This window comes from Symphalangus syndactylus, chromosome 13 (assembly GCF_028878055.3).
Source record: "Symphalangus syndactylus isolate Jambi chromosome 13, NHGRI_mSymSyn1-v2.1_pri, whole genome shotgun sequence".
NCBI lineage: Eukaryota > Metazoa > Chordata > Mammalia > Primates > Hylobatidae > Symphalangus > Symphalangus syndactylus.
The window spans coordinates 89487147-89906965 of record NC_072435.2 but is presented as its reverse complement, the minus strand read 5'-3'; the positions used below and the strand labels follow the sequence as shown (position 1 = coordinate 89906965).

Here is a 419819-nt window from a genome sequence, read left to right as displayed (position 1 = left end):
CCTGTCACTATCACGTTTCTTAAAAGAATAGTCTCCACTCCTCTCTCCCAGGATTTCTTAATCCACTAAAAACTAGTGTCAGCCCCCAACTCTCCGCTAAAACTTCTCTCAGTGGGGTCACCGAGGACCCATTTGCACATCTGGTGCATGCTTCACAGCATGTGTTTTTACTAAACTTCTAGTCATTTCTCTTTGCAGTGCTCCCTCCCATCTGAAACATTTTGCTTCCCTTGGATATCTTTTTTCTTTTCTCCCTTTCTTTCTCTCTCTCTCTTTCTTTCTTTCCTCCTTTCTCTTTCTTTCCTTTCTTCCTTTCTCTCTTTCTCTCTCTCTCTCTCTTTCTCTTTTTTTTTTTTTTTTGATGGAGTCTAACTCTGTCGCCCAGGCTGGAGTACAGTGGGGCTCACTGCAACCTCTGCCTCCCGGATTCAAGCAATTCTCCTATCTCAGCCTCCCAAGTGGGTGGGATTACAGGCGCGCCACCATGCCCAGCTAATTTCTGTATTTTTAGTAGAGATAGGGTTTCGCCATGTTGGCCAGGCTGGTCTTGAACTCGTGACCTCAAGTGATCTGTCCACCTCAGCCTCCCAAAGTGCTGGGATTGCAGGTGTGCGCCACTGCATCTGGCCTGTTGGGTATTTCCTTGATGCCGCTCTCTGGTTCTCCTGCCACCTCTTGACCACCCTCTAGTCTTCTTTGGCTGCATTATCTCCATCTCACCCCCTTTGCACAGACTCCCCGTGATTCAGCCCTCATCTCTAAGACTAATTCCACTGCCTCTATGTAGTAAGTACCTGCCTGTTTTCCGAGCCACAGACCATATTTCTATTTCCCCTTCATCTCTACATAGACATCCTTAGAGCACCTCAAAATATAAAACCAACCTCATTTTTTTGCCCTTACTTCAAATCTGCTCTATCTACACTACCTCATTCCATAAAGGCACCAACACCATCCATTTATTCACCCACACAAGCTAGAAATCTTAAAGCCATTCCCCCTCTTTGTAACCAGTGCCATCTAATCATGTCAAACTCTACCTTCTAAAGACACCCAAAATTTGTCCACCTTACTCTTTCCTACCTTGGTTCAGGGCACCATTATTTCCCCCCAGGAGAGTTGTAACAGTCTTCTATGTGGTCCCGGGTCTTCAGCTTTGCCCATACCCAATCCACCCACCATGTAAACTACCTGTGTGATCTCAAATGCAAATCAGATCATCTTATTCCACTTCTTAAAACTTTCAGTGGCTCCTTTTGCCCAGATGGTCATGTCTGAATTTCTGAGTGAAGTCCACTAGGTTCCCAGTGTACTGAAGCCCATGCAATGCCCCAGCCTCATCTCCCACCACCCCCCCATTCCATGCTCTACACATCAAGCCCTGAGCCCACCTTGCTATTTCATGCCCTTGGGTGACACACAAACACCTCCTCTGCCTGCAATCACATTTCTTCTCCTTCAAGACCCTTTCAGATGTCAGCTCGGCAAAGCCCTCATGTTCTTCTCCTGACTCTGTATTCTGTAAAGAAATGCTCTCTAAGTACCCTTTTCCCAGTTATTGAGAAGTGTTTCTTTTATGTCTGCTCCTGAAGTAAACAGTGAGTTCCTTGTGGCCAGAGCATGCCCTTGCTATTTCACTCATCTCGTCCTCCCACAGGATCTTGCCAAGTGTCATATGTAGGTGGTGTTTAATCAATGCAATGAGCAAAGCAGCCCAGGTACTGTGAGAATGAAATATCTGGCCGGGCACAGTGGCTCACACCTGTAATCCCAGCACTTTGGGAGTCCAAGGCGGGTGGATCACTTGAGGTCAGGAGTTTGAGATCAACCTGGCCAACATGGTGAAACCCCATCTCTGTTAAAAAAAAAAAACAAAATTAGCCAGGTGTGGTGGCGGGAACCTGTAATCCAAGCTACTCTCATGGCTGAGGCAGGAGAATCACTTGAACCTGGGAGACAGAGGTTTCAGTGAGCCGGGATGGCGCCATTGCACTCCAGCCTGGACAACACTGTGAGACTCCATCTCAAAAAGAAAAAAAAAAAAAGATATCTAATGGGGCTGTTTTCCTTTGCCCCTAGATTGTGAGCACTTGGTGGACTGGGAGTGTGTCTTTTTGTTATCTGCTGTACCTAGACAGCTAGCGTTCAGTAAATAGTGTTGATTATGGTTGGGTTTACTCGAACCTTCCAAAACCCCCTCCCAATGCAAAGGGATAAAGATATCTAACTAGAATGCTCCCACTTCTGAACAGCTTTGTTTGACTTCACTTTCCCTGATACTGACCTTTACCTCACCATGCCCTTCCCATTCTATCCTCACCCCATACTAGGAGGAACTCTGGGCTATAAAGCTAATCTCATAAAATTTGCTGGAGTCCGAAGTCCACCCTGGCTGAAAAAAGAGCACACCTCAGAGCCCAGCCCAGGGCTGGCTTTAGGTACTTTCCACTTTTATTGAAATTATGACCACATTTCTGGAATCAAAACAGGGAAATATGACTTACAAAGAACTTTTAAATGATAAAGGGAACAAGTTCCTCTTCATGGAATATGTCATTTTCCAGGCAGAGGGCTAAGGGGCTTTACATATTATCTCACTTCATCTACACTGCAGCCCTAAGAAGAGGCTACTGTCATCTTCTCACTTTATACATGAAGGAACAAGAGGCAATGGTGCTGAAAGGGTGGAGAAATGGTACAGAAATGGTGGAACTGGAAATCAAACCCTCCTTTGTCTGATGCCAAACCATCAGGTCACTTCCAGGGACATGAAGCAATCTGTGACATGCCTTTGGGATCCTGAATTAGCAGAATTTCTGGGATTTCAATGATTTATGAGAACCCTATAAAATTAGTAGTGTTTCTATACACTAACAGCAAATTATCTGAAAGAGAGATTAAGAAAATTCCATTTACAATAGCTACCAAAAATTAAAATACTTAGGAATAAACTTAAGGAGGTGAAAGATCTGTACACTGAAAACTAGAAACCACTAATGAATGAGATTGAACATGACACAAATAAGTGGAAAGATATCCCATGTTCATGGATTGGAATAATCATTATTGTTAAAATGTCCATACTACTCAAAGTAATCTACAGATTCAATGAAATACCAATCAAAATATCAATGACGTTCTTCACATAAATAAAAAAACACTTATGAAATATATATGGGATCCCAAAAGACCGCAAATAGTCAAAGCAATCTTGAACAGAAAGAACAAAGCTGGAGGCATCACATTACCTGATTTCAAAATATATATGAAACTATAGTAAACAAAACAGCATGATCCTTCCATAACAACAGACATATAGACCAATGGAAAAGAATAGAGAGCCCAGGGACAGAATATTAGAAATTTAGAATTTCTGATTTTGAGTTTTCTAGGATGTTTGAAAGCCATCTTCTCAGAATAGGATGGCCAGAAGGTATAGAGAGGGACCCAGCCTTCAGTTATAGTTATGCAGCCCTCCCAAGGCCTGGCTCTCTCTCTTTGGAACTTCAGGGGCTTGAAGATTCCCATTGGGCACAAGGAAGTTGAGATCTGCTCCCAGGTTTTAGTACTTTATATTTATACATTATTAATGCATAAATAAATATATAATATGTAATAACATTTACTATATATTTAGGGATGTTCAGTTCTATATGTAAATCAACTTATTTGTTTAAATTTTTAAAAATTTTGAACTGATCATAAACTTAGTGAAAAGTTGGATGTTCTGTACAAAGAATTATATTTTTCCTGAACCACCTGAGAGTAACCATCAGTTGCCAACCTGATATCCAGTCACGTGCAGATACTCTAATGTGTAATTCCTACAGATAAAGACGCTCTCCTTCAAAACCATAATACAGCCGTCAGAATCAGGAAGGTAAATAGATGTCTTACTGACATCCAGTCCTTAGACCCCATTGAAGTTTCACCAATTGTCCCAATAATTGCCTTTGCAGCAAAATGACCTAGTTCAGAATTACAGGTTACAGTTAGTTATCTCTTTTGTCTCCTGAATGAAACAGTTCCTTGCATCTTTCCTTGACTTTCATGATCATGGCACTTTTGAAGATTATAGGCCAGTCATTTTGTATAATGTCCCTCAATCTGGTATTTCTTTGTGATTAAACTCAAATTATCCATTTTTGGCCAGAACATCACAGAAATGACACTGTTCTCATTGCATCCTGTCACACAGGGCTCAGTTTCCATTTGTCTCATTATTGATGATTTTGCTTTGATAATTAAGGTGTCTTCTAGGTCCCTTCACTGTAAAGATGTTTTGACCCCATGAGTAATTAATGAGTATTTAGTGGAGAGGTATGTTGTACCTCCCATTTCTCACCAAACTTTCAATTTATTCATCTAATTGCTAATATCAGTATGGAATCACGGTTTCCTATTTTACTCAAAGGGTTGTAATCCATGATTATTATTCATTTTAATAACAAGTTGAACCCTGTACAGCTGTGGGAACTCATTTCAGCAATCTTTTGTGTCCTCTTGCCATGTCCTCATTATTCTTTGAGCAAGCACATGCTCCAGGCTCATGTTGTACTTTCCTTGCCCTAGACCTAGAACTGACCATTCTTGTAAGGAGCCTGGGTTGCATTTGGTGGAAAACTGCATTTTAAAACCAAGATCTGGATGCTAGGTTTGCTCTGCTATTAGGGCATCACCACTCCCAGGCCCTCATAGTAGACAGGGTAGGGAATACATGTTTGTATATGAATATATGTATGTGTGTATAGTATGTAATGATACAGGTACATACGTAGACATCTGTTATGGACTGAATGTTTGAGTCCCCCAAAATTCATGTGTTGAAGCCCTAATCCCAATTGTGATAGTATTTGGAAATGGGGCTTGTGGGAGGTAATTAAGGTTAAATTAGGTTATTAGCGTGGGGTCTTCATGATGGCATTAGTGGCCTCATAAGAAGAGAGGGCATGGCTGGGCGAGGTGGCTCACACCTGTAATCCCAACACTCTGGGAGACCGAGGCAGGTGGATCACTTGAGGTCAGGAGTTCGAGACCAGCCTGGCCAACATGGTGAAACCGTGTCTCTACTAAAAATACAAAAAAGTAGCTGGGCATGGTGGCATATGCCTATAATCCCAGCTACTTGGGAGGCTGAGACAGGAGAATCACTTGAACCTCGGAGGCAGAAATTGCAGTGAGCCGAGATCGCGCCACTGCACTCCAGCCTGGGCAACAGAGCGAGACTATGTCTCAAAAAAAAAAAAAAAAAAAAAAAAAAAGAGCAGCAGTCTCTCTTTCTCGTTCTCTCTTTCTGTCCCATGTAAGGACACAGTGTGAAGGTAGGGAGCAAGCCAGGAAGAGGGCCCTAGCCAGCATCTTGATCTTGGACTTCCCAGTCTCCAGAACTATGGGCAATACATGGCTGTTGTATAAGCCACCCAATCTAGTGTATTTTGTGATAGTAACCTGAGCTGACTAAGACAATGTCTGTATTTATTTATACATATATTCATTTATATACAAATTTAAATCTCTGCTGATTTCTGCATCTATCTCTATATTGAAAATCGTGAGTGCGCACTAATACCTCCAATACCAATCAACACCTCTGGGTTTATTCAAGTTCTCCTTTCCATATTTGTAACTTCTTTCTCCTACAGTGAAAGCATGGACTTCCATTGTCTCTAACATATTTACTCATTTTTTCCACTCCCTCTGTATAACAAATTTCCCATCTCTGTTGCCCACATCTCCACCATGTGGATGATGGTTGGATACTAACAGTGCTGACTGCCTCTCCCTACTTGGATCTAAGACAACCTTGCTGGTGGCCCCAGTACATGTGCATCCCTGCCACCCTGTCTGGCTTTGACACGTGCTCCAGGCTGCCCATTCAAGGAAGCCCTCTTCCACCCTTCTGGACTGATGACTCTGCTGGGTACCCCCTCCCCTATGTCCTCCTCCCCATGCCTGAGCTCGGCCACCCCACTGTAGGCTACCAGCCCCTCCCACCATGCCTTACTCTGTTCAACTAACCGCTAATGGCTTTAAAACCGAATTATTCAGGAAGGAAAGGGAACAAGGAAAAGAAGAGAATTTTATTATGGGTTTTTTCCTGATTATTTTAGTAATACAAAATGACTTGGAGACATTTGGGGAAATACAGAAGAGACAGAGAAAGATAAAAATCCGCATTAATTCTTCCACCCAGAGAAAACCATTATTATCCCTTTCCCTCCAAAAACGTTGAACTTAAACAAAAACAACCTTCACCACCCATCCCTACCCACCAAACTACTAGTTTCCTCAGTTGAGAAAAGAATATATGCACATGCCAGGTGTGGTGGCTCATGCCTGGAATCCCGGCACTTTGTGAGGCCGAGGTAGGTGAATCACGAGGTCATGAGTTCGAGAACAGCCCGGCCAACGTGGCAAAACCTCATCTCTACTAAAAATATAAAAATTAGCCAGGCATGGTGGCCCGCACCTGTAATCCCAGCTGCTCGGGAGGCTGAGGCATGAGAATTGCTTGAACCCAGGAGGCGGAGGTTGCAGTGAGCCAAGACCTCACCATTGCACTCCAGCCTGGGCGACAGAGTGAGACTCTGTCTCAAAAAAAAAAAAAAAAAAAGAATATGTACACATGGTTGAAAAATTCAGAAGTAACCTTCCTTCCCACCCAGATCCCCAAGACCCCGCCCCAGATGCAACTGCTGATATCTGTGTATTGTGTATTCTTCCAGCTATTTTCTATGCATATATAATATATGTTTACTCCATTTCTCAACCAAATTGAACTTTTACCTTTCTTACATATTTCCTCTTAGTCTTTTTGCTCTGCATGTATATAATCTAGCAAAATATGAACTTTTTCCTGTAAGTTATCACTTGAAGTGCCTGCATAATTTTCCATCATATATGTATTTCATTGGTTTCATCTCCTGTTGTTGAATATCTGCAGTTTTTTTACTATCATAAATGATGGGCTTTGTCTTTATTGTGCCAGGGAAGTCACGAAGCCAACCCAGCGTGGTGAAGCAGTTCAGCTGCTTTTGGTGGCTAGTAATAGAATATTGAGCCAAAACTGGCTAAAACAATAGAGGTTTATTTTTCTCAATAATAAGCACTCCAAGGCCGGGCGCGGTGGCTCATGCCTGTAATCCCAGCACTTTCGGAGGCTGAGGCTGGTGAATCATCTGAAGTCAGGAGTTCAAGACCGGTCTGGCCAACATGGTAAAACACCATCTCTACCAAAAAAAAAAAATTAGCCAGGCATGGTGGCTCACGCCTGTAATTCCAGATATTTGGGAGGTTGAGGCATGAAAATTGCTAGAACCCGGAAGGCGGAGTTTGCAATGTGTTGAGATCGTGCCACTGTGCTCCAACCTGGGGGACAGAATGAGACTCTGTCTCAAAAAAAAAGCATTCAAGAGGTGGGTGATTAAACCAGTTTTGCCCAAGATGCCAAAACACAGAAGATAACATTTCAAAGCCAAGTCACTATAGGTAGAATTTCCAAAGCGCAGGTTTGAGGGCCTCTCCCTGTGTTCCTGAACTCCTCACCCTTTTCAGGATTGAGAGAGGAGAGAGAAAGAGAAGATTCTTCAACTGGTTTTCTTCTTCAGATTTCTTCTGAGGTGCCCGGGATGGAGGTTTTACTGCCCTCAACTTAAGGCAGGTCTCAGACAGAGCAGTGAGACCTACTTCTTGACTGACAAGTGAGACAGCTAACAAGACCTGTGGCTGCCAGACAGGAGGCCTGTGCTGGAGGCAGCCACTGTGATGCTGAGTGCTTCCCGGGGTCTGGCATGCAGCACTCAGGAGAGAAATGCTGCTAGTCCAATGAGGGCAGGGGATCCTCTCAGAAGAAAATGGGAAGTGGGCACAGCACCCCTGTGAGGCTGAGGGAGGAAACCCCAGGACAGATGCATCCCCTCAAGAGACCTGCAGGGAATCCCGGAGTAGCAATCTCCTAAGAGCCTGCAGAAGTATCCGTGAGAAAAAATCAGCTGGGTCACAACAGAGACCCCAGTTGGCTTTTAGCAGTACCTACTTCCGAAAGACTCTACCTGTCGTCTTTCCCACACCCTGGCCCTAAGGGATCAAGCACCCCCTAGCAGCCTGGTAGGGGTGAGTGTTGGGTGGAAGGAGAAGAAGCATGAGGCAGAAAAAGAAAGAAACACCAGCCATGGCCTCTTTACACCTCAGGCTGTGGGCCTGACACAGGCCTGGTGATGGAAGGGAGACAGGATGCAAAATCAGATTCAGGCTTTTATTCATCTTGGACTATTCTGATTCCACAATTGCAAATCTGTTTACTAGGGCAAGTGACTTTGGATTATCTATTATCTGAGGGTGAAGACAAAAGTCATGGACCTGCCAGAGTTTTCATCCAGTAGGGGAATATCACTCCCCTGAAGAGTTTAGTTTACAGGGCCAGTGGGGAACAATAGTAGAGTTCATTTTCATCACACCTAATGAGCTGCGTGCTTGACATTCCAGTTACAGGTAGAGCTAAAGTGGCTGAAGCAACAAGGGTTTATTTTTATTTTTTGAGATGGAGTTTCACTCTTGTTGCCCAGGCTGGAGTGCAGTGGCATGATCTCGGATCACTGCAACCTCCGCCTCCCAGGTTCAAGTGATTATCCTGCCTCAGCCTCCCCAGTAGCTGGGATTACAGGCGCCCACCACCACACCCAGCTAATTTTTGTGTTTTCAGTAGAGACAGGGTTTCACCATGTTGGCCAGGCTGGTCTCGAACTCCTGACCTCAGGTAATCCACCCACCTCGGCCTCCCAAAGTGCTGGGATTACAGGCATGAGCCAACGCACCCAGCCGAGGGGTTATTTTTCTCACTTAAAAAGAAGTTGGGAGGCAGGTGACTGCAGGGTTGGTTTATTAGCTCAGTGAAGGCCAAGGACCATGCTCAGCCATCCTCTTGCTCTTGCTCTACTGGCCTCCCTCTATCAGTAATGTCTCCTCTCCTGGCCACAAGATGGCTGCCCTGGATCCAGGCATCACATCCTCACACAGAAAAACATGCCAGACAGGCTCTCCCCTTTTACGGAGAGGAAAATCTCTTCTAGAAGCGCCCCCGAAAGACCAACTTTATGACTCTTGAGCCAGAACTTGGTCACATGTCCATCCCTCCAACACATTTCCTGAATGTCTCTACTTCCTTACTGCCTAAGTTTCCTCAAACCACTATAAACTAGAATCAGTACCTCCCTCCCAAGAATTGCTTCCAGTGAGGTCATCGACCACCTAATTGCCAAAACCAGTGCATGCATTTCACAGACTGGCCTTACTTGGTTTCTAGATCGATCAACACTGGAGACCTCTTCCTGTTCCTTGAAGCTTAATCCTTCCTTAGGGTGTTTTCTCTCCAGGTCTCCGTGTACCTCTCCACCACTCTTCAGGGTTCTGTGGCTCCCCCTCCTTCCTACACACCCTCCGTGGACCCAGCTGACACCTGTGTGGCAAATACTACTACAGTTGCATAGCTAGCACCTACCTCTTTTCTAAGCAGTGGATCTATATTTTAAATTTCTTATATAATATTGGTTCAGGATGTCCCTAGAGAACCCCAAACTAAAACACCAAGGTCATTGTTTTTTCCCTTACACCAAGTCTGCTCTTTCTGTACTCTTTATTTCCATTAAGGGCACCACCACCACCCAAGCTAGAAACCTCAAAACCATTTTCCTCATCATTACCACCATCAACCCATGTCAATTCTGCCTTCTAAATACATCTCAAAATCATCATCTCTCCATCTCAACCACAGCTGCACTGGTTCTGGTTCAGTTCTTCCCAGGACAGTTCTAACAGCCTTTTTTTTTTTCTTTTACAGCTTACAAAATATAATTTTATTTAAATTTGTATACATAAAAATGTACCAAAATTTAAATAAAAACTTTATCCAAATCCTTTCCCACAACAAAATTGGACATCATGGAAAAAAAAAAAAAAAACATTCAAATAAGGTTCCCATCTTTCTACCATAAACTGGTAGATTCTGGGAGGATGAGGAGTAAGAGATAAACGAGGAGAGAAGATACTGATACCCAACACAATGTGATCTTCAGTGTTTTCTCATCTTGAAATGACTTAATAACAGAGATTTCCATAAGAATCAGGATTCATTTTTGACCCAAAAATGGAAGCTTCCACTCCAAAATCACAAATAAGGTTTCTAGTTTTATATTTAGTGTGGGGTAAACAGTATATTCAATATTAACCCAAATGGTAAAAGCACATGGATGGCATATTAATGCAGACCTTACATTATTAAATATATTTTGGAACACTCATGGATTTTTCAAACATATGTTGGAATTAGAAACCTGTAAAATCTGCTGCAGTGTGTAATAGCTATTTGCTTGAATGTCTTGGCAGTGCCTTTTTAGTAGCTAATGTTCAGTGTAATCTTGTGCCTTTTTAGTAATTAATATATTAAATATAATCTTGTCTGAGTTTTTAAATGGTCTGTTTTTCTTTTTCATTAAGTCGGATTAGATGCCCACCAAAATTCTTGTAAATGAAGCAGGACCTGATTTCAAATTCCGTCTATACACACAATATTTGGCCACATAGACCGCTCCCCAAAGTCTGCAAAACACTACCTACTGGGCAGGCTTACAGTGACAGAAAAGAATGAGAACACAAGATATTATTTTTATAAAGACTAAAATCAGATTTAGGCTGTCTAGATATCTTATTCCAGAAAACACAGATTTAAGATTTTTCAGTGATTCTTGCCTTCCCCCCACTTTTCTTCCCCAATGAGATAACCGTTTCTTTCACAATGATGAACCATCCCTTTTTATGGAAAAATGGCTTTCTTTCTCCATCGGATCAGGACAAAGACATCACTTCTTAGCCACAATGGCTACAGCCTTCTTTGGCTGCATCCTTCAGGTCAACGGCTGAAGTAATGGGGAGTCTGCTGTCGTTGAGTATTTTCTGGACCTCTAGGACGTTGGTTCCTTCAAGCCGAACCACCAGGGGCACCTTGAGTTCTAGCTCCTGGCAGGCTTTGGTGATCCCATTGGCAATGATGGCACAGTTGACGATACCACCAAAAATATTGACAAGGATGGCTTCAACCTTAGGATCAGCTGTGAGCAATTTGAATGCTTGATATACTTGAGCTTCCTTTACACCACCTCCAAGATCCAAGAAGTTGGCTGGCTTCCCACCATTAAGGAAAATGATATCACAAGTAGCCATGGCAAGCCCAGCACCATTCACAAAGCAGGCAATGTTCCCATCTAGTCCTATGTATTTTAGATCATATTTCGCAGCTTCATTTTCAGTGGGCTCATTCTCTGATTTGTCGTCCATAGCAAATATGTCTTTTTGTTGGAATTCTGCATTGTCACCGAAGTTTATCGTGGCATCAAAACAGACAACTTGTCCCTCTGGAGTTTCACCAAAGGGATTCACTTCTACCTGAGTAGCACCAATTTTCAGGAAGAGATTATACAGCTTCGTAATTTGATCTGCAGCTTGGCTTTTCAAAGGCCCAACGAAGCCTAGATTTTCTGCCATCCACTGAGCTTGGCTGTCCTTTATTCCTTCAAAAATGTCAATTTGCTCCTTAAAAATGAGCTCTGGGTTTGAAGCAGCCACCTCTTCAATGTCGACGCCCTCCTGGGGGCTGCCCACAGGCACAGGGCCATTGCAGGACCGGTCCATCAGGATTGCCAGGTAGGTTTTTCTGGAAATGTCCAAGGCTTCAGCAACCATCACCTTGTTAACTTTCACACCTTCTTTTGGAGTTTGTTTTGTCACTAGATTGTAACCAATCATCTGTTTAGCCAGCTGTCCCACAACATTAGGGTCTTTTGTTAAATGAACGCCTCCTTTCAAACCACTATTGAAGACACCTTTTCCTCTTCCTCCAGCTAAGATCTGGGCTTTTAAAACAATTTCTTTTGCATTTAGTCTCTTAGCAGCCTTGAGAGCTTCATTCGCAGTATCTGCTACAAAGAATCTTTGAACTCTCACTCTGTTATCAGACATCAGTTTCTTGCTCTGGTATTCCTGCAGGCTCAGCCATCTTCAGGAGGTTAATTGAACTGCCCGGGACCTGGCCGCCAGGAAGGGGGGCGGCAGCACTAGGGCTCGCAGAAGCTCCCATGCCTGCGCTGCCACGGGGGACGCCATCTTAAACAGGAAACCCAGCACTCCAACAGCCTTTTAACTACTGCCCCTTTCCCTTTTTTCCTGCCTTGTATGAAGATGTGATGTGTGGAACTGTGGCAGCCATCTTGCAACCATGAAGTGATGAGAATGAGAACTAAAAGCCAAGGAGCTAAGGATGGCAGAAGAAAGCCGGACAGGAGCTGGGTCTCTGTGAGCCCCGTTGAGCAGTTGAGTCAGTGCTGGGAATCATCTGTCTGGAGACTTCTTGTGATGTGAAGTCATAAATGTCTTTCCTTATGCCTTTGATAATGGCCATTAGTTGCATCATAAGCCATTCCTAATTGACACAGGGAGTAGGAAGATGACAGTAACAATGTGAGCAAACTTACCACTTGTTGATGTGGCACTCTTGAAGCAGCTATTTTAGTCTGAGAGGCAGTTTTTTTGTTTGTTTATTTGTTTGTTTTTAGGTAGCTGGGGCGAAAGCCAAACTATTAAATATTTAGTTTTTAATTATTGTTACTAAGTAGTACATTCAGTAGTCATCATGCCCACATCCCTTGTCCCTTGTTTGTCTTTTTCACTTAGGCCTGCTTTTAATTTTTAATATAAAACAGTGTTTTGAGCAATTTTGTGGAGAGTGTTTTCAAATGGTCGCATCAAACATTCCCTGGGTCAAAATGGCCACAGCAAATAGGCCTCTGCCGTGTGTATGGCCTCACCTGGAACAAAGGCACGAGAGGCAGGGATCTGTGGAGTAGGGTGAGGACACAGCAAGTTAAGATGGGGCGGGGGGTCATGTGGAATGGAACTCAGAGAGTCGGGGGTTGAGTGTAGAGTAGAGTGGGGGCAAAATATGTGAAATGCAGGGCTTGGGAAAGGTGGGAGCCCTTCTTTCCCAAATGCAAATTGGGGGCACCCATTTCACTGGGGCTTTCTTGGCCTCCGTCCCATCCTGCCTATTTTGTGCACCTTCAGATGGCCTGCTCTCATCTCAGCCCCACCTGGGTGCCTGTGGGAAACGTGGTTGCCCCAATGTCACACGGGAAGCATGGCCGTCTCTGCTGCTGAGGTCTAAAGTCCATCCTGGGGTGGAGGTGTGGTCATCTGGTTGGAAGCAGGGACCAGGAGACTTGACTGGAAGTTTCTAGTGTCTGATGCTGGTTGCTTACGGGAGTCACCAGACAGCCCTCATGATGCCACCTGCAGAGGAAGTAGAAAGATGAGATCCAGAGATCTAGAGCAGAGAGAGAGTGGAGGACCCAGCGGCCGGTGGGGACGGTGCAGAGCATCCCCATCCATATTCAGACATGCAGATGGATTGGAGTACTTGATGATGATTTCATAGCATCCAGATTGGGAATGACGAATTCAGCCTCCACCACAAGTGCAAAGTCCCTGGGACCAGCCATCCAGAGTCACCCAGTTCTTAGTCACTAGACGTCTAGAGATAATGGTCCCCATCCTCACACTTCACCCTTCCCCAGACTGCCCCAAATGTGGCTCTTCTGATGACAGTATTCTCCAGGCTTTATGAAGTTTTACTAATTGCAGCTGGTTAGTTATTTCTGAAGAAATTGTTTCCAGTTCCGGTGTTGAAGGATAGCTCTTGAGCAAACAGAGAAAACACTTAATAAACATTCCAAGGCCATTGGCCTTTGGAGAAAGCTTGTCTTTTGGTCATATCACTTCTTCTAATGTGGCTTTTTTCCCCCTCAGAGAAGGGTGTTAGAGGACTGGGCATTTTCCCTCTAGACATTGTCAGCGGGACAGTTCCATGAGTGTATTGACGGTTCCTGGTCATGTGCTGTGATCACCAAGGTTCAGCCATTTTTGTGTCTGGGGAACCAGCAGGTTCCTTGGGTATAACGCTCCCCATTGCTGAGGTTATAGCAGCCTCTAGGGGTTGCCACGGGTTACTGTGCTGGCTATAGTGTCTTGGATCCCTTTAAAGTTGGAGTTCTCAGGGTTTCCTACAGGTGTTCCAGGGGAGCACGGAGGGTCTGATGGCTGGACTTTAGCGTCGCCTCCATCTGCTGCCCATGGTCTGCAACTTAGGGTATCAGCTTGCCTAGACCCTCCTAAGAATCACCCCCACTCTAACTGCACACACGCAACATACACACATGCGCACACAGCCCCTGCTCTGAAGGGGGCGTGCATTCAAGTCCTCACTCCTCTTGTTGAAGCCCCCCAAGTTCCCCTAGTTCTTCCCCATGTCCCCAACCTCCTCATTTGCTGAACACAAGGAAGTGTGTTTGTGTTCACACGTGGCCCTGGAGAGCTGTTGCCAAGGGGCATTTAGCGTTTTCCTGAGTCTCTTAGCAGGGGCGTTCCAGGCTCTAGTTTTTATGATTTGTCTCAAAATCCAATCCAGTCTCATCACTCTCTGCTTAAAACCTGTGGCAATTTCCCATTTCCTCTTCTTGTGGCTTATAAGGCCCCTTTCCCGTCTCCCTGCCCTCTTTACCCTCGCCTCTCCTGACACACCATCCCCACCTGCTAGTCAGAATGAATTTCTTTTTGTACTTCAAAAGCTCTCTTCTCGTTCTTGAAATTTTACAATTAATCCCATCTGGCCACAGCTCTATGTACAGCATGGTAGTGTCTAATAATTGGTTACGAGTGTGTGGGTATCATCCAGTATTTGGCAGGGCAACTGTGATTTGCCTACTGCAAAGCTCCAAGTACCCACTTTGAAAGATACCAAAGAAGGTTAAGACACAGTTCCTACTTTCCTGGAATTTTACCTTCTAGTTGGGTAAGACATGAACACATGAAATAACTAGAAAACAAGTAAGTGTTAAAACAGAGGTTGCAAACTGGTGGACTATGAGCTGAAGCTAGGCCTTAAAAAATGTGTCTTGTTTCAAAATAACAATCTTAGCCAGCTCAGTTGTTGTTTTCCGATTTTTAAAGTTCTGGTAAAATGCATATAACATTAAATTTACTATTTCAACCATTTTTAAGTGTAAAATTCAGTGGCACTAAGTACATTCATATTGGTCTGCAGCCATCACCACCGTCTACCTACAGAACTTTTTTCATAATTTTTTTTTTTTTTTTGAGGTGGAGTCTCGCTCTGTCACCCAGGCTGGAGTGCAGTGGCGTGATCTCAGCTCACTGCAACCTCCACCTCCCAGGTTCAAGCGATTCTCCTATCTCAGCCTCCCAAGTAGCTGGGACTACAGGCAGCTGCCACCATGCCTAGATAATTTTTTTGTATTTTTAGTAGACATGAGGTTTCACCATGTTGGCCAGGCTGGTCTCAAACTCCTGACCTCAGGTGATCTACCCACCTCGGCCTCCCAAAGTGCTGGGATTACAGTCATGAGCCACTGCACCCAGCCTAGAACTTTTTTCATCTTGCAAATCTGAAACTCTGTACCCATTAATCACTAATTCCCCATTCTTGCCCCCCACCCACCTCCTGGCAACCACCATTTCACTGTCTCTGTGGTTTTGACTACTCTAAGTATTGCAGCTCATACTAATGGAATCGAGCAGTAATTTATCCTTCTATGACTGACTTATTTCATTTAGCAGAATGTCCTGAGGATTCGTCTGTGTTGCATATATCAGCATTTCCCTCCTCGTAAGGCTAAATAATATTCCATCATGTGATATATATATATATGTGTGTCACATTTCGCTTATCTATTCATCTGTCAATGGACACTTGGGTTGCATCCGCATTTTAGCTCTCATGAATAATGCTGCTATGAATATGGGTGTACAAATATATCTTCAAGATTCTGCTTTCAGTTCTTTTGAGTATATACCCAGAAGTGGAATTGCTGGATCATATGCTAATTCTATTTTTAAGTGTTTGAGGAACTGCCATACTGTTTTCTACAGCAGCTGCACTGTTTTCCATTCCCACCAACAGCGCTCTAATTTCTCTACCTCCTCACCAACACATATTTTCTATTTTGTTTTTGTTTTGTTTCGTTTTTTAAGAGGAGCCATTGTAATGGATGTGAGGTGGCCAACACAGTTAAATTTTTTAAAATTAGTAATCAATATCTAAAAATCAAATTTCACTTTAAAAATGTATATTTTCAGTTTTTTTGAAAAATTGGAAAACTCTGGCTGGCCTGGCCTGTCCTTGTCCCTGGTAACAGTTGGCTAGAACTAAGTAGCAACTGCCCCTTGGCACAGGGCAGGGCCTGCAATTTCCAGCTCAGCTCGCACCTCTCCTGTAGGTTCCTTAACACAAAAAATAAAAGCAGGTGCCTCTCACCCCAGCATTGCCACTTTTCCCCATTGAACAGTCAGGAAGAGAGGATTTTTCCTTGTATTCACCCTTGATAAAATGTGGCAAAACTAAAAGCAGACAGGGAGATAGGAAGTGAATGTCATTTTTGTGATTGTGTGTACTGATTATGTTTAATTGGTAGATTAGTCCATTCTCACCCTGCTGTAAAGAAATACCTAAGACTGGGTAATTTATTTTATCTAAAAAAGAGGTTTAACTGGATCATGGTTCTGCAGGCTATACAGGAAGCATGATGGCATCAGCTCCTGGGAGGCCTCAGGATACTTACAATCATGGCAGAAGATGAAGGGGGCAGAGTGAGGCGTCCCATGGTGGGAGAAGGAGCAAGAGAGAGAGGTGGGTAAGTGCTAACCAGTTCTCATGTAACTGGTTATACAACCAGTAAATAACCTGTTGAGAATAACCAATTCTCATGAGAACTCTATCATGAGAACAGCACCAAAGGGTTGGTGCTAAACCCTTCATGAAGGATCCACCCCTATGATCCAATCACCTCCCACCAGGCCCCACCTCCAACTCTGGGGATTACAACTGAACATGAGGTTTGGGTAGGGACACAGATCCAAACCATATCAATTGGCAAATACAGTTTCTTATAGTCAGTCACTTCACTGACTGTTAGTTCTTCCTGGCCCCTGTAGACATTTGAGTTTGTGATTCTTGGGTTAAACTCTTGGCCACTAGGTGTTCTGAGACAGTGGCTGCTCTGGGAGCTGGCTGATCAAAGGCAGTTTGAGAAAGGAGGCAGATTTTCACCTCTGCCTTGAAGGATCATGTATTAGTTTGCTAGGGTTGCCATAAGGAACACCACAGACTAGCTGGCTTAGACAACAGAAATTGATTTTCTCACAATTCTGCAGGTTAGAAGTTTGAGATCAAAGTGTCGGCAGGTTGATTTCTTTGGAGGCCTCTCTCCTTGGCTTGTTGGGGGCCGCCTTCTTGCTGTGGCCTCACATGGTCTTCCCCTGTACCTGTCTGCATCCTAATCTCCTGTTCTTGTAAGGATACCAGTCATATTGAATTAGGGCTCACCTCTATGACCTCAGTTTAACTTAATCACCTCTTTAAAGACTCTATCTCCAAATAGTATCGTATTCTGAAGTACTGGAGGTTAGGACTTCAACATGTGAATTTTGGAAGGACACAATTCAGCCCATAACAGATAGACAGGACCAGGAAGGAGGAGAGAGAAGGTACAGTGGGCATGCATTTTGCTATCTTCTCAGCACCTGTATCTGTTTCTTGTTGCTATTATAACAAATTACCACAAATGAATGTATTGGTTTTAACAACACAAATTCATTTTCTTCCAGTTCTGGAAGTTCTAAAATCAAGCATTGGCAGAACTACAATCCTTCTGGAGGCTGCAGGAGGGATCTAGTGCTTTGCCTTTTCCAGTTTATAGAGGCTGCCCGTGTTCCTTGGCTCATGGCCCCACATGATCTGACCTTCTCTTTCATCTTTACGTCTCCTCTGTCTCTGACTTTCTTCTGTCTTTTTGTTTTTTGAACAGAGACAGGGTCTCACCCTGTCATCCAGGCTGGAGTACAGTGGTGTGATTATAACCTACTGCAGCCTGGAACTGCTGGGCTCCAGTGATCCTCTTGCCTTGGCCTCCCAAAGCTCTGGGACTATAGGCGCACATCACCATGCCTGGCCTCCTGCCTCTTTTTTTTATCAGGATCCTTGTGATTATATTAAGCCCACCCAGATAATCCAGGATCATCTGCCCATTTCAAGCTTTTTTTTTTTTTTTGAGACGGAGTTTCCCTCTTGTTACCCAGGCTGGAGTACAATGGCGTGATCTCGACTCACCGCAACCTCCTCTTCCCGGGTTCAAGTGATTCTCCTGCCTCAGCTTCCCGAGTAGCTGGGATTACAGGCATGTGCCACCATGCCTGGCTAATTTTGTATTTTTAGAAGAAACGGGTTTCTCCACGTTGGTCAGGTTGGTCTCAAGCTCCCAACCTCAGGTGATCCGCCTGCCTCAGCCTCCCAAAGTGCTGGGATTACAAGCATGAGCCACCACGCCTGGCCTCAAGATTCTTAATCACATTTGCAAAATCCCAGGGATTAGGACATGGACATCTTGGGCAGGGACAGGAAAGGGATTGTTCTTTCGACCTCAGCACATCTTCCTTCTTCCCCACTCCAACCTTGAAGACCTAGTGGGCACTGTCCCTCAGAGCACCCCATGAGAGTGCTCACATGACCCACTTTGGCCAATGTGGCCCTTGGAGGGGTTTCCCTGGAGTGGCAAAGCAGTGCAATTTGAGTCAGGGACTGGCAGAAGTCCAGCCTCCTGTAAGGTTGAAGTTTTCGTCTGCACTTGTGGAGATGGAAACTGAGGTGTAGCAAGAAGGAAATAGTTCTGGTGGCATTTTTATCATTGATTCCAATTGTTCCCGAGGCCAGCAGTTTAGGGGTCAGTATATCCTCCAATTGTTTTGGTTCAGTTGGGTTTCTGTCCCTGCAGATCAAAATCATCTTGACATATACAGCAGCTATTTTGAATGAAGCCTGGACAGCATGGGAGTGCGGAGACAACGGAAGCAGAGATGAGTTATCTTGAAGCTAATGAAGCTTGAGCTTCAAGGCCACTACCTTACATGAGTCCCTCTAAGGCCCTAGATGGGAGTCGTGTTCCTACGCTTTGCAAAATTTTTAGAAGATATATTAGCTGCATTTATTAGGACCACACCTAGCCAGGTACAGTGGTGTGTACCTGTGGTCCCAGATATTCAGGAGGCTGAGGTGGGAGGAATGCTTGAGCCCAGGAGTTTGAGAACAGCCTGGGCAACATAGAGATACCACACTCACCAAATATAAAATACAATAAAATAAAACAAAATATTAAGACCACATCAGCCTCCTTCCATTTCAGTAGAGAAGACTCTATTAAATTTTCCCCATACCTAGCCCTGAAGTGAACATGCGCATTTAAAAAAACAGCTATGAAGAAATCAAGTCGAGGACATGTTTAATTTGTGTTAAATAAGATATATTTATAGTCATTTTGTTAAGTTTGCTAGTTGGTGGGGTATAGATAAGGTTTTTAGAAAAGCCCTTTCTCGGCTAGACGCAGTGGCTCACGCCTGTAATCCCAGTGCTTTGGGAGGCCAAGGCAGGTGGATCACCTGAGGTCAGGAGTTCGAGACCAGCCTGGCCAACATGGTGAAACCCCATCTCTACTAAAAATACAAAAAATGAGCCGGTTGTGGTGACAGGCACCTGTAATCCCAGGTACTTGGGAGGCTGAGGCAGGAGAATTGCTTGAACTCAGGAGGTGGAGGTTGTAGTGAACTGAGATTGTGCCACTGCACTCCAGCCTGGGCGACGGAGTGAAACTCCATCTCAAAAAAAGAGAGAAAAACTCTTCTCTTTCTGCACTGACCCATCCAGCCTCATAACAAGAAGGTGCAGGGCAAGAGGTCATATTGGAGTATGAATGTGCCCCACAGTGCTGGCCACTGGAAACACATGGGGAATGGACGAGGAACAAGTTGGAAATGAACGGGGCCAAAGGCCAGTCTGTTGAAAAATTCTTACAATCATCCGACTTGTAAAATGGACAGTTGGATTCTTTATTTCTGGTCAGAATGGAAATTCTTTCCTGTGTGGAATATACCAGATAAAGCTATCTAGACACGTTATACTTTTTTTTTCATTTTTTGATGGAAATTGTACAAATTTAAATTTATTAGGATTTCTATGGAACCTGATAATAAACCCACAGACTTAAAGCAAACAGTGAGTATGTTTTTGTGTGAAATTGCGTGATTCATATATCCTAATGTATTGGACTATGTCTCAGCAAGACATTACCAATAACAGATTGTGAAGCTAAAATAAACTTTTCTAAACTATCAACCATGCTAGAAAACAGCCTGAAATCTCTTTCTATTCCCTTTATGGATAACGGTATTTCAAACTTCTTGTCACATGAAGAGACAGTCAAAGAGCATGCAGCCAAAAAGGAATGAAAAAAGTCTATAGAAGTGTGTCAGATAATTCATTAACACAAACTCATGTTATTTTTCTATATTTTGTATTTTTGTATTTGCAGGCTTTTAAGCTTTGTGATTTGTTGTAATTTTTTTTTTTTTTTTTTTTTTTTTTTTTTTTTGAGACAGAGTCTTGCTCTGTCGCCCAGGCTGGAGTGCAGTGGCACAATCTCGGTTCACTGCAAGCTCCGCCTCCCGGATTCACACCATTCTCCTGCCTCAGCCTCCCAAGTAGTTGGGACTACAGGTACCTGCCACCATGCTCGGTTAATTTTTTTGTATTTTTAGTAGAGATGGGGTTTCACTGTGTTAGCCAGGATGGTCTTGATCTCCTGACCTCGTGATCCACCTGCCTCAGCCTCCCTAAGTGCTGGGATTACAGGCGTGAGCCACCACACCTGGCCTGTTGTAATGTATTTTCTAATTCTATTCGTTTTCACATTTAATTTTGTATTCGTAATTTTTTTTTAAGAATTGAGGTCTCACTGTGTCACACAGGCTAGATGTAGTGGTGCAATTATAGCTCACTGCAACCTCAAGCTCCTGGGCTCAAATGACCCTCCCACCTCAGCCTCCCAAGTAGCTAGGACATGCTCCCACCTCAGCCTCCCAAGTAGCTAGGTGTGCACCACCATGCCTGCTTTATTTATTTATTTATTTATTTATTTATTTATTTATTTATTTTGTAGAGACTGTCTTGCTATGTTGCCCAGGCTGTTTTCCAACTCCTGGTTCAAGGGATCCTCCCACGTAGGGCTCCCGAAGTGCTGAGATTACAAGCATGCACCACTGTGCCTGGCCTGCAATTTTGCATTCATTGTCTTTAAAAGAGCACCTCATTATTCAGGCCCCACTAACTGGAATAGCTCCCATACGCAGGCTACAGTGAAGAGATGTAGGTGGCCAGCCTCCCTAGAACAGGGGCTGAGAGCGGAGGAATCATGGCAAGCAGGTAGAGAGGGAGACAGGTGGGGACACTGAGGATGGAGGATGTGAAAAGCTGAGTGTGGGAGGACAGGCTCGTTGAGGTTGATACTGGGTGCATGATGGGTTCCTGTCATGGAGAGTGACAAGAGAGAGGGGCTCCTTTTCTCTGGGAACAGATGTTTCCAGCTGCTTCAACCTTCTGCACCTGTAATGAGTGGAGAGATGATTAAAGACTAAAACAGGTGGTACGTTCCAGAATCCTGAAAAAGAGTCAAAAACATGTCACTCTGTGCAACTGAGATTTTTAAGAGCCAGCATCAAATGGATGAGGGTAATCACAGGTTGGGTGCCTCCCAAATCTCACAAGAGTCCTCAAGGAATAAGGTAGCCCCTCAATTCATCAAGAGTTGAGAGTGTATACTCAAACCCCATCCAGGAAGCACCAATTTAAATGTAACTAATAAAAAAATGCACTTTCCAATAATACAGCTAAAAGGATAATGACATATGAAAAAGTATTTAAAAGGCAAATTTAAAAGTGGCAGTTCCACATGCATACATACACAGATGAATGCATTAGACTAAAAACAACTACAAGGCAGAAAACATCTAATGATTTTTATGCAAGGACAAATGACACGTAGGGAAAATATTTGTAACTCATAGCCAAAAAATAATTTTCCTAATGTATCAGCACTCCTATAAATTGATTTTTTAAACCCAAAATCTAATAGAAAAGTAGGTAGTTCATAAGAAAGGAAACAGAAATGCCTCCTAGACATAGGTAAAAATATTAAATCTTTGAATAAGAAAATGAAAAATAAAATTACTCTGCAATATCACTTTTTTTTTTTGAGACAAAGTCTTGCTGTGTCACCCAGGCTGGAGTACAGTGGCACAGTCTCAGTTCACTACAACCTCTGCCTCCTGGGTTCAAGCAATTCTCCTGCCTCAGCCTCCCGAGTACCTGGGATTACAGGTGCCTGTCACCACACCCGGCTCATTTGTTGTATTTTTAGTAGAGATGGAGTTTCACCATGTTGGCCAGGCTGGTCTTGAACTCCTGACCTCAGGTGATCCGCCTGCCTCGGCCTTCCAGAGTGCTGGGATTACAGGCATGAGCCACCACGTCCAGCCGCAATATCACTTTTCAACTGGCAAAGATAAAAGAAAGTTTGATAAGGATGTGTGGAAACAAAGTCTCTCATAAATTGTTGGTGGGGCTTGGCACGGTGGCTCACGCCTGTAATCCCAACGCTTTGGGAGGCTGAGGCAGGAGGATTGCTTGAGCTCAGGAGTTCAAGACCAGCCTGGGCAACATAGTGAAACCCCCTCTCTACGAAAAAAAAAAAAATCAAAAAAATTAGCCAGGCTTTGGGGTGCACACCTGTAGTCCCAGCTACTCGGGAGGTTGAGGTAGGAGGATCCCTTGTGCCCAGGAGTTTGAGGCTGCAGTGAGCTATAATCACACTGCTGCACTCCAGCCTGGGTGACAGAGCGAGACCCTGTCTCAGAAATAAAATTTAAAAGTCACTGGTAGTGGTAGAGATACAATTTCTGTGGAGAGCAATTTGGCAATTTCTATTCATATTATAAGTGCATATACCCTTTGATGCAGCAATTTAACTTCTTAGAATGTATTTTATGGGTATGGTCACATATGAATGACATGACATACGTACAAGATTGTTTCCAACACTCTGTAATAACAAAGGATGGGAGATAGCCTACATGTCCATCTAGAGTGGCCAAGTAAATAAATTACTAGTTATCCATATATTGGAATATTACTCAGCCATACAGAAGAATGGGGGAGCTTTGTTTAAACGGACATGAAATAATCTTCAAGATATACAAAGTGAAAACAGCAATATACAGAAGATATATAAAGTACTCTATGCTTTAAAAAGTACAGGTGGGGCTGGGCACAGTGGCTGATGCCTGTAATCCCAGCACTTTGGGAGGCCGAGGCGGGCAGATCTCCTGAGGTCAGGAGTTCAAGACCAGCCTGGCCAACATGGTGAAACCCCGTGTGTACTAAAAATACAAAAATTAGCCAGGTGTGGTGGCAGGTGCCTGTAATCCCAGCTGCTTGGGAGGCTGAGACAGGAGAATCACTTTAACCCAGGAGGCAGAGGCTGCAGTGAGCTGAGATTGTGGCACTGCCCTCCAGGCTGGGTGACAGAGCAAGACTCTGCCTCACACACAAAAAAAAAAGATGGGAAGAATGTAGCTGTGTGTGTATCTTTCTGAATAAGCGTGAAGTATCTGTAAGGATCTATCGGAAACTCATGACATCCACTGCCTCCAGAGAGAGGCTCTGGGTGTGAGGATGTAAGAAACAGCCCAGTGTCTTCCTGGTACAGAGTGGATCACAGGAATCCTAATCAACTCAGCAAATGCTAGTTGAGGGCTGGCCTTATGCCAAGCACAGTGGCAGGTGCCAGGGGTCCAGCAGTTAATAAAGCAGACAAGTGTCCTGCCCTCCTGGAACTTACACCCTAGAGAATGAAACAGGCAATAAACAAGTAAAATAGATGGACGGACAGTCAGATACACAGAAAGAAAAAGAGGTGCAGTACTTGAAGAAAATTAAAAATGGCACATGGAAAGGGTAAATGGGGGTGGCGTATCTATTATTTACATGGGGTGGTGGCCAAGGAAAGTCTCGTGTCATCCAGATATCGGGGGTGCAAGTATCCAGGACACAGCAAGTGCAAAGAGCTGACATAGGTATGATTGAGGAAGAGTGAGGAAGCCAGTGCGGCTGAAGCAGGGAGAGGGAAAGGGACTGAGGCCGGTGCTGGAATGTGTCCCTGCATCAACCATTCTCGGGCACAGTGCAGCCTGCCTGGGCCCGCTGGGGGTGATGTGAACTGTAGAAGATAAATGGGTTTGGACATCCAGCATTCTCAGTGACGCCTGTCTCTTTTTAGCCAATGGGCGTAATGACTTCTCTCTGAAATAACTTTCTGGGACAAGGCAGCCCTTTGACAATTCTAGTACCAAATCCCAAACATAGCGCTTGTCCCCGTGGCACAAAAGCCATCCTCCTTTCTCTTAGAGAGCCTGTGTGTCTTGGAAGGAAACAGATGCAAACATCTCTTCTAATATTGGCTGTTCCTGAGCCTATATGTTCCAGAAGTGGCCACAGATCAAACAGCCTTCTGCGCTTCTGTTTGGAAAGACGGCTGGGCCCCCAGGGAACCCCGGCTTCCACCGGGGTGCACTTTCTCTGTGTGACATGTGCTATGTTAACTCTCTAGTCACAGTGGGTCCTCGTTCTTTAAGACAACAAATCCCAGGGGAAGTGGGTTGACTCCTGCATAATTGGACAGTTGGCTGTATCCAGAGAGGAGTGTTTACAGAGCACATCAAAAGCCAGCCTGGGGACCCACGTGTTTGCTCAGTATCCACACGGCAAACAGCAAGAGCCTCCCTTGAATGGAGGGGTCAGGAAGGGATTTTCCTCAAATCTAAGTAAGCCTCTGGGGTGACAGCTCATTCAAAAGGCCACGGTGTAGGAAAGAGTGTCCTGGAATATGGGTGCCAGACCTTTGTCATCTGGAGTGGACACAAAGAGTCTTTGCTCTCCCAGTTTGCTTTCTAGCAACAGAATTGACCCTGGGATACTGAGGGGGACCTGGGCCTGTTTCAGGGTCTAAGTGTCTGGAACCAGAACCCAAAGGCCAGCTGTCAAGCAGCGGGCGGGGAGAAGGAGGGTGGCCCACTAGCTGTGCTCGTAACAGAGACCCAAGGCTTTTATGCACATGATTAGCGATGAGCTGGTTGCCTGGCAACCGCAGCCCCTTCCCCCTTCTATCCATACCCCTCAGGCAGCATGTAATGTTTGTGACATTTTTCTTTTCATAGCGGAGACAGGGAATTGCCCCCTTCATTAGCTGAAGATGGTGCCCACCCACCCATCCCCCACTTAGTAGCTTATTGATCTGACTCTTGATTTGAAATCATCTCAGAGCAGTTAATTATTCATCGCATAGAAGACTGATTGCTATGCCAAGATAACCCCACAGACAGGAGTTCATGGAAGGGAAGGGTTTAGACCAAGACCTGGCACACAGGAAGAGAGGTATAAAAATGAGCTGTTAAAAGAATTACCAGTATCTCTTTCTTCTAGGAAATCCCAGTCCTAAGACCTACACGGGCCAGACTTCACTGTCGTCAAAGAGCTTCACTGTTTTCTCTCAGCTTCTCAGAATACTGCAGCCAGAGATCTCTTCCCTTCTGCCCGCTGTAGCCAATTGCCTCAGCTCACAGACGGTGAAACTGAGGCCCAGTGAACGAGGGAGTGACTTTGCCAAAGTCACATAGCTCATGACACCAGGGCTAGAAATACAGACCTCCTGTTCCTCAGTGTCTTCCTACTACACCTCTAGCCCTCAAAATTTAGCATGCCTAACAATTCTACCAGGAGTCACTCAAAAATGCAGATCTAGGAGCCCCTTCGTGGCGCCATATTGGCTTCCCAGGGCTGCTGAAACAAATAATTACAAACTTAGTGGCTTCAAACAACACAGATTAATCATCTACAGCTTTAGAGGTCAGAAGTCCTAAAGTGGGTCTTGCAGGGCTGGGAGTGAGGTGTCGGCAGGTCTGAGCTCCTCCTGGAGGCTCTGGGGGAGGATCTCTTCCTCGCATTTTCCAGCGTTCAAGGCCACCTTCATCCTCAGCGCGTGGTGCTTCCCTCCAATCCCTTCTTCCTCATCACATCTCTGCCTCTCCTGCCTCCCTCTTCCCTTTATTAGGACCCCCGTGATCCAGTGGGACCACCGGGGTGATCGAGGATAATCCCCCCATCTTAAGATTCTTAACTTAGTTGCATCTGTTAGGCCCTTTTTCCCATGCAAGGTCACATATTTGCAGGTTCTGGGAACCGGGACACGGACACCTTTGGGGGTTCATTCTTTTGTTTCTCCTGCCATGCCTCTGAGGCAGGATTCTGACTCAACCTCCTGGGGTAAAGCCTAGGAATCTGCATCTCGAACAACTCTCCTTCCGACTGGGAGGCAGGGCCTCTTGGAGCCTGGAGGGAAAGGCCGCGCCACACCTGCTGCAGTTGGAGTGTCTCTTCTCGAGAAAATGACTAGCAGGGCAAGGCTGTCATTCCCATTTTATAAGATAGGAAGCTCAAGGGAATGGTGAATTTCTAGAGAACGGTGAGAACGGTGAATTTCTAGTCCAAGGTTCCACAGCTAGAGCTGAAATTTATTTATTTATTTATCTATTTATTTATTGTACTTATTTATGTATTTATTTTGAGATGGAGTCTGTCACCCAGGCTGAAGGGCAGTGGCGTGATCATGGCTCACCACAACTTCTGCCTCCCAGGCTCAAGTGATCCTCCCACCTCAGCCTCCTGAGTTGCTGGGACTACAGGCAGGCACCACCACGCCCACCTAATTTTGTATTTTTTTGTAGAGATGAGGTCTCACTATGTTGTCCAGGCTGGTCTCAAACACCTGGGCTCAAGCGATCCTCCTGCCTCAGCCTCCCAAAATGCTGGGATTATAGTGTGGGCCACTGCATCCAGCCTGGAGCCAGAGTTTAGACCCAGATCCCCTATTTCCACACCCACTGTTCTTTTTACTACAGCACAGTCACCACCTAAATTCTCCCTCTACTCTGTAAACACTGTATGGTGGGGACTGCCCCCCCTCATCTCACAGACAAAGACACCGTGGCACAGAAGGGGTCCAGCCACCTGCCCAAGACCTGCTGCCTGGCTCCTGGCTGAAGCACCACTGACCCGGGAAGCCCTGGACAGATCAGGCATCTCCTTCGCTTTCTCCCATGGAGATTTTATCCCTACCCATCTGCTGAGAAACACTTTTTAACACAGAATGAGATTGATGTGGTAGACTCATTTCAAATACGCGGGGCAGAAACAAACTCGGAGCCTTTTGATGGATTATCTGCGTGGAGCAGACTGATGGCAGTTAGGGGTTCGGGGAGATGGCAGGTGGGGGTGACAGGCTTTTCTATCCCTGTCCCATGAGGAAACCTAACAAAGGAGACCCTCCTCACCGGTGCACAAGTGTGTGAGTCAGCGCCAGGGGGCAGAGTTTGTCCAGGAATGAGAATGCACATGCCACTGTGCTTTGGCTTAAGGGTGATGTTAAGAAGGACGAGCTTCTGGTGTGCAGGGTCATTGCCTTTAGTACAACCTTAGCCAGTAGGTTTCTAATTGGGCCATTTATCTGGAAATCAGTGTGACATAAGAGCCCCGGAGGGTGGGTTGAGAGCAGATGCAAAGTGAATAAAGAGCATGCCACGAATGCATTTTTATAGGGTCAATTGTCTCATAATCTTTGTGTTCTCTTTTGGTGTGAATTAAATTCTGACCACTACCTGGCAATTTGTCAGAAGGCAGTCAGCTTAAGTATTGAGAAACACTGAATAATATTTCAAGAGTTTTCTAGTACATGGCCTCTGCAGCTGGAAAACATTAAAAAAAAAAAAAGTTCACTTGTTCTTTTCTTTTTTTCTTTATTATTCTTATTTATTTATTTATTTAGTTTTTTGAGATGGAGTCTTGCTCTGTCGCCCAGGCTGGAGTGCAGTGGCACAATCTCAACTCACTGCAAGCTTCGCCTCCCGGGTTCACACCATTCTCCTGCCTCAGCCTCCTGAGTAGCTGGGACTACAGGCGCCCGCCACCATGCCCGGCTAATTTTTTGTATTTTTAGTAGAATGGGGTTTCACCATGTTAGCCAGGATGGTCTCGATCTCCTGACCTTGTGATCCACCCGCCTCGGCCTCCCAGAGTGCTGGGATTACAGGCATGAGCCACCGCACCCGGCTATTTATTTATTTTTTTGAGAGGGAGTCTCACTCTGTTGCCCAGGCTGGGTGGAGTGCAGTGGCACAAACTCAGCTCACTGCAACCTCTGCCTCCTGGGTTCAAGCGATTCTCCTGCCTTAGCCTCCCCAGTAGCTGGGACTACAGGAGCACACCACCTCACTTTGCTCATTTTTGTATTTTTAGTAGAGACAGGGTTTTATCATGTTGGCCAGGCTTGTCTCGAACTCCTGACCTCAGGTGATCCACCCCCCTCAGCCTCCCAAAGTGCTGAGATTACAGGCGTGAGCCACTGTGCTCAGCCTTATTATTATTATTTTTGAGACAGGGTCTTGCTCTGTTGCCCAGGCAGGAGTGCAGTGGCACGATCATAACTCACTGCAGCCTCCCACCTCAGCCTCCCCAGTAACTAGGACTACAGGTGCACACCACCACACTTGGCTAATTTTTTTTTTTTTTGGTAGAGACAGGGTCTCACCATGTTTCCCAGGCTGGTCTTGAACTCCTTGGATCAAGTGACTTTCTGGCCCCAGCCTCCCAAGCATTGGGATTATAGGTGTGAGGCACTGCACCCAGCCAATTTATTTTCTATTTTATTTTAAATTTTTTGCAAATTAATGTGATTATGCACACACAGTAGCTGTAGAAGCTTCTTCTCACATCTGCCCCCGTGCCGTCCCAGCCCCTGAGTGGGACAGTCCCCACAGAGGTGGAGGCAACACAGCACACTGGGTACGTTGCTTGGGAATTAACCCCAACGACACACAATTCAACCATCTGCGAGGCAGCGACATGTGGACAGATTTGAATTATCAGTGGCCTGAGGCTGCTCTCTTTTTTAGAACAACAATAACTACCATTCATGAGAACTCCTTAGACACTAGGCACTGGGGCTTCCCTTGTAGAATCTCATCTAGGCAATAAAATGATTCTGTAAAGTAGATGCTATTATTATTATCCGTATTTTACAGTTGAGGAAACTGAAACTATGAGGGGCTAAGAAAGTTGTTCAAAATTACCCAGCTAGGTGGACTGGGCATGGTGGCTCACACCTGTAATCCCAGCGCTTTGAGAGGCTGAGGCAGGCAGATGACTTGAGGCCAGGAGTTCGAGATCAGCCTAGGCAACATGGTGAAACCCTGTCTCTACTAAAAATACAAAAATTAGCTGGGTATGGTTGTGCATACCTATTAATCCCAGCTATTCGGGAGGCTGAGGCAGGAGAATCGCTTGAACCTGGGAGGCAGTGGTTGCAGTGAGCTGAGATCGAGCCACTACACTCCAGCCTGGGCAACAGAGTGAGACTCTCTCTCTCACAACAACAACAACAACGTTTACCCAGCTAGGAAGTGGTTCAACCAGGCCTCAGACAGAGCCATCTGACCCTAAAGCCCAGGTTCTTAGCTCCTGTTTTCTTGGAAGCCTAAGCAATCCTAGCCCAACGGAAAAAAACCTGGTGATAGATTCTGACATTTTACATTCTAAATTGAACATGGTGCTGATTTGGTGGGTCTCCTTAGAGAAGTGACTTCACATCTCGATTGAATCTTAAGATCTTAGGGTGAGGCAAATGCTTCATAACTCAACTGGCCGAAGTACACATAATATGACCTCTATGTTGGGGACATTTGGGTCATCAAGAGCCCACACTAGTATGTGGAGTCGGGGCCATCGACAGCTCTGAGATCTCTAGGAAGCTGGCACTGGGGTAAGAAGGAAGTTTCTATAAAATGGAAAGGTAATGGGATGATGTGAGGTATGAGCAGAATTATTCTCTCAAGCTCCTGGTTGCTAAACGGTACAAAGAATGTATCAATGGTACATTGATGTAAAATGTAATGTAAAAGGTACAAAGAATGTATCAATCTGCCCACAGGCTCAGGTTTTGGAGCTGGGGACTTGGCAGAGGATGGTCACGTGTTGGGCAAAGAGAAGCAGGCATTGGAGAGATGTTGCACGAGGCCATCAGCTGGGGTCAGGTGGAAGAAGAAGGCCACATGTCCCAAGGGACCCCTGGGAGCTACTTGGCATTCAGTGCCAGGGCAGGTCTTGGGGGCCACTTGCTAAGCCATGGAGACCAACAATTCTGCCACAGGCAATCACAAAAGAACATATTCAACTTTCTCTTTTCTTCCTTTTCCCCCAAAGCTACAGGGGAAAGCACAGGCAAGGATCGGGTGGGAGAGAAGTAGACCATGTCTCCACCTCACCACTCCCAAATCTTTTAAAGCCATGAGTCTAGTCTGCACTAGAGGAGAGGAGGAAAGCTTTGAATCCAATATAAGAATGAAATTTTACATTGAACAGAGTTGAATCTTAATAACTGGAGAGAAACTGTTGTGATAACTAAAATGAAAAGTTATAGAATCAGGCTGGGATATATGTAGCTAATGGAGCCTGCTACCCAGTGGGAAAGAGAGGTTCCACAGAGCATAATTGATTGATTTTATTGGGGTAAGAAAAGTATTTCATGTTTATCTTCCCAGAGAATTAGCAATCTTTACTAAACCTGTTACTCAAAGGCGAATCAATAAATATGTATTCTGCCACGGGTGAAAGACTACAAGCCTGCCTTTTCACACTGCACAGTTAGTTCCTATGCGTGTGGGATGATCACATGGTTCTCTGGGACTTCAGTCTTGCAGAAGTGTCTTGGGTACCTCAGATAATGGTGGGGAAAGCCAAGAGTTTCTCTTTTCATCAAATTTGTGATTGTAGTTCGTTCTTCTGCTCCCACACAAGTATTAGGTTAGAATATTCATCTTAAATGCCCTTCCTCTGCTCAGAGACTTCTGCCCCCTGAGACGTCTGGATCAATACCGACTCCCAACCTCTGACACCCCTCCTCACCCCCACTATCCACCTCTACCTCGACTATGCCTGCCTGCCTGCCTGCCTGCCTTCCTTCCTTCCTTCCTTCCTTCCTTCCTTCCTTCCTTCCTTCCTTCCTTCCTTCCTCCCTTCCTTCCTTCCTTCTTTTCGAGATGAGGTCTCACTCTGCCACCCAGGCAGAAGTGCAGTGGTGTGATCTCAGCTCACTGCAACCTCCGCCTCCCAGGCGCAAGTGATCCTCCCACCTCAGCCTCCTGAGTAGCTGGGACCACAGGTGCATGCAACCACGCTGAGCCATTTTTTTGTATTTTTGGTGGAGATGCGGTTTCGTCGTGTTGCCCAGGCTAGTCTGGGACTCTTAGCTCCGGTGATCTGCCCGCCTCGGCCTCCCACAATTCTGGGATTATAGGCGTGAGCCACCTCGCCTGGCCTCCCTCCTGAACTTTCAGCACTCAGCTTGAGCTCTGGGCTTCAGAAGGGCTATACAAATGAACTTAAATTGTAGTCATAATGGTGATAATCTCACCTCAACCCTGAGTTCCTGCCACCCCATGACTATAGATTTAGGGAGTACAAGAACCCATAGATAGACACATCCATGGGACAAAGGCAGGAGTCCAGAACAGACCCAAGGATGAATCATAATTCACTCTGTGATGAAGGTGATATCTCTAATTCATGAGAAAAGGCAAAGCATTCCATAAACAGTGCTTGGATAATTGGTTAACTACATGTGAAAAAACAGCCATTTGGGCCGGGCGTGGTGGCTCACGCTTGTAATCCCAGCACTTTGGGAGGCCGAGGCGGGCGGATCATGAGGTCAGGAGATCGAGACCACGGTGAAACCCCGTCTCTACTAAAAATACAAAAAAAAAATTAGCCGGGCGTGGTGGCGGGCGCCTGTAGTCCCAGCTACTCGGAGAGGCTGAGGCAGGAGAATGGCGTGAACCCGGGAGGCGGAGCTTGCAGTGAGCCGAGATTGCGCCACTGCACTCCAGCCTGGGCGACAGAGCGAGACTCCATCTCAAAAAAAATAAAAAAATAAAAAAAAAAAAAGAAAAAACAGCCATTTAAATTCCCATTTGTGATGAGGCTCAAAACACAATACCCCAAAATATGACACCTTGGCATATTGCGTATTTTTTAAGCTGAAGGAAATTGAAAAAAATCACAGTAGCAAGGTCTCTCTGACCTTCCCCCACCCCCTCTCTCCTGAAGCAAGGCCATAGAAACTAAAACTCCCCTCAACTCTTTTTCCCTGAAGCAGGCCATAAAACCGAGAAAGGTCACTCTTTGACTTTCTCCCTCCCTTCTCCCCGAAGACCTTCATGTGGCAGGTGTCTTGCCCTATACCCAGAGGGAAGAAATGTCACAGTGGGGTGCCAAGAAGAATCTGAACAAATGGATCATGCTAAATTCTCCCCAGTTTTTTTTTTGGGTGGGGGCGGTTATTTTGGATGGAGTTTCTCCTTGTCGCCCAGGCTGGAGTGCAATGGTGCAATCTCGGCTCACTGCAACCTCCGCCTCCTGGGTTCAAGCAATTCTCCTGCCTCAACCTCCGAAGTAGCTGGGATTACAGGCATGCACCACTATGCCCGGCTAATTTTTGTATTATTAGTAGAGACGGGGTTTCACCATGTTGGCCAGGCTGGTCTTGAACACCTGACCTCAGGTAATCCACCCGCCTCGGCCTCCCAGAGTGCTGGGATTACAGGTGTGAGCCACTGTGCCTGGCCCTCCCCAGTTTTTTACCATTAGATTGCCCTCCAATCATACTTCTGCACGACTGTCCGTACAAATACACAAATATTCCTAATTCTTCAGGTTCTTATTTCTGAAGGCTCCCGTGTTACATAACATTTATATTAAATAAATATGTTCTGCTGGCTGTGTATAGTGGCTCATGCCTGTAATCCCATCACTTTAGGAGGCTGAGGTGGGAGGATCGCTTGAGCCCAGGAGTTCAAGACCACCCTGGACAAAATGGCAAAACCCTGTCTCTATTAAAAAAAAAAAAAAAATGCAAAAATTTGGCCAGGCGTGGTGGCTCACATGCTGTAATCTCAGCACTTTGGGAGGCCAAGGTGGGTGGATCACTTGAGGTCAGGAGTTTGAGACCAGCCTGGCCAGCATGTTGAAACCCTGTCTCTACTAAAAATACAAAAAAAGTAGCTGGGCATGGTGGCTTGTGCCTGTAATCCCAGCTACTTGGGAGGCTGAAGCAGGAAAATCACTTGATCCCAGGAGGTGGAGGTTGCAGTGAGCCAAGATTATACCACTGCACTTCAGCCTGGGCAACAGAGCAAGATCTTGTCTCAAAAAAAAAAAACAAAAATTTGCTGGATGTGGTGGCACATACTTGTAGTCCCAGCCACTTGGGAGGCTGAGGTGGGAAGATTGCTTGAGCCCAGTAGGTGGAAGCTGCAGTAAGCCATGATCTCGTCACTGCACTTAAGCCTGGGTGACAGAGTGAGACCCTATCTCAAAAAAAAAAAAAAAAAAAAAAAATGATGCTTCTCTCTTGTTAATGTTTTTTTGTTATGAGAGTGTCAGCCATGAACCTAGCAATGAGTGAGGAAAAGATACCACTTTTTCTTTCTTATGCTTCACATCCCTCAATTTCTGATGGATAAAAGAGAGGTATAAAAGATAAAAGAATGAAATGAAAGATAAAAGAATGAAATTGTAAAAGAAAACTTAAGTACATATTTATCAGACCTTGGGGATTGGGAAAGAACTTTACAAACATAAAAACGATGAAGAAATCACATAGGAAAAAAATGACAAATTTGAATATATCAAAATTTTAAATGTATACCAAAAACAACACAAATTCAATCAAAAGGTATGGTAGTAACAGGGTCAACTAATCCCCATTGCACCAGTGGACAGCAAGCCAACAGCCAGCATGTGAGGGAGACCATCTTAGACCAACCCTTCCCCAGCCATGGCACTAGCTGACCCACGCGCGTGAATGAGCCCAGCTGAGATCAGCCAAGCCTGGTCCAAGTTATCAGATACGGCCTGCTGCTCCATTGACCTGTAAGCAATAGTAACTTTTTTGTTGTTGTTTAGAACACTAAGTTTTAAGGGGATTTGTTATGCAGAATTAGACAAATGATACAAAAGAGAAATGACAAACTGGAATAAATATGTGTAAGAAATAGGAACAATAAAGATGAAAATCTTTAATATCAAATGAGGTCTTGTAAATCAAAAGGAAAAACGCCATCTGCCACAATGAAATGAATAAAAGACATAAGCAGTCAAGTCATTAAGGAAGAAAGACAAATAACTAATACACGAATGTAAAAGTATTAAAGCTCACACACAAAAAAGAGGTGCAATTTAAACATTAAATGACACTGAGATATTTTTTACTTATTAAATTGACAGTTTAAATTAGCAATTTAAAGAATGTCCAGTAATGAAGGCTACTCTCTTATCTATGGGTGGAAGTCTAATTAACAAACCATTTCTGGAAAATAATTTAGCAAGATTTAGAAAATGGCTTTGGGGAAGATGCAGCTGGTTGGTGTGGAGTACTGAATCATTATTCTCAATTCCTTGTTGCTGCCTGTATCCGTGCTGTTTGCATGATTTTGTAGCTCCTCCCACTAGAAGAAGAGTCTATTTTCTTGCATATCGATGTGGTGGTTGGCCTTGTGGCTGCTTTTGGCCAGTGGAAAGTTAACAAATTTGTACTGCAAGCAGAGGTTTAAACATCCTCTGGTGTCAAGTTTGTTCTGTTGCATTTCTCCCTTCACCACAAAAAGAGCTTCCCCTGTGTAGTCCTGCCCCTTCAACATGGGCTCTAGAGTGAACACGTGGGTTTGGGAAGTTGCAATGGTGGTGGCAGAATTGCTCTTGAAACCTTCCTAATTCGCACATAAAAATAGCCAGAACAAGCTGATAGCAAAACCAAAAATCTGCAGACATTTCCAACAAAACCAAATGAGAAGGTATCCCTTTGAACCCTGAAAATAGAAGCAGGTGAGAATAAATAATTGATAGTCACAAGACCTGCGTGTCATCCTCATCTGGGCAGGAGAAAGCAGAGGAGAGTAATGAGGCATTTAACAAACCTGAGAACAGGAAACCCCTAAAATATACTACAGGTATTCACTGGAAGGCTCAGAAGGCCAATTTTGGAAGAGTAGCTGAAACTGTTTTGCCTACTCCAATTTGCTGGTGAGAGCAGTGGGGAGCCCTTCAGTGAGGTCTGAAAGGTATGGACCAGTCCAGCCCCTGTGAACTCTCAAAACCCACCAGGTAGGAATCTCTTTTAGGACAGGTTCGTTCCCTCAAGATACTACTAGGACTAGAATTAAAATTGAACAGAATAGGCATTACAGAGATGAAGGAAAGAAGGTAGACAAAAGTGATGGGAATCTCCAGGAAATCTTACAAAGCAAGCTGCTTTTTTTTTTTTTTTCCACTGCATGAAACACAACAGAATAGGTAATTTTGTAAAGTTGGAACAGTTATTCTGAACAAAGCCTCAATCTAAAAGCTCAAGAAACCTAAACCCATTTAAAAATAAGCAACAATAAAGTATTGCAGTCAAACCTCATGCAAACTTATTGTAAGGAAAATGAGAATAGAGCAAAATAATATCCCTACAGGTAATGAAAGCAGATCAGAAAGATTTGCTTTAAAAAGAAAAATAAAACTATAATGCACTATTTCAAAATAAGCTAGAAGACATTAAGAAAATGATACAAAACATGAAAGAAGAACATAATCAGAATTAGGAAAACTTAGAAGTGAAGTGACAAAACTCAAGAAAAATATAAAAATAAAATAAATGAAGACTCAACTATAAGGGACCCAGTAAATAAACATAGGAGACAATGCCTTAAGAGAAGTAGAAGGTAAAAGTAAGGAAAATATTTAAAAAATCAAAAAGAAGCTAAGAAAGAGAGAAAGATTGAGGAACAATACAGCTATTGAATGAATATAGGGAAAGAACCAACATAGGGATAACAAAAGTGTCTGAATAAGAAAACCAAAGCAAGAAAATCAAATATTAAGTGTTGTAATTCAAGAAAAAAATTTTAAATAAAATAGATTTGAAGATACATATTAAAAGAGACTATGGGCCGGGCACGGTGGCTCACGCCTGTAATCCTAGCACTTTGGGAAGCCAAGGCAGGTGAATCTTCTGAGGTCAAGAGTTTGAGATCCACCTGGCCAACATGGTGAAACCCCATCTCTCCTAAAGATATGAAAATTAGCTGAGTGTGGTAATTTCTGTAAAGTACTACTATAAAGTAGCTGTAATCTCAGCTACTTGGGAGGCTGAGGCAGGAGAATTGCTTGAAGCTGGGAGGCAGAGGTTGCAGTGAGCCAAGATCATGCCACTGCACTCCAGCCTGGGCAACAGAGTGAGATTTTAATCTCAAAAAAGAAAGAAAAGGCCGGGCGCGGTGGCTCACGCTTGTAATCCCAGCACTTTGGGAGGCCGAGGCGGGCGGATCACAAGGTCAGGAGATCGAGGCCATCCTGGCTAACACAGTGAAACCCCGTCTCTACTAAAAAAAAAAAAATACAAAAAATTAGCTGGGCGTGGTGGCAGGCGCCTGTAGTCCCAGCTACTCAGAGAGGCTGAGGCAGGAGAATGGCGTGAACCCGGGAGGCGGAGCTTGCAGTGAGCCGAGATTGCGCCACTGCACTCCAGCCTGGGCGACAGAGCGAGACTCTGTCTCAAAAAAAAAAAAAAAAAGAAAGAAAAGAAAGAAAGAAAGAAAAAGAAAGAAGAAAGAAAGGAAGGAAGGAAGGAAGGAAGGAAGGAAGGAAGGAAGGAAGGAAGGAAGGAAGGAAGGAAGGAAAGAAAGAGAAGGAAGGAAGGAGAGAGGGAGGGAGGGAGGGAGGGAGGGAGGAGACTATGTGTATTAGAAAAGTGAACCTGAATGACCAATACAAAGGCATATTCTAATAAGATTTCTGGATTTTAAAGAAAAAGGAAAAAAAAATCTTTAAGTATCTAGGCAAAACCAACATGAGGTTATAAGGGAAGGAAGATTAGTATTAGATTTTTTGATTATTATTAGACTTTTGGTGTCAGAAGAAAATGGAATAGCACACTTAGGACACTCAAGGAAAGAAATATAACTCTTAAGTATAAAGGGCACAGACAAGCTGTTATGAACATGCAAAAACTCAGGGAATATTGTTCCTATGCATACTTCCTGAGGAACCTGTTACAGAATAAGCTTTGGATAACCAAAGTGACTAGACAGTCTCTGGTATAAGGACTGATGGTAAGTATTAAATATATAGGTACTTGTAGATGAAGACTAAATGAGAGTAAAAAGGGAGAGAATAGTATGTGATGATTATGTGCCTTGACAATGTAGATTGAGTATAACTTTAAAAAATGAGGCAAGAGTGGGAATAAGGTATGAAAAAGTTAAAAAAAAGTCAGTAGTCATAATTTGTAATGGTTATTGTAAGTATTGTTATTTTGAAACTCTTCTGTATATAATGTAGGATAAAGTAAATGAGCAGTTATGGAATATTCCATCACTTCTCCTGTTCTAAGAACCAAAACCAGGATTCTTGGTGTGGACAAAGGAGTTGCAGAGATAATATAAAAGAAGTTAAGGGCCCAGGCATGGTGGCTCATGCCTGTAATTCTAGCACTTTGGGAGGCTGAGGTGAGAGGATTGTTTGAGCTCAGGCGTTCAAGACCAGCCAGGGCAACATAGCGAGACACTGTCTCTACAAGAAACACAAACAAAAAAAAGTTAAGGCATAGCACTGTAGACTTGAATGTGAATTAGAAATATCACTGAAAGTCATGAAATGTTTTTACCTTCAAAATATATTCTCTAGTTCTGTTTACTAAAATAGCCCCCAAATACTGACCAGTCTACCAAGTAACATAGGGCATCCCTGGAGCCCAGCTTGTGATAAAGAAATTACACTTTTCACTAAAAGAAAACCAGAGCTTCTTGGATAAATGACTGATTCCAAATCTGTGGCAAAAAAAGGTACAAACTAGGCTGGGCACGGTGGCTCACGCTTATAATCCCAGCATTTTGGGAGGCCAAGGCAGGAGGATCACTTAAGTCAGGAGTTCGAGACCAGCCTTGCCAACATGGTGAAACCCTGTCTCTACTAAAAATACGAAAATTAACTGGGTGTGGTGGTGCGCACCTGTAGTCCCAGCTACTTGGGAGGCTGAGGCAGGAGAATGGCATGAACCGGGGAGGCAGAGCTTGCAGTGAGCCAAGATTGCGCCACTGCACTCCAGCCTGGGAGACACAGCGAGACTCCGTCTCAAAAAATAATAATAATAAAATAAAATTAAAAACCCAAAAAACAAAAAACAAACCAAAAAAAAAGTACAAACTTAACCTAGAACATTTTATAATACCAGATAGCAAGGACTCTATCAACTACTAGGGTCATTTCAAAAGGACTCAGGAGTCAACTTGAAGAGATTCCTAGTGGCCACAAATCAGACAATTTTAGCTTCAATAAGGACAAGAATTGTGATGAACTGAAACACATCGAATATATTTACATTTGTGAATTCATAGTAATAAAAAAATTGGTCTCCTTTGAAGGATAACAATTAATTCATTATTTCGAAAAATGGATAAATAAAGGAAAGGAATTGGCATTATCCTGACTTTCCTATATAAACTATATAGTTTCCTATATAAACTATACTACTGGGTAACCACTCGCAGATGAGGGAGGCCAGATGTGGTGGCTCACACCTGTAATCTTAATTCTTTGGAAGGCTGAGGTGGGATGATTGCTTGAGCTCAGAGTTCGAGACCAGCCTGGGCAGCATAGGGAGACCCCATCTCTATAAAAAAATAAAAATAACTGGATATAGTCGTGTGCACCTGTAGTCCCAGGTACTTGGGAGGCCGAGGGGAGAGGATCACATGAACCTATGAGTTTGAGGTTATAGTGAGCTTTGATTGTGTTCCTGCACTCCAGCCTGGGCAACAGAGGGAGACACTGTCTCTCTCTCTTTTTTTTTTCTTTTTTCTTTTCTTTCTTTTTCTTTTTGAGACAAGAGTCTTGTTCTGTCACCCAGGCTGGAGTGCAGTGGTGCTATCTGGGCTCACTGTAACCTCCACCTCCGGGGTTCAAGCGATTCTCCTGCCTCAGCCTCCCAAGTAGCTAGGATTACAGGTGTGAGCCACCACACCCAGCTGTTTTCTTTATTTATATTTTGTTTTAAAATAAAAAGTAAAAACGAAACCAATAATGCTTTTCTGTGCTGGCCTGGGCGGCGTGGGCTCGTGGGTCTCTGAGACCCGAAAATTGAGAGCGTTTTCGCACCCCAGGGGCTGCTCCTGGCAGCTCTGTGGCCGTCACCATGTCACAGAATGAATATATTGAATTACACCATAAACACTATGGATACCGTTTGGATTACCATGAGAAAAGGATTACCATGAGAAAAGGGGAAAGAAGGAAAGTGGAGAGGCTCATGAATGTTCAAAGAAGGCAAAGAAAATGATTGGTCTAAAGGCTAAGCTTTACCATAAACAGCGCCATGCTGAGAAAATACAAATGAAAAAGACTATCAAGTTGTAATCTCAGCACTTTGGGAGGCCGAGGCGGGCGGATCACGAGGTCAGGAGATGGAGACCATGGTGAAACCCCGTCTCTACTAAAAAAATACAAAAAATTAGCCGGGCGTGGTGGCGGGCGCCTGTCGTCCCAGCTACTCGGAGAGGCTGAGGCAGGAGAATGGCGTGAACCCGGGAGGCGGAGCTTGCAGTGAGCCGAGATTGCGCCACTGCACTCCAGCCTGGGTGACAGAGCGAGACTCCGTCTCAAAAAAAAAAAAAAAAAAATGCATGAAAAGAGAAACACCAAACAAAAAGACTCCACAGGGAGCAGTACCTGCCCATCTGCTGGACAGAGAGGGACAATCTCGAGCTAAAGTACTTTCCAATAGGATTAAACAGAAACGAAAAGAGATGGCGGGAAGATGGGAAGTCCCTCTGCCTAAAGTACATGCCCAGGGAGAAGCAGAAGTATTACAAGTTATTCGAACAGGAAAGAGAAAGAAGGCGGTATGAAAGAGGATGGTTACTAAAGTCTGCTTTGTTGGAGATGGGTTTACAAGAAAAACACCTAAATATGAAAGATTCATCAGTCCAATGGGCTTGCGTTTCAAGAAAGCCCATGAAACACATCCTGAACTGAAAGCCACCTTTTACCTACCAATACTTGGTGTAAAGAAGAACCCCTTGTCCCCACTGTATACAACATTGAGTGTTATTACCAAAGGTACTGTCATTGAGGTAAATATGAGCGAATTGGGCCTTGTGATGCAAGGAGGCAAAGTTATTCGGGGAAAGTATGCCCAGGTTACTAACAATCCTGAAAATGATGCATGCATAAATGCAGTCTTACTGATTTGACAGCAATTTTATACATAATTATTGAGGACTACACACCAATTGAAAAAACTGCCATTACTGTGATGTTTCTGAATACTACCAAATAGCCATACATGTCTGCAATGAAGAGATTTATTAAATTGTAAACATTTAAAAAGTAAATTAAAAAAAAAACCAATAATGATCACACATAGAACAGACCTGAGCCCTCCCACATTCAGGGCTAGCCAAACCCAGCATAGATCAGACAGGCTTCAGTTAATTCAAACTGTGAACATGAAATAAATGCTCATTGTTTTTTACACCTAAGTTCTGGGATGGTTTGTTACACAGCACTGTTGTGGCTTTTGCTATCTAATACAGTTGCAATTCAACACCTATATCAAATCTTGTCTAATTTCACTATTGAATGTGGAAAAGACCAGATACTTGTTTCCCTAGCCTACCCAACAGTTAATGATGACCACAAGACTCAGTACTTGGAAATAAGCCCTAAGGAGAATTCTGCTGTGGGGGGTTTCTGGTAAACATTTTCTTTCCTAAAGAGTGGTATGTGAAGAGCCTCTCTCACTGTCCTGGCTTCATATACCCCTGACTTCCTGAATTTTGAGTGACAGTGTGATGCTGGGAGACATTTGCTGCCATGAGGCAAATAAGCACCTGGATGAAAAGTCAACATTCTGAGGAAGTTGGAGCAAAAAAATAAAAAGAGTCTAATTTCTTGATTACATCTCCCTATCTTCCTTCATACTTCTTGGTTATGTAAGTAATAAATCCTAGTTGTTAGTTTTTCTATTACTTGCAGTTTACTTTTTTGTTGTTTTTTTGGTAGATCTCCTCTGTAATCAACCTAACTTTCTATTACTACCTAACTCAGACAGCTTAAAAATGTTCATAGTCTTTAATTCAATAAGTAGTTCCATTGCTCTCAATGTAGCACAAGAAAGTAATCCAAGATATGGTCAAAGAATGTGTATCAAGGTATTATCTATAAGGAGAAAACTAGAAAATAATCTAAAAGTTCAATATAGAAGAATGATTAAATAAATATCGATAATATACATCCATTAACCTCTATCTTTTTGGAGAATACTTAAGGATATGGAAAATGCTCATGTGTAATAAAAAAAATGCGTAAAACTGTGTGAGTTATGTCAGAGAAAAATGGAAGAGTAAAGATCTCCAAAAATTCTCTCCACCATAAAAGCAACAAGAAGAAAGCTAGCACAGTTGTCAGCATTGACTAGAGAATGTCGATTCAAGAAAAATAGCTGAATTTCAATAAAAGCAGTGAGTTTTGTGGCATTTTGATTTCCCTTATTCCCATCCTTTCCTTCCCAGTTCTGAAATACGGTTGAAAATCAACATCCCACAATCATGTTTGCATCTTTCCCTGTCTCGCCTGGCCTTTTCTCTTCTCCTTTCAACCCTGTGCTTGCTTCCAAAATAAAGTATCGGTGCTGTGAATTGAGTGTCCTTTATTTTTTTTCTTTACTTTTTGGTATTAGCTGTGTTTTTGTAATGAACATGTTTTTCAGAATTAGTAAAAAACAAACAAACAAAAAACAAAACAAAATACACAAGCAACTGGGTTCAGCATGCCCCTTCCAAGGAATTATTTTTACTTATCCAGAAATTAGGCAGTTATCTAAACAGTCTTTTGGGTTACTGATATGGCTTGGATGCTTGTCCCTTCCAGATCTTATGTTGAAATGTAATCCCCAGTGTTGAAAGTGGGGTCTGGTAGGATGTATTGGATCATGGGGGCTGATCCCTCATGGATGGTTTGGTGCCATCCCCATGATAATGAGTGAGTTCTCTCTCTGGTAGTTGACATGAGAACTGATTGTTTAAAGAGCTTGGCATCTCCTATCCCCTGCCACCTCTCTTGCTCCCTCTCTCACTATGTGATGTGCCTGCTCCTTCTTTGCCTTCTGCCATGAGTAAAAGCTCCTTGAGGCCTCATTGGATGCTGAGCAGATGCTGGCACCATACCTCCTGTACATCCTGCAGAACTAAAGCTCTTTTCTTCATAAATTGCCCAGCCTCTGGTATTTATAATAACACAAGAACAGACTAAACAGATACTATCTTTTGGCATTTGCTGAGAATAGTCATTCATTCATTTATTCATTCAAGAAAAATACTTATTGAGTGCCTACTGTATGCTAGGTATGGTTCCAGGAAACTAGGATCTATCAGTGCAGCAAACAACATCCTTGTTCTCAGAGAGCTTACATTCTAATGGGGAGAATGTGACAATAACTGAATGAATAGAAAAAAGAGTCAGTCTGTGATAAGTGCTTTAAAGCAAAAAGCTGGGTAAGGGATTGTGGACAATGGAGATGGTATGAGGTGCTATGTTAGCTATGGAATGACTGCTCTAACAGTGACTTTTGAGTAAAGAACTAAATAAAGTAAAAGAGATAAGCATGCAAACTTCTGGGGGAAGAATACTTCAGGCAGAAAGAACAGCCAATGAAAAGGCCTAAGGCAGGACAGTGCTCGGCATGTTTGAGCGGGAGTGTCTTTGACTTGTTTGGGGAATCGCAAGGTCAGTGTGGCTGCAGCAGAGTGGTATGGTAGGAGCAGAGAGTGGTGGAAGAGGAGGTTGAGGGGTGGCAGAGGTCCAAGGATGTAGGGCCTAAAAGGCCTTTGTGAGGACTTTGGATTTGACCCTGAGTGAGATGGAAAACCATTAGAGATTTTTTTGTTTGTTTTTAAATTTTGATAATATATATGTAACTTTAAATTTATCTATTTTTAAAAATTTTTTGTGACAGAGTCTCACTCTGTCACCAGGCTGGAGTGCAGTGGCATGATCTCGGCGGCTCACTGCAACCTCCGCCTTCCGGGTTCAAGTCATTCTCCTACCTCAGCCTCCTGAGTAGCTGGGACTATAGGTACGTGCCACCACACCCAGCTAATTTTTGTATTTTTGGTAGAAACGGGGTTTCACCATGTTGGCCTGGATGCTCTCAATCTCTTGACCTTGTGATCCACCCACCTCGGCCTCCCAAAGTGCTGGGATTACAGGCGTGAGCCACCGTGCCTGGCCAAATTTACCATTTTAATTATTTTAAGTATACAGTGTTCAGTTTAGTACCATTAAGCACATTATTATGCAACTGTAACCACTATCCATCTCCAGAACTTTTTCGTCATCCCAGAATGAAGCTTTGTACCAATTCAACAGTAACTCCCATTCTCCCCTCCAGGCAGCCCCTGGTAAATACTATGTTACTTTCTGCCTCTATAAGTTTGACTATTCTAGGTATTTCATTTAAGTGGACTCATATACTATTTATCCTTTGATGTCTGGCTAATTTCACTTAGTTTTGAAGGTTAATGTCTTCAAGGTATCATCCATGAAGTAACATGTGTCAGACTTTTATCGGAGGATGTGAAGGTTAATTTAGCGTGTAGACTTGACTGGATTAAGGAATACCTAGAGAAGTGGCAAAACATTATTTTGGGGTGTGTCTTTGAGGATGTTTCTAGAGCAGATTGGCATGTGAGTCTCAGTGGACTAAGTCGGGAAGATCTGCCCTCAATGTGGGTGGGCACCATCCAACTGGCCGAGGGCCCAGATGGAACACAGTCCTAGGAAAAGGGAATTTGTCTCTCATTCTCTCTCCTGGAGCTGGATACACCCTTCTCCTCCTGCCTTTGGACATCAGAATCCCAGACTGTCTGGTCTTAGGATATTCCAGCATGTACATCAGCAGCCATTCCAGGTTCTCAGGCCTTCAGCCTTGGACTGACAATTACACCATTGTCTTCCCTAGTTCTAAGGCTTTCAGACTTGGACTGAGTCACACTGCTGGCATCCTAGGGCCTCCAGTTTGCAGACCATCTGTAGTGTAACTTAGCCTCTATAATAACATGAACCAATTCTCCTCGTAAGTCCCCTCTCATGTATCTACATCTATATGTATCCTATTGCTCTGTCTCTCTGGAGAGCCCAAACTAATACAGAGGGTTTTGAGCTGATGAGTAATGAGACTTTACTCACACTTCAGAGGGATAACTCTGGCTGCTCTGTGGGAAGAGACTGGAGGCGACCACAAAGGTGAAAGCACAAAGACCAATTAAAAGATCATGATTATAGTCCAGGTCAGAAATGAGAGTAGACTGGACTAGGGTGGTAATGGTGGCAGTGAAGAGACACATTTCAGAGTCAAGATATATTTTTAAGGCAACGCTGACCAAATTTGCTAATGGATTGGATGTCAGGTATGAGAAAGAGTACAGACGAGGTTGATCCAAAGAGTTTGGCCTGACAGCTGTTAGAGTGGCATAGTAATTTACAGAAATGGCCAAGAATGCAAGCACAGTAGAGTTCAGTGGTGGGATGGGAGAGGGGTAAAAGCTCACTTCTGAACTGTCAAGTTTGGAATGATGATTAGTCATCCAGGTGGAGATATGGAATGGACAGTAGATCTATGATTCTAGAATTTAAGGAAGAAGAGAGAGGTTAGGGCTTGAGATACAAAACTGGATATCATCAACTCGTAAAAGCTATTTCAAGCTCTGAATCTGGATGAGACTCCCCCCGGTACCTGACTGCAAATCTAGACAAAAAGAGCCTGAGAATGAAGCTCTGGGACCCTCTGGTGTTCAGAAGCCAGGAAGATAAAGAAGATCCAATAGAAGAGATTGAGGAGGAGGGACCAGTTCCTTAGGAGCAGAACTATGAAAGGGGATGTCCCAGAGGCCCAGGGCAGAAAATGTTTCAGGAAGAGAGATCACCAAGGAAGGTGAAGACTGGAAATGACCATGAGAATTACAATGTGGGGGTCTCCTGGGACCTTGTCAACAGTGGTTTCTCATCACCATTCCACATCCCTGGGGAAGTCATTTCTGAGAGCTTATCTTCATTCTTTTTTTTTTTTAATAAATTAAAATTCTTTTCTTTTCTTTCTTTTTTTTTTTTTTTTTTGAGATGGAGTCTTACTCTGTTGCCCAGGCTGGAATGCAGTGGCGTGATCTCAGCTCACTGCAACCTCCGCCTCCTGGGTTCAAGCGATTCTTCTGCCTCAGCCTCCCGAGTAGCTGGGACTACAGGCGCACACCACCACACCCAGCTATCTTTTGTATTTTTAGTAGGGATGGAATTTCACCATATTGGCCAGGCTGGTCTCAAACCCCTGACCTTGTGTTCCGCCCACCTCGGCCTCCCAAAGTGCTGGGATTACAGGCGTGGGCCACCGTGCCCGGCCAAAAAATTCTTTTCTTTTTTAGAGATGGGACGTGGCTATATTACCCAGGCTATTCACAGGCATGATCCCACTACTGATCAGCACAGGAGTTTTGATCTGCTCTGTTTCTGACCGGGGCTGGTTCACTCCTCCTTAGGCAACCTGCTGATCTTCCGCTTCTGGGAGGTCACCATATCGATGCCAAAGTTAGTGCAGACACCAGATTGGCATAGCGCACTACTGCCCAGAACTCCTGGGCTCAAGTGATCCTCCCGCCTCAGCCTCCCAAGTAGCTGGGACAACAGGCACATGCCACCACACCCAGCTTTTCTTCATTCTTCTAGAGGAGCTTTGGAGAGAGTTAAAGACAGTGATAAAATGTAAGTACTATTTGTCCAATAAGTGCCATCTCCCAGGGTCCTCAAAACCTCTTCCTGCTCTGAGTCATGTGAGTCCTTGCTGCTGAAGTCACTGGCTATGCTGATCCTTGAAGTCACTTAGCTTCTCTTTGCGCTTCTCACCACCCTTTGGATCACAGACAGTCCAGGATTTTCAGAGCTTGTCCCTGTGGCCCCCATCCTGTTGTTTTGGGTTTATCTCCTTGCCTTGTCAAGTTTGACTTTGTACAAAAATTTTCCACTTACAATGCTCCTAGCTCTATCTTCTTGACCAGACTATTTGCATCCATTAAATTTTTTTTCCCTCTCTTCACTGCTGACCACATCTCTTCTCATCATATAAATTGTAGCTTTACGTTAATATCCATTTCTTGCCACCTGCTGCTGAACTGAAAATGTCTATTCATTATTCTGTGAAAATTTTGAGTGTTGGCTGTACAGAGCTCTGTTATCAATGCCTCACAGTATACCAATAATTATGACATGGCTGTTGCCTTCATATTTCCTGCAAGGTAATGGGGAGAGAAAAAAACTAAAGATGTAAAATGAGAGGTAATAAAACTAGATAACAAATCATATTTTCCAAAAATTGCTGTCAAGTGATACTGGTACCAGATGGAGGAAGATGACGTTTGAGCTAGGACATTGAAAGATGAGAAGGATTTAAATAGTAGAAAGGAAAGGGGTAGGCAGTCCAGGAGTAGGAAAGATATGTAAAGCTTTGATGACAGGGAGGTACAAGGAAAGGTAGACTTGCTCCAGGTAATGGAATATGAAGCACTAAGTGCCATGAATTTAATGGTGGGTGCGCAATAGTTTTTGAATAATGTAAAAGCAGTGTTGGAAAGAAGAGCTTGGAAGCTTTGGTTGATATGAAGAATTCGAAGACAAGGAGACTAGTAAAAGGACTGATGCAATAGTTTAGTTCTGACAAGGTAAGAGCCTGAACTTCAAACTGGTGTAGAACAAGAGCACCTGTTTCCTGAGAGTTCCAGCAATGGATTCCTCATTGGCCCAGGCTTGGTCATGATTCCATCCCTGAACAAATCTCCAATGGGCATGGATATGTGGTGATTTGGTTGGCTGGGCCCTGGATCTAGAGATGGGGCCAGCTCCACCCGAGCATGGTTAGAGAGGGAAAGGGGTGGCCCCAAAGGAAAATCAAGACAATGTTCCCAGAAAGGATCTTCTCACCAAGATCACCCCCTAGTTTACAAAACCACAAGACATTTTCAGGCCTTATCATAACCTGACTTCTCTGACCATCTGACACTGTTCAACGCTGTAAATATTAGTATTTTCCAAGATTCTATTTTCAGTTTTGTCTCTTCTTACTCTCCTCATTTTCTCCTTTCCTGGCTTTCTCAAGAATTGAGACACTTTCCCCTCTCATCTACCATGGACACACCTCTACTGTTGCACATCTTACTCTGTATTGTGAATATATGTGTATGTATCAGGGACCATTATGTATCTTTGTAGCTCCAGCTCCTGGCACTTATTGGAAGTAGACTTAATGACTAAATAGAAATGAGGTATGCCGGCAACAAGGGTGAATGAAGAGACAAAGATGATGTCATGATTTTGAACCTGGGATCCATGACCAGAAATAGAGAAGTCAGTTTTGGAGAAAAGAGAGTGGGTTTAACTTTAGATGTGTTATGTCAGGAATAGTTAGGACACCAAACAGAAAAGCCAAGTGGAGACAGTTATTGTGCTAGAAGCCTATTAGATTGTAAGTTTCATGGATGTAGAGACCTTGCCTATCTTGTCCTCACTTTTAGAACGTGGCATAAAGTAGGTGCTCAGTAAATGTTTGCTGAATTACTGAAATAAGCATACTCTGTAATCAACGCAACACATTTGCAGATCTGACACTATCCACCTGAGATGGCATCAGGTCCCAGGGATTGAGGGCTCAGTCCCACAAGATCGTCCCCCACTTCAGATGCCAGTTGCAAGCCTCAGACTGTGACCTGTGCTTTAGACTGGGTGGCTATAAATTGGGATTCCTACAGCCCCCTCCTAGGGTTCAATTGAATTGCTAGAGCTGCTCCTAGAACTCAAGGAAATGCTTACTTACTAATATGGTTTGGCTGTGTCCCCCACCCAAATCTCATTTTGAATTGTCACTTCTATAATCCCCATGTGTGGTAGGAGGGACCTGGTACAAGGAAATTGAATCATGGGGGCAGGTCTTTCTCGTGCTGTTCTCATGATAGGGAATAAGTCTCATGAGATCTGATGGTTTGATAAAGGGGAGCTCTCCTGCACACACTCTCTTGCCTGCTGCCATGTAAGACATGTCCTTGCCCCTCCTTCGCCTTCTGTCATGATTATGAGGCCTCCCCAGCCATGTGGAGCTGTGAGTCCATTAAACCTCTTTTTCTTTATAAATTAGCCAGTCTTGGGTATGTCTTTATTAGCAGCGTGAGAACAGACAAATACACTTACATTTCTCAGTTTAGTGTGAAGGATATTGCAAAGGGTACAGATCAACAGTCAAATGGAAGAGTTGCATAGGGGAAGTTATGGGGGAAGGGGCATGGAACTTCCACGCCCTCTCCAGGAACCTCCACATGCTTAGCTATCTGGAAGCTCATCTGAAACCTGTCCTTTTGGGTTTTTATGGAGGCTTCATTACATAGGCATGATTGATTACATTATTGGCTATTGGTGATCAACTCGACCTTCAGCCGCTCTCTGGAAGTCAGGATGTAAGGTTGAAAGTTCCAATCCTTTATTCATGCCTCGGTTTTTCTGGTGAACAGCCCTCATCCTGAAGCCATCTTCTTATGCAAAAGACACTGTTACCATTCTGGAGATTTCAAGGATTTTAGAAGCCAGATGAAGACCAAATAGATATTTCACAATATCACACAGATAAAGCCATGTGAGTGGCTGAGATTTCTAAGAGTGGGCACAGGGTCAGGTAGTCCTGACCCCAGAAGAAGTTTCCCACATTTAAGAGAAAGGATGGAGACAAGATGTGCCCGGGACGTTACAGGCAGCCACCTGTTCAACAAATAAGAAGGGAAGGCTTTCCATGGGCTTCTTATTTATTAGGAGAGAAACCTTCCTCAGAACCCCTGGTATCAGATTTCTCCAAATTCCATTGCCTGGAATTAGGTTACATGCCCATGCTGGGCTGCAAGAGAGGTGGAGGAAGCAAATATATGGCATTTTCAAACTCTATAATGGGAGTTTGATTTTGACAGCAAGGAAGAAAAAAGAAGATACAGGATGGGTAAAAGATTTTTTCTGCCTCCCAGAGAGCAGTGAAATTTTAAATGAGGAGAAGGCCATACAGAGTTTTTAAAAATACCCACTTACTTTGGGGACATTCTTTCAGGTTCAAAAGGTTCTTCCAAATTATTTCTTCTGGCACATTAAACAATGTGCAAATGACCTGGGAGAAAATACATCTCCTCTCCCAGGCCCTCCTGTTTACATCCTCTCATCCTCAGCATTGGGGTCTTAGTTTGAACCCGTAAAGCAACACTCTGCTATTTATTTGTTCTCCTCCAGGTCAGGGAGAAGGTTGAATTTAAATAACTCCAGTTCAGAGCAGTGGCACACTATAGGGAAAGTTGACTTTGAGATTTGCCAGATGGGTCAAGCCTATTTGCAGCCTTAAAAAGGCCTGAAATCACAGCCCTGACACAAAGCTGCAGGAAGCAGAAAGTGACAAGCTTCCTCTCCAAAAACTGCATCAAGTAAAATGTCATAACAAAAGAATTCATTTTCCTATTCCTTATCCTAGACTGCATTTGGGCCTAGACTCCAGTTCCTTGGGGGACACATCACAGCTGTGCCAGATGGGAAAGGAAAGGAGCCCATGATTTTTTTAATGCTATATTTATGAACTGAAGAAATATGTGATAATAGCTAGAAAAGGAAAAAGTACAGGCAGTAGGAAGTAACTGGGAAACTGCTGGCATGTCCAACAGGTATATGAAAAAATGCTCAGTATCACGAATCATCAGGCACATGCAGATTAAAACCATACTTTGCACCTGTTAGAATGGCTATTATCAAAAAAACAAAAGATAACAAGTGTTTGAGAAAAGGGAACCCTTGTACACTGTTGGTGGGAATGTAAATTAGTACAACCATTATGGAAAATAGTATGGAGATTCCGAAAAAAATTAAAAATAGAACTACCATATGATTCCAGCAATCCCACTTTTGAGTACATATCCAAAGGAAGTGAAATCAATATGTCAAAGAGATATCTCCCATGTTCATTGAAGCACTATTCACAATAGCCACGATGTATGGAAACGATCTAAGTGTTCATCAATGGATGAATGAATAAAGAAAAGGTGGCATGTATACACAGTGGAATGACATTCAGCTGTAAAGAAAAGAAGGAAATCTTGTCATCTGCAACAACATGAATAAACCTAGAGGACATTATGTTAAGTGAAATAAGCCAGGCATAGAAAGACAAATACTGAAAGATCTCAGTTATATGTAGAATCTGAAAAAAAGTTGAACTCATAGAAGCAGAGAGTAGAATGGTAGTTACAGGGGCTAGGGGATGGGGGGATTTGGGAGATGTTGGTCAAACAATAAAAACAAACAAAACAAACAACTGCTGCTATGGCTAACGCTGTGGCGAAGCTACTGCAGACAGAACAGAAAAAGACCTATGACAGAGACAGGGAAGGGAGAGGCCACAGCCAACGGGTGGCCTTTGCAATGTCAGGATGACAAGGGAGATGTTTGCAAAAAGCAGTGGCCTTATTGTGAAGCTCCTGTGGAGCTCTGAGTCTGTGCCAAGTCCAAAATTCTTTAAGGGTATATTAGTGTATTTGGTCAGTGGTCTTGCTTGCTGTTCTCACCTTACAGGTAAAGAGGCTAAAGCACAGGGAGGCAGAATCTTTTCCCTGGGTCTCTTAGTGACTGAATGGGGAAGCTGGGGTGTCACAAGGATTGACTGACTCTGCTTAGCACTCTTAGCTCTTAGCACTATTCTGCTCAGCCACTTCCAGCTCGGTGACTTATCACTTGGCAAAGACATCACTGGTCATAGGGCAGCTGACACTTCCATAGAGAAGTGAGCATCTCTTGGCCACTTTGTCTTCCCTGCTGATGGCTGTGGAAGGGCAGGCAGAAATGCGAGCGCCTCCTTCTTCACGCCATGCACAGAGCAAGGGCTGGATGTGGTCGATCTCAAACATGCATTGCTCACATCAGATCCATCCCTCATTTTTCTGTATTAGTTCGTTCTCATGTTGCTGTAAAGAAATACCTGAAACTGGGTCATTTATAAAGAAAAGGGGTTTTATTGGCTCACGGTTCTGCAGGCTGTACAGGAAGGATAGCAGCTTCTGCTTTGGGGGAGGCCTCAGGAAGCGTCCAGTCATGGCAGAAGGCAAAGGAGCAGCAGGTGTCTTACATGGCAAGAGCAGAGGCAAGAGAGAGAGAGAGGAGAGGTGCTACACACTTTTAAACAACCAGATTTCAGGAGAACTCACTCACTATCATGAGAACAGAATCAACAGGGATGATGCTAAACTATTCACGAGAAACACAGCCCCATGATCCAATTCTCTCTCACCAGGCCCTACCTCCAACATTGGGGATTGCAATTTGATATGAGATTTGGGCGGGGACACAGATCCAAACTATATCACCTTATCAAGGAGTATCTGAGGCAGAAGTATTTCATTCACCTCTTACCTCAGCCATGTGAAAGTGACTTTATAAGGAGGAAACAGAAGCTCAGAAAGCCTAAGTCACTTGCCTAGATCTTACAGCTATGGGGCAGATCTGGAATCTGAACATGGAGCTGGCTGACTCCCAAGTTCGAGTTCTTACATCACACTTCTTTTCAGTGATAACTTGGGGCTCTTTGAGACCATGTTGAGCCTGCTCCTTTCTGTACAGTTTTCTGCAACTGCAGGGACATCTAATGGACCCAAGGCAGAGTTTAATTTATAGAGGTGGAAGGGAAGGGAAACACTTTTGCCTGTCATCATCAATGTCTCCAACAGGATTCTTAAAAAGGGGCCACTAAAAGTTTGGGGGTGATATGGTTTGGATGTTTTGTCCCCTCCAAATCTCAAGTTGAAATGTGGGCCTCCAATGTTGGAGGTGGGCCTAGTGGGAGGTGTTTGGCTTATGGGGGCAGATCCCTCATGAGTGGCTTGGTGCTGTCCTTCAGTGAGTTCTCACTCTATGAGTTCATGCAAGATTCGGTTGTTTAAGGCCAGGCACGGTGGCTTACACCTGTAATCCCAGCACTTTGGGAGGCCGAGGTGGGTGGATCACGAGGTCAGGAGTTCAAGACCAGCCTGGCCAACATGGTGAAACGCCATCTCCACTGAAAATACAAAAATTAGCTGGGCATGGTGGTGTGTGCCTGTAATCCCAGCTACCTGGGAGGCTGAGGTAGGAGAATTGCTTGAACCAGGACCCGGGAGGTGGAGGTTGTAGTGAGCCAAGATCATGCCACTGCACTCCAGCCTGGGCTACAGAGAGAGACTTCATCCCAAAAAAAAAAAAAGAAAAGAAAAGAAAAGAAAATTAGCTGGGCGTGTTGGCACACGCCTGTAATCCCAGCCACCTGTGAGTCTGAGGCAGGACAATCACTGGAACGTGGGAGGCAAAGGCTGCAGTGAGCCAAGGTCACACTACTGTACTCCAGCCTGGGTGACAGAGCAAGACCCCATCCCAAAAAAAAAAAAAAAAAAAAAAGATCTGGTTGTTTAAAAAAGGCTGGCACCTGCTCCCTCACTCTCTTGCTCCCTCTCTTGCCATGTGATGCTCTGGTTTCCCTTCACCTTCCGCCATGATTGTAAGCTTCCTGAGGCCCTCACCAGAAGCAGATGCTGGCACCATGCTCCTTATCCAGCCTGCAGAACTGTGAGCCAAATAAACCTCTTTTCTTTATAACTTACCCAGCCTCAGGAATTCCTTTATAGCAATGCAAACAGACTAACACAGTGGGTGAATTAGGGCAGGGAATTTTTAAACTAATATATATATATATATATTTTTTAATTGAGGTATAATGTATATATGCCAAAGAACATAAACTGTGCTAATTTTAAGTGTACAGCATGGTTAATTACCTGTGTAGACACCTGTGTAGCCATCCCTCACACTGAGATAGAGAACATTTCCTGCCTCTTCCCAGTCAAAACCCATTTCCTCCCCAGAGATAGCCACTATTCTGATTTTTACATAATCAATTTGTTTAGCCTATTCTTGAATTTCATATAAATAGCTATGCTGCCTAATACTTCTTTTGCTCATTAGTGTTTAAACCAAATATACAGAATGGTGTAAAGTAAAAGATGAAACTCTTCACCTAACCCTACCTTCTGAGTCTGTGTTCCTAGTGTCTAGCAATGGCATCCTTCTGGACTATTTCCTAATGTTCAGGTACCATAGAAAACAGAAGGGGAGTCTTGCTTTGAGAGTCAACTTGTGGCTTTTTCCCTATGTTTTCTAGAGGAAGAGACTTACCAGCTACAATATGCATAGGTAGGAAATCATTAAGAGTTTCTCTTATAAAGGGTGGAGGAGGCAGCTTAGTTGTTCTGCAAGAGAGGGGGATCATTCCCGGGGTGATATGGGACACAATGGTTCTTGGTCCATGAAGCAGAGATGAAGATTCCTGACACTCTCACTGCAGAGGACAGCTGATGCTGGAAACAGTAGCCCAGCTGGAGGCAGTATTTCTCAGCTCCTGCTTTGCACCTGAAAGGGGCTATGTTCTCAATAAATAGCCAAGGAGCTTAAGACAAGGGCATATCTTCTCCACTCTTTCTCCATCTGCAGGCTAAATGCAGAGGACTCAGAGGTCCTAGAGACCCTAAAGGAGGGCGCAGTCACAGAACAGAAGCGTCTGGGCCCCTGGATCACCATATAGAAGGTTGCACGCCAGGCAAATATCACCCTGAAAAACACAATCTATGAGGAAATGAACTCCTGAGAACCAGGTATGACACCGTCATATGCCCTCGGAGGTACCTAGGTGTGCACATGGGAAGATTGGAAAGGTAGACTGTCAGTACTTTGGGCTCTGGCCCGGATACGCATGAGGATCCTGTGTCTGAGCAAGACAAGTCTCTCCTATTGCTGGTGGCTGCTGGAGCCTTTGAGGGAGTGGCCTCCTGGGTCAGGCAGCATGTCCTCTTCCTGCAGCCTCAATGTGCCACGGCAGACACTGCCACTGTCTCCTACACACCTGAGCCACCAGGTGTCCAGTGAACAGTATCATGGTGCTCAGTGATACTGGTCCCCTGTCACCTATATTTCCACCATTCCTCCTTGTGAGAAGACAGGGAATGTAAAGCACTTTAGTTCAAAGGGCTGTAGGCATTTCAGCTGGAGCTTCCCCACTAGTTATAACGTGCACCTGGTGAGAGTGCAAAGAATCCACATTTCCTGTTTCAGAGAATGACACTGCTTTAGCTTTGTGGCCACTACTAAAGCCGAGGCTTAGCCTGACTCTCATTTTGAGCAGAATTACAGCCAGTTTACTCCTCTGCAGTAGTCAATGGCCAAAGGTAGTGGGACTCTGCCCTCAAGACCCGAAAGCATTAGGGAGACTGCTGGATGTATCATGGGGGAGGACTGACGTTCTTGGAGAAGAGATAGCCTGGATTTCAGGCTTAGGACATCTCGAGCTTTTATCCTCTGAGGGTGGACCTGGAAAGTGCTTTAAACTTTTCAGATCTTGACACACAGTAATAAATACAACCTATATAGTGACTCAGTACATATATCTGGAAGGTACTCTGATATTATCTATTCCATCCCATTCCAAAATATATTTACTTGTTTTCAATTCCACTTTCTAAAAGCTGGTCACAACCCATTCAGTTGATTCCATCACACTAGTGAGTGGCAGTTTATACTTTGAGAGACTTGGACTAGGACATACTGGCCACCCAACCCCTACCCCAACTGTGCACGGAGCGGGACTAGCCTACGATGATTAGGAAGATGTCTCTGGAGCCAGAATGCTTAGATTTGAATTTTGCCTCTACCACTTATTAATTTTGTACCCTGAGCAAGTTCCTTAACCACTCTGTTCTTCAGCTTCCCATCTGTAAAATGGAGTTGTTGTAAGAATTGATTATATATACGTGAAATTAAGGAACAGGGCCTGGCATCTAGTCAGTGCTACATAAGTGTTAGCTTTAATTATTAATGGATTATTTCCTCTATTCTGAAAGGACAAATATTGTGGAGGAAGTTTTGAAGTCCCTGGTAGACCTAAAGATTCTGACTCTCTAAGCCCCTTGTTTTCTGGGCTGGGAACTATTTCTCAGGCAGAGGCAGTGTGACTCTCGCCCAAAGGTGTGCCATGACAGATGGGACTAAGTGGCTCTTAGATCCTACTTGGTTTGTGGCTCAGTGGAAGGTGCTATGGCAAAAGTTCAGAAATATGATTCTCTCTGATACTTTCTTCCATGAATTTGGACTTGGAAATTAGTTCTTCAAGATGGTCACTCCCCAGATATTATTCACGCATATTCGAGGCTCAGCATACATATGAACACTTCCATGACAATTCTCTAATTCTCACTGGGAAATAAATTTTTCATAGTCTGCTTCCTCTTTACATCTCTCGTGGCACCTATTATTATTATTATTATTATTATTACTTAAAAGTAAGCTTTAAATATGTTTATATATCTGTCAGTTTGACTGAGGTATACTTTGTATATAATGAAACTCACACTTTTTAGTGTATAGTTTAAGTTTTGACACATTCAGCTGTGTAGTCACTACCACCACAGCCAAGTTATAAAATGTTATCATCACCCCCAAATAATTAATTCTCTTGTGCCCCTTTGTGGTCAGTGCCTCCTATAATCCCCCACCCCAGGCAACCACCAGTCTATTTTCTGTCTCTAAAGTTTTGCCTTTTCCAGAATGTCATATAAATTGAATCCTATAGTGTGCAGCCTTTTGGGTCTGACTTCTTTCACTTAATACATGCGATTCATCCAAGGGGTTGCATGTGTCAATAGTTCACTCCTTTTTGGTGCTGAGTAGTATAATAGTATTCCACTATGTGGATGCATCATAGTTTATGTACCCATTCATCTGTTGAAGGATATTTGGGTTCTTTGAGTTTTTTTGAAGATGATGGGTTGCCTGTAGGTTTTTGCATAAATATAAAATTTCATTTCTCTTGGATAACTCCTTGGGATAGAATTGCTGGGTCATACGCTAAGTGTATGTTTAACTTTATAAGGAACTGTCAAACTATTCTCTAAAGTAGTGGTACCATTTTGCATTCCCATTAGCAGTGTATGAGAGTTACAGTTACTCTGCAACCTTGCCAGAATCCAATCCAGTTTCCTTCCCCCTCTCCTCTTCTCTCTCTCTCATTCTTTTTTTTTTTTTTTTTTAAACAGTGATAGTAGGTGCGTAGGGAGTAAATTTTCTGTTGAGGCATAATCTACACACAGAAAAGTGCACAGATTATAACTATCAAGCTTGAGATTTTCAGCCCATACCCCATCTCAAAGGTAACCTTATTCTGGCTTCTCTCAACATAGACTAATTTTTGAATCTTACATAAATAAAATAATATACTGCATACTCCTTTCTGTGGCTTCTTTTGCTCAATATTATGGTTCAGTGATTCAACAATATTGTTGCATGTTGTTGTAGTTAGTTTTCTTGCTGTAGAATATTCCTTTATATGAATATACATCTATTCTATTCATGGTCATTTGGGTTGTTTCCAGGTTTTGTCTATTATGAATAATGCCTCTATGAACATTCTTGTTGCCATTTGGGAGATCCCCAAGACTATCCTTAGGTTCAATAATTCACTAGAAGGACTCACAGAACTCAGAAAGAAAGCTGTTATATTCATGATGATGGTTTATTACAGTGAAACAATACAGATTAAAATCAGCAGTGGGAAAAGGCACAGAGGACAGAGTCCAGGCAAGTTCCCAGGCGTGAGCTTCCAGTCATTCTCTTTCAGTGGAGTCCTGCAGACAGAGTTTACTTCTCTCGGCAATGGTGAGTGGCAGATGCATGGAGTAATGCCAACCTAGCATGGAGGTTCCCCTAGCCTTGGTGTCCAGGGATTTTACTGGGGGTTGGTCACGTGGAAATGGCAACAACCATGTGGCTGTTCTTAGTCTCTAGCTTCTCCAGAGGTTAAGCTGATGCCATGTGGCCCAATACCCTGGCTATAAGTGACATTGTCAACATAGGCTATTTGGTGTGACCCAAAGCGCCCAGGTAAGGATGCTCTTATTCCAAGGGCTTAGAGGTTGCCTCCTAGAAACTGGTCAAGGGCCAAACATCGCTTTGGACAAGATTAGTCCTTTACTTGTATGTCTTTTGGTGAAGATATGTAGCATTCCTGTTGGCAGCTCTACTCTTAGCATACCTAAGAGTGGAGTTACTGTGTCATAGGCTATGCATATATTCAGATTTAGTAGTTATGATCAGTTTTCCAAAGTGGCTATATCAATTTACATTCTTACCAGAGCGTCTGAGAGTTCCAGTTGCAATATGTCTTCTCCAACCCTTGGTATTGTTGGATGTTTCATTTTGCTTATTTTAGTCATTCTAGTGGGTGGGTAGTAAAATCTCACTGTGCTTTTAATTTGTATGTCCCTCCTGAATAATGATGTTGAGCACATTTTCATGTGTTTATTAGACATTTTGATATCATCAACACTTATTATTATCAACTGCCTGTATTGTAATTTAATTCATTTCAAAAGTCTTACTAAAGCCCTTGTAATGGTGAACACAGTGTAGTTCAGCACAACACACACACACACACACACACACATACAGAAGATATTATGTACGTATTGATGTATTGATATAGAAAGATCCTTAATGCAGACAGAGTGTGTATAGTATGCTACCATTTATGTGAAATGTTTGTGGAAAAACTGAATACACATACACACATATAGTCTTAAATATGCATAAACATTTTTCAGAAGGATCAACAGAAACTATAATCACTACTCTTAGAGGAAGAAAACAAAGTGAATGGGGAATGGTGTGGGGAAGGAAAGAGTGATTTTTCACTGTATGCCATTTAATATACTCTGATGTGTGAGCAATGTAAATCTTTTTATCTAAAACTTAATCTTTAAACCTTTTAAAACCATTCTGCAGAAACATTTAAGAAACAAACAAATATCACTTTGTCTACAAAATGATTTTATAGACCAGTTGGGAGGGATTGTTGAGGAGTTATGGACACAGACAAGAAAATAAGTAACTGCGGCCACCTGGATCACACCTGTAATCCCAGCAGTTTGGGAGGCCAAAGAGAGAAGATCGCTTGGGCCCAGCCTGAGCAAAATAGGGAAACCCCATCTCTACAAAAAATACAAAAATTAGCTGGGCATGGTGGTGTGTACCTTCGGTCCCAGCTAGTTGGGAGGCTGAGGTGGGAGGATCATCTGAGCCCAGGAGGCTGAAGTTGCAGTGAGCTGAGATTATGCCACTGCACTCCAGCCTGGGCAACAGAGTGAGACCCTGGAACTTTGAACTTGAGAGAGATTATTTAGGGTATCTGGCAGAAGAAATTTCTAAGCAGCAAAGCATTCAAGAGGTGACTTGGGTGCTGTTAAAGGCATTCAGTTTTATAAGGGAAGCAGAGCATAACAATTTGGAAAATTTGCAGCCTGACAATGGGACAGAAAAGAAAACCCCATTTTCTGAGAACTTCAAGCTGGCTGCAGAAATTTGCATAATGAGGAACTGAATATTAATCCCCAAGACAATGGGGAAAATGTCTCCAGGGCATTTCAGAAGTCTTCACGGCAGCCCCTTGCATCAGAGGCCCAGAGGCCTAGGAGAAAATGGTTTCATGGACTGGCTCAGGCCCCATGCTGTGTGCAGTCTAGGGACTTGGTACCCTGCATCCCAGCCACTCCAGCCACGACTAAAAGGGGCCAAGGTACAGCTCAGGCTGTTACTTCAGAGGGTGGAAGCCCCAAGCCTTGGCAGCTTCCACATGGTGTTGAACCTGCGGGTGCACACAAGTCAAGAACTGAGGTTTGGGAACCTCCACCTAGATTTCAGAAGATGTATGGAAATGCCTAGATGCCCATGCAAAAGTTTGCTGTGGGATGGGGCCCTCATGGAGAACCTCTGCTAGGGCAGTACAGAAGGAAAATGTAGGGTCAGAGCCCCCACACAGAGTCCCTACTAGGGTACTGCCTAGTGGAGCTGTAAGAAGAGGGCCACCATCCTCCAGACCCCAGAATGGTAGATCCACTGACAGCTTGTACTGTGTGCCTGGAAAAGCCACAGACACTCAATGACAGCCCATGAAAGCAGCCAGGAGAGGAGCTATACCCTGCAAAGCCACAGGGGCAGAGCTGCCCACGACCATGGGAACCTACCTCTTGCATCAGCATGACCTGGATGTGAGACATGGAGTCAAAGGACATCATTTTGGAGGTTTCAAATTTGACTGCCCTGCTGGATTTCAGACCTGCATGGGGACTGTAGCACCTTTGTTTTGGCCAATTTCTCCCATTTGGAATGGCTGTATTTACCCAATGCCTGTACCCCCACTGTATCTAGGAAGTAACTAACTTGCTTTTGATTTTACAGGTTCATAGGCAGAAGGGACTTGCTTTGTCTCTTTTGCTTTGGACTATGGACTTTTGAGTTAATGCTGAAATGTGTTAAGACTTTGGGGGATGGTTGGGAAGGCATGATTGGTTTTGAAATGTGAGGACATGAGATTTGGCAGGGGCCAGGAATGGAATGATATGGTTTGGCTCTGTGTTCCCACCCAGATCTCATCTTGAATTGTACTCCCATAATTCCCACATGTTGTGGGAGGGTCCTGGTGGAAGATAATTGAGTCACAGGGGCAGTTTCTCCCATATTGTTCTTGTGGTAGTGAATAAGTCTCATGAGATCTGATGTTTGATAAGGGGAAACCCGTTTTGCTTGACTCTCATTCTCTCTCTTGCCTGCTGCGATGTAAGACATGTCTTTTGCCTTCAACCATGATTGTGAGGCCTCCCCAGCCATGTGGAACTGTAAGTCCAATTAAACCTCTTTCTTTTATAAATTGCCCAATCTTGGGCATGTCTTTATCAGCAGTGTGAAAATGGACTAATACAGTCATTCTTGCAAATTCCACTTCTAACACCAACTCCAAAGTTCAGGTGTCCCCAAGATCACCCTCACTCTGGCACCAAATGAAAGTGCAGGGATTCCCAAGAACACTCTCAGTTTCAATAATCACTAGAAAGACTCACAGAACTCACTGAAACCTGCTACACTCATGGTTATGGGTTATTACAGTGATGTATACAAATTAAAATAAACCAAAGGAAGAGGTGCAAGGGGCAGAGTTCAGGAGAGTTTCAAGCATGAAGCTTCTAAATGTCCTCTCCCATTGGAGTCAGAGCCAGCCATTGTGCCTCCCAGCAATAGTGTGTGGCAATACTCATGGAGTATTGCCAACCAGAGAAGTTTGGTGTCCAAAGTTTTTACTGGGGCATCACCACATAGACATGGTTGACTGCCCATGTGGATGACCTTTACCTCCAGCTTCTCTGGAGGTTGAGCTGATACCATGTGCCCCAAAGCCCCTACCACAAATTATTGTAATCAGACTATCTGGCATGGCTCAAGGGCCCCAAGTAAACAAGGACACTTTCATCAGGCAAGACATCCCAAGGGCTTAGAGATTACCTCCTAGGGGCTGAGAGCAAAGGCCATGCCTTACTTTGGGTAAGGTTAATTCTTCCTTACACAATATGTTTATCTATCTATACATCTATCTAACTGTTGTGAACATCCTAATAGTTATATCTTTTTTTTTTTTAAAGAAATAGTTCCTTTCCTTTCCTTTCCTTTCCTTCCCTGCCCTTGCCCTTGCCCTTGCCCTTGCCCTTGCCCTTGCCCTTTTCTCCTCTCCTCTCCTCTCCTCTCCTCTCCTCTCCTTTCCTTTCCTTCCTTCTTTCTTTCCTTCCTCCCTTCCTTTCTTTTCTTTCTTTTAAAAAATTTTTTTTTTTTTTTTGCCAGGGTCTTGTTCTTTGCCCAGGCTGGAGTGCACTGGCATGATCATGGCTCACTAAAGCCTCAACTCCCCAGACTCCAATTGATCCTCTTGCCTCAGCCTCCTGAGTAGCTGGGACTACAGGGGTGCACCACCATACCAAACTAGCTTTTTGTATTTTTGTAAAGACAGGGTTTTGCCATGTTGCCCAAGCTGGTCTCAAACTCCTGGACTCAAGCAGCCCTCCTGCCTCAGCCTCCCAAAATGCTGATTAAACAGGCATGGGTCATTGTGCCAACCAGTTTTATTTTCTTTATAAGAAAACACATGTCCTTTATATGGACAAAATAAACAATATAGTGAAGTAAAACAAGGAGAGCAAAATCAGTCCAAATCCACTCACTAAGTGATATAATGATTAATACATTATTATATGTCCTTGTACACATCTTTCATTGCTATTTATCCACATAATATGTATAGAGTTTTATATAAATAAAATTATTCTATTTATGTTGACATATAACCGGTTCTTGGACACTTAAGTTCTTTAAGTTGCTTTTATTAAACATTGACTAGACACAAAAATATTTATGAAGTAAAATGAAACACATTTACAACCAAAAGCCTCTGAATTTATCACCAAATTTAAGGAAAAAAACCCAAAACATTATTAATGCCAGGCGAGGTGTCAGAGCCCCGGCATTGGGAAGTAGTCAACTTACATGTTGGTAAGTAGAACTTACCAACAACAGTATAGGTTTGAAAAAGGAAAGTTTGTTAGAAAGAAGGAATACTGCTAAAGGGTGCAGCGGGGCACCTCAGTGGGGGGACTGAGCGTGAAGTGGTGGATTTTCCTTAGGACCTTTTATGGACCTTAAGGTGAGAGCTTAAAGGTAATTTGGGCCATATTAGCTACATAGGTCATGATAAATTATTACATTTATAGACATTTGGGTGGCTTAACGTCAGCAAGGGTTGCACAATGAGTTTCGGCATGGAATTCCCAAGATGTATAAAAATTCTAGTTACTTAATAAAAGTTGAAAGAGGCCTGGAACCAGATGCCAACTTTAGATAGTTGGGAAGTTTTATTATTATTATTATTATTATTGTTTGAGATGGAGTTTCCATCACCCAGGCTGGAGTGCAGTGGTACGAACTTGGTTCACTGCAACCTCCACCTCCCACATTCAAGCGATTCTCCCACCTCAGCCTCCTGAGAAGCTGGGATTACAGGTGCCCACCACTATGCCCAAAGATAATTTTTGTATTTTTAGTAGGCGGGGTTTCACCATGTTGGCCAGGCTGGTCTCGAACTCCTGACCTCAGGTGATCCACGTGCCTTGGCCTCTCAGCGTTCTGGGATTACAGGTGTGAGCCATCACACCCTGCTGGGAAGTTTAATTACTTCTAAATTTCCTAGATAACTTTTGCCTTCGGATGGCCTGTTTGATGGTCACCAGGTGTTCTTTGCAGCCTTCTAAATTCCTCAGATAAGGAGTTTTTGTCTCTGGGCCCTGTTCAATAGTCTCCAACTCATTTTCACTTTCCTCACTCATTACCTTTAAAGTACCCTGTGTGCCTCTCTCCAACCCCATCCTCCTTTTCTTCTCTCAAAGGTAACAACTATCCTTAATTTAGGTCTATTGTTACTCTACTTTTAGTTTTATTGTGTTGGGGCTCAGAAAACAAAACATGCTGCATTAGACTTCAGACTGACAGCACCTGGAGAGCAGTAATGCAGGGAAGGCCTTGCTCTGATCTTCCTTTATCCAAGGGAAGTTTCTCCAGAAGGAATGCAATCATTAACCAGAGAAGATTAGCTCACAGGAAAAGAGAAGAACGTTCTGACACCATGCTGGAGAAACTCTTATCAGAGGCTGCCACCTTCAGGGCTGCTACCTGAGAGACTTTATCTGCATAATTAGACAGCCTGGTTGGGATCAGTGGCTCAGGCTGTAATCCCAGCACTTTGGGAAGCCGAGGCAGAAGGATCACTTGAGCCCAGGAGTTCGAGATCATCCTGGGTGTAAGGGAAATGGCTGCACTACAGTCAAGAGTGGGCCAAAGTAAACATCCAGTGCAGCATGGCACAGTGGGATTGGAGCGCAGGTGCACAATCCCATGCATTATATAATCACAGTTATGTAACCATGTTATGGGTGGGCTCATCACCTGGCTCTGAGTCACTATTGTCTGTGAGGTGCATAGATGTATCACTGACACTGTGAGAGGGTGCTTGATAAAGCTGGCTGCCTTGCAGGTGAACAGGAGGGAGCCAGGAAGCAATGCCCACACCAGGAAGCATAGCTGCAAGCGTGGGGGCAGCAGGAGCCATGGAGCTGGTGCTGAGAGGGACTGTGGCCAGAGCAGGCAGCTGAGACAAAGGCTGATGGAGAAGGGGAGAGAATAAAGCCATATTGCACCTCTCTACAGACCCCTGAGTGTTCTTTCAGCTACCTGCCACCTACCTGTTCACTGACTCCCCTCAGATCCCAGCTTGAGCTGGAACCTGATACTGGGCAACATGAGGAGACTCCATCTCTAAAAAAAAATTTTAAATTAGTTGGGTGTTGAAAAATTAGCTGTGGTCCAAGGATCCCCTGATCCTAGGAGTTCAAGGCTGCAGTGAGCTATGATCATGCCACCGTACTCCAGCCTGACAATAGAGACACTGTCTCTAAAAAAACAAACAACAAAAAAGAATTTGTTGACAATGCATTTCCCCCTTACCCTCCCATAGCTTGTTATCACCATCCTTCAGGAGCTCCCAGCCCCCGATTCCTTTCCATATCATATAGAACTTGGCCAGGTGTGGTGGCTCACACCTGTAATCCCAACACTTTGGGAGGCCAAGGCGGGCAGATCACAAAGTCAGGAGTTAGAGACCAGCCTGACCAACATGGTGAAACCTCGTCTCTACTAAAAATACAAAAATTAGCCAGGCGTGGTGGCGCACTCCTGTAATCCCAGCTACTCGGGAGGCTGAGGCAGGAGAATTGCTTGAACCCAGAAGATGGAGGTTGCAGTGAGCCAAGATAGTGCCATTGCACTCCAGCCTGGGCAACAGGGCAAGACTCCATCTCAAAAACAAACAAACAAAAATAAACTTAAGCCAGCTCAGCTGGTCCTTCTCTAAGTCTCATATTTTGTGTGGCTCATGTGCACATAATAAATTTGTATGCCTTTTCTCCTATTAATCTGTCTATTGTCAGTTTATTCCAGAGACTCAAATTATCAAACCTTGGCCAGGCATGGTGGTTCATGCCTGTATTCCAAGCACTTTGTGGGGCTGAAATGGGCAGATCACTTGAGGTCAGGAGTTCAAGACCAGCCTGGCCAACATCGTGAAACCTCATCTGTACAAAAAATACAAAAATTAGCCAGGCATGATGGTGCATGCCTGTAATCCCAGCAACTTGGGAGGCTGAGGTAGGAGGATCACTTGAACCCAGGAAGCAGAGGTTGCAGTGAGCTGATATCGTACCCACTCCAGCCTGAGTGACAGAGCAAGACTCCATCTCAAAAATAAAAAATAAAAATTAATTATCAAATCTTTGGAGTGTGGAAGGAATGTTCCCTTTGCCCCTACCATCACATTTGTTTTCCCAAGCAATTAGTTTTATGTGCTTTTGGACTTTATACAAATGAAATTGTAGGGGAAGAGGAATCCTTTTTCCTCTACCCTCCTAACAGGCTGAGCCTGTGAATTAAAATAACCAAACACAGATTAGCAAGAGAAAAAAAGGTTTTGATTACACACTTATGCACATTAGTTTAAATAAGAAATGAGACTCAAGGATGTGGCTAGATGATTGAGGCTTATCTATCATCTTAGGCTAAACAAAGGAAAAGGGGTTTGGGATTTCTGGGTCAGGGAGGCAAGCTTTTGGGAAAGTGAGGGGATGAAATGTATGATAAATAAAGGCTATCTTGTTTTGCAGATAAGAGTCATCCAGGTGATAAGGGTCATCTCTATGAATGGCTTTCTTCCTGGTAAGGAGACAACTTTTACAAATATAAATTTGCTTTATAAATATAAATTCCTTTCCAAACGGGGAACTTTATACTGCATTTTTAGGTAGTAAGAGGGAGGTAAAGAGCTTTACTTGTGTCTACTATTTCTCAGTTGTGTTTAGCTCAAGCTAATCCAGTGGTAAAGAGGTGTATTTTGGGGTGGCATAGTCTGGTACCCTGCAGAACCATACTGTATATATTATTCTGCAACTTGCTTTTTCTCACAACACAATATTCCTGAGATCATCCATGTCATTGTATGTAGCTGTAATTTCTTCATTTTCACTGCTGTATTTATCTATTGTATTGTTGATGAACAATTAGGATTATTTCTTCTTTCTTGGTCTTAACAAACAGTGTGGATATAAACACACGTACAAGAGTTTCTCTTGAGTATATGCCCAGAAGTGGAACTGCTGAGTCATAAGACATTCACATATTCAGCCTTATTAGATAATGCCAAATTGTTTTCCCAAGTGATCCTGCCTGGCCGGGTGCAGTGGCTCATGCCTATAAATTCTAGCACTTTGGGAGGCCAAGGCAGGCAGATAGCTTGAGCTCAGGAGTTCAAGACCAGTCTTGGCAATGGTACTGGAAAAAGGGTCCCGATCCAGACCCCAAGAGAGGGTTCTTGAATCTCACACAAGAAAGAATTTCGGGCAAGTCCACAGTACAAAGTGAAAGCAAGTTTATTAAGAAAGTAAAGGAATAAAAGAATGGCTATAGCATAGACACAGCAGCCCCGAGGGCTGCTGGTTGCTCAATTTTATGATTATTTCTTGATTATATGCTAAACAAGGGGTGGATTATTCATGAGTTTTCCTGGAAAGGGGTGAGCAATTCCTGGGACTGAGGGTTCCTCCACTTTTTAGACTATATAGGGTAACTTCCTGGCATTGCCATAGCATCTATAAACTGTCATGGCACTGGTGGGAGTGTCTGTTAGCATGCTAATGCATTATAATTAGCGTATAATGAGCAGTGAGGACGACCAGAGGTCACTCTCATTGCCATCTTGGTTTTGGTAGAATTTGGCCAGCTTCTTTATTGCAACCTGTTTTATCAGCAAGGTCTTTATGACCTGTATCTTATGCTGACCTCCTATCTCATCCTGTGACTTAGAATTCCTAACCTTCTGGGAATGCAGCCCAGTAGGTCTCAGCCTTATTTTACCCAGCCCCTATTCAAGATGGAGTTGCTGTGGTTTAAACGCCTCTGACAGCAACATGGCGAAACCCTGTTTCTGCATAAAATACAAAAAATTAGCCAGGCATGGTGGTGTGCACCTGTAGTCCCAGCTACTTAGGGGGCTGAGGTGGGAGGATTGCTTGAGCCCAGGAGGTGGAGGCTGCAGTGAGCCGCGATCGTGCTACTATACTCCAGTCTGGGTGACAAAGTGAGAGCCTGTCTCAAAAAACCAAAAAATGGAAATACAAAGTGGTCCTGCCAGTTTACAGTCCCACTAACAGTGTATGAGTGTTCCAATGACTTTACATTCCCACCAACACTTGATACTTTATATTTGTATCTTTGTGTACTACCATGCTGTTCAAAGTAAAATTTTAAACCTGTAATAGGTTTTGCCAAATTGCTCCTCGTGTAACTGCCTAATGGGTTCTTCCTGCCTGCAGCACGAACAAAATCAACCCCCTGAGACCATGGCATTGCAGCAAAGAAAGCGTTTAATTGATGTGAGGCTGGTTATGCTCCATGGGAGATGGCGTTATAACTCAAATCAGTCTCCCTAAAGGCTCAGAGGTTAGGAGTCTTTCAAAGATAGGTTGGCGGGCAGAGGGCTAGGGTAGGAGACATGCTGATTGGTTGGGGATGTCAACATGGGCTGTGGAAAATTGTCCTCATGCCCTGAGTCTGCTTCTGGGTGGGGGCCACAGGACTGGTTGGGTCACAAGTCCGGATGGGGCCACCCAGTTGTCAGAAATGCAAAAAACTGAAAAGACATTTCAAAAGACCAATCTTAGGGTCTACAATAATGATGTTATCTGCAAGAGTAATTGGAAAAGTTGCAAATCTTATGACCTTCAGAGTAATGGCTGGTAATTATTTAGAATTCAGGCCCCTCTCGTCCTTCTAACTTGGTGACCTTTCATTAGTTTTACAAGGGCAGTTTAGTTTTGGGGAAGGGTTATTATTATTTAAACTGTAAACTCAATTTATCCCAAAGAAAAATTTCCAGAAATGAGCAAAGACAGCCAGTCCATGAGGCTAGAAGCAAGATGGAGTCAGCCATGTTAGATTTCTCTTATGTCATACTTTTGCAAAGGGGTTTTCACTCAAAAAGATCTTACCAATTTACACTCCCACTAGCCATATATGAAAAACTGTGTCTTTACACCTTAGACAATACTGAAACTTTAATTTTTAAATATTTGCCAATTTTAATTTTAGTATTTGTCAAATGATAAGGTGAAAAAGTTATCTAATTTTACTTTGCATTATTTGCCTACTAAAGAAATTGTATAGCTTTAATGTTATCTTGGTGTTTGTATTTCTTCTTATGTAAAATGTCTTTTCATATAAAATGTCTTTTCATATAAAATTGTGGTATTTGTAGACCCAAGATTGGAGGCATGAGAGTGGAGCATCAGGTAATGAAAGTTTTCATACGGAGTAAATAGGGATGGTTCTGTGCAGAAGAAGAAAAGAAAATTAACTTTGGAGATGTTATTTCGATTTTGCTAAGTCTCTTTCACTCTAATTGAATGTGTCAGAGGTGTTTGAACCAGAGTAACTAACTCCATCTTGAATAGGGGCTGGGTAAAATGAGGATGAGACCTACTGGGCTGCATTCCCAGGAGGTTAGGCATTCTTTTTTTTTTTTTTTTGAGATGGAGTCTCGATCTGTTGCCAGGTTGCAGTGCAGTGGCACGATCTTGGCTCACTGCAACCTCCGCCTCCCGGGTTCAAGCGATTCTCCTGCCTCAGCCTCCCGGGTAGCTGGGATTACAGGTGCGTACCACTATGCCTGGCTAATTTTTGTATTTTTAGTAGAGATTGGTTTTCACATGTTGGTCAGGCTGGTCTCGAACTCCTGACCTCATGATCTGCCTGCCTCGGCCTCCCAAAGTGTTAGGATTACAGGCATAAGACACTGTGCCCGGCCAAGGTTAGGCATTCTTAGTCACAGGATGAGCTAGGGAGGTCAGTCAGCACAAGATACAGGTCACAAAGGCCTTGCTGATAAAACAGGTTGTGGTAAAGAAGCCAGTCAAAACCTACCAAAACCAAGAGCATGACAAAAGTGACCTCTGATCATCCTCACTGCTCATTATATGCTAATTGTAATGCATTAGCATGCTAAAAGACACTCCTGCCAGTGCCATGACAGTTTACAGATGCCATGGCAATGTCAAGAAATTACCCTACCTAGTCTACAAAGGGGAGGAATCCTCAGCTCTGGGAATTGCCCATCCTTTTCCTGGAAAACTCGTGAATAATCCACCCCTTGTTTAGTATATAATCAAGAAATAACTGTAAGTATACTTAGTTAAGCAGCCCATGTTGCTGCTCTGCCTATGGAGTAGCCATTTTTTTAATTCCTTTACTTTCTTAATAGACTTGCTTTTGCTTTACTCTACGGACTCACCCTGAATTCTTTCTTGCGTGAGGTCCAAGAACCCTCTCTTGGTGTCTGGGTTGGGACTCCTTCCTGGCAACAAAAGAAAACTATAGATATAATATTAGATTTTGACAGACTATCAAATTAAATTTTGTTTTCACTGTATAAAACTTAGAAATCATATTGAACAGAATTAGAAAGTTGTTTAAAAACAGCATTTACATAATTGAATTTGATATAAGTACATCTACAAATAACCATGCTGGGCTTGTCCATTTTCTCCAGTGATCTCAAAATAATATCCATATTATTTTTTATAGTTTATAATGAAAAAACTGAAACCACAGGAAGATAAATGATCTTTGTTAGATCACAACAAGTCAATATGAAGGTCAAGAGTAAAATTAATTTTCAGTCTATCATTATGGCCCAAACTCTCCAAACCCCCTGCCAGGTTTTTACTTATTAGGAATTTAAGTGTTTCAAAAATGGAAGTCTTCAGCCAAAGAATTGTTAGTTAAAATACAAAACAAAAACATTAGCATTGGGAATTTCTAAAGTGTTGAAAGCTAAGTGTTTTAACGCTAAAATCCTTGACATTTAAAAGGCTCAGGAGCCAAACCTACTGAAAGCCAACTAACATGTAAATTATAACAATTTATTTCTCTTAGGCCTTGGCATGCTTCCTTTTGGTGCCAGAAGTAGAATGAGATATTTGAGATTCAAACTCTTTGAAAACTTCTATAAATTAGAACTATATTCTCCGTGGAAAAGTATCCTTGCATCATCTTTCCTGTTTCTTCCCCTAGGAACTGACTGGACTTCACAACCAATTTTGGGCTAGTGTGGAGAGATCAGCTGTGAGAAACATCCACTGATTTGCTCAGGCTGCCCTTTGTGTCTTAATGCTTCAGGTTTTGTTATCCTGTGCCTTTCTTCTGTCTTCTTTCCTCATAAGTTTTTTAGATACAATTTTATTGCCAATAATTAAAGAGTGAGAATGAGCGGCAAGGGGCTGGTATGGTTGCATTCAAACTCCAAAGTTCACATTTTGGAATACTGATTTTTACTTGAGAACAACTTACCTAAAAACCATGGGAATTTGGCAGGGAAGGATGTGATGAGGCATATGTTGAGTTCTTTCAAGGAATTTAACCTTCATTTCTGAAGAAGTAAAAACTGTGGCGTAGTGTTCTCTTTCTTTTGTCTTCCTTCCCCCAAAGGTAAAGAGTTTGCAGTTGTTTGAGAGCCCTTCCAATTCCATTCTTTCACAGCCATCTCCTTTCATCCCCATCTCAAACTCAGTGTTTTGGGGGGGATGCAGGCATCAGTCTACAGTTAGAACAAAACAACTAACATAACTGGAAATCATCTTGAAAAGCTAAAAATAGTGTAAGAAAGAATAAATCTTTTCTCACCCATAGCTAGGTTCATAAATGAGGTCCCTATAACAAAACACAGATTGACAAGACAGAAGCATACAAATTTACTTAATATAAGTTTTAGGTGACACAGGAGCTTTCAGAAATGAAGACCCAAAGAAACAGGGATATGTGTATATTTTTATGCTTAGGGTTGATGAAGAGCGGACAGTTCTGCAGAAGTATGATTGGATAAAAGGTTATGATAACCGCAGGGAACTTAGGAAGGCCTGTTTGTTCAGGTTCTTCTTTGTATCCTTGTGTCTTCAGAGATAAGGACATTCCTTTCTTCCGGGTTTGGGTTAGTGCCTCTGGAATGAAGGTCTTATAACCCGCTTCATGGAAGAAGGTTGAGGGGAAGGTAAAGTGACCTTCCTGCTTCTGAGATTTTCTGAAGGTACCATATATTGGGGTGGTGTTTCCTGAGCCCCATCGATAGGAAGGTAGGTCAAAGCAATTGTGGAGTAAACCCACCCTGCAATGTAATTCCAGCACTGAATTTCTCACTTTTTCCATTTTCCTTCATTCCTTCCTTCAAGGATTATTCATTGAGCACCTCCTATGTATTCCTAAGTTTGGAGAATATAGCAATGAAAAAGACAAGTTTCCCTGACGCTATGGAACGTACACTAGTAAAGATTTCTGATATTGATAAGTGCTATTAATAAAAATGTGTAGTCCCAGTTACTCGGGAGGGTGAGGTGGGAGGATTGCTTGAGCCCAGGAGTTCAAGTCCAGCCTGGGCAACGCAGCGAGACATTAAGACATGTCTCTAAGAAAAAAAAAAAAAAGAAAAATGATGTGATTAACTGAGAGCCCCAACAGGAGGCAACTTTAGATAAGGTAATCTCTAAGGAGATATTTGAGCTGATACCTGAAGGAGGAAAAATAGCCAGCTAGGATAATAAGCTAAGAGAAGTTTAAGGTAGTTCATACTGCAAAATCTGAGTCAAAAAAAAAAAAAAAAAAAGAAAGAAAAAAGCTTGACATGTTTGAGGGAAAGAAAGGAGAACACTGTGGCTAATGCAGAATGATGGAGGGGGACAATTGTAATATCCTGGAGCAAAAGGCATTAACTAACTCGTGCATAGCTTTTTACACTACAGTTAGAAGTTCAGATCATACTCTTAAGAGCAGTGGAAGCCATTGAAGCCTTTAACGCTAGCAAGATCTGATTTATGGTCTCAAAAGCTCATTCTGGCTGCTCTTTGGAGAATGGAAGCAGGAATATGGGTTAGAAAGTTCCTGGTTAGGAGTTGCTATGGTTTGAATGTGTCCTCCCAAAAACATGTGTTGAAAACTTCATCCCTAATGCAACAGTGTTAGGAGATGGGCCCAGTGAAATGGGATTCGGCCAGGAAGGTGGAGAGAATGGATTCATGCCATTTTCAAGGGAGAGGGTTCATTATAAAAGGGGGAGCTTGACCCTCTTTTACTCTCTCTCTTGCCCTCTCTTTGCTCTTCTGTCATGGTATGACACAGCAAGAAAGCCCTTGCCAGATATTAGCCCCTTGATCTTCGAATTCCCAGCCTCCAAAATTGTGAGCCAATACATTTCTGTTCATTATAAATTAACTAGTCTGTGGTATTCTGTTATAGCAGCACAAAATGGACTCAGACAGGAGTCCAGGAAAAGATGGTGGCCTTCATTAAAGTGGTGGCAATGGAGGTGAAATGAAGTAGACTTAAGATAGATTTTGTTGATAATTCTGAAATTGCTTATTTATAAATTAGCAGTCCTGGGACAGGGTAGTGGGGGTTTGAGGGGAAAATAAATCAAGGATGACTCTTAGGGATTTTGGCTTAAGCATCTGGGTTAGACAGTGCTGACATTTACTGAGATAGGTAAGATATACACAGGAACTGTTTTAGATTACCTTTAAAATACCTATTAGATATCTAAGTGTCAAGTGAACAGTTGCATACCAGAATCTGAAATGCATGTGCAATATCTGGGAAGGAGATATCCATGTGGGGATTGTCAACATATAGAAAATATTTAAAGCCATAGGAAAGGAAGACATAAACTGGATAGAGAAGAGTGTAAGTTCTAGGCATTCTATCATTTACAGATCAGACAGAACCAAGACAGTCATAAAAGTGTTTGGCCAATAAAGCAGGAGAAAAATCCAGAAAAGTGGAGAATGTTTTAAGAAGTGATCAACTGTGTCGAAGGCTGAGAGGATGAGTACTTATCCTGTGACTTTGAGTAAACTGCTCCATCTATCTAAACTCAAGCTCCTCATCTGTAAAATGTGGATACAAATAGTATAACTTACAGTGTTGTTGGGTGTATTAAAAAACAATATATGTAATGTTCTATGCGTCTGGCATGTAATAAGTGATAAATGGTAGCTATTATTACTGTTGAGTTCTGAATTCTATAAGAAGAAATATGTCAGGGGAAAAAGCACATACATATACTGGAAAAGTTCTGAATAACAGATATTCAATTTTATCACATCTTGCAAATCATTCTTTAATGTTCCTTTTAGTCTTTGTGTCTTTTTAGCTTTTCTGGAGTCAGGGCTTAAGATATGAGAATTCCTTCTTCTCTGGATAGTCAAAGTTGCTATGACAACTGGCTGGAAATGAAAGTCCTCTGCTTTATTTATTTATCTAAGGGTGATGTGCTGCAGAAAGGGGGAAGTGAGACTGCCACAATGTGCCTCACAACCTTTAGAAAGAAGACATGCAAGGGCCACGTTTTCTCCCATCCTGTCAGTATCCTTTATTGTTTATATATAACTTACCCATTTCTTCTTTTTCTACAAAGTATTTGAGGTCATAAATATTAAGACACATATAACTTGAGGCAGTTTAAAGAAAATAAATCAGATGATTAAATACTATTTGGAGAAGTAATGTATAACAAAAAAGTAATGCATAACAAAACAGAGTCATTAACATCATGTAAGAAATTTAACCCCAAGTATTTTGGAAGTAAAAAACAAACAAACAAACAAAGAAAAACATAATGGTTTCAGGAATTCTCTGAAGTATGCTTAAAGGTCACAAGCAGGTTAATTAGGGGAGAAACTTTTAAACAGATATGTATGTTGTTCCTCTGCAATAATAGTAGTGGTTAGCTGGGCGTGGTGGCTCACACCTGTAATCCTAGCACTTTTGGAGGCCAAAAGGAGGGCAGATCACCTGAGGTTGAGGGTTCAAGACCACCTGGCTAACATGGTGAAACCCTGTCTCTACTAAAAATACAAAAATTAGCTGGGCATAGTGGCAGGCACCTGTAATCCCAGCTACTTGGGAGGCTGAGGCAGGAGAATCGCTTGAACCTGGAAGGTGGAGGTTGCGGTGAGCTGATACCACACCTTGGCACTCCAGCCTGGGCAACAGAGTGAGACTCTGTCTCAAAAAAATAGTAATAAATAAATAAATAGAAAAGAAAAAAATAATAGTGGCCAACATTTGCATACCACTTTACAGTTTATAAAGCATTTTAATGCTTTACAGAAGGTAGTATTACAACTATTCTTTTTTGCCCCCAAACCACACAGTAGGTTAACACAGAGAACTTGAATCATGAATCTTTTTTTTTCAAATACAGAAAACCTTTCTTTATTAGTAGCAAAAATATATAAGCATCTCATGAATCTTTTATTTCCAAAACCCAATTATTTCTACTATACCAAGAGGCAACTTCCTTAATCGCAATTTTTGAGAAACCTTATGAAACATAACATTCACAAAAGTACATAAAATTTGTATCTAAATTTTAAGGAATAACTGCAAAACTAACATCCGCATAGCCACCACCAAAACCAAGAGACAGAACACTCCTAGAATAGAACTCTAGAAGGCTGGGCATAGTGGCTCACGCCTGAGGCTGAGGCTGGTGGATCAGGTAGGGTCAGGAGTTGGAGACCAGCCTAATCAACATGGTGAAACCCTGTCTCTACTAAAAATACAGAAAGTAGCCAGGTGTGGTGGTGCACGCCTGCAATCCCAGCTACTGGGGAGGCTATGGCACAAGAATCACGTGAACCTGGGAGGTGGAGGTTGCAGAGAGCCAAGATCGTGCCACTGTACTCCAGCCTGAGTGATAGAGCAAGACTCCGTCTCAAAACAAAACAAAACAAAACAAAAAACAACAACAAAAAACACTCTGTTGCCCAGGCTGGAGTGCAGTGCTGCAATCTCTCGGCTCACTGTAAGCTCCGCCTCCTGGGTCCCGGTTCACGCCATTCTCCTGTCTCAGCCTCCTGAGTAGCTGGCACTACAGGCGCCCACCACCACGCCCAGCTAATTTCTTGTATTTTTAGTAGAGACGGGGCTTCACTGCGTTAGCCAGGATGGTCTCGATCTGCTGACCTTGTGATCCGCCCGCCTTGGCCTCCCAAAGTGCTGGGATTACAGGCGTGAGCCACCGCGCCCGGCCCCTTTTATGCTTTTAAAAATTATTGAGGACCCCAATGAACTTAGGTGTACATGGCCTATATCTAGCAGTATTTTCATTATTGGAAATTAAAACTGAGAATAAAAAAATATTAATTCACTTTAAAAATAACAATAATACATTTACTACATGTTAACATAAATAATACTTTATGGAAATTAACTATTTGCCAAAACAAAAAAAATTATTGAGAGGAGTGATAGTCATTTTTTTTTTTTTTTTCAAATTTCTTAAATGTCTGGTTTAATAGAAGACAACTTGATTCTTACATCTGATTCTGCAGTCTGTTATGATGTTGTTTTGGCTTAATTATATGGAGAAAATCTGGCCCCACACAGATATGTAGTTGGAAAAGGGGGAGTATTTTAATAGCCTTTTCAGATAACTGTCGATATTCTTTGTACTATACTAGAATTCCACAAGTGCTAGTTTTTAAAGGTTAGTTGTGGCGCATGCCGCAGTTAGTGGTGGCTCATGCCAGTAATCTCAGCTACTTGGGAGGCTGAGGCAGGAGTTCGAGGCCAGCCTGGGCAACATAGCCAAGAAGCTGTCTCTACAAAAAAAATAATTAAAAAAATTAACCTGGCCAGGTGGCATGTGCCTGTTAGTCCCAGTTACTCGGGAGGCTGAGGCAAGAGGATTGCTTGAGCCTAGGAATTTGAGGCTTCAGTGGGCCATGATCACAACGCCACTGCCCTCTAGCCTGGGTGACAGAATGATACCTTGTCTCAAAAATAAATAAATCAATTTTTAAAAATTAAAAATAAAGGTTAGTTGTAATATGGAATCTGAAACCATAGTACTCTGTTACATTAAAATAAATTTGTCTAACTTGCCCTTTGAATGGCTTTGTCACTCGTGTAATGTTATGACATTCATTTGAAAAATACTGGTTCACTGAGTTATCCAGATACTCCAAATGTTGACACATTTAGTTATACTGTATCCAAAATCACATTCATTAATATCACTACCAATCTTAACACAAAAGTCTTTAAATGTTGAAAATTTCTAGTTTTCATTTGAAAGCTCAGCTTTTGTTACTGGCCAAAAAATTTTGTCAGTTGTTTTCCTTGCAGTGACTAGCTGACTTTATTTTTGAGAAAATGTCTCCCAGATAACCAAGTCTGAATAAACACTGTTTGCCAGCATTCTTTCAAGTAAAAATGGTATTCAATAAAGTGACTAATTCAACCACTGGCAACTACACAAGTGCTTTTCCTTGAGACAACCATTGTACTTAAGGTGTACAGCAGAAGCTTTATGTTCTTGAACTGTGGTCTCCAGACCAGCAGCATCAGCACCACCTAGGAACTTGTTAAGTTTACAAATTGTTGGGTCCACTGTAGACCTACTAAATCAGAAACTGGAGGTGAGGCCAGTGGTCTGTGTTTTATGACCCTCCAGCTGGTTCTGATTCCATCTGAGAACCACCACTTCAAACTTAGAGCAATGGTTCTCAGTTTTGGTTGCAGATTAGAATCACCTGGGAAGCTTATATGTTTTGTTTTTTGTTTTTTTTTGGAGATAGGGTCTCATTTTGTCACCCAGGCTGGAGTGCAGTGGCATGATCACAGCTCATTGCAGCCTCAACTTCCCAGGCTCAAATGATCCTCCCACCTCAGCCTCTGGGGTAACTTGGACTACCGGTGTGTGCCACTATGCCTGGCTAATTTTTTTTTTTTTTTCTGTAGAGACACAGGTCTCACTGTGTTGTCCAGGCTGGTCTTGAACTCCTTGGTTCAAGTGATTCTACTACCCTGGCTTCCCAAAGTGCCGGGATTACAAGCATGAGCCGCCCTGACCTGGCCACACCTGGGGAGTTTAGAATCTCTAGTGCCTAATTATTCTTCATCAATTAAGTCAGAATCTCTGAGGGTAGGATCCAGACATCAGGATTTTCAAAAATTCCCCTGATGATTCCAAAGTGCAGCCACTGCCTTAGGTTATCTTCCTGAAACAGTTCTCAACTATGTTCTTTTTTGAGACTGGACAGCTGTCTATTGAAAATGGAGCTCTCTGACAAGTTCCTAGAGTACTAATAACTAGGCTGCTGCCAGGTAGAGACAGATGAATGTTTTCAGGATCATTTTCCCATCTTAAATAGTCAGAAAGTCCCAAATGGTGAACAAGAAAATGTCCTAGCGGAATTCAAGAATACTTCCCATTAGTTAACCCTCTTTTTTAGGAAAGTGGAAATACTAGCAGGTCTGGTGAGGTCTTTCTGCTTTGATTATCACTGAAGCCTCCTTTTCAGCCAGCAGGGCTTGCTTTTCTACATAGCATTTATTTCTCCAGATTGTCTTAAGTTAGCAGTTCTCACCTTTACCAGACTCAACATTTCTATTTTAAAATAAATATTTTTATAACTCTTTATCATCCACAAGTGATATAGAGAGTGCAACCTGACTACATATATAAATTTTAAAAATCAACGTAATGCCCTGACTATATTATAAAGGATGAGATTAATTTATAACAAAAATATATATGGTAGTATATAAATGCGTGGGAACACTGACAGACATAATTGTCAGATATTGGCATATACATTTAATAATTTATTATAAAAATTTCAAACATATACTAAAGTAGAGAGAGTAGTATAATGAACTACATGTTTCCACAATATCCCGCTTCAACAATTATCAATTATCAATAGCTAATCTTTTTCATTCTTACCAATGCTACCTAAAATGTGGTCCCTGGACCAGCAGCATTAGTGTTACCCAGAAAATGGTTAGAAATGCAAATTCATTGACCTTACTCCAGACCACTGAATCAGAATCTCTGAGGTAGGGTTCAGGAGTCTATGTTTTAACAATCTCTCCAGCTGATCTGTAGGTCCGCTAAGGTCTCAGAGCTACTGATCTAGATAACATTCCTGGGCCGGGCACGGTGGCTCACGCTTGTAATCCCAGCACTTTGGGAGGCCAAGGTGGGCGGATCACGAGGTCAGGAAATTGAGACCACGGTGAAACCCCGTCTCTACTAAAAATACAAAAAGAAAATTAGCCAGGCGTGGTGGCGGGCGCCTGTAGTCCCAGCTACTAGGAGAGGCTGAGGCAGGAGAATGGCGTGAACTCGAAAGGTGGAGCTTGCAGTGAGCCGAGATAGTGCCACTGCACTCCAGCCTGGGCAACAGAGCGAGACTCCGTCTCAAAAAAAAAAAAAAAACAAAAAACATTCCTACCTTCTCAGATTGTTTGAAAGCAAATCCCAGATAGTACCCAGATATATTTTATCCACAAAGAATTATACTACTATGTCACCTAAGAAAAGTTTAAAACTATAATTATTTAATCTCATCAAATATATGGAATTTAAAATTTTTCTCAGATTTTCACAAATGTCTTTTTGCAGTTGATTTACTTGCATCAGTTCAAACAAGGTCTATATATTGCATTAGGTTGATATGCCTCTTAAATATCCCTTAATCTAGAATGATTCCTTTTTAAAAAAATTCCTGCCATTTATTTGTTGAAGAAGCATTTGTCACATTGTTTCTCACATTCAGGCTTTTGCTAATTGTGTCCCTGTGTGTCATTTTGTCATGTTCCTCTTTTTTCCATATTTACTGTAATCTGGCTGTTAGATCTAGAGGCTTGATCTATCAGGTTTGGCTTTTTTGGAAGGAATATTTCACAGATGAAGCTATGCCCGTCCCATTATATCATAGCAGAAAGCATATCAATATCTGGGCTGTTTCTCTTTTTCAGTTAAGGTTAGTTAGTGGGTTCAAGTATTGAAAGCATATCTAGCCCATATAAAAGTTTCCCATCAGCCCTTTATCTAATGGTCCTAGCAGCCACTGATGAGCATTGCCTAGGTCCATTTTTTTCATTAAGGGATGAAAAAATGATAATATTCTAATTTTTATCATTTCCTGATTTTATTACCTGAAATATAAAGAACTTTTTTTCATGTATTTGTATAGGAAATACAGTTTGTACAGAAAAGGCAGAGCAAATACTCAATTTAATTCCTTTATTAACTAGACTTCAAATAATGAATTTGAAACATCCTCTAAATGTTTACTTTTGAACGTCATGCACTATGGATTTTAATATATTTGATATTTTCAATTCACTTTAGTAATCATTATGATGCTTAAATTGTCTCACCTTTGACTAGATGGAGTTTCTTCAAGTTGGCTCCTGAGTTCTTCTGAAACAACCTTAACAGTGAGTGATGCCTTCTTACTTTTGGGTATGAAAGCTATTTCAAGCTCAACTTATACATTTCCCACACTGACCCTGGAGTCAACTGTTTCTCAAAGGAGACTTGATTCCTTTTACTGGGAAATGGTTTTTAGAGACCATAACCTGAGTGGTAGGGGAGATCATTGCTATAAGGCTATTATTCCTAGTCCTTTTCAGTGGAAGGAGCTATGAAATACATATTTTTTTTCTTTTTTCTTTTTTTGAGACAGTCTCACTCTGTTGCCCAGGCTGGAATGCAGTGGCATGATCTCAGTTCACTGAAACCTCTGCCTCCCAGGTTCAAGCGATTCTCCTGACTCAGCCTCCTGAGTAGCTGGGATTACAGGTGCCTGCCACCACGCCCAGCTAATTTTTGTATTTTTAGTAGAGACGGGGGGTTTCACCATGTTGGCCAGGCTGGTCTTGAACTCCTCACCACAAGTGATTCACCGGCCTCAGCCTCCCAGAGTGCTGGGATTATAGGCGTGAACCACCACACCTGACCGAAATAAATATTTTTAAAGAGAAAATTGAATCTTGAGAACATACTAATGTTCCAATCTAAATATAAGACTATAGGAATTTTAGGTCTTTGATTTTATACTTGCATATCTTTTCTCTTACACTAAAATTTTTGGTTCCTAATGATACTAAGATAATCATTTATTTGCTTTACCCATATGTACCCTAAAAATATTTTCATAACAGTATCAGTATATTAATAAAAATATAACTAAAATTCAAGATTTCTCTGTAGTTTTTTTTTTTTTTTTTTTTTTTTTGAGACAGAGTCTCGCTCTGCCACCAGGCTGGAGTGGAGCAATCTCGTCTCACCGCAACCTCTGCCTACCAGGTTCAAACGATTCTTCTGCCTCAGCCTCCTGAGTAGCTGGGACTATGGGTGCACGCCACCATGCCCAGCTAATTTTTGTATTTTTAGTAGAGACAAGGTTTTACCATCTTGACCAGGATGGTCTTGATCTCTTGACCTTGTCATCCACCCACCTCGGCCTCCCAAAGTGCTGGGATTACAGGCATGAGCCACCGTGCCTGGCCTTCCCTTCCTTTCTTACATAAAAGTTACTGTATACCACTGTTTTGTACCTTGCTTTTAAAGTTTTTAACTTATGTCCTAGGATTGTTTAATAACAATATTTAGAGATATTACTCAGTCCTTCTTATAGTGGCATAGTACCCCACTGTGCAAATCTATTACAGTGTATTCAAACAAATTCTCTGCTGATAACATTTGGACTGAAAGATGTCTTATACTATTACAAATATTGCCATAATATCCTTGCATATTCTTAAATATTTTGTTATATTTTCTTTGGGTTAGATTCCTAGAAGTTGCATTTTGGGTAAAAAGTAGATGAATTTTTTAATTTTGCTAGCTATTGCCAAATTCCCCCTATGGAAAATGTACAGTTTTGTATTTCTACCATCAATGTGTAGACAACATTGATGAAGACAACATTCAAAGGAAAACTGTCATTTTTCTTTATATTTCCACTTTGAAATAGTTTAAGGAGGTATATTCATATACATACATGAGACAGGCACAAATATAGCTACAGGCATACTTTATTGGTGATTCAAATATCAGGACACTGTCATTGCCAGTGATTTAATTTTTCAAAATGGCAAAAACAATTGGTAAAGTTCAAACAACATGAACTGCATTTTACTCTTGATTTACATGGAATTTGCATTACTAAAAATTCAGTAGATATTAAAACTGTACAAAATCATTTTTGTTTATTTTTTTGAGACAGAGTCTCACTCTGTCCGACAGGCTGGAGTACAGTGGAGCGATCTCGGCTCACTGCAACCTTCTCTTCCCAGGTTCCAGCAATTCTCTTGCCTCAGCTTCCCTAGTAGCTGGGACTACAGGCGTACACCACCACACCCAGCTAATTTTTATATTTTTAGTAGAGATGGGGTTTCCCCATGTTGGCCAGGATGGTCTCGATCTCTTGACCTTGAGATCCGCCTGCCTTGGCCTCCCAAAGTGCTGCGATTACAGGCATGAGCCACCGCACCTGGCCTTTTGTTTGCATTTAAAATAGGTTTTATACCCCGATAATTCCAGATAATGGTAAAGGTTTTTGTGTTTTGTTTTTAAAAAAACATATATTAATATCTGCCTAGATATATGAAAATCATGAGGTATAGAGGACAATTCTTTGTTTTATGAGCGTTGCTGTGGCAGCTATAGGAGTGTACTGGTCAGCTCTTCGAGAACCTGTGGTAAACATTGTAGTTAGGGACAGCCACTTAACTGCCACACCTTTGAGTCATTGCAGGATTCATGCTGAGTACACGCTCTTCCTCCGGCTCTTCCTCTGCTGCTTTCAGCCAGTGACTGAGTATGGTGAAGGCAGATCATTCCTGCTCAATGTGGGACTCCTCTAATGGGTTATCTTTGTTCTGATGACTCTCTGTAGGGTTGGTTATTTTCACAGAACTGCATTACAACCTAAGGCTCTTCCTATTTTTTTTTTTTAACAGTCCAGAAGTCTTTTTTTAACACCTATTATGCCATGAATTTCTATTCTTCTTTTCTTCCTTTTCTCCATTCACAGGTGTCACTCTGGAGGCTCTTTCTGCCTACTCCCTCTTTCTTTTTATCCTTCACAGACATTTTCCCCAATAAATCTAATTCTGTCTTGGTGTCTGCTTCATGGAAGACTCAGACTGACAGCTACTGCTGGGAGTGACGTCAGAAAGCAAATAGTAACACAGGTTTATAGAGTCCATCACTTACCACCCAGCTGGTAAGGCCAACTCATTCTGAATGGAATTTGGGGCACAGATAGTACTTGACACAAGGCAGAAGTTCAATTGCTGAAGTTTTCACTGGTGGTGAGCTTGGAAAAAGTCTCAGTGTAGAGAATATCCTTGCCTGTATGATGATTTGGGCATTTAAAAGATCTTAGTGAGCAGAGTGGGGTTGGCTGGTTATTACTAAGTTGTATTGATGCCCCGCAGAGAGAGAATGAGAAACTTTGAAGGCTGTTTACAAACAGAACCCAAGTGCGAGAATGAGAGGCCTCTCTTGGAGCTTATACAAAACTGGGACATAGTCACAGAGTTGATGGGTCCAGCGACAGATCGTCATTACTTTAGGAGCAAAATAGGCAGATATTAAGAGATTAAGAGTGCTGCTTAACATGTACAATCAGAAGGCAAGAATGGAGGGGCAGGAGGCTAAGGGCGGTCATTTCAATAAATGTCTTTGTTGTTCATCCTGAACTTAAGCAAATTTTCAGATCTAGAGCCCACTGACTGAGGAGGTAGCTAGCTCCCTAGGAGGACCCTGCAACATCGTGGCAAGTAGATATTTTAATGATTCCTCCTGTCATTCTCCAAAAGGAGTTAGGACATACACTTGGGTAGGGCACTTACACTGGGGAAAGGGAGTGCCCAGTCATTTCAGAGGAGCTTTGGACCTAGGGACTAAGTCGACTTTGGTAACTGGAGACCCAAAGTGTCATCATGGCCTCCCCTGTGTGTGGAAAATTATGAGAATAAGTAATAAAGTCTTAGCTAAAGTCTGCACACAGTGAATTCACTGGGTCTGAAGACCCATCTGCTAGGTATTTCTTTGTCCCCGAGTATATAATTACAACAGACATCATTGGCAGTTGAAGTATTGGGTCCTTGAGCTGTTAAACAGCTATCATAATGAGAAGACCAACTGAAAGCCTTTGAAACTGTCCCCCACCCTAGCCAAGATAGAATATAAATGACATTGTGTCCCACAGGAGATTAGTACCACGTTTGTATCCTACAGAGTGAATGCAGGCTACCATAGAAAGTTTAAACAAGTAATACTCTCAACTGAAACTATGCTGGACATGGTATAATTGCTAGGGCAGATTAATAAGGCCTCAGTCACATAGTTTGTAGACACTGATTTGATGAATGCATTATTTTATTTTCCAATCAGAATTAAGGATAAGAAATAATTCACATTCATGTGGAGGAGACAATATTTATTTCCAGCTTTGTCCAAGGACCATGTTAACTCTTCTACTCTCTATTGTAATACAGTCAGAAGAGATCTGAACTGTCTGGACATCTAGTGTATAACATCACATTGATATGTTAAATCAACAATATTCAGACTGAGCATGATGAGCAAGATGTGGCTTGTATACTAGAGGTCTTGGTAAGACATGTATCCAGAGAGTGGGAGATACACTCTTTTTTTTTTTTTTTTTTTTTTTTTTTTGAGACAGAGTCTCGCTCTGTCGCCCGGGCTGGAGTGCAGTGGCGCAATCTCGGCTCACTGCAAGCTCCGCCTCCCGGGTTCACGCCATTCTCCTGCCTCAGCCTCCGAGTAGCTGGGACTACAGGCGCCCGCCACCGCGCCCGGCTAATTTTTTGTATTTTTTAGTAGAGACGGGGTTTCACCGTGGTCTCGATCTCCTGACCTCGTGATCCGCCCGCCTCGGCCTCCCAAAGTGCTGGGATTACAAGCGTGAGCCACCGCGCCCGGCTGATACACTCTTAAGATTCAAGAATTTGTGACTTCCGTAAAATTTTTTCAAGGTCCAGTAGTCAGTGGCCTGTGGAGACATCCCCTCCAGAATAAAAGGCAAATTTCTGCATCTTGCATCTCCTACTATAATGAAGCCCAATGTCTGGTGGGCCTTTTTGGGTTCTGGAATCAATGAACTCCATACCTAGGAATACTGCTTTGGTTCACATGTAGGCAACATGTAAGTCTGCCTACTGTGAGTGCAGAGATGAAGGCTACACATGAGCCCAAGAGCATGAATTCCCACTTACCAAGGCCAGTATAGCTACTTGTTTCTGAAGGTCTAATTTGTCAGCAACAGAGACCAACCCTGAGTCCCTGATATGGCACTATTACTTGAGAAGATAAACCAGCCACTTGGTGGCAAGTCAACAACACTGTGCCCTTTCCATTCTGGAGCGGCCAGCAGTTTATCCTTACAGGGATACATATTTATTCTGGGTATGGGTTTGCCTTTCTTGGCTTCAGAGCCACAGCCCATACCACTATCTAGAGGCTTAAAGAAGGCCTGATCCACAGCTGTAGTATCCAACTCAACACAGGATCCAAACAGGGGATCCATTTCATAGTAAAGGTGGTATGAATATGAACTAATGACTAAGGGATCTACTGGTTTTATCACATACTGCACCATATGGAGCAGCCAGCCTGATAGAGCACTGGGCAACCTACTGAAAGTGCAGCTGGAGTGCCGATTTGGAGGCAATATTCTGCAAGAACAGAGTGCCACTTTTCAAGATCAGTATATATACTAAATCAGGGAGCTCTAAAGGCACTGTCCCTAATAGGAAGAATACATGGGTCCAGGAAAAAGGCAGAGGAAGAAGAAGTGGCCCTACTTACCATCCACCCAAATGACTCATTGGGGAACTTTGTGCTTTCTGTTCCTGCAACTCTGGGTTTTGAAGGTTTAGAAGTCCTGGTCCCCAAAGTGGGGTGAATTTTTGCCAGGAAATACAAGGAAGGTCCCACTGAACTACAAGCTATGGCAACTGTTTGGGCATTTTGGACTCTTTGTAAGGTGCCAGCAGGCAGGAATAGGAATCCCCATCTTGGCAGGGGTAACTGACCTAGATCAACAGGAGGCAGAAGGGCTACTTTTATACAATGGGCGGAGAAAAATATATGGCCCCTAGGTGACCCACTTGGGAGTCTTTTGAGACTTACTTGTAACTGTGAAAGGACATGTACAACAATCACATGAGGTATGTGTAATTGCCAATAAATATATATTTCTCATCAGGAATGAGGATTTGGGTCACACCCCGGTTACACCACTAAGATCTGTGGAAGTGACTGCTGAAGGAGAGGAGAACTTGAAATTGGTATGGAAGAGGAAGATAAGTAGCAGTTGCAGCCTTGAAACCAACTGAGTGACAGGGATTATGGTTTGTCTCAATAACCCCCTTTGTCTAAGTTTTCCCTCAAGAAGTGAGGTCCAGAAGAATCATAGAAAAGCTACTCCCAGAACATGAGAGGATCAACAGAGAACCTGCTGGAAGGACTAGAAAGGAAAAATAGAGTTGAGGAAACCATGAAGAAGACAATATAGATGAAAATGCTTCTAAAGTTACAGAAATATCAGGAAATACTTATGAAGATGAAGCAGATGACAAAGATGAAGGAACCAAAAAGGAATCCTTTGACAAAATGCCTCCAGCATCCATTAAAAATGTCAGTGATTCACCTCCAAAACTCAAGATGCAAAACAAAAATGCCAAGAAAATGCCTCCCAAGCTGGCCTATTGAGAAGCAGCTAATGGCCAAGTAAACAAACTAGTAAAGCATTTGCTAATGGTGATATGAAGATTTTCTAACAAAAAATACACAAGAGTTTGCCTGTAAGTCAGGTGAAGGGTTCCAGATCATCAACTAAAAATAAGGTTAGCTGTTATGCTAAACCTGTGACTGCAAATGAAATTGACAATGAAGTGGGACCCTCAGAGTCTAAAGGAGAAAGAACAGGGGTGAATCTGCGATAAGATTATTGATACTCTAGGCAAGGTGAAGCCACCTCTGTTAAGGTCTGGTGCTATCCCTTCTGACAACCATCAGCAAAATGGAAAAGATGCCATGAAGTTTCCCTACGGTTTCCAAACAGTTTTTGAGGTCAAAAGAAGAAACAAATCTGCTATAATTCAATACAAAACGTGAACACTTATGCAGCCTGGGAAGTTAATTCATCTTGTTTTCCATGCAGGATCTCAACTCCCAAGCCTTATCTCCCCAAACTTCTCATTTTGTATCCAACTTTAACCTGGATTAAAAAAAGATAAAAGAAAAAGATAAAGAAAACATCAAAATCATCACCTTGGCATGTCTTGACATGTTATGACTTATGTATATCATCTTGTTCTCTCGCTTTACAAGCAAAAGTATCTGAGTAAAGTATCATTTCTGTTTTGCTTTAAAGAGAAAGAGAGGGAGATGGAGAGAGACAGAGAGAGAGAGAACCTGCTGTGAGGACTGTAGCTAGCTGACAGTCTTCTAGTATTATTCCTTGGAGATTCAGCATGGCATTTATGGTTTGGCCTTACCCTACCCAAACTTCTTCAATGGCTGAGCACAGCAGGGGTAATAGAGCCAGGCCACATCTGGTCAAATTGGAACCCCCTCAAATGGTCAGTCTTTGCTCTGTGGCTCCCTATTGGCCTGGCCAAGACATTCCTAAAGCTGTTATTATAATCTAAGGCTGTTCCTACTGAATCCACCTCCCTCTTCTCATGACATTGACATGGGTGTCAGATCTGCGTCCCAGTCTCAAACTCTCCCTGCTAACTGCTTCCTCTTCCCTACAGCCATTTCCCCCAATCCATCTCTTCCATGTCTGTCTTGGTGTCTGCTTCTCTATGGACCTGAACTGACCAAAGCCCCATTTACAGTAGGATGTCTAGCATCCCTGGCCTCTCCCACAAAGGCTGGCAGCACTGTCCTTCCAATCTTGAGGAAACTAATGACACCCTCCACTGATTTCTTTAATAAAATGTTTCTATTGAGAGCCACTCACTCAGAGAACATCAAGATCACAAATTTTAGAGCTAGAAGAGGTCTTACAGATAAAGAAAAATTAAGGAACAGAGAAGTTAAATGACTTCCTCTATTTATTTTCTCCTTTCCTATAGTGCCGTCACCTTCTACTCATTCCCTAATCCAATTCTTCCATGTCAACTGGAACTGATAAGTTTTGAATAGTGAGTTGTAAGTATCAAAGAGGCTGCAAGCCTCAATTCAGAGAAAAATTTAGGAAATGATCACCTTCTGAAAGTGATGCTAGGAAAAAAAATCAGTATATGGTAGATAAAATTAGCCATCTGTATAAGTAACTCACCCTTGGACTTGGCTTTGAATTTATTACTTTTGTGATCAAGTTGCTTTCCAAGTTTCCATCAAGTCACATGGATATAGTCTCAGGAAGACAATCTTCAAATGCAGAAGTACTGTGGAGTATAAGTAGTAGACAGTATTGTCTAAAAAAGATTCAAGAATTTTAGCTGTTTAGTTCTTTGATGAGTTTATAGCAGAGACCATTTTCACTTTAATTCAATAAATATTCATCTAATACATTTATTTACTGATTGCCTACTGTGTACCAAGCATTATATTAAGCACACGGCATACAATGGTAAACAGGACATGATCCTTCCCCTCAAAGAACTCATTAGTTGGAACATGTTATTTTTAATGGGGAGATATCACCCCTCAAAGGGGGCAAAAAACCTTAGATATTACAATGGTCTGTGGTCCTCCAAAGAGCCACAGTACATAAATAGACATACAGTATATCTGTGATTTAAGATTTCATGGTGGTGGGAGGAGCAATTAGGAAAGTGGTGTCTAAAATGGCTGCTTAGGGGATCAATTATGAAAATAAGGCTAAGAAATACGGTCTAGAAGAAGAAAAAAGGAGAGAAAAAGAAAGAAGATGAAAGAGAAGGAAAGAAAATAAAAGTAGAATGATGAAAAAGAAAAAGGAAAGGAGGAAAGTGATAATTAAAGGAGAAGGTATATGAAATTTTAAGACAAAAATAGGTTTGTCTACCACCAAGCCATATGACATATAACTTTTTTTCCTTGACATTCTGAAATACAAGCTTATTCTTCTTAAATTATTTCTGGCTCTGGCAACAAAGTATTAAAGGAAATGCAATACTGGAATGCCTACCATTTATAAGAATTCCTTATCCTAAAGCATTCTGTTTCTTGCACAAATACTCCAAATGTCCGTACTGTTTTTCATTTAAAGCTTAAACTTACTTTGGGAGGCCGAGGCGGATGGATCACAAGGTCAAGTGATCGAGACCAGCCTGGCCAACATGGTGAAACCTCATCTCTACTAAAAATACAAAAAAATTAGCTGGGTGTGGTGGTGTGCGCCTGTAATCCCAGCTACTGGGGGTGCTGAGGCAGGAGAATCGCTTGAACTCCAGAGGCAGAGGTTGTAGTGAGCCGAGATCACACCACTGCACTCCAGCCTGGGCAACAGAGCGAGACTCTGTCTCAAAAAAACAAAAAACAAAAACAAAAAAACCCTGAAACTTGTTTGTATTCATTGAAGTACAGTGAAATAAAAAATTAAAATTAATCTTGTATGATAATTACCTTATTGGGTTCCTAAAAACCCTATTATTCCATTTACCTGTAATACAAATTTTGTTAGCTTCACAATATTGAAGTCCTTAATTCATAGCAATTATTTATTTCATTTATCTGCCATAGTACAGTAACCCATTTGTTATTGTTTGAGAGCTGATTAAATTTTTCTGCAGTTTTGATTTATCCCTAGGACATTTCCCTTGCTCCGAGTATGAGTGCACCAACTTTCTGATTACTAGTCTGATTTCTTGGGTTATCTTGATATAAGGAAGAGAGTTCTCTTGCTAGCAAACATTCAGTATTTCAGTGAATAGAAAAGTATTTCTATTAGCACTTTAAAATATTTTTTATGGTGGTATAATTAACAGAATAAAATACACATATCTTAATTTGATGAATTTTGACAACTGTATATCCTGTGTAATTACCACTTGAAACAAAATATAATCTATCATCTTAGAAAGTTCCCTTGGACTCCTTTAAATCACTGTCGCCTATAACCACTTAGAAATTTCTAAAACTAGATTGTCTTTCTTGGATTTCATACAAATAGAACAATACAGTTTGTATTCTGTTGTGCCTGGCTTCTTCTGTTTATCAAAATATTTGTGAGACTTACTCATGTTGTCAGGTATACCGGCAGTTTGTTCCTTTTTATTGCTGAGTTGTATTCCATTGTAAGAATATATATCATTTTTAAATTGTATCTGTTTTCCTATTGATATACATTTAGGTTATTAGTTTTTGGTTATTATGAATAAGGTTGCTCTAAACATTCTTTATGTAAGTTTTCTTGTGAACTTGCATTTTCGTGTCTCTTGGATAACTAAGTGAAATTGATGAGCCATGAATAAGGTAGATGAAAGTACAATGAAAAGAAATTGCCAAGTACTTTTCCAAAGTATTTTACACTCACATCAGCAATGTGTAAGTTCCAGCTGTTTCACATCTTTGTTAATGTTTGGGCTACTAGACTTTATTTCAGCACCTTGGAATGTCTGTGAAATGAAATCCTCTGTAGATTTAATTTTCATTTCCTTGATGATCAAAGATATTAAGTACTTCCTCCATTTTTTTATTGTCTTAAAATACACATAACTTAAAAACCGTTTTGTAGTGTACAGTTCCATGGTATTAAATACTATACATTCATAAATGTTGTGCAACCATCACCAGCATCTATCTCCAGAATTCTCTTTATCTTGTAAAACTGAAACTGTACCCATTAGGCAGTAACTCCCCAGATCCCCCACCCCACCAGCCCCTGGCAAACATCGTTCTACTGTCTCTGTAATTTTGACTCCTTTAAGTACCTCAGATAAGTGGAATAATATGGACCAGTACCATTCCATGGCCTGTTAGGAACTGGGCTGCAAAGCAGGGAGTGACAGGTGAGCAAGCAAAGCTTCATTTGTATTTACAGCAATTCCCCATCACTCACATTACTGCCTGAGCTCTGCATCTTGTCAGATCAGCGGTGGCATTAGATTCTCATAGGAGTGCGAACCCTGTTGTGAACTGTGCATGCGAGGGATCGAGGTTGTATGCTCCTTATGAGAATCATGATCTGTCACTGTCTTCCATCACCCCCAGATGGGACCATCTAGTTGCAAGAAAACAAGCTCAGGGCTCCCAATGATTCTACATTATGGTGAGTTGTGTAATTATTTCATATTACAATGTAACAATAATAGAAATAAAATACACAAATGTAATGCACCTGAATCAACCTGAAACCACCCCCCACCCATCAATCTGTGGAAAAATTGTCTTCCATGAAACTGGTGCCAAAAAGGTTGGGGACCACTCTTCTACTGTATGTATATACTCTATTGCTCATTCATTTATCTGTGGATGGAGACTTGTGATGTTTCCACATTTTAGCTATTGTGAATAATGCTGGTTGTGAACATGGGTGTGCAAATCTCTTTTTGAGACCTATTTTTTTTTCTAGCTCCATTTCTGAGTATGGAGAGACGTATTTTCAATTATTTTAGGTATATACCCATAAGTGGAATTGCTAGATTATACAACTCTATTTTTAATTTTTTAGTAGCCTCCATACTGTTTTCTGTAATTGCTCTACCATTTTAATTCCCATCAACAGTGCACAAGGATTCCAATTTTTCCACATCCTTGCTAATATTTTTTTTAAATAGTAGCCACCCTAATGGGTGTGAGGTGGTGTCTCATTATACTTTTGATTTGCATCCTAATGATTAGTTAAATTGGGCATCTTTTCATATGCTTATTGCCCATTTGTATATTTTCTTTGGAGAAATGTCTATTCGTGTCCCTTGCCATCTATTTACTTATTTAGAGATGGAGTCTTGCTCTGTCACCTAGGGTGGAGTGCAGTGGTGTGATCTTGGCTCACTGCAGCCTCTGCCTCCCAGGCTCAAGTGATCCTCCCATCGCAGCCTCCTGAGTAGCGAGGACTATAGGCACGCACCACCATGCCTGGCTAATTTTTTGTATTTTTGGTAGAGATGGGGTTTTACCATATTGTCCAGGCTGGTCTTGAACTCTTGAGTTCAACTGATCTGCCCACCTCGGTCTCCCAAAGTGCTAGGATTACCGGTGTCAGCCACCATGCCCAGCCTCCTTTGCCCATTTTAAAATTATATTCTTTGTTAGGAGTTCTCTATATATTCTGAATATCAATCACTTATCAGATATGACTTGAAAATATTTTCTCCTATTCTGTGGCTTGCCTTTTTACTCTGTTGATAGTGTCATCTGATATACAAAATTTTAAAATTTTCATAAACTGAAATTTGTCTATTTTTTCTTTTGTTGCCTAGGCCTTTGGTTTAATATCCAAGAAATCAATGTCAAATCCAATGCTATGAAGCTTTTGTTCTGTGTTTTCTTCTAAGAGTTTTATAGTTTTAAGTCTTATGTTTATGTCTTTTATCCATTTTGAGTTAATTTTTGTATATGGTGTTGGGTAAGGGTTCAACTTCATTCTGGTCTGGTTTTTCCAGCACTATTTGTTGAAAAGGCTGTCCTTTCCCCATTAAATGGGCTTGGCACCCTTATCAAAAACTATTTGATTGTAAATGAGAGAGTTAATTTCTAGGCTCTCCATTCTATTTCATTGGTCTATGTCTGTCTTTACACCAATACTACACTGTTTTAATTACTATAGCTTTGCAGTACGTTTTGAAATCAGGAACTGTGAGTACTTGAGCCTTGTTCTTTTTTCAGGATTGTTTTGACGATTTCAGTTGCCTTGAGATTCCATATGAATTTTAGGATGATTTTTCCATTTCTGCAAAAATTGTCATTGAGATTTTAATAAAGATTGCATAATGTGTTGATCGTTTCCTACAGTATTGACATTTTAATACTGCTCTAATCCATGAACATAGATGTGTTTCCATTTATTTATATCTTCTTTAATTTCTTTTGCAATGTTTTGTAGCTTGCATGTGTAAGTCTTTCACCTCCTTGGTTAATTCCTAAGCATTTTATTCTTTTTGATGTTTTCATATATCAAAATGATACTTTTGGAATTTTCTTTTCAGATTGTTGTTAGTGTATAAATAGTAAGAGCTGATTTTTGTGTGTTGACTTTGTATCCTGCTACTTTCTGAATTCATTCATTAGTTCTGTTTTGTGAAATCTTTAGGATTTTCTACAAGATCTTATCATCTGTGACAGATATTCAGGAACTTTTAAATGTATTTATTAACCATTTGTATATCTTTTATGAAGGGATGTTCATGTCTTTGCTATTAGCTTAAATGAGTTATTGTTAATAACTATTTTTACTGTTAGCTTGTAGAAGTCCTTTGTCAGATACATATGTAGTGAATATTTCTCAGTCTGTAGCTTAATGGTAACTTTGAAGAGCAAGTATTAACTCCAATCCTTCAATTTTTTTCTTTTTATGGTTAGTGCTTTTTATGTTTCATGCAATAAATATCTGCCTACTCCAAGGTTATTAAGAGATTCTTCTGTTTTCTTTTAGAAGTTTTATGGATCTTGGTTTCATGTTAGGCCTAGGAGGCATCTTGAATTTCTGTGTATGGAGATGAAATGTTGAAGTTCTTTTTATTTTCTCTAAATAGTTATCTAGTTGTTTTAGTAATATTTATTAATCAATTTTTTTTCTTATTGAATTGCTTTGATGCCTTGGTCAAAAATGAAATGACTTTATATGTATAGATCTATTTTTAGACTTTAATCTGTTTTATTTAACTACTAGTTTATCCTTATGGAAATAACAGTCTTGATTACTATAAGTTTATAAAAGGCTTGAAATCAGGTAGTATGTCTTCCAACTTTGTTCTTTTTAAAGATTATTTTGGCTATTCTAGATCCTTCATTTTTTCACATAAATTTTGGATTTTGTCCTCAAAAAAAAGCCTGCTGGATTTTTTTTTGTGAGATAATTTTGTATTTTTATTTCAATGGTTTTTGGAAAAAGATTTTGGTTACATAGATAAGTTCTTTAGTGGTGATTTATTAGATTTTGGTGCAACCATCAACCTAGTAGTATACACTTTACTCAATGCATAGTTTTTTATTCCTTAACCTGCTGGAATTCTGATATGGAAAATCTACAAATCAATTTAGGAAGAATAGACAGGATAATATTACTGAGTGTTCCCATCCATGAATATAAAATATTTCTCTTTTAAGTCTTCTTTAATTATCTTCTATCCATGTTTTGTGTTTGCTCTTTTTGTTTTGAGACAGGGTCTCACTCTGTCACCCAGGCTGGAGTGCAGTTGCACGATCTCAGCTCACTGCAGCCTCTACCTCCTGGGTTCAAGTGATTCTTGTGCCTCAGCCTCCAAAGTAGCTGGGATCACAGGCGCACACCACCACGCTCGGTTAATTTTTGTATTTTTAGTAGAGACGGGGTTTTGCCACGTTGGCCAGGCTGTCTCAAACTCCTGACCTCAAGCAGTCTACCTGCCTCAGCCTCCCAAAGTGCTGGAATTACAGGCATGACCCACAGCACCCGGACTCATTTTATTCTTTTTCAATATGGAGATCTTGAACATGTTGTGTTAAGTTTATTCCAAGGTTTCAGATGTTTCTGGATATATTATAAATAGTATTGTTTACAATTCCACTTTCTATTGCTAGTATATAGAATTGATTTTTGCTATACTGAGCATGTATCTTATCACTTGTTAAATGAAGTTACTATTTCTTGTACTTTAGACAGAGTTTTGCTCTCGTTGCCCAAGCTGGAGTGCAATGGCATGATCTCGGCTCACTGCAACCTCCACCTCCCGAGTTCAAGCGATTCTTCTGCCTCAGCCTCCCAAGTAGCTGGGATTACAGGCATGCACCACCACGCCCGGCTAATTTTCTGTAATTTTAGTACAGACAGGGTTTCTCCATGTTGGTCAGGCTGGTCTCAAACTCTCGACCTCAGGTGATCTGCCCGCCTTGGCCTCCCAAAGTGCTGGGATTACAGGCGTGAGCCACCGCGCCCCACACCTGGCCTCTCTTACCTTTTTTATATATTCCATAGGGTTTTGTATGCATACAATCATATTGTCTGTGAATATAATTTTACAATAGTCTCCCCTTACCTGCAGTTTCGGTTTCTGTGGTTTCAGTTACCTGTGGTCAACCTTGGTCCAAAAATACTAAATGGAAAATTCTAGAAATAATTCATGTTTTAAATTGCATGCTGTCCTGAGTAGCGTGATGAAATCTTATGCTACTCTGTTCCGTCATGCCTGGAATCATCTCTTTGTCTAGTATATCCATGCCGTATATGCTACCCACCTGTTAGTCACTTAGTAGCCAACTTGGTTATAAGATCATCATTATTACGATGCTTGTGTTCAAGGTCCATAGTAGCCTAAAACTACATCACAATGCCTACCTCATTCACCTTACTTCCTCTCGTCATGTAGGTATTTTATCATCTCACATCATTGAAAGAATAGTACAGTATCTTGGGAGACCAGTCACATACCTTTTACTATAGCATATTGTTATAATTGTTCTATTTCATTATTGTTGTTAGTCTCTTACTGTGCCTAATTTATAAATTGAACTTTATCATAGGTATGTATACATAGAAAAAAAATAGAGTGCAAAGGGTTTGGTACAATCCATCGTTTCAGGTTTCCACTGGGGGTCTTGGAATGTATCCCCAGCAGATAAGGGGGAACTACTGTACTTACTTCTTCCCATTTTAAAAATTGAGATTTGATTCACATACCATAAAATTCACTTTTAAGGCATATAATTTGGTGATTTTTAGCATATTCACAAAGTTGTACAACCATCACCATTATTTTACTTCAGGATATCTTCATCATTCCAAATATAAACTCCATACTTACTAGCAGTCAATCTCCACTGTCCTAGTCCCCAGCCCCTATTAATCTATTTTCTTTCCCTAAGGATTTGCCCATTATCGACATTTCATATAAATGGAATTATATAATATGTGGCTTTCACTTAGCATATAATGTGTTTAAGGTTCATCAATTTGTAGCATGAATCGGTACTTCATTCCTTTTAATGGCTGAATAGTATTCCATTGTATGGATACACCATAGTCTGTTCATTCATTCACCAGTTGATGGGCATTTGTGTCGTTTCTACTTTTGGTCATTATGAATAATGTTGCTATGAACGTTTGTGTACAAGTTTTTGAGTGAACGTATTTTCCAATTTACATAGGTATATATCTAAGAGTGAAATTGCTGGGTCATATATTAAACTTATGTTTAACCCCTTGAAGAACTGCCAAACTATTCCCAAAGTAGTGGCAACATTTTACATTCCCATCGCCAGAGTATGAGGGTTCCAATTTCTCCATGTCAAAACACTTGTTCTTGTCCATTCTTTAAAAAAAATTACAGCCATCCTAGTGAAGTGGTATCACTTGGTTTTGATGTGTATTTCCCTAATGACTAATTACATTGAGCATCTTTTCATGTGCTTATGGTCATTTGTATATCTTCTTTGAAGAAATGTTTATTGAAATCCTTTGTCCATTTTTAAATTGGATTCTTTTTATTGTTATGAGTTCTTTATATTCTGAACAGTGCACCCTTACTAGATATATGATTTTCAAAATAATTTCTCTCATTCTGTGGGTTGTCTTTTCACTTTCTTGATATTGTTCTTTGAAGCATTTTTTTTTTTTTTTGAGATGGAGTCTCGCTCTGTCGCTCAGGCTGGAGAACAGTGGTGCAATCTTGGCTCACTGCAACTTCTGCCTCCTGGGTTCAAGCAATTCTCCTGCCTCAGCCTCCCGAGTAGCTGGAATCACAGGTGCACGCCATTATACCTGTCTAATTTTTGTATTTTTAGTAGAGATGGCGTTTCGCCATGTTGACTAGGCTGGTCTTGAACTCCTGACTTCAGGTGATCTGCCTGTCTTGGCCTCCCAAAGTGCTGGGATTACAGGCATGAGCCATGGCGCCCAGCCTGAAGCATAAAGGTTTTGATTTTGATGTTTCAATTTTAATGCATTCATTTTTTCCCTTGGTTGTGCTTTTTGTCACATCAAAGAAGCCACTGCCTAATTCAAGGTGATAAGGATTTAGTTATATTTTTTTCTAAGAGTTTTATAATTTTAGCTCTTGTGTTCGGATCTTTGGTTCATCTTAATAGTCATATATGGTGTGAGATAGAGTTCCAATTTAATTTTTTTTCTCATGTGGCTGTCCAGTTTTACCAGTTCCATTTGTTGAAAATTGAGTTGTATTGGTGTTTTGCTGAAAGTCAACTGACCATAAATATAAGACTTTATTTCTGGACTCAATTATATTCCATTGATCTGTACTCCTATCTTTATATGAGTATAGTACTATCTTGATTACTGTTGCTTCATAGCAAGTTCTGAAATCAGGATATCTGAGTCTTCCCAATCTTTACACTTTTTCTTATTGTTTTTCTGCATTGATTAGGGCCTCCAATTTCCTAAATAGAAGTAGTGAGAGCAGAAAATTCTTGTCTTACATTTGTTATTCCTGATCTTAAGAGAAAAGGATTTAATATTTCACCATTAAGTTTTTCAAATCATTGAGGAAATTCCCTTCTATTCCTAGGCTGCTTAGAGTTGCTTTTTTTTTTTTTTAAACATTAATGGGCTTTGAATTTTGTCAAATCCTTTTTCTGCATTTATTGAAACAATTTTTTTTCTCTTCTGTTCTGTTAATGTGATGAATTACACTGATTTTTCAATGTTAAGTTCACTCTCCTTGGTCATGGTATGTAATCCTCTATATTGCAAGTTTCAATCTGCTAATACTTAAGAATTTATATATATATTCATGAGGACTATCAGTCTATAATTTTCTTGCAAAATGTCAAATTTTGGTATCAGGAAAAAAAATTTGGCATGATTATGCTTGCCTCATAGAATGAGTATAGAAGTATTTCTCCCTGTTCTGTTTCCTGAAATGGTGTAGGATTGGTACTTTGTCTCCCTTAAACGTCTGATAAAATTCACTGGTGCAGTCATCTGCCTGGAGTTTTCTTTGTGGAAAGTGTTTTGCTTATAAATTCAATTTTTTTAAATAGACATTGAAACATTTAGATTTTCTTTTCCTTGTGTCACTTTTGGTAATTTGTATCTTTTTTTTTTTTTTTAGGAATGTGTCCATTTTGCTTAAGTTACTGAATTTATTGGCATAAAGTTGTTCCAGGAATCCCTTTAATATCTATGTGATTTCATTAGCATTTTGGCTAATGAAAATTAAAACTTCTGTATACAAATGTAGATGACAAATAATAAATCAAAAGAAATGTGTAACATATAGCAGAAAAAGGATGTATGTGCACGTGTATATGCATGGCAGGAGCAAACAATCTACTGGCACAGAGGGAATTACAGTACAGTGTGACAAATACCATGACAGGCACACAGAGAACACATAGAATGGATACCCAGTCCAATTTGGGGAGTCAAAACTATGATGTCCAAGTGGTAGGTTAGCTTGTCCAACTATAGGTAAATGAATATAATCAAATTTATAGACACAAAAAAGCTGAGACTTAGATCCCCAGACATAGTTACTTCATCATGGTTACCTGCTTGTGAAGGTCAAGAGTCAACTGGCTCCCTTTTCACTGGCACAGCTTTAATTAAAAAATAAAACACAACTTTGTTTTTGTAAAATAATAAATTACAAAAAACACCAAGATAAAAAGTCCAAAAGACAAAATGTAAACCACTTGTATTTTGACTGATCTTCTTCCAGATATTTTTGTACACTTATATTAACATATGTACACACATATATTCACATTAGGACAGCACTGTACTTGCTAAACTATATTCTGCTTTTTTTTTTCCTGAGGGGAAACTATATTTTTTGGACATATTTTAATGCAAATAAACAACTTTATATCAGTTTTTAATGGGTCAAGAGTATTCCATTGCATGTACCAATCATAATTTTCTTAACTAGTGTCCTAGTGATGGACACTTGTTTCTAGAAGCATTATTTTTAAAAAAGGTGGCAAATAGTATCCTTATGAATCTCTTATTTTCCTTAGGGCATATGCCTCGGAAATGAGACAGCTGTGGGGCAAAGGCTAATGCATATGTTACATTTTGGTAAATAGGGTTGTACCAATTTCACCTTCACACCAAAAATGCCTGACAGTACTTGTATCCCACACCCCTATCAACAATGATAGACAAAAAACAACCGTTTGGAAGTGGGACAACTTTCCGTTTGTTAATTGAATATTTTTTTCTTGGCTTTTTGTATTTTTAATAGATGGGGTTTCACCATGTTGGCCAGGGTCGTCTCGAACTCCTGACCTCAGGTGATCCACCTGCCTTGGCCTCCCAGCGTGCTGGGATTACAGGCGAGAGTCACCGCCATTTCCCAAATGATCTTTTTCCTACTGACCTATAATTTGTAATGTACAGTTTACTGGCTACCACAGAGATTTCTGGAGTTGTCTGGCTCCAGCGTTTAAAACTAATGGTTTTGGGCAATTCTGTAAAATGGAGATAACAATTGCACCTACCTTACAGAAATGTGAGAGTTAAATAAGATAACCTGAAAAAGTACCCCAGTACTTGACACACAAATGCTCAGCAAATGTGAGCTACTGTTATTATACTAAACACTCACACATACACGGGAATTTCTGGATTCTGTATTCTATCTCCCAAGTCTCATCTATGTAATCAATCCAGCAACATTCCATTACCAACTGGCTGTCCTTTTTTTCCCTCCTCTTCTCTAAAGAGAAACGGTCCTTTCTAATGGCCCGTTTTTCCTCATTTCAACAACAAAATCACCTCTCAGTTGCCTACTAATAACTAGAGCCTGAAAATCATAATCTTGGGGGTAAAAATAAGCTGTACTTCACAAAGCAGTGAGAATCAAAGCCCAACCAAGGCACTGAACAAACGCTGGGGATGGGAAGGTGTCTGTTTCTTCCAACACGTATTTTGAAGGGCTGACCGCCTACTTTGTTTCAGCCTTTGGATGATCATGGAAGTTCTCAGAAGCTAGCACCTCCTCTTCCAACTATTGTTTACAGCCTTAAGACAAGTAGTTCCCCATGTGACCCCAGGTAGGCCCTGAACTTGGGATAACCAGGACAGGAGACTTAGAGCAGGAGGTGCGGGGGGCGAGGAGGGCTCTCTTCCGGGCGATTGGTCCTAACCTAAGGTTCCCTCATGGCAAGCTGAGCCGACTCCCCACTCGGGGGCTGATGCCCAAGGCAGACGCGGCAGGCAGGCGGCTTCGGGAGCGCATATCCGCACACATGGGGACGATGGCAGGCGGGCGAAGGGAGAGAGGTGGCGGCAGGATTACCATCTGAGGCTCTCAGATGGTGTGGGGAAGAGGGAAGGAGAGGCGCGAAAAGGAGGAAAACCCCTGGAGACGCTGTGTCGGGCGGAGGCTAAGGAGACCGCCTTCGCGCTCCAACGACGCGCGTCACTCAGACTCCAGGGCAAGTGCCCCGGGCTAGTGTTTCCGTTCCCTGGGGCTCTGGGGATCCCTGAGTCCATCCCAGGGCCCTCCAGGAACGCCCTCGGGAGCGCAGCCGGCCCGGCCGCTGCCGCTGCCACTGCCACCCGTGGGCTCTCCCGCCTCGGTTCGTTTATCTCCTCCCTCCAACGGCTCCGGCAGCAACCGGCGTCCGTGGCGTGGGTGACGTCGGCGTGGGGGGTGGGACTTCCTGCTTCGCTCGCCGCTGGGCCAAGGGACAGAGCCCGCTCCTCCAGGCTGGAGGGGCGGTGCGATGAGGCGGCTTCTGGGCCAGACGTCAGCACGGAGGGTGGCGCCGCACCCCTGAGGATCCCGGTCCACGCGGAGGAGTGGGGCTTTCCCTCGCCGCCGCCGCCCTCATACCTCTCCCGGGATACTTCACATATCCCTAGGGACGGGAGCCCGAGGGGTCCGCTCGGCCCTCTTCCTCTTCAGCTTGTGCCGCGAGCTGAAGAGCGTGGCGGGCTGAGCCGACACCCCGCTGTAGGACCGTAACCCTTAGTCCCAATGCCTCCGTAAGCGGAGTTGAGTGGGTGCCGGTGATTGGAGCTGTGGAGTTGGCCCCGGTGGCGAGCGCGGCCAGAACTGCGGTCTCTTAAGTTTTCCGTGTGCGGGTTGCAAGGAGCATGCGTGCGTCTGGTATGTAACCTCTCTTTCTGGGGACGGCGTCTTGTTTGTATTTTGGAATACTCATTTTGTCCCTCCACAAACTGCCCTTGAATCCTTTTTTTATTTTCCTCGTAAAGTAGTGGAAGCTCGTGCTAGAAAAGTAGGCAGAGAGACGCACGTGAAACTCTTTATGGAGCTTTTGGGCGCACTCTGGCTTGGTGGTTGTGTAGCCAATTTGGTAATTGGCCAAACGTTTAAGTACCTCCAGCTTAATTTACGATGAAAAAGCTATGCTACCATTTTCCTTGGCTTTGAAGACAATTTGAATGAACAGTGATGTCGGCTGTCATTACTGAGATAACACCTAAAATATGTTAGCATATGCTTGGTTTAAATACTTTGGTAAATCCTCAGTGTCCAACTTTTGACCATAATCAATGGGCATTTTGCTCTTAAAAATATTCACTGCTAAGTATTTTTAAAGCCTTTAGTTAGTTGAAATGAGGAAGCTCTTTCAAATGTTACAGATGTCTAGGATAAGGAGAGACTTGTCTGAATTTCGTGTATATGATATATACTTCATAATCTGTTCAGACTTTAAGCAGCTCTAAAACAGAGTAGGTTGTTAAAGCAGTGCTTCTGTTACCAAGCAACATCTCTGTAAACAAGTCTGACATTTAACTAAAACACAATTAAATGTATCTATCCTACAGTTACCTGGATTCAGAATTCTCTGTATTTATGAGTTTAGCCTGTAAGTGGTTAGAATTAATACTCACCTTTTGTATTGAGGTTTGATTTCAAACTCAGTTTGTTCAGAATTGTTAGAATGCTTTATTTATTTATTTATGACTGAGTCTCACTCTGTTGCCCAGGCTGGAGTGCAGTAGCGCGATCTCGGCTCACTGCAACCTCCGCCTCCCGGGTTCAAGCGATTCTCCTGCCTCAGTCTCCTGAGTAGCTGGGATTACAGGTGCGTGCCACCATGCCCGGCTAATTTTTGTATTTTAGTAGAGATGGGGTTTCACCATGTTGGACAGGCTGGTCTCGAACTCCCGACCTCAGGTGATCCGCCCACCTCGGCCTCCCAAAGTGCTGGCATTACAGGTGTGAGCCACCGCACCAGGCCAGAATGCTTTAAATTACAAGTGTCACACAGGACTCTCCTGAGAGTTGCAAATGGTTTTGAGTTGTCCTTTGGTTATTTAGGACAGAGTATACTGGGTATTCCCCTTACTTTGAGTGTTTTCTTTCCAGATCAGATGAAGTGTGCAGACTGTATTTAGAACATTCTCAAATAATAGTGAAATACAATTTAGAATTCCATGCAGCACTGGGAGACTGAAACACTGATTATTCACAGGTAGTTTTTTTTTTTTTCCTTTTTTTGAGACAGAGTTTCATTCTTGTCGCTCAGCTGGAGTGCAGTGGTGTGATCTTGGCCCACTGCAACTTCCGCCTCCTAGTTTCAAGCGATTCTCTCATCTCAGCCTCCTGAGTAGCTGGGGTTACAGGCACATGCCACCATGCCCTGCTAATTTTTGTATTTTTAGTAGAGATGGGGTTTCACCATATTGCCCAGGCTGGTCACGATCTCCTGACGTCAGGCGATCTGCCCGCCTTGACCTCTCAAAGTGCTGGGATTACAGGTGTGAGCCAGCGTGCCTGGCCTATTCACAGGTAGTTTTTAATCCTTGCTTTACCAGTCACCTCACTGTCTCCTCTTACTGAACCTTTAATGATAAAATTTTTATGGCGAGTTGTTAGTTTTTAGAGCACTTTCTGAATGATCTTTTGAATCAGTAACCTTTCAAGTAAGCAAGTATGTGAGAAAATTTGAGACATGATGAGACTAAATGACTTCTTTGAAATCTGTTAATAATGGGAATTGGAACTTGAAGTTTAATGTTCTTTACGTCAGATGCCCTTATGTATTGCTAAAATCCATGGACTTAATTTTAGTTCTCTCCTCCTTTTTTCTATATGCTGATGTTGAAGTAATGAAATATTCAAAAGTTGGGCAAGACGGAGAAGATGACAAATCAAGAATGACTCGTATAATCCTTAGTAATCAGAAATCAGCATTATGTCATGGGATGTTCTAATTCAAGAAGCTTAGAATGAAATCTTAACAGAAAGATTAGTGAATTTTAGTGAATTGTCAGAATTTCCCCACCCCCAGGTACTGTCTCTTTGCGTAAAGTAAATGAGCTTGCTTTTAATTTTGTCATACATAATATATTAGGTTCCGTAAGTATATTGCCCACACAGTTTAACCTGTGTGCTTTTAGGGAATGTGTGTAAATCTGTGTAAAAAACTTCCTATTAACCCAAGTTCATGTTTCTTAAGCTGAATTATTCGAAATCCTCTCACGTTGCCTTTTCAAGTGTATGTTCTTTATGGAAAACGTGTCTCTGTCCAGATTGGTTTCTTCACTATCCCCTAAACCTGCTCTGTACTTTATCCTTTCCATATTAGTCTGCATGTCTTTCTATCCCCCGTGACCTGATCTTATTCCCTTCTTTCTGAAAATCTAAATTGTACCTTTTCTATAAGGTTCAACTCCACCATGACCTCATACCTACATACATAGGAATAGTATGTATTTGTGAGTTATATTTATTTGATACTTACACTTTTTATTGTATTATTTTAGCTTTCTTGACTTCCTTACTAGATTGTAAGCTTATTAAGGGCAGGACTTCAGATCTTGATGAGCTGTATCCTTAGTCTTTTCCAAATAGAAGTTGCTGAATAAATGTTTCTTAAAGATGACTGATATGATTAGGCTTTGTGTCTGCACCCAAATCTCACCTTGAATCATAATCCCCATAATCCCCATGTGTCAGGGGAGAGACCAGGTGGAGGGAATTGGATCATGGCGGCAGTTTCCCCTATGCTGTTCTCGTGACAGTGAGTTCTCATGAGATCTGATGGTTTTATAAGTGTTTGGTAGTTCCTCCTGCATTCATTCTCCTTTCTGCTACCTTATGAAGAAGGTGCCTTGCTTCCCCTTCACCTTCTGCCGTGATTGTAAGTTTTCTGATGCCTCTCCAGCCATGTGGAACTGTGAATCAGTTAAACCTCTTTCCTTTATAAATTACCCAATCTCAAGCAGTTCTTTATAGCAATATGAAAATGGACTAATACAATGACAGATATGCATTTCTACTTCCCCCGCCTTTTGTAAGTATCATGAAAGTAAAGTTATTGAGAGAAGAGAGTAACTGAAAGGGAAATGGCAACAGTAAACTATAAAAAAGATTGAAGAGTGGGAATTCACGGAATCAGAAATAAAGATTCTGTTGCTAGAAAGTGAGTATTTGAGAATTTCCCATGGCAAGGAAATACCAGCAGTAAGGACTCTCAGGAATGCTGGCACTATTCTTCAGTGGGCTTGGGGAGTTTGGTCAATTTCCTGGTTCCTAGTAGAATATTAGTTTGTTATATTTTTTTCATCAGGACTGCCCCCTCTAGGTCATGGAGAGATCACTGACTGTCAAGTCTAGTACTATTTCTTTTTTCTTTTTTTTGAGATGGAGTTTTGCTCTGTCGCCCAGGCTGGAGTGTAGTGGTGCGATCTTTGCTCACTGCAACCTCGAACTCGTGGGCTCACGTGATTCTCCTGCCTCAGCCTCCCAAGTGGCCGGGGCTACAGGTGCACGCCACCACACCTGGCTATTTTTTTTGTATTTTGAGTAGAGACAGGGTTTCACCACATTGGCCAGGCTGGTCTCGGAACTCCTGGCCTCAAGTGATTCACCCACCTTGGCCTCCCAAAGTGCTGGGATTGTAGGTGTGGGCCAATGCCCCCGGCCTACTATTTCTTTTAACTGAGCTATAATCCAGGATGGAAGAAATTAAGAAAATGCCCAGTTATTTGCCTTCTGTATATTGTGACTTCAGATTGGTTTTGGATGAAAATTCAGAGTTAGTAGGAACCTAAACCTGGCCATTCCGTTTTGGAAAGCACCTATCTTCTGTCTCAAAATATGTCTATAAAATGTCCATGTAGTTTTTACAGTCTCACCAAAAATCCTGTATCTAATGCTTATAACAAAGAGTTACTTCAGTTGAAGGTATAGAAAGTGAAGTTGAGTCTCAGAATGCTTTCATAAATATTCATTTGATTCAGTTATTTCTTGAGTGAATTTGCCGTTCTAGCTTCTGAGTTGTTGCCCACTAACTCAATTGCAGTATAATATAGCAACCCTTGAAAACAGTAGCATTGTAGTATAGGGATTTTCCTAATGAAGTTGCATTGCCTATCTCTGATGTTCATCTTCAGCCTCTCTCAAGTGATTGCATTTTGTTTTAAGGCAGCTATTTCAGATATTGTTAAACTTAAGGGGCGTACAATATATGCTCTTAAGGATATTTTTTAGAGTACTGACGAATTATAACTTCTTTCACATTGTTTTCCACATGGAGACGCATGATAATGTTTCTGGAATTGGTTCATTCTGGTGGGTTCTTGGTCTCGCTAACTTCAAGAATGAAGCTGCGGACCCTCGTGGTGAGTGTTACAGTTCTTAAAGATGGTGTGTCCGGAGTTTGTTCCTTCAGATGTTCAGATGTGTCTGGAGTTTCTTCCTTCTGGTGGGTTCATGGTCTTGCTGACTTCAGGAGTAAAGCTGCAGACTTTTGCAGTGAGTGCTACAGCTCTTAAAGGTGGCGCATCCAGAGTTGTTCATTCCTCCCGGTGGGTTTGTGGTATTGCTGGCTTCAGGAGTGAAGCTGCAGACTTTCGCAGTGAGTGTTACAGATCTTAAAGGTGGCGCGTCCGGTGTTGTTCATTCCTCCCAGTGGGTTTGTGGTCTCACTGGCTTCAGGAGTGAAGCTGCAGACCTTCGTGGTGAGTATTACAGCTCATAAAGGTAGTGTGGACCCAAAGAGTGAGCAGCAGCAAGATTTATTGTGAAGAGTGAAAGAACAGAGCTTCCACAGCATGGAAGGGGACCCCAGCAAGTTGCTGCTGCTGGCTCAGGCGCCTAGCTTTTCTTCCCTTATTTGGCCCCACCCACATCGTGCTGATTGGTCCATTTTAAAGAGAGCTGATTGGTCCATTTTACAGAGTGCTGATTGGTCTGTTTTTACAGAGTGCTGATTGGTGCGTTTACAAACCTTTAGCTAGACACAGAGTGCTGGTTGGTGCATTTACAATCCTTTAGCTAGACAGAAAAGTTCTCCAAGTCCCCACCCGACCCAGAAGCCCAGCCGGCTTCACGTCTCAATAAGTATGTATTGAATTATTTTTTATGTGAAGGACACGTGAAAATACTGGTTCAATTAAAGATTATTCTGGGCAGAAAAACTATTATGTAATAGCAGACTTCTCTACAACTGATATAGCCAGCTAGAGCTGGGGTGGATGAAGTTGAAATCGTTCTTTATAACATTTTGTATTCTAGAGCTTCATAGAAAGCTGAGATCACTAAGCACAATTTAATAGGTACTCTAATTTTTTTTTTTTTGAGACATAATCTTACTCTATCAGCAGGCTAGAGTGCAGTGGTGTGATCTCAGCTCACTGCAACCTCTGCCTCCTGGGTTCAAGCGATTCTCCTGCCTTAGCCTCCCAAGTAGCTGGGACTACAGGCATGTGCCACCATGCCCGGCTAATTTTTTGATTTTTAAGAGAGATGGGATTTCACCATGTTAGCCAGGATGGTCTCGATCTCCTGACCACCTTATGACCCACCTGCCTTGGCCTCCCAAAGTGCTGGGATTACAGGTGTGAGCCACTGCGCCTGGCCTAGGCACTGTAATTTTGTGGGAAGAGACTGAAGGATTCAGGAGACCAAGGCTTGACTAGGTGAGTCACTTCACCTTTCGTGGCCTAGTTTCTCATTTGAAAACATAAATCTCTGAAAGTTTCCTTCAGAAATGGTATGCTTCCAATTTAAAGCAAATTTTATTTCTCCTATATATGGGTTTAATCAATATTTGAGTGCCTATTATGTGTCTTGTGCTATTCTAGGCACTGGGGAGATTGTGAATAAGACATAGTGCTAAGTCTCAATCACCTTATTGTCTGATGGGAGAAATGGACAAAGTAATTAGTAATTTGTAATAAAGCATGTTAAATGCTATAAGGATAGATAAGAATGTGTTTTGGGGCATGTAGGAAGAATACCTGGCCTAGAACTAGAAAGAATACATGAAAATTGAGGAATATCTCTTTAGAATCTTATAAGTGTAGTTGTAGGGTGTACAGAGCAGTATTCAACTTGGCCCAGAGGGAGTTAGTCAAAGAAAACTAGGGAGACATTTCCTGAAGTTGGAGAGAGAGAAGAGACATCAACGTTAGTGGTAGTTGAAATACCAGGTATGGATGAGGTTCCTAGTGAGAGTTGTGTAGAATCAGAAGAGAGCTTGTGAACACCAGCATGTAATAGGGAGGGGGAGAAAGAAAGTAGGAAAACCAGAGTAGGGTAACGTTTTGGAAACTAAAGAAAGAATGCACATCACATTTAGTTTATTGATTAAATGGAAATTGTTGCCCAAGAAACATTGAGTGTGTAGTCCTATAAATGTAAATCTATCTAAATAAAGATACCCTCTACAAAGATCTGAACTTGCAAATGGGGGTAGTTTAAGTCCTTGCTTAGCAGCATAACAGAGGAAAGAGTATGTACTTTGGAACCTGGATCCCGAGAGTGAAGGTTAGATTACTAGCTGCTTAACTTTTTGAACCAGTTGCTTAATTTTTTGGTCCTTAATGTATGGATTAAAATAAGGTAAATTGTAAACCTGACTTTTAGTGGGCATTGTTGATTTTTATCCATGCCATTGTTAATGACTCTTCTGAACTACATACCCTTCTTTTCCTTCCCCATCCCCAGTCATATTCTTTTATCCTTCAAGATCCAAGAAAATTCCTGCCTTTTCTTTGATATCTTCCTATGTGGATGATATTCCAAATTTTCTGTAATGGAATGAACATGTCCTGTGTCCCTTAGAATTAGCAACACTACTCTTTTCTCTTTTTCTTTTTTAAAGCCTTAAGAAGGAAATTGTATTATCTCACATGTAAGAAGTCTGGAGATAGGTGGTTCTAAGATTGTCAATTAAGTGGCTCAGTGATAATCTTTAAGAACCTGGATTCTTTTTGCTTGGTCATCCTTTGAACTCAGCCTTGATTAGTACAACTATCATCAAATTTTCCAAAGTTTGGAAGAGATAACTTCTTTCTTCTACCTAGCCCTTTTTAAACAGCTTTATTGAGGTATATTTTACCTACCATAAAAACCACTCATTGTAAGTGTACAATTTAATGGTTTTTAGCAACTTGATAGAGTTGTGCGACTGTCATCACAAGGCAATTTCTGACATTTTATCGGTCTCCTAGATTCTCTGAAGCTTATTTGCATTTAAGGTAACTCCTTCCCACAGCCCCAGAGAACCACTGATCTACTTTCTATCACTATAAATTTGTCTTTTCTAGATATTTCATATAAATGGAATGAATACAGTAGTCTTTTGCATCTGGCTTCTTTAACTTCATGCTTTTGAGGTTTATTTAATGTATGTATATCAATGTTTTGTTCTTTTTAATTGTTGCATAGTATTCTTGTGTATTTTCCATTCACCAGTTGAATAGTATTGGTGAATAGTATTTCCCATTTACTGGTAACTGGTGAATAGTATTTCCCATTCACTGGGTGATGGACATTGGATGGTTTCCAGTTTTTGGCTATTATGAATAATGCTGCTATGAAGATTTGTCTGTAATTCCTTGTGTCAGCATATGTATTAATTTGTTTTGGGTAAATTCCTAGGAGTGGAATTGCTGAATTATATGGTAAGCTTATTTTTAACTTTTAAAGAAACTGTCAAAATGTTTTCCAAAGTAGCTGTACCAATTACATCCTATCAGCAATGTATGATGATTCCAGTTTCTCCACATCCTCACCAACAGTTGGTATTGTCTTTTTAATTGTAGCCATTCTAGTGAGTATCTAGTAGTATCCCATTGTAATTTTAATTTGCATTTCCCTGCACAGTAGTGTTGGACACCTTTTTCTGTGGTTATTGGCCATTTGTAAGTCATTTTTGGTGGAATATCTGTTTAAGGCATTTGCCCATTTTATAGCTGGGTTTTTTTTTTTTTTTTGGTCTTACTGCGTTGTAAGAGTTCTTTATATATGCTGGATAAAAGTTTGTGTTGTTTTTAATATCAGAGATAAGATTTGCAAAGATTTCTCCCAGTTGGTGTCTTGGCTTTTCATATTTTTACTGGTGTCTTTTGAAGTGCAAAAGTTTTTAATGAAGTTATTTCTTTTGTGTGTGTGGCATGTGCTTTCATGTTATGTATACGAACTTTTTGCCTAATCCAAGGTCCCGAAGATTTTTCTTTTGGTTTTCTTTGAGCTCTTTCGTTTAAATTTAAGATTCATATTGAATTAACTGTACATTTGATGTAAGAAGAGGATCTGAGTTCATTTTTTAAAAATGTGAATGCCAAATTATCCAGTACCATTTGTTAAAAAGACTGTTCTTTTCCCTTCAATTGTATTGGCATCTTTGTAAAATATCAGTTGACTATAATGTAAGAATGTATTCCTAGACTCATGTCTATAAACCTATCCTTACTCCAACACTATTCCGTCTTGATTACTGCAGTTTTATAGTAAGTTTCAAAATGAGTAGTGTAACATTTTCTTTTTCAAAATTGGTTCTATGCTCTTTCCATTTCCATATACAATTTAGGATCAGCTTGTTAATTTCTACAAAAACACATCTGATACTTGTAGGATTTGCATTTAATCTATCCATCAGCATGGGAAATATCACTAACTTTACAATCTTGAGTCTTCCAATCCATGAACATGTAATATCTCTCCATTTACTTAGATCTTTAATTTCTCTTAATAATGTTTTTTACTTTTCAGTGTACAAATCTTGCACTTCTTTGGTTAAATTTATTCCTAAGACTGTTATAATTTTGATGCTCTTGGAAATGGAGTTTTCATGATTTGATTTCAAATTGTTCTTTTTTAGCACAAAGAAATGCAACTAGCCAGGCTCGGTGGCTCACGCCTGTAATCCCAGCACTTTGGGAGGCCAAGGTGGGTGGATCACAAGGTCAGGAGATCGAGACCATCCTGGCTAGGTGAAACCCCATCTCTACTAAAAATACAAAAAAGTTTAGCAGGGTGTGGTGGCGGGCACCTGTAGTCCCAGCTACTCGGGAGGCTGAGGCAGGAGAATGACGTGAACCCAGGAGGTGGAGCTTGCAGTGAGCTGAGATCGTGCCACTGCACTCCAGCCTAGAGGACAGAGCGAGAATCCATTTAAAAAAAAAAAATGCAACCAATTTTTGCGTATTGTTTGTACATAGATGATCATGTCTCAAAACGATACTTTTTCTTTCCAATCTCAATGTTATTTATTTCTTCATTTTTGCTTTAATTCTTGGGTTAGACCCTCCAGTAAGATGTTAAAGAGAAGTGTTGAATGTGCATTGCATTACTCCCAGTCTTAGGGGGAAAACCTGCAGATTTTTGCAATCAGGTATAATGTTAGCTGTAGATTTTCTATAGATGCCCTTTGAAGAAGGTTAAGGAAGCTCCCTTATGTTCCTAGTTTGTTGCAAGTTTTTAATCATGAGTGGGTATTAGATTTTGTCATGTTTTTTTCCTGCATCTGATGATATGGTTATATGATTTTTATTCTGTTAATATGCTATATATTAATTGATTATTGGAGATTAAACACACCCTGTATTCCTGGGACAGATCGCACTTGGTCGTGCTGTAAGATGTGTTTTTTTTTTTTTTTTTTTTTTTTTTTTAGTGTTTGAGACAGAATCTTGCCTTGTGACCCAGGCTGAAGTGCAGTGGTGTGATTTTGGCTCACTGCAGCCTCAGACTCCTGGGCTCATGCGATTCTCCTGCCTCAGCCTCCCAAGTGGCTGGGGCTACAGGCACATGCCACCACACCTGGCTATTTTTCTTTCTTTTTTTTTTTTTTTTTTGGTATTTTTTGTAGAGACAGGGTTTTGCCATGTTGCCTGGGCTGTTCTTGAACTCCTTGGCTCAAGCAATTTACCTGCATGGCCTCCCAAAGTGCTGGGACTACAGGCTGAAGCCACCATGCCCAGTCCGTGCTGTATAATCTTTGTCATATGTTGTTGAATATGGTTTGTCTGATTATTGTTAAGGAATTTTGCATATATGTTCCTGAGGGATATTAGTCTGTTGGTTGCTCGTGATCTTGCTCTTACTGCTTTAAATGTTTGATAGCATTCATTAGTGCAGTTGTGGGGGCCTGGCCATTTCTTTGTGGGAATATTTAAAATTATTAGTTCAGTTTCTTCACTTCTTGTTATAGGTGTATTCAGATTTTCTCTTTCTTCTAGAGTTTTGGTAATTTGTATGTTCTAGGAAGTGTAGTCCATTTCATATAAATTATCTAATTTGTTGATACGAAGTTTGTATTAAGAAATCCTTAAATAATTTAAGGTTGGCAATAATTTTCCCTCTTTCATTCTTGATTTTGGTAATTTGTATCTCTTATTTTCTTGGTCAGTCTAGCGAAGTTCTTTTTGTTTTTTTTTTTGATTTTGTTAATCTTTCCGAAGAACCAACCTTTTATTTCATTGATTATTTTTCATATCTATATTTTCTATTTCACTGATTTCCATGCTACAAAATTATTATTTTTCTGCTTGTTTTGGGTTTAATGTCCCCTCTGCTCCTTATTTTTCTAGTTTCCTAAGATGGAAGCTTAGATTATTGGTTTGAGACCTTTTTTCTTTTCTCATATAAATGTTTAAAACTATACATTTCCTTCTAAGCACTGCTTTAGTTGCATTTTGTACATTTTGGTTCGCTGTATTTTGTTTTCATTCAATTTGAAATATATTTTAAAATTTTTCTTTGGAATTTCTTCTTTGATCAATGGGTTATTTAGAGGTATGTTTTAAAATTTACCGATAATTGAGGTGTTCCCAGATTTATTTTTGTTCGGATGACTAATTCCATTGTGATCAGATCACACATTTTTTATGAGTTCAGTCTTTTAAATTTTATTGAGACTTGTGTTGTGCCCCAGTATGTGGTGTATCCTGGAAAATTTTCCTTGTGTGTGTAAAAGTTGTATATTCTGCAGTCATTGGGTGGTATTTTCTGTCAGTTATGTCAAGTTTATTGATGAGGTTAGTCAATTCTTCTATATCCTTGGAGATTTTCTGTCTTGTTCTATCAGTCGTTGCAGTCTTTAACTGTTTTTGTTGAATTATCTATTTCTCTTTTTAATTATTTCTTTTTTTGCTTCATGTATTTTGGAGTTCTTTGGTTAGATGGACAGTTATTGTTATATCTTCCTGATATAGTGACCCTTTTTTCATTATGAAGTGGCCTCCTTTGTCTGTAATATTTCTTATCTTAAAATCTATTTTTCTTGGTACTATAGCCACTCTAGTTTTTTTTGTGGTTACTGTTTCTATGGTGTGTTTTTTTAAAAAAATCCTTTTAATTTTAACCTATTTATGTCTTTGAATTGAAGATTTATCTCTTGTTGACAGCCTATAGTTAGGTTTTGTAATCCATTGTAACATAATCCCCCCTTTGAATAGTGTTTAGTTCATTCACATGTAATGTAATTGTTGATATTATTGGATTTACACCTGCATTTTTCATATTTGTTTTCTATTTGTCTCATTTGTTTTTTGCTTTTTCCTCTTTTCTTTACCATCTTTCTGTGTTAAATATTCTTTAGTGTATCTTTTTATTTCTGTTGATTTCTTTTGCTATATTTTAGGGATTACAATGTGCCTTTTAACTTAATTACAGTCTCCTTCAGAATAATACTAAATTCTGATGAATTATAGAAACTTTCCTCCAGTGTTATCTCTTTTTTCTCTTTTTGTTGCTATTATTATTATATATATTACAGCTGTATGTATTACAAACTCAGTGATACAGTACTATAATTATTCCTTTATGTAGTCTTATGTCTTTAAAGGAGGTGAAGTGAAAATAATTATATTTTTAGAGTCTTTAATATTTACCGATGTAATTACAGTTTCCAATGAGCTTCATTTTCCTGTAGAGTATTATTTTTCTTTTTTTCAGACAGGTTCTCCTTCTGTTTTCCAGGCTGGAGTGCAATGGTGTGATCTTGGCTTACTGCAGCCTCCGCTTACCCAGTTCAAGCAATCCTCCTGCCTCAGCCTCTCAAGTAGCTGGAACTACAGGCGCGTGCCACCACACCTGGCTGTTTTTTGTAGAGATGAGGTTTTGCCATGTTGCCCAGGCTGGTCTCGAACTTCTGGGTTCAAGTGAGCCACCCACCTTGGCCTCTCAAAGTGCTGGGATTATAGGCATGAGCCACTGTGCCCAGCATAGATTAAACTTATTCTATGGTGTGACTTCCTTTTATCCTGAAGGACTTTTGTTGTTATTTCTCATAAGGCATGTCTCACAGCAGCGACTTCTCTTCGACTTTGGTTATCTATCTGAAAATGTCTTTATTTCATCTTCATTTTTGAAGGGCATTTTTGCTGAATATAGAATTTTTAGTGATGAGTTTTTTGTCTTTCTTTAAAAAAATTTGTTTTTTCCATGTCATTTCTGATGAGAAATCAGCGTTAATAATATTGTTGTTGCCCTATATGTGAAGTCATTTTTCTCTCACTCCTTTTTAAAGATTTCCTCTTTGTCTTTGAGCATTTGCAGGTTTCTTTGGATTTGTTGGACTGTTTAGATGTGTCAATTAATGTTTTTCATTAAATTAGGGAAGTTTTTGGCCATTATTTCTTCAAAACTTCTTTTCTGCCTCTTTCTCTCTTTCCTGACCTTCTAGAACTCCCACTGCATATTTTGTGTACAGTATGTCGTCACTAAACATTATTTATTTATTTATTTATTTATTTTTTTTTTTTTTTGAGATGGAGTCTTGCTCTGTCGCCCAGGCTGGAGTGCAGTGGCGCAATCTCGGCTCACTGCAAGCTCCGCCTCCCAGGTTCACGCCATTCTCCTGCCTCAGCCTCTCCGAGTAGCTGGGACTACAGTATTTTTTATTTTTCTTTTTCTTTGAGGTGGAGTCTTGCTCTCTTGCCAGGCTGGAGTGCAGTGGCGTGATCTCAGCTCAGTGCAACTTCCACCTCTCGGGTTCAAGCGATTCTCTTGCCTCAGCCTTCCAAGTAGCTGGGACTATAGGTGCGCACCACCACACCTGGCTAATTTTTGTAATTTTAGTAGAGACAGGGTTTCACCCTGTAGGCCAGGATGGTCTCGATCTCCTGACCTCGTGATCTGCCTGCCTTGGCCTCCCAAAATGCTGGGATTACAGGCATGAGCCACCACGCCCGGCCGTCACTTAACATTATTGATAGGTTCTTGGAAACTGACTTTAAATGAAATGACGTATAATGAAACCAACTTTACCCTAGACTAATTGATAAAAACAATAGTTAAATTCCTATGGCATATCTCTGGTCAAAAAACATCACCAAACTTCTAAATAAAGACCCAAGACACTTCCAACATTAAACGTTGAAATAAATGTGAGCTATAATGTTTAAGAAAGATTAGTAAAAACAAGTAAGATAGTCACTTACCTAATTTTTGGTAAATGAGTGAGTGACAGTGGTCATAGTGGTGGTGGGTTAAACCAAGAAATAAATGTTTGCAAAGCAAAAAATATAAGGGACACCTCTTACTATCATACAGTTCAAAAATAATCACAAATATGGCAGGCTTGATAAGAGTGCTTTTGTACTGCATAGTGTTGTTATGCATTTACATGATTATATACTTTATTTGAAATTTCATTTTACAATAATTTGTATTCATTCATTCATTCATTTTCCAGCCTGCTCTAGGGTTCAGGCTTTCTGGTGGCCAGAACCTATCCTGGCACGGAACCAACCCTGGACAGGATGACATTCCATTGCATGGTGCACTTAAATACACACCCATACTCATTCCTACTGGGACAATTTCAATCTCCCAGTGAACCTAACGTGCACATCTTTAGGATATGAGAAGAGGAAACTGGAGTACTTGGAAAATACAAACAAATGTTTACTTAATCTTTTTGGTGAAGTGTCCATTTGAATGTTTTGCCCATTAAAAAATTTTGATTGTTTATTTTCCTATCATTTAGTTTTGAGAGTTCTTTATTCTGGGTGCAAGTGCTTTATAAGATTTATGATTTGCAGTTTTTCCCCTGAGTCTGGTATATCCTGTCATTTATGTAACAGTGGATTTTGAAGAGTAGTGGATTTTGAAGTTCTTAATTTTGATGAAATCCAGTTTGTCAGTTTTTTCTTTTATGAATTGTGCTTTTGGTGTTATATCTGAGAAGTCTTAACCCAAGATCAAAATGATTTTCTCCTGTATTTTTTTTTTTAGGAGGTTTGTAGTTTAGGTTTTTAATTCAGGCCTCTGATTTTTTTTGATCCTATTTTTGTATATGGTGTGGTGAGCAACTTAAAGTTCTGTGTGTGTGTGTGTGTGTGTGTGTGTGTGTGTGTGTGTGTATGGAAAAGGCAATTGTTCCAGGACCATTTGTTGAAAAGACTATCCTTTCTTCACTGAATTGACTGCATTTTTGTCAGAAATCAATTGACTGTTTCTATTTGACTCTATTTCTGGACAGTCTTTTTTGTTTAATGGATTTTTGTGACTGATGTAATAGTACATAGTTTTGATTTCTATGGCACTTTCATAAGTGAAGTCAGGTAATACAAGTCTTCTAACTTTGTTCTTTTTCAAAGTTTTTTTTTTTTTTTTTTTTTTTTTTTTTTTTTTTTTGACTCTTCTAGGTCCCTTGTGTTTCCATATGAATTTTAGAACCAGCTTGTTAATTTCTATGAAAACTATCTCGGTATTTTGAATGACACTGCATTGAATTTGGGAGAAATTAACATCTTAACAATATTGAATTTTCTGATCCACAAGTATGGCATATCTTGCTATTGTGACCTGCTTTTTAAAAACAATTATAAAATAGATATAGAGTCTCACTATGTTGCCCAGGCTGATCTTGAACTCCTGGGGTGAAGTGAGCCTCCCACCTCGACCTCCCAAAATGCTGAGATTACTAAGGGCATGAGCCACCACACCTGGCCATGACCTGCTTTTTTAATAGTCTTTTTCCATTGTAAACACCACTATTAAGTTAGTACCATGAGGATAAGAACTGATTCTATCCTCCATTCCTACTTGGAATTTAGGATGCACTCAGTAAACATTTACTGAATGACAAATAAAAGAAGATTCTTGAACATAAATATTTGTGCATCTCTAATTAGTTTCTCAGGATTAATTCCTAAAATTAGTTACTAAATGAAAGGATATATTCATTTTGAAAGCTTTTTCTCAGTAGACTGTTCTCCAGAATTTTTAACTTTTGAGGTAGAAATTTCTTTTCTTTTTTGAGTCGGGAGTTTTGTTCTTGTTGCCTGGGTTGGAATACAATGTCCTGATCTCGGCTCACTGGAACCTCCGCATCCCATGTTCAAGTGATTGTCCTGCCTCAGCTTCCTGGGTAGCTGGGATTACAGGTGCCTGCCACCATGCCTGGCTAATTTTTGTATCTTTATTCGAGAAAGGGTTTCACCACGTTGGCCAGGCTGATCTCGAACTTCTGACCTCAGGTGATCTGCCCACCTCAGTCTCCCAAAGTACTGGGATTACAGGCGTGAGCCACCACGCCCGGCCTGAGGTAGAAATTTCTTGATAACTAACTATAATGCATACATAATTGGTTAGCAAACAGTGTTCTTGGTGACATCTTTCCACAAGTTTTCTCTGAAATTACGTTACAAGCCTATGGGAGAGTAGGATTCACATCATAGAAATTTTGTGGATCACTTTACTGTCATTAACAGTTTACTGGAATTGGGAGCTATGAAGATGACCAAAACAGTAGAAGATTATATGTAGTTTTTCCTTTGAGGAATTTATAGTTTCTTTGGAAATGATAGTTTATATAGGTATAAAGCATCTGGAGGGGAAAAGAACAGATGTTATAGAATATAGAATAAATTAAGCCAGGCACAGTGGCTCACGCCTGTAATCCCAGCACTTTGGGAGGCCGAAGTGGGTGGATCACTTGAGGTCAGGAGTTCGAGACCAGTCTTGCCAACATGGTGGAACCCTGTCTCTAAAAATACAAAAAATAGCCGGCGTGGTGCGTGCCTGTAATCCCAGCCACTCGGGAGGCTGAGGCAGGAGAATCACTTGAACCCAGGGGGGCAGAGGTTGCAGTGAGCCGAGATTGCACCATTGTACTCTAGCCTGGATGACAGGGCGAGGGTCCGTCTCAAAAAAATATATGTATATATAGAATAAATATCCTGGGGCAAGCACAAGGAAGGCAGGAACCTATAAAGCACATGGGCAAAAGCTACTCTTTTTGTTCACTTCTAGAACAACTAAAACTCTGAAAATAGTTTTGTGATTTTGCAGACTGTAGGGTTTCAGGTTTGACTCTGATTGTGATTTGAGGATTAATTGACAAGATTTAAGTTCTCCAGGGTCCATTATATCATTCTTATGCCTTTGCATCCTCATAGCTTAGCTCCCACTTGTGAGAAGATACGGTGTTTGGTTTTCCATTCCTGAGTTATTTCAGTTAGAATAATGGCCTCCAATTCCATCTCAGTTGCTGTGAATGCCATTATTTCATTCCTTTTTATGGCTGAGTAGTATTGCATGATACATATATATATATGTATACCACATTTTCTTTATCTACTCATTGGTTGATGGGCATTTAGTCTGGTTCCATATTTTTGCAGTTGCAAATGTGCTGCTATAAACATGCATGTTCAAGTGTCTTTTTCATATAATGACTTCTTTTCCTCTGGGTAGATACCCAGTAGTGAGATTGCTGGATCAAATGGTAGTTCTACTTTTAGTTTTTTTTTTTTTTTTTTTTTTTTTGAGATGGAGTCTTGCTCTGTCGCCCAGGCTGGAGTGCAGTGGTGTGATCTCGGCTCACTGCAAGCCCCGCCTCCTGGGTTCACGCCATTCTCCTGCCTCAGCCTCCCGAGTAGCTGGGACTACAGGCGCCTACCACTACGCCCAGCTAATTTTTTGTATTTTTAGTAGAGACAACATTTCACCGTGTTAGTCAGGATGGTCTTGATCTCCTGGCCTCGTGATCCACCCACCTCGGCCTCCCAAAGTGCTGGGATTACAGGCATGAGCCACCGTGCCCAGCCTACTTTTCGTTCGTTAAGGAATCTCCACACTGTTTTCTATAGTGGTTGTACTAGTTTACCTTCCCACCAGCAGTGTAAAAGTGTTCCCTTTTCACCACATCCTCGTCACCATCTATTATTTTTTGATTTTTAAATTATGGCCATTCTCGCAGGAGTAAGGTGGTAATGCATTGTGGTTTTGATTTGCATTTCCCTGATAGTGGTGTTGAACATTTTTTCATATGTCTGTTGGCCATTTGTGTATCTTTTGAGAATTGTCTATTCATGTCTTTTCACTAATTTTTGATGAGAATATTTGTTTTTTTCTTGCAGATTTGTTTGAGTTCCTCATAGATTCTGGATATTAGTCCTTTGTGGGATGCATAGTTTGTGAATATTTTCTCCCACTCTGTGGGTTGCCTGTTCACTCTGCTGATTATTTGTTTTGCTGTGCAGAAGCTTTTTAGTTTAATTAAGTCCCATCCATTTATTTTCATTTTTGTTGCGTTTGGTTCTTGGTCATGAACTCTTTGCCTAAGCCAATGTCTAGAAGAGTTTTTCTGATGTTATTTTCTAGAATTTTTATGGTTTCGGTCTTAGATTTAAGTCTTTAATCCATCTTGAGTTGATTTTTGTATAAAGTGAGAGTTGAGATTCCACTTTCATTCTTCTACATGTGCCCTGCCAATTGTCCCAGCACCATTTGTTGAATAGGTTGTCCTTTCTCTACTTTATGTTTTTGTTTGCTTTGTCAAATATCAGTTGGCTGTAAGTACTTGGCTTTGTTTCTGGGTTCTCTATTCTGTTCCATTGATCTATGTGCCTGTTTTTATGCCAGTACCATGCTGTTTTGGTAACTATAGCCTTGGTATAGTTTGAAGTTGGGTAATGTGATACCTCCAGATTTGTTCTTTGTGCTTAGTCTTGCTTTGCAGGCCCTTTTTTGGTTTCATATGAATTTTAGGATTTTTTTTTTTCTAGATCTGTGAAGAATGCTGTTGGTATTTTGATGGGAATTGCATTGAATTTGTAGATTGCTTTTGGCAGTATGGTCATTTTCACAATATTGATTCTACCCATCCATGCGCATGGGATATATTTCCATTTGTTTGTGTCATCTGTGATTTCTTTCAGCGTTTTTTTTTTGTAGTTTTCCTTGTAGAGGTCTTTTCGCCTCCTTGGTTAGGTATATTCCTAAGTATTTTTATTTTTTGCAGCTATTGTAAAACGGGTTGAGTTCTTGATTTGGTTCTCAGCTTGGTGGCTGTTGGTATACAGCAGAGCTACTCATCTGTGTACATCAATTTTGTATCCTAAAACTTTGCCGAATTCATTTACCAGTTATAGGAGCTTTTTGGATGAGTCTTTAGGGTTTTCTAGGTATATGATCATATCATCAGCAAACTGCAACACTTTGACTTCATCTTTACCAATTTGGATGCCCTTGATTTCTTTCTCTTGTCTGATTGTTCTGGCTAGGACTTCCAGTACTGTGTTGAATAGAAGTGGTGAAAGTGGACATCTTTGTCTTGTTCTAGTTCTCAGGGAATGCTTTAAACTTTTCCCTTTTCAGTGTAATGTTGGCTGTGGGTTTGTCATAGATGGCTTTTATTATCTTAAGGTATGTCCCTTCTATGCCGATGTTGCAGACGGTTTTAATCATAAAGGGATCTGAATTTTGTCATGCTTTTTCTGCGTCTGTTGAGATGATGTGGTTTTTGTTTTTAATTCTGTTTATATGGTGTATTACATTTATTGACTTCCATTTGTTAAGCCAACCCTGCATCCCTGGTATAAAACCCACTTGATCATGGTGTATTTTCTTTTTGACATGCTGTTGGACTTGGTTAGCTAGTATTTTGTTGAGGATTTTTGCATCTGTGTTCATCCGGGATATTGGTGTGTGGTTTTCTTTTTTTGTTATGTCCTTTCCTGGTTTTGGTATTAGGGTAATACTGGCTTCATAGAATGATTTAGGGAGGATTCCCTCTTTGTCTGTGTTTTGGAATAGCTTCCGTGGGATTCATACCAATTCTTCTTTGAATGTCTGATAGAATTCAGCTGTGAATCCATCTGGTCCTGGACTTTTTTTTGTTGTTGGCATTTTTTTTTGTTTATTACTGTTTCAGTCTTGCTACTTGTTATTGACCTGTTCAGAGGTTGTTTCTATTTCTTCCTAGTTTAATCTAGGAGGGTTGTATCTTTTCAGGAATTTATCCATCTCCTCTAGGTTTTCTAGTTTGTGTGCATAAAGATGTTCATAGTAGCCATACAAAAGCACAATTTTTTGTATTTCTGTGGTATCACTTTTGATATCTCCTATTTTGTTTCTAATTGAGCTGTTTGAATCTACTCTCTTCTCTTGGTAATCTTGCTAATGGTCTGTCGATTTTGTCTTTTCAAAGAGCCAGCTTTTTGTCTCATTTATCTTTTGTATTTTGTTGTTGTTGTTGTTTCAATTTCATTTAGTTCTGATCTTTGTTATTTCTTTTCTTCTGCTGGGTTTTGGTTTGGTCTGTTCTTGTTTCTCTAATTCTGTGAGGTGTGAGGTTAGATAGTCTATCTGTGCTTTTTCAGACTTTTTGATGTAGGCATTGATTGCTATGAACTTTCCTCCTAGCACAACTGTTTTTGCTGTATTGCAGAGGGTTGATAGGTTGTGTCACTGTTATTGTTCAGTTCAAAGAATTTTAAAATTTCCATCTTGATTTCATTGTTGACCCAGAGGTCATTCAGGAGCAGGTTTAAATTTCCATGTATTTGTATAGTTTTGAAGCTTCCTATGGAGTTAATTTCTAATTTTATTCTGCTGTGGTCTTAGAGAATATTTGATATAATTTTGATTTTCTTAAATTTATTGAGACTTGTTTTGTGGTCTATTTTGGAGAATGTTCCATGGGTTGATGAAAAGAATATATTCTGCAATTGTTGGGTAGAATGTTCTGTAAATATCTGTGAAGTCCATTTGTTTTAGGGTATAATCCGTTGTTTCCTTGTTGACTTTCTGTCTGAATGACTTGTCTAGTGCTGTTAGTGGAGTACTGAAGTCTCTCACTGTTTTGTTGCCATGTATCTCATTTCTTAGGTCTAGTAGTAATTGTTTTATAAATTTGGGAGCTCCAGTGTTAGGTGCATATGTTTTTGGGATTGTGATATTTTCCTGTTGAACGAATCCTTTTATCATTATGTAATGTCTCTCTTTGTCTTTTTAAACTGTTGTTGCTTTAAAGTTTGTTTTGTCTGATGTAAGAATAGCTATTCCTGCTCACGTTTGGTTTCCATTTGCGTGGAATATCTTTTTCCACCCCTTTACCTTATAAGTTTATATGAGTACTTATGTATTAGGTGAGTCTCTTGAAGGCAGCAGATACTTGGTAGATTTTTATCCATTCTGCTGTTCTGCATCTTTTTTTTTTTTTTTAAATTGAGACAGTCTCACTCAGTCACCCAGGCTAGAGTGCAATGAGATGATCTTGGCTCACTGCATGAGCTGGGTTCACTGCATGAGCTCAATGCTGCCTGGGTTCAAGTGATTCTTGTGTCCTCTGCCTCCCGAGTAGCTGGGTTTACAGGCATCTGCCACCATGCCTGGTTAGTTTTTTTGTATTTTCAGTAGAGACGGGCTTTTGCTGTGTTGGCCAGGCTGGTCTTGAACTCCTGACCTCAGGTGATCTGCCCACTTTGGCCTCCCAAAGTGCTGGGATTACAGGCGTGAGCCACTATGCTGGCCTCTGTATCTTTTCAGTGGAACATTTAGGCAATTTACATTCAACATCAGTATTGAGATGTGAGATACTATTTTATTCATCATACTAGTTGTTGCCTAATTACCTTTTTTTGTTTACATTGTGTTATTGTTCTGTAGGTCTTGTGAGATTTATGCTTTAAGGAAGGTTCTATTTTGATGTTTTGAGATTGTTTCAAGAGTCAACTCCTTTTAGTAGTTCTTGTGCTGGCTTGGCAGTGGTGAATTCTCTGAGCATTTGTTTGTCTGAAAAAGACTTTATTGCTCTTTCATTATAAAATTTAGTTTTGCTAGATATGGAATTATTGGCTGATAATTTTTTGTTTAAGGAGACTAAAGATAGGACCCAATTCCTTCTAGCTTGTAGGGTTTCTGCTGAGAAATCTGCTGTTAATCTGTTAGGTTTTCCTTTGTAGGTTACCTGATGCTTTTACCTCACAGCTCTTAAGATTCTTTCCTTTGTCTTGACTTTAGATAACCAGATGACTGTGTGCCTAGGTGATCTTTTTGTGATGAATTTCCTGGGTGTTCTTTGAGCTTCCTGTATTTGTGTGTGTGTGTGTGTGTGTGTGTGTGTTTTAGACCAAGTCTTGCTCTGTCACCCAGGCTGGAGTGCAGTGGCATGATCTTGGCTCATTGCAGCCTCCGCCTTCCAGGTTCAGGTGGTTGTCCTGCCTCAGCCTCCTGAGTAGCTGGGACTACAGGCCCAGGCCACCATGCCTAGGTAATTTTTTTTTTTTTTTTTTTTTTTTTTTTTAGTTTAGTCGGGGTTTCACCATTTTGGCCAGGCTGGTCTCAAACTCCTGACCTTGAGTGATCCTCCTGCGTTGGCCTCCCAAAGTGCTGGATTACAGGCATGAGCCACTGTGCCTGGCCAAGCTGCTTGTATTTGGCTGCCTAGATCTCTATCAAAACCGGGGAAGTTTTCCTCAATTATTCCCTCAAATAGTTTCCTGAACTTTTAGATTTCTCTTCCTTAGGGACAGCAATTATTCTTAAGTTGAGTCTTTTAACATCCCAAGTTTCTTGGAGGCTTTATTCATTTTTTAAAATAATTTTCTTTTCTTTTCTTTTTCTTTCTTTTTTTTTTTTTTTTTTTTTTTCTGAGATAGAGTCTCCCTCTGTTGCCCAGGCTGGAGTGCAGTGGCGCGATCTTGGCCCACTGTAACCTCCTCCCGGGTTCAAGTGATTCTCCTGCCTCAGCCTCCCCGAGTAGCTGGGACTACAGGCACACGCCACCGCGCCTGGCTAATTTTTGTATTTTTAGTGGAGACGGGATTTCACCGTGTTAGCCAGGATGGTCTTGATCTCCTGACCTTGTGGTCCACCTGCCTTGGCCTCCTGAGGTGCTGGGATTATAAGCTGAGCCACTGCTCCCAGCCAAAATTATTTTTTGTTTGTCTTTGTTAGATTGGGTTAATTCGAGAGCCCTGTCTTTGGGCTCTAAAGTTCTTTCTTCTACTTGTTCAATTCTGTTGTTGAAACTTTTCAGTGTATTTTGCATTTCTCTAAGTGTGTATTTAATTTCCAGAAGTTGTGGTTGTCTTTTTTTTATGATGTATATTTCTCTGGAGACTTTTTCATCCATATCCTGTTTTTTATTTTATTTTTTATTTGTTCAAGTTGGTTTTCACTTTTCTCTAGTGCCCCCTTGAGTAGCTTAATAATCAACCTTCCGAATTCTTTATCTGGCAATTCAGAGATTTGTTCTTGTTTTGGATCCATTGCTGGAGAGCTAGTGTGATCTTTTGGGGGTGTTATCAAACTTTGTTTTGCCATATTACCAGAATTACTTTCCTGGTTCCTTTTCATTTGTATGTTTCAGTGGAAAGATCTAGAACTGAAGGACTGCTGTTCAGATTTTTTTTTGTCCCACAAGGTGATTCCTTGATGTAGAGTCACCCCCTTCCCCTAGGGATGGGGCTTCCTAAGAGCCAGACTGAGGTGATTGTTACTACCGTTCTGGGTCTAGCCACCCAGCAGGGTTACTGGGCTCCAGGCTGGTGCTGGCGAATGTCTGCAAGTTGTCTTGTGATATAATCTGTCTTCAGGTCTCCCAGCTGTGGATACCAGCACCTGCTCTAGTGAAGGTGGCAGGAGAGTGAATGCTGGTTAGGCTAGCCGTTGAAGTTGTCATGTGGACAGACTCAGGACCTCTGATTAGCCAGGGTGTTGCAGGCAGTTCAATTAGCTGTTGTTTTCTCCTTTGGAACAGAGTTTTTCTGTTATGAGTTGCTGAAATGGCTTGAGTTGTTTGGCTTCCAGTCAGGAAGTGGCACTTTCAAGAGAGGAGCAGCTGCAGTAGTAGAAGGGGGATATAATCTTGCCCTACATTGGCAGGATAAGTACTGGGGTTTCTCAGATGATGGACAGGCCCATAGAGCTCCCGAGAGTTCATGTCTTTTGTCTTTGGAGTTTTTTGGCTGTCTCGGCATTTGCAGCAGTAAGCTGCTTTTTTCAAAGAGTCTGTCTCTCTGTTTTTTTGTGGACAGTCATGCAGAAGTATCATTAGAGGACAAATGGATATGCTCTAGCAGTAACAAACTGGGGGAAACTTAGTAAGTCCTGTTTGTTCAGATTCCTCTTTGTGTCTTCTTTCCTACAGCTATAGGGAGGACCCCTCTGGATTGAGGATTTTATGACCTACTTTAGAGGAAGGTGAGATAAACCTTGTTGCTTCTGCTTTTTTCTCAAATGCCAAGGTGCCATATTTTGGGTAGCCTGTCTTGAATCCCATCTTTGAGCTTCTGTTATAGATAGAACATATGAGTAGAGGGGGATTCATAAGCAGAGAGAGGTTAGGAACTAGGGTGCAAATTTCAGTGTCATTCAGATAAAGTAATAGATGAAGCTTTGACAGGTGCAGCTTGACTTTTCTTACAAGATGGGAATAAGGGACCAGAGAATAAGGAAGAGTATTTAATTTCAGTTCAAGTGAAGGGACTAGTATAATGCATTATACAGGTTGAGGATCCCTAATCCCATAATCCAGAATGCTCTAAAATCTGAAACTTTTTGAGCACCAGCATGACACCATGTGGAAAATTTCAAACCTGACCTCATGTGATGGGTTGCAGTCAAAATGCAGGCATACAACACGCAGTTTATTAAGCACCTTCAAGGGAAAAATAAAATTACCTTCAGGCTATGTGTATGTATAAGGTATATATGGAACATAAATGAATTTTATGTTTAGACTTGCGTCCCATCCCCAAGATACTCATTATGTATATGCAAATATTCTAAAATCTGAAAAAATTCAACATATGAAATCCTTCTGGTCCCAGGCATTTTACATAAGGGATATTCAACTTGTATTTACAGTTAGTAAAGTGCTTTTGCCTACCTAATATTGTGACATTTTTAAAAGTTTGATTTTTCAACCTTAATTTTTCAAATGTATTATTATACTTGTACACATTAACTCATTACTATGGTTTTGAGCTTTCCTGTTTTCTAAACCAGTTTTCTTACGTCTCTGCTGTAAAAAATATTTTCTAAGATAATTTGTATAACTTGAAAAGTCTTACCACAAGGTGTCATTGTAACCTATAAAAAGAATTTCCATGTAAACATTTGCGTTATCATTTGTACAATTTTTACATTTTTTTGTGTTTAAACATTTTTTTGTTTCATATCTATTTCTTATTTTTTAGTTGTATCCTAATAGATTGTGTATCTCTTGTATTAAAGGAAAAAATAAAATAGCTCGTGTTCTTGAGTTCTCATATTTTTGTGCAAACATATGCTTTCCACCCACAAATTCTTTAAGAGAGTGTTGCTATAGAGATGATTTGTTTGAAGGAAAGAATGAGGAGGAGTAGCAGCAGGTGGACATTTAAGGAACAAAATCCTTATTTTATGTCTTTGTTCCCGACAGAGCCAGCTTTACAGTTTGCCCCTCTGCTTATGAAATCCCTGTGGAAGAAAGGTAGATATTCTGAGTGTTTTACAGTGATGGTATTTGCAGTTTACTAAGATTCATTTGCCAAAGATCAGTGTACAGGATTCCTCATTCTTATGTAGGATTAGTGCTTGAAGTAATTATAATCTTTGAAACAACCTTTCACTTTAACTGGATTCCATTTTAGTGTTTATTCTTTGCTTTCCTATCTTGGTTTCCTGATAGGCCTTTTAACTAGTGACATTAAAATACTTTTTGCTGGGGGATGGGTATAGGTATCTAATTATTAACTCCTGCTCTTGCTGCCCCCAAATTAATTTTCTTTTCTTTTTTTTGAGACAGGGTCTCACCCCGTCACCCAGGCTGGAGTGCAGTGGTGCGATCTCGGCTCACTGCAGCCTCGACCCTCCTGGGCTCAAGCGATCTTCCCTCCTCAGCCTCCTGAGTAGCTGGGACCATAGGCACATGCTACCACACCTGGCTAATTTTTGTATTTTTCTTAGAAACAGGCTTTCACCATGTTGCCCAGGCTGTTCTTGAACTCCTGAGCCCAAGCCATCTGCCTGCCTTGACCTCCTAAAGTGCTAGGATTATAGGTGTGAGCCACTGCGCCTGGTTTCAAATTAATTTTCAAGATTATTGACTACCTGCTGCTACTGTCTTACTTAAGGCACTCATTATTACTTTCCTGGACCGTTGATCTGCTTTTCTTTTTCTCTTTCTTCTATTCCTCCTCCTCAAATCTATCCTCTGCAAATAAATGACTTATTTTTCTGAAATGTAAATGTGAGTCTACCCTGTAATGTCTTCTATCCATCTAAAAGTTTAAAATCTTTCATTGCCTCTCCAAGACCATGGAATAAACTCCAGTCTTCTGCATGTGGCCTTCAAGACCCTACCTTACCTCCCCAGGGTGTTCTCCTCTCCCCTGCCCTCCACCCCTAATGTTCTTCTCCTTAATCTCCATGACTTTGCACTTGATGTTTCTTCCTTGCACCCTTTGTTAATTTAGCTGCTGCTTTGTGAAGTTTTCCCTGGCAGCTTCACTAGCAGAATTAGGGTTCTCTCCCTTGTCCGTTCATACTACTGGTAAATATGTTATAATATTTTATAATTTTTTTGAAGTTCCTCTTTTTTTAAATTGGCACATAATTTACATATTTATGAGGTACATGTGTATTTGTTACATGCATAGAATGTGTAATGATCAAGTCAGGGTACTTGGGGTATTCATCACCTTGAGTATTTATCATTTCTATATGTTGGGAATATTTAAAGTCCTCTCTTGTAGCTACTTTGAAATATATATGATTCAAATTAATTATTAACTGTACTCTGCTCTGCAACGTTAGAACTTGTATTGTCTATCTAACTGGATATCTGTATTCATTAACCAACCTCCCTTTATCCCACCTTCCCCCACACATATACTTCCTGGCCTTTGATATCATTTTATTCTCTACCTCCATGAGATCAACTTTTTTTTAAGCTCCCACATGAATTAGAACACGTGATATTTGTCTTTTTGTGCCTGGCTTATTTCACTTATTGTAATGATCTCCAGCTTTATCCATATTGCTACAGATGACATGATTTCATTCTTTCTCATAGCTGAATAGTATTTCACCATGTATATATACCACATTTAAAAAAATCAGTTCAGGCCAGAGGCGGTGGCTGACGCCTATAATCCCAGCACTTTGGGAGGCTGAGGCGGGTGGATCATGAGGCCAGGAGATTGAGACTGTCCTGGCTAACACGGTGAAACCCTGTCTCTACTAAAAATACAAAAAAAAATTAGCCGGGCGTGGTGTCGGGCGCCTGTAGTCCCAGCTACTCGGGAGGCTGAGGCAGGAGAATGGCTTGAACCCAGGAGGCGGAGCTTGCAGTGAGCTGAGATCATGCCACTGTACTCCAGCCTGGGCTACAGAGCGAGACTCCGTCTCAAAAAAAAAAAAAAAAAGTTCATCCATTAATGGACACTTACGTTGATTCTGTATCTTTGCTATTGTGAATAGTGCTGCAATAACCTGAGTCCAGGTATCCCTTTGACATGCTGATATCTTTTCCTTTCAATAAATACCCCATTGTGGGATTATTAGATTGTATACTAGTTCTATTTTTAGTTTTTTGAGAAATCTTCATGCTGTTTTTCATAGTAGTTGTACTAATTTACATTCCTACCAGCAGCATATAAGAGTTCCCTTTTTCTCTACATCCTTGCCAGCATCTGTTGTTATTTTTTTATAGTAGCCATTCTATTTGGGATAAGATGATACGTTGCTGTGGTTTTGATTTGCATCTCCCTGGTAATTAGTGATGTTGAGCATTTTTTCATATACCCGTTGGTCGTTTGTATGTATTCTTTTGAGAAATGTTTATTTGTGGCCTTTACCCACTTTTTAATGAGGCTTTTTTTTTTTTTTTTTTTTTTACTGTTAAGTTTTGATTTCCTTGTATATTCTAGGTATTAGTCCCTTGTCAGGTGAATGGTTTGCAAATATTTTCTCCCATTCAGTGGGTTTTTTCTTCACTCTGTTGATTGTTTCTTTTGCTGTGTTGAAGCTTTTTAGTTTATATAGTCCCACTTGTCTATTTTTCTTCTTGTTTTCTGTGCTTTTGAAGTATTAGCCATACTATCTTTGCTGAGACCAATGTCCTGAAGTGTTTTCCCTATGTTTTCTTCTAGTAATTTTATAGTCTTGGGTCTTACGTTTGCATCTTTGATCCATCTTGAGTTGATTTTTGTATATGTAGGGTAGGGATCCAACTTAATTTTTCTGCATATGGATATTCAGTTTTCCCAGCACCATTTATTGAAGGGGACATTCTTTTCCAAATGTATGTCCTTAGTGTCTTTGTCAAAACTAGTTGGCTATTTGTGGATTTCTTTCTGGGTGTAATAATGTTTCCTTTGTATATCTGGGTGCTCTTGTGTTGGGTGCATATATGTTTAGAATTGTTATCCTCTTGCTGAATTGATCCCCTTACTACTATATCATGACCTTTGTCTCTTTTTACTGTTTTTGACTTAAAGCCTGTTTTAACAGATATATGTATAGCTACTCCTACTCCTCCCTTTTAGTTTCCGTTTACACAAAATGTCTTTTTCCATCCCTTTACTTTCAGTCTATGTGTTTTTATAGGTGAGATGAATTTCTTTTAAGCAGTATATAGTTGGGTCACATTTGGTTTTATTCTATTTTAGAGATCTGTTCAGCTAGTCTGTTTCTTTTCAGTGGAATGACGTTTAATCCATTTACATTCAAGGTTATGGATATTTAGGGGCTTGTTTCTGTCATTTTATTAATTGATTTCTAATTGTTTTGTAGGTCCTTTGTTCTTATTTATTATTGTTGTTTGGTGGTGTTCTGTAGTGGTAACATTTGAGTCTTCTCCTTGCTTGTGTGTTTGCTCTACTAGTGGATTTTATATTTTTGTGTATTTTCCAGGTGTAGGACTCCCTTAAGCATTTCTCATAGGGCTGATCTAGTGATGAATTCCCTCAGATTTTGCTTGACTGAGAAAGATTTTATTTCTCCTTCATTTATGATAACTTTTCTGGGTATGGTATCCTTGGCTGAGAGTTTTGGTTTTTTTCCCCAGCACTTTGAATATGTCGTCCCATTGTCTCCTGGCCTGTAAGGTGTTTGTTAAGAAATCTGCCATTAGTCTCATGGGGATTCCTTTATAAGTAACTGGGTACTTTCTTTTGCTGTTTTTGGAATTCTCTTTTTGTCTTTGATTTTTGACAGTTTGACTATAACGTGCTTTGTGGAAGACCTCTCTGCATTGTATTTGGGAATCTCTGAGCCTCTTGTGTCTGGATGTTTAAATCCCTTGCTAGACTTGGGAAGTTTTTATCTGTTACTTCATTAAGTAGGTTTTCTATGCATTTTATTTTCTCTTTGCCTTCTGAGACTCTGAAAATGAGAATACTTAGTTGCCTTATGGTGCCCATATGTCACAAAGGCCTTGCTCACTGTTTTTTATTATTATCTTTTGTCTGATTGGGTTATTTGAAAGAGCGATCTTCAGGTTCTGAGATTCTTTCTTCTGCTTGATCTAGTCTGTTGTTGAAGCTTTCAAATGTATTTTGTATTTCACTCAGTGAATTCTTCAGTTCCAGAATTTGCTTCTTTTTTTTTTTTAATGATACCTATCTTTTTCATAAATTTCTCATTCATATTCTAGGAATTGTTTTTCTGATTTCTTTATGTTATTTTTCAGTATTCTCTTGTATCTCACTGAGCTTCTTTAAAATCAATATTTTAAATTCTTTTTCTAGAATTTTGTGAATTTATTTTTGATTGGGATTTGTTGCTGGAGAATGATTGTGTTCGTTTGGAGGTATGATATTTTCTTGCTGTGATGTTAGTAGCTGGGTGGATGAGCCCAATCTCAGGTTCCTGGGAAGAGTCCTTAGTTGCCCAGTGGTGGCTGAGTTGTGTGATCTCCAGGCCTCTGGATTGTGTGCTCTGGCATGGGGGGTGGGCGAGGCCAGGTGGGCTTGTCTTTAGACTCACCAGTGGTGTGTAGGTGCTGGCTGTGTTAGGAAGGGGTGGGGTGATCCTTAGGCCCCCAGCACAATGTTCATGTTGTGAGAGGCAGTGTCTGTGCAGCAGCCCTACTGCTGGGGAGGGCAGAGTTGCTTTCAGTGATACCAGCTATATGCAGGCAAGTATTAGGAACATGCATTTCACTTGCATTTTAGCCCTGGTGGTGGCAGACCATACTTGGCTTGTGTTTCAGCCCTGGCGGTGCAGCCTGTGTTTCACTCACATTTTAGTCCTGGTGGTGGCAGCTCATGCTTGGCTTGTGCTTTAGCCTGGGCAGTGGAAGCTCATGCTTTGCTTATTCCTTAGCCCTGGTAGCACAGTGATGACAGCTGTGGGTGAGGGACTCTGGGCACATGAAAATGAGTGGAGGCTACACTGCTGGAAGCAGTGGGTGAGATTGGAGCCAGAGGCGTGCACTTTGGCCCCAGCATCAGGAACCAGGCATGGTTGTAGCTGTGGGCTGGGTATGTCATTGGGACTCCAGGGATGTGAAGAGACAGGTGCTGTTAAGCCCAAGTGCAAGGTGCAGTCTGTTGGGACTGGGTTCTCAAAATGGTGTCTTACTATAGCTGCAGGACTGGGATAGGGAGTGGAGAGGTTGGTGTGCCCCAGCGTGAGCTCCCTCTCTGGAGCAGTGCTGTTGTGCACTCTTCATGCAGCTCTCTTTGTTAGTTTCAGGGCCTATGAGGGTCCAGGGCCTCTACTGTGGCCAGGATTGCAGGTATCCATGGTGGGAATGTGGACCCCTGGGCATCTCTCATTTACCCTTTCCCCAGATTGGGGAGTCTGTCTAGGCTCTTAGCTAATCTCGGATAAGCAGGCTGTCTCACTTCTCTCTCCTTCCTTGATTTAGGTGTTTCCTGTCACCTCTTTGTTGAATTCCTTAATGTTTTACAATTTAAAATCTTTCTGAATTTATGACTTTGAATAGGTAATGTGTGCACATGGTAAAAAAATTTTAAGTCCAGAAAGTTTAAATAGTCCATTTTCTCTCATCCTTATTCAGTCAGCAATTGTTGGTTAACAAGTATATTCCACTGACCATCATAAACTCCTTGAGGACAAGGATTTTCTTTTATTTCTGTATTCCTGTATCCAACAAAGTGTCTAGCATATTAAAGGTACTTAGAAAATATCCATGGAGTACTCTGAATATGGGCAGGCTCTTCTTTCCTGATGAGAAGTGTGCTTGACTTGATGGTCTGTATATTTTTTTATATCTCTCAAAACCCTTTTACTATAAGTAGACCATGCAGTAAATATGGTATAGCAGTCACTTAATAAATATTGGTTGTTTAATCAGTTTTTAAAAGTATATGGTTTTAACATTAACCTGTGTGTCTTGAGGATGGCTTTTATTTATCTCCTTTTTCTGGCTGTGAAAAATTTTATACTTGCTTTGTGACAGATTCAAAATAATGAAGAGAATGTTTGTGTTTACTGCAGTAAAATATCAGTTAAACTCAGTTTTAAGTATCAATTTCTCTTTAACTTTTCAGATTAAGGCATAAATCTCATGGAAATAAAATTAAATCAGGATTTATTTAAAAAACAATTTTCAGGATATGCTGTTGCATCAGTAGACAATCTTTATTGTGTATTAGCAGCCATATTATGGGTAGCCTTTTCTATTTCAGAAGAAAGGTGGGACTGTGAGCAAAGAAGAATATACAACTTACACAGAGGTGCTAAGTGCTCATAAATCTTCTGGAAAGTCCCCATGTTATTGTAACAGACCTTACATTAAGAAATGTTAAAATGAATTCGGACAAGAATCATCTTTGCCTTTCAGATCACAACTTTCAGGGACTTTGGTAATTTACACTAAGCATTTGAGGTTGACTCATTACTATGTCCTACTTTCTAGAATTCTTTTGTGTGAATTAAGCTGTGCAGAGGCAGACAGTACAATCGTAAAAATAGAATAACATTTTAATTTAGAGTGCTTGGTGGTTGATTGCTAACCACTTGAATACATATCTTCTTCCTTTTCTCATTCCTTGCTCTCCCTTGTTTCTTTCTAAATCACAATTACAGAACCTGGCACCTTACCAGGGCTTTGAAGGGTCTGCTCCCAGCTGCACTTCAGGTTCTGGCAAGGCGTCAAGTTGTGACTTTTTTTTTGTACGCGTGACATCCTGGATGGCTATCCAAAGGCTGTTTGGGTGACTAGTGCAGGATTATCTCTGGATTTTGAAGAAATTCATTTCTAATGTTTTGTTTATAAGTAAAGTAAATGCCTGGTGTAGGTCCTCCCTGGACTTTTAATGTTGTTTTTAAAAAACATCATTCACTTTGAGGGCATGTAGTATTTAAAACATTGTTTTGAAATGTTCAAAGGCATAGCATGTGCTTTTAATGGAATGTATTTTGGAAGCTTTCCATGAGCATCAGCAGCTGTGCTTTTTTGAATATTTTGAATTACCATACTTTGGGGCAGACATTGTACTACTCACTGCTTAAAAAATACAGTGCCTATGCAAAATAAAATGTCATGTGGAGGTCTGTAAAGCTGGGACTAGTCAAAAGAAGTGGTAGGAAGGACACGTGGATGCGATTATGTATTTGTAATGGTTGCAAAGAGAAGATGAAGAATTTGGAAAAAGGTTGTACTAGTCTTTTAAAAACTGCCTTTCACTGAGACTAGCCCAACAAGTGCTCACTGATTAACAGGCTGATCGAGATAATGTTTCACTTTTTTTCCCTTATTACTGTTTGAACTTTGTACTTTACTTTAAAAAATTTTCAATATGAATTTCTGTATTTAGTAAACTCTGCACAGTAGGAGACGTTTTATTGTGTATTTCAAGCATCCAATGTATGTGTAAGTGTCTTGCAGGTAATTGATAGCTGTGTATTGACTGATTGAAATCAAAGAAGTCTAACCATGGTAGGAATTTAAAATTGTATTAGAAATTTTGAGTTTGATAAACCTTATTATAAGTAAATATTAATACAAGAGAAAGCCATTGTATTAGTTACTTGTGGCTGCTGTTACACATTACCACATAATAGGTGTCTCAAAACAACAAAAAAATTATTCTTTCAAAGTTTTAGAGATTAGAAGTCAGAAATCAAGTTGTTGGCCAAGCCACGTTCCCTCTGAAGGCTCTGGGTTAGAACCCTTTCCTTGCCTTTTCCAGCTTTTTGTGGCTGTAGGTTTTCCTTGGCTTATGGCTACATCTTTCCAGTCTCTGTCTCCATGGTCACATTGCCTCTTCCTCTTCAGTCTCAAACTCCCTCTCCTTCTCTCTTAGAAGGATACATGTGATTGTTTTGGGCCCACTTATGTAATCCAGCATAAGCCCCTCCTCTTAAGATCCTTAATTTAATCACCCCACAATTTTTTAAAAATTGTATAAGGTAATATTCATAGCATCCAGAGATTAGGAAATGACATATTTTGAGGGGCTAGCATTCAGCCCACTATTGTCTGGAAGACTGTTTCTGAATTTGGAGGAGAAAAGTGAATCAAGGCTAAAGTAGCATTAGAATGGTGAGCACATTATTTGTTCATTTGTTATTTTTGAGCTCTTAATATGTGCCTGTGGTAATTTTTAGGTGCTGGGGTTATGAACATGAGTAAGACATGTTTCTTGTCATGGACAAAGTTACATTCCATGTGTTACATATACTAAAATGCAAGATAAAACACAGAATAATGAAGTATATATGTTTGGGAGGGTCTTTACTTCATGGAGGAAATAATGCATTCCTGAGCAGGGTTTTGAAGGCTGAATAGGAATTCACTAGATCAGAGTACAGAGATGGAAAAAGCCTTCTGAGCAAGGAAATTAGCATTTACAAAGCCATGGCTGTAGAAAACAGCAGTATGTGCTCAGGAAGCTAAATGGTAATTAGTGCAATGAAACAAATTTTAGATTTGTTTTCATTTCTTTTTTTTTTTTTTTTTTGAGACGGAGTCACGCTCTGTCGCCCAGGCTGGAGTGCAGTGGTGTGATCTTGGCTCACTGCAAGCTCCGCCTCCCAGGTTCACACCATTCTCCTGCCTCAGCCTCCCGAGTAGCTGGGACTACAGGCACCCGCCACCACTCCCGGCTAATTTTTTGTATTTTTAGTAGAGACGGGGTTTCACTGTGTTAGCCAGGATGGTCTCGATCTGCTGACCTGGTGATCCACCCGCCTCGGCCTCCCAAAGTGCTTGGATTACAGGCGTGAGCCACTGCACCGGCCTGTTTTCATTTCTAATATACACATTAGCTATTAAAATCTCCCATTTTGCCAGCTACAACGTAAATATTCTTTGCTGTGATGGTTCTTAAAGCAAAAATCTTTTCGTAGATTAAGATGGTCTGTGAACAGCCATTAAATACATGAAAAAGTGCTTCAGGAAAATGTAAATTAAAATCATGAGGAGATACCACTTTATGCCTCCTAGAATGGCTACAATTAAAAGGACTCACAACACCACATTATTACCCACAGGACAGGTGGGTTTGGTTGCTTGGCAGGTATCATCAACTCAGTGCTCACAACCAAAGAGGATTTAGCATGAGAACTTTATTACTTGCAACAAGTAAGGAGAACATGGGGATAGTTCCCAAAGCAGGGGCCCGAGTCAGGTTTTATAAGTGTAGGATAACAAGGCATGATCTGATTTGATCTTGCAATGTGGTGGTACTGGAGGCATGATCTGACAGGATCCCGCCATGGGATGATGCCAGAGCTTGATCTGATTGGATCCTGGATCCTGCCATGCAGTGTCTGCTTCTTAATTCAGTCCCCATTCCTTGGTCCAAGCACTTAGGTTCCTCCTGAGATTGCAGTCTTGGCTCATCTGAGCATGCTCAGGTTATGTGAGCTGAGGGTCTATGGCAGCTGAAAAATAACTCACAATTTATTACATAAAAGTTGAACCAGATTGGTCTGCTGCAGCTACAAGGTTTTGGGAAAAGTGTGGAGCAAACAGAATTCTCAATATGTTGGCCAGGCATGGTGGCTCACATCTATAATCCCAGTACTTTGGGAGGCTGAGATGGGCAGATCACTTGATGTCGGGAATTTGAGACCAGCCTGACCAACATGGAGAAACCCCATCTCTACTAAAAATACAAAATCAGCTGGGTGTGCTGGCACATGCCTGTAATCCCAGCTACTTGGGAGGCAGAGGCAGGAGAATCACTTGAACCCAGGAGGCAGAGGCTGTGATGAGCTGAGATTGCACCATTGCACTCCAGCCTGGGCAACAAGAGTGAAACTCCATCTCAAAAAAAAAAAAAAAAAAAAAATTCTCATATGTTTTTGGTTGGAATAGAAAATGGTACAACTATGTTGGAAAAATATTTTGCAGTTTCTTACACAAGGTTAAATATAAACCTGCTCCATGACCCAGCAATTCCACTCTTAAATGTTTACCACCACCCACCCCCAAACTGAAAATGTGTCCACAGAAAGTCTTGTACAAGAATATTCATAGCAGCTATATTCATTGTAACCAGAAACAACCAAATGCGCATCAGCAGGTGAATGGGTAAACAATATGTGGTATATTTAAATGATGAAATGCTATTCAGCCTTAAAAAGGAATAGACTACTGAGATACACAAAAACATAGGTGAATCTCACAGCCATTTGGGTGAAACAAGGCAAATACATGAGAGTACATACTGTATGATTTCACTTTAATATATTCTGGATCAGGTGGAACTATGGTGAGAATAACCACAAAAGTGGTTGCCTCTTGTGGGTAGGGTGATTGGGAAGGAGTATGAAGGAACTTTCTGGAGTGATGGGACTGTTTTATATCTTGATGAAATTGAGGCTTTCTTGAGTTCTTCCTTTTGTGAACTCATGAAATTGTGTACATTCATGTGCTGCATATAACCATATACACAACAGTGGTACCATAAGATTATAACGGAGCTAAAAAATTTCTATTGCCTAGTGATTTGTGTTACAGTTGCTGTTGGAAACGGGTATTCAGTGTCACGGAAATCAACACTAAGACAAAGGATTTCTCAGCAAGGCTAATTTACTTTCTGCAGAAAGGGTGCCACTCACTAGCAGTCTTGCCATGACAGCACACACGAACAAAGGAGACAGGGTCATTTATAATCTAACGCGTCTACACCCTATGGCTGTGTCCGGTTTCCATTGGCTGGAATGGGACTTCACATTCTGTTCTTGTCCCGATTGGCTAGCAACTTAGAACCTCCCAAAAGAGGCAAAGGTAGAGGAGAACAAAGGAAATGAGGAAGTAACTTGTGGAATGCTGAGAAAGGCCAAAACACCTCCAAATAAGGAAGAGGAACAGGCTATAACCTAATGCTTGCTTGGGCCTATATAGGCATGCCAGGGCAAATATCTAGGCCAAAAGGTGGGGGCTAAAAACATAAAGTATATTGCTTTCTTTATTATGGCTAGCAGATATTTAAGAATATTACCACAGGTCTTTGAGTAAATTTTGCTTCTAAGAGAGGCTACTATTTATTCTCAATTAGACTGGAAGGAAAGTCCCTTTAAAGAGGAACCTCTACTTCATTTTGTACAGTTGCCTCCAGTATTTAGTACAGTATCATGTACTAAATAACCATGCTGTACAGGTTTGTAGCCTGCACGCAATAGGCTATATACCATATAGCTTAGGTGTATAATAGGCTATATCATCTAGGTTTTTGTAAGTACCGTACATTCTTTGATGTTCATACAACAATGAAATCACTTAACAATGAGTTTATCAGAGCATATCCTTGTTAAGTGATGCATGGAGATAATATTTGTGCATTTCATTATATGTAAATTTTACTTAAAGGAGTATAAACAAGCACATGAATAAAAGAGAACTAGTAGAATAAATTTTTAAAAAATGAATATTACATATCCATGTGATAGCCTCACAACCATGAGGAGAATTAAGCCAACAGGATTTGTTGGAAGAAAAATGAAAAGGACTATGGTCCTTGACATGATGCTGAGCCCAATTTTTGAATCACTCTCCCTTCCAAGTCCCTTTTTAAAAAATTGTGAATTATAAGGTTGGTTGCAGTGGCTCATTCCTGTAATCCTAACATTTTAGCAGGTCAAGGTGGGAGGATGGCTTGAGTGTGGGAATTCAAGCCCAGCCTAGGCAACATAGTGGCACCTTGTCTCTACAAAATAAAAATGAAAATTAAAATAAATAAAAAAATTTTTTAAAAGCCAGGCCTAATGACATGTGCCTGTAGTCCCAGCTACTTGGGAGACTGAGGTGACTTGAGCCTGGGAGATTGACGGTGAAATAAGCTGTGATCATGCCATTGCACTCCAGCGTGGATGACAGAATAAGAATGTCTCAAAAAAAAGTTATGAATTATAATATACATATAGAAAAGTACACAACAATGTACAGCTGAGTGATTTACAAAGCAAGTTACAAAGCAAACCTCCATGTATCCACAAAAATCAAGAAGTAGAACCTTCCTTCCTTCCTTCCTTCCTTCCTTCCTTCCTTCCTTCCTTCCTTCCTTCCTTCCTTCCTTTCTTTCTTTTTTTCTTTCTTTCCCTCCCTCTGGGGCCCACGCTGCAATCTACTCGGCTCGCTGCTGCCCGCGCCGCGGACTGCCTGGGAGTACCGGCGCGCTCCTTTCGCTGCAGGCACGCGTTCGCCATGTTGGCCACGCTGGTCGCCAGCTCCTAACGCCGAGTACTCTGCCCGCCTCCGCCTCCCGAGGTGCTGGGACTGCAGACGGAGTCTCGCTCACCCGGTGCTCGGTGTTGCCCGGGCTGGAGTGCGGTGGCGTGGTCTGGCCTCGCGGCAGCCTCCGCCTCCCAGCCGCCTGCCTTGGCCTACCAGGGTGCTGGGATTGCAGCCCCTGCCCGGCCGCCGCCCGGTCTGGGAAGTGGGGAGCATCTCTGCCTGGCCACCCATCGTCTGGGAAGTGAGGAGCACCTCTGCCCGGCCACCCATCGTCTGGGAAGTGAGGAGCGCCTCTGCCCGGCCGCCCCGTCTGGGAAGTGGGGAGCGCCTCTGCCCGGCCACCCATCGTCTGGGAAGTGAGGAGCGCCTCTGCCCGGCCGCCCCGTCTGGGAAGCGAGGAGCGCCTCTGCCCGGCCGCCCCGTCTGGGAGGTGAGGAGCGCCTCTGCCCGGCCACCCATCGTCTGGGAAGTGAGGAGCGCCTCTGCCCGGCAGCCCCGTCTGGAAATGAGGAGCGCCTCTGCCCGGCCACCCATCGTCTGGGAGGTGAGGAGCACCTCTGCCCGGCCACCCATCGTCTGGGAAGTGAGAAGCGCCTCTGCCCGGCCACCCATCGTCTGGGAAGTGAGGAGCGCCTCTGCCCGGCCACCCCGTCTGGGAAGTGAGGAGCGCCTCTGCCCGGCTGCCCCGTCTGGGAGGTGAGGAGCGCCTCTGCCCGGCCACCCATCGTCTGGGAAGTGAGGAGCGCCTCTGCCCGGCAGCCCCGTCTGGAAATGAGGAGCGCCTCTGCCCGGCCACCCACCGTCTGGGAAGTGAGGAGCGCCTCTGCCCAACCACCCATCGTCTGGGAAGTGAGGAGCGCCTCTGCCCGGCCACCCATCGTCTGGGAAGTGAGGAGCGCCTCTGCCCGGCCGCCCTGTCTGGGAAGTGAGGAGCGCCTCTGCCCGGCCACCCATCGTCTGGGAAGTGAGGAGCGCCTCTGCCCGGCCACCCATTGTCTGGGAAGTGAGGAGCGCCTCTGCCCGGCCACCTATCGTCTGGGAGGTGAGGAGCGCCTCTGCCCGGCCGCCCCGTCCGGGAGGAAGTGAGGAGCACCTCTGCCCGGCCGCCCCGTCCGGGAGGAAGTGAGGAGCGCCTCTGCCCGGCCGCCCCGTCCGGGAGGAAGTGAGGAGCGCCTCTGCCCGGCCGCCCCGTCCGGGAGGAAGTGAGGAGCGCCTCTGCCCGGCCGCCCCGTCCGGGAGGAAGTGAGGAGCGCCTCTGCCCGGCCGCCCCGTCCGGGAGGAAGTGAGGAGCGCCTCTGCCCGGCCGCCCCGTCCGGGAGGAAGTGAGGAGCGCCTCTGCCCGGCCGCCCCGTCCGGGAGGAAGTGAGGAGCGCCTCTGCCCGGCCGCCCCGTCCGGGAGGAAGTGAGGAGCGCCTCTGCCCGGCCGCCACGTCTGGGAGGTGAGGAGCCCCTCTGCCCGCCCACCCATCGTCTGGGAGGTGAGGAGCACCTCTGCCCGCCCACCCATCGTCTGGGAGGTGAGGAGCGCCTCTGCCCGGCCACCCATCGTCTGGGAGGTGAGGAGTGCCTCTGCCCGGCCGCACCGTCCGGGAGGAAGTGAGGAGCGCCTCTGCCCGGCCGCCCCGTCCGGGAAGAAGTGAGGAGCGCCTCTGCCCGGCCGCCCCGTCCGGGAAGAAGTGAGGAGCGCCTCTGCCCGGCCGCCCCGTCCGGGAAGAAGTGAGGAGCGCCTCTGCCCGGCCGCCCCGTCCGGGAAGAAGTGAGGAGCGCCTCTGCCCGGCCACCTATCGTCTGGGAGGTGACGAGCACCTCTGCCCGGCCGCCCCATCTGGGAGGAAGTGAGGAGCGCCTCTGCCCGGCTGCCTCGCCTGGGAAGAAGTGAGGAGCGCCTGTGCCCGGCCGCCCCGTCTGGGAAGAAGTGAGGAGCGCCTCTGCCCGGCCACCCCATCCGGGAAGAAGTGAGGAGCACCTCTGCCCGGCCACCCATCGTCTGGGAAGTGAGGAGCGCCTCTGCCCGGCCACCCATCGTCTGGGAAGTGAGGAGCGCCTCTGCCCGGCCGCCCCGTCTGGGAAGTGGGGAGCGCCTCTGCCCGGCCGCCCCATCTGGGAAGTGAGGAGCGCCTCTGCCCGGCCACCCATCGTCTGGGAAGTGAGGAGCGCCTCTGCCCGGCCACCTATTGTCTGGGAAGAAGTGAGGAGCGTCTCTGCCTGGCCGCCCCGTCTGGGAAGTGAGGAGTGCCTCTGCCCGGCCGCCCCGTGTCTGGGAAGAAGTGAGGTGCGCCTCTGCCCGGCCTCTCCGTCTGGGAGGTCTACCACGGAGGCCAGAAGCAATGTGGGGGCTGGACGTGGTGGCTCACGCCTGTGGTCCCGGCACTCTGGGGGGCGAGGCGGGTTGATCACTTTGGGCTAGGAGTTCGAGAGCAGTCTGGCCAACTTGGCGAAACATGAAAAATACAACAGACAAACCAACCAACCAACTCAGTGTCAACAAAACAGGTCTACCCTGGAGTCATACTCTAATTTTTTCTATTTTCCTCCCTTTCTGATTCTTTATCCCACTTTCTTTTTCTTCCTCTTCCTTCTCCCTCTTCTTTGTCAAATAGAGGATTGAGTTATTATCACTGATCCATATAAAGTCCCTCTCTCATTTATTTTAACTCCCACCCCCCATTTCTATTCCCCGACTTCCCATGTGCAACCTTCCTAATATGTTTGATACGCATCTTTTTGTTTGTATGTATTTTTTAGAAAGTGTTTATTGTTTTTGTGTGCAAAAAAAAATTAATTAAAAAAAAAAAATAGAAAAGAAAATAAAAGAATCAGTCCTAAGGATGTGTTATAAAGATGTTTACTCAGCAATAGTATTAGTTGTAGTGAAAAAAAAATTAGAGTAGGAAAGGCCCATGACTAGGGAAATAGGAAATGATCAGATCAATTGTGGTGCTTCCATACTTTGGAATAATAATATATAGCCATTAAAAAGAATGATTTAGATCTATCTCTATCAGTTGACTTGAAGAAATGTTCATGATAAACAAAGAAGAAATAAAATGCAGAAAGTATTAAAAAAAAAAAAAAGAAGTAGAACATTACTAGCCTCATCAAGTAATATTTTCCTGACTTTAATGATAATTAGTTCCTTTCTTTATACATGCTTATACCTAAGCATGTATCCCCTATATACTATAGTGCTTGTTTTTAATTTTTAAACTTTATGTATTTGTAATAATCTATTTGTAATAATTTAGTGTATATTCTTTTATGTTTGACTTCTGGACAATATGTCTGTAATATTCACCCTATGTATAGAGTATCTTTAGCAGGGGTGTCCAGTCTTTCGGCTTCCCTGGGCCCCTGGAAGAAGAATTATCTTGGGCCACACATAAAATACACTAAGTAACGAAAGCTGATGAACTAAAAAAAAAGAAAAAAAAACGCAAAAAAAACTCTCATAAGGTTTTAAGAAAGTTTATGAATTTGTGTCAGGCTGCATTCAAAGCCATCATAGGCTGTATGTGGCCCATGGGCTACAGGTTAGACAAGCTTGATGTATAGCTTATTTTTATTGCAGTATAGTACTAGTTCCATTATACCACTATTCGTTTCTTCAACTGTTGATGGTCATTGGATTTGTTTCTAGGTTTCAGTTGTTAGGAATAATACTGCTATGAACAGTATCATATAAATCTTTTTGTGGACCTGTGTATACCACATTTCAAGTGGATATATGCCAAGGAGAGGAATTACTGAGTCATAGTGTATGTATTTTTTTTAACCTTAGTAGATAATGCTAGTTTTTTTTTTCCAAAGTGAATATGCCAGTTTACACTACAACCTTTGCTTCTTCTCCTCTCCAGACTTATCATCAGTATTTTTGGTTTTCTCATTGAGATTTAAATATTATGAATAATTTTTACAAATTAGTAATTAAAAAGACAATTCAATAGAAAAAATTGGGCAAAAGATGCAAATGGATATTTTATAAAAGAAGATATCTAAATGGCCAATAAACAAAGAAAAGGTGCTTGGTCTCATTATTTATCTGGGAATCACCTTTTAGACGTACTATTTTTCCTGCCTTGAGTTACTGAATATTTTTTCCTATGTTGTGGCAACTTTGTGCTTCTGCTTTTCGCATTTAGATCTTCAGTCCAACTAGAATTAATTTTAGTGTGTAATAAAAAGAAAGGCGCAAGTTTCTTTTTTTCTACAAGGTGATCTAGTTGTCCCAGTGGCCTTTATTGAAGACTCTCTTCTCCTTATGGTTCAGCAAAACCACCTTTGTTCTAAATTATCTTATATGGGTGGGTCGGTTTATGGGCTATATCCTGTTTTATTGGTCTCTTGGTCTATAATTAAGCCAATGGCATACCATACCATCTTAATTACTGTATATTTATAGTAAGTATTGATATATAGTAAAGTCTTCCCATTTTTTTCTTTAAAATCATTTCCTCTGTTGTTGGCCTGGTCTTTTGTATTTCCACATACATTTTTGAATCAGCATGTTAAGTTTCTCACACATCGAGACACATTCATTTGGATATTAATTGATATCACATCATCTGTAGATTGGGGAGAATTTGTCTCTTTAGAATGTTTTCTAATCCATACACCTAGTCCATATCTCTATTAGGTCTTTTTTAGTTTATTTCAGTAGCCAGCCACAGTTTTCCTATAATAAATAGTTTGCACATCTTTTTACCTAGGTTTTTGATATTTTTTATGTTATTAAGAATGTCTTTAAACATACTTTGTTGTTAAAGAATATCACTATTGAAAAAATAAAAAATATTTTGTTGCTGGCATATGGAATGCAATTAATTTTTGTATGTTGCTCTATCTACCAATCTTGCTAACTTGCTTTTTCTAATTATTTTTCTGTAAATTTGTTTAGATTTTCTACATACATGATCAGAACATCTGTATATAAAAATTTTTTTTTTTTTTTTTAGTTTTTATACCTTCTATTCCTTTGTTTTGTTCCAGTTCTTCAATACAATGCTGAATAAAAGTGGCAATAATGGACTTTCTTGTTTTGATCACATTCTCAGAAAAAGATGTTTTAAGGTTTTAAAGTCAGGTATGGTGTTTTAACATACTCTTTTTATATACACCTTTGATGAGATTGATGCACTTGTAAGTTTCTAGTTTGCTGGGTTTATTTTTCTCCTTTTTTATTGTGGTGAAATTAATATAGGATAACATTAACTATTTTAAAGTTTATAATTTAGTGGCATTTATTACATTCACAACATTGTGTAAAAACCACCATTATCTAGTTCCAAAACATTTTACCACATCAAAGAAAATCTTGTACCCATTAAGCAGTCAATTCCCATTTCCCCATTCCCTTAGTCCCTGGCAATCATCAGTCTACCTTCAATGTATTTATCTATTCTGGATATTTCATATAAATGGAATCATACACCAAGAACAGGAATGGTAGGTATTTTATGTTAGTTCTGACAGTCCCTGAGCTGTTTATTTATTTTGTGTGTCTATTTTCTGTCTATTGTTCAGCTGAGTAATTTCTGTAGTTCTGTCTTCCCTGTGCATTAATTCTTTTCCTCTTCCTATTTCTGCTGATGAGCTCATCTAATATTTTTATTTTGGTCATTGTATTTTTTTCTTTTTTTTTTTTTTAAGACAGAGTCTCGGTCTGTTGCCCAGGCTGGAGTGCAGTGGCAGAATCTTGGCTCACTGCAGCCTCTGCCTCCCAGATTCAAGCTGTTCTCCTGCCTCAGCCTCCTGAGTAGCTGGACTACAGGTGCATGCCACATCACCTGGCTAATTTTTGTATTTTTAGTAGAAATGGGGTTTCACTGTGTTGGCCAGGCTGATCTCGAACTCCTGGCCTCAAGTGACCCACCTGCCTCAGCCTCTCAAAGTGCTGGGATTACAGGCATGAGCCACCAGGCTTAGTTTATTTCAGTTTAAAAACTGTATTTTTCAGTTTTAAAATTTCCACTTGGTTCTTCTTTTTACCTTCTTTTCTGAGACTTGTATTTCTTTGCTGTGACCCTCTTTTCATTTATTTCAAGCTTGTTTGTCATTGTTTGTTTAAGCATTTTTATCATCAGTGCTTTAAAGTCTTTGTCAAATAACCATAACATCTCTGTCATCATAGTGTTGGCTTGTTATCTTTTTTCATTCAGTTTGAAATTTTCATTCTTGATATGATCAGTGGATTTCTTTTTTTATGTATGTATGTATGTATGTATTATTTTTGAGATGGAGTCTCCCTCTGTTGCCCAGGCGGGAGTGCTGTGGTGTGATCACAGCTCACTGCAACCTCTGCCTCCTGGGTTCAAGTGTTTCTCCTGCCTCAGCCTCCTGAGTAGCTGAGATTACAGGCGTGCACCACCACACCCTGCTAATTTTTGTACTTTTAAGTAGAGATGGGGTTTTGCCATGTTGGCCAGGCTGGTCTCGAACTCCTGACCTCAGGTGATCCACCTGCCTCAGTCTCCCAAAGTGCTGGGATTACAGGCGTAAGCCACTGTGCCTGGCCAACCAGTGGTTCTCTATTGAAACTTGGACATTTGGGACATTATAATATTGTGGATTCTATCTAAACCTTTTGTTTTAGCTGGCTTTTTCTGACACTTTTCTGGTAGAGGAAAGAGGGCATACTACCTTGTTGTTGCCAGTTTGGGATGGAAGTAACAAGGTTTTTTTTTTTTGTTTGTGTTTGTGTTTTTTTTTTTTAAGAGGTGGGAGTCTTGCTTTGTTGCCTGGGCTAGAGTGTGGTGGCATAATCATAGCTCACTGCAGCCTTGAACTGGGCTTAAGCAATCCTCCTACCTTAGCCTCCCAGGTACCTGGGCATATAGGCACATGCCACCATGCCCAGCTAATGACTTTTTTTTGTTTGTTTTTGAGACAGGGTCTCACTGTGTTGCCCAGGCTGGTCTCGAACTCCTGGTCTCAAGCAATCCTCCCACCTCACCTTCTGAGTGGCTGGGATTTGCAGTCACAAGCCATAGTGCCTAGCAAGTCGAGGTTTCTAAGTTAGCCTCTGTTGACACCTTTTTTTTTTTGGGAGGGGGGTTGCGGGAGGGGTCTTTGTTATTGCCAGGTAGTTGTAGTTCTGGCTCTCTATGTGATCTTCACTGATACCCTGGAGAGGGTAACCTCATTACTGTTGGTGGTTGTGCCTGTCCTAAATCTCCACGAGGCCTTCTGTGCCAGCATTTCAGTGGGGTGAGGGAGGTCCTCTTTGTTAAAGAGGAAAGTTTAGGTTTTCCATGTGGTCTCCTCTGACATTGCAGGATCATTGAGCTTTATTATGGTTCAGGGAGCAGTGAAGTTTCTGTTTTCTAGTGAGCCTTCTTGTGCACCATCTTGGCCCAGTATTAGGGTATTTTATTACAGCCTAGCTTGGCTTCCACCTGATCTTTGCTTGTGTGGATGGAGGTGGAACTACAGTTTGTGTGTGTGTGTGTGTGTGTGTGTGTGTGTGTGTATGATATTTGGATAGAGTAGATTGTAATTGTCTACATATTATCTTGCTAAGCTCCCTCTTTTTTGTTCCTTTGGCTAGAGAGTAAGCTTTTTTGTTCAAGACTTACTTGTCTGAATTAATTGGTGTTTCCTGGCTGCCAGTTTCTTCAACTCTGTGTCTGAGATATATGAAAAAGAAAACCCAGGGAACTAAACTCACCACTGTTATTTGTCCTTACATTCTCAGGTCCATAGCTGGTCAGCCTTCTAGTCTCCATTATTCAGTCTTATGTTTGTCATGTACCTAAATCCAAGACTCTTAGTTATATTAATGAGTATAAAAGGAAAATGTATATCTGCTCTATCTTCCTCAAAGTAGAAACCTTTATTCCATAAGTTTTAAAACGGAGTATCAATTTTCATTTAGTACTACATATTTTCTAATTTCTATTTTGACCTTTTCTTTGATTCATAAGTTATTTAGAAATGTATTTCTTACTTTGTAAGCACTTGTGGCTTTTCTGGTTATTTTCTGTATTGAGTTTAGTTTAATAGCATTGTGGTCAGAGACAGTATCTTGATGATCTTGGTCTTTTAAAATGTTTAAAAATTTTTTTAAATACCTGGCATGTGGTCAATATTTGTAAATGTTATGTGTATACTTGTGAGGAGTGTGTATTCTGTATTTACAGGGTGTAGTCTTCCATATGTCAGTTAGGTCAGCATGGTTAATTGTGTTGTTTAAATTATCTGTGTTCTTATTGATTATTTTTTTTAATCTTCTTGTCCCATTAGTTACCAAGAATAGTGGTGAAATTCTCCTCCTATCATTGTGAATTTGTCTATTTCTCCTTATAGTTTTGACAACTTCTGCCTTACATATTTAGTGGCCATAGTAAGTGCATATAAATTTAAAATTGTCACATCTTTCTGGTGTATTTAACCTTTATCATTATTAATTTCTCTCTCCATTTTAAATAATGGGGGTTTTTGGCCTTAAAATCTACTTTTATTATTTTTTCATTGACAGCAATCAATAAGAAAATCTTGTTTTAAAAGAGAAGATCAAATTTTAGTTTTGTATCAGTGTACTTTCGATGAGGAGTCAATTTTAAGACAAACCTATAAACAATTTTCATTTTAGCCAATTTGTTCACAAAATTTCTTTCATAAGATTCATCTCTCACAAACCTTTCATAATTTGCCCAGACCTTCTACAACTTGCTCAATCCTTTGGTTTTGTCTTATATTTCTGTTTTTTATATTGAAACAATCATTTTGCCTTAGGACAAAAATTTACTTCCCTTTTTTTCTATCATTTCAACCACATAAGATTTTTTTATACAAAAATTACTGTCATTCTCTTTTCTTACCAAAAATACATTCTCATAGTTTTTTGTATCTGTTTTTTACTTGTTCCTTTCTGCCTTGTTTTCATGTTTTTCCAAATTCATATTTTGAAATAATCTTTCAATAACTTCTGAATTCGACAAATTACTTTTTAAATAAAAACACATTTTTATGTTGTTTAAAACAATTTTTTTCACCAAAAACAAATTTTGTTTTTTTCTTGTACACTTTGCATACAGAATTCTATGTATTAACTAGAATTTTAACTCTTAGTAATCTTAATTTTTAGTTAAATCTTAGTAATCTTAACTTTTAGTGAAAACCTAGGAAGTAAGCAATTTTGAGCTGTCACATATCAACATTTTATGAATACACATTTTATAATCTTTAAAAATGTATTTTTCCATAGAATAATTTTTAATGTGGAGCCAAACATATTTTTTAACCCCCAAATATTTTTTCTTCCTATAAAGCTTTAGAAGCCAAGAGTAAACCTAAACTTACATTTGGGAATTAGTGTTTCTTTATTTTAACTTATTTGGATTGCTACTACAATAAAGCAAGTCACATGAATTTTCTGGTTTCTCAGTGCATAGAAAAGTTATGTTTACACTATACTGTAGTCTGTTAAGTTTACAATATAATTATATCTTAAAAATGTAGATACCTTAATTGGAAAGTACTTTGTTGCTAAAAAATGCTATTGATCACCTGAGCCTTCAGTGAATAATCATCTATTAGCAGGCCAAGGGTCTGGCCTTTCTGCTGATGGCTGCTAACTATTTAGATGGTTGCTGAAGGTTGGGATGGCTGTAGCAATTTCTTAAAATGAGACAACAATGAAGTTTGCCATATCAGTTGACTCTTCCTTTCACGAAAGATTTCTTTGGAGCATGGTATTCTATTTGCTAGCATTTTGCCTACAGTAGAGTAAAAATTGAATGCCGTTTTATGATGCAATTCATTAATTCCTTGGCAAATGTATACTTTTGGCAGGATAATTTTGTGGTAGCTGCTAAGATAGCGCATTCTGTGTTTACAAAGATTGAATCCCAGTGCACGTTAAACCTAAGAGTAAGGAGTATAGTGTTCTTGAGGGACTTTTCCGTCTCTATTAAAATACAATTTCAGAGGAAACCAAAACAACTGCAATTATAGTTTAAAGATTGTCTTAAGTAATACGTAGATATCACACTAATTTATCAGAGATGGTATAATTCAAGCAAGGCCTGATAATTTAATGGTTGGTTTGCATAGGACGAAGTTTTTTTTGTTGTAAGAAGTGATTTGTAATAACCCATGACTAAGGAAGATTCTATCAGGAAAAAAATATGTATGTATATGTGTGTGTGTGTGTGTGTGTGTGTGTATGTGTATAATATGTATTATGGGACTAGGGAAAGAAAGGAGACAGCTATTTTAATTAAAATTTTTGTTCTTAGTTGTAAGAACACTTTGAAACATCACTTTTTATTTCTAGATGAAATAAACAGTGATGTTCGTAATACTGAGTCAGTGCTTTTGGAGATAGGTGAGATTTAGTTTTCTCTTAACACAGTGTATAACACATAGGAGTTGATCAATATTTATGTGTTGACTAATTTCTCATGTGAATCTGCAGTCTGGGTGCAGCTTGCCTTGTGTCAAGTAAAAGACCCTTCAAAGCATTAATCATAGACATAGTTACTTGCTGAAGTTCACCTTTTGAAGACCTTGATTCTCCCTAGCCAGTTACCACGTTCCAAATAGCTTTTCCTCTGATTTGGGAGAATGGATTTTGTACCAGGATCTATACTTGAAGCTTACTGCAGTAGCTTCGGGAAACATGACTCTGGTTTGTGAATTTAAGACTACCTAAACTGGGAAAGTCTGTGCTTCTAGTGGAGCTAGGTTAATACTTGAAGATGTGATTTTGATGGTCACAGAAGCTGCGTGGAAGTAAAGAAAATTGTTCAAGGTGTGATTCAGCTTTATATTTGCGTTTTGTTTTATGAACAATTAAAATCTGAGAATTGGGCTTTGTAATAAAAATGATAAGGAGAGGCTGGGCGTGGTGGCTCATGCCTGTAATCTCAGCACTTTGGGAGGCCGAGGCAGGCAGATTGCCTGAGGTCAGGAGTTCGAGACCAGCTTAGCCAGCATGGTGAAACCCTATCTCTCTACTAAAAATACAAAAATTAGCCAGGCATGGTGGCAGGCACCTGTAATCCCAGCTATTCAGGAAGCTGAGGCAGGAGAATCGCTTGAACCAGGGAGGTGGATGTTGCAGTGAGCCGAGATCGCACCATTGCACTCCAGCCTGGGCAACAGAGCAGACTCCTCTCAAAAAAAAAAAAAAGATGAGAATAATAAAAGTGATAAAAATATGTAATATTAAAGGAAGCTTACGTTTACTGATCACAAATTATGTAATTATGTTTATTTCTCTGTGCAGGTATAATTTGGCCTCCTGAGATTCTGCATTAGTAAGAAAGGAGTGGGAAATACCCTTGGAAAGAAAACTAAAGCAGTAAGAAAGCCAAAACTTATTTTTACATGGTTGTCAGCACATTTACCGATATGGACACTTTTCCCAACAATTTTCCTCCTGGTGGTGACAGTGGATTGACAGGTTCTCAGTCGGAGTTCCAGAAAATGTTGATTGATGAAAGGTTACGATGTGAGCATCATAAAGCTAATTATCAGACTCTGAAGGCTGAACACACAAGGTAAATTACTTAAATCTAGAAGTGGGGTTTGGTTTTAAAAAGTTATTGGCATTATCTTGGCTGAATGTTTGCTATAGAATATAGTATAATTTTGTTATTTTGCAATGTATACATTTAAAACTTTTTTAATGTAGTAAAATTTTTACTTTAAAATTATTTTGTTCCAAACTAAGTATGATATCAAGTGGGTTATGAATTTATAAGCCTTATTTTGAAAGTAGCAAGACGTATAAGATTAAATGTATCCAGATGGCTAAATGTGTTCCCCATCTCCCACCAAAGTAAAATTGCATTCCAAAACTACAGTGTTAATAATTAAATGAAACTCTGTAAAGAAAAGATATTTGTGGGTTTAAAGGAATGTGTGATATTGGTCTTGTTTTTCTGTAGTGTTGATTGACTTTACATAAAGTAATGCAATTAGAAAGAAAGGATTTACTCAAAATTGAATTCTCTTTAAAAAAAAAACCAGGTTGCAGAATGAATATGTACAGTTACAAAATGAACTCAAGCACCTGTTTAATGAAAAGCAAACTCAGCAGGGAAAACTTCAGCTCCTGCTTGAAGAACTAAGAGGAGAATTAGTAGAGAAAACTAAAGACTTAGAAGAAATGAAACTGCAGGTGAGAAAATATATTTGAGTTTTGAGTTAGTATAAAAGCAGTCAGATACGTAGTGGAAGTAAGTAGTTTTGGTGAATTTGGCAATTTCTGTCTATATCCTTAATGATTACTTTGCTGTATCTCCACGTGGTACAATTTAATCTTCTTTCATATATTTTAGAATGTTAGCTACCATGTAAGGGAGCCATGTAACTGTTATGTAAATTGGTATTATATTGCCTATTCTGATGTAAATAATATTTAACAATTAAGATTAGGGAAAAAGTGAGTTTGAATTGATAAAAATTCAGAATTAAGGAATGTTTTTAAAAGAGTTACTAATATTTGTATATGCATTATAACTGAAAGTAAGCTAAAAAAAGACAGCTGTTCTTAAGGAGCTTCTTAAAAGAGACTGTAAAAACAGTATGTGCACATAATTTATGTGTACATTGTAAAGCAAATGGGTTTGTAAAGCAAAAGATAGTTGTCTCCGAAGTGCTGAAGTACAGTTTCTTTAGATCATTTTCACGCTATTCATTTTTTCATTTGTCTGGAAAATAGAGCAAAGCCAGACTTTAAACTCCAGTCAGATTTCCTGTAAATTTCAAATTAGTAGGTTCTCACGAATAATATTTTCCCGTATTTAATCTCTGAAGAGCACCAGCTATTTATTTCTGCCTAACAATCTGCTTGGTACAAATAATAAGGTATTATTAATATTAGAGTCAGAAGTTCATAGAGTAAGAAGGCATCTTTCAAGTCACCTAGTCTGGCATATCACCCAACTCTTAGATATCCTTTGACAGAAGCCTTGTAAGTTTGTCATTCAGTAACTTTTTCAAATCTACCATTGCTGGGAACACCACTAAGCCTGGCTTGGAGCCTCCACTGTGCTCACTGTTTCATTCTTAGGTATATTTAGGACATTTAAATATACAAATAGAAACCTCAGAAATGTAAATTGAAGAGGGAAACGTAATTTAAGCCTGTAGAATCAGTGCATTAATTTGTTTTGCAAAAATTTAGAGCCCTGTATGAATGGAAGCTGTGAATGCTGAACCCAAGATATTTGAGAGATTCTTCAGGTATTGCAAATTTAATTATTCTGTTTCATGAGAGTGACATCTAAACGTGATTATTTGTACCAAGCACATCCAGAAAGTAAGTAAAGAACATCCAGAAGGCTGGAGTAGTTATATTAATTCAGATAAAAGAGACTTCCAGACAAAGAGTATCACTAAAGATAAAAAGGACGTTTTATAATGAAAAAAGGGTCAATTCTTCCAGAAGATGATACCTTCAACAAGTAACTATGTCTCTATGCCTAGTTTTCTCATGTGGTAAAGGGGATAAAAGTTTCTGCTTAACAAGAGTTGTGAGGACTAATGAGATAACATCTATATTTTTACTACCATACTTGCCACATAGTAAATATTCATAAATGATGACATGTTTATTTGAATTCAGACTCCATGAAGGCAGGAACTTTTTTTCAGTGTGTCTTCAGTGTTTAGGATAATGCCTAATAAACATCTATTTGTTGAATGAATGACGTGAAAAATTGAAATAAATGAATGAATTGGGACTGTTGTTCATATATTGCACTGTCTATGTCAAACATACCTAGATCCTCAGCATCTTAGAGTTGGTAATCATCTAGTTTTTCTTTGAATCTATTATAGGTTGAGTTGTATCCCCAACCAGGATATGTTGAAGTCTTAACTGCTAGTACCTCAGAAGGTGACCTTATTTGGATGTAGGGTCATTACAGTTGTAATTAGTTAAGCTGATGAGGTCATATTGGAGTATGATAGGCCTTTAACTCACTATTACTGGTGTCCTTAAAAAAAGAGGAGAAGAGAGATGGAGACAGATGGGGTAGAGGGGAGCACTTTGTGATGGTGGAGGCAGAGATTTAAGTGCTCCAGAAGCTAGAAAGAGGCAAGGAAGGTTTCTTCCCTGCAGATTTTAGGGGGAGCAAGGCCTGTCAACACACCTTGATTTCAGACTAATAGCCTCCAAAACTGTGAAAGAACAAACTTCTGTTATTTAAAGCTGCGTAGTTTCTGGTATTTTATTATGGCAACCTAGGAAACGAATACACTGTCCAAAGCAGAATCCTTTTTAGAACATCTTTCAGACAGGACTCTCTTCATTCTCTACTTCAGTGCTTTCAGTGCTAGAGAACCTGGTGAACTTTCTAAAGTGATCCAATTGTATTTATAGATTAAAGTATGTTAAACATTTTCTCTCTCCTATTAAAATGCAGTCATCTACCCTGTAGCCTCGCTGTTGGTAACTTTGGATGTTCCTCCATGTGAAAACTTCCCAAATGTTTGCTCACAAATATAATTTATCTAGTAAGGCTTCTGTTTTTTCAGATAAACATATCTAGTTTCCGTGTGATATTTATTTGGCAAAAATAAGCTAAAGAAACATCATGTATACATATAAACACATATTTTGAAGCAATTTAGCTATTTGTTTAATGGATGCTTGCAATTTGTGCAAATTGTTAGTTTAGGAAAGTAAATTCAACAAAGATCAAGAAATATTTCAATGAAGGTTTATGAAAGATGATTATTTTTAAAATATACATGCATTGTCTAGTCTACCTACAAAAATACTTTTTCTAAGATTTAATGTCATCTCTTATAGGAAAAAGATATAAGAGATATTCATTTCTAGAACATTTCTGCATCAGTAGTGAATGGGAATGATAATAGTGCCTAGCTCATAGGATGACTGTAAGGATGAAATGAGACAGTGCATAGAAATTGTTAGTTCAGGCTGAGCATGGTGGCTCCCACCTTGAGAACTTCAGGAGGCAGGAGGATCACTTGAGGCTAGGAGTTCGAAACCAGCCTGGGTAACATAACTGAGTAACTCTGTCTCTAAAAAATAAAGTAAAATAAGTTAGCCTGACATACTGGCATGCACCTGTAGTCCCAGCTACTAGAGGCTGAGTCAGGAGACTTGTTTGAACCTAGGAGTTTGAGGCTTCAGGGAGCTGTGGTTACCCCACCACATTTTACCCTGGGCAGCAGCGTGAGACCCTGACTCAAAAAAAAGTATTAGTACGGTACTTTGATCTAGTAAGTGGTCAGTACATGTTGTTATTGTGTTACTATATACCATGTTAGCAAAACCTTTTTGAATATGGGGATCATTTGATATATTCTAATAAAACTAAATGGAAATTACTTTACCAGTGATTAATATGCTCTTTTTGTGCTAATGAAAACTGTATAACCTAGTATACAGTTTCCCATTTTGTTTTGGCTGCTGGAAAGCTCAGATCAAAGTATAATACTCAGTTTCAGTCATTAATTTATTAAGAATTTTTGGCATAGCAGTATTTGCCTTCTTAAAGTATTCTTTGTAAAAGATTGGCCTATTTTAGATTATTAAATGGCAAGTACTGCAGTGTTAAAGATTTGTTTTTATAGATTTAAAATAGGTAATGACACCTAGACTATTGTATGATAAAACATTCTTATGTTTCTTTGGAGACAAGTAGTGGCAATATTCCATTAGAAGTCTAAGACACTGCTGGGTGCAGTGGCTCATGACTGTAATCCCAGATCTTTGGGAGGCCGAGGTGTGTGGATCACCTGAGGTCAGGAGTTCGAGACCAGCCTGGCCAACATGGTGAAACCCAGTCTCCATTGAAAATACAAATATTAGCTGGGTGTAGTGGTACATGCCTGTCTTCCCAGCTACTCGGGAGGGTGAGGCAGGAGAATTGTTTGAACCTGGAGGCAGAGGTTGCAGTGAGCCAAGATCGTGCCATTGCACCCCAGCCTGGGCGACAGAGCGAGACTCTTTCTCCAAAAAAAAAAAAAAAAGTAGTCTAAGACAGAATATTTTTTCCTAAAATGGGATGGGAAAAATCCACTAATTCAGTCAGTGTCTTGGTTTATGTGTGCTTTGGAGGTATACGGGATAGGAGAGGGAGAGATGGGGAGAGACAGAGGAAGAGAGAATTTATTATGTGTGTGTTTGTTTTTAATAAGGTTCCTAGGAGGTAAGAAAAAGTTAGAGATCCTTTGTCAGAGACCTCAGATCAGAAGACCCCTAAACTGTTGTATGCTGTTAGATTGCACAGGCCAATGGTGAGGTGCACACCATTACAGGATTTAAAGCACTGTTGTTTCCAAGAGGCATCTGTGATGTAATTGAACATATAATATTAGAAGCTGCATGGATATTGTGCAGCTGCATCACTCTACAGGGTGGTGAGCACAGGTTATCTTTGTTCTTTGTAATGCATTTTGTCTGGTTTTTTGGCTGCTGTTCTCTATTGCTGGTTTTAAGCAATTTGATTGACATACTTTGCAGTTTTCTTTGTATCTGTAGTGCTTGGGGTTTATTGAGTTCCATAGGTCTATGGGTTTACAGTTTTTATCAAACTGAAAATTTTTGGAGATTACTTCTAAAAATATTTTCTGTCTCCTCTTTCACCTCCTTTGGAGACTCTTAATTACATTCTAATATTAGACCACTTAAAGTTCTCCCATAGCTTGCTGATGTTGTTTATTAATTTATTTTTAGTGTTTTTTGTCTCTGTGCTTCATTTTGGTTAGTTTCTGTTGCCATGTTTTCAGATTCATTGATTTTTTCTTCTGCAGTATCTAACCTGCCATTAATTCCATGCAGTGTAATTTTCATCTCAGAAATTGTAGTTTTCATCTCTGGAAGTTCAATTTTTTTTTTTTTTTTTTTTTTTTTTTTGAGACAGAGTCTCTGTGTTGCCCAGGCTGGAGTGCAGTGGCATGATCTTGGCCCACTGCAAGCTCCGCCTCCTGGGTTCATGCCATTCTACTGCCTTAGCCTCCTGAGTAGCTGGGACTGTAGGCCCGCCACCACGCCTGGTTAATTTTTTTTATTTTTTATTTTTAGTAGACATGGGGTTTCACCGTGTTAGCCAGGATGGTCTCGATTTCCTGAGCTCGTGATCTGCCTGCCTTGGCCTCCCAAAGTGCTGGGATTACAGGCGTGAGCCACTTCGCCCGGCCTTGGTCTTTTTATCTCTATCCAGCATGTTCAGTCTTTTCTCTAGTTCTTTGAACATATGGAATTCAGTTACAATAACTGTACGATAAAGTTATAATGACATCTGTGTCATTTCTGGGCCTGTTTTAAGTTTATCCCCCCTGCTCCCACCACACACACACACTCACTCTCACTCTCTCTCTCTCTCTTATGCTTCTCTGCATGCCTGGAAAATTTTTATTGGATGTTAGATATTGTGAACTTTCTTTTTAAAATGCTGGATTTTTGTTGTTGTTGTTGTTTTGTTTTGTTTTTGGGACGGAGTTTCACTCTTGTTGCCCAGGCTGGAGTGCAATGGAGTGATCTCAGCTCACTGCAGTCTTCACCTCCCAATATTTTTATGTTCTGATACATGTTCTTGAGCTTTATTTTGGGACACAGTTAAATTATTTGGAAACAGTTTTATCTTTCTGGGTCTTGCTTTTTTTTTTTTTTTATTTTTTTTTTATTTTTTTTTTTTGAGACGGAGTCTCGCTCTGTCACCCAGGCTGGAGTGCAGTGGCGCGATCTCGGCTCACTGCAAGCTCCGCCTCCCGGGCTCACGCCATTCTCCTGCCTCAGCCTCTCTGAGTAGCTGGGACTACAGGCGCCCGCCACCACGCCCGGCCAATTTTTTGTATTTTTAGTAGAGACGGGGTTTCACCATGGTCTCGATCTCCTGACCTCGCGATCCGCCCGCCTCGGCCTCCCAAACTGCTGGGATTACAAGTGTGAGCCACCGCGCCCGGCCATGGGTCTTGCTTTTAAGATTTAAGTGGGAGCAGAGTAGTATTTAGTGTAGTGCTAATGATTTCCCACCACTGAGGCAAGACTCTTCTGAGTACTATAAGAATTTCTTTATGAAACAAAAGATTTTAATCTGATTTTGGGGAACAGAAACTATTCTTAGGTCTTTGTGAGCTCTGTGTATTTATCCTTCTAATCCCTTCAGGTGTTTCTTTGCCTAGCCTTAGGTAGTTTCCTTGCACACATGTGTTAATCAGTACTCTACTGAATGAGTCAAGACTTTTGGTAGGTCTTCATAGTTCTCTTTCTGTGCCCTCTTTTCTCTGCTACCGTGTCTTAGGACTCTAACCACCCCACTGTCCCTGGATGCTCAGTTTCATCTCCTCAACTCAGGGAGTCCATCATGACTGCGTGGGTATCCTTTCCTGTGCCAGGTCCTGAAAACTCTCAAAGCTCATCTTCTATGTTTTGTGTCTCTCAGGGATCTGCCTTTTGCTTTCTTATGTCTAGTGTCTTGCAAACTGTTTAATTTTTGTCTGTTTTGTTTGTTTCAGGCAAGAGAGTGAATCTGGGCTCTTACTCTATCTTGGCTGAAAGTGGAAGGCTTTTTACTTTCAGTTAACTTTCGGTTTTGGAAGTCTCAAACATGTAATGCATTCCCATGTATCCATCATCCAGCATTAATAATTATTCATCCTTAGCCAGGCTTGTTTGATCTACTACTTTCTCCCACCCACTCCCACTTTTTTCCTCAATGTTTCTGTATTATTTTGAATCAAATAATATTATTTCAACAAATAATTGAGTATATATCTCTATAACAAACCAGTGCAGTTTGTCTTAAAAGCATAATCACAATACCTTTGCCATATTTAAAATACTTATTCATTAATACCTTTTAATATCTCACCTTTGTTCAGATTTTCTTAATTTTCCCATGGTTTTGCTTGCCTAGTTTTGAAGTTAGATCATTTGAAACAGGAGCCATGTAAGCTTTACCTATTAATCTCTTCCTTTTAATTGCTACCTCATCTTTGGACTCTTGATATTGTCACCCAGACTTGATACTTGATACCGTAAACCAGATTATTACATGAGCTTTCTATCTGGTTTCTTTGGCTCCATTTACTGCCTCTTCTTCTCACAGCTATAGCTACTCTCCCACTAAAGCTTTTGATTCATCTTGCTTCTTTGTAAAATATAGATATGGTAGTGTCACTCTTAAGCTTAAAAACCTTCAGTAAATAAGGTACAGAAAAGTATATGTACAATATCCTTTTTGTATAGAAATCAAAAGTGATATACATGCTTGTGTATCTGTAGATTGTTTTAGGAAGGGTACATAAGAAGTTATTAACAATGATTGCTTCAGTAGAAGGAAATTGGATTACTGAAGTGAGAAGACTTTTTAGTCTTTTGTTTGAATTATTTATGTAATTGTATATATTCATTTTAAATAAAATAAATTTTTAAAGTAAATACTATTGAATACTGAATAAATAATAAGAGTCTAAGCCTGGTATTCAGGAACCTTTCACTCTTTGGCTGCAACCTATTTCCCTTTTGTTTCCAGCCAGGGTGCAGCCCTCCAAGGTGGCATTTGGAAATGTTACAGTGTTTAGATATTTCTACCAGTGTGAATATAGGGTCCCACGATTTTAAATTTTCTGTAGTACTTAATGTGGTCCCATTCAAAATGGCTTTAACTCACCTTTGAAAATCACTTTTCTCCCATACAGTCTCTGACACTCAGGCAAATGAAAATGTTACCTGGCTTGAGTTTGGGTTCTATAAGCTTTCTATATAAGGGTTCTATATAAGCTTTAGTTTTCCCATTCCTTTGATGCATCATGCCTTCTATCCTAAATGTGTTTTCTCTTTTTTACCTGTCTGATAAGCCTGTATTGCCTACTTTTATAGTTATTTGTGTGTATGAGTTATTTTTAACACCAGAGTTTGAAGATTTTATGGGGAGATACGTGCTTCATGTGAGTTTTTGTGATCTTTATAAAGTTATTTAGATACCTTGTGTGCCTCAGTGTAGCTATACTGTGGGATCGTTGTAGGAATTAAATAAAGTAATGCATATAATGTGCTTAGAACAGGATGGTATGTAGGTTACAGTGCATTGTACAATGCTTTATATATTATATATAGTAAGCTCTCCATTCAGTAAAATGTAATATTTTGAATACAATATTTGGACTATTCATAAAAAAGGAAACTGAACATTATCATTTTTATAGAAATTAATATAAATACAAACTTTAGATTTTTTTTTTCTTTTTACAACTAGTATTTGTTCCTCCTTCATTCATGAAATAGTAGTTGAGTGGTTCCTATGTGCCAGACATTGGTGCAAGGTATTGGGAATACAACGGTGAATAAAGACTGTGTCTTCCCATATGAGACTTACATAAATATTTAATTACTTATTAAAATACGAGTTCTGTAAAAGAGTGTGACAAGGAGAAGCCTAAATTAAGTACAGTGTGAGAGTAAAAATGAGCCTTTTCTAATTGAAAATAAGTCTGAAAGGTTTTCTTTGGTATAACAAATTGTTACACCTTTATTTTGCCTGCTTTGGAAAATAACTAGACTATTAGCCATTGTATACAACATGATAGTCTTAGCTGCCAACATAGTTATTCCCGACAATAGCAATAATAATCAGTAATTGTCTTTACTTCATGTTAATGGAATTTTTGACATCTCTAAGAGGCTGAAATTGAGATTCTTAAAGTGTTATTTCAAATGATGATTCTATTCGTATAGTGATCACTGTAAAATAACTATATTGCGAAAACTTTCATGAATTCCATTGTCATAATTAGGAGAGAGGCTTTGAAATATGGAGAATTCTTGATTTTAATGTGATTTTATATTGTTTGCATTTCTCTACATATTAGATATTAACTCCACAAAAATTGGAATTGCTAAGAGCCCAAATACAACAAGAATTAGAAACTCCAATGAGAGAACGTTTTAGGAATCTAGATGACGTAAGTAACTTATGTTGTTTACTATGCATTTATCCTCATGGGATCAAAGTCTTGATGGAAAGCATCATTCCCCTACCCCAAAACCCTGCAGTAGTTCCCCCTTTTACTTAGTCATTACAGTGGCCTCTACAGCTTCACAGGATTGAACTCCCATTACCTCTCTGATCTCCTTTCCTTTTTCCACATTGGCCTACTGATGTTTCTTTGGCACTCCAGAATTGGTGCATTTCTTTATTTTTGTTTTTAATTTTATTTTTTTTTAATTTTTTTGAGACAGAGTCTGGCTCTGTTGCCCAGCCTGGAGTGCAGTGGCATGATCTCGGCTCACTTCAACCTCCACCTCTTGGGTTCAAGCGATTCTCTTGCTTCAGCCTCCCAAGTAGCTGGGATTACAGGCACGCACCACCGTACCTGGCTAATTTTTGTATTTTTAGTAGAAAGGGGTTTCACCATATTGGCCAGCTGGTTTTGAACTCCTGATCTCAAGTGATCTGCCTGCCTCGGCCTCCCAAAGTGTTCGGATTACAGGCCTGAGCCACCATGCCCAGCCGAATTGGCACATCTCTTTTGCCTTGAATACTCTCCCTCCAGATATGTCGTGGCCAACTTCATCTCTTATAAGTCTTTGCTAAAATGTCACTTTCTCAATGGGGCCTACTTTGACTGCTCGCATCTACCTATTTAATATTGCAACCTGCCTTTCCCATTACTGCTTAGACCTTTAGACCCCCTTACCTTGCTCTGTTTTTTTATTTTTTTTTCTGGTATACATACCTTCTACTGTGCTATATAATTTGCTTATTTATTGTGTTTATTTTCTGTTTTACCACCTCTAGAATGGAAGTTGCATGAGAGGAGGAACCTTTACCTGTTTTGTTCATTGTTATATTCCAAGTTCCTAGAACAGATTTTGGTATACAGTAGGTGCTCAATTAATATTTGTTGAAAGAGAGAATGAGTTTCATGCCACTTCATAAAAGTAAAAATCTGTTAACAGTTTTACTTCAGGTTGAGACTAGTCTCCTTTGGTGAAGTGTTGATATAATATGACTAAATGCTTAATAAAGGGGACAGGATAAGACTGCAGATAATAAGTATATTAGATACTTGGTAGACATTTTATATATGTTACCTTATTTAACAAATATACCTGGCCTTATTCATACAAATGATTACTGTCCCCTTCAAAATGGGCCCCTTTGGAGAGCTGTAGTCTAGTGATGGCAGTAATTGCCCAAAACAGTTGTAGAATCGTCTTTTATAATGGCTTCCTGGCTTGATAATATGATCTTTCTAACACATTCCTAGTGGCAAGCCATTATGGTTTGGGAGTAGTTTAATTTTTGTAAATAAACAAAATCAGACCCAAGATAAGTGATCAAGTTCAATAAAAATTTTTTTTTTTTAATCAAAGCAAAGTATATCTGCAGTAAAATCATGAAACCCATTTTCTTGGTTTACAAACTGGCTTAGAAATCATTGAACTAAAGATTTATGGTGAGCTGGGTATTTTAGGAGACATGCTTTCTTTCCTTGTTATCGAATTTCCTGTTAGTGTCTCCTGTATCTTTCTGCCTTGTTGCCTGAGTTTCTTGTTGGGTATTCAGAATGCCAGCAGCTTTCATAGAGTACTGTTAGGAAGCAGGATGAGAACACTCCAGGGAATTGCATGTGTTCCTGGGTAGTCGGTAGAGCTGATGCTGCATGTACTTCAGGTTGGTCTGTTGAGTTGAACTATCATTGTAATATTTAATTAGATGTTAAAATGCTGTACTAAATATTACAATAACCTTTTATCTCTTTTGACTTCGTTTTACTTACACTAAATTATACATTTAAAAAATCTCTATTTTGAAAGGTGTGCTACATTCTTACATGTTATTTTATTTAAGTCCAGAGATCAACACTTTCCTCAGACTATACACTTTTATTATAATGAGAACCAGTGAAGAAATAAGATTAATTGAATGGTAATTTACTTTTTGGATATCTTTTCAGGAATGTACTAATTCTGTATGTAGGATAGTTGTTATGAGGACTTTTCCAAATTCATTTGTATTTCTGTTAAATTTATTTTTTACTTTTAGAGTGGCTGTCATTATAATGTAATTTAAAATTATATTTGTAAAAGTGATTATTAGAGTGAGTACAAATTTTGTTTATAAATCTATGATAAATGCACTTTCCCTTTAATTTAGGAGGTGGAAAAGTATAGAGCTGTATATAATAAGCTTCGCTATGAACATACATTTCTCAAGTCAGAATTTGAACACCAGAAGGAAGAGTATGCACGTATTTTAGATGAAGGAAAAATAAAATATGAATCAGAGGTAAGTGATTGATTATATGAGTTTCTTCATTATTGTTCTGGTCAACACAATTTTATAATTATGTATTTTAAAAAATTTCAAATTAGAGTTGATTGTATACTTCTATTAATTAATGATGGAGTATTCATCATGATTTTCATCAGCTCTGTATCAACAGTTTTTTTGTGAAAGTTCTGTTTTGGCTGTAGATTTTTAAAATTCTATTTATCCTTTATTTTGTCCAGCCAATGGAGATAGACAACTTTGGGGAGTTTCATTATACAAAGTCTTTTGTCTCATAGCCACAGAGATGGACTTCTCTCTGCAAATATAGTTAGTGTGATTCCTTACTTAGCATTGTTCTTTCTGCTTCTTGGAACCAAACCACATACAGGAAAGCACTAGCTGTCAGCCTGTGCACTTTGATATAAACAGGGGGTTTATACCTTAAAGCGTACCCATCAACTTCAAGAAATAGACTTTGTTTTTTCTGCCATTTGCAACTGAAACGTTCTCTCTATGCTGCCTGCAGCATACATTCCCACTTCATCTCCATTGGTTTTTGCAGCCTTTCTACTCGTTTTGTGGTTTGTCGCCTAGTTTTGCCTGAAATGGGGTTACTGTTTTTCATTCGTCGTGTTGCTTTTGGAATATTTTTCAAATGGAGAGAGAGAAATACTAAATTTATCCTGCCATATTCATAAAAAATAGGTTGGTATCTATAGTTACATGAAATATTCTGTTTACAAACATATCTACATTTTAAATTTATTGCATTGTCTTTATTTAGAATTAAGAGTTAAAATATACTTACCTTCCTTTACCAATTACTAAATATTTATAGTGTTCTAGGCATCTAATAAAAACTAAAACTGTTCTATTTGGATCAGACTGATTTATTCTTATTAGTGAGCAAAGTGCCAAGAGTGTTTCATCTGTAAGAAGCTATATGAACCTTGGAACATTTGTGTCCATTGACAGTGTAGTACCAGAACACTATAAATATTTATAATAGTTTTTCACATTTAAAAAACTCTTTATAGCTTTAAGGCTTTAAGTGCTTTATTCACATATTATCTCACTTCTATTACAGTAGTCAGTGAGATGGGGCTGGACTGTCTTATTTTCTTTGATTCATTGATCTAGAGGAGGTCTTGCTCTGTGGCCCAGGCTGGAATGCAGTGGCACAATAATAGCTCACTATAACTTGAGCTCAAGTGATCCTCCTGCCTCAGGTCCCCAAGTAGCTAGGACCACAGGCATGTACTACCTCACCTGGCTAATAAAACAAACAAATAAACAAAAAATACAAAAACTCTTGTAGAGATGGGGCCTTGTTATGTTGCCCAGGCTGATCTTGGACTACCGGCCTCAAGTGACCCTCCTGCCTCGGCCTCTCAAAGTGCTGGAATTAGAGGCATAGGCTATCGTGCCCAACCCTTATTTTCTTCATTTTAAATGAGGAAACTAAGGCACAAGATAAGTGAATTTATTGGGGGAACCCACCCCCAATATTTCAATGTAGGTTCTGTTTTCCATAAGTGTCAGCTGGCTGAGAAATAAAGAGAAAGAGTACAAAGAGAGGAATTTTACAGCTCAGCCACCAGGGATGACGTCACATATCGGTAGGACCATGATGCCCACCTGAGCCTCAAAGCTAGCAAGTTTTATTAAGGATTTCAAAAGGGGAGGGAGTGTAAGAACAGGGAGTAGGTCACAAAGATCATACGCTTCAAAGGGCAAAAAGGAGAACAAAGATCACGAGGCAAAGGGCAAAAGCAAAGATCACAAGGCAAAGGGCAAAAACAAAGATCACAAGGCAAAGGGCAAAAGCAGAGTTACTGATAAGGGTCTATGTTCAGCGGTGCATGTATTGTCTTGATAAACATCTTAAACAACAGAAAACAGGGTTTGAGAGCAGAGAACTGGTCTGACCCCAAATTTACCAGGGTGGGGTTTCCCAATCCTAGTAAGTCTGAGGGTACTGCAGGAGACCAGGGCATATTTCAGTCCTTATCTCAACTGCATAAGACAGACACTCCCAGAGCGGCCGTTTATAGACCTCTCCCTAGGAATGCATTCCTTCCCCAGGGTATTAATTATTAATATTCCTTGCTAGGAAAAGAATTTAGCAATGTCTTCCTTATTGCACATCCGCTTATAGGCTCTCTGCAAGAAGAAAAATTTGGCTCTATTTTGTCTGACCCCGCAGGCAGTCAGACCTTATGGTTGTCTTCCCTTGTTCCCTGAAAATTGCTGTTACTCTATTCTTTTTCAAGGTGCACTGATTTCATATTGTTCAAACACGCATGTTTTACAATCAGTTTGTATAGTTAACACAGTTACAGTGGTCCTGAGGTGACATACATCCTCAGCTTATGAAGATAACAGGATTAAGAGATTAAAGTAAGACAGGCATAAGAAATCATAAAAGTATTAATTTGGGAACTGATAAATGTCCATATTAAAATGAAATCTTCACAATTTATTTTCCTCTGCCATGGCTGCAGCTGGTCCCTCCATTTGGGGTCCCTGACTTACCACAACATGAATTGTTCAAAGTCTCAGAGAATGTCAGCAGCCAGGTTATAGTAGAACTCAGATATACCAACTCCCAGCCCACAGCATGTTTTATTTGTTTTAGTCAGTTCCCTTATTGTTTTAATTTATTGCCATTATATTATATTGGCATATGCCATAACATTTACAAAATGCCCATTCTCTCCAGCTTCGGCTTAAGAGGGAATGGGGGGAGGCCGTACATAGACTAAGTCCATGTTCAATGTTGCACTCCTACACTTTGCACAAAGAAGAATTTGTAATCTCCCACCCAGACCCTCAAACCCACAAACCAGTCCACCACTCACATTCCATATGCCCTAAACCTGGGTCTTGACAATGTGTGGTCAACAGAAAACCTGGACCTTACCCATTCGAAGGTGATCGGCAGTTTGAAGTTGCCACTCTGATTATGGGCCATGCAGCAACTGCAATTTTGTTAAGTAGCCAGTAATACATACACTACATGTAATATAAAGGGTTTTGAATCCATAATTATGATAGACTTAAAGGAATTGCATGTAAAAATTTGTGGAAAATAGGAATGATAAAGATTTCTAGCCTAAAATGAAGATTTAGTATATTGAAGAGAAAACCCTAAGGTTTCATATAGTGGTGCTTTATTTTATACTTTCCTTTTAAAATCTAATGATGATATTTATCTGGTAAGGATTATTTGTATTCTCTAGTTTCTTAGTTTTGTTGTTTTTGAAATAGTGAAACCTGCTTTTGAGAAGTGTCTGTTCATATCCTTTGCCCACATTTTGATGGGGTTGTTTGTTTTTTTTCTTGTAAATTTGTTTGAGTTCTTTGGGGATTCTGGATATTAGCCCTTTGTCAGATGGGTAGATTGCAAAAATTTTCTCCCATTCTGTAGGTTGCCTGTTCACTCTGATGGTAGTTTCTTTTGCCATGCAGAAGCTTTTTAGTTTAATTAGATCCCATTTGTCTGTTTTGGCTTTTGTTACCATTGCTTTTGGTGTTTTAGTCATGAAGTCCTTGCCCATGCCTATGGCCTGAATGGTATTGCCAAGTTTCTTCTATGGTTTTTATGGTTTTAGGTCTAACATTTAAGTCTTTAATCCATCTTGAATTAATTTTCGTGTAAGGTGTAAGGAAGGGATCCAGTTTCAGCTTTCTATGTATGGCTAGCCAGTTTTCCCAGCACCATTTATTAAATAGGGAATCCTTTCCCCATTTCTTGTTTTTATCAGGTTTATCAAATATCAAATGGTTGTAGATGTGTGGTATTATTTCTGAGGCCTCTGTTCTGTTCCATTGGTCTATATATCTGTTTTGGTACCAGTACCAAAAGCTATTTTAGTTGCTGTAGCCTTGTAGTATAGTTTGAAGTCAGGTAGCCTGATGCTTCCAGCTTTGATCTTTTTGCTTAGGATTGTCTAGGCAATGCAGGCTCTTTTTTGGTTCCATATGAACTTTAAAGCAGCTTTTTCCAATTCTGTGAAGAAAGTCATTGGTAGCTTGATGAGGATGGCATTGAATCTAAATTACTTTGGGCAGTATGGCCATTTTCATGATATTGATTCTTCCTATCCATGAGCATGGAATGTTTTTCCATTTGTTTGTGTCCTCTTTTATTTCACTGAGCAGTGGTTTGTAGTTCTCCTTGAAGAGGTCCCTCACATCCCTTGTAAGTTGGATTCCTAGGTATTTTATTCTCTTGGTAGCAATTGTGAATGGGAGTTCACTCATGATTTGGCTCTCTGTTTATGGTGTATAGGAATGCTTGTGATTTTTGCCCATTGATTTTGTATCCTGAGACTTTGCTGAAGTTGCTTATCAGCTTAAGGAGATTTGGGGCTGAGATGATGGAGTTTTCTAAATAAATAATCATGTCATCTGCAAACAGGGACAATTTGACTTTCTCACTTCCTAATTGAATACCCTTTATTTCTTTCTCTTGTCTGGTTGCCCTGGCCAGAACGTCCAACACTGTGTTGAATATTAGTGGTGAGAAAGGGCATCCTTGTCTTGTGCTGGTTTTCAAAGGAAATGCTTCCAGTTTTTGCCCATTCAGTATGATATTGGCTGTGGGTTTGTCATAAATAGCTTTTATTATTTTGAGATACGTTCCATCAATACCTAGTTTGTTGAGAGTTTTTAGCGTGAAGTTCTGTTGAATTTTGTCAAAGGTGTTTTCTGCATCTATTGAGATAATAACGTGGTTTTTGTCTTTGTTTCTGTTTATGTGCTGGATTATGTTTATTGATTTGAATATGTTAAACCAGCCTTGCATCCCAGGGATGAAGCCCACTTGATCATGGTGGATAAACTTTTTGATGTGCTGCTGGATTTGGTTTGCCAATATTTTATTGAGGATTTTCGCATCAATGTTCATCAGGGATATTGGTCTAAAATTCTCTTTTTTGTTGTGTCTCTGCCAGGCTTTGGTATTAGGATGATGCTGGCCTCATAAAATGAATTAGGGAGGATTCCCTCTTTTTCTATTTACTGGAATATTCAGAAGGAATGGTACCAGTTCCTCTTTGTACCTCTGGTAGAATTCAGCTGTGAATCCGTCTGGTCCTGGACTTTTTTTTTTTTGGTAGGCTATTAATTATTGCCTCAATTTCAGAACCTGTTATTGGTCTATTCAGAGATTGAACTTCTTCCTGGTTTAGTCTTGGGAGGGTGTATGTGTCTAGGAATTTATCCATTTCTCCTAGATTTTGTAGTTTATTTGCATTGAGCTGTCTATAGTATTCTCTGATGGTAGTTTGTATTTCTGTGGGATTGGTGGTGATATCCCCTTTATCATTTTTTATTGTATCTATTTGATTCTTCTCGCTTTTCTTCTTTATTAGTCTTGCTAGCAGTTTATCAGTCTTGTTGATCTTTTCAAAAAACCAGCTCCTGGATTCACTGATCTTTTTGAAGGGTTTTTTGTGTCTCTATCTCTTTCAGTTCTGCTCTGATCTTAGTTATTTCTTGCCTTCTGCTAGCTTTTGAATGTGTTTGCTCTTGCTTCTCTAGTTCTTTTAATTGTGATGTTAGGGTGTCGATTTTAGATCTTTCCTGCCTTCTCTTGTGGGCATTTAGTGCTATAAATTTCCCTCTACACACTGCTGTAAATGTGTCCCAGAGATTCTGGTACATTGTGTCTTTCAGATTCTCATTGGTTTCAAAGAACATCTTTATTTCTGCCTTTATTTCGTTATTTACCCAGTAGTCATTCAGGAGCAGGTTGTTCAATTTCCATGTAGTTGTGTGGTTTTGAGTGAGTTTGTTAATCCTGAGGTCTAATTTTATTGCACTGTGGTCTGAGAAACAATTTGTTGTGATTTCTGTTCTTTTGCATTTGCTGAGGAGTGCTTTAGTTCAATTATGTGGTCAATTTTAGAGTAAGTGCAATGTGGTGCTGAGAAGAATGTATATTCTGTTGATTTAGTATGGAGAGTTCTGTAGATGTCTATTAGGTCTGCTTGTTGCAGAGCTGAGTTCAAGTCCTGTATATCCTTGTTAACCTTCTGTCTCATTGATCTGTCTAATACTGACAGTGGAGTGTTGAAGTCTCCCATTATTATTGTGTGGGAGTCTAAGTCTCTTTGTAGGTCTCTAAGGACTTACTTTATGAATCTGGGTGCTCCTGTATTGGGTGCGTATATATTTAGGATAGTTAGGTCTTCTTGTTGAATTGATCCCTTTACCATTGATCCATTTACCATGACCTTGTCTCTTTTGATCTTTGTTGGTTTAAAGTCTGTTTTATCAGAGACTAGGATTTCAACCCCTGCTTTTTTTTTTGCTTTCCATTTGCTTGGTAGATCTTCCTCCTTCTCTTTATTTTGAGCCTATGTGTGTCTTTGCACGTGAGATGGGTCTCCTGAATACAGCACACTGATGGGTCTTGACTCTTTTTCCAATTTGCCAGTCTGTGTCTTTTAATTGGTGCATTTAGCTCATTTACATTTAAGGTTAATATGTTATGTGTGAATTTGATCCTGTCATTACGATGTTCGCTGGTTATTTTGCCTGTTAATTGATGCAGTGTCTTCATAGCATCGATGGTCTTTACAATTTGGCCTGTTTTTGCAGTGGCTGATACCGGTTGTTTGTTTCCATGTTTAGTGCTTCCTTCAGGAGCTCTTGTAAGGCAGGCCTGGTGGTGACAAAAATCTCTTAGCATTTGCTTGTCTGTAAAGGATTTTATTTCTCCTTCACTTATGAAGCTTAGTTTGGCTGGATATGAAATTCCAGATTGAAAATTCTTTTCTTTAAGAATGTTGAATATTGGCCCCCACTCTCTTCTGGCTTGTAGGGTTTCTGCCGAGAGATCCGCTGTTAGTCTGATGGGCGTCCCTTTTTGGGTGACTCAACCTTTCTCTCTGGCTGCCCTTAACACTTTTTCCTTCATTTCAACCTTGGTGCATCTGACAATTATGTGTCTTGGAGTTGCTCTTCTTGAGGAGTATCTTTGTGGCATTCTCTGTACTTCCTGAATTTGAATGTTGGCCTGCATTGCTAAGTTGGGGAAGTTCTGCTGGATAATATCCTGAAGAGTATTTTCCTGCTTGGTTCCATTCTCTCCGTCCCTTTCAGATACACCAATCAGACGTAGATTTGGTCTTTTCACATAGTCCCATATTTCTTGGAGGCTTTGTTCGTTTCTTTTTACTCTTTTTTCTCTAACCTTGTCTTCTCGGTTTATTTCATTCATTTGATTTTCAATCACTGATACCCTTTCTTCCACTTCATTGAATCAGCTGTTAAAGCTTCTGCATGCATCATGAAGTTCTCGTGCCATGGTTTGCACTCCATCAGGTCATTTAAGGTCTTCTCTATGCTGTTTATTCTGGTAAGCCATTCATCTAATCTTTTTTCAAGGTTCTTAGCTTCCTTGCAGTGGGTTCGAACATCTTCCTTTAGCTTGGAGAAGTTTGTTATTACTGACCTTCTGAAGCCTACTTCTGTCAACTTGTCGGAGTCATTCACTGTCCAGCTTTATTCCATTGCTGGCGAGGAGCTGCGATCCTTTGGAGGAGAAGAGACGCTTCGATTTTTAGAATTTTCAGCTTTTCTGCTCTGGCTTCTCCCCATCTTTTTGGTTTTATCTACCTTTGGTCTTTGATGTTGGTGACCTAAAGATGGGGTTTTGGTGTAGATGATCTTTTTGTTGATGTTGCTGCCATTTCTTTCTGTTTGTTAGTTTTCCTCCTAACAGTCAGGTCCCTCAGCTGCAGGTCTGTTGGAGTTTGCTGGAGTTCCACTCCAGACCCTGTTTGCCTGGATATCACCAGCGGAGGCTGCAGCACAGCAAATATTGCAGAACAGCAAATACTGTTGCCTGATCCTTCCTCTGGAGGCTTTGTCCCAGAGGGTCAGCTGCCCATATGAGGTGTCTGTTGGCCCCTACTGAGAGGTGTCTCCCAGTTAGGCTACACGGGTGCCAGGGACCCACTTGAGGAGGCAGTCTGTCCGTTCTCAGAGTTCAGAAGCCATGCTGGGAGAACCACTGCTCTCTTCAGAGCTGTCAGACAGGGATGTTTAAGTTTGCAGAAGTTGTCTGCTGCCTTTTGTTCAGCTATGCCCTGCCCACAGAGGTGGAGTCTAGAGGCAGTAGGCCTTGTTGAGCTGCGGTGGGCTCTGCCCAGTTTGAGCTTCCTGGCCGTTTTGTTTACCCACTTAAGCCTCAGCAATGGGGGACACCCCTCCCCCTGCCAGGGTGCCACCTCGCAGTTCGATCTCAGACTGCTGTGCTAGCAGTGAGCAAGCAAGGCTTCGTGGGCGTGGGATCCACCGAGCCAGGCATGGGAGAGAATCTCCTTGTTTGCCAGTTGCTAAGACCTTGGCAAAACGCAGTATTTGGGCGGGAGTGTCCCATTTTTCCAGGTAGTCTGTCACAGCTTCCCTTGGCTAGGAAAGGGAAATACCCTGACCCCTTGCACTTCCTGGGTGAGGTGATGTCCCGCCCTGCTTCAGCTTGCCCTTTGTGGGCTGCACTCACTGTCCAACCAGTTCCAGTGAGATGAACCAGGTACCTCAGTTGGAAATGCAGAAACCACCCATCTTCTGCATCCGTCACACTGGGGGCTGCAGACCAGAGCTGTTCCTAGTTGGCCATCTTGGAACACCCCTCTCCTACTGTTTTCTTAAGTAACATAAAAAGTTAATGTAATAATTTAAAAACTAAGATCTGGGAACTTGAAACTTCATGTGCAAAATATTTACCGTAATGCCTGACACATAGTAGATACTCAATTAATGTTATTAGTATCATTCATACCTAACAGTTATTATCATGATACCAATTAACATAATAAATATACAGATACTTTTAAGTTGATTTCAGATTTGTAAATCAGAATTTATAGAAGTTGAAGAAGTGAAAGAAATAGGGACAGGAGACACATTTACCTCTAATTTATTGAGTGAAACACTTTATATATAGTTTAAAGTTTATTACATATTTATTTCATGGCATTTTCTTTCTTTCTTTTTTAAGACAAAGTCTTACTGTATTCCCCAGGCTGGAGTGCAGTGGTGTGATCTTGGCTCACTGCAACCTCTGCCTCCTGGGTTTAAGCAATTTCTCCTGCCTCAGCCTCCTGAATAGCTGGGAGTATAGGTGTGCATCACCACACCCAGCCAATTTTTGTATTTTTAGTAGAGGTGGGGTTTTGTCATGTGGGCTAGGCTGGTCTTGAACTCCTGACCTCAAGTGATCTACCTACCTCAGCCTCCCAAAGTACTGGGATTACAGGCATGAGCCAATGCACCCAGCCACATTTTTTTTCAATTTAGCAAAATCACTATACTCTTATAAAGAAGCTTTTTACATGTTTGTTTTCCATTAATAATAACACATAGAATTAAAATGCAATTCAAAATGTAAAAAGTGAAATGTATTTTCATCAAAAGCACAAATTAAAGTCAGTGTAAAAAAAAGTTTCCAAATTATTTTCTTTTTTCACTACTTATAATACTTTATTCTACTTAACTTTTCTTTTTTAAAAAAATAATTTCAAGTTTTATTTTAGATTCAGGGGGTACATGTGTAGATTTGTTACACAGGTATATTGCATGGTGCTGAGGCAGAACTTTTGGGTAATAAAGATTCCGTCACCTAGATGCTGAGCATAGTACCTAATAGGAAGTTTTTGAGCTCTTTCCCCGTCATCCTATCCCCTCTCTAGTAGTCCCCAGTTCTATTGTTCCCATCTTTATGTCCATATGTAGTCAGTGTTTAGCTCCCACTTATAAGTGAGAACATGTGGTATTGGTATTTGGTTTTCTGTTCCTTTGTTAATTTGCTTTGGATGATAGTCTCCAGCTGTATCTGTGTTGCTGCACAGGCACAATTTCATTCATTATTATGGCTGCATAGTATTCCGTGGTGTATATGTACCACATTTTCTTTATCCAATTCACCATTGATAGGAACCTGAGTTGATTCCATGTTTTTGCTATTGTGAATAGTGCTGTGATGAACATACGAGTGTATGTGCCTTTTTAATAGAATGACTTATTCTCCTTTCAGTATATACCCAGTAATGGGATTGCTGGAATGGTAGTTCTATTTTTAGTTATTTGAGAAATCACCAGACTGCTTTCCACAGTGGCTGAACTAATTTACATTGCCATCAATAGTGTATAATGTTCCCTTTTTTCTGCAGCCTTACTAGCATCTGTTACTTTTTTTTTCCTTTCAGTAATAGCCATTCTCACTGGTGTGAGATGGTATCTCATTGTGTTTTTTAATTTGCATTTCTGTGATGATTAGTGATGTTGAGCATTTTTTTTCATGTTTATTGGCTGCTTATATGTCTTCTTTTGAGAAGTGTCTGTTTATGTACTTTGCCCACTTTATTAATGGGGTTATTTTTTCCTTGTTGAGTTATGGAAATTCCTTATAGATTCTAGATATTAGAACTTTGTCAGATGCATAGTTTGCAGGTATTTTCTCCCATTCTGTGGGTTGTCTGTTTACTCTGTTGATAGTTTCTTTTGCCAAACAAAAGTTCATTAGTTTAATTAGGTCCCAGTTATCAATTTTTGTCTTTGTTGCAATTGCTTTAGACCAGTGGTCCCCAAAGTCCCTGGTGCCATTTGACACTGGGGACTGGCTTCGTGGAAGACAATTATTCCATGAACCAAGGCTTGGGGAGGAATGGTTTCAGGATGAAATTGTTCCACCTTAGATCATCAGGCATTAGGGCATTAAATTCTCATAAGGAGCATGCAACCTAGATCCCTCGGATGTGCAATTTGCAATAGGGTTCACACCACTATGAGAATCTAATGCTGCCACTGATCCGACAGGAGGTAGAGCTCAGGCAGTGATGGTCGCTCACCTGCTGCTCACTTCCTGCTGTGTGGCCCCATTCCTGACAGGCCATGGACTGGTAATGGTCTATGGCCTGAGGTTTGGGGACCCTTGCTTTAGAGGGTCATAAATTTAGTCATAAATTTTTTCCAAGGCTAATGTCCAGAATGGTATTTCCTAATTTATATTGAGTTATCTTTTGGGTGTGGTTAAAAGTAGAGATCCAGTTTCATTCCTTTGCCTGTGGCTAGCCAGTTTTCCCAACACCAATTATTAAATAGGGAGTCTTTTCCCCATTGTTTGTTTTTGTCAACTTTGTTGAGCATCAGATCGTTGTAGATATGCAGCTTTATTTCTGGTTACTGTATTCTGTTCCATTTGGCTGTATGTCTGTTTTTGTACCAGTATCTTTATATATACTTTTAAAAAATCATGTCAACAATGCTAGGAGTTAGATAATCATCTTCATTTTATAAATGAGAAGATGAAAACAATGAGACTGGCCCAAGGTCACACAACTAGTATATGGTCAGGATTCAAATCTAAGTAGTCTGGGGATTTCTGCTTCTGGCTAGGATGGAATAGGGATGGAATTTACTTTAAGGCCTTTGCTGAAAACTGGGACAAAATATAGGAAACCACAGTTTTCAGACATTGGAAAATAGGCAGCACAGGGAAGATCTGAGGGAAGGAAAACAAATGATAAGAGCTCTATGATTGCCCCATCTTAGGCTCTGGAGAGAGTTTCCAGGCCACCGTTCAGAGATAAAAAACCTAAATTGAGCTACATGATCTTTGAGCTGAGGAGTTGGAGTTCAGAATTTGAGAGGCCGAGGAAACTAGAATTTGAAAAGCAGAGTATTGGAGAGCTCCAGAGTTCTGCAGAGGGTAACTTTGCAGTATCGATTAGCTCATGTGTGGAGGAAAACTATACAAAGCCAGAGAAAGAAAATTATTTAGGTGGGACAGTCCCTAGAGTTCACATGGGCCTGGGAAAATTTATTTTTCCATTAGACAGAGTGGAAAGATACTCTAATGCATGGTACTTTGAGTAGAAATCTCAGAAGAATTTTGCCTCAGTAGCAGGGCCAAATTAGCCATAGACTAAAGGCTATTCTGGTTCTGGTTAACAAGAATAAAAGTAAGATTTGAAAAGATCAGACTATTTCTAAGTACAGTAACATGTTGCTTAATGACAAGGATATGTTCTGAGAAATGTGTCATTAGGTGATTTTGTCATGTGCAAACATCATAGACTATATATATATCTACCTAGATGGCACAGTATACTACATACCTAGCCTATATGGTACAGCCTATTACTCCTAGGCTACAAACGTGTACAGCTTATCACTGTACTGAATACTGTAGGCATTGTAACATAATGGTTAATATTTGTGTACCTAAACATAGAAAAGGTTTAAACAGTGAAAATACAATATTATACTCATGGAACCCCTGTCATATATGTGGACTGTTGTTGACTGAAACTTCAGTATGTGGCTCATTACTGTATCTTAGCTGCATTCCAGAACAAAGATTCAGAAATATGTAAAGGAAAGCAAAGAATCCAGCTCTGAAAAAAACATTAAATTCACAATGTCTGACATCCAATCAGAAATGACTGGGCAGCCCAGGTGGGTTCATTGGTGAACTCTATCAGACATTTACGGGGGAATTTATGTTAATTCTCTACAATCTCTTCCAGCAGACAGAATCAGAGGAAATGCCTCCTAACTCATTCTACAAGGCCAGCATTATCCTAATACCAAAACCAGATAAAGACATCTTCACCTGGGTAATAACAAGGGCTCCTATCCTCTGCCATGGTATCACTAGAGACAGTATGAGGAGCTTGGACATCCACTCTCAACTGGCAGTAATGAGGTACCCTGCCCTCATCCTGCTTGGGTCATGTCCGAGGAGGCCTAGTACAGGGTCAGGACTTCAACCACTACTCAGCTGTGTGTTGTCAGTGGAAGCCACATCTGGCCCTGTGGTATCGATGGAGGTAACATGAGGAGCAATAATAAATTACTCCTACGCTTCCCATCCAGGGAGGTGTCAGTTGAGGCCTAATGGGGAACAAGAACTCCCACCCCTGTTCAGCATGGGTATCATGAGGAGCCCTTCCACCTCGGGTATCAAGAGAAGTAGAGTGGAGAATCGGGACTACTACCACCTCCTGGCAGTAATGAGGTGGCAACACCACCCATCCCCTACCATAGCAATATCACAAAAAGCCAGCTAATACAAACTTTGTTTAAGATCTGGAGTCTCATAACTTAATTCCCCAAATGTCCAAGTTTCTGTTGAAAATCGCTTGTCACACCATGAACTAGGAAGGTCTGAAAGTGAATATAAAACACACTAATAGATGCCAACACTGAGATGCAGAGGTGTTAGAATTATTTGACCAACATTTCAAAGCAGCCATGGTAAGAATGATTCAATGAGCAATTACGTGGTTGAAACAAACAAACAAAAAAGACTTAGCAAAGAAACAGAGAATAAAGAGAAGAAAATTCGAAATTTTAGAACTGAAAAATAGAGTAAGAAAGCCTGAGTTGCCAGGCTCAACTGCAGAATGGAAGGGATAGAGGAAAAAATTACTGAACTTAAAGGTAGAACATTAGAAATTACCCAGTCTGAACAGACTAGAGAAAATAGATTTAAAAAGCAAATAAACAGAGATTCTCAGTGTCCTGTAGGACTATAACAAAAGATCTAAGATTTCTGTCCTTGAAAGAAGAAAGAGGGCAGGGTGAAAAGGTAATGGAAGAAATAATGACTGAAAACTTTCCAAGTCTGATAAAGGCACAAACATGTAGCTTCAAGAAGCTGAACACATTCACAGCAAGAGATACCATAGTCAGGTTTATAAAAACTATAGGAAAATCTTGAAAGCAGCCCAAGAAATTATCTTACCCATTGGGGAAAACAATTAGAAAACTAGCTCATTTCTCATCAGAAATCATAGAGGCCAGAAGGAAGTGGCACATTATCAAGTGCTGAAAGATAAGGACTGTCAACTCATAATTCTATATCCAGCAAAAATATCCTTCAGGAATGTGGGGGAAATTAAGACATTCTCAAATGAAGGAAAATCAAGAGAACTTTTTGCCAGTAGACCTATCCAAAAGAGAAGTTTGTCTAAACAGGAAGAAAACAGTAAAAAGAAGGAATCTCAAAATATTAGGAAGGATAAATGTACATGGTAAACAAAACTGTGGGTATATGTAATAGACTTCCTTTTGCCTCATGAATTTTCTAAATTTTGTTTGGTGGTTGAAGTAAAAATTTTAACTGATGTGGTTCTAAATGTATAGAGAAAATATTTTAGGTAATTATATTATAAATGAGCAAGGGCAAAGGGATATAAAAGGAGGTGAAGTTTCTACACATCATTCAAACTGACAAAATGAATTCAGTAGACCATGATAAGTTACATAAATATAATAACTAGAACAACCACTAAGACAGCTATACAAGGAGATACATTTAAAACATTATAGATAAAATGGAATCCTGAAATATGTTCATGTAACAGGCAAGAAAAAGAAAACAGAGAAACTAAAAACAGAGAAGAAACAGAACAAAAGTGACTTAACATATCAATCATAATAAATGTAAATGATCTGAATACATGAATTAAAATACAGATATTTACAGTGTAGATTTTTAAAAATGACCTAACTGTACTGACAGTCCCCAGATTACAATGGTTGAACTTGGATGATTTTTCAACTTAACAGTGGGTTTATTGGGATGTAACTCCATTGTAAGTCAGGGTGCTCCTTATGACATATGGTTTCTACTGAATGCATGTCACTTTATACCATTGTAAAGTTGAAAAGTTGTAACTTGAACCATCATAAGTCAGGGTCCATATGCTGAGTTGCTGGCATAAACTGCATTTTTCACTTTTTATGAGTTTATTGGGATGTAATTGCATCATAAATCAAGGGGTAACTGTATGATGTCTATAAGAAACTCCAAGTATAACAGTATAGGCAGTTTGTAAATAAAAGGATATACAAAGATATATCATGGACTCATTAATTAAAAGCAGGAGCAGCAGTATTAATATCAGATAGAGCAGACTTCAGGGCAAAGGAAAATAACAAAGAAAAATACCAGATTTATATAGAAAGAGATTGTATAATGACAAAAGAGGTCAACCCAGCAAGAAGGCACAGGAATACTAAATGTATGTGCACCAGAGGTGCAAAATGTTTGAAGCAAAAATTGATAGAACCAAAAGGAGAAATAGACAAATGTATAATTATAGTTGGTGACTTCATACCCCTCTCTCAACAAGTGATAGAACAATTAAAAATCAGCAAGGATAAATAAGAACGCAATAACACCATCAACCATCAGAACCTAAATAACATTTATAAAACATGCCACCCAAGGAGAACACCCAGACATATTCTTTTGAAGTATTCACTGAATGTATATAAATGCTCACTGAACATATACAAGATAGACCATATCCTGGGCTATAAAATAAACCTCAACAAACTTATACAACGTGAAATCATAATGAGTGAGTTTTCTGACCACAATAGAATCAAACTAGAAATTAATAACAAAACAACAGGGAAATCTTCAAACACTTGGAACTGAAATGACATACTTAAAAAAATTTATGGGTCAAGGCGGAAATTTGAAAGAAAAACATTTCCATGAGATTACATTTCAAAAAATACATTGGATGAAAATGAAAATGCAGCATATCAAAATTTTAGGACACAGCTAAAGCAGTGCCAAGAAAAATTTATAGCACTAAATACATGCATTAGAAATGAGGAAACAAGTCAGTAATGTAAGCTCCCACCTCAAGAACCTAGAAAAAGAGTATCAAAATAAAAGTAAAGCAAGCAGAAGGAGGGAAATAATAAACATAGCAGAAATTGAAAACAAAAATAATAGAGAAAATCAGTGAAACAAAGAGCTGGTTCTTTGAAAAGATAATAAAATTGACCAACTTTTGGCAAGACTAACAAAAAAGATGGAAGATACAAATTTTCCCTATCTCAGGAATGAAAGAGTATCACTCATGACCTTGCAGACATTAGAAGGGAAATAAGATAATCCTTTGAACAACTCTAATAAATTTGACAATGCAGATGAAATGGATCAATTTCTTAAAAGGTACAAACTACCTCCACTCATTTAATGTGAAATTGGCAGTTTGTATAGACCTATTACTGTTAGGGAAATTGAATCTGTAATTTTAAAACTCCCAAAATGAATAGTTAACTAGAGAATTTTACCAGGTGTTTAAAGAAGAATTAGTACCAATTCTACATAATGTCTTCCCCAAAAATGGAAGAGGAATGTTACCAATAGGGGAATCTTGGTTAAAGGATATACAGGATCCCTCTATATTAATCCTTATAATAATTCTTGTGAACCTACCATTATCTGAAAAAGTTTAATTTTAAAAGAAGTAACTGAAGAAAGAAAAGACATACAGCGGAACAAATGATGACAACAGACTTATTTTTACAAGTAATACAAGCCAGAAGACAGTAAAGCAATATCTTTAAAATACTGAAAGAAAAAAGAAACCTAGGTAGTTTGATTCCAGAGCCTTTTCTTTTACCCATATCCCTATGTTATATCGTAAAGGTAATAAAAACAAAGAAGGATGGAGTAACTGGGTACCACTACCTTTCCCTCTTGTGTGCCTTGGGGAATTGAAGTGCTCTCATTTTTTGAAAAGGAAATCAGTCACTATTCCTAGTCCCTATTGTTTCTGTTTAGTTTCCTTTACTTCAATAACTTTTTTAAAAGTAATATTAGTTAACACATTGTCTTATCTGTCAAGTAAGTTTATATTTAGAATAGAATAGAGTAAATGTAGAGGTAACTGCAATACAGGCAGATTTAAATAAAGTTCATAAAAGAGAAATTTAAACAAAGCCCTTTGGAAATTTAGAGGAAAGATTGAGAGCACAAGAAATTGAGGACATCAAGGAAGATGACATGTGAGTCTGATTGAGAATGGCAGAAAAGGAAAGAGCTGAGGCTGTATCCAAGATCTGTGCCAAATGTCTGGGACATGAGTGGTGTTATGGCAGTGATTGAATATAATAAGCTCTGCATCAGCAGAGGTTTTGTGTTTGCTTATCTGCTGGGTTGTATCCTTACTACCTAAAATGGTGTTGGGTACTTAGTAAGTACTCAGTAAATATTTGTTGCCTGAATAAATAAATGAATAGCAAAATTAGATGGCAGTTTTGGTAAGAATGATTTGATATGTCTGGTTTAGGAGTTATAAACATGGACTCTAATTCGCAGTCATCAGCTAGCTGTCATCCAGTCTCATAGCTTCAGCTATCACTTCGGCTATCACACAGATGCCTCTCAAAATGTGAAAGAAAGCAATAATATAGGAAGTATTCAGGTCAAGAACATTGTGAACTGTGTGACCCCATGTATAAAATGGGGACTACAAGAGAAATTATTTTTAATGTTGATTTTACATGTAGAGCACTTAGCTCAGTATTTGATCCATAGTAAGTACTCAGTAGAGGGCACCATTGTCTGAACTTGAGTTACACATTGACTCCTGACCTTAGATGAGCCATCACACCTCTAACATAGCACATTAAAACCATACCAACTTACCTCACGTAAAAGGTAAACAGTATCTTAAAGATCAGCTAGCCCAAGTTCTTCATTTAAACTGAGGACAGAATACAGTGGATAAAAAGGTAATCCGGGACCAAACCAGGAAGTTAATAGTTATTTGTAAAGCGTGGGAGGAAAAATAGGAGAGAAACACTGATTAGTTGAACTTTTGAGGACTTAACTCTAAATGCCACAGCTGCCTTCAAGGATAAATTTTATTCTCTGGAAAATAATATTTGTCTGCTGGATAGCTCTACCTATATTTCTCATTGGCATTTAAATTCAGCATGTCCAAAAACAAACTGGAATCACTATGTGTTAAAACTAAAAAGGTTGTTAGAGTACATCTAATTCAGTTTCCCATTTTACAGGTGTGGAGAACAGATCCTGCCCTGGGTGGAGGTCTTAAAACTTTTTAGATTCATTGATAGTGCTGTGATCAAACAGTTGTTTCTTGGACCACTTTTGCCTAGGTTTTGGAGCATTCCTTTAGGTTTTGTTTTGGTTTTTTTTTTGGGGTGGGGGTGCTTACAGTGAGCCTTCGATGTTCATCCTGGCTACAAACAACCTCTGTCTTGTTTTGAGCAGTGGTTTTCAACTTCTTTTTAAAAAACAAAAAACCCAGCTGAATCATTTACTTAAGTTGAATCATTTGAAGAAACCCCAAAAAGAGACTAAAAATAGAAGCTTATGGTTAATGCCAGAGATTTGGTGGGGGTGGTGGTAGGGGATAGATAGTTGGGGAGATCAGGAAAGGGAAAGAAAGAGTTCTAGACCCTGATTGCTTGCCCCTGGTCTCTAGAGGTGAAGAGCTTCTGAAATGCCTCAGAGGTTAGGAAACAGTTTGAAACCCACTGATTTGGAGGCCCACGAAGTCCAGCAGTGATAATTGGCATGAATGACGAGACCACTGGTGTCTCTGCTCTGCAAGTTCCCCAGTGACTTTAACACCTGCCCTGGAGTAATGATTTTTCAATTCTTCCTTGAATCTAAGAACTAAGAACTAGGCCATCATTACAATTAGGACTTTAATAAACTCTCAGCTATCATTTAAAAACTCTCATCAATCACATTTGCTTTTATGTACACAGACAGGCAGTTTTTGTGTGAATTAAGTTGCCCTGACATAGATAATTTTATTAGTATAGACTAGCTCAAGAATTACAGTCATGTGAGGAAAAGCTTAGGAGTAGTCAGAATTTTGGTCATGAACCCCTATAATGTTACGATGAATTTTAAAATACTTGATGTATTTTTAATACTTATTTTTATAGTATTATAATTTTAAATTTCAGTCAGCAACTGATTAAGCCCTGTTCTAGACACCACGTGGAGATAGAGGGAAAACAGGACACAGTCCTTGACCTCACATTTGAGTCCCACTAAGAACAAAAAGATAGTGATACTTAACATTTTTTCCTTTGTACTTTATTTCAGCACCTGAGCTTTGTTTTGTGCATTTTTTAATTTTACTGACTTGTAAAGCATGTTCATGACTGAAAATTTAATAATTTAACCTTGTATGCTTTCTTTAAAATTATTATTAGATTGCAAGACTGGAGGAAGATAAAGAAGAACTACGTAACCAGCTGCTTAATGTTGATCTCACAAAAGACAGCAAACGAGTGGAACAACTTGCTCGAGAAAAAGTCTATTTGTGTCAAAAATTAAAAGGTTTAGAGGCTGAAGTAGCGGAATTAAAGGCTGAAAAGGAGAATTCTGAGGCTCAGGTGGAAAATGCCCAAAGAATACAGGTGCGGCAGTTGGCTGAGATGCAGGCTACAGTCAGATCCCTGGAGGTAAGATTCTAATTACTTCCCAGTAGTGTATGGCATACTTTTTTAAAGTGCAATTGACAAGCCTTTGATTTTTAGAGTATAAATGTATGCTCTCCAAGCTAATGCTGACGCATTTGTGTAATCCCAAGAGTATTTATTCTTTTAGTAAAGAAGAAAGCTATTGATTCATAAGCAATACGTATGCTACCACATTTACAAAGGGATATTTATTCTTTGGGAGTCAAGTCACCTATCTAAAATGTCTTAACTCTTAAAATGCCACATAATAGAATATGCAAAATAAAAATATATGTATTTGAGTTTCTGAGAGTAAAGTCATCTCAAACCAGAAAGAATAATTTCTTTCAAGATAGTACGTTCCTTACACTGGGATTTGAGGTCTTAAAGTCACAAATCCTGTTTGAACAGAAATACCATACTGATGTATCTTATGACAGCTTCTTGCCAGAGTAGTAAAATCCAACTGTAAAGGTATACATGCCTCTACAGAATTATTTCCCTGGGTTCATTAGAGAAAGATAAGTATTGGCAGACCTGACTGGTACTCCTAGGGGTATTGCCTTATGAAAATTGTTGGCTTCCATTTTATTCAGATACACTTATTATTCTTAGTTCTTAGTGCCTAACTTGTAGCAAACATACCTGTTTAATTGTTTTTATTTATTTTGTACAGTTCAAAGTGTTTCTTTTTCCTTTGGAATAGTTATAAAATGATTTGGGTGGGGGGGACATTAGCGGGCATTTAATTTGTAGTTAAAATCAATATCCAAATCCAAGATGGTGATTTTTTTTTTTCCCCAGCCAGTGGTACAGGAGTACATTGGTACATTTTGAAGAGTAGAAGTTACTTTTTTATTTTGTTACATGACACTCTGTCAGTATTTACTGGTTTTCTGAATTAAAAGTTGTCAGTATCATTGTACCTTAAACATGAAGCAGTTCATTTTGAGACTGTTTATATTGCCATCCTTCCATCCTTAATGTATTTTACACAGTGACAGAATAAGTGAGATGATTGCAGCTGAATATAGCATACAGTCCTGATGTGAAACTTTCCATTGAGGTCCTTTAGAGTGATTATTTTCAGGGCAAGTTGAATGATGACAAAAGATTTATTTGTGACATTTTCAGAAGAGCCTATATTTAATTTTATCATTTGTCAGATGAAATGAAAATAAGCATATGACAGCAAGCATTTCTTTCTTCTTTAACTTTCTTGGCTATCATTGTGCCCAGAGAGTATTATTTCATATATGAAGAAAATAGTTTTTTTCCCTAATTATTTGTCGAATATAGTCTTTACCATATTTAAGATAGATGTTCCCCAACTTAAGGTGGTTTGACTTATGATTTTTTGACTATATGATGGTGTGAAAGCCATATATGTATTGAAGTACTTTGAATTTTGATCTTTTCCTGGGTTACTGATATGTGGTGTGATTACTCTTAATGCTGGGTAGCTGCACCGAGCCACAGTTCCCAGTCAGTCACATGATCATGAGGGTAAATAACCTCTTTACAGAGTACTGTGTTGCCAAATGATTTTTTCCAACTCTAGGCTAATGCACGTGTTTTGAGGATGCTTAAGGTAAGCTAGTCTAAGTTATGGACTTAGGTATTTTCAATTTGTGGTGGGTTTATCAGGATGTAACCCCATCATAAGTCGAAGAGCATCTATATGTACGAAATGAGATGTTATAAAACTGAAATTTATCCTTTAAATGCCAAAATGTTTTCATTTTAATTATGTTGAGGTTGGGTGGGGTCGCTTACGCCTGTAATCCCATCACTTTGGGAGGCTGAGGTAGCTGGATCCCCTGAGCTCAGGAGTTTGAGATGAGCCCGAACAACACGGGTGAAACCCTGTCTCTACAAAAAATACAAAAATTAGCCAGGCGCCATGGTGTGCACCTGAAGCCCTAGCTACTCGGGAGGCTGAGGCAGGAGAATTGTTTGAGCTCAGGAGGCGGAGGTTGTGGTGAGCCAAGATCATGCCATTGCACTGCAGCCTGGGAGACAGAGCAAGACCTTGTCTCAAAAAAAATATATATATATATAATATATATATTATACGTATATAATATACGTATATATATTATATAATATATATACGTATATATATTAAGTAGACATGTTTTTTTAAAAAAGATTTTAGTTCCCCTCCCCTCATGAAAGAGTACTATTGATATTACCATCCAGAAACTTTTTTGACAACCTATAGACTTCATTAGCAATCTTGTGTCATGAGATCAAGAGCCTCTTTGCTCATACTTAAAAAGTCTGCAGATGAGCTGAGGATTTTGAAATCATATCTTTCCCTGTTTCTTTTTAAAAAAATCATTGATTTTAGATTTTCAGTTTTTACTTGTTACTATCAATGAGCCCTGTCTTCTACTTTCTAATATGCTTTTTCCTCTCTGTTGTAGACTGGAAACTTGCAAAATGTTTGAAATAAGTCAGTGTTAAGAGTAAATAGACATCAAATGAATGCCTTAGGTGCTTTCTCTCATGAGAGAAGTATATAAACTTTATTTTGTTGATGGTCATTCATATGTTGTTTGTCTAGATACCTTTGTTGCATATTTCCTGGAACACTATCTTTCGTTTGAATTCTACCAATTAGTTTGAGAAAATTTTTGTTACATTGGTATATGTTAATGTGCGGTTTTGAATAATTTTTGTATAATTATAAATGTATTTTAAATAGTGCTTGATTTTGAAATACTTGAAAAATGAATGAATTTTAAAATATTTTGTTTGAATGAAAGGCTGAAAAACAATCAGCTAATTTACGGGCAGAACGCTTGGAAAAAGAGCTACAATCAAGCAGTGAACAAAATACCTTTTTAATTAATAAATTGCATAAAGCTGAACGAGAAATAAATACATTGTCCAGTAAAGTAAGTTGTTTTATGTTTCTGTTTCATTCTTTAGAATGTTTGTTTATATAATGATAAATTTTATTTTTAATAATTGATTTCTTTATACTGAAATGTTTTATTATATCATTCTACCTTCTAAGAAATAAATACATTGATCAGTAGAGTATGTTATCTTATGCCTCTATTTCATTCTTTAGAATGCTTGATACTGTACAGTGACAAATTTTGTGTTTAGTTCTCTGTATTGAAATATTTTTAATCCTATCATTCTACCTTCCAAATACATGCAGAATCTGATCAATTCTTACCACATCCACTGTGACTATTCTAGTCCAAGCCTTGATTTTTCTAGGCTCAATTTCTGTGCTAGGTTGCTAACTGGTCTTTCTGCTTTCTACCCATTCAGAGCTCTGTATGATCTGGATCCTGCAGTTTTTCACAGCCATGACCATGTATTTTTCCTCCTGTTCACTTTGCTCCCTTTGGCCTTCTCACTCTTTGAGCAAACTCACTTCTTGCTCAGGGTTTCTGCACTTGTCTGAGCTTGGCTCAGTCTTCCCTCACATATCCACATAACTTGCTTCCTCACCCCCTATATGTTGCCTAACCAGGGAGGCTTTCCTTGTCTTCACATTGTAAAACAGCATCTTCCTTCTTCCTCTGCCTTTCTCTCTATCTTCCTTACCTGCTTCATAGCTCTTAATACTACCTGATATAGTTATTTGGTTTTTATCTTTTGGTCTCTCCTTTTCTTTCCCACCACCTTCCCCTCAACCCAATATAAGCTCCAAGAGAGCAGGGACATTGTTTTCATCACTACTGTTTTTCCAGCTTCTAGAACGGTGCTGGCACATAGTAGGTACTCAATAAATATTTCTTCAGTGAATAAATTAGTAGTAGCAGCATGATCTACATTTATATTCTCCTTAACAGACTGGATTCAAATTCTGTTTTTTCCGTTACTAAAAAAAGCTGTGTGACCTTGGGTAGTTCACCGTCTCTCGGAAACGTAAGTGCCTTTGTCTATGAAATGGGACTAATACCTACCTTATAGAGTTGTGGCAAAAATTAAACATAGCTGATGATGAAAATGATAATAGCAGTGATTATACACTGGTGATATCCTTAAATAAGAAAATACTGTAACATAAAGAATACAGGATTTTTAGTCCATTGACTAGTCTGTATCTCACTGTCTCAATAACTATGTGTAACCTTAGGCAAGTTACCTAATATCATTAGGATCCAATTTCCTTATATCTGTAAGAACCCTTCCAGCCTACTAAGACTGTGTAAGAACTACTAGGAAATAATTTGACTGCCTCCTGATTAACTATAAGTAGATTATATATTTAACAGATACACATTGAACGCTTATAACTATAGAGTATACAAAAAAATAGATATAAAACACACCAGTAAATTCAGGATATAGGGAGTTTCCATGCTTTTCTTCCAATTCCAGTATAAATTATTTTCAGTTTTGTAAAATAATATTGAGTACCTAGTATTTGCAGCACATTGTTCTTGACCTGAGTAGCCAGACTACACTGCTGGAATAATTGGAACCACAGTTGTCACAGTAGGACATGGGATGTGCTGGCTTCTGCTGTGGCTTCTCTCTTGGGGGGTCACCAAGTATAATACTTTTCATACAGTACATTTTACCTGAGCTCCCTAGCTCACCTGTGTGCTGACCCTGATTTTTCTTCTTTTTTTTCCGTATACATACTCTTCCCTATTGCTCTTTCCTTTTAGAGTTAGAGCATAGGTGATTTCTCCTACTCCACTGAAGAAAGAACAGCAATCTAGTATAGTATTTATTTCTCTGTGCTTGTATATTAATGCACATTGCTAAGAGTTACCTGTCTTTTTAAAGGCACACTTGCATTATTTTGCATATAAATGGAGTATTAAATACCATCCTTCATCTTTAAACAAACCAAGTTTCATTTGAAGTCTTGTATGTAAAGATTCCATTGGAAGGGTAAATTTTAAAATAATATTTCAAACATGACTGCCACAGTTTTCTTTGCAACTTGAAGTTTTCATCAACATTTTGCAATTCTAGCAAATGGTTGTTTGCAGTGCAAAGGAACACCTGGGGTGTGTTTGTGTAAGTTATTCAAATTCATAAATGTTTGTCAGATTTTAGAACAAAGTTATGTCAGTGTGAGTATCAGTGTCTTGGATTAAAAGGTATTACCAAAGATGGCCTGAAAATGATGACCTTAAAGAGATTTCACATTCAGTGAGGTAAATTCTTCTAGTTCCCTCTTAAGGTTTTTCATTTTCAGAATGCCAATAAAAGGTAGTTTTAAGGAAGCCACCCAACAGAGTTGTCCTTATTTACCTACATTAATTAGGTAATTACGTCTCAGAACTTTGAAAAAGATCAAGATTTAAGTACCATCTCTTTGGAAGCTGTATCCAGAGCTTCTTAGGTAATACATATTGTCAATTATATTTCCGTTTCTTGCTTATTTATACTGTGCCCTTGTGTGTCTTTCTGTGAGTATGTGTACTTTAACAGATACTGACCCCCTATAAAATGCCCAGTATTGCCAGTTTTGACATTTATTAAAGTTTTGTTAGTAATATCTGAATACTTCCATTGTGTCAAAAACATAAAGCAAATTCACAACATAAAGGCCAGAATCTATATGGCAAACATTCTGTGAAGAACAGGGTGACTTGGTCCAGTGGAGCTTCAGGAGACCATGAATTGCTTGAAATTTTATGCAGCATTTTAACATGAGCATTTTATTTTAAAAAAATCCCTAATTTTCCTAGGATTTGGGACTTGATCACAAAGAACATTAAGAACCAAGGATCTAGGGGCAGAAAGAAACTTTATTGTAACATTTGGAATTTGGTTCAGATTACTCATAGAAAAGTGCTATTATTTGTCATTACTGGGTAATAAATTTTCATACATTATTTTAAGTAAAATTCCTTTTAGTGTATTTTTAGGAAATTAACATTGTTCGTATAAGTGATGCATCAGTGATGTTAGGATAATAGAAATAAGGCAATAAAGAAAAACTTAAGATCCATAAATGAGTGCATTTGAATCCAGAGAGGACAGGTAAATTGCTTGAGCATATACCTCTCACTGGTTTAACAGCAAAAGTAGGCCTGAAGACAGACCTCACTTGTTGCTTGACTTCCTATTTGGTGTTCTTTCAGTTTCAATAATTATAGTTTAGTTAAAAATGTCTTCTCATTTCAGTAAATTTCAGGGTGAAATGAATAAGAAATAAGTTTTTATAGATCTTGAAGTTACCATGAGATGAATCAACTTCCTATGAAAATAAGATGGCTCTAATTTTCCACCTCATGCAGCTATAGTATGTTTGTTAATGAAATGCTGTGTCATTCTTAACCTTTTACAGTTAGTATATAATAGCAGGTTATAATTGCATTGGTCATAGTGATTGGATTTTCTTTGTAATTGTATTTCTTCAAAATTTTAAAGTATTTATCATTTAAATTCTATCTGTCCATGAAATCATAATGTAGTAAAATCCAATCTACAGAAAGTTTAAGTATTAAAACAAATTATCAGCTGCTTTCATGTAAACATCATTTTATAAAACTTGCTTTTATAGAAAAGAACTTCCAAAAGGAAATTAAAAATGCAGGCCAGGGCTGGGCACGGTGGCTCACGCTTGTAATCCCAGCACTTTGGGAGGCCGAGGCGGGCGGATCACGAGGTCAGGAGATGGAGACCATGGTGAAACCCCATCTCTACTAAAAATACAAAAAATTAGCCGGGCGTGGTGGTGGGCGCCTGTAGTCCCAGCTACTCGGAGAGGCTGAGGCAGGAGAATGGCGTGAACCCGGGAGGCGGAGCTTGCAGTGAGCCGAGATTGCGCCACTGCACTCCAGCCTGGGTGACAGAGCGAGACTCCATCTCAAAAAAAAAAAAAAAATGCAGGCCAGGCGTGGTGGCTTACTCCTGTAATCCCAGCACTTTGGAAGGCCGAGGCAGGTGGATCACGAGGTCAGGAGTTCAAGACCAGCCTGGCCAAGATGGTGAAACCCCATCTCTACTAAAAATACAAAATTTAGCCAGGTGTGGTGGTGCATGCCTGTAATCCTAGCTACTCAGGAGGCTGAGGCAGAGAATTTGCTTGAACCCAGGAGACGGAGGTTGCAGTAAGCTGAGATCAAGCCACTGTACTCCACCCTGGGCGACAGAGCGAGACCTGTCTCAAAAAATAAATAAATAAAAATGCAAAACTGATGTCAGCACAGGGTCGCCATTTTATGTACGGTCATTTAAAAATCTACGAGTTAATTTGGAGGGATGTTTTATTCTAGTTACCGATACAAAGGCAGTACTCACTTTTCTGTTTATTTCGTTGAGATGAGGATTTTGCATGAAACTATTCTTTGAAACATTTTCAGGACCTTTTGTTGATGGAGTATCTTCCAATAAGACACTTCTGTTTCTCATCCTTGCCCTCTTTGGCTCTAGGACCTCTTTTTGATTTGCGTCTGACTCCCAACTCCAGTATTTATGGGGTTTTATTGGACTCTTAAGTAAATTGTGTTTTACTTTCCTGTTTCTACCGTCTCACATTTTCTGTATTTGACTTGTATATATTTGTAGTTTCCTACTCTGATTCCATACTTTTATATATTTGGATAATATATCAGAAAACGGGTTAATCTAACCTTTGTGTTTGTATTGATTAAATCCTTATTATATGACTATATTTAATTTTAGAAGCTCCTTACCAAAGAGAAGGGCTATGGAAAATGAATTTATATGATTTATACTTGTTCCTGCCCCTATCCCCTACCTAATACTTGTGTACATGCGCACGCAATCTATACACATACACTATTTTGTCACCAGATTCAATTGATTCTTCCTTCCCCCCTCCATTTATTCATTTCTTGCCTCTTAATTTATTTACCTTCAATTTCTTAAGCCAACAGATTCACATTAGTTAATTGTGCCACCTTCAACAGCTAACCTGAAAAACAACCCTTTTGTATGGTACATAAAGTTTATTCCCTGCCATTCCTCCACTGATATCACATCTTCTGGTGCTCTACATGTAATACATAGCTTGTTTTAAGAGCAGACCATGTGATGTTATACATATAATAACATTTTGTATGCTGTTCCTTCTACCTAGAGTAGCTTCTTTGTCCCCAACACATTTTTTATTCTTAAATTTAATTTTAATTTTTTTTACAGACAAGGTCTCACTCTGTCGCCCAGGCTGGAGTACATTGGCACAATCATAGCACTGCAGCCTCATACCCCTAGACTCAAGTGATCCTCTTACCTCAGTCTCCCCAGTGGCTGGGACTAAGGGGCATGTCATGTCTGGCTAATTTTTACATTTTTTTTTAGAGAAAGGATCTCACTATGTTGCCCAGGCTGGTCTCCAACACCAGGCCTCAAACACTTCCTTCTGCCACAGCCTCTTGAGTAGCTGGGATTTTAGATGCAAGTTACTGTGTTCAGCTGTGGAGACTTTTTAAAAGGAAGGTTTCAGGCCAAGTGCAGTGGATTACACCTATAATCCTAGCACTTTAGGAGGCCAAAGCAGGAGGATTGCTTGAGGCCAGGAGTTTGAGATCAGCCTGGTCAACATAGCAAGACCCCATAGCTACAAAAAAATTGAAAAATTATCTGAGTGTGGTGGTATGCACCTGTAGTCCTGACAGCTACTTGAAATGCTGAGGAGAGAGGATCACTTGAGCTCAGGAGTTTGAAGTTAAAGTGAGCTATGATCGTGCCACTGCACTCCAGCCTGGATGACATAGCGAGACCCTGTCTTTTAGAAATATTAACAAATTTTAAAAGTTTCAGGATTTTTTCCCTGCAGATTTTCCAATCATTGAGTATTTGATTTTAGATACTTGTAATTAAGTCTTTAAGGCAAGATTAAGCCAGAGGACCATACACAGATATTCGTAAAGAAATGCCTCTGTTCTGTTAGGAAAGAACAGTGTTTTCTTGATGTCTCCTTATTTGAAGTACTGTTGTTGCAGGCACTGACACTCCTTTCTTCTTGGAAGGTACTTAGACTCTACTTTACTACCAAAGCATTTTCTTGTTTCCACTTATGTTTTGGGGTAAGTATTGAATGGCAAGAAAATGACCAATAGTAATTTCAGTTTTTAATTATCAACAGGTAAAAGAACTTAAACATTCAAACAAACTGGAAATAACAGACATCAAACTGGAGACTGCAAGAGCTAAGAGTGAGCTAGAAAGAGAAAGGAATAAGATTCAAAGTGAACTGGATGGTAATATGTGATTTCCCTTGCTGCTGCTGCTGCTGCTTATTTTCAGATATGAACTCAAATTATTAAAGTAGTTGAACCTGAATTTTTATTTCCAAATTTTCAACTTAATTTAGTTTTAATTTTGGAGTACATATGAAATGTTTATTATATGTTGAGTGTTTTGTTCATTGTAAGATTTAATAACTTTAAAAAAATCAGTCTTATGTTTTTATCATAGTTATTGGATACATAAATGAATTTTGTAAATGGGATGCCATACTTCCTGATTTATAAATTTTAAATCTATTTATGGTGTAGTTATTGTCCCAGGACATTTTAAGTCTAGAGAATGTGAGGAAGATAATTGGGTTCCAGGCATAATTTTTTTCAATTAAAAATTTTTTTTTTATGTAGTCCCCAGGCCAGTTCATTGTAGCCTACTGCAGAGTAGGCTTATTTATTTTTTATTTTTGAGACGGAGTCTCGCTCTGTCCCCCTGGTTGGAGTGCAGTGGTGTGATCTCGACTCACTGCAAGCTCTGCCTCCCAGGTTCACACCATTCTCCTGCCTCAGCCTCCCGAATAGCTGGGACTACAGGCGCCCGCCACCAGGCTGGCTTTTTTTTTGTATTTTTAGTAGAGGCAGCATTTCACCGTGTTAGGCAGGATGGTCTTGATCTTCTGACCTCGTGATCCGCCTGCCTCGGCCTCCCAAAGTACTGGGATTACAGGCATGAGCCACTGTGCCTGGCCGAGTAGGCTTATTTTTAAGTTCCAGTTTAATCTTAGAACATCCGTCTCATCAGATTTCCTCATTATTTATGTTGTTTCTAACTTGAAGTATTTAAATAAGCTTACCTTTGGCCTGTAGCTATCCTTGAGTTGATCTGTAGTTGAACTCATTTCAGACAGAGTTTATGATGAATGCCTTTCATATTTTGAAATGGGGTCTCACCATGTTGCCCAGGCTAGCCTTGAACTCCTGGGCTCAAATGATCCTCCTGCCTAAGCGTCCTCAGTAGCTGGGACTACAGGTGCTAACACCGTGTCTGGCTGCTATGAATTGTTTTTTTCCAATTATTAATTTCTATTTATTGACTCATGGATTTCCATAGAGTTAGGGAGTAAATTTTTTTAGGAACTTAAAGAATGCTGCATTTTGTTTTTACTTTGAGTTAGATGTGAATTTGCTTTAGTTATTCCATCTGCAATGTATTTGCCATTTCATCACAAAGATTTCTGAATTCATTGTACAAACTTGAAAGGGTCCATGTTATTTATACTTCTGCTAGAGATCTAGCAATTCTGCTAGAATCAATAGGTTTTGAAGGATTTTGTGATTTATTTCACTCTGCTATTGGCCAGCTTTGTCTATGATGCTGTCTTAGAGGCCTAGGTCACAGAACCTCTTTAGAGGTGAAGTAAGTAAACCTCTGGTTATCATCCAGGTTGATCTCAACTCTCAGTGTTCGAATGAGTAAATGTATACAGCCTTTTATTAAAGTTTTTATGTGTGTATGCACTAAATAAACAGTGACAGGAAAATTTGCTGTGAGTTTTAGCCTGTTTCATTCTTATTTTAAGAGTGTTTATTAATGATATGAGTATTGTTGAGAATAGACTTTCTACATTTTTTAGTTGTCTTACCAGCTTATGAATGCTTGCTGTTAAATGTGATTTTTCATCTTAATAACATTGAATATAGTACACTTTTCTCCTTAAAAAACACTAGGATTACAGTCAGACAATGAAATTCTCAAAGCAGCTGTTGAACACCACAAAGTGCTCTTAGTAGAAAAGGATCGTGAATTAATACGTAAAGTACAAGCTGCCAAAGAAGAAGGTTATCAAAAACTTGTGGTATTACAAGATGAAAAGTAAGTAGTTAATTACCTTAGTTTGACTTAAATGTCCTTGCAAATGAAAACATTTTGCTGTCATATCATCTTTATTATAGTTCTCGTAACATAATTATGATCTCTTGTTTTAGGTTAGAACTCGAGAACAGATTAGCAGATTTGGAGAAAATGAAAGTGGAACATGATGTCTGGAGGCAATCTGAAAAGGATCAGTATGAAGAGAAATTGCGGGCTTCACAGATGGCAGAAGAGATCACCAGGAAGGAGCTTCAGAGTGTTAGGTTATATATACATATATATTTAAAGTTTTTCATGTTGAAATAAGGTCAGAGTTAACAAAATGATGTACAACTAGTACAGAGAATTCCCATGTGCCCTTCACCCTGATCTCCCAAATACAAATACCTATGTAACCATATTATAATAATCAAGATTAAGAAATTAACATGAATATAATCAGGAAATCAGGCATTACTGTTATAAAATCTATTAACTGTACTCAAATTTTACCAGTTGTCCCACTGATGTCTTTTTTTCTGGTCTAAAACCCAATTCAGGATCACATGTTGCATTTAGTTACTTTTAATCTGGAACGTATGAACACTTTGACAAACACTTGTCAGTATTTTATATATCCTCTCTCAGTTTGGTTTTGTATTGCATTTTTCATGGTTAAATTCAGGTTAGGCATTTTTAGCAAAACATCAAAGTCATGCGTCCTCAGTGAATCATATTAGGAGTTTCATGATTTGGCCCCTTAACTGGTGATTTTAACCTCGATCACTTGGTTAAGGTGGTATCTGCCATATTTTTCCCCTATAAAATTACTATTTTTTCCCTTTGTAATATATAATTATCTTGTGGTTGCCCATATAATATTTCAAGTCTGTGTAAGTATTCTCATATTTTGCCTTTATATAATCTTCCATTAATTTTAGTATCCATTGATAATTCTTATCTGAAACAGTTATAACTCTAGCATTTGCCAAATGGTGATCTTTCCATTTCTATGATCCTTCCTCATTTATTAGTTGGAATTCTCCTGAAAGGAAGAGCTTTCCCTTCTCCTCTAAATATATTTATATCATTGTGGATTTATACATTCATATTTTTTCTATAGATTATAAGATTTTGTTTTTTTTTTTTGTTGTTGTTGCTCAACTTTTCTCAGATTTGGCTATTGGAAGATCTTTCAAGTTGAATCCCATGTCCTTTTGACATAATCCCACCATTTATTGTGACTTTTTTCTGTCATTACAGGATGTTCTGTGACTCTCTTTCACTTTCCCTGCCCCAGCCCTGGAATTAAACATTTCTCTGAGGTGCTTTGTTTCCTTTTTAACTGGAGAATGGCATTTAGAAACCAAAATCTCAACTCTAGGTATGCTTATTGTACTAGAGAGTCATTGCTTCTAGGTCCTTCCAGTGAACTGAAAAGTATACATTTACATCTATTTCTATATTTTTTCTCTATATTAATAATCTTGAGTTTACATTGATATTTCCATTTCTGTTCCAGCACCATGGAGTTCATTCTGGCCTTCCTCTTTTCATACTTGCAATTCTTTTGACAGTGAGAAAACTGGCATTCATTATTCATACTGTATTTACTTATTTCCTCAGTCCTAAAATATAAAGTTGTTTTAGAATTGCTAACTCATCACTCAATGAAAAACAAACCTATTAACTTACATGTAATATTTGTGTATAGTTGTTTTTATCTTTAGCCTTAGAGTATATAGTCAAAATATTGTTTTCCAAAGTTGCTTAGGATTTTTCTCACCAAATTCTCCTTTAATGTGGTTTGTTATTCACTTATAAAGCAGGTGTATTCTTTCTATTCTATTCTGAGTCCATACCTCATCCTTGTTTATTTATTTATTAATATATTGGGCATTTGAAATGTCTGCATGGTTCTAAAGGACAGAACTATAATACACCAAAAAAAAAAAAAAAAACCCTCAAAAAAGTGCCACTTCCCACATCTACTCTACCCTGTTCCCATTTCCCTCATCTTTTCTCATCTATCCTTCCCCTATGTGAGATTAATCTCATTAGTTTCTGGTTTAGACTTCCTACATTTTTTGTTTGTTTGTTTGTTTTTGTTCCTCACAAATATCAGATGTCGTTGTATTTTTCCTTCTTTCTTATCAGTGTACTCTGGAAACTGCTTCAGATTAGTTCATAGAGATTAACCTCATTCTTTTTTATGGCTGCATAGCACTCCACTATGTGTATCTATCAGTGTTTAGTGAAATAGTCTTCTGTGTTTATTTAGTTTCCAATATTTTGACTTTTTTTTTTTTTTTTTTTGAAACTGAGTCTTGCTCTGTTGCCCAGGCTAGGGGGCAGTGGGGCGATCTTGGCTCACTGCAGCCTCTGCCTCTGCCTCTGGGATTCAAGCGATTCTCCTGCCTCCTGAGTAGCTGAGATTACAGGTGTATGTCACCACGACTGGCTAAATTTTGTATTTTTAATATAGGTGGGGTTTCACCATGTTGGCCAGGCTGCTCTCAAACTTCAGGCTTCAGGTGATCCGCCCACCTCAGCCTCCCAAAGTACTGGGATTATAGGTGTTGAGCCACTGCATCTGGCCTCCAGTATTTTGTGATTACAACTAATGATGCAGTCAATAATGTTGTACATGTAAATATTTTCATTTTCTGGAGGTGTATCTTCAGGGTGAATTCCTGAAGTAAATAGGTGGGTCAAAAGGTAAATCATACGTAGTTTTGTTAGATATTGCCAAATTTCCATCCGAGAGAATTATATCACTTTGCATCTTAGTGTAGTTTAATTTGCATTTCTCATATTATAAATGAGATTGAACAATGTTTCATGTGTTTAAGGGCCATTTTTATATCATTTTTGTATGTATTGTTTGTTCCTGTCTTTCCCTATTGTACTTGTTTTTTTTTTGGCCTTTTTTCCCTTGCTTAAAAATTTTTTTTAATTTACCTTACTTTTTAAGAGTTCTTTATATATTAGGATTATGCTGCAGATATTTTCTGCCAGTGTGTGTCAGCAGTCTTTTGATTTTGCTTCCGTTAGTTTTTTGCCATGCAAAAATTTTTATTATGTAGTCAGATTTAATCTGTTATTGCCTCTGGGTATTAAGTCAGAGTTAGTAGTCTCTCCCTGAACTGAGGTTAAAGAGGGATTCTTTTTGCTTGTATGGTTTCATTTTTTTACATTCAGTTCTCTGATCTGTTTGAAGTGTATTCTTTTGTATGCTGTGAGATATGGATTTAATTAGTTTTTTCTAAGTGGCTAATTGATTGTCCCACACACTTTTATTAAAAACCTTTCTTTGCCCCAGTGATTCATGATGATGCTTTTATTGTATTTTAAATTTCCATATATACTTGGGTATATTTCTGGACTTTCTGTTCTGTTTCACTCATCTGGTTGTCTGTTCGTGTGCCATTTTACAATTTAAAAAAAAAATTGTTTTAATTTTTAAATTAAAAATTTAAAACCAAGAGACAGAGTCTTTCTTTGTTGCCCAGGCTGGAGTACATGATCATGGCTCACTGTAACACTGAACTCCTGAGCTCAAGTGATCCTCCTGCCTCAGCCTCCCAAGTAGTTGGGACTTGAGGCGCCTGTACCATTATTATGATACTTTAATTATAGAGGCTTTATAGTATGCTTTAATATCTGGTTGTGGTACTCGGTCCTTATAGTTTTTCTCTCAGTATTTTCCTAGCTGTAATTATATGTTTGTTTTTTCATATCAACTTGAATATTAATGTCTAGCTCCATTAAAAAGCTTGTTTGCAGTTTTATTGGGATTTCATTAATTTTTTTTCCAATATTTGAAAATTGATAAAATACATATAAAAATAAAATCTACCATCTTAACTATTTTAAAGCGTACAATTCAGTGGTATTGAATACATTCATATTGTGGAACCATCATTACCATCCATCTCCAGAGTTCTTTTTACCTTGTAAAACAAACTGTACCCATTAAACAATAACTCTCCATTAGCCCATCCTCCCAAACCCTGGTAATCACCATTTCACTTTCTGTCTACTCTACATACCTTTGTAAGTGGAATCAAACAGTATTTGTCTTTTTTTTTTTTTTTTTGACTGACTTATTTTACTCAGCATGATGTCTTTTTTTCTTTTTTTTTTTTTGACTGGTTTATTTTACTTAGCATGATGTCATTACTTTTTTTTTTTTTTTTGAGACAGCATCTTACTCTGTTGCCCAGGCTGGAGTGTAGTGGCATGATCTCAGCTCACTGCCACCTCTGTCTCCCAGGTTCAAGCCATTCTCCTGCCTTAGTCTCCCAAGTAGCTGGGATTAAAGGCACCTGCTACCATACCTGGCTAATTTTTGTATTTTTAGTAGAGATGCCGTTTCACCATGTTGGCCAGGCTGGTCTCGAACTCATGACCTCAGGTGATCTGCCCACCTCAGCCTTCCAAAGTGCTGAGATTACAGGCATGAGCCACCGCACCTGGCCTAATGTTCATTACTTTCTAAGGCTTAATAATATTTCAGTTCTACATATATACTATATTTATCGATTTGTTTACAGACACCCGGACTTCTTCCACATTTTAGCTATCAATAATGCCGTTATGAACATGTGTGTACAAACATCTCCCTATGACCTTGGTTTCAGTTATTTTGGGTATATATCCAGAAGAGGAATTACTGGATTATATTGTAATTATGTTTTTAATTTTTTGAGGAACTGCCATTCTATTTTCTTCAGTGGCTGCACCATTTTAAATTCCCACCAAAAATGCACAAGACTTCTAATTTCTCCATATCTTCACCAGCACTTATTTCATGTTTTTAAAAAACTTAATTGCCGGGCACGGTGGCTCATGCCTGTAATCCCAGCACTTTGGGAGGCCGAGGCGAGCGGATCACAAGGTCAGGAGATCGAGACCATCCTGGCTAACACGGTGAAACCCTGTCTCTACTAAAAATACAAAAAATTAGCCGGGCGTGGTGGCGGGCGCCTGTAGTCCCAGCTACTTGGGAGGCTGAGGCAGGAGAATGGCGTGAACTCGGGAGGCGGAGCTTGCAGTGAGCCAAGATTGTGCCACTGCACTCCAGCCTGGGCTACAGAGTAAGACTCCATCTCAAAAAAAAAAAACAAAAGAAACTTAATTGACACACAATTGTACATATTTACAAGGTACAGTGTGATATTTTGATTCACGTATACAATGTGTAATGATCAAATCAGAGTAATTAGCATATCCAATCACCTCAAACATTTAATGCGTTCTTTCATTTGGGAACATTCAAAATCGTCTCTTCTAGCTCAAATATACAATAAATTAATGCTACCTGTAGTCAGTCTGTAGTGCTGTAGAACACCGGAAATTATTCTCCCTATCCAATAGTAATTTTGTATTTGTTAACCAACCTCTGTCTTCCCTCCTCACTACCCTTCCAGCCTCTAGTAACCACTATTCTACTCTCTAGTTCCATGAAATAAACTTTTTAGCTTACACACGTGAGTGAGAACATGCATCATATATCTTTGTGTGCCTGACTTATTTAATTAACAATTGTCCTCCATACTTGTCCATGTTGCCATGAATGACAGGATTTCGTCCTTTTTTTATGGCTGAATAGTATTCCATTGTTTATATATGCCACATTTTCTTTATCCATCCATCTGTTGATGGGCACGTAGGTTGATTCCATATCTTGGTTACTGTGAATAGTTCTACAGCAAACATAGGATTGCAAATATCACTTTGACATACTAATTTCCTTTGCTTTGGGTGTATACCCAGTTGTGGAATTTCTGGGTCCTGTGGTAGTTCTGTTTCAGTTTTTTTTGAGACAGGGTCTCACTCTGTCACACAGGCTGGAGTGCTGTGGTATGATCTCAGCTCACTGTAACCTCTGCCTCCCAAGTTCAAGTGATTCTCTTGCCTCAGCCTCCCGAGCAGCTGGGATTATAGGTATGTGCCACCATGCCTGGCTAATTGATTGATTGATTGATTGATTGATTGTTATTTTTGGTAGAGACGGGGTTTCACTGTGTTGGCCAGGCTGGTCTCCAACTCTTGACCTCAGGTGATCCACCTGCCTTGGCCTCCCAAAGTGCTGAGATTACAAGTGTGAGCCACCGCACTTGGCCTGTTGTTAGTTTTTTTGTAGAGCTTCCATACTGTTTTTCTTAATGGCTATACTAATTTACATCCCCACTAACAGTGTGTTAGAGTCTGTTTTCTCCTCATTCTTGACAACATTTGTCTTTTTGACAGTAGGCATTCTAGCTGGTGAGATGAAATCTCATTGTGGTTTGATTTGTATTTCCCTGATGAATAGTTATGTTGAACAATTTTTCATAAATGATCCATTCAGATCATTTGCCCATTTTTAAATGGAATTACTTGGGGCTTTTTGCCGTTGTTTGAGTTTCTTGTTTATTCTAAATTTTAATCCCTTGTCAGACAAATAGTTTGCAGGTGGGCCAGGTGTGATGGCTCACACCTGTAATCCCAGCACTTTGAGAGGCCAAGGTGGGCAGATCACCTGAGGTCAGGAGTACAAGACCAGCCTGAGCAACATGGTGAAACCCCACCTCTACTAAAAATACAAAATTAGCTCGGCCTGGTGGTGTGTGCCAGTAATCCCAGCTACACGGGAGGCTGAGGCAGGAGAATTGCTTGAACCCAGGAGGCGGAGGTTGTGGTGAGCCGAGACCATGCCATTGCACCCCAGCCTGGGCAAAAAAAGCGAAACTCTGTCTCAAAAAAAAAAAAAAAAATTTAGTTTGCAGGTATTAATATTTTCTCCATTGTATAGGTTGTCTCTTTACTCTGTTGATTGTTTCCTTTGTTGTGCAGAAACTTGGTTTGATACGATCTCATTTATCTATGTTTGCTTTTGTTGCCTGTGTTTTCTGTTGTTATAGTTGTTTAATTTATTTTGTTTTTGTATTTATATAAGGAATGGGATTTTGCTGTGTTGCCCAGGCTGGATTGCAGTGGGTATTCACAGGTGCAATGCTACTATTGTTCAGCATAGAGTTTTGACCCACTCTGTTTCTGACCTGGGTCAGGTCACCCCTCCTTAGGCATTCTGGTGGTCCTCTACTCCTGGGAGGTCATTATCCTGATGCGAAACTTAATGTGAATGCCCGATTGGAATAGCACACTACAGCACCTACAGCACAAAATTTCTGGACTCAGGTGATCCTCTTGCCTCAGCTTCCCAAGTAGCTGGGACTATAGGCACGTGCCACCATGCCCAACTTGTTGCCTGTGTTATTGAGGTCTCACCTGTAAAATCTTCCCCTAGGGCAATGTCCTGAAGTCTTTTCCTTGTGTTTTCTTGTAGTAGTTTCATAGTTTAGGGTCTCATACTTAAGTCTTTGATTTTTATATATGATGAAAGATGGACCTAGTTTTATTCTTCTGCATTTGGATATGCAGTTTTCCTAGAATCATTTATTGAAGAGGCTGTCCTTTCCCCAATGTATTTTCTTTGTGCTTTTGTTGAAAATCAGTTATCTGTAAATATGTGGAATTATTTTTGACTTCTCTATTCTGTTTCGTTGGTGAGTGTATCTGTTTTTATGCCAGTACTATGGTGTTTTGGTTACTATAGCTTTGTAGCATATTTTGAAGTCAGATAGTGTGATAGATATCTCCAGCTTTGTTCTTTTTACAGAGGATTGCTTTGACTCTTTGGAGTCTTGTGACTCCATGCAAATTTTAAGATTTTTTTTTTTTTTTAAATTTCTGTGAAGAAATTCATTGGTAATATGGTAGAAATTGCATTGACTGTAGATCACTTTTGGTAGTATAGTCATGTTAACAATATTAATCTCCCAATCCATGAGCATGAGATTTCTTTTCATTTTTTGGTGTCTTCAATTTCTTTAACCAGTATTTTATGGTTTTCCTTTTAGAGATCTTTTACCTCCTTGGTTAAATTTATTCACAGGTATTTTAATTTTTATAATTATAATAAAGAAGATTTCTTTCTTTTCCAGTTAGTTTAAGTATGTAGAAATGCTACAGATTTTTTGTATATTGAGTTTTTTTATCCTGAAACTTTAATGAATTACAAGTTCTAAGAGCTTTTTGGTGGAATCTTTAGGTTTTTCTATATATAAGATAATGTCATCTGCAAGTGGACAGTTTTGACTTCCTCCTTTTTTGTTTTGAAGCCATTTATTTCTCTCTCATGCCTAATTTTTTTGGCTGAGATTTCCAGTGCTGTGTTGAATAAGATTGACGAGGGTGAACATCCTTGTATTGTTCCAGTTCTTAGAGGAAAAGCTTTCAATGTTTTTTTGTTCAGTATGATGTTAGTTGTGTTTTTGTCATATATGGTATTCATTGTATTGAGGTATGTTTCTTTTATACCTAATTTTTTTTAAAGTTTCTGTCATGAAGGAAAGCTGAATTTTTATCAGATGCTTTTTCTGCATGTATTGAAATTATCATTTTTTTCTTCATTCAGTTGATACGATGTATCACATTTATTGATTTGCATGTATTGAACCATCCTTGCATACCTGTGATAAATCCAACTTGACCATGGTGAATAATCTTTTTAACATGTTGCTGGATTTAGTTTGCTAGTGTTTTGTTGAGATTTTTTGCATCTGTATTTATTAGGGATACTGGCCATAGTGCTCTTTTTTTTGTTGTGTCCCTGTCTGGTTTTGGTGTCAGGGTAATGCTGGCCTCGTAGAATGAGTTTGGAAGAATTCTCTCCCTTTCAATTTTTTGGAATAGTTTGAGAAGAATTAGTATTAGTTCTTTTTTAAAGTTTGGTAGAATTAAGCAGTGAAGCCATCTGGTCCTGGGCTTATTTTCTTGGGAGACTTTTTATTGATGATGCAGTCTTGTTACTCATTATTGATCTGTTCAGGTTTTGTATTTCCTTCTGTCTGGTTCAATCTTGATAGGTTTTGTGTGTTTAGCAATTTATCCATTTTCTCTAGGTTTTTCAATTTGTTGTCGTATAGTTGCTCATAATAGTCTCTAATGATCTTTAGTATTTCTCTGGCATCAGCTGTAATGTCTGCTTTTTCATTTTTGATTTTATTTATTTGGGTCTTCTCACTTTTAGTTAGTCTAGCTAATGTTTTGTCAATTTTGTTTTTTCAAAAAACCAACATTTTGTTTTGTTGATATTTTATAGTGTTTTTAGTCTCCTTTTTGCCAAGACCAGCTCAGTCGGGGAGACCCTAACCCAGTGGCGCTAGAGGAATTAAAGACACACACACAGAAATATAGAAGTGTGAAGTGGGAAATCAGGGGTCTCACAGCCTTCAGGCTGAGAGCCCTGAACAGAGATTTACCCACATATTTATTAACAGCCAACCAGTCATTAGCATTGTTTCTATAGATATTAAATTAACTAAAAGTATCCCTTAAGGGAAACAAAGGGATGGGCCGAATTAATTGCAGCAGGAACACACCCTTAAGACACAGATGCTCAGGCTTTTGTTTGTGGCTTAAGAATGCCTTTAAGCAGTTTTCTGCCCTGGGCAGGCCAGGTGTTCCTTGCCCTCATTCCCATAAACCTACAATGTTCCAGCTTGGACTTTATATGGCCATTATGGACATGTTACATTGCTGCAGAGATTTTATTTATGGCCAGTTTTGGGGCCAGTTTATGGCCAGACTTTGGGGGGCTTGCTCCCAACATGTCTCCCTTGTTAGATTTGCAAAGATATAAAAGCAAGGGTAGCTTTGTCATGGTGAGCTACTTCTTGCAGGAATCAGGCCAGTTTTTTGTAATTATAGCAGGAGAAGGCAATCCTGGCTGTAATGCTCCCATAGGTTGTATAATTGAATTGATGGCTCTTAAGTCAGTTAACATTTTCCATTTTCCTGATTTTTTCTTAATTATCAGAAATTCTTAACTGGAGAATTCCAAGGAGAAAATGTTGGAGCTACGTGCCCATTTTCTGATTGTTCAGCAACTAATTTCTCTAAAGCCTCTAGTTTCTCTTTATTTAGTGGTCATTGTTCTATCCAAATTGGCTTTTCTGTTAACCATTTTAAGGGTATAGGTTCTGGAGGCTTAACAGTGGCTGCCATCAAAAATTTTTTCCTAATCTTTGGTTGGAACTTTGTTTTTCCACTTGAAGTGGTTCTTTCAAACCTTGCAATTTTTTTTTTCTAGTCTCATACCGGGGACATACCTCATTTCATGCATTGTATGTTGACTTTGAGGGCTATATAATTGTTCTGGAATTAGAACTTGTGCTCCCCATTGTTGTAATAAATCTCTTCCCCATCAGTTTATAGGTACAGAAGTTATAATTGGTTGAATAGTCTCAGATTGTCCATCAGGCCCCTCACAATGCAAAATATAACTACTTTGATATACTTCAGCGGCTTTGCCAACTTCAACTATGTTAAATTGAGCAGGTTGAATTGACCACGTGGTTGGTCAGTGCTATAGAGAAATAATTGAAATGTCCGCTCCTATATCTACCAAACCTTTAAATTTCTTTCCTTCAATAGTTATTTCACAGGTAGAACATGTATCAGTAATTTGATTTACCCAAATAAGCTCCTTTGCCTTGTTTGTTTGTGCTTCCAAATCCTCCTGTTTGTTTAATTTCACTTTTTCCCATTCCCACATAACGGCACAATCAGGAGCTGTGCTATGCGCTGTCCTGGCTCTGCTTTCCAGGGAACAGAAGTGGATATAACAATTTGAATTTCCCCATTATAATCTAGATCAATGACTCCTGTATGTATTTGTATGCCTTTTAAACTTACACTAGACCTTCCTAAAAGTAATCCTATAGTCCCTGCTGGCAAGGTCCACAGACTCCTGTTGGGACCTTTTGCAGGGGTTCCCCAGGCAGAAGGCTCACAGCTTTTGTGCAGCATAAATCTACTGTGGCACTACCGGCTGTGGCAGGGGACAGACATTGTACAGGGGTGAGGGAATGGCTTGTGCTGGAAATGCCCTGGTTTAGAACAGGGCCCGGGACGGGCCCCTCATGGCATTTCCCGAAATTGGGTTCCCTTCTTTATCAAACTTAGAGTGACACTGACTAGCCCAGTGTTTTCCTTTTTTACATTTTGGACATATTTCAAGCTCAACAGTTTTCTTTTTTTTTTTTTTTTTTTTTTTTTGAGACGGAGTCTTGCTCTGTCACCCAGGCTGGAGTGCAGTGGCACAATCTCGGCTCACTGCAAACTCCGCCTCCCGGGTTCATGCCATTCTCCTGCCTCAGCCTCTCCGAGTAGCTGGGACTACAGGCGCCCGCCACCACGCCCGGCTAATTTTTTGTATTTTTAGTAGAGACGGGGTTTCACCGTGGTCTCGATCTCCTGACCTCATGATCCGCCCGCCTCGGCCTCCCAAAGTGCTGGGATTACAAGCGTGAGCCACCGCGCCCGGCCTAGTTTTCTTTTTTCCCCTATCTGGTGGCCTGACTTGCTGATTTTTTCTACGTTCTTTTTTAGTATGACCATGCTTCCCACAGTTAAAACAAGCTCCAGGAAATGGAGTATTTCCTGTATCCACTCTCAGTCCTGCCATTGCCTGTGCCAACAAGGTAGCTTTATGCAGATTACCTCCGATACCATCACAGGCCTTGATATAATCAACTAAATGTGCTTTCCCTCTGATAGGTCGCAGAGCAGCCTGGCAATTGAGATTAGCATTGTCAAAAGCTAATAACTGCAACATTATATCCTGAGCAGCCAAATCTGCAGTGATCTTTTTAAGAGACTCCTGTAACCGAGCTATAAAATCAACATATGGTTCCCTTGGTCCCTGTTTTATAGCACTAAAGAAGGGTATTGTTCCCCACCTGAAGTGATTTTTTCCCAAGCTCTAATGCACACTCCTCTAAGCTGTTCTATGGCATCATCCTGCATGACCAGTTGTGCATCTAAACTAGCCCAGCTACCAACCCCCAAAAGTTGGTCTGCAGTTATATTAATTTGAGGTTGGGCCTGGGCATTGCGAGCAGCCTGAATGGAAGCTTCATCTGCCCACCAAGTTTTAAATTGTAAGAACTGAGCAGGAGTTAGACAAGCTCGAGTAAGAGCGTCCCAGTCAGTAGGAATCATCTGACTGGAAACAGTAACATTCCTTAACAGTCCTATTACAAAAGGACAACCTGGTCCATACTGACTTATTGCTTGTTTTAATTCTTTAAGTAATTTAAAAGGAAAAGGCTCAAATATAGCTGTAATATTTCCCTCTTGATCTGGGGGGTGTATTCTAACAGGGAACTGCCAAGCCCTGTGATTAGAAATCACCCTCTTGTCTAGCTTGCTGAATTCCTGCCTAATAGAACTAAGAGCCATCGCTCGAGGCGCTGCTCGAACAGTCACTGGAGCAGCTACTTTTCGCCCAGTGTCCTCTGGAAAAGAAAGATCTGGGGGGTCATTTTCTTCAAAATAATAATGAGAGGGTGCAGAAGGGTAGGGATGAACCTCTCCTTCTTTTGCCACTTTAGCTTTAGCTGGCAAATAAACGTGCTCTGTAACCTCTTCTGTTACTTTGCTATACTCTTGTTCCTCCTTGTTATCAGTGTGAAAAAGTTCTAAGGTGAAACGAACCAGACCCCATACCTATCCCATTGTTACCCTGATGCTTCCGAGCTCCCCTTCTTACTCACCACAGGGATTGCTTTAAGAGTACTTGGGTGTCCTCCAGCTAGTTTTCTGTTCCAACAGTTGCTCTGGCGACCCTTCGACCTGGATTCGAGCCCCCATGAATGGGCGCCACTTGCCAAGACCTGCTTGGTCGGGGAGACCCTAACCCAGCAGCACTAGAGGAATTAAAGACACATACAGAGAAATATAGAGGTGTGAAGTGGGAAATCAGGGGTCTCACAGCCTTCAGAGCTGAGAGCCCTGAACAGAGATTTACCCACATATTAATTTAACAGCAAACCAGTCATTAGCATTGTTTCTATAGACATTAAATTAACTAAAAGTACCCCTTAAGGGAAATGAAGGGATGGGCCGAATTAATTGCAGCAGGAACAAGCCTTAAGACACAGATCGCTCAGGCTTTTGTTTGTGGTTTAAGAATGCCTTTAAGCAGTTTTCCACCCTGGGCAGGCCAAGTGTTCCTTGCCCTCATTCCCGTAAACCCACAACCTTCCAGCTTGGACGTTATGGCCATTATGGACATGTTACATTGCTGCAGAGATTTTATTTATGGCCAGTTTGGGGGCCAGTTTATGGCCAGACTTTGGGGGGCTTGCTCCCAACGCCTTTTTGTAAGTTTCTGTACTGATTTTTACATTTTAGTTCTGTTTACTAACTTTGTGCTTTGTTTGTTCTTGTTTTTCTTTTCTTTTTTTTTTTTTTTTTTGAGACGGATTCTCGCTCTGTTGCCCAGGCTGTAGTGCAGTGGCGCGATCTCGGCTCACTGCCAGCTCCACCTCCTGGGTTCACGCCATTCTCCTGCCTCAGCCTCCTGAGTAGCTGGGACTACAGGCGCCCACCACCACGCCTGGCTAATTTTTTGTATTTTTAGTAGAGACAGGGTTTCATGGTGTTAGCCAGGATGGTCTCAATCTCCTGACCTCATGATCCACCTGCCTCGGCCTCCCAGAGTGCTGAGATTACAGGCGTGAGCCACCGTGCCCCGCCTGTTCTTGTTTTTCTAGTTCCTTAAGGAACATGATTATGTTGTGGATTTGAAATTTTTGTACTTTTTTGATGTAGGCATTTATTGCTATAAAGTTTCACTCTTAATTCTGCTTTTGGGGTATTCATTGCATAGGTTTGGGGTATGTTGTATTTTTGTTTTTATTTATTTTAAGAAATGTTTCTGTTTTTTTTTTTTTTTTTTGGAGACGGGAGTCTCGCTCTGTAGCCAGGCTGGAGTGCCGTGGCACGATCTCAGCTAACTGCAACCTCCACCTCCCAGATTCAAGCAGTTCTCCTGCCTCAGCCTTCCGAGTAGCTAGGCATGTACCACCACGCCCATATAATTTTTATATTTTTAGTAGAGACAGGGTTTCACCATGTTGGCCAGGATGATTTCGATCTCTTGACCTTGTGATCCTCCCGTCTCAGCCTCCCCAAGTGTTGGGATTACAGGTGTGAGCCACCACACCCGGCCTTCAGTTTATTTTTTAATTTCCTCCTTGACTCATTGGTCATTCAGGAGCATGTTATTTAATTTTCATGTATTTGTACATCTTTCAGAGTTCTTGTTACTGATTTCTGGTTTTATACTGCTGTTGTCAGAAAATATACTTGATATATTGATTTTTAAAAATTTATTGAGACTTGTTTTGTGGCCTAACATATGGTCTGTCCTGTGGAATGCTCCATGTGCTGATAAAAAGAGTGAATATTCTGGCCAAGCGTGGTGGCTCATATCTGTAATCCCACCACTTTGGGAGACCAAGGTGGGCAGATCACTTGAGGTCAGGAGTTGGAGGGCAGCCTGGCCAAAATGGTGAAACCTTGTCCATAAAAATACAGAAAAAAATTAATTGGGCTTGGTGGTGCGTGACAGTAATCCCCGCTACTCGAGAGGCTGCGGCACAAGAACCCAGGAGGTAGAGGTTACAGTGAGCCGAGATTGTGCCACTGCCCTCCAGCCTAGGTGCCAGAGCAAGACGCCATCTCAGAAAAAAAAAAAGAAGAAGAAGAATGAGTATTCTGCATTCTCCAGCTACTGGATGAAATGTTTTACAAGTGTCTGTGAAGTCCATTTGGTCTACAGTGTAGTTTAAATCTATATTTCTTTCTAGGTGATCTCTCTAATGCAGAGAGTGAGGTATTGAAGTCCTCTACTATTATTGCATTGGTGTCTATCTTTCCCCTTAGATAATAATTATATTTGCTTTAATGTATCTTAGTTCTCTGGTGTTTGATGCATGCATATTTACTAATGCTAATCCTCTTGCTGAATTGTTTTTTTTTCCCGTTATATAATGAACTTCCTTGTCTCTTTACAGCTTAAAAACTTTTTTTTTTTTGCAGTTTCTTTTTACAGTGTGACAAACTTTTCACAGTTTTTAAGTTTATTTTATCTGATATAAGTAAGTTACTTCTGTTCATTTTTGGTTTCTCTTTGCATGGAGTGTTTTTGTTTTTTTTTCCACTTTGTTTTCAGACTATATATGTCTTTATGGGTGAAGTGCGTTTCCTTTAGGCAGCTTATATTTGGGCTTTGAGTATTTATGCCTTTACCCAGTTTATATGTCTTAATTGGGGGATGTAATCTGTTTACATTCAAAGTTATTCTTGGTAGGCAAGGACTTAGTCCTGTCATTTTGTTAATTGTTTTCTGGTTGTACTGTAGATCTTCTGTTTCTTTCTTGCTCTCTTAATTGTTTATCTTTGTGGTTTGGTGGATTTCTGTAGTGACAAAGTTTGATTTCTTTGTCTTTCTCATTTGTATATCTATCTGCTGTACTAGTGAGTTTTATACTTGCATGTTTTCGTGATGATAGTCATTGTCTTTTTGTTTTCAGCTGTAGGACTTCCTTAAGAATTTCTTGTTAAGTAGGTTTAGAAGTGATGAATTCTCTCAGTTTTTGCTTGTCTGAGAAAGACTTTGTTTCTTCATTTCTGAAGGATCGTTTTGCTGGGTATAGTATTTTTGAATGGAAGTTATTTTTCTTTCACTACTTTTGAGTATATCATTCTGTTCTCTTCTTGCCTATAAGGTTTCTCTTGAGAAATCTGCTGTTTGTCTCATGGGGATTTTCTTATATGTGACTTGATGCTTTTTTCTTGTTGTTTATAGAATTCTCTCTTTGATTTGATTTTTGATGTTTGAGTATAGTATGCCTTGGAGAGGACCTTTTTGGGTTGAATCAGTTTGGGGTCTTTGAGCTTTTTGCATTTGGATGTTCATCTCTCTCTTACGACTTGGGGACTCTACAGTTATGATTTTGTTTACAACGTTTTTGATACCATTTCCCATCTCTTATTCTTCTGGAATTTTTATAATGTGAATATGCGTTCACTTAATGGTGTCACATAAGTCTCATAGGCTTTCTTCATCCCTTTTATTCTTTATTATTATTTGTCTGACTGGGTTATTTTAAAAGACCTGTCTTAATGTTCCAATATTCTTTTTCCTGCTTGATCAAGACTGTTACTGAAATTCTTGATTGTATTTTTAATTTTGTTCATGGAATTCTTCAGCTCCAAGGATTCTGTTTGGTTCTTTTTTATGATATCTATCTCTCTCAAATTTCTCATTCATATCATGATTTTTTTCTGATTTTGTTGAATTTCGTATCTGTATTCTCTTGTATCTTTCCAAGTTTCTTTAACATTGTTATTTTGAATTTCTTTTCAGGCATTTTTTAGATTTCTTTTTCGTTAGGGTCTATTACTGGAGTATTATTGGGTTCCATTTGAGGTGTCATGTTTTCTTTTTCATGTTTCTTTTTTTTTTTTTTTGAGACAAAGTCTCACACTGTCACCCAGGTTGGACTGCAGTGGCACAATCTTGGCTCACTGCAACCTCTGCCTCCCGGGTTCAAGCGATTTTCCTGCCTCAGCCTCCCAAGTAGCTGGGATTACAGGCGCCTGCCACCAAGCCCAGGTAATTTTTTGTATTTTTAGTAGAGACGGGGTTTCACTATGTTGGCCAGGCTGGTCTCAAACTCCTGACCTCGTGATCTGCCTGCCTTGGCCTCCCAAAGTGCTGGAATTACAGGTGTGAACCACTATGCCCAACTTTTTTCATGTTTCTTGTGTCCCTGTGTTATGGGTGCATCTGGTAGAATAGTTGTCTCTTTCTATTTTATGGAGTAGCTTTTGTAAGGAAGGACTTTTTCCTGTATATTTGTCCTGCAGTATTGTTTGGGTAGTTGCTTTGGCTTTGTTTCTAGATTAGTGCAGTAATGTAGTCTCCATGTGATATCTTTGGCTATAATTCGTGTCAGCAGTGTCTGCAAGTACCTCAGTGGTCTCTGCTGTGGGTTTTTGTAGAGTGAGTCTCATGTCTTCGGTGTTGATAGGGGCCTCTAGGTGGAACAGTTCTCAGACCTTGGGTGGTGGGTGCTCATTGGTGGCTTTGCCAGTTGTGGGGCAGAATTGCCAGTGGTGGCTATTGCCAGATGGGCCCATCGTTGGTCCCTACAGGTATGTGGGGTGCATTTTTGCTTCACCAGTTGTGGAAATGAGATTGCTGGCAGTGGCTGGCAGCTAGTTCTTAAACCCTAGACACTGCATGCACCAGCACCCTTGGTCTTGGAGGTGGCCTCCCTGCTGTGCTAGATTGCTTGTTCCTTTAGGTCTACTATATCAGCTCAGGTTCTAGAGTTTTGGCTTTACTGCTCTGTGTAGCTGAGGTTGTGGTATTGGACCCTTTTAGTTGGTTGTGGTGTGATTACAGTGGGGCCCGTCAGATGTGGAAATACCAGGTCCGTTGAACCCCATGGCACCATGTATTTCAGCATTGGCTCGGTTCTCAAAATGGTGCCATGCTGTAGCAGCTTGGGTCACAGGGAGTGGGGGGACCCAGTGTTTGTTCCTTCTCTGGACCAATGTAACCACGTGGACTCCAGGCAGCTCCCTGTACCAGATTCAGGGCCTGTTAGGACTCTAGGGCTCTTCTGTAGCTAGGTTTACACATGTCCACAGTGGGATTAGGGATTGCTAAGGAACTCTTACCTACCATTTCTCACACAATGGGGAGTCTGTCTTAGTTCTGAGCCAATCCTGGCTGGGTGCTTTGCTTTCTTCTCTATGCTGCCATCTCAAGTCTCCATGATTAAGTGGATTTTTTTTTTTTCTCTTTCATGTGAATTCTGTTGTTCTCCCTTAGAAACTCTACCTGAAGTGCAGTTATTTACTTGTTATTTTGGGCCTTTGTGGAAGAGTGTTGGTCCTCTAGTCAGTCATCTTAATGATGTCTTCCTCATGTTTTTTTGATAGTAGCCATCCTGATAGGTGCATCTTTCTAATGATTAGTGATGTTGAGCATCTTTTAATATGCCTGTTAGCCACTTGTGTATCTTTTTTGAAAAACAGCTAGTCAAGTTTTTTTTCCCATTTAAAAATTTTATTTTTTATTCTTGTTTAGTTTTTCTCTGTATATTCTGGATATTAATGCCTTATCAGATATATGATTTGCAAATATTTTCTCCTATTCTGTAGGGTTTTACTCTGTTGATAAGTATCTTTCATTGCAGAAAAATTTATTTTCATGGAGTTCATTTTGTCTGTTTTTTGTTGTTGTTGTTGTTATTGCCTATGCCTTTTGTGTCATATCCAAGAAATCATTATCAAATCAAATTCCATGAAGCCTTTCCCCCATCTTTTCTTCTAAGAGTTTTATAGTTTTAGGTTGTACATTTAGACCTTTGATCCATTTTAAATTAATTTTCCTATATAGAGTTAAAGAGAGGTCCAAGTTCATTCTTTTATATGTATGTATCCGGTTTTCCCAACACTGTTTGTTGACAACATTGCCCTTTCTTCATTGAATGACCTTGGTACTCTTGTCAAAAATCATTTGACCCTGTATGGGAGGGTTTATTTCCTCATTCTGTATTCTATTCCAGTTGCTTATATGTTGGTCTTTATGTCAGTGTCACACTATTTTGATTATTATAACTTTGCAATAAATTTTGAAATGAGGAAGTATGAGTTCTCTAGTTTTGTTCTTCAGGATTATTTCATCTACTTGGGTTCCCTTGAGATTCCATATGAGTTTTAGGATGGATTTTTCTATTTCTGTACAAAATACTGGGATTTTGATAGGAATTGCATTGATTCTGTAGATTATTTTTGGTAGTATTGACATCTCAACAATATTAAATCTTTCAATTTATGAACATGGGATGTGTTTCCATTTATTTATATCTTCTTTAATTTCTGTTTGCAGTGTCTTCTAGTTTTCTGTTTATAAGTATTTCACCTCCTTGGTTCAGTTAATTCTTTTTGATGCTGTTGTAAATGGAATTATTTTCTTCATTTTCCTTTTCATATTATTCATTATTAGTGTATAGAGATGCAGCTAATTTTTGTTTGTTGGCTTTGTATTCAGCTACTTTGCTGAATTCATTGTCTTTCTCTTGCCTAATAGCTCTGGCTAGAACTTCCAGTTTCATGTCAAATGGAAGTGGCAAAAGTGGGAGTACTTGTTTTATTCCTGATCTTAAAGGAAAACATTTCAGTCTCTCACCGTTGCTTATGATACTCACTGTGGCTTTTTCATATATGGCTTTATTATGTTGAGGTAGTGTCCTTCTATTCTGAGTTTGTTAGTTTATCATGAAAGGGTGTTGAATTTTGTCAAATGCTTTTTCTGCATCAGTTGAGATAATCATGCATTTTTTTTCTTCATTCTTTTAATATGGTGTATTATTAGGTTGGTGCAAAAGTAGTTGTGGTTTTGGACCATGAATTTTAAATCAGTGTAACTAGGCTCAAACACATCTTTATTAATCAAAATAGGAACTATTGCAGTCAACACATTTTTGCCAGTGAGAAATAAGTTTATTCTTGTAGTATAAAAATCCATGCTTCGGGATTCGACAAACTTTTTTTTTTTTTTTGAGACAGAGATTTGCTCTTGTCACCCAGGCTGGAGCGCAGTGGCGCAATCTTGGCTCACTGCAAATTCCACCTCCTGGGTTCAAGCGATTCTCCTGCCTCAGCCTCCCGAGTAGCTGGGATTATAGGCACCCGCCACCATGCCTAGCTAATTTTTTTATTTTTAGTAGAGACAGTGTTTCACCATGTTGGCCAGGCTGGTCTTGAACTCCTGATCTCAGGTGATCCACCCACCTCGGCCTCCCAAAGTGCTGGGATTACAAGTGTGAGCCACCACACCTGGCGGGATTAGACAAACACTTAGAAAGCATTTTCTGCATCATGCTTGTTGTGGAAGCATTTTCCCTGCAAAAAGTTGTTGAGATGCTTAAAGAAGTCATAGTCAGTTGGCGAGAGGTCAGGTGACTATGGCAGATGAGGCAAAACTTCATAGTGCAGTTCATTCAACTTTTGAAGCATTGGTTGTGCGGCATACAGTTGGACATTGTCATAGAGAAGAATCGGACCCTTTCTGTTGATCAATGCCGCCTGCAGGCATTGCAGTTTTCAATGCATCTCATCGATTTGCTGAGCATACTTCTCAAACGTAATGGTTTCCCTGGGATTCAGAAACCTGTAGTGGATCAGACTGGCAGCAGACCACCAAGCAGTGACCATGAGCTTTTTTGGCACAAGTTTGGCATCGGGAAGTGCTCTGGAGCTTCTTCTCCATCCAGCCACTGAGGCGGTCATTGCCGGTAGTCATATGAAAGCCACTTTTTGTCGCATGTCACAATCTGCTTGAGAAATAGTTTGTTGTGGTTGCATAGAATAAGAGAAGACGACACTTCAAAATGACGATTTTTTAAATTTTCACTCAGTTCATGAGACACCCACTTATCTAGCTTTTTCACCTTTCCAAATTGCTTCAAATGCCAAATGACCATAACATGGTTGACATTGAGTTCTTTGGCAGCTTCTTGTGTAGTTGTAGAGGATCAGCTCCAGTGATTGCTCTCAATTGGTCATTGTTAACTTCCGACGGCTGGCCACTATGCTCCTCCTTCTGAAAAGTAGACCTCTTTTTCTTTTTAAATTTTTTTCTGTTTCAATGCTTATTTCCCCTTTGTTATTTTTTGTTCTATACGTGTGCTTTCTTCCTTTCTTGGTCAAGTCAGCCAATGCTTTGTGTATATATATTTTTTTATTGTAAAATATACATAAAATTTACCATTTTAACTTTTAAAACATGCAGTTCAGTACATTCATTTAAATTAGGATTTTGATTTATTGATTAGATCAACTGGTTTCCCATTTTCTAACTCATTAATTTCTGCTTTTATCTTCTGATTCTTTGCCCTTAAAAAGTTTGTATAGTTTTATTGTTGTCATTTAATGTACCTAAAATAAAATTCACCCATTTTGTATACAGTTGTACAATCCTCACCACAATAAAAATATGGAATAGTTTGATCACCCCAAAAGTTTCCTCATGTCTCTTTATAGTTGACCTCCTTTCCTGAGTCCCAACATCAGGCAACCCGTGACTTATCCATGCTCTGAGTGTATCAGTAGCTCATGTCTTTTTATTGCTGATTAGTATTCATTGTATAAATGTAATATGATTTATTTATTCTTTTGTTGGACAAATGTTGAGTTGCTTTTAGTTTGGGGCTATTATGAACAATGCTGCTGTGAACATTCATTTACAAGTCTTCGTGTGGAAATATGTTTTTATTTCTCCTAGTTAAATACCTAGAAATGGGATTACTAAGTCATATGTTAAGTATATATTTAATTTTATAACATACAGAAATACTGTTTTCCAGTGTAGAAACACTTGACAAAGTTTTTTCATTCCAGCTAGCAATATATGAGGATTTTGTTTTACATCCTTACTGACACTTGTTATTTTCAGTCTTAATAATAATTCTAATTGGATATGTTGCAACATGTCACCTGTAGTCTTAATTTGATTGTCTCTGTGACTAGTGGTGGTTAGCGTCTTTTTGTGTGCTTATAAGCTACTTTTATGAAGTTTCTGTTCAAATATTTTGCCCACTTTTTACATTCAGAAGTTATCTTATTGATTTATAATATTTATGTGTTACGCATACAAGCTCTTTCTTAGATACATATTTTACAGATATTTTCTCCTTATCTATGACTTGCCTTTTCATTTACTTAATTGTATGTGTATGTATATGTATGTGTGTGTGTGTGTGTGTGTATACATTTATTTTTTAATACAGGATCTTGCTCTGTTGCCCAGGCTGGAGTGCCGTGGTGCCATCTCAGCTCACTATAACCTCCGCCTCCTGGGCTCAAGCGATCCTCCCACCTCAGCCTCCCGAGTAGCTGGGACTACAGGTGCATGGCACCATGCCTGGCTAAGTTTTATATTTTTAGCAGAGACAAGATTTCTCCATGTTTCCCAGACTGGTCTCGAACTCCTGAGTGGTGTTTTTTTCCTGTGTTTTCACACCACAACAACACAGAAAACTTCTGTGACCAAATGTGTGGATTTCTACCCATCAACAAGCAAGCATTCAGTTCTGCAGTGGACAGCAGTCTGACATCTTCTAATCTAATTTGATTCTACTGCTCTCTACATGGAGATAGCATCAGATCCTGCGGGTTGAAGGCTTGGTCCCACAACGTTGCCCCCATTTCAGACACCAGTGTCACTTTCAGGCCTCTGGAACTTCTGATCGACCAGCTTTTTAAGCTGGGGTTTCCATAACTTTCTCTTTCAGCTAAATTTACTAGAGTGGTTCACAAGCTTAAGGAAACACTTTTTGTTTCCCAGGTTATTGAAGAAGATTTTTTTTTTTTTTTGAGACGGCATCTCGCTCTGTCACCCAGGCTGGAGTGCAATGGCGTGATCTCAGCTCACTGCGCATACAAATAAACAGCTACATGAAGAAATAATAGGCCAGGTGCAGTGGCCCACACCTGTAATCCCAGCACTTTGGGAAGCCGAGGCGGGTGGATCACCTGAGGTCAGGAGTTTGAGACCAGCCTGACCAACATGGTGAAACCCCGTCTCTACTAAAAATACAAAGAAAATTAGTTGGGCCTGATGGCAGGTGCCTGTAATCCCAGCTACTCGGGAGGCTGAGGCAGGAGACTAGCTTGAATCTGGGAGGCAGAGGTTGCAGTCAGCTGAGATCGGCCATTGCACTCCAGCCTGGGCAGCAGAGCAAGACCCCGTCTCAAAAAAACAAAAAGAAATAATAGGGTGAGGTATCAAGGGTCCAGAGCTCAGGAGCTTCTGTTCCTGTGAAGTTGGGGTGTGCCATTCTCCTAGCACATGGGTGAGTTCTTGTTTACCCTGCATGTAATCCTCCAGGAGTTCAGCTGTCTGGAGGCTTGCAGTATGCTGTCCTCTTGAGTCTTTTTTGGAGACTTCATTGGATAGACATGATTGAAGAATGGACAATCGTATGGAAATCTTATTGGACGAAAAGGGCATGATCTAATACTAATAGACTGTGCAGAGAATCGTAACAAGTCCTGTGTGTTTAGATTCTTCTTGGCCCCTCTGTGTAGGATTATTTCCTCTTGGGTAAGGAAGGGGCAGGACCCCTTCAGAAATGGGGGTCTTATGACCTACTGTCAGATAAGGTAATTCAGAGGATTTTTTTATGACCAGCTCCAAGACAGAAAGGTGGGGGAAGATTGGAGTATACTTTTAGTGTGTGTGGCATGCCTTGGAGAGAAAAAGGCGCAGGTAAAAGGAGGACAGAAGGTCAGAGAGAGATTCTGTTTTCTGAGGTCTGTTTCTGAGGCCCAGAGCACCCCAGTATTATAACCAAAGACTGTCTTTCACCTTTATCACTCTGAAGCTGTTCTGAAGCTGCTTCCCAAACCATGAACAAAGGGCCAAATACGGTAACAAAGATATGTGTATTGTTTTAGTCGCTTAGGAAATGTGGACAAGGGCTATGGAAGTTATGAGCCAGGAACCATGGATGTAAACCCATATATATATGTAAACCAGTATATATACAGCATAATACCACACCACTTTATCAATTTTTTTCTTGTTGGTATTTTTTGTGTTCTCTTCAAGAAGTCTTTGCCTAATTCTGTGTTAAAAAGATATTTGTTTTCTTCTAAAAGATTAATATTTGTTTTTTACCTTTAGGTTTTAAGGTCTAATTCATGTTAACTTTTATGTGGTGTAAGGTAATGGTACACATACGCTTTTTATTTTCATATAGGTATCCAGTTGTTCCAGCACCATTTTTTGAAGACTATCTTTTCCCCCATTGAATTACAGGTGTGAGTCTATTTCTGGACTCTGTTCTATTTTACTGATCTTTGTCTTTACACCAGTATCATACCATTTTGATTGCTGTAGCTTTATAGTAAGTTTGATTCAGGTAGTGCACGTCCTCTACCTGGTTCTTTTTTGTCTAAATTCTTTTGGCTTTTCTAGGTCCTTTGCCTTTCAAATATTAATTTTTTAATCAGTTTTTTTACCTTTTAAAAAAAATCTTGTTAAAATTTTAATTGGGGTTGTATTGGATTTTTAGGTCAATTTCAGGAGAATTGTTACCTTAACAACATTGAGTCTTCCAATCTGTGAATATCATACATCTCTCCATTTATTTAGGTTTCGTTTCTTTCATCAGTGTGTTGCAGTTTTCATTGTATATATCATGTTCATCTTTTATTCAATTTTATTTCTAAATATGTTATAAATGGAGTTCATTTGACTTCTTTTTTTTTATTATACTTTAGGTTTTAGGGTACATGTGCACAATGTGCAGGTTTGTTACATATGTATCCATGTGCCATGTTGTTTTGCGGCACCCATTAACTCGTCATTTAGCATTAGGTATATCTCCTAATGCTGTCCCTCCCCACCACCCAACCCTACAACAGTCCCCAGAGTGTGATGTTCCCCTTCCTGTGCCCATGAGTTCTCATTGTTCAATTCCCACCTATGAGTGAGAACATGCGGTATTTGGTTTTTTGTCCTTGCGATAGTTTACTGAGAATGATGGTTTCCAGCTTCATCCATGTCCCTACAAAGGACATGAACTCATCATTTTTTATGGCTGCATAGTATTCCATGGCGTATATATGCCACATTTTCTTCATCCAGTCTATCGTTGTTGGACATTTGGGTTGGTTCCAACTCTTTGCTATTGTGAATAGTGCCACAATAAACATACGTGTGCATGTGTCTTTATAGCAGCATGATTTATAGTCCTTTGGGTATGTACGCAGTAATGGGATGGCTGGGTCAAATGGTATTTCTAGTTCTAGATCCCTGAGGAATCACCACACTGACTTCCACAATGGTTGAACTAGTTTACAGTCCCACCAACAGTGTAAAAGTGTTCCTATTTCTCCACATCCTCTCCAGCACCTGTTGTTTCCTGACTTTTTAATGATGGCCATTCTAACTGGTGTGAGATGGTATCTCACTGTGGTTTTGATTTGCATTTCTCTGATGGCCAGTGATGATGAGCATTTTTTCATATGTTTTTTGGCTGCATAAATGTCTTCTTTTGAGAAGTGTCTGTTCATGTCCTTTGCCCACTTTTTGATGGGGTTGTTTGTTTTTTTCTTGTAAATTTGAGTTCATTGTAGATTCTGGATATTAGCCCTTTGCCAGATGAGTAGGTTGCAAAAATTTTCTCCCATTCTGTAGGTTGCCTGTTCACTCTGATGGTAGTTTCTTTTGCTGTGCAGAAGCTCTTTACTTTAATTAGATCCCATTTGTCAATTTTGGCTTTTGTTACCATTGGTTTTGGTGTTTTAGACATGAAGTCCTGGCCCACGCCTATGTCCTGAATGGTATTGCCTAGGTTTTCTTGTAGGATTTTAATGGTTTTAGGTTTAACATTTAAGTCTTTAATCCATCTTGAATTAATTTTTGTATAAGATGTAAGGAAGGGATCCAGTTTCAGCTTTCTACATATGGCTAGCCAGTTTTCCCAGCACCATTTATTAAATAGGGAATCCTTTCCCCATTTCTTGTTTTTGTCAGGTTTGTCAAAGATCAGATAGTTGTAGATACGCAGCATTATTTCTGAGGGCTCTGTTCTGTTCCATTGATCTATGTCTCTGTTGTGGTACCAGTACCATGCTGTTTTGGTTACTGTAGCCTTGTAGTATAGTTTGAAGTCAGGTAGCATGATGCCTCCAGCTTTGTTCTTTTGGCTTAGGATTGACTTGGCGATGTGGGCTCTTTTTTGGTTCCATATGAACTTGAAAGTAGTTTTTTCCAATTCTGTGAAGAAAGTCATTGGTAACTTGATGGGGATGGCATTGAATCTATAAATTACCTTGGGCAGTATGGCCATTTTCACGATATTGATTCTTCCAACCCATGAGCATGGAATGTTCTTCCATTTGTTTGTATCCTCTCTTATTTCATTGAGCAGTGGTTTGTAGTTCTCCTTGAAGAGGTCCTTCACATCCCTTGTAAGTTGGATTCCTAGGTATTTTATTGTCTTTGAAGCAATTGTGAATGGGAGTTCACTCATGATTTGGCTCTCTGTTTCTCTGTGATGGGTGTACAAGAATGCTTGTGATTTTTGTACATTGATTTTGTATCCTGAGACTTTGCTGAAGTTGCTAATCAGCTTAAGGAGATTTTGGGCTGAGACAATGGGGTTTTCTAAATATACAATCATGTCATCTGCAAACAGGGACAATTTGACTTCCTCTTTTCCTAATTGAATACCCTTTATTTCCTTCTCCTGCCTGATTGCTCTGGCCAGAACTTCCAGCACTGTGTTGAATAGGAGCAGTGAGAGAGGGTATCCCTGTCTTGTGCCAGTTCTCAGAGGGAATGCTTCCAGTTTTCGCCCATTCAGTATGATATTGGCTGTGGGTTTGTCATAGATGGCTCTTATTATTTTGAGATACGTCCCATCAATACCTAATTTATTGAGAGTTTTTAGCATGAAGGGTTGTTGAATTTTGTCAAAGGCCTTTTCTGCATCTATTGAGATAATCATGTGGTTTTTGTCTTTGGTTCTGTTTATATGCTGGATTACATTTATTGATTTGCGTATGTTGAACCAGCCTTGCATCCCAGGGATGAAGCTCACTTGATTATGATGGATAAGCTTTTTGATGTGCTGCTGGATTTGGTTTGCCAGTATTTTATTGAGGATTTTTGCATCAATGTTCATCAAGGATATTGGTCTGAAATTCTCTTTTTTGGTTATGTCTCTGCCAGGCTTTGGTATCAGGACAATGCTGGCCTCATAGAATGTGTTAGGGAGGATTCCCTCTTTTTCTATCGATTGGAATAGTTTCAGAAGGAATGGTACCAGTTCCTCCTTGTACCTCTGGTAGAATTTGGCTGTGAATCCATCAGGTCCTGGACTCTTTTTGGTTGGTAAGCTATTGATTATTGCCACAATTTCAGAGCCTGTTATTGGTCTATTCAGAGATTCAACTTCTTCCTGGTTTAGTCTTGGGAGGGTGTATTTGTGGAGGAATTTATCCATTTCTTCTAGATTTTCTAGTTTATTTGCATAGAGGTGTTTGTAGTATTCTCTGATGGTAGATTGTACTTCTGTGGGATCAGTGGTGATATCCCCTTTTTCATTTTTTATTGCATCTATTTGATTCTTCTCTCTTTTCCTCTTTATTAGTCTTGCTAGCGGTCCATCAATTTTGTTGATCTTTTCAAAAAACCAGCTCCTGGATTCATTAATTTTTTGAAGGGTTTTTTGTGTCTCTATTTCCTTCAGTTCTGCTCTGATTTTAGTTATTTCTAGCCTTCTGCTAGCTTTTGCATGTGTTTGCTCTTGCTTTTCTAGTTCTTTTAATTGTGATGTTAGGGTGTCAATTTTGGATCTTTCCTGCTTTCTCTTGTGGGCATTTAGTGCTATAAATTTCCCTCTACACACTGCTTTGAATGTGTCCCAGAGATTCTGGTATGTTGTGTCTTTGTTCTCATTGGTTTCAAAGAACATCTTTATTTCTGCTTTCATTTCATTGTGTACCCAGTAGTCATTTAGGAGCAGGTTGTTCAGTTTCCATGTAGTTGAGCGGTTTTGAGTGAGTTTCTTAATCCTGAGTTCTAGTTTGATTGCACTGTGGTCTGAGAGACAGTTTGTTGTAATTTCTGTTGTTTTACATTTGCTGAGGAGAGCTTTACTTCCAACTATGTGGTCAATTTTGGAATAGGTGTGGTGTGGTGCTGAAAAAAATGTATATTCTGTTGATTTGGGGTGGAGAGTTCTGTAGATGTCTATTAGGTCCACTTTGTGCAGAGCTGAGTTCAATTCCTGGATATCCTTGTTAACTTTCTGTCTTGTTGATCTGTCTAATGTTGACAGTGGGGTGTTAAAATCTCCCATTATTATTGTGTGGGAGTTTAAGTCCCTTTGTAGGTCACTCAGGACTTGCTTTATGAATCTGGGTGCTCCTGTGTTGGGTGCATATATATTTAGGATAGTTAGCTCTTCTTGTTGAATTGATCCCTTTACCATTAGGTAATGGCCTTCTTTGTCTCGTTTGATCTTTGTTGGTTTAAAGTCTATTTTATCAGAGACTAGGATTGCAACCCCTGCCTTTTTTTATTTTCCATTTGCTTGATAGATCTTCCTCCATCCCTTGATTTTGAGTCTATGTGTGTCTCTGCACGTGAGATGGGTTTCCTGAATACAGCACACTGATGTGTCTTGACTCCTTATCCAGTTTGCCAGTCTGTGTCTTTTAATTGGAGCATTTAGCCCAGTTACATTTAAAGTTAATATTGTTGTGTGTGAATTTGATCCTGTCATTATGATGTTAGTTGGTTATTTTGCTCGTGAGTTGATGCAGTCTCTTCCTAGCCTCGATGGTCTTTACAATTTGGCATGTTTTTGCAGGGGCTGGTACCGGTTGTTTGTTTCCATGTTTAGTGCTTCCTTCAGGAGCTCTTTTAGGGCAGGCCTGGTGGTGACAAAATCACTCAGCATTTGCTTGTCTGTAAAGTATTTTATTTCTCCTTCACTTATGAAGCTTAGTTTGGCTGGATATGAAATTCTGGGTTGAAAATTCTTTTCTTTAAGAATGTTGAATATCGGCCCCCACTCTCTTCTCGCTTGTAGAGTTTCTGCCGAGAGATCAGCTGTTAGTCTGATGGGCTTCCCTTTGTGGGTAACCCGACCTTTCTCTCTGGCCGCCCTTAACATTTTTTCCTTCATTTCAACTGTGGTGAATCTGACAATTGTGTGTCTTGGAGTTGCTCTTCTCGAGGAGTATCTTTGTGGCGTTCTCTGTATTTCCTGAATCTGAATGTTGGCCTGCCTTGCTAGATTGGGGAAGTTCTCCTGGATAATATCTTGCAGAGTGTTTTCCAACTTGGTTCCATTCTCCCCGTCATTTTCAGGTACACCAATCAGACGTAGGTTTGGTCTTTTCACATAGTCCCAAATTTCTTGGAGGCTTTGTTCGTTCCTTTTTATTCTTTTTTCTCTAAACTTCCCTTCTCGCTTCATTTCATTCATTTCATCTTCCATCAGCGATACCCTTTCTTTCAGTTGATTGCATCTGCTACCGAGGCTTCTGCAATCTTCGCGTAGTTCTCGATACTTGGCTTTCAGCTCCATCAGCTCCTTTAAGCCCTTCTCTCCATTGGTTATTCTAGTTATCCATTCGTCTAATTTTTTTTCAAAGTTTTTAACTTCTTTGCTATTGTTTTGAATTTCCTCCCGTAGCTCGGAGTAGTTTGATCATCTGAAGCCTTCTTCTCTCAACTTGTCAAAGTCATTCTCCGTCCAGCTTTGTTCCGTTGCTGGTGAGGAGCTGCGTTCCTTTGGAGGAGGAGAGGTGCTCTACTTTTTAGAGTTTCCAGTTTTTCTGCTCTGTTTTTTCCCCCATCTTTGTGGTTTGATCTACTTTTGGTCTTTGATGATGGTGATGTACAGATGGGTTTTTCTTGTGGATGTCCTTTCTGTTTGTTAGTTTTCCTTCTACCAGACAGGACCCTCAGCTGCAGGTCTGTTGGAGTTTGCTAGAGGTCCACTCCAGACCCTGTTTGGCTGGGTGTCAGCAGCGGTGGCTGCAGAACAGCGGGTTTTCGTGAGACCACAAATTCAGCTGTCTGATAGTTCCTCTGGAAGTTTTGTCTCAGAGGAGTACCTGGCCAAGTGAGGTGTCAGTCTGTCCCTACTGGGGGTTGCCTCCCAGTTAGGCTGCTCGGGGGTGAGGGACCCACTTTAGGAGGCAATCTGTCTGTTCTCAGATCTCCAGCTGTGTGCTGGGAGAACCACTACTCTCTTCAAAGCTGTCAGTCAGACAGGGACATTAAAGTCTGCAGAGGTTCCTGCTGAATTTTTGATTGTCTGTGCCCTGCCCCCAGAGGTGGAGCCTACAGAGGCAGGCAGGCCTCCTTGAGCTGTGGTGGGCTCCACCCAGTTCAAGCTTCCTGGCTGCTTTGTTTACCTAAGCAAGCCTGGGCAATGGCGGGCGCCCCTCCCCCAGCCTCGCTGCCGCCTTGCAGTTTGATCTCAGACTGCTGTGCTAGCAATCAGCGAGACTCCGTGGGCATAGGACCCTCCGAGCCAGGTGCGGGACACAATCTCCTGGTGTGCTGTTTTCGAGGCCCGTTGGCAAAGCGCAGTATTAGGGTGGGACTGACCAGATTTTCCAGGTGCTGTCTGTTACCCCTTTCTTTGACTAGGAAAGGGAACTCCCTGACCCCTTGCGCTTCCCCAGTGAGGCAATGCCTCGCCCTGCTTTGGCTCACGCACAGTGCGCTGCACCGACTGTCCTGCACCCACTGTTTGGCACTCCCTAGTGAGATGAACCTGGTACCTTAAACGGAGATGCAGAAATCACCCGTCTTCTGTGTCACTCAGGCTGGGAGCTGTACACCGGAGCTGTTCCTATTCGGCCATCTTGGCTCCACCCCTCATTTGACTTTTTAATTGTTCATTGCATATAGAAATATAGTTTACTTTTATGTATTGATTTTGAATCCTGTGACTTTACTAAAGTCACATATTTTCTAATAGCTGCTTTTTTGATTTCTTAGAGTTTTCTAAGGTCATTTTATATACCTTGGGCTTTCTTTTAGTTTACTTTGTTCATTTGGTTGTTTTTGAGTTGAGAATTTAATTTTACTACAGTTTATTCTTTCATTCTTATTGGTAAGAGTATTTAGTGCTAATAATTTTCTTCTCATCACTGCTTTAAGTGTATCCTATAAATTATATAGTGTTTTAATTATTATTTTTAAAGAAATTCACTAATTTTAATTTGTATTTTTCTTTCTGCCAAAGAGTTGTTTAACAGAAGATGTAATAGTTTGCTAAGTCTGCCATAATAAAATACCACAGACTGGGTGATCAAACAACAGGAATTAATTTTCTTACAGTGTTGGAGACTACAAGTCATAGATTAAGGTATTGCCCGGCTTGGTTTCTCCTAAGACCTCTCTTCTTGACTCGCAGGTAGCCACCTTCTTCCCACTTTGTCCTCACATGGCCTTTTCTCTGTGCCTTTGCATCCCCTCTTGTCTATCCTTTTTATAAGGACACTAGTCATGTTGGATTAGGGCCCACCCATATAACTTTAACCTTAATTGTCTCTTTAAAGGCCCTATCTCCAAATGTAATCATATCTTGAAGGAATATGTTTCAGTCTATAACAGAAGTTTTTTTATTTTCCAGGTAGGAGAACCTTTTTAAAACATTAATTTCTAGTTTTATTGCATTGTGATCAGAGTATTGTTTGTACTCTTTCTACTTTGTGGAACACTCTGATGTTTCTTTGCAACCTAATCTATCAAGGGCAGGACTAGGGTAAAGCAAGTGAGGCGCCCAGGATGCAAAATTTAAGGCGACGGTCTCATGTGCCGACCCTGAACTTGCAGGAGTCTTAGAATGGGTGTCTTCTTAAGTTTCACATTCTGGACATGTCACATGCCCAGCGACTATAGGACTATAGTCACTTAGTCCCATAGTATATGTCAGTTATTGTGTTATATAAACACATGGAGTCTTATAAGAGTATGAAGTTCTATATGTATATATATACACACACATACACACACAGGTCTTGTACAAAGAATGATATATTAAAGTCTCCCATTATTCTTGTGTTTCTATATGTGACTCTTTGTATATCTTGTTTTTGTTTCATAAAGTTGAGTTTCATGGTATTTGGTACAGAATATAAATATTCATAGCAGTTCTATTTTAAGTGTGAATTGTAGTTTTTAGCATTAAAAAGTGCTTTTTTTGTCTTTTTTTTTTTTTGCTTGACTTGTCTGATATCACCACCACTTCTGTTTTCATATAGTTTCTATTTGCCCGGTATACTTTTATCCTCTTATTTTTAAATTTTCTGAATCGTTTTGCTTTTTAAATGTGTGTTTTATATGTAGCGTTTAGTTGGGTCTTGTTTTGTGTGCCAAATTTTAATAAATTAAACATTTTATTTTATGGGCGAATTAAGTACATTCACATGCAGTGAGCCCTTGCCTGCAAAGATTTGCAGGCGGGAATGGGAGAGATCACTTGCTGGGATTTGGTATTTTTTCCTTCATTTTACTTACAGTTACTTTGAGGTTTTGGGCATTTTCTGTCTGACAGTTATGCTAAGGGTATGGTTTTGTGTGGCTTTATTTGTTCTCTTTGCTTTTCTGTATTGTTTTTGCAGAATATGTGGATAACACAGAGCTAGACATCTGCTGTTATCTTCAACACTTGGAAATTCTTTATGTCTGCTTTTCAAATTCTAGTATCTTAGTGATGTCTCTAATTATATAAAGTTTGAGTGGCTTTTAAAAATCATGTTCGTTAAGTGGTAGGCTATGTTTTGAGACAGGGTTCTTGATCTGCATTACTTAGGAAAGAATTATTTCAGGCAGAGGTATACTTATTATTTACTTAGGTTTTATAAATTTATTTAAATTGTTAGTGGCTGTGATTCTAAAAGCATGAATCTGTAATAGATTTTAAGAACCAATCTTGTCTGTCCTTTTGCTTTTAGGTAGGTACATTTTTTAGGACATATTGAGGACAGGTCGTTTTTAAATCTCTCTTTGACAGTCTCCAGAAAGTAGGGGGAGACCCTCCCCAGGCATCCTACTCTAATGTTTTATCCTATTATAATCCCACAATTTGGCCAGTTAGAATCTTTTCTGTTAGAAATTAAGCCTGTTTCTCCTGCTTTGGGTTTCTGTTGCCATAGTGATAAAATGTTCAGCATTCTGTCATTACTTGAACACAATAATGAACTTGACCCTTAGGTTTTGTTTTGTTTTGTTTTTTAGTTTTTTGCTATATAAAACAGCTTTCATTCCTTTAGCTTTTCTTAAATATGAATAATTTTCTATTCTGTTAGTCACATTGATAATTTTTCTTTGATTCCTGTGTAGTTTCACCTATAATGTGTAAATGACCTCAACTTATTTTAAAATAGACATAGTAACCAACATAAAATCTAGCAGGATTAATTCACATGATTTGCATGGCTTTTTTTTTTTAATGTTCTACAATTGTGGTATTTTTTCCTTGACAGTTATGATTTACTGATTTATAAGTCCAGGTACATCAACCAGGTCTATTTTGATCATTCATTAAAATGATCATAATTGCAGCACCTCCTATTTAGATAACCTGTGACAGATCGGAGACTTATCTGTGGAGCAAAAGGTCTTACTAAGGAAATGGAAAGTATAAATCATGCAAAGCAGAAATATCCATTTATTTACAAATAATATATATCTGTGATAAGTAGATATTAATCTATTACATCTTAATCACTGCTTTGACAGATCCTTTATTAATTATATACCAGTCTTTTGATGAAAGTTTTTTTTTTTACCACTACCTTATCATAGTGCCAAGAGTAATAAAAATTATTTTTATAAAAGTACTGTATTTCAAAAGGCTGCTCCACTGCACATTTATTCAATTTGCAAATTAAAACCATGTAAAAATTAAAGGAGTTTAAATATAATAGAATATGTAGTCAACTTTTGGTTATGACAGGAACCCAACTCCAACTATTGCAAGCAAACAAAAGGGACTTTCTTGGTTTACACAATTGTGGGAAAGATAAGGGTTATGCTGGTTTCACGGACACCTGGATCTAGGAACTCAAATGCAATTAGATAATAGTGACTTTTCCCCTCCTTTTCTTTTATTCCTCCTCTCTTATTTTCTCTCTCCTCTCTTATTTTCTCTCTCCTCTCTTATTTTCTCTCTCGTTTGTCTGCTGTGCTATCTCTATGATGCTGGGAACATGTGTTGAAGCCAAGAGGACAAAGTTCTTGTTAGCAAACTCAAGTTTAAAAAGTCTAGAGTTGAGGCCGGGCGTGACGGTTCACACCTGTGATCCTAGCACTTTGGGAGGCCGAGGCGGGTGGAACACCTGAGGTCAGGCATTTGAGACCAGCCTGGCCAACTTGATTAAACCCCATCTCTACTGAAAATAGAAAAATTAGTGGGGTGTGGTGGCAGCCACCTGTAGTCCCAGCTACTCAGGAGGCTGAGGCAGGAGAATTGCGTGAACCTGGGAGGTGGAGGTTACAGTGAGCCAAGATTGTGCCACTGCACTCCAGCCTGGGTGACAGAGTGAGACTCTGTCTTAAAAAAAAAAAAAAAAAAAAAATCCAGAGACAAGTTTGGGTCTAGGTCACATGCTCATCCCTGGACCTACCACTGCGACTGTGGTATCAGGCACTCTGGCTCAGCCAAGGTTATATGCCCATGTCTCTGTGTGGAGTGGGTGAAGGAGGAGGAAGTAAATGATGTGCAGTTTGATATCAAAAGTAGGAGGAGGTCTTTGGGGAAATAGCGATAACCAAGGGAAAGGGAACCTGAACATTTATGATATCCTGTAGTCAATACCCCCTTAATTTATTTTTTGCGTGGCTTAAAGCCAGGGCTCTTATTTCCCATTTGGGGCTTTCTGTTTTTTTTTCTTGAGCTTTTAATGAACGTTAAATTTCATCAGTTTGGACTTCTTTGCTGCCAGTGTTGGATATTTGCTTTTTTAAAAACAAACCAAAAAACTATCATTTAATATATCCACCTTTCTACTTCGACTGCATCTTGAGAAGAATTATATTGGCCCATTGGACACGTTTTCTCCCAAGAATTTAAACTGTGAAGTAAGGGATGAAAGGATATGTGTCAGTGTTTGAAGGACCAGGCAGGGCTGTGGCATGTCTTTGCCTGTGATTCCTGTCAATTATTGTATCCTGGTTTCGGTTTTCTAGTTCTCTTTTGAGTGGGTTCTTATATTCTTTCGGGAAAGTTTATTTTTGCTAATAATGGCCAGTGTCAATTTCCATTGCTCACAAGCAAGAACCATGCTTTCAGAAGATTGGTATAAGAAGGCCACTGCCATTCTCATGAGGCTTATAGGATTCTTTGACAGTAGAGGAATCACAAATACAACTTCTATTGTTTGCCCTGTATGTTGCTTCCCTTTGATAGCAGAGACTCACATTAAATGAAGCCAAGAAGTTACATTAGAGCCTTTCCTGCCCAATATGATATTACTAGTCACAGATGACTGTTGAAACCTAAATTTAAATTAGAATTTTAAAAAATTAAAATTCAGTTTCCTCAGTCACACGAAGTACATTTCAAATGTACAGCAACATGTCGCTAGTGACTATCATATTGGGAGGCACAGATTATAGAATATTTCCACCATCAAAGTTCTATCAGACAACACTGTTGTAGTATAAACTCCTCAAGGGTAGGCATTCTGTCCTTGTTATTTTCTGATGTATCCACAACACTTAGAATGGGCTCAGCATGTATAGGTACTCAATAAATATTTGCTGAATGTCGAAATAGCATATATTGGGAGGCCAAGGCAGGCAGATCACCTGAGGTCGGGAGTTCAAGACCAGCCTGACCAACATGGCGAAACTTCGTCTCTACTAAAAATACAAAAAATTAGCCAGGCGTGGTGATGGATGCCTGTAATCCCAGCTACTTGAGAGGCTGAGGCAGGAGAATCACTTGAACCCAGGAGGCGGAGCTTGCGGTGAGCCAAGATCGCACCATTGCACTCCAGCCTGGGCAACGAGTGAAACTCCATCTCCAAAAAAAAAAAAGAAATAGTATATATCAGTATATCAGCTGCTTGCCACAGAAGACCTAGATCATGATCCTTACAGTTGACTTCCCTATACTTTGAAGGGAGCTTGAAATAGTTCCATCTTAATGTTATTCCAAAGTTTCCATTTAAACTTATTCATAGCTACATTGTCTGTTGTAACTTGGCCCTCCAGTTCACCTACTATTTCTGCCTTCATAATTACTTTAAAAGTATAAAGTACTTGATCTCATAGTTACTTTTCCCCCAACTTACTCATCCTTCACCTTCTGATTTCTCCCTATCACCTGCTCATTAAAACTTTTAACAGTTTCCACTGTAGCCTCTGGAATCCCTATTCTGATACCAAAAAGTTTTTTTGCAATCTCAACATTTTTTTAATGCCTCTCCCCCTACTGAAAACTGCTTTCTTCTTCTCATGGCATATAACCTGGAACGCCTTTTAAGTAGAAATTACTCTTCCTTCCTCTCTCCTGCAACAAGAGACTAAGAAGAGAAATCAGCATTTGTAAGCCCCGTTTGTGCTTCCAGTTCATTGTTTGAGTATGGTTAAAGTGATTTTTTTCTTTGATATTTGTGGCATCCAGTTTTATACCTGTCTTTTATCTCTTCCAGTTAATGACCTACAGTGTATTCCTTAGCAGTCACTGAGGACTTTGATATCTGGCTCAACTTTTTTCTGTTTTCTGTTTCTCTTGCCATCATTCTTAGTGACTATGTATTCATCTTGTTGAACTACCCAACACCTTAGCCTTATAGTTTATTCTGTCTGCACTCTGGCATTCTTTTATCTTTATCCTACTTTAGTATCTTGTACACCTAGACACTTCTTGGACCTTGTCATCACCTAGAACTGATCACTTCAAAGACATAAATATCTTTTCTTTCTCTTATCCATGCTACTGTCACTGAAGATACTGAAATTAGTAGTCTCTGGACTTCTCTTTTTCTTCCAATCTATTAACCTGGCTCCCTTGCTTCCTTTTCAGCTTGGAAACTGTTCAGTGTTCTTACTTGTACATAAGCTAAGGATATGAATTTTCTCAACTTCTTGCCATCTTATAATTCCGGTACCTTCATCCATTCTCTTCTCCCTTTCTATTTTGAAAATGTCCTTTTCCCCTTTACTTCATAAGTGAACAGTGCTTTTAATCCCATCTCTGTACTTCCTCTACACTCTTCGTCACCTGTATCTTTAATTTCTCTATCTCAGACTCTTATTTTTTCTTCAAGATCTAGTTCAAATTGCATCTCTTTTATGTAGCCTTAACTTATCCTCTAATGAAAATTAATTGCAATTTTTTCTGTTCCTTGTACGTCTGTTATAAGGTATATTTTCTTTTGACTTATTGTGACACACGTTGAGTATTCAAAACCTAATAAAAAGATACTGTACTTTACTCCTAAATTTACAGCACTGTCTTTTGAAACTATCTACCTTTTTGAACTTTAATACCATTAGTCTTATTCCTATCTTATTTATCTTAAGATTCATTGTCCCATAGAATCCTAAATGTAATGATCTTAAATCATGGACTAATTTTCTCCTAAAAAAAAAAATTAGTTTTAGATTCTAACCCAGTACTGCTTCAACAAACTGAACTGAAGGAAGGTCTTGTTGTATATCATCTTCTATAGTCTACCACAATGGTGCTCTTACTTAGTTCATATTTCATTTAGTTTTTTTCCCCATCCTTTCATATTTTAATGATTTTTCAGATACTCTTTACCATTGGTTTCTTTGGCTTTAGCTTTTGTGTGTAGGGCACTATTGTTTCTCTTCGTGTCTGTGTAACTTATATAGAAAGCATTAGGCCATAACTTTCTTAACTGGGTCATGTCTCTTGTTAATTTACCAATTGTATCCAGATTCTCAACTGGAGCTAGGATATACTTAGAGCCTAAGTTTTCTAACTGTGGACCTGAGCTGGGACCCACGGTGTTCTCTCTTCCATTTTCATCTTCATGATTTTGTGGAAAGAAACCTTTACTAAGTCAGTAACCTAAAAGCCCCAAGTTAGCCACCCTGCTACCTGAGAGGCCGAGGCGGGAGTTTGAGGCCAGCCTAGGCAATATAGTGAGACCACATCTCTTATTTTTTTTTTAAAAAAAAAGGGCACCCAGTTGATAACATTCATAAACATTTAATGGAGGAAGTGCACAGATAGTTTGAATGAGTGATCATGTAGCTAGAATTATGAAATAAGAATGTGACTGGTACTGACGGTGGAGCAAAAGGAAAAGGACTGGCCCTCTTTAGATTCATCGTTTCTGGCATTTGTATGTAAATGTCTCAGGAAGCAATGGGTCATATCTTCAGGTTTTTTATGTTATATTATCCAATCATCTCACACATTTAAACAGCTAATCCATGATTTGGGTTGGTTCATTCAGTCTGCCAACAAATGTTTATTGAGTCCTTATTGTGTTTAAAGCACAGACCTAGGGTCTTGAGAGTGTTGTCCAGATAAACACATTCTACTTGGACAGATAAGACATGCTAATAATACCAAGCTATAAATAGGTTCCAAGTGAATTATGTGTGAGATAGGTGTTTGAAGAGTTTTGAAAGGGAGGAGGCTGAAGGGCTTATCCTGCCAAACCTAATTAGTGTAATGTCTTCCTCATGAGGTTACTCATTTGGTCACTAGAGCTGCTCTGCGTTTTAAGGCTCTGGCTGTAGATGTATTATTCCCTTTGAAGAGTCTGCAAATGTGTAAGTATTCATTCATCTCAGGGATGAAAAGCTCCATAAGATATTTTATAGAATACAGGATGGTGTGTTGTATTAGTTTTCTTTTAAATCTGTAGCCTTGTAGAATGAAAATGAAGTAGCGTGTGTCTGAAAGAATTTTGTAAATTGTACAATACTATATGGATGTAAGTTGGCCTCTCCTAAACTAGACTACTTCTGATACCTTAGCAACACATTCTATAATTTTCCACGAAAGGCCACTTTTTCAGGCTGTTCTTTATGTATATCAAAATCCTACCTGTCAGGTTTTTATCCATGTAGCATTCCCCAGTACCCCTGGACAGACTTGATTTCTCATCCTCTCTATGCCCCTAGTTTGTAGATTTTCCTATCACAATAGCAGTAATTTGTTTTACATTTTTGTTATATGTGAACACAACCTAGTTTCTTGAAGTCTCAATCTTTGGTTGTATTTGTGCTTTTGCAGTGTCTGGTGTCAAACAGGCATTCAATAAAATGACTGTTTAATTCAGTGAAATAGATGAATCATGGATTCTTAATGTCTTGTTGGGTTGTGATTCTTAGGTTAAAACTTCAACAACAAATTGTGACTATTGAAAATGCAGAGAAGGAAAAAAATGAAAATTCTGACCTAAAACAGGTATGATTTTAGCAAAGTTTTCCTTTTGTTTTTTCAAGTGCTTCTTTAAATTTATGTTTTGCAAATTTTAAAAAAATTTTGCAATCAGTATTTTTAGAATCTAACCACAATTGGTAACATATTGTTGGAGATGATATGTAAAGATAAGATGTTTTAAAATGTTTAAACTTCTATACTTTAATAAGTTTCTTTGGCTAACTGCTATTATTCTTAAGATATATATATATATATTATATATATATATATATATATATATATCCCATGATAATTTTTAATTACAGTTATAAGGACAGTATTTTAATATTCTGAATTTTAAAAACTCAATAGAAATATCATCCAGGTTTTAAGTTACTTGTGTGATTGACTTGTAACTTTATATCATGAGGTATTTTTTGCTATATCCCTATGAAATCCAAGATTTGTATTTATGGAAGGAAATTTCTATTTGTAATTAAAGTTATTTGGGTTCAGGAAAGATTTGTATAAAGTTGGGTAAAACATGGAAGAGTGATCTTTTCTGAATTCTATTTTCTTTTTTTTGTTGTTTTTTTCCCTATAAATTATGAAGTAGGATTCCATTTTTAGAATTCATGCTCATATACTAGTTGGTACTGCTTTTCATGTGCAGTTATGGTTTCTAAGTCTTAACTAGATGGACATAACGTTTGATACTCAGAGAGAAGTTATTTAGTATCATTGGCATTTGGGCTTTCTGTCATGCTATGCATATGGAGAGGTATTAAGCTCTTTGAAGGTTGCTTATTCAAGCAGCTGTAATACAGATTTAATATTTGCCACTCCAGTTAAAAATAAAGAGTGAATAGTTCTACATGGATAAATTCATTCTAAAATAGAAATCTGAGACATACCATTTAGTTTTATTCTGCTAAAAATTGCTCTGTGGACATTCAGAATCCTATCTGAATTGTTTTGTTACCATTAGGAAGTAATGAGATTATTACCCATTTATTTAGTTTATTATATAAGAATCTTGTTTCTTTTTAACCTTGAATCTCGTAATAGGTTCTTTTGATCCCTGTCTCCTGACTGTCTTTGCTTTGAAATGTCTCTCAGAAAATGGCTAAGAGAGATAAAAGGAAGTGAAAGGAAAATAAGCACTTTTATTGTTTACTAATTGGTAAAATAGTTTGTGGGGGAGGTATATGTAACTGTCCCAAATAAAGAGATTTGGATATAATTTAAAAGAATATGAATCTTTCTAGCCTGTTAATCTGTAATTAGACTTCTCATGAGAAAAAGTACTCCCAGATAACGGTAAATCGGGATGGAAAAAAAGCTTTGAGTGACATTATGTAGTTTGGCAAATGGCTGTAGAGGCCAAGGAATCTAGCATTTATTAGATTTCCCAGAGCATCTTTCTTCTGCCCAGCACTGGACATACAGAATGTTTGGAAACCTTTTAAAAACAATGTGAGGAGTGATCCTTCCCACATTTACACTGAACAATTTTGATTGCTCGGAGAGTAGAACTTCTGGAAGGTTGCTGATCTCAGGGTATGTGGGAAGAGGAGGATGGATTTTTTTTAGCTGCTTTCCCAGCTGACTTGCTTTTAAAATCAGTTTTTTTTCCTAGGAGGTGAGGGGAAGGCTAGAGTGGTATCAGACTCACTCTAATCACTGGATTCCCTTTTCTCATCTCACTGCTAATCCCCCTGATAACCCTTCTCTCCATTCCCAATACCTCTACTGGCCTGCATATTTTGGAAAGAAGAGGGAGGGGACTCAGTGACTGAGGAATATAGTTCTTGATAGTCTCTGATTATAATAAGAAATGGTCCTGGGTGCTGCTATTTGTTATTTCCTTTAGGGGTCATCTTCAAGGACACACCAGCTTGAGGGAGGATTTGCAAAGGGAGATGCTTAGTATCTTCTGCTTCTCTCATACCTTACCGCATTTATTTAGTGGCCTTTAATTTATCTTCTTTCTTCTCTTTTAAGCAAATCAGTAGTTTGCAGATCCAAGTGACCTCACTTGCACAGTCAGAGAATGACTTGCTGAATTCAAACCAAATGCTGAAGGAAATGGTGGAGAGATTAAAACAAGAATGCCGAAATTTTAGAAGCCAAGCTGAAAAAGCGCAACTAGAAGCTGAAAAGTAGAGTTTGCTCTTTATGTACAAACTATTTTTTCTTTTTTCTATATAACATATAGTTATTTTAGTAATGATTCCAATGTTGATTATATTTTCGAAACTAGTTACAAATACATTTTAATAGTGTACAATGGTCTACTGAGGTAATGTACTTTATGTTTCTATAGAATGAACTATACTGACTCTTGAATTGTTTTAAAAAAAATTAAGACATTAAAATTCTGACAGCATAGTATTATGAAAAACCTCAAAGAAAACTTTTTTTATTCATTGATTAAACCAAAACATTTCTTCAAAAATCTATTCTGAATGCCAGAGAACAGAATGGGTTTTTTGTTTTGTTTTGTTTTTGATGTGCAAAACTTAATTCCTTGAATTAGAACTAGTCTCTTGGATTTTCTTTGAAAAGCTAATTTATTTATTATTTTTTTTTTATCTTAAAATTTGTTACTAGTAGACAGTATGGAGTAAAACTGGTAGGGATAAAATGATTGTGGTGATGTTCAAGATCTTATACCCTCTGGAAAAATTTGTTTAGATGTGGTAGAACACTGTACTATTTTGTATTTGCTTTGTCTTTATAACATGTTGGCCTTATAAATAAGTTTTTATTTTAATCTACAAAACGTTATTCTTTTCAAATTTCTTCTTCTGAAGGCCACCATGCCACATAAAACTGTATTTCTTCAGTTTTTCTATTATTACATATTCAAAGATTTGTCCATGCTTTTTTATATGGGGTTGAATTTCAAGAAAAGGCAGTAAGCAAGATAAATGTCCATAGCATGTGATATTTCAGATGATCCAACTTATTTTTCTTTTATTTTGTAAAAGACAGAAACGTGCTTGGATTTCTCAAGTGTTTGATTGAAATGAGCTTAATAATTCTAATGACAGTATAGCTAGCAAATTTAACTAATTAATCATTGGTTTCTAAATAATATTCGTAGAATTGCATAGAAGAAAATAGCTGGACTAAGGGTCAATGGAATGTGATTTTAGTTCCAGCTAAGATACTTAAAATCTTGTATGACCTTAGGCATACAAGATCTCAGGGTTTGTTATTTTCATTAGTACTGCCTATAGTAAGAATACTAAAAAAATCATATAGTAAGTATGCAGAATAGCTTTAAAAATATAAGTTATTATGATGTTATTTTAAGATATCATTTATATGCATTTTACTCTAGTCAGAAGACATACTGCATTAAGATTTGATACCAGGCTTGATTTTCTTAAACCAAATTTATGAGGACAGATATTTATAGTTTGATGGTTATTATACTTCACACCTGGTTATCAAGTGTTCCTCTTGCCATTAACTAGATGTGAGCCCTAAGTTAACTGCTCTAATCCTCAGTTTCCTCATTTATAAAATGGACAGAAGTATAAAGGTGACAGAAATACCTAACTCAGGGTTTTTGTAAAGAACAGATGATATAATACACATAGTGTTCTAAGTCCAGTGCCTTATTCATAGGAAGTGCTCGGTAATGGTCGGATTTGCAAACAAGTGCCCATACAGGAGGGCCTGCAGTTGGATAATTAAGAATGTTGTCAGACAGATAGTGAGTTTGCTTATACTTGTGATAATATCTATTTAATCCTAAGAACTTATTTAACTTCCATGTTTTACATACATTCTTCTGATAGGATGTTGGAAGAGAAACAGATACAGTGGTTGGAAGAAAAGCATAAGCTTCATGAGCGTATCACAGACAGAGAAGAAAAGTGCAATCAAGCTAAGGAGAAACTGCAGCGAGCTGCAATTGCCCAGAAAAAGGCAAGTGGTTCTTACTAAAGTGATTTCTGGCCAGGCATGGTGGCTCACACCTGTAATCCCAGCACTTTGGGAGGCAGAGGCGGGTGGATCACGAGGTCAGGAGATCATCGAGACCATCCTGGCTAACACGGTGAAACCCTGTCTCTACTAAAAAAATACAAAAAAATTAGCCAGGTGTAGTGGCGGGCGCCTGTAGCCCCAGCTACTCGGGAGGCTGAGGCAGGAGAATGGCATGAACCCGAGAGGCAGAGCTTATAGTGAGCCGAGATCGTGCCACTGCACTCCAGCCTGGATGACAGAGCAAGACTCTGTTTCAAAAAAAAAAAAAAAGCAAAAAAGGTGATTTCTATGGAGTAAAATATAATTAAATCTTTTTTTTTTCCCCCTGAGAGTCTGACTCCATCACCCAGGCTGGATTGCAGTGGTGCAATCTCGGCTCACTGCAACCTCCATCCCCTGGGTTCAAGCGATTCTCATACCTCAGCCTTTCGAGTAGCTGGAATTATAGACATGTGCCACCACGCCCGACTAATTTTTGTATTTTTAGTAGAGACAGGGTTTCCCATGTTTGCCAGACTGGTCTCAAACTCCTGACCTCAAGTGATCCTCCCACCTCAGCCTCCCAAAGTGCTGGGATTACAGGCATGAGCTACCTCGTCTATCCTAATAAACTCTTATAGGAGAATAAAATATATAGTTGAATCTGAGATTTTAGTGATATGTTTAATTTGATATATAAGCATGACATTTTGCTGTCAACCTTGCAGAAATAAATTGGGAAAATCCAAACTGTCCAGCAGGTTTGTTTCTAAATTTTGTATGTAAGTCAGTTGTTTTGAGCTGACATGCGTTTTTCCATATAGAAGGTGTTTTTCAGAGTGATAGTTTCCAGGCCATCCCATGGAAGTCATATTTAACACATTCTCCAGTTAAATTATGGTGTGATTAAGCTTGTTTCATTTATGCCTAATATCTGTTTTATTGCTTTCGTGGTTAAAAGGCTTTTTTGTTTCCGATTCAGAAATACAAGAGCAAGTATTTCTTTGCTCCAGCAGGAGGAACTGGGACTCCCTTGGCTTCTGAAACTGCCACAGTAGTTCCCACAGCATTGTGATCCTTTTTAAGTTTTACCTTTGCAGGCATACTTTTCTCCAGAACCTAACTTTGTTTTCTTGGAAACAATCCAGGGCATCATGGAAATAATGTATCTAGATGGATCTTCTAAATCAGTGACTTACAACTTTTTTCTATTTCAGCAAACCCAAGAATAATGTAACAGGTCCCATTAGTAACCGTGACTCTTGGCGGTGATTAAGGGAGGGGAAGGACATGGTAATCTTTTCAACAGGATTAGAGGAACAGGAGGGACATGATAAAGTGTGTGTGTGTGTGTGTGTGTGTGTGTGTGTGTTATATGTAAAGTCCCACAAATGATTTGAGTTGTCTCCATTTGATAAATTCCCTTAATAGTAGCATTTGTTGTGGAGAGGAAAGAAGATCTGAGGTGAGAGGAAAATGCTTCTAGGTACAGGAACCATTATCTTAATATCTGTTTGTTTATTGGAAAGGTTAACTGTTTATATTTGGATAAGAGAAAATAACTGTAGATCGTTCAGTTATTCTGAATTTGAAAACCACATAGCAGTTCCTAGACCCCTTTTTATGTAATTGGATATCACTGCCAAATGTTGCTGATGGTTGGAGTGACAACATGAGTAGTCTAAAAGTCATTCCTTCTCTATTTTCTTGGTCTCTGAATATTACTTTTATCTTCTCATAATGCTAGAAGTAGTATTACTGGAAAAACAGCATTTATTGTATAGGGATCCCAGTGTTTTATACCCAAATATGCACGCTTGTTTATTTTTCTGTATACGTCACTTTTCTTCCTTTCTGTCGATGTAGGTACTGAAAAGTGTATGAATATTAATGGGATTTCAGAGGATTGTTTTATGACCTATGATCTCAGAAATCCTACTGATTTTTGTTTGCACTGTGTTTGAAACCTAGAAACATCTGAAGCCATGTTACAGCAAGAAATTGTAAGAGCTAAATTTTGAGGCTTTAGGGATAAGTATCTTACAGATCAAATTCTAATTATTGAGGTTAGTTTGGGTTGAATTCTTTTGAAGCAAAAGTGACACCCAGTGGTGAGATTAACAGCTAATCATAAGTATACCAGAAGGAGGGGAGGAGGTTATATTTTTAAAAATCTACAAAATATAGCCAGACTCCATCTCTATAAAACATGAAAAAACTGTGCATGGTGGCACATGCCTGTAGTCCCAGCTACTTGGAAGGCTGAGGTGGGAGGATCACTTGTGCCCAGGAGTTCAAGATTGCAAAGAGCTATGATGGCACTATTGCCCTCCAGTCTGGATGACACAGCAAGACCCTATCTCAGAAAAATAATAATAGTAATAATTAAACAAAAAAAACCCAAAACACTACAAAGTAACATTTCATTAGTATTGTGACAGGATGAATTTTTTTTTCTACTGAAGTGTCTACCAGATGATGAGTGTGAAGATAGTAAATAGTCATTTTACTTTTTAAAATGTGATCTATGGATTGTGATTTAAGTCATAGTGAAATTATTAAGGTCAATTCAGTGAATTATTATAACCTAGAGTTGTCCTACTATGTGGGACACTGCCCTAGGAGCTTACAAGTTTACATCAATTAAAATAGAAAAACATCATGTGTAACTTAGAAATACAATTAAAAAGTATATAAGTGTATATAATTTTAGGACTGGAAGGGATCTTAGCATTCAGATAGCTTTTACAAGTTAGCAAACTAAATAAAGTAGGAGTTAACCAAGATTACTTAACTAGTAAGAATCAAAAGTTGACTAAAATCTACATGTTTCTGTTCTCAGTCTGGTGCTCTTTCCACTGCTCTGTTAGGCTTTAATTTCCTACTTTCTTTGATTCCAAATACTTTACAACTTTTCGCTTAATATAGCTATGGTCCATATGAGTCGTTTCTTATGTCAGAATAATCACTGTAAATTAACTCATACCCTTTTCTCATTCAAGTTAAAGATAATGCTTCTATTTGACCATTTTGGCTATCAGATTACGTAAATATAATTCATAAGAGTGCAACAGACTTCTTAGGTTCTTTAATGCCAAAAGTCATGACATTTTTTGCCATAAGACTTAACAAAAGTCACAAATTAGAACCCAGTGCAGAAATAATCCTTTAGAGTTGCTTTCCTGTGAAAAGTTCTTTTTTCCCTGAGGCTGGATAAGATGGCTCACTGCCATCTATGTTTAGTCAGCTCCAAGCTCCTAAGCACAGAGATTGTCATTTCTGCTGTTTTTAAGTAGACTTTGGTGTAAATGATGTTTTATTGTGTTGATTTGTTTGGAAAAGCTTGACCAGGATCTTGAGTTGGGATGCCCTTCTATGACTGATACATACAGAGAGAGTGTATTCCCCCCACCCCCATTGAAGAGAGATCTCTTGAAGTGAACACAGTGAGTTGGGTTTTTCTTTTTCTTGAGGAACCTGAAATGACAACTTGTTATTTTTATTCTAAGGTATATGTCTCTGAAATAATTCTTGGTCAGATACTATTATGAATGTTTTCAAAAAAGAGATAAATCATAGTCTTGAAGTTGCAAAATATCTGATTGAATATGTTGTGTGGCCTAGATTACGCTATACACTGGGGGGAAATAGAAGCCATGATTACTCCTTGGCTTTGATAACTATATAATCTTGTTGGAGAAATAAGATAACATGCAAGAAACACCTAAATAATCCCACTAGTCACTCCTGGGTGATTTATGTGGACTCTAAACTTTGAGAACCACTATGCTAGACAGAAAAAAGTCTGAAGACAAGGAGACCAGTTAGGAAGCTGTTATAGTAAACTTAAAGTGAGGTAAGAAGTCTAGAATTGGGGCTTGGAATACAGGAATGAAAGTAAAGGGTGACTGCCAGAGGTATTTCAAAGGAAAAAATAATGGCAGAATATATTGGTAAATAAGAAAGAAAACTACCAAGTATTTTAGCTGTGAGAAGATGTAAGTGGAGTTATTATAATGGATTGAAGAATGTCAGTTGAGTAGAAAGATACAAAACACATGTCAGATAGGAAATGATGGCGGTGCATCCATGTAGACATGACGTAGACCCTTAAGTAAAGATATAGGTAACTAGAAATAATAGAATGTGAAGTACAGAGATGAATAATTCAAATTAGAGAAATATAATTAGAAACTCAAGATTTTGCAGATCGCTGAAGAATACTGTTTACTTAGAACGAGGAGCTAGGTGTGGTGATGAACAGAGGTAGAAGCTATATTGTGATGTTATGGGAACCAAAGGTAAAGAAAGGTATTAAAGATAAATGGTCATTAACATGATCATTGAAAAAAAGTTAATTGGATTTGACTAGAAGGTGGCAAAAGGGGAATCCCAGCCTTAATTCTTATATCTATATTCTTTTAATTGTTCTATTAGTCCTTTGTGTCATAATGTTTATAACACTAAGGCATCGATTTGACTATCCTGTGATTGTGTTGGACCACTCAAGTAAAAATTAGAATCATTCCTTTCCACTAATTTTCCCTCTGGACTTTCCATTTCTTTCAGTAGAAGTTATTCTTGCAGTCACTTCAGCTTCAAACCTGTGATTCATCCTGAGGTCTGCCTTATCACCAAATTTAGTCAGGCACTATATTAGTTTCCTAGGGCTGCTATGACAAATTACCACAAACCTTGTGGCTTAAAACAACAGAAGCTTATTCTCTCACAGTTCTGGAGCCTAGAAATCTACAGTCAGAGTGCCAGCAGGAGCATGCTTCTTCAAAAGCCTCTGGAGGAGGATCTTTTTTCATGCCCCTTGTCTAGCTTCTGGTAGTTGCTGGTAATCCTTGGGGTTCCTTGGGTTTTAGACAGGCACATCACTCCAGTCTCTGCCTTGTCTTTACATGATGGTCTCCCTGTGTATCTGCAGCTCTGTGTCCAGATTTCACTCCTCTTATGTAAGGACACCAGTCATAGTGGATTTAGGGCCCACTCTAATCCAATCTAACTTCATCTTAACTTGATTACATTTGTAGACCCTATTTCCAAATAAGGTTACTCTGGGGTGTTTTCCAATACCAGCAATCATTTCTTTGTTCTCTGGATACCAACCAGGTGTCCAAAAATTCAATTCTGAAACTACCTGGAGTTAGAGTCGGATCCCACAAGTTAAACGGCTCAGTCCCACAAGACTGCCCCAACTGCAGACACCAGTTGCAAGTCTGAGTCACCTATATTCTGACTGACTAACTTAGGGGTTCCCATGACCCCCTCCTCCAGTTTGATAATTTGCTAGAATGGATCACAAAATTCAGGAAAACACTGTATTTACCAGTTTATTGTAAAGGATAAAAGTCAGGAATAGCCAAATGGGAGAAATGCATTGGGCAAGGTGTTGGGGGTCAGGGATTGTGGTGCAGAGCCTCCATGCCCTCTCTGTGTGAGCCACCCTCCCAGCAAGTCAATGTGGTCACCAGCCCGGAGGCTCTCAAAATCTCATTGTTGAAGAGTTTCCAGCCCCCTCCCCTTCCTACGGGTCAGGGGAGTGAACCTGAAAGCATTCACCATCTAATCACTTGGTCTTTCTGGTGACCAGCCCCCATCCTTAGGCTATCTAGGGATCTCAACTCTAAGTTACCTCATTAACATCAACTCAGGTATGATTGAAAGGGACTTGTTAAGAATTATACAAAAACCACTCCTATCACTTATACAATTCCACAGGTTTTAAGCTTTGTACCAGGATCTGGGGACAAAGACCAAATATATTTCTTCTTATACCATAGTCACATTCTGGGTGCCCATGAATTTTTGGGAGACATTATTCAACCTAAAATAAGAAGTCATAAAGCCTATGAATTCTTCCTTTATGATGCCTCTCAAATTTTCCCGCACCCCATATTTCTTTTCATTGCTATTACTAACATCCTTGGTCAGAATGTCTTCCTTACAAGGTTTATCTGTATTCATTTATCCAATTTACTCAACATATCTGTTAAGCATCTATTATGTATCAGGTACTTACTCATTCACTGGAGTACAGAAGTAAACAAAGACCCTGCACCGAGGAGTTTACATTGTAGTTTGTTAGGAGACATAGAATAAAGAAATACTATCAGGTGGAGGTGAGTACTAAGAGGAAGATTGACAGGAATAGTCTGGGCACGGTGACTCACTCCTGTAATCCCAGCACTTTGGGAGGCCAAGGCAGACAGATCACCTGAGGTCAGGAGTTTGAGACCAGCCTGGCCAACATGGGGAAACCCCATCTCTACTAAAACTACAAAAATTAGCCAGGCATCGTGGCGGGCACCTGTAATCCCGGCTAGTCAGGGGGCTAAGGCAAGGAGAATTGCTTGAACCCTGGAGGCAGAGGTTGCAGTGAGCTGAGATGGTGGCAGCGCATTCCAGCCTGGGCAGCACAGCAAGACTCCATCTCAAAAAAAAAAACAACAGAAAATTGACAGGAGTAGGGGGTGCTGTTTTATGTAGGTGGTCAGGCAAGGCTTCTCTGGTAAGGTAACATTGGAGCAGAGACTGAAGGAAAGGAGGGAGGATGCCGTGTTGTTATATGTAAGGTTAAGGGTGTTCCAGACAGAGGGAATAGCAAGTACAAGAGAGGCAGGAATCTGCTTGGTATGTTGAAGGAACACAGGAGGCCCAGGGAGCTAGAATGGAAAGAGGTATAGTAGGAGGCCAAATTTATGCCATGACTTCAGCTTTTATTCTCAGTTAAGGTGGGAACACACTGGAGGTTTTTGAATTGAGAAGTGATATCTGAATTACATTTTTGAAGAATCTCTGGCTGTTGTGTAGAGGGGCAGAATAGGAGTCAGGGAAACCGTATTTTAGTAGTCCAGGTTACAGATCAGCAGTAAAAAAGATGAGTTTAGAACTAAAAAAATACAATAACAATAATTAACTCAATGGATAGATTTAATAGCAAACAACATCACCATCATCAAGAGATGAGCACAAATCAGTGACAGAGACAGAAGATGTACAATGAGGAAAACAGAAATGCCAAGAGTTGGTTTTAAAAAGATTATGAAATTGATAAAGCCTTGGCAAGACTGATTGTCCTCAGACTCCCCACAAAGTAGATGAGATGAGATTAGAGCCACAAATGAACAATGTAGTGAATGAAAAAAGGGATATCTATAGATATGAACTATCTGCACATAGATATTAAAACAAAAGGAATAGTATAAAAACATGCTAATTAATCATGCAATTTAGAATAAATGAATACATTTCTTTAAGAACATCTTAAACCTAATATAAGAAGAATTAGGTCATTTGGATAGTCCTGTATCTATTAATGAAATGAAATCTTTAGTTAAAAACCTTCCACAAAGAAATGCCTCATTTGGCTTCACTGGTAAATTATTCCAAATACTTAAGGAAGAATTAATACTAATCTTAATGCAGATTCTTCCAGATGATAGAAAAGGAGGAAACGCATCTCCACTTATAAGGTTAGAACCTGATACAATCAATATAAGAAAAATTGCATTATAAACATGTAAAAATCTTAAATATTAGCAAACTGAATTTAGTGATATAGAAAAATGGTAATATATCATGAGCATTTAGGTTTTATTCTAGGAATGTAGGTGGCTTAACATGCAAAATTGTTCAGTGTAATTCAACACCATAACAACAAAGAAGGAAAACTATTGTGATCATCTTAAGAGACACAGAAACATAATTTGACAACATGCAATACCCATTCATGATAAAAACTTTTGCCAAACTGGGAACAGAAGGGAATTTTCAATCTTATAAATGGTATCTATAAAAATTCTGCAGCTAACATCATACTCACTGATTAAAAATATTGACTGTTTCCCCTTACTTACCCAAGGTCAGGAACAGATGTCTACTGTCACCATTTTGTTTAATATTTTATCGGAGGTTCTAGTTAGTGTAATAAGGCAAGAAAAGGAAATGGAGGGGGAGGCTGGCCAAGATGGCCAAATAGAAGCAGCTAGTGTGTGCCACTTTCATGGAGAGAAATAGAAGGAGTAAGTAAATACAGCACCTTCAACTGAATCATCCAGGTACATGCATTGGGATTCATCAAGAAAACAACTTGACCCAGAAAGAATGGAGAAAAGCAATCAGGACAATCACCCACTTGGGAGTGACACAGAGCCAGAGGAGCCTCCTCTTCCCAGGGAAGTGGTGAGTGAGTGAGTGACCCCAGCGACCCAGGCTTCTCCCTTGGATCTTTGCAACCCACAGGTCAGGAGATCCCCTTGTGAGCCCACTCCACCAGAGTCTGCAGCCTGATACACAGAATTACGTGGAGTCTCAGCAATGCAGCCGCTCAGATACACATAGAGCCCTGGGAGCTTTGGATACCCAGGTTTCCCATCAAAAGCAACTGCAACTCCAGCCAAGCGGGATGTTAGACCCCTGTACGTACCCCTAGGAAAGAGGCTGAATCCAGGGGATAGAGCAGTGATAGTCTGCAGGACCCACTACCATGGCACCTTGCAGGATAAGACCCACTAGCTTGGAACTCTAGCCAGCCGCTGGTAGCAGTGTTACACCTCTCTGAGATGGAGCTCCCAGAGGGAGGGTGGGCCGCCATCTTTGCTGTTTTGTAGCCTTAGCTATTGCCTTCAGTGCAGCCACCCTATGGAAAAGCACCGAGACTGCTTTTTTATGCAGGTCCCGGACCCAGCTTTTCAATGGGTGGGGGACCTCCCCACCAGGGTCACTAGTCACGCTTGTTGGTGTTTTCCAGCTGGCAGTGGTTCCAAGCCTCCCTGGGACAGAGTTCCCAGGGGGAGGGATGGGGCTGTCATCTTTGATGTTTCACATTCTTAGCCATTGTTGCCTTTGGGCTCTAGGGAGTCTGAGATGGTTAGGGACTGGAGTGATTCCCTGGTACAGAGCAGCAGCTCTAAGGAGAAGTGGTCAGGCTGCTTTCTCATGTGGCTCCTGGATCTCATTTCTCCTCACTGGGTGGAATCTCCCGACTGAGGTCTACAACCATACCCCCACCAGTGTTTTCTGGCCAGCAGCAGTTTCAAACCTCCCTGGAATGGATCTCCCAGAGAGAGGGGCGGGCTGTCAGCTTTGCTGTTTTGCAGCCTTATCTCTTTGCCTTTGGGATTTGGAGAGTCTAAAGCAACTGTTCTCAAGGATAACCCCTCACAGCACAACTGCTCTATGAAAAAGTGGCCAGACTGCTTTTTTACGTGAATCCCTAATCCCATTCCTCCTCAGTGGACGGGACCTCTTGACCAGGGTTTCCAGCCACCTGCTCCAGTGTTTTTTGGCTAGCAACAGTTTCAAACCTCCCTGGAACAGAGCTCCCAAAGAGAGGGGTGGACTACCACTTCTGCTATTTAGCAGCCTTAGCTGTCGTCTTCAGGCTTTAGAGAGTCTGAGGTGACTAGGGGCTGGAGTGGACCCCTAGCAAAGCATGGCTACCCTATGGAAAAAGCCAGATGGCTTTTTTATGTGGGTCCCTGATCCTGTTACTCCTCACTAGGTAGGATCTCCCAACCGAGGTCTCTAGCCACCTCCTGTTAGTGTGTTCTGCTGGCAACAGGTCTGTGCTTCCCTGGGACAGAGTTCCCAGAGAGAAGGGCAGTCCTCCGTCTTTGCTGTTTCACAGACTTCCTTGTTGATATCTTCAGGTACTGGAAAATTTAAGATGAAAAGGGAGTGGACCCCCAGCATACTGTAGCAGCCCTATGGAAAAGTGGCCAGACTGTTACTTGGGTCCCTGATTCTATATCTCTTCAACGAGCAGGTCCTCCCAACCTGGATCTCCAGCCATCCCCACCAGGGCCATCAAGCCAGTAGCAGCTCTGTTACTGTCTGGGACAGAGCTCCTAGTGGGAGTGATGGGTTGCCATCTTTGCTGTCTCGTAGCCCTCACCCTTACTGCCTCCAGGTTCTGGAGAGTCTGTGGGGACCAGGGGCTGGTACAGATGCCCAACACAAAGCACCCACCTCAGAAAAGTGACCAGACTGTTCTCTATGTAAGTCCCAGTCCTCACTTCTCCTCCCTGGGCAGGGTCACCCAACCTGGAACTCTAGCACAACTACCCTGAGCTTGCCTGACCACTTCAATCAGAGGCAGTCCAGCAGTTAAAGGAACACCCCCACGCAGAGATGTAACCATCGGACAGAAGGAATCAACAGAAGAACTCTAGCAACTCAGATGGTCAGAGTAGCAACTCAGATGGTCAGAGTGTCAACTCAAATGGCCACTAGTTCTCCAACAAGGGTTCTTAACCAGGCTGAGTTGGCTGAAGTGACACAAATAGAATTCAGAATATGGATAGGCATGAAGATAATCAAGATTCAGGAGAATGGCAAAACCCAATCCAAGGAAACTAAGAATCACAATAAAATGATACAGGCACTGACAGACGAAATAGCCAGTATAAAAAAGAACCTAACTGATCTGATAGAGCTGAAAAACACAAGAATGTCACAATGCAATCACAAGTATTAACAGCAGAAGAGAGAGACCAAGCTGAATAATTTCAGAACTTGAATACTGGCTCTTTGGAGTAAGATAGTCAGACAAAAATAAGAAAGAAGAATAGAAAAGAATAAACAAAACTTCCAAGAAATATGAGATTATGTAAAGAGACCAAATCTACAAATTTGGTCTCTTTGAAAGGGTTGGGGAGAAAGTAAACAACTTAGGAAACATATTTCAGGATATTGTCCAAGAAAACTTCCCCAGCCTCAGTAGAGAGACCAACAGGAACTATAGAAAACAAGATTCTACACAGGAAGATAATCCCCAGGACACATAATCATCAGATTTTCCAAGGTCAAAATGAAAGAATATTAAAGGCACTTGGAGAAAAAGGGCAGGTCACCTACAAAGGAAACCCCACCAGGTTAACAGCTGACTTCTCAACAGGAACCCTTCAAGCCAGAAGAGACTGGGGACCTATAATCAACATTCTTAAAAAAATCTTCAACCAAGAATTTCATATCCAGCCAAACTAACCTTCCTCTACAAAGGAGAAATAAGATCCTTTTTAGATAAGCAAATACTGAGAGAGTTTTAGATAAGCAAATGCTTGTAAAATGGAGACCCATCTCACGAGAGATCTTGACAGGAACACTAAATATAGAAGGAGGGTTGCCATGATTCTGCTGAGAGAGAGCTTAAAAAAAAAAAAAAAAAGATGGTTACCAGCCAATACAGAAACACACTTAAGTACACAGATGAGCCACACTATAAAGCAACCACACAAGCCCGCCTAATAACCAGCTAGCAACACAATGACAGGATCAAATCCACACATATTAATACTGACCTTGAATATAAATGGGCTAAGTGCCCCCATTGAAAAGGCACAGAGTGGCAAGCTGGATAAAAAAGCAAGACCCAATGATATGCTGTGTTCAAGAGACCCATCTTATATGCAATGACACCCATAGGCTCAAAATAAATGGATGGAGGAGCATCTGCCAAGCAAATGGAAATCAGAAAAATGCTGGCGTTGCAATCCTAGTTTCAGACAAAACATTTTAAACCAACAAAAATCAAAAAAGACAAGGGATTACATAATAGTAAAGGGTTCAATTCAATAAGAAGACCTAACTATATATGCACCCAACATAGGAGCACCCAGATTCATAAAGCAAGTTCTTAGAGACCTACAAAGAGACTTATACTCCCACACGATAATAGTGTGAGACTTCCACATTCCACTGATAGTATTAAATCATTGAGGAAGAAAGTTAACAAAGATATTCAGGACCTGAACTTAACATTGGACCAGATGGATCTGATAGACCTCTACAGAACTCTACATCCAAAAACAACAGAATATACATTCTCTGTATTGCCGCATGGCACATACTCTGAAATTGACCACACAATCAGACATAAAACAATCCTCAGCAAATGCAAAAGAACTGAAATACCAAACACACAGCACAATAAAAATTGAAATCAAGACTAAAAATATAATTGCTCAAAACCATTTACATGGAAGTTAACCTGCTCCTGAATGACTTTTGAGTAAATAATGAAATTAAGACAGAAATCAAGAAGTTATTTGAAACTAAGAGAACAAAGATACAACATACCAGAATCTCTGGGACACAGCTAAGACAGTGTTACGAGGGAAATTTATAGCACCAAATGCCCACATCAAACAGTTAAAAAGATATCAAATTAACAACCTAGCAGCACAACTAAAACAATGAGAGGACCAAGAGAAAACCAACCCAAAGCTAGCATTAGAGCTGAACAGAAGGAGATCAAAACATGAACAGCCGTTCAAAAGATTAATACAGGAGTTGCGTTTTTGAAAAATTGTTAGGCCACTAGTTAGACTAATGAAGAAAAGTGAGATGATCCAAATAAACACAATTAGAAATGACGGGATGTTACCACTGACCCCACAGAAATACAAACAACCGTCACAGACAACTATGAACACCTTTCTGCATACAAACTAACAAAGCTAGAAGAGAGATAAATTTCTGGACACATACACCTTCCCAAGATAGAACCAGGAAGCAGTTGATTCCCTGTACAGACCAATAATGAGTTCTGAAATTGAGGCAGTGGTAAATACCTGCCAACCAAAAAAAAGCCCAGGACCAGATGGATTCACAGCTACGTGCTACCAGATGTTCAAAGAAGAGCTGGTACTGTTTCTACTGAAACTGTTAACAAAAAATAGAGGAGCAGGAAATCCTTCCCAAATCATTCTGTGAAGCCAGCATTGTCCTGATAACAAAACCTGGCAGAGACACAACAATGAAAACTTTAGGCCAATATCTTTGATGAACATTGATGCAGAAATCCTCAATGAAATACTTACAAACCGAATCCAGCAGCACATCAAAAACCTAATCTACCATGATTATGTAGGTTTTATCTTTGGAATGCAAGGTTGGTTCAACATGTGCAAATCAGTAAATGTGATTCATCACATAAACAGGACTGAAGACAAAAACCACATGGTTATCTCAATAGATGTAGAAAAGGCTTTTGATAAAATTCACCATCCCTTTCTATTAAAAACTCAATAAGTATTGAAGGAACATACTACAAAATGTCAGAGCCATCTGTGACAGACTCACAGCTAACATCATACTGAATGGGCAAAATATGGAAGCATTCTCCTTGAAAACCAGCACAAGACAATGATACCCTCTCTCATCACTCCCATTCAACGTAGTATTAAAAGTCCTGGCCAGAGTAGTTAGGCAAGAGAAAGAAAGAAAGAAAGGGCATCCAAATAGGAGGAGAGGAAGTGAAACTATTCCTGTTTGCAGTCAACATGATTTTATGTTTAGAAAACCCCCATAGTCTCAATCCAAAAAGCTCCTTCAGCTGATAACTTTAGCAAAGTTTCAAGATACAAAGTCAATGTACAAAAATCACTAGCATTCCTGTACACCAACAACAGCCAAGCTGAGAGCCAAATCAGGAATGTAATCCCATTCACAATTGCACAAAAAGAATAAAATACCTAGGAATACAGCTAAACGGGGGTGAACGATCTCTACAATGATAATTACAAAACACTGCTTAGACAAATCAGAGATGATACAAATAAATGGAAAAACTTTCCATGCTCATGGATAGGAAGAATCAATATCATTAAAATGGCCATACTGCCAAAAGCAATTTATTGATTCAGTGCTATTTCTATCACACTACCAATGGCATTCTTCATGGAACTAGAAAAAAAACTTTTAAAATTCATGTGGAACCAAAAAAGAGTCCAAATAGCCACAGCAATCCTATGCCAAGCAGCAACAAAAAACGTGGAGGCATCATGCTACCTGACTTAAAACTATACTATAGAGCAACAATAACCAAAACAGCATGATATTGATACAAAAACACACATAAAGCAATGGAACAGAATAGAGTAACCAGAATTAAGGCCTCACACCTACAATCATCTGATCTTCAACAAAGCTGACAAAAACAAGCAATGGGAGAAAGTACACTCCATTCATTAAATGGTGCTGGGATAAATAGCTAGCCATATGCAGAAGATTGAAACTAGACCTCTTCCTTACACCATATGCAAAAATCAACTCAAGAAGGATTAAAGACTTAAATGTAAAATCCAAAACTGTAAAAACACTGGAGGACAACCTAGGCAATACCATTCAGGACATAGGAACTGGCAAAGATTTCATGATGAAGATGCCAAAAGCAATCACGACAAAAGCAAAAGTTGATAAATGGGTTCTAATTAAACTTAAGAGCTTCTGCACAGCAAAAGAAACTGTCAACAGAGTAGATAGATAACCTACAGAATGGGAGACAATATTTAGAAGTTATGCATCTGCATCTGACAAAGGTCTATCTAGCATCTTAAATTTACAGGATAAAAACAACCCCATCAAAAGTGGGCAAAGGAAATGAACAGATCACTTTCAAAAGAAGACATACATGTGACCAACAAGCATATGAAATAAAGCTCAATATCACTGATCATTAGAGAAATGCAAATCAGAACCACAATGAAATACCATCTCACACCAGTCAGAATGGCTATTAAAAAATAAAAAAAGATTCTGGCGAGGTTGTGGAGAAAAGGGAATACTTTGATACACTGTTGGTGGGAGTGTAAATTAGTTCAACCATTGTGGAAAGCAGTGTGGTAATTCCTCAAAGAGCTAAAAACAGAACTACCATTGGACCTAGCAATCCCATTACTGGGTAAATATACCCAAAGGAATATCAATCTTTCTGCCATAAAGACACATGCATATGTTCATTGCAACACTATTCACAATAGCAAAGACATGGAATCAACCTAAATGCCCATCAATAGAAGATTGGATAAAGAAAATGTGGCATATATACACCATGGAATACTATACAGCCTTAAAAAAGAATGAGATAATGTCCTTTGCCAGGTACATGGATGGAGCAAGAGGCCATTATCCTTAGCAAACTAACACAAGAAAGGAAAACGTAATACTGCATGTTTTCATTGTCATAAGTGGGAGCTAAATGATGAGAACACATGGACACAAAGGGGAACAACAGACACTGGGGCCTACTTGAGAGTGGAGCATGGGAGGAAGGAGAGGATCAGAAAAAATAACTTGGGTATTAGGCTTAGTACCTGAGTGATGAAATAATCTATTTACCTATAAAACAAACCTGCACATGTACCTCTGAGCCTAAAGTTTTAAGAATAAAGAAATGGACATAAAGAGTAGAAAGGAAGTTAAAATTATTCACAGATGTCACTGTGCATGCATAAAAGTCAAACCTATCAATAAACTATTAAAATTAATGTGAATTTTTAAAATTTCTAGGTACGAAGTCAAGTAACAAATACTAGTTGTTTTTCTTTACACACACAATTAGAAAATATTTAAATGCCATTTACAATAGCATAAAAATACATAAAGTACCTAGGAATGAATCTAGTGAAAGATGTTTATGACTTCTACACTGAAATACAAATACTGCTAAGAAAAATTGAAAAATGCCTAAAGGGAAAACTGTACCATGTTCATGACTTGGAAGATTCAATATTAAGGTGTCAGTTCTTCCCAAATTTATCCATAAGTTGAATGCAGTTCTAATCAAAATCTCAGCAGGTTTCTTTGTAGAAATTAGAAAGTAGATTCTAAAATTCATCTGAAAGTACAAAGGACTAGAATACCCAAAGCAATCTTGAAGAACAATAAAGCTAGAGGACTTAAAACTACCAGGTATCAACACTAAATGTAAGCTATAGTAATTCAGTGTGGTATTGGCATAAGGATAAACAGGCAAATGGAACAGTATAGAGTCCAGAAATAGGTTGACACTAAAGGTACCACTGCATTTCGATAAAGGATGTTCCTTCAGATAAACAGTAGTGAGTCAATTGATTAAACTCAGCCTAACCTCACAACATAGATAAAAATGAACCATAACCTAAGTGTGATAGGTAAAAAAAAAAAAAAGCTTCTAGATGAAAACTTGGGAGAAAATTTTAGGATCTTGGGATAGTAAAGATAAGCAAGATGCAAAAAGTTCTTACTATAAAATACATGATTGATGTAATTGATTTTATGTAAATTAAAAACTTTTTATTAAGGGATACTCTTAAGGAAAATGACACCACAGGCTGGAGAAGGTCAATCTGCAATACATATCTGACACATGATTCATATCTTGAATATATAAGGAACTACAAATCAGTAGGAATCAGGTTACTCAAAAGTTTTAATGGACAAAAGACTAGGATGGACACATCACAAAGAAGGGATATCCAGATGACTAACATGCATAAAAAAAGATGCTCAATACCTTTAGCTATCAGGAAAATGTAAATTAAAACTACAGTGAGATACTGTATTTCACCAAAACAGGATGCAAAAGCTAAAAGACTGACCGTACCAAGTACTGGCAAAAATGTAGAACAGCTAGAACTCTCACATATTGCTGGTGGAAATGTAATTGGTAAAACTGCTTTAGAAAACTGGCAGTATCTACTAAAGCTAAAACATGTATACACTATGACCCACTCATAGGTTTATACTCAAGAGAATGAGGTACTTACATCTGCCAAAAACATGTTTAGGAATGTTCATAAAATATTTATGATATCCCCAGACTGGAAAGAATTTAAATTTTCATTAACAGGAAAATGTATAAAATGTGGTATATTTGTACAATAGATGACAACATTACAATGAAAAAGAAGTACTGTGACAATACGTAACCATGGCTTAGTCATATAGATGAAATGTTGAGAAAAAAGTCCAGATACGAAAGAGCATAAATTTATGATTTCTTTCATATGAATGGGTGGATGGATAGACAGATGGACTCCTTAACTACCTATAAATTCATAAATAAATACTTATGGTGATAAAGGCCAGAAGAGTGGTTCCTTTGCCTGGGTAGACAGGAGCATAAGGAAGCCTTCTGTGATGTTGGAGGATGTGGGACAATCAAAGCATGAGAATCAATGCTCGTAGCAGAGTTATTTGTAATAGTCCCAACTGGAAATAATGCAGATAACCCTTAACGGTGTACTGAGTGAGTATACTAGGTTAAGCAGTAATCGTTAAGTGGAATATAATATGTGGGAATGAATGAAGTATATCTGTAAGTAACATAAATCTCACTAACAATGTTAAGTGAAAGTCATTAATAAAAGAATACATACTATGATTTTATGTAATGAGGTTCAAAAATAGGCAAAAGTAAACTATAGTTTTGGAAGTAAATTAATTGGTTACCTTTTCAGAGGATGACAGGGCTACTGATTGGAAGGGGGAAAGGTAGGGGCCCTTCTGGCATGGCAGTGCTCTTGACCTACAAGGAAATCATGCCAGCATTTGTTTTGTGGTTTTTCATTCAGCTTTACATTTATATTCTATGCATTTTTCTGTAAGATTATACTTCAGTTATAAAAGAGTTAGAAAATACCTAAAAGGTTTGTAGCAACTAAATGAGTTTTAACATCATAGGTGTTTTTCTATTAAAAACAAAAGGCCTGTGTATAAAAACTGAAAAAAAATACTACTTTTTTCCATATACTCCTTTTGCATTTTACCTGGACTTTTCAGTATTATTTAATGAAACCATACAAGATTTACTCAGGAATTTTTTCCTTTGTATATTGTAAAGTTTACATTTTTTCCTTTTAAGATTTAGAAAGGCAACTTTTAAACAGATGCATCCGTATCTATCTTAGCTTTCTGATCCTTCAGTTTATTAATTTGGTAGTACTTTATAAATTACAGACATGCTTGTAATTTTGAATTTTGTTTCAGTTCTTTTTTCTTTTCTTTTCTTTTCCTTTTTTGAGACGGAGTCTTGCTTTTTTGCCAGGCTGGAGTGCAGTGGTGCAATCTCAGCTCACTGCAACCTCCACCTCCCAGGTTCAAGTGATTCTCCTGCCTCAGCCTCCCGAGTAGCTGGAACTACAGGCACCCGCCACCACACCCAGCTGATTTTTGTATTTTTAGTAGAGACGGGGTTTTACCATGTTGGTCAGGATGGTCTCAATCTCTTGACCTTGTGATCTGTCCACCTCGGCCTCCCAAAGTGCTGGGATTATAGGCGTAAGGCACTGCGCCTGGCTCCCCGCCCCCTTTTTTTTTTTAATGGGTTCTTGGTCTGTTGTCCAGGGTGGAGTGGCACAGTCATAGCTAACTGTAGCCTTGAACTCCTAGGCTTAATCCATCCTCCTGCCTCAGCCTCCCAAAGCACTGAGATTACAGGCATGAGCCACTGTACCTGGCTCAGTTCTCTTAAACACATGCTATCTTCTGGGACAATGGAGAGCTCATTATTTCTTACCAGATGTACAGGCAGACTCAGTAGTAAAATTTGACTCCTTCCCTTTGTAGATTTTTTTTTTTTTTGCAGCAATTATTGACACCAGTTTTTTTGTTTGGCATTCATAATTAATTGTCACATTGAGAATACTAGATAGATTTGTGGTTTATTATCTTTGCAATTTTCAGTAAGAGCCATGTCTACTAATCTTTGTTTCTAGTATTCACTGAAAACATTCATATCTAAATACAGTTTTTGGTGAGTAAAATATTTTCTATATAGTTCAAATAAGAGATTATGTATTAACATACTTGTTCGTATTTCTCTTTTTAGAGAAAATCTCTTCATGAAAACAAATTGAAAAGACTACAAGAGAAAGTAGAAGTCTTGGAGGCAAAGAAAGAAGAATTGGAAACAGAAAATCAGGTCTTAAATAGGTAATGTGTTTGTATGTGTGTCTTCCCCATGTGGTTATTTTGATGTCATAGAACTTTGTCTCTAAGTATAACATACCTTCTTTTCTTTTAAAATATACATTTAAAAGATTTCTAAAACAGCTTGATAACTCCTAATGTACTATCCTTTTTTTACCCCCTAACCGAATGTTTCTTTAAACCAAAAGGTCTCTATCACATGCCAGGCGTTTGCCTTATGGTTGGGACTAACAGAAAATGTCACTGGCTTTGGTAGCAAGGAGTGTTGTTAGTTGTTGCTGCTGAAACAAGACAGTTGTAGCTATTGCATAGTTCTGAAAATTGTGCCTACAACTTTGAATCAAAGGTCAGTTTTGGTTTCCTGGTGTGGAGATATTATTGAGCTGTAGTTTTGGGTTTTGCAGTCACATCCAAGCACATCTGATAATCAGGATCATCAGCATTTTTAAAGCAGAGATTTGTCATATTAAGTTGTTGGTAGTGGCATTGTATGACACATTTGATTCAAGTTAAGAAAAATCTGTTTAATTTAGTGAATTAGTGGTAGCCTTCAGCACCTTAGCTATTCAAGTATAGATTTTTCTGTAATGGAAACTGCCTATAATATCATGCAGTGATGTTTTATGATGTGCACTGGTGTTCTTGGGTGCAATTATTACCAAAAGGTGAACAATTGTTTTTTAAAGAACATTCTAGAGGTTTCTAGACTGTAGAATTAGTGCCAGCCTTACAATACTGTATTCCAAAGTAGGAGGCCACCTTTAGTTTATTAATTTGGTAGCAGTTTGTAAATTACAAACACGCTTGTAATTTTGAATTTTGTTTCAATTCTTTTTTTTTTTTTTTTTTAATATGGGGTCTTCATCTATTGTCCAGGGTGGAGTGCAGTGGCACAATCATAGCTAACTGTAGCCTCGAACCCCTAGGCTTAATCTGTTCTCCTGCCTCAGCCTCCCAAAGCACTGGGATTACAAGCATGAGCCACCATTCCTGGCTCAGTCCTTCTAAAACAGAATTCAACTTACTTCCTCTTCCATAAACATTAATATTGAAATGTTAGCAATTCAAGATTGGCCAGTTGTGGTGCAGATCATCTAGAATTTTGAGTGATTTTGAAATTATATTTGATTATTGGATGTCATGTCCAAAAAGATGATGATCTGTGAAGGCCTGGAAAGTTAGCCTTTTTCTCCATGTCATTTTTTCCTAAAGTTGTGTAGCTTCACCTTTGTGATTACCTTTTATATTAGGAAAAACCAGTGTTTTTCCCATTCTCACACAGTCAGCACAACATTTCTGACACCAGATGTTTGGGGTTTTTTCCTATACATGGAGTAATCAGTTCTCCAGTGGACATGAGCTAGGTGTCCTATAATTCAGGTCTGATACTGTCTACCTGGATTGAGCATCAGATCCCACAGGTAGAGGGCTCAGTCCCACAAGACTGCCCCCCCACTTCAGAATGCAGCCATAAGCCCCAGGTTGTAGCCCGTGCTTCTGACTGACTGGCTAAAAATGGCTATAAATTGGGGTTCCCATGACCTGCTCATCATGTTCAATTAATTTGCTGGAGCAGCTTACAGAACTCAGGGAAACTTATGTTAACCAGCTTATTAGAAAGGATATTACAAAAGACATAGATGAGCAGTCAGATGAAAGAGATACATAGGAAAAGGTATGAGGAAGGGGGCGTGGAGTTTCCATGCCCTCTCTGGGCATGCCTGCCTGCAGACACTTCCACATGTTGAGCAACCCAGAAGCTCTCTGACCACATGCTTTTGGGTTTTTATGGCGGCTTCATTACATAGGCATGATTGATTACATCATTTGCCATTGGTGATCACTCAACCTTTAGTCCTTTACCTTCCCAGATGTCATGGGGTGGGGGTGGAGAGTGGGGCTGAAAGTTCCAACCCTCTAATCATGCCTCAGTCTTTCTGGTGACCTGCCCCATCCTGAAGCTATTCAGGGGCCCCCAGCCACCAGTTATCTTATTAATATACAAAAGATACTCTTATCACTTCAGAGTTTCCCGGAGTTTTAGGAGCTGTGTGCCAGGAACCAAGGGCAAAGACCAAATATATATTTCTTACTATAATATTACACTGACATTTTAAAAATTAGATTGAACTATGTGAAAATCTCTATATTTGACCATATTTCACCTATTTAAAAATGGCAATTTTGTAAGCTTCAGTCCAGCATTTTCTTTACACTTGACCCTTGACAACATGGGCTTGAACTGCATGGGTCTACTTATATGCAGATTTTTTTTGGGGGCAAACATGGATAGAAAATATAGTATTCACAGGATGTGAAACCTGCCAGTTCAGAGAACCAACTTTTCCATTATGTGGGTTCTGTAGGGCTGACTGCAGGACTTGTATGCACAGGCTTCGATATATGAGGGATGTCCTGGAACTAATCCCATGTGTATACTGAGGGCTATGAACTGTATTTTTATTTGATTCTTTCTGTAAGATAAGGCACTCTTTTGGTGTAGAGTCTCCCTTTAGTTTCAGGATTCATGAATGGGGGTGAGTAGGAGGGTAGGAGTGAGTACCAAAGTATCAAAAGATTTTAGATCTTTAATTAGCAAATAAAACTTTATAATGAGTTGATAGTCTGCAATGCTAATGATTGCTAATGATTAAGATGTTATGTCATGTTTCTGTTTATCTTTCTAGGTAAACAGATTTTTTATCTATATATTATATATAGATCTCATAATTTAGAAATCCTCTTCCAGTTTAAAATTATATTCTGTGAATCATACTGTGCTTCAATAGGGTATAACCATATTAAAGAAACATTTTTCTTTTTAAGACAAAATGTTCCTTTTGAAGACTATACAAGGCTTCAGAAAAGACTAAAAGATATACAGAGAAGACATAATGAATTTCGAAGTCTAATTTTGGTTCCTAACATGCCTCCAACAGCATCTATCAATCCTGTTAGCTTTCAGTCATCAGCCATGGTTCCAATCATGGAACTACCATTTCCTCCTCATATGCAGGTATGAACATTTGTTTTAGGGGAAAAAAAGGTCATATATTTTTGTAGGTTTTTATGTTTAAATATGGTGATAAAACTCAAATTAAAACTTTGGTCAGTGCTCAAAATTCACCACAAAAATGGCATAAACATTTAAAACTAGTTTTAACTTCTTCCCTTTCATTTAGCATAGAAATTTGCTGAATTCAGTTTGAATCATGATCCTTTAGTGATGGTGCTGAGAGTGAAATCTCTTACTGGACGATAGAAAAGAGGAAACTTGATTGAGTCATTGAGTAACCTAGAGTTTGTAGCTTATTCATAATAAAACTCAAATTAAAACTTTGGTCAGTGCTCAAAATTCACCACAAAAATGGCATAAACATTTAAAACTAGTTTTAACTTCTTCCCTTTCATTTAGCCTAGAAATTTGCTGAATTCAGTTTGAATCATGATCCTTTAGTGATGGTGCTGAGAGTGAAATCTCTTACTGGACGATAGAAAAGAGGAAACTTGATTGAGTCATTGAGTAACCTAGAGTTTGTAGCTTATTCATAATGTTAATACTAATTACTACTGAGAATTTACTAACAGTGAACTGTGCATGTTCCGTGCAATGTCTAATAACGAAAAATGCTTTGAGGGCAGATATTACTATTCCTAATTCATGGATAAGGGAACTGATTCAGAGTGAAGTGACTTGCATAAGGTCATAGCTAATAAGTGACAAAGTTTCAAACCTAAACCTGTTGAATCCAAAACCTAGGCTCCTTCTATTGTATCAGGCCCCTGAGGTATTGAAGGAATCAGATTGATTCTTTTTCAGAAGATGGAGTATTAATAAGTAATTATGTTTTATAACGTAAGCACAGAAGATTTTAATCACTGAATTGAATCGCAGGCCAAGTGCTTTGTTTATAATAAACTGCTGTTAAACACCAGTGTTGTTGGAAAGTTACCATGTAAGTATACCTGGGCCCTGCATTAGTATTTTCTAATTCACCCCCTGGTGAATTTTATACCTAGAGAAGAACAGACTACGGGTTTTGCTTAAGGCTAGAGCCTGAGGCAGGAGAGAAGCAAAACTAGATGGTAGTTTAGCCCATGCTACTGTTTTTAGACTGCTACAGTGGTCAGCATTTCCTTGCCAGATGTTATAGGCATATATAAAAGAGGCAGTCCAAGGCTGCTACCTAACAGTTTTTCTAATAGTTTCTTTTGCTATGCTTTCTCTACATCATTTTAAGGAGGAACAACATCAAAGGGAACTCTCTCTACTTCGCAAAAGACTAGAAGAACTGGAAACAACACAAAGAAAACAACTAGAGGAACTTGGATCTTCTGGAGAATGATGTTCTTGGAGAACAGACAGATCAAAAGAGGTGAAGTTGGTGACTCAGTAAAACTTGACATTTTAACCTGTGGCATTTAGATACTTTTTACTGTTTGCCAAAACACTTGAATGTGCCTCAAGAAAAGGTACCTACTACATGCTGTATTGTATGACTGTCAGGATTTTAAGATGATACAAGTGAAGCATTACAAGAGAAAGTCTCAGAGATATTTAGAATATTTGACAATGGTTTGAGAATGTAAAACAAAAAGGAACTAATTAGAATCACATTTTAAAATTTTTACTTTGTTGAAATTTGTTTTGGCATTTTGAGTGAAATATAACTATCATTAATTCCCTCTTCATCTTTGAGATGCTTGACAGTAACAGGGTCCGTACACATCTTCTGGTTTACTATATACAAAAATTGTAGTTGAAAAAAGATGACAATTTAAAAGTCAGCATAAAGAATGTAAAGGTATCTATATACAAAAGGCTACCTTTTCTAAAAGCTGTGTGCACATAATTTATTAAAGAGCTTAATTTTTTTAATCTATATAATCTATATTGTGTTTAATTTTATATCAACCATATAGCATATATTTAGCAATATGACAGTCTACTGATTTTGGCTTTGTTAGAATAAAGTGCAAATAATTAAATCCTATGGCTGTATTAACAAGGGGGCCATTGATTATAAAACTTGAACTCAGGTCCCTTTAAATACCAACATTGTTGGTATTTAACTTTACTTCCCATTACTGTGGATCTAACCAAATAATTATGTGTTTTGTGTCCCTAAGTATGCTCTCATTTTTTTTTGGTCTATACCCATTGGAAGTCTTAATGTGACATCTTTTAGAGGAATTCTGCTGAAATAATTTCATGTTAATGAGGCCAAAGCTCAAGTCTCCCAAATTAAGTGGAATGTTCATTATCCCAAGGTGTTCATAGTCAAAAGTCCCAGTTGATAGTGAAGGCCAGGATTGTAATTGAGCAGTCCTTAGCACCATTTAGCAAACTAGGTTTACTTACTACATAATATAGCTGCTTATTCACAGCATATACAGTGACACCTTATCTCTGAAAAATAATTTCCATGGAGCCACTTAGAATAAAAAATCTATTATAACTAGAAAATTGAAAAAAAAAAAAGACAGTCCACAGTTACATCAAAATGTTTATTTTTTGGATATAGACATTTAAAACATTCATCTCCAAGAACAGCTTCAATCAGGTATACAATAAGAAATAGACTTTAAATCCTAATACAGAAAAGGTAACAGAATTTTTTAAATGCTGCTGTAGACACTAGTGTTTGTTAGAAAAAAAAGTTTATAAATGAATTGTTTTGCACCAAAAAAATATGCAAAGAAACTTGAAAATAGAAATTGTTTGCCATTTGTTGCTCTGGTTGCTGTTTAATATAGACCCAGTGACTGATTGTCTTCAGCACACATCTAATTTGGCCATTTACTGCATTTGGCTAATGTGATCCAAAATGTGATCTAGATAGTGCTTTTCACTGGAGGATTGACAAACACGCTACATACATTAGTGAATCTTCATACCACCTCAGTGAGGTAGCTTAGAAATATTATACAGAAATTGAGGCACAAAGAGGTAAGTGACTTGCCCAAAGTTCCCAACAGCACAGTCCCTGGAAGAGGAGGTAACTCTCCACACAGGACTCATGTGCCAGAAAGCTGGACAGGGACACCCTCATGTAGCATTTAGTAAATACTTAGATAAAGCTGTAGCTGATCCTTTGAGTTTTCAGTACCCTAAAGAAGGGGAAGTCTTCTGGGCAACTCTCCTACCCTTGGCTCTCAACTCTCCTACTGTTGTTCTCTTATGAACTCCTTCACTTCTTTGAAGACTGTAGCAGCCTTAGATGGGGACCAGACCTCTCACCTTTATTCTGATCTGTCATCTATTTGGTAGTTTTGTTTGTTTGAGGTGTGTCCGTTGGACAGACAATGGTCAAAAGCAACAGGATTGGGAAGGTGCCTATCAGGGTAGTAACTGCTTATTTTCTCTGATCAGTTTGTTGAGGTGTCACCTCTCTCATGCTTTTCCAGATAATACAGAAGCAAAAAGTAATTGCCTTTAAGACAAGCTCATATTTAAATCCTAATGCTCCATACAGTGTTGGTAAATGATTTCAAGGAATATGTGATCAATGTTATTTGACTTGAAAAAATTTCTTTCCTAGATGGGGGATTTGGAGCACCAAGGGTAAAAGGTGCCTGCCACAAGAAAAGCTCAAGGGTTGCCAATTATGCTGTTTACTTCTTCTGGTTTAATAGAAGGAAAACACAGTGGTATTAAAACTGGTCATGAGCAGCAAAAATTCAGGAATAAAAAATCAGCACTAAAAAGACTACAGTATAACTGGATAGAGAATTCTTTAAAAAGAAAGGCATGAATAAAATGGGTATTTTATAATTCTTTCTCCTGCGAGGAATACTTTCAAAAAGTACACAGTAAGACTAAGATACCAAGTTGTATACTAATATTTTTCAGGCCTTGGGCCTCAAATATATATATTTATATATAATACTCCAGTGTGAACAGCAATTCGATGAAATGTAAAATGTATCTTTTTTTTTTAAATCACACACAAGTATTCATAACCACAGGGTTCACCAGAAATCCAAAGCAAGGAGACACTCATATAGAAATGGAGTTACTCTTCCACAGATCGTTCTGATCAAAGGTTTTGGAACAGAAATGAATTAATGATTTTTTTGTATAATATCCAACATGTCCACTATCAAATACATTTAGTATGAAAAAATAGATGAAGAAAAGGAACATACATTAGGACAAAGTATCTGGTTAAAATGCTGTTCATTTAAATAAAGCCCACTCTCCTTACTTTAGAGCTCCTTGGTGAAATGGAGGTGAGTTTGATGGAGTGCAGTTGATGACCACTGAAAAACACGAGCCCTTTCAACAATGTTGCAACACTGTTTGTTAGTTTTTGGTTTAAACACACACACACACTCACAAATGCTAAGTGTACACTACCAAATTCTGCGGTCAGCTTTTCCAAGAACTACTGGGGAAAGTTTCAATGCTGCAAATCCTCGAGGTTGCCCTAACACCCCCACCTTGTTTCCAAATGACTCATTTCACATTTTGTTTGAGCACTGGCAGTATCCCTTTACAATGCAGAGGTGCAGTGTAGCACAAGTGCTACATAGCTGTAGTTTTCAAACAAAACCACTTATATCATTGTGCTTAAGTGGAGACTGTAGTTAACAATACTGACATTCGCTTACTGGCCCTGTATTCTCTGTAAACAAGGAGGCTGTTTGCAACAACCACTTCAACTCTATTTACAGAAGGGTTCCCACGGTATACACACAGGCACAATGGTTGGTATGCTTTCTAAAAGCTGTGCATGTGCCTTGGTCTCTTAAAAAGACAGTGCCCAAAGTGGAACCTATGTGCAAACAAGAAATTAACGACACAGAGTAGCTCAAGCAGCCACTTTGCTCCCAAGTCGTCTGAAGAACTTTGCCAGATTAAGCCAGGCCCCAGAGTGCTTACATCCACTTGCATTTCTTCTTTTCATCAAATAAGACTTTTACATGCAAGAGTTGTTTCTGAGCTTCTTCCAGCCCTCGTTCTCTTTCTAGTTTATTTAGAATCTGTTGACAATTAGAACAGTTATTTCAGATATTGTGGTTTTAGCATTACAATTCTGTTTTTTGCATACCTGATGCTATGAGTGGTAAAATCTGTATGAAACAGATGCCAACATTTTCTTCCATCATTTACATACTCACTTTGCAAGTTGTTTTGCTAAGTCCTTATCACAGGATCAACAATACCTTGGCTTAAAATAGAAGCTCGCAAGAAATACCAACTATTTGCTTACAAATATGGGGCCAGGCTTCCAAGGCCCTGCTTTATGCATTATGTCACAGCCATTCCAAGCACAGCAAGCATTCCTGGGCAGCCAACATGCAGGCAAGTATTTCTCCTTAAATGCAGCAGGCAGGGACATCCTGGTCAGAGACAGATCCTTCCCTTCCCTCCCATCTGGGCAGTGTAGTCCCTCCTCGTGCTTCCCTTCTCTCCCCTGACCCCTGGAACGAGGGATGCTTATCATGTTTAAGAACTCATTGCCTCTACCCTACCTTAGAGCTTCACTTCATCTTCAAGTAGCAAATGGAATTGGTGAGCTATTCTCACCATTGACATGGATAGCCTGTCCCAGCATGATTGGGGGGGAATCAGGGAAGGGGGAGTTAACATTTGTTTGGAAACAAAGCATCTGATGAATGTGTCTGTTTGAATTTCCAAAGAAAAAAACCCAGATTAAGGAGAATTAATCATAAAGGAGAATGGTTTATTGAAATAGTCGCTTAAGTTAGAAATATGTCATAATTTCATATAACGATTGAACACAGAATCTAGGCAATTTAACAAGCTTAGCTTTCATTTTTAGCAAATTACAATCAAGCATAAGCTGACCCCATTTAATAGGGCCACTACTTACTCATCAAAGTTAACTTGAGTCACTGTGACTGTAGGCCCCATGAACTCAAATGTAAATTCAGGCTGGTCCAAATGTGGTCAGCATGATAAAACTGTAAGCGGGGCAGCCATGTGCAGGGTCTGGCTCGGTGCCAGGATCCCCCATCTCAGACAGGCTTCCTGGCTTCCCTTTCTGGCCTTTTGGGATGCCAGAGCTGTTCTGAAACTGACAGAATGCTATAACCACATCCTTGTGCCTGATTCAAAGGTTAAAAACAATGTTATTTAAAATCTTACCTCATCAAAATATTTTACAATGTATTTGTAAATTTCTGTCAAGGCCACTTCTTCATTAAATTCATTTTCGTGTTTCTAAAAGAAAGACTTGTTGAGAGATTCTGAAATGACTTAAAGTAACCAAATATAAGCTTATTTCTGCTTTCTAATGATACCTTAGATTCCTGAGTTAAAAATTCTTCCATTTCTGAGGATGACAATGGAGGCAAATCCCTGATTGCTTTGTAATAAGATTTTACTTCTTCTTTGTAGGTTGGGATATCCTTGGCATAGAGAAGCTTATTAGTTGGTGCTTCCTGGGGAAAAAAAAAAAAAAAAAAAGCAACCATCACCAAAAGAGTAAAAAAAAAAAAAAAAAAAAAAAAGATGGGGGAGGAATTTATAATATTCCAATGTAGCTGAACCCCCACCACCAACCAGTTTTACCTCTTGCTAACAAGGCTTCATGCAGTAGGCCTTAAATGTTGTTGACTGAATGACTGACTGCTATCTAGATAGTTCTGGTGAGTCACTGTTATTTTCAGGCAGATTAAATGCTAATATATTCTGCCTTCCTCTCATAAAAGAACTAAAATTATTATTTTTGCATGATTTTGAGTTACTGTAACAATGGAACTTATTTCAATCATAGTTCATTACTAATGGTTGTAAAAAGCCTGAATTAAAACATTTGCTCTCATCCTCACCCACCAGTGAATTTGGCATTTATAAAAGACTTGATTGTAGGTCTGATTGAGCCCTTTATATAACCATGAAACTGGTAAGTAATTGGCAGTGGCAGATTTTCTAGCTTGTCCCTTTTATTTCATTAGATTATAAACATCTTCCAGTTTCTTCAAGGAAGCACATGGTCATTAGTATTGGCGGCTCTGATGTGTGATTTTGCAAAGGTTCTCTGGCAGTTTGAATGTTTCTACGTAATTATAACAGTGATATTTAAAAATTAAATATGATTTTATTTTTAAAAGTCATTATTTGTCACAAAACTTTAAAAAATTCTACTCAGGGAAGATAGGTAAGTTAGTGATAGGGCTGATGCCCCCAGCCCATGAGGCTGAATCAATGGCTTGATGAATCATTCTGAAGGATGCCTAGAGACTGAGATATTATTGAGATTTTCTCATTTGTCAAATTTAAGTGGAACCCAGAAATCATGCTATCATTCATTCATTCAATAAACATTATTAAGCACTGGAGCAGGCATTGAGAGTACAATGATAAAGACTAGCGGCTGCCCTTGAGAAGCTTACAATCTAGTTGCAAAGATAGATTTATGAAGTGCTTACTATGATACAAATAATTAGCAGCAGGAGTTGACAAAAAAGAGTTGGACAAATCAAAAATCATAATTCTGCTACTTTGTGTGGTTTTAGGCAAGACTTGTAACCTCCCAGAACATCAATTTTCTCATCTATAAAATGAGGGTAATAATAACTACCTTATTTGGTACTTGTGAGGATTAAGTGAAATGTGTCAAGAACATAATTCATAAACAACTGTTTTTAGTGTGAATAAACATTTAAGTGCCTTTCAGTGTGCTGCATGCTAAGATGAACTTTATTAGTCAAATGAAGAAAGTGCTGTAGGAAATACATTGGGGAAAGTTCACAAAGTAGGCGTATGTAGACTGATCTGAGTCTCCTACAGTTTCTGATCCTCATTAAGAAATCATATTTGTTGAATGAATAAAATGTTTATGATGAATAAATGGGCAGGATTTTACTAGACAGAGGGATTGTGAGACAGGAGAGATGAGCAAAGGGGTGTGAGAACAAGTTCATGGTGTGAACTTGGGAAAAGTAAAAGCTGTAGCACAGTGGGTATGTGGAGTGTGCAAGAAAATAATGAGGCCAGCAAAGAGGACTGAAGCCCATCAGGAAGCACTGTGTGGCACTGTGAAGACTTTAGCTGGTAGGTAATGGGAAATAGTTGCAATTTTTAAGAAGCAGACTGACATCATCAGATTTATGTTTTAGAAAGATTATCTGAGAGACAGTGAAAAGGAAAAGTTTAGAAGGATAGGTGGACAGCAGGGGCAAGGACACCAATTAGGAAGCAATTATCCCAGTAGGGACAGGATGAAGGGATAAGGCTAAGTGATAAGGCTAAGGAAGGAGGAGGGAGGGACAGACATTTGAGACAGAAGTGGGTGGTAACCAATAGTTTGGGGATAGAGGTTGGAAGGAAGAGGAGTCATAGATAACGTTGAGGAGTCTACCTTGAGAGACTAGGCAATGCTAGGGAAGACAAAAGTAAAAACAGATTTGTTTTGCAGAAATACTGCTGATAAAGAGTTTAGATTGTGACTGGGAGTCTGAGGCACCTATGGAACATCAGTCTCCATTCATTCCAGGTACTCTTAAAGTCCTGCCCAAGAACTCCCCCTCAGTGTTCAAAGATCTATTAGGCACGGATATTGCTCAGTTTAGTATATTTTGGAGGGCTCAAATAAGACCAAAACATCTCTTTCGAAGTTTGCTCTGATTTTTTTCTTTGCGTTCTTGGGACTATTGATCAGCAAAGAAAACCATAGGAAAACAGTACTCATGCTTTGATTAGAAACTGACGAACTGGTATTGTTAGAAATCTTGGGCAAGATTTTCTGTCCCATAAGCAACATGTTATATTCAAATAGGCATTTTATGTAGATTCAAATAGAATTGATTTAGGCAAATTTCAATAGTTGCATACTTTGGGTTAATAGTTTATCAGCGTCCATAGAATGTTTTTCTAGGAAACAAAACGCATACTTTGTGATAAAGTTTTTCACAGGCAGAATTCTGCAGTCAGGTGGGGCTAATTATTTTGTTTTTCACTTTAAAAAATTAGATGAAAAATAATGAGACAGATTTTAAAGAACAGCAAATTTACAGTGGCCCTTGCTATCTCTTTTTAGCTGGTGTAGTTTAGACCAATTGTTTATTATTTGAATGCTTATCAGAAAGACAAGTGTGTCAAACTCATAAGACTACATATAAGAAATACTCAAGCTGGGCCTTACCTTCCCTAGTTGCTGCTCTGTGAGAGAAAATGCATCCATGAATGCCTGGGCAATCACTGACAAACAGCCGTCTATATGTGGTGTCTTCTTAATGTCAAAGACAAACTGAGGGTTCTTCAGGATGTTTACCCAGAAGCGAAGAGGAAGGCTGTTCAAAGAGAGAATAATCTCTTTTCAAATAGGGCCATTCATGAAGCCAGTGGTCTGTTTATCACAGTTTGTAAATGGGTGTTTTTGTCCTTGTTATTGAAGTATACAACTCTGCTTAGCCAAACATACCAAGCAACAGACAGAAGCGTCACTTGGAGGGAAGAAGAAAGGGTTAACTGGCAGAGCTACTGTAAAAGAAGGATAGAGGAGGGTAAGTAAGTTTGAAAGTGGCCATGGACAAGAATTTTCTCCAGATAGCTCTTGATTATATATATAATCTCTCTCACCTGGATTATTTCCCATCTCCTGACAGTTTGTTCTTGCATAACTATCAGCAGTCCTCAACACAGAATCAGACCATGTCTCTCCTCTGCTCCAACCCTCTGTGGCTCTCCATCTCCTTCTGGATAACACCCTGCATGATCTGGCCCTCCTATCCCACTGCTGCTCACCGCACTCATTCCAACTCTCTTGTACTCCTTGCTGTTCTTCAAGTGGGCCAAGCAAGCACGCGCCTCACAACTTGTGCTCTTGGCGTCTGTCTGCCTGAAACTTTCTTGCCTCAGGTAGTCTCATGGTTTATGCCCTCTCCTTTTTCAAGACTTGGTTCAAGTGTCACCATCTCTGTGAGGCCTTCTCAGATCACCTAGTCCTGACACATACTAGCCTCCTTTCCTACTTTCTCCACTGCACTCATCATCTGCTAATGTACTACCGTTTGCATATTGCATTTAGTGTCTGTCCCCACCTATTAGAATGGGACCTGGACTTTCATCTGTTTTGTTACTATATCTCCAGCACCTAACTAACTGCTTGGCCCATAGTAGGTACTCGAATACCCGAACATGAACTTGGGACTGGTTCAAAGTCCTTCCATTATCTCCTTTTCAACTCTGGCCTAGCTCATTACCTCCACCATATGCTGCTGGGTCTCCCAACAGCTTTACTGTCCTGGCTGCTGCCCCTGCTCCGATGCCACAATCTTCAAGGTGGAATGGTGGCCCTCAGCTCCCAGTCTTGAGTGGTTGGGAGTGGCAGGGACTGGAGATAAGAGGCTAGAACAGGCCAGGGGCAGTGGCTCACACCAGTAATCTCACTACTTTGGTAGGCTGAAGCAGGAGGATGGCTTGAGTCCAGGAGTTTGAGACCAGCCTGGGCAAAGTAGTGAGACCTCATCTCACAAAAAGTTTTAAAAACTAGCAGAGTGCGGTGGCATGCTCATGTAATTCCAGCTACGATGGGAAGCTGAGGTGGGAGAATTGCTTGAGCCCAGTAGGCAGAGGTTGCAGTGAACCGAGATCCCACCACTACACTGCAGCCTGGGCGACAAGAGTGAGACCCTGTCTCAAAAAAAGAGGCTAGAACACAGGAAGAGAAGGGAGCAAGCCAGCGTAGAGAATTGGGATAGGCCTGGATTAAATGGGAGATTAGACCTAGAGCTCTGGAACTTCAGCTTTTGATACTCATTTAAAGTGACCTGGCTGCCTTCAGTGCCTGGAAAGCCTTGAACTTGCACTGAGAAGTTCTACTTCATCATAACTCTGAGTCTTTTCCAGCCCATGCATGCACACAGCATTTCAAAGAGAGATCATGAGCTACATTTCTTTACTGAGGAGGCAAAATTTTGATGCCTTGCCTGTCCTTAAGGTAAAATATAAAACAAAACACAAACTTTTGGCTAATTCTCATAGTATCTGAGTACTGCATTTGATAAAAAATTTCTGTACAGAATCAGAGTATAGACAGATAGCTTGGAGACTGCAAAGTAACTGATTAGGAACAAAAAATGGTTTATCATAACATTTTTTCTAATGCAAAAATGATATAAAACCACAAATGTTAATTTCTCATTCTTTGCTGGTCAACTTAAATTTGTTTTAACATTCTAGACAAAGTCTTTATGATGCACCAAAGATAACAGTTTATCTTCAAGAATAGGATTCTTGGCATAGGAATGGTTTCCTTTATTGTTTAAAAATAGTAACAGAATAAGAAACTACTTTGACATGATAGCTTACCAAGCCCAAAGATTCTGATATAAATGAATTCTTCTGTAACTATATATGTCTTGCTTTTAGTTAATATTCTGTCCCAGATTCTTGAAAACAGTCAATAATCACCTACATTCCCACCTGTTTGTTTTCCAAATATGTACGACGTCAGGATCTGTGATTTTTTTGTTTTCAGCCTGGGCGTCCAAAAAGTCAAAAAAGTATTTTATAGCAAATGGAGCTCTGCTGTTGGGTAAACTCCAAATGCTTCTAAAAAGTTTTTCAAGCACAGAATGAATTGCCACCTGAAAGACAGACAACATCAGATTTGGGAGATTAAAAACTGTGGTAGTGGTTTTGAAAACGTAATAGCAAAAGCAAATCCAAATTCAGGGAAAATAATGTACAAAACAGGGAAAAACAAACTAGAAGAGAAAAATGTAAAATTGTCAAATGTGGCCAGTGCTCACAGTATGGGTCAAAAGTCTTGAAAATCCATGTCCAGGTTTAGATTTGGTTCATAAGCTTCTTGCTGATAACAACATTGTTTAGTCAACTGGGAGGATATCAGAAATCTCTAGCAGTTGAAATGTCAGTTGTAGGGCTGTTTACATAAACCAGGAAGCCACGGATATTTGGCTTTTATTAGTTATGTTCAGCGTGGAAAAGCTCAAGTGATGCTGCTCTGTTCCCAGAATTTTTCCTGTTACATATATTTCTATCATAAGGTTTTATTGTGTACTTTCCAAAGCATTTCAGTATTTTACAAAAGCCAAACAGGCTGAGCTCTGTGGGACAGCTGAGAAAATCAAGAGGCTTGGTCTGTCCTCTGCCCACTAAACAAATCTCCTAAGCTCTAAGCAGATTCTTTGTTATAATCTGAAGAAGGATGCCCACCAAGTTCCTGAGGCCAAGTGTAGATAATAGCATTTATAGTGCTTATCATTCCAGAGGGGGAGAAAAAAAAGATCACCACAGACTTCTGTTAATTCCACTAAAAGCCAGATAAAGTAAAATTTGCTCTCAGTTTAGTATTCCACCGGCTTTCACATCTGACACTTTTATGTGTGAGCAGAATTCTTAATTTTAAAATGAAAAAAATTAAGATTTACTAGGTTTATAGTCATTGACCCTTCCCATCCCCTTCATTTTATTTGCAATTCAGAAAGGGAGTTTTATTGCTCATCTATAATAACAAGTAAACAAAAAGGAATAATTATGCTGTCAACCTAAAAAATAACAATAATAGTGAAATGGTGGGGAAAGAGACTGGGAACAATATTAAATCCCTGACTGAAGATACTACAGTACATATCTGTAAAGTGCTGTTCTCTTTGTAGTGTATAAAAAGAAGAGGAATGGGGCAGGAAGTGTTTACAATTTAAACTTTCATTTTGCTTTGCTAGAAGGCACAAGGGATTTGTAACATTTTCACACTTCAGTGGAAATTAAGTCAAACATATCATACACCCCCTAGGTAGCCATAAAGTGCTCCCAGAACAGTAAGTGTACCTTGGTCGACAGCAGCTTTGTCAGATACATTTCTTTTACTTTGAACTTATGCTTCCCTCGATGTCTCTTTCCTTGCACATCTTGGAATGCTTCTGAATCTGGTAAAATCTGAAGGGAGGACAGCAGAAGCGTTACCCAAGGAGACCATTCATGCTACAGAAGGCATGCAATTCAGTGGTGAGCACAAGAAAGCCTGAACTCACCAAATGGCAGTGGTCATCTGAGTATTCCACATCTGAACACCAGAGAAAGAGGGAGAGAAAGCAGTCCATTAAAAAAAGCAACCATGGGCTAATCGGCCTTCTCATAAAAGGTCCCATTTGTGCTATGTACTGAAGTTACTTGAGCTTTTTGACTTGAGCTCTTCATAGCTACATTTTTCCCCCTGCTGCATCTTAAGATCTTAAGAACAGCGTGAAGATGGGACGGGTGAGGGATTGGAGGAGGTAGATTCCCTAGTGACCTCTGATCTCTTGCTGGTAGGAGAGGCTCAAGCCTCATTCATTTAACAAATGTACCTAGAGCACCTATGTGCCAGGGACAACTGGGCATATAGCAATGAATAAGACCTAGTTTCCACCCTGATGGAATTTGCATTCTGGCCAATGAGAGACATCAAACTTCTAGGTACACAATTATTATAACTGATAAAGGTTACAAAGAGAATTATATGCTAAAGAATTAAAAAGAGACCAAATCTAGTCCAGGAGTATTTGAGGAAGGGATGTTTGAGCTGAATCTAATGAAGAGATAGAGTCAGCTAGGCAAATTGCAGGAAGGCCCAAAGTAGGAAGGAGCTGACCCTTTCTAGGATCTCAAAGGACAATGAGGTGGTGCTCACAGAGCAAGCCAAGAGTAGCGCAGAGTGAGGAAATGTGGCTGTAAAGGGTAAGGGAGTGGTAAATGGAGGGAAGAGAGGAAGTAAGGCATTTGGTTTGTTTGTTTTAAAGTTGAGAGAGGCTCAGTGGCTCACATCTGTAATCCCAGCACTTTGGGAAGCCAAGGCAGGAGGACTGCCTGAGCCCAGGATTTCAAGACCAGCCTGGACAATATAGCGAGACCTCATTTCTACAAAAAATTTTAAAAATTATCTGAGCATGGTAGCACACTCCTGTAATCCCAGCTACTTGGGAGGCTGAGGTGGGAGGATCATTTGAACCCAGGAGGTTGAGGCGTCAGTGAGCCATGATTGTACCACTGCACTCCAGCCTGGGCGACAGCGAGACACTGTCTTAAAAATAAAGATGAGAGAGACTAGCACGTCTTGAAATGCTAATGGAAAATGGGGAGTAGATGGAGAGGCAAAGAAAGTACAGGTGAGAAAAGAGATTACTGGTGGTGTAAGGATACTGAGAAGGTTGGAAAGGATGGTGGACCCAAAGCACAGGTGAGAGACTGGCCTTGAATGGAAGAAGGTCAGCCTACAAGCATCAAGGAAGAAGGCAGGTGCAGGTAGGTTGGTAGGTTTGGTATTGGCTGTTGAGGGACTTCTGATTAGTTTTCTCTGTAAAGAGTGCAGGGTGAAGTCATCTGCTGAGAGGAAAGCTGTGTAGTTCAAATCTTTGAGGAGAGAAGGCAGACATGGACAACACAGAGTTGAATTGCCCAGAGGAACCCAATGAGAGCAGGCTGTGTGGAGGGCCCTGGTCAACTTGGGTACCGTGAACTTATAGTGACCCCCTGTGTGCCATTATGTGCCTTTCTTCTGTGGCTCCCTAGCTGTAGGGTCAGGAAAGGATAATCGTTGGGTTCATCCAGGGTTGGGATTTTGACAGAGGGGCTGATGATAGGACAGAGGTACAGGAGGTTTAGAGTATTAGCAGGATGATAAGATGGTGGCTCTCAGTTGCAATGAATGGAAACTAGCAGCAGTGTTGACTGACTGGAGGGCCCACGAAGAGATCCAAATCTAAGATTCTACTATTCAATCCCCAAATAATAGGCTCTTCAAAAGGCCCAATCTTTGAAACCTAAAAACCACAGCTCTTCCACTTTTCAACACAAAGACACCATCCCCCTTAAGCTGGAATGATAGCAACTCTGTAAGATGGCTTCACCACAGCCCCATGTAGTGATGGAAGGTGGGTTTCCCCAAAGGAGTCCTACCCAATTATCCTGTCTGTATAATCAAGAACCCCACATTCCCTGTTTGTACTGACCAGATGCTCCCTGCTCCTTCTAATAGTGAATCCAGGAGTCAGGAAGCCCTACCTCTGGCTGTGTGTGTGAAAGGAGCCTGTTTGGGAGGAGCTCAGAACCTTTCCAAGGGCCAAGAGCTGATTGTCTTGACTGGGGTATAATTTCTCTGGAGACAAACCTGGAACAGGAATTTCCTGCCCCAGGGCTATCAGGGAAGCAGAAGATCACTTTAGAGACCAGCCTATTGACTTTCCCATAAAAGCTCCCCCTTTAGTTTGTCTCTCTCCAATTTCTGGGAATTTTGCAAGGGCTATCACAGGAGACTTGGACTTTCTAAGTGGATTATCTTGTTTGTTCAGTGCTTGCTGCGGGGCTCTGTGATGATTATCTGTACTCTTCCCTCTCAGTTTGCCAGGGGGAATCTCCTCTGTTAGCCCCCATCCTTCTAAAGGGTTGGAAAAAAGCTATGAGATTCTGCCCTGAGTTTAGGGCTATAAAGAGGCAGCCACTTCCTCAGTGCTGGGCAGTCCAGGCCAACCACCATTTATAGTTTCCTTTCCTTCTTGCAGGGATCACATTCTTAGGACTGGAAAGAGATCAAAATGGCTTTTCTCAGCTTTCAGAGAATTACATAGCAACAACTCAATCTCACCTTTGTGACAGTACAGATGAGAGAGGCAAAAAGCAATACTTTATAAAGCTAGGTGAGAACAAAAGGTTAACAATATTATATTGGTTACCTGAAGTAAAATTTGCTATCTTCTTAAAGACTTTTATAGTGGATCCATTTGATATCTGAAACCAAAGATCAAAGATATATGAGTTTTCAAAATTTAATGGATTTCTCAACTTCACCCAGGAATTAGATGGCTGGATGGATCTTACATGCTCTCACTTATTAAATCAAATATTTATAAAGAATTACTATGTTCTGGGCACTGTGTTGGAGGCTGGGACTAAATGACAAGCAAGACAGTGTCTCTGTCCTCAAGGGGCTCGTGGTCCTGTGGAGGAGGCTGATGAGGCCATGGGAGGCAGTGGGGTAGTATGCAGAAGGTGGAGGCCAGGACCCTGTGGGACAGATGGGAGGTGGGCCAGCCCTGGAAGAGGGGAAGACTGAGCTGTTAGGACATTCCCCCCAATTTGCAGAGGTCAGGAAAGACCTAGGCCAGTTTCATTTTTTGAGGTTAAAAAATTGTTACTTGCTATGGACTGAATGTTTGTGTCTCCTCCAGATTCCTATGTTGAAATCCTAATCCCAGTGTGATGGTATTAGGAGGTAGGGCCTTTGGGAGGTGACTGAGTCATGAGGTTGGAGCCCTCATGATGGGAATAGTGCCCTTATAAGAAGAGACACCAGGGCTGGGCGTGGTGCCTCACTCCGGTGATCCCAGCACTTTGGGAGGACGAAGAGGAGGATCACTTGAGTCCAGGAGTCTTGAGACCAGCCTGGGCAACATAGGGAGACCCCTTTATAAAAAAAATATTTAAAAATTAGCTGGGCGCATTGGTGCACACCTATAGTCCCAGCTACCTGGGAGGCTGAGGTGAGAGGATCACTTGAGCCCAGGCATTCAAGGCTGCACTGAGCCCTGACTGTGCCACTCTACTCCAGCCTGGGCGACAGAGTGAGACCTTATCTCTAAACAGAGGAGGAAAAGGAAGAGACAGCAGAGCTTGCCATGTCCCCTCTGCTTTCCACTACACAAGGATACAAGAAGACAGCTCTCAGCAAACCAGGAGGAGGGTCCTCACTGAGCTACTAGTACTTTGCCCTGACCGTGAACTTCCAGTCTCTGGAACTGTAAGGAACAAATGTTTAAGCCACCCAGTCAATGGTATTCTGTTATAGCAGCCCTAACTGACTATGACACTACTCTATTAAGAAATGCTGAAACGGGTTTTCAGAAATTGTGGTATATAAAGTTGGTGTCTACCCTATGACAGAGCCATTTCACATGTAGGCCCTTAGTCCACAGAAAGAAGTATAAATCCTGATTGGGAGCTATTTGTAATTGTCCCATACTGGAAACAACTCAAACATCCATCATTAGAATGAATAATTTGGGGCATATTCATACAACAGATTATAAAACAATGAAAATGAGCAAACTACTGTTACACGCCACATGGGTAAATCTTACAATCATAATGCTGAGCAGAAGAAGCTCGACAGAAAAGAAAGTATACTGACTGATTCCATTTACATAGAGCTTGAAAAAAAGGCCCAGTCAAAACTATCATGTTAGATATTTGGAGAAGAGAGCAGCGGTAGTGATTAGGAAAGGCCAGGAGAGGGCTTCTATTTTTTGACATGGGTGGTAGTTTCAGGATATGCTCACTTGATGATAATTCATCCAGCAGTATGCTTATAATTTGTTTTTCTGTAGGTATATACAGGTTGAGCATCCCTAATCCGAAAATTCAAAACGCTGCAAAATCTGAAACTTCTGGGTGCTGACATGGTGCCACAAGTGGAAAATTCCACACCTGAACTCATGATAGCATGTGACAGTCAAAACCCAATAAAAACTTTGATTTGTGCACAAATTATATAAAATTACCTTCAGGCTCTGTGTATAAGGTGTATATGAAACATAAATTCTGTGTTTAAACATGGGTCTTGTCACCAAAATATTTCATTATGTGTATGCAAATACTCTAAAATCCAAGCAAATTCCAAAATCTGAAATACTTTTGGTTCCAAGCATTTTGGATAAGGGATATTCAACTTGTGACATTTTTTCAAAAGCTTGTAAAATCACAAAATTTGCATATACTTTTTAATAAAAGCTTTGAAATGTAAGCATAACATGTGGGACAAGCTTAACTTTTGCTAATATTAAGTGTACAGCTCAATGACTATTCACATTAAATATATACTGGCATAACCACCACCTTTATCAAGATATAAAATATTGCAAGGTCCTGAAAAGTGCTCCCATTGTCCCTTCCGAGACAATGACCACCCCATCTTCATCCAGAAGTAATTACTTTTCTGTCTTCCATCACCATTTATGAATTTTGCCTGTTCTTGGGTATCATATAAATAGAATCATACAGTATGTACCGTGTCTAGATTTTGAGGGTCAATATAAGGTCTGTGACATTTATTCCTGTTGCAACTACAAGTAGTTCATTCTTTATTACTATGTGTTCATGTAGTATGAATATACTACCAAAAATTGTCATACAATAAAAGGAAAGAATTACCGATACATGCTACAGCATGGATGAACTGCAAAAACATGCGAAGAAGCCAGTCACAAAAGACCACATATTGTATGGTCCTATTTATATGAAATGTCTATAAAGATGGGAGCAGTAGACACGAGGGACTCCAAAAGCGGGGAGGGGGCTGGGGCAAGGGCTGAAAAAGTTCCTATTGGGTACTATGTTCACTGGGTGATGGGATCAATAGAAGCCCACATCTCAGCATCATGCAGTATACCCTTGTAGCAAACCTGCACATGTACCCACGAATCTAAAACAAAAGAATATATGAAATGTCCAAAATGGGCAAATTTATACAGATAGATCATAGATTACTAGTTGGCTAAAGCAGAGGTGGGGGAAATAAGGAGTGACTGTTAATAAATTCAAGGTTTCTTCAAGAGGGATGAAAATGTTCTAAAATTAGGTTGTGGCAATGGTTGCTCAATTCTGTAAGTATACCTAAAACCATTGCATTGTATACGTTAAACGAATTAGCTTTATGGTAATATAAATTATATTTTGGCTGGACACAGTGGCTCATGACTGTAATCCCAGCTCTTTGGGAAGCTGAGGCAGTAGGATTACTTGATCCTAGGAGTTCAAGACCAGCCTGGGGAACTCAGATCCCCATCTCTCCTCAAAAAAAAAAAAAAAAAAAAAAAAAGCACTGAGCATTGTGGCACATGCCTATAGTCCCAGCTGAGGCAGGAGGATGGCTTGAGCCTGGGAGGTCAAGGCTGCAGTGAGCCATGATTGTGCCACTGCACTCCAGCCTGGGCAACAGAGCAAGACCCTGTCTCAAAAATTATGCTTCAATAGAACTGATAAGAATTGCCACAGATTTTAAATGTATACATTTGACAAAGAAAGCCCTCTGTATATATTGCCTCTTTTGGAGTTAAAGTCAAGCGTTCTCACCTGAGACCTTTTGGTACCACGGAGACCAGGGTCAAGTGGCCCTACAGTGCCCCTCCCCCACACCCTGATGGGCACTCGCAAATCCCCAGGCAAGGAAGTGCCCTTCGGGCAGAGGGGGACAAAGATGCCAAGATGCTGGGGGCAGGCCTGGCTCTGTGGGAGGAGGGGCTCATTCACAAAATTACAAGACAGGGGTGGCAAGGAGGAGGCAGGTCAGAGATCCACAAATCCCCTTCATTCTGGAACTGTTTCTGGAGGACTGACCCTGTCACTTCTGAACCTTATCAGCTAAGTGACTTTTCCCTCCACTCTAAAGCTCCAAAGCTATTCTCAATTCTACTATTAATTTGGACCTTGCCTTCCCAGTTTGGAAAGAGTGGAAACCTAGAATTTCTCTTCTGGCCTGCTGCACATTGGTTATCAGAATGTACAAGCCCACCTACCAAGCACCAAAGGATTAAAACCTAATCTCCTTCAGGTTACACCCACAGGGAGGAACACAAAGCAAGAGCCAGCCCTCAAGAGGCCCTCAAACAGCTGTCCAGCCAGCTGTGTCCAGCAAGCCGCTACGTTTAGGCCAGAGGCCTCCAACTGCTGGTGTGCATGATATCTTGGTGGTGGGGTGGGGGCAGCACTGGGCAGGGGCCGGCTGGGGCCATCAGGCCTCTGCAAAGTGTCTCCAGCAGGGATTCTTAACTCTTACTGAGCTCTTCCACTCTGCTTCTATTACCGAGCATCCTCTCCTTTTCCCCTTGAGCTATTCATTGTTTGCTGGCTGATTTTTCAATTCTCCTCCATACTTGATGCAATTAAAGTAAATGCTCTGTGCAGGCACCCCCTTAGCAATACTCAGACACCGAGTTTATGAGAAGTTTTGAACATAGTTACAAAATTCCTCCCCACGAAGAGCTGGATATGCTCTGTTTCTAAGCCAATAAATATCTTTGTATAAAAGGAAGCTGGTGATTCATTCTGGGTAATTGTCAAAGAATGAATCCCAAATGTCTCCCATTGAGTGTTGAGCCAATACTTCACTACTGTCAGACGCTTTGTTTTGCCAAAAGCGAGCACCCTTACTCTATAATCACAAACACCGTGGATGGGCCTTCTGATAAGGAGCGCTGCCAAAAGTTCAAATGTCTCTTCAAGAGCTGGCAACAGCCCGCTGCCAGTGCTGTGCTCAGGCATTAAGATAGCATAGACACAGCTTGTACCAAGGAAATTTTACTCTGAAATTATCTCCCAAGAGCAAGTGTAGAAACATTTTATTAGTGGATGAGTGTGTGTGTGTGAGCATGTATGTATGAGTGCATTTCTAACTTTCACAGCTGCTCTGGAGCTGGAACATTTCCCCCATGTGACACCTTAACACGATTATAAAGACAGAAAAATAGTTTATTTACAGATGTTTGTGGGGGAAAGGTTTGCGTTTTCTTTTTAGCACAAGTCAGCTGCTGCTGAGGTAAGGACAGAAATGCCTTTTTGAAAAGTGTCCTGGAATGCAGAGTGTTAAAAAGATGATGCCGTTTGTTCCATCTGAAGAGCTCCAAATGCTCTTCTAAGAGTGACTCATTAGTCGTCCCCTAGTCCTGTGAGGCAGGGAGCGTCCTCTGGGCCCCTACTTTAGGGATGAAAACCAAATTAAATCAAAGAAAGATTAATGTCACTAGATGGATCTGCAGCAGGATTGTTTCTCCAGCCCAGAGCAGAACTGGTATGCACGGCAATTTCAAATTAAATTCCTTCCAGTCTCACAGTGTTCCAGGATTCGATGTGACAACAGGCGATTCCCCTCCAATCATCAATGGAGGGGAATTGGGGCCACCCCATGTTAGAAGTGGCAGAGATGACTGTAGACTTTCCCATCATTAGAATGAGGAGTTTTAACCACTCAGGGAGAGACAGACCCATATCAACAACTTAAAGCCATTTCTAAAATAAGCAGGAGCTGCACATCCTCCAAACCATTTGCAAGTGAAGGTAAGATTTCTTTATAAGATACCATGTTTACGGCATAGCTTAGAGAGAATTCCATGAAAAGAGATTTTCTAGAAATGTAAGGTTGAACTTATGTTTAACCTTATGAAACTACCACTTTTGTAGGTAAAAATGGTCACCTATGGACAGTTTCATATGGCTCCACCTAAGAGAAATGCTAGCATTGTAGCTATAAATTTTATGAAAAATTATGAATATGTTCTGAATATTGTGATAATTTAAAGAAAAAATCTGAAAACATGAGAATCAAATCACTACACAGAAACTCTGATTGAAATCTCTCATTCCTGAAATCACCTTTTCTGCTGAAACAATATTATGTGAAAACAGAATTCTATTCCACATGCTGTCCCAGCAGCCACGCGCCAATATTGCTCTCCCTCCGTCAATATCGTCTTCTCCCTCAGCTCTTCTCACTGATGTCCCAAGGCTGGAAACTGATGAAAACAAAATCTTGTTTCTCAGGGCTTGAGGGATAACCTTGCTGAGTCCTTCAGCACAGGGGTTCACCAGTGCATTGGAAGGGGCCGTCAGAACGTCCTCTACAGACTGGTCAAATCACACAGAAGGTTCTGGACATCCAGGGGAGGGCTTACAGGATGCTGGAAACCAGAGAAAATGCCACAGGGCTCCTGCTTCTTTCTCTCTTGTTTACTTGAAATTAACCTTCAGGCCACTAGCCAGCTCCCTAGTGATAGCCTATTAGTGATAGCCCTGAGACTGTCTTCCTCCTGAGGGAGTTGGGGCACCAAGAATGTGTGGGAAACTACAAAGACCTGAACACTTAAGACTCAAGAGTGATCCAGTTGGGTTGGAGTTGTCAGAGCCCAGATGCCTGAGAGAGGCTCCCTTTGGATGAAGGTAACTGTCGTCTTCACGGACTGCTGGCCAAAAAGAGGGTTAAAGTAGAAGTAGGGAAACATTTTGATAAACTCACAGACACGAGATTCGCCCTGGGATTTTAAGAGAAGTCACCCTTTATGAATTTGACATCAGAGAATGTAACTACCAGGATTTCTCCTCAGTCAGGCCCAGTTCTCTAGCCAGGCTACCTCGGAGGTTAGGAGCATGGGCTGAAAGCCTGGATCTGGGGAAGGTATCCCTCAGGCGCTGCGCAGAGCCACAGTCTCTAGAGTGCTTATTTCGTCTGCTTTCAGCCTTGAGGCATCAGTGAAGGAGCTCTGTGACTCTGGCCAAGTTTCTTAGCCTCCCTGGGCCTCAGAATGGGGCTGATAGTATTCACCTCATGGAGCGGTAAAGACGACGGAAAGAGCTGCTATTGGTCAAAGCCCTAGAACAGTGCCCAGTACACAAGAAGCATTGTACGTGTTTGTTAAATGAGTATCTAAAGACATTCGCACTGCAACAGACCTTTAGCGATTGTCCAGTCCCTTTTAGTGTCACAGATGATGGACTTGACCAGAAGGATTGCTGACCTTACTTAACAGACCCTTTGGGACATTCCTATGAGCTTTAAATATCTTTTGAATTACAAATTTGTTAGCAATGACCACTTCTGCATTAGTACACATCTGTTAACGACAGTGGTTAAACAACTTTTCTGCCTCTCAAAACCTTGCAGCTCAGAACTCGAAGTGTGATCTTTAGAGAAAATTTCCTGCCCAACGCCTGTCCTGCACACTCGCCGCCACTCCATAGCAGGGTGCAGGTGCGATAACTTGGCCCAGCCAAAGGTCACAGCAGGGTGTGAGTGAGAGGAAGAAGGCTGGACCCCGGAGAAACCACCCTGCCACAGTCCTAGGGGACGAGCATGCCCCACTCCCTGAACATGCAGGTGCACATGCCCCAGAACCTGTTAGCACCAGAGCAAAGCACAGTCCCCTTCATAGTCAACACACACAGAATGACATCCAGTTAAGGAAGTGCGCCGGGAGGGTTTAATTATAGGGGAGAAAGACTCCTCTGGCTTCATGTGTAAAGACACGCTTAACCCTTTGTCTGCACAGGACAGAATGACACTGGAACAGAAATGCACCCTCCTTCTGTGTTCATCAGATGGAAAATGGGAGTAAGGAAAGCACCTGCCTCCCAGGGTTTTTGTGGAGATTAATTGAGCTAATGCGCGTGAGCAGTGCCAGGCACTGGCTGCCATGGTTATCGTCATGGAAGGCAATTCCCCGGTGCTGGGGGTTGCCAAGGGTGTCAGCCAGTACGTGACAGGGCCCTGCCAGCAATGTGGGGCTCTGGGGGCTGCATCTAGTCCATGAGATGCTATATTTTTGTCATGCCCTCAAATCCCCTCTAGAAACCTGTTCTTCAAATGTGCTGAGAGTAAATCATTCAGAGGAGACCAGCTACACTCTGTTTGCCCTAAGGACAGACAAGGAAAGAAGAAACAGGCTGGCTCTCCAACAGCAGGGACTTTGTTTAGATAGTAGAAGGAACTGGCCATCACTACAGATTAACTTTAAAACCTAACTAATATGGACTAATTGGAGGGAGGTGAGTCTGATTCACTTAAAACTCCGAATTAGACCCTATTTTTAAATGAAATTTTTTTTTTTTTTTTTGCTTTTAAGCACATACAGTGACTCAAACTAGGGTGCTTTAGTAAATGAATAAGAGTGATAATTAGCATCTTGTCTCTTTGGAGGGAAATGCTAGCGCTCAAGAAAAAATTTTTTCTTTAACGAAAGGGTAAAAGCAAACTTCAGCCCAGCCCTGTCAAATTACTCCCAAATTTTGAGTCTGCGGAGGCGCTGCTTAATCAAGTATAGACGTAGGTGGCTGAGGGTGGTGGGGGATGATTTTCTCCAAGCAGCCTTTAAAAAACAGGGCTTTTGAGATGGTCCAGGCATAGAGAACATGGAACCGAATGACCTCCCGTTTCCTTCAGGCTCTCTGGTTTATTTGCCTTATGGCTTAGCTTTTTAAACATAAGGAGAATCCTTTAAGCCTTCATGTCCTAGACTTGTCATTTATTACCACCATGCAGCAACACTGGGGTATAAGGCCAATAAATCATTTGGACGGGAAGTGACTACAGGCCGGATTAATTTCATTATCATCCTTAAGCAGATAGGTGTCTAGCACGGCCGATGTCTGCAGTGAAGACTGATGTTCTATCTCTCCTGACAGGCCTTCCCCTTGCCTTGCAGACAGCTGTGGTGGTTCTTCATTCTCCCTGCTGGAGAGACTTGCCCTGCCTCCTCCTATTAATGGCAGTGAGTAGCCCCATCCCCTGCCTCTGCAGCCCACCATGCCCCACAGTGGCCGAGGGATGCTGAGAAGCCTGGCAGGGGAGGCACAGCTGAGCAAGACAAGAACTCCAGGCAACAGCACCAGAGGAGGGCCTTGGAGTCTGTGTCCTCTCCTAACTCATCAAGACAAGCCTGCCACCCAGACACAGGGAGAGGTGCTGGCTTGCAGGTCTAGAACCCTGAACTGATGCCATGATAAGCACTTCCACCCAGCAGGGCAGCATCTCTGACTCCGACCTCCTCCTGGCCATTACCTTCCCTCTGGGGCCGTGTTTTTCCAAATACAGCCAAAGATGCCCCTTATTCCTGAGCCCAAGAATACACACTTTTAGCAAACTCTCTGGGGATTTTTACAAACTCCAAAAGCTAAGAACGACTGCTCTTGGCAAGATGATTCTAGGGTTGGCAAGTCTGCGCTATAGGAGAGTGAGCACAGGGGCAAGTTGCTAGCCTGCAGCTTTCTCTGCTAGACTCCCTCCAGCAATGCCGCAGGGGCAGCACCTCCTTAGTCATCACCCAACGCAACCACTTCCAAACTGGGTGACCCACTCAGCCAAAAAGCCCAAGGATGGGTGTTCTCTGTCCCTGGCCATTGTCTAAAAAGTTCTGCTCAGGAACAATCTCACTTCTTCCTGGGCAAGGGGAGAACCTGGCAGAGTCCTAGGTCCTTCATGGTGCAGACCTATCTCCCTGGGACTGTACAGCTGTGAAAAACAGGGGGTGCCTACCCTCCCAGTGTGCTGGGAAGCTGCTCCTCCTCCTATCTTCTCCATCTCTAGGAAAGCACCTGCCTCCAGGCATCTGCACAGTCATCCCCAACTGACATCTTTGACCCCACCCTCATCCTACTATCCCTCCCATCCACGTGACTTGTGGTGTTCTCCTCCTGAGCATCTGATTCCATTTGTGTGCCTCTGTGTCTGTCCAGAGCCACTGCATTATTGTTGGACAGCACCAATCCTCACCAGAAATCCACAGCTTCTAATGGGGCTACTTACAGGTTCGCACCCCTTCTATCTACATCTCACACACAGCCCCAATCATTTTCTGAAACACTAACCTCCCTGCTTCAGGACCTCCCATGGCTTCCCACTGTTCTTGGGATAAGATTCAGAACTCCTGAAGAGGCTGCCCCCATCTGTGTGATCTGCATCTTCCCTGCTTGCCTCGCTGCCTCTACATCTTGTAAGAGGCCACAGCATGGACTGGTTCAGCCACAGACCCTACAGCCAACTAGCCAGGTCCGAATCTGGCCCTGCCACTGACTAGCTGTTACCAGACCTCCCGGAGCCTCATCGTACCCATCTATAAAGTGGGGTTAATAATAGTACCTATCTCATAGGACTGCTATAGGATAGAATGGGGCGAAATACTGAAACCGCCATTGCAAAACTATAACAGTGAAAGACATCTGAAAGGTGAACAGTGAAAGACATCTGAAAAACACCTTTCAGATACCTTTCACTGTTATAAGACGGGAAGCAGATGTGTTAGAAGACAGTGAAGAGATCTGACCTAACCAACTCCATCTTGCTTCTAACCTCCAAGCTGCTCTTGCTCATTCCTGGATGTAGACTAAACTAACTTTGGGAGGAACTTACAGTTCAAAACAAAGACAACAACAGCCCTTTCCCAAAACCACCTTCTTGCCTGGGGACTAGACTGCCTTCATAGGACTAACAAATTAGCCACAAGATTGGGATTATGTTTTAGGAATCACGCAGCTGGAGGCTACAAGATTCTGACTCTCCCCAAATCGCTCCTGGGGATAAAATCACTATTGTAAAACCTAAACCAGTGCTTGAGATATTTTGCAGACCCTGCTTTTTTTTTTTTTTTTTTTTTTTTTGACATGGAGTCTTGCTCTGTCTCACAGGCTGGAGTGCCATGGCACCATCTCAGCTCACTGCAACCTCTGCCTCCCGGGTTCAAGCAATTCTCCTGCCTCAGCCTCCCAAGTAGCTGGGATTACAGACGTGCACCACCATGCCTGGCTAATTTTTTGTATTTTTGGAGACAGGGTTTTACCATGTTGGCCAGGCTGGTCTTGAACTCCTGACCTCAGGTGATCCGCCCACCTCAGCCTCCCAAAGTGCTGGGATTACAGGCGTGAGCCACCACGCCTGGCCCAGATCCTGCTCTTGATGGATCAGCTGGTACCACCCAGATCAATAAACTGGCTCATCTGATCTTGTGGCCCCCACCCAGGAACTGACTCAGTGCAAGAAAACAGCTTTGACTCCCTATGATTTCATCTCTGACCTGACCAATCAGCACTCCTGGCTCACTGGCTTCCCCCAGCCCACCAAGTTGTCCTTAAAAACTCTTGATCCCTGAACGCTCAGGGAGACTGACTTGAGTAATAATAAAACTCCCATCTCCCGTACAGCCCAATTACTTTATTTCAATTGCTGTCTTGATAAATCGGCTCTGTCTAGGCAATGGGCAAGGTGAACCCATTGGGCAGTTACATTACAGGGACATGCTGGAAATATTACCTGGTGTGGTGTAAGTACTTAATAAGCACTGGCTATAATCAGCTGTCACTGCCCTCCTTCCGCCTCGCCATTGCCCCTCTCAAGTTTTGACTAGTCTAACACGCATGCTCTCCCTTCCCTGCTGGATGTGCCTGCACGCTAGCCCAGTGTGGCTAAATTCTCATTGTTTAGGTCTCAGCTCAGTCATAACCTCCTCCAGGAAGCCTCTTGGATTCTCCAAGCCACACAGCACTATTACATGCAAGGTGTTGCCTCTTTACTTGTCTCTCCCTCCTTTTCTGCACCCCTTCCCCAGGGCTGCAGGCTCTGTGAGGGCAGGGACCTGGTCTTTGCTCCTCTCCCATGCAGCCCCAGCTCTTATCAGAGTTGATATTCAACAAAGATTCAGATAATACTGCTAAACAAGTGAACCCCAGTATCCCAGTGTGTTCAGGAACCTTCCCTGCCTCCTCTGTCTTGTTATGTGCAGGCTTCTCTGGCACTCAGATCTCTGAGAAGTCACGTGCACCCCTCACCGCCCTCGGCACTCACCCAGTATGTGGGTTAAGAGGCCAAAGGAAGTATCGCTCAATATTGCAAACAAACAGGAAATTTAGAACTTCTTCAGGAAGCAAGGACCTACACAAAAGGTTACAAGGTCTACCGTGAATGTTGTGGAGGGAGGCGAGGCTTGGGACTTCCAGGGCTTTGTTTAGCATCAGCACACTTGTCACCCAGTGAAGGCTAAAGGATAACTCTTCTCTGGCTTTCCTAGGCTTTCCTCGGTTCTTTTCTGCTGAACCCCAGGGTGGAGAGAGTTCAGGAGATAGGAAAATCATAGCCTTCTGAGAAGGGAATACGTGACAAGTACACTGTGAGAGCCCTTCATGAGCTTGTCTGCACAAGCAACGAAAGAAAACTTCAGCCCCAGACACAATCGATCCACAAGTTATTCCAGGAAATGGGTGGGAGTCCTGGATGTTTTAAAAGAATGTCCATGGGACTAGGATTGGGGATGAGGAAGGAGACACGGGGTCAAGTCTTGCTCTTACCTCATAGTGGCCAATGGTGTTTAGCTTGGTGATTCCATCTTCAAGAATCACAGAGGAACTGTCGATGTCCAGAAGTTCTTTCTGTCGTGTGCCCACTTGAAGCTCTGAAAAAGAGCATTTTGTTCCTTTTTAGAGAGTTTTAAAATGCTACCAAATTTACGGATAACTAAAACTTGAATAAAGTGGTAAATCTTTGCTTGAAGGTGTAGAGATGTATCAGCCAGACTGGTAGCCTGAACTCTGATCAGTTTTTTAGGGCTCTGATGTTTCAAACCACTTTTTCCCTGATAAGCCTGGAAGTAAAGGCACTGAAGACAAAATAATGCATTCTATGAGGGACTAAGCTCTTCAACAAAAATTCCAGAAGCAAATTTGTATATGCTCACACTTGTGTGCCCATGTTCACAAAGAGAGGCATGATATGAACCATCTCTGTAGGCTCCTGTTGGGGGTGGAGGGGGAGGCATCAGTGTGCAAAGGTCCCAGCACCACAGGGTGCAGACTCTCTGGCCAAGGCTGCCAACCTGTGCCTAGGTCAGAATGTGGCACACAAATGTGATTTTTCTTTTTTTGGAACCTGCATGGTGTTATTATTTTAGTGTTAACTCAGTGCCAACATTTAAAAATTAAAAGATTGCACATAGGCTGGACATAGATGCTCAGGCCTGTAATCCCAATACTTTGGGAGGCTGAGGCAGGGGGATTACTTGAGGCTAGGAGTTCAAGACCAGCCTGGGCAACATAGTGAGACCTTGTCTCTATAAAAAAATTTTTTTAAGTTTTTAAGTTGCATATAAAAAACTGGGCATCTGATTTCTTTAAAAAAAAAAAAATCGAACAGTCTAGTAACACAATCTGCAGTCCACATGGCAACCACTGAAGCAAATGGCACTGTCCCCTTGGATGGCGAGTCCTTTCCCATTAAGTCAAGCTCCACTGCTTTCTGTAGTCCCAGGCGGCTGACACCCCTTATGTATTTTCTGCCCCTTTGGGCATCTGCACTTTTGAGCCTCTTCTGTAAGAGCTCCAAGCATAGCTGCTACTGGTGTTGGATTTCTTTTTTGTTTGTTTTTGTTTTTTTTTTTGGAGACAGGGTCTCCCTCCATTGCCCAGGCTGGAGTACAGTGGCGCAATCTGGGCTCACTGCAACCTCTGCCTCCTGGGTTCAAGAGATTCTTCTGCCTCAGCCTCCCGAGTAGCTGGGACCATAGGTGTGCGCCACCATGCCTGGCTAATTTTTTATTTGTAGTAGAGACGGGGTTTCACCATGTTGGCCAGGCTGGTCTTGAACTCCTGACTGCAGGTGACCCACCCGCCTTGGCCTCTCAAAGTGCTGGGATTACAGGCATGAGCCACCGCATCCAGCCTGGTGTTGGATTTCAATACAGTTGATGGCTGGTTTCTGGAGGTAGTCTGGGAAATCAGCAGGCACGCAGAAGCCTGACACGGCTGATAGGCTGTGTCCCAGGCCCCCTGCTTGCTCTGCTCCTTGCCTTCCTACTTTAGGAGGCGAGGGACACCCAAACTCAGGAAAAGAGTAAGGATGCTACTACCTGCTCATCAGCGGCAGGACCAAGACTGTTGGGTGGGGTATGCCTATGTCCTTTGTAGTGAGAGCCACACATTTGCAAGATGTATGCTCAGGGCAAGGAAGCTGGGGGTCTGGGGTCAGGGTCATGGTTTCCTGACTGGGGCTCCCCCTTTGATCCTGTATCTAACCAAATGAGCTAAAAGAGTCCTCAAGTTGCTCAATAGTCACCCAAGGAAGGAAGCAGAAGAGGGGTGCCTTAGCAGCCCTGCTTTCTTTAAAGCCAGATCACCAAGTTGCCCCACATTTGCATGGTCTCAAACTTCCAAGACCCTGCCTCAAGGCTTTATCAATGGCCTTTTAGCAGGGGGCTGGACTGGGAGGGCCAAGTGGGAGGATTTTAATTGCCTGCTTAGTCAACGCCTATAACTGTACATCAAGGGGAAGTGAACCTCGTTACACTGTCTGTCACCACTATGATTTTATTCTTCGTTTCTGTCCCGTTATCTGCTACAAAATCCCACGACAGTCTCCTGGGAGGACTGCACGGAGCTCAACTTTAAAATGTTGACGAACATTTGAGGGAAGTGGGGCCCTGTTAGCTTGCTCACGCATACGCTGTCCTTTGCAGTATACCAATAGAGCCCGAAAATGAATTCATAGCAGATGCTGCTGCACACTGGGGGAGGACGGAGCATATACTTAATACAGGATGCGATTAGCAGAGGAAGATGACCTTTCTAGCAGGCTGGAGTTAACACCCAGAGTCTGAGCCACCCACTAATGACACGCTCAGTATCACAACAAACAAATCAAATGCCAATGTGAAATGCAACACACGCAGAGGGCACTGTGTTGACACCTTTCTGTACTTCATGATGCAAGGTGATTCCGTGCAGTCTCAGGGTCTACAATCTCATGAATCTGATTTACAGACGTAATATTTAAAGACAACAGCAACAAACGCCATCTTTGAAGGATCGTGCTTCCTTCGAAGAATCAGGATGCCCATGAGACACCAAAGCAGTCTCTTGGCCCCTAGACATGCCCTCCAGGAACAACCTGGCTGTGTAAGTGTCACTGAACGGAAGCTGGTGGGGGCAGGGAGGGAAGGCAGGCAGGGAGGGACACTCATCAGGGTCTGGGACCACATATAGCTCCCACACCGCCTTACCAAGACCAATTTCATTAAGCTGAAGTCCATAAGGAGAGCCATTTTTGCTTAAGAATGCTTGGAAAATCTTTTCTTTGGCTTGGCCAATGGTGTCACAGTCGAGAACATTGACTGAAATATTCCGACAGACATCTGCACTCTCGTTTTCCGGGATTTTTTCAAAGACGACGTTTAATGCCTGCAAGAGTACAAACAGGTTTCCAAGTCTATTAGATAATTGCAATCTGAAAGGCATTTCATAAAAGACACAAACCTTGGCAAGTCCCACTAATACCTCTGACAGCACATTAGCAAACACTGTATTGCATTAGACTACTTTCATCTTTTCTCCATAATCCATTCTTTTCAGGGATAATGGAAAGGAAAACAGAAAGTTAAAACTCTCATTATAGAGCAAGCATTGAATAAATATATCTGAGAGTAAAATATATATATATATATATATATATATATATATATATATATATATACATAAATAGTCTAAAAATGGTAATTTGGTGATTTCTAATTTCATCCTCAAAAGAAAAAGAAAAAAGAATTGGAATGGTTCCACAGTAGATGAGGCAGATTGGTGATTATCTTTTTAATTAACAGGACCACAGAGTCCCAGAACTGAAGTTCTAGGTGACAGGGAAGGTTACGAGGTCCCCATATTGACCATGCCAGAGGTCACTTTTTTTTTTTTTTTTTTTTTTTTTGAGATGGAGTCTTGCTCTGTCACCCAGGGTGGAGTACAATGGTGCTATCTTGGCTCACTGCAACCTCCACCCCCTGGGTTCAAGCAATTCTCCTGCCTCAGCCTCCCAAGTAGCTGGGATTACAGGCACATGCTACCATGCCTGGCTAATTTTTGTATTTTTTTAGTAGAGACGGGGTTTCACCATGTTGGCCAGGCTGGTCTCAAACCCCTGACCTTGTGATCTGCCCACCTCAGCCTCCCAAAATGCTAGGATTACAGGCGTGAGCCACTGTGCCCGGCCCAAAGAGGTCATTTTTTTAATATGCAGCATTAATTACAGGAACATTCATCTACCCCTCCACTCTCAACATCCTCAGTCAGATGGTTTCCCCAGCCCTCATTAAAGCACTGAGATCCCCACCTCATACTATGATTCTTGCATTAATTATTTTACACTTCAGCACCATTACTTAACGTTTTGTCAGTGAACATTCTCCCAGTGCAGCAAAACTTCAGAATCAGACTAATGGGGGAAGTAAGGCCTTTGTGCACGTGTGAAAACACAGAACTAGGGAATATTTCAAAACAAACTGAAAAGCAATTCCAAGTTTACTTTGTCTAAGAACAAATAGATCTAAAACAACAAAGTTTTACCTGATACGTACCCTCACGGGAATTGATTCAGGGAAGAGCCAAGAGTATTTTGCAAATAGCATAACATAGCAGTTTAGATTCTAATGCACCTTGGTAATCACAAAGTCAGAAAGGCTTGGGTATGGTGTGAAATGCACAGTTATTTGATGTTTTGAGCCTGGCTTAACAAGGGAATGTAAAATGATCAAGTAATGGGAATTTTTTTTTTTTTTTTTGGTTTTAAGGAGCAGAGAGTTTAATAGGCAAGAAGGAAGGGAGAAGACAGAAGGAAGAGCTCCCCCATACAGAGACAGAGGGAGGGGGGCTCCAAAGCCGAAAGAGGAGGTCCCCAAGTACTGTGGACACCAGCCAGGTATATATGCAGAGGCTGGAGGAGGCAATGTCTGATTTGCATAGGGCTCAGGGGAGAGATGAAAACATAAATAATATGGAAGATGGGAACCCTCAGGCCTACCTCAACTTGAAAATGGGTGTAATAACAGTACTGGCCTTCTAGCATTGCTACGGAGATTAAATGTGATCATGCATTCAAGGGCTTAGCACAGGGCCAGGCTGCTGGGAAAGGCTTGATGATAATATCGGTAATAAAACCTGTTACAATTACTATTGTTGGTATTAGTATCCACTCATTTGCAAACAGATTCAGCCCACTTTGAACAGCTAGGACGCCCACTCCATGCTCAGTATCTCTGAGTAAGGAGGAGGCTGGCCAGCAATGAACCCAGTGGAACCCAGTAGACTCCTGGCTTTCATCCCAGCCCACCGCAAGCCAGCTGGGTGACTTCTGAACCCATCCCTAACCAGCTGTGTAACCTCTCTGTATCTTGCTTTCTCATCTGCAAAGAGGGCATAACAACAGTAACCGCGTAGCTCTTAGAACAGCGTCTGGCATGTGAGCCACTGATGTGGATGTGGGGCTTCTGAAATTTCGGGAGGTTCTCAGGGGTGTATCTTCTCTTTAATGCTGCTATGGTCTGAATATTGATTTCCCCCTAAATCCAGGTAATGAAATCCTAACCCCCAAGGTGATGGTACTTGGAGGTGGGGCCTTTGGAGGGGATTAGATCATGAGGGCAGAGTCCTCATAAATAGGATTAGTGCCCTTATAAAAGAGGCCTCAGAGGTGGGCAGATCACAAGGTCAGGAGTTGGAGACCATCCTGGCTAACACGGTGAAACCCCATCTCTACTAAAAATACAAAAAAAATTAGCCGGGCTTAGGTGGTGCACGCCTGTAGTCCCAGCTACTCGGGAGGCTGAGGCAGGAGAGTGGCATAAAACCTGGGAGGCGGAGGTTGCAATGAGCCAAGACGCGCCACTGCACTCCAGCCTGGGAGACAGAGCAAGACTCTGTCTCGAAAAAAAGAAAAAGAGGCCTCAGAGAGCTGCCCTGCCCTTTCCACCATATGAGGACCCAGCAGGAAGGCACCATCATGAGAAACGGGGCTCTCACAGGACACCAACTCTTGATCTTGGACTTCTCATCCTCCAGAACCGTGAGAAATAAGTTTCTATTATTTACAAGCCACCCAGTTCATGGTGTTTATAAACTGCTGAGACAAACACCACTAAATCTTGCCCTTATAATCCTGTTGATAATTACGCAAGAGTAAATTTTGTTCTGGTCTCAACCAAATGATGAAAACTCCAAATCAGTGGAATCTGAACTCTGAGGTTAGCCGGTGATCTCCGTCTGGCCTGTACGAGTTTCCCTCCTGCAACAAAGTCACTCCCTTGCCTGCTCTCAGAGAACCTTTGTGTTCTGGGCCAGCCACCCACTAGGAAGGGGTTCAAAGGCCTGTCTGCTCACAAACAAGAAACAAAAAAGACCAGACAGGAGAGAAGGCAGGGAGCTGGTGGGCAGAGTATCTAGAAGGAACCAACGTGTGAAGCCTCACACCCAAGTCCTCTCCTCGCCTCCCTTTTCTAGAAATGTTTCCTGGGGCCTTTGGGACCAGATGCTCTGCCAAACACATTCAAGACCTATTTCTCTGAATCCTCCCAACATTCTGGTGCAGGAGGTTGTATTATTCTTATTGCCATCCCTGTTGTAGAGCGACGGAACTGAGGCATGGACGGGCTGAGTAACTTGCTCCAGCAACAGCTCACCAGTGGCAGAACCAGGAATCGAAGCCAGATTTGCCTAACTGCACAACTGGTGCCACAAAACCCTCGGCTATGCCGTCCCCGCTTTACCACCCGCCCTCCCTCCCTCCTCCTGGTTCCACCTATAGCCCAGGAGCTCTCCTGACCCTCCAGAAACCCTGGCTTAGCCCAGGCTGTAAGCAATGTCCTAAGCTAAATTCCCCACACCAGTGGGAGGGATGGGTGTGAAGGGGTCAATGCTGGTCCCACCACGTATGATCTTGGTGGAGTCTTGCCTTATTTCTCTACAAGGTGATCTTCTCATGGTGGGGGGTAACTGCAGTTAAGCTACTTCAGTTTCTAAAGGGAAAGATGAATGGGAGGCACCTTTTAATCAGAGCTTCAGCAATCTCAGCTTGTTTAATAGTTTTATAAATATTTGTGAAACAGCATTCTATTACTACCTAAAGGCACTGTTGTCTTTAACAAAAACACCTTTTTGTGGGCAATAAATGTTCTTTTTAAAAACATAACCAAAAGAAAAAAAAACCCTTAACTGGATGTAAAATAATGTAAATCTGCCACTGCCTCCACAGCTAGATGGGTGGAAAAGAGGTAAAATGGCATTTTACAGAGTCCACAGGGAATTCTGAGAGTAAATTCAGACACAAATTGATTTGTGTTCATTTTTTATGCTGCTAACACTTAGTGCTCAAACAGCAGTTTCTTAAGGCGTAAGTACAGTCAAGGCCCTTGGGGTCAGCCTCTTAACACCTCCACCCCCAGGCTGGGAAAGCGCACGCGGGCCTCTGCTCTGTGATGGGGAGCAGATGCCTGTGCCATGTCAGACAGCGTGACATCACAGTGTCTGCCCTCAGCCGCTGTACCCCATCGGGGGAGATACCTCAATGGAAGCGCCGTCTTTCCGGCTCTCACACTCCTACCAAAGCCCATTTAACTGGCACGTTCTCCTGCCCTATTTGGTATTAGGGCTGGGATGTCAGAGAGATATTATGACATAGTCCTTGTTCTCAGATAATTCATGATACATTTCAGAGACAAAAGCATCACCTGTGGGACAACAGTCACCCATCAGTGACTATCACCCTTGGCAAGTGTCCACAGAGGATTCTGAGTAGGGAGGACAGCGGGGGTCAGGGCCCTGAGTTCCAGGCCAGCACCGGGCCACCTGGACCCTCCCATTCTCTGCTGCTCACCAGTTGAGGGAATGTAGGGAAGTCGTCTAACTTCACTGAGCCTTAAAATCCTCATTGTTCCTATCTCAAAGGAGTGACAGGATCACTAAATAATGACATATAATAATAGCAAATTAAGGAGTGCTTTATAGGTGCCAGACACTGTTTTAAATGACGTGTATTTGTATATATAAATCTCAGGAACAACCCTGTGAGGTAGATTCTTTTACTCATCCCCTTGTGGCAGATGAGAAACTGAGGCACAGAGAGGTTAAATAAATGGCACAAGGTCACCCAGCAAGAAAATGGTAGAACCCTTTTTGGCTCTCTGACTAGCATCATGGCGGTTGGCAAGAACAAACGCCTTACGAAAGGCGGCAAAAAGGGAGCCAAGAAGAAAGTGGTTGATCCATTTTCTAAGAAAGATTGGTATGATGTGAAAGCACCTGCTATGTTCAATATAAGAAATATTGGAAAGACGCTCGTCACCAGGACCCAAGGAACGAAAATTGCATCTGATGGTCTCAAGGGTCGTGTGTTTGAAGTGAATCTTGCTGATTTGCAGAATGATGAAGTTGCATTTAGAAAATTCAAGCTGATTACTGAAGATGTTCAATGTAAAAACTGCCTGACTAACTTCCATGGCATGGATCTTACCCGTGACAAAATGTGTTCCATGGTCAAAAAATGGCAGACAATGATTGAAGCTCATGTTGATGTCAAGACTACTGATGGTTACTTGCTTCGTCTGTTCTGTGTTGGTTTTACTAAAAAACGTAACAATCAGATACGGAAGACCTCTTACGCTCAGCACCAACAGGTCCGCCAAATCCGGAAGAAGATGATGGAAATCATGACCCGAGAGGTGCAGACAAATGACTTGAAAGAAGTGGTCAATAAATGGATTCCAGACAGCATTGGAAAAGACATAGAAAAGGCTTGCCAATCTATTTATCCTCTCCATGATGTCTTCGTTAGAAAAGTAAAAATGCTGAAGAAGCCCAAGTTTGAATTGGGAAAGCTCATGGAGCTTCATGGTGAAGGCAGTAGTTCTGGAAAAGCCACTGGGGACGAGACAGGTGCTAAAGTTGAACGAGCTGATGGATATGAACCACCAGTCCAAGAATCTGTTTAAAGTTCAGACTTCAAATAGTGGCAAATAAAAAGTGTTATTTGTGGGAAGAAAAAAAAAAAAAAGAAAATGGTAGAACCGGGTACTCAAGCTCCGTGTTCTTAAATACTTGGTGATCCTGCCTTTCAAAGTACAAGAATGTTTTGCAAAGTAAGCATGGTCCAAATCTATGGGATGGCATAATACCCAGAAAATACCCATGAAAGGCTAAAGAGCTGTAAAATGTACACTGGTCCCTTCCCCAGAAATCTGCCCTCTGTTTAGAGGGACTGCCCTGCCTCTTGCTATTTCCTTGGCAAGAAAGTGTCAGTAAGCTGCGGTGGCAGATCTGGTTTGTCATCCAACCAGCAGCCATCCCTCCTCTGCTAACAAAGGCCAGGCGGGCACAGCAGTGGGTCCAGCCTGGGTTGGGAGGCATGATCGGCAGCAACTCCCTTCTCTTTCACCAGGGACTGGTCATGTAACCCAGCTCTGGCCAACACATAAAAGCAAGGGTTTTCTTTCTTTCTTTTTTAATAGACAGGGTCTCACTCTGTTGCCCAGGCTGAAGTGCAGTGATGTGATCACGGCTTACTGCAGCCTCAACCTCCCAGGCTCAAGCAATCCTCCCACCCCAGCCTCCCATGTAGCAGAGACTACAGGTGCACACTGCCAAGCTTGGCTAAAATTTTTTTTTTTTTTTTTTTTTTTTTTTTTTTAGAGACAGGGTCTTGCTGTGTTGCCCAGGCTAGTCTTGAACTCCTGAGCTCAAGTGATCCTCCCACCTTGGCCTCCCAAAGTGCTGGGATTACAGGTGTGAGCCACCACGCCCTGTCGGAAGTCTTCTATCCAAACAAAAAGGAGAGTAGTGCTTAGAGCAGTGGCAGCCATCTTGTGACTAGGATGGCAGGGCCAGGAGGCACTGGGAGATGGTGACCCAGAGCTCGGACACCACGGAGTGCATGGACTGGCTTGGAGCTCCTTCCCTCCAGACTTTCTGCTCTAAGAGGCAAGTCATGCTCTTACTATTTCAGGCATCCTTAGTTCAGTTTTCTCTTACAGCCACATGTGCCAAACTGCCGGAGCTCATTTTGTGGATGCTGAGGTGGATAGATTCGTCTATTGATGACCATTTACTCTGCACCTATTGTGTGCAGGGCACTGTAGGTGATACAAATCAGAACCTGTACTCATCCTGCTTGGGAAGTACTAGCAGACTAGTAGAACTGTGGGGCATATACAACAAATTCTAATGCCAGGTAGAATGTGGGAGGTATAGATGAAGCATTTTAGGGATTTAGAGAGATACCTCTTTTAGATCGGCAGGGGGTTTTCAAAGAGAGAAATCAAGGAAGGCTGCATGGAGGCAGCAGCATTTGAATTGGGTCTGCAAAGAGGTGAAGTACATGAGGGAGGCCTCTGGACCATGGAGACACTTGGCTTCCAGTCTCTAATTAGACTGGTGAGCAGGAAGCTTCACTCACTCACTCAGGCTATCAGGTCAGGAAGTTTACAGAAAAAAATCCCACCTTCTTTGGGTAGAAGTAGGGGTGGAGGACTTGTAGCCCAGGCCTGCCTTCTGAAACCACCTCCTGCCACCTGAAAGACAGTCCTTGTACTATTCACAGGAAAAAATATATGGTAAAGAAAAGAATATGGTTCTAGATTTGTAATAAGAAGGACCAGCACTTATTGAGTGCTTACCATGTACTGGGAATGCAGTTATAGGTTCATTCAATCCTCACAACTGCTCTATGAAGTAGGTGCCATTATTAGCCTCATTTGATAGATGAGGAAACTGAGATGCAGAGAGATTTTGAAGCACGTCCAAAATCATGGGGCCGGTGGGAGTCATAACTAGGACGTGTCCTGACTCTGAGCTGTGAAGCCAAGAGGCCAGCCAAGGTGATGAGCCTCCCAAGGGCAGTTCCCCTCTGCTTGAGGGCGTCAATCAATGCTCTCCCAGGAGACAGGCTAGACATAGGCAATCTGGTAGAGGAGGCTTGACCTCCTCACCCCAGCTTGATACTGAACCCCACAGAACCCACGGAATCTGGAGCACCCTGTGCCTCAGGTGCCACCCAAGGACATTTTTACAGAGCTCCTGTTCACCCAGAATAAAGGTGACATTTCCCAGCCTCTGCTGCTGCCAGGTGTGGCCAGTGTGCTCCAGATTCAGTGGGTTCAAATGATCCTCCCACCTTGGCCTCCCAAAGTGCTGGGATTACAGGTGTGAGCCACCCAGTCGGAAGTCTTTTATCCTAACAACAGGGAGAGTAGTGCTTGGAGCGGTGGCAGCCATCTTGTGACTAGGATGGCAGGGCCAGGAGGCACTGGGAGATGGTGACCCAGAGCTGGCCTCTTGGCTTCGCAGCTCAGAGTCAGGACATGTCCTAGTTACGACTAAGTCCGAGTTATTGACTTAAGTCCTGGCCAACGACATTAAGTGGGTATGTTATGTGTCACTTCCTTAAAAGATGGCTGATGACCGTCTGCCCTGCTTTCTACAGCCCTGCTTACACCCTGCTGGCTGGGATGGGGAATGAGGCTGGGGGTGAGCAGACACTTAGAATATGAGGACAAGAGAGGAGCAGCTGCTCTACCAGCCCTGCACTGCCCACCCAGAATGCCACCAGGGAGAGAACTCAGCCTCTCTGTTGCTGAGGCCACAGACATCTTGGGTCTCTGTTCCGTACAGCTGAACTGCATCCTGACTGATTTGGGAATGATGCCGATTACCAAGGAGGGTTATGAGAAAGAAAAGGCTATTGGAAAATGTATGGTCCAGAAGGCCCGGGAAGAGGGCCAGGCTAGAAGGGCCTGGCCCCTTTGTAGCATGTCAGCCATCAGCCTCTCACAGGTTATCACGGTTGCCTCCTGTTCACATCTGCCCAATGGGATATTGTCTGCCACAGGTTGTAAATGCCCCATTACAGGGTCATATGTAACATTTTTAACAAGAACATAAGCACACAGGCACCCAAGAAATGCTTTTCATGATGATGGAATCAGCTCATCAACTCCCCCACATCCCACATTATCAATAAATAACCAACCAAAAAGAATACTGAGGGGACACTTTCTGCTTAGCGAAGCTTACAGGAGACAAGAGAAAAGCACACCTCAGACAAGGAAAACGGAATGAAAAAAGAATGAACACCTACTCACACCAGGCAAGATGGCTAGACGCGGTACACGTATTATTTTCTGACCTCACCACAAATATGCGAGGGCAGGTTTTGGTCACTGCCTGTTTACAGAAGAGGAAACAGGTTTCGAGAGATTGAGAGACTTACCCAGAGTAAAGTGGCTGCGCCCAGATTCAAACCCAAGACTATCAGACTCCAAACCCCACCTCTTCTGCACATGGCCTGGGAACATGTAACTGCATTCCCCTTTCACTACCGGTTTTACCCATCGTCCCGTCACGTGATTTGGTGGTTTTGGGTATTGAGGAGGCAGAGAGGATAAGGCTGCAGGGGGCTGGCAGGATGAATCAAGGGCAGGGAACAGGTCTTTTCCCACATGAGAAGATGATCTGGCTACCTCACTGTCTCCTCAACCATATTCCTGGCTAATAAAAGCAGGAATGTTGCTGCCTCCTTTCTGTAATACCTTATAATGCCTAGAAAGTAATTGTAAAAGAATTTATTACAAACTGGCAACTTTATCATAAAAGGCCTTGGAGCAATGATTGCTTTCATTAAATAAAACCTATAAAATATATTTCTAATTTTATTTCAGGGCCAAATGAAAGTCAAGAGAAAAGCCTAGTTCTCATACCAACCTGAATTAAAGAGAGAAGAAAAAAGAAAGAAACTTCAGTTTCAGAAGCAGCATGAGGCCAGAGTTAGAACTGCAAGTCTCAGGGAAACTTCTGATCTAAGCTTCTTTCCAAGCCAGAGTCAGCAGCCCTGGGACATTCTATCTGACGTTCCCCTTTGAGCTGCACTTGCCCGTCCAGCCTCCCCTCTTCACTCTGTTCCCCTTTTCCTTTCCCCACAAAGATCCATAAGTCACAGCTTCCTGGATCAAGGGACCTGCTACCCTAACAGAAGAGTACGGGGTGGAGGACAGGGTAACGAGAGCCTTTTTCCATTTCAAAAAAAAAAAAAAAAAAAGTTAATGGAGATAATTTTCTCAAATTTAGGTTTCTCTCACCAATTTTTCTATACTTGCTAACATTTGCTAATGTTTTGTCCATCCTAGAATCAAGTATGAAGAGCTGTCTGATTTAGCCCAAGATAACTGATTTCAGTATTCACAGTATTTGCGGGTGCAGGGTGGGGGGTGGGGGTGGGTGTTGTGTGTTGGCAAAGAGCCCCATGAGTTTCAGACTTGTAAATAGTGGCAAGGCATTTCCATTGCTGTGTCCCCAGAAGGGGAGGAAAGAGGCCAAGCCTGTTTGTGGGTTTGTGGGAGGGAGGATTCTAGTTCTTATTTTCTACTATGTCAAGCTCTAGATTAAAGGCCAGCAAACTTTCTGCAAAGGGCCAGAAAGTATTTAAGGCTTAAAACCCATATGGTCTCTGTGACAACTACTCCATTCTGCACTGTAGCAGGAAAGCAGCTATAGACAATAAGGAAATGAACAGGTATTCCAATAAAATTTTATAAAAATAGGCAGACGGGCCACATTTGGCCCACAGGCTGTTGTTTGCTGGTCTCTGCTCCAGATAACACTACCTTCAAATGGAATGCTAACTTTGACAATGGCAACAAGACAAATCTGGAAAATGCTTTCTATCTCCGCCATGACTTGTGATAAAATTTACCATTCTCTGAGGGGTACAAATATAAATAATGATCCTAACAATTACATAATAGAGTCACATTTAAGCTATAAAGAAAAAAATACTTTTATATTTAGATAACTAAATTATTTTCTAATTCCAAGATTACAGGCATGAGAAGAAAGTGTGTGAAGAGGAAAGTCATTTAAAGCACCCATTACACATTAATTTTTCATTTTCCACGACTTGCCATCAACGAGGGAATGACTTACCTAAAATGATTATAAAAAGTGGTTTCACTCTTTGATCAGGAAGCTCAGAACACTAACTATGAAGTTAGTAATGGTTTCAGTATTATTGCAAGTCATAATGGAAATGATTTGCACTATGGTAGAGAGAAAAAGAAAAAGCTCAAGAATTGTTAATTAACTTCACTGTTTCTCCACAAATGGTAGGAGTATTAAAAACAAGATTGCTGAAGTGCAAACATCAGGATTTAATGAACAATGGGATGTAATTGAAGTAACAGAGAATGACTTAATCGGGACAGTGGGTTGTTTAATTACGGGGCTAATGGATCTTCTGCAAGGACAAACTAAATGGAACAGAAGCAGCCAGCACTGGTAGGCAGAGCACTGTTAAAGGAAGTGTACCAGTAAGAAACTCCTGGTAGAGACACCTAGGGCTCTGTTATATATGAGATATTTTATTAAACGTAATTGTCCCAAAATGGTAACTGCTAGAGAAAGAGACAGACTGGGGTAGGCTGGCATACACCTTCAATAAATCAAATTGGAGGCATTAATATTTCTGCAGGCATGTACTTGTGCTTTTTCAAGAATTTCTAATAATCTTGAGAACTTTCTTATAGATAGGAGGACGAGGGCAATAATATTTTTGTTGGAACACTGTTTTCCAGGGTGCCAAGATGCTATCTCTCAGATACAGCAGATTGGCAAGCTCGTTTTCTGAGTTTAAGAGCTCAAAAAACCATTTCACACTTAACTTTGATTACAAGTCAACCTTCTCTTGCTAATTCAGCATGCTTGCTACAAGTTATTGGTTTCTCTCATCTCTTCCTGAAAGTGAAGCAAACGTCCCTTCTCCCATGTGAAATCCTCAAACTTTCACTAACTCCTCCAAAGTTCCCCTCTTGACAAAACGCAAGCTGAGTGAGTCTGAGATACTCCGTCAACAAAATCAAACATGTTCGAAATTTTGCAAAGGGAAAAAAACCTAGCAGAGCAATAGGTCTTATTCTCGGCCAGATGCAGTTGTTCACACCTGTAATCCCAGCACTTTGGGAAGACAAGGCAGGTGGATCACTCAAGGCCAGGAGTTCAAGACCAGGCTAGCCAACATAGCGAAAACCCATTTCTACTAAAAATACAAGCATTAGCCTGGCATGGTGGCAGGTGCCTATAATCCCAGGTACTTGGGAGGCTGAGGCAGGAGAATTGCTTAAATCCCGGAGGCGGAGGTTGCAGTGAGCCGAGACTGCGCCACTGCACTCCAGCCTGTGCTACAGAGTAATACTCCTTTAAAAAAAAAAAAAAAAAGTCTTATTCTCTTCCAGCTGTCCGATCTGAATTCCTAGATATTAAGGAAAAACTAAAGTCCTGTGTGTGCACAGCCCTACCCCTGGTGCTGACATTAGGGAGGATGCAGATATCAGGGAATTCTGTCTCACTGTTGCCTCATTAAACACCAGCCTGGAATGCCTTGATAGAGAGGGATGGTTTCTTATGGTCCTGGAGGAAGCATGGCTCTAGGGGACTTTGCTTGGATTTTTGTCAAGACAGAGGAATTTTCTTCTCAATATGCAAGAAGAGAGCGTTACTTCCCAGGGCCCGTTTGTTAGTATCATGATTTCATGTATAAGAAAGTGGCAAGATGCCTTTATGTTCTAGAAATCCCCCCACACCTCAGGGAGAACACATCCTCATCTGAGAGGTGTGAAAGCTAACTTTTAGGTTGCTATATGAGGTGCTGCGCTTCTGAGCATTTAGCTGAACATGAGTTTGGGGGCCTTTTTTCCAAATGTGTCCCTGCCTTGGCACCAGGTTCTGTCATTTCAAGTGGTTCGTGAAGATGCTCTTGATTTCCGACTTTCCTTTCCTTGAAAGAATCTGCCCCCAACCTCCCACCTCCCCGGCACACACGGACACACAGAATCAGTGTGTTCACCACACCTTGGTTTTCAATTACATAAACCACCTCAGGCAAATTTGGGAAATCAAGTCCTAAAACGGCTGGGTGTACATGCTTGGGAGGGGTAGGTGGGGGAAGTGAAAAAGAGGGGGAAGAGGGAAGGGAGGAAGAAAGAAAATTAGAAATATGGTGGTTCAGGCTGGGGGAAATGCCTGAAAGGAAATGAAAAACTTAAATTTTTTATATTGACCTTCTGCTAACAGTTTGTCACACAAGCATAGAACGGATCATGTGCCTTCTCTGTAGCTTCTCGTACAACCGCCAACCATGAAAGGGGGGCTGGGCCAGGCCCCATAAGAGGCACTAACAATCATTTTTAAAGGCAAGGCCCCTAAAAACAAGTGGCCCATTCCTTTTCAAGGCTCAACTCTTATGTACCGGTAAATCTGAATTTGAAAAGGAAGATTTATGTGGATTTCTGAAATCATGATTTTCCATTACCCTTTTCCCCACGGGCTATAAAGAAAAAAAAATTTCAAGATACGACATGAATTTCTTCAGCATCAAGTAACATTTTGCTGATGAGTTGAGTGTTAACAAATCAGAAACACATGGTCTTAATTGACTGTGAAATAAATAATGTTTCAAAATGAAAGGGAGAAAACACATTCAGATGTAAAGCATTAAAAAGGCTTCCAAACCTCCAAAGTTGCCTCAGGCATCTGACTTCTTCCTGATTCCAACCCATCTTCTCCTTTCCTGTCCTTCCTGTTTGGGTCCGATGTTGTCTCAAGACTGAAATGCTGGAGGATTCCCCTGACTATATTCATTTGCAAATATTTCTCTTTGGAGACCTTTGGGGCTTCTAAAACGTCTTAAAGTAAAGGCACGAACATCTTCTAGGTTAGGAATGACAAGCCCAGGATCAGTGAAAGGTGAGTCAACAGGCCCTGTGCAAAGTTTGTCTCTTGTTCTCCAAGATACCCAGTGGTGTCCAGGCTGAACACACATCAGAGTTATCTGGAAGGTTTACAAAATACATCCATGACTGGGCTCCCTCTCCAGAGATTCTGATTCAGTCAGTACCGAGGGAAAGCCCGGGCACTGGTATATTTGGACCTGCATTTTAAACAAGGTTCAATGAGATCTGGATCAAATGGAATAAAGTTTGAGGTAGCACTCACATGCCAGGCAATGTTCTAAGTGCTTTTTATAATACTCTTAATCCTCAAAACACCTCATGAGATGGGTAGGAACCATGACCGTCATTCCCATTTCACGTGTGAGGAGAATGAGGCAGAGAGAGGTTTAGAAACTTGCCCAACATTACACAGCTAACCAGTGGCAGAGGCAGGATTCCAAAACGTCTGGCCCCAGCGTCCAGGCTGTTAGCCACTCTATCAACAACTGTCAAGCAGCACCTGCAGCATCAGGAAGCTGGTTAGAGAAGTGAATTCTCAGGCCATAGCCTGGATTCACTGCATCAGAAACTCCAGCATGCTGCCTAGTGACTGGTGTTTAGTGAGCTTTCTGGGCAATTCTGCTAGATGCTCAAGTTTGAGAACCACTGCAGCCACTCTCCGGCCTCTCAGATGCGGATGGGTACATTGACACAATTCAGAACGCTGAGAAGTGTTGACTTTCAGCTCAGCTTCCCGCTCTCGGATGGCAGTTGTGCATGGTGCCATCTTTGATGGAGGGGTGAACCGCATCTGGCAGTGGCAGAAAACTTGAAACAGCTGACCTACGGACTATTCTCCCATCAGAGGACATAACCATAACACGCTCCGCGGCAAAGTGGTGCCTTCTCCAATTAGGGAATGAATTCTTCCCGGATGACACTGCAGTCCCTACCATCCAGAGCGAAGCCACAGGAGACTCAGCTCTCTTAATGAGCAATTCCCAAACCCCACTGTAATCTTTTCCTCCTCCACTAACGAGATCGTGAAGAAGCCCAGAATCTTCATAAAGCTAAAGATCAAACCAAAACACAGCAATCTCTTCTCCAAGTCTCTACTAACAGAAAAGCATAGAAAATTCCTATTTCTAAAGTTCCTTTCCCTGCTTGGCTCCCTCTCTGAAATGCCCAAATGTGCCCCAAATTGGGCTTTCTTTCTTTCTTTAGGAAGGGCATGGGGTGGGTGCGGTGGGGATGAATTAAAAAGAAGTTCTCAAGCGGGTGAAACCCTCCAGCAGCTAGGCAATCATCTTCCTGTAGTAATTTACAGCGTTCCTCTAAAAATATCTATGAGATCACAGTACATTAAGTGCATGACACCAAACATTTGTAACTAATCCATGAAAATAAAGGGCGTTACATTGCATGGGGAACGCGGTGGAATTTGTCGTGTTATCGTTCTAAAATAAGACGGCCTCGATTTGGTTGAAATATATCTTCACACATTGTCTTCCCAGAGCAGAGCCATTTGAGAAATTCTGTTTGCAATTATAAGTGCTGAATAGGGAGTACTTTGCATTTCCTTTGACGACACTGAAAGCTATAAGCAATCCTGATATTAAAATCTTTGGAAATTGATGAGTACCCCAGGCATCATTACAATATTTTCTCCCCCAATCTCAGTAATTAAAATCTATTATGTGAACACGTGTTAATATTTTTATCAACTACTGTTTTTAATTAACTAAACACACAGGGCCTCCCGAAGTAGAAATGATACGTTTCATTGTAAATGACCCACCCCCACCCTCTAATTCCCCGCCAGATTTATTTGGGAGTCTGGCTGGGAGCTTTATTGAAAACATACCACAGTACTGAATTCCGGAACCTGCCACAACAGCCAGTCTTCATTAAGTGTGTACAGGGCTTTGCAAGTGATTACATCCACGGGACCCTTGTTAATTTTCTGGTTCAGAGTCGTCACCAGCAAATAGAAGGGCTCTCCAACAGTCTCCTTGGAAAAGACACAAAAGTGACAGTAAGCTTTCTGTGGAATCCACTGTACTTTCCAAAGAATTAAAGTTTCTGTTTATGGCAGTAAGGCGGGAGACAGGGTTTTCTAACACTCAACATGAAACTCCCAAGAAAATACACGTTGCTCCACTTGGGATTGGATGCAAAACTCAGAAAACTGCCTCGTCTCTCCATCGCGAATGCACGTCTGCACACGCGCACACGTGCACATTCACAGCAACGTGCAGTACTCACAGTATCCCTTGTTATTTTATGTTTAAACTTACATATGGCAGACTAGTGCTCATCAGTGGGTTAATGCCTAGGAACAGTTAGATGTGGAGAATGTACCTTTGTTTACATTTGTATTTAATCGCCCTTTAGCAAGCCAGAAATAAACGACATTTTAAAAAAATGCACAATTATCTTTAGTAACAAGGATAAATGTAAGAACATTTTATACATTTGCCAAATCCAATGTTTTTTGGTGTTAACAGCACTTCTCGAAGGAAGCAGCCTGCCGTTCAACAGTTTGCAGCCTTATCTCCTCCCCATGGGCCAGGCCCAGCCCCGAGCAGTTCCCAGACACACTGCACAGTCCCACCTGGACATGTTTTCCGGTGCTGGGCCAGAGGGACTCCATCTTCTTCCCTGAACCAGAGCCAGTTCTACTGCCTCTAAGGTTTTTCCCCAAACACTCGGCCCATCCTGATTGGCTCTTTCTTCAAATTTAAGCCACATGCATTTTTCCTGGCTGGGGGTGGGACTGCCTCCCCTGCTGTGATGGAAATGGCTCACAGTCGCAGCCACGGAAGTCTGCATTCCAAAGGACTCTGAGCACCTCAAGTGGGAGGCTGTGTGTTCTGTTTCCACGGCATCCTCCCAAGGCACTTAGCCCTGGGTCAGCTGTAGAGTATTTGCTAAATAAGGAACCTTCCGTAATCGATGGACGTTAGGCCTCTGTGGTGGAAGAAGAACCGTGGCTAGGAAGTCAAAGTGCCTTAGTGATGATGAAAGGCCAGCCACGTGGCTGGGGCTCGAAGCGCCAGTTAAGAGTCAAGCTTGACAAGCCATACGTCCAGCTGGGAAAGGAGGATTCCCCTGGGTCTCACCTGCTTTCCCTTGCGCAGGCAAGTTACCTAAGACATCTTAAGTCTGTCAGCATCCCACTCCAACCCTGTCCCTTTCTTTATACTTGCTGCAGGAATATCTGCCCTCCCCAGTCCCTGGGCTTCCTCTTGCCACCTCCTGCCACCCTGCAGCTCCCTTTCGGCTTCTGTCCCTGCCGTGATACCTCCTTGAGTCTCCTCTTCAGTGCAGGGCAGAAGTGGAAATTCAGAAATTTCCAAGGTAGGGAGGGCAGCAGGACTAATGCATGACATTTAATTCTCATGAGAAACTTCCTCCTTTATTTAGTGGTTTACAACCTCACCCTTCTCTTCTCTTTCCCTCCACCGCCCACCCCCCCAACCCAAGTAATGCGCTGACCACAAAACTAGAACCTCTTTTCCTGCAGCACAGATCAGAAGGGAGGCTGAGAACCCTTGGACAGGGGCTGCATATTCCCACAGGGGTTGGAGTCAGGGGGCCAGGTGGGCTCTCGGGGGCTGTGTGAAGGGGCAGCTCTTGACTCAGGAGGCCAGTGGTCAGGAATTCTCCAGAACTCTCTGGAGGGTAGCTAGACTGAGCTAAGTAACATCTGGCCCTACACTCTGCCCATGCTCCTGGGTCTAACCCTGGCTAATCACCAGAATCCCTTGGGGCCTCTTGTTAAGCATTCAGATGCCTGGGCCCCACTCTAGACCTACAGAGCTGCCATCTCTCTGAAGAATGAGGCCTGGGTATCTGTAGTTTTCATACCTTCCCGGGGCCGGGGGCGGGGAGGCAGTGGGGGAGGAGGATACTGATGTGTGGCTGATTTGCGGAATCACAGGGCCATGAGGTTTCTTTGTCACCACTGAACACAACTTTTAGGCGAGCCACAGCCGCTGCGTACATGATTCCCCTCCCCCAGGGGCCAGGCTTCCACACTTTAACAGACCAGGGCAGATTCCATCTTTTCAGTGCACAGGGGGGTGGCTAAGAGCTCTCGGACCCTGGTGCTGTCCCACAGTAGCAGTGAGATCTGGGGAGAGTCACAGCTCTTCTGTGTGTTCCAGTTCCCCCATATACAAAATGGTCATGAAGACACTTAGCTCACAGGACCCTTAAGGGGATGAAATGAGAAACGATAGGTAAAGCTCTTAGCATGCTGTCTGGTACATTCAATAAATGGCATTATTATTTTACCCACAAAGCCTTGGTGTCTTGGAAGGGGAAGTTACCTGGCGGTCACGGAGCTACTGTCACCCACTAAACATCTGTGGGGTAGGACAGGAGGACTAGGGCTGTCGGTATCCCAGACCCCCTTGAGCACCTGGTGGAGGGACATCAGACCCCCGCACCAGCGGGAATTATTCCACTGAAAGTGAAAGTATCGCCGACTGGCTGGATGCCACTTCCTCCCGGCGAGCCGAGCCGCCCCCTCACCACCCAGAGTGCTCGAGACACGCTCTTGAATCAGCACTGTGAAATCTTGACCCAGAATGCTTTGCTCAAGGAGGCCGTTTGGGCTCGCAGCCCAGATTTTCTCAACATCTCACCCCTCTAATGCCCGAGAGCAGCCCTTGAAAGCACAGTTAAGAATCACAAGATCCAGTAGAAAGAGCTGGAAAGGGATTTAAAGGCAACGCCCACACACGCCCGTCATTTGCTGGATTGAAAACAGATGCCCAGATGCAAAGAGCCATGCCCAGGGACACACAGCTGACCCGGGCTGAGGTGGTTCCAGAGCCCAGATCTGCTTCTAACCAAGACCCCTAGTCTGGTGCTCTCTCTACTATCCCAGGGGCTTGTGAAAATCATGGATTACTGGGCTCCACTTCCGGAGCTTCTGATCCAGTGAGGCCATGGTGGGGCAGGAGTTGGCCTTTGAAGACCAAGACCAGGGAACTGGGTGAGAGTCCTGGTGCCTCCATCTAGCAGCTGTTGTGGCTAAAGCAAAGACAGTGGGAAACAAAAAATATTCGTCCCAGAAATAACTGGCTCAACATCTCCCCAAAGCCTCTGATGATTTATACCAAGTAAACAGAAAAGACGACAGATTTCATTAATCTTAATAAATGGGTATTGCCTTAGGGAGAGGAAGGGGTTGGTGAGAAATAAAAAAAAAATTGTTGTGCATCTACTTGTAAGATTGCATTAAACATTAAACTAAGCACAGTCTATTTAAAGCACTGCTGTTGGATCTAAACTTAAGTAGCACTGTTAAAACCTGTGGCATAGCAGTGTATCTTACTCAAAATTTAATTAGATTTCGGAACTATCTACAAATACACAATTATGCAGTTTTGCTGGAATCTGGATGGCTGGTAAAATTAAAGGATAAGAATCTTCTGTACCAGGGGCCTCAGAGGGCTGGGTGAAGATAGAGTTCAACAGGACACCCTTATTTTCACATTAATATTTTATAAGAGTAATGGCCAACATTTATGGAGGCTTCCTTAGTGCTAAGCAATTGCATATGTTTTCTCCTCTGCACTTCAAAACAGTCCTAAAATCTTCTTCCAATTCTCTAGTTTATAAAACCAAGTAAGTGGTGAAGTCTAGATTCAGATCAAGTAGCGGACTCTAGGACCCACCACCCTCGTCACCACTGGAATCTATAGAAAGTCTGCATTTGAAAAGATTTTAAAGTTCAATTAGATGACAACCACATGCACACAGTAACTCCAACAAAGCAAACTCCAGGGGGAGGCAGCTCTTTGGAGAGCTGCTTTAATGCGGAATGACTGGTAGGAATTGACTGCAATTAGCTTACAGCATATTGGTAGGTAATGGGTATTTCTACAATGCTTCAGAGGGCCTGAAACAGTTTGTTCTCTTTGGTGTTTGAAATATTCGCTTTTCTCAGTACATTTTCTTAAATGGGCTGACTGGGGTCTGGGTGTGAATTGATGTGAGAAGGTAAACTCACTTGAAAAGTCTCACCTGAGGAAATTCTAAATGAATTATATTTGCACAGGCCAGTTGCAGCAAAAACAATGTTTACTTTCCCTCTCTCTGTTCTGGGTCAGGACCAAGACGAAACATGGTTAAATGCTGACACCATCGAGCATTCAGGATTTATCCTGGCAAAGGCATCAGAGTCTGCTAAAAATAACTGCCTATTGTCTTACCTCTGACACTGCTGAGGGATGTGACACTTACCCGAAGAAAACCAGAAAGGCAGACGGACATCCAGTTTGTGAGGAGTTTTTCGACCACGGATTCCGTGCGTCTCAGCATGAGTTTCGGCTGCATGTTACTACACTGTTCCATCAAGTCTCTGGTCAGCACCTCTAGGATGCTGGTCAGGTAGACCAGCTTGGTTTGCAGTGCAATGGTTAGGAAGGAGGCAAACAGACACCTGTTGAAAAAGAGAGCCGGGTGAACCATCAGCTGCAGGCCTAGCTGGACACTCATGGGAGTTTCCATGGACGCTCACTGGCAGGGCAGGGAGCTGTCCTGTTGGGTTGGGAGCTTTTCTCGTGTTTTTTTTTTTTTAATGTTTAGATTCTAACCACTTCTATCTCTAGAACATTTTCTGTGTTTTCAGCATTTAAACTAGAGTGGTAACAAGAAGTGAGTCTTGCAAAGTTTCAGGATGTTTTAAAAATAAAAAATAACACTTCTGCTTTTTTTTATTAAGAATTTATGGGCCGGGCATGGTGGTTCACGCCTATAATCCCAGCACTTTGGGAGTCCAAAGCAGACAGATCACCTGAGGTCAGGAGTTTGAGACCAGCCTGGCCAATGTGGTGAAACCCTGTCTCTACTAAAAATACAAAAATTAGCCAGGCGTGGTGGCACGCTCCTGTGGTGCCAGCTACTGGAGAGGCTGAGGCAGGAGAATTGCTTGAACCCAGGAGGTGGAGGTTGCAGCAAGCCTAGATTGTGCCACTGCACTCCAGCCTGGGCAACAGATTGAGACTCCATCTTAAGGAAAAAAAAAAGAATTTATGTGGGTTTTTTTGGGGTGTTGGAGTTTTTCAGGGTTACTTGGGGGTGGGAGGGTTGTGTGTGTGTCTTCAAAAATAGACTCTGTTTTGGGAGCTGGGGGCAGGAGGCTGAAGCAGCAGGATCGCTTGAGCCCAGGGTTTGAATCCAGCCTAAGCAACATAGCGAAACCCTGTCTCAAATTTTTTAAAAAGGCTAGGCACAGTGGCTTATGCTTTATAATCCTTGTGGAAGTGGGTATCGTGTGAGGTCAGGAGTTTGAGACCAGCCTGGGCAATATAGCAAGACCCCATCTCTACTACAACAGCAACAAAACATTAGCTGGGTGTGGTGGCATGCACCTGTAGTTCCAGCTACTTGGGGAGGCATAGGCAGGAGGGTAGCTTGAGCCCAGGAGGATGAGGCTGCAGTGAGCTATGATCACACACTTCAGCCTGGGCCACAGAGTGAGACTCCAACTAAAAAAAAAAGAAAAATTGTGTTGGGGTGGTGTGGTCTAAAATAGAGATAAGGCTGCATAAACTCCCAATCAAATAGCATTTGGAAAAGTGCATGTTCTCAAGCTACCAAGTTCAGATAGTGGTTTGGAAATAAAATATGGGGCTCAGGTTTGATTTCTCTCTCTCTCTCTCTTTTTTTTTTTTTGTAGAGACAAGGTTTTGCTGTGTTGGTCAGGCTGGTCTTGAACTCCTGGCCTCAAGTGATTGCCCGCCTTGGCCTCCCAAAATGCTGGGATTATAGCCATGAGCCACCACACCCGGCCTGATTTTCTCTTCTTAAAGGCTTTTAAAACTTCAAAGAATGGACTAATACCTGTCCTTCACAGAAAAGTTCTTCTGCTTTTCAAGAGTGTGGATGACGGTAACAAGAAAGCTTTTATTACAGATTAGGGCATCCAAAGCTGTGAGACTTTCATTCTTGTCGTTGGCGTCTCTGTTCTGATAAAAAGAAAAAATATATAGTATAATACAAAATCATACATAAGTTTAAAGTTAGAAAGTAGATCCACAATGGGTTTTCCAAGACAATGAATTATTTAATATTGAATTTATGATCCAAAAAAACCCACAATAAAAATTCAAAGTAATAATAATGGAGATGATAATGATGATAACACTGGGCTAAAAATGAAAACGTAGAGACTTACATGCATATCTTCAGTGAAGATGTGGGTGAAGCCACCTGACTGAGAGGAAGGAGACACTTTTATTATTCATAACATCCAAAGGAAATGAAGAGTGTATTTTTGTTATAATACCCAAGTCCGTTTTAATAAAGTAGAGACACTATTTGCTAATCTGAAGCGCCCCTGGGTTTATGGTGGCTGCGTATTCTCTAATACATAATAAATAATTATTCAGCTTTCAAGAAACAGCACTGAATTCCGAAAGCCTCTAAGAAGAAGAATTATCATGGCATCAGTCCCAGGTTTGGTAGATGAAGGTATCATCCCACGTTTTAGAAGAAGTGATTTAAGAGTTAAAGAAGGGGTCATTGATGAAGATTATGCAAATATCAGACCCCTCTTCAAGCAATTTACCTTCTAAAGATAAAGACTAAATTACATTGCTAAGTTTTACAAGTCTTACCTAAGTAGCATCTACTATTTCAATACACAATGATATGGAAAGACGGGGGTAGTTAAAAGCATAGAATCTGGACCAAACTACTTGGGTTCCAGTCCTGGTTTTAATCACATACTGGTCACATGACGTGGGATGTGTTACCTAACCTCTCTGTGTCTGATTTGCCTCATCTCTGAAATGGGGACAATCATGGTTCCCACCTCAGAGGTTTAGTGTGAAAATAAAATGGGTGCAGAGTAAGTGCCCTGTGTCAGTTATCATTACTGGTTTTATTCCTAATTTATAGCAAACTAGCCCACAATGCTATCACCCCACTGGTTTCTAAATGCTAGGTAGCTCTGGAATATAAACTTCAAAATTTGACGGTTTGTAGTATATCATAAACCTTATTAAAAATTAATGGTTAAACTTTAAAAGTATGTTAAGCAATACTTTGAGTCCACAGAATGAGACTCTAAACTCAAAACATTCAGGTTTTTCTTCTTTTTTGATAATAATAGAAACTTTGAGCTAACTTTACATCTTGTGAAGTAAATTTCTTCTGTAGAGAATTTTGCTTCATAGTTTCAAATCTGCAAGCCCAAGCAAAAGACCTGAAACTATTTTGGCCATATCCTCCCCTAGTAAAAAGCAAAAAAGCCCCAAAAAAACAAACCAAAAAAAACCCCAGACCCTAGGTTTGCATTTTCTAGTTCTTAATACTTTTCTGCTGAACCAACTTCCATGTAAATAGGAGAAACAGGTTGATTCTTAGTTGTAAATACAGAAGTGCCGCCCTGGCTCTCTCTGTGTTTTTTTTTTTGTTTTTTTTTTTTTTTTTTTGAGATGGAGTCTTGCTGTGTCGCCCAGGCTGGAGTGCAGTGGTGCGATCTCAGCTCACTGCAACCTCTGCCCCCCGGGTTCAAGCAATTCTTTTTTTTTTTTTTTTTTTTTTTTTTTTTTTTTTTTTTTTTGAGACGGAGTCTCACTCTGTTGCCCAGGCTGGAGTGCAGTGGCGCTCTCTCGGCTGACTGAAAGCTCCGCCTCTCAGGTTCACGCCATTCTCCTGCCTCAGCCTCCAGAGTAGCTGGGATTACAGGCGTGATCCCACCATGCCTGGCTAATTTTGTATTTTTAGTAGACACAGGGTTGCACCATGTTGGCCAGGCTGGTCCCTAACTCCTGACCTCAAGCGATCCACCCACCTCGGCCTCCCAAAGTGCTGGGATTACAGGCGTGAGCCACCATGCCCGGACCCGTGGCTCTCTGTGTTTTAAGGCTGCTTCCTCCTTTCATTCAAATTTCCCTTTTCTTCAGCTTAGATCCTCTGCCTACCCTTATTTCTTCTCCTATTTTATGCAAAGCAAAGAGTAGTCAATATAATAAAAAGCAAGGCTTTAAAAGCCAAAACCAACAGGCAGAGCAAAGAACCCTGGCCTCCTTTGAGAACCTACAATCTCCTCTGGATTTTGCCTGTTGCTTTTTTGTAGGTGCTGAACACCCAAATCCTTCCCCTGTGGCCCCCAACCTCCAGGCCTAGAGGATTTGGCTCCTGATCAATCCATAAAGAGCCTAATTAATACCAGGACTTATCTGCAGCCTGGAATGCATTTCAAGTGGCATTGTCTTCTTATGATGTGTTTCCCTGTTCTATCTTTTCTTAATTATTATAAATTCAATTTTGACTTAGGTCTTCTTGAAAGGGTTCTGACAAATTTATGCATATTTTTTTCCTGGGTTCTCTCCTTTAAACAACTTCTGACTTCAATTTTTATGACTTTCCCAGTTGTTTTTCAAGATTATACACAACACTGAGTTAAATCAGTTTGGCTCCTTTGCAACTATCTCTCTTCTCTTAAAATAAGGTAGCATTGTTCCTGGGATCTTTTTTTTTTTTGGAAACATTAAACTTGCAACAGTGTTCCTTTACATTCATTACTCTATCTTGTTCTTGATTACCAAATTTAGAACATAAGAACTCTTCTTTTCTCAGGCCACAGATTACTCTATTCAGCACTCAAGGGCAATCATTAACTGTAAAAGCCCACACAGCATTCATGTTGATAGTCAAAAATCTCCATTATTTTATTGCTTTTAAATTCTTAATGGAGATCTCAGACAGCTCGGAAATAGGGCTCGTGATGCAACCTTTGCGGAGGCCCCGCACAGTCATCCTGATTCGGGGAATCGAATTCCTCTCCCCAGGCGGTGTTCTGCCATAGAAATGGATGAGGTGGCAAATGGCAGATCTCGGTGCCTCAGTACTCTTGGAGAATAAGTTAAAGGAAACAAACTTCACCAGCACAAAAAGCTGAAGTCTTATTTACAGCCTTCTTGATTTATAACACTAAGGCTTGGACCAAAAAATATGGCAGGTGTTTTATGGAGGCATTCCAACCTCCAGACCCCGCGTTGCCTATCATGGTGTCCTTCTAAATTATAGAGAAACTGGAAATTGCTTACTGCATGTGTCTGGGTTTCTCAACTCCAGGCTTCTGGCCAATTGTTCCGGAGAAGCTTCTGGTAAGGTGATACAAACTCTCCTTTGGCCTGGAGAGATTTCAGCCATTGCTTAGAAGTCTAGATTGAAATGTGATCGTTGGTATTGATGTGTTTAAGAGGTTGGGCCTCTATGTGGTCATCAGACCGCAAAAAAGAAGGGCAATATGGCGGAGCTGGGGTATCAGGATGTGGCAGTGATGATACGCAGGATGAGTGTACCTCGCCAAAGACTTGGGAGGGTAAATGGAGAAGGCTGAGTGAGTGGGTGAGAAAATGGAGGCGTGAGAACATAGGTAAGACCAGCAACCCAAAGGGTTAAGTAGACCTAGAACAAATGAATTAATCAGTTCGTGCATCTATGTGTACTAAATGAGGACGATACAAACTGATCAGCTAAAGAAAAACTACCGTAGAGAGCCATAAGAACTCTACATGGCTAAAAATGCCTCTTTTCAACTCCAATTCCATCCATGTCTACTTTCCTCCCTTTTGACCGTTAGTATTTTTCCTTTCCATTTGAGAAGTAATAGTGAATAATCTAGTCGCTGCAATGTAAGTCATGCAGATAAACACAACAAATTGGCTAGCTCACAATTTATTGATTTTTAAATAAACTAGCTCACTTCCCAGCTACACATTCAGTTCTACATTGGGAGTAAAAGAAAGCAAAAATCATCACTCTGAGCTTCTGTCCCTCTTAGGTTTTTGTTACTGGGCAAAGAATAATCACCAGTGACCCATCACTGTTTTATACCCTAATCAATCCAATTAATAATTACCCTCCTCCCTGCTCTGCTCAAACTTAAGCCATTATTTTGTACCAAGCACATTATCTATAGCTGCCTTGGAAGCAAACACTCGTTTTGACAACAGCAACAAGCACCTTCATTATTATTCAAGACTCAACCTTCGGAATATGATCAATGCTCTTTTACCTCAGGGAAGAAAGTTCTCAGAGCAAAATGTTTGTAGTCAAGGAAGGGAACAGTTCCAAAACTATCAACCACATCCAATTTATCCATCTGCAGCTCAGCAAAGCCTGCAAAACAGAATCCCAAGAGCAATATTTTAACTCAACAAACAATGGATAAGATCTGCTGTTTTGTCTAACACAGAGTATGACCTTGGTTTTCATTAAAGAAGAAACAATAGATAATGACTTGGTTGGCTGCAGAGAAGAGCTGAAATAAAACACAAAGCCAGGCCCAGGCCCTGCTGTTCCGTTGTCTTCTATTATACAAACGGTTCTCATTACTGTGGCCATCTCCATGTAAGGGTAAAAAAATAAGAATATAAATATAAAAGGCTTGTTTTTCTACAAATACCATTTTGGAGCCTACCATCACGTATCTCTTTCCGGAGCTCGCTTTCCAGCAATTCTAGTTGTTGACTCTGTTTGCGACTCAGCTCCTTCGATTTGTGCCTGGTCACCCCCACGGCCGCTAAGAGACAGAGATGCTGCATCAGAGGGACATGGTAACTCAAAAACCAAAAATTAAAACAAATAGCAACCTTTACAGTTCTTAAAAACAAAAACAAAAACAGATAGGGACAGAGAGCAAGAGCTAGAATGAAACTAGAAAATAGCATTAAAGAGCTGGATCTTATAAAAAAGAAAATTTCCCAGTGAGGGGTCACTCTGAAGAGGAAGATGCTAAAATGCAGCAGAAGAAAACCAAAGCTTTACTCATTCTACAAGTGAAAGCTAAATCAAATAACCTTCACTTGTAACCAAAGATCCCAGTTGGCTGAAACGTAATGAAACAAGCCAAGTTTCTTCCCCACAGCTGCAGCCACTTGCATTGTTCCATTCTTTTTGAATGTTTGTAAGCATCCCTGGAGAAATAAAGTTGTGCTGCAAATGCAGAAAGGAACTGCAGATCCACAGTTGGCTACCTGGGCCAAACCTGCATAGAGCTAATGGGGTGACATGATGAGCGAGCCACAAGGAACTCCCATACCTCCATATTGCTTCTAACTGTGCTGCAGAGGCCATAACCAACCCATTTTGGTGCTTGGGTTCATGTCCTTGCTCTGCCATTTACTAGCTATGTGACCTGGGTTAAGTTCCTCAGCATCTCTGTGCCTGGCTGCCTTCTCTGTAAGAGTGCCTATCTCACTGTGATGCTGGGAGGATTATAAGAAGTAACTCACAAAAAGCATTAAGAATGTATTATTTTAAAAAGTATAGGTATTCAACAACCAACCATCGTTATTCTAGGAAGCTTCTCCTCACTTATACAAATTACAGCCAGGTGCGGTGGCTCACGTCTGTAATTCCAGCACTTTGAGAGGCTGAGGTGGGAGCATGGCTTGAGGCTAGGGGTTTGAGATCAGCCTGGGCAGCAGAGAAAGATATTTTTCTGTCTTTACAAAAAAATAGAAAATGAGATGGGTGTGATGGTGCATGCCTGGAGTCCCAGCTACTTGGGAGGCCGAGGTGGGAGGATCACTTGAGCCTAGGAGGTCAAGGCTGCAGTGAGCCATGATCATGCTACTGCACTCAGCCTGAGCAAAAAAGTGAGACCCTTTCTCAAAAAAAAAAAAAAAAAGGAAAAGAAATTACATAATAGATGGGCTCTGCTACCAATAATGCTGGAGGAAACAAATATGGCTCTTCACTGGACTACTTCATAAAGTCAACAGTCTTAATAACGTGCATTGTGCATGTCTAAGAAAGGGTGGAGTATGACATAGCAATTCCCAAACTTACTTGACCATGGAACCCCTTTTTCCAGGACAGTCACTTGGGACCATTGTTCCTCAGGCCTCAGTTTGAGCAACATTGGCTCATGCACGCAAAGGCTCATTTTTTTCTAGCTCCAGAGACTTGCACAGTTATCAGCAACATAACAGGTGCTCAATGAACATAAGGTAAATAGACGCAGGGATGAATGAGTGAATAAATGAGTGTATGGAAGGAGACACTGGCAACTGCCTGTACTAGCCATCAGATTTCAGAAAGGCAATGCGTATGTTAAATCAAGAAATACAAAGGGCTCTTTTTTTTGAGACGGAGTCTTGCTATGTGGCCAGGCTGGAGTGCAGTGGCGCGATCTTGTTTCTCAGTGTATATAAGCAAAGCGGTCACTGGGTGTCAAAGAAACAGCTGTCCACAACTCTGGCTGCCCTTGCACCCCTGTTCACGCAGGTCACCAGACACTCATTCTAGGGGACAAGAGCCTGGGTATGTCAGGTCCAACAGCCAGCTGAGCCCCTGATGACAAGACCAGGAGGTGGGCCTGAGCAACCCAATTTGTGTAGGGCAGAGAGAAGACACTGATCTCTGAATCCTCCAGTCACAGTGGGAAGGGCTGAGTTGGCCTCATGCCAGTCTGTAGCCATTACTAGAAAACCAAGCCAAGCGTGCTCTCCCGATGGCCAGCATTTAGAGCCACATTCTTGCTCAAGGCACAGTGACCCAGGAGCAGCCAAGACACACAGGCTCAGAATGTCGCAGGTGACAGGACAGTAGAGAGCCTCTTACTTTATAGCAAAGCAGGATACTGCAGTGGCTCAGAGCCCAACCTCCTAGTCCCAGCTGTCTGAGAGGCTGGGGTGAGTTGTTTGAACCCTTTTCCTCCCCCAGTTCCCTCATTTGCAAAAGGGACAAGCGTGATCTCGGCTCACTGCAAACTCCAGCTCCCGGGTTCAAATGATTTTCCTGCCTCAGCCTCCCGACTAGCTGGGATTACAGGCACGTGCCACCACACCCGGCTAATTTTTGTATTTTTAGTAGAGATGGGGTTTCACCATGTTGGTCAGGATGGTCTCGATCTCCTGACCTCGTGATCCACCTGCCTTGGCCTCCCAAAGTGCTGGGATTGCAGGCATTAGCCACCAGGCCCAGCCAAAGTGCCATTTGTTGGTGGATAAGAGTTCCTTTTTCAAAGAAGGATGAGAGAAAATAGACTTCAAATGACAAGCAGCTCAGAACCAGAGTCACAAACAAAATGGCTGCAGATATCAGGTACATAGATGAGTTAAATGGCCTAAGTGGAGACAATATGGAGTGGTGGCAACTGTGGTCAAAACCTAGGGAGCACATTCCCTGTCTCAAGGGTGTAGCTGCTACTCAGCTCTAATAAACTGATGCCACGGAAATTTGGGATCCAATGATCCAAATCTTTCACATTTTCAAGAGATGTTTCAAAATGTGAATCACTAATTTTTAAATGTTATAAGCTACTTAATAGTTTTAGAAAATGCTACATGGGCAAAACAATATATATTGGTGGGCCAGATTTAGCCAATGAGCAACCACCATGGGCTCACTGTGTGTGGATGAGCCCAGGACCACTTTAAGAGATGACATAGATCGCACTTCTATTTAAAAAAAAATCATAGGGCCGGGTGCGGTGGCTCACGCCTGTAATCCCAGCACTTCGGGAGGCCAAGGCGGGCGGATCACAAGGTCAGGAGATCGAGACCATCCTGGCTAACACGGTGAAACCCCGTCTCTACTAAAAAATACAAAAAATTAGCCGGGCGTGGTGGTGGGTGGCTGTAGTCCCAGCTACTCGGGAGGCTGAGGCAGGAGAATGGCGTGAACCTGGGAGGCGGAGCTTGCAGTGAGCCAAGATCACGCCACTGCACTCCAGCCTGGGCGACAGAGCGAGATTCCGTCTCAAAAGAAATAAATAAATAAAATAAAATCATTTACTTTTTAGACACAGGGCCTCGTTCTGTTGTCCAGGCTGGCATGCAGTGGCACGATCATAGCTCACTGTAACCTCAAACTCCTGGACTTACACAGTCCTCCCTCCTTGGCCTCCCAAAGTGTTGGAACTACAGGCGTGTGCCACTGTGCCTAGGCACGACCACACTTCCAAAGTGTGGTTCTGCCCAGAAAATCAAGAGTGGGATGAGACTGGGGTGATGGCTGGTGGTGGGTGGTCAGGATGAAATAACCAAGTCCTGGGAGCCCAAAATCCCAGAGAAGTTCTTAGGGAATTACATAAATGAACATTTGTCACCACAATTCGAAGGGATGGAGAAGCAAAGTAGATTATATCCCTCAAATCCCAAGATACCATCTATGTAAACCAGCCTTCTATTAATGAAGCATCCTTAAAAACAATTTTGTTTTTTGTTTGTTTGTTTTTGAGATGGAGTCTTGCTCTGTTGCCCAGGCTGGAGTGCAGTGGTGTGATCTCGGCTCACTGCAACCTCCGCCTCCCAGGTTCAAGCAATTCTCCCTACCTCAGTCTCCTGAGTAGCTGGGATTACAGGCACCTGCCATCACGCCCGGCTAATTTTTGTACTTTTAGTAGAGATGGGGTTTTGCCATGTTGGCCAGGCTGGTCTTGAACTCCTGACCTCAAGGCGATCCGCCCTCCTCAGCCTCCCAAAGTGCTGGGATTATAGGCATCAGCCACCACGCCTGGCCAAAAGAAATGTTCAGAAAGCCCTCAGCGTGTACCTATTATTTGTTTCTCAAAGTTTTGATTTGGGCTTTCACCCATTTATACTTAACTGAAGCAAACAGCCCCTGAAAGCTAAAAGTCTGCCTGCCTGGCAAGAGGCCCCAGGGAATAATTTCTCTGACAAAATTAAACAGGGCACTTACCAAAGATGACAATCACTAGCAAGACAGGGAGCACAATCAGAAAATACCACGTGGAAGGAACTGACTCCTGCTCCACATAGAGCTCCAGGTTTCCCAGCTTGACCTGATGAGACAAAGAATGTCATTAGACCCAATTGAGTTGGGGACTGTATTTATTTACATAATTTTCCCCCTAAAATGGCTTCACAATACAAAAAGAAGCAGTGAGCTGGGTAGGATATCTGAGTTCAACTCTCATTTCTGTGGCAGATTAGCTATGTGTCGTTGGGCAAATCCAGAATATTCACTGAATATTGTTTCCTGAAATGTCAGTTGATGTGTGCTGGACTAGACCCTCAGAGTCTCAATTTTGGCCCTCTTTGCTCTGGGGGTTTTACGTTGCAGGAGTGGGGGCAATAAAGAGGCAGTAACCTGTAGGCAAAAAGCCCCTGCCCTTTATTCTAAGGGAGAAACTCAATTTTTATCTTTTTTTTACAGGCAGGCTTATTTTGTTTTTGTTTTAGAGACAGGGTCCTGCTCTGTTGCCCAGGTTGGAGTGCAGTGGTGTGATCATAGCCCACTGTAGCCTCAAACTCATCATGGGCTCAAGTGATCTTCCCACCCCAGCCTCCCAAGTAGCTGGGGCTATGGTACACACCACCATACCTGGCTAATTTTTAAATTTTTTGTAGAGACAGGGTCTCACTATGTTGCCCAGTCTGGTCTCGAACTCCTGAACTCAAGTGATCCTCCCACCTCAGCCTCTCAAACTGCTGGGATTACAGGTGTGAGCCACTGTACCTAGCATCCTATTTTGAATAAAACATTCTGTGGCAAAAACCAGATTGGCAGTGCTGATCAGATCATCCCTGAGGGATTTTTCCAGTTTTAGCATTTTTGTGGTTGTATTTTGTGAAACTTGTCAAGGGAAAAACTCTACATGAAGCTTAATTATTTCACTGATGTACATACAAGTATTAAGGCGTGTTTCCATCCTTGGACTCATGCTGCCCCCATGGAGGCATTTGAGCACAGTAGCTGGAGGATGGATTTGGACCCGGATAGCTGAAGCTCTCCATACCAGCTCTGCCACCTGCTCTGCTTCTCAGCTATGGAACCCTGAATTAGGTACGCACATCCAGTCCTCTTTTTCCTCATCTCTGAAATGGGATGTTGGGAGTGCCTACTGGTAGGCTGTCGTGACAAAATTCATGACATCATCTGAATCAGTCGGCTCATGGCACCCTCCTCAAAACTCTCCCATGCCTTCTGCAGCCCACAAGCCAAGCCCTCACCATGGTCCACAAGGTCCTAATCATCTTCTGTTCTCTCCATGAACTCTCTAACCTCAGAAGCCTCTGCCCTGCTCCCTCCACTCCAGTCACACTGGCCTCCTTGCTGCTCTTCAAACATGCCAGGCAGCCTCCTGCCTCAGGACCTCTGCAACTTCTGCTCCCCCTGCCTAGAACATTCTACCCCAGATAGCCCATGGCTTGTTCCCACTCCTCCTTATACAGATGTCACCTTCACAAGCAGGCCTCTTCTGCCCACCATTGCAAAACCTGCAGCATGGCCCCCCTACATGCTCCTATTCCCACCCCCCACCCCCCAACACTGGTGCTTTTTTTCTCCATAGCAACTGCCACCAAGTAACACAATTCTTATTTATATTCTTCACGCTGTGTCTCTTTAGGGAACCTCCATAAAGGCAGATGTTTTTGTCTGTTTTATTCTCTGTCTGTCCCCATCACAGCGTAGGCTCTCAGGAGCTATGTCATGAATGATGAAGAATGCTAGCATTTGGTCTTCTCAACTAACAGGAAAGGTGGGAACACTGGTGAGTTGAGTTGTTGTTCCTTATTTTGTTTTGAGACAGGGTCTTACTATGTTGCCCAGACTTCTAGGGGCTCAAATGATCCTCCTGCTTTGGCTTCCCAAAGTGCTGGCATTATAGGCTTGAGTTGTCTCTCCCAGGCTAGTTGTTATTCCCGATTAAATGGCTGGGCGCGGTGGCTCACACCTGTAATGCCAGCACTTTGGGAGGCCGAGGCAGGCAGATCACTTGAGGCCAGGAGTTCGGGACCAGCCGGCCCAACACAGTGAAACTCCATCTTTACTAAAAATAGAAAAAATTAGCCAGGCGTGGTGGTGCGCACCTGTAATCCCAGCTACTTGGGTGGCCGAGGCATGAGAATTGCTTAAAACTGGGAAGCGGAGGTTGCTGTAAGCCAAGATCGCGCCACTGCACTCCTGCCTGGGTGACAGAGTGAGACTCTGTCTAAAAAATAAATAAAACTTATTATTAACCCATTTATCATACAGATGGACAAAGAGAGGCTCAGGAAACTCAAGTGATTTTACCTAAGGCCACAGAGCTATTAACTGGTGCCACTGGGACATGAACACATTTTTGTTGTTGCCTTCCAGTCTGAAGTTCTTTTTCATTATCTTTTATCCAATTATTTATGATGACAGATCCAAAAGAATTTATATAGGCTGTACAGAGCCTCATATGGCATGAACAGTATAAAGGGTGACTTTTAATATGTTTCCCTTCTCAGTGGTCTCACATCTTTATTATGGGACATAAATATAGCAGTGACGTGTCCCCCAAACATCTGGGAAAATATTAATCGCAGAAAGTATGACTTCATGGTGAAGGAAGCAGCCCGTGACCCAGAGATTATCTGGTCTCCATCTGGTTCTAATGCTACCCAGAGTGTGCTGAAGAGGCCCTTGTTTGTTTTGGGTTTCTGCTAAGACATGTCACCTCCGCATTTGAGAAAAGAATGACAGCTCATTTGTCAATGGGTCTAGAGATTTTGCTTGCCGATGCTACTGCATAAATGTATGGCTAGAACAAAAGCTATCAAGACTCATTAGGGTTATAGACAATGGTGTGTCCAACGCTTTGACATTCAAACAGGCACAGGGATGGATTCAGCCAGCTATTTTGGAGCTATTTTGCTTGGGCTCGCAGTACCAGCTTTGTTTATCTTCTATTTAAAGTGAGGATCTGAAGATCCATGAAAGATTCCATTCTGGCCTCTGGTTTAGCCAAGGAATTATCACAAAAATCAGGTAAAGACAGCAGGTGGGACTGCCAGGTCACTTACCCGAACTTTCTTAGAAGAGTTGGCAATGGTGCTTGCAGTCTTGATGCCTTTAATTTTGCAAAGGATGGTGGTGAGATCTTGATTTCTAGTAATATTTTCAAAACTGCAATTTAATTGCCCATTTTCCCCATGGAAGAGAGTAATTTCAATGTCTTTTTTGGAAATGTTGAAGTTGTCATTTTCTTTCTGTGAAGAACAAAATGAAGATGGAGAAATCAGAGCACATGTAGAAACTCACAAGCATAAACACACCTTTCCAGTCAAGGGGGCAGGGTGACACCCCACCCAGAAAGAAAAGAAACATACTTGAATTTTCACTTCCAGTTCTGTGTCCACCTCAGATTCCACCCGATACCCTGTGAATCTGGGGTCCTCCCGATACTGCAGGGTTCCACAATCCAAGTAGGTGTCTTGTACTCTCAGCTTCACAGTGACATTTGTGCGTACTTTTGAACTCTTTAAACTGGGGGCTAAAAACCCGCAGTAAGTCGCCACACAATATTCAGACACCTGGGAGAAAAGAAAAGAACATTTTAGTAACTTCGTTAATGAATCCCAGCTCTGATCGCTAAGAGCTAAGTGACCTGAGCAACTTAACTTCTTGATGCTTCTGTTTCCTCATGTATAATGTGGAGACAGCAATACTACTTCCCTCACAGGATTGACTTCACCCTACATTACATTAAATGAGGGCTATGTTAAATGAGATTATACATGCTTAGAACAGGGCCCGACACACAGTAAGCACTCAAAACATGCTAGTTAATATTATGATTAATATCATGAGTGACAATGAAAGCAGCTGGAAGGTTATACCATGGGAAAAGAGACTAGGCTGACAGCAGTAGGCTAGGGAAAGGGGAAGATTCTGACCCAAGGGGCTTAGGTGTCCTTGGGGTCAGCCTGTCTGAGCCCTGGGAAACCACAAGAAAAGAAAAGTGTCCAAGCCCCAGCAAGGGCCAGCTCCTGAAGCGCTTGTTGCAGCTGAATCACTCTTTGTTGGGGGAACCTCCTGCAGGGCCTTAGCAGAAGTCACTAGCCACAAGGAGGAAAAGGCTTTTCAGGTGTAACAGAAAACAGTAGAAAACAAAAGTAAAAGACACAATGCATCCCCTATGAAATGAAGAACATGAAAACTGAGAACAATGCAGAAAAGGTGGCCTGATTTACAGGATTAAAAAAAAAAACCAACATAAATAGGCTGGGCGTAGTGGCTCACGCCTGTAATCCCAGCACTTTGGGAAACTGAGGGAGGAGGGTTACGTGAGCCCGGGAGTTGGAGATCAGCCTGGGTAACATAGCGAGACCCTATCTCTCTCTATATATATATAAAAAATAAAATTTAAAAAGTTAGTAAATACATAACATAAATATATTGTCCTGTTTAGGTGTACAGAAGGACAGGCAGAGGAGGCTGGTACGTTAAGGGAGGATGGCAAACATTCTACAGAAAAGCAATTATAACTCATAAAAAGAAATTTGTCAGGTGGGAAAAACTGTTTTTCCCCCACCCCCGCCACCCCCTGATACTAGAGCATAAAAAAGACAATAGGAAGAGGCAATTGGTGGGAAAATATGATGTAAAGAGCTGAGATTTGGACAAGCACAACCTTCCTTTCCCTTCACGTCTTTCCAAATTATAGCACTGAATCTCCTGCCCACATTTCTGTCCTCAGGATGAGAACCACTGTCTCTACTGCCTCAGCAGCCTTAACTCCTAGCAGACTGGCTTTTTACTGAAGATGCCTTCTAGAAGGATTGCCAGCGAGAGGATCACCCAACCTCATTATCCTCAAGACTCTACAGTTCCATACTCGTGACAAACTCGCACCATGCGATTTACTCTTTTTCACCGGTTTCTGAGCACCTTCTCGGCCACCTTCACAGCCCATCCTATTGTCTGTCATTCCTTAAAATGAAGCTTTGCCACCAGCCCTAGGTGCTCTTTTCTTCCTCCTCTGTGCTCTCACTCCCATGATGTCACCCCCACTCTCCCTTTAACGATACTGCTATCAAGACAAGCTGGTCATCTCTAGCTTCACCATGCCCCAGCACTTGAGACCCGCTCTGCTAACCACAGCCCAAAGGGACCTGCTGTCAGCCCAGAGAGACTGTGGACGTCTCAGACACACCTGCCCTGGCATGAGCATCCTCACTGGGCTCCCAGCCTTTCTTCAGTTCCTGCCTCTCCAAACTCAGCTGTGCACCATTGCCAAAATAATAACCGCCCTGCAGGAGGTTCCCCAACAAAGAGTGATTCAGCGGCAACAAGCGCTTCAGGAGCTGGCCCCTGCTGGGGGTTGGACACTCTCTTCTTTTCTCGTGGTTTCCCAGGACTCAAGACAGGACACCGAAGCCTTTTGGGTCAGAATCCTCCCCTTTCCCTAGTCTACTGCTTTCTGCATAGTCTCTTTTCCCATTGGTAACCTTCTGACTGCTTTCATTGTCACTAATTGTCTCGGTCCAGTGTGAGTCCAGTGTACCTAGACCTATGTCACCTCCTGCTCAGAGATCTTCAGTGGCTCCCTGCTGCCTACAGAATTAAGGGCAAAGTTTTCAGTCTGACGCTGCTTTTTGTGGCCCCAACTCAGTTTTACAGCTATCCCTCTTGGTCATTCCCGACCCACCCTCTAGGTTCCCACTAAGCAGGATTGAGTGATGTTCCCAGCGCGGGCCTGCGAGGACTCTGTCCTCTGTACCTGAACTCACCTCCCCGCTTCCACCCACCCCACTCCATACTGCAGGCGTATTTAATCCAATCCATGTTTAATTTCTCTTTCATGTGAAAATACATGGTGTCTTCTTGGACTCACAGGGTTTCTGAACAGTTAGGGAACCAGAGGACCTAGAACCTGATGATACTCTATGTTGTCAACTTTTTTATTTTTATTTTATAGAGATGGGGTCTCACTATGTTGCCTAGGCTGGTCTCGAACTCCTGGCCTCAAGCAGTCTTCCTGCCTTGGCCTCCCAAAGTGCTGGGATTATAATCGTGAGCCACCACACTCAGCCTCAACTTTCAATCCCAGTGTAGAATTTGCTGCCTGCCTCCAGGAAGGCAATATGACTCTCTCACTTATCTTTTGTCCCTGCACCCAGCAAAATGTTTTGCCTGAAGTAGGTGCTCAAAAAATTCAACTTGATTTGGGAACAGCAAGTGGGAGGGAGAACAAGTCCCTGACAAACTCAGGCAATGCCTCTGGTCAGAGGGTTAAACTATACGAGTCATTCAACTGGAGGTGTTCACACCATGGAGATGAAGCCTGGAGTCAGATACAGTGTGAGGCTTGGAAGTGGCTCTGAACTGTGTCAGCAGGTGAATGTGTGCACGACAAGGCTGTAAGGACGGCCCATCAGGAGGCCCCCGGAATTTGGGTCTGAACCCACACTGCTCCTGAGGAAGGAGTGTGTCAGCCTTGGCAGGAAGTGGTCAGGCAGGGTCCCAGAGAGGCAGCCACCTCACATATCTCATCAAGGAGAGGGAAAAAGGGGAAGAAAGAATGGGGAAGGATATTTAGAAGTGTGTGCAAGTACACTTGGAGGCCTGACTTGTATGTGAAATCCCTCACTCCCCTCTTGGCATCAGAAGCTTCCATCTAGAGCAGCTGTGTCCAGCCTTTTGAATGTGAGGACATTTTTGCTTATCTGTGGTGGTGGATATCACGGAAATTATGCACAAACCATTTTTTAGCTCATTAGCTATTGTTAGTGTTGGTATATCTTATGTGTGGCCCAAGACAATTCTTCTTCCAATGTGGCCAAAGGAAGCCAAAAGGTTGACAGCTCTGCTCTAGAGGATCCCCATCCGGAGGCACCGGTGGGAGAATTAGGCAAGGGTGGAAACCAGACCCCTCCTACCATTTCTCCTGTGGGGAGATGAAAGGTAAGAGAAGGTGACATCAGATGGTAGGGAACAAATTGGGTCGAAGAGAAAGAGAAGCACATGACAAGATTTCTGGGACCTTTCCAAGTCATCTAACCTCTGTGAACCCCAACTCTCTCTGTGCAATGGGAACAATACCACCTTCTCTTCACGAAATGCAATTCTTTATATCACACCTTAACCATTCACGAAGCATTTTCACACATATTCATAAGCATTGCCTCATTAGGGTGACTTGCCACAAATCACATACAAAGAAAATGTCAGGTCTTATCGTACCAAGTTCATTTCTTTTTCCTCACTGCTGCAACTAGAAATACTCAGCTACAAGGAGAAGGTCTTATTATTTCCATTCTAGCACAGATAGAATATATAATAGCATAGGTAAAAGTTTATAACACCAAAGTCACAGAAACAAAAAAAAAGTGTGATGAAAATAGAACCATCCTTGAAAACAACTATTATTACAAAAAAGCTGGAGACTTACATTTATGTTTCCTTTTAATTCATGTGAAATGATTAAGTTGTCAATTACATCAAAATTTCTGCCCATCATGGTTATATTTTGACCACCACTGTAAGGAATAAAAGCAACAATAAGGGTTTCATAGCTAACACACAGGCATTTTGCGTGTATGAACAAAGCTATCAATTTATTCATGTTTAATATTAAACCCAATTTTGTCTGAGAGCAAATTAATGAATTTTAATTTCAAATACAGGACAATTTTAGAAATCTTTTCAGGATACTAGCCACAAATTCATGGGTTTCAAGATGCATAAATATAAAAATTCAGGTCAGATCCTATTTTAATTCTAGGAAAATGCCCAGATTCTTTGATGGAATTTGAATTTTGTTTGTGTCATATCGCCACATATAGTCAGATCAGGAGCTGTACCTTGAAAAGGTTTCACTAAACAGAATTTTGTTTGATTACTGTTTAATCTATATAAAGAGGCTTCAATCTAACAATTTTCAAAATCAAACTCCTAACCTACCAATGGTATGTTATTTAGAGAGACAGGAAACGCTTTGGGCAAGGTAAAATTACAGATAACATTAAAAGTGTAAATTCCTATTTGGTACACCATATAAATAACAGCTACACTCTATCTCTCTAAAACCAAGCCAAATAACTTCACATTTCTCAGTGCATATAAGCAAAGCGGTCACTGGGTGTGAAAGAAACAGCTGTCCACAGCTCTGGCTGCCCTTGCACCCCTGTTCACATAGGTCACCAGACACTCATTCTAGGGGACAAGAGCCTAGGTGTGTCAGGTCCAACAGCCAGCTGAGCCCCTGACGACGAGACCAGGAGGTGGGCCTGAGCAACCCAATTTGTGTAGGGCAGAGAGAAGACACTGATCTCTGAATCCTCCAGCCACAATGGGAAGGGCTGAGTTGGACTCATGCCAGTCTGTAGCCATTACTAGAAAACCAAGCCAAGCGTGCTCTCCCGATGGCCAGCATTTAGAGCCACATTCTTGCTCAAGGCACAGTGACCCAGGAGCAGCCAAGACACACAGGCTCAGAATGTCGCAGGTGACAGGACAGTAGAGAGCCTCTTACTTTATAGCAAAGCAGGATACTGCAGTGGCTCAGAGCCCAACCTCCTAGTCCCAGCTGTCTGGGAGGCTGGGGTGAGTTGTTTGAACCCTTTTCCTCCCCCAGTTCCCTCATTTGCAAAAGGGACAAGCCATAGCAGATCTCATAAATTTGTTGTGAGGATTAACCTAGTCAATACATGAACACACCAGGCACATGGGACATGCCACATCAAGTCTCCTTTTATATGGAGAATGGAATTGGTCCTAGAGTGGGGGATGTCATGCTAGAGCCTTGGTTTTGAAATTTCAGTTCTCTTTATCTTACTATTATGGACTGAACTGTGTCCCCATAAAATGTGTATGTTGAAGCCCTAACTCCCAGTGCCTCAGAATGGGACTGTATTTAGAGATGTGGGTGGTTAAAGAGGTAAGGAAGGTTAAACAAGGTCACTGGGGTGGGCCCTCATCCAACATGACCGATGTCCTTATAAAAAGCGGAGATTATCCCAGCTACTCGAGAGGCTGAGGCAGGAGAATCACTTGAACCCGGGAGGCAGAGGTTGCAGTGAGCCAAGATCGTGCCACTGCACTCCAGCCTGGGTGACAGAGTGAGACTGTCTCAAAAAAAAAAAAAAAAAAAAAAAAGTGGGGAGATTAGGACAGAGATACAGAGGGAAGACCTCGTGAAGACATAAAGAGAAGATGACCATCTACAAGCCAAGGTGTAAGGCCTCAGGAGAAACCAACCTTACCAACACCATGATTTCAGCCTCCAGAACTGGGGAGAAAGACATTTCTGTTGTTTAAGCCACAAACGCTGTGGCACTTTATGTCCACCCTAGCAAACTAATATAGCCACCTCTCACTTGATCTTAAGTAAGAATATTAAAAGTGATTTTTTTCTTCTGTACTTTTTTCCTCTTTCTCTTCCCCTCCCTTTATTCTTCTTCTTCTTCTTCTTATTTTTTTTTTAACAAAGCTTTGTCTGTAGGTTTACCTAGAGAGTACTTTGAAAATTAGCTTCGTACTACTGTGTCAGGCAAAGAAAACATTGTTAGGATTTTAGTCCTAAAGAGATTTAGGAATAAAAATATTATGAAAGTGAATTTAAATTCAACTAGGGGGAATCTTTATTACAGCATTCTTCACAATAACCAAGATAGGGACTCAACCTGAGTGTCCATCAACAGATTAGAGGATAAAGAAAATGTGGTACCTATACCCAATGGAGTATTATTCAGCATACAAAAAAGAATGAGACCCTGTCATTTGCAACAACACAGATGGAACTGCAGGACATTACGTTAAGTGAAATAAGCCAGGCACAGAAAGACAAATATTGCAGGTTCTCACCCATACGTGGTAGCTGAGAAAGTTGGTCTAATGGAGATAGAGAATAGAATTATGGGTATCAGAGGCTGGGAAGGGTGGTGTGGCGGGGCCAGAGAGGGATAAAGAGGGGTTGGTTCACAGCTACAAAAATACAATGAGATAGAATAAGATCTAGTGTTCAGTAGCATAGTAGGGTGTCTATAACTCACAATAATTTATTGCATATTTAAAAATAGCTAGAAGAGTGGAATTGGAATGTTCCTAACAGAAAGAAATGATAAATGCTTGAGGTGATGGATACTCCAATTACCCTGATTTGATGATTACATATTCACTGTATGATCATAGAAAAAACATCACGTGTCTCATAAACATGTACAAGTATTACATACCCATGAAAATGTAAAAAATACATAATAGTAATAAATAAAAAAATTCAACTAGGAAGATAAATGTTTTTCTTAACATATTGGATTTATCTGGGAGAGTTTATTTTGGGGTTTCCATCTCCTCCTTAGGGAACACCTTGAAAATGTTGATTCTGCTTTTCATTTTGATAGCTCCCAATATTTCAACCAAAGAATTCAAAACAGCTTACTCTAAAGTATCTAAAGTCTATAAAATGAAAGAGGTAAGAAAGAAGCCTTTTATCATGAGCAGGAGGGACACATAGTAAAGAGTGTCATATATCTATATCAAAAACCTAGGCAAACATTTCAGCTGTGAGTTTCTCAGCAGCCATGGTGAAGAGAAAAAGATGTGCTCACAGCATTCACGATGAGCATGGGAAGCAAATGCCTTGTCAGGTATGCATTTTTCTAGGAGTAAATCCTAAGGAGAACTCGGTGAGAGGAATTTGGAATGACTACTGTTTCTTAATTTACTTGAATAAAATCAATGATCTTTGGGCATATGACCTTTAACCACAATGAGAGAAAAAGATTATGAATCTAGAAAGTACCTGATCCAGGTGGTAGCAGGAAATATAAGGGAACAATGTGGCAGAGCAATGTAGGATAAGGATCCTACAGAAGAGCAGTTCCCACCATCAAACTGGATACACACATCCTTCATTTCTTTCCGGCTTGATGGAAGAGAGAATTTCATGTGGGTGTCATTTAGCACATGGCTAACCTGTATCCTAGAAAGGAGTAGAAAAAGAACTCTCACATGACACAGACACTTAGCACAGTTGATTACCCAAGGTGACAGCAGATGAATTTCACTTGAACTACAACACTTCATGAAGGAGCAGAACAGCTGCAGGCAACTACTGACTCATCAGGGGCCAATGACCCAAGTTGGGTATTATTAGGGGCTGGGTTCCTCTTTCTTTAGTACATTTTTATCTTTCTTATTTGCATTGCCCTTAGAAGTGGGAAAGGAAGGAGGTATAACCATTGCCTTAAAGAATTACTAACAGAAAGCAGAACATGAACTGGTGGTTACATTATATTAGGAATTATGGATAATTCTGTTGAGTATCATAATGGCACTATGCTTATCTGTTAGAGAGATACTGTAGTATTATCAGTGAAGGATATGGTGTTTGGTTCTCATCATGCCCCCCCAAAAAAACCCCAGATAAGATAGATGAAGCAAGATTGGCAGAATGTTGATAGGCTTTGAAACTGGTGATGGCTACAGAGAGGTTCATCACACTCATCTCTCTTGTATATGTTTGAGTTTCCATAATAAAAAGCTTAAGAAAAAAAGCCTTAGTCAAGCACTGAGAGGGTAAAACCCAGCACCAGACAGAGATGGAAATTCTGCTGTTCAAAGGGGACCTAAACCAAGAACCCAGGCATCTCAGAATCAATCAGCATTGGGGCCAACATGCCCCCTAAGGAGTCTCCAGGCTGGGACTAAGCTGGGGCTGTCCAGGGTGCTCCTGACATCCAACAGCTGACGCTTGGCGTCCTTTCAGGGTCAGAGTGAAGCCTTCTCCAACATTCCTGCTGTCACCTGCAGCTTCCTCTGTGTGTCTACAATGACCCTCTAAAGCACAAATCACTAAGCCTGGGTTGTGTCTGAATAATGCTCAGTATAATCATGCTACATGAGAATCTATTATTACTACTTAAAGGCCATGTGCATGATGATTAACTTTAATGCTATCACTAACCCTTTAGGATAAGGCAAATTCAAAAACATCTGAGTCAGTTTGTACTTACACCACCTCAGATGCACATTTTCAGGTTTATATTCAGAGCAAAGCTCTAGGAAATTTATCACAAAGTGGTTGAACATTAAAATTCAAACTTATTTATAAATTTTAGAAGAAGAGAGGTGAAAATGTAGGTCATTCCACTACTAGTATTTTTCTCTTTAAAATAATTACCCATTTTAAAAGTACCATATTAAAAGAGCTTGGGATTACAGCCTGGGCTCAGGTATAGGATTAACTGAGTATTATGTTGACTGCTTGTGAACTTGGGTTCACCACACACAGATGTGGTTACTGAAATGCTACAGGCAGAAAGGTCTCCTAGTCATTTAATTTAATAACCGCAGTATCTCAAGACACATTCGGAATTAAAATGAGAACATAAAGAGTCAGAAACAGGGTAATGCTCTGAAAAAGTACTTCTTTTCCATGAAGTTGATTGCCTTTCAGTGAATACACAGGTGTCTAACTTCACAGATTTCGCTACATCAAATGAAAGATTTTTGCAGTAAGGTATTTAGCTAGGATAAACAGCACAAAAAAACCTATGTTGCATAGATACAGCCTCTAATGTGTGTTTGATAATTCTGGCAAATAGCAGAACACAGGCAAGCCACCAATGAGCAGCTTTTCTCATCAAGATCACAGATATTCCAAATTTACTGCTATGAGGGGAAGGGCATGGCAGTGATGTGCAGGAAATAAATTAAAGCAGAAAATTCAGTAAATAAGCATGGCAGATTAGAATGCTGTACAAATCTGTTTTAGTAGTTAAGAATCAAAACATCACGCTTCAGCAGATTGTCTTAAATGCATTTCCATGATGAAAATAAGCTTAGTATTATACTCTATGTAGACTGTAACATCTTTTACTTCAAATTAGCCCAAACTTATACGAGTTAACAAGCAGAAAACTCAAATAATCTGTTGTGTTATTTAATAACTGCAGTTATCACATCACTTTTTTTTTTTTTGAGGGAGGAGTAACCATTTGCACAAGGACATTGGTAGAAATTGAAAATTCTTTCTCCAAGTTTCACCGATGCGATGAGTTTGGGAAAGAAGTGACAGAAATAATACTGTTCAAGAGATACACTGATCAGATATTTACATCGGTGTGTTCTTTTTTACTATCATTATATGTAGTAGTAATTTAATTTTTGGAGGCTGAAACCAAACCAGTAAAGAGAAGGCTACAAAGAATAAAATGTCCACATAAAATGGATCCAAGAGGTTTTGTTTTTTCAACTTTGGGTGGCACACTGGAAGAGTTGTTCCAAAAAAATTCCCCATCAAATTTCTAGGTACTCAACTATTTTTCCAAGTGCGTCACCTAAAGAATGATGTTTGCTACTCCATATACTTGATTTTGTTACTGAAAATGAATCAAGACCCCAAACAGGCAACATCCTGAAATGACTATATACTGAGATTTTTGGGGAATAACACAGAACAGATTCTCTCACAATGAACTTCAGATCTGTTGTGAAAATTATTTTACGTGTTGGAATTATATTATGTCAAATACTCTGACTAATTGGCCTGCTTTGGTGCATGGCAATAATTTGACTATATAAAGGTTATAATCACATTGATATTCCTTTGGCACAGGTTTGAGCATGATGTTACCAAGGATAAATTATTAGTATTTCGACTCACACATCCTTATCACAGGTACTGGTTCCTTTCAGGATCATTGTGATGTTCGATGCCTGGGTAAAGTTTGCTCCCGTTACTATCACGTTGCTTTTCCCTAATGTCGATACTTTCTGTGGCTCAATGGACTTAACGTAGAAGACCTATTGGAAAGAAAAGATTAAAACAGGAGATCAAAGCTAAGAAATGGCATCGCTCCAAAAAAAATCTGTGTATGCGCTGCAGTTTGAAGAAATCACTGGGAAATTGCAACATTTTGCAAACACAAGCAGACAGTGTTTAATGAAATCAATGAATTCAAGGAAGACTGCTGCAGATTCATGTCTCTCAACATGTGACAGCATGAGGTCAAACCAATTAGTCTTTGTCTCACAAGACAGTTGAAAATACAGTTGAAGAGTCTGATATTCTGTCTGAAGAGTGAGGTATCACTAGAGTTTTGAAAATATTTACTACCTTACAGCCTCTGGAGGCTCACAATGTAAGCAAAATCAAGGAAAAGAAAGAGAGTCCATTGACCGTAGGCCAATGACAGACTCATCGTTAAGTTGAAATAAATGTCATTCCAGATAAATTCAATTCCCAAGAAAGCAGTCATATTTTTGTTACAGTGAGGCTATTTGAATCCAGGAGGATACTGCAGGCGGAAAAACCTCAAGAAATCAACCTGTTCAGTCACCTAATGTCAAGTAGTTGGATGTCTAAACCACTGTGGCCAACCAAGGTTTGTAGACACCACAACCTCCTTCTTGCTACCCAGTTTCAATAGACTTTATCAGGCCTAAGGTCAAGAACATGTCCCTTGGAGTCCCTTGCTACCTAGCTTCATACCATATAGGTGAATGCCACCTTACTTCTCCATTTGTGAGGTCTAATCAAATTCTCCCTTAAAAAAAAAAAAAAGCCCTTTATTTGATAGCATTTTCCCTTTTCAAGATAAAACAATCCTGATTTCTTTCACTTTTATGTTACAGATGCTACTGTCTATCATTCTGATAATTTCACTGTTTTTTGTAGACCATTTTCAGCAAGTCTGTATTCTTCTATAATACGGTGACCAAAACAGGACATAAGAGTCTAAGATTCTACCCAATATAAAGTCCAGCAGATCTTCAGCAAGAGTGAACATCATACTCACACTCTTTTTTCCCCTATATCCTCTACCATCGCAGAATATACTCAGTCTTGACATTTGAAAATGACCCCAAGGTCCAGAGATGCTTAATCACATGACATTTGGTGAAATTCTAAATGCTGAGTGCATCCACTTGGAAGACCAAGTCCAGGAAGAAGCCCCTGAGCCCCTGGGAGAACTCCGTGATGTCCAACATCTGCCTAACACCTGCTTCTTGAAGCAATTGAGTATCCTCTGCTCCTCTGTGCATGGAACACTCATCGGGGTGGCATTGCTGGGCTACAGGGGCTGCCCATCCTGCTGAAACAGACATTTTCTCATTCTGCTCCTCGGCACATACAGGTGCTACACAGCACAGTGGTCCCCATCACTCATCAGCGCTTTGGATTGGTTTTGCAGATTGAGGTAAATTCATCATTAATGTCATCACAGCAATGATGTAACGTGACACAGAATTGATTTTGGTAGCAGAATTTATTTTAATCACTTTGTGAAGGACATTAGCCCTGTATTTATAGAATCACTACGGGCCTGAAAGGGTCACTTTAATTATTCTGTTATACTTGACTGCATTTTATGGGGGAAATTATCTGCTAGAGTGGTACCTGGAATGGGGGGATTAGCAAAGCCTTCAAGATAAATCTCTTGCAAATGTCAAGTGTGTGTTATACAGCAAAAGGCTTACTCTTCACTCTTACATGGTGACAGCTAAGAGAACAAGTGTTTATTGAGCACCTACAGGGTCCTTAGGCCAGATGTTGTGGGGGACACATGATCTATGTGTGCACTAGATCAGGAGTTGGCAAACTATAGTCTGTGGGCCAGATCCTGCCCGCTACCTGCTTTTGCATGGCCCATGACAAAATGTCAAAAGAAGAATAATATTTCATGACATATAAAAACACATGAAATTCAAATTTCAGCACCCATAAATATTCGTCTGGGTAGTGTCTCTGGCTGCTGTTGCACTGCAGCAGTCGAGTGGAGTAGCTGCAGCAGAGACCATACTACGGCCCGCAAAGCCTAAAATATTTACTGTCTGGCTCTTTGTAGAAAACATTTGCCGACCTCTGCTCTAGAGGAGTCCACTGGCTTCTTAAGGGAACAAGATAGAATTTTTTTTCTTTTTTTATGTAAACCTCACTGCAGACTCACATTTACCTCCAAGTCAACTATGATTCCCAGGTTTCTTTTCTTTCTAGATAGTCCTTCCTGCTTCTTATATTTATACCGTTAATGTCTGCTCAAGCAAAATTTTCAAACATGCCAAGTAAATGCTACTTCTCCACTCTCTGCAGAGGATAAAGAGAGCCTTACAACTAATGTAAAAAAGATTTTTTAAGGAAGTTATATTTTGCTCCTCAAATGGCTCTACGAACACCATCGGAGGGCTTGCCACACCATCTTATTAACTTTTTATTTCCCTGAGTGGAGACTGCCTTGCTACTTCAAAAAGATTTTAAACCCCTATTGTTTAGAAAGGGTTCCCTTGGCCATCTAGGATGGAATCCAGCCCTGACCTGTCTTGTGAAAGTGGGTGCTTCCAGTCTGCTTTCAAACAGAGTCAGATTAGTTGTCTTTTGTTTGCTGGTGGAACTTCTTCTAATCTTAATAAATGGGTTAAAGAGCTACCAGAGGACCCTCCTAAATAAATAGTGCAGGTATAAAACAACATTTTTAAAACAAAATATAGGGTCAGCTCTATGGCTGCCCTGTATGGTTGCAACAATTCTTAGAAATGCATTCTTTCTTTTTACCAATAAAGATTTTGAAAAATCCAGTACAGGCAAAAGAGCAAAGAATCATCTCCCCATAAAGGTTCTACATATTCAATATTTTAGATCAATTTTTGTATTTTCATCAAGAGTTAATTCATAAAACCTGGCATATAGTAGCCAGCCCTATAAGCTTATACATTTTAGAGGGAGTTAATTTTAAAACATAACTGAGCTCAATACAAAGAGACAAATTCTTACAGCCTTATTGTGGGATTCCTCCCTCACTCTATGTCCAAGGATTTCTATATATTCAAATCAAAATACCATTGACTATAACCATCACGGCCCTATGTTGTCCAGCAATTAACCTCAGAATAGTCTACTTCCTGTAGGTTACATTTTAAAGACTTCAGGGTTATTTTTAAATGGCTGCACAACTTGAACTTATTTAATAAACTACTATGAGCTCTGGTTTTCACTCTCTGTTTTGTATAAGAAAGCACATTAGAAACTGGTTAATTAGGAGATTTATAGAATACCCGATCCTTTTTGTTTTTTATTTTTAACTAAGTCATTATAGGATATTGGAAATAGCACAACCACTAAGAAATAGTTATCTTTCAAAAGGTCTAAGAGGATTACTTCTGACAGTAAGAGTACCTTTTGTGAAGTCTGACGTCAACACAATTCAAATTACCATGACATTAATGGAGAAAATACTGCTATGATTGAAAAGAATATTGGAAAGAGGTGCATTAGGAGGGCTCAGTTTATTAAGGCCAAATTGTACTCTATTAATCTGTTTAAAAAAATCGGAATATAGCAAAGCTCTCTGTAGGCCTGGACCTGAATCAACACTCAGTAAAACATCTCTCGGATTTTCACTCGTGAAATTAGTTCAAACAGGACTAGATAAAAAGTCACATGGATTCAAAACCAGCTGGAAATCTGAAACCGAAGGACATTAGATAGATGAAAGGTAGCACAACTAATTAAAGGAAGGAGTCCTGTAGGGCCCTACAGGAGTGAGTATTCGGTTCAGGATTATTTAACATCTTTATTAATGACTGAGAAGAGGATGGAACTAATATATTAATGAAATGTATAAATTGGTAAGAGTGGTAACCAGCAGTGGAAATGGGAAAGAGTAAAAGGAGGTGAGATATGGAAAGAAAATAGCAAAATATAGGTCCACTCAAGAAAAATCAGAGCGTGAAACGGAACAAAATGGTTATCCATTTGATGCTTAGCCCCTGGGACAAATGCCTTTTCACGGGGGCCCCTCGGTACAGACTCCAGGGAACTTGAGATGTGATTTCAGTTGGCCCTGGAAATGCCAATAGTGAGCAGTGCCTCGGGACACAGAGCTTGAGACTTCCAGGGAGAAGGTGACAGACCAATGCCCTGTGCGAAGAGATCAAGACTCACTTCTCTGAGCTGCAGACTCTAAAAGGAGGCTGACTTGGCTGCCAAGCCCACCCTCTGAACAACCCGCTATTCCTCTTGGCACTTGAGCCTTCTGAGTGTGGCTCCCCAGACCTGGACTGGGTGACCAAAACTCCAGGGCCAGGGAGGACAGCTCTTCCCAGCCAGTGGAGGGCCCTGATTCCAATTTAAACCCAGCCCCTCAAAGTCCACCCCTTGGCCAAGACTCGACTCATGCATGAGATTCTTGCTGCTCCCCTCTCCCCAGGGCCTCGGTTGCCTCACTAAGCCTCTTCTGCTCTCCCTGTCTTGGAGCAGATGCCCAGCCGTGTCTAGGTCTGACTCCTTCCCTCTGATCACACCCTGCCCCACCCCTTTCTCCCATGTCTTTGAGGTTAATACACTCCTCCCACATCCTGGCCAGGTTGGAGGTCTTGCTCCTACCCTACATGTGTGGCATGGATCGGGGGCAGGCTTTGACAGTCTAATGCCAAGAGAAGCCAATATTAGAGTCCTTTCCAGACTGACTTTTATTAATATCATCAGTAGTATGGTTTAACCAATGTTTAAATTCAATTTAGGGCATACAATGTAGAGTAATGGTTAAAACTCTGTTGAGTCAGATTGCCTGGATTCATATTTCTTACCTACCATTTGCTCTCTCTGAGCTAAAATTTCCTTATCTATAAAATGGGGAAAATAGGTCCATTTTGAGGCTTAGATACTCTGAGCTTAGGGCATGGCACAGGCTCAGCAAATACTAGCTACCACTGTTCATTTGAGTACATTCTGGCATTCTCTCTTGTATCTTTTTCTGTTGTGCACATGCAACTGCTTCATGAAAATGAATCTTATTTCCTCCAAAATATTATAAGTTCTACCATGTAAGCTCCATGCAGCCACACACTTTGCCTGCCTGTCTAGCACATAGTAGTTGCTCAACAAACAAATTTTGAATGAACGAATAAATGAATGATTATAAGTTAATTCTATAGTACCTGGCCCTATGCTAGGCCCATAGAAGCTACTCAGCAAGGTATATGTGAAATTTAGTTTCATTCTTGAAGGCAAGGTCCCCAAAAGCATTCATTTGGATTGCCTGTGAGAGATCAAAAATGCATAGTCAAAAGTGATGGAGGGGCCGGGTGCGGTGGTTCATGCCTGTAATCCCAGCACTTTGGGAGGATGAGGCAGGCAGATCACCTGAGGTCAGGAGTTCAAGACCATCCTGGCCAACATGGTGAAACCCTGTCTTTACTAAAAATTGGAAAAAATTAGCTGGGCATGGTGGCGGGTGCCTGTAATCCCAGCTACTTGGGAGGCCAAGGCAGGAGAATCACTTGAACTGGGGAGGCAGAGGTTGCAGTGAGCCAAGATTGTGCCACTGCACTCCACCCTGGGCAACAAGAGTGAAACTCCATCTCGGGGGGGAAGAAGTGATGGAGAAAGGGAAGAGGAGGTGCAAGGAAGAGAAAGAACCATTTGAATGTAAATTGCCAGGGGATATCACTTTGTATGCTTTATTTCTGCCCTATAGTGATAAGCATATTGAGGGTAATAACAAATATTAGGATGACATCATATCATAAATCTTCACAATCTCGTTGAATGCACAAAGGAGAGGGGAGCTATCTCTGGTCTCAGTGAGTGAAGGCACCAGACCTGAGAATGTTAAGAAATCGAAGGAGAAGTTGTCAGGTCAGGGTGGCAGGGCCAACGGTCCCTGACAAGGTTTCAACTACTAGATATGTGGAGAGAAACAGACAGACGGTCAGACACTGGCCTTTATAGCTTGAAATACTCCTCCTCCGAGGTCATACATAGATTTTTGAGCTCATTTCTCTATTGTGGTCACACTTTTCTGTAACTCAGCTCCCTTGGCAGATGATGCTATACGTTTCAGGGTCAGGATACAGGGGTAGGTCTTGGGGTCATGAAACAGTGTGAGGGCTACCGGCCTAGTAGGGACTGAACCAGGACCCTATCTCATAAGTACCAGATCCTTGGATTAGAAAACTCATACACTAAAAAAATAAAATAAGATACCTTGAATAGCATTCCATTGCCACTGAAGAATAAAGTCAGCACTCATAGGACTGGTATGTGAGGCCCTATATATGCAGGCTCCAGGGTCATTTCAACCTTGTGTCTCATAATTTCCTGTATCCTCTGTGCCTGCTTAGGGTTTCCTCTAGTGTGTGTCCTGGAATCTTCTGGCTCCTACCCCCACACTGTGCTTATGCTGGTTCCTCTGCTTCGAATACCCGCATCCATGTGTCTGGATGCTTCTCATCCTCAAAGGTGGGCTGAAATGCCATCTCCATCAATCAATCCATCCATCAATCAAAGACTTAACCAACCACACTGATTAAGTGTTTTCAGCTTCAAGGCACTGGGTTTAAGCGAACAGGAAGGACTAAGACAAAGCTCCGGGCACAGAGAGGCTCTCTGTATACTTTCTTGTACTTTCCCTATATTAATATTTTTAAAATCTTGTATTGTTACTCATGTACTCATGGATAAGATTCTTGAGACTGATGGCCAGAGATGTGCCTGATTCATTTGAATCCTCCTCATGGAATCTGTGGAGATCAGTATAATTGCATCTAATAGGTGTGCAATAAATGCCTCTAGAAAGAATCAACTCAAGTTCAGGATCCTAGACGCCTAGGACAGTACCTGCTCCATTCCTAGTGCCTAGCACACAGGAAGTACTCGGTACCTATGTGGTGTGGGCAGATGCATTGAAGCAAAGCTGTGAGTGACTTCTCTGGTAGAAACAGAATCACAAAGACATTGGGTGCTTTGTTCAAGGCCAACATGAAGGCCCAAAGTGGAAACCAGAATGTTACACATTCCACCTGATAATGAAAGACAGCAGTGTTTGACAGAGCACGAGAAATCCCTCCTGTGACAAATAACACTCCATTCCCTATCAAACAAAAGAGAGATTCTGCTCTGAGTCACATATTTAAAGAAAACATGTCAGTATCAACAAAATGTCTTTCTCCATACTTAGAGGGGTAATCCACAGAGAAGCACTGAAAACAGATCTGGGCTTTTGTTTATTTTCAGCCTTCTTCTTCTCTTGTGGTGACCCCAGTCCTTTTAACCACACAGTTCAAAGGGTGCAGAGAGATACACTGCAGGAAACCAGGATGTAGTGACTTTATGATATTTATCTTTAAAATTAAAGAAGTTTAAAAAGCCGTTGCCTGGACCACGACTCAGCGATAAAAAGGAATGAATTATTGATACATAAAAGAACTTGGATGAATTTCCAGAGAATTATGTTGAGTTAAAAGAGCCAGTCCCCCAAAGGGTACATCTGGATGATTCCGTTTATATAAAATTATTGAAATGATAAAATTATAGAAATGGAGCCGAGATCAGTGGTTGCCAGGCATCAGAGACGGAGAATGGGAGGGAGGAGGGAAATGGATGTGACTGTGAAAGGGCAACCTGGGGAGCCTTGTGACGATAGAGCTGTTCTGTGTCTTGACTGCTGTCAACGTCAATATCCTGACTGTGATGTTGTGCTATAGTTTTGCAAGATAGTACTATTGAAGGAAACTGGGTAAAAGATGTTAAGTATTATTGTCTCACAAGTACATGTGAATCTACAATTATCTCAAAATTAAAAGTTTATTATTTTCTAAAACAATCTTGAAAAAGAAGAACAAAGTTGAAGAATTCACATTTCCTGATTTCAAAATTTACTTTACAAAGCTACAGTAATCAAACAGTGCAGTACTGCCATAAAGACAGACATAGACCAATAGAATAGAAAAGAACACCCAGAAATACACTCTCACAAATATGGTGAAATGATTTTCGACGAGGGTGCCAAGACCATTCAATGGAGAAAGGACATTTTTTTCAACAAATGATGTTGGGAAAACTGGATATCCACATGCAAAAGAATGAAGTTAGACCCGTTTCTTATGCCATATATAAAAATGAACTCAGAATGAATCAGAGACCAAAATATAAGTGCTACAGACCTTTACAAATAAATATAGAGAGTTTCATGACATTGAATTTGGCAATGATTTATTGGATCTGACACCGAAAGCATGGGCAATAAAAGAAAAAATAAATGAACTGGACTTCATCAAAATTTAAAACTCTGTGTATTATAGGGCACAGTCAACAGAATGAAAAGGAAACCTATGGAATGGCAGAAAATATTTGCAAATGATATATCTGATAAGGGGTTCATATCCAGAATACATAAAGAACTCCTACAACTCAACAACAACAAAAATAACCAATTTTTAAAATGGGCAAAGGACTTGATTAGACATTTCTCCAGAGAAGATATACAAATGGCCAGCAAGCATACACAAAGATGCTCAACATCATTAATCATCAAGGAAATTGCAAATCAAAACCACAGTGAGATACCACCTGACACATATTAGGATGGCTACTATCAAACAAAATCGAAAATAACAAGTGTTGGTGAGGATGTGGTGAAACTGGAACCCTTGTGCACTGTTGGTGGGAATGCAAAATGGTATTATTGCTATGGAAAACGGTACAATGGTTCTTCGAAAAACCAAAAAGAGAGTTACAATACAATCCAGTAATTCCACTTCTGGGCATATAACCAAAAGAACTGAGAGCAGGGTCTCGAAGAAATAGCAGCACACCCACGTTCCTAGTAGCATTATTCATCATAGCTAAAATGTGGAAGCAACCCAAGCATTAATCCATGGATGAATGGTAAACAAAACATGGTATATACATACACTGGAATATTATTCAACCTCAGAAAAGAAGGGAATTCTGACCCATGCTACCACACAGATGAACCTTGAGGACATCATGCTAAGTGAAAGAAGCCAGCACAAAAAGACAAATTCACTTATATGAGGTACCTAGAGTAGTCAAATTCATAGAGACAAAAAATTAGAATGGTGGTTTCCAAGGGCTGGGGGGAAAGAGAGATGAAGTGTTATTATTTAATGAGCATAGAGTTTCAGTTTTGCAAGATGAAAACTGTTCCGGAGATGGATTGTGCAATGATGTGAATGTACTTACCACGACTAACTGTACACTTAAAAGCAATAAAAATGGGAAATTTTGTTTGTGTATTTTATCAAAATGAAAAAACAAACAAACAAACCCTGGAACAACAAAGTTTAATTAAAAAGAAAAAGCCACAAAGCCAATGTCTCCCTGATCCAAGTCCTTGTCACTGTGTCTTAGTTTTCCAAACCAATGGGATGAGAAAAGGAGCCCATTACTTAACAAGACCTCAAAGACTGCTAAAGTCTGGAGACACCTGAGCATCAAGCTTTTCTAATGCCTTTAATTAACTTCATATCCATTTGATTCACATTCCCTCTGCCTGTTACTTAATTCACTTGAAGTTACTATAAACTTTTCAGTAATGACTCAAAATGTGCTACTTATTTACCTTTGCACTTGACCTTAGGTAGCAGCAAATGGAGAAGTCAAAACCACAGATTAGAGAAATGGAAAATGGAGCCTTTTTCTCCCCAGAGCTATCATTTGTAATTTGTCTATTTCTGCTAGACTCCAAGGTTAGCGAGGGCAAGACTTACCCTCTTTTTGTGTTTATAGAGCATATAGATGCTCAATGAACTTTTGTTGACTGAATGAAGTTGTAAGCACAGCCATGTGTTCCGCCCAGAAATGTTTACATTGTCACGTCCCCTCTTTTCAAACATGACTGACATGGGGGCTTAGTAATTTACTATGAAGAAAATAAGGGGCATTTCCACGGAAAGTTCATGGATAAATAACTGCTTGTGAGAAGGCGAGAGAAATACACATTCTATAACAATTCTGGTTTAGCAGCGTTCACTACTGGTTAGATGTCCCTACAAAGTTGAAAAAAACAATGGAATCGAGGTTAGTTTGCACACTTTGCACAGACCCCCATCCACACACATAACCCCCAGAAACGCAATTATATAAGGTGCAAGTTGAAAGCCCTCAGATAGAACGCTAAAACTTCCTTCCAGCTCTTCCCCAGTGAGCTGCAAAGTCACGTTTACAATTTTATTTCGACCAGAGCAACATCGTTTTTCATAATTACAGAGTTTTAATTTATTTTATGTGAGTGTCCAGCCTTTGATGTATTGAGCTAATTAAGTGAAACTTGGTTAAAAAACCAAAGATACAAAAGGGAATTTTGGTAGAAAGTAAAATAGAGAATTTTCTTTAAGGAACCTAAAGTAGTACGAGTTGTGGTCATGGTCATTCAAAGAGAGGTTTTCCCCTCAACCACACAAAAATAGGGTCTGACCTGTAAAGCCTGGTTGGTTCTGTTCCCCTTGTTCTCCTTGGTTCTTCCTCCTCCTGATGTCTTCTCGACAGCCACTGGACACTGTTCCTGGAATGGAGAACATCCCTTCAACATCCAGATGGGTGGGAAATTCAAAGTGTGCAAAACAAACATAAAAGAGAAGGTAGGACTAGGCAGTCACAAACGTTTATTTTTGGTTAAACCTTTTTTTTTTTTTTTTTTTTTTTTTGAGACAGAGTCTCACTCTGTCACCCAGGTTGGAGTGCAGTGGCGCGATCTAGGCTCACTGCAACCTCCGCCTCCCAGGTTCAAGCGATTCTCCTGCCTCAGCCTCCTGAGTAGCTGGGACTACAGGCATGCGCCACCACGCCCCACTAACTTTGTATTTTTAGTAGAGGCAGGGTTTTGCCATGTTGGTCAGGCTGGTCTTGAACTCCTGACCTCAGGTGATCCACCCGCCTCGACCTCCCAAAATGCTCGGATTACAGGCGTGAGCCACCATGCCCGGCGGTTAAGACTTACAATACCAAAAATGTCACTTTACCTGGTTTCTCTCATAATCAGAAGGGTCGCAAGCTGTGAAGGGGTGGATACACCTTCTTGCACTTTTACACCATGCGCAGCCAGTTTCTACGCATGCTGGGCATCTGGCAACACAGAAAACTGACTTAATTCCTGCGTTTTAGGACAATGTTCACAACCTAGAATTTCCCTCTGTGATGTGGCATGCAAGCGTTTAAAAGAAGACCAAAAAAAAAAAAAAAAAAAAATCCCCGGACAAACATTCCTGTGAGGCTTTGTGCCCTGCTCTCGGAAGCTCTCAGGTTGATGGGCCAGAATGGCACCTGCAGGGGTGTTGCCATGGAAACCTGAAGCTGGGTCACCTGCTGGTCTGTAGATAATAGGAACCCAATGAATCTGTTTCTGAATCCAGTTCTGCTATTTGTCTACCCTCAGGTAAGTCCCTCTGGAGAGGCCTCTCTCCCCGCCTCTACCCACCCTGCCTTCCAAAATCAGAAAGCCCTCACTCACTCCAGCAGTCACACTGCCAACTGCCTGGAAGATGTGAGACAGAAAGTGTTAGCTGGCAAGCAGAGGCAACGAGGTGCCTGTGTTTGCTTTATAATCAAATTAAGGAAGAATTGTGTTTCTACTAATCAAATCACCTATCATGATTGGGTAAACTGTGGAGGACTTGAAAAGCACTTATGAGAAGGAGTGTTAAAAAGGGAAATCGGGGTTGATCTGGAAACAGGGCCAAGGGAGGCCAGAGGAAGCCTTACTTAGCTCCAGCAAGGGGTGCTAGCGCAGGGCCGGGGGACTCAGTTTGTTTTATACCTTCTCCAAGAAATCAGGAAACATTCTGAGATTCTGACCTACAGAAACTGCAGTTTCCATGGAAGGAGAAGACACATTGGCTTTTGCGTGGATCCGGCCACCTAAGTGAGCTAGAATCGGGTTTGTGATTTGCACGCTTCTTCTACCCCCGGGGTGTGATTACTGTACTAAGTGGTTTCCTAACAGGAAGCAGTTACTTATGGAAAGGGCACTCACCCTCCCCGGGGGACCTAGGTCTGAGGTCTGGTTCTTAATTACCGAGTTGTGGGACCTGGAGCTAGTCGGTTCCTTTCATCTGGCCTTAAAGTGGGCATCAGGGGAGCTACGTTATCTTTCAACTGTCTTTGAGCTATATAATTCTATTTAATTCTCCCCCTTTTTTCCTATTTTTATGAACTTCTGAGGCTTTCTGTAGCAATTTTTGTATTTTTTTCTCCTTAAATTCATTCTGTTTCTTAGCGATAATTGAACTGGGCCTTGTGTCATCTTTTTCAAAGTGCCTCAGTGGCAGAGATGAGGCCCAGGGGCTCCTGTTCTAATCATTCAAGAGCAGCCTCCCAGCTCAGCTTCAAGTTCAAATTCATTTTCCCCATAGAAACCATGGTTCCCAGGCCAGGCCAAAAGAAACTCCCATTTGGTGCTCACATAGCTGGTCAATCAAACCGTGGAGTGATCTACAGCACTGCTACTCATGCAGCCTCCCAAGATGCCCTGCAGGCCTCCATCCCAACTTCCAGTTGGAAAGTCAGGCATCTGAGAAACATATTTCCTCTGTCCTCTTGCTACTTTAGAAGCAAGGAGTGAGGTTTGGCACTAACTCAGGGGCCTATGTAGCTCAAAGAGGCCAAAGATGGTGAAAAGGGGGGCAGCAGGAACATGTTCTTTTGGTGAAAGGGACTTCACCTTGTCCTTCTCAAGTATGACTTTTTACCCCTACGCTCAAGGCTTCTCGTTCCACCCAAATTCCCGAAGCCATTCCAATCAGAAGAGAATCTAGCAGCGCTCCTTCTTCTTTTTATTGAGACAATCTCACTCTGTCACTCAGACTGGAATGCAGGGTGCCAACCCGGCTCACTGCAACCTCCGTCTCCTAGGCTCAGGTGATCCTCCCACCTCAGCCACCCAAGTAGCTGGGACTACAGGCACACACCACCATGCCTGGCTAACTTTTGTGTTTTTTTAGCGATGGCATCTCACTATATTGCCCAGGCTGGTCTCAAACTCTCCTGGGCTCAAGTGATCTGCCCACCTCGGCCTCCTAAAGTGCTGGGATTCCAGATGTGAGCCACCACGCCTAGTTTGTCCCTTCTTCTTTACTTACTTCAAGGCTGCCTCTCTGTCCTGGGAAGACATATTTCCCTGTGGGTATGAACACTTAAGCACAGTGGATCTCTCTCCCTCGCGGCGCCAGCTTACTAGTCAGGGCTAGAATGTGTGAGCGGAGCTTATTAGCTCAGTGGCTCTCCTATCTCCCATTACACCATGCTTCAAAAGGCATTTTGGAAAGTTCTGTCTCACAAAAGAGTTCTTTAGGAAATCGAGGAGTCAAACAAATAAGTAAATTAAGACAAACGAGAGAATATTCAAATTTCAAATAAAATCTTACTCTTTTAATGATGAGCAGTTGGTAAAGTTGAATCTGTCTGATAAATTCCAAGAACCAAAGGAGAACATCACGTTGACAACTGAAACATCTGGAGGGAAGGGGGGAAAAAGTCATTTATGGTGGAGTCCTGTTATAGTCAAGCATAGCTGTAAATGCACAAAAAGATAAATATTTTTGCCTCCTCTGCATAGTGGGCGGGAGCGTGCCAGCTGTTTGCTAACATTTCAATCAGTATGTGGTTCCTTCCCCATGGGCCATTCGCATCAGGCTGCCGAAGTGCACAGCTCAAGCCTCCAAACAGACTGAACCCACCTCGAGTTCCAAGCCTCCCATGGATAATCACTAGGAAGAAGCCATTTTACAGCTCATTTACATCTCATACTCTCCCAGGGATCACTATCTCAGCTTTTAATTGGCCAAGGCATAGGAATAAAACAAGTCACCAAGCAAGAAGTGCCTAGAACATGAAAACCGGAGCATTAGAAATCCTGCACCTTCAGAAAAATCCACGCTGCAAATATTTACCTAACATACTCTAAAGTGTAGTTTCCATAGGCTGGGTTCCACGATCCTCTTGGGGTCAACTGTCACCAAATCTGTGACAAAGGTTTTCTTATTTCCCTTTGAAAACCTACTCATTGGTTAGAAAACCCCAAAAGAACAAAATAACAAGGATTTCAAAACTACTAAATCAGCATTAGAGAAACATGGTATTTCCTGTATCTCTTTAAACATATACACTCTATCCAAGGTAGTGATTCCCAAACCCAGTTGTCTATCAGAATCACCTGAGAAATTTACAAAGCTATAGATCCCAGGGCCATGCCCCTAAATATTCTGATTTAGCAAGCCTGGGGTGGACCCAGGAGCCTGTGGTTGCATTGCTCCCCATGGAATGATTGTACAGAGCCCAGGTTTGGGGCCACAACACAAAGTAGCACCTTTCAAATCCCCTCTGTCCAGGGACCAGTGCTACTAACAAGGTATTAATATCTTTTCCCTTTGGTGAATTAATAGGAATAGGAGGTGGTGCTATTTATTTGTTTGTTTGTTTATTTATTTTAGTTGGGATGGGGTTTCACCATGTTGGCTAGGATGGTCTTGAACTCCTGACCTCAAGTGATCTGCCCGCCTCGGCCTCCCAAAGTGCTGGATTACAGGCATGTGCCACTGCGCCCGGCCGAGAGGGTGCTTTTTAAATCCAAGTCTTGACAAAATAAGAAGCTGGCTTGACTCCGTTGGCACCCCTCATTTTCTTATTGAAATTTTATTAGTGTGTGGTTCCCAAAGTCTAAAAACCCTTACTTTAAGGTACTTCTCCACAGCAATAACAGTCCCTCTGAAAGTCAGAATTCCACATAAAATTCGGTTCACGTACAGAGGGTGTGTGTGAAATGATCGTCTTCTGTTCTCAAGACAAAGAGGCTTGGAGGGCTGGCATGACCTCTCTGCAAAAGCCTCTGAACAGACACTTGTTACATGTGAGTAGAATGAACACGGGGACAGTCAGCTCAGAGGGACTCCCAGTGAAAATACACTCCAGTGGCATCTATAAGTGTCCGGTGATGAAGACTGCAAAAGTCATACTTTTTTTCAAGCACCAAATAGGCACAAAACTCTATTTGGAAATATCACAAGGAAATGAATATTCATGATTTCTTCTAGGAAAGCATTTACAGTTATTCTGGAAGAGGTAAAATAATTTGGGTGATGATAGCACAGTCAAGGAAACAACCATATGAGTGGTTTCAGTTCCCTCTGGTAACCTGGGTACCAAGACAGAGGTGTGCATGGAGGACCAAAGGGGTGTTAGAATGGCTGAGAAAGTCAGAGCAGAATCCGGCAGGGGCATATGGAAAAGGTGACTTTTCTCCAATGTTTCAAAGCAGAAAGGGAGACAGGATTTTGTGAAAGGGGGAAGCCATTCTAGGTTTAAAGAAGGCCATGGATAAAGGCTTGGCAATGGTCACTGGCTGGCTGAGTACAAGAGGCTGGGAAGTGAATTTGTTTGCCTGTTCGGAATATGTAAGATATTCAGAAAACGGCAGGTGAAGGGTTGGGTGCAACTGATGGAGGCTCTAAAAGCAACCAACTAGCTTTACAAGGTGATCTCAAATACCTCAGAGGCATATTTTATAGGTGAGCAAGGTCTGTGTTTTAATGAACAAAATTAACCAGAAATGCATCACAAAGGCTGCACAGTGTGGACAAAGTAAAGTGGAAAATTGAGGTGATTTTCCAAGCAATCAGACCCAAACAGCCACCATCCAGTGGCTGAGAGCATTTTTAAGCTCACATCTCTGGCCTGGTGTATTAAATCGCCTTTTGAAGGATTTAGGATCAATTGGGTGCTATGGTCAGAATATTTATGTCTCCCCTAAATTCATAAGTTGGAATCTAATACCCAAAGTTTTAGTATTAAGCCATGGGGCCTTTGTGAAGTGATTAAATCATGAGGGCTGCACCCTCATGAATGTGATTAGTGTCCTTATAAAAGAGGCTTAACAGAGCTCCCTTGCCCCTTCTGTATGTGAGAATATAGCAACAAGGCACCATCTGTGAAGACACTGAATCTGCTGGAGACTTGACCTTGGACTCCCCAGTCACCAGGGCTGTAAGCAATACATTTCTATTGTTTATAAATTATCCAGTCTAAGGTATTTTGTTATAGCAGCCAGAATGGACTGATATTGGGTAACTCCAGCTCTCACCACAAAACCCACTCAGCTCCATTAATGATCATCACTCAGTCCTGGAGACCTACTCCATGAACTCAACTCTACTTCTAGTCTTTCTCATTCGAAGAGACTCAGGAGTCCTCAGTCTGCCCACTGGACCTCCTGACCATCTATTGAATCCACTTCTCTCCATCCCCCTTGGCTTCTCCTCCAGCTCTCACTTGCCCTCTCACCTGGACCCTCCAGTAACTTTCCGCTTTCACTTTCCCTCTCACTTGGACCCCTCCAAGAGATCTTTTGGAACTCAGTCTTTCAGTCTTTCCCTTCTTTGGTCCATTCTCCACCTTCAAGCCATTCATTCATTCAAGAAACGTTTATTGATTGTGAATGGCTACGTTGTGCCAGACACTGTTCTAAGCACAGCAGTGAAGATGTCTTCTCCAAGTCCCTGCCTCCATGGGGCTTACATTCCAGTAGGAAAGACAGACAATGCACAATTGAACCTTTCTGTGATAAAAATCTGATTGTGCTGCCAGCCTCCAGCTTAAATCTTTCAGCATCTCATCACAGCTCCCAGGATTCACGGTTCACAAGGCCCTTAATGGTCCCCTGGCTGCCTCCTTTGGTATCTATCTTCCCTCCTTCTCCCCTTTCCACCTTCCCCTACCCCATGTGCCTTGGCCATGTAGAAGCTCTTCTGGTTCTTCAAATAAAGCTTCTTTTCTCCTGGCCATCATGCAGGTTGGTCTCTGTCTGAAATACCCATTCCCATCCTCTTTGTCTGGCTCAACTCTACCCTCTCCTTGTCTGGACATCACTTCCTCCAGGAAGCTTTCCTTACCCCTTCCCCCTCTGCCATGTCTGGTAAGGTACATTTTTCATGTGCTTCTCATGGTACTCTATGTTCCCTGTATTTACACACTGCATTGTAATGAGCTACTTACTTCTCTCTATCCCTGTGTACAGTCTTTTTTTTAGGGGCAAGGGGGAGTCACTGTATCCCTAGTACCTAGCATAGTGCCTCACATATAGTAGATGTTCAATAAATACTTCCTGGATGGATGTATGAATGCAATGAACTCAAACTGATAGAACATTGGTTGTCAAAATTTCTCATCTCACCCAGGGCATTTCTTGCTTTTCAGATCTCTGAATTATCCAAACCATTTGGGTACAGTCAGCCCAGTGCTATCTGGCTTTTCTGCACTCTCCCATCCAACTTGCCCTCCTCTTGTCATTGTCCAGGTATATCTGATAGTGGGGTCTCGGAGTCAGTGAATGAGGTAAACCAGAGGTGAGGAGGACCCAGAGGAAAAGTGGGAACCAGGGGGTAGGGAGGGAGTGAGTCTACAGAGGGGGAACTATTCAGATTCCTTGGGGAAACTAAACTCAGGAGGTTCCCTTGTTTTTTTGACTTTATAACAAAAATAACCCAGAAGAATCCACATACCTTTGTAGGTTGCTCTGGTTGGGATGCTACAGGTGCAGGTCCGGTTGGGCTGACTTTTATTCTGGCAGAGCTCCCTGCTAGAGTCCACATTCTTCACCATGCACTTTGAGTGTCTTGGAGAGAAGCTTCCCACCATAGTCACTGTGGTCTGTACAGGGAAGATATGGGGAAAAAATGATGATTTCTGCCTCATTTCCATCCATCACAGAGCCTCATATGATCTCACCTTTTGACCTGCCACAGGAGGGAAGATTTCTCAGAAGAGCTGATGTAAAGAATAGATGTTTCTGGGTGACAGAGCAAGACACTGCCTCCAAAAATAAATAAATAAATAAATAAATAAATAAACAAACAAACAAATAAATAAAAATATAAAAGAATAGATGTTTTGTTGGCTATTTGGTTTGCTCTTTTGTAAACTGCATATTCTTATTCTTTGGCCATTTTTCTGCTTTGTGTGTATATATTTCTTATCAATTTTCAAGAGCTCTCTGCATGATGTAGATATTAATCTTTATCTGTCATATTTCTGACACATATTTTTCTCCTAATCTATTGTTTATCTTGTAACTTTTGCTTGTGGCATCTTTTACTCTTACACAATGTGCTTTTAAGTAATCAAATACAGGGTTTCTTGTCTCGGCTATAAAGTGCTTCCCAAACTCTAGCTTACGGACAAATATAAAATTGTTCCAACATCTTTATTGCTTTATTTTTAAGCTTATGTCTTTAATCCATCTGGAATTTATTTTTATATACAGTGTGAGATAAGGGTCCAACTTTATCCAGATGGTTAATCAATTATGTCACAGCCATTTATTAAACAAAAACAAACCTCCTTTTCCCACTGAACTGAAATATCATTTTGTCCTATATTAAATTTCCATTTATCTGGAATCTATTTCTGAACTCTGCTCTGTTCTAATAATCTATTGATCTACTTCTATTCCAATGTCATTAAGTTTTTACTCCTGTAATTTTAAATATATTTAGCATCTGATAAGGCAAATCTCTCCTTCTTTATCTCCATTATCATAATTTTCTTAGCATTTCCTGGACATTATTCATCCATATTCATTTTATCTGAAGGGGTTGAGGAGATTGAGTCTAAATGAAATTGTATTAAATATGTGCCTTAATGTTAGAAAAATTTCTATCTTTATGACATTAATTATTCCCATCCAAACATGACTTTTTTTCATCTGTTTCTCTTTGATCTGGGGTTCATTTAAGACAGCGTGCCTTGATGATCCTAGGTGTGAAGATACATTTGTCAACTATTCCTTATTGCTAATATTGTTAGATAATGATTAAAGAAGGTGGCCTGTGAAATGTGCTTTAGAATTAGTTAAGGTTTTGCTTGTGGTCAAACATATGATCAAAATTGGGTAGAGGGAGTGTTTTTGTGTGTGTATGTTTGTATGTGTACAGGGATACATCTGTGTGCTTCTACGTGTGTGTGTGTATAGTAGGGACACAAAAAGACAATCTTGAAATGTCCCCAAAGTAACTTTTTCCCAAGGAAATGGTCCAAAGGAACAAGGCAGCCAGGTGTCCTGTTCAGAAGGAAAATTATAGGAATTAACATGCCAACAGTGGACTCCTTTTGCATTAGGCGCATGATGGGATCTGGTGGGAATGAGGGCCAAGTGAAAGGAACCTGGGAGTGCAGGAAGTGGTAACCTTATCACCCCCTATGAAGAGCCATAGTCTAGACAACCTGGCAGCTGTCTGTCTTCTGTTATACTTCTCACTTCCTCCCAGACTTAGGCACTGCCACCTAAGACTCTGCTGTCTCCCTGGTTCTTTGATAAGCTTGCTAAGTCTAATCTAGTCCCTGGAGGTCACCCCTATCTTTCCATTTTCAAAAAGTTCTGGCCATATTATCATGCCGGAAGAAGGCAAGTTCTTTCAGTCCACTTCACCTGGACTGGAGTTCAATTATCTTTAGGGAATTCTGAGCACAGTGAAAGATCCCAAACCATTCCCACTAACTTATCTTCAACAAATGCCTGAACTCTCATTCATGCTGAATCTTCAAGCAGCATTTATATCCGCACCACACATCTTACCTTGTATACATATATGTCTTAAATTGAATTCACGCTCAAACGTTATAACAAGAGTATCAGAATTTTTAAAAATCATATTTTCACCAACTCTTTTAAAGTTTCCACATTTCCTTCTAGTTCTCACATATGTAGCTTTTACATAACTATAATGATTCCATTTATTTATTCCATAAATATTTATCAAGCTTGCAACATATGCCAAGTGCTGCACAATGTACTGAATATACCAGTGAACCAAACAGCTATGGTCCTTGCCCTCAAAGAGCTTACAGACTAGCAGAAGTATAGAATATTCCACCAGAATAAAACTGGAAGGTCACATGGTATCAAGGAATCATCAAGAAATGACTGAGCTAAGATGGTACAATGGAAAGGGAAAGAACGAGGCAGTCAAAGTACCCCTTAGAAGTGGCATGGGGTAGGACTGGAAGTGGGGGATGTGGATATGGAGGATGCTGGTGAGCAAATGGATGAATGGAGGTACCATACATGGAGATGGGGCATACTGATGGAGAGGCGGATGGGTAGAAGATTCAAGACTTCAGGTATGGGTGTATGTAGTTCAAGATACTTGTGTGATACTCAAGCAGATGTGTCAAGTTGGGTATGGGCCTGGAGCTCAGAGGAGCAATCTGGGGTGGGGATAAAGGAGACATGAACATACAGACGATTTATAAAGCCATGGAAGTGAATAAGATTGTCTACAGATGAAATGTAGAGTAAGAAGAGAGGAAGAGCCAAAACTGGGCCTTAAATGGCTCCAATATTTAGAGACAGGGAGAGAAGGGACCAGCAAGGCCCAGCAAGGGAATTGAGGCCTGGCCACAGAGAAGGAGGAGAGCATGGAGTGGGCGTGCCGTGGAAAGCAATGGAAAAGACAGTTTCAAGAATGCTGGCTATCAGCCAAGTTAGATGAGGACCTTATAGTGTCTGCTGGAATGGCTGCATGGAGTTCACTAGTGACCTTAGCAAGAACAGGTTCAGGGGAACAGTGGGGCAGAAACCAGGTTGGAGTGGACCTGAAAAGAGGAGATAGCATGTTTTTTTCAGGTGCAGTGGAAGGAGAGAGGAGCCAGTGAGGTGAAGGTATTTTTGCGTAACTTGGGGTCCAGGCGAGTACAGTTAAAAAGCCGAAGCTTTGTCCTAAGAAACCCAGTATGGGACTCCTTACCAGGCTGATGGCTCTTTCGTGAATCAAGCCGGATAAAGAGGGAGTGAAGACTTAAAGGGCAGATAGGATGCAGAGGCAGCTGGGGTGTCAATTAGCCGGCAATATCCACAAGGCCAAAGAATTGCTGGCTGCACAACACTCTTATCAGACTGACATAACTTATTTTACTGAATCATTCCTTATTGCTAAACAGTTTCATTATTTCCAGGTTTCTAATTCTATAAATGCTACGGCGAGAGCATCTTCATGCCTAGGGATTTTCTTCTTTCAAGTTATTTCCTCAGGATTCTAAGGCTGAAATTAATGCTTCAAACGGAATGAATATATTTATGACTTTTGAAACATGCTGCCAAATTGCTTTCCAAAAAGGTTGTGCTAATTGGCATCACCAACACTGGGTGTTAGCATAGCTTATTATCACTTTAATTTGTATTTATTTGAAAACTAGTGAGGTTGAACATATTTCCATATTTATATCTACTTTCTGAATCTCCTCTTGTGAAAATATATGTGTTTTGGCCCACTTACTTTTTGGTGTATTGATGTTTTTCTTTTTAATTTTTCTTAGTGTTATTACATTATGATGAATATTTTGTTAGTGGCAAATATTTTCCTGAAGTGTGTGCTTTAGTTAACTTTTTTTTTTTTTTTTTTTGAGACAGAGTTTTGCTCTTGTCAGCCAGGCTAGAGTGCAATGGCACAAACTTGGTTCACTGCAACCTTCACCTTCCAGATTTAAGCGATTCTCCTGCCTCAGCCTCCCCAGTAGCTGGGATTACAGACACCTGCCACCACGCCTGGCTAATTTTTGTGTATTTTTAGTAGAGACAGTGTTTCACCAGGTTGGCCAGGCTGGTCTCGAACTCCTGACCTTCAGGTGATCTACCCGCCTCTGTCCCCAAAGTGCTGGGATTACAGGCATGAGCCACCATGCCCGGCCAAGTTAACTCTTATTTTTTGTAAAAGGAAATAATGTATATGAATATTTTTCTTTTGTTATTACATACTATATTGCTTCAGAGGTAAAATAAATGATCATACTTTCAAATTATGTTCGACTTCATTTTCTGTTAGTTCTTCTGTGATTTTTCTTTACTTATCAATTTCTTAGCCTAAATTTTATTTTTATATTTAATGTAAAATATGAAATTACATTTCCACAGTACAAGCCAGTTATCTCACATATTTTATGAAATAATTTTTGTTTCCTCTTATTTTACGATATCTGTTCTTTAAAATTTTTACATCTATTTCTGAGCTTTCCACTGTATTCTATGAATCCATATTCCTATTTTTAAACCAGAATCATGGATTAAATTGCTGTTGATATCTATCTATCTATCTATCTATCTATCTATCTATCTATCTATCATCTATGTTTGCAATCTAATGGGAGTGGTCTTGCCTAAATCGACTTCTTTTTTTTTTCCAAAATATGTTTTGGATATTCTTGATCAGCTCATGATATTCCAGATGAATTTTATATTAATTTTAAATAAACACTAATTCAAAAATCATTGGAATTATATGAAATCAAGAAAAACAGGTGCAGAAGTGACATTTTTATATCTTCTCACCAAGAAATGTAGAACATGACTGAATATGTTCAAGATGTTTTCCATATATTCTAAGAAAATACTTGTTATTTTTCTTTATGCTTATGTTTTTAATTGATATTTTTGTTTTTATTTTTCTTTATGCTTATGTTTTTAATCGATAAGGTTTTGCTATGATAAATTATAAATAGCCTTAAGGCTGGGCACGGTGGCTCAGGCTTGTAATCCCAGCACTTTGGGAGGCCGAGGCAGGCAGATCACCTGAGGTCAGGAGTTTGAGACCAGCCTGGCCAAAATGATGGAACTCCATCTCTACTTAAAATATAAAAAATTAGCCAGGCTTGGTGGTGGGCATCTGTAATCCCAGCTACTTGGGCGGCTGAGGCAGGAGAATCGCTTGAACCCAGGAGGCAGAGGTTGCAGTGAACCACGATCGCACCACAGCACTCCAGCCTGGGCAACAAGGGTGAAAATTTGTCTCAAAAAAAAAAAAAAATAGACTTAATACACCACTGCTCTGCTATCTAATTTCTATTACAAAGAATGGCTTAAGCTAAGTTGTTCAAAGCAAAATCACTATTTTTGGTAGCTGATTCCAACACATATCTCTTAGTAAAAATGATTTTAAAGCAGGATATGTACCTTGCTCTTTAAGTTTATGGCTGAGTAGTTCTGTTGTTTTTATGAATAGGACTTTTTATTCATGAAGTTACAAGTTTGTTTTATTTAACATGTAGTAAGGTTATTGATATTTAAATATTTATTGAACATTCAGCACTTCATTTAACTTTAATTCATTTGAATAATTTTTAAAGCTAACATATTTAGATTCTGCAGATATGCAGCCACTTAAGATGAGTAAATAATTTTTTTATATTTATTTTGAATAATTATTTGTATTACTTGTTTCTTGAATTACTGCAGTGGACAGAGCTTTACAAATAATGTCAATAGTATTAGCGATGGTGGAATTCCTTGTTTAAGTTCTGATTTGTAAAAGAATGTTTCTAGGATAGGCATGGTCACTTATGCCTATAATCCCAGCACTTTGAGGGCTGAGGTGGGAGGATCACTTGAGCCCAGGGGTTTGGGACCAGCCTGGGCAACATAGGGAGACCTTATCTCTATAAAAAATTTTTAAAAATTAGCTGGGTGTGGTGGTTCACACCTGTAGTCCCGACTACTTGGGAGGCTGAGGTGGGAGGACCCCTTGAGCCCAGGGGTTCGAGGCTGCAGTAAATTATGATCACGTCTCTGCACTCCAGCCTAGGTGACAGAGGGAGACCCTGTCAAAAAAAAAAAAAAAGTTTCCAGTGTCTCTCCTCTAGAAACCATATTGTTTAAGAAATACTTTTATTCCAATTAGCTGGGCGTGGTGGCACGTACCTGTAATCCTAGCTATTTGGGAGGCTGAGGCAGGAGAATCGCTTGAACCTGGGAGGTGGATGTTGCAGTGAGCCTAGAACGTGCCACTGCACTCCAACCTGGGTGACAGAGCAACACTCCATCTCAAAAAAAAAAAAAAAATGTAGAAAGCGGAAACTGGATCCCTTCCTTACACCTTATACAAAAAATTAATTCAAGATGGATTAAAGACTTAAATGTTAGACCTAAAACCACAAAAACCTAGAAGAAAACCTAGGCAATACCATTCAGGACATAGGCATGGGCAAGGACTTCATGTCTAAAACACCAAAAGCAATGGCAACAAAAGCCAAAATTGACAAACGGGATCTAATTAAACTAAAGGGCTTCTGCACAGCAAAAGAAACTACCATCAGAGTGAACAGGCAACCTACAGAATGGGAGAAAATTTTTGCAATCTACCCAACTGACAAAGGGCTAATATCCAGAATCTACAATGAACTCAAACATATTTATAAGAAAAAAACAAACAACCCCATCAAAAAGTAGGCAAAGGATATGAATAGGCACTTCTCAAAAGAAGACATTTATGCAGCCAACAGACACATGAAAAAATGCTCATCATCACTGGTCATTTGGTCATTAGAGAAATGCAAATCAAAACCACAATGAGATACCATCTCACACCAGTTAGAATGGTGATCATTAAAAAGTCAGGAAACAACAGATGTTGGAGAGGATGTGGAGAAATAGGAAGGCTTTTACACTGTTGGTGGGACTGTAAACTAGTTCAACCATTGTGGAAGACAGTGTGGCGATCCCTCAAGGATCTAGAACTAGAAATATCATTTGACCCAGCAAATCCCATTACTGGGTATATATCCAAAGGATTATAAATCATGCTACTATAAAGACACATGCACATGTATGTATATTGCGGCACTATTCACAATAGCAAAGACTTGGAACCAACCCAAATGTCCATCCATGATAGACTGGATTAAGAAAATGTGGCACATATACACCATGGAATACTATGCAGCCATAAAAAAAGATGAGTTCATGTCCTTTGCAGGGACATGGATGAAGCTGGAAACCATCATTCTCAGCAAACTAACACAAAGACAGAAAACCAAACACCGCATGTTCTCACTCATAGGTGGGAACTGAACAATGAGATCACTTGGACACAGGGCGGGGAACATCACACCCCCGGGGCCTGTCAGGGGGTGAGGGGTTGGGGGAGGGATAGCATTAGGAGAAATACCTAATGTAAATGATGAGTTGATGGGTGCAGCAAACCAACATGGCACATGTATACCTATGTTAACAAAACTGCATGTTGTGCACATGTACCCTGGAACTTAAAGTGTAATAAATAATAATAATAATTTTATTTCTGTGTCTTTTCTATTTTTATTACATATCTCTGCTTTCCTTCTCCACCACATCAGTCATTCCACCAGGCGAGCCCACGTTTACAACCTTGTATGAATTCTTCTATATTTTTGCCCATGCTCAAATAATCATATAGAGACATATATACATAAACATATACAGGGACATTTTTTGATCAATATAAGATCACGCTAGGAACACTTTTATGCATCTTGTTGTTTTTACTCAACAAAACCTCACAGAAATCCCTCCGGGACAACTGGAATTGCTCTACTTACTTCTTTTTAATGCTGATCCCATAGTGAGTATGAGGATGTACTATCTTTTAATTGTTTTGTGGAAAGAAACAAAGCCTCTGTGAACAGAAGTTCTGTATTATATGGAGGTTTTTCTCTGCCTACAAAGTGCCTAGAACATTACTAGGCATATGATAGGCAGGTAGCAAACAGCCTTTGAATAGAGCTAATAGATGGAACTGAACACGACCCCAGACTGCCGTCTCCATAGGTCAGGGTCAGGTTTATTTAAACAAAGACCTGAGATTTTCAGGTAAGCCAAAGGTGGCAATAGGGTAGGAAATATTTTGAAATAATGTGATCAAGAGATAGAATCAGATGACTTATCAACACTATTAAAATAATTAGTCCGAAGTTGGTTTCAAAGGATAGCTTTAATCAAATTAGGAACTTCTTATCTTCTTTGAGAGTGGTGGTGAGCTGGAGAGAGTGAGGCAGTGGCTGTGTGGGAAGTCTCTGGGAAGATTAGGGTAAACCACAGTGGGACTTAGGGCGAGGAAGAAAACACCAGTGGTTGTTTGGGTGGTAAGCAGTTTTTGAAATGTTCCAGACCAGATATAAACAGAGATTAATTTGTAATAGTGAGCCCCTAGCTAGGTAAGGAAGTTGTATAAGCAGCACTTTTTATTTAATGAACAAGCTACTTCCTCCCACTACATTTAGCTGAAGTATTATCCTTAAATTTTTTTAAATGACATAAGAAAAAAAATCTTCCAGAATCTTAACCACTTATCAGAGTCCTGGGTATATTCAAGGATTATGGTATTCTACTTTCCACTATTCTCTATTAGCGCCAAATCTGGCTATTTTTCAGACTGATGAGAGAAATTAGAATTTGGATATACCTATGTTTAGATGCCTAAGAATCTTTTCCACCAAATCTATTAACTCTGATTCAGGGCTGGTAGAAGTTTGTGTGAAAGTTATTTATTTATTTTTTTTCTCCAGGAAGACAACAGAAAGTGATAACAGCCAAACAACTTTAAATCTGTTAGCTCTGATCTGTTACGACTTAAAAGCTTGATTATTTTATTATTTATCACTCATTAAATACTTTGGCTCTCCTTTATTAAATGTTAAATCATCGTAAGTGGTAAAGTTCTTGCTATTTCTCTGAAATGGCAAAGTGTAAGGGAAAAGAGAAAGTGGCCCATTTCCTTGTTAACGTGGCATTCAAACAGAACACAGTGAGCTCAAGAGACAGGTCAGCTGGCTGCTGTACAATTATTCATAACAGAGGATTCCGTACAATTATTCATAACACAAGAGCCATCATTAGGGAGAAAATGTCTCCTTATAGCACCACTGAGATTGCAAGGCAGGAATTCCCTTTTCCCATAGGGCACGGTTGGCATGTGCATTTGAAAATGCTGAAATATGCTCCTTGCTCCCTTCTCTCATCCAATGACAGCACTGATGTGTTGTCAAGAGTGGTGCTGCCATAGCAAGGGCTCGCTGGCTTTCCAAAGGACCTCACTTGCAATAGTCACTGCCCATGTTGGTCTTCTCTCCATCTCTACCAAGACCATTGGAAGCTATGTTCATAAGATGGTTACTGGGGAAGCCTCAGCACATTAGGATAAGGGACCATTACACTAAACAAAATTTTGCAATTAAGCCACCTTTAAGGAATCTTGTTGACCATGAATCTGAACTTCCTTTTTCTCTATTTTCAAAAGCAATATGTATTTCTACGACATTAGAAGTCCAACTTTTCTTCCAGTTCAACCATTGAGAGTCATCTTCAGCTCCACAAGATGACAAACTCCATGAGAGCAGGCCCATGATGTGACTTGGTTACCGCTGTATCCCCAGCACCTTGCAGAGTGGATGGCATCTGGTAGGCACTCAATATTCATTAATGAGTGCTAAATGAATGGAGTGCTATCACTAAGCATGTTTGATTGCTAATAGATATTTTACACACAGAAGGAAGTTAGCATCCGCTGTGCAAAATGAGACAATACAACGAGGACAAATTAAAATCTTTCCTCTTACCTTGTCTTTACTGCTTCGAATTATCTGAACTTTAGGGCACTTTTGTGCTCCAGACGAAATATCCAGCCAGTTTTCTAAGTTCTCTGAATGTACACAATCTCCTTGAAAAGTGCACCTAAAAAAACGAGGCAACAAAACAGCGACCCCATACGTGTGTTAGTTAAAACAGCGACCCCATACGTGCATTAGTTAAAATTTTTTTATACTTGGCTTCAGTACAAAATGCCAGACTTTGTACAGTGGATTATTGATTTGAGTGAGAATAGGAACATGATGTTAAAACCACGAAAAGCAACAAGAAAACAGCAGAGCATTTTTTTCCATCATGTCTAGGAGCAAAGAACAAATGTAGACAACATGTTGAACTTCGACTCCTGAGCCATCTCTCAAGATGACATCGCCAAATATATCCGAAACACATCCTCCCATGGATTCTGAAATAAGGAGCTCCCTTTTAGAAATACCTAGCAAAGAACAGCTCAAGGAAGAGTTCACATATTGTATAAATTTCAGGTTTGCTATTCATTCTCAGAATATCAACCTATTGTGTAACTTGATTTTGTTTAAAAAAAAATAAAGTTACTATTTTGTGCTTTGCAGTATGATAATTAAATAGAAATATTTCAAGGGCAGAGTCTGCCTAAGAATTTGATAAGACATTCCATAACCATCTGCTACATAACATTTATTTAGACAGATACCAAATTATATCAAAAGATATAGGTGAAACATTTTTCCAGGGCCATTTTCCCAAGTCAGCCAGCTCAGAGGATGACCCAGATAAGTCTTAAGCTGTGGCCAGGGCCAACTACTCTGATAAAGAGATGCTCAGAAGCTGAGTGGTGAGATCACTGGCTTGCTTGATGTGTCAGTCACTCTAGGTCACACTAACTTGGAAACACTTGCCTCACCAGACGGGGCACCAACCTGGCAAGAACAAATACCAATAGCATGTTATTGCCAAAGGGTGTTGGACTCCACAGATATTCCATTGATAGTGTCAAGGAAAGAACGAAATATTTCTAGTACTACACCTCCTCAAGGCTGAAGATTAAAATGCAGGGGTGGTAAACCAGTGATGGTGAATTTTTAAAAGAAACTGAAAACACATGAATCGTAAGATTGAAAAGCAACCAAATGATGACCACATTCAGCTACAGGGAGTCCCGGAGGGGATCCGAGCGGAATGAGGAATGGATGGGCCCAAATAGTGTATTTGGCTTCCTAAAGGTTTTATTTTTTCTCCTTTCTCTACTCTCTCTCTCTCTCTTAATTCTTAAGAATTTAGGCCTCATGGCTTCATCTTTGAGCTCTGTGTTAATTTGAATATGGCAAAAATAGAACAGGAAGTCAGCGAGTTTCACTAAACGTCATCCCCAAGCACAATACCTTTAGCATGTCGCTGGCTTCTGACATTTGGGGAACCCTGCTCCCAATAAGCACATCTGTGTTCCACCTCCCACTACAGCTGTGTCAGTTTCTTCTCCAACATTATAACCATGGGGATTTTCATCAGCAATTCTCCAAAGCCATAAATTTATCTGACCCTTGACGGCTAGCTCTTCCGTCACGGACATTAAGTTCAAATTAAACCGCCTCTCAATGTCAGAGAGAGTTTGCAACGGAGAGACAAGCACTGCTGGATTGAAAAACAGAATGACGAAGCTGGTTCTTTCGGTTGTATCTGAAATAGATCATGACTGTCAAAAACTCCCTGCCTCTCATGGGCACTCCGGTTTGTGTAAGGCACTTCCTCTGCCTATAAGAAAAAAAAAATAAGCCAATTCCGAAGAGACTGGAGTACAAATATTTTTGTTGGCTCTTAATGCTGCCTGGGAGTCAAAGCCTAAGGCTGCCAAAAAAACAAGTGTAAAATATTTCATACAAATAGTGCTACAATTTGCCAATTTGTAGGCAGAAAACAGTAGTGCCACTGAGTTATCACTCCCTTTTCTGAACTCCTATAGCATTTCTTGTCGGAAGTACATATTTCGGTATTTAATCATATGCTGCCTTGAATTACAACTTAACTGTTTCATAAGTCTATCTCAGTTCTCCCCAAGTAAGCTCTAAGCTCCTCAAAGAAGGGAGAAGGTCTTTAATATTTCTTTAGCAAATCCCTCAGTGTCTGGCAGCATGATATGCAAATACTAGGGTTTCAATAAATATTTTTGAATGAAAGGATGAAATATGAAATCTCTATAGGTCTTTTCCATTTCTGATTTTTCTTTCTAGAGTTTTAATTCATGTCTGACTCCTCCTTATGCCAAAGAGACTATTTTTAAAATAAAATAAGCTAAAAGTTTAAATCTGGAGACCAAATTAGGGGGTGAGGTTTCCATTTTACTTTTTGAAAAAAAAAAAAAGAGAAAAGAAAATATATAATGAACCTTCCATTTTTTATTTTGCATAAGGCGAAAACAAAATCTAACCATGTTAAGCAACTAAACATAAATTCCTTGTTTATATATATATCTATATATATATAAACAACCCACCACCTCTGAACTCCTATTCCTTGCCTCTCACCAGTAAAAATAAAAAATGAAAAAATAAAAAGCAAACCATGACACCAAGTATGTATAACCAGATGGCCAGCCAACAACAGTATCTTATTACTTCTCAAATACTGCAGATTATAAAATCTTCATGACAGCATATTACTCATACATTTACATTTCTTACAGAGCAGATCTTATAGCTCCCATATTTTAGTAAACAAAGCTAGTTACTCTGAAATAATTCCTTTTGAAAGCTATCACTCTAATTCCTGCGTATCAACAAGAGCAATGGTCAAGTGCATAAACACTTGAGCCACTGCCCTAATTAAATTAAAATCTCATTGTCACACAGGACTCTTATTGAGGCTGATTCTTCAGTGATGTACTCTCAGATAGGCTGCTATCTTAATGGCTTCATTTCAATTTCTTCAGGCCAAGAATAGGAGGAAAATTGGATTTGGATAAGAATAGACATATTCTAGGGAAACTGGTAGAGATATGTTTGCTTTCTTGACTTATTATTACTTTTGCTCCATCCTCTACTGAGGATCTGTCCCAAAGTCCTCAGACTCCCAGTCAGTATTTTATTTTTCTAGTCCTTATTTCCAGTTAGAACAAATACTTTCATGATAAAGCTGCAGGCAGACACAAGCCTATTTGCAAATTAGAAAACAGAACCTGCCCAAATGCAAAGAAAAGATTGCCTGAAGAAAAAAAAATCCCCCAAACCAAAAAGTTAATTTAAAAAGACTTCCCTTATGTGAAAAACACTGTATGTAGAAACAATTCAGTCAATGAAACTATTTAAGAAAGCTGTTCTTGTTAGTTTGCTATAAAATCTGCTGTAGAGCTTAATGTATTCGAGATAATACTAGAGTTTGATATTGGCGTTCAACTATATAAGTATGTAACCGCCCCCTCCCTCACCCCCAACAGAGTTAAAAAAAAAAAAAAAAAGTTCCAAACCTACTCCGGCCCCAAGTCATAGACAGGAAGGTCCCAGACACTTGTTTCTAAGTTCACTGTCTGAAACTTAGAAAGTCTTTCTATACAGTGGGTTTGCTTCCTGGGTTCATAGAAATATGTGTAACCCATAATATCCCTGAATAATTACCCCACCACAGACTGGCATGGAGGGAACAGTACTGTGTGCCAGGCACTGCTGGGAGCATTTGCAGTTAATTCTGACAACAACCTCACTCTTTTTTTTTTTTTTTTTGTGTGTGTGTGTGTGTGTGTAAACTTTTTTTTTTTTATACTTTAGGTTTTAGGGTACATGCGCACAATGTGCAGGTTTGTTACATATGTATCCATGTGCCATGTTGGTTTGCTGCACCCATTAACTCGTCATTTAGCATTAGGTATATCTCCTAATGCTGTCCCTTCCCCCTCCCCCCACCCCATAACAGTCCCTGGAGTGTGATGTTCCCCTTCCTGTGTCCATGAGTTCTCATTGTTCAATTCCCACCTATGAGTGAGAACATGCGGTGTTTGGTTTTTTGTCCTTGAGATGGTGTGCCATGGAATACTATGCAGCCACAACAACCTCACTCTTTATGGATGAAACAGAAGCTCAGAGAAGTACAGTAACATATCAAGGCCACACAGCTGCCAAGTGGCAGAAGCCTGATTTCAGAGCCCACAAGCACGGCCCCCTGGCTGCATGCCTTCCTATAGATCCTAACTACCACTTAATAGAGGACATTCATAGCTCCTCCTGGCTTCCTGGGACCTCAACCGGTGGTTGGAGGGTGGAGCTGGGCCAGGACGAGGACACAGGGATGGGGACCCCAGAAACAGAGAAGACAGAAGGTAAGGCAGAGACTGTAGGATGAAGAGGGTAGCAAGGATTTGGAGGGAGAACACAGAAGTGGGGATTCTGAGAGGCCTCTAATTTTCCTCTATCACTAGCTGTGAATACAACACAACCACACAACTAGCAAGAGGTTAAAATTTCAGGCAGCCCTGGACGTAGAAATCCATTCTATTCCCAAAAAATTTTTCTTGCAAACCATCTGTTTCTAATATAAAATGCATTTTTCCCCCATAGAAATAATGTTATAAACAGTGATTAGGTTTCCAGGTTAGCCCACAAAACCTACTTATCCATAATGTAACTTTACTGCTATATATTTGCAATAAAGAATAGCGGAAAACAATGAGATTGCAGCCATTTGCATTATATAGCAGTTTTCTTCTTTACTTATTTGTGTTTCTGCTCAGCTGGTAGTCTGGGAACTGTGCCCAGCTGGATCGACTTTTAAATTTATTATTACAGTATTGTATTTATACAGCATTTCTATTTTTTTAATGGGCACGGCTTAAATTATTAATTGTTTTCATGCCAACATAAAGAATAGGGAGGCCCACCTCTGAAAAGGAGCTGAAGTTTCCAAGCAGGTGAAATACCCATGGGCTGGGCTGGGGGACCTTGAGAAGCCGACTCTATTAGGCTAGAATCTTGCAGTAAAAATTTACCACTTACTCAACCTTGAAATAGAAACTCTGAACTCAGAAATGTAACTTCTACTTCCTGCCACTCAAATTTCATCAGCATCCTCTAATCTAATTGTTCACCAAGAGCAGACAGTCCCTGAAGGAATCTGATAACTACATATCAGGTAAGTGGCTTGAATGTGGGGGTTAGTGTGAACTGTTCCAAAGATTCTACACTGATATAATATCAGAAAACTTTTAACAAGGAGACAATCCAGCTTCTCTCTCTCCCAGGAAACAAGAGACTGCATCCATGCTGGGGGAGGGCTTTGCTATAAGAGCATCCCAAGGTCTTTTGCTAAGTGATTTGAAACAGATGTCTGCATTTTTAGGGAAGGCACAGAGCCCAGTGGAGGGGCCAGGTGGTCTCCAGAATCGGTGGACTTTCTTTACAATTGCCAATCCACGAGATGAGGAAAACAAAGTCTACTGAATGGAAGAGAATAGGAAGTCTGTGACAAACTAAACTTCAAATGAAAGGCCTCCAGACTCTTTAAGAGGGGAATGCCAAAACATAAGACCAAAATAACTTGCTGGGAAAGCTGAAAAATTGGATCTTCATCACTGAAGCTGAAAGTCAATCTACATGATAAAATTATGCTAATAACAGAGACAATTTAGAAGATTTTTTTTTTTTTAAGCAAAAACATCTAACATGCCAGGCAATGTCTTTTCACATGATTTGATTCATTTATTATTCACAACAAACCTCTAAGTAGCTGCAATAATTGTCCCTGCTTCACAAATGTGGGAAACTGAGGCATAGCTGGTTCCATATTACTTTCCTAAAGTCACAGGGATAGTAAGCAGAGGAGCTGACCTACAAAGTCAGGCAGTGTAGCCTCAAAGCCTGTGGTCTCATCAGCTACCTATATTGCCTCTCAGAATAGCTAATAGTGGCCGAGCCCATCTGTCTTAGTCTGTTTTGTGTTGCTATAATAGAATACCACAGACTGGGTAATTTATAAAGACAAGAAATTTATTTTTTACAGTTCTGGAGGCTGGAGAGTCCAAGGTCGAGGGGCCTGCATCTGGCGAGGGCCTTATTGCTGCATCATCCCACAGCAGGAGGTGGAAGAGCAAGAGAGAGTGAGGGCATGCGCATGTGAACAAGAGAAAGAGACTGAATTTGCAGCCTGAAGCCCTTCTATGATTGGCATTAATCCATTCACAAAGGCAGAGCACTCATGACCTAAACACCTCTCATTAGGTCCCACCTTTCAACAGAGTTGCATTGGGGATTAAATTCCCAGCACATGCTTTTTAGGTGACATTTTCAAACCATAGCACCTTCCCAGTGCCCATAGGCCAGGTACTGTTTCTGGGGACTTCTGGGAATTAACACAGTAATCCTCACAACCAGCCCATGAAGCAGGTGTTATTGTTACCACCTCCATGTCAGAGGTTGAGAAACAGAGGTGCAGAGAGGTTAGTTAGCATGGTGTCTGGCACTGGCACCTATCTCTTACTACTACACCTAATTGCTCAAAAATTTTAAAGGCTTCCAGGGTAGCGACATCACAAATGCCAGCATAATAGCAAGTAGATTCTTCCAAGACATGGCCATATAGGAAAATACAAGTTTTACTCAATTTCTCAGCATTTTTCAAACTGTGTTCCTGGATTTGTTTTGGGTGTTAATATTAAAGTAGGGTTGTATTGCCAAGAAGCTTGGGAAACACTAGTTAAATAAAATTAAACAAGTCTTTCTGCTGCAGGACTTCTCAGAGCCTTGAAGATGCCACTGTGCTTTGTAACTTTCCAAGACAAGAATGAATGATGTACCATCTTCCAGCTTTTTTGTTGAAGGATGTTCTGAGGGATGAGAAATTCTAGTCACACACGTTGGGAACCACTACCTGGTCTGGTTTAATAAGCAATAATCCGCATGGCGGATCAAATTAGAAAACTTTGTGCCTATTTTGGCTAGTTTGGGTAACTCTTGTACCCAACTGATCATGGCCTATTAATTCTAAGCATCCTCTACAACCCATGCTTACCCCCCACCTCTCACCTGGGTTCCTGCAGCAGTCAAATGAGGTCACCCCCTTCCCACTTCCTGTTCCTCTCATCAACCTCCACATCAACATCTGGGTTACTCTTACCACAGAGCTGATGATGTTACTCCCTGCTTAAAAAACTCTCATGACACCCTTTCCCCCATACCAGACTCTCCTGTCTACATGCCTTTCAGCACCTCAGCCTGCAACACATGTTTCCATGCTCATCTCTGACCCCGACACTGTGATCTGGCTCCTGCCTTCCTCTTCAAACTCATCCCCCGGTAAGTTTGGTTGATGAGTCTGTCCCTCTATCTAGACTGCAAGCTCCTAAAAACACCCATCCCTGATATCTATTCCATAGTGCCTCATGGAGAGCAGGCATTTGATAAACACATACAGGGCAAAGAGGCCAGGCCCTCCCAAGCGTGTGCTATCCTCACTGCTCCGAACGCCCCTGGGCCTGCAACACTTGGTGAAATCACGTTCCTTGTTCAAGGGCTATTTCAGTGTCCTCCTCTATGATGTTTGCTCAGACTCCAAGCAAAGCAGTCACTCCCTCCTCTGTGTCCCCATGACATTTACACATGCTCCTACTCTACACAGCATACTGCATTAGTTGCTGATTGCCTGCCTGTCTCTCCGGCTACGCTGTAAATCCCCCAAAGGGAAAGGCCCACTTTATTCACCTTTGCACCCTCAGGGCCTAGGACCATACCTGGCATTCATTCTACAAATATTAACTGAGAGCCCATCGGATGCCAAACACTCCACTAGGCACTGCAGACACTTCAATGGATAAGCCAGTTAAGTTCCTTCTCTTATTGAGCTTACAGTCCAGAGAGGCACACAGACAAAAACCAAATAAACAATCATTTAAAATAATTTCAAATTGAGGTACGTCTTCTGCAGAAACCAAAGATATAGTAGAAAGGAACCCACTTTAGACAGGCTAGTGAAGAAAGATGGCATTTCAGCTAAGCATTCAAGGGTGAAACCATGTAGTCGGGTCAAGAGTAGTAGGAAGAGGCCGGTGTTAGTGGCTCATGCCTGTAATCCCAGCACTTTGGGAGGCCAGATCACTTGAGGCCAGGAGCTCAAGACCATCCTGGCCAACCTGGTGAAACCCTGTCTCTAATAAAAATACAAAAAATTAGCTGGGCGAGGTGGTGCATGCCTGTAATCCCAGCTACTTGGGAAGCTGAGGCACGAGAATTGTTTGAACTGGAGACAGAGCTTGCAGTGAGTTGAGATCATGCCACTGCACTCCAGCCTGGGTGACAGAGCAAGACTCTGTCTCAAAAAAAAAAAAAAAAAGTAGTGGGAAGAGCATTCTGGGCAGAAGGAACAGCATGTGCAAAGTATCTGAGGGCACTTAAAGCATGGTCTCTGCAAGGAACTGATGAAATAGACCAGCTTGGCTAGAACTTAGTGAAGGAAGGAGGATACTGATTGTGCCATTTGCAAGCCGGTGACCTCAAGGAAGACATGTGCCCTCTCTGTGTTTCAGGCTCTCCATCTGCAGAAATGCAAATAATAGTTTTCACCTGATGAAGTTGGGAGAAAAATGTACATCTATTCTAAGAGTTTACAATTACGCCTCAGTAAATATTCGTTATTATTATTATATTATATGGGAAAATGGAACAGAAAATTTAGGCAAAAAATTGGATGACACAAGCCAAAGACAAAATGGTAGTGACAAGAAAGGGATTTGGGCAATGAGGTTGACCAGATGCCCTTTGGCATTGCTCACACACCAGCTCAATGCCCAACATGCCTTTTCTATGTAAGGAGGCAGACACAATTCGAGGCTTCTTGGAGGATTCTTAATCACAACTCTCTTTCCTCCTAAATATTAAAGGGTTCTTTGGAGTCCTTTCATACCTTGAGTACCAGCTATTAGAGCACTTTGCACAGTGTATTGAAATTATTCCCATACTCACCTGTGAGCTTCATCAGAGTAGACTCTCATTCATCTTTGTTTTCCCCAGGGCCTAGTACAGGACCTGGCCCATGGGTGGGATTCAACAAAAGGTAACTGAATTGGATTAAGAAGGAAATTTTAAAATGGCTAAATTCTTGTCTGTGTTTCAGTGATACCAGCAGAAGTCATTTCATTGATTTTTGTTCACTAGGTTGGCCTGTTCACTGGCGTGGTGGAAAAACAGCCTTTGTCTTGAAACTTTGAGCTATTTAGCACATAAAAAACACATTTGCAGACTGAAACACTCACATAAAATGGGTTTGTGGCCTTCGCTCCATGTGGTTCTTTTGTGGGCGATGAGTGTACTAAAAGTTGGTGTTTATTTCCAAATGCAAACCATGAACTAAATAATTTAAGGGAGCCATTTAAAAAAACAGCAGCATGGAAATAAAAATGGGAAAATGACACCTCTTGAGTTAGAAAGGTCTGGGTTCAAAGCTGCTCTCCCATATACTCCCTGTGTAAGTGGGGGCCACATTCCTTAGCCTCTGTGGGCCTCAGTTTCTCCACCACTAAACAGGTGGCAATGGTATTAAAACCCGATCCTCCTGAAAGCAATATCAAATCCCACATTTGGCCTATCAGAAACAGTGCACCCTCCATATAGCAGAATAAAAGCATCAAAATGTTTAAAAAGCAAAAAACAAAACTGGCAGGAAGGCTTCGAATGAAGACCTGAACGTTGTGTTTGGATATGGAGGAGATGCTGGGAACAGGACAAATACTAGGTCACAGAGACAAGTGAAAACATTTGAGGAATATTTAAAGGCCAATCAATACATTCTTATGAAAGCGCATGCTGCCTGAGATACGGTCATTTCAAAAAAAAATCTATTCCATTACAACATATATTTACTAAAAGGGATGTTCTTAATGGTGCTTGTTGGAAGTCAGACAGCATCCATTAGAGATGGTGCAGGTAAGTAGCACGGAGGCTGAGGTCCGAGAACGTCAGTTACTAGCTCCACTAAACAAAAAACAAACCCGGCTGGGCATGGTGGCTCACGCCTGTAATCCCAGCAATTTGGGAGGCCAAGGTGGGGGGATCACGAGGTCAAGAGATCGAGACCATCCTGAACAACATGGTGAAACCCCGTCTCTACTAAAAATACAAAAATTAGGCGAGCATGGTGGCACGCGCCTGTAGTCCCAGCTTCTCAGGAGGCTGAGGCAGGAGAATCACTTGAACCTGGGAGGCGGAGGTTGCAGTGAGCTGAGATTGTGCCATTGCACTCCAGCCTGACAACAGAGTGAGACTTCATCTAAAAAAAAAACAAAAAACAAAAAACAATCCTGTCTTCTGAGCACGGCGAGCACCTTCCCAGTGCCAATTGTCTGGGACACCAAGCGCGGAGAGGTGTCCCTTAGCACTGCTATCCCCTCTTTGCCTTCTGCTTTGAAATACATAGAACTCATAGCTCCTCTCACAGCTGAAAACAGAGGTGGAGAACCCACAGGACACAGGTTGACTCCCAGACCCCTTCCGGTGTTGGAAAGCCCCCCAAATCCCTTCCAGCATTCGCAGTAACCCAGGTGCATGGATTCAGCCCACACCACGGTAATTCAGTAATTCCCCGAGGCCCAAAGAACATATTCCTCTTTGCTCCCCACCGCTTCCACCCCACAGACAGTTGTCCTACTTGCTTCTACACAATTAGTCAGCATAATGGGGTCCTCACACGAGGAGGGGCCGTCCCCAATTTCATTATTATCATTGTTGCTGTCATTAGAGCCGCACTGGACCATAAAGAAGTGTCACCGCGCAGACGTCAAGCTTGAGATCTGCACAAGGACACATCCCGGATTGGAAAGAAAGGAGGAAGGCTCTTCTGTCTCAAATTGTCGGCCATTCCGCTCAGTAGTGCAATAGCCTACGAAGGCAGATAGCCCCAAAACTGAGTGTGTCCCTTCGGGTCTTGGCTCAGATGCCCCTTCTCACTGAGGCCTTCCAGGGCCCCCTGTTTAAATTAGCGCCCCCTGCCTCCAACTAGCGCTCCCCAATTCCTTTCTCTGCTTTATTTTTCTTCACAGCCCTGTTTACTCTGTGACATGTTCTCTCTTTCCTCATTTATTTTTACACTGTCCATCTTCCCTCATGCTGTGCGTTAAAGAGTGTTCCCCCAAATTCATGCCCATCAGAACCTCAGAATGTGACCTTATGTAGAAATAGGGTCTTTGTAGATGTAATGAGCTAAGGATGTCGCGATGAAATCATCCTGGATTTAGGGTGTCCCAGTGAATGGGAATTTTCTAGGAGAAAGGAGAGGGAGATTTGGACACACAGAAGAAGGCCATGCGAAGACTGAGGCAGATATGGTTATCCTACCCCAAGCCAAGAAACACCAGGAGCCACCCGGAGCTGGGAGAGGTGAGGAAGGATTTGCCCTTATAGCCTCCAGAGGGAGCCCGGCTCTGCTGACACCTTGATTTCAGACTTCTGGCCTCCAGAACTGGGAGAGGATAAATTTGTGTTGCTAGTAATTTGTTATGGCAGCCTTGGGACACTCAAACACCTCACTAGAGGGAACTCCATGAGGGCAGGGATTTTTTTTTTAATTTTTATTTTCATTTTAAATTCCAGGGTACATGTGCAGGATGTGTAGGTTTGTTACATAGGCAAACGTGTGCCAGGGTGGTTTGCTGCACCTATCAACTCATCAACTAGGTATTAAGCCCAGCTTGCATTAGCTATTTATCCTAATGCTTTCCCTCCCCCGACCCTACCCCCTGACAGGGGCCTATGTGTGTTGTCCCCTCCCTGTGTCCATGTGTTCTCATTGTTCACCTCCCACCTATAAGTGAGAACACGCGGTATTTGGTTTTCTGTTCCTGCATTAGTTTGCTGAGGATAATGGCTTCCAGCTCCATCCACATCCCCAAAAGGACATGATCTCATTCCTTTTCATGGCTGCTCATTCCTTTTCATTCCATGGCACATATGTACCACATTTTCTTTATCCAGTCTATCATCGATGGGCATTTGGGTTGATTCCATGTCTTTGCTATTGTGAATAGTGCTGCAATGAACATACGTGTGGAGGGATTTTGACCTGTGTTACTCACTGCTAGTGCTTAGAATCCCAGTGCTTAGGACAGTGATTGACACATATCAGGTACTCAGTAAATACCTGTTAAATGAATGCATGGTTGCCTAATCTTTCAAGATGGAGGGTTTTCTCCAACTCAGGTGGGCCCTGAGTGCCGTGTCTTTCTTATACATAGCAGTTATCACAAATGCTCCATTACGGCCATTTGCTCCAGGCTCTCCCCTCTCCACCCACTGCCATGAGGGATAAAGTCCCTTGCCTGTTTCTCTTTGTTTTGCTCTAATGGCTTAGGAGCTAGAGCTAAGCCTAGAGTTGAATCCTGCTTCCACTACTTGTACAACCAGTGGTAGGCAGAATAATGGCCCCCAAAGATGTCCACGTCCTAATCCCTGGAACGTGTGACTGTGTCACCTTACATGGTGTCTCAGTTCGTTTTGCGTTGCTATTACAGAATACTACTAACTGGGAAATTTATAAAGAAAAGAAATTTATTTTTTACAGTTCTAGAGGCTGGGCAGTCCAGGGTCAAGGGGCCTGCATCTGGTGAGGGCCTTCTTGCTGCATCATTCCATGGTGGAAGGGCAAGAAAGCACGAGAGAGAGAGAGAGAGAGAGAGAGAGAAGGGGGCCTAATGTATCATTTTATGAGGAACTCACTCCTGTGATAAGTAACCCACTCCTGCAATAACTAAGCCACTCCTGTGATAATGTCATTAATCCATTCATGAGGACAGAGTCCTCATGACCTAATCACGCCCGAAAGGTTCCACCTCTCAAAACTGTTGCACTGGGGATTAAGTGTCCAATACATGAATTTTGGGGGATACATTCAAACCATGGCACATGGCAAAAAGGACTCTGCAGATGTGAGTAAGTTGAGGATCTTAAAATGGGCAGATTATTTTGGATTATCTGGGTGGGCCCAGTGTAATCTGATGATGCCACACTGTTGGTTTTGAAGATGCAGGAAGGGACCATGAGCCAAGGAATGCTGGCTGCTTCCAAAAGCTGGAAAACGCAAAGAAGGGCCTCCAGAAGGAGCACAGCCCTGTCAATGCTTTGGTTTCAGCCCAGTGAAACCCATTGCAGGCTTGTGACCTCCAGAACTGTAAGATCACAAGTGCATGTTGTTTTAAGCTGCCAAGTTTGTGGGAATTTGTTTCTGCAGCTGTGGGAAACTATACACAAGCTAAGGCTGTTCTCTATAAAGTGGGGATTGTAATGGTGATTACTTCATGGGGTACCAGGAGGACTAAATGGAACATGGCACAGAACGTGCAAGGTAGTGTCTAATGTATGATAAGCATATTCTTCACCCATGCATGCTGTCTCTTAGCCAGGCCTGGACTCGAGGCAGGCTCCCTGTGGAAGGGGCACTGCAGCCACCTTCTGAATGAGGAGCAGTCACATCCATCTGGACTTTTCTACTGCAAAGCCTTCTGTGACCCTGTGTTAGTCCATTTTTTGCATAGCTATGAAGAAATACCTGAGACTGGATAATTTATAAAGAAAAGGGGTTTAATTGGCTCATGATTTTACAGGCTGTACAGGAAGCATGGGTAGTGTCTGCTCCTGGTGAGGGGCTCAGGAAGCTTCCAATCATGCTGGAAGCGAAGGAAGAACAGGTATGTCACATGGCTAGGGTGGGAGCAAGAATGTGAGGGGGCAGGTGCCACACTCTCTTAAACAACCAGATCTCCTGTGAACTCAGAGTGAGAACCCACCCACTATTGCGGAAGACAGCACCAAGCCATTCATGAGGGATCCATTCCCATGACCCGACCCCTCCTAGGAGGCCCATCTCCAGTACTGGAGGTCACATTTCAACATGAGATTTGGAGGAGACAAAACATCTAAGCCCTATCATGCCCTCTCTGCTGTATGTAGCTCACCTCTCATGATGAAAGAACAGACTAACTCAGGCTACTGAAGAATATGGCCACAAATTACTGTGCACCATGGATTATATTGGTCAGGTTTCAGGGCAATCACAGTCCTGGTGGGAAGGGTCCCAGCAGGTTAATGATAGGCCTGGGGGGCTTGAGGAAGGAGTGGCACTTGGAGAAGAACCCTCAAGACAGGAGAGCAAGATAAAAAAAGGAGCTGGGATATGTCCACAAGCAACTCATGTAATTCTTTTCATTTGTTACTCTGGGGTGTTGGGTACAAATATGTTTAGCATTCAGATCGCAGTTTTCTCTCGTGTGTTAAAAATACCCTTCTGTTACTCCCAACCCTTCAGAAAGTCTGATAGGAAGACTGACCACAGGTCCCTGCTGTTAGGCCGAGCGAGAAATGATCTCTTTCATGATCTCATGCGTGGAACAGCCTAACAGCAGCTGAAGACCTAAAAACAGCCACCAGGGGCTGCTTGAAGGTCTTCCAACTGTCAACATGGAAGAAACATGTAGAAAAATATGGAGTGAATGTGCAATTTGTACAGATAATTGAAGGACGCATACAGATACCTTATAAGCAGCATGCCTGGGGGCCTTGCCTCCACCTGTGTATACCCTGTGCGGGGTGGAGCACGAAGGGCTGGGAGGGTGAATGCAAGTGTGCTCTTTCCTGTAGGGCCCATTTTCTGAAGAGGACCTAGCCCTGATTCCATTGTGGCACTAAAACCAGAGCAAGTGGGGCCCCATGGATGCACTGGGAGACGTACTACTTCTCCCAATGGGGAGGTACATGAATTCGGAGAATAGCCACCAAGTAGCTGACTCAGGAAGAGATGTGACATAAACTCTCTCTTTACAAAACACACCAGAGGAAAGCGACCCAAGAAGGGTGGGGTGGGAGGCCGGGAGAGCCTTGGATTAACGTGGTTCATCTTCCACATTGCCAGAGGGATAATCTTTTTAAACCACAAATATGGCACTGGAAGGCCTCTGCTTAAAACCCTGTCATGCGTTCCCAGCACCCACTAGTAAGGTCCACCCTGAGAGCCCACCCAGCACCTCCACTCACTTCCTTCCTTCTACAGCCAGTGCTTAGAACTCCGTCTGCCAGTCTCTCCACAGACCTCTTACTGCGCTGGTTCTTCTGCCTGAAATGCCTCCCAACCACTCTTCCTCTGGTGAAGGTCTACCCAGGCTTCAAGGCTAATTTTAAGGCCATCTCCTCGTTGAAGCCTTTCCCAACCTCAGGGACAAGTAATGACTGCCTTCTTGGGCTTCCACCAAATGACAGTTGACACAACTTCATTGCCTACCAGGAGCCAGGCACTGGGCCCACGATGATGTACGTTATGTGATTTAATTCTCTCAGCAAACCTCTGAGGCAGGCATTATTATTATTATTATTATTATTATTATTGAGACAAGGTCTCATTCTGTCACCTAGGCTGGAGCACAGTGGTATAATCACGGCTCACTGAAGCCTCAACCTCCTACGTTCAAATGATCCTCCCACCTCAGCCTCCCGAGCAGCTGGGACCACAGGCGCGTACCACCACACCCAGCTCATTTTTGTATTTTTTATAGAGACAGGGTTTCACCATGTTGCCCAGGCTGGTCTTGAACTCCTGGGCTCAAGCAATCCACCCACCTTGGCCTCCCAAAATGCCTGTAATCCCAGGATTATGTGCCTGTAATCCCAGCAATTTTTGCAATACCTGGCCAATTATAAATGCCACTTTACAGAAGAGGAGAAGTGGCAGAGATAAGAAATTGGCAGGTCACACAAAGCCCAGAATCTATCCAAAGCAAAATGCATTTGGGACCTGATATGGTTTGGATCTGTGTCTCCACCCAAATCTCATGTTCAGTTGTAATCCTCAATGTTGGAAGTGGGGCCTGGTGAAAGGTGATTGGATCATGAGGGTGGGTCCTTCATGAATGGTTTACCACCATCTCCTCAGTGCTGTTTTCGTGATGGTGAGTTCTCTTGAGATCTGGTTGTTTAAAAGTGTGTGGCGCCTCCCCAACCCCCCTTTCCTCCTGCTCCAGCCATGTAAGACGTGCCCTGCTTTCCCTTCACCTTCTGCCATGATTGTAAGTTTCCTGAGGCCTCCCCAGAAGCTGAGCAGATGCCAGCATCGTGCTTCCTGTACAGCCAGCAGAACCATGAGCCAACTAACCTCTTTTCTTTATAAATTACCCAGTCTCAGGTATTTCATTATAGCAGTGCAAAAACAGACAAACACAGGACCTTTCCTCTGTCCTCATAGGCTGTCCTACCCATGTTGCCAGTGTGGAAGTCTGCCCCCTGCATTTCCCATGCAGCCCAAACAGGCTACTCCTTCTACACTCCCTACTCAGTAACTGACACCTCTGTCCATCTGGTCACCCCAGCCAGAAGCCTGCACTCCTTCCTCTGTAATCTCAGCACCAGCTTCAGTGCAATAACTCACCCCACTGCACACTCTGAGACTCAGCGCTGGTGTCTCTCAGAAGCCCTCCCGCATTTGACTCAGGTGCCCATCTTTTGGGGTCTAACCTGGTGCCTAGCCCAGTGCCTGGGACACAGGAAGAATCAAGTGTACGTGTGGGTATCACTTGTTTGTTTTCTTCATGAAGACTGAGATCAAAGGAGAAAGGATACATCTTCCAGAAAAACAGTGGCCACCTTGAGATTTTATTTTTCATTTTATGGCCCTATTTTTAGTGTGTCAGATTCAAAGGGGAATCTAATTAATCACTAAGCCCTGTCAATTCTATCTTCCAAATAGCTCTCTAATCCACCCACTTCCTTCCCTCACCACTACTATCACTCTAATTCAGTCCCTGGTCTCTTACCGGTTTACAGCCACCTGCTAACTGATCTGCCAGCTCTTCTCAGTCACCTCCGGTCCACCTTGCACCCCAGAGTTCTCATTCTAAAACACTCACCTGATCTGGTCGCACTTTTAATTAAAGCCCTGCAATGGCTCCCCAAGGTCCCTCCAACAAAACTCAAATGCTTTAATGTGACTTGCAGGACCCTCCCTGCATCTGCCTCTGCCTATCTTGCCACCCTCATCTCCCAACACCCCCCAGCTCTCCTGTATGCTCATCCACACTGAGCTTCAGGCCAAGCTCTCCTGGCCTTTGTACAGCCTGATCCCTACACCAGCTTCCCCTGCCTCATCTTTACCTAGCTGATATCCCCCTACCCTTCAGGTTCAGATTAGATATCCCTTCCTCCAGGAAGCCTTCCTTGACCTGTTAAGTTTGGGTTAGATATTTTTTATGTGCCCCCATGAAACCCTATACTTCCCCCATGCTAGCTCTTATGACACTCCATTCATCTCCTTTACTTATTGATAAGAGTGGATTGTTGTTCCCAATTCTTCAATCCATCCTGTACTAGAATGACACACCCACACTACATTTTTGCCAGGTCACTTTGCAGAATCTTCCACTAGAGTAGGTGGAATATATTTCCCTACTCCATGGATATAGGGCTTGGCCATGCAGCTTGCTTTATCAGTGGAATATTGGTCAGCATGATGTCAGCCAGGGCTTAGAACATGTTGTCTAGTTTAGCTTGGTCTCTCATGCTACTTCTATCTGCCTTAAGAGGAGCATGTACAGAATGAGAAACATGGGAAACAGACCTGAACTCAACCTTCAGCTTGACATTGACCCCACCCTTCTTCCCATAGCTGACAGGCTGACCCATGAGCAAGAAAAACAAATGTAAATAAATGTTTGCTCTTTTAAACTACTAAGGATTTGGGGGTTGTTTGTTGTACAGCATTACTAGATCAGAAACCTAACTGATACACATTATATCCCCTCATTAGACTGCAAGCTCTATAGAGACAAGAAAGAACTGTACCCTGAGCACTGAGCATAGGACTTAGCACACTGTTGTGCTTAAAAAATATTTGTGATTGGATGTAGGATTGAATGAATGAATGTTGGCCATTGATAAGTCTGCCTTCCCAGCTAGCATGCGAGTTCCTTAAAGCCAAGAATGGCATCTGATTTCTCTCAATACCACCTAGCTATCTCATGCCCCAGATTAGGCTCTCATTAGGTGTTCAATAAATATTTGTTGAAATTAAATAATTTTGGATTTTATGGGCTGGCTTGGGAATCAATCCTTAATTTATGACATTGTTTCTATGGGAAAATGCATTCTACATGCCAAACAAACTTGCAAATGAACTTTTGGAACCTCACCCGTTCATTGGGTCGGGATTGCCAGTTTTGTGGAAATCCGTAACTGAACACATGTGCTATGCTTTGCAATATGGGAGAAACTGAGAAACTGCTTCCAAATCCAAGATATTCAGCCTGCAAAAATTCACTTTCCACCCACACAGACAAATTCAGCACAGGTTGGATCTGAGGTTCCAACAATAAAATGCTAGACTTTTTAGAGCTCATTGTTTATCTAATTGCTTTTTATCTACTTATACTAGATACCTATTCTTTTTTTTTTTTTTTTTTTTTTTTTTTTGAGACGGAGTTTCACTCTGTCACCCAGGCTGGATCTTGGCTCACTGCAACCTCCGTCTCCTGGGTTCAAGTGATTCTCCTGCCTCAGCCTCCCGTGTTGCTGGGATTACAGGCATGCACCACCACACCTGGCTAATTTTTGTATTTTTAGTAGAGACAGCGTTTCACCATGTTGGCCAGGCTGGTGTTGAACTCCTGATCTCAGGTGATCCACCTGCCTCAGCCTCCCAAAGTGCTGGGATTACAGGTGTGAGCCACCATGCCCAGTCTGGATGCCTATTCTTAACATCTGATCAAAAGGAAGTGAAGATAGTTTTCTTGCCTCTCCCCACCATTCCACTTTCTAGACATGTATGCAAGAAAACTCAACCTTCTCAACAGAGAAAATAAATTATTTGTCTAAATAAATCCATGACATTTAAAATAAACACAGTGGGATGCAAGAAAACATCCCCCTTTAGAATTCCTAATTTTGAATGGTACTGGGAGCTTCACATGAGTCACAGATATGAGATTTAGTTTCATTTCATTGTAGGCCAGAACCTAGGCTGTCTGAAACCACGTGATCTGACATGGCTGTGAAGGGCCATCGCTCCATGACTTCAGAATGTCTTATAAGACTTAAGGCACAAGTCTTAACCTGCTATTGGTAGAGTCGACCAATCACTCAGCCTATCTCATTCATTTAACTTATGTTTTTCTGAGCACATTTCAATAAAGAGAGGTAGAGAAGTAAGGTCATTCCTAATAGTGATGGGCCATGAAGAAAATAAAACAGTAATGTCACTGTGAGTAAGGGGAGGCTACTGAAGACTGGGTAGGCAGGTGCAGAGAGATGTGTGCTCTAGGACCAGACAGCCGAGAAAGAGTCTGCCACAGAAAGATGTGGGGAAGAATGCACTAGACTGAGGAAACAGCACATGCAAAAGCCCCGGGGCAGGAACACGTGCTTAGCATAGTCTTAAATCAGGATGTCTGGGGTTGAGTAAACAAAGGAGAGAATGGCGTGAGAGGTCAGAGAAGTGGTGAAAGGCCAGATCACAGAAAGCCTGGTGTGCAGGCCCTGGCAGCAAGGGAATCAGACTGAGTTCTAAGATGGAAAGCCAGGAGAGGGTATTAAGCTAGGGAGTGACATAATCTGATTTGAATTCTAAATGAATCACTCTTCTTGGAGCACATTGGGATAGGGGTGAGGGAGCAAGAGCAGAAGCAGGCTTTTGGCCAGGCATGGTGGCCCACATCTCTAATTGTAACACTTTGGGAGGCCCAGGAAGGAGGATTGCTTGAGCCCAGGAGTTCAAGACCAGCCTGAGCAACATGGTGAAGCCCCATCTCTACAAAATACAAAAAAAAAAAACTGGGCATGGTGGTGCACAGCTGTGGTCCCAACTACTTGGGAGACTGCAGTGGAAGGATCACCTGAGCCTGGGGAGGTCTAGGCTTTAGTGAGCTGTGATTGCACCACTGCACTCCAGCCTGGGCGACAGGATGAGACTCTGTCTCAAAACAAACAAAAGACTATAACTCACAGCCAGTTATCAACAGAAGCCCCCATGTCTTCAACCTCTTCTCTGATTGTTCCTTTCCCCTTCTCAATATTACTGAAACCAGCTCTCCCTCAAGGCCACAGCTTCCCCAGGCCCCTCTCAAGGGAAACTTCCTCTCCCTCATCTAGCTGTCCTACTTGTGTCTTGCAGCCTCTTCTGGAAGATCCTTCTTCTCTCTTTCCAACACTTTCTCCCCAGCTTCGAAGCCCATGCTGTCAGCTCAAACCACCCCCGGTCCGTCCTCACTGTGATCATTACAGACCACCCCAGCCCTGGCCACTTCTCTTCGTTCCTTGAATATGTAGCTCCTCACTCTCTTGGTGACTGCGATTTCCACACAGATGATGGAGCCACTTAGTACTCTGGTAACCACCTCAGTTCCTTGACCCCTCTCTGCCAATGATCTTGACAATCATATGGCAGACCCTGTCATTGCCAATAACTCCACCCCTCCATGACCTCAATATCAAGCCCCCACAGTCCAATAATTCCCCTTTCCAATTCTCTAGTTCCAACAATCTTTTTTTTTTTTTTTTTTTTTTTGAGACAGGGTCTCACTTTGTCATCCAAGCTGGAAAGTAGAGGTGTGATCTCAGCTCACTGCAACTTCTGCCTCTGGGACTCAAGCAAGCCTCTCACCTTAACCTCCCGAGTAGCTGGGACCACAAGCACATATCACCACACCCAGCTAATGTTTGTATTTTTTGCATAGATGGGGTCTTTGCTATGTTACCCAGGCAGGTCTCAAACTCTTGGGCTCAAGTGATCCACCCGCTTTGGCCTCCCAAAAAGCTGGGAATATAGGCGTGAGTCACCGCGCCTGCCCCTAAAAATCTTTAAACTCAACCTCAACTTCCAACACAGACCCTGCTACCTTTTCACATCCCTATCCCCGTCAGATCCTTACTTCCCTCCTTAGAGCCCAAGTGCCATCATTATATGAATCAACATCCATATCAATATCATCATCCATTCCTTTACATGCTCCCACAGCTCTCTGGCCACTCTCTCCTTTCTTGATGTATTTTCTGGCAAAGCCCCCAAACTGGCTAAAGCCAACTTTTCTGAGTCTACAGCTATACCACCAAAGCTGAACGCAGCTTGAGAAAGACAACTCAAGTGGGCCCTAATGCTGCCTGGCAACCGCCCGATATTTCCCTTCTCTGTTCTCTCTCCCCGTCTTCCAGTCCACTCCTTCTCTTTCTTTTCTCCTCAAACCTCCAGTGCTTCCTCCCTCACCTCATTCTCAATGGCCTTAGGCCACTGAAAATAATGTGAGCAATAGGAGAAGACACCACACAGGCCTCTGCCACCTCCCCATGCTCGGGCCCAGATTCCCCACCTTCCCTCCTATCACTGAGGGTGAGGGGCCAGTGCTCCTGTCTGAGGCTGGCCTCCCTACTGGCACACCAAGTCATATTTTCTTCCACCTGCTGCAAGACAACACTCCACAACCCTTCCCTCTCCTGTATCATCCGTTTCTCCTTCTCTTCTGGAATTTTCCCAGCAGTGCAGACATGCACTGTTATTTCATGCATCTTAAAAAGACAAAACTGGCTGGGCACAGTGGCTCATGGCTGTAATCCCAGCACTTTGGGAGGCTGAGGCAGGCGGATCCCATGAGGTCAGGAGTTCGAGACCACCCTGGCCAACATGGTGAAACCCCACCTCTGCTAAAAATACAAAAATTAGTCGGACGTGGTGGCATGTACCAGTAATCCCAGCTACTCGGGAGGCTGAGGCAGGAGAATCGGCTTGAACCTGGGAGGTGGAGGTTGCACTGAGCCAAGATCATGCCACTGCACTCCAGCCTGGGAGACAAAGCCAGAGTCCATCTCAAAAAAAAAAAAAAAAAGAAAGAAAAAGACAAAAAGACAAAATTCTTTGGACTCTAATTTCGCCTTCAGTGTCTGCTTCATTTTTTCAGCTGCCTTTCTCAGTAAAGCTTCTCTAAGCTGTCCCTGCTTAAGATCTTATTTTCCCATTGTCTCTTGTGGATTTAGCACCGCTCCTAACAACGGCATTCCCAGCAGTCACCCATTGTCACCTGCTAAGTGCAATGGATCCATTCTTTTCTTCTGGTGCTTGACCTCTCTGCTGAATCTGACCCAGTGGATCACTTCCTCCTCCTTTCTTTCCTTGGCTTCCAGGAGACCACCCTCTCCAGTTCTTCCTCTTCCCCTTCTGATGGCTCCCTCCTTATTTCTTGTTCTGTTTCCCCTCCTTCTCCCCAACCCCTAAACACCACAGCCCCTCAATGCTCAGTTCTCAAACTTCTCTCCTCAATCAACACACACTCCTTCGTCTGGTCTTAAGGCTTCTCTAAGTACCCTCTAAAATACTACCAACTCCCAAATTCATATCACCAGCTTGGACATCTCCCACAAGCTCCAGAGCTGAGCTTGTTAATACATTAGCCGCTAGCTCCATGTGGCTAATCACCACCATCGTCGCCACCATTATCGAACTGACTCCTGTACACAGCTCTACAAATACAGACAGGGATGCTACATAAATGAATGGATCTAAAAGATTATGGCAAGACTGCTCAGTGAGTGTGCAACAAATAAATCCCGTTCGTGATCAGTGAATTATTCATGAGCATTTTTTCTGGCCCTTGCTTCGTTTGTCTGCCAGTGACTCTGACGGAAGCAGCCCGGTAAGGAAGCGTAGCAAATGGCAGGGGCAATTACTCCTCTTGCTGCAGCTCGGATTGCGCCTTCCCCCGTGAACTCTTAATTAATTCTATCCCCATATTTTTGATTTGTTTCCTAAACCTCTTGCTTGTATTGCATTTCCCCCTCTCCCTTCATTTCTCTTGGCTGCCTCCCTCTTCAGTCACCAATTCTCTTCCTCCTACTCTTTTCTATCCCCAAACTGTCCCCTGGTTCAGCCTTCAGCATCTCTCCACCTGCTCTGCTCTTTCTTATCCTTTTCACCTTTGAAAACTGAAAGCACCAAACTGACAGACACTGTTATGTTTTTTTTTTCTCTCTCTCTCTCTCTCTCTCTTTCCTGCCTGAGCTGCAGCGAAGGCTCTCTCCTTTGCTTCTCCGGCAAGAGCCCCAGTACTGGGTTGCCATGGCGACGGCGAATCCAACCAGGCCGGGCCCAGCGACGCTAGGAAACTGCCATGGCGGGGAAGCCGCTCCGAGTCGCCCCTGAGCCTAGATGGGTCGTGAGCATCGTCATTCCAGACTAGGCTGGGCAGATTCTGCCCGGAGACTGAGATTGTACATCAGGCCCACAGCTGCTCGGCGCATTAGGAGACGGCGCCATCAATAACGAGGCTTCTGCGGAGCGAACAGAATACATGACATACGTGATGGGGATTCAACTGAAAAATTTTCAAACATCTCTATTCTTTTATCTTCTCGGAGGCGGGGGGGCCCTTTTGCCTCTCTCTTGAGTCTTGGCGAATTCTGGAGAAAGTAAAAGCCAAACCTGCCTGCTCTCGCCCGTTCTCCTGAAGGCTGCACACCTGCCCCTCCCGCCCCCAGACTGGGGAGCCCCTGGGTCCAGTGATTGCATAGCACGGACGCTGCTGGAAACATCTTCGAGAATTCATTAGGATTGCACAACAAGATTTTAGTCGAGGAAGAGATCAGTTCCCTCAGGTCACTGGAATGGATCGTTAAAGTAGGGCAACAAGTGTTCTGCCGCATGACACTTTTTCGAAAATGCGAGTTGGTGAGAAAGAATTCAGGAGATACCTTTGTAGCGAATGGCACCAACCGCAGTGAGGGTCTGTGGCTGTTAAACACTCCGAACAGGATTTATGTTTATTGCAGTTTGCAACACGAATTCTCCTCACCTAAAAGGAAAGAGGACAATGGTTCAGATGGAATTATAAGCAACGGCAGGAAAACTATAACACCTTATCTAATGAAGGGCCAAAAAGAGCCTATTTATCAACTTGAACTCAGAACACCTCCATATTGGCACTGGGCAGTGGGTCTCAAGTTCTAGGACATGAAGTCGTTGTATTAGAATCACCTGGGGAGCTTTTGACAGTGCGTATTCCCAGGCCTCTGCCGCGGAGACTCTCGCTAAGTCTGGGGGCGGAGCCTAGGAATGCGTATTTTTTCATTTAAAAGATTTTTTTTCTTAAAGACACAGGGTCTCACTATGTTGCCCAGCTCGTTTTGAACTTCTGGGCTCAAAGCACTCCTCCCAAAAGTGCTGAGGTTGCAGGCGTGCACCACTGTGTCTGGCCAGGAATCTGTATTTTAAGAGCTGTCTCAGAGCTGCGTGAGTCTGACACGCAGTTGGGTTTCCGATCTGCTAATGATGATTTCCATACGGATCATGGAATCAGGTTGCCTGGTTTTCATTCAGAGACAGTCCATGTGTGGCCAATGGCATTTTGGAAATGAGCATTAGCGAATAGCAAAGGCTCTGCCCCAGGAGTGTCAGCAGGAGGTTGGCACTCAATGTGGAAATGAGGAGGACCAGGGACCAGGCCCTCCCACACCCCTGCCAGGGACAGCGCCGTCACCTCAGCTCCTGGCTTGTTTTGCTCACACCCCTCCAATGGAGTTGAAAATAAAAGGAACGGGGAGTAGTCAAATCATTTCCCCGTCCCTAGAGCTGCCTCTTGCCATTGTCAGGAAACAGCAGCCCACAAAGAGGGCACCCCAGCTGGGCAGACCCAGACATCTAGGCAGCCAGTCAGAGCCTCCAAGTAGGGCAGTGAGAGGCAGGGAGTAACTGAGCATCACACAGAGCACTTTCTGCAGGCAAAACCACACAGCAGGTAGTAAGGGAACTTGGGGAACTCATTATGCCAGGAAGTTGTACATGCTAGATAGTGTAAATAACTTCTTTAGCAGGTTAGAGAAATAAAGAGTTCTAGAAGGGAGCTCTCTATCTTTCTCTATTTTGTGAGGAAAACAGGGACTATCTCGAGGTGGATCCTTCAGTTCCAAGTTGACTTCATGGAGGATAACCACGCCCTTCCATTTCATAGTCCCCAACACTGCTGACAGATGCAGCCGGCAGCCCGTGATCCTGAGCCAGAATTAGCCAGAATGGAGGTATTTCCTTGTAGTTCACAAATGCCTCTGTAACACTGACGGATTTTAATAAGTGTCATACAATCTCTCTAACCTTGTTTCCTCATCTGTAAAATAGATCACGACTTCATGGGGTTATTATGAACTATTGTCTGACAGGTACTAAATGTTCAATAAGTATTGGTTACTGCTATTATGCAGGAAAAGGGTTCCATGATCCAGCAAACATAAAACCTTAGACTGAAAAAGTGAAACAGGTTTCCTTACCACAGGGCTTCTCAGAGCCTTTGAATATGCTGAGCCTTACAGTATTCCAGGAGGGGTATAGTAAGTAACAGCTGGTTCTGGGACCACTTTTGCTCAGAACATTCTGTGGAATATGGGTCTCCAGAACATTCTCTGAGAACTATTAATCAGTCTATTTAAACACACAAATATAACTCTGTATAAGAGGGAGGACACTGGCCGGGCGTGGTGGCTCACACCTGTAATCCCAGCACTTTGGGAGGCTGAGGCAGACAGATCACTTCAGGCCTGGAGTTCGAGACCAGTCTGGCCAACTCTGTCTCTACTAAAAATACAAAATTTAGCTGGGCATAGTGGTGGGTGCCTGTAATCCCAGCTAGTCGGGAGGCTGAGGCAGGAGAATCCCTTGAACTCAGGAGGTGGAGGTTGCAGTGAGCCAAGATCATACCACTGCACTCCAGCATGGGCGACAGAGTGAGACTCTGTTTCAAAAAAAAATGAGAGAGGGCCAGGCGAGGTGGCTCACGCCTATAATCCCAGCACTTTGGGAGGCCGAGGTGGGTGGATCACCTGAGGTCAGGAGTTCGAGACCACCCTGACCAGTATGGTGAAACCCCGTCTCTATTAAAAAAAAAAAAATACAAAAATTAGCCGGGCATGGTAGCGTGTGACTGTAGTCCCAGCTACTAGGGAAGCTGAGACAGGAGAATTGCTTGAACCCGTGGAGGTGGAGATTGCAGTGAGCTAAGATTGCGCCACTGCACTCCAGGCTGGGTGACAGAGCAAGACTCCATCAAAAAAAAAAAAAAAGAGAGAGAGAGAGAGGACACTAAAAATACTACATTAGACCTGCTCTCTAATTTAATAACAGACCGTAGTAACTATTCCACATCAATGCATACATCTCCATATGATTATTTTTAGCGGCCCCATATCATACCGTTTTATGGATATCCCAGTTTGGCTGTTCTTATCTCCCCAAGAGCCTTCCTTGGACTTTGTCTCTTTAGGGGTTATATTTGCTCAGCCAGAGTTCAAATAGTAGGATCTCTAGCAGTAATCCTCAGTGAAGAATGCAGGGCTAACCAGCTTTGATGCCCAGTCAAAAACTCTCCCCAGGACTTCAGGCTTTGAATGACCAGAGGCTATAACTTTTTGCTTTCTAGAAAGTGGGAACCCATCAACTACTGGTGGCTTTTCATAGTGGTTCCCAGCCTAGGGTCCTGAGTTCTGGGGTTCCATTACTATCCATGAAGGAAGTAATGGGGGCTTATGAGCTATTTGCAATATTTCAAAAAGCAGAATGGAAAAACATGCACGGATTAAGGAAGATATCAAGTTTCTTTGCTTTGGGTTGGAATTTTATCAGCTCCATGTGGGAGCACAGTCAGTACTCTGACTGGCAGTTTTGAGATGCCCTTGATAAATAAACCCTGGGAATGGGAACTGTTACTTAGTATGTGCAGTTTGTTGGGTAGACAAAAGTCTTTCAAAGATGGGATCCTCAGGGAAGAAACATAATACAAAGTGTCTGAATGGTGAAGCAAATTGGCATAGGAGATTCTATATGGTGAAGGACTGGTTTACAAGCTCTGTGGGAAGATGTGGCCATCTCAATGCGGTCATTTTGATATAACTGACTTTTCAATGTGCAAAGAACAGTATCATCTTTATAAGAATACCAGAAACTACAAATTGCTTGCACATCTTATCTGTGACTCAAAAAGCACATGTAGATTGCTGTCATTGCTATTCTCCTTAGAATGACTGAAAAGAATGGAAAACGAGGGTTGGGCTGAGAGTATCTGTTACATCCATTATATAATTATGTAAGTCTCAATTATCTTCTTTGCACTTTCCATGTTCAAACGGTCATAGGTCAAAACCACTGAGCCAGGGAATGTCCAGTTTTCACAAATTTTGGATTTAACATCATTTATCACAGGCTTTAGAATCAGGGTTGAGTTTTTGTCCTGGCCCTGCAAAGGCTAACCTATAGATAGATAGATAGATAGATAGATAGATAGATCGATAGACAGATAGGTAGATAGATATAGATATTCTTGAACAAGTTATTTAACCTCTCGAAGTCTTAGATTCTTCACATAAAATAAATAACACATTTCTTTTTATTAAATTAATAACACATTTCTTTTTCTTCTTCTTTTTTTTTTTTCTTTTTTGAGACAGAGTCTCACTCTGTTGCCCAGGCTGGGATGCAGTGGTGTGATGTCAGCTCACTGCAAACTCCATCTCCTGGTTTCAAGTGATTCTTGTTCTTCAGCCTCCCAAGTAGCTGGGATTATAGGCATGTGCCACCACGCCCAACTAATTGTTTGTATTTTTAGTGGAGATGGGGTTTCATCATGTTGCCCAGGCTGGTCTGGAACTTCTGAACTCAGGTGATCCCTGCCTTAGCTTCCCAAAGTGCTAGGATTATAGGCGTGAGCCACCATGCCCAGCCCTTTTTGTTTTTTTTTTTTTTTTTTTTGAGACGGGGTCTTGCTCTGTCACCCAGACTAGGGTACAGAGGTTCGATCATGGTTCACTGCAGCCTTAAACTCCTGGCCTCAAGTGATCCTCCCGCCTCAGCCTCCCAAAGTGCTGGGATGACAGGCATGAGCCACCATGCCCGATCAGTGACACATGTCATTAACACTGTTTTCTACACTTGTGTGTATGTGTATGTACACAATTCTATGCATCTAGACAGAGATCGTGCAAAGAATAGTGACTAATGCATAGTAGAGACTCTTTAACAATTAGTTTCTTTTCCCCTTCCCTTGCCAAGAACAGCACTTGGTAAAGATGAAGAAAATATAAAAATATATTACTTTTATTTCAGTAAGCAGAAGCAAAAGAAAAGCCAAAACAGCAAGATAAATGAAGAGGGGGAAGGTGAGTACCATATATTTCCTGGTTCATGAATGTGTATGAGGCTGTGGCCTGATATTAACCCCAAATTCCAAAGCCAGTCCCACTGGGTATATTCATAAATGCATCTAACCGTTCAGTGCCCACACAATAAATGTGTAAATTCAGTTACCTTGCTGATTATGCCCCCATTCGCAAGCACGCCCTCCTCTGAAAAACTTGGCACTGGAAATATAGCCAATAATAAAATTGTCTAAATAGATAATATTTCTTGCTTACTTACTGACAGTCAGTAAGGTTTTTAATTCCGTGCCTGTGAACCACTGCGGGTCTCCTCGAAGCCTGGGGCACTGCTTAAACTCTGTAGTTCAAAGTGAAAGCTTTGCTACTAGATAATGACATCAATTAAACCATTTTTATTCATAAATCAGAAGCAATAACTAGTATTTCTACCTACCTCTTTCCCAGCTGTTAGATAAATGTAGATATTCTTCACAGGATCAGGAACGAGTTTGTAGAAAACAGGTGTCTCTTCTTTAATTTCATAGATAACCTCTGGACAATTTGAAGTCAAATTCTCACCAAGAATAACCTATTTTTTTTTTTCAAAAAGAGAAACATGATTTCTATTTAATACTTTTTTTTTTTTTTTTTTTTTTGAGATGGAGTCTCGCTCCCGCCAGGCTGGAGTGCAGTGGCATGATCTTGGCTCACTGCAACCTCCGCCTCCCAGGTTCAAGCGATTCCACTGCCTCAGCCTCCCGAGTAGCTGGGACTATAGATGCACCACGCCTGGCTAATTTTTTTTAGTAGAGACGGGGTTTCACTAGGTTGGCCAGGATGGTCTTGATCTCCTGACCTCGTGATCCACCCGCCTCGGCCTCCCAAAGTACTGGGATAACAGGCGTGAGCCACCACGCCCGGCCTATATTCAATACTTTCAATAGCAGGGTGGCAAAAATTGTAGCTTAATCATAAAGCTACATCCTTTTTCACTCACTACAAATACTGCCTAAGGTACCATGCTCCTTAATCATCCTCCCATATCTCAGTCCTCAACAAGGCTGGTAATAACAAGCATAATATTTCTTCTCTTGTAAGCGCAAAGTCACCAAAAATGAACAAACAAAAATGCCACTCTTCAGGGCTGGGGTAGTATCCTCATATGTGGAAGCCGGCTGACCACAGTTTCTGACCCTGTCTGGCCCTATAGGAAGCCACAAGTGACAGCTTCATTAGTGCTGTCTCAAGAGAGACTGGAAATTAAAGGAAGTAGCTCCCACATGTATTTGCACAGGATACTCTGATAATCATACAGTTAGAAGTGACCCAGATTAACTTGGCAGATACAGACAAGTAGGTTTGTGTTCACATATAAAATATACACAAGTGTGACTCAGTACTCAGTGGTTTTGAAATTGGACACACCTGAGCTTCATCCAGCTTCAGTCAACCAACACCTACCCAACACCCATTATGTACCCAGCACTGTTCTGGGTGTTTGAAAAACGGCAGTGAACAAAATGCGGAAGGGAGAGCTCCTGGCCTCATAGAACTTACATTCTTGTGTGTGTGTGGTGGGGTGAGTAACAGCAGACTATTCATAAGAAAAAAAGCAAATTATAAAATATAGTGGGGTCAGGGGTTAAGAGAATATATGTTCAGGGTAGGTGTCACTGAAAAGGTGATATTTGTTTAGACTTGCAGGAGATGAGTTATTTTCATACTTGAATGAAACATGTTCTTAAAAGCAGCCCTGCCAGTGTAAAGAAACTAAAATGGGAGGAGGCCAGGGTGGCTTCAGTGGAGAGAGGTAGAGGAGTGAACAGTAAGATAGTAAGATAACAGGGGAAGGATAATCAACGGTCTTGTGGGCCTGTGTAAAGAGCCTGCCTTTTACTGTAGATGAGAGAGAGGAGGCCATGGCAGGGCTTTGAGTCGAGGAGCAAGAGGAGATGGTGAGAAGGCAGGGTTTGAAGTATGGGTATGAAGACCCATTGGGAGACTCTAAACCTATAGTGCTAGAGAAGTATAATGGTGGCGTAAGCTTGAGTTTGCATCCTGCCTCCATCCTTTAAGTAGCTGCACTACTTTGAACTGGTAACTTAATCTCCCTAGGCATCAATTTCCTCATCTCTAAAATGGGGCTAACAGTGCCTTCCTTATTACAGTTTTGTAAGGATCAAATAAGAACTATGAAAGATGCTTAGCACATAATCAATAGTCAATAGATAATAATCTGTTATTAGATTGCAAGCTCCTTTTGGGCAGGAACCATGTCATTTTTTTTTTTTTTTTTTTTTTTTTTTGAGATGGAGTCTTACTCAGTCGCCCAGACTGGAGTGCAGTGGTGCGATCTTGGCTCACTGCAACCTCCGCTTTCCAGGTTCAAGCCATTCTCTTGCCTCAGCCTCCTGAATAGCTGGGACTACAGACATGCACCACCACACTCAGCTAATTTTTGTATTTTTAGTAGAGACAGGGTTTCACCATGTTGGCCAGGCTGGTCTCGAACTCCTGACCTGAGGTGATCCACCTGCCTCTGCCTCCCGAAGTGCTGGGATTACAGGCGTGAGCCACCGTGCCTGGCCTGGGACCATGTCTTAATCACCTGTGTACCTAACCTTTAATCATCTTTGTACCTAACACAATTTGTACCCACTACTTTGAAAAGTGAAGGTGTTCAACATTTTGTCAGTTTGAACATATCCAGATAGATTATCTGTATTCATATCTCTACCACTGTAGACATCAGCCACATTGGGTGCGTGGTTTGAAAAGAAAAATTTGGCACCTGAGATTCTTTTTGGACAAAGTCTACTTCACATATCTACTAATCAATAATATGCCTGTTCCCACATATCCTGATGGCAGTTAGGTATTTGCTGTTTAGCCAAAAGGCTTCTTATCAATTTTGCACACAGAGCAACTTCCCGCATTCACTTCCCCTTTCCAGGACCTGGGCCTGAGTCTAGCTTTGCCCTGCGATCAGCGACTTCCTTCCATTATCTGCTTGGGCCAAGCCCAGGTGGATTTGGTGCAAATAGTGGCTCACTTGAAGCCCTTGGACTGCTCACCAAATTCAGCAGCAGCTTTGTAAAAGTCAATCTCACTAACCAAACATATGAAATATGACTTCTTAAAAGCTCTTTTTAAAACAGAAGCAGTTAGGTCCTAAGGGAGGTAGGAAAGGTGTATGTCTCAAGTCATTTTAAAATGACTTTATAGCTGCACTATCCAATATGATAGCCACTAGCCACATAATGGCTATTTAAATTTAAATTTAATTAAAAATTTAAATTTCATTAAAAACACTAGCAACATTTCAAGTGTTCACTAGCTACCTATGGTGACTGGCTACCATATTGGAGAGTACAGATGTAGAACATTTCTATCACCACAGAAAGTTCTCTTGGCCAACACTGCTCTACAGAATCTTGTAAGTGGAGCCAAGGGACAGGCACTGACGAAGGTATGGGCTTGCCAGGATTTGCCATGTCTAATTCATTAGCTGTATTAATCAGCTCAGATTCAGTTGATCTGGTTCTGGAAAGCAGTTGTATAGGGAAAGAGAAATAGGAAGCCAGTTTTTTGTTTTTTCTTAAACAAACACTGATAGAAATATTCTCAAGGAAGGGCCAAGAGAAGAGAAGCTGCTGCCCTGGCATCTCTTCAGGAATTCATCATGGCAAAAGCATCATTGGGCAGCACCACCCATAATGTATTCTTGCCAATAAAGTTGAAGCTGAATCTAATCAAGTCTTTAGCACTAACTTCCATTTAGCACTAGGAAGCAGGAGTAAAGGAACAAGCTAAATGACACCACAAGGAAGCAAAAAGCCAAACACATGATAAGAGACATTCTATAGGGCAAAATACCTGGTTTTTTCAGTTAAGTCAGTGGCAGGGAATAAAAGGGAGGAGACTGCTCTAGATAACAGAACAATCAAATTTGGTTTGAGGACTTTGTGCAGATACCAATTTGAACAAAACCATTTAAAATACCTTTTTGAATCAGTTGGGAATATTTAGTTACACAGACTGGATAGTAAGTGATCCTAAAGAATGACTGATAATTTTATTAGCTGTGATCTTGGCATTATGGTTACAATTATTTAAGAAAATAACTGTAGTTTTTGAGAGACGCATAACGAAATATGTTGAGGTGAAATGACATCGTGTCTGTGGGGTTTGCTTTAAAATAACAAAGTAAAAACATACTTTACACCACCACTCATCCATTTTATGTAAATTAGGAGCTGCACTGCAGTTTTTATTGGGAGCTTATTTTATTTACTCTTGGAGCATCATTGATACAGATGGGCGGCACCTGGAAAGATCTAGTTGGGTGCAACATTGATTTATTTACTTGGTACTTTGGAAATAAAGCACCAGTATTCTCTCTAGAACTCTGAACTGTGGTAAGGAAGCTCTTTCCCCTCCTCTCCTCCCCTCCCCTCCCCTCCTCTCCTTTCCTTCCCTCCCTACCTCTCTCTCTCTTTTTCTTTCTCTGTCTCTTTCTTTCTCTCTCTCTTTCTTTCTTTGTTTTTCTTTCTTTCTTTTTTTACAAGTTATCAAAAAGTTCTGTGGCCCAGGATTTACCAATTCATTTCCTGAAAAAGCTACTTAGCGTGGCTTGCACTGAAGCTTGTCCTGATAGCCATAGATATGCTGGGTTTAAATGAGTATGTTTCCTCAGTGGTGGAAGCCAGACCTCTCTAGCAGGTAATTTGGCATCATCTATCAAAATTATAAAGCACATACCCTTGGACCCTGCAGCCCCTCATATATATATATATATATATATATATATATATATATATATACACACACACACACACACACACATATATACACACACATATATGTATATGAAATGACATATATTCATTGTAGCATCGTATGTTATAGAGAAAAGATTAAAACAACTTAAATGTCCAGCAATAGGGAACTGGTTAAGTAAACTATAGTACAAACAAGGAAATACTATTTAGCTATAAAAATAATTAGAAAGCTCTTTGTGTTATATTTAAAGTTATATGAAATATGTACATATCTCTATAAATATAGACATATTTACATATACAGGTATCTTTACATATATAACATATATGTTTACTGTGTTTTATGTTTCAACAAAAGAGAGGAAGAATATCTTCACTCTTTTGCCCGTAGACAGAGATAAACTATCTCTGGAAAGATACCCATGAAACTGCTATCATTGGTTCCTTGGAAGTCAAGACCAGGTGATTTTCACGGAATATTTTCTTGGTTCTTTTGAGTTTTAAACAATATCATTGTATTACCTTAAAAATAAATACATAAAATTTAAATTTAAAAATCCTTGAGGGTGAGTGAGTCAAATTGTTTTTCTTTTTGCTAGATTATGCAAACAATACTCTCCATAATCCTGAGGACAGGACAAGAGGAAGTTTTAGTTTTCACCACAAAGGTCCCAAATGTGCTACACAGAGGGGTGAGGGATTTCTGCTTCTGTGGCCCCTGGAGTCTCATCTCTCTCAGATGACTACAGGACAGGTCGGTGTTCATTATCATCTCTCACCTAGCCCGAGCCCCAGCCCACAGGCACTAATGGAACACTTGGACTTTCTAATTGCAAACTTCATGAGAATATCAACACAGAGACAAAACCCCGCAAGACTGGAGCAAGGGAAACGTTCCTTCCTCAGCTCAGTTTAGGTGGGCAGCCTCGGCAAAAGAACATGATCAGTGAAGCAATGCAGGAAGTAACAATGAGTCACAAAAACCCAAAATGGGTTGAATTTTGCATAAGAGAAATCTCATCCAATTCACACACACACTCCTTGGGCACGATGTGGATTTTTATCTTCCAGGATATGACCTTAACATAGATCTAATCTGAAGTCAATCTGTACCTTCTCCATGTGTATGCTTGTATACTCCTTTATCTTTCAAGTCGCCAACATCACCTCCTCTGAGAAGCCTTCCCTGATCACTTCTCCGCTGAACACCTCTGTCACTCTCAACCCATCACTCTGTTCTCTTCATAGCACTATCTGAAGTGTCTTTATCACTGATTAATCCATTTACTTGTTTTCTGTCTTTTTCTTCCCAGCGGGAGAGCAGGGGCATTGTCTGTTTTGTTCACCTTTGTATATTCAGCACCCAGAACAGTGCCTGGCACATACAAGGTGCCCAATAAATATTTATTAAATGAAAAACGACTCTATTAGCATTCAAGATTTTACAGGGCTCTTCAGCTTTTTCCAGCTGAAGCCTGTGTAGAAAACAAATTTTCTCTGATGGAGAATTTCAGTTTGTGTCAACATATTGTTTCTGTTGACGTCTTCCTGCAGCCTCATGGTAGACTAATAACTAGCCTTGGGATTTTTGTTGCATATAAAACTCCCAACTACACTGCTGAAAATAACTGAGTGGAGACTTCAACACCATACAATTGCAAGACAGGTTCAAGACCACCCACAGGAAGGATACCATAGTGAGGAAAATGAGGGGGGAGAAAAATTAAACAAAAGACTATTTTTTTTTCTTTACAATTACCATGAGATGGAAAAGCCATAGGTGTTCAAAAAGCTATAATATTTTATGCCAAATTTAATTTCCTATGCCTCACTCTGTGGGGCTAACCAGTTGAAGGGCAAACAAGCCAACCCTTTCATTTATTATTATTTTTTTCCATAAGCAGTTTCTGAGAAATGCTGGGAAGGAGACTTAAACCACACATACACACACACAAGCTCACACACACACATGCACGTGCATGCCTGCATACACATACACATACACACACATGCATGCCTGTGTATGTGTGCACACTCACACACACACACACACGAGAAAGCAAGGTAAGTAAGTATTTAATGTGCCTCAGCAGTTAGGAGTAACAAAGATGAAATATAAAGATTAAGGCAAATTTCTCTTTTGTTTCCAATCTACTTATTGCAGTGTAGGTAGTAAAAGAAGCATACAGTCTGAACCACAGGTTCTAGATTTGTGGATTATATGGGACTAAAAGTTTCAAACTGGGGAGTCCCTGCAAACTCATAAATTGGAATTAATGAGGTGGGGAGAACTTGAAGTAGGCTTCACATGACATCCTAAACAGCCAACCAATGAACCCACTTCCAAGTTTTGATACTTCCTCCTGTTTTAACATTTTGGTCTGTTAGCTCAGTCATCCCCACCACTGCCACCACTTCCGGTCCCAGGTCCTGTTCTAGGTTCCCCAAGTTCTCCTATTCCTTATTTGAACATTTTCTGGGTATATAGTACAGCTTGTCTTTACAAAAAGATTTTTTTCTCTTACGTTCATTCAAAAACTTCAGTAACCAAAGTCAAAGCAGATTCTTTAGGTAGTACAGAGTTTTTGCTTCTGTTTGAATTCAGACAGAACTTTTTGGAACTGGCTGTGATTTGAATAAACGAAATCCATGAGTGGCGCCATGTAGAGTGGCTCATGCCTGTAATCCCAGCTCTCTGGAAGGCCAAGGTGGGAGGATCTCGAGCCTAGGAGTTCGAGACCGGCCTGGGCAACATGGCAAAACCCTGTCTATACAAAAAAATTAGCCAGGTGTGGGGGCACAAGTCTGTAGTCCCAGCTACTCAAGAGGCTGAGGTGGGAGGATCGCTTAAGCCTGAGAGGCAGAGGTTGTAGTGAGCCGAGACTGCACCACTGCACTCCAGCCTGGGCAACAGAGCCAGACCTTGGCTCAAAAAAGAAAAAAGCAAAAACAAAAACAAAAGAAAGCCATTAAGTGGGAATAGAGGGCCACATAGGTAACCAGTCTGACCCCAAGCACATAGGAAATACCTCAAGACTGGATATGGGGGCAGGGTAGAGCTGTGTGAAATAGCTTCCTGTATCCTGAACCCTACTGCAGTCCCTGGGAGGTCAGGGAGACACTAGTCTTTACTGCTGACACCATTCAAAACAGCAACTTGAATACAGAATTCCTACCTTTCCTATAAAGGAGCCCGCTGGGGTAAAGCTGGGGACCCAAAGGAGATTCAGAGACCCCCATGGACTACGTGCAGCTCAGAGAGGAGCAGGCTCTGCATTCAGCTGGGTTGCCAGGAAGCCATCCCCAAATAGGAACAAACTAAACCACAGGGTTCCCGGCCCCTCTTATGAAACCTCAAACATCTGCATCTTGGTATCAACCCTTATACCCCAGTATTAGAAAGAAATATAACAAAAACCAGCCCTCAAACTCTACTAAGCTCTGTAAGAGTTAATGCGGTTTAGTTGGGGGATAGAAGCTTAGGCTCTGGGACGGATTATTTTGGTTCAGAGCACCTTGAACAAGATACCTAACCTCGCGAGACCTCAGGTTTCTTCATTTACAAAGTGGGGATGGTGAGAGTATTGACTGGTAAGGATTAAACCAGTCAACCCATGCGGATGCTGGTTCTAACGCCCAGCACACAGGAAGAGCTCAGAAATGTTAGCGATTATTCTTCCTTGCCCGTTGCCTTCTTATCTTTTATGCTTACAAGGAAAGTTAATGGGCATGCATAAAGTTACAAATTTCAAATTTCAGGCATATTCTATTATTACTTACTTTACCACCTGGAAAAGCTCAAAATATGCAATTCTGCCTTTGAAATAAGGACAATTTTCTATGGGCAACGGAGTCAGCTCAAAGGAATCCAAACCACATGATAGGCTGTACTATAATCTGGAGAAAGACTCGGTGTGTGTTTACAGAAATGCGTACATTGTGCATCACGTGCAATGTGAATTCCCCAAAGCTGAGTTCAGTGTGACCATACTTTTCAGCTGATCTCAGTGGAGATGCTGACGACTGAAAAAAATCCAGCATGCAATCATGTTCCAAAAAGAAGCAGGATGGGGAAATAACTGCGGGGGTGACTAGACATAACTCACCTCACGACCATGGGACTGTACACTGATAAAATAAAAGAGCAGATTAGATGCTCTCAAAGGACACTTTGAGCTCTAAATTCCTTCTATTTCCCCAAAATCTTATAAAGGGACTTAGGTCTATAGGCAAAAGAAGGAGGACAATAAAGGTACTGGCACACTGTAGCCTTTAGTTTCTTCACAGATTATCAGTGAAATCTTACCTTTGGAGGTAATGCCGTCTTCTTTGGAAAATGTATGTCTTTAAAGATACTTTAAAAGTGATCCAGTATCTTAGCTTAAGTTCAAAATAATGTACCCAAATAATAGAATATGATATAGTTATTTAAAAATACTGTTTAGAAAGGGTTTGCAATAACATTTTAAGATAAGCATTTTCACTCACTAACTGAAGAAAAGGATGCAAAATGGGATGCAAAATCTGACCTCAGCTACATAAATAGAGAATCCAAAATGCTGACAGCAGTTGCTTCTGCACAACACAATTAGGGGTAATTTTTTCTTTGTTGTCCTCTCATCCCCCACGACTCTGCAACTTTTTACATGAGCATATATTACCTTTACAATAAGGAAAAATTATTTAAATAACATGAGGCTTAAAATTACACCAAATTATATTAAAACTCATAGGATTTGCAGAGATTTAAGAAGTCAGGTTTTTACTGGTGGTGGTAAAAAAACAGCAGTTGGGCCCCAATTGCTGTTTCCTGACTCTCATTCAACAAGGTATATACAACAGTGCCTGGCACATGTCAAAATGCCGTCAACTCATCATCACTCAGAAACTGATGAGTCAGGTTGTGGCTGATCCAAGCCCTGTTTCTTCTCCTCCTCCTACTGTCTGTGTTGGGTTGAGTTGTGTTTTTTGCCGCTCATTAGTTTCCCCACGCTGTGGCTTAAGGAGCCAAGCTTGTGTCTATCAGTGTTCGTCCTTTCTTACGGTTCTGGTGACAAGCCTTGGCAAGGGAGAAGCTCAAAGCTTCTGAATAAAGGGATTTGGGGATTATTGGTAGCTTCCAAATCATCCGCATGATCCTGGGTCTTCAGGATTCTGGGTACATTCAGGGGCTACATCCAAGAATCTGTACACAGGAGACAGGGGAGAGGCTTGGGCATTACTGAGCTGCCCTAGGGAGCCTGGCGGGGCAAGTCAGCTCAAGTTCATCCCTCACACCCTTCTCCTGAGTGAGGGAACTTCTCTCTTATTGGGGGCTTGGGGGCGGGTGTTAATTCCCAAGAAGTTACCATGCCAGTGAGGTATTCCCTCATTCAGATGGTCCGCCTTATTCTCAGGCTGGGACTCTTTCCTGAGCCTCTAGGAAGCCTGACTCACCCCAGGAGCACGTGTCCCCCACCAGGGCACGGACCCCTATCCACATGTCTCCCATGTGCCCCCGAATCCTCAGAGAGTAGTCTCCATGTCTGTGGCAGAGGTTGCAAAGTCAGTGTAGCATAAGGGATCTTAGTGCAGTCTCTGAAGTCATTCCAGGTTCAAATCCCTGCTCTGCCCCTGTGTGATCTTGAGCAACATCATCCCACTTCTCTGGGCCTCAATTCCCTCATCTGTAAAATGGGAATAGTAGGCCTGCCCCATTGTGTCATGGAGAGGACTGAATTCGTTAGAAGATATAGAGTCCCTTGGCATCTAGGAAGCACTGTGTAAATGTTAGCAGTCACAAAACAACAAAAAGCTGCCTTTGTTATTCAAACCCTAAAAAAAACAACGAGGCCACACAGGTGGCTTCTGAATGGGTACCCCATACAGACCCTGAGGAGAGCGAGACTTCGGTCAGCCGTGGCCTCCTCAGCAGCGTGAAGCTGCAGCTTGGTCCACTCCCTGGTTGCCACAACATCGCTAAAAGCTGGCCAGCGGCATGCAGGCTGCTGGGTGAACACACAGGACAGGCAAAACCAGGCCATCCCATGGGGAACTATTTATAGACGAGTGTTCCTTCACCTCCAATTCACCATGTAGCAGTTTGGTTGGCTCGGCTTTGGGGAAACAGTGTTCTTGTCAAAACACTCGTCAAAAACATCCCAAATCTGAAGAGATAATTGGTGAGGAGGCCCAGAAAGGCTTGACAGAAACTCCTGCCAGGCAAATGGGTCCAATAAGCCTGACCAGGTTGGTGGAGCCACAGACGTCACCCAGTGACTTGTGTAGAATGATGGATGGGTATTTACCCTTCCCCAGGAAATAAGGCTAACACAACAGGAAAGATGATCAATGTATATTTTAAAAGAATGTGTATACAAACAAACTCCCTCCCATATGTTACTGGGTTTCCTCCAAAGAAAACAGATTAAATCAAATGCCTACCAGGCACTCAGCACTGTATTAGGCTGTGGGAATTCATGGCCCCCTTCTCACGAGGCTTAAAATCAAGTTGGGAAGGCAAGACAAACACCAGTGAAAAGGTGAGGTCTCCAGGCAAGACATTTGGAATGAGCCACAAGAATGACATAGATCATGAGTATTTCAGGAAATGAGAGGGGAGCAAGGTCACTCCAGGCTTAGATGTCATCAAAGAGGAGGTGGGGTTTGAGCTGAGCCACAGCATAGATACATAAGGTGCCGTAAATAAGAGAAAAAAGAAAAAAGCATGTCAGGCTGGAGGTACAGTGTGAGCAAGTGTGGAAACAGGATCAAACAGGAGCAAGTAACTAGGTTTGGCTTGGGGATGGAGATGGTGGGGAATACATGTGCAGAAGACAGAATTAGAGACTATCAGAAGAGGAAAAGGTTTTTCTGGGTTGTCTAGTAGAACTGTATTTTACTGGTAAGGAAATGAAGGCTCAGAGAGGTTAAGCAATTCACCTAAAGTCACACAGCGAGTTCTCTGTGGGAGATCAGTTGAGGGAAACAGATCTACCATTATTCAATTAAGAATCTGAGCTGAGAGTAAATGGATGGCTGCAGAGAGGCCAAGGAATCTCAGTCTTTAGTCATAGAAATGGTGCATTTCCTGACCAGGAATGTTGTTGGAGACCACAGAAGGTCTTCAATAAATGCTTGCTGATGACATTGATAAGATGACCGCTAGATAACTTCAGACAAGTCATTTGGTATCTCTGATTTTATTTTCTCCTCCTCCTCTCTTCCCCTCTCATAAGTGAATAAAAACCTGCACTTGACCGGGGTGTATCCATACAGTGGAGAAAAAATAGTCCTCTGAGATAAAAGTCAAGAGGAGTCTCAAAGGATTTTAGATCTCTAACCTCTCTGTGGTGTGTGTGGGTACAAAGGGCAGAAAACAAACCCCCTCTGTAGGTGGTAAGTGGGCTGGAGGGAAGGAACACCTGTTTTTTCTTCTTTTCAAGCCCTATAATCTCTCATCTCTTTCAAGTTATGAGAAATCAGGTGCTTTGTACATTTCCATGATAAAGGAGCTAGAACTAAAAGGTTACATGTCTTGGGAAGGTGAGTCAGGGTTGGGGTAGGGACCAGACCTCCATTTACTTCATCCAGGTGGCTTATGAGTAAGGAAGGAAAAATATCTTGGCGCACTCCTGGGCAGCAAGGTAGCTGATACTTCATTACATGGCTACGGGGCATTCTTACACACAGAATTCCAGATTTTCTTCCAGGCCATTTCTGGGGGTCTTTAAGGAGTTCACAAAGTTCTTGGTTTGGTCTCATGTATAACCCAGAAGCATTAAAAAAATGTTTTTTTAAAGCACAAAATATCACCATTAAAATAGACATTTGAAGAAGGCACAGAAAACCAACCTTAAGTAACTGGCCATCTCCAGTCCCCAAGAATAAAACAGTCCTGTTCATTACCACGGTGCCATAAACGGATGTCAGGTCGGAATGGATCAAGGTAGATGATGCGATTGGTTGGACTCTTTCAGGTTGATCCCCTTCTTTCTGAACATGCACACAAACGCACAAAAAAAATAATAATTTTTAACAACAATACTTCTCATTATACTGATGAAATGTCACTCATGCCCTCCTAGGCAGGATCTCACTTCTGGGCCCCACATATATTTTCTTAGACAAGATTCCCCGGGAGCAACCTTTCATTACCTTGCAAAATCACCATACCTGCCCAACCAAAGAAAACCCCTGTTTACTATGTATGAACAGGTATTGAGTGCCAAAGCGAGCTGGCCATCTATTTAACACCCCCCAGCTGATATATGAAGATGAATTCCACTTTAGTGCCAAGAGACAGCCCACCACTGAATTGGGAGGCAGACTATCTTATACTTGGCTGTTTTCAAAATCCTGCCGCCAATTCATTTTAGCTAGGCGTTGGCTTCTGTGAGGTTAAACACAAACATTTCCCAAGATGTGACACGGACGATCCTGTTGGGTGTGACGGCAAAAAGGAGGGATTCTAGATTTACCAAAAAGGACCACAGGAAACCCAAAGACAGGGTAGCTAATTCAGGGGGTGAAAAGGCAAAGATACAGTCATGGACGATGGGTAGGATCGAGCCACAGAGCTAAGGAGGAACCAAGTTGAAGGGCTGGCCCTGGTACTGATGCTTTTATGGGGGAAAACAAAAAGTCTAACTCCCAACCTGAAGGCATTTAAATTGTCTGAGGTTCTGAGCACATGTAATCACATGATTGGTCCTGATCATTAAATAAAGCCCCTCTTTAAACCCAGAGCAGAGAGAGTGTCGACCAAAATGTCTTTTTCTTTTTTGTTTAAAAGGAATGAAGTGCTTCGTGCTGCGTCCTGCCTTCAACGACAGGAAACTGAGTTTGTTACACAAATCTCTGGAAGATGTGGAGCTAGGAAGAGCCGTTGCCGTCTGCAGCTACTGAACACAGTGTGATAGCACACTTTATCTGCCAGAGCTCAGTTCCCAACTGTACTAAGGTTTTTAAAGGCACATTGAAGTTGCAGCCAGCAAACTTCAGTAAGCAACACAGCAACTCCTAAAATCACCCTACTTGGGGAGGGGGAGGTAGCCACGCGGAGGCTAAGACTTATTAACTTCATTATATTATTGCCAACAGTGTTTATGTCTTTCAATTTATGTCTTATTAAATATTCATTATTTTTAAACCCACCAAGTTTCATTAACATCTAAACTAAATGGATTATGGGCTAAATTGATTTCTGAAGCCTTTAAAGTGCCGTCTCTATTTCTTTGTTGAGGTTGCGCTGCAAGGAGAAGATAAGCTAGCCAGGATTTGTCCAATGCCCTGATCACTTTTCAAGGAAAAGATGTCATAACCTAAGAGAAGGCGATGTTTTTGCATAAAATATTCTATAGTGAACTCGGTTTAAGAAGATTTGGGGAAAGCTCATTAGGGTTTTTTTTTTTTTTTCCTTGTTGAAAGACACTTTTCATGCAATATGGGAAGATGAGGAGCTGTCCTGTGAAAATTGAAGTTAAGGAAAAAAAATTCTCTGTGAGTCTAAGGATTGGAACAATAGATCACTGTTTAGATAGGGAAGCCTCATGACTATGAGCAAAAAAAGAAAAGTCGGATGACCTTTAGGATTAAAAAAATAAGTAAAACCATGCCACATATCTTGCTTTAAAATAAATCCAGAATTGTTCAAACCTAAGATCAGCTGACCATGCCAGTTATTTTTATTAAATATTTGAGCACTGCAGAGAGGCTAACGTGGAGAATAGGGCATCGTCTCTGCCTAGATATCCAGAATGTTCTAATACCACTATCTCTGGCTAGAGGACTCCATTCCCTTCATCTCACAACACAGAAAAAGTGATGGATGTGGACTGTAGATTATCTACAAGGACAAGATGGGACAGTGTACATCCAGGTCTGGTATACAGTAGGTGCTTAATACTGTACCTGTTCTAATTCACCAAGAGCCATGGGTAGCCTTTAGTGAGGTGGGATGAGAGATCCTGTTTGTGAAAGGCTGGATCCAAGAAAACAGAGGCAGCTCAAAAGCTAAAAGGGAACAAGGAACAATCTGTCCCAAATTACCATCTCACCTTTCCCGGTGTCCTTCTCTGATTTCTGGCTGCCCTCAACAATTGTAGTTTTTTTCAAAGTAAATCCGGGATCAATAATATAGGTAACTGAGGCGAGAGGATTGCTTGAGGCCAAGAGTTGGAGACTGGCCTGGGCAACATAGCAAGACCCCCGTCTCTACAGAAATAAAAAATTAGCCAGGTATGTGGCACACACCTGTTGTCCCACCTATTTAGGAGGCTAAGACAGGTGGATCGCTTGAGTACAGGAGTTCCAGGTTACAATGAGCTGTGATTGAGCCACTGCACTCCAGCCTGGACAACAAAGTGAGACCCTACCTTAAAAAAAAAGTAGCATAGGTAACTGGTGCAGCCATTAAATCAACATTCTCAAACTTGAGAGAACACCTGGCACTTGTTTACATTTGAGCTTGGTTCTCACACACTGTGTGACCTGGGCAATTAATTTAACTCTGTTAGGGGTTAGCTTTCTAAACTATCTAATAAGGCTGATGTGTCTGATTGGCAGGGTGGTTACGAAAAAGAGATTATAATAGTAATAATAATAATAATAATACTACCAGCTCACATGTATTAATACTTACTGTGTGCTACTTGAAGTATTTTATCATCTTACCTAATGAAGGCAGTATAGCATAGAGAGCCAGCCAGACCACCTAAGTTTGACGCCTGGCTCTGTCACTTTCTAGCTAAGTAATTTTGTACATGTGATTTAATCTCTCTGTGACTCAGTTTTCTCCTCTATATGATGGAAATGATGATAAGAGCACAGACTTTTTATGCCACAGACTTTTTATGAGGACTGGATGAGTTTGTGTATAAGCCTCAGTAAAGCTTAGAACAGGTTTGGCACATAGTAACACATAACCCATGCTTGCTATCATTACTTCATTTAAAAACACAAGTTACTGCCACACCCATGGCAGTTATTTCCTCTTTGCCAAGAAGAACCCTAATTTTGTTCAGATAGCAATGAACCTAAGCCTGGTGGAAGCTATCATTGGGCCAAGCCAAATGGCAGCTCCATTCCCTATTGCCAGACACTGGCTTTCCTAACCCTTAGAGCTGAGGCTGGTCATGTGGCCCAGTCCTTGGCAGGGAGATGTGAGAAGTCCACTGGAAGGATTTCTGGGAATAAGTTTCCTCCTTGATAACAGAAGCCTCTTAAGGAGAACCTTTGCCCTCTTCCCTCACTTCTGCCTCTGGAATACAGTTGTGTGATCTCATCATGTGTAAACTTGTGGCAACCATTCTGTTTCCATGAGATTCAAGATGAAGGATAGAAAGCAACATGCTAAGATTGGTGCAGGGAAAAGAAAAGAGATTCTACGTTCCTGGAGACACCACTGAGCCGCAGACCTTCAACTTTTAAACATTTTACTAAGTTAACAATAGTTGCCATGGTTTAAGCCACTGTTGCTTGCGTTTTCTGCTACTTGGAACCAAAAGCAAGTCACTGTTTAAGAAATGACAATCACAACTTGTTGGAGCGGACACTAAACTGCAGTTCTTCCTCAGCTGCAGGGACCAGGACGTGGACAAGTGCTTGTTCCTCTCACCAGCCCGGAGGACCCTGGCCACAGTCAGGATTTTGCAGCCAATTACAACAGCGAGCCTGGAAGAAAATGGGAGAGGAGGCTTGGACCTCTTGAAAACTCTAGGGGCTGCTCTGGCTGAATGGAAATGGATTCTTTTGTGCTGGAAACACACAGAAATGGACAGGTCCCTGTGAATGGGTAAAGGAACCCTTTGAATGGCTTTCTTATGCTTATTGCAGCAAATGAAAACAAAAGAAAGACAGGCTCCGGAGAAACGTCCTCACAAAAGTGAGGTTAATACCCAGGGAGCCAGGCAGAAGAAGGGGGAAACAGTGCAGTCAGCCCCCTGTGTCCAGAGATTATTGTTTCTCTCTTTTTTTCGGGCCTATTTTCTATCTTGCCCTTCTCTCCCCTTAGGGCATAATCGCTAATGTTGCTCTCAGCCTATTTTGTCTAGTTTATTATGTGTAATTTATTTCTGAATCCCAGCCTCTGCTTGTTCGTCTGTGTGTAACAAGGTTAATGCCTTGTAATGATGCTTTTGCCAGTTCTGCCTTTCATGACAAAATCCAATCTTGATTTCGCTCTAAACCTTGTCTCCCCTTTGGGCTTTCTTGGTTCCCTCAGAGTTGTCACTCTGCTTCTCCTTCCTGCCATGTCTAAGCATAACGTCACGCCTACACGTTTGCCGGCTCTAAGAGGGAAACTTTTCTCAGTTGGAGGAGAAAGCTACCTTGGCTCAAACGATGTTTGGGCTGAAAGAGAGAAAGAGCTTTGGGCCTGATATAGCAAACTGGGACCAAAGCTCCTGAGGTGTGTGTGTGTTTGTGTGTGTACGTGTGTGTATGTGTGTGCGTGTGTGTGTAGGGAGTCATGCGCATATCATGAGGAAAACAATTAGACTTCTTTGCAGCTGCTTCATATGATTTTTCATGGACAATAAATACTCCCCCACTGTGCCCTGCACAACTGCAGGGGGTGCCAATCATGCATTCCAGGGTGTGAAAGGCACCCTCTAGAGCTGAGCCACAGCTTGGCCCTGCCCCTACCATGTGAAAGATGGCCTGGCTCATCGAGGTTCGGGCAGGGTGCTCACAGCCATGCTCCAGCTTTTGCGGCATCATCGGGAGGGAATGGGCACAAAACTGGGGCCTCCAGTGTTGAGCACCAAGCAAGAGTCAAGTGTTTTACCCCCAAGGTGCTAAAAGGATTCCTGTATGTTGATTTTACCTTACCAGGTGGGAGGAAATACCAGCTGGGTACCTATCCATTTCTTGTACATGATAAAATGCCTTTCTTGGGCAGTTAATTTATATTCTGTTCCTTTTGGGATCCATTTGTTTTGAAGCAGTTTCATCATTTTCTGTTACTTCCCAAGGGGCCCACTTGCCATTAGGAAACCTCTGAAGGAGCCCTGAACCCAAGTTCTGACCCCTGTTCTGTGCCTTATAGATGGCTTGATTCCAGCAAGTTAAGTCTCCTGAAGCTCAGTGACTGTATCTGTAAAATGGACCCAATAATACCACATGCCTTACCTCTCAGTGTTGTTGTGAGGTCCAGATGAAATCATGTGTTTGAGAATAATTAGATTATTTTTATCCAGCTAGGGAGATGGAAAGGACAACTATTTGCCCAAGTTGGACAGTGATTTTATTAGCCAGGAAGGCTTGGGTTGCTTTTCTCCATTCTAGTGTATACAGTGTTGACCGGGATCTGACTAAGTTATGGCAGCTCTCTGATCGTCTGAAAGAAGAATTTACACTAGGGACTCAAATGATCAAAAGGTTCAAAGTGTGCTTAGGGACACAGCTGGGCAGCCTCTAGACCAGGCAACATCGTTGGTGTGCAGCACAGCCGTGGGAAGCATGCAAGGTGGTGAAGCTTGTATTTTACCTCCTTCTACCCTCTCACCTCCCTCCACAGGCCCCAGTGTCCCCAGCCACCCAGGCCATCCCACCAGCAAAGTCCCACTCTCCAAGATTCATCCTTCCTTCTTCCTGCTTTATGTCCCTTCCCCACCCCCACCAAACCTCCTTCTCCTCCCTATGGCTAATTTCAGTCAATTACTTATAAAAAGACGACCTGACTCAAATAATTCACAAAAAGATATGAATGGCAGATAGTGTGAAAACTGCATTTTCCTAGATTCTTTTTTTTTATTATTATTTTGAGACAAGAGTCTCACTGTGTCGCCCAGGCTGGAGTGCAGTGGCACGATCTCAGCTCACTGCAACCTCCGACTCCCGGGTTCAAGCGATTCTCCTGCCTCAGCCTCCCGAGAAGCTACAGGTGCCTGCCACCATGCCCGGTGAATTTTTGTATTTTTCATAGAGATGGGGTTTCACTATGTTGGCCAGGCTGGTCTTGAACTCCTGACCTCATGATCCGCCCACCTTGGCTTCCCAAAGTGCTGGCATTACAGGTGTGAGCCACCACGCCCAGCCCTAGGTTCTTAGAATTGAAAGAGACTCAGTCCAGCAATGTTTTTCCAGGAGGAAACAACTGGCATTCTACATGGGATGGCTGGCTCCTCATTATGGGAGCTGTCGTGTGTGATGCGGAACTTCTAGCATTCCTGACTCCTGTCCACAAAGCAGTGCCCTCCATTATGTTGACTACTGTGAAAGTCGCTCCCCAACATTCCTGAACATCCCCTAAGTAAATGTCATTGTCCCCTGTTAAGAACCACTGAAATCTGTGACATGGTTTCAGAGTTGCTGACAAATGGTTATCTAGACTTTTCTTCCCTCTGGCCCTGCTCCCCATCGTGGTCAACGGCACCACTAATCACCCTCGACTCTTCTCTTTCTGTCACTCCCCACATCCAATACATTAAAAATCTCAGTCGAATTTCCCAATAATCTCAAATTCACCTTCTCTATCTCTACAGGCTCTATTCAGCCCAAGCATCCATTCATTCCCCTCCCGATCTAGTGCAAGAGTCTCTTGGTGTCGCCCTTTTAACTTTCAATTTATTCTCTGTCCAGTAGCCAAAGTGATCTTTTAAAATATGAAACAGGTCCTGTTACTCCCTTGACTAAAATTCTCCAATGGCTTCCCATCACAATGCTAAGAATTGAATCCATGTGCCTCCTCAGGCTCTCCCTGAGCTGATTCCTGATGACGTCTTCACACCCATTCCTTGCCATTCTTCTCCTCCTGCACTCTGCTTCTGCTCCCCAAGTCCAGTCGCTTTCTTTCAGACTCTTGGACAATTACCACCATCTTTCTGCCTCAGGGCCTTTGGACTTGCTACTTCTTCAAGCCCCACCCCCCTTCACTCCCTTGTAGGCTGGCTCTTTTCAATCTGTCAGGTTTCAAGTTGAATGTCACCTACTCGTGGACACATGACCGTAGCTCTTCCCGTTCCTGCCTCAGTTTTTATTCTGAATCACAGCACTCCATTTATTTCCTTCAAAATACTTATTATAACTATTGTTTTTAAAAACTTACTCACTGACTCCCAGTAGACTCCATCTTTATAAGATCGACTATCTCCAATAGTATTGCATTCTACACTTTGAATGCAGCATCCACCTCAGCATCTGGCATGGAGTAGGTTGTCAATAAATGCTTATCAAAGGGATAAATAAATACATGGGTCGATGTTTGAATACTTCCAGTCAATATCTCATCAGACAAGTATGATACATTGATAAGTAGGCCTAATCATTACTGAGTTCTTTAATTGAGCCAAGATTTGTCCCTTGTAAATACTGGGCCTTGGTTCTGCCTTGGGGAGCAATAGAAAACCATCCCAGACCTCCCATTACCATGTAAATTGGCCTTCTCTGAATTTCACATCCATAGCTCATTGATAGCTTGTAAGAGACAGTTCTTGGTCTCTCGCCATCTCAGTCCATGAACAGTCAACAGATTCAGTGTACTTAAGATGTGCCTCTAAGAAGTAAACAGAGTACTGTAGGTGTGCTCTGACCAAAGCAAATAATAATAGGATTGTCCTTTCCCATGATTCAAATGCATATTTTTAAGAACACGCCCTATCATTGTGTTCTTTCAAATAAAAGTAGCTGATGGTAGCATGAAGAGTAGAAAGTACAAGTGATTTAGAGTAAAGAATATGTGGTTTCAAGTTCAAGCTCTATTACTTATGAGCTGTAAGTGTTTAGACAGCCATTTATCCTTTCTGAGCTTTCTCTACCCACCCATCCACTCATCCACCCACCCATCCACTCATCCACCTATTATTTATGGAGCACTTGCTGTTGACCAAGTACTTGATCTGTAAAATACAGATGGGAACAAACTCCCTATTGTCAAAATAAACCAATCGAATGAGTTTTGAAATAAAATGCAAAACTTTGCATTTCATGTCATTGGTTTCTGAAACACCTGGTAACCGAAATGAATGGTTAGAGTGGGGCTCCACTGATATCCACAGTTCATGAACAGAATTCAGGGAATCCATGAAACTGGATGGAAAAAAAATCTTTATTCTAGGGAGCTCTAACTGGAACTTAGCATTTCTTTTAATCACGGATTCAGGCCACAGCAGTATTTACTGAATCTGTGACTTTGTCACCAAAAGAAATCAGATATTTTCATATTATTTGATAGTTGTTGCAGATATCTCAAAGTATCATTTATGCTCATCTCTACTTTGAAATTATGGTAGTTACTGCCTCTAGATCTTGCTACTGAATGTGTTAAAATATATTACTATACCTGAAATTGAAAAAACATTTTGATAGATCGATATGTTAATATATTACGTCTATTTTGCAATCCAATGTTTTTATTTCATGCATTAAAAAACATTATTCTGTCAGGGGGTCTACAGGCTGCATTAGAGGTCTACAGCACAAGAGCTCTGCAGGGTTACGAAGAAACATATTGCTACGTGCGGGGGCTGACACTAGGTGACACCTACAGCCACCAGCTGCTCTAGGCTATTCCCTCCTCTATTGCCTCAGAGAAGCAAGGCTTTGCACTCGGAATCCAATTTTTAAAAGGGGTCAATGATAGAGAAAGGAGCCTCAGGAGAAGACCAAGGGGCGATGATCAGGAACAGCTGGTGTGTTAGGTAACAGGCTTCCTCAGTCAGTTTGCGGGGAGACAGGGGATGACGAGGAATCCTGGCTCAGTGGGAAGGGAGTCAAAAGGAAATACTCTTCCCTGTCGCTGTCCAGCTTTTACTTTTCCTCAAAACAGAGCCCCAGTGTCAACTCCTCTTGGACACACTCATCTCACCATGCTATGATCACTATCTTCTCCACCAGATGAAGACTACCTTCTTTCCAGTTCTAGAAACACTTACTCAGGGCTCACTCACCATGTGTTAGCCAACCTGATAGATGCCCGGGAGAGAAAGATGAGCCAGACCTGGCTTCTCCCCTCACTGCACATATAGCCCAAACAGGGATGTGTGGGGCCCGACACAGGGCCTGGCACACTCTAAGGTTTATGGAGTGGATCCCCAACTCCTAACTTCATTGCCAACTCCCTACTTCGCAACTCTTCCTGGATGTCCCAAGGCATCTAAAAATCAACAAAAATTAAACTCCTCCTCTAATTGGTCCTCCATGTCTTAAAAACCTATTTCACTTCATCCCTCCTCTCCATCCTCATTGCTGCAACCTCAGTTCAGCTCTTCAACGTCCCTCAGTTGAATGATTGCAATAAACAAAATCCATCTGTTTCTCTCCATATTTGTCACTACTACTCGTGGCCAAGGTGACATTATTTCTTGCCTGGACTACTGCAAGAGCCTCCTGCAGGTTTTCCTTCTTCCACTGTGGCCAATCTCTCATCCATTCCCCACAGGGCAGCCGTTATTTAGGAATTCAAATCCAATCATTTCACTTCCCTTCAAAGGCTCTCCTGTGCTCAGAGAAGAAAATCTAATCTCCTTCCCATTGCCAAGGAGGCCTGTAGGGTAGGCCTGCTGCTTCCTTCTCCAGCCTCCTCCCCTCATACTCTCCCCTCTACCTCCCTAGCCTCAACCACACTAGCATTTTGCTCTCCACAACCACCAAGACCAGGTTGTTCCATCTTTGAGTCCTTGCACATGCCCTCCAGTCTGCCAGCAGTGCTCCTCCCAGATCTGCACAGGAAACCTGCAACCGGCCTTTCTTATCTTCCTGGTGTCAATTCAGCCTCCTTAAAGAGAACTTGCCCCAACATCCGCACCCCCAAACGCCTCTGCTACATTACCTGTTTAGTGAAGTGCCTCCATGTCTTCATCTTTAAAATGGTAGTAATAATACAGCCCATTTTGTAAAGTTACAGTGAGGATTAGATGAGTTAATATTGGTAAAGTGCTTAGAATAATGATATACAGTAGGTGCACTGTAAATTTTAGCTATCATCTTAATGTAAAAGTAACTATTAATTTGCCAAATGTTTATTGTCTGCCCTATTTACCATGATATAAATATCTCCACACATTGCTTGGCACATAATAGGAGCTCAAGAAAGTATTTGAACAAATGATAGTCCTTCTAATAAGGTGCTTTGCCTCCAACCTTATTGCAGCCACTTTATCTTCTGAGTAATCTTTCTAGAACACATTCAGATTGTGTCTGTTTATAATCCCGCTGTTGTACTCCATCAACCTTAGCCATGGTTTTCACACCCTGCTCTAGAAGTTCCTTGGAGATGCCTCAGGGACAGGCCTGGATGGGGTGTGGCAAGTTGTAGGGCTCTGGAAACTCCCAACCCCTGCTTCCTCCCATGTTCCCAGCACTTGGTAATTGGTCTTACAAAGAGAACCAAGTCAATGATAATTTTTCTCGAGAGACAGGGTCGTGTTATGTTGTTCAGGTTGGATTTGAACTCCTGGGCTCAAGCGATCTTCCTGTCTCAGCCTCCCAAATAGTTGGACTACAAATATGTGCCACTACACCTGGCTAAGATTTTTATTTTTATTTTTGTAGAGATGGGGTCTTGCTACGTTGCCCAGGCTAGTCTTAAAACTCCTGGGCTCAAGTGATCCACCCGCCTTGGCCACCCAAAGTGCTGGGATTACGGGCATGCGCCAACTGCTCCCTGCCTAATGATAATTTTCTAATCTTTTTCTCACATGGAGCTTCCGATTGATAATTTATTTTAAAGGCAAGGTTTGGAAAGTCTAGAGGACCAACCATCAGGATAAAATCCAACCACCTTTGCCTGTCTCATTAAGCCCTTCACCATCTGGACCTGCACACTCATTTCTGGACATTCCGCAGCCTGGTGAGCTGCTTATGGTTCCCAGGCTTACTCAACTTCCTGCTTGTGCACAAGCTGTGCCTTCTCTCTAGAACTCCCTTCTCTGCCTTCTCCACTCAGCTTCAAGATGCAGCTCAAGCATGACCTCTCTGAAGCCTCCCGGATCCTCCCAGGCTGAGTATAATGCCTCTTTTTGGGACTTCCACAGCAGCTTTTGGTCACATCTCTCTTGCCATGAGTATCGGACTGTATGGGGAAGGTTTGTTTTACTCTCATTCTTTCTATAATAGCAGGAGTCAACAAACCACCACCTGTGGGCCAAATCTGGCTTGCTGCCTGTTTTTCAAACGGCCCATGAGCTAAGAATAGCTTTTGCATTTTAAAATGGTTGAAAAGAATCAAAAAAGAATAACTCATGACAAGTGAAAATTACAGGGAATTCACATTTCGGTGTCCATAACGTTTTAATGGAACACAGCCCTGCCTGTTCATTTATGTATTGTCCATGGCTGTGTTCACACCACAGCAGCGGAATTGAGCAGTTGTGATAGAGACTGTATGTAGCCTGCAAAGCTGAAAATATTGATGATCTGGCCCTTTACAGAAAGAGTTTGCTGACCCCTGCATAACAGCATTGACCAGGGTGGTGGGATGGAAATAGGGCCAAATCCCCCTAGTAACTTCTCTAAGGAAAGCACTATGTGTAGCTAATGAACAGACAATCCAACCAACATGAAAATCAACTACTGAAACTGAAAAATGAATGTCACAGTTCTATTTGTTTTTGTGATCACATAAAAATTAGCATTTCATCAAGATAGAAAATCAAAACTAAGAAAAATGATAAGCACATTTCATAAAAAACAGTAAGAAAACCTACCACTGCCATGGCCCCACTTTGATGAACAGGTTAGACCCATGCTGGCCACACACTGTTCCCAAGTCGACTTTGGGGTTTCCCGGTCTTCATCATCTGTGTGCCAATGCATGTTTGGGAAAGGGAGTGGTCATCAAAAAACTTAAAGGGAGGCAGATTTGACACTATTGTATGCTACTGTAGTCAAGGTGTTGGTCTTGGTGTGACTCTTCCGCCATCTTGTTCTAAGGGAATCCACCTGCAGTGCCTGCTGGGGACAATTGCATGTTTGATCCTTTTCTAGTTGGACCAGGGGCCAGCACCTGCCCCAAGGGTTACAAATCCCTACACTGAACTCGGGCTCATCATCTGGTGTGAAAGATGAACTGGACTCAACTCTATCTCTCTCCTGGCAACTTGGACTAAATAATACAGAAAGTCATTGCCAGTTAGTAGCCAAAGCCAAAGGTGACAGGCTGTTAAGATGTACAGTGGGAGGCAAATGTGCTGGCTTATGCCTATAATCCTAGCACTTCGGAAGGACTGCTTTAGCTCAGGAGATTGAGACCAGCATGGGCAACATAGCAAGACCTCATCTTTACCAAAAATAAAAAAAAAAATCAGCCTGGCATGGTGGTGTGTGCCTGCAGTCCCAGCTACTTGGGAAGCTGAGGTGGGAGGATCGCTTGAACCCAAGAGTTTGAGGCTGCAATAAGCTATGATTATGCCACTGCACTCCAGCCTAGGTGACAAGGTGAGACTCTGTTTAAAAAAAAAAAAAAGTTCCTAGTGTCTCTCCTCCAGGAACCATATTGTTTAAGAAATGATTTCATTCCAATTAGCTGGGAGTGATAGCACCTGCCTGTGGTCCCAGCTACTCAGGAGGCTGAGGCAGGAGAATCGCTTGAATCCAGGAGGAGGTAGTTGCAGTGAGCCGAGATTGTGCCACTGCACTCTAGCCTGGGCAACAGAGTGAGACCCTGTTTCAAGAAAAAAAAAAAAAAAAAAGATAGACAGTGGGGATCAAGGCAGGCCCGAGGCATACTCAGGTGGGAGGGAGTAGATGTTTGAGGAAGCAGAGGAAGTCATTTGGTAGGAGGATGGTGCAAAGCAGCCAGGCTAAGTCATGTTAACAGGGAGACTAAGGAAGGAGGATCCATCATTTGCCGATGCTGACTGAGCTCCTTTAAGCTGCCTTGAATGTGGAACCACCTTCCAACTGCATATCAAGGAGACCGTCCTAACACTATTAGTGGTAATGATGGTGATGATAGTAAACACAGACATAACATTTACTATGAGTCAAGTAGTTAGTAGTATTCATTCTATACTTATTAACTCGTGAATCCAGACAATAATCCTATGAAACCAAGAGGATCCCTACTTACAGATGAAGAAACTGAGGCACAGAAAGGTTGAATAATTTGTCTACAGTCCCACAACTGGTAACTGGTAGCTTTGGTCCCAGTTGACCTGGTTCCAGTGACTGTGCATATAACCATTACACAGTATTGCTTTTATTCCTAGATTACCATGTAATTCCATGTGTTTCTGTCCACAATATCCCTCATCCCTTTATCTGAGCTTACTCAAGTAGATCTTTATTCCATGCAACCAACTGTACATGACTAGGATAGAAATTGGTATCAGGATTGATGTTGTAAAGAATGGACCCTTGGAGAGAATGTCTGGTGTGTGGAATTGGTTCTGGTGTACAGTACAGTAGAAGATTCTAGACATCCCCCCGTATCTGGGAGTGAAATACAAATAAACTGTTATATGCAAGAGTGAAGGAGCTAATTAAACTATGGCTTATAGGTTTTTGAGACTCAGACTCTAAGCCCAAAAATGGCAAGTCTTTAAAGGGCTTTCTAGGTATTGCCTTTGATCAGTGAGGAGGGAATAAGGAATATCAGAGTGGTAAAATGTGTTGGTTACTTTTTATGGCCCTAAGTAAAATGCAAGGAAAAAATATGCAACAAGTTCCTATCCCAGGTGCCTCAGTTGGAATACAAGGAAAATTGTTTTATCTTACAACAGTGGTTCTTAAACCTAAGCATGACTTTGAATCACTTTGAGAGCTTGCTAAAATACAGATTGCCAGTCCCACCCCAACCTCCAGAGCTTCCTGATTTAGTAAGTCTGGTGTAGTGTCCAAGAATGTGCATTTCTAGCAAGTTCCCAGGTGATGCTCACGCTGCTGGGCCAGAGTCCACACTTCAAGGACCACTGCCTACAGCATAAAGCCCTTTCCTCTCATAGTTGAAAGGCAATCAAAAATTACACCATAGAAGTTCCAACCATGCTAGGTTTCCATGGTCAAAATTAACTCTCAGATTGGCAACACCAGAAGCCAGGTATTCCAATGAATGGAAGTACTTGAGAAGAGCTGAAGGAGTGAAGGACACCATGTAACCCAAAACTAAGGAAGGAAGGGGCTCTGACACATCAGGCATTAAGAAAAAGACAATGGTTAAGGGAGTATGAGGTGACCAGACTCCCAGAAAGTGTTGCTGCTGAGCATAGAAAACATTTCCAACACAATTCTCTACGATCCTTCATTTATTCATTCAACAAATATTTCTGAAGTCCCAACTACATACTGGGTACTATGCTAGGTATGGGGGATTCGATAGAGAACACCCTTTGAGATCATGTATAGGCCTGCATGCTCAGAACACCAATACTGTCTAGCAGTTCACAGTTAAGAAACTACAATCCTGCCAGAGTCAGAACTTCAGGTGGTCACCAACGCAAACCTAGAAACTCAACTCATAACTAAGGATTCTCTGCTATCCTATGCCTGTGTCCACAAAAAGCTGGTCTTAGCATAGCAGTTGTAAGGGCCTAGCTTGCTCCATACAGGATAGGGTTGACATCAGGACCTAATGTCCATGGTGACAGACTGTCCATGGCAGTGGACATGTACACATTATTGCATGTAGTAATTATTTAACCCTTCGTGCTTTGGTTTCTTTATTTATAAGTGGGGAATCCCATTTCCTTGATAGCAGTATTCTCTGGATTCATGAGTTAATGTGTATAGAATAAGCACTACTTGACCCATAGAAAATGCCGTGTGCTTTGGATGTCTTTACTATCATCACCATCATGATGACAGTAATAGTAATAGGATAGTAATAATAATAGGATAGTGATAATACATAGATATTATATATCTATATATAGATATTATATTAACATCTATGTATAATACAGATATAATATATTATCTATATATATATAGATAATAATAGTAATAGGATAGTAATAGTAATAGGATAGGGCTCCTTAATATAGACTTGTAAGGTGGCTAAAAGCGCAGGTCCTAGAGCTGGACCGCCCAGGTTCTAAATCTTCTGCTATTTTCCAGCTATGGAACCTAAGAGAAGCTCTCTGGGCCTTAATTTTCTCATCTCTAATCATCATGACAACTATAGTCCTTGCCCCATATGGTGAATGAGAATCAACAGAAAATAAGGCATGTAAATTGCTTCACACAAAACCTGGCCATAATAACTATTCAGTAGATAGCAGCTATGATTGCTTTCCCCCTCTTTCTAAGTGGGTGCTGTCACGGCAATTGTCCTTTTTGAATCCATTTTTCCATATCATATGTGTATATGAGGGTAAAATCACCATCTAGTCTATAGACTGCAAAATGGCTTGAAAAAATCATAACAGAAACTGGAAGAGAAATAAACATCACAGGAACACTGCGGATTTTGAGGTCAATAGGCTGCATCGCCAAGTGGAATTGGGATGTCACTTCTCCACACATGTTCCTTGGGTTGCTGTCTGTTGGACAGCATGTGAGCATTCTGTGGTTGTCTGCATGACAATTAAATTATGTCAGGCTTTAGAATTATATAAGTGTGGAAGAAGGGGGTATGTCCCCCTACAAAGGGTAGAAGGAACTAGAGAACAAACTAGAATGACCTAGATTCCTGTGGACCAACACTATAGGAAAACATACCACCTTCAGTGTCTACAGAGGGGTGGCTGCCATGTTTAAACCAAGAGTGACCTCAGAACCCAACAATGGTGACCAAACAAGTCTGGAGCAATCAGACTCCACACACTCGAACACAAACACTTTCTACGGATCACGTTGGTGTGCCACATTGGTAGTGAGAGTTCAGAAAGGGAGGAAGTCAAATTAATTAACTTGTGCATAATTAAAAATATTCATTTTTATACTAATCCAAGCACAGGTATGTTATAAAAAAGAATAAAAAAAGGGAAGAGACCACATGAAGTTCTAAAACACAACCCAAGATTAGAGGCATGTGCTGCCTTCTGAGGTTACCCTCTAGCCTCAACCCCACATCCCAGGGGAGGTTGTTTGCTGCCAATTTAATTAGGGGACCTTCAAGGGAAAGTTCAAGAAACCCTGGGGTGGTGGGAAGAATAGAGACATAGACATTGGAAGACCTGGATTTAAGGTGGAGGGCTCTGGCACTTATCTATCTTGAGCAAGTTGCTTAACGGATCTTTAGCCTCCTCATCTGGAAAATGAAATGATCCCCATAGAATCAACCTCAGACTTGATGCGGGGCTCAAAAGAAATAATACATGTGGAAGTGCTATACAAATATCACAGAAGACTGTTAGAGAGACAGTCTACAGAAATCGGTTGCCTTAGCACATTTGAGAGCTGCAGTTCACCTGCTACAGTTGTGAAAGTGGATTCAAAGTTGGTGGCAAGGCAGAAAAAGTAATGGTCCAGTGTGTAAACAGCTGAGTACACACTCAACGCACAAGCATCTCGTAAATTACTCCTTAGCAGAAGCTGAAGGGGAGGAGGATCAGTGATAAAGAGATAAGAGAACCAGGAAGTGGGAAAATACAACCCAGTCAGTCCTGTCACTTTTCTACCTATGGCTGATTGAAGATGGAAAATAAGAGCCAGCTAGGAGGAGAGGGAGAAAGAAGGCAAGCAAATCCAGCCGCTTGTGCCTTGCAGGCTGTGGATTACTGTTAAAATTACTGTGTCTTCTCTAAAGAAATCACTGTTGGAATCTATTGAGGTTCCCTCTAGAGTGTTTCAAGTCCTGCTCCTGTTTTAGGCACCTATAATTCAGCATGCCTTTTCAAAAACACATTCAAGACCTGAAAACAAAATGCAGAACAAATGCAATCAAATGACATCATTCTTCTGAGTGACAGCCAGGGGCACACCGATCCCATGACCCCATTACACAAGGTTGCAACCTGCTATTGTCCTTTCAGGGGCAAAATCAGTGGCACCCAGCACAGAGCATTGCTTACACTAGCAGGCATCAAACAAATATTTGTTGAATTGAGTATCTTCTCTACCTATTTAATAGGTTAGAAAATTGTCAGCTTTTTCATCAAAACTACCACCCTTTTTCATTCAAACTCCTCTTGAAATTCAATTCCATTAAGGCTTTTCAATGCATACTAGCAGCAAGGAATTTACTTAAATGAAAAAAAAAATGCAAAACTCCAAGCTTCCACCTGTGCAGCCATGACATGCTATTGTTTGAACCAGAGTATATTATTTAACTTGGCTGACAAGCTCAAGGGGTAGAGACCCTGTCTTTCGGAACACACAGCTCTGAGCACACTGGGAGTTCTTGATAAATAGCAGCAGCAAGAAATGCTGTGGAGGGACCCATTTTAATTATTTATTTTTCCAGTTCCAGATTTTTGGCAGCATGTGTTTATCCCTTGCTTGATTTCCAAGGGGCAGCTCTCTCGCAGAAGCTCCCGTAAAGATGGATAAACAGCTCCTCGACTTCCTCTGCCACTGCCCCTCCCCAGCCCGGCACAAGCAGGAACACCTGATTGAGCCAAAACATGGATTTTGAGTGCATTCAAGATGCTGGCTGGGTTTGGAAGGGAACTGAGTCTTCCAGGACCCAATAGGTAGAGAGACGCAGTCAAGAGAAATGCTTTGGCTCCACACATCGACACAGCTGTCAGATGGCAAAGCTTGGACTTCCACCCTCGTTACCTGCTGTGGGCCTCTGAGCTGGCTTGTCATTAACCCCAGAGACCAAGTGTGTCTAAAGGCTGACATAAAGTAATATTTTGGGGGTACTTTCAAGTCTTTCAACAGAGAAGTAGGAAACGATGATTTTACCAAACTTGAACCATTAGATTATAAAGATCTAATAAAGACAGGAATCAAATATTACATTATATGTGTACGGCAACAGTAAGTCATTTAGGAGGCAAATGTGTGTTTTTACATATTTTTAAAAATTATACCAGTAACAAAATGAAGGCATTATGTGTGTGTCCCAGCACACAGCTTAACAGGCAAAGAAGCAGCAGCAAGTGACCGTTCTAAGAAGCCTTGCAAAAGACCTCCTGGTTTTTTTATCCCTGGCTCGTAGGGCTAATATTTGGTAAGATGTGCTTTGCAGAGAAAGAAGGGGCTGGGGGAAGCTGTCTTTCTATACACATAATATACCTGGGAGCCAACGTGCCCCTGCACCAACACATTTTCCAAGCCGTGACTTCTCCCCTTCCTCTCTGACTCATTTTGTACCAAAACAATGGCAACACCTGTAGCCGTTAATTTCTGCGCTTTGATTTTTGTCCAGTTATAAAGGAGGCTCCCAGCAGGCTCCCCTCTCAGGAGCCATATGTGGAGTTGATGTGCCAGCCGCCTTGGAAGGGAAACGGCCTCCGGAGAAGTGCACAATGGCTCCATAATCCCCATCAACTGGACCCTCTTGAACTGCCTCTTTATTTTCCAGTCAAAGAAATGCCAATCTCAAGATGAAAGCTGTGGCTGCCCTGGGAGCCCAGGGGAAACCTGTGTCGCTTGCCTGGTTCAGCCCAAGGGTGGTGACTCTGAGTCCCGCCATCTAGTCTCGCAATCTGGAGCCCAGAAACTGCCTGTAGCACCCCCAACACTTTCTCTTGCGCTCCCCTCTAGGATGAGGCTTTTACCACAAGGCCACCTCCCGCCCAGCCTCTCCCGGCGGCTGGCGACCACAGCGCACCCTGAGCAAAGCCACGGCACCGCCCCCTCGCACCAGGTCACGCCAGGGGTTCGGTTCCAGCGCGAGCCTCTGTTGCAGGCTGGCATTTCTCCACGCTGAGCGGGCTAGCAACTCTTCAGACCACAGCACTTGCGTTGCCAGCGGGAGGCGGAGACAGGGGGCCACAAAGGCTGGGGTGTGGCAGAGAGCCCTTTAGGTTCAATGGCTTCTCTGCCGAGGGCACTGTGTTGCTAACTGTTGACCAAGAGGGTCAGACCCACACGCCTGCTGGGACTACACAGAAGGGGCACAGAGAAGTCTGGAGAAGCGAATGGGAAAGAGGGGCTGCGCGAGGAGACTCAGCCCCAAACAAGCGTCCCCGTTTGGACAGGGAAGGATGGCACTGGGATGCAGCCACTAGAGTTTTGAGTCTAACTCCAACCCTCCCCGCCCCCCTTTTTAAACTCTCCCTTTGGGGACCTCAGGCCGTGCTCCAGGTCTCGGGGACCGTCCGAGAGGAGCCTTCGGACGGCCGCCCGCGGTGTGAAACTGAGACCTGGTAAATAGGATCACCGGGCTCTACCCCCGCCCCGCCGCTCGCCCCCAGCTCGTTCTGCCTCGGCGGCGGCGGCGGCTCCCTGGCAGCAGCCCTCCCCGCGGCGCCCCGGGGGCAGGACTTACGCAGTGGCTCTCGGCCGTCTTGAAGTCCCAGCTGACCCTCTTGGCGCGCGCCTGGATCTCACTCATCCTGAAGAGGCAGAGCGCCGTGGTGGTGGGGGAGCGCCGCTCCTGGCCCTCTCCAGCGGCCGCGCTGAACACTCCCGCCCAGACATCCAGGGCCTCCACTAGGCTGGAGGAGAGGAGCAGGCGGCGGCCGTCGGGGTGGCCGTGGCCGCAGTCGAGGGATGCCTGGCCCTGGAACAGCACCTCGGTGCTCTGCGCGATGCGCGCCATGCTGGGCCAGCCGGTGGCAGCGCCGCTCGTGTAGTTGTAGGGGTAGTAGGGGAAGTAGATGCTGCCGTTCCAGAGAAAGGCGTCCACGAAGTGCAGGCTGCCCGCGCCCTCGCACAGCTTGAGGCGGCCCAGCTCCTGCGTGGCTAGGCTGCGCCCCTCCGTGTCCTTGAGCGCGATGGCCGTGTCGTGGTCGGATGCCGCAGGGTTGCAGCGGCTCGCCGTCTCCGGCTCAGGCAGCACGTAGGTGGCGGCCACCGCCAGGTACCAGCGGTTGTTCAGGCCCGCGCGGTACACCACGCCGGCCGTCGAGCCCTGCGGGTGGCACGACACCACCTCGGTGCCGTTGCGCAGGGAGCTGCGGCTCAGGTTGCCCAGGGGCCGCACCTCGCAGGCGCCCCGGTCGAAGGTCCAGCCGGTGAGCAGCAGCCCCCCGAGGCCGACCGCCCCCTCGCGGTAGGGCAGCAGCAGCTTGCTGAAGCTGCTCCCGGGCCGGGGCCGCGCGGGGGGCGCCAGCGAGACCGGCTCAGTGCAGTTGCCTGCTTGGTCCCGGTACAGGCGCGAGAGGCTGTGCTCCAGGCTGTAGTCCAGCTGGTCCAGGCAGCTGCCGCTCGCCACAAACACGCCGTCCTCCCGGCTCGCCGCGATGGCTCCGATGGCTTGCTCCGACCGCCACACGGGCTCGTCCGCGCCCCGGCTGGGAGCCGCCAGTGCTAGCAGATAGGCGAGCAGGGGCAGCGGCGCTGCGGGGCGCGGGGGGCGCGGCGGCGCCTTCCTCCGGGAGACCTCCATGGGGCTGGGGGGGCCGCCCCCGGGCAGGGCGCGCGGCGGCGACGGCGGCTCAGGCGCGCGGCAACGGAGACGCGGGCGGCGGCGGCGGCGGCTCCTGCGCGCGCTCGGGCTGCCGCGGCCGCCCCATCCCCGCAGCTCGCCCGGGAAGGAGAGCGGGGAGGGCGGCGCGCGGCAGGCTCGCTCCGGCAGCCTGTGCAGCAGCGGCGGCGGCAGCAAGCCCTGCGCGCTCCGGCACCGTTTCCTCCTCGCCCTCCTTCGCCGGAGAGTTCCTGTGTGCAGCGCTGGCGCTCGCGGGGAGGCGCGGAGGGAAAGGGAGGGGACGGGCGGAGAGGAGCGAGGCGAGCGGGGAGGGCTGGAGAGGTTGGGTGCGCTTGTGCGTTTCACTTTCCCATTGTGAAAGTGGGATGCAACTGGCCCCCTTCCTCATCCTCTTCCTCCTCCGCCCTCCGCCTCCTGCCCGCCCTCCCTCCACGCCCATCTCCCCTCCCCTCTTGATTCGGTGAGATAGGGAGGAGGGAGGTCTCGTAATTTGGGTTACTGTGTAGGTGGCCTCTTTCATCTATTCATAACAAAGCTCAGCCGCCCGCCGCGGCCGCCGCGGCCGTCACCATCGCCCCCTTGGCTCGCCTGGGGCTCCCGGGGCGCGCTAACGGCGCACGGAGCGGGCTCCCGCGCCCGTCCGCCCGCGGGGCTGCTCCAACGCCCGGTTTTGTTTACGACAGCAGCCGGGTCGGGGATACGCCAGGCGCGCGGAGCGAGGATCCAGGGTGCGAAGGGGTTGCAGCTGAGGCCCCGGGCTCGGGCCACAGGGCTGCTGCGAGGGCGGCTGACAGGTGTGGAGCGGCGAGAGGGAGGCCCCGGGGAGGCGCGCGGGAGACGTGGCCGAGCCGGAGACTCCGGGGACCAAGGCGCCCCTGTGACAGGGTGTGGGTTTCCCCGGGTCGGATGAGTGAGGTGGCAGAAAGGCAGGCGCCACACTCTCGTTCTGGACAATCCCCGGGGCCAGAGCGCCCATATTTGCAAAGGTTCTCTAATCTCCCTTGGCAACAGAGTCCCAGACTCTCAAGCCTAGCACTTGGAAAGTTCTGCTCACCATCTAACCTAATGAGCGGGGCTAACATTTACTGAGCACTTACTACGTGCCGAGTGTGCTTGCAAATTCACCACATGGGTTAAGACTCATAATTCTCATAACAGCCCTATTAATTAGTGACTGTTACTGTCATCCCTACTTAGTAGTCCAGGAGAATGGTTATGGCAAGGCTATGGAACGTGCTGGCATTCTACTGCTGGTAGATATCAGAGCCGAGATTCGAATCCATATCTAGCCCCAGAGCCTCTTACATACCTGGCTCTAGTTAAGTGCCACCTGTGGCCATTACCATAATCTCCTAGAGATCATTCTCCGTAGTAAGACTGAAAAGTTCCTCAAGTTAAATGCACCAACCAGCCCCCGCCCTGCCTTCTACTATTAGACCCAAGTACCCGTATTTCCCTCGAGGCTCTCCATCTGTCTCATCATTACCCACTTTTATCCTTTGGACCCCCTGAGGTCTCACCACCTCATCCAGAGGGTGAATAACAGCTGGGTTGCCCCCACAGCCGCCAAGAATTTCTGAAGCACAGGGAATCATTGGCCACAAGGGAATAGGTTCATGATTTCTCGGAATGGGGCTTCCTAGAGGATGCACAAATTCCTCCCAGCTTCCTGGGGCAGCTGCGGGCACCATCAGCACCCTTACAGTCTGGCAGATGAGCCAGGGAGTGCATAGGAGTGGATCGTTGGGAAATGATCTCTGTTCCTTCCCAGGCTATTTCCAGACCCCAGGCCCCAGGAAGGGCAATTGGCTGCTATCCCCTTTCTTCCTTCCCTCCAAGTTCCCCAGCTCGAGGTGCTGTTTTGGGAAGGGAAAGTAATGAGGTGGCTTTTGTCCCATGCTGAGTCCTGCCGAAAGTTGCAGGTTTCAAACTTCTCCAACAGTGCTTCAAGTTCTCCCTAGTGCTGAGGGATATGGCAGGAGTTCTGGAAGGCTTGAGGAAAGAAGGGTGAGGTGGAGGGAGAAGCAGAAGAGAAGTGTGAGTTGCTGCTCTAGATCTGAAGTTCAAGGATCCTATCATTTCAGCAGTGGCTCTCATACACTAAAGTCAGAGTGGTCATCTTTTCATTCATAAGCCTTTCATTTGCAATTGGGTAACATTATCTTTGCCTGGCAGGAGGCAGAAAATGCCTTCCCATGAGATATGAGGTTGCCCTTTGTGCTGTGATGATGGTGTTGGAGTGTCCATGAGGAGAGGGGAGGAAGAAGGGGAAAGGCCTGAAGTACCCAGTTGGTGTTAATCGGGACATCTCAGGCAAAACAAGTCAGATGTTTCACCTGCTCCAAAATATCTGGCCTTGCTCCCCCACTCCCTGTCCTCTTGGAATGCTTTCAGAATTTTTGCACCTCTGAAAGTGGGAAGATCAACATTTTTAAAACCTCATCCAAAGCTCAGAGAC

At 41.3% G+C, this 419819-nt stretch overlaps 3 protein-coding genes, 1 long non-coding RNA gene and 2 pseudogenes across 27 annotated transcripts; 3 read left to right on the top strand and 3 right to left on the bottom strand.

Annotated features, from left to right (window-relative positions):
• Positions 1 to 10254: 10254 nt before the first annotated feature.
• Positions 10255 to 12179, bottom strand: LOC129460490 (succinate--CoA ligase [GDP-forming] subunit beta, mitochondrial-like; annotated as a pseudogene).
• A 27105-nt stretch (positions 12180 to 39284) lies between these two features.
• LOC129460429 (ribosome biogenesis protein NSA2 homolog) lies at positions 39285 to 40515 on the top strand (annotated as a pseudogene).
• A 42592-nt stretch (positions 40516 to 83107) lies between these two features.
• On the bottom strand, positions 83108 to 98758 carry LOC129460533 (uncharacterized). The gene is made up of 4 exons (XR_008650250.2): positions 98361 to 98758; positions 96762 to 96809; positions 86470 to 86608; positions 83108 to 85398 (listed from the first exon to the last, which is right to left on the bottom strand). It is a non-coding gene; the product is annotated as an uncharacterized lncRNA (long non-coding RNA).
• On the top strand, positions 97054 to 305009 carry CEP83 (centrosomal protein 83). 20 transcript variants are annotated; one of them, XR_008650249.2, is made up of 18 exons: positions 97054 to 99328; positions 147532 to 147805; positions 148278 to 148428; positions 157101 to 157193; positions 159392 to 159523; positions 178538 to 178789; positions 181558 to 181689; positions 187833 to 187947; positions 189658 to 189802; positions 189916 to 190065; positions 228573 to 228648; positions 230608 to 230765; positions 232416 to 232545; positions 251186 to 251289; positions 254113 to 254302; positions 255528 to 255662; positions 263655 to 263763; positions 269764 to 269890. XR_008650249.2 is itself a non-coding variant. In XM_063614258.1 (18 exons), the coding sequence occupies exons 3-17, from the start codon at positions 147633 to 147635 to the stop codon at positions 255630 to 255632; spliced, it is 2106 nt and encodes a 701-aa protein (XP_063470328.1). In that variant the 5' UTR covers positions 98892 to 99328; positions 141291 to 141384; positions 147532 to 147632; the 3' UTR covers positions 255633 to 255662; positions 294247 to 294742. The 20 variants fall into 20 exon arrangements, 17 of the variants coding, with proteins under 17 accessions (XP_055094435.1, XP_063470324.1, XP_055094439.1 ...); XR_010114886.1 differs by lacking the exon at positions 269764 to 269890 and adding an exon at positions 267174 to 267987 and having other exon boundaries at positions 263655 to 263767; XM_063614258.1 differs by lacking the exons at positions 263655 to 263763; positions 269764 to 269890 and adding exons at positions 141291 to 141384; positions 294247 to 294742 and having other exon boundaries at positions 98892 to 99328.
• Positions 256781 to 417322, bottom strand: PLXNC1 (plexin C1). 5 transcript variants are annotated; one of them, XM_055238457.2, is made up of 31 exons: positions 416261 to 417322; positions 396853 to 396993; positions 384693 to 384827; positions 379814 to 379914; positions 356138 to 356252; positions 346282 to 346429; positions 342154 to 342241; positions 339754 to 339856; positions 339210 to 339296; positions 328655 to 328794; positions 325790 to 325969; positions 322436 to 322523; positions 318372 to 318575; positions 318066 to 318251; positions 314971 to 315073; positions 310742 to 310843; positions 310337 to 310440; positions 306482 to 306520; positions 306148 to 306272; positions 304546 to 304744; positions 300152 to 300298; positions 284779 to 284956; positions 282077 to 282180; positions 269935 to 269989; positions 267259 to 267290; positions 267056 to 267163; positions 265685 to 265848; positions 263403 to 263550; positions 260557 to 260697; positions 260402 to 260476; positions 256781 to 259272 (listed from the first exon to the last, which is right to left on the bottom strand). In XM_055238457.2, the coding sequence occupies exons 1-31, from the start codon at positions 417320 to 417322 to the stop codon at positions 259168 to 259170; spliced, it is 4707 nt and encodes a 1568-aa protein (XP_055094432.1). In that variant the 3' UTR covers positions 256781 to 259167. The 5 variants fall into 5 exon arrangements, with proteins under 5 accessions (XP_055094432.1, XP_063470313.1, XP_063470314.1 ...); XM_063614243.1 differs by lacking the exons at positions 256781 to 259272; positions 260402 to 260476; positions 260557 to 260697; ... (3 more) ...; positions 267259 to 267290; positions 269935 to 269989 and adding an exon at positions 274706 to 276210; XM_063614244.1 differs by lacking the exons at positions 256781 to 259272; positions 260402 to 260476; positions 260557 to 260697; ... (3 more) ...; positions 267259 to 267290; positions 269935 to 269989 and adding an exon at positions 274706 to 276207.
• LOC129460532 (small ribosomal subunit protein eS1-like) lies at positions 285482 to 290568 on the top strand. Its single transcript, XM_063614282.1, has one exon. The coding sequence runs from the start codon at positions 289732 to 289734 to the stop codon at positions 290524 to 290526; it is 795 nt and encodes a 264-aa protein (XP_063470352.1). The 5' UTR covers positions 285482 to 289731; the 3' UTR covers positions 290527 to 290568.
• Positions 417323 to 419819: the final 2497 nt, after the last annotated feature.

Excerpts from the sequence above, each read along its gene's own strand:
- CEP83 (XM_055238460.2), top strand. The coding sequence starts at position 147,633 with ATGGTTGTCAGCACATTTACCGATATGGACACTTTTCCCAACAATTTT. Across the intron at positions 159,524-178,537 it reads AAATAAAATATGAATCAGAG|ATTGCAAGACTGGAGGAAGA; the intron begins GTAAGTGATTGA and ends AATTATTATTAG. Across the intron at positions 189,803-189,915 it reads GTGGTATTACAAGATGAAAA|GTTAGAACTCGAGAACAGAT; the intron begins GTAAGTAGTTAA and ends CTCTTGTTTTAG.
- LOC129460532 (XM_063614282.1), top strand. The coding sequence starts at position 289,732 with ATGGCGGTTGGCAAGAACAAACGCCTTACGAAAGGCGGCAAAAAGGGA.
- PLXNC1 (XM_055238457.2), bottom strand. The coding sequence starts at position 417,322 with ATGGAGGTCTCCCGGAGGAAGGCGCCGCCGCGCCCCCCGCGCCCCGCA. Across the intron at positions 310,441-310,741 it reads CCGGAAAGAGATACGTGATG|GCTTTGCTGAGCTGCAGATG; the intron begins GTAGGCTCCAAA and ends TCTGTTTTGCAG. Across the intron at positions 260,477-260,556 it reads TTTTAACTCAGGAATCTAAG|AAACACGAAAATGAATTTAA; the intron begins GTATCATTAGAA and ends TCTTTCTTTTAG.